Here is a 524,376-nt window from a genome sequence, read left to right as displayed (position 1 = left end):
ATTACCAGTCAATGTGTATGTAAGGTCTTGGTTGGTGGATTGGTTTGAACAAAAACAAAGGGGAAACAGGAGAGAACAGAGTTGACAAGTGACAGTCAACATCATAGCTAAACACATAATCGGGAAGACAGTACTTTATTCCAGGTCAGACTGTTGATCTGGCTAGCTCAGTATCGCAGACACTGGTTGGCAGCTGCTCTCTAGGTTGTCTGGCAGGAACCCTACCAGGAGATGGCGGGAATCGAATCCAGGACCAACCATGTGAAACAGAGGAAAGGTTGGGATTTGTGTGTGAGAGACTCTTTTAATCTCAGGGCCGTGGGTTTGAGCCCCACCTGGGGCAAAAGATTCCTGCATTGCAGGGGGTTGGACTAGATGAGCTTAATGGTCCCTTCCAAATTTATGGTTCTATGATCTATGCTCCTTGAGTTGAGACTGGCTGGCTGGCTGGCTGGCCTAAGTTAGCCAACTGCCCTCTTGCCCCCCTTCCCCACCACTCCCTGGGCATCCAAGATCCCCTGACCAGCTGTTAATAAAGGTTGATTCAAAAATTGTAAAACCCCCCAAGTCTTATTTCAAACCTTTCCCTCTGCAAGTTGCTATTAAAAGGCTGGTTGAGGTGTTTTCCCCAAGCCATGCGGCTTGGCCCGCTCCCTCGAGCTCATCGGAGGCTGGTTCATTGGGAGTCCGCCTCTTTATACTTCAGCACAGCAGCTCGTGAAATTCCAGAGTTCAAGAAAAGACCCCAGTGAGTCAAAACACACAAAGACACAAACACACTCTTCCCTTTTTCTCCTCCTCCAATTACCTCTTCTTTGTTTTTCCTCTTTGGTTTCCCTTTTTTATTTTTACAAAGCATATGTGATTTATTTATAATACCATCCAAAAGATTTTTTTATAAAAACATTAAGGCATTCATTAGTATTCAGTGGTGGAAAGGATTTATTCTCAGGCAAAATGTACAGTCTTCAGAAACAGGTAGGTAGCCGTGTTGGTCTGAGTTGAAGCAAAATAAAAAAATTCCTTCAGTAGCACCTTAAAGACCAACTAAGTTTATATTTTGGTATGAGCTTTCGTGTGCATGCACACTTGTATCTGAAGAAGTGTGCATGCACACGAAAGCTCATACCAAAATATAAACTCAGTTGGTCTTTAAGGTGCTACTGAAGGAATTTTTTTATTAGTCTTCAGAAAGTAAATCATAAATTTAGGGTTTAAGGGGAGAAAAATGAGCAGTGGTAAGACTGCACCACACTTCAACAGACCTATTACCTGCATAATTTTGTTATTGATTTGATAGACTGAAAGTGTCAAGACATTTAAATGGCGGAGGCAAAAATGGCTTTGAACAATATTATTCTGATCTTGGCTGTGGAACCGATCATATTCCACAAAAAAATTATGAGTAAAAAGCTCTCAAACTGCAGAGCTCTTTATCTGATTGATTCATATTTTCCCTTTCCGCCATTTAGGCCTTTAAAGTTAGCTTACAAGCAGGCTGGAATAAAGTTGTTGTAGGGCAAGACATCACATGTAGATCTACCGTACTCTAGAACCAGAAAAAATCCTCGCTCACTCTACACATGATGTCTTCAGAGATTCTGGCTGTCCTGGACCAAGATGTAGGAACAGAGAAAATAATGCTTTGATGGTGTTTCCTGCTTGGCAGGGGGTTGGACTGGATGGCCCTTGTGGTCTCTTCCAACTCTATGATTCTATGATTCTAAGGTCAACAAGTCAATAACTGCACAGTTCTTCCCACAGCCGCTTGCTGGCTTGATGGTAGAATTACCCCCTTACATCAACAAGTACGGTAGCAGTTGCAGTTGTCTTGACCTGCACAATGGAGAAAAGGACAAATCTTTCCTAGAGGCATCTATGCCCCAGCCCAAAATATTGGCCCTGAATAATTTATTTAAGTTCCTAAATTTGTACCCTGCCCTCCCCAAGGGAGCCAAGAGCAGCAATGATCAGATCAGGCTACTTACTCCTGACAGTTCTTCCTAGAGGGTTGGCTTCGTATAATCCAGTAACTTGTTTCCCAGAGTCACCAGCCAGAGGTCCCTTTGTATTTTTAGGCCTGATCCAGTTAATTTTATACAATGTGGTAATGCATGTTTCGTACCGTAAGGTTGGTTTTTTGTTTTTGTTTTTGCATTTTCTAAATTTGGAGGGGGGAAAAGTCTGGATAAAATCCAGTCTAAATTATTTATACACCACCTTCTGAAGAAGATCTGCACATCAGCGCAAGTTCTCTCTGTGCTTATTGGGATTTACTCTATTTTCCCTTCCACGGTTTCTTTCGCATTAGTTAAAGCGTGTGTGACTGCCGAAGTTCTTTCCACGCTCCGAGCACCAATACGGTTCCTCCTTTTGTGGGTTTCCTGGTGAGAAGTAAGACCAGTTTTTCGACTGAAGCTCTTTCCGCACTCCGGGCATTTATAGGGTTTCTCCCCTGTGTGGATTCTTTGATGGTTAGTGAGGCTGGTGTTCCGACTGAAGCTCTTTCCGCACTCGGAGCACGTGTACGGTTTCTCCCCTGTGTGGATTCTCTGGTGGGACCTAAGATTGGTGCTCCGACTGAAGTCCTTCCCGCACTCTGAGCACTTATACGGCTTCTCCCCTGTGTGGATTCTCTGATGTCTCTTAAGACTGATGTTGTGGCTGAAGTTTCTTCCGCACACGGAACAGGCAAACGGCTTCTCGCCTGTGTGTATTTTCTGATGTGAAGTAAGATGATGCTTATGACCGAATCTCTTCCCACATACTGGGCACACATAGGGTTCCTCTCCTGTGTGGCTTCTCTGATGAATACCAAGGGTGATGCTGTGGCGGTAGCTCTTTCCACACTGCAGACATTTATATGGTTTCCCCTCTGTGTGGATTTTCTTATGAGACCCAAGGTTCGAGCTCCTGCTGAACCTCTTTCCACACAGGATGCACATGTACGGCTTCTCACCTGTGTGGCTTCTCTGATGCAGAGTAAGGCTTATCCTCCTACTGAAGCTTTTCCCACACTCCGAACACGTATATGGCCTCTCTCCCATATGGATCCTTAGATGCAAGTTAAGACTTTTGCTCCTGCTAAAGATCTTCCCGCACTCTGAGCATTTGAAGCGTTTCACCCCCGTGTGGATTTTCTGATGCAAAGTCAGACTTTTGCTCTGGTTGAAGCTCTTTCCGCACGCCGAGCATCGGAAGAGTTTCTCCGCCGTGTGGATTCGCCGATGGGAAGTGAGGTTTGAGCTGCATCGGAAGGTCCTTCCACACTCTGAGCACTTAAAGGGTTTCTCGCTTGTGTGTATTCTCTGATGAATGGTAAGCTGTATCCTTTGCCTGAAGCTCTTTCCACAGTCTGAGCATTTATAAGGTTTCTCCGCTGTGTGGATTCTTTGGTGGATAACGTAGCTTTTCCGGCTACTGAAGCTCTCCCCACAGTTGGCACATTTAAATGGTCTCTCCCCAGCGTGCATTCTTCTGTCTGTTCTAAGGCACGACCAACTAGCTAAGTTTTTTGCACATAGGGGGAATTCAGTCCTGTCATTTCCAACGCAATGTTCTTCTTTGATCTGAACTTCATGCACATTGTCGCCTTCGGGAGCGATGTTTGTCCTCCACGCCTGCTTTTCCTCAGTTTCCCCTTTCAGCGTTTTGCCACCTTGATCACTTTCTCCGCCAACACCTGCAGGACAAGAGGGAGATATGAGAAACGAAGCCTCAATTAACGGAACAGGAGCAACCTCCCATGAGAAAAGGTTGTAGCGTGAGGTAGAAATCCTATTAAATCCACTATGAGGCTAGAGTGAAAGACAACTGCAGATAAGGCGCGAAGAAGGCTCTGCGCATACTACAAAAAAAGTGGTTTGAGTAAGTGTTTCTAAAGAGTGCAACTGGATTAGAGAGGTTGGGACAGAACCTGCTTGGCCAGAGGATGAAACTGTCATGGCTAAAGTCTTTGAGGGCAGAAACTGGAAAATGCTGGAAGATTCTAGCTCATTCTAGAAGGTTCATTTCTGTTGCAAATATTGTTTTTACTATCTCAAGGTCACATTGAGCCAGGAGAGATAAATTTGTGCGCTCAGAAAGCTTCTCTCTCTCTCTCTCTCTCTCTCTCTCTCTCTCTCTCTCTCTCTCTCGTTTGTACCTCGCACGTTTGAAGTTTTTTCTCTGAAGTTTTTTGTTGTTGCCATGAAGCCTTTTTGCCTTTAGTAAAAAAATTTCTTTCACCGATGGACCTTTGACTCTGAGTGTTTTATTACTATGCAACGCCTCCATTCCAAATACAGTGGTACCTCAGTTTAAGAACAGTCCGGTTTGAGAACGATTTGGTTTACAAACTCCGCAAAACCGGAAATAAGTGTCTTGGTTTGAGAACTTTACCTCGGTCTAAGAACGGAATCTGAATGGTGGAAGGGCACCAGTGGTGGGAGGCTTCATTAGGGAAAGTGCGCCTTGGGTTAAGAACGGTTTCGGTTTAAGAACGGACTTCCGGAACGGATTGCGTTTGTAAACCAAGGCACCACTGTATACGCTTCTGGGACTCTGCTATTCATCAGGAGACAAAGTGCCTAGGAATTTTAGGATCCAATCCATCAGAAACAACCATGGTGATGTGCATTTTCTTATATAGTTTGAGTTCTAACATCCCCATCCAGCACCGAGGGCCTTCTGGTGGTTCCCTCACTGCGAGAAGCAAAGCTACAGGGAACCAGGCAGAGGGCCTTCTCGGTAGTGGCGCCCACCCTGTGGAAGGCCCTCCCATCAGATGTCAAGGAAATAAGCAACTACCTGACATTTAGAAAACACCTAAAGGCAGCCCTGTTTAGGGAAGTTTTTAATCTGTGATATTTTAATGTATTTTGGTATTTGTTTGAAGCCGCCCAGAGTGGCGGGGGAGACCCAGCCAGATGGGCGGGGTATTAATAACAACAACAACAACAACAACAACAACAACAACAGAGAGCAATCACATACTCTCTGGACTCTGCCCTCTAATGGATTACCACATTAAGTCTAATTATGAATTTGGTGTGAGCTTCTTTGTTGAACCCCAAAGCAAATTTTCTCCTACAAGGATTTGGGGGGAAATCAAGCAAGAGGTGACATGACAGCAGTCTATAAAATTATGCATGGAATAATAAATATAATAATAATAATAATAATAATAATAATAATAATAATAATAATAATAATAATACTCCATCCATCTGGCTGGGTTTCTCTAGCCACTCTGGGCATGGAGGAAATGGTTTTTCTCAAGTGACCATGCCTCCTGCAATAAATACTTTCAGACATTGTGACATATACTAGGTTGTATATTATATATATATATATATATATATATATATATATATATAGTAAAGGTAAAGGGCGCCCCTGACCATCAGGTCCAGTCGTGTCCGACTCTGGGGTTGCGGCGCTCATCTCGCTCTATAGGCCAAGGGAGCCGGCGTTTGTCCGCAGACAGCTTCCGGGTCATGTGGCCAGCATGACAAAGCTGCTTCTGGCGAACCAGAGCAGCACACAGAAACGCCGTTTACCTTCCCGCCGGAGCGGTCCCTATTTATCTACTTGCACTTTGATGTGCTTTCGAACTGCTAGGTGGGCAGGAGCTGGGACCAAGCAACGGGAGCTCACCCCGTTGCAGGGATCGAACCGCCGACCTTCTGATCAGCAAGCCCTAGACTCTGTGGATTAACCCACAGCGCCACCTGAGTCCCTTTTAACCTAATATATAGTATATATTAGGTTGTATCGCGATGTTGAAAACCAGATATCGCCCAGTCCTATCTGACACACAGATATTTTGATCACATTTTCCTCACAACAAAACCCCTCTCTTCTCCCTCCAGTCACGATTCAAGTGCGAAGAAATAATTTTTACCTGAAGTCACCCTGTTTTCCTGCATTTCTCCTTCAGTGACACAAGCAGCCGCTTCTGCAATGGTCCTCAGTCCCTGAAAGAGGAAGAGAAAACATTTTTCCTATCCAGCCCCTGCAGGGCAAGAGAGAACACGTTCACTTCTCAGCATGTATAGCTTGCATGAAACTCCAGGGAGCTGCTGGGTGATCCAGGAGTCGTGTTCTTAAGCGAAATGGCCACATTTTTTACCCCTTTGTTGACGCTGTACCCCCCAAAGGCTTCTCTCACCTGCTGTCCCGCATTCTCCGCCTCCTGGTGCCTCAGGAGGAATTCCTCTGCCAGGGCCACAGCCTGGACGCAGCTCTCCGAGCCTCGTTCCTTCACCCAGCTCCCCATTTCCGAGGGCAGGACAGCCAGGAACTGCTCCAGGATCAACAGGTCCACGATCTGCTCCTTGGTGTGCTTCTCTGGCCTCAGCCACTGATGGCAAAGCTCCCTCAGGAGGCTGTAGACCTCGCGAGGGCCCTGGGCGTCCCGGTAGCATTGCTGCCTAAAGAGCTGGCGATGGGCCTCTGAGCTGGTGACCTCCTCCATCTTGATGTCCTTCGCTTGCCCCATGTTTCCTCGGCTGGCAGCGTCTGGTCTGGAAGTGGCTGGCTGGGCTGATCCTGGAGGAAGACTGGTCCTGCTCTCTACTGCTCCAGCCCACTGGCTGGGAACGGCTGCTCCCTCGAAGGAGGACCCAGAAGGCTTCGTCTCGCCCCATGCCCCATCCCCTGGGAGCTGTGGGCTTCCTTCTCCCCCAGAGTGCGGGGCCTGCACAGTCCGGAGGAACTCCTGCCACTGGGCTTCCCATTGCCGGGATGATAGCTCCTCTTCCGGCTCCTCTTTGATACATCGTGGTTCCGTCCAGCTCAGACCAGGCCCCTCCGTCCCATTCTGGAGGGCAGGAGAGGAGCCTCCTGCCTCTTCCGGTTCCATCTCTGGTGCCAGCCTTGCCAATTCCGCCTGCTCCATTTTAATTCCTGGCTTCGCACTGGCCTCTGCCACCCACTGGAGCTGGAGACCCAGAGAGGCTGCTGGGATTTCTGGCCCCTGCTCTGCAGCCATTTTCACTCACAGGGTTGGGGATGCCTGTCTCTCAGCTCAGGCCATTTGTCTTGTTCTGCAAATGTAGGAAGGAAATAAATTGTGCATTATTATTATTATTATTATTATTATTATTATTATTATTATTGAAACTCTGGAAAGCTGCTGCCAGCCAGTGTCCACAGCACTGAGCCAAATGGACAAATGATCTGACACAGCAGCTTCCAATGTTCATAATGACCTAGAGAGCCATAGTGCAGCCTTATCAGCTACTAAGGGTCCTTTAAGTTGTGCCCAGGCAGGACAGAGATAGTCAATAATGACACCGGGGTTGAATTCAGAGAAAGAATTTAATTCTTATTAATAAGAGACTCAAGGTGATCAGCTCACGACAAGAGTAGAGAAACACAAATTGCGAAGCTTCTTACACGCTTCTCTTTGGGCCCCTTTCCCCCTCCTCTGTAAATGTGCGCACGCAAAGGGGTCACGCACGCAAGGGGGTCACAAGTACATATAAGGATCTTCCCGTGTCCGGTTTTTTATGCATAAACACATGCTGACTCAGGCAGCCTTGACTATCTTGCTGCTCTTTGTGTCAGACTGCTAGCATCAGACAAGACAGTCATCCGGCCTTGATAGCTTAGCTGGGCATCCTGTTTTGTTTACATTACCCTTTGGCACACAGCAAGTCAAAGTCATTCCAGGGATATGGGGGGGGGGCTAAGCCATACACTCACAATTATACAATGCAGGCATTGCAAACTATAGGATCAGATCTAGCTCAATAACACAATTGGCAAATCTCTCTCCACAATAGCTCATGGACAGAACATCTGCTTTGCATGCAGAAGGCCCCATGTTCAATCCTTGACCTCTCCTGGCATGGATGGGAACACCCCCTGCCTGAAATCTTGGAGTCTCTGCCTGAATATAACCGCCTCCTATGTTTCTATCAGAGCCCGAAGGGACAGCATCACTATTCTTAGTCGTGGTACAATATTTGGCAGCACTTGGTTGTCTTTTTTTAAAAAAAAAAAAGTTTTAAAAATAAGCTTTATTTCTTTTCTTAAAAACATAACAAATTCATAAACCATAAACAATTATAAACAATTATAAACAAACAAATACCAACCTATAAAGACAAAAACAAACTAACCAACAAACAAAATTATACAAATCAACAATACTCCACATCAATACATTTACATTAAAAAACCATTCTTCCCAACCAATTATACATCGCTTTTCTTATAAACTCTCTCTTACTTGCAATATCTTTTCTTATTTTCCTACTAAATCTATTTTACCCATTTTTATAAATCCCTTGCAAATTTAAATATAAATTTCCCCCATGTGAATCTAATCCCAACAGATCGCTAACTCAGTCTTAATGTTATTTTTTCTAAAATAAAATTCCACACACTCCCATTCTAGTAGTAATTTCTGTTTAGATATGTTCCTAATCGCTGCCGTCATTCTTGCCAAATTAACAAATTCAATTAATTTCACCTGCCAATCCTGGACCGTGGGCACCTCCTCCTTTTTCCATCTTTGACCAATTAATAGTCTAGCCGCTGCGCAGGAGTAGAGGAAAATATTTTTCTTCCTTTCAGGTATATTTTCCGGTAAAATGCTTAACAGAAAATATTCTGGTTTTTTCCTGAAGGTGATCCTTAACATTTTTTTCATCTCTTCGTATATTTCATTCCACAACTTATTGATCTTTTTACATCCCCACCAGCAATGAAAATAATCTCCCACCTCATTTTTGCATTTCCAACAATTCTTTGATTCATTTTTATAAAATTTCGCTAATTTCTTTGGCGTTAAATGCCATCTATACATTAATTTCAGCATATTCTCTTTAATGCCCACACTGGCTGTGAATTTCATTGTTTTTCCCCATAATATATCCCATTGCATTTTAAAAATCGGTCTACCCAAATCCTGGGCCCATCTAATCATTACACATTTTGTCTCTTCATCCTTTAGTTCCCATTCCAATAAATATTTATACATTTTAGATAATGATTTTGTATTGTCGTCAATTATAATTTCCTGTAATTTCGATTTCTCTTTCCCAAATCCAATCTCTTTATGTTTCCTGAATAGACTTTTAAGTTGACAATATTGAAGCCAGCTGGTGCAGGATGTTTTAATTTCTTCATAAGATTTTAATACTAAATCATCACCTTCTTTAACTATTAATTCTTTATACGTCAACCAACTCTCCTTCTTGCCTTTTCCTCCCATCGCAGTCATCTCTAGTGGGGAGGCCCACCAAGGTGTCCTAGGTTCAATTAAATTTTTAAATTCATTCCAAATACCAAAAATCGATTTTTTTATTACGTGATCCGAGAAATGTTTAAATTTCCCTTCATTTTCTGCTAAGAGGTAGGCATGCCACCCCATCGTGTTCCTAAACCCTTCTATTCCTAGAAGTTCTTTATCTTCTAAGGAGATCCACTCCCTGAGCCAACAAAGACAGGCTGCCGCATAGTAAATCCTTAAATCTGGGGCTCCCCATCCTCCTCTTTCCTTAGCATCCGTTAATAATTTGTATTGAATTCTCACCTTCTTTCCAAGCCAAATAAAATTGCTCATGTCTCTTTTCCACATGTCAAAAACCTCCTTCTTCCCAATCACTGGCAGCATTTGGAATAAAAATAAAATCTTAGGTAATATTGACATTTTAATTGCGGCTATCCTACCTGTAAAAGACAAATTTAGGCCCTTCCACCTTTCCATATCTCTTTCAGCTTCTTTCCATACCTTTGCGTAATTATTTTCAAACAACTCTATGTTATTGGCAGTTATCACCACGCCCAAATATTTAACTTTTTTCACTATTTCCCACTTCACTAATTCTTCCAATCTTAACAATTCGTTTCCCCTTATATTTTTAATTATTATTTTTGTCTTATTTTCATTAATTTTGAGCCCCGATATCTCTGCAAAAAATTTTAATACTTCTTTTAATTTTATTATTGATTCTGCCGGTTCTTCTAACATTAATACCATGTCATCCGCAAAGGCTTTTATTTTGAAGACAATACCTTTCACCCTTATGCCTTGTATCTCTTTGTCTTCTTGGATATCCTCTATGAGTAATTCAATTGCCAATATAAATAATAACGGGGATAGGGGACATCCCTGTCGGGTCCCTTTCTTAATTTCAAACTTTTCTAATACCTCCCCGTTAAAAATTAATCTAGCATATTGTTTCTTATATATTGCTTTGATTCCCTCCATAAACTTCCCATTAATACCCCTTGCTTTTAATGCTCTTTCCATGAAATCCCATGACAAATTGTCAAATGCTTTCTCTATATCTAAAAATATGAAAGCAGCTTTCTTCCCCAGGGCCCAATCTAAATATTCTATTAAATCCAAAATAATTCTTACATTTTTGACCATTTTTCTGCCTGGTAGGAAGCCTTGTTGGTTCTGTCCAATGATTCTATTTAAAATCCTCTTCAATCGATTAGCTAATATGTTTGTAAAAATTTTATAATCTACATTGAGCAAGGATATTGGCCTGAAATCCCCTACCTGTCTGATCCGATCTTCTCCCTTCGGGATTAGGGTTATATACGCTTCACGCCACGTTTCTGGAAATGTTCCTTTTTCCATAATTTCATTTATTAATTTCTGATAGGCATCTCCCAATTCTTCCCTAAAGGTTTTGTAATGCTGGCTTGACAGCCCATCCGTTCCAGGTGCTTTCCCTAATTTTAATTTTTGGATGGATTCCAATATCTCCTGTTTAGACACTGGTTTTTCGAGCCATTCTTTTTCTTCTTCTGTAATCTGTTTTCTTTCTTTTTTGGAGAGGAACTCCTCCAATTTCCCCTTATTTATATCCTTTTTTTCATATAATTTCCTATAAAATCGCATTATACTTTTTTGTATTTCCTCTAATTTATTCAATTTTTTACCACCATCCATAATTTCCGTGATTAATCTTTCTTTTTGTTTTTTCCTGAGCTGCCAAGCCAACAATTTACCAACCTTCCCTCCCCACTCAAATGTCCTTTGCTTTGCCCATCTTATCTTATTTTCAACTTCATAACCTATCATTGCTGATAGTTCTTTTTGCAAAACTTTTAACCTCAATATCAGCTCTTCTTTCTGGGGATTTGCCACTAATTCTTTCTCTTTTTCTTCTATTTCTTTCCTGATTAGATTCATATTCTTTTCTCTTTCTTTCTTAACCAAGCTTTTTTGTTGAATATATAAGCCCCGAATAAAGGCCTTGCCCGCGTCCCATATCGTTGTCAGCTCTGTTTCTTGCACAGTATTATTATCAAAAAACTCTTTTATCAATTTCTTAACCTTCTTAACAAAATTTTCATCATTTAAGATTCTCTCATCTAACCTCCATCTCAGACACTTATTCTTTCTCTGTTCTTTTATTCTAATCGATATCGGATTGTGATCTGATATTGATTTAGCTAAGATCTCACTTTTTACTAAGTTCGTTAATAGCCCTGAGGTAGCCCAAATCATATCAATTCTAGAAGCTGACTTCCTTGCTCCCGAAAAAAATGTGAATTTCCTATCCTCTGGGTTGTTTTTCCTCCAAACATCCTCCAAACCGTAATTCTCTATTATATTGAAAAAAACTTCTGGCAGCTTCCCTCTATCCCTCCTCCCTCCATTTGTTCGATCTAATTCAGATCTTATAACCCCGTTGAAATCTCCCAATAAAATAATCTCTTCATCCAATATATATTCTCCCATTTTTGTTTCCAATTTTTTGAAAAATTCTCTTTTGCATCCGTTTGGTGCATATATATTTACCAAAATTACATTTCTATTTGGCAATTTTAGCCGTAACCCCACCATTCTTCCTTCATCATCTTGGAACAATTTTTCAGCTCTGATATTTGGTTTAACATAAATAACTACCCCCCTTTTCTTTTTCTTATTTAAGGATAGAAATTCTTCCCCCAATCTTTTATTTATCAATACTCTTTCATGATCTCTGCTTACATGTGTTTCTTGTAAACACATGATATCCCATGCTCCTTTTTTAAATATATGTTCAATCTTGTTTCTTTTAAATTTATCATTTAATCCATTGACATTCCATGAAATAACATTCAAATTAGAATTCATTCTTTATTATATATTTAAAATTTCCCAATTAAAATTAAACAGATTTTATTTTATTTTATTTTTCCAAAAGAAAGTGGGGGTTGTTAAGCAAATCCGATATTCCGGGGGTACTCTGTAAAAATTAGGACAAAGGGAGAGGAGGATAAGAAAGGGGGAAAAACAACAACAACAACAACAACAACAACAACAACAACAACAACAAAAAGAAAAGGGGGGGGGAAGAAAATTTGAAAGTTTAGGGGGGGAAAAAAACGAAGGGAAATGGGAAAGTGGTTTATATATATTGGGGAGGAAAGGGAAAAGGAAAGAAAGAAAGAGAGAGAGAGGGAAAAAAAGGGGGGGAAGGGAGGAAAGGGGGAAAAAAGAAAGGGGGAAGAAAAAAGAAAAAATGAGAAAAACAAACAAAACAAAACAGTCAGGGCACTTGGTTGTCTTTGGGGCCACAGATGGGGAACCTGTGATGGTTCGAAAATGGCTGGATTATGGAAAACAAGCAAGGTCCCAACTAAAGAAGGATAGCAACTTAAGCTGATGGAATATGCACAGCTTGCGGAATTAACATATAGAATAAGAGAACAAGACAAACATATATTTAGAGAAGATTGGAAAATGTTTCTTGAATATAGGGGGATGTGTATTTTTGAAAAAGTGGGCAGCATTAAGATAAATTCAACAGTGTAAAGAAGTTTTGATGGATGCAATAATGGAATATTGAATGGTTTAGTTTATATGAAATATGCAGGGGTTTATGCTATCCAAAATGAACCACGGAAAGAGAAGGGAAGTCCTTGATATTTTAAGGATGTTTAAATGGGTATTCTAAATTGTAAAACAGAACATTTTCTCTCATATATATATACATATATACATATATACATATACATACCGGTATACATAAACGCACACACACACATATATGAGAAAATGGCTAGACTACATCATTCCTGCAACCTGCACTGCAGGGGTTGGACTAGATGACCCTGGAGATCCCTTCCAACTCTACAATTCTATGAAGGGACCCGATTCTGCCTGACTCTTACCATTTTATGAATAGCGGAAAAATTACTGTTTTGCGTTTTAGCATCTAATGGGGCTGTCCCTCTCTCTGCCAAGGGGTTGTTGCTGTTGTTGTTGTTGTTAATAATAATTAAATTTGTATACCGCCCTATGCCTGCAGGTCTCAGGGCGGTTCATGAGATAAAATCACGATATAAAATACAAAACACAAAATCAAAACAAAAACAACCCAATAACACCCCCCAACACATTTTAAAAGGGCATTGGATATTGTTGCTTGTGAATCACCCCCTACTTTCCTAGAATCCTAGGAACAAAGGAAGCTGCGGCTGCCTTCTATTGAGCCAGACCCTTGGTCCATGTAGCTCAGCATTGCTGGTACTGACTGGCAGCGGGAACTCTCTGGGGTTTTGTAGGGGAGCCTGCTTGGGATGCCGCAGACTGAACCTGAGACCTTCTACATGCAGGCAGACACCCCACCCTTGAGCTGTGACCCCCTTCCATTAAAGGAAGGTGCTAGCCCTCATTGTTCAAAAGGAACAGCTTTTTTAAAAGGCTCACTGTTGTCTACACTGGCTGGCAGCAGCACTCCAGGGTTTCAAAGAGGAGGACCAGGAGATGCCGGACTGAACCTGGGACCTTCTGCACCCCAAGCTGGTGTTCTGCCACTGCACAGTGATCCCTTCCGCTACCATTTATTCTCTCCTCCTCCTGCAGCCGCCCCTCTCCCAAATCCAACCAGCCCCTCCCTCCCCCCTTTTTAAATGGTTGTACCTTTAACACTCGGCATCCACAGGCGTAAGCTTCCTCCAATTTTCTCCAAAAAGGGAACACAAAAACCCAGTTCCTAGAAGGAGAAGGTGCAACTCTCAATGCGGCCCCCCTTTGCTTTCCATTTCCTTCCTCTCTAGGGGGGGAAATGAAGAACTCTGTTCTCCCCTTAACCATTAAAGGTCCAAAAAGGACAGCACTTTCTGCTTGAACTGAACACAAGCAGGATGAATATTATCGCTGTGTTTTCATACATTATAGTCCCAACATTCCTCCAAGGAATTCATGGTGGTGGGCATGATTCTTCCCCCTCCCCAAAACACACACACAACAACCTAGTGAGGTAGGCTGCTGGGCCCAAGCTCAATCCGTGGGAATTTGAACCCTGATCCCCTCGGTTTCTCCAAGGTGCCACAAGGCTCTTTTCTATTTGCAGCCGGTTACATTCATGCACAGAGATGTGGGTGGCGCTGTGGGTTTGCCGATCAGAAGGTTGGCGGTTCAAATCCCCGTGCACTTTTCGACAATATTCTAAATTTCTGAGTTTCACCTGTACATGTAATAAAAGTACACATAGCCTCTCTTTCTTCAATTCACAGAGTTCTTTCCACAGACCAGTTGCATTCGATGTGAGATGCTGCTATCATAGGCAGTGTGCAACATTTTTACTACTACCGGTATTTATTAAATTTCTACACTACCCTTCGCTGGGACGCAGGTGGCGCTGTGGGTTAAACCACAGAGCCTAGGGCTTGCTGATCAGATGGTCGGCGGTTCGAATCCCCGTGATGGGGTGAGCTCCCATTGTTTGGTCCCTGCTCCTGCCAACCGAGCAGTTCGAAAGCACGTCAAAGTGCAAGTAGATAAATAGGTACCCCTCCAGCGGGAAGGTAAACGGCGTTTCCGTGCACTGCTCTGGTTCGCCAGAAGCATTGTCATGCTGGCCACATGACCTGGAAGCTGTCTGCAGACGAACGCCGGCTCCCTCGGCTTACAGAGCGAGATGAGTACCACAACTCCAGAGTCGTCCGTGACTGGACCTAACGGTCAGAAGTAAAGGTAAAGGGACCCCTAACCATTAGGGGGTCCAGTCGTGACCGACTCTGGGGTTGCGGTGCTCATCTCGCGTTATTGGCCGAGGGAGCTGGTGTACAGCTTCCAGGTCATGTGGCCAACATGACAAAGCCACTTCTGGCGAACCAGAGCAGTGCACGGAAACGCCGTTTACCTTCCCGCCAGAGCGGTACCTATTTATCTACTTGCACTTTGAAGTGCTTTCAAACTGCTAGGCTGGCAGGAGCTCAGGGACCGAGCAACGGAAGCTCAACCCGTCGCGAGGATTCAAACGGCCGACCTTCTGATCGGCAAGCCCTAGGCTCTGTGGTTTAACCCACAGTGGCACCCGCGTTCCTAACGGTCAGGGGGTACCTTTACCTTTTTACTATCCACAGACTCCACTTAGCCTGTCCTGAGGAACTGAGTGGCTGGAAACTAGAGAACTGAATCTGAGCTCTCAGAACTGAATCTGAGCAGTGGTGGACTTTGGGCTCTCAGATTTCAGCGATGCTCCTATGCAAGGCTAGAATTTGGCATAACCCCTCCCCTTCCCTGTTTGGAAGCTGGCCAGTGTGCACCAGGGGTGAAACTGGCCATTGATCCTGTAATGCTGGCCACTTGACCCGGAAGCTGTACACCGGCTCCCTTGGCCAATAAAGCGAGATGAGCGCCGCAACCCCAATCGTCTGTGACTGGACCTAATGGTCAGGGGTCCCTTTACCTTTACATTCATGCACAGCCCTTTAAACACTTCATAGAATGTGGAGTTGGAAGGGTACACAATGGTCATCTAGTCCAACCCCCTGCAATGCAGGAAACCTTTTTTGCCCAATGTGAGTCTTGAACTCACCACCCTAAGATGAAGAGTCTCTTGTTCTACTGGCAGAGCTGTCTGGGGGTGCGGGGGTTGAAAGTGGGCCCCCAAAGTTGATGGGCATTGCCATCAACTTGCCATGTGTGCACTGTGCCATGTGATCAATTATGTGGGCCAGGGCTTACCTGCCCCCCACCCCAAATATTTTATTCAAGTTGGCCCCCTTGGGTGGCAAAATGTTTTGACCAAGTGATTTTTGTTGCCTAGTTGAGATTATCAGACACCGGTGAAGACCAGATCAGAAGCCTTGCTTTCTTCAAAGCAAGAAAAGCAAGTTTAAAGCTCATGGCTTTTCCCAGGGAACTGTAGTTCATTAAGGGTGCTGGGAATTGTATCTCAGTGAGGGGGAAACTACAGTTCCCAGGAGTCTCTGAAAGAACACACCAGTAGCAGAAAATAAAACCCGATCTTGCGCAAGACCTCCCCATTATTTGTGCAACCTATTTTAAAAACATTATTGTTATTATTAATTGTTAAATTTGTGTTCCACCCTTCATCCATAGCTCTCAGGCCGGTTCACAACATAAAATTACAATATGAGAAACACAAAATGCATCATAAAAATAAGAAGAAAAACAGACCAATAACCTCCCTCTCACAAACCTCAGAGCCTGGACAGCTCTGTGGGTTGGAGTGTGATGCTGACGATGCCAGGCATCCGATGCTCTTTTGAATGTTGCACATAGAATCATAGAATTTTGGAGCTGGGAGGGACCCTAAGGATCATCTAGTCCAACCCCTTGCAATGTAGCTGTGGTTGAACCTGCCAATCAGTCAAAGGATGATCAATCAGCCCAATCTGCAACAATGAAAGACAGGGACACCTTGGAAGCAACCAGCGAGAGATTGCTGTATTTCAAAGTTTTGATTATTGGGGGGGGGGGGGCAAAGTTGTTGCAAAATCTCCAAAAAATAATAACGAAGCTTTCTTAACACAGGCAAAAAGGTACTTGCACAGGGAAGCTTTTTAAGGATTAATGTTTTATTATGTATTCATAACTGGCTGGGTTCAAATTGTTTTTTGTTACGCCTTCAAGGAGAAAAGGAAACATGTGTGATTCTTCAAAGGAGATGGTGCAATGCAGACCCTGCAGTTCTGGGTTCCTTACTTGGCAGCTGGACTGCGGGCATCCAGGTCCCTGCCAATGGGTCCCAGCAGAGGTGCTTTTTGGGGGGTGTGGGTGTGGAGAAGTCCCTTTGTCCTTTTCTTCCCTCTCCTCCCTCTCACCACCATCTTCCTGTGGTGTGATTCAAGGACTGGGAAAATATAAGCATTTTCCCGTGACCTGCTTCCCAGAATGAAGCAACGTTTTAAAAAGTGGGGAGAGGCTGGAGCCCTGAGACACCCCCTAGGTGAGCGCCCAAGGGTCCTAATGCTCGTCCCCCAACACCACTTTCTGGACACGGATGGGAGACTTCATAGGGGCGCCCTTGGTGGGCATCTCAATTCTATTCCAGCAAAGTTGCCCAACAGGTGCAGGGCAGCTGAGCACAGATTGCCCGGCTAGATGGGCGAGATGGTTATAATAGTAAAAAGGTAAAGGTAAAGGGGCCCCTGACCATCAGGTCCAGTCGTGTCCGACTCTGGGGTTGCGGCGCTCATCTCGCTCTATAGGCTGAGGGAGCCGGCGTTTGTCCGCAGACAGCTTCCGGGTCATGTGGCCAGCATGACAAAGCTGCTTCTGGCGAACCAGAGCAGCGCACGGAAACGCCGTTTACCTTCCCGCCAGAGCGGTCCCTATTTATCTACTTGCACTTTGATGTGCTTTCGAACTGCTAGGTGGGCAGGAGCTGGGACCGAGCAACAGGAGCTCACCCCGTTGCAGGGATTCGAACCGCCGACCTTCTGATCAGCAAGCCCTAGACTCTGTGATTTAACTCACAGCGCCACCTGGGTCCCACGGTTATAATAGTACAGTAATAATAATAATTTTATTGTTTGTATGCCGCCCACCTGAATGGGTTTCCCCAGCCACTCTGGGTGGCTCCCAACAAAGAATAGTAAAAACACATTGCAACATCAGACACTAAAACTTCCCTAAAGAATACCTTCTAAAAGAGTTGTAATTCTTTATCTCCTTGACATTTGAAGGGAGGGCGTTCCACAGGGAGGGTGCCACTACCAAGAAGGCCCTCTGCCTGGTTCCCTGTAACTTGGCTTATCGCACTGAGGGAACTGCCAGAAGACCCTTGGAGGAGGACCTCAGTGTCCGGGCTAAACGATGGGCAGGGGGTGCCGTTTAGGCCTTTAAAGGTCAGCACCAACAGTTTGAATTCTACTCGGAAACGCTGTTGTTGTTGTTGTTGTTTAGTCGTTTAGTCGTGTCCAACTCTTCGTGACCCCATGGACCATAGCACGCCAGGCACTTCTGTCTTGCACTGCCTCCCGCAGTTTGGTCAAACTCATGTTCGTAGCTTCGAGAACACTGTCCAACCATCTCGTCCTCTGTCGTCCCCTTCTCCTAGTGCCCTCATTACCTCTTTTGGGCAGGTAGGATCTCAGCCAACATACTGTACCATGGTAAAATGAATGATCAATTTATTATTATTAAATGTTTAGAAGACACCTGAAGGCAGTCCTGCACAGGGAAGCTTTTTAAGGTTTAAGGTTTTATTATGTATTCATAACTGGCTGGGTTAAAATAAATTGGTTTTGTTACGCCTTCAAGGGAAAAAGGAAACGTGTGTGATTCTTCAAAGGAGAAAGTGCAATGCAGACCCTGCAGTTCTGGGTTCCTTACTTGGCAGCTGGACTGTGGGCATCCAGGTTCCTGCCAATGGGTCCCAGCAGAGGTGCTTTTTTTGGGGGGGGGGTGTGGAGAAGTCCCCTTTGTCCTTTTCTTCCCCCTCCTCCCTCACACTACCACCTTCCCACATGCATCTTATTTTTGTCCTCCCTTGCCACCTACCTCCCTTGTTCAGTTTTCCAATTCCCTTGATTGCAATTTATAGACGCAAGCAGAATGTCCACTGTCACCCCTCCTCTCCTTTCCAACGCCCCCCTCCCCACTTCCAGGGGCTCCTTTTGCCCAATTGCCCAGGAAACATATGATTTAGGGGGAACACTTCAGGTTTGTTTTGGACCAGGGGGGCCCATAGAGCTACGAGTGGAAGAGCAGCCCCTGCCTTGCTTGCACGGCGGAGGAAATTTTTTGTAGAAATTCCAGCTTTTCTTAACACAGGCAAAAAGGTACTGTTGGCAGTGTTTACATAAATGATTACAAACTCTTTTTAATGCTGTTATTCAAGGACTGGGGAAATATACGCATTTTCCCGTGACCTGCAATGTTAAAAAGTGTGGGGAGAGTATGGAGCCCTGAGACACCCCCTAAGTAGACCCCCAAGGGTCCTAACGCTCGTCCCCCAACACCACTTTCTGGAAACGGCCAACGACTAAGGAGCCGAACCACCACAGAACAGTGCCCCTACCTCCCAACTTTCCTAGACCATGCAGGAGATGTTAGCATTTGTAATGTCATTTCATTGGGAATGTATTTCACAAAGGACAGGTGGCATTGGGGAAACGAGGTGGCGCTTTCTTGGTCAAATCAGTTCGCTCTATCTTGACCGCTGAGAGGTCAAGCTGAGAGGTGTGAGGACTTCGTGCAGACGATGACTGGAGGAGTTTGTAAATAATACTCATAGTTCAACAGTTGCCAACCTGACCAGTAAAGTTTTATTCTAAACGAATTGGGTAAGGTATATATTTTTATCACAAACTAGCTGGCCCTGCCAGGCGTTGCTGTGCATTATTTGTGTGATTTCCCCTACCCTGTGCCGATCCATGATTCCCCCCTCCTCCCCCCCCCGGCTTATCCCTATGATTCCCCCAACTCTGTCCTGATCCATGACCTATTATGCCCCCTCTTCCCCCCACCCCAGCTTATCCCTGTGATTTCCCTCATCTCCTCCGTCCAACTCCCCCCCCCCGGGTTATCCCTGTGACCCCTTCATTTTGCATACAATCATTCCCCCAATGCGCGTGTTCTGTAAAAATTTGCCCTGTCCCAACCCTGACTCCGCTACCCTTGCGTGTTATGTGAAACTAGTGTATTTCAGCCCGTTCAGTAAACGGGCGCTAGCCGGGCGGGAACAGAGGGGAAGCCCTGAGGAGAAGGAAGAGGCCTCTGCCGCCGGCTCCCGCAGCGCAGCTGCTGGCAACAACAGAGAGCGCTGCAGCGCCGGCGGCCCCACCAGGAAGCCCGGGGCGGAAGCAGCCGTACTCTCTCCCAGCTCCTGCCGAGCTCCCAAGGAGCGCGGCAGCGTCGGCGGTGCACCTGGGGGATGGAGGGAGGGCGAGGGCAGGTGTCCAGGAGCGCGGCCGCTGGCAGCAACAGAGAGCGCCGCAGCGCCCTCGGCCCCGCCAGCAAGTCCGGGGCGGAAGCAGCCGCGCTCCCTTCCAGCTCCTGCCGGAGCTCGGCAGGAGCTGGGAGGGAGCACGGCTGCTTCCGCCCCGGGCTTGCTGGCGGGGCTGACGGCGCTGCGGCGCTTTCTGATGTTGCCAGCGGCCGCGCTCCATTGTATGGTTGTCCCGCAGCCGCCAGGCGTGCCATCGCCGCCGCCGCGATCCTTAGCGATCCTTGGTGGGGGAAGCATGCAGTCGGTGGGAGGTGGAAGAAGAAGAGGACGACGACGGGGGAAGTATGGAGGATGGGGGGAGGAAAGGAGGACTGCAGTCCCCGAGGCTCCGTTCGCAACCAGGCCCTTTTGTAGGAAGCGGACGTCCCTGTCCACACGCTTCCGTGGCTTTCAGCGCTCTCTCTGCCCTCTCATGAAAGGTAGCCCTGAGGGCTGGGAAGGGAGGGAGAAGCTCGAGCGGATCCGGCCGCCGCCTGCACCTGAGCCGGGTGGCAATGCGAGAGGGGAGTGTGAGGGCGAGCGGCGGTTGGCAGGGGGGGGGGAGAGCGCGCGTGTGTGCGTCCTGTCTCTCCGTCCAATCCCTGTGTCTCTGGGGTACATGCGCAGTACCCCAGGGACACACAGGACAACTGGACGCAGGGACAACTTGGACATTATTATATAGGATAACATTTATCCTACCCAAAGGCACGGCCCTGTAAAAGGCCCATATTCAGTTGATTCTATGCTGCAGCCTATTCGGCTCCCCCCATCCCCCACACAGGCAGGCCCCTACCTCCACTTGGCTTAGTCTGGAAAGATACTGTGGAGAGGGCCCTACCCTGATCTGACCCATTACCTATCCCTGCCCCCTATTCGCCTAGTCTGCTGGGCAATGATGGGCCTTGTTGCTGCAAAAGGCCTGTTTTCAGTTGGTTGCTGTGGAATTTTGTAATGTCATCTGGTGGCGCGGCTTTGGAGGCAGCAGTGGGCAATCTGCCTTTCTATTGGATGATGCTGGAGTCTTCAGAGCTTCTGCTGGTGATATCTAATTTGTGTGCCACTTTTTTGCAATTAATAACTTTTTAAGGTATGAAAAGTTTGCTTTTTTGGAAAAAAAATATTATGCCAGATCCCTCACTGATGGGCAAGTTACGCTTTGTCCTAATTTGATGCAATTTGGTTCAGCGGTTACGGAGAAAGGCTGGGACATCTGCACGCGCAATGCCTCATTTTTATATCACAAATAGGTAACCGGATACTGTGGTCAATGGCATTAAAAGCCACTGAGAGATCCAGCAGAACCAGGAAACAGCTTTTAGCTTTGTCCCAAGCCCACCAGAGATAATCAACCAGCGCCAACAAGGCAGTCTCAGTCTGATGGCAGGGCCTGATACCCAACTCGAACAAATGCGTATTCTGCAAACAAACATGCATTTAAATTGTTTTTCCCGGGTGAGTTTGCTGATGTCCTCTAAGCGTTGCATTTAAATGGTTTTTCCCCTGTGTGAGTTAGGTTATGTCTTCTAAGCATTCCACTGTCTCTGAAGCTCTTTCCACACTCAATACATTTAAATGGTTTCTCCCCTGTGTGAGTCCTTTGATGGATTCTTAGTGTTTCGCTACGACTGAAGCTCTTTCCACACTCCATACATTTAAATGTTTTGTCCCCTGTGTGAGTTTGATGATGTCTTCTAAACGTTCCGCTATCAATGAAGCTCTTTCCACACTCCATACATTTAAATGGTTTCTCCCCTGTGTGAGTTCGCTGATGTCTTCTAAGGGCTCCACTGTGACTGAAGCTCTTTCCACACTCCATACATCTGAATGGTTTGTCCCCGGTGTGAGTTCGCTGATGGATTCTTAGCATTCCGCTATCACTGAAGCTCTTTCCACACTCCATACATTTAAATGGTTTCTCTCCTGTGTGAGTTCGCTGATGTCTTCTAAGGGTTCCACTCTGACTGAAGCTCTTTCCACACTCCATACATCTGAATGGTTTTTCCCCTGTGTGAGTTAGGTTATGTCTTCTAAGCATTCCACTGTTTCTGAAGCTCTTTCCACACTCAATACATTTAAATGGTTTCTCCCCTGTGTGAGTCCTTTGATGGATTCTTAGTGTTCCGCTATGACTGAAGCTCTTTCCACACTCCATACATTTAAATGTTTTCTCCCCTGTGTGAGTTCGCTGATGGATTCTTAGCGTTCCGCTATCACTGAAGCTCTTTCCACACTCCATACATCTGAATGGTTTGTCCCCTGTGTGAGTTTGATGATGTCTTCTAAGCTTTCCACTCTGTGTGAAGCTCTTTCCACACTCCATGCATCTGAATGGTTTCTCTCCTGTGTGAGTTCGCTGATGTATTCTAAGGGCTCCACTGTGACTGAAGCTCTTTCCACACTCCATACATCTGAATGGTTTGTCCCCTGTGTGAGTTCGCTGATGTCTTCTAAGGGCTCCACTGTGACTGAAGCTCTTTCCACACTCCATACATCTGAATGGTTTGTCCGCGGTGTGAATTCGTTGATGTACAGTAAGCTTTTCGCTATCGCTGAAGCTCTTTCCACACTCCATACATTTAAATGATTTCTCCCCTGTGTGAGTTTGATGATGTCTTCTAAGGTTTCCACTCTCTGTGAAGCTTTTTCCACACTCCATGCATTTAAATGGTTTCTCTCCTGTGTGAGTTCGCTGATGTATTCTAAGGGCTCCACTGTGACTGAAGCTCTTTCCACACTCCATACATCTGAATGGTTTGTCCCCTGTGTGAGTTTGATGATGTCTTCTAAGCATTCCACTCTGTGTGAAGCTCTTTCCACACTCCATGCATTTAAATGGTTTCTCTCCTGTGTGAGTTCGCTGATGTATTCTAAGGGCTCCACTCTGACTGAAGCTCTTTCCACACTCCATACATCTGAATGGTTTTTCCCCTGTGTGAGTTAGGTTATGTCTTCTAAGCATTCCACTGTTTCTGAAGCTCTTTCCACACTCAATACATTTAAATGGTTTGTCCCCGGTGTGTGCTCGCTGATGTCTTCTAAGGGTTCCACTCTGACTGAAGCTCTTTCCACACTCCATACATTTAAATGGTTTAGTCCCTGTGTGTGTTCCTTGAAGTTTTGTAGGAATTCCACTCCCACTGAAGTCCTTTCCACAATCCATACCTTTAAATGGTGTCTCCACTGTTTCAGTTCATTGATGTGAACTAAGGGTGTTCCCTGAATCACATTGTACATTCCACATATTTAAATTGTTTATTTGAGATTCCTAAAGAAATTACAGATTGCTCTGTCTTCTCTATTGCTTGCTTCTGAGTAAGGGGAAAGGAAATCCTGTAAAGAAGAGAACAAAGGAATATAACACACATCAAGTTCCTTTGGTGCCTTCTCTTATTTTAACATCTCATACACTCTTCCTTCTTATATGTTCCATTTTTATTTTTTTTTAGGAAATGAAATAATGTCAGATAATAGTAATGCATCATCAACTTTTAATGATCAATTATCAATTACTGTATCTACTCTGGAGTTGAAAACTACTCATTTGGAGGAGCCGGAGGAGGAAGATGGTGCCTGAAGCAAGTCTCCTGTGAGCCTCAGCAGCGTGAATAGGAGCTTTTTAAAATAAAAATCAGGACTTCTGGATTAGCCGCGGTTGCAGCCACGTCGGGGTCGACAAGCTGGGAGAAAGTGAATCACCCTATTATAGAGGGAAAGGGGTGTCCAGGGCAAGGAGAGCCCCAAAAACACACGAAGAAAAGGTTTGGAGTTCAAGGTGAGAAGCGGCACTGCAAAAGGGCTAGAAACCAAAGAACAAAAAGGGGGAAAGCCCAAGCGCTAACAGAACGCCCAACCCTCTATGAGTTGCCTCAGGACGGGACGCAAATCGGCGGCTGAGATTCATAAAAAGAAGGAAGCCAAGAGCAAAGCTATAACCTTTGTAATAAATCTTAAATTACTGGAAATTATTAAGTATGAAGTTTTATGGACTTACTGAAACTGTTGAACTATGAGCTGTTGCTGCATTAAGGAGAATATTGAGCGCTGACGGCAAGAGAGAAAACAGAGAACTTGCTTGCAGTATCAGAAAACGTGCAAACTGCACAACAAGCGGTGCAGATAAATAAAGAAAAAATCTGGGGTTCAGGAGGAATAAAGGAAAAACCCTACACCAACCCGCCAAACCTGGAGGTACCCACAAAGAAGGGGAAAGGGCAAGGCGGAGAATAAAGAGAAAGGCTGCACGTTGCATGCTTAAGAAACAGAGGAGTAAGTAGAAGAGGTATTTACAGCGACAGAGGGGTGAAGTGAAAAACGGAAAATAAAGGGGAGAGGAGGAGGAGAAACTTGGATTTTTAAACTTGAAAGTAACGTGGAGACTGAAGTAGGAGGAGGAAAGAAGAGCACAAACTCTATCTGAAGGAAAACAAAATAAAAAGAAAGAAAGAGGAGGGGGAGAAAGACAGTTAAAACGCCAGAACTAAGAACCAGAGAAGGGAAAGTCTTTAAAATAAGATAGAAAAGCTAAAATACGTGAAAGCATTGGTTAATGGCGACAAGGTTCGGCTGAGTCACGCAAACTGGAAAAGAAAGGGAAAGGGAATCTAGTTAAAGCAACAAAGTAAGTAAGAAAGTCTGAGACGGAAAATAGAAAAAAGGGAACAGCGACACCTAAAGGGCCCCCAAGAAAATAAAAGGGGGAAATTAACCTGGAAAACTTTCCCTTCAAGTAAGAAAAAAGAGCTCAAATTAAAAATATAACCGCCCCCCCCCCGGAGAAATAAGTACAGGAAAATACTCTTCTAGAAAAAGAAGGGGGGAAAACAATAATAGTGAAGATTCATAGAATAAACGGCTTATTGTAAAATGGACAAAAAATAAATAAAAACCAAGCAACAACTACCCCAGCATCTCATCAAAGACGTACCTCTAATCTAGAGGCAGAGACAATGGATATTAAAGTTAATTTTGGGCTGGAAAGCAGAATTAAGTGAAAAAATGGATACATTAAATGAAAAATTAGATAATATGGGACACAGAATTGAACAAAATACACAAAAATAGAACAGAATGTAAATGCAATAGAACATTTAAATAAACAGTTTACAGAACTACAAGAGAAGAATACAGAAATAGAAAAAGACTCCCGAAACTTGATGACAAGAACAACGAAGCAGGAGGATGTGGCGAAAAAGTGTCTTGAGGATTACAAAGAATTCAGGAAATCTCAAGATAAAATAAAATATGACATACAAAAAATTAAGGAAACACAAGAATTGATTTGGGATGCTCTTGCGATGCAAGAACTTAAACAGAATGACTTGACATTGAGGATTCAAGGCCTCAAAGAGACCCAAGATGAAAATATTGAGAGCATTTTGATCAAAGGCATTGCAGAGTGGCTACAATGGAATAAGACACCTCCATCTGTCTAGATAGAGCTTTCAGACTAAATTCAAAACAAGCTCGAAGCAATGGATGACCTGGGGATTGTCTAGTTTTCCTTAATTCTAGAATGTTAAGTGATAAGATCATGCAGCAAAAAAGGTGCAAAAGTTGAGAATTGATGATAAGGAGATTGTGATTATGAGAGAAGTGCCACCAAGGTTATTAAAGAAAATATCAAAATCTTTTCCGGGATGATAGGGCCTTGTCCTGGATTTCTAAAAACTGGATTGCTACTGGAATTTGTCGTATTATTATCAACTTAAAACTTTCTAAAAATTATCCCTTTACCTGGCCAGAGCTCTTGGAATCTTTTCATGTGAGTTGGAGGAGTGGCTGAACAACATAAGAGCACAATACTTGGACTTGGGCAACTATCCCTACATTCTGATAGGGCTGTATAAAGATCTGCGTCTCTTTCTCTCTCGGCACCCCCTGCCATTGCTGGTCGGGGCTTCCCTCCCCCAGGGAGGCTTCCCTTCCTTCCTCCCCCCCAAAAAAAGTTCCTTTCTCTGCCCCCTCCGTCCCAGAGTCTCCCCTGCGCCCAGAGACCCCCTTGGCCCGGCTCACCCCTCGCCCTGCGCGCAGAATCTCTCTCGAGCGCACCGACCTCTCCGTCCGGAGGAGCCTCCCAAGACGAGCAGGGAGGGGGGAGGAGATAAGAGACGGAAGTGGGGGAGGGAGGGGGGTCTCTTTCCAGGCCTCTCTAGGCATCTCGGCTCTCTCGCTTCCCTAACCCCTTCCTTGCACTTTACTTCTCTCCAGCCAAAAGAGGCGCGCCTCGCCACATACGCGCAGCAAGGAGGAGCGCTCCAGGGCATTCCTGCCAGGGGAAAACGAGGGGCGCGCGTTCCCCGGGGCGCTTGTTTGGGGGCCTCTCTTGAACCCCCCAGCCCTGTTTGGGGATGGGGGCTCTCATACGGGCGCAATTGGTGGGCATCTCAATTCCATTCGGGAACGGTGCCCAAGGGATGCAGGACACCTGAGCATCGCTTGGCTGGCCAGATGGGCAGGATGGTTATAAAAATGATAATAATTTAATTTCATTCATTTGGGGGGAAATAGCCAATAACTCAACACTTCCGATAGGGGCTGCTGCCACGCGCCCGGATTTTCCCGGCCATTCGCTCGTTTGTGTATGTGTATACAGTACTGTATGCAGTACCTGTATAATTGTTTGTCGCTGCCCGAAAATCCCGCCCTGTCTCTGCCCGGGAAATTCTGGGCGCACGGCAGCCGAAGGGCAAGGCTAGGAGAAGGCAGCCTCTGAGACGCCCAGTCCTCCGAGGGTTAAAAACACTGAGCTGCGGCTCCTAGAGGGGCAGGAAGTTCGCCACGTTGGGGGGAGGGGAGGTCAGAGTGAGCCGCTTGCTTTGGTCCTCCAGGAAGGGGAAGGAGGCCTGGCGACGTCCCTCGGCCGGGAGGCAGATGCTGCACAGGGCAGGACCAAAGAGGTAAAGGGGCCAGCTCACAGTTTCCTTTTGACCCAGGAGCTCAGGTTGCAAAATGGGGGTCCATCAGCTGGGTGCTCCCCTTGCACAAGTCTCTTGAAGCCTCCCCCCCCAGGATATATTTGGCTGGGGGGGGGGCTGATTTGATGCAGAAGAAGCAGCCTTGCTCGTGGAAGAGGAGAAACAGACCCTCTTTAAAAAAATTTTTTTAAAAAATGAGGATATAAGGAAGGGGGTTCCACTGTGCCAAGAATCTTGGTTTTTGCAGCTGCAAAGTGCCATAAAATCGTATAGAATTGTAGAGTCGGAAGGGGCCCAGAGGATCATCTAGTCCAACCCCCTGCAATGCAGGGATCTCGGGACTTGAACCCACAACCCTGGGATTAAGAGTCCCCTGGTCTACTGACTTCAGAACTGCATTTTTCTTATTTGCAGGATCTTTCTTCCTAAGAGCTCCATCCAGTCCCTGTGGGGTTGTGTCATGAAGTTGTAGAGTTAGAAGGGACCCAAAGGATCATCTAGTCCAACCCCCTGCAATTCAGGAATCTCTGTTGAAGCATTCAGGACATTTGGCCTTCCAACCTCTGCTTAAAATCCTCCAAGGAAGGAGAGGCCACCAGCCACGCAGAAAGAGGTGGAGCGGCTTTCATGATCTAGAGCTGCAGGGGAGCTGCTTTTAGAGTTCCTGGACCTGAAGAGAGCCTGTTTGGCTCCAATTTGCCTTCTAAAGCTCAAGTCTCAAGGCAGTGGCAATAAATAAATTATCCCCCTCCTTCCCTCTGAGGTTGCTGCTGTTCAAGGGGGGTCTTCTCCAGACCCCCTATTGAGAGTTTGGCTGGACTCCTTTGCTTTGGAGGGGTAAATAAAAGCTGATCTGCTGGATCTGACTCCTTTTGCAGAGTTGTCACCTGGGAGCTATAAGGGACCCCAGAAGTTATCTACTCTGACCTCTGCAATGCAGGAATACACAGGTAGCATACTTCACTTACAAAGTTCCTAAAGTCAAGTTCGTGCATTTATCCATGCAGCAACAAATGAACACAGGCAGAAATCCTGGGATATAAAATATAGTGAAATAGCGGTCTGAGTTTGTAGTGAGCAAGGTGGGAACACAAGGTAAAAGAAAATGAACAAACTAGGAAAATTAAGTTCCTTCCAGGTGAGGGACATGACCTGAGTCTAGGAATACGCGTCTGTGATCTTCGTGCATTAACTACCGGTAGCCCTACACTTGCTAGCTGTATTTGCCTGCAATTTCCCACAAACATTTCAAACTGAAAGCCCTTTTTTCTTTCTTTCAGTAACTGGTGACGTTGGAGGCGGCGGGTGATCACATCCCCAAAGAGGAGTGAGATCTCCTGGATCCAGGCCAAAGAACTCTCTACAAGGAAGTCGTGATGGAGGATTTGGGGAAGGAGGTCTCTGCAGGTAAGGGTACTTTTTCCGTGGCTGAGGGCTATTGAAGGGATAGATTCCTAGGGCAGAGCCGCATGTTATCCCCCAAAGAATGCTGGGAACTGTAGTTTGCTTCTCACAGAGCTACAGTTTCCAGCACCTTTGGGACAACAGTGGTATACTAGCAAGGACACAGCATCTCATTTACACCAGTGTAAAATGGGAAGGGGAGAATCATGTTTGCCACCTTAAACTCCTTGGAGGAAAAGGTTGTATGCAAATGTTATAAATGAATGATTTATAATTGTTCTGAATTAATTCCAGTTTCTTTGGTGAACTGTTCTTTCCCCCCATGTTTTATTTTTCTTTCGTTCCCTCTGCCCCCAGCAGGTGATTGGCAGGCGAGCAAAAGTGAGAAGGAACCCTCTATCGAAGCAATGAAGCAAGAAGCAGGACGGGAGACATTTAGGGACCCAAAGGCATCAAAAAGGCAGAAGGCGAAGCAGTCAAAGAACGAGGAAATCAAATACTCCCTTTCCAAGGCGACTGAAGGCCGTGAACTCCTGATCCCCAAACAAGATCCCAAAGTCAAGCGAGGGATCCAGTGTCCCGTGTGCGCGAAGATCTTCAAATGCAGGTCGGACTACAATCGGCACCGCGTCACCCACACAGGGGAGAAACCGTATCAGTGCATGGAGTGCGGAAAGAGCTACAGCGACAGCGGGACTCTTACCGCACATCAGAGAATCCACACGGGGGAGAAACCCTACGAGTGTGTGGAGTGCGGGAAGCGCTTCAACAGGAGCGGGACCCTTAAGAGACATCAGAGAAGCCACGCAGGGGAGAAACCCTACAAATGCCTCGAGTGCGGGAAAAGCTTCGGCCGCAACTCCATCCTCACGGCGCACGAAAGAACCCACACCGGGGAGAAGCCCTACAAATGCCTCGAGTGCGGGAAAAGCTTCAGTCGCAGCATAAGTCTCAACAGGCATAAAAAGAAACACGCTCAGGCAGAAACGGCAGAATGCGTGGAGTGCGAACAGGGGCTGAGCCCGAAATGCGTGGAGTGTGGAAAGGGCCTGAGTCCGAGTCAGCTCCTTACTGCTCATCAGATAATCTACACAGGGGAGCATGGGAGCAACCATGTTAAGTTATGGAGGGTGGAACGGGCTTGGGAGGAGAGTCGGCGCCAGAGAACCCACATGGGGGAGAAACCACATAAATGTTGAGGGCGGGGGGGGGGGGAGCTGAATATTGCAGCGGAAGACTTAGCAGGACGAGGGAAATGCCCTAAACGTGAACAGACTGTGGAAAGGGATTCGGGAAGAATCTTGCTTCACATCAGAGAACTCTCGCAGGGAAGAAACCCTCTTTTGCTGGAATGTTGTGTTGTGTTACAGTGGTGTACAGAACCTTTCAAGATTTTTTCTTTTCTGAAATCTTTATAACAGGGGGAATCACCCTGCTTTGGGGTGGGGGTGGGGAGGCACTAAATATGCCACTCTTCCTTCCCCTCAGTGAGAAGGGCTTCTTAATTCTCTTGGTGCCTCACAACTCTAGTGAGTGGGTGAATCGGATCAGCTCCCACCCCAAAAAGTGTTCCCTTCCCTATCCTGCCCACGGTCTCACTTCCCTGGGTTGCGAGTCTTCGGAATTGTCATTCCCATGGAAATGCGCCTCTGGCTGCTTATTGATCATAGAATTAACAGTGGTACCTCTGGTTAAGAACTAAATTCATTCCAGAGGTCTGTTCTTAATCTGAAACTGTTCTTAACCTGAGATACCACTTTAGCTAATGGGGCCTCCTGCTGCCGCCGCACCGTCAGAGCACGATTTCTGTTCTCATCCTAAAGCAAATTTCTTTACCCGAGGTACTATTTCTGGGTTAGCAGAGTCTGTAACCTGAAGCATCTGTAACCCGAGGTACCACTGTATAGGGCTGAAAGGGACCCATGGGTCATCTAGTCCAACCCCCTGCAATGCAAGGATATTGTGCTTGCCTGTTCCCTTTCCCGCCCATCTTTGACAAGCGACCAAACCCATTAACCTGTTTCAACTCTGCTGTTTCTGCTGACCGCCACATTGCTAGACAGGCGAGAACAGAAATCCCGTTCTTGCAGGCCAGGGGTCAGCAAACTTATTCAGCAGGGGGGCCGGTCCACTGTCCCTCAGACCTTGTCGGGGGCCGGACTATATTTGGAAGGGGGGGGGGGATGAACGAATTCCTATGCCCCACAAATAACCCAGAGATGCATTTTAAATAAAATAATACATTCTACTCATGTAAAAACACCAGGCAGGCCCCACAGAGGTACATTTTAAATAATACATTCTACTCATATAAAAACATGCTGATTCCCGGACCGTCCCCGGGCTGGATTTAGAAGGCGATTGGGCCAGATCCAGCCCCCGGGCCTTAGTTTGCCTACCCATGTTCCACGCCCTCTTTTTTTCCAGCAAAGAGAACTGAAAACGACTTACGAAGAAAGTGTAAAAGCAAGAATACAAGCTAAAAGACATACGAGCTGATCCAACTCAACCCCGTCCCGTTAAAAACTAAGTTTGTGTTTTAATTGTCGCAATCCGCCCTGGGGTCTTCGGGTGAAGGGTAATAATAATCCCAAGGTCATTTTCTTAACATTTCTAAAACAGGCAGGTAGCAAAGGATAAGGTGGCACTTTTCTCTCTTTTTTAAATAAGATGATGGCAGCTAGATCTGAATGTGCAACGCAAACCTGATACCCAGACTTGGAAGCAGGGATATGACAGACATCTTGAACTCCCACCAGCACCAGACTACATGGGAATTCTAGTCCAAAACAACTTAGGAACGACCAGATGATTTGAAATGTTTGCTAATATCCCCCAAGCCCCTGTAACCTCCCCGGTTTTGTATTACCTATTTTGTACAGCTATTGTATGAATTGTCTATATATTTTTGGTAGCAGCTAAGGGAAATAGTTTCCCGGTGAAGGATCCCGAGAAGGATGACTGGCATCAATTTAATATCAGGAGGACTAAAGTCAATACGATTAAAAAGGATCAATGTGGGAATTTTATACGGGGAATATGTAAGGGGTTATATCTTCCGTTTTCTTTCCGTACCTCCTATTCCTCTCCGTTTCCTTTGCAAAAGTTTGGAGATTTGGTGGTGATGTAACAGTTCTCTGTCTTGCTGTTTTACATATTATGGGTGATAGTCAGCTCAATATTTCCATGAGGTGTCCCCAAATCTGCTCTGGAGGGTTGGGGGGGAGAGATTTGAGGTGGGGGGGGGCATATGGAAGAGGAAAGGATTTTCGCCCCTACAAAAATAAAATGACTTTTAAAAAGAGTTAGTCTTGGTTCAGTTGCTTCTGAAAATTCCATTAACACCCGTCGCCTGCTTTTCCCCATTCTTCTTTCAATACTGTATTGCCATTTAATCCATCTTTCTTTCTTTGGGCATTCAAGGGATGAACTGGGACAACGTTGAAAGTGTGTAACAACTTGCCTACCTTATTTTTAAATAACAGTGTGACCATTTGGGGGGGGGGAGGATAAGCCCTGCAGCACCTGAAAGAGCAACAAATACTGGTACATTGTGGGATCAGGTTTCATTGTGTAGAATCATAGAGTTGGAAGAGACCACAAGGGCCATCCAATCCAACCCCCTGCCAAGCAGGAAACGCCATCAAAGCATTCTTGACATATGCCTGTCAAGCCTCCGTGTCCGCTTCTCTGGAGCAGCAGAAAACAACCTTTCACCCTCCTCTATATGACAGCCTTTTATATATTTAAACATGGCTATCATATCACCCCTTAACCTTCTCTTCTCCAGGCTAAACATACCCAGCTCCCTAAGCCGTTCTTCATAAGGCATTGTTTCCAGGCCTTTGACCATTTTGGTTGCCCTCCTTTGGACACGTTCCAGCTTGTCAGTATCCTTCTTGAACTGTGGTGCCCAGAACTGGACCACTGATGTTTTTATTATGTGGGTGTTGGGGGGGTGGGGGGTACCTCTGGGGGGGGACACACACCGTGCTCCTTCTAGGGTTGTTTGTCCACCTTTGGTCCCCAACCTGCACTCAGATCTCGGCTGTGGCTCCTAGACACTGTCAGCCTGCAACAGCAGCCACAATTAGGGTTGCCAGACTCAATAGAGGACAGGACTTCTGTGCCTTTAATTGCCCTGCTCTCTTTTGAGCCTGGAAACCTTAAAGAGAAACCAGCAGACCCTTTGCTCGGAAATTAAACAAAGGGTCTGCTGGTTTCTCTTTAAGGTTTCCAGACTCAAAAGAGAGCAGGGCAATTAAAGGCACAGAAGTCCTGTCCTCTATTGAGTCTGGCAACCCTACCTCCAACTCTGCAATTCTATGATTCTATTATTGAATTATATGTTGTGGATTAAGTAAGTATAAAGAATTCTATTTTAAAGGGGAGGTTCTGGCAACCCTAGCCACAATCCCAGGAAACGGCTTCAACTGGCTGGCTAAACCAGGCAACCAATGTCGGAAGTGTAGATTTTGGTGAAATTTCTTTAAAATAGCTCAAAAACACAAAAAAGCAACTTGGGGAGGGGGAGCTCAATAACTTTTGTGCCTGAAATACTGTGTTTTTTTCATGTATAACACTATAATGTAAAGGGACTCCTGACCATTAGGCAGAAACAACAAATTCTCTCTGTGGGATTGGAAGAACACTTGTAATGCTACGATGAACTAGGGAGATAATGGAGATGTGGGTTAATATAAAAGATGCAGAAGGAAAGGATTCACAATAAGACTCACAAAGGGGAGGAGGGAAGTCCAAGGGATTCTCTGGAATCTTGTTCTTATATATTATGCTATTATGTGAATGGGAATATTAATTTGGAAAATCAAATAAATAGATTTAAAAATAAATAAACAGAAATCTCTGGTTGCACGGTAAGGGAGGGAAAAGAAGGGCTTCCAAGAGGCCTCTCTCACCACTTTCCCAGGGGAGAAAAACGGAGGACCAAGCAGAGAAATGATGCTTCAGGTGCAATAATTGCAAAGCAGTTGGCGGGCAGGGGAGGGAGGTGGGGGGGGGGGAGAGAGAGAGAGGCAGCCTGGTCCTCCAGAGGCTTCCTAGAGAGGCAGGAAGTTCTGAAAGTGAGGTTGAGGTGGGGGAAGACAATAGGGAGCCCCCATTCCCTGGTCCTTCCAGGCAGGGAAGGAGGAGGCCTGGTGACATTCCTTGGCCAGGAGGGGGAGGCTCAGGAGGAAGACATGATGCGGGCAGGTATCCTGCATGGGGAGAGCAAGAATTGGCCTTTTTTCGGGGGGGGGGCATGCATAAGATTTTCTTCCTACTGAAATCACACACACAAAAAAAAAATTAAAAAATTGGGAGGGGGGGTCTGACCTCTGCAACCCAGCTGCAAAAATGGGATGCCTTTGCAATGCTTCAGTTGTTGTTGTTAGGGTAGCTTAGCTGGTTAGAGCATGGAGCTGACCGCAAGTTCGATCCCTTTGGGGGGGCCGCTGCAGATTCCTGCATTGCAAGGGGGTTGGGCTAGATGACCCTGCGGACCCCTTCCAACTCTACGGTTCTATGACCCACTTTTCTCCCACTACCACCAATCCAGCAGCAGCATCCTGCATGGGAGATGGGGAGACACTCTGTTTGCAGAGAAAACAGCATGGACAGGTTGGGGGGGGGGGAAGGCCGTCCCTCATCGCTAAATATAAAAAGTAGGATTATCCAGTTGCAAAGAGCTCCCTTTTTGCCCCAAAATGCATTGACTGCATTGCAAGATCTTCCTCTCTCTCTTTCTTTCTCTGTCTCTCCCACCTCTCAGAGCTCTGTCCAATCTCTGTAGGTGCTGCAGAGGAAAGTGCCTCTTACAGGGAGAAGCTGTTTTTTCACAACAGGGACTTCCAAGGGAAACAGACACACAGGATTAAAAACAACAACAACAACTATCCTTCTTTGTCTCCCTTCCAGGCAGCAGGAAAAGCCCCAACGACACCTTCTGGGTCTCCTCCTCTTTACAGTGAAGTGGGAAGAGACTCTACGCAGACAGCTCAAGTAAGGGATGGGGGGGGGGAACTTTGTGGGCTTATTTTTATGGGATGCATCTCTGAAGACCCTTGCCATGCTTTTAAAGCACATGCCCTTCCCTTGAGTTTTATGGGTGCCAAATGTCCGGGCCACATTATTATTATTACCTTTATATTATTATTATTACTATTAATAATAATAATACCCTGCCCATCTGACTGGGTTGCCCCAGTTGGAAGGCACTAGGGAATTATTCCACTAGTTTGCTCACATGGACCTTTTGAACCACATAAAAACAAAAAAAAGAAAAGAAACCCAAATCGTTATCGTTATCCTTATTTTCATCAAAACCTCCCTCTCCTCCCCTTGTCTTCTGTGGCAGGAAGATGTCAAGGCTGCCCAATGTAAATCCTGGGCAGTTTTGCTCAGAAAACGGCCCATATGTTGCCAGGCCACGTACAAGGTTCTTGTCATTAATTTACAAGGCCCTTGGGTTCATGAATCCTAAAAGACTGCCTTATCCCTTATATCTCTGCTTGACCACTGAAGTCCTCAGGGGAGCCACTGAGGTGTTCCCCCTGACTTGGATGTGTGGCTCGGATCCACCAGAATTACAGGCCCAATCATGTGGAAATCCCTTGCAATTGAGGACAGAGTAGAGCTCCTTCCCTGTTGGGGTTTTGGCACTTGTTGTTGTTTAGTCGTTTAGTCGTGTCTGACTCTTCATGACCCCATGGACCATAGCACGCCAGGCACTCCTGTCTTCCACTGCCTCCCGCAGTTTGGTCAGACTCATGTTCGTAGCTTCGAGAACACTGTCCAACCATATCAGAACACTGTCCAACCATCTTGTCCTCTGTCGTCCCCTTCTCCTTGTGCCCTCAATCTTTCCCAACATCAGGGTCTTTTCCAAGGATTCTTCTCTTCTCATGAGGTGGCCAAAGTATTGGAGCCTCAGCTTCACAGGGCTGATTTCCTTCAGAATGGATAGGTTTGATCTTCTTGCAGTTTTATGGGATTCTCAAGAGTCTCCTCCAGCACCATAATTCAAAAGCATCAATTTTTCGGCAGTCCGCCTTCTTTATGGTCCAGCTCTCACTTCCATACGTCACTACTGGGAAAACCATAGCTTTAACTATACGGACCTTTGTAGGCAAGGTGTTGGCACTTACCTGAATACTTTTTTATTCCAGCAGGTTTTTTAAAAAATTGAACTCCTGATTGTATAGTTTTAATTCATGTTTTAGTCTTGTTGCATCGGATGACTGATAAAGCGGTATGCGATTTCACAGTAAAAACATCCAACAACAGAAACGTTTTCTGGACAATTTCTTAGTAAATAATTAAAAATGATTGCATTTCAGACACAGTGATGTATAGGCCTCCCAACAACTCCTTTTGCGCAATGAATGGTTTCTGCTTCTACGTGGATAAGTGAGGCGAGACCTCCCCAGGCGTAGAGCGAAAGAAGCTGGGGTGAAATCGTACCGAGGATTAGTTAGCAGGATCAGTTCAAACAGGGGCAGATAAGCAGAACACTTATTTGAACCAGTTGCAGCTTATTCACACAGTGTATACAGTGGAACCTTGGTTCTCAAACTTAATCCACTCTGGATGTCCGTTCCAAAACCAAAAGCGTTCCATAACCAAGGTATGCTTTCCCATAGAAAGTAATGCAAAACGGATTAATCCGTTCCAGACTTCTAAAACCAACCTCTAAAACAGCAGTTTAACATGATTGGGGGTCTTTAAGCAGAGGCTTGACAGCCATATGTCAAGAATGCTTTGATGGTGTTTCCTGCTTGGCAGGGGGTTGGACTGGATGGCCCTTGTGGTCTCTTGCAACTCTATGGTTCTATGAATTTTCCTATCTAATGAGACCATTGATCCATAAAATGAAAGCAATAAACAATATCAATCAATCAGTAGCTGAATTGGGTTCCACACAGTCATAAAAAAAAAAAGAGCCACAGCGCAACACTCAAAACGGAAGCATAAATCTCAAAACAGAAGTGTGGCAGTCAAATCAGAAGCGTAACACTTAAAACGGAGCATCTTCAGCTTCCAAAAAAAGTTCGCAAACCGAAACACTTACATCTGAGTTTGCAGTGTTTGCAGTGTTTGGGTTCCAAGTTGTTTGGGTAAGGTACCACTGTAGTATCTTTTGAGTTGCATGCATTGCTTCCCCGTCTTCTGACTCTCCTTCCTTGGAGGTTTTTAAGCAGAGGTTGGATGGCTATCTGTCTTGGATGCTTTAGCTGAGATTCTTGCATTGCAGGGGGTTGGACTAGATAAGCCTTGGAGTCCCTTCCAACCCTAAGATTCTATGATTCTATTAATAACATAAGAGACCTGCTGGATCAGGCTCCTCTAGTCCAATATATTGCTCCTACAGTGACCAACCAGATGTCTCGAGGGGAAGCCCAGAATCAGGACCTGAGTGCAACAGCGCTTTCCCTCTGCTCTTGAATCCCAGTTCCTGGGAATCCCAAGTGAATCTGCTTTCAAGTCCTGCTTCATACACGCATCTGGTTGGGCACTGTGAGAAAAGGATGCTGGACTAGATGGGCCTTTGGCCAGGTCACGTCTGCTCACCTGTCCGACTGCCTGTTTTGTGTGTGTGTGTGATGAGACATATCTTCTTTTCCACTTTAGGTTCCTGCGACCTTTGAGGAGGTGGCTGTGCATTTCTCCAAGGATGAATGGGCTCTGCTGGATCCAGCCCAGAGGGCTCTCTACAAGGAAGTCATGCTGGATAATTATGGGGAGGTGGCCTCTTTGGGTAAGCATCCCCACTCCCCGTTGCCTTTCTTAGACACTAATGTTTTTATCTGTTTATATGTAAATATTCAGCAAACCATTTCCATTCTTTTATATAAAAAAAGTTTGTTATCCTGATATCTTATTCTTCACCATTTCTGCATATTTCCTGAGTTTTTGTATCCATTCTTCCTTTACTGGGACTTCTGCTTCTTTTCACTTTTGGGCAAGTAACATTCTTGCTGCTGTAGTAGCATACATGAATAAATTTCTACACAATTTAGGTAGTTCTGTCCCTATAATTCCCTCCATTCCTGCTCCATCTTCTGCTTCTGGACTGCTCTCTGCCACAGCGTCCTCCTGCTCACTAAGCTCTGTCACCTCTTCAGCTTCCGACACCTCCTCCTCCCAGTCTTCTCCCTCTGACCACACATCTTCGTTCCACCACCAATCCCCAAGCTCTCAGCCTTCTTCCCTTAGGGGGTTCCCCGACTGGTGCTTCCCAATATTTCTATGCATCCAATGATGGCTCTACCTCTGTCTTAGGGGGCCGGTAACAGAACCAGTCTAGCCTGAAATTCTAGACTCCTAGAAGGAAAAAATGTTTTCTTCTCCTTCTTCCATTCAAGATGGGCCTCTGATTCTTCAACCTCTTCTCATCAGCTGGTTGGAAGGAGAGGGAGAGCAATTTGACGCTGAGCGACTGGCAGGTAGGTGCGAGGATTGTTCCCTGGGGCAAGGTTGTTCCCTTGCCAGATCTCTGTGGTTTTGCTTTGTGTTACTCAGAATCGGTGCTTTTTTTCTTTCCTTAAAAAAATGTTTAGAGGTGCTCTCATTTTGACTCAATAAAATCACCATTTTATAGTTCAAATTGGGGAAAATAAATACAGTAAATGGACAAAAGTGCAAAGAAAAAGTGCAGCGACTGAGGAAGGAGCAGAAGGTGAGCTGAGCTTGGGAGACACTCTGTAGGTTTTGTGGTTTTGTCTTTTGGGGCTGTGTGTGAGTAAGTTTGTGTGCTTATTTGTTTTCTTACTTGTTTGTGTGCTTGTGCTGGTTTTCTAGGGCTGCTGCCTCTTGGATTTGGGTGACTGTCCAGGCTTGTGTGGGTGTTTGTTTCTGGCTGTGACCTTGTTTGTTTCTGGCTGTGACCTTTCACCTAGAAGTGTGAGTCAGGAAGTTCAGGTGATTAGCTGTGGGCGGAGCTAGTCAGAGCTTGGAGTGCAGCGACTGAGGAAGGAGCAGAAGGTGAGCTGAGCTTGGGAGACACTCTGTAGGTTTTGTGGTTTTGTCTTTTGGGGCTGTGTGTGAGTAAGTTTGTGTGCTTATTTGTTTTCTTACTTGTTTGTGTGCTTGTGCTGGTTTTCTAGGGCTGCTGCCTCTTGGATTTGGGTGACTGTCCAGGCTTGTGTGGGTGTTTGTTTCTGGCTGTGACCTTGTTTGTTTCTGGCTGTGACCTTTCACCTAGAAGTGTGAGTCAGGAAGTTCAGGTGATTAGCTGTGGGCGGAGCTAGTCAGAGCTTGGAGTGCAGCAACTGAGGAAGGAGCAGAAGGTGAGCTGAGCTTGGGAGACACTCTGTAGGTTTTGTGGTTTTGTCTTTTGGGGCTGTGTGTGAGTAAGTTTGTGTGCTTATTTGTTTTCTTACTTGTTTGTGTGCTTGTGCTGGTTTTCTAGGGCTGCTGCCTCTTGGATCTGCCTCTTGGATCTGGGTGACCCATCTTTTTGACCTAGGGCAGCAAATCTCATACGTTTGTTAGGGGGGACCTAGGCCTCTTCCTCTTTCCCCCTTGACCTCAAGGTTTTCAAGATGGAGGTGGAGGGAACAACCATTGTCACCTGCAATTCCTGTGCAATGTTTGTTTTCTTGCCAAAGGATGTGGGTAGCTACACCTGCAACAATTGCAAGTTGGTTGCCCTACTGGAAAACAAGGTTGCCCTTCTGGAAGAGAAGGTGCAGCAGCTTCAGGGGCGTGTATCTACGCTCCAGAGAATTAAAGAGCTGGAGCTTTTCTTGGATGCAGCAGAGCACACTGTCTGCACCAAGGAGGAGACAGGGGATCTCCCTGAGGAGGAGGTCAGTTCCCCAACACAGCAGCCAGATGTATGGAGGAACGTGACTCATAGAAGTAGAAGGCCCAGGGATCGCTCTGAGTGCTTAGAATTACACAACCGTTTTGAAGTGCTCATGGAAGACGAGGAACAGACTCCACCTGAGGATCTCTCCCTCATCACAGTTGATGAGGAATATGAAGACGAGCAACCAAGTCAGTCCTCTGGAAATATGCAGGTAACCTTGGAAGGGACAGCACATAGAAGAATCCCAACCAAGCCTATGAAGAGGCGTGTAGTGGTGATTGGGGATTCCCTACTGAGGGGTACAGAAGCAGTGATCTGTGGGCCTGACAAGATGTCTCGAGAGGTGTGCTGTCTACCTGGGGCCAAGATCAAAGATGTAACAGAACGGCTGCAAGGAATCATAAAACCCACCGACAAATACCCCTTCCTTTTGGTGCATGTGGGAACCAATGACACTGCAAGCCATAGCTTACAGAAGATCAAAAATGATTATGAGGCTCTGGGCAGGAAGTTGAAGCAATTAGATGCACAAATTGTCATCTCTTCTGTCCTCCCAGTTGAACGACATGGCCCAGGGAGAGAGGGAAAAATAGGGGAAGTGAACAACTGGCTTCGCAAATGGTGCAAACAGGAACGGTTTGGATTCCTAGATCACGGTCTGCAGTTTCTTGAAGATGGACTTCTGGCAAGTGATGGACTGCACCTCACAAAAGTTGGGAGGAATGTTTTTGCCACAAAACTCAAAAACCTCATCAGGAGGGCTTTAAACTGACTTATGTGGGGGAGGGAGACAGTGGTCCTGAAGGTAGGAGTCTATCAAATGCTGAAGATGATCATCCAAATGTCAAGGACCAAATGGAGCAAGCAGCATGCAGACCTAGTGGTGGGACGAAAATATCCTTAAATAAGAGACATGGGGGAATGATCAACGGTCTTCAATGTCTGTATACTAATGCACAGAGCATGGGAAATAAACAAGATGAACTTGAGCTCTTGGTACAGCAAACTAAATATGACATAATAGGCATCACTGAAACCTGGTGGGATGAGTCTCATGACTGGAATGTAGTAATAGAGGGATACAATCTATTTAAGAGAAATAGACCAAACAGGAAAGGAGGAGGAGTAGCTTTATATGTTAGGGATATGTATACCTGTGAAGAGATCCAGGATTTAAAACTTCAAAGCCAAATTGAGAGTATCTGGGTCAAAATTAAGGGAGAGAAAAACAACAGTGATCTCATTGTGGGAGTTTACTATAGATCCCCAAGCCAAACTGAGGACACAGATGATGCCTTCCTGGAACAGATGGCCAAGCATTCCAAAGGAAGTGAGATAGTAGTAATGGGGGATTTCAACTATCCTGATATTTGTTGGATGTCAAACTCAGCCAAGAGCATAAGGTCGAACAGATTCCTCACTGGCCTTGCAGACAACTTCATTGTCCAGAAAGTGGGAGAAGCAACAAGAGGATCAGCCATTTTAGATCTGGTCCTAACCAATAGTGATGACTTGGTTAGTGGGGTAGAAGTGGCAGGATCATTAGGTGGGAGTGACCATGCTCTTCTGGAGTTTATTATCCAGCGGAAAGGAGCAACCAAGCATACTAAGGTCCAAATTCTAGACTTTAAGAAAGCCGACTTCAGAAAACTTAGGGAAACGCTGGGTGAAATCCCATGGACAGTAATACTAAAAGGGAAGGGAGTTCATGATGGTTGGGAGTTTGTTAAAAGGGAGATATTAAAAGCACAACTTCAGGCAATACCAATGAGACGGAAACATGGAAGGTGCCTAAAGAAGCCAGGCTGGCTATCTAAAGAACTTTTGACTGAGTTAAGATTTAAAAGGGATATGTACAAAAAATGGAAAAGGGGGGAAATCTCCAGAGAGGAATTCAAACATATAGCCAGCACGTGTAGAGACAAAGTCAGAAAAGCTAAAGCACAGAATGAACTCAGGCTCGCCAGAGAGGTTAAAAGCAACAAAAAGGGCTTTTATGGGTATGTCCGTAGCAAAAGGAAAAACAAGGAAACAGTGGGGTCACTCAGAGGAGAAGATGGTGAAATGCAAACAGGGGACAGAGAAAGGGCAGAACTCCTCAATGCCTTCTTTGCCTCTGTCTTCTCCAAGAAAGAAAACAACGCCCGACCTGAAGAATATGGAGCAGATGATTCAGCAGGGGAAACACAGCCCAGAATAAGTAAGGAGGTAGTACAAGAATACTTGGCTAGTTTAGATGTATTCAAGTCTCCAGGGCCAGATGAACTACATCCAAGAGTATTAAAAGAACTGGCAGAGGTGATTTCAGAACCACTGGCAATAATCTTTGAAAATTCCTGGAGAACAGGCGAAGTTCCAGCAGACTGGAGGAGGGCAAATGTTGTCCCTATTTTCAAAAAGGGGAAAAGAGAGGACCCAAACAATTACCGCCCAGTCAGCCTGACATCAATACCAGGAAAGATTCTAGAGCAGATCATTAAGCAAACAGTCTGTGAGCACCTAGAAAGAAACTCTGTGATCACTAAAAGTCAGCATGGGTTCCTGAAAAATAAGTCATGTCAGACTAATCTGATCTCATTTTTTGACAGAATTACAAGCCTGGTAGATGAAGGGAACGCTGTGGATGTAGCCTATCTTGATTTCAGCAAGGCCTTTGACAAGGTGCCCCATGATATTCTTGTAAAGAAGCTGGTAAAATGTGGGCTAGACAATGCTACCATTCAGTGGATTTGTAGCTGGATTACTGACCGAACCCAAAGGGTGCTCATCAATGGCTCCTCCTCATCCTGGAGAGTAGTGACTAGTGGGGTGCCACAGGGTTCTGTCTTGGGCCCAGTCTTGTTCAACATCTTTATCAATGACTTGGATGATGGGCTTGAGGGAATCCTGAGCAAGTTTGCAGATGACACCAAGTTGGGAGGGGTGGCTAACACCCCAGAGGACAGGATCACACTTCAGAATGACCTTAACAGATTAGACAACTGGGCCAAAGCAAACAAGATGAATTTTAACAAGGAGAAATGTAAAGTACTACATTTGGGCAAAAAAAATGAAAGGCACAAATACAGGATGGGAGACACCTGGCTTGAGAGTAGTACATGTGAAAAGGATCTAGGAGTTTTGGTTGACCACAAACTTGACATGAGTCAGCAGTGTGATGCAGCAGCTAAAAAAGCCAATGCAATTCTGGGCTGCATCAATAGGAGTATAGCATCTAGATCAAGGGAAGTAATAGTACCACTGTATTCTGCTCTGGTCAGACCTCACCTGGAGTATTGTGTCCAGTTCTGGGCACCACAGTTCAAGAAGGATACTGATAAGCTGGAACGTGTCCAGAAGAGGGCAACCAAAATGGTCAAAGGCCTGGAAACGATGCCTTATGAGGAACGGCTTAGGGAGCTGGGTATGTTTAGCCTGGAGAAGAGAAGGTTAAGGGGTGATATGATAACCATGTTCAAATATATAAAAGGATGTCATATAAAGGAGGGAGAAAGGTTGTTTTCTGCTGCTCCAGAGAAGCGGACACGGAGCAACGGATTCAAACTACAAGAAAGAAGATTCCACCTAAACATTAGGAAGAACTTCCTGACAGTAAGAGCTGTTCGGCAGTGGAATTTGCTGCCAAGGAGTGTGGTGGAGTCTCCTTCTTTGGAGGTCTTTAAGCAGAAGCTTGACAGCCATCTGTCAGGAATGCTTTGATGGTGTTTCCTGCTTGGCAGGGGGTTGGACTGGATGGCCCTTGTGGTCTCTTCCAACTCTATGATTCTATGATTCTATGATTCTATGATTCTATGACAAAAGTGCAAAGAACATGCATTACCTCATATTACACAGCTGTCAGCTCACAGTAACACATCCACATTCCACGCTGCTTCACACATTAAATGCTCTCTTCCATCTGAGACTCAGGAAACACCGTGAAAGGAAATGAGGCTGCCGTCGGGGGTAATAATAATAATAATGATAATAATTTATTATTTATACCCCACCCATCTGGCTGGGTTTCCCCAGCCACTCTGGGCGGCTTCCAACAGAACATTAAAATACAATAATCTATTAAACATTAAAAGCTTCCCTAAACAGGGCTGTCTTTAGATGTCTTCTAAAAGTCTGGTAGTTGTTTTTCTCTTTGACATCTGGTGAGAGGGCGTTCTACAGGGTGGGTGCCACTACTGAGAAGGCCCTCTGCCTGGTTCTCTGTAACTTGGTTTCTCGCGGTGAGGGAACCGCCAGAAGGCCTTCAGCGCTGGACCTCAGTGTCTGGGCAGAATGATGGGGGTGGAGACACTCCTCCAGGTATACTGGACTGAGGCCGTTTAGGGCTTTAAAGGTCAGTATCAACACTTTGAATTGTGCTCGGAAACGTACTGGGAGCCAATGTAGGTCTTTCAAGACCGGTGTTATGTGGTCTCGGCGGCCACTCCCAAGTCACCAGTCTAGCTATAATAATAATAATAATAATAATTTTTTATTTGTACCCCGCCCATCTGGCTGAGTCTCCCCAGCCACTCTGGGCGGCTTCCAGTCGAATATCAAAACAATACAGCAACAGTACAATTACAAAAGTCACAAAAAATACATAAACCACATCAAAAAATACACAACCTAATAAAAAACAATTTCGACATAAATCAAAATCTAAAACTAAGAATACATCCTTAATACAGTTTAAAATAACATAGGTAAAAAATAACAGGAATTTAAACAAAAAAACAAAACAAAATGGAGCCCTCTCTGCCCAGCAGCAGCGGCGGCAACAGTCCTTTATAAAGCCCATCAGACCCCGCCCTGGGCCAGGTGGTGAGTGGCAGGACTGGGGCCTCCAGGCGCTGAGCAGGGGAGTCCTCCTGGCTGGTAGCAGCAGCAGTTTTTATAGGCCTTGGCCCCGCCCAGGCCAGGTGGTGAGTGGCAGGACTGGGGCCTCCAGGCGCTGAGCAGGGGAGTCCTCCTGGCTGGTAGCAGCAGCAGCAGCAGTTCTTATAGGCCTTGGCCCCGCCCAGGCCAGGTGGTGAGTGGCAGGACTGGGGCCTCCAGGCGCTGAGCAGGGGAGTCCTCCTGGCTGATAGCAGCAGCAGCAGCAGCAGTTCTTATAGGCCTTGGCCCCGCCCAGGCCAGGTGGTGAGTGGCAGGACTGGGGCCTCCAGGCGCTGAGCAGGGGAGTCCTCCTGGCTGGTAGCAGCAGCAGTTTTTATAGGCCTTGGCCCCGCCCAGGCCAGGTGGTGAGTGGCAGGACTGGGGCCTCCAGGCGCTGAGCAGGGGAGTCCTCCTGGCTGATAGCAGCAGCAGCAGCAGTTCTTATAGGCCTTGGCCCCGCCCAGGCCAGGTGGTGAGTGGCAGGACTGGGGCCTCCAGGCGCTGAGCAGGGGAGTCCTCCTGGCTGGTAGCAGCAGCAGCAGCAGCAGTTCTTATAGGCCTTGGCCCCGCCCAGGCCAGGTGGTGAGTGGCAGGACTGGGGCCTCCAGGCGCTGAGCAGGGGAGTCCTCCTGGCTGGTAGCAGCAGCAGTTCTTATAGGCCTTGGCCCCGCCCAGGCCAGGTGGTGAGTGGCAGGACTGGGGCCTTCAGGCGCTGAGCAGGGGAGTCCTCCTGGCTGGTAGCAGCAGCAGCAGCAGTTTTTATAGGCCTTGGCCCCGCCCAGGCCAGGTGGTGAGTGGCAGGACTGGGGCCTCCAGGCGCTGAGCAGGGGAGTCCTCCTGGCTGATAGCAGCAGCAGTTTTTATAGGCCTTGGCCCCGCCCAGGCCAGGTGGTGAGTGGCAGGACTGGGGCCTCCAGGCGCTGAGCAGGGGAGTCCTCCTGGCTGGTAGCAGCAGCAGTTTTTATAGGCCTTGGCCCCGCCCAGGCCAGGTGGTGAGTGGCAGGACTGGGGCCTCCAGGCGCTGAGCAGGGGAGTCCTCCTGGCTGATAGCAGCAGCAGCAGCAGTTCTTATAGGCCTTGGCCCCGCCCAGGCCAGGTGGTGAGTGGCAGGACTGGGGCCTCCAGGCGCTGAGCAGGGGAGTCCTCCTGGCTGGTAGCAGCAGCAGCAGCAGTTCTTATAGGCCTTGGCCCCGCCCAGGCCAGGTGGTGAGTGGCAGGACTGGGGCCTCCAGGCGCTGAGCAGGGGAGTCCTCCTGGCTGATAGCAGCAGCAGCAGCAGCAGTTCTTATAGGCCTTGGCCCCGCCCAGGCCAGGTGGTGAGTGGCAGGACTGGGGCCTCCAGGCGCTGAGCAGGGGAGTCCTCCTGGCTGGTAGCAGCAGCAGTTCTTATAGGCCTTGGCCCCGCCCAGGCCAGGTGGTGAGTGGCAGGACTGGGGCCTCCAGGCGCTGAGCAGGGGAGTCCTCCTGGCTGGTAGCAGCAGCAGCAGCAGTTCTTATAGGCCTTGGCCCCGCCCAGGCCAGGTGGTGAGTGGCAGGACTGGGGCCTTCAGGCGCTGAGCAGGGGAGTCCTGCCGCATTCTGGATTAGTTGTAGTTTCCGGGTCACCTTCAAAGGTAGCCCCACATAGAGCACATTGCAGTAGTCCAACCGAGAGATAACTAGAGTGTGCACCACTCTGGCGAGACAGTCTGCAGGCAGGTAGGGTCTCAGTCTGTGTACCAGATGGAGCTGATAGATAGCTGCCCTGGACACAGAATTGACCTGCGCCTCCATGGACAAGTTGTGAGTCCAAAATGACTCCCAGGCTGCACACCTGGTCCTTCAGGGGCACAGTTACCCCACTCAAAACTAGAGAGTCCTCCACACCTGCCCGCCTCCTGTCCCCCCAAAACAGTACTTCTGTCTTGTCAGGATTCAACCTCAATCTGTTAGCCGCCATCCATCCTCCAACCGCCTCCAGGCACTCAAACAGGACCTTCACCGCCTTCACTGGTAGCAACAAAACTAACGATTCACCGTGCTAGAGAAGACACTATTTTTTAAATTTGTTTTAGTTTCTTCTCCTGTTAGATTCACAAAATGTTTAGGGGTATGTGTATCCCTGCACCCCCCCCCCGAAAAAGCACTGCTCAGAATAGCCTGAGGCTAGATGCCTTGACACCCATTGTGGATGGTTTTCACCCACTTTGATTCCTCACAAAATCAAGGTGGCGGCAGCATTGCAGGGGGTTGGACCTAGATGCCCATTTGAGTCCCTTCCATCTCTACAAGGCTACAATTCCATGAACTGTGAATCGAACCCAGAATCATGGCTCCCAAGACAAGCAGGATAACGTGGTTGCCGTGCAAGGAAGCAGCATGAAAAATATTATCCTGCCATCTTTTTTCTCTTGTCGCCCTTGCAGATGGAGGGGAAACCTCCATGACGTGCTCAAGGCTCTTGCCTCTTTGTGGCCAGGTGGAAAGAGCCATTCTGCCCTCATCTCAGGTAAGCGAGGCTCCTCCTCTCTGTGACAGAGGTGATCCAGGAAAAGGTTGCTCCCAGGGTAAAAATAAATGATTTTTAAAAATAAAAAAATTGGATTTTTAAAAATAAAAAAATCGGATTTTTAAAAATTTAAATCAGATTTTTAAAATTTATATTGGATTTTTAAAATAAAATGCTTTTGGAGGCAAAATCTTTCTAAAGATAGTTTTCTATTTAAGTTACATTATAGTCCAAAGGCTATGCATTCTGTAAAAAAAATGATTTAAATCAAGTCTTACTGGCTAGTGATTTCAATCATGATTTTAAACAATTTGATTTAAATCAAATCCACCCTGGTTGCTCCTCCCATTTGCTCCTGAGGTGGGGCTATGCGAGTGGCCCAACCAATCAGAACAGGCCACAAAGAGAAGGGCAATAGCCCCTTGGCACAAATCGTGGCAAGGAGATGCCAGCATCCTAGGTGGCAGATTTGTGGGGTGGGTTGGGTCCTCAAAGCAATTTCTTCCTCCTGCCTCTGCATGGATTCTTGTTTCAATTGAGTTATTTATTTTTTCTAAGGGCACAAGGGGATCGTCCATCTGTTTGGTGCTGTTGAGAAATCACATCCTTCTTTCCCCAGGGTTTGGTCTCCTTTGAGGAAGTGAGTGTCTCCTTCGGCGCAGAGGAGTGGGCTCTGCTGGATCCAGACCAAAGGGCGCTGTACAAAGAAGTAATGTTGGAGAACTACAGGAACGTGGCCTCTCTGGGTGAGGATCGTAAGGGGAAACATGGAGTTGGAAGGGACCCCCAAGGGCTATCTAGTCCAACCCCCTGCAATGCAGGAATCTCAGCTTAAAGCATCCATTTTTCATCCGCCAACCCTCACCTGTTCTAGCAAGGATCCCGGAGGGCTATTTACAAACAGGTGACCATGTGCCACAGCTGTACGAGGGCATCAGGCGAGGCTCCAAACGATGCTTCCTGGCTGTCCTTTGGAGATGGTGGAGCGGCCCAAGCTGGTATTTCTCTCTTTGCTGGGCTTTTCCTTCATTTCATTTCATTACATTTCACTTTTAATTTGTATACTTCCTTTATATATTGCTCTACGCAAGGCAGTTTACAAGCTGAAAAAACAACAACATAGACAGCAAAGATCCCACACATAATAACAATCTAACAAACCAGGGCCTCAACTAGGGCCAGGGCCTTTTCAGTGTTGGCCCCGACTTGGTGGAACGCTCTCTCACAGGAGACCAGCGCCCTGCGGGATTTGACATCTTTCCGCAGGGCCTGCAAGACGGAGCTGTTCCGCCTGGCCTTTGGGTTTTGATTTGGGCCATTTTAAAATGAGGCTGCATTTTTAAAACAATTTTTAAATCTAAATTGTATTTTAATCTGCATTTTAATCAATTGTTTTTCTTTCTTTTGCGTTTTATTGTAACTTTATTGATGTCAGCCGCCCTGAGCCTGGCTCTCACTGGGGAGGGCGGGGTATAAATAAAAAATTATTATTATTATTATTATTAATCTGATCCTACACAACAAGTCACAGTAACTTTAAAATAAACAGCTTATATCAATTTAAGCAATATTCATTAATCCACTAGAATACAATATTTTAATAAATATTTTTATTAGCTTTCAATAACAATACTCCAGTATGCACTTCACTGTATCAATACCAAATTATAATATCAATTCCACTATCAATCAGTCAAATACTCAATTACATAATTTAAGTGGCCCTCCATGTGCTAGAATTGGAGGTTTGATACCATACTTTAATTCTGCTTCCAAACTCTTATTTAATCCCATGACATTCCAATCATAATAATAATTTCTTATACAACAGCTGCAATATTCTTAACTTCCGTTCGTGTTAACACATTTAATAATTTATAAGTCTGCCAGTGAAGATCAGTATTCTTATTTTTCCAGTGTGAGCTATTTATTCAGTCCATATTTTCTTCATGTCCTTGCCAGCTGCTTTGTCTATCTTGGTTGCTGCTGCTCTCTATCCACTAGAATACAATAGTAAACAGTAAAATTAAATACTGACAAATATAACAGTTTACACTTATCAGTTACAAAAAAGAATTTCTAAACTATAACCAATAAAAATAGCGGCAAGTTGCAATGCATGAAATACCACAAAACATACAAAGGATCCATGTGAAAGGTACAGTTTCTAATAATAATAATAATAAATTTATTATTAATACTCTGCCCATCTGGCTGGGTTTCCCACGGTGGAGTCTACCTCTTCCCGAATCTGAGTGACTTTATCTGCAAAAAACTTTGCAAAATCGTTGCAGGAGATCATGTGGCCCTTACTGGGCCCCGATGGAGCAGGTGGTTCCACTAAACTGCGAACCACCTGAAAGAGTCTCCTGCTGCTGTTTTCTGCAGATACAATAGAGGCGGTGAAGAAAGTCTTCTTCGACGTCGCTACCGCCACTTGATAGGCTCAACATTGAGCTCTAACCCGTGTCCGGTCAGCTTCAGAATGAGTTATCCGCCACTGGTGCTCTAGCCATCCCAGCAATTGTTTCATTGCCCTCAGATCCGTGGCAAACCACGGTGCTGTCCGGGCTCCATGCAATCAGAGAGGGCGCTTTGGAGCCAGACAGTCAATAGCCCTGGTTAACTCCATATTCCAACGGGTCACCAGGGAATCAGCTGAAAGGCCATCAACATGGGATAAAACATCCCCTACCACTCTCTGGAAACCATTTGGATCCATTAAGTGGCGGGGGCGGCCCATCCGAATCGGTCCCACCTCCCTGCCGAGGGGAAGGGGATTGCTTGGGGAAAGCCCCGGAGAGGAGGAGACATAGATGGCTGTGAGGAGGCGGGGACTTTAGTCTCGGCAACTGATTTCCATGGAGGAAGACCACATGGAGGAAGGAGCTGCTCTGCTCATTAGGCTTGACACACAGCCAAATCTGTGGAGATTGTGTTTTTGCTAATAAAGAGTTAACTCCTACTTGGAACAGTGTGATTTACTGCTGGCTCGCTCTTTGACAGCAATGCAGATGCCCTACCACCAAGCTGTTCTCCTTCCCCTCCTGATACCCGGTCTACTTGTTTATTCCTTTTTAAAAATCCATTGTCTTCATTCCATTTGCCCTTTGGGGTGGGGTGGAGGTACAAAACAGGCCACGTGGTCTGGGATTTCTGGACACACAAGTGCATAAATATTTGTTTTCTCTCTCTTTTCTTAATCCCATGAAGAAGGTCCTCTGATGCCCAAATCTGACCTTGTCTCCTGGCTGGAAGGAAAGGAAGAACTGCTGGCCTGGGAGGAGCCTGCAAAGAAGGAAGAGGGATTTTTCCAGGAAAAATCGTCTGGTAGGTCCTCAGATTAAAAATATCAATCAGAGAAAGATCTGCACCCGGTGAAATTGAGTGAGGGAATCAACCAGAAATGAATTTGTGCTATTCTCTCAGATATTGGCAAATGCAAAAGGTAACCTAGCAGGGTGTGTAGAGAGAAAAGGGAAGGATTTTGGAGACTGTGAAATAACAAAAGCAGCTAGTCCTCAGTTTCTGCCTTGAAGCCCAATCATGTTTTCTTTTTGTTTCCTTTTCCCAACAGAGGATGGACTTGGCTTTGAGAATTTTAAGGGGCAATCTGTGGCGTTGTTGGAAACAGCTAAGCAGGAAGCAGCAACAGAGGCCTTTGGGACGCAAAGGGGACCTACATATCTTGAGGGAAATGAATCTCCTCCTCCTCTGCATGATGATTTTCATGAAATCCTGAGCGTACATCTACCTCATGTGGGAAAGAAGTGCCCGGTGTGCGGGAAGCCTTTCAAAGATGAATCAAGCTTGAATAAACACTGCAGAACCCACACAGGAGAGAAACCATATCAATGCCTGGAGTGTGGAAAGAGTTTCAGCGGTAGCGGAAAACTTACTAGACATAAAAGAAGCCACACAGGGGAAAAACCGTATCAGTGCCCTGAATGTGGAAAGAGCTTCAGTGAGAGAGGGACACTTATTAGACATCAGAGAATCCACACAGGAGAAAAACCTTACCAATGCCTTGAGTGTGGAAAGAGCTTCAGCGACAGCAAAGCACTGAATAATCATCAAAGGACTCACACAGGAGAGAAACCATATAAATGCCTGGAGTGTGGAAAGAGCTTCAGTTACAGTAGCATCCTGAATACTCACCGAAGAACTCACACAGGGGAAAAGCCATTTCAGTGCCTGGAGTGTGGAAAGAGCTTCAGTCGGAGCACCCACCTTTCTGCCCATCAGAAAACTCACACAGGGGAGAAACCTTATAAATGCCTGGAGTGTGGAAAGAGCTTCAGTGTTAGCTCAAACCTTAGTTGTCATCAGAGAACCCACACGGGAGTGAAACCGTATAAATGTATGGCGTGTGGAAAGAGCTTCAGTGCTAGCTCAAGCCTTACTTTACATGAGAGAACTCACACAGGGGAGAAACCGTATAAATGCCCTGAGTGTGGAAAGAGCTTCAATCACAGCTCAAATCTTACCTCACACCAGAGAACACACACAGGGGAAAAGCCATTTAGGTGCATGGAGTGCGGAAAGAGCTTCAGCCAAAGCATAAGTCTCACCGCCCATCAACGAGTCCACACTGGCGTGAAACCATATACTTGCCTGGAGTGCGGAAAGTGCTTCAGCGACAGCAAGACGCTCACTACTCATCAAAGAATCCACACGGGGGAGAAGCCATACAGATGTGCAGAGTGTGGGAAGAACTTCAGCGTCAGCTCAAGCCTTACTTCACATCAGAGAACTCACACCGGGGAAAAGCCCTTCAAATGTGCGGAGTGTGGGAAGGGCTTCAATCAGAAAGCCCACCTTTGTGCCCATCAGAGAATTCACACAGGGGAGAAACCTTACCAATGTCTGCAGTGTGGGAAAAGCTTCAGCCAGAGCACGAGCCTTAGCACACATCAGAGAATTCACACAGGGAAGAAACCGTATGAATGTCTTCTGTACAGAAAAAGCTTCAAGAAGAGCTCAGATGTTCCTTCGTATCAAGGAAGCCACCCAAGACAACTTTGGATATATGGCCCTTTGCTTCCAAACCAAGATGATGGTATATTGCCTATAGTCTGTTCATCTGGCAAGGAGACGGATTTTGATGACAAACTCCTATGTATCATTTAAAAGATGAACAATGCAACTATTTGACTCTTGGGTGGGTGCTGTTTAGTCCCATAGCTTTGCAGCTTCCTGTGTTTGCTAGTAACAAAATTCGCCCCTTGCCTTCATCCTCTGCTCTTATTGTTGTCAAACGTTGCAGACAAGGGTGTGGCAAAGTGATGGCGGTTCTCTATTTCCTTTATATCTTGTTTTAAGAGGATTCTGGTGAGGCTCTGAGCAGGCTGTCCTCTGAAGGGAGGCTAAAGCAATTTTTAAACTGGAACAATTTTGGAGAACGCTGAAAAAACCCTCCTATGACCTTCTTGCTTTGTTTTGGAACTCTTAACGTGTAGTGGGGAGCCTCTCATGTAAGATAATCTACAGCGGGGAGTGATGGTTGTTGTTGTTTGCCTTTACTGATTTTTGTATATTACAATAATAAATGTTTTTTATAATACAATCATCATCTTCAATAGTTTATATTACATTTTTAAATCCTATATACAAAAGATAATTCACACCACAAAGTCCACTAAATAAAATTAAAAGGAAAAGGAAAAAATAAGAGAAAAGAAAAGAAAAGAAAAAGGAAAACCAATTTTTCCAGATCTTAAATAAATCATCAAATTTATTTAATGATTGGCAGGGGGTTGGACTGGATGGCCCTTGTGGTCTCTTCCAACTCTACAATTCTATGATTCTATGAAATTAGACTTCCCATCAATCCCCAATGTATATTGTATTACAAATGAATGTACTCTATTTGCTATTCATATCTTTATCTATTTTCTATTACATTCTTATAACAACACTAGCTGGCCCGGCCACATGTTGCTGTGGCTCATCCCTGTGTTTTCCCTCCACCCTGCCCCAATCCATGACATAGCCCGTCTCCCCGCCCCACCCCCAGCTCATACCTGTGATTTCCCCCACCCTGTCCTAACACATGACCTATTCCACCTCCTCCCCCTCACGCCCCGGTTCATCCCTGTGATTCCCTCCACCCTGTCCCGACCCATGACTTATTCCGTCCCCTCCTCCCCCCAACACCCACCCATGCGAGTCCCCACCTACATTCGGCCTAGTTCGGCCTAATCTGTAAAGGCGAGCTGAGGTGCTGTGGAGAGGGAAGGTTTTCTAGCTGGGAAAGGATATGGCGTCTGTTCCCTTGTTGTCCAGTGGAGGGTGCTATGTTTTGTGTTTTTTTAGAAAATTTCATTTTTACCTGCCAAAGGTTTGGCATGTGTGGAATCTAAGGTTATGTTGGCATTCACGTAATGGTACTAGACGCTGTGTTCAAATTTGAACACAATCGGTCAAGCAGTTTCCGAGAAAAGTGGAAAGTCCCAAACATGGACCCTTTACATTTTTATATATATAGATGTACCCGCAGTCATAATAATCAAGTCGTTCTCCCTTCAAGGTCACTCAAATGCTAGCATAGATAGCGTACCCTTACTGTATTTTTGGACATACATCTTATATCTATCCCACTTTTCCATAATTTTTTGTTTGGAGTTACCTCTCAGACTATTTGTCAACTGCGCCATTTTGGCAAAATCTTGTAGCTTGTTTTGCCACCCTATTAGGGTTGGGACCTCCCCTTCCTTCCATCTTTTTGCTACCAAGATCCATGCTGCTGCCGTTGCGTATAGAAATATCTCTAGTAAATTATTTGGGATGTCTTTGCCAAGAATACTTAATAGAAATACCTCTGGTTTTTTAAGAAAGGTAATTCCAAACATTTTTTTCAACTCTTTGTAAATTAAGCCCCAGAACATTTTGATCTTTCTACATGTCCACCACATGTGGTACATATCACCATTATTCACCCCACACCTCCAACAATTATTTGCAAGATTTCTGTACATCTCAGATAATCTTGAGGGGTTGAGATACCATCTGTGCTGCATTTTTGACATGTTTTCCTTTATATTATAATTTGCCGTAAATTTCATACTGATTCTCCAAAGACTCTCCCATTCAGACACCATTACTGGGCGGCCAATATCCTGCACCCACCTAATCATTGTACTTTTCACTTGTACTGTACTGACTTCCCATGCAAGGAGTAGGTGTTAAACTTTCGAAATTATCTTAGATTTGTTATTTATCAATTCTGTTTCCCATTTTGAAAGATCTTTATCAAATCCAGTCTTTTTATCTTGTTTAAATATTTCGTTAATTTAGTGGTATTCCAGCCAGCCAGAGAGTTGGTCCTTTATTTCCTCATACTTTCTTAATTTAATTTCTCCCTCCTCCTCTACCAGTAATGCATTGTATGTTAGCCAGTTTCCCTTCATATTCATCTGCTTCCACCGGTGATATCCATCTTGGGATCTTTGGTTCTAAAGGCTTCTATATTTTTCCCCATGTTTTGAACAACACATTTCTTATTATATGGTTTGTAAAGTTCTTATGTACTCTATGCTTCCCATAGTTTAAATAGGCATGCCACCCTTACCGGATGTCATGTCCTTCTAAGTCTAATACATCGGTGTTGGTTAAAGTAAACCAGTCCTTCATCCATGAACAGCAAGCATGATGGTTTTGGTGTATACTCTAATGTCCAGTCTTTTCAGTATTTTTATAAAGTTTCACAACTATGACGCCAGTCATTCAGATTGTGACTGTATGGCCAGGTGGAAGAACTTTTTTTCATTGTGGAGGGTGGAAAATGCTTTAGTGATAAACGAACACTTCCTACATACAGGTATAAACAAAAAACAAAAATCATACCAATGCACACGAAAGCTCATACCAATGACAAACTTAGTTGGTCTCTCTCTAAGGTGCTACTAGAAGGAATTTTTTTTGTTTTTTGTTTCGACTACGGCAGACCAACACGGCTACCTACCTGTAACAAAAAACTCAAACAGGTTGAAATATTTTCAGTATGTGGAAAGAGCTTTAGTCAACACCTTAAAGGTAAAGGTAAAGGGACCCCTGACCATTAGGTCCAGTCGCGGACGACTCTGGGGTTGCGGCGCTCATCTCGCTTTACTGGCCAAGGGAGCTGACATTTGTCTGCAGACAGTTTTTCCGGGTCATGTGGCCAGCATGACTAAACCGCTTCTGGCGAAACCAGGGCAGCGCACGGAAACACCGTTTACCTTCCCGCTTGGAGCGGTACCTATTTATCTACTTGCACTTTGACGTGCTTTCAAACTGCTAGGTTGGGAGGAACTGGGACCGAGCAACGGGAGCTCACCCCGTCGCAGGGATTCAAACCGCCGACCTTCTGATCACCAAGCCCTAGGCTCAGTGGTTTAGACCACAGCGCCACCCGCATCTCTAGTCAACACCTTACTTTAAAAAAAATTAAGGATTTTCTTGGTTTACAAAGGTAGTACAATGTCTCGTATTTTTTCTCATGTATCGTTTTTACATATTAATCTTGAATGTTGAGACATTAGGAAGAAAGGGGGGGAGGTGGGTGGGCTGGGGAGGTGGGTGGGCTGGGGTGCCGATGTTTCTATTTTCCTTGGTATGGGTAGGGGTTCAGTGTCAGCGTTGTACAAAGTCTGGAAAAAGCATCAGCCAGAGTCAATGCATTGCAAAGAACCATTTCAAAGTATCAAAGATTAAGATGATCATGACAGTGAGAAGAAAAAGGAGGGCAAACTTGATGACCAATAGGTTTTTTGCTACAACCCTTTTAGTGCTTGAGATTCATGCAACTGCAGCTGCTGAAATAAAAACTGAACTTGCTTTCATGGCATGCCTGATCACCGATAAAGAACAAATTGCCCACCCTTTGTTAGAAATCCTAGCTTCCAAAGTTTTGAATGTGCACCCTGCCTGCATTCTGGAAGCACCTTAGCAACGCAGCCCCTGCTTTTTGATCTTCCTCTACAAAGCAGCTTCTTTATTCATTGCTCCTTGTTTGAAAGGGGGAAGTGGCTGATTTCATTTGTAAGATTTCTCACCTGCTTTTAAGGACATAAGAAGAACTCTGTCCCATGGCTCACCTGGCCCGGGAATTTGCTCTCACAACGGCCAAGCAGGTGCTTCAGTGGGGAGCCCACAAGCAAGACCTGAACGCAGCAGCCACTCTCCCCACTTGTGATTCTCACCAAATTTAGAGCCATTTAGAGCCTTCCTGCATGAACTTGCACTGCAGCAGTTATGCAGGTTGTTTCTTCTGTTTTTATGACGTGCATTTGTATTTGTTTCTTCTACTACAGTGGTATCTCAGGTTAAGAACACCCCAGGTTACGAATTTCTGGGTTATGCACATTTTTAACCCGGAAGTGGGTGTTCCAGCTTGCGAAATTATTTTGGGATGTGAAAGAGCTCTTTGGGGGGGGGGGCTTTAGCAAAGTGGGCGGCACCTGGCCAAGTAAGCCCACCCACCCTGTGGGAGGGGGGAGAGGAACATTTGGGGATTCTGCAAGGCATTTTGGGATTTGTTTATGTGACTTTGCCATGTGCCTTTGTCTCTGCTTTGCTCCTTCGTTTGGGGGACGTTTGGGGGACTCTGCCTTCTGCCATTGTTTTGGGGATTGTGTGGAGCCCATTTCAGCTTCCTGAGTCTGCCTGAGTCTGCCTGAGTCATGAAGCAAAGCAGCAAAGCCAAGAGAACCGTGATAACTGTTGAGGTAAAGAAGAAAATTATTTCCAAATATGAAAGTGGGTTCCGTGTAAGTGATCTGGCAAGGCAGTTTGGGATGCCCAAATCTACAGTTAGCACCATCTTAAAAAATAAGGATGCTATTAAGGGGGCCAGGGTTGCAAAGGGTGTTTCAACACTCAAGCAACGAACACAGACAATGGAAGAAATGGAAAAAATGCTTTTAATTTGGATAACTGGGAAACAGGAGGCCGGTGACAGCATTCCTGTGAGCATAATTTGTGAAAAAGCTTTACAGTTGCATGCTGACCTCATCGCAAACTCCCCTGGAGCAAGTGCTGAGGTTGAGAGTTTCAAGGCAAGCCATGGGTGGTTTGAAAGATTTAAGAAGAGAACTGGCATCCACAGTGTTGGGAGACCGGGTGAAGATGCCAGTGGCAACAAATTGGATGCTGACCAATTTGTTTTGGAATTTAAAGATTATGTTGAGTCGCAGGGCTTAGTTCCCCAGCAAGTTTTCAACTGTGGCGAGACAGGCCTCTTTTGGAAGAAAATGCCAAAGAGGACCTACATCACAAAAGAGGAGGAAGCATTGCCAGGACACAAGCCCATGAAAGACAGGCTAACCCTTTTATTATGTGCGAATGCAAGTGGAGATTTTAAGTTGAAGCCTTTGCTAGTCTACCATTCTGAGAAACCCAGGATATTTAAGAAAAACAAGGTCATAAAAAGCAATTTGCATGTGATGTGGAGGGTGAACAGCAGAGCTTTGGTAACCAGGCAATTTTTTATTGAGTGGGTTCACGAAGTGTTTGGGCCAAGTGTGAAAAAATACCTCCAGGACAAAAACCTTCCAATGAAGTGCCTGCTTGTTATGGATAATGCTCCAGCCCACCCTCCAGGATTGGCGGAAGAGCTGATGGAAGAATTCAATTTTATCAGTGTAAAGTTTTTGCCCCCCAACGCAACTCCCCTCATCCAGCCCATGGACCAGCAGGTCATATCAAATTTTAAGAAGCTTTACACCAAAGCACTGTTCCAAAAGTGCTTTGAGGTGACCTCAGACACAGACCTAACCCTAAGAGAGTTTTGGAAGAATCATTTCATTATCCTCCATTGCTTTCATATGATAGACAAAGCATGGAGGGATGTGACTCAGAGAACACTGAAGGCAGCATGGAAGAAATTGTGGCCAGAAGCTGTCCCAGAACATGAAACGGAGGCTGTTGAAGAGGATGCTCCTATTGTTGAGGATATTGTCTCTCTGGCAAATTCCATGGGCTTGGAAGTGAGTTGTTCTGATGTGGAGGAGTTAGTGGAGGAGCAGAGGACTGAGCTCACCACAGAAGAACTTCAATACATTCTGACGGAGCAGCAAAAGGTGGCAACTGAGGAAATATCTTCAGAGGAGGAGGAGAGCAGAGAAAGTGCACCTACAGCAACAATCGAAGAACTGCTTGCAAAATGGGCTGAAGTGCAAGCTATTGCTGAAAAATATCACCCGGATAAAGCTGCTCTAAGTCAGGCCGCTAACACCTACAATGATAACGTAATCTCTCACTTTAGGCTAATCTTAAAACAACGACAAAAGCAAGTCTCAATTGATAAAAGTTTGGTAAGGAAAAGACCCAGTGAGTCTGAACCAGGCGGCAGTGGTGTAAAGGGAAGGAATGGCAGGAGAGGAGTCACCAATTTTGAATGTGGAAGAGGACCCCAACCCCCCATCCAAACAATGACTATCATCAGTGCAGGTAAGAAAAAAATTACATTTTCATTTTCTAAAAATCATCTAAGCATCATCAGGATGCTTAGATGAGATGGCCAAGAGATGGAAAGAAGATAAAGTCCCTACCAGAGAAGAATGGCAGATCAAGTTGGTGGATTATGCCGAAATAGCTAAAATGACCGGAAGAATCAGAAATCAGGAAGACAAAAATTTTAATAAGGATTGGGGAAATTTTACAATTTATCTTAAAAACCATTGTAAACCGTTAAAATAGTTTAGTAGGATTGGAATAACACTTGTAGTTTAATGGTGAATTTTGGACACAATGGAGAGGTAAAAGATTTGGATTATCATAAAAGATGCAGGAGAAAATGATCAACAATAGGACCCACAAAGGAAAGGAGGGAAGTCCAGGAGATTTTTTTGGAATCTTGTTTCTGTGTTGTATGTTGGATATGACTGTAAAATTTTAATCTGAAATGGATCCTATAGCTCTGATCCAGCAGGTTTTTCTCCTTATATCCAACTAGCTGGACTTTTAAAAAAAGTAAGATTATGCTAGCTGGAAATTTGGGATCATGGCCTCAAGAACTGGTGGCCCCAGGCATAAGAGCCCAGTTGTCAGAACTTGATTTTGGGAGCCCTATGGGACAGAAATAACTAAGCTGGCTGTTATGTTCAATATCTGGGCATTCTCACTTTGGACCAGCCAACCCAAGATGGCCACTCCCTCCAAATGAGACAAACACACCCACCCTTTTTTTCAAAAGCCTGTTGCAGGACAAGGCAAAAGCGTGGGACTAAAAACTTTGCTGGGTGGCTTGGGGAAAAGTCCACCCTCCTCCTCCATGTGTGGTAGACACTCCTTCCAGGATGCTTTAACTGAATTTATTCCTTCATTGCAAGGGGGTTGAGCTAGATGACCCCAGGGTTCCCCTTCTATGATTCTCTGAAATGTTTCTGGGTGCGAGGCAAAGTGGAAGCAACTTGTCTTTCATTGCCTCTGAACAAAGAGGGAACCAGAGGAGGATCGCTCCCAGCTTCCCCAGAAAAATCAGCGTCCAGGAAGTATCCGGCAGAGGAGTCATTGCTAAAGGCGCGATGGGCGAGGACCACGCGGCTTCTGCCACTACGCCCCTTAATGGTTAAACGCACTAAGCTCCGCTTCCTAGAGGGGCAGGAAGTAGGAACGTTGCGTCGGTGGGGGAAGGTGACGGCGAGCGCACAGGTCTGGCATGGCTTCCGGAAGGGTGACGTTCCGGGCAGAGGTCTGAAGCTTCGGAGAAAAGGGCCGGGCCAAGGAGGTGAAGGCGCAGCCCCGGGGGGGGGGCAGTGTTTGGGGGGAGACCCCCCCTCCACCTCCCTCTCGAAATCCACAGGTTGCGGGGCTAGAGCATGCAACATGGCTGCAAAAAGGGATCCGCCCGCTTTATAGCTGGCTCTGCAAGGCCATCGTATATGGGGGTTATTATTATCAGTGCTTTTTTTCTTTTAAAAATATGTTTAGGGGTACTCTCATTTGACTCAAGAAAATCACCATTCTATAGTTCAAATTGGGAAAAATAAATACAGTAAATGGACAAAAGTACAGATCCACAAAATGTTTAGCCCATGTGTACACTTGTGTCCCCACAGACAAAAGCACTGGTTATTATTATTATTATTAGTCGTATATGGGGGTTGTTGTTGTTATTTAATTCATCATATATGGAGTTATTATTAGTATCATTCATCGTATAGGGGGTAATTAGTACAGTATTATTGTTGTATATGGGGGTTATGGACTATGCGGGTGGCGCTGGGGGTTAAACCACAGAGCCTAGGGTCGGCAGTTCGAATCCCTGCAATGGAGTAAGCTCCCGTTGCTCGGTCCCAGCTCCTGCCAACCTAGCAGTTCGAAAGCATGTCAAAGTGCATTTAGAAAAATAGGTACCGCTCCAGCGGGAAGATAAACGGCGTTTCCGTGTGCTGCTCTGGTTCGCCAGAAGCGGCTTAGTCATGCTGGTCACACGACCTGGAAGCTGTACGCCGGCTCCCTCAGCCAGTAAAGCGAGATGAGCACAGCAACCCCAGAGTCGGTCATGACTGGACCTAATGGTCAGGGGTCCCTTTACCTTTTGGGGGGTTATTATTAGTTCTATTAGTAGTATTAGTATCATCATCATAGAATCATACTATTGTAGAGTTAGAAGGGACAGGGGGGCAAGGCATGGGGAGCTCAGCAGAGCTCAGTTGGCAGCACCAATCATAGAATTAGAAGGAACGCCAGAGGTCCTCTAATCCAGCCCCCTGCAATGCAGGAATCTCTGCTAAAGCATCCATGGTAGGTGGCCCTCCAGCCTCTGCTTGGCGATCTCCAAGGAAGGAGAGCCCACCTCCTCCTGAGGGAGACAGTTCCACTGATGAACATCTCTTACTGTCAGAATTTTTTTCGTATGTCTGGTTGGAATTTTCTTTCTTGTAACTTGAAGCCATTGGCTTGAGTCCTACCTTTCAGAGCAGGAGAAAACTTGCTCCCTCTTCCATGTGACAGTTCTTCGAATATTTGAAGACAGCTACCCTGTCTCCTCTCAGTCTCCACTTCTCCAGGCTAAACATACCCAGCTCCCTCAACCATTCCTCATAAGGCTTCATTTCTAGACCCTTGATCATCTTGGTGGCTCTCCTCTGCACACCTTCCAGTTTAACTATATCCTTCTAATGTTGTGGCGCCCAGAACTACTATTATATTTATTTATATCCCACCTTTTCCTCAGACTACATACAAAATATAATGGAAAATTAGTTAATAATATTTCTAACAAATGAGAAAAAAATAGCATAAGCTGAAGGGAAAAAAATAGGATAAGCTGAAGGAAAAAGGGATTGACAATGGAAACCAGGGAAGGATGATGGGAAGTCAAGGGATTTTACCTTTACCTTTTACCTCCACCAGGGCTCCTCTTATCTTCAGAAATCCCCTTGTTTACATCTCTTCTGTCTCCTCCCCAGGCAACACAATGGCATCAAAGGCACCTCCAGGATCCTACCTCCTTTGGGGTAGAGCAGAAAGAACAGCTGTGCAGCCATCTCAGGTAAGTTAGGGACCACCTGGGAGAGATGCTAGGGGTAGGCCTGGACACCTCCGTTCTGTCTCACTATGCTGCGGGAGGGGGGGGGGGACTGAATAACATTCCCCTTTCTTCTTGATGCCCAAAGATATGAAGATGATCAAGAGAGAAGTCTGTGGAAATGACTTTTCCTGCGGGTCTTGAATCTAGTAAAAAGGAAGAAAAAAAATAGTAAGGCGAAAGCAAAGCTGATTTGTTTAATTTGTACGCCACCTTTGTATGTTGAGAAATCTTTAAGCCGTTTACATAGCAGATACCAATGGGTGGTTTTCAATTATCTCATTCCGTCAGCTCAGGGATTACTGCTAGTGTGGTAGGATGCCACCCTGCTCATGTGCTGCCCACTCTCCATATGTGCTCCAGAGGGTTGGGAGACCCCTAGTACAGAATTTTTGGGGGTGGGGGGAGATGGGGGGAATTGCATTGCACCAAAAGAAATCCCTGTGCTGATGGAATGAGTGCCTTAGCACTATGTTAAATGCAACCATATATACATTTATATACAAATACAACCACATATATATATATATGTGTGTGTGTGTATATATATATATATATATATATATATATATATATATATATATATGGTAAAAATACAGCTTATATATTAAATACAACTTGCCTCTTAAGCAACTCAATATAACAATGCATTGTTCGAAACAATGCACAGAAAAATTACCAAAAAAACCCGACATCATTTTGTTTATGTTTCCTATTCTACTGGGGAAAACAAATAAAATACATACCTCAAACAAAATCATATCTCAAAGGAAAAATACATCAAGCTGGAATACAACAGAATTGCAAAACTCAATAACACAAACAGGTCTTTTTTTAAAACCATAAATATTATAAATGAATTTAAAAAAACCACAACTTAGTAGCTTAACTGCCCCTCATTTCAATCTGGGAGCAATGGTTTATGTAGGGAAGCTTATTTCTGAGTACAGAATATGTGCTTCTTTCAGTGTCGGGTATCCTTTGAGGAGGTGGTCGTGTCTTTCACGAAAGGGGAGTGGGATCTCCTGGATCTGGGCCAAAGAGCTCTCTACAAGGAAGTCATGCTGGAGAATTACGAGGCTTTGATCTCTTTGGGTAAGGACAATCGTTCCTTGGTGGACTGACGCTCAAGGGGTATAGATTCCTATTCTTGGAATTAGTCACTGTACTGCAGAGACGCCAGTGTGGAAACAGGTGGCAAGGCTGGGGCCCACAATGCGTCTCCTGGGCCATAATTTCTTGGACCTGACTAATTGAAACTATTGAAAACTGGCAAAACACAGTTTGTGGAGATGTGAAGCTTATGGGGTTTCACTTTTCCCTGACATGAACACAACATCCATTTTTCTCCTTTGTTGGAAATATGAAGGCATGGGAAAACGGGGCACAGTTTTCTCCCCAATTTTTCCTTTCTCCCCCAATTTTTGGAAACAAATTCAGGGAAAAAAACCTTGGAATTTCCCCCGTTTTTCTGTCTTTCCCCCCAGGCCTTCATAGCTCTACTCCTTGTTCCCTCAGACAACAGATGGGTGTGTGTGATTATTTGACCAGACTAGACTAGATCTGATAGGCCTTTTCTGTGATTCTACAGGGTGGTTCTCAGGTTCTCATGGGGAGGAGAAATGACCCTCAGGTTGAGGTGTCCCATACGCAGAAATATCCCCAAACGAAAACCAAGTATCAGATGAATTCCACTGAGTTCAGATTTCCCCCTCCTATTTTTTTGGCAGCATATATAAGAACCTGCCTTTCCCTGCTTCGGGAGGACATAGGAATGGGTGGGGGCTTGGAATGCCAATGTATTTTCTACCCAAAAACATGTCTGTCAGTTTCCTTGAAAGGATTTCCCAAACCAGACCTCATCTCCCGGCTGGAAAGAGGAGAGGATCCATTTCTCTGGGACTCCAAGGAAGAGGAGATGTCTGCAGCAGGTACTTTCTTGGGAGTCTTGCGGGGCCATTTCATTCCCTGGAAACTGAGGAGGGGATTCCTTCGTGAATTTTTCAGCTTCTGCTTAATCTCACAGAAGACTGACTGAATCATCCGGCTGCGGGTTCTTCCTCTTAGATACACCTTGAGGCTTCACCTCAAGTGGCTGGGGAGACCCAGCTGGATGGGCGGGGTACAAATAATAAATTATTATTATTATTATTATTATTATTATTATTCACCATCTTAACTCATCTCCTTTCTCTGTCTGTCTCTGAGGTTTCTTTAAGTCAGCTTATTTATTCAGTCTATAATTTTTATGGACAGTATTGAATGAAATACTTACACTAGAATGAGTCTTCCTCCCCACGGAGGCTCGCCTGGCGCCTTCATTGCCTATTTAGGTGCCAGGCAAAAACATTCCTCTTCTCCTTTCTAAGAAAGGAGATTCTAGCTAAACACCAGGAAGAACTTTCTGACAGTAAGAGCTATTCGACAGTGGAACAGTCTCCCTCAGAAGGTGGTGGACTCTCCTTCCTTGGAGGTTTTTAAGCCGAGATTGGAGAGCCACCTGCCATGGGTTTTCTTCCTGATGTTTTGTCGGAATCCTTGTTACTTGAAGCCAAACATTTCAAGGTTTCCAGTAGCAATGTATTTTAGCCATCAAAGGCCTGGATGAACAGAAAGGTTTTTAAACTCCTCCTCCTTCAAGCCAATAAAGAGGACAATAGATGCACCTCATCAGGGAGGGCATTCCACAAATGGGTGACCACCACCAAGAAGGCCCTGCCATGGGACAGCACCATCCAGGCAGCAGCCAGTGCCAGCAACATCACCAAGGCCTCTCCTGCCAACCACAGGGTCCAAGGTAGCTGATATTGGGGGAGGCCCTCTTTTAGGTGCTTTCCTCTGGCCTGTCTGAATACACCCTTTGCTCTAGAACTTGGCTTCTGCCTCTTTTGGACCACCCACCTGCCCCCGAGCGCCTTGGGAGTGTCAGCCAACTTCTCTGGAGTCCCACCTCCTGACTGCTGAGAGCCTGCTTAAAGTCAGGACAAATCAGCTCATTGGCAGAAAGGCTGCAATATGAAAGCTCGCCCCAATAGCTGCCCTTCCTAGACTACAATTGCAGATGAAATGCTCATCCAGCTGGGTGTAACCTGGGGTACAGAACTGCAGAACAAACCTTTGTAGTGACTGTTTTGGTAGCTGATCATTACACAAATGATTTACCATCCAAGTAACATCAACCACAGAAGAGTGAGCTTTCCCCAAGATGGTTTTTCTTGTCTTCTTCTACCCCATTATGTTAAAATTATGGAAACTGATATGCAGAAATCAAGTGGGGAATGGACCTGAAATGAATGTGTGTTGTTCTCTGAAATACTAGCATACGCCAAAGGTAACCTAGGTCTCAGCGCAGTGTGTAAAGGGGAAAAGGGAAGAATATTGGAGATGTTGACCAAAGATAAGCTGCTAGGTCTAAGTTTTTGCCTTGAAAATGAGATTTTCTTTTCTTTTCCCCAACAGGTGAAGAGGAAGAATATGAAATATATAAGGAGCCATCTCTGCTGTCTTTGGTAAGAGTCGAGCAGGAAGCGGGGAAAGAGGTGCTTGCAAAGCGAAGGAGACCTAAAATGCTGGATGGAAACAACTCCAGGGATGAGAGTACTGAATCCTCTGCTTCTCCGGGCGAGGAAATCCTGAGCTTGCGTGTATTTCACAAGGGAAAGAGAAGGAAAAGGTATCCATTGGGTGGGAAGACTTTGACAGAGGAATCGGGCTTGAGTCACCAACACACTGCCCACCCAGAGGAGAAACCGTACAAATGCCTGGAGTGCGGAAAGAGCTTTAGCCACAACGTGAGGCTTATTGCTCATCAGAGAACCCACACAGGGGAGAAACCGTTTCAGTGCACTGAATGTGGAAGGAGATACTCTGAAAGAGGGACACTCATGATCCACCAAAGGATCCACACGGGGGAGAAACCTTATAAATGTGAGGAGTGTGGAAGGAGCTTCAATCACCGGTCCAATTTTACTTCGCATCGGAGAACTCACACAGGGGAGAAACCTTTTAAATGCATGGAGTGTGGGAAGAGCTTCAGCCAGAGCACAAGCCTTACCACCCACCAGAGAATCCACACAGGGGAGAAACCATTTAAGTGCACCCAGTGCAGGAAGAGCTTCAGCCGGAGGTCAAGGCTCGCCTCTCACAAGAGGACTCACACTGGGGAAAAGCCCTTCCGATGCCTGGAGTGTGGGCACGGATTCAGTCAGAAAGCCCAGCTTTATTCCCATCAGAGAATCCACACAGGCAAGAAGCCATACCAGTGCCCCCAGTGCGGGAAAAACTTTGGTCACAGCACAAGCCTTAGCGCGCATCAGAGAATCCACACAGGGGAGAAGCGGTACGAATGTCTACAGTGCGAGAAAAGCTTCACTTACAGGGGGAGCCTTATTTTCCATCAGAGATGCCACTCCCCGGAGAAGCCAAAGGAGTGCCTGCAGCCTGGGAAGAGCCTCGAGAGTTCAAGCGCTTCCTCACATCAGAGAGGCCACACAGGAAAACTCTGGATATACGGTCCCTTGCTTACAAACCCAGGTGATGGTTCAGCACCGGTACCGTGTTCATCTGGCAAGGAGACAGATATTAATGGGAAATTCTTTGTTTTATTTAAATGATGAGCAGTTGGACTCTTGGGCAAATGCTATTCAAACCCATTGCTTTGTTTCCTATCCGTTTGTGAAATTTGCCTCTTGCCGTCATCCTGTGTCGTTAACATTGTCAAATGTTTGGGGGAAGGCTGTGGCTAGGCAGTTTTTCATTTGTATCCTGCTTTAAATATATTCTAGTAGGTCATGTTGCACATTGAAACTCTCGGGCGGTGCTAAGGCAGGCATCCCCAAACTTCGGCCCTCCAGATGTTTTGGACTACAATTCCCATCCTCCCCGACCACTGGTCCTGTTAGCTAGGGATCATGGGAGTTGTAGGCCAAAACATCTGGAGGGCCGAAGTTTGGGGATGCCTGTGCTAAGGCCACCTTAAACCATACATTTTGAAGCACTTTGAACAGCCATGGTTTCCTGCAAAGAATTCTGGGAGGTGCAGTTTGTTATGGATGCGAAGAGGAAGAGGAAGAGGAAGAAGAAGAAGAAGAAGAAGAAGAAGAAGAAGAAGAAGAAGAAGAAGAAGAAGAAGAATCCACCCATCCTACTGAGTTTCCACATCTTCTCTGGGCAGCTCCCAACAAAATTTTAAAAGGACAATTAATTTTTTTTCCTTTAAAAAACTTTCCAATACAGGGCTGTAGATATCTTCTAAACATCAGGTAGTTATGTATCTCCTTGACATCTGATGGGAGGGCGTACCACAGGGAGGGTGCCACTACCAAGAAGGCCCACTGCCTGGTTCCCTGTAACCTCACTTCTCGCAGGGAGGGAACTGCCAGAAGACCCTCAGAGCTGGACCTCAGTGTCCAAGCTGGACAATGGGGGTGGAGACGCTCCTTCAGGTATACCGAGCCGAGGCCGTTCAGGGCTTGAAAGGTCAGTACCAACACTTTGAATTGTGCTTGGAAACGTACTGGGAGCCGATATAGGTATTTTAAGACCAGTGTTATATGGTCTCAGTGGCTGCTGCCAATCACCAGGCTAGCTGCCACATTCTGGATTAGTTGTAGTTTCCGAGTTACCTTCAAAGGTAGCCCCACGTAGAGCATTGTTAGGAGATGCCCCTATTCCCCTAGCAGAGCTACATTTCCCAGAGTGGCTTAAAAGGCTATCCCTCTTGCTAGGGAACTCTAGGATTTGTAGCTCTGTGATACTTCCACAATTCTTTGGAGAACGCCATGACTGTTTTAAAGTGGTATCTCAGTGATTTAAATGCATTGTGGCTTTAGTGTTGCTCGGGGAAGGCTGTTGTGTTGAAGGGAGCTGAAAGCAGTTTCCCACCCCCAATGGAACAACTGGGAATTTTTTGGAAAGCTCTGCAGATGGGGCGGAGGTATGTGTTTGTGTGTGTGTGTTTTTTGTAACTCTAATGTGTAATAGCAGTTTTTAATGTAAGACAATCCATTGTGTTGGAGAGTCATTATTTCTGTGCATCCTATAGAGCTCCGTGCTTTCAATCTCTTTCTGGATTTCGTATCATTTTAGAGCTTGAATTTTACAGAATTGCATTTGTTTAAATAAAAGCAGAACTTGCTTTCAGGACATTCCCCCCCTTTCATTAGAAATCACGGCTTTCGAAATTAATGGGTTTGCGCTTTGTCCATGTTCTGGAGCCACTTTTGTTCCATTTATTTAAGCACCTGGACTGCTTTTTGAGGAACTTCCATCATGTAGCATCTGGTTTTTTTTTATTAACTAATAGCTCCTCATTTGAAAGGGGAAATGAATATTATTTTAAAAATTTCCTAAGGTTCCCATCCTTTTAAAAATTTATTTAAAAATTTCCCCCCTGCCCATCACCGTATGGTCACAGGGACGGCAGATTACAACCATATAATACGCAATCAGTGCTTTTTTTCCTTAAAAAAATGTTTAGGGGTACTCTCCTTTGGACTCAAGAAAATCACTATTTTATAGTTCAAATTGGGAAAAATAAATACAGCAAATGGACAAAAGTACAAAGATTCACAAAATGTTTAGGGGTGTGTGTACCCCCGCATCTCACCCAGAAAAAAAGCTCTGTACAGTGGTACCTCGGTTTAAGTACACAATTGGTTCCGGAAGTCTGTTCTTAAGCTGAAGCGAACTTTCCCATGGAAAGTAATGGGTCCGCGGAGTACTTAAAACTGAAAGTACTCAAAGCGAAGCGTACTTAAACCGAGGTATGACTGTACGCATTTATAAAACAGGTCAAAACTGTTCCAGGCATAACAGAACAGGTTGAATTCAACAAACGATGTGGGTCCTACAAAGAGAATGCCTTCGCTGTCAAGGACCAGGAGGAAGAGATGCATCTTCTGCAGCAGCAGACAGTGAAGGGGTGCAGACAGGGTGGCTTTGCTCCCATCTCCCCCCCCCCCCAACCAACTGGGATAGCTCAGTTGGTAGAGCACGGTTGTGGGTTCGAGCCCCACCTTGGGTGAAATATTCCTGCATCGCAGTGGGTTGGACTAGATGACCCCGGACACCCTTTTCCAACTCTGCAATTCTAGGATTCTAGGATTGAAGTGGGACCTTCTGCAATACAAAGCAGGTACTCTCCCACCGCAACATCTTGCAGGTGGGACAGCCAAGTGCTAGCTCAGTCAGCTGGGCAAGAGAATCTCAGGTTCATGGGTTCGAGCCCCAGCTTGGGCGAAAGATTCCTGCAGTGCAGGGGGCTGGAGCAGACTTGCTTAGGAGATGGCGGAGTCTCCTTCCTTGGAGGTTTTGAAGCAGAGGCTCATAGAATCTTAGAATGGGAAAGTTGGAAGGGGCCCCGAGGGCCATCTAGTCCAACCCCTGCAATGCAGGAATATTTCGCCCAAGGTGGGGCTCGAACCCACAACCCTGAGATTATATCCCAGCCCATTTGCCATGGATGCTTTAGTTGAGATTCCGGCATTGCAGGGGTTGGTCTAGATGACCCTCAGGGTCCCTTCCAACTCCACGATTCCTATGACTGGGGCCTTCATCCAAAGATCTCAGGGTGGTTCACAACATAAGCTAGTAAAGGACACCCAGCCACCTTCCGCCTGTGCAGCAGTATCTGATATTGCTCCTCCTTTCACTGCACCGCACAGCACACAAGGTCCCTCCTCCTCCTTGCCTCCTGGCATCCTTTCTATGCACGGAAGGCCACAGCTTCAATCCCTCCAAGCAGGACTGCAAAAAAAGTCTCCCATCCCTGAAACCATCGCGATCCGCTGCCACCCCGTGTCGGCAATCCTGAGCTAGATGGAGGGGAGCTCTGACAAGCAGCTTCCAATATCTCTCCTTCCCTAAAGGGTTAAAGAAAGCGAGCCCGGAGTCCTAGAAGGGCGCCCGAGAAATCCATTTCCGGTTGCAAACGCCCCTCTCACCTCCCATCTAACCCCCCCCCACCTTTTCTGGAAGCTGGAGCCCCGTCTGAACGTCGGAAGGCACCTGCAGGTTCTGCATCCTCAGTTTCTGGGGCTGGATCTGGTGAGTCTGGCTCCGGGTGCAAAAAAAGGAGAGGCTGTAATGCCCCCCCCCTCAAATCCAGGCTTCGCAGAAAAGAAAGGGGGGCATGCAACCTGGGAAGTATCATTTATTATTTTTAATGTATTAAATTTATAAACTGCCCTTCATCCAAAGATCTCAGGGTGGTTCACAACATAAGCTAGTAAAGGACACCCAGCTACCTTCTGCCTGTGCAGCAATATCTGATACAGTATTGCTCCTTTTACTGCACTGCACACAAGGTCCTTCCTCCTTCTTGCCTCCTGTTTTTGCTATTTCATAGAATCTTAGACTTGGAAGGGGCACCCAAGGGTCCTCTAGTCGAACCCCCTCTGCAATGCATCAGATAAAGCATCCATGACAGATGGCCATCCAAACTCTGCTTAAAAACCTCCAAGGAAGGCGAGTCCGCCACCTACCGAGGGAGACCACTGCTGAACAGCTCTTACTTTATTCAATTTATATACCTCTCTTTAGCCAAATATCCCAGGGTGGTGTGCAACCTTAAGCATATAATTTACACATAATGACAACAACAACAACAACAACAAATGGGGCTGATGATGGGAGTTCTTGGTCAAAGCAGCTGTCAGGTGCCAGACTGAGAACTGCCCTAAAGGCAGCTGTGGGTGGGTTAGGAGAGCTCTGCATGGCGTGCAGAAAGTGGATAGAGAAAAGCCCCCCACCCAACTCTCATAATGCCAGAACTTGGGGACGTTCGAGGATGCTGAGCATTGGAAGATTCAGGACAGGAAAAAGAAGGCCCTCCTTCCTGCAGTGCATTATTAAGCTATAATAATAATAATAATAATAATAATAATAATAATATATGATAATAATAATAACAACTTATTATTTATACCCGGCCCATCTGGCTGAGTTTCCCCAGCCACTCGATCGTGATCTACTGGTAGATCATTGGACGTCTGCGGTAGATCACTGGTAGATCACCGGCTCCCCCCAAAAAAGCTGAACAACTGTGGCTCCCCTAAAAAAATGCTCAACACTTTACCTCCTCCCTGAAGAAACTCAACAACTTTGACCCGAACCCCCCAAAAGGGGGTAGATCACTGCCAGTTTTTTCAACTCTCTGAGTAGATTGCAGTCCCTTGGAAGTTGCCCACCCTAGTTAAATATTAAAAGCTCCCCTAAACAGGGCTGCCTTCAGATGTCTTCTAAAAGTCTGGTAGTCATTGTTCTCTTTGAGATCTGGTGGGAGGGCGTTCCACGGGGCGGGTGCCACTACCAAGAAGGCCTTACAAATAGCGGAGGAGAGGAGGCAAGCAAAATGCAAGGGAGATAGGGAAAGATACAGGAAACTGAATGCAGATTTCCAAAAAATAGCAAGGAGAGCACAAGAGGGTCTTCTTAAATGAGCAATGCAAAGAAATAGAGGAAAACAATAGAATGGGGAAAACCAGAGATCTGTTCAAGAAAATTGGAGATATGAAAGGAACATTTCGTACAAATATTACCATAATAAAGGACAAAAGTGGAAAGGACCTAACAGAAGCAGAAGAAGAGAAGAGGTGGCAAGAATACACAGAGGAATTATACCAATGGTTTAACAGTAATGTGAAGTACTGCTGGATGCAAGTTGCTGAAATTTGCAATTGCTTCATTTTTCCCTTGCTGGTAGTTTGCTGTCAGGAGCTAAGCTGCCTTAGCGTTATATCCGAACCCTGGTTTTATGGTTTGTTTGCCTCCCAACAAATCATGAGTTTGCCCCAACTCCTCTTCCTGTGGAGCTTCCTATCTTGCTGTATCTAGGACTGAAGTTTTACGATTCTCATTCTTTCTTTCTTTTCTCAACCCACTCCCGCAAAGATGACAGGAACATGACAGAGATCACGGCACAGCATATCCAAGAGGAAAGCCCCGTGTTCGAAGAAATGTTCATGGCTTCCACCGGACGATCCCACGCAAGCATGTCCCTCCAGAGTGTGGTCGATGAATGTGAGTGTAACGGATTAGACCCAGGATGAAAGATTTATTACACCCTGGATTAGAAAGAGTTAATCCACCTCCAGCTTAACTGACAACGTATCAGTGGCAGGTTTAAAAAGTAGGGAATAACCGTTTTGGCAGTTGAAAGAGTGGAAGGTTGGTGACCAAGAGGTGACCAAGAGGGAAGAAGGGTGTGGGGTCAGGATAGTGGTGGTTTAGGTTAGGCTTAGGCTAACTTGAAGTTAAAGTCTGACAGAGTTAATGTATATCTGTAACTAAACTTGTAAACGTATGCATCGTTAAGAAAAGAAAACCCTATGTTCTCAAGAAAATAAAATTCATCTTCTTTTTGTGCCAAAGAGTATCGTCTTGGTTATTCTAGCAGCATATTAAAACTCACAGAGGTAGAGACTCAGAAAAGGGCAAAACTTACCTAAGGAAAAAGGGATAGTTTGTGTCCTAGAGTCACACAGGAAGGGCAGTATGGTGAAAACCTAGAGTGCCACAAGTTTGCCAGGGTGATATGGCAGACTGATACAGTGGGGATCTGAGTTGAGGGAGTCCCTGTTCTGTAGGCAATAGGTTGTTCATTCAAATAGCCCTGTGTGTTTGTGAGATCAGGCCACGAAAGCTGGAATTAGACTCTCTTTACTGAGAAGCCCGGAATTGAGGGGTTTATTTTAAGGCGTAAGGAATTGAGTGGGGATTGCTTTACCCCTGTACCCTTTCGTCTCATAATCTATTGGCAACGTCGGCGAGGGGGTTCGACGCAGTGAGTTCCGTTCAAAATTGGATAGAGCTCCATTCTAAATTTGTTTGTTTTAAAGCACATCTAAACTGCTCTGTGTTTTAAAGATCCCTAAATATGATAAATATGATAAAAACAATAAAACGTTATCCTAAAAAACAGAATACGAGTTTCACATGCCATAATACGTTAATAATAATATCTTGTTTAAAATGTTTTAGTTTTTCTGAGTTGTTGTTTTCTGAAAATAAATTTTATTAGTTTTTAATTACAATAATCCAATAATAGCCTCATTATAACAATGCCAAATTATAATACAGTTACTAATACCAATCATTCAGATGCCAAATTATAAAATTTAGGTGGCCCCCACCCCACGTGCTAGAATTGATGGTTTGATTATTTACTTTATTTCTGCCTTCCAAAACCTTATTAATTTCAACCACACTCCTGTAAAAATAACAATCCCTTATGCAACTACTGCAATATTAACAACTTCCATTTCTATTGACACATTAAGTGATTTATAAATCTACAGGTGAAGCATTGAAACTATATCCTTGTCCTTCCTGTGTGTGGCAGTTATTCTGCCCGTGATGTTTCTCCCTGTCCTTGTAAAATATTATGTCTACCTTTTCCTGGTTGTTGCTGTTCTCCATCATGCCTTGGGCGGAGCCAACATCCCATTGTTGTTTCAGAAGTCCTCCATTGCTCCGCCTGTTGCTTTGTTGTTTTGCAACTTTAACAGCAGCTGCAAAAATCGCAACGTTCCAATAAATATCCTGTTTTTGCCATTTTCCCTCTCAGCCTGGGAAGGAACGTGATCTGTGGAACTTCAAATAACTCAGTGATCACCTTCTAAACCAGCATTGCAAAGTGATTTACACAGTTAAAAACTCATTACTGTTTCCGAGTTTTTGATTGTGAAAATCACTTTGAGATGGTGGCTTAGAAGGTGATTAATAAATCAATGTTAATAATAACTATAATAGTATACCTGAAGGAGCGTCTCCTCCCCCATCGTTCTGCCCAAACACTGAGGTCCAGAGCCGAGGGCCTACTGGCAGTTCCCTCACGGCGAGAAGCAAAGCTACGGGGAACCAGGCAGAGGGCCTTCTCGGTAGTGGCACCCACCCTGTGGAATTCCCTCCCATCAGATGTCAAAGAGATAAATAAGTACCTGACATTTAGAAGACATCTGAAAGCAGCCCTGTTCAGGGAAGTTTTTAATGTGTGACATTTTAATGTATTTTATTTTTTTGTTGGAAGCCGCCCAGAGTGGCTGGGGGAACCCAGCCATATGGGCGGGGTACAAATAATAAATTATTATTATTATTATTATTATTATTATTATTATTATTATTATTATTAGCAATGGCAGGCCAAATGTCTGAAGTTGTTGACTAGGTAGGGGTTACTGTTGGTTTACTGGGAGAGGCAAGGTGGTAGTAAGTTTGGGGCAGCTGTTGTATTCTGTAATTGATTTTTCTTCTTTCCCCTCACATCACATTTCTCTTTTATTTCAGCAGGGCATGTATGGAAGAGAGAAAGTGATGAAGAAGCCCATCAGGCGTTGGAAGAAAGCATTATATTTCCAGCTATGGTCGAGAACCTTGGGAATCAAGATGGGATAAAGATGCAGGCAGGAAACGAGGCAGATCAGGATTGGGGCGAAACTATTGGTTGTCTGAACAGCGGCTTCTTTGAAATCCCAGCCCATCCAGGAAAACATAAAGGAGGAAGAAGGAACGAGTCCCCGGCGTATTCGGAAAGCTTTAACGATGCAGCAGGCCTTCAAATGCGCTGGAAAACCCAGACAGGAGACAAACCATATAAATGCCTTGACTGCGGAAAGAGCTTCAAGCGCAACTCAGAGCTTATTCGACATAAAAGGATCCACACGGGAGAGAAACCTTTCAAATGCCTGGAGTGCGGGAAAAGCTTCACTCAGAGCAGAAACCTTACTTCACATCAGAGGAGCCACACAGGAGAGAAGCCTTATAAATGCCTGGAGTGTGGAAAGTGTTTCAGCCAGGCTGGGATTCTTACTTCACATCAGAGAAGCCACACCGGGGAGAAACCATATCAGTGCCTGGAGTGTGGAAAGTGCTTCAGTCAGAGTGGGATCCTTACTGCACACCAGGGAATGCACACAGGGCAGAAGCCATTCAAGTGTTTGGAGTGTGGGAAAAGCTTTCGCCAGCAGATCCACCTCACCTCCCACGAAAGGACACACACCGGGGAGAAGCCCTTTGAATGTCAGCAGTGTGGAAAATGTTTCCGCCAGCAGATCCACCTTACTTCCCACGAAAGGACGCACACCGGAGAGAAACCGTTCAAATGCCGGGAGTGCGGGAAGAGCTTCAGCCAGAGCTCCCACCTTATCAGACACGAAAGAATCCACACCGGGGAGAAGCCATTTAACTGCCTGCTGTGCGGAAAGAGCTTTGGCCACAGTGCGGAACTCATTCGACACGAAAGGACCCACACAGGGGAAAAGCCCTTCAGGTGCCAGGTTTGCGGGAAGAGCTTCAGCCGGAGCTCCGAACTTATCCGACACGAGAGAACCCACACGGGAGAGAAACCGTTCAAATGCCTGGAGTGCGGGAAGGAATTCAGCGACAGCACCAACCTCATCAGGCACCAAGTCAGCCACACGGGAGAGAGACCGTACAAGTGTCCGGAGTGTGGGAAGAGCTTCAGCCAGAGCAGGAGCCTGACTTCACATCAGAGAACCCACACAGGGGAGAAGCCGTATCAGTGCCTCGAGTGCGGGAAGTGCTTCAGCCAGAGCGGGATCCTTACTGCGCACCAAGGGATGCACACAGGGCAGAAGCCGTTCAAGTGTCCCGAGTGCGGGAAGAGGTTTCGCCAGCTCATCCACCTCACCTCCCACAAGCGGATCCACACGGGAGAGAAGCCCTTCAAATGCCTGGAGTGCGGCCGGAGCTTTCGTCAGCACATCCACCTCACCTGCCACGAGAGGACGCACACCGGGGAGAAGCCCTTCAAGTGCATGGAATGCGGCAAGAGCTTCAGCCACAACTCCATCCTTATTTCTCACGTGAGAACCCACACAGGAGACAAACCCTTTAAATGCCTGGAGTGCGGGAAGAGCTTCACTTGGAGCACTCTCCTTATTAGACACGAGAGAACCCACACGGCAGAGAAGCCCTTCAAATGCCAGCAGTGCGGGAAAAGCTTTCGCGAGAGCTCGCTGCTCAACAAACATCAGAGAAGCCACACTGGGGAGAAGCCGTTCAAATGCTTGGAGTGCGGGAAGAACTTCACTTCGAGCACGCTCCTTATAAGACACCAGCGGGTTCACACAGAGAACCATTTCAGTGCTTGGAGTTTTGAAAGAGCTCCGGCCAGCGCTCAGAACTTACTAGACATCAAAGAATTCAAGGAGGAGATGATCCACTGCAACGATGAAAACAGTGGAGCGGTTGTCATGCAATAAGCTTTGTCGGGCTCCTGGAATTATTCACATTGTGGGAAATTTATATGTGCTGCAGCTTCTGCAACAGATCAGTTCACAGCTAATCAGAGGGAGAAATCATGAAAACCAGAAGAAAGAGCTTCTGGAATTGCAGAGTCCTCCTCAGTTGCATGGATTATAATGAGTCGCCTGCACAGTCATAAAATCTGGCAATTTTTCCAGGCACTACAAACTTCCTGATTCCTTGAAGGCGTACAGCAGAGGGAAGAAGGTCTCATAATCTTACGTTGTTTTTTAAGCGTGTATATTTCCTATTGTGCAATCTAAGAAACAATACTTTCATGTTAGGCCACCACCAAGCAAACGTCTGTGATGTATGAACACTGCTATGTTCCACTGCTGCCTGTCGTTGTATGGAAGTCACTCATATATCTCTGGTCCTTTGTCTTCCACATATCCCTTTTAAAAAATACTATTTTTGCTAGGTGGTTCTGTGTGTCGTTAGAGGAGCTGTTCACCCTTCAGGTATAAGAGCGTGTGACAGAAGAGGAGACTTATTCACCTCTTGCGGTGAAAACAGCAGGTGGAATGCATCACCTTTAAGACTTAATAGTTTTCCTGTCGGCTGAACTTTTGTCAGGAAAAGCTGGCTTGTGGCTGACATGTGAGGTGGACATAGAAGGTGTTGCGTGTGCAGACCAAATCCTAGTCAGCATATGTTTGGCTAGATGTATCTCTGTTTCCATCAACGGAGAGAAAAATACCCTTCAGGGAATTTCTGTCATGGGAGAACAAGAATAAAAAACTGTCTTGGTTAATTTGTGTTATGGAAGACCCCATAAATGGAGAGTGAAAATCCTGAGGAGAATTTCTATCATGTATAGGGTGAAATGTCTGGGAGAATCTGGATGTATGGCAACAGTGTCGTTTTTGGCGATCTTCCTTAAAAAAATAGCACAAAAACTCTTTCAGCAAAATTTTGGGCAAAACTAAAAAAGCTCAACATCAACAACTTTTGTTTCCGGATTTTCACCTTTTGAAATATGGCATCCCTAGTCACGTAACAAAAAGTATAGAAACTCTTGGTGGCTCTGTCTTATGGAGAGGAAAAATCCTGAGAGGAATTTCTGTCACCTGACAAAAAAAAAAGAAGAACAGAAGCCATTTTATTACTGTGCCCTGGAAGTCTCTATCAATGGAGGGGAAAATCCTGAGGGGAATTTCTATCTGGTGATAAAAATAATAAAAACTGTCTTGGGGACTCTTTGTCATAGAAGGCCGAGAGGAGAAACTGGTCAGAAAGCAAGACAAAAACCTTATTGTCTTTCTCCAGCAATAAGAGAAGACCTAGGAAACATCCACTCCACTCAGATAAAACTTAAGTCTTTTGTCATCTGGTGACCAAACTTTGTAATGACCCTGTCAACACACACACAAATATATTTTTACACCTTCATAGCAGAGGAGGAGATTTGACAAATACTTGGACAGTCAACCACACAACTCAGTTTGTAAATCCCTCTCCTTGTTCCCGACTTTAACATATTTGGTGTCAGGCAGAATCTCTTTTTTGTTCTCCCCAAGCCTATGAATGTCATTCAATATTGTTTTACCGTAATGTAGCGTATTTTATTTTAGTGTCTGGAGATTGATGGCAATTCAGTTATTGCTTTTTAGCTTTTGTAGGGTGGGGGGGTTGCGGGTGGCTCCCTTGTGCATTTTTACTCTGGGTTGGATTTCATTGTGGGAATTGTTGTACCTGCTTGCATTTTAATTTTTGTTTTACACTATTACTGTATGTTGGCTTGAAAAATATCTATTATCGGGCAACTAATAAGTGGGAGGAATAAAGAATAAAGAAGTAGACAGATAACTGTTCATTGCACACTTCTCTCCTGGGCAGCCTGTGAAAGGGCAGGCTCAATATTTTATTTTTATTGTCTTAATTTATAACCAGCCCTTCCTCCCGAAGGAGTCATAGAATCACACAGTTCCATAGGGGGCAAGCAAGGTGTCAAATCTGGCCTGGAGTTTTAAGATTTTCTACCCAGTGATCTCAAATCACTGATTTGAGCCAGTCCCCAAATGGCAGTGGGTGGAGATATGGGGCGTTGTGTGAGAAAAGGTTGTGTCTGTGAGAGGGGGAAGAAAGGAATGTGTGAGGAAGAGAGCGCTCTCTCTGTGTGTGTGTGTGTGTGTGTGGTTTTTAATTCTGCTTGGTTTAAGAACATGAGAGGGCAGAGTTTGGGGATTGCCTGATTTACTTGCTTCCGACAGGGAGGTAGACCGTATCTGATTTTGTACCTGGATAGCTTTTTCCTCCCCAAATTTCTCTACTTCTCAGTGTCTAATCCAGGCATCCCCAAACTTCAGCCCTCCAGGTGTTCTGGACCATAATTCCTATCATCCCTGACCACTGGTCCTCTTAGCTAGGGATCATGGGATATGTAGGCCAAAACATCTGGAAGGCCCCAGTTTGGGGGTGCCTGGTCTAATCCATACCTGCCTCTTGCGGGAGTTTCAGAGTTTAACTATGTACTGCACAAATCATAGAATCATGAGTGGGAAAGGAACCCGAAGTCATCTAGCCCAACCCCCTGCAATGCACGAATCTCAACTTAAGGCATCCATGGCAGATTGCCATCCAACCTCTGCTTAAAAACCTCCAAGAAAGGAGTCTTCACCACTTACCGAGGGAGTCCACTCCACTGTCGAACATTTTATGTCAGAAATCTCTTCCTGATGTTTAATTGGAATCTCCTTTCTTGAAGCCATGGGTTCGGGTCCTACCCCCCCAATCAGGAGAAAGCAAGCGTGCTCCAACTTCCATGGGACAGCCCTTCAGGTATCTGAAGAGGTCTATCCTATCTCCTCTTAGTCTCCTCTTTTCCAGGCTAAACAGACCCAGTTCTGGGCGCCACAATTTAAGAAGGATGTTGAGAAGCTGGAAGGTGTGTAGAGGGGAGGAACCAAGAAGATGAAGGGTCTGAAAACCAAGCCTTAGGGGGAATGGCTGAAGGAGCTGGGTATGTTTAGCCTGGAAAAGAGGAGACTGAGAGGAGATACGATTCTATGATTGATGCCGCCTGCTGAGGTCCCCATGCCTTGCCACCCATCTTCTGAGGAACCCAGAGTAGCACTTAAGTGTTTTTTGGGGGGAGGGAGCAAAGCCACCCTGTCTGCACCCCTTCACTGGCTGCTGCTGCTGCAGCAGAAGATGCATCTCTTCCTCCTGGTCCTTGACAGCGAAGGCATTCTCTTTGTGGGACCCACATCGTTTGTTGAATTCATCCTGTTGTGTTATGCCTGGAACAGTTTTGACCTGTTTTATAAATGCCTACAGTGCTTTTTTTCTGGGTGGGACGCAGGGGTACGCATACACCTAAACCATTTTGTGAATCTTTGTACTTTTGTGCATTTACTGTACAGTGGTGCCTCGGGTTACAAACGCTTCAGGTTACAGACTCCGCTAACCCAGAAATAGTACCTCATGTTAAGAACAGTTTCAGGTTAAGAACGGACCTCCGGAACGAATTAAGTTCTTAACCAGAGGTACCACTGTATTTATTTTTCCCAATTCAAACTATTAAATAGTGATTTTCTTGAGTCCAAGAAAAAAAAGCACTGAATGTGCATTATATGGTTGTAATCTGCCCTCCCTGTGACCATCCAGTTATGGGCAGGGAGGAAACTTTAAAAATATTATTCATTTCCCCTTTCAAACGAGGAGCAATTTGTTAATTAAAAAAAAACCAGATGCTACATGATGGAAGTTCCTCAAAAAGCTTTACAAAAGTCCAGGTGCTTAAATAAATGGAACAAAAGTGGCTCCAGAACATGGACAAAGCGCAAACCCAGGATTTCGAAAGCAGTGATTTCTAATGAAGGGGGGTGTCCTGAAAGCAAGTTCTGCTTTTATTTAAACAAATGCAATTGTGTAAAATTCAAGCTCTAAAATGATGCAAAATCCAGAAAGAGATTGAAAGCATGGAGCTCTATAGGATGCACAGAAATAATCTCTCCAACGCAATGGATTGTCTTACATTAATCACAAACACAGACATAAAAACCATACCTCCGCCCCATCTGCAGAGCTTTCCAAAAAATTCCCAGTTGTTCCATTGGGGGTGGGAAACTGCTTTCAGCTCCCTTCAACATACCAGCCTTCCCCGAGCAATACTAAAGCCACTGCATTTAAATCACTGTGATACCACTTTAAAACAGTCATGGCTTCCTCCAAAGAATTGTGGGAGTATCACAGAGCTACAAATTCTAGAGTTCCCTAGCAGGAGGGATAGCCTTTTAAGCCACTCTGGGAAACGTAGCTCTACTAGGGGAATAGGGGCATCTTCTAACAATGCTCTACGTGGGGCTACCTTTGAAGGGAACTCGGAAACTACAACTAATCCAGAGTGTGGCAGCTAGCCTGGTGATTGGGAGCAACCGCTGAGACCATATAACACTGGTCTTAAAATACCTATATTAGCTCCCAGTATGTTTCTGAGCACAATTCAAAGTGTTGGTGCTAGCCTTTAAAGCCCTAAACGGCCTCGGCCCAGCATCCCTGAAGGAGCGTCTCCATTCCCACCATTCAGCCCGGACACTGAGGTCCAACTCCAAGGGTCTTCGGGCAGTTCCCTCCCTGTGAGAAGTGAGGTTACAGGGAACCAGACAGAGGGCCTTCTTGGTAGTGGCACCCTCCCTGTGGTACGCCCTCCCATCGGATGTTAAGGAAATAAATAACTATCTGATGTTTAGAAGATATATGAAGGCAGCCCTGTATCGGAAAGTTTTTAATATTAGATTTTTTAATTGTCCTTTTAAAATTAAACTTTTAAAATCCTTTTAAAATCCACAGAGAGGCTGTGAAAACTCAGTTGGATGGGTAGATTCTTCTTCTTCTTCAACGCATCCATGACAAACTGCAGCTCCCAGAATTCTTTGCGGGAAACCATGGCTGTTCGAAGTGCTTCAAAATGTACGGTTGAAGGTGGCCTTAGCACCACCCAAGAGGTTCAAGGTGCAACTTGACCTACTAGAATATACTTAAAGCAGCATACAAATGAAAAACTGCCGAGCCACAGCCTTGCCCCAAACATTTGACAACGTTAACAAAACAGGATGACGGCAAGAGGCAAATTTTGTAGCTCACAAATGCAAAAGGAAACAAAGTGATGGGATTGAATAGCATTTGCCCAAGAGTCCAACTGCTCATCTTTTAAATAAAACAAAGAATTTCCCATTAATATCGGTCTCCAGGCCAGATGAACAGGGTTCCGGCGCTGGGTTTGTAAGCAAGGGACCGTATATCCAGAGTTTCCCTGTGTGGCCTCTTTGATGTGAAGAACCGCTTGAACTCTCCTTGAGGTTCTTCCCAGGCTGCAGGCACCCCTTTGGCTTCTCTGGGGAGTGGCTTCTCTGATGGAAAATAAGGCTCCCCCTGTAAGTGAAGCTTTTCTCGCACTGTAGACATTCGTACTGCTTCTCCCGTGTGGGTTCACTGATGAGCAATAAGCCTCACGTTGTGGCTTCACTCTTTCTGCACTCTTTCACGTTGTGGCCTCACTCTTTCCGCACTCCAGGCATTTGTACGGTTTCTCCTCTGGGTGGGCAGTGTGTTGGTGACTCAAGCCCGGTTCCTCTGTCAAAGTCTTCCCACCCAATGAATACCTTTTCCTTCTCTTTCCCTTGTGAAAGACACGCAAGCTCAGGATTTCCTCGCCCGGAGAAGCAGAGGATTCAGTCCTCTCATCCCTGGAGTTGTTTCCATCCAGCATTTTAGGTCTCCTTTGCTTTGCAAACACCTCTTTCCCCGCTTCCTGCTCGACTCTTTCCAAAGACAGCAGAGATGGCTCCTTATAAATTTCATATTCTTCCCCTTCACCTGCTGGGGAAAATAAAATAAAATTTCATTAGGGGTTCAAGGCAAAAACTAAGACCTAGCAGCTTATATTTGGTCAACATCTCCAATATTCTTCCCTTTTCCTCTTTACACACTGTGCTGAGACCTAGGTTACCTTTGGCGTATGCTAGTATTTCAGAGAACACCACACATTCATTTCAGGTCCATTTCCCACTTGATTTCTGCATATCAATTTCCATAATTTTAACATAATGGGGTAGAAGACAAGAAAAACCATCTTGGGGAAAGCTCACACTTCTGTGGTTGCTGTTACTTGGATGGTAAATCAATTGTGTAATGATCAGCTACCAAAACAGTCACTACAAAGGTTTGTTCTGCAGTTCTGTACCCCAGGTTACACCCAGCTGGATGAGCATTTCATCTGCAATTGTAGTCTAGGAAGGGCAGCTATTGGGGCAAGCTTTCATCTTGCAGCCTTTCTGCCAATGAGCTGATTTGTCCTGACTTTAGGCAGGCTCTCAGCAGTCAGGAGGTGGGACTCCAGAGAAGTTGGCTGACACTCCCAAGGCGCTCGGGGGCAGGTGTGTGTTCCAAAAGAGGCAGAAGCCAAGTTCCAGAGCAAAGGGGGTATCAGGCCAGATGAAAGCACCTAAAAGAGGGCCTCCCCCAATATCAGCTACCTTGGACCCTGTGGTTGGCAGGAGAGGCCTTGGTAATGTTGCTGGCACTGGCTGCTGCCCGGATGGTGCTGTCCCATGGCAGGGCCTTATTGGTGGTGGTCACCCATTTGTGAAATGCCCTCCCTGGTGAGGTGCATCTGTTGTCCTCTTTATTGGCTTGAAGGAGGAGGAGTTTAAAAACCTTTCTGTTCATCCAGGCCTTTGATGGCTAAAATACATTGCTACTGGAAACCTTGAAACGTTTGGAGATTCTGACGAAACATCAGGAAGAACACCCATGGCAGGTGGCTCTCCAATCTCGGCTTAAAAACCTCCAAGGAAGGAGAGTCCACCACCTTCTGAGGGAGACTGTTCCACTGTCGAATAGCTCTTACTGTCAGAAAGTTCTTCCTGGTGTTTAGCTTATAAATAAAGGAGGAGAGGAATATTTTTGCCTGGCACCTAAATATGCAATGAAGGCGCCAAGCGAGCCTCCGTGGGGAGGAAGACTCATTCTAGTGTAAGTATTTCATTCAATACTGTCCATAAAAATTATAGACTTAATAAATAAGCTGACTTAAAGAAACCTCAGAGGCAGACAGAGAAAGGAGATGAGTTAAGATGGTGAATAATAATAATAATAATTTATTATTTGTACCCCGCCCATCCAGCTGGGTCTCCCCAGCCACTTGAGGTGAAGCCTCAAGGTGTATCTAAGAGGAAGAACCCGCAGCCGGATGATTCAGTCAGTCTTCTGTGAGATTAAGCAGAAGCTGAAAAATTCACAAAGGAATCCCCTCCTCAATTCCCAGGGAATGAAATGGCCCTGCAAGACTCCCAAGAAAGTACCTGCTGCCGACATCTCCTCTTCCTTGGAGTCCCAGAGAAATGGATCCTCTCCTCTTTCCAGCCGGGAGATGAGGTCTGGTTTGGGAAATCCTTTCAAGGAAACTGACAGACATGTTTTTGGGTAGAAAATACATTGGCATTCCAAGCCCCCACCCATTCCTATGTCCTCCCGAAGCAGGGAAAGGCAGGTTCTTATATATGCTGCCAAAAAATAGGAGAGGGGAATCTGAACTCAGTGGAATTCATCTGATACTTGGTTTTCGTTTGGGGATATTTCTGCGTATGGGACACCTCAACCTGAGGGTCATTTCTCCTCCCCATGAGAACCTGAGAACCACCCTGTAGAATCACAGAAAAGGCCTATCAGATCTAGTCTAGTCTGGTCAAATAATCACACACACCCATCTGTTGTCTGAGGGAACAAGGAGTAGACCTATGAAGTCCTGGGGGGAAAGACAGAAAAACGGGGGAAATTCCAAGGTTTTTTTCCCTGAATTTGTTTCCAAAAATTGGGGGAGAAAGGAAAAATTGGGGAGAAAACTGTCCCCCGTTTTCCCATGCCTTCATATTTCCAACAAAGGAGAAAAATGGATGTTGGGTTCATGTTAGGGAAAAGTGAAACCCCATAAGCTTCACATCTCCACAAACTGTGTTTTGCCAGTTTTCAATAGTTTCAATTAGTCAGATCCAAGAAATTATGGCCCAGGAGACGCATTGTGGGCCCCCAGCCTTGCCATCTGTTTCCACACTGGCGTCTCTGCAGTACAGTGACTAATTCCAAGAATAGGAATCTATACCCCTTGAGCGTCAGTCCACCAAGGAACGATTGTCCTTACCCAAAGAGATCAAAGCCTTGTAATTCTCCAGCATGACTTCCTTGTAGAGAGCTCTTTGGCCCAGATCCAGGAGATCCCACTCCCCTTTCGTGAAAGACAAGACCACCTCCTCAAAGGATACCCGACACTGAAAGAAGCACATATTCTGTACTCAGAAATAAGCTTCCCTACATAAACCATTGCTCCCAGATTGAAATGAGGGGCAGTTAAGCTACTAAGTTGTGGTTTTTTTAAATTCATTTATAATATTTATGGTTTTTAAAAAAGACCTGTTTGTGTTATTGCGTTGTGCAATTCTGTTGTATTCCAGTGCTGTATCTTGATGTATTTTCCTTTGGAGATATGATTTTGTTTGAGGTATGTGTTTTGTTTTCCCCAGTAGAATAGTAAACATAAATAAAATGACGGTTTTTTTTGGTAATTTTTCTGTCCATTGTTTCGAACGATGCAATGTTATATTGAGTTGCTTAAAAGGCAAGCTCATTCCATCAGCACAGGGATTTCTATTGGTGCAATGCAATCCCCCCCCCCCAATCTTGCTCCCCCACAAAAAAATATGTCTCCCAACCCTCTGGAGCACATATGGGGAGTGGGCAGCACATGAGCAGGGTGGAATCCTGCCACACTAGCAGTAATCCCTGAGCTGACGGAATGAGATATTTGAAAACCACCCATTGGTATCTGCTATGTAAACGGCTTAAAGATTTCTCAACATACAAAGGCGGCATACAAATTAAACAAATCAGCTTTGCTTTCGCCTTACTATTTTTTTCCCTTTTTACTAGATTCAAGACTCGCAAGAAAAGTCATTTCCACAGACTTCTCTCTTGATCATCTTCATATCTTTGGGCATCAAGATGAAAGGGGAATGTTATTCAGTCCCCGCCTCCCGCAGTATAGTGAGAGGTGTCCAGGCCTGCCCCTAGCATCTCTCCCAGGTGGTCCCTAACTTACCTGAGATGGCTGCACACCTGTTCTTTCTGCTCTACCCCAAAGGAGGTAGGATCCTGGAGGTGCCTTTGATGCCATTGTGTTGCCTGGGGAGGAGACGGAGGAGATGTAAACAAGGGGATTTCTGAAGATAAGAGGAGCCCTGGTGGAGGTAAAAGGTAAAGGTAAAATCCCTTGACTTCCCATCATCCTTCCCTGGTTTCCATTGTCAATCCCTTTTTCCTTCAGCTTATCCTATTTTTTTCCCTTCAGCTTATGCTATTTTTTTCTCATTTGTTAGAAATATTATTAACTAATTTTTCATTATAATTTGTATGTAGACTGGGGAAAAGGTGGGATATAAATAAATATAATAGTAGTTCTGGGCGCCACAACATTAGAAGGATATAGTAAAACTGGAAGGTGTGCAGAGGAGAGCCACCAAGATGATCAAGGGTCTAGAAATGAAGCCTTATGAGGAATGGTTGAGGGAGCTGGGTATGTTTAGCCTGGAGAACTGAGAGGAGACAGGATAGCTGTCTTCAAATATTCGAAGAACTGTCACATGGGAGAGGGAGCAAGTTTTCTCCTGCTCTGAAAGGTAGGACTCAAGCCAATGGCTTCAAGTTACAAGAAAGAAAATTCCAACCAGACATACGGAAAAAATTCTGACAGTAAGAGATGTTCAACAGTGGAACTGTCTCCCTCAGGAGGAGGTGGGCTCTCCTTCCTTGGAGATCGCCAAGCAGAGGCTGGATGCTTTAGCAGAGATTCCTGCATTGCAGGGGGCTGGATTAGAGGACCTCTGGGGTTCCTTCCAATTGTATGATTGGTGCTGTCAACTGAGCTCTGCTGAGCTCCCCATGCCTTGCCCCCCTGCCCCTTCCAACTCTACAATAGTATGATTCTACGATGATGATACTAATACTACTAATTACGACCCCATGACAGGCATAGCAATGTCAAGCGCAAAGAACCCCTAAAAATAGGGAGGGCGGGAGGGAGATCCATTGCAAGCAGCAAAGGTGAAACTGCAAGCTGCTTGCTATGAATATAAAAGGCTATGGCTGTCAGTCAAATAACTTGCAACATACCAATTTCCCCAACAACAGCAAACCCCCAATCACACTTGTGGCCAACTAGTCTGACCCGCCCAACAAACCAAGGGATGTCTTGTTAACCCTTCTACAACCCGAGCTCTCTCAAAATATGAGAGAGACATTGTACACACCCCTGTCAATCAAGAAAATCTTCAATAAAAAATATTCAATTCTTTATGGGGGTATTGATTAGGTTCAGTCTTTTGGCTCTTCTCTGGCATCTATTAATGACTGATTATACAAATGTGTTGCAGGCTTTGCAGCCTTTAACACTCTTTTGGAAGGAGTGGGCCAGAGTGGTTGATTTTACAGGTAAGCAAAGCAGAAACAGTACTGTTGTCTAATAATGCCATCCTCTTCTCCGTAACTATCTCTCTCACCATACTAAACACCCTTTCAGAACTGGCATTGCTGTGGGGAATACAGAGTAACGCCTTCATTAATCTTGGCAGCTCCCTGAACCTCACATCCTTCCCTAGCAGGCCCCAGAATCTGTCATTTTTTTCTTCTTGGGGGAGTTGCTTGCTATCTGTCAGCTGGTAGTCAAGGAGTTCCTCTCTCAGCCTATCTTCGTTCAAGCTCAACTGAGGGAGCAGGGCCACTAGACTTTCTACTGTAAAATAAAACAAGTGTTTGACTGAACACTGCTCATCTAAACTATGCACTAACTCAATCATTCTATCAATGGGGAAACTGTCCCTAACATCTACCTGCCCCTGGAGTAACATCAATGCGAGCAGCAGGGTCCAGCACTTTCAAGTCCCTCGGGAGTGGATTGTCGAGGGGAAAGGAGAACATCTTCTGAAGCGCTGCTTCGTAGAATCTTCTCACAGTTCTGCAACAGCATAAGAGTGAAAAAACTGATTAGTGGCAACATTTTAGGCACACAGCCTATACTCTCATACTGAGATGATATCATGATTACATAACTGCTGGGTAATATACTCACTGGAAGATTTTCTTCTCGGCGGTCATAGGAAGCTCTGTGCTTCTCATGAATGCCTTTGTGTTTGCTCCAATAAAGAGGTCTTCATCAGGCAACTGATGTCCTTCTCCATACTTCACCTCCCTGAGAGGTACACCCACGATGGCCCTGGCTGGTATGAGGAAGCCCAGGATCTTCTTGATCAGCCTGCACATCTCCTCTTCAAGCCTGTGAATTTGCACTTCCTCGGACTGCAGAAAATATAAAAAAACAGAGAATTCGGAATGCTACAATTAGCACAATCCTATTTATTTATAAGGGACGCGGGTGGCACTGTGGGTTAAACCACAGAGCCTAGGGCTTGCCAATCAGAAGGTCGGCGGTTTGAATCCCTGCGATGGGATGTGCTCCCGTTGCTTGGTCCCAGCTCCTGCCAACCTAGCCGTTTGAAAGCACATCAAAGTGCAAGTAGATAAATAGGAACCGCTACAGTGGGAAGGTAAACAAGCGTTTCCATGCGCTGCTCTGGTTCACCAGAAGCGGCTTAGTCATGCTTGCCACATGACCCGGAGGCTGTACACCGGCTCCCTCGGCCAGTAAAGTGAGATGAGCGCTGCAACCCCAGAGTCAGTCACGACTGGACCTAATGGTCAGGGGTCCGTTTACCTTTACCTATTTATTTATAACTATTATTCACACATACGGTACATACAATGTCATTGGTACCCACCTGGAAGGCAATATTAAATTCAGAAAAAGGCTTAAGGGCAGCAGCCAGGAAAAAGAAGTAGATCTTCATGACCGGATCACCCAGATGGCCAGCTAGATCACGTAGTTTGGCACACTTCTCCACTTCCTCAAGGCTGTCAAAGTAGGCCTGCAGAACATAATTAAAATGAAAACAAAGCACAGTAAAGCGTGTATATATCTGCTGCACTTACCATCCTTACCTTTAGTGCATCCCATTGGTTCAACACTCTCTGGATGCAGGTTAACAGACTCAGCCATCGGGTGCTGCAGTCCCTGAGCAGCTCCAGGTGGTCTGAATCAGTAAAATCTACAAAATCCTTGGAGATTTCACATCTTTTTGCACTGTAATACAGAAAATAGTTTTGTTAGTGGCTGGATATGTTTGCAAGGCCTATCCAATAATAATGTACATGAAATCACCTTTTATCAAAGTGGGTGTATATTCTGACCAGGATGTCTTCAACAGGTACCTGTGCTGCTCTGATGGCACAACCAGTGGCCAGCTGTACTAGGTGGCAGATGCAGCCAAGATCCTGAATGTGGGGCTGTCTGGTCTTCAGTCTGCTGATAACAGAGTCGTGTTTGCCTTTCATGACACTCACATTATCAGAGTTAAAGGCTATCACGTTCTCCCATGGAATGCCTCTTTTTCTATAGGAAAAAAGAAAAGAAATGCAACAAAATGTCAGACAAAATGTAAGGTTATAGTTAAGAGAAAACTACTGCAAACGTCAACAACACAGTGCGGCTTCCCTACCTTAATGCTTCATTCAGCTTTTCATAAAGATTTTCTGCATTTCCAACGTTGCATATGGGCATCTCCAAAAATCTGGTAGCAACCTGCAGGTTGGCCTCATCGTAGAGTCTAGCCATGGTGACGAATTCTTTGCCTGCTTTTCTGTTGTTCGATTTGTCACACATCAATGAAAAGGGCTGAGATTGGCATGCTTTGGGCAACTCGTCATCTAGCTCAGCTGCTATGACACCTGTTGAGTAAGAGCACAGTAACGTTAGCTAACAATAAGCCGACAATATTACAGTGGTACCTCAGTTCTTAACCCGAGGTACCATTGTTTTCTTAATTTGAATCAACTTACCTTTTATGATTTGCGCAGTTTTGGTTCTCCCCGCAGAATATTTTCGTGCAATGGCAGAGTCCGGGAACATCTCAGCTACACACTTGTTGTAGTCGTCGCAGAAGGTGAAAGGAACGTTGTTTTTGGCACACAGCATAGCCATTTTAACCTCTGCATTTATGACCTGGTCAGCCTCTTCGGTATTCCTAGTCACAAATGTGGACATCGTCGGGGCATGTTTCTGTGCCTCTACCCCGCGCTTGTGTTTGGCTGCTTTTGTATGCTGAGTGACATCATTCCTTCCCCCGTGGGAGACACTAAAATCGCAACTGCAAATTGTGCAGAATGCGTAATGGTGGCCCATTCTGCTTTTCTTCAAGAAGCTAAATTCGCTGTCCCATCTCTCAAGATACTTGCACATCGTCTTTGCTTTTTTCGAAGGAATGCCTTCTCCACCTCCATCCATCTCTTTCCTGGTTTGAAAAAGACGAAAAGCAACACATTCAGAGTAGCCACACGTGCAATTTGCAAAGAGATTGTTCTCCTGTAGCAAGCCTACCTCCAGGCCGCTGCTGGAGGGCGGGAAGGCCATAAAGGCCTCCTGCCACCCTCCCCAGGAGATGGGGACGAGCCGCGGAAAGCGGCGCTGCCCCAAATGCAGCCCACGCCACTGCAGGGGCGAAATTGGGCCCTTTAAAAAAAGGGGGGATCCATTTCTAAAATATAATCCCAAAGCGTTACCCCCACCACCACCAGCCAATCGGGCCATGTGTCGGGGGGGGGGAGGCAAAGGCCCAGGCATAGCCCTGCTCCAGACATACCTTATTTTCCCTGGCAAGGATGGGCCGTCAATGTTAGTATCTATCCCGATTCCCCGAGCACAGGTACTTTCCAAGTCCCTCCAAGCCAAAGGCCAAAGGCCGAAAGCCCAGCCAACAGCCAAACGAAGCCTCAAACGAAGCGGTGGTTCCCACAGTGCAGCAATCCGGCAAAGGGACACAGCAGCAAGGAAACCACACCGCTGTATTTAACTGAAACACAAATGTTTTTGAATGTGTGTGTCTTTGGGGGTGTGGGTGTTATTGGGTTGATTTTGTTTCTGTTTTGATTATATACTTTGAGCTTGTATATTGTAATTTTATCCTGTGAACCGCCCTGAGGCCTGTGGGTAAAGGGAGGTATATAAATTTAATAAATTGTAGTATAATCAGGCCAGATAAAAATTATTACAAGTTCCAGGGTGAGCACCTGCAGAAGGCTTTCCAATGCTTAAGGTTACAGGTAGGTAGCAGTGTTGGTCTGAGTCGAAACAAAATAAAAAAAAATTCCTTCAGTAGTAGCTTAAAGACCAACTAAGTTTTTATTTTGGTATGAGCTTTCGGGTGCATGAAGTGTGCATGCACACGAAAGCTCATACCAAAATAAAAACTTAGTTAGTCTTTAAGGTGCTACTGAAGGAATTTTTTTACAATGCTTAAGGGTTTGCCTTGACTCCAAGCCCTATGGGGAGACCAAGGAAGGTCACTCACCTGCCCAGGTTGGCCTGCTGGGAGGAGAGGAGGAGAAAGATCTGCCCTTCCAAGGGTGGGAAGGCCGTGGAAAGCGGGGCTGCCCCAAATGCGACCCACACCGCTGCAGGGGCAAAATTGGGCCCTTTTTTAAAAAAGGGATCCACTTCTAAAAGAGAATCCCAAGCGTTCCCCCCCACCCCCAGCCAATCGGGCCATGTGGGGGGGGGAGGCAAAGGCCCAGGCCCAGGCAAAGCCCTGCTTCAGACATACCTTATTTTCCCTACAGAGGTACTTTCCGAGCCCCTCCGAGCCAAAAGCAGAAAGCCCAGCCAACAGCCAAACGAAGCCTCAAGCGGTGGTTCCCACAGCGCAGCGACCCGGCAAAGGGACACAGCAGCAAGGAAACCACACCGCTGGGAACCGCTGAAGGAAAGGCGCGTCCCCAGGCAACGCAGCCCGAATTTCTCAGCACAAGGCATGCAAGCTCCGCCCCCAGTCGTTCTCAGGCTCCTATTGGCCAGCAACGCAGCTGAGGAGCCTCACTGGCCGGCAGGAGCTGCTTCCTTATAAATCGGGAGAATTATGGGATATTTTAGCCAGCGGGAAACAGATTTAAAAACAGAGGTTTCCCGCGAAAAAACGGGAAACTTGGCAGCTAGTCTCTGTCTCTAAGGCACCAGTCATAGGAATGGTGGAGTTGGAAGGGACCCCGAGGGTCATCTAGACCAAGCCCTGCAATGCAGGAATCTCAACTAAAGCATCCGTGACAAATGGGCTGGGATAGCTCAGTCGGTAGAGCAATACTGTAGACTTAATCTCAGGTTTGTGGGTTCGAGCCCCACCTTGGGTGAAATACTCCTGCATTGCAGGGGGTTGGACTAGATGGCCCTCGGGGCCCCTTCCAACTCTCCCATTCTAAGATTCTATGAGCCTCTGCTTCAAAACTTCCAAGGAAGGAGACTCCACCATCTCCCAAGGAAGTCTGCTCCAGCCCCCTGCATTGCAGGAATCTTTCGCCCAAGCTGGGGCTTGAACCCATGGACCTGATATTCTCTTGCCCAACTAACTGAGCTAGCACTTGGCTGTTCCACCTGCAAGAAGGTGCGGTGGGAGAGCACCTGCTCTGTATTGCAGAAGGTCCCAGTTCAATCCTAGAATCGCAGAGTTGGAAAAGGGTGCTCAGGGTCATCTAGTCCAACCCACTGCGATGCAGGAATATTTTGCCCATAGTGGGGCTCGAACCCATGGACCTGAGATTCTCTTGCCCAGCTGGCTGAGCTGTTCCACCTGCAAGAAGGTGCGGTGGGAGAGCACCTGCTTTGAATTGCAGAAGGTCCCAGTTCAATCCTAGAATCCTAAAATTGCAAAGTTGGAAAAGGGTGCCCGGGGTCATCTAGTCCAACCCACTACGATGCAGGAATATTTCGCCCAAAGTGGGGCTCGAATGCACAACCGTGCTCTAGCAACTGAGCTATCGCAGCTCATTTGTCATGGATGCTGTAGTTGAGATTCCTGCATTGCAAGGGGTGGGTCTCGATGACCGTTGACAGTTCCTTCCATGTGGGGTTCCGTCCTTGAGTGGGGATTTGAACCCGAGTCCCAGCCCCAGGGCCTAGATCCTGTACACAAACCATTGCGCTACCCAAGGGTGCTCTGAGGGTGAGAGGCTATCCTGCTTGTTTTGCAGACCCTCCAAGTGTCCTTATTTTCCAAGGACAGTCCCAGATTTACAGCAGCCGACCTGGTGTCTGATTTGATCCTGGAATGTTCTGCTTTTCCTTTGTTGTTGTTTAGTCATTTAGTCGTGTCCATCTCTTTGTGACCCCATGGACCAGAGCTTACCGGTAGGACATGGGTAGGCAAACTAAGGACCGGGGGGCCAGATCCAGCCCAATCGCCTTCTAAATCCGGCCCACAAATGGTCCAAGAGTCAGTGTGTTTTTACATGAGTATAATGTGTGCGAGATGAGCGCGCAACCCCAGAGTCGGTCACGACTGGACCTAATGGTCAGGGGTCCCTTTACCTTTACCATAAAATTATATATAAATGGAAAGATAATTTAATGAATGCAATGCAATAGCTTTTATGAAGGATTATTTATTACAACATTTGCCATGAAGAAATGTGAAACATAGAAAAAATAAAACATGCAAAAATTCTCACCATGTATGTTAATACTTAATTGGGTAACCTTTAGCTTTAATTACGGCCCTACAATGCCTTCCCATGGAGTGAACTAGTCAGTGTACGTGGGTGTAATGGGGTGTGTGGCATAACACAAAACTGGAGGGACAACCATTCCTGACAACCTTACACTTTCCTTGCGAAGCCACCTTTGTCCTGATTGCGGAGATCACACACTTGCTCTCCTTCTGCAGGGCCTGTAAGACACAGTTATTCCGCCTAGCCTTCCATTTAGCTTGATCCTCCATTCCTTTTTCCCTTCCCTTTTTCTGTGAATTAAGTTTTCTGGGTCCCCACATCTAGATACTTCCCTGGTCTCCTTGCTAGACATAGCAGGACTAACTTGGCCAGTTAGCCCTGGCAATGCTACATTTATGTTGTATTTTATGTTGTTTTTAAGCTGTTTTTAAGTCGTTTTTAATCAATGTTTTATATTTGCTGTTAGCTGCCCTGAGCCCGGCTTCTGGACCGGGAAGGGCAGGTATAAATAAAATTTATTATTATTATTATTATTATTATTATTATTATTATTATTATTATTATTATTATTATGCCGATTGTACGCAAATGCTGACAATTTTGCTTTCTTACAACAGTGGCGTTTTTCATAAAAATATGCAAGGGGTCTACATCACACTCACAACAATCACTTAGTTGGTACCTGAACATTTTGCCCAGGGACTTTCTTCCCAGGAGGGCTTGAAACTTATTCTTTTTTAAAGACAAAAGCTGAAAGCATAGCAGACCTGCCTGGAGGCACCAATGAAAGCCTTTGTGGGCACCAACTTGGGGACCCTCGCAGAAGGGAATGTGGCCCTGGGGGATGGGGAAAGTTTCCTATCCTTGCATGAAGAGCTTGGAGCACCTGGTTGGCCATGGGGACAAGACGAGCCCCTTGGATCTAATGCAGTGAACGGGCTCCAACTATGTTATTGAGCTTATTAGAATCATAAGAGCTGGAAGGGACCCTGGTGATCATCTAGTCCATCCCCCTGCAATGCAGGGATCTGCAGTTGTCCCATACAGGGATCGAACCTGCAACCTTGGCATCATCAGCACCATGCTTTAACCCAGGCATCACCAAACTTCGGCCCTCCAGATGTTTTGGACTACAATTCCCATCTTCCCTGACCACTGGTCCTGTTATTTGTGGAACATAGGAATTGGTTCTTTATTTCCTTTTCCTTTTTTTCAAAATATAGTCCGGCCCCCCACAAGGTCTGAGGGACAGTGGACCGGCCCCTATTTTCATCGGAGAAATGTTGGAAGGCATGGCATTGAACTGAGGGAAAGCAGGGAACTCCCGCCCCAGTTTGGCCCTTTAATGGTTAAAGCCACAGAGCACGCATTCCTAGAGAGGAAGAAGGAAGTGAGCACCCAATGGGGGACATCCTGTCCCTCCTCTTTTGTGTTCCCCACTGGCGGAAAGAATGGGAGACCCATCCCTGTGAAGTTAGAAAGGTGCCAGGTGGGGTGACAGGCAGCATGGGAAGGTGGCTGGGAAGTGGAAGGACCCAGTGCAAGAGGGAGAAGCAGCCCGACTTCCGCTGCAGGGAGCAATAAAACCTCAAATACTTTTGCAAAGCTAAGCAGGGTCCGCTGTGGTTTCACATTGGATGGGAAACCTGCGTGTTGAGATGGGGTTGGACTGGATGACCCTCAAGGTTACCTTCCAGCTCTACGAGCGTGCGCAAGAGGGGAAGGAAGCCGTTGCCAAGAACCCCACAAATCCCCTTCATTTTCTAGCATTGCTCTGATTCAGCGAGAGGCAGCTGCCTTGGCTCCAGTTTAAAGGGTTCTTTCTCGGAGGGGAGGGAGCACCGCTCAGGGAAGGAGTGTATGCGGAACTTCTTGAGATCAATCTTGGGGATCTCCAGGTAAGGGCTGGGAGCAGGCCCTGTCTGAAATCCTGGAGAGCTGCTTGCCTGTCAGTGTGACAGTCCCAAGCGCCCGCTTACCTGCATCCCCCACCCCCACCCACCGTTGCTCATATGCAAAATAAATCTTAAGGGTTGTTTAAGGGAAGGGCCGTGACTTGGTGGCAGAGCAGCTCCCTGCCTGAAAGCCATGGAGAGCTGAGAGACCAATTTGGGATAATGACTGTGATTGTTCCCTGCCTGAAAGCCATGGAGAGCCAACGATCCCACAGAAAATGATCTTGGGGAGTTGTGATGGGCGTGTATGTATCTCTGTGTGTGGCTGTAATTGTTTTTTGTTTTTTTTAAATGGGAAGGCATTCAATTTCGTTGTACTATGTACAATGACAATAAAGTATCTATCTATCTATGACACTTCCTATTTATTTAAATACCCAGCTCTTCACAGAACCGTGAGGAGGAGAATCTTACTTAATCATTAAGGAAAGGGACTACAGATCAGTAGTCGAGCTGTCCCACTTCAATCCTTGGTTTCGGGGGAAACACCCTTGCCTGGAACCTTGGAGAACTGATGTCAGTCAGTTTCTGGAATCTTCCTTTCCCCCCTGCAGAATTCCCAGAGTTCCCTGAGATGAAGGATTGCTTTTTAAGCTACACAGGGAATTGTAGCTGTGTGAAGGGAAGAGGAGCTTCCTAGCAACCCTCAGCACCCTTGACAAACTACAACTCCCGGTATAATTTGGGAAAATGCTGTCTTTTTAAAGTGGTTTCATCCCACTTTAAATGTTCAGTGGAGATGGGGTCTCCAACGGACCCTGTTCTGTCAGCCGCCTCACTTTTGTCTGTTTCAATTCCCATTTCTTTCAGTGTAAAGAAGCTTTTGCCAGAAGTTGGGGAAAGACTTCAGCTTCCATGTGACCCTTCCTTGGCGAGAGAGTTGAACAGATGCTGTGCCGCTGACTGAGAGGCAACACTCCATAACATGTTCCCAGGAACCTCATTCTTGTGCTGACCCATGAATTAACAGGGGAGACGTTTTGTCCACTACACAGAAGACGACTGAGGGACATCTCCTTGTGAGTGAAAATGGCTGCAGAGCAGGGGCCAGAAATCCCAGCAGCCTCTCTGGGTCTCCAGCTCCAGTCGGCACCAGAGGCCGGTGTGAAGCCAGGAATTAAAACAGAGCAGGTGGAATTGGCAAGGCTGGCACCAGAGATGGAACCGGAAGAGGCAGGAGGCTCCTCTCCTGCCCTCCAGAATGGGACAGAGGGGCCTGGTCTGAGCTGGACAGAACCACAATGTATCAAAGAGGAGCCGGAAGAGGAGCGGTCGTCCCGGCAATGGGAAGCCCAGTGGCAGGAGTTCCTCCGGACTGTGCAGGCCCCACACTCCGGGGGAGAAGGAAGCCCACAGCTCCCAGGGGATGGGGCATGGGGCGAGGCGAAGCCTTCTGGGTCCTCCTTTGAGGGAGCAGCCGTTCCCAGCCAGTGGGCTGGAGCAGTAGAGAGCAGGACCAGTCTTCCTCCAGGATCAGCCCAGCCAGCCACTTCCAGACCAGACGCTGCCAGCCGAGGAAACATGGGGCAAGCGAAGGACATCAAGACAGAGGAGGTCACCAGCTCAGAGGCCCATCACCAGCTCTTCAGGCAGCAATGCTACCGGGACGCCCAGGGCCCTCGCGAGGTCTACAGCCTCCTGAGGGAGCTTTGCCATCAGTGGCTGAGGCCAGAGAAGCACACCAAGGAGCAGATCCTGGACCTGGTGATCCTGGAGCAGTTCCTGGCTGTCCTGCCTTCGGAAATGGGGAGCTGGGTGAAGGAACGAGGCTCGGAGAGTTGCGTCCAGGCCGTGGCCCTGGCAGAGGAGTTTCTCCTGAGGCACCAGGAGGCGGAGAAAGCGGGACAGCAGGTGAGAGAAGCCTTTGAGGGGTGCAGCGTCGACAAAGGGGTTAAAAATGTGGCCATTAGCTTTCAAACCAGTATTCAAATTTGTATCTTTCTTTAACTTTTTAAGAAACTGCCAGGATCGGTCAAAATGGTCTGCAATACATGAGATAAAGTACAAACTGCCTATAAAAACAACTGATAACCCATAAAAATACTGGGCCGCATTTCACAAGCCTGGTCGCATTTGTTCATGCATTGGTATCCTTGAGGCTTGATTGCTGCCATGCTTTCTGTGTGGGGCTGCCCTTGGCACTTGTCCAGAAACTCCACCTGGTGCAGAATGCAGGTGTTGAATGGAAAGTGTTACTCTCTTTCAGGGACTGGGGGCCATTGAAGTGGGTGCTGTGTGCACTTCCAAAGGAGAACGTTCCTTGCTGGATCCAGGCCGAAGACACGAGCCCAGGGAAGTCCTGCAGAATTATGAAAACAAGGCCCCTTTGGGTAAAAATACTAATTCTCCCTATCCCAATCCGTTGTGAGTTTTTCCATGAAATTGTATTCTAGATTTGGCTCTTTAGCTCTGCTCTCTGTGCATCTGCTGGGTTGATTTGTTGCACTCCAAGGTGATTCAAGTTGGTCAAAAGAAAATACTTCCCCCACCCCATACAAGGCAAGCCAACCCTGATTTGCACGGGGCTGGTGTTCTGGGGCACTGCTCGCGATGGCGGAGTGTGCATAAGCCCACTCTTCCCGTTATGCCCCTGCCCCACCTCTTTTCCCGACCATTTCAAGGTCACCACAATGTATGCATGCGTAGTCGCACATCAGTTAGACACAAGTAAACCGGCTTTTGGATGCACATAGCTAAAACACTGGCATTTTCACATGCAGTATTTATTTATTTTATAAAATTTGTTTAGCCCCCTTCCTCTGAAGATCGCAAAACCAAAACACAAAATACATAATAAAGACAAAAGCAAAGCTAACCCAGACACTATTGAAAGGAATATGCAATGGTGGCCACAATTTTGGGGAGCAGGGAGAGTGTCTGCGGGAAATGGGTCGTAGCTCAGTGAGTGTCCCAACTCATATTTCAAACGCTACAATACAGGCTCTTAGGTGAGAGCAAAAAAAGGAGCTTTCTTCGAAGCTTGCAACGGCCCAGGTACTGGGCAAAGGTGCTGGCTGGAGATTTCGCAGACAGCATCAGGGGTCCATTGCCTGGCGATTTTTGTGGGTTAGGGGGCCTGTGGAACAGGGTAGGAAATGGCACAGGACTGCATGAGAAAGGGAGGGCATCTTGAACAAATTTTGGGCTGAGGTTGGTAAGGAATACTTCTGCTTTAATTTGTTCTATTGCATATTTTCATTACAGATGTTTATATTTTTACTTACTTACTTATCAAACCTTTATTAGGCACAGGTAGGTAGCCGTGTTGGTCTGAGTCGAAGCAAAATAAGAAAATTCCTTCAGTAGCACCTTAAAGACCAACTTGGTCTTTAAGGGAAGTTGCTGAATTGGAAATCATTACCAAGCTTAAAACCATGGAAGCACCTGGGATGAATAGAGATATCGGATTCTTATCTCATTATGCATGATCAAGCTTTCTTTAGCACCTCAGCCCAGGACTAATTGCAGCCATCAGCAGCCATTAACACCCATCTACAGGTTTACCACTCCCATCAGCCCATCTCCCATTCCCACCCACCACCCTCTGTATATATATAGGGTCTGACACTTCTGTTTCTAGTGTATCTGAAGAAGTGTGCATGCACACGAAAGCTCATACCAAAATATAAACTTAGTTGGTCTTTAAGGTGCTACTGAAGGAATTTTCTTACTTTATTAGGCATTTTACAAATAAAACCATAAAAGAGAAAATCACATATAAGAGCCTTGAAATATATATTAAAAAGGCAGCAGTTGGCGACATAGACTGATTGTGTGTGTGTGTGTGTGTGTGTGTATGTATGTATATATATATGTAGAATCTGTATGTAGAATTTCCCTGTTAACCTGCTCCTTGGTTTATATTTTTAACATCTGTACCACTAGATTTTTCACTTGTTCAAAGCCTGGTTTGACATTACAGATCCATTAAGGATTAAGCCTATTTTGACATAATGTTGGGATTTTGGCAACTTGCTCATTCTACGGTTCCTCTCTCCCCCCCACCCCACTTCTTAACAGATTGCTGGCAGGTAGATGAATGCCAAGAGGGAAACCTCCCACTCGAGAGAGCCACGGAAGTGGCGTCTTTGCAGAGCTGCTTCCAAAGGAGAACAGCGGAGACACGTTCCTGGGGCGAGGAGCGGGAAGTGACTTCCGAGCATCAGCTGAGACCAATAATGCAGCAGAGGAACCACCCCAAGAACAGGCTGAGGAAGTCCATCTCTTGCGCCGTCCGCCTTCTGCGGCACCCGTGGAGCCAAGAGGCCGCGAAACCGCACCGGTGCTCTTACTGCGGGAAGAGCTTTGACGGCCCATCGCACCTGCTCACCCACGAGAGGAAGCACACTGGGGAGAAGCCCTACAGCTGTGCCACATGTGGGAAGAGCTTCAGCCGCAATTCGAACCTGGTCATCCACGTGAGGACCCACACGGGCGAGAAGCCCTACAAGTGCTCGGCCTGCGGGAAGGGCTTCCGGCAGAGATCCTGCCTCAGCACCCACGAGAAAACCCACACGGGGGAGAAGCCCTACAAGTGCTCAGCCTGCGGGAAGGGCTTCCGCCAGAGGTCCTGCCTCGCCTACCATGAGAAAACCCACACGGGGGAGAAGCCCTACAAGTGCTCAGCCTGCGGGAAGAGCTTCGTGTGCAACTCGCGCCTCGTCGCGCACGGCAAGACGCACACCGGGGAGAAGCCCCACCAGTGTCCCTCGTGCGGGAAGGGCTTCCGCTCCAACTCCCAGCTCGTCCGGCACCAGAGGATCCACACAGAGGAGAAGAAGCCATAGAAGTGCTCTGTTCTGCGGGAAGCGCTCCAGCTACAAGTCGGACCTTCTCCGACACGAGGGAACCCACACGTGGGAGAAACCTTACCAGTGCGCCAAGTGCGGGTGGGGTTTCATTTGGAATCCAGTGGATGCACGGAGAAGGGAACCCTTGGCACAGGAACCCGCTCGCTCTGGGGAAAGCGTCCGTCATTGCTCAATCCATAGGAGGCGGAAGGATCTCTAGGAACAGAGGAAGCTGCCCTTCTACCGAGCCGGGCCGTTGGGTCCATCCGGCATAGAGTTGCCACACTGACTGGCTGTGGCTGTCCGGGATTTCAGACAGGGTTCTCTCTGAGACCTACCCAGAGATGCCAGGGATTGAGTGTAAGCAAAGCGGATGCTCTGCAAATGACCTACGACCATTCCCCATTTCTACCAAAATACCTGCCTTATTAAAATGCTCCACACAGCTCCGGCTTACTTCAGAATGTCTGTTTGTCCTGCCCCGATCACCAGTTTCTTAATATCTTCAGTCTGGTTCCAGGGCAAGACTTCCAAACTGAGCTCACACCACAAACACCCCAGTTCTACGATACTCCCAGGTTCCCATTCCCACCACCCTTCTGAGTAATACCCCTCCCCACCCTCTCACCATATAGAAGGGTCTGGTGACTTCTGTTTCAGTGTATCTGAAGAAGTGTGCATGCACACGAAAGCTCATACCAATGACAAACTTAGTTGGTCTCTAAGGTGCTAGTGGAAGGGATTTTTAAATTTTGTTTCGACTACGGCAGACCAACATGGCTACCTACCTGTCACAGGTTCCCTGTTAATGTCAAGTTGAAGCTCCCGAATTATTATTTTTCTCCATAATTTTTATTAAATTTTCAGTTTTACATTTTAGAATATTCATTTAAACAACCTTAAAATATTAATGACTTCCCTTCTCTTTCCATGGTTCATTTTTCATAGCATAAATCCCTGCATATTTTTATGCATATTTTATATTAACTAAACCAGGCATCCCCAAACTTCGGCCCTCCAGATGTTTTGGACTACAATTCCCATCATCCCTGATCACTGGTCCTGTTAGCTAAGGATCATGGGAGTTGTAGGCCAAAACATCTGGAGGGCCGCAGTTTGGGGATGCCTGAACTAAACCATTCATTATTCCATTATTGCATCCATCAAAACTTATTTACACTGTTGAAGTCATTTTAATGCAGCCCACGTTTTCAAAAATACACATCTCCCCCCATATATTCAATAAACATCTTCCAATCTACTTCAAACATACGTTCAAGATTAATACCCCTCCCCACCCTCTCACTATATAGAAGGGTCTGGTGACTTCTGTTTCATTGTATCTGAAAAAGTGTGCATGCACACGAAAGCTCATGCCAATGAAAAACTTAGTTGATCTCGAAAGTGCAACTGGAAGGATCTTTTTATATGTTCTTCTTGTTCTCTTATTCTCTATGTTAGGTCTGCAAGCTGCACATATTCCATCAATTTAAGTTGCCATTCTTCTTTAGTTGGGACCTCACTCGTTTTCCATTTTGGGGCTAAAAAATACGGGCCGCAGTAGTGGCAAACATAAATAACCTTTTTTGACACCTGGGAATTTCCATCTGAATTATCCCCAACAAAAAGGACTCTGGGTGGTTTTTTTTGAAAAGTACTTCTAAACATTTTTTTTTCAATTCATTATGAATTATTTCCCAATACTCTTTTACCCTTTTTACAGATTTATACTTCGCCCATCTGGCTGGGTTTCCCCACCCACTCTGGGCGGTTCCCAACATAATATGAAAAACATGATAAAACATCAAACATTAAAAACTCCCTAAGCAGGGCTGCCTTCAGATGTTTATTTCCTTGACATCTGATGGGAGGGCATTCCAGAGGGCAGGCGCCACCAGCGAGAAGGCCCTCTGCCTGGTTCCCTGTAACCTCACTTCTCACAGGGAGGGAACTGCCAGAAGGCCCTCGGCGCTGGACCTCAGTGTCCTGACTGAATGATGGGGGTGGAGATGCTCTTTCAGGTATACTGCACTGAGGCTGTTTTGCTCGGAAATGTACTGGGAGCAAATATAGGTCTTTCAGGACAAGTGTTACATGGTCTTGGCGGCCACTCCCAGTCACCAGTCTAGCTGCCTTCAAAGGTAGCTCCATGTAAAGTGCATTACAGTAGTCCAAGTGGGAGATAACCAGAGCATGCACCATTCTGGCAAGACAGTCTGCGGGAAACGGAAAACGACAAAACATCAAACATTAGAAACAGAACTGCCTTCATATGTCTTCTAAAAGTCATGTAGTTGTTTATTTCCTTGACATCTACTGGGAGGGCATTCCACAGGGAGGGTGCCACCACCGAGAAGGCCCTCTGTCTGGTTCCCTGTAACCTCACTTCTCGCAGGGAGGGAAACACCAGAAGGCCCTCAGCGCTGGACCTCAGTGTCTGGGCTGAACAATGGGGGTGGAGGCACTCCTTCAGGTATACTAGGCCAAGGCAGTTTAGGGCTTTAAAGGTCAGCACCAACACTTTGAATTGTGCTCGGAAATGTACTGGCTGTGCCTCCACGGTCAGGCCTCTTATGCCACGCTGGGAATGGCAGGGGGTGAAGAGTGTGGCTCTTGTGCTCAGCTCCTGCTTATGGGCTTACCATGAGGGCCTCTTGTTGGCCACTGTGAGAACAACAACATAGAAACAAGATTCCAAAGAACCTCTTGGACTTCCTTCCTCATTTCCTCCTGCAACTTTTATAATAATCCAAATCTTTCACATCTGCATTCTGTCCAAAATCCACCATTAAACTACAAGTGTTATTCCAATCTCACCAACAATTTTAACTGTTTACAATGGTTTTTAAGGTAAATTATAAATTTCCCCCATTTTGGTCTTCCTGATTTCATTTTTGCCATTTCGGCATAATTTGTAACTGGCTGACTGACTGAACCCAAAGGGTGCTCATCAATGGCTCCTCCTCATCCTGGAGAGAGGTGACTAGTGGGGTGCCACAGGGTTCTGTCTTGGGCCCAGTCTTATTCAGCATCTTTATAAATGACTTGGATGATGGGCTTGAGGGCATCCTGAGCAAGTTTGCAAATGACACCAAATTGGGAGGGGTGGCTAATACCCCAGAGGACAGGATCACACTTCAAAAGGACCTTAACAGATTAGACAACTAGGCCAAAGCAAACAATATGAATTTTAACAGAGAGAAATGTAAAGTACTACACTTGGGCAAAAAATAAAATAATGAAAGGCACAAATACAGGATGGGTGACACCTGGCTTGAGAACAGTACATGTGAAAAGGATCTAGGAGTCTTGGTAGACCACAGACTTGACACGAGTCAGCAGTGTGATGTAGCAGCTAAAAAAAGCCAATGCAATTCAGGGCTGCATCAATCGGAGTATAGCATCTAGATCAAGGGAAGTAATAGTACCACTGTATTCTGCTCTGGTCAGGCCTCACCTGGAGTCCTGTGTCCAGTTCTAGGCACCACAGTTCAAGAAGGATACTGACAAGTTGGAACGTGTCCAGAGGAGGGCTACCAAAATGGTCAAAGGCCTGGAAACGATGCCTTATGAGGAACAGCTTAGGGGGTTGGGCATGTTTAGCCTGGAGAAGAGAAGGTTAAGGGGTGATATGATAGACATGTTCAAATATATAAAAGGATGCCATATGGAGGAGGGAGAAAGGTTGTTTTATGCTGCTCCAGAGAAGCTGCCACGGAGCAATGGATTCAAGCTACAAGAAAGAAGATTCCACCTAAACATTAGGAAGAACTTCCTGATAGTAAGAGCTGTTTGACAGTGGAATTTGCTGCCAAGGAGTGTGGTGGAGTCTCCTTCTTTGGAGGTCTTTAAGCGGAGGCTTGACAGCCATCTGTCAGGAATGCTTTGATGGTGTTTCCTGCTTGGCAGGGGGTTGGACTGGATGGCCCTTGTGGTCTCTTTCAACTCTATGATTCTATGATAATCCATCAACTTAATCTGCCATTCTTCTGTGGTCGGGACTTTATCTTCTTTCCATCTCTGGGCTGCCAATAACATCCTCCACCACTTCCTTTTCAAAGTGGACAAGAGTGGGATCTCTGAAGGCAAAGAAGAGCCACGATTGGCACGCAGGGCCGTCTTAAGCGCCCCTGGCACCGTGGTGTGCCAGATCCTTCCGGCGCCCTCCCGCCCCGTTTCCCAGCGCTGTGGGCAGGTGGGCGCCGCGCACAGCGCAGCTGCCACAGGCGCTGCTGCGCGGCGGGCGGGGAGGCGCAGCGCGGTTGCCGTGGGCGCAGCTGCGCGGCGGACCGGCCGGCCAGCGTGTGGGTGCAGCTCGCAGCGCCCTCCTGGTGGGCTGGCGCCATGGTGCCCTGCGCCACCCAGCCTGCACGTAGGGCCGGCCCTGATTGGCAGCATTGTCCTCCTCCTGGAACAGTAGAACCAGAAGGATGTAAGCGAAGAAAACATCTATGCAAATGATGACAAGTCTTAATTTTCAGGGAACATACCCATCCATATAATTCATTTCTGTGGGTGGGGTTGTGTGTGTTTGTGAGGGAGAGAGATATCGGCAAAGATGGCAAACACCGATATTCCTGCATTGCAGGGGGTTGGGCTAGATGACCCTTGGTGCCCCAACTCTTCTATGATGAAAAGACACAAAATACATACCGTAACAAAAATAAGATCAAAGGCAAACAGATAATTCCAACAATACATTTAAACACTTTGCTCCTAAAGTTGTATATGTTCATATAATACAATATAAAAACCACAGATACGTAATAAAAATAAGAACAGAACAAAACTAGCAACCCCCCCTTCCACAACACCTTTAAAATGGCATCGGATGTCCATCAGCCCAAGGACTCAGGGTGCTGCCACGTGGTTGTCATCACGACATCAACAACCCTGCGAGGTAGGCTCACAATGCAACATTCCTGCAGCTCGAAGGAAAGAGAAAGAAAGGTATTTTTAAAATAAAAAAAACTATTAGTAGTAGTAGTAAAGGAACAGTCGCTACGGTTTGCTCCTATTAGTGAATCCGTAGCGAGATCGTAGTTTTTTCTGCAGCTCTAGCTGTTTCTAATCACCGGCCACTTCGGGGTTAAAATGAGAGAGTCCCGCTGCGCTTCCTAGATGGAGCGCAAAGGAAGGAAGGAAGCCGAGGGCAGAGGATAATGACAGTTTTCCTGTCCCGCCCCCTTCCATGGGAAAAAGGAGGGGGCGTCTTTGTTTGCAGCAGGCCTGGGCAAGGAGCTGGTGAGTTGGATGGCCACCTGTCTTGGATGCTTTAGCTGAGATTCCTGCATTGCAGGGGGTTGGGCTAGATGGCCCCTGGGGGTCCCTTCCTAACTCTCAGATTGCACGATTCTGTGAGTGGGGAGCGCCTTTGAGCGGAGGGGAGAGGAAGGGGCAAGGCAGGTTTGGCGGGCTGCTGGCTTTCTTTCTTTCTTTCTTTCTTTCTTTCTTTCTTTCTTTCTTTCTTTCTTTCTTTCTTTCTTTCTTTCTTTCTTTCTTTCTTTCTTGCTGGCTTGCAAGGAGGAGCCTTTCCCTCCTGGCCCAGGATCCTATCCTCCTCCTGGCCCAGGATCCTATCCTCCTCCTGGCCCAGGATCCTATCCTCACAGTGGGGAAGATCAGCCCCCCCCCCCGTGGGAAGCCTCTCTTTCAATTCCCTCCCCTTGCAATTCCCAAAAGCTGGCCTTCAGAGGCATTTGCAGCCTCCTGCACTGGAGAGAGGACAGCAGCCCACATTTCTCTCCTGAAAATAGGGACGCCCAATATCATAATCATCATCATATTTATTTATTCATTTATTTGCACACCAACCATCTGACTGGGTTTCCCCAGCCACTCTGGGCAAGCTTGCAACATATATTTTAAAAAACATAATCGAACCTACACGCAATTAAACATTGCACATTAGAGAGATAAAGCCCCACCTACAATTCTCTCCTCTTGCAGTTAACAAAAAACTGGCCTTCGGAGAATATTCTCCCTCAGGAGGTGTTGGACTCTCCTTCCTTGTAGGTTTTTAAGCAGAGGTTGGATGGCCATTTGTCACGGTCGCTTTAGCGGAGATTCCTGCATTGCAGGGGGTTGGACTAGATGATCCTCATGGTCCCGTCCAATACTTACAGGGGGGAAAAACAGTATTCTGTATTATTGTAGTTTGAATATTGTGTCGAATAGACGATTCTTCATCCTGTTTATGGAATATGCTGCGTAATCTGAATCCTGAAATACAGTAATACACTTTGGTATTGGGAGAGGGGAGATATATAGATGCCCAAATGAGATTGCCAATTGCATCTGCTCTGCTAGTGTAACATTTCACATAAGATTTCCTGGCTCTCTGCAGGTTTAGAAGCCTCATCAATTTGGGCGATCGCAGGCGGGAAGGTGGAAAGAGGAGGAAGCCGTTTTGGCGGCCCGGGAGAGCACAGCTGGGAAATGGAGGAGCAAGCCTTGGCTAAGCTGAAAGCAGGAAGACTCCAGAATGTTATCCAGGCTGGGAGCAGCAGGGAATTTTGGGAAAGAACCGCACAAGAGATCCCGGGTGAGGAAGATGCCCTCGGCTCGGATGCTCGACGCCAACGTTTCAGGCACTTCTGCTACCAGGAGGCCAAGGGACCCCGAGAGGTTTGCAGCCGGCTCCACCATCTTTGCTGTGAGTGGCTGAAGCCGGAGAGACACACCAAGGCTCAGATCCTGGATTTGGTGATCCTGGAGCAGTTCCTGGCTGTCCTCCCCCCGGAAATAGAGAACTGGGTGAGGGAATGCAGGGCGGAGACCAGTTCCCAGGCGGTGGCCCTGGCCGAAGGTTTCCTCCTGAGCAGGGCAGAGGTCAAGAAGCAGGAAGAGCAGCAGGTGAGAAAGTGATTCGTTGTGGTAGTTCGAAAAGACAAAAATGTGAGCATGAATAGAGTAAAAAACCAACCCACTAGTTTCCAAAAGGAGGAAGGAATCCAAGCCCCTAACACTTTGTCTGCCCCTTTCCTTTCCTTTTCTCTTCCCACTCCCCATTTCCTTTTCCTTTTTTTTTTTGGAAAAAATAACTTTATTTATTTCATTCAACTACACAGCAATTTTCCTTTTTTAAATGCTTGGACATGGCATCATAATAGCATAGTAGCAAATTCAGAGGGCACAGTTTGTCCTACATATTTGTCGCTTTGTTCCTTTTCTAAAATAAGCAAAGAAACGAGTTTGAGGCATATGAATGTTCTGTCAGGTGTCAGAATGTTGGAGCGCATCAGAAGAGCCTGCTGGCAGGGGTCCAATTGCGATCGTGTGGAGATCTCTCGGTGCACCAGGTTGGCGACTGGGGAAAGCGAAATATCACTCAGGGAAGGTTCTGAAATAAGCTCTAATTTGATTTGTTCTGGATTGTTTTCTTTTATGTTTTAATCAGGACCAACTGGTTAGAAACCAAAAGGTCCAAACAAAATTTTAAAAATTCCTTCCAGTAGCACCTTAGAGACCAACTAAGTTTGTCATTGGTATGAGCTTTCGTGTACATGCACACTTCTTCAGATACACACACAAAAAAAATGTTTTTATTTTGCTTCGACTATGGCAGACCAATACGGCTACCAACCTGTAACCAAAAGGTCCAAGTTACTCTGAACAAATTCCTGTTTTATGTTTGAATGTTGCAAATTACTTTGAGATCTGTCCTGTAAAATATAACGCAGTACAGAAATGAAAATAATAATAATAATAATAATAATAATAATAATAATAATAATGTTCGTTTGTAAAAAAAACAACAACCAAACAAACCGTGGCACCTGGACATTCCATTGTCACGACCCTAATCTAGATTTAAAATGCCATTTGGGGATTAGATTATACAGTCAAACCTCGGTTGTCAAACGTAATCGGTTCCAGAAGCCTGTTCGGCTTCCGAAATGTTCGACAACTGAGGTGCAACTTCCGATTGGTTGCAGGAGCTTCCTGCACATCGGATATTCGGCTTCTGAAAAACGTTCGAAAACTGGAGCATTTACTTCCGGGTTTTTGTCATTTGGGAGCCAGAATGTTCAAAAACGGAGGAATTCGGGATCCGAGGTTTGACTGTCTATCTGATTTTCTAACACTGCTTTTGATTCCTGAGGTGTATAATTTTTAGAACCTTTCTCCTGTGGTTGTAGATATTAAGCTGTTTCAAGGTTGGCCTTTAATTGCTGTAACCCCCCCTGGGCGCTTAGGACAAAGGCTAGGAAATTAGTAATAATATTAACCCTCTTTTCTGCTTCAGAGGCAGGGAGCTCTGGCTGAAGTGTCTCTGGGTTTCCCTGGGGCAGAGCAGGTGGCCTCAGCTTCCCGAGAGAGACGGCTCTTCAGGTGGATCGTGCAAGAGTGTGACCAAGCTGCCACCTCGCTAGGTAAGGAAAACTATCTTTAGCAAGATCCCCCCCCCCCAAAAAGCATTTTATTTTAATAATCCCATTTAAATTTCAAAAATCCGATTTTTAAAAATTCTTATTAAATCATTGATTTTTATCCGCCCTGATTGAAATGGACACACAACAAGATGTTTAAAGGAGATGAAATATCCTGCCGCTGTCTTTGTGTTCCTCGCAGGCAAAGGAGTGACCCTGGCGACCCACAGTCCTTGTGGCGGAGCGGAAACGGCGGCTGTCGGGCCTGATCAGGTAGAGGAAAGAACCCCAGAGGGAACAATGGAGGCAGCTTGCCTGCCTGGGCTGGAAGGTTCCTGTCCCTTTGCTACAACGAAGGAAGTGTCTAGAAGACGAGGGGAGTCTGTTAATGAAGAGCAGTAACCCCCCAACCCCTAAGAACCTCCGCATAACTAGTCTTTTCCGGTTGTGAACATGAGAACCTCAGGAGAGCCTTGTTGATGCTTGCAGCCAAAGAGGGTCCAGCTGGCCCCAGCCTCCTTTCTCATAGTGACCAAGCAAGAGATCCATTGGGAAGCCGGGAAGCTCTCTGGGTGACAATATTGTCAGGATGTTCTACACACGAGTCGAACCTTGGCAGAGACACATGCCCAGCTGGCATGTTCTCTCCCTCCTGGTAGATCATTCAGGAGCTTCACAAGCTTTTTCCAGCCCAAACATCATAGCTACTGATGCCAAGAAACATCAGCACACTTACGGATCCGCAGAGGTTTGCGCAGTTGCGCAACAGAACTTAGTAGCACAGCATCTTGGCTAATCTACTTTATTTACATATAAACACACACAGAGCACTGCAACATGGCTCCCTCTCTCTCTCTAGCATCAGACAGCAAAGAGAAAGGACAAAGGACAATAGTCCCATTTCAGGAACACACAGTAAGACAAACATCTTGTCTACGTCACTTCCCATTCCTGTGGAAAGTAAACACATATACAGTCATGTGATAGACAACAAAGCCATGACTGCACACGGGGCATGAATCTCCAACAGATATCACCTGGTGTCAGGCTTCAGGGAATCGGATCCCTCCCCCGGTGGCTGTAAATAAGCAGATCAGATGAAAGGAGCGTTTTTACCCAGTTAGTTTCTTTAATCACAGCAAGAGACAAAGGAATGCTTATCTCTCTAGAAATGGCTTTGCTCCCAGTAAAGGTTTACCCCCTCTGTCCCCATTAATCTACGTCACTGCTACGTTGGGTGATCTGAGCTTGTTGCCGCTGAGCTCTCTGTTCTGTCACTCTCAAAGCCCGTTTAGCCCTAGGCACAGGGGGCTCAGGAATGTTCTATTATTCTTTTTCCATCTGGCCAGCTTTGAAGGGAAGTTTTTAATGTTTGGTTTTTTGTGTGTGTTTTGGGAGCCGCCCAGGGTGGCTGGGGAAACCCAGTCAGATGTGTGGGTTATAAATTATTATTATTATTATTATTATTATTATTATTATTATTATTATTATTTTACCCATCCTTCAGCCTATGCAGAATAGACCCATCTAAGTTACTGGACTTGACTAACCAGTTCATTTATTGCAGTGGGCCTACGCTTGAGTAGATGTTAGTGGGACGCAGCTCTTCATCGTGTTCCTCGCTCCCCCCCCCCTTTTTAACAAGGAGAATTTGTTTTCTTCTTCCCTCTCCTCCTCCAGGATTGGGTATCCTTTGAGGATGTGGCTGTGTATTTCACAGACGACGAGTGGGTGTTGCTGGATCCGGCCCAGAGAGCCCTGCATGTGGAAGTTATGGAGGAGAATTGTGGGAACCTGGCCTCTCTTGGTAAGGCTCCTTTTTTCCCCTTTGACTTAGCAGATGCTGACAGTTAAAGCGGCCACCAGCATCAGAACCCAGGATCCTCTGCTTGGGCCCAGTTCTTGTGGCAGGCTTGTGGGGGTCTCTTAGGACACAGGGATTTGACGAATGGTGGGAGGCTCCAGCCAGGGAACCCACAAAGGAAGAAGACTCAGACCCAGGGGAGTGGTGGAAGGACACAGACAGGTCAAAGGAGAGGGGAAGCCGGGAGGTGGAAGAAAGAGGAGGCTTTCTTTCTTTGAAACACTGGGCAATAGATATAGGACACAATATAGATTGTGGGAAATTTTGGAAGAGCAATCTTCCAAACAGCCTCAGTCCTATATACCTGAAGGAGCGTCTCCACCTCCATCGTTCTGCCCGGACACTGAGGTCCAGCGCCGAGGGCCTTCTGGCGGTTCCCTCGCTGCGGGAAGCCAAGTTACAGGGAACCAGGCAGAGGGCCTTCTCGGTAGTGGCACCCGCCCTGTGGAACGCCCTCCCACCAGATGTCAAAGAGAAAAACAACTACCAGACTTTTAGGAGACATCTGAAGGCAGCCCTGTTTAGGGGAGCTTTTAATGTTTAATAGATTGTTGTATTTTTTTTTCTTCAAATCAATTTTTATTAAATTTTTCACTTACAATCCAATCCAATCATATTAATTATTCCAAATTATAAAAATGCATATCAATTAATCCCAATATTATGCCAAATTATAAAAATTTTCACTTCCCATGCTTCAAATTCTGAGGGTTCTGGTCATCAATGAATTACTGCCTTTCTAATCAATATAATCCAAATCCTTTCCAATCATTATAGTCCAACATATTCCAGATCGTTTCCAACAGTTCTATTATCAATAGATTATTGTATTTTAATGTTCTGTTGGAAGCCGCCCAGAGTGGCTGAGGAGGCCCAGCCAGGTGGCCGGGGTATAAATAATATATTATTATTGTCATCCTCATCATCATCTGAAGGTTACTGCATGTTATTCCTTGAAGGAGAACTACCTGAAAATGATTTACAGATGGTGTCTAATTCAGAGTAGACTTGCTAAGAGTTAGTGGGCTGTGTGGATGAGCTAACATTGGAGAAAAACTTACACCAAGTCAAATAAAAGTGGTCTATTTTTTATTAACCATTAAGGAGTCCCCGTTTTATGACTTGAAAGGAACTGCTTCCGCTTGAGATTTGTTTGGGTTCCTGGTTCTCTCTCAGGCTCTTACCGATTTTCTCTCGTTGTTCCAGCAGGTGATGGCTGGGAGGTCGGCGCTCGGAATGAGGGAGACGCGCCCAGATTATTGCTGGAAAGAGCTGCTTGTGAACGGGAACTGGAAAAACAGAGTAAGGCGAGGGATATCTCCTCTGCTGCCGGGGGTGAAGCTTTCCATGAAGTCCCGGTCCTAGAAAAAAGAGACAAAGGGAAAGAAGGCAACGAGTGCCCGGTGTGCGGGGAACGTTTCAGTTGCAAATCCAGCTTTAACGCTCACTTGAAAACGCACAAAGAGGAGAAACCGTACAAATGCTTGGATTGCGGAAAGAGCTTCTCTCAGAGGAAATGCCTTATCCGACATCAGAGAATCCACACCGGGGAGAAACCCTATACCTGTTTGGAGTGCGGGAAGAACTTCCGCCAGAGTGCAGCCCTGATCACTCACCAGCGTATCCACACAGGGGAGAAGCCGTACACGTGCTTGGAGTGCGGAAAGAGCTTCTGTCAGAAGACAACATTGGTGAGGCACCAGCGGATCCACACAGGGGAGAAGCCGTATGGCTGCTCGGTGTGCGGGAAGAGTTTCAGTCACAGGTCCCAGCTCACCTCCCACCTGAGAGTCCACACTGGGGAGAAACCATATAAATGCCTGGAATGTGGAAAGTGTTTCAGTCAGAACACAAACCTTACTTTACATCAGAGAACTCACACGGGGGAGAAGCCATTTCGGTGCTTGGAGTGCGGAAGGAGCTTCAGTCATAGCTCGACCCTTATGGCGCATCAGAGAACCCACACAGGGGAGAAGCCGTTTACGTGTCTGAAGTGTGGTCAGAGCTTTGCTCAGAACGCAAGCCTTATCTTCCATCAGAGAACTCACACAGGGGAGAAGCCCTACGCCTGTCCCGAGTGCGGGAAGAGCTTCAGCACGAGCACCAGCCTCACCTCGCATCGGCGCATTCACACAGGGGAGAAGCCGTACACCTGCTCCGAGTGCGGGAAGAGCTTCTGTACGAGCACAAACCTTGTTACACATCAGAGAATCCACACGGGGGAGAAGCCGTTCAAGTGCTCGGAGTGTGGAGAAAGCTTTCGTAAGAAAGCGCATCTCCTTAGACATCACATGACACACACGGGGGAGAAGCCGTACAAATGCGCAGAGTGTGGGAAGAGCTTCAGCGAGAAAAGAAATCTCACTTCTCATCAAAGGATCCACTCTGAGTGTTGGAACGAGGATCCTGTAAGCAGTCATTGGATTCCTCCCTCTGTAGGTCCAGGATATGTCCCCCTTTCCCAGGATTTCAGTACTTTCCAGAGCCCTCTGAGTCATAATTCCAGCCCAGGAGGAAGATTGGAGTATTTTAGTTTTTTCCTAAATGAGTAGATGGCATTTGGTCCAGCCTTGATTGGATGCAAATGAAAGGCATAGATAGGTTAAAATGGTAAAATAAAACGAATAAAGTTTAAAGTAATGATAAATAGAACGAAAAGGAATAGGTCTAAATAAAACATTACTTTAGGTTACCGATAGAGCAACTTAACAATAACATGACTAATCAAGTTTCAAGCTCTCATTGAGGCTTATGACTTCTGTCAACATGACTGTGCCAGTTCAGAGTTGCCAGCTCACAGCTGCCATTGATGGTAAACTGGTCCAGCCAACTTTTGGCTTGTTCTGATCTGACCCGAAAATTCTCCATCCTGGGTTTAGGCTGTTTCGCCCTGGGGAGGTCACTTCAATGCTGCTAATGCGACGGTTTGACTTCACCCCCGGAGGCACACTCCATTGTCCCTCGAGACGGATGGATGCCAACTAGCCGCAGCTACTGAAAAACTTTGTACCATGATGGTCGGTGGTGTTTGCTCTTTTGGAATAACGGTGTTTGTGATTATATTGGACCTTCCATGGTGATTTTTCTCTTTTTTGTAACTGTAATTCAAATCATGTGTGTTTGGGAAAGGGAGCGATCCACACTACTCTAGAGCACCCTATTCTAGAACTCTAGAAAACCCACTCTCTATCTTTCAGTATTAAAATAGCAGCAAAAGTGTAGCAATTTTATCTGCTAATAACACGAATATTTAGTGTAGTTCATGGGGTTTTTTTAAACAGTTAACTGTATTCAAGCTAGAGCATGTATTTTAATCGGATTTTTAAAAGAAAATAAAAACTGCAAGGACACTAGGGGAAGCATTGCCCTGGTGACAAGATACTGCTCTGTTGGTGAAGGATCACTTGTAGGGGAGGCTGGCCTGTTACGATGACTACTAGCCTATCATGAGTGACCCAGCAGTAAATCACACTGTGCAAGTCGGAGTTAACACTTTATTAGCAAAAACAGGATCTGCACCGGAGTGTCAGGCCTGAGCACAGCAACTCGTCTCTGGTAGATCTCCCCCCACCCCACGATGAAGCGATTGCTGAGACTGAATATCCCTGCCTTCCCACAGCTGCCTAAGCCCCCCCCCCTTCCAGGGTCCCCCCCCCCAAGCAATCTGAGACGGAGCCTGTGTGACACTAACTTCTCCACCCTCTTCATGCCTCTCCTGGTTCTGTGAGACCAGGAGGGAGGGGAGTGTGTCGCAGCAGGAGGGGGAGACACCCATAACTCTTCACCAGTCTCTCATCTCTGCCTCTTGGCCTTCCTTCCCCCAAACTCCTGCTTCAACTTCGGCCGCTGATTCTGGACTTCTTTCTGCCACAGCCTCTCCCCACTCACTAAGCCCTGTTGCCTCCAATGCCGCCTCTTCCCCGTCTTCTTCCTCTTCTCCCTCTGACCACTCTTTGTAATCCCACCACCACTCCCCTGGCTCTGAGCCTCCTTCCCTTGATGGCAATTGGATGTAGCGCCGCCTACTGTTCGGCTCCCCTGCCTTCTGACCTACCAGTCGCTTCGGTTCACCTGGCTGCACCTTTTTCAGAACGGTTCTCAATTTAAGCCACGTTCTGGGATGAAGTGCTGCTTTTTAGATAGGCAGGGGCTTGGCAGTACAAAAGAGGTCAGGAGTGAGGATGGGTTGAGGTCAAGGAAGAGAAGAGTTTGGATTTGATATCCCGCTTTATCACTACCCGAAGGAGTCTCAAAGCAGCTAACAATCTCCTTTCCCCTCCTCCCCCACAACAAACACTCTGTGAGGTGGGTAGGGCTGAGAGACTTCAGAGAAGTGTGACTAGCCCAAGGTCACCCAGCAGCTGCATGTGGAGGAGCGGAGACACGAACCCGGTTCCCCAGATTACGAGTCTACCGCTCTTAACCACTACACCACATGGGGCTGTGGGGCTTTCATTGTAGCATAGAAGTGGCATTTTGCTGTTTTCCCTCCTGGTTCTGGGAACTGGGTAATCCTGGAAAGTCAATTCTCAATGGCACTTGTAAAAACTGCTAAACCTGCTGTGGGCCCTCAAGCTGAGGTCCTCATCCTGAGACAGGCTTACTGGGCCATCCTTCTGTACTGCCAGTCTGTCATATTACAGTTGTACCTTGTTACAGGTAGGTAGCTGTGTTGATCTGCCGTAGTCGGAACAAAAAAATTCCTTCCAGTAGCACCTTAGAGACCAACTAAGTTTGTCATTGGTATGAGCTTTTGTGTGCATGCACACTTCTTCAGATACACTAAAACAGAAGTCACCAGACCCTTATATATAGTCAGAGGGTGGGGAGGGGTATTACTCAGAAGGGTGATGAGAATGGGTGATTGGCTGATGTTGTTGTTTAGTCATGTCCAACTCTTCGTGACCCCATGGACCAGAACACGCCAGGCACTCCTGTCTTCCACTGCCTCCCGCAGTTTGGTCAGACTCAGATTGGTTGGTAGGTGTGGTAAACCTGTTGACGACTGTTAACGACTGCAATTGGTCTTACAGGAAAAAGCAAGGGGTACCTTGGTTCTCGAACAGAATGCGTTCTGGGAATCTGTTCCAACTCCTGGAACCTTTCAAGAACCAAGGAGCTTCCTGCAGTCAATCGGAAGCCACGCCGTATATTCGGCTTCCTAAAATCGTTCGAAAACCGGAACAATCACTTCCGGTTTCCAATCGTTCGGGAGCCGTAACGTTTGACTCCCCAGGCATTTGGGAGCCAAGGTATGGTTGTACTAGTGGCCTGTCTTCTCCAGGGAACTCCTCGGCGCTTGGAGCCGAGCAACTGAAAACCACCACAATGCTGACACAACTGGAGATGTAATACGGACAATGTTCTAATCATGTAACGGTTGTTTTAACAGTTTGACTTAAGTTCTATGCTTCCGTTTGGCAAAGTTTTGTCAGTGACGTTTTGAGCATTTTCTATCAGAAAGCCAGGTGTTGAATATATTGAAATGGAATAAAACAGCAAAAGCTTGTGTCTTTTAGAATGGTTCAAGGGGGTACAAAAGAGGGGATTGAATTGGTGAAATATACTCGGGAGTCGAGAGTGAATTTCATGCTCTTTATTCAGCTTGTTTGATGGCCCATAACACCGCTTTTTTTGGGAGTAATACCATAAAATTATATATAAATGGAAAGATAATGTAATGAATGCAATGCAATAGCTTTTATGAAGGATTATTTATTACAACATTTGTCATGAAGAAATGTGAAACGCATAGAAAAAATGAGACATGCAAAAATTCTCACCATGTACATTAATACTTAATTGGGTAACCTTTAGCTTTAATTACGGCCCTACAACGCCTTCCCATGGAGTGAACTAGTGTACGTGGGTGTAATGGGGTGTGTGGCATAACACAAAACTGGAGGGACAACCATTCCTGACAACCTTACACTTTCCTTGCGAAGCCACCTTTGTCCTGATTGCGGAGATCACACACTTGCTCTCCTTCTGCAGGGCCTGTAAGACAGAGTTATTCTGCCTAGCCTTCAATTTAGCTTGATCCTCCATTCCTTTTTCCCTTCCCTTTTTCTGTGAATAAAGTTTTCTGGGTCCCCACATCTAGATACTTCCCTGGTCTCCTTGCTAGCCATAGCAGGACTAACTTGGCCAGTTAGCCCTGGCAATGCTACATTTATGTTGTATTTTATGTTATTTTTAAGTTGTTTTTAATCAATGTTTTATATTTGTTGTTAGCTGCCCTGAGCCCGGTTTCTGGACCGGGAATGGCAGGGTATAAATAAAATTTATTATTATTATTATTATTATTATTATTATTATTATTATTATTATTATTCCGATTGTGCGCAAATGCTGACAAGTTTGCTTTCTTACAACAGTGGCGTTCTTCATAAAAATATGCAAGGGGTCTACATCACACTCACAACAATCACTTAGTTGGTACCTGAACATTTTGCCCAGAGACTTTCTTCCCAGGAGGGCTTGAAACTTCTTTTTTTAAAGACAAAAGCTGAAAGCATAGCAGACCTGCCTGGAGGCACCAATGAAAGCCTTTGCGGGCACCAACTTGGGGACCCTCACAGAAGGGAATGTGGCCCTGGGGGATGGGAAAAGTTCCCTATCCTTGCATGAAGAGCTTGGAGCACCTGGTTGGCCATGGGGACAAGACGAGCCCCTTGGATCTAATGCAGTGAACGGGCTCCAACTATGTTATTGAGCTTATTAGAATCATAAGAGCTGGTAGGAACCCTGGTGATCATCTAGTCCATCCCCCTGCAATGCAGGAATATGCAGTTGTCCCATACAGGGATCGAACCTGCAACATTGGCATCATCAGCACCATGCTGTAACCAACTGTGGTTCAGTGCTGCTAATGCAGCAGTTTGACTTCACCCCAGAGGTGCACTCCATTGTCTCTCGAGGCGGACAGATGCCAAGAGCGACAGCATCCCAGCTACTCTTGATTGATCTCCCCCAGCCAGCTGCTCTGCTGCTAAGTTTCTCCCTTTCCCCCCTGCTACCAAACTTGGCTGTTTTCAGAATAACATGAAATGTAAACTTAGGCAGCAGCATGAAGAGAGAGAAAATAAAACCCATTAACACAAAACGTGTGCAGCACAAACTGGGGTATAAATAATAAATTATGATTATAAATTATTAGAATTGACTGCAATGCACTCTGCGTGGGGCTCCATTTGAAGGTGACCTGGAAACTACAACAAATCCAGAATGCGGCAGCTAGACTGGTGACTGGGAGTGGGCGCTGAGACTATACTGTATAACACCAGTCCTGAAATACCTACATTGGCTCCCAGGATGTTTCCAAGCACAATTCAAAGTGTTGGTACTGACCTTTAAAGCCCTAAACGGCCTTGGCCCAGTATACCTGAAGGAGTGTCTCCACCCCCCCCCATCGTTCTGCCCGGACACTGAGGTCCAGCACCGAGGGCCTTCTGGCGGTTCCCTCATTGCGAGAAGCCAAGTTGCAGGAAACCAGGCAGAGGGCCTTCTTGGTGGTGGTGCCTGCCCTGTGGAACGCCCTCCCATCAGATGTCAAGGAAATAAACAACTATCTGGCTTTTAGAAGACATCTGAAGGCAGCCCTGATTAGGGAAGCTTTTATTATCTGATGTTTTATCGTGTTTTTAATATTCTGTTGGGAGCCTCCCAGAGTGGCTGGTGAAACCCAGCCAGATAGGCAGGGTATAAATAATATATTATTATTATTATTATTATTATTATTATTATTATTATTATTAGTGATATTACAACGTTTTGCATTTCTTTAGATTGAGTGGCATTGGCACAACTTCTCCACATTGTCAAGAGAGCTGCCGGGCGAGCAGGGTATGGACAGGTTTGGGTTTGCAAAAGAGATTTAAAAAATGGTCCATTTCTCCCTCAATCAAAGAGATCAGTTGCCCCATTTATCTTAGAGGGAGCTAAAACCTTTTGAACCACAGTTCTCATTCTGACAGCCTCCTGAAGAATAAACACCAAACCACCTACCATATTTTTTGCGCCATAAGACACACCTGACCATGGGACACACTTAGTTTTTAGAGGAGGAAAACAATAAAAAAAATATTTTGCTTTATTGAATTGGTCTAGGCATAGCAGCCAACTCCTAGGGGCCTTTCCGCCCCGCCCCCCCCATTAAATATTTGAGGAAGCGTATTTTGCAAAGGGGGAAAGCTCCAAATTTTTTAGGATCAGCTCAAAGTTGTGCAGCTTTTTTGCAAATGGGAAAAGCCCCATTTTGGGGGGGGGGGGTCAGGATCAGCTCAAAGTTGCTGAGTATCCTTGTAAAGTGAAAAAATCCTGTTTTATGGGATTCAACTCACAGTTCTGCAGCTTTTCTAGGAAAGGAAAGGAAAGGAAAGGGACCCACTTCTACAGTTTTCAGACAGATAATCTATTCAGACAGTCACATGTCTCCCTCTGCAGACAACAATTGAGGCCTAGGCAAGGGGCCGGGAGGGGCCAGGAAGGGAGCTAGCTCTCTTATCTCCCTTCCCGATCTCTTGCAATCAGCTGCTGAACCGGTTCCTTTCTCTTTCCCTCTTGTTAGCCTTTAGCTCTTTCTTAAAAATAAAAAGCATGATCTGCCTTTAGCCCCTGGGCAATTCGGCTCCAGGGACCACGCATTCGCTCCACAAGATGCACAGACATTTCCTCTTACTTTTTAGGAGGAAAAAGTGCTTCTTATGGAGCGAAAAATATGGTATTCTCAGAAGCAGAATATGCCTCTAAATACCAATTTCTAGGAGCCTCAGGTGGGGAGAGCTGCTGTCGTATTCAGGTTTTACTGGCTTGTTTTCTGTTGCTCAGCCAGTGTGAGAACAGGATGCCGGACTCAATGGGCCACGTTGGCCTGATCCTGCAGTGAAGCTCCTCTTTCGTTGCCAGGAACGTTTAGATCAGACGATAGGTGTTCTTTTAGAAATCACCTGGGAACATCCCGTTGGCACGAGGCACAGGACATTTTTAGGGGAACGACGCAGCGTTTTGTGGCAGCGCCAAAGAATTGACATTTGATTCCAGACAAAATTAATAAATATGTCCTCCCACACTCCCAATCCCTTGTTATAACAGGTTAAAAGGAATAGAAGCTTGGGCCCACCCACCCCAAGGATCAGGAGATGGAAAATATAAAGGGGTTTATTTGGAGGGGTGGTGTAGCGTAGCATTTTGTTCATTAAAGCATAAGGCAAGCCTGCTTGTGGGCTTTTATTTGGGGATCTAGTTGGTCTCTGTGAGGACAGGATGTTGGGCTAGATGCATGCCCCTCTCCTTTGGCTTGGTTGTGATGCTAACCAGCCACACTTAGAAGTGAGCCTTGTCCATTTATGTATTGGAGTCTGTGGGAATTGCTGCCAAGCAAATAGAAGGGGAAGAAATGGAGGCAGTGAGAGATATTACGGCTCCTTGATCACTGCAGATGGTGACAGCAGACACAAAATTAAAAGATGCCTGCTTCTTGGGAGAAAATCAATGACAAACCTAGACAACATCTTAAAAAGCAGAGACATCACCTTGCCAACAAAGGTCCGAATAATTAAAGCTATGGTTTTCCCAGTAGTGATGAATAGAAGTGAGAGCTGGACCATAAAGAAGGCTGATCGCCGAAGAATTGATGCTTTTGAATTATGGTGCTGGAGGAGACTCTTGAGAGTCCCATGGACTGCAAGAAGATCAAACCGATCCATTCTTAAGGAAATCAGCCCTGAGTGCTCACTGGAAGGACAGATCGTGAAGCTGAGGCTCCAATAATTTGGCCACCTAATGAGAAGAGAAGACTCCCTGGAAAAGACCCTGATGTTGGGAAAGATGGAGGGCACTAGGAGAAGGGGACGACAGAGGACGAGATGGTTGGACAGTGTTCTCGAAGCTACGAACATGAGTTTGACCAAACTGCGGGAGGCAGTGCAAGACATGAGTGCCTGGCGTGCTCTGGTCCATGGGGTCACGAAGAGTCGGACACGACTAAACAGCGCTTGGTAGCCTGGGTGGATTGCTGCCTGACACCACAATCCTAACCTCTGTGTGTGTGTTTGTGTAAATTTGCAGCCTGACAGCACTCTCCTGGCCAGCGGGATTGCAGTTTCATAGCACAACCCAAAACATGTGGATTGCAGCCTTACAGCACAATCCTACCAGGGGGGCGAGGGGGTGTGCGTGTCTCTAGCGGAGTATGTAGACTCACCGCCCTCTCCTGGCCAGCGGATTGCAGTTTGATAGCAGAACTGCTGACCATGTGGATTGCCGCCTTACACCACAATCCGAGCCCCATGTGCATTGCGGCCTTATTATTTTTTGTTTCCTTTTTTGCAGCAAAAGTACATTTTATTAACAGCAAGTTTTCTTTTCGGTAATTTTTATTATTTTATTGTTTTGAAAAATGAACCATGGAAAGAGAAGAAGGGAAGCCATTGATATTCTAAGAGTTGTTTGAATGAATATTCTAAAATGTGAAACAGAATTTTTTTAGTAAGCATTGCAGCCCTACCCTAACCCAGATTGCAGTTTGAGAGTACCACCCTAAACGTGTGGACTGCAGCCTTGCTGCACTTTCCTGACCTGCGGATTGCAGCCTGACTGCCCGGTCCCAGCCCACGAGCCCCTCTCCAAAAGGGGTTAGTTGCCTTTAACTGAGAGCAGCCCTCCCTTCCATGCAAACGGGGCGAAGGCTGCAGCCTTGCAGAGCAAGCAAGCAAGCAAGCAGCTGTTGCCTCTCTTCTCTTTGCACGGAAGGGTTAAGCAGACCGAGGCTGCCTTTCCCAGAGTGGACGGGCAAAGCCATCGGGAGACTTGGGGGAGGCCATCATTTCCTCTTCCTCGCCTTTTGTGGCGGAGCCGCTGCAGCAGCAACAGGAGGAGGCGACGCGTCCGGGCAGCTTGGCCTCCCGCGCGCCCTTTTGCAACCAGGCGCCCCTGCGCTCGCAGGAGCAGGTAAAGCAGCTCCTTGCATTGCAGGAAAAAAAGGGGGGAAGCAGGCTGGGTGCAGCCCCCAGTGCGCATGAGTGGGTGGGCTGGGGGACACAGGAGAAGGGCAAAGGCTCGGTGGGGGGCTGCTGCGGCTGAGCACCTAGCTTTGGAGAATTGGAAGGGACACCCAAGGGTCCTCTAGTCCAATCTCCTGCAATGCAGGAATCTCAGCTAAAGCATCCAGGACAGGTGGCCATCCAACTGTGGGTGCCCCACCCCACCCCCCAGCCCAGCAACCCAATCTTCGGGTGAAATGTAGCTGCGTGTGCAAAAGCACAAGACTCTTAGTCCCAGGGTTCGAACCCTACTATTCTCAGGTCTTTTTTTTTGTCCAAAGGAAAATGTTACTCTAGGTAAAATGAAAACATAGATTGAGAGAAGAATAAAAGGAAAGGGGGGGAGAAAGGGGGGGAATAGATAAAGAGCGGGGAGGGGATTAAAAGAAAGAGGGGGGGAGTTAAGAAACTTAAGAACTTCCCATTCTTCGTCTGTCAGCTATATAGAAACATTATTCTATTTGTCCACTCCAAAATAACATCCAGCACAGCGACTTTCTAAAAACCAACATTTCCTTCAGCCTTCAAACCCAAATGTCGTTATTTCATTCTCTTTTTCCACACAAAAAGTATATGAGATGTTCCCAGTCTTTAGTGAATGTTAACCACGACTTTTCTCTGATCGAACATGTCAATTTTGCCGCCTCGAATAATTTTAGTAACCGTTCCTCCATTGTTGGTAACGGCGAGTCTTTTCCGTCTTTGTGCACATAAAAGTCTCACCGCCATAAAAATAACTTGGCTGCTGTAATCATGTATCTTTCCAATTCTTCACTTTCTCATCTCTCTGCATATTTTTTTCCTTTTCTTCACCTCTCAGGAAAAGCCCCACTCCATCAACTCCAGCGGTGAAACAGCTGTGTTGCCTAAACATGCCCTAAGCCTCTTGTTGGAGCAGCCAGAGATGGGTGGATAATTCAAGCTGCGTCCGTCTCTCCTGCATACTTTCGTTGCGTTGCATGCTCTTGTTTCGTATTTGCGTTCTGGCATCCCTGATCAAATCCAAGACCGCGAGAGTGTGACCAGGGCAGCTGCTGATCCAGAATTCATCATGAGACACAAAATGGTCCCGGAGAAAGGACAAACTCAGAACACAGACTTCCGGGACCGGGTCCTGATGGAGCAGCCGGTGCCCGGAAGCGGGAAGCAGCCGGAGGAAAAGCTGCGCCCAGCTGGCCCCGAGCCTGGCGAGGCGTCGGAGGGAGCCACCCGAGCGTCTCCTGAACTCGAGGCCGGGAATGACCGAGGCCCCACAAAGAAGGAAATCCCGGAGAAGATGACGAACGAGCCGGGCGAGAGGCGCTTGAAATATCTGGACCCTCGGGCCGCTTCCAAGTCCCGCAACGTAGGCTGGGGGGACCCTGAGCGACTGGAATCTGAGCCATGGGAGAACTCCAAGTCTTGCTTGGCCTCCATGGAAGGAGCGGCTGAGGCCTACCGGAAGTTCAGAGGGCTGCCGGATCCCAGGAAGGAAAACCGCGGGGATTGCAGGACCCCCAAGATGGAGGATGAGAGAAATGCGAGGGAGGATCTCCTCAGAGAAGATTTGGTCGCTATGGACGTGCAGAGGACTCTGTTCCGGGAATTCCGCTACCAGGAGGCCGAAGGTCCCCGCGAGGCCTGTAGTCGCCTCTGGTACCTCTGCCACCGGTGGCTGAAGCCAGAGAGGCACTCCAAGGAGCAGATCCTGGAGCTGGTGATCCTGGAGCAGTTCCTAGCCATCCTTCCCTCAGAGCTGCAGAGCTGGGTCAAGGCCAGTTGCCCCCAGACATGTGACCAGGCAGTGGCCCTGGCAGAGGACTTTGTGCCCAGGCGACAAGAAAATAGGCGTCTGGAGCGGGAGGTGAGAGCGCTTTCTTGAAGCGGTCCGGGGGGGGGGCACTTCCATTTCGTTTTTTTGTGCGGAACGGAAGTCAAGCGGCCAATCTGCATAACAGCCAGTCGTTGTGCACATTCACCAGACCTCTTGGAGAATGTGCACAAAACCCAAAGAGGACATTGGGTAGTCATGTCTCTAGGCCAGCGTACATAATCTCCAACAAGCCTTGGAGAACGTGCATACGTGAGCTTGATTTTGTACATTCTCCGGTCATTGTGCATAATCTCCAACACGGCTTGAGAATGTGCATTAATTCACAACTGCGTTTTGTACATTCTCTGGCTAATCCGTCTTGATTTGAGGCAGGTTCCCTTCCTTGCACTCTTTTCAACACTTGCTCAACACATTTTTGTTTAGCCAAACCTGCCCAGATATATAGAATAGTTGATGAGAGTTTTGATCTGTTTTTAGGCTAATGTTACTTTGACTTTCCGAAAGCCTTAAATTATTGCTATTATTCCTTATTCCTCTTTTTCAATTTATTTCGTTGACTTTTCAAAATAACATGAAATACCAACACCCCCCCAACCAACATTGCCCCCTTCGTATCCCCCCCACACCAAATACAGGTTCCTTATGGCAGTGTTTCTCAACCTTTTTTGGGCCACGGCACACTTGTTCCGTGAAAAAAATCACGAGGCACACCAACATTAAAAAAGTTAAAAAATTTAACTCTGTGCCGCCCTATATTATAATTATGACTGTAAGAAACACTTGCCAAATATTGCTTTCCGGCGGGTCAGTGTAGTGCATTGGTGGCCGCCAGGCTCGTTTGCACTGAGCTTTGGGAAAGAGGAGGAGAAATATTGCTTTCCGGCGGGTCAGTGCTGTTTATTGGCGGCCGCCAGGCACGTGACAATGCAAATCGCCCTCGTCACCGCACGTCGCGGCACACCAGCCAGCGTCTCGCGGCACACTAGTGTGCCACGGAACAGTGGTTGAGAAACGCTGCCTTATGGGATAAAATTGTTCCAAAGTGTCAAGTGCGAGTCCAGCAGGTGCCACTGGGAGTGATAGACAATTGCATGTTTAATATGGGTGCCATGTCACTCTGAAGCTATCCTCTTCTCCTTTTCTGGCTCATCCCTTGACTTCCATAGTTAATTTTTCAGAGAGTGCCAATGTCCACTCTTTTTTTGTTTCTATTGTGGTCATTCTAGATGCAGGGACTTCCGGTTTTGAGCAATAAGTTGTCTAGCAGCTACAAAAAGGAAGGTGATTAGCCTTTCCATCTCAAATTAACATTACCATCATTAGAAATGGTTACAGGTAGGTAGCCGTGTTGGTCTGGGTCGAAGTAAAATAAAAAAATTCCTTCAGTAGCACCTTAAAGACCAACTAAGTTTTTATTTTGGTATGAGCTTTCGTGTGCATGCACACTTCTTCAGATAACAAGAAGTGTGCATGTATCTGAAGAAGTGTGCATGCACACGAAAGCTCATACCAAAATAAAAACTTAGTTGGTCTTTAAGGTGCTACTGAAGGAATTTTTTTATCATTAGAAATGGTTAGCAAAACCAAGGTTGGGGTGTGGTTAATTCTTCTTATTGACGGTTTTATTCTTTTTATCTTTTCCATAAACTGCTTTGAGGTTTGTTTTTACTGTCAAGCAACGTATAAATTTTGTGAACTAAACATAAGCCCCCAATATATAGATAATGGGTAGGCAAACTAAGGCCCGGGGGCCGAATCCGGCCCAATCGCCTTCTAAGTCCGGCCTGCGGACGGTCCGGGAATCAGCGTGTTTCTACATGAGTAGAATGTGTGCTTTTATTTAAAATGCATCTCTGGGTTATTTGTGGGGCATAGGAATTCATTCATATATTTTTTCCAAAATATAGTCCAGCCCCCACAAGGTCTGAGGGACAGTGGACTGCCCCCTGCTGAAAAAGTTTGCTGACCCCTGATATAGATGGAGCTGGTCGATAGAGATATTCATATATGCATACATTTTTCAATTTTGATTCCACCCCTCCTGCTGTGTTTCAGAGGCCGGCGTTAATCCAGGAGGGAGCTTTGAACTTCCACACGGCTGAGCCGCCCCCAGGCACCCCTGGGGAGAAGGCACCTCGCTCCGAGGTCAAGCAACAAGGGAACGGTGACACTGATTCGGAGGGTAAGGGCACTGTGTGGTTTTTCTTATTCATTGTCCCTTCCTTCCTTCCTTCCTTCCTTCCTTGCTCACATTTCCAACATACAATATAAAATCCCTTGGGATTTTGACATCTATAATTCCTTTAAAAAGGCTTCAGGGTGTGTGTTTTTCAGAAAAAAGTTATTTTAAACATTTTTTTCAACTCACTATATATCATTTCCCAAAATTCTTTTACTACCTTACATTTCCATCACGTGACAAAAGGTGCCTTATTTTTCCATTTCCAACATACATTTGGCCCTGTTTTATACATTTTTGCTAATTTACTGGGAGTTAAATACCAACGGAACATCATTTTAATATAATTTTATTTCAACGTGTAACATGCTGTGAATTTTAAATCGCAGTTCCATAACTTCTCCCATACTGTAAATTGTATATTATACCCAAAATCTCAGTATATCATTACTGATTTAACCTGTTAGTAACCTGTTAGTAACCTGTTATATTCCAGTGAGTATTATTAACAAGTCTTTATAATTTTTATAAATGCCTTCCAAGTGTCTACAGTGGTACCTCTACTTACGAATGTTTCTACTTACGAACGGAGCTCCATCCGCCATCTTGGATGCGGTTTAGATAGGATTTTTTCTACTTATGAATTTTTAGATAGGGTTGCTTCGACTTACGAATTTTTTATCCCAATGCATTCCTATGGGATTCGACTTACAATTTTTTTCGACTTACAAATGTGCATTCGGAACGCATTAAATTCGTAAGTAGTGGTACCACTGTATATTTATCCACACTCAGCCTGCGTCTAAAAGCAGTTTGTTCATATTTTGGCAGAGTTGCCATTGAGCAAAGGGGGCCAAAGCATTATCTTTCTGGTGAATCAGTGTCAGTCTTCCGGCAGAAGTAAGGGCACAAAGAATGCCTCTGCGTTGTCCAGCTGTTAAACCCCATATAATGGATACAGTCAAACCTCAATCCTCGAATGGCTCCATTGATTAACATTTCGACTCCCGAATGCCGAAAACCCAGAAGTGAGTGTTCCAGTTTTCGAACATTTTCGGAAGCCGAATGTCCGACGCAGCTTCCTCTTGAGTACAGGAAGCTCTTGCAACCAATCGGAAGCCACACATCAGTTGTAGAACTGTTTCGGAAGTCAAACAGGCTTCCAGAACAGATTATGTTTCACAACCGAGGTTTGACTGTACGAAGTTTAGGATAATTTGTCTCCCATGGTAGTACCGTATTGGCCTGGATATAAGCTGCACTTTCCCCCCAAATTCTGACCATGAAAAATTAAAGTGCGGCTTAATTTCCCGACCTTACAGAATTTGCCTTTTTTGTGATATCGCTGCTGAAACAGACATACAGCAAAAACGGAATGGGTGTTGAGTGGCAGTGGAATTTTAAGGGAGCAGCTTATACCCCCCCCCTTGAATTTTAAAGGTGTGGCTTATATTCGGGTATATTTTTCTCCCAAAGTTTGTAAGCGTTGCACATTGCGTAAGTTTCACACGGTAAGATGGACCATTGGCCCGGTCAGGCCTCCTTGATGTTCTTGCGTAGCTTCTCAGCTTCTCTCGTCTGTCCCTGCAGGTGATGAAGGGTGGGTGATCGAGGCAGAGCAGGACAATTCCCCTCTGCAGGATCCCAAGCCAGCAAAGATCTGCGGGTCCTCGTGGGAGAGGATCCCTTGGTCCCAAGAGGATGGAGAAGCTTCCGTGAGTCACGGCGGCGGCGGCCCGCAAAGGAGCAAGGAGAAACGCCAAGAGCAGAGGACACCCGAGAGCGCCCCTTGCGTCGGGGGCGGAGGAGGCCAGAGCCAAGCGGTCGTCGTCAAGAGGAGGCGGCGCAGTCGAGGGAAGAAGACATGTGGCGTGTGTGGGAAGACCTTCAGCCGGAGCACCGTGCTGGCGGCACACCAGCGGACGCACACAGGCGAGAAGCCGTTCATGTGCCAGAGCTGCGGGAAGTGCTTCAGCTTCAAGTCGACGCTGGTGGCGCACGAGAGGACGCACACGGGCGAGAGGCCCTACACGTGCGACCAGTGCGGGAAGAGCTTCACCGTCAGCTCGGTGCTGACGCGCCACTACCGTGTCCACATCGAGAAGGAGCTGTTCGGCTGCTCCGAGTGTGGCAAGAGCTTCGCCCAGAAGTCGCAGCTCCACAACCACCAGAAGGTGCACGTCCGGGAGAAGCCGTTCAAGTGCTCTCAGTGTGGCGAGGGCTTCAGCCGCGGCTCCAGCCTCAAGAAGCACGAGGGCTCGCACACGGGCGAGAAGCCCTTCAAGTGCCCCGACTGCGACAAGTCCTTCAACACGTCCTCGCAGCTGGTCAAGCACCACCGCGTCCACACCGGGGAGAGGCCCTACACATGCGCCGAGTGCGGGAAGAGCTTCAGCCAGTGGCAGATCCTCATGGTCCACCAGAGGACCCACACAGGCGAGAAGCCCTTCAAGTGCGCCACGTGCGGCAAGTGCTTCTCCGACCGGGCCGTCCACATCCGGCACCAGAAGGTCCACACGGGGGAGAGGCCTCACCAGTGCGCCACCTGCGGCAAACGGTTCACCCACCGCACCGTCCTGGTCAAGCACCAGAAGATCCACATGCGGGAAGCCTTGAACATGCTGCGGCTGCAGGAGGAGGAGGAGGAGCAGAAGCAGCGGTCAGAGCTGCCGCTGCCGCCCGAGGGAGCCTCATAAAACCTCAGGAGCATCGCCAAATGCCTTGGGAGAGATGCCATGCAGACAACCATTTACTCCAGGGGGGTTGGGAATTGTGGGGTCCACATAGGTGTTACTGGGCTCACATCAGGCCTGGGCAATGCAGCCAAGGACCAGTGGTGATGATTCCCCACCCCTGTCTTAGGAGTAAACGGACGGTGTCTTCCATATTTTGTTGGACTCCAACTCCCATCAGTGCTGGTCAGAGAAGGAAGGAGTTGTAGTCAAGTCACATCTTAGAGGGCCATTGTTTCCCCTTTTTTTCTTTCCTTTTTTGATGGGCATTGCCGTTCATTTATTTATTTTTTATGCATTTTCCAATACCCAATTTATACATCGTATTCCCCCCCCCCATCATACAGTATTTACAGACTTCCCAACCCAGCGCTCTAAGGCATACTAGATATACAGCGGTACCTTGGTTGTCGAACTTAATCTGTTCCGGGAGTCCGTTCGACTCCCGAAACAGTTCAAAAACCAAGGCATGGCTCCCGATTGGCTGCAGGAGCTTCCTGCACTCAATTGGAAGCTGCATCAGATGTTCGGCTTCCGAAAAATGTTCGCAAACCGGAACACTCACGTCCGGGTTTGTGGTGTGTTCGGGAGCCAAAACGTTCGAGTCGCAAGGCGTTTGCAAACCAGGGTACTTGTTTTGATCCATATCAGGTACTTCACCCACCCAAATTTTCCCCCTCTTTGTTATAGTTGCTCATAAAGTTACCCCAGCTTGAAAGTTTATTTGGGTATCATCTTCTCCAAAGCTTTCCCACTCGTCCCTTATCTGATTGTCATCCTGCTTCCTTATTTTGGCCGTCATATTAGCCAGTCCTGCAAATTCCATCCGCTTCTGCAGCCATTGCTCTTGGGATTCCTCTCTCCAGGTTTTAGCATAGACCGTTCTGGCTGGTTTCCTCTAGCTGTAGTCAAAGTGGTTCCTTTCAGGTGTTGCTGTACTTGTTCACCCATCCTTCCCAGCCGGCACAGTCAGGGATGATGGGAGATGTAGCCAAGCCACGTCCAGAGAGCTACAGCTTTCCCCCATTCCTAAGATAAACAAGCAAACCGCGGTTTCCCCAAGCAGAGATCTTTTGCTTTTCTTCCAGAACAGAAATGGATGCTTCTCATCTCCAGAACTTAAAAGGGGGGTGCCTGCGAGCCTAAAGCTCACAGAGACTCTCCTCCCCACCCCATAGATCGTGTAACCACGCATTTCCCATAAGATCTGACGGCCCACAACTCCCCCCATTTCTGGTTCAAACCACGGTCCCTCCACACCTGCAGTTTAGAATGCTGCAGCTTTCCCATCCCAGGTTAACCCCACAGTAGTCAGTAGCTGCATGCGCACATATCGTCTTCCCCAACCTGCTGTCTTCCAGATGTTATGGCCTCATCATATGTTATGTCATCCAATCAGTGATGAGGGGAGTAAAGGAGGCTGCCGTACCTCCAACCCTAGGGTAGTATGACCCCATGACAAACCCCTCTTTGGTCGCAGGTTTCTATGCCCCTGCCTCTGAGTAGGGGAAGAACACACATTCACCCCACTCCCAACTGGTTGGACACCACAGACTGACCCCCAAGGTACCTACATGCTACAAGCGTCAGTGGTGCAAAATTAAGAATGGAGAACGCCTGGCTCTTGGGGTTCTATCGGTCTCCAGTGCCCATCAATGCTGACCATTTGCCACAGTGGTCGCTCAGGCTGGTAGGACTTGAATCGCCCTGTTGGCTAACCCTGCCAAAAGTGAATTATTATTACAGTGGCAACACCTTGGTTTTCAAATGTAATTCATTCCGGAAGTCCGTTCGAGTTCCGCAACGTTCAAAAACCGGAAGTGGAAGCCTCAAAAGCCGAGGCATTTACTTCCAGGTTTTTGGCGTTCGAGTTCTGAAACGTTCGACTACAGAGACATTCTAAAACTGAGGTACCACTGTAGAAGTATTATTATTATTATTATTATTATTATTATTATTATTATTATTATTCCTATTATGATGATGATCTAATATACTGTATTCTTATCCTGCTTTTCTCCCAAACTTAAGGCGGCTTGCGGCATTTAAAACAGGCATAAACAACTTCAAATAAAAACAAGCAGGTTAAAAAGCAAAAGTTAAAATACAGCAAATCATGTTTAAAACCAGCGCTAAAAGTACAGTTTGCCCTGACAGCAGTCTGGGGGTCAGCTTCATCTGTGTCTACAGTCTGAATGAGAAGGTCTAAGCCTGCCTCCTTCCTGCAACCCCGGCCTCTTGCCCACCAGATGTTTTGGACCGCAATGGCCTTGTTGGCTGGGAGTTGTAGTCCGGCAGCACCTGGTGGGTGAGAGGCTGAGGACAGCTGCTGTGGACCAGGGGTGGAATCCATGACCCTTGTTCTGCCAGCACAAGGATTTACATTTGCACAATGGACTTTCCTGGATGCCAAGATCCAAGTTAGGGACAAGTACTCTTTGGTGAGAGAATCTTTGAAGTATGCCCTTACAACAGAGTTCTAAAACATCTCCTTTATAAAGTTTCTTTCCAAAGTTTACCTCTTTCCCCAGCATAGGAAAATGTACATGTTGGGTAAGTTAAAAATTGGTTTATTTACCAATTCTCCAAAGGTCAGATTCATGTAGTTGTGCTGGCGGCAGAGTCGTTGGCATCTGTCTGGTATAGGAACTCGAGAGTGGCTTGTGAAAGCCATGCAGTTGAGCTGCAAGAACCAGCTCTAGCCTTTTCACATGCTGAGCTTCTCAGGTAGGTGAACAATAGTCTTGATTCCCTATATCCTCCCAAGGTAAGCTAAGCCTGGCAGGAAAGCTTACTCTATGGTCTTAACCCCTTCGTGCACTAATTAGACAGGCATGTTGGTTATATGCAGCTGGTTATCCCACACTTTATGTCCTGCAAGCTTCCTAAATTTGCTTTTGAGGGTTGCCCAGGGTGAGGGAACTCCAGGACAGATTTAAGGGGTGCATGGGAAGAGGAGGAGGGCAGGAGTTTTGTTGCACCAGCAGAAATCCTTATGCTAATGGAACCAATGACTTATTGCTACGTTGTACTACGGGAGGGTTGTTGCACTCTTCTCATCGTTCAAGAATTCCATTTTGCCAGTCGGAATGATTCCCCCCTCTCCTGCCACCTGCTGCTCTGACACACACACACACCCCCGTCAATTTTGGGGTGTGTGGAGGGAGGGGAACTCCTGTTGTTCAAGCAGAAGTCCTTTCACCGAGCTTCCGCTGTGGGGACTTGTGAGGTGAACCCCACTTCATACCTCCTCAAACTACCCTGAGCCATTCTGTAATAAAACAGAAGCCCGAATGCCAAAAACTGGAAATAACAAAACCTCTCTGAACATTGCATCAAGACAGTCAACGGCTGCGGACAGTCAACGGCTGAAAGAGGCGCCAAAAAAGCTGCACTCTTTCTCCAAAACGGCGGACCCCACACAGGAGTCCCTTGGAAGAAAAGATTAAATTTCACCAAAGGAATTTTATGGATTCGAACTCCCAGCAGGCAGCGTGGGATAATCTGGAGTCCACCATCCATCGCCTGGAGGGTCCCCCCAAAATGGTTTGTGTGCACCCCCTCGCTATAAAACCATTTATGGGATGCCAGCCAACCCGCCTCTTTCAGAGTCCTCGTCTTTGAAGCTATGCACTCAGTTGAATGGATGAAGCATCTAGATAGACAGTTGAAGCAGCGAGGAGCCTGTTGGATTTCTCTGCATGTCCATTGACTAGTAGTGGGTAGTGGGTTGATTTTTTTTAATGGGGGTGGGATGGGGGTGGAAACAATTCATTGAATTGTTCTTTGGGGGCACATTCCTCTCAATTTCTGACTCCGGAGACTTGACGACATCCTGTCCTCGTTATAACAATTAAGAGGGTATTGTATATGATAGAAACTGATTAAAAGAAAAATGTAAGAAGTGCCTATTAACTGGACCTGTCTCTGAGAGGTTTTCCTTTGGCTCCTCTTGGTTTAATGCTGGGACTGAGGAGCTGAACGCCCCTTCCAGTTCTGCTCTGAGGCCTGATTTCTACCTGCTGAAAGTGGTTGAGTTTTCTGTTGGGTCCCGTGCTCTGGGCGGAGACCTATTGCGGTCTTCTTCTTTTTTAATAATATATTTATTAAAGATTTTCTCAAACACAAAAAATACACAATACAAAAAATACAACAATACAAAAAATACAAAAACAAAAATTCTAACTTATAACCCTTATTACCAATCTACTGACTTCCTCATTCCTCCTCCTGCGATTCTTTACAAATCATCCGTAGTAAACTCTAAATCTTATATAATTTCTAATTATTACTTTAATATTACCTTATTTCTCTATCTTTTACATCTTATCCTTTCATATTCTATCTAAATCTTACTTCTTAATTACTTCTTAATTAAATCTTACTTCTTAATTAAATTATCATTGACTTCTAACAATACTTATTTCACACCATTGTATTATCTACAACCTCTATTTTATCTCCCTCACTTCCACTAATTCTAATCTATTATATTGCGGTCTTGAGGGTGCTCTGGAGTGTCTGGAGGCAGTTGGAGGATGGATGGTGGCTAACAGATTGAGGTTGAATCCTGACAAGACAGAAGTACTGTTTTGGGGGGACAGGGGGCAGGTGGGGGACTCCCTGGTCCTGAATGGGGTAACTGTGCCCCTGAAGGACCAGGGGCGCAGCCTGGGAGTCATTTTGGACTCACAGCTGTCCATGGAGGCACAGGTCAATTCTGTGCCCTGGGCAGCTGTCTATCAGCTCCATCTGGTACGCAGGCTGAGACCCTACCAGCCCACAGACTGTCTCGCCAGAGTGGTGCATGCTCTGGTTATCTCCCACTTGGACTACTGCAATGCACTCTACGTGGGGGCTACCTTTGAAGGTGACCCGGAAACTGCAACTAATCCAGAATGCGGCAGCTAGACTGGTGACTGGGAGCGGCTGCCGAGACTACATAACACTGGTTTTGAAAGATCTACATTGGCTCCCAGTACGTTTCTGAGCACAATTCAAAGTGTTGGTACTGACCTTTAAAGCCCTAAATGGCCTCGGCCCAGTATTCCTGAAGGAGTGCCTGTACCCCCATCGTTCAGCCCGGACACTGAGGTCCAGCTCTGAGGGCCTTCTGGCGGTTCCCTCCCTGCGAGAAGTGAGGTTACAGGGAACCAGGCAGAGGGCCTTCTCGGTAGTGGCACCTGCCCTGTAGAATGCCCTCCCACCAGATGTCAAGGAAATAAACAACTATCTGAGTTTTAGAAGACATCTGAAGGCAGCTCTGTTTAGGGAAATTTTAAATGTTTGATCTTTTATTGTGTTTTTAATATCCTGTTGGAAGCCACCCAGAGTGGCTGGGGAGGCCCGGCCAGATGTGCAGGGTATAAATAATAAATTATTATAATATTATTATTACATTCAGCAAAGTGCCTGGCGACACTTGAAAGGCTAATGCTAACCCATTTACTGCAGCATTGGCTTACACAGACTAGTTAGTGTCTGCTTCATCACATAAAGGAAGTGAGAGAGCCTATAAGTGCAAGAGACGCAGATGGTGGGTGGAAGACTGTAGATGTGTGAGAGGGGATGGGATAGTAATCTTCAAATACAGTGGTACCTCTACTTACGAATTTAATGCATTCCGAACACACATTTGTAAGTCGAATCCCATAGGAATGCATTGGGAGAAAAAATTCGTAAGTCGAAGCAACCCTATCTAAAAATTCGTAAGTAGAAAAAATCCTATCTAAACCGCATCCAAGATGGCGGACGGAGCTCTGTTCGTAAGTAGAAAAATTCGTAAGTAGAGTTATTCGTAAGTAGAGGTACCACTGTATCTTAAGGGCACGTGTCACATGGAAGAGGGAACAAGCTTGCTTTCTCCTGCTCTGGAGGGTAGGACTCGAACCCATGGCTTCAAGCTACAAGGAAGAAGATAAACATCAGAAGAACCTTCTGACAAAGGTGTTCAGCAGTGGAACAGTCTCCCTTGGGAGGTTGTGGGCTCTCCTTCCGTGGAGGCTTTTACGCAGTGGCTGGGTGGCCGTCTGTCATGGAGGCTTTAGCCGAGATTCCTGCATTGCGGGGGGTTGGACTAGGTGACCCTCGGGTCCCTCCTAGCTCTAAGATTCTATGAAAGAGGCAGTGAATAGCAAAGAGAGTGGTGTTTCAATCAATCAATCAATCTTTGTATGTATGCTGCCTTTCCAAAGAAAAAACTATGCTCAAGGCAGCTTACAACGTATAAAAAAACCCACATAACTACAGATGGGCAGGGTATAAATAAATTATTGTTATTATTATTATTATTATTATTATTTGTTGTTGTTGTTGTTACACCCCCAAAAGTTTTGGATTCAACGTTCGTCGCAGTCGCAGCTTTGGATGCAGCAGAGGAAGACATGTCTCTTTGCCTCCAGGTTCCAGCTCAGCTGAGACACAAACACACCCACCCATAATAAACAAATTAATAGTAATGAAGAAAACACCTTGAGGATGAAGAGAAAAGAAAGCAGGGAGAGAGGTGTAGGTTAGACAAGGAGTGGGGAGAAAAAACTGCCCGTTATCGCTACTCCTACTTTATCCTGCTCTCCCTGGCACAAGAGCCCTGCTGGAGGGAGAAAGTTGGCAACGCGCCAGGGGCGTACCCAGGATCAAAACTGGGGCAAGGGGTGGGGCCAAGGGGCGGGAGGGGAGGGGGCACAAAGTGGAAATGTGGGCGGGGCTACAGAGCCCAGGTGAAATCAAAATAAACCGTAAAAACTACAGCAAACTGATCACATATTAAAAAAAACATTTCAATGCCATTTAAAACATTACTGAGAGAGAAGCGGGGAGAGGGGGATGAGAAATAAATAAACCCCGAAAATAAATAAACAATGCAACAAGGATGGGTAATAATCAAGTCTGAAATATGTTTGTTTGCATTAGCTATGATGTTTTATAAATGTACAGTTGTAGCTTGGGACTCAAACGGCTTGGCTCCTGAACAAATCGGCTCCCAAACGCCGCAAACCCAGGAGTGAGTGTTCTGGTTTGCAAGCGTTTTTCAGAAGCTGAATGTCCAACGCAGCTTCCGCTCCTGCAGCCAAGCAGAAGCTGCGCGTTGGTTTTCCAACCATTTTGGGAGTCAAACGGACTCCCAGAACGGATTAAGTTCGAGAACAAAGGTACCACTGTATTTGATATATTATTTTGTCCTGCCTAATAAATCCCATCACTGCCCCCCACAAGGCAGGTTATAAATAAAATAACGTAAATAAAAAACTGGGGCAAAACCTTTAAAGAGAAATACAGTAAAGTGGGTGTGGTGAAAGAACAGACAAAACTGAAGAGGCATTATAAAGGCTAGGCTAGGAGAACAAGGGGTGGGAGTTTAATGGAGCCAGTATGATGCAGCAGTCAAAGTGCTGGCGGTGATCGGGGTTCGAATGAGCACACAGCCATCAAGCTCACTGTGTGACCTCGGAGCAGCCACTGTCTCTTGGTCTATGAGATTTTGTGAGGATAAAATAGGAAAACCATGTACATCACCTTGAGCTCTTTGGAGGAAATTTATCAATGCAATAAATGACAGGTTAGTCAGTAGCTATTGATCAGCAAAGCCAAGTAAAGTCTTCAGATACAACAAGAGTAGAGAGGAAGCAAACTGCAGCAGAATTACCAACTTCCATTGGGTTTCTGGTTGCATATCCTCCAACATTTCCCCGATGAAAACAGAGATGTCCTATTATTATTATTATAAATAATAATACTTTTATTATTTATACTCCACCCATCTGGCTGGGTTGCCTCAGCCACTCTGGACTGGTTTCAAGCTATATAAAAACCTAATAAAACATTAAAGAACTTCCCTATGCAGGGCTGCCTTCAGATGTCTTCTAAAGGTTGTAGTTACTTAGCTCAGCGGTCACATAACTGAGTTGATGCATTGGGGGGGGGGAGTGATGCTGGGCTAAGTGCTAATTGCCCAGGGGTCTTTACCTTTTTTTTACACACACATATTGGTTATATCCTGACTTTTAGGACAAATGCCCTTCCAGGTCTGTGTCCAAAACCAGACATCTGATATACCGGTATAATGCCAATAACTTCGAATTGGAAGGGCCATAGTTCAGTGGTAGAGCAGGTAAGGCTCATAGCTGCCAAGTTCTCCCTTTTTTTAAGGGAAATTCCCTTCTGCTGAATAGGCTTCCTCGCAAGAAAAGGGAAAACTTGGCAGCTATGGTAAGGCTAGGAATGTCCCCTGTCTGAACCCTGGAGCATGCTGCCAGTCAGTGTAGAGTCGACAATACTGATGTATAAGTGTAAATGACCTGAGCTAATGACACAGGGCAGCTACCCGTGTTCCTACAAGCCTGAAAATTGAGATGGCCCTTTCGGCTACACCCTGCAACAAGAGCTCTTTGTGGGAGCGCAGGAAGCACAGCCTTAACACGTCACGTGCGCAAATAATTTTTTTTAAGGGACCTTCGAACGTGTGCAGAGAGCCCTCTTCATTCTCTGCAGCAAACCAGCTCCTATATAAAATTGGGGGTCAGCTTTGGCTTCCAACTCCACCAAGCATGTGTGAGAGAGGAGGAGGAGGAGGAGGAAGGACTGCGGGGGAGAACAAGGGTTCATCGACGACGCCGTTAGAAAAGCTGTTAAGAGAGAGAACCTAAAAGGAACTCAGGTCGCTAGTCCCTCACGTCTTCCCTTACTTTCTGAGGTAGAGATTACGCGACCCTGCTGGAACTCACTTCCTGCCCCCTCCCCAAGCTGCTCCGCCTCAGCCACATCTCGCCCAGCCGCTGATCCATCTGCCCGCCGGGCAATCTCAACGTGCCGGCTGTGCGAGGCGTCGCCGCTGCAACACGAGAAGCGGGAACCTCGCGCGAAGGGCGGGGGCGATGGGAAACTTCAACCCTGATCATAGGCGTTCCCGCCCACCGCACTGCGCCCTCCCTCCAGCTCCCCGTCGCGCCCTCTGGCAAGGCCAAGCGCGGCGGGGAACCAGAGAGCGCGACGGGAAGCTGGAGGGTGCGGCGGGGCGGGCGGGAACGCCGAACTCGCGCTCTGCTGGGCTGTCCTCCGCCTCTGCCCACCAGCCCCGCCGGCAGCGCCACTCTCGCCCGCAGCTGCACCGACCGGCCGGGCCTCTAGGGAGGGGCGACGGCCCCCCCGCCGCCCCGCGGTGGGTATGCCCCTGCTGACGACCGGACGTTCTCGCTGGGAGATGGGAGTTGGGAACCCAAGCACAGCGTGAGGGCACCACATAGGCCATCCCTGAGTTGCAGGCTTTATGAAAAACGCAGCTTTTTGTTGCTAGTAGCCATCAATATAGCCTTGTTTGTGTGGGAATGTTCAGGAATGTGGATGAGGAGATATTGTTTAATATATCCTATCCCCGCTTGCGCTAGCAAGCACAAAACTTTAGCAGAGTAAAAACATTCCCCTTTTGCAAAATACACAGCAGAAGAACGTTTGCGCAGGCTTGATTTAAGCCACTAAAATAAAGTGTATTTTCCTGGTATTTCCCCTTTTTCCCTCTTAAAAGAAAAGACACAACACAATGCTCTTAAAAGTATAAAAGATGTTTACTTACAAGCATCTCGAGGTACAGCACACTCAAGAGGTAGACTTGCTTAGTTAAAAGGTAATATATACATTGTGAAGTTCACTTATAAGAAGTGAGACTCCATCTCATCTCTCTCTCTAGGCTGGAGGCCTTGAGGGAGAGACTCACTAAGATGTGTGTAGTCCAAGAGGTCTGGTCCAAGAGAGGGAAATGGCTGTTTCCTTCAGAATTTATGTGCCACTTCCCCAACTCATTTGCATGTGAAGGAAGAGGAAACTAGGCTTAGTCATATCCTCCTCCTCAGTCCTCCAAGTGGACTATCTAGGGATTGTTGTGACTTGACTGCACTTAACCCTTTGCATCCCACAAACCCCTTCTCAGGCAATTCACAACATACACAAAAACATACATAAACAACTTTAATCAACCACCCAAAAGTCCCAGCTTGCCACGAAGATCCTGGAACTTCTCTCTTGGCAGGGGCTTTGTTAGGACATCTGCAGTCATCTGGTCAGTGTTGCAGTAACACATTTCAACAAGTCCATCCTCGATCACCTGGCGTATGTAGTGGTACCTGACCCCAATGTGTTTGGTGCGTGCAAGGAACTTTTCGCTTTGTGTCAGCTTCATACTGCTCTGGTTGTCCTCCATCAAGCTGACAGGTCCCTTCCTTGGCACGCCAAAGTCCTTCAGGAGTTGATCCAGCCAGGCGATCTCTCTGCAAGCCTCCGAAGTTGCAATGTATTGGGATTCTGAGGACGATAAAACTATACATTTCTGTTTATAACTTCCCCATGCAATAGCTCCGTCCCCATACATAAAAACATAACCACTGGTGGACTTATAATCCTTATTATCCCCAGCCCAATCCGCGTCAGTATACCCAAGCAGTTTAGGGTCTCTGACGGCTGGCAGTTTTAATTTACAGTCCATGGTTCCCTTTAGATAACGAACAACCCTCTTAACACCAGCCCAATCATGCTCAGTGGGACAACTTACTTTCCTATTTAGGATCCCCACTGCACTTGCCAGGTCAGGTCTGCATGTGGTAACCAAATACAAAAGTTTGCCGACCGCTGACCTGTATTGCGTGTTGTTTGGCAGCAACTTCGAACCTTGTTGATTCTTCAAGAAGTCTGTGGCCATCGGTGTCGCAACTGGGTGTGCATCCTGCATCTGCATGCTTTCAATCAGTTCAGTTATCTTTTGCCTTTGGCTGAGTAAGAACGATCCATCCTCTTCTCTCTCAACTTGAATTCCCAAGTAGTATTTCACTTTTCCTAGTTCCTTGACCTCTACTTCCCTGTTGAGGTGTTTGACTATGTCTTTATAGTCCTTCTCATTTGACGTAGAAATTAAAAGGTCGTCAACAAAGGCTAAAATGTACGAAAACTGTCCATCCCTTTGTTTGGTGTACAAGCACTTATCAGCAGTCCCTTGCTTGTACCCAAGCTGCACCAGCATCTCATGAAGTTTCTGGTTCCAAGCCCTCGCTGCTTGCTTCAAACCATAAAGTCATTTCTGCAGCTTGCACACTAGATGTGCCTCATTTGGTTTAATGAAACCTTTGGGCTGCTTCATATAAATCTGCTCAGAAATTTCGCCATGAAGAAAGGCTGTCGCAATGTCAATATGGTAAACCGACATTTGCTTAGATGCTGCAATACTTAAAAGTAGTCTGACACTGCTGTATCGAACTGTCGGTGCAAACACTTGATCGTAATCCTCACCATACTTCTGGGAAAAACCTTGTGCCACAAGCCTAGCTTTGTAGCGTTGCACCTCCCCTTCTGAACCCCTTTTAACTTTGAACACCCATTTACTTCCAATTGCTTCCTTACCAGGAGGTAGTTCTGTGAGTGTCCAGGTCCTGTTCCGATGAAGTGCATCTATCTCCTCCTGAGCAGCTTTCCTCCAGAGACTGGCTTCATCCGGTGGCATCCTCTCTATCTCTTCCCATTTGGAAGGTTCCTGTGGAGACGCCGACCTTGTAAGGTAGGACAGCCGTAATGGTGGAACACCTCTGTTGGTTCTGGATGAGTGTCTGACCTCTGGTCTTTCGACCGCATCAGCTTCCTCATCCTCCTCCAGCAGTGGCATACCCCCATACAGCTGCTCCTCATCCTCTTCGTCTCTGGTGCTGCCAGGGGCCTGAACCTCCGCGTCTTCTCGGGTGTCACCTATAGGGGGTGCTACGACACTAGAAGGTGGATTAGTGCTTTGTATTGGTTCAAGAGGATAAAATACAAACTCCTCACTTGTTGGTTCCAGACTTGCTTGATCCCTTTTGCTTGGTTGGGCCATCCTTGTAGACTGGTTCCGCTGGTTCTCTGAAATATTAAGCTCATATACACCATCCTTTAGTGTGCCCTGAGCACAAACTTCATCATGCTTAGTCACAATACATTGCCCTTTTTCAAATGTAATTTTAAATCCTTTCCTGTCCAAACTGGAAACACTCAGTAAGTTGCAATTGAGTTTTGGTGCAAACTTAACTTCAGTCACTTTTGTATTAATTGTCTCATAATCTACGTTGAATTGCAAGTTCACAGTTCCTGCACCAAATGCCTTTACAATGTTGCCATCAGCTATCTCAATTTCAGAGGATTCATCATTATTAATCTCATTAAAATACTCCTTTTCATAACAGAAATGAGAACTCGCTCCACTGTCAAGAATCCACTTATTGCGCTTATTTTCACGATTCTGGACAGCTAGACTCCTCTCCTGCATCAACATGGTTTGCTCACGACTCCCCTTCTTAATGCCTTGTGGTTTTGAGGGGTGGGATTCAACTTCATCCCCATTTGAACCCTTGCAGTTCCTTGCTATGTGGTTTTTCCCATTGCATTTAAAACAAATTATTTCTCTAGATGTCTCTCTGGACTTTCCAAAATGCTTGGATGCATAGCTGCTATCCTTCCTCCTTGGATTCCTTTCTTGAGAATCAAGGCTATCTCTGCATTCCTCTCTTAAATGGTTGATAAGCTCATTAAAAGTTAAATCCTTTGTGTGATCCATTATACTTTTAAATGGAGCAAACGTAGGTCCCAATGATGCAAGCATAAACGTTACTTTAGTCACATCATCAAAGGCTCTGGGAGTAAAGGCAATTCTTTGAACAATCTCAGAAAAATTCTTAAAATGCTCTGTAAACTCTTCTCTAGAATTCATCTTCAACTTGAGTAACTTATCCAACAAATATCTATAGGAACTCTCCGTAGATTGTGCATAAATGCGTTCAATGTCCTCTAGGATCTTAGATGCATCATCTTCAAAATTTATCATCGATAGATGCTCATTCCTCAAACTGCTCAAAATTATGTGCTTGGCTTCATCATTTTTAATACTCCAAGCTTCTATCTTGGCTAAAGCTTCTGCATCGGTTCCTGTAGGCTTTTCTTCCTTAATGGCCTGCAGAACACGCCTAGCAGCAAGATAAACTAAAATGCGCTGCTTCCACTGCACAAAATTATTGTCATCCAGCAGCATAAGACTTGGTCTTGCCTCACTACCAAAACTGGAGCTTGCCATCTTAAAACTTCAAAATTTCCAAAATTTCCAAAATTCAAAATCTTTCAAAAATCAAAATCAAAATCTCAAAAATATCTTCACTACCTCTGAGCTTTCTCAGTGCTGTAAACTCTGAGGGAGGGGAGGGGTAGTTAATCCCCCAAGCACACTGCAGAACAAAGAGACCATGTGCTCAACCAGGAAACTCTAACTGGAAAAATCCTACACAGCTCAAAATCACAATCCAAATCAATCCTTCAAAAATACACAAAATACGCAACTCTGGGCCGCAATAACCCAATGTGGGAATGTTCAGGAATGTGGATGAGGAGATATTGTTTAATATATCCTATCCCCGCTTGCGCTAGCAAGCACAAAACTTTAGCAGAGTAAAAACATTCCCCTTTTGCAAAATACACAGCAGAAGAACGTTTGCGCAGGCTTGATTTAAGCCACTAAAATAAAGTGTATTTTCCTGGTATTTCCCCTTTTTCCCTCTTAAAAGAAAAGACACAACACAATGCTCTTAAAAGTATAAAAGATGTTTACTTACAAGCATCTCGAGGTACAGCACACTCAAGAGGTAGACTTGCTTAGTTAAAAGGTAATATATACATTGTGAAGTTCACTTATAAGAAGTGAGACTCCATCTCATCTCTCTCTCTAGGCTGGAGGCCTTGAGGGAGAGACTCACTAAGATGTGTGTAGTCCAAGAGGTCTGGTCCAAGAGGGAGAAAATGGCTGTTTCCTTCAGAATTTATCTGCCACTTCCCCAACTCATTTGCATGTGTAAGAACAGGAAACCAAGCTAGTCATGTGTTCCCCCACAGTCCTCCAAGTGGACTCTCTAGGGATTGTTGTGATTTGACTGCACTTAACCCTTTGCATCCCACAGTTTGTCCTCCATGAATTTGCCTGGTCCTCTTTGAAAGCCGGCCATGAACATGCACACGATTATTTCTCCTCGTGTTCCTAGGCATGGTATTAAAAATGCCATCAGAAAGGAGAGCAATGTCAGCTGAGGGGCTGAGCAATCCCCACCAGGCCAGAATACGCCCCCCCCAGCTCCAGCTGCTAACTCCTCAGAACCGCGTTCATCGTCTCTTCCTCTTCAACGTCTCCTCAGTTTGGAGGTGTGGGCAGGAGGTTGCGACACAAACAGAAGTAATTTATTTTGACACCTGGCGGACAATAAGTTGAGATGACAAGGGTGCAAATGAGGCTGTAGGTTTCTCTTGGGGGGGGGGGTTTGTGAGAGTCAACCAGACTCTCAAATAAATTTTGAGAATAAAAAGTCTGAACTGCGCAGGAGACCTTTGTGTTTGGTTGACGTCTTGGTAAGGAACAGATAATTTTGTGCTTTCTCTTCCTGTGGTTTCCAGCAACGGGCATTCAGAGGCAACAGTGGACAGAGAACATCACCATTGTAGCTGACTAGTACCGGCATAGGCAAACACTGGAAAGACACGACACAAGAGGTAAATGGATTGGGAGGGAGGAGGGGAAAAAAATCTGTGGTTCAAATTCATACTTTCAAGTTGTCCTGGCCATTTAGGGTAGGAAAGCTCAAGCAGAGGAGGCACCAATATGTTGTGGGTCTCAGCTGTGGCAATGTGGGGGCCTTGCACCACTTCTCTTACTTTTTCTGCTCCGCACAGGCGGCATTTGATGGAGGGAGGAGCAGATTATGGCCCTACATCTCTCCAAAGGGTCGACTGCAATTCTTGGAATACCTGACCATTGGCTATGCTGCTACCAGAGGCTGATGAGTCCAATAGTGTTTGAAGGGTCACGGGCCACTTGCTTATGATTTAAATCCAATAATAGCATCTTTGTACCCAATGGTCCTTGGGGGTTATAGGGAACTAAAAAAACAACAGTTCAGTTTTGAAATAGGTGGTTAAAACCAGCACAGTTTTGAAAGGGGCAGCCTGCCATCTCGATTCAAAATGTTGTCCAATTGTGTCCAAACGTAGTAAAAACAACTGCTGCTTGGTGATCTCAGGACCCACCATGCAAAAGGTGGTTAAAAATCAGCCGGCCATCTGGCATCTCAGTTGAAAACCTTGCTCCTTTGACCTCAGAAACGGATAAAGTTAGAATTAGCAACCAGACTTTTAGGAGTTTTCTTCACACTTGCTAAATCAGAACTCCCGTCCATTTAGGGCAGAGGCAGATTTTCTCCAATTCAAAAATGACAAGGAAGCCTATGAATGAAAATGTTGCAGTATAAATACCACAACTTATTTGGTATGTGTGTGTTTTTGTGTAATCAAAAGCATGGGAAGCAATCCAGAAGCATTCGCTGCTACTTGAGAAAACATCCAGCAACTGCAAAGATCCGGAGACATGTTTTTTAAATATATAAATAAATATCACGTGATCACTGAGTCATTTGCAGGAAGGGGGACGCCCAGTGGCTGAAAACTGAGAAAGCGAAACTGAATTCGTGGTTTTGGCAAGAGGGAGGCATGGCTGTTTCTGGGGGTCACATCCAGCGTCTCCGTGATGAAGTCACATGCTCCATCTGCCTGGATTATTTCAAGGATCCAGTGACCATTCCAGAGTGTGGCCACAACTTCTGCCAATCCTGCCTGATCCAGTACTGGGGGGAATCGGAGGCAGAGGCTTCCTGCCCTCAGTGCAGAGAAAGAGTCCAGAGAAGGAGCCTCATCTGCAACCGGCAACTGGCTAACGTGGTAGAAATAGCCCAGAATCTCAGCCTTCAAGAGGGGAGAGAAGTAGGAGAAGGCAAAGGGAGAATGTGCGAGGATCACCAGGAGCCCCTGAAACTCTTTTGCAAGGAGGATGAAGCCCCCATCTGTGTGGTTTGTGACAGATCAAAGGAGCACAAACACCACGAGGTGATTCCTCTGAAGGAGGCTTTCGAGGAATACGAGGTAGGAGATCCCTGTGTGGATTCTTCCTGGGAGGTTTTATTTTTAATTTTCAGGTCCAAAGTAGGCATGGCATGAACTGGTGGTACGGTAGTTTATTATGTATAAAGCAGCTAAGGGGAAGCCTGAGGGCTCCTGGGATGACTGAGAGGAGGGAGTTGAAGTCTTTCTCTCTGCCAGGGGGACAAAGGGATCTTCCCTTTACATACAGCAGCTTCAAATATTTGAACTGGGACCTTGGTGGGGAGAGAAAGGGTTAACCTCGTCCACACATCATAGCAAGGTTGCTTTGTACATATTTTGAACAGTACAAATGTAAATTGCACATACACAACTAAGTACATGTTTCCTTTGGCTAGCAGGATGCCTCCTCCATGCCCTGCAAAGCAGAGAGCAGCCAGGGATCAGCTGCGGGGGGGGGGGGGGAATGGACGGACAGACTGTTAGCAAGGAATTGACTAGATGGATTTAGGAGTGGGGGGTGGAAGCACCTACTGGTGGGGAGCACACTTATTCTGGGGGTGCTGTGGGGCCTGTGCAATGAGGATTCAGCGGGGGGGGGGGGCTGAGGATCTCCTTCCACCCCAAATGGCAAAGGACTCTGTGATTCAGAGTAGCATCTGCAAAGACAAGGGGGAAAGATGACTTTTTCATGGCAACTCAAATTGGACACGTGCAATTATCCTATATAATAAAAGTCCCTGTGTCTCTACGTCCAGTCCCTGTGTCTGCGCTACTGCGCATGTGCCGCACGGACACAGGGATTGGACCCAGAGACTGGACGCACGGGCACGCTCTCCCACCCAACCCCTCTGCCTCCTTCAACCGCCGTTCCCGGCTGGACAGTGCGTCGGGGAAGCGAGGGTGGAGGCCAGCGGAGGTGAAGGGGGGGGGAGGCGCCTTTGAGGAGCCCGGTCCGGCTCCCACAGCCGCAGCCCCGGAGCCCGATGCCGCCTCCTCCTCCGCCTTCTCCTCACAACCCTCCCTGACCCGTGAGAGGAGCGGCGGGGCCGCGGCCTTCCCTCCCTCTCTGCGCTCGGCTGTGCAGCGGCGAAGGTGGTGGCGGCGGCAGCAGCAGCACCTCTGTCAATCAGGCGGACTTCCCTCCTGCACACTGTGCGCTTCCCAGCCAGCCGCCTGCTGCTGTATCTGCTGCCTTTGCCGGGGAGAGCGGAGCGCTGGAAAGGAGGAGGAAGGCGGATGCTCCAGGGCAAGTGCCGGCGGGGCTGAAGGTTCCCTGCCGGGGGCAAGAGCGCAACGCCGGCTGCCCTCCAATGTGGCCGGAGCCCCCTGCAGGGCACTTTGGGCAGCCTCCCGAGGCTGTGCGACGCCTGCGATGGGTTCTCCGGGTGGGATCGCCGCGCTCCTCACCGCCGCCGCCACCTGCTGCTGCTGCTCCTGGGCGCTCCTTCTGGCCTCGGGGGTCCAGCACCCTTATCAAACTCACTGTTCTAGCACCCGTTAATTTAACGGGCTTCATGATACTAGTATATATATAATGCCTTTTGGTTGTTGTTTAGTCATTTAGTCGCATCCGACTCTTCGTGACCCCATGGACCAGAGCACACCAGGCACTCCTGTCTTCCACTGCCTCCCATAGTTTGGTCAGATTCATGTTGGTAGCTTTGAGAACACTGTCCAACCATCTCGTCCCCTTCTCCTTGTGCCCTCAATCTTTCCCAGCATTAGGGTCTTTTCCAGGGGAGTCTACTCTTCTCAGGAGGTGGCCAAAGTATTGGAGCCTCAGCTTCAGGATCTGTCCTTCCAGTGAGCACTCGGGGCTGATTTCCTTAAGAATGGATAGGTTTGATCTTCTTGCAGTCCATGGGACTCTCAAGAGTCTCCTCCAGCACCGTAATTCAAAAGCATAAATTCTTCGGTGATCAGCCTTCTTTATGGTCCAGCTCTCACTTCCATACATCACTACTGGGCGAACCATAGCTTTAACTATACAGATAGCATCTTAAAAAGCAGAGACATCACCTTGCCGAAAAAGGTTCGTATAGTTAAAGCTATAATGCCTTTTAATCCCTTTTTTAAAATGACTTGTTCTACTACCGTGGTGCAAATATGTTCCTGTGTCATGCAATACTAATAATGCCACAAAATAGTAATAATAGTGAAAAGAAGCTGGCCCCTTTGAACTGGCAGGGTGACCAGACAGCAATCTTCTGATCTAAGGATCTACTTAGGTGGATTCTAGCCACAGCAAGAACTTCTTTGGTCCAGAAATGGAAGACGCTGCAGCACTTTTATCTCCCCTGGTGGCACAAGCACACGTGGGCTCTGGCTACTGCAGAGAAAATAACTGAGAAATAGCAGAAAACCTGAGTTGCCATTTGGCCCAATGAAGAGGCAAAGCAGTGATGTTAAGAGGAAGGGTGGAAAAGCCCTAGTCTTGCAGAAGAGGGGTTTGGAATGGGTGAAGTTTTGAGAAGCTCTGGTCTAACCCTGCATCTGTCACCTCTTGGGCTGACCTCACTATCTCTTTGATGCTGGACTGATACATGCCAGGTTGGATCCTGCCTTCGCCCTTCCTCCTCTTCCCACTTCTCCCTGGGACCTCAAGTCAGGCTGGGACTCCCAAGGAGGGGGGAGAGGAGAAGAGGCTGAGAGAGCACTCTGCAAGGGAGGGGGTTTGAGAAAGGGAGAGGGGCTGCCAGCTCTGCAAGCAAGGGGAGTTTGTTGAGGGAGCCGTGGATCCAAAAAGATTGAAAACCTCTGGACTTTTATTTCCTCCAGTAAACTACTTTGCTATTATAGCAAGGCCACTGGACCCAGGAAGCCAGTATGATTTTCATCTCTCTGTGTGTCTCAATCAAATCTGAGTTTTCCCTTTTCTCTTTAGGGAGAGATCTGTCGCCGCCTGGAGATCCTGAGGAAAGAGAGAGAGGAAATTCTGGCCTTTCAAGCAGATCTGGACAAGGAAAGCAAAGACCTCCTTGTAAGGGTCTCTATTGTTACTAGACAGGGAACAAGCACCTGAGACCTCCAGCTATAGGGTAGTACGGTATATAATTTCAATAAATAATATTAATAGAAGAAGAATCGAGTCAGGACTGAGAAGTGATGGGGAAATCTGCCCATTACAGCTTCTCCCCATTTCTCCTTTTTCCATATCAGTCTGTTTATTAATTTATTATTCTGAAAATGAATCACATGTTAGGGTAGCTACCTCCTCATAGAAATATTTTGATCTGTACTGTACCCTCATAAATACATTTTTGGTGAATATTACCTGGCTGGGTCAAGCTTGAAAATATCAGAGAGGTGAATTTCAAAGCTCTGTTTTGGTCTCCATATTTTTTCAGCAATAGTGAATTAGGTAAGTTCCAATTTGAATGCAGCTAAATTGAGTTTATTTCCCGTTGTCGTATATTATGTGAATAGCAGTCAAGGAGAAGCCTGAGGACTTGTGAGCTGAAAAGGTGGAAGCAATTCAATCCAAATCAGGATTTACCAGAAATATTACTAAAGAATTATCTTTCTAAATGTGCACTCTTGTTCATCTTTAGGAAATTCAGGGAGCTATGGGGATGAACTCTGCACTTTCTCCTCCTCCTCCTCTGTTTCTGTTGCCTTCCTACACCTAAATGGCCCCAGTCTAAACTGAGGGGTGTTTTATGTCCATGAATGTTCTCTAAACAACCTAGAACTCAGGGTTATGCCATGCCCCAAAACATGCAGGGAACATCCATGGCTGGGGAAAAAAAAGTTCCTTGCTTTAGGCAGTAGGCAAAATAGAAGTCAACAGAAAGAGCAATGGAAGGGGCCTCCCCTCAAAATAAATGTTTACTTCTTTAGCCACTGGCTGTAGGTTTCATGTCTCTGAAAAATCAGAAGTGCCCTCCCTGTGGAATTTCTTAGTGTTTTTAAGTGTCAGGTGTAACTTCAGCCTGAACACAGCAGAGTTTGCGCAGGTTTTTCCGGAAGCTTCTGGCGGTAACTTAAATGACTAGACGTCTGGACGCAGAGTAAACTATATACAGGATTTATTAAAATAAAAGAAAAACCAGAATCATAGAATCATAGAATCATAGAATCATAGAGTTGGAAGAGACCACAAGGGCCATCCAGTCCAACCCCCTGCCAAGCAGGAAACACCATCAAAGCATTCCTGACAGATGGCTGTCAAGCCTCTGCTTAAAAACCTCCAAAGAAGGAGACTCCACCACACTCCTTGGCAGCAAATTCCACTGCCGAACAGCTCTTACTGTCAGGAAGTTCTTCCTAATGTTTAGGTGGAATTTTCTTTCTTGTAGTTTGAATCCGTTGCTCCGTGTCCGCTTCTCTGAAGCAGCAGAAAACAACCTTTCTCCCTCCTCTATATGACATCCTTTTATATATTTGAACATGGTTATCATATCACCCCTTAACCTTCTCTTCTCCAGGCTAAACATACCCAGCTCCCTAAGCCGTTCCTCATAAGGCATAGTTTCCAGGCCTTTGACCATTTTGGTTGCCCTCTTCTGGACACGTTCCAGCTTATCAGTATCCTTCTTGAACTGTGGTGCCCAGAACTGGACACAGTACTCCATGTGAGGTCTGACATAGAGTTTCTATGTACAGCTTTAACTCAAAAACAAAGTAAAATAAATCCTTTCCTCTCTGTCTCTCTCTCAACCGATACAGCACCTCTCCTCCTACACTGACCACACTCACCACACACACGTACTGTGCTAGCTTTCTCTGATAAGAGGTCTCAGTGCTGAACTCAACCAATGAGAGCGCAGTTACTATGGCAGAAGTAGACCTTGGCTTTCTGCCCAGTGTTAATTGCTTGTCCTAGAGTTGATTGTGTGAAGAAGCAATCTGATGGTTTCTCACGCTACTAATTTAGCAAAAACCCGAACAGAATTCTCATAATTCTCTTCCTGCTGTTTTGAAGGCTGATCATCATCCACACCCAGACCCCCTCTTTTCTTGTAGAAATTAACAGAAATGGAGAGGCTGAAGACTGTGGAGAAGTTCAGACAACTGCGCCAGTTCCTGGAAGAACAGGAAAAATGTCTGCTGAATAAAATGGAAGAGGTGGAGAAGGAGATTGTAGGGAGAAGGGATGAGCAGCTGGCCAGACTCTCCAGGAAACTCTCTTCTCTGGAGAGGATCATCCAGGAGATGGAGGAGAAGCGTCAGCAGCCAGCGAGTGAACTCCTGCAGGTAAGACGGTGGCAGGAACAGCCCAAGGCTCCAGGAAGAGGCTGCTTCCCATCCCTTATGTGCCCCTTTCAAGGAGTTCAGGGGCTCAGTTGATGGAGCCTCTAGTCAGGTTTGTAAAGGACAGGAACACCCAAGAGACCTAGGATGCTCAACTCACCTGAATGCAGACTAGAGATTCTTCTGTCTCCTTGATGGAATGGGAGGTGATTTTCTGCTCTTTGCTGATGATTTGTCTCTGAATGCCTTCCCACTGGGCAATGCTGCCTTCCTTTCCTGTGCTGGGCTTCACCAAGGATGCATTCAGGCCTCCTTCCGACATGAGCCAGTCTCTTGACCAAGCTTCTCTTCCTGTTCCCTCCACGACTTCTGGGTCGATCACTTTCCCCGTGGATACATATCAGCCCACAATGGTCTTCAGTCACAGTGACGAAAGAACAAGACAGAGGGACTCATCCAGACCGCTGCTTATCCCACCCCTTTCCTCCAGGAAAACCTGCTATTTACTGCTGATTGAGAGCAAACCTCAGCCAGGATTTCTCCAGATTCCTTTGATGTTGCACTAAGGAGCAGGTTTTTCCTGAGGGAAAGTGGCAGGGCAAAGGCAAAACCACTTGGACCCGTGTTTTCTGGGCACAGGAAAAGCAGAAGTGTGGATGAGCCCAAAGAAACACTGAGCTGTTTTATTACCCCTTTGGAGGCTGCAGGTGCTTTTTTATTTCCAGTTGGAAAGTAGCATTTGAAATTTGGGGACCTCTGCGGAAGACAATTTGGGACAGTTCCTTGGTAGGATTATCCTGTAGGCTTACTTACGTCTCAATTGCCCAATGCCAACAGGGGTAAAGTTAATAAATTATAATCTTAAGACAAGAGATGGGGTGGAATCTTCTCTTGAACCCACAAACGTGAAATTTCCCTAAAATGCTGGTGGGTTTTCATAAGGATTTCTAAAAAATAATTGCAAACAGATGTGGAAATGTGGAGAACTTGGTATTGGAAAAATTAATAATTCCCTTCTCTTTTCTCCTCTAGGATGTGAGAAGCACCTTACAGAGGTAAGTAGATCTGGCTCATTTCCATTAGCATCCCTCCATGAGGCCAGAATGCAAGAACCTCAAACATGGCCCTCAAACAGGGGCTGCAGGCGAGAGACTGTAGGACTCACTCCCTGCAGCATCTCACTGGTAAAACTGGACCCCCTCTTTGGAATTTGTAGCCCCCCAATCCTCCCCAATGAATTGGTGCTATTTCCTTTGTGAGGTTTGGTTTTACTTTTGTAATTATACACAATTATACAGATTATAATTTGTTTTGTATTGGCCTGAATGTCCTTTTGATTAATCATTTGATTTGGTTGTGCACCTTTGGAAGATCTGTCTCATCTTCTGCAAACATCGGATTATAGAGTAGAGGCTATTTAACGTATCAAAGCAAGAGATCCCCAAGCTCCAGAAACAAATATTTTTAGTTTACTTAAGTGTCGCTAAGAGAAGGCTGTTTTACTGGCACACACAACAAGGCAAAGTTCCTTTCCAGGAGCAATTATTGCCTTAGTTGTTTCCTTCTCAACTGACCAGTTTAGTCACTCTACACCAAACACTCTGCCAGCCCACCCCACCCTGTCCCAAGCAAACACCTGCCCCATAGAGCCCCTTGGGAGGGGGTGATTTCTCACAAAGGAATTGGCTATTTTCATGACCATATTCTGGCTGCAGTATTTAAATTTAAGGTGTCACTCAGGTTCAGAGTAGAGGTTTTAAGCCTGGGCAGTGTTTCTCAACCAGTGTGCCTCCAGATGTTTTGGGACTACAACTCCCATCATCCCTAGCTAGCAAGACCAGTGGTCAGGAATGATGGGAGTTGTAGTCCCAAAACATCTGGAGGCACACTGGTTGAGAAACACTAGGAACATTTCACGTTTCCCAACAGAAGTGAATCTCTTTATCTTCCTCACACCTTCTCTGGGGACATCTAGAAAAAGAAAATGTGTGCTGTGCTGTCATTAATAGACATCATTGGGGAGACTCAGAGGCCTGGGGTTGCTGTTTTGACCCTTGGGGGTCTGGCTGAGGAGTCTGTAGTGAGGGAGAATCTCCCCACTCAGTCCCTGCCTTCCCATAGCTGGCTTCCTCCTCTCAATTTATTTCTTTTCCTGTGCCAGGAATAGTGGATTTGAATGGGCTGACATTGTTTTTCTTTTCACCAGGTATGAGAAAAGAGAGAGTCCAGAGAAGCCAGTGGCTTTCCCTCCAGAACTGAGGAACCAGTTGGAATCCTGTGATCTAAGTCACCTTGTGGAGGATGCAATGAAACAGTTGAAAGGTAATGAAATCTGGCTGTCAGGATTTCACACTGGGAATTCTGTTACTTCTTCAGAACTGAACATGCCAGGCTCTTATTGCATGGAATTGAGTAACCCCAGGATACCTTCCTTCTTGGTGCTCCAGCCTTCATTTCCTGTCCCCCAGAATGGCCCATGTATATTGTGACGCTGGAGCTTGTAAAGAAAGCCTGAACCAGAGTGTAGAGCAAAGTCGGGATTTTTTCCTCCCCTGCGCATCTGTTTACAATTCTATGGAACCTCCTTTTCCTTTCGGTTCCCCATCTACACAATCTGGGGTTGTCCTTTGGGAGGTTCTCCTGCTCTGAATGGAGTCAAAGGGCATTAAGAAGCCCCAGTTCCCCCTCTGCCTCCTGCTCAGGCTTGTTTCTCAGCAGTGGAGCCAAGGCCTGAGCCGTCTCCTCCACAGACGTCCGCCTGCAGCTGCCATATCTAGGGCTTCAAGCATAATAATTTCCTGAGAGTTCCCACATTGAGGATGGAAGCAAGAGTACATGAATCCTATAGGACACAATTATGCTTGTTAAAAAACTGAAAGAAAATCTGTTAAAAATCTGAAAAATCTGAAAGATTTTTAAAAGGTTGCTGAGGAAGGACTTCCCTTTGCATGAGAGCTCTGCCAATCCTTCCACAGCAACCTTTGCTTCTCCTCATGTTTCACAACTTTGGTTTTAATAATTTACCCCACCACTTTACTTGGGGAAGACGTTAAGGCTGCCTCCATCTCCCCTCTTTATAATTTTACAGGATTCCTATAGCTCTGCCTCCCCTCCAGTCCAAGAATGAAGAGCCCAAAGTTCAGAGACCATTAGGATTCATGCTGAATATTTTTATTGTGCTCCTAGCTGGCCCTGCCACACGTTGCTGTGGCTCAGTTTGTTAAATGGAGGGTCAGAGTTCCCCTTCAGATTCCCCTTACCTTTTTTGTGTGTGTTATGTTTAGATAGGGGTATCCCTGTGTCTCCCCCCACTCTGTATCGACCTATTAGGTATCCTGTCACCTATTCGGGTCCCACCCCCACCCCAGGCAGGGAAGGGTTGACCTATCCATGTCTCATATTCGGTTCCCCCACCGTATCCAGGCAAGGTCTTGTTGTAGAGTCAGGGTAATATGGAGGTGGTTAGGGGTGTTGAGTGGGATTTCTGTGTGTGTTGGGGTGTGGGGGTGGATTGGGGAAGGTGGAATGATAGGAAGTTCTAGAGGGAGGATGGTGTGGTAGATTGAGGGTAAGATGGAGGCGATCTGGGTTTATGAGGTGGAGGTATTGTTTTTGTGACGGTGTGGTCTCCCAGGCGGGATGGTTCCAGGGGTGGGTGGATTTCGGTGGGCGGCGGATCCTGGGCAAGCGGCCTGGTTCGAGGCGGCCTGGATTTCAGTTGAGTGGTGTCTGGAAAGGTATGGATACGACGTTTTCGGGGGGTGGATCGTGGGGTGGGATTGATGGTTGGATCGGGGTGGGTGGGTTTGATTTTGGTGCGGTGGATGGGGGGGGGTTGGATTTCCAGGGTAGTTGCTTTTCCAGGATTCCTATTGCTCTGCCTCCCTCCAGTCCAAGAATGTAGAGCCCAATTTCTGTGACAAAGTTCAGAGACCATCAGGATTCTGAATATTTTTATTGTGCTATTTGTAAGCCTGCTTTATGATTGCTGAGTTTTAAAGCTTTGGTTATTTTCATTGATTCTTCCTATGATTTTCTTGAGTTTTTTAAATAATTTTGTCTACAGTCGGTTCTTGTATTTTATCTGTTCCATGAGTCCTTTTGGCTCCAAAATGGTTCAAGAACCAAGGCGCGGCTTACGATTGACTGAAGAAGCTTCCTGCAGCCATTCAGAAGCTGTGAAAGCTGTGCTGGAGGTTTGGCTTCCAAAAAACAATCACTTCCGTTTTTCTTTCGTTTGGGAGCTGAAACATTCGAGTTCAAAGGTGGTCGGCTTCTGAGGTTCCACTGTACTATTTAATACTTGTACAGTCAAACCTCAGAAGTCGAACGTAATGTTCAACTTACAAAACGGTTTATTTCTGAGGTGCGGCTCTTGCAGCATTTACTTTTGGGTTTTTGACGTTCAGGAGCCAAAACGTGTTACTTTTGTATGGAGGTTTATTTCAGGTGGAAGAGTGTTGCCCTTACACTTTACTTTATATCTTTTTTGCTTCCTCAGATACTCTGTTATTCAGAAAATTCCTTCAGTAGCACCTTAAAGACCAACTAAGTTTTTATTTTGGTATGAGCTTTCGTGTGCATGCACACTTCTTCAGATGGTTGATGGACTTCCATTTCATGCGGCTCAATGTGATGCCTTCCATAGTTCTGGTTACAGGTAGGTAGCCGTGTTGGTCTGGATCGAAGTAAAATAAAAAAAAATCCTTCAGTAAAAAGACCAACTAAGTTTTTATTTTGGTATGAGCTTTCGTGTGCATGCACACTGAAGAAGTGTGCATGCACACGAAAGCTCATACCAAAATAAAAACTTAGTTGGTCTTTAAGGTGCTACTGAAGGAATTTTTTTTATTTTACTTCGATCCAGACCAACACGGCTACCTACCTGTAATCTGTTATTCAGAAAACAGATTCAGAAAGGTAAATTTCCAGGGGAGCAACAATTTTACAGGAGGGATGGGGGCTGATATTTCATGGGTTTTGAACCGTCTCTTCTGCAGAGTTTAGGACCCCCATCAATGGCGTAACTGTGGGTAACAGTCCTCTAGTGGTGTTTTGATTCTTTGTATGTCCCATGAATGAACTGGGAGGGGGTTTGAAGGCTTGGGTTGGGGGCAGAGCTTGTCCCTGCGAAGAACCTGAACACCAGTCTGAGTTCCATTCCTGCCCATAGGGTATTATCCTGGTTTACCCCTCAATTTTATAGATTTTGCTTTCTTAAAATTTATATACTGCTTGTTTGTAGGAAAAAGCCTCAGAGCCTTACAATATCTTACAAAAGCCCTTAAGGAGAATCCTGCAGGGTCAGTCCAATGTCCCTCTTGTCAAGTTCTTATTATAGAGAACCCCCCTTGCATTTTGTTTTCCTTCCACACAATCTGGAGAGGTTCTTTTGGGGGTTATCGTTATTTGCTTGGATTTCCCCCTCTTGAAGTGTGTTTTAAAGGGCACCCACAATCACCCAGCCCCTCCTCCACCTCCTGCCCAGGCTGGTCTCCCAGCAGCAGAGCCAAGGCCTGAGCCGCCTCTTCCTCTCAAGCTCACCAGCCATTTCTCGTGCTTCAGCCACCCCAATCTCCTGAGAGTTCCCACAGTTCTCATGAGATCAACCCCATTCCACCTCTGCCAATTCTTCCTCTGCAATTTGGTTTGTCAGCATGCTTGGAAATTTCAGTTTGAACAGCTTTTCCCCACCAGTTTATTTGGGGCAGATGTTAACCTCCCTCCAGTACAAATCACCATTTCATTTGTGAATTTTGAATGATTGTTGTCACAGTGGCCGGAGCAGGCTACTTCAGAGTAACGACGCTACGCAGCTCTGCATTTTATTCTTTTATTGGTGCTGCGTATTTACAGTGCTGAAGTCATTGCTATTTACACGGAACGATGGGGTCATTACGTTGCAGAACCTCCGAATGGCTTTTGGCGCGTCTTTCCCCAACACAAAAGCCTTGGAAGACCCATCCTCTTTCCCCTCCTCTTTCTCCGTAATTCCGGAGTTGGGGGGATGGGTCTCCCCCCCTTATTTGCCCCTTCCTGTCCCACCTGGGACCCTGGCTCCGCTACCTTGCCTGAGCCTCGGACACGACTTCCTGCTTCCTCACTGGAATCGGAGCTCCCTCTGCTTTCCCCTGTGCTCGGGGATGGGCTTGAACTCAGGAGGGGAGGGACTTCGCGATATCCCCTGTCCCTCACATCCACCCCCCTCCCAAGCTCTCCTTCTCCCCTCCCCAAGTCCCCCCCAGGTGTCGGCGACGACTCGAAGCCTAAGAACTCAGTACTTTCCGAGCCCGTTGGTGTGAACACCTCCCCCCAGTCCTGCGAGCCCCCTCCTTCCGCCTGGGATGACTGGAATCCCAAAAAGTCCGTGGCGTCCGAGCTAGTGGGGGTAAAAATGTGCTGCCAATCTGCTTCTTCCTCTGACTGGGTGGATCTCGGTGACACCCATACCTCGTCTTCTGGTTCCTCAAACTCCGCTTCCCAGCGCCATGGTGAACTGCTCTCCCGTGCTTCCTCCCCCTCCCCCTCCCTTTCCATGTGCCAGGGCTTGGGTCTGTGGGGAAAGAGGGCGTGAAATTCTTCCACCAAGAATTCCTCCTGTATCTGAGTGGCTGGGACCCATTCATTCTGGGACGGTGGAGCATCCTCCCATGCCATGAGGTACTCCAGGCCCCCCACCCCTCTCCGTGAATCAAGGATGGCCGTGGCCTCATTGAGTTGCTCCCTGCCTCCCCTCTCCCCCCCTCCCTCGGGGGTTTGTTCGCTGCCTCTGAGCCTGCTGCTTTCCCTGTACGGCGACAGCAGCGATCTATGAAACACTGGGTGCACCCTCATGTCCTCTGGCAGTGCCAGTCTGAAGGCCACCGGGTTGACCTGTTGCGTGACCGTGAAGGGGCCCAACCGTCTTGGCGCCAGCTTTTTGCACCTCCCTCTGATGGGAAGGCCCTCCGAGGACAACCAAACCTTGTCCCCCACCCTGATGACCTCCCCTTGTCTCCTGTGGCGATCTGCCCCCGTTTTGTACGCTTCCTTGGCTCTCTCCAAGTGTTCTCTGAGCTGCTGGTGCACCGTCTCCAGTTCCTCTGCCCAATCCTCAGCCTGCGGGCCCTCCTCCTCCTCCTCCCCCTCCCTCTCTGGGAAAGATCTGAGGTCCCGCCCATAATTGGCCTTAAAGGGCGACACCCCTGTGGAGACGTGCACTGCATTATTGTAGGCAAATTCTGCCAGTGGCAGGCGATCCTCCCAGTCTGTTTGCCGCTGGCTGACGTAGCATCTTAGGTACTGCTGCAGAATGGCGTTGACCCTCTCCGCCTGTCCATTGGTCTGCGGGTGTCTAGCCGTCGACAAGCTGACCTCCACCTGCAGGAGGTTCATGAGCCGCCGCCAGAACCTGGAAACAAATTGGCGGCCTCTATCCGAAATAACTCGTAAAGGTAATCCATGCAGTCTGAAGACGTGGTCAACAAACAGTTTGGCTGTTTCTTCTGCGGAGACCGCTCTGGCACACGGTATAAAGTGGCACATTTTGGACATAAGGTCCACCACCACCAACACTGCGGTCTTGCCTCTGGAAGAAGGCAGATCTGTGATGAAGTCCATGGACACCACTTCCCACGGCCTGTGTGGTGTGGCTAAGGGCTCCAGCAATCCTGCTGGCAGTGCTCTGACCACCTTTGCCCGCTGGCAGGTGTCACAGCCCCGTACATAGTCTCGAACATCTTCCCGCACCCCTGGCCACCAGAAGTGTCTCATGACTAGGTGAGTGGTTTTGTCCCTTCCAAAATGACCCGCCGTTGGGTTGTCGTGCATCTGCTTGAGGACCTTACGTCTAAGCTGGGTGGTGGGCAGGTACAGTGCACCCTTGTAGAAAAGCAGCCCTCTGCGTTCTGCAAAGTCTTTTGCCTGCTCCCTCCCCCCTCTCAGTTCTCTGAAGATGCGGTTGGCAAAGTCATCCGCTGCTGTCAGTGCTGTGAGTTCTGCCTCGCTCACCACTGCTGCTCCGCAGGACCATGCTGACGGGGGGAAAATGTGCCTGGGTGCCGGTGGCGCCTCCTCCTCCATGTACTCCGGTTTGCGGGAGAGGGCATCCGCCCTGACATTCTGCTCCCCCGGGATGTAGTGGATGGAGAAGTTGAAGTTCGAGAAGAACTCTGCCCACCGTATCTGCCGCTGGTTGAGCACCCTGGCAGTTCTCCAGAACTCCAGGTTCTTGTGGTCTGTGCACACCTGGATGGGGTGCTTGGCGCCCACCAGGAAGTGTCTCCAATGCTGGAACGCAGCGTGGATCGCAAGAAGTTCCCTATCAAACACCGTGTAGTTGCGCTCTGGCTGGGTCAGCTTCCTGGAGAAGAAGGCACAGGGTCTCCACTCTCTGTTGGCGTCCAGTTGCAACAAAATGGCGCCCAGAGCTCTATCAGAAGCATCTGTCTCCACGCGAAGGGGCGCGTCCTGAACCACGTGGAACAGGTTCTGGTCTGAGGCGAACACCCTCTTGAGGCTTTCGAACGCTGCTTGCGCCTCTGGTGTCCACCTGAACTTCTGCTTGCCTCTCAGGCAGTCAGTGATGGGAGCCGTAACGCGAGAGAAGTTCTTGATGAACTTCCTGTAGAAGTTGGCGAAGCCTAGTAGGCGTTGGGCATCTTTGCGCGTCCTGGGGCTGTGCCAGTCCAGGATGGCCTGCACCTTGTCCTTGTCCATCGCTAACCCCTTGTCTGACAGCTTGTAGCCCAGGAAGTCCACCTCTTTGGTGTGAAACTTGCACTTCTCCAGCTTCACATACAGGTGGTTCTCCTTCAGGCGCTGCAACACCTCCCTGACATCTTTCACATGCTGCACTGGGTCATTGGAATAGATAAGGATGTCATCTAGGAAGACCAAGCAGTTCTTGAAAAGGAGGGACCCCAGGACGTGGTGCATGAAGGCCTGGAAGCATGCTGAGCCCCCTTGCAACCCGAAGGGCATCACCAGATATTCAAAAGAGCCCAGAGGCGTGAACATCGTGGTTTTCCATTCATCGCCTTCCCGGATCCTGATCAAGTTGTACGCCCCCCTCAGGTCTAGCTTGGTGAAAATCTTGCCCCTGCGTGCCGCTGTCAGGAGATCATCCACTCTGGGCATGGGGAAAGCCACTGGCTCTGTCACTGAATTCAGCCGTCTAAAATCCACCACAAGACGGCGCTGTTGCGTGTCTTTCTTGTCCACCCAGAAGACCGGGCTGCCCCCTGCTGCCTTGCTTTCTCTGATGAACCCCCGCTTGAGGTTCTTGTCGATGAAAGCGCGCAGATCCTCCAGTTCCTGGTCTGACATGGCGTACAGCTTGGCTGGGGGTATAGTTGCCCCTGGCACCAGGTTGATCTGGCAGTCAAAAGGCCTGTGCGGGGGTAGGTGGTCGGACTCCGCTTCGCTGAAGACCTCCTGCAGGTCCCAGTACGGCTTGGGTATCGCCTCACCCCCTTTGACGTGCATGGTGGCCACCGTGGCTATCGGAGGCCCCTCCCCTGGTTGGTGCTGCATGCAATGTTCCAGACAAAAGTCCGATCCAAACGTGATGCATCTCTGGTGCCAACTGATGGAGGGGTCGTGGCGCGCCAGCCAGCTCATGCCCAAGACGATGGGGGGGTCTGAGATGGTGGTGACGTTGAATGCCAGTGTCTCTGAGTGCCTTCCCACCGTCATTCTCATGGGGGGGGTTTGATGAGTGATGGCCCCTCCCAGCAACTCTCTGCCGTCAATGGTTGCCACGTGCAGAGGAAAATCCAGCTGCAGAAGCTGGATCTGGTGCTCTTCTGCAAAGTTTCTCGAGAAGAAGTTGGCTGAGGCACCACTGTCAATTAACGCGAGGACCGTCAGGGGATAGCCATTTGGGAGCGTTAGCGTCACTTCTAGAACCACTCCTGCTCTGGGAGGGGTGGGCTGGCTCTGCTCCTCTCTGTGCGGGTGGGCGGGCTGGGGCTGTTGTCTGCTGATTGTGCCTGGCTGCTGCCCCTTGTCTCCTGCAGCCAGGCTTTCCCGTTTCCCTGCTGTGGTGCTGCGTCAGTGGGGGAGGGCATAACCGTTCCCGCCTTTCCTTGCCACTCCCTGCGATGTGGGCAGTCTCTGACGAGATGCTGGGGGGAGTTGCAGAGAAAGCAATTCCCGCCCCTTCCCTCCTTGCGTCTTGGCGCCGCTGGGGTTTGAAAAGCCCGCGTGCGCGCGCTATCAATCTGCATGGGTTCCTGGTCCTGGCTGGCCCCAGGCGTGGCTTGAAAGGGTTGTTGGGGGAGTGGCTTCTCCTGCGACCGTGGGAACCAAGCCCGCTTTGCGCGCGTTGCTTGCTTGTCGCTCCACGGGGATTCCTGTCTCACCCCCACCGCCAGAGCCGCTTTGCTCAGCTGATCCATATTACTGGGCTTTGGACCTCTCGAGAGCTCATCTTTCACCTCCTCATGCAAACCCAAGTAGAACGCCGCTTGCATTGGGCCTGACTCTAGTTCCCACCCCAGTCTGTGCACCAGCATGGTGAATTTCGCCCAATATTCGCGAACTGTCATTTTTCCTTGGCGTAAATTATGAAGTTCCTCCTTAGTCTGGTCCATATGACTATCGGACGAATACATCGTTTTCAAACCTTCTAGAAATAGTTTGACATTCTTCATGCAAGGATTTTTTGTCGCGATTAACGGTCTTAGCCACTCCCTGGCTGCCCCGGTAAGGTGCTCCACAATAAACGCTACCCTGTGCTCATCATCAGGGAAGTCATCATGGTGCAGCTCAAGAGCATACACAATCTCAGTCTCAAAGCCATGATATTCCCTCGGGTCTCCATTGAACTTGCTTACTAGGGTCCCGGCTCTCCTTCCTGGCAGCACTTGGACTTGGGGGGCCCCTCCCGCCTTGTTTTTCTCTGCATCCAGCTTGTTTTGGAGGTCTACCGCCACCGCCCTTAATTGCTGCTCTCTTTCCTGAAGCGCTCTCACCTGTTCCGCAAGTTGTAGCCGGTCGTCCTGGACCTTCTTGGTTTCTTCTTTAGCTGCCTTTAATTCCCCCTGCGCCTGCTGCGCCAGCTGCTGCAGGTCTTGCTGGGCTTTCTCTGCGATCTGCCGCCATTTCTCCGCCTCTGACACACTCATCCCGGCAACTCCAAAGTAGCCCAAAAAAAGATTCGGAGGTTGCTGTCACAGTGGCCGGAGCAGGCTACTTCAGAGTAACGACGCTATGCAGCTCTGCATTTTATTCTTTTATTGGTGCTGCGTATTTACAGTGCTGAAGTCATTGCTATTTACACGGAACGATGGGGTCATTACGTTGCAGAACCTCCGAATGGCTTTTGGCGCGTCTTTCCCCAACACAAAAGCCTTGGAAGACCCATCCTCTTTCCCCTCCTCTTTCTCCGTAATTCCGGAGTTGGGGGGATGGGTCTCCCCCCCTTATTTGCCCCTTCCTGTCCCACCTGGGACCCTGGCTCCGCTACCTTGCCTGAGCCTCGGACACGACTTCCTGCTTCCTCACTGGAATCGGAGCTCCCTCTGCTTTCCCCTGTGCTCGGGGATGGGCTTGAACTCAGGAGGGGAGGGACTTCGCGATATCCCCTGTCCCTCACAATTGTATTCCGCCATTTTCTAGTATGGTTTACCATTTCTGATTTCCCCATGGAATCATGGAATAGTAGAGTTTGAAAGGATCGCAAGGACCATCTAGTCCAACCCTCTGCAATGCAGGATTCACAGCTAAACACATTAGTTGTTTCAATTCCTTAGGCCTACGGTTGTCATCTTTGCAATTATTTGTTCTATGATTTAATTTTTTGTTTGAAATAAGGAAACAACAGATGCTATGTTATGGTCATGTTTTGTAAAAATATTTTCTTTGAGCTATTGCAGTGTAGCCCATTAAGCCTCTCTTTTTGCTTCCTCAGATGTCCAGTCATTCAGAAAACTCCAGAGAGGTAAGTTTCACATGGATACTCCAATTCACAGGAGGGGGGCTTAATACTTAATACTAGTGTTTCATGGGGGGTCAAGAGACTCTTCTGTACAGTTGAGAACCATCCACAGCTTGACTCTAGCCCTGCTGTTTGTACCACAAAGGACTTGGAGGTGCAGAAGGGGTGGAGAGAAATTACCCAGAAGGATCAAATGGAGGAGGGAAGAGTTTTATTCCTGCCTAGAGACAGTTGGGTCACTTTTCCATGTGACCTTTTTCAGGTCTGGTTGCCATATGTCTTCTTTTTCCCTGCCACATCCTCTATTTTCATGATTAAAATTTCTACCTGGGCGGATTTTTAAAATTTGGCATAATGTCCCAAGTTTTTTTGTTTGGTTTTTTGGTTTACATGATCCCATAATTTTTTTTTCTAGTGTACTAGACTCAGATCTAAGGCACCTTGCTTAGCTAGTCTGCAGCAGAGAATCACAACAGAGCCGCATCTTAAGCTAGCAAAATCCCTTCTCTTGTGGCTGAACTAAAAGGACGCTGGCTCAGCTACAAGATCTTGGAGAAGGAGTCTGGGGGGGGCAAGAGTTAACTTCCCCTGCCCTTAAGGAGAGCCCAAATGCAGATGTTAAACAGTTTAATAAATTGTTCCGTGCACACTTATGTTCACAAAGATGTGACCATGAGCCCCAAAACTTTCATGTGGCAAGCGAGGGAGCAATATGTATTATTATTATTTTGAGGTTGAAACTTAAGAGCATTGCTACTAGCAATATAGCACACCTTTTATAGCCTACATATAGTAAGGGTATTTAAAATGAGAGTTGTCATAGTGATCCATGGTTAAAAGCAGAAGTTGGCAAATGTGTCCTCTTTCTTCCTCTTCAAAACATGGCAGCCCTACACTTGCCTATCATGACTGTCTCAGCCCCAAACTGGTAACCCTTTGAGTTATTCCTCCCTTCGGCTAGGGAACTAGTCTTATGGTATGTATTAAATCCAAAAGAGAAGTATTGAATAAGCCATCCTTTGTAAAATTGCCCTGCCACCTCTTCCCTGTATGGTAGAGAGGAAGGCACAGGAGAGACCAAGTGGGTGAGAGAGATGGAGAGCAGGAATCAACAGGCTCCCCTCTTAACACGGTTTTCACTTATGGGTACGAGGGCCCAGAACGTGACCCCTGCGAAAGTGAGGGGACACCTCTATGTGTTTTTATGTTGTCTTTTGATGCTGTGAACCACCCTGAGACCTATAGATGAAGGGCTGTATGCAAATGTATTATTATTATTATTATTATTATTATTATTATTATTATTATTATTATAACGGGGGGTGCTCAACCTCATCTCCCAGCCCAACCCAGAGGTCCCCAAAGGCCAATTCCCACAAAGACTGGAAGAGGAGAGCAGTTTCTCTCTTCTCCTCCCTCCAATTCTCCTTTCTTTCCCCTTCACCAACACAGAAGAGAGGAGTAAAAGCTTTAGTGGGTGGTTTTTCCCTCCTATAAAATGCTAGGGTTGAGAGAAGGGCAGGAACGATACACATCGAATATAAGAAAGTGGAGAAAACTGATTTAGAAACCAACAAGGAAGATATTTATTCTGATGAGAGTCTGCAAGGAGGAGTCTCAAGTCTTGCATGCGATGCAAAGAAATCCCATTGATCTCAAAGGAAATCTGGGTTTTTGTGTGTGTGCTTTTTGTATCATTATGTCCGTCTATCTCTCTCTCTCTCTCAGCTGATTCTGCCTAATTTTTTCTTTCCCTCTTTTTTCCCCAACAGCAAATGTCACTCTGGATCCAGACACAGCCCATCCCAGGATCATCCTGTCCAAGGATCGGAAAAGCATGAGAAGGGGAAAGAAACCTCAGATTGGGAGTGTCAGATTGGGAGACAGACCTCAAACCCTGCCTGACAATCCTGAGAGATTCAATGAGGAGCCTTGTGTGTTGGGACTTGAGGGATTCACAGCAGGCAGACATTTCTGGAAAGTCAGTGTGGGAAGTGGGGAAGGGTGGGCTTTGGGGGTGGCCAGGAAGTCTGTGGAGAGAAAGGGCCGCTTCTCCTTAAAGCCTGAGGGAGGAATCTGGGCTCTGGAGAAGGCTTTTGGTGACTACTGGGCCTGCATCTCCCCTGATGACTCTTGTCTGTCCCTGAGTGAGGAGCCCAGGAGGATCCGGGTGACTCTGGACTATGAAGGGGGACGTGTGTCTTTTTATGACGCTGACTCAGGAGAGGAACTCTACACGTTCTCGGGAGCCTCATTCTCTGGAGAGACCCTCCTCCCTTTCTTTCATCTGTGGAGAGATAAAACCTACCTCAGTATCTCCTGAGGAGACTAAATCTGACTCTCAGGCCCAGTTGGGAGTTTCTCTCCTGACTAGAGTGACTGACATAAAAAACATTTACCCGCCAAGGGGGACCTTTGAGAGGATTCATTTTCCTTCCTTTTCCCAGAATTCCCTCTGCAGCTTACTTCTTCTTAAAGAGACAATCACACTTTTAACAGTCCCAATAAATAATCTTTTCCTCACCTTCAATCCTGTTTTCCTTTTGAGATGTCTGATTTGGCAGAGCACAAGACTCTTAATCCCAGGGTTGTCGGTTTGAGCCCCACGTTGGGCAAAAGTTTCCTGCACTGCAGGGGGTGGGACTAGATGACCCTCAGGACCCCCTCACAACTCTGCGATTCTACGAAACCGTCCTCTCCCCACAAGACCTTATGCAGCTGTGAAAATTCATGCATCATTGAATTAATAGAGGACTAAAAAATGAACCACTTCCCCCACGTCAGGCAGGATAGCTGGAGACCTCAGATGGGAAGAAAATTAAAAAAAGAAATTGGAAGAGCGTGTCAGCTTCAAATAATAATAATAAAGGTAAAGGTAAAGGGATCCCTGACCATTAGGTCCAGTCATGACCGACTCTGGGGTTGCGCGCTCATCTCGCATTATTGGCCAAGGGAGCCGGCGTACAGCTTCCAGGTCATGTGGCCAGCATGACAAAGCTGCTTCTGGCGAACCAGAGCAGCACACGGAAACGCCGTTTACCTTCCCGTTGTAGTGGTTCTTATTTATCTACTTGCATTTTGACGTGCTTTCGAACTGCTAGGTTGGCAGGAGCTGGGACCAAGCAACGGAAGCGCACCCCGTCACAGGGATTCGAACTGCCGACCTTCTGATCAGCAAGCCCTAGGCTCAGTGGTTTAACCCAAATAATTTATTATTTATACCCCGCCCATCTGGCTGGGTTTCCCCAGCCACTCTGGGCGGCTTCCAACAGAAAAATAAAACACAGTAATCTATTAAACATTAAAAGCCTCCCTGAACAGGGCTGCCTTCAGATGTCTTCTAAAAGTCTGGTAGTTGTTTTCCTCTTTGACATCTGTTGGGAGGGTGTTCCACAGGGCAGGCGCCACCACCGAGAAGGCCCTCCGCCTAGTTCCCTGCAACTTGGCTTCTCGCAAAGAGGGAACCACCAGAAGGCCCTCGGTGCTGGACCTCAGTGTCTGGGCAGAATGATGGAGGTGGAGACATCCTCTGCAAATACAGCCTCGCTATTTCCACACTTGGTCAGAAATAAACCTCGTTTCATTGAGTGGGGTTTCTGCCCAGTTAATGCGTTTAGGGTTGATGTTCCCCCAAGGAGCGTCTTTTCAGCACCAGGTCAGAGCCGTCTTTCCCATAGGGCTTAGTGGTACATTGTGCCAGGGCACCAGCCTCTCAGGGGCGCCCCAGCGAGTGGGGGAGCTGCATGGCTTTGCTGGCGGCCTCCTCATTCCTGCACGCCCGGGCGTACAGCTTGCTTCCCAAGCCTCCTGTGCATGGCAGGAGTGCGGGAGGGGAGTGGGATGAAGCGGGTGGGAATGGTTTTGACGGGGACGCTGGAGCCTCTCCCAGCCGCTCCCTGTCAAAGCTCCCCACCAGCAAGCGAGGACCCCATCACTCCCTTTTCAGTGCGGCGGCTTCCCGCGGGCAGAAGGGATGGAGACCCGTCCTTAGCTGTGCCCAAGTGCACTTTTATTTCTCCCTTTAAGTAGCGTTGTGAAATGCAGCGGGCGACACCCACCCACCCACTCACTTTGAGGGGATCAGGGAACAACCAGGTCGGCATGTGTGTTTGTGTTAAAAAGAAACCCTCCTGCTGTACTTCCTCCTTGGCCCCAACGCGCTCTGCTGCGCTTCCGTCCATTATTTTGCCGCTGTGCGCATTAGTCCTGCCTTTCCATGCCTAGTCACCCCCCCTCCCCGGAAAAAAGACCCTCTGCATTTGTCATCCTTGCACCCCACCCCTCTCCAGTGCATGCACAGACAGAGCTGCACCTGTCAAATTTCTGCCTCTCAAAAAACAACAACACACACACACCAAAAAAACAAACCCCCAATCCAGTTGCTGCGTGCTCCCAGGCGCCCTGCCAGGGAAACCAAAGACCAGCAGCGGCTGGAGACAGATGGCAGCAGCTGAACCAGCCGCCTCTTTCTGTCTGTCTCTCCTTTGTTCAATTCTTCCTTTATTTATTTATTTATTTGCTGGGTGCTGGTGGGCTTTTTTTTTAAGGTCCAAGGAAGGGTTAAACGGGCGAGCGAGCTTCTTCTTCCCAGACTGGAGCCAGAGGAGCCATCGCTGGGAAAGGGAGAGGGAGGTTTGCGCGCGCGCTCTCTCTCCAGCTCCGAAAGTCCTTTCCTCTTCCTCCCTCTTTTGTGGGCGAGAGAGTTGCAGAGAGACCGGCCCCTTTTGCTGCTGCTGCTGCTACTGTTTCTCTGCTTGGCTCCGGGGAACCGGCGGTGGTAAGGGGGCGAGGCGCCCGTGCACCCGCCTGGTGGGGCTGCGAGGAGCTCGTGGCGCGCAAGACTTGCATGCGTGTGTGTGTGAATGTGCAGGAGAAGGGGAGGTTTTCTTGGCAGATGCAGCTTGCCAGTGCCGCAGGTCTGAGACCAATTTGCAGGAGGATCTGGGGCACAGCACCTCTGGTTGAAAGGAGGATCGCAAAGCGGTGTCAATGCTCTGGATGGGTCAGTGACGTTTAGGAGAAGGATAGTAGCCGGAAAGGTCCTGGGAAGTCCAGATTAATTTCTTCGTTCTCTAGGTAGCACCGGGAATGCATCCTGTCTGTCTGTAATCCTGGAGAACTGCTGCCAACCTGTGCTCAGCATCACTGGACTCCTGGTCTGACTTGATAAGAATGCAGCTCCCTGTATTCCTGCATCAAGCAGAGAACCACTGAATTACCCTGTCTGCCTGCTACCTGCTTTTTAGGATGCCTGCTTTTAATTTTACGGGAAGGGTTGAGTTGGAAATGAACCCCAGGGTCATCTAGTCCAACCCCCTGCAATGCAGCAGACTTCGGAATAGCAGCTGCTGGAAACAGCAGGAGGGGAGAAAGTGAGTTGTAGGGAGGCGGGCTTCCCTTTAAGGCATTATAACCATAGAGTTGTAGCGCTGGAAGGGACATGAGGGTCATCTAGTCCAACCCCCTGCAATGCAGGAATTTCCTGTCTGAAAGCCCAGAGAGCTGCTGCTAGCCCGTGTACGCAGCGCTGAGCTACATAGACTAATAGTGTGACTTGTTATAGCACAGCTTCTATCCTATGTGGCTACACTCCTTTTAGTTTCTAGTGGGGTATAAACAGTAACTTTTACGGGGCTATGTTCTTCTAGGATTCCATTAATATATTGTTGTGGCTGTGTCAGCTGGGAAAGTACACTAAATTGTTTGTTTGTTTAAAGCATTTTCCCTGCTCTGCATCCAAAAGTTTCCCAGAGCAGCTTGTGGATCAAATTAACAAACCAGCTGAACAGTCCCCGCCGTCCGGCTAACAATCTAAAACACAACATGAAAGGAAAAAGGGATGGGGAGGGAAGATGAGTTGTTGTTGTTTGGAGCAACCAAGATGGCAAAGTTCAAAACTTCATCTATATTAGGCATCCCCAAACTGCGGCCCTCCAGATGTTTTGGCCTACAACTCCCATGATCCCTAGCTAACAGGACCAGTGGTCAGGGAAGATGGGAATTGTAGTCCAAAACATCTGGAGGGCCAAAGTTTGGGGATGCCTGATCTATATATTCTTACATCCTTGTCTTTTTGAATGTCCATCTCTTTCTCAGGGGAAGCCCTCCTCACCAGCTCTTCTTGTGAAACACTGCATTTTGTCGAGAGATCCCTGTTCTCCACCAGCACAAAGCAATGCCTCAGGCTTCCTGTGGGCCTGGAGCATGCCTGAGCAGATTATAGTCCTTTCGGGGTGGCTTTTCCCGTTAAATAGACATTTGCCACCAAGGCCGTCATGCTGAGCTGAAGATCCAAAATGGCGGCTGAGAAGGGAAGAACGCCAAGCATTCATCCCCACTTCCAATCTCTGCTCCAACGGGAGACCCAGGCCAAGGAGCACCGGGAAGAGAGTAGGCGAGCAGGCCACGATCCCAAAGCAGCAGTGGAGAGATCAGGAAGATCGTCTCACGAAGCCAAGGCTGGGAACAACCAGGATTTCCTGAAAACGGAGGCCCCGGAATTGGTCTTGGGCGAGTCAGGTGGGAAGCCATGGAAACATCCGGAAGACGTGAAAGGAACACGATTCCTTCACTCAGGGTGGGGAAACCCTCCCTTGCTGGCATCTCTGCCTCGGGACGATCCCAAAACTTTCCTGGCCACCTTCGAGGGAGTGGCGAGCGCTTGTCAGAGGTCTGGCAGGCTGCCGGGTCTCGGCAGAGAAGCTCCAGGGGACGCCACCAAGATGGCCGCCGTCAAGATGGAGGATGGTTGGGAAGCGACGGAGGAGCTCCTGGGAGACGATTCGGTCGCCATGGATGTGCAGCGGATGCTCTTCCGGGAATTCCATTACCAGGAGGCCGAGGGCCCCCGCGAGGCCTGTAGTCGCCTCTGGTACCTCTGCCACCGGTGGCTGAAGCCAGAGAGGCACTCCAAGGAGCAGATCCTGGAGCTGGTGATCCTGGAGCAGTTCCTGGCCATCTTGCCCTCGGAGCTTCAGGGCTGGGTCAAAGATGGCTGCCCTCAGACTTGTGACCAGGCGGTGTCCCTGGCCGAAGGCTTTTTACTGAGACAGCGGGAGGCGGCCAAAACGGAACAGGAGGTGAGAGTGTTTAGGGTCTCTTCTCAAAGATGCTTTGAGAGAGTTGCAAAGACCTCGTACATTGGCCTTTGGGTTTGTTGGCCACAATGAGAGCCCTGAAGTTGGGCCAGGCCGAAAGGCCCCCATCTGCACTCCATGTTTGAAGCAATATCTTTCCACAGTCATGACTTCCCCCAAAGGATCCTGGGAGCTCTTGAAGTTTGTAGGTAGCCCTCACAAGAGCTACGGTTCCCATATTGGTTGAGCAATTATTACTATTACAGTAGTACCTCGGTTTAAGTACACAATTGGTTCCGGAAGTCTGTACTTAACCTGAAGCGTACTTAACCTGAAGCAAACTTTCCCACTGAAAGTAATGGAAAGTGGATTAATCCGTTCCAGATGGTCCGCGGAGTACTTAAACTGAAGCGTACTTAACCTGAAGCGAACTTTCCCATTGAAAGTAATGGAAAATGGATTAATCCGTTCCAGGTGGGTCCGCAGAGTACTCAACCTGAAGCATACTTAACCCGAAGTATGAGTCAAAACAAAATTTTAGAAATCCTTCCAGTAGCACCTTAGAGACTGCATCAGACCAACATGGCTACCTACCTGTAGCCAAAGTATGAGTGTAATTGGTTCTGGAAGTCCGTACTTAACCTGAAGCGTACTTAACCTGAAGTGAACTTTCCAATTGAAAGTAATGGAAAGTGGATTAATCCGTTCCAGGCGGGTCCGTGGAGTACTTAAACCAAAGCATACTTAAACCGAGGTATGACTGTATTATTATTATTATTATTATTATTATTATTATTATTATTATTATTAGAATTTATATACCGCCCTATACCCAGAGGTCTCAGGGCAGCTCACAAAAGATCACAACATATATAATCAGAATAAAATCAAGAACCCAATAACACACACACACCCCAAAAGAGCCACATTTTAAAGGGTATAGGATGTCAATCAGGTCAAGCAAAGGCCTGGTTAAAAAGGAACGTTTTTGCCTGGCGCCTAAAGGTGTGTAATGAAGGCACCAGGCAAACGTCCCTGGGAAGAACATTCCACAGATGGGGAGCCACTGCAGAGAAGGCCCTGTTCTCGTGTTGCCACCCTCTGGACCTTTCGAGGAGGAGGCACACGAAGGAGGGCCTCATAAGATGATCTCAGGGTCTGGGTAGGTGCATATGGAAAGAGGCAGTCCTTGGGGTATTGCGGTCATGAGCCGTTTTAAGGCTTTATAGGTCAAAAACCAGCACTTTGAATTGGGCCCGGAAACTAATTGGTAGTCAATTAATTGACTACCATTAGTAGTCAAAAAGGATCCCAAAGGAACTTCTTGAAGTTGCTGAGAGGGGGAACTCGGGGGGGGGTCTTGTAGTTGTTAGGGATCTCCTGCCAACGCTCAACATCCTTAACAAACTACAGTTCCCAGGATTCTTTTGGGGGAAGCCATGTTTTATTGAAAGCAGGATGACGATGCTTTAAACTCATAGACCTAGTGCGGCCTCGGGCTCAAGGGATTCTGGGAAATGTGGAAGAATTCCAGAAAACTGCTTCATTTTCATAGAGCATTTCCCTCTTTCCTGCTTCCCCCGGAACTGTTATTGATTGGTATCACCCAGCAAACTTCATGGCTGGACAGGGATTTGAACCCTGGTCTCCCAGATCCTAGTTCACCACCCTTGACCACTACACTGACTGGGAAGCTTCCTTGGGGAGGGCATTCGACAGGCAGGACTGGCTGGGTAACGGGGAACGCCACTTTCTCCCTCTCGGAATCCCTTTGTCCTCAAGGAGATCCTTGCTGCTCTCGTTTCAGGGTTCGGCGCTGATCCAGGAGGTGGGTTTGAACTTTCCTGTGGCTGAGCTGCCTCTGCCCGTCCCCGAGGAGACGCCACTCGGCTCCACGGCCAAGCAGGAGGGTGGTGTCGATACCAGCTCACCTAGACGGGGCGGTGAGTTTCTCTTTATGGCCCCATCTTCCTTAGGTGGCTTTTGTCTCCTGTGACTTCACATTACAGTGGAACCTCGGTTTATGAACATCTCGGTTTACGAATTTTCGGTTTACGAACGCCACGGACCCGTCTGGAACGGATTAATCCACTTTCCATTACTTTCAATGGGAAAGTTCGCTTCGGTTTATGAATGCTTCAGTTTACGAACAGACTTCCGGAACCAATTACACCCATGCTTCGGGTTAAGTATGCTTCAGGTTGAGTACTCCGCAGACCCGTCTGGAACGGATTAATCCACTTTCCATTACTTTCAATGGGAAAGTTCGCTTCAGTTTATGAACACTTCAGTTTATGAACAGACTTCCGGAACCAATTGTGTTCATAAACCGAGGTACCACTGTAGCGGATACACGGGAACCTGAGGCTTGGGGCCAAATATGGCCCTCTAAGCCATAGGAGGGTGGCGCCACCTGCTGTTTGGCTCCCTGCATTCCGCCCTATCAGCCGCAATGGGCAGCAGCTGCCATTGGATTTGCTAGTGGTTATTATGGTCCCCCCCCTTCATGGATCACTGCCTTGTCGTGGCGAAGGGGCTTAAATAACTTAGAGAAGTTATGTTTTGACCAAACGTGATCCACCTGGAGAAGGAATTGGCAAGCCACTCCAGTATCCCTGCCAAGAAAACTCTATGGACAAAGACAACAGGCATATAAAATTTATGACGCTGGAAGATGAGCCCCTCAGGTCGGAAGGCGTCCAACATGCTACTGAGGAAGAGCGGAGGACAAGTACAAGTAGATTCAGAGCTGATGAAGCGGCTGGGCCAAAGCCGAAAGGTCGCTCAGTTGCGGATATGCCTGGAAGCAAAAGGAAAGTCCGATGCTGTAAAGAAAAATATTGCATAGGAACCTGGAATGTAAGAACCATGGATAATGGTAAGCTGGATGTGGTGAAAAATGAGATGGCAAGAATAAATATTGACATCCTGGGCATCAGTGAACTAAAATGGAAGGGAATGGGTGAATTCAGTTCGGGTGACTATCATATCTACTACTGTGGGCAAGAATCCTGTAGCAGAAATGGAGTGGCCCTCATAGTCAACAAAAGAGTGGCAAAAGCTGTAATGGGATGCAATCTCAAAAATGACAGAATGATCTCGATACGAATCCAAGGCAGACCTTTTAACATCACAGTAATCCAAGTTTATGCACCAACTACCGGTGCTGAAGAAAGTGAAATTGACCAGTTCTATGAAGACTTACAACACCTTCTAGAAATGACACCAAAGAAGGATGTTCTTCTCATTACAGGGGATTGGAATGCTAAAGTAGGGAATCAAGAGATAAAAGGAACAACTGGCAAGTTTGGCCTTGGAGTTCAAAATGAAGCAGGGCAAAGGCTAATAGAGTTCTGTCAACGACTAAACAACAACATTATGGTCCCCATATAGTACCGTATATTCCAGCGTATAAGACGATTGGGCATATAAGATGACTCCCAACTTTTCCAGTTAAAATATAGAGTTTGGGATATACTCGCTGCATAAGAAAAATGACCCGGCGTATAAGACGACCCCCAACTTTTGAGAAGATTTTCCTGGCTTAAAAAGTAGTCTTATACGCAGGAATATACAATAGTTGTTTTAGTCTATATGTTTAAGAGGGTGTCTTGTATGTTTAAGGGAATGTCTTAGTTTAGATCAGGCATCCCCAAACTTCAGCCCTCCAGATGTTTTGGAGTACAATTCCCATCTTCCCTGACCACTGGTCCTGTTAGCTAGGGATCATGGGAGTTGTCGGCCAAAACATCTGGAGGGCCACAGTTTGGGGATGCCTGGTGTTGAATTGTATTATTATTATTATTATTATTACTATTATTATATTTATTATTATTATATTTATTATTATTAAAATTAATATTCCACCCTTCCTCTACAAAGGGCTCAATGCAGCAAACAGATACGGTAATATGATTTAGAAACACAAGCAATATTTTAATCGAACTGTTCCAGAAACAAATAAATGTTCTAAAGTCAATTACAATTACTGTAAAAACCTCCTCCTGTCCAGTGATCTTGAGGTTGCCGGGAACAGTATTCTGCAGTCACCCAATGCCTAGGAAAAGAGGAGTGTGTTCAAATTCCTCCTGAAAGTTAATATTGAAGGAGGCAGGCTCACCTCACTAGTTAGGGTGTTCCACATCTGGGGAATTTAATCTATTAATTTGTATTTAATTGTTCTGTTCTGCTCTGAAATGTGGATTTTAAAAAATTGTGGGGTGGTGCTTTTTTTTTAATCTATGATGTAAACCACTTAGAGATTTATTTGAAATATGGTCCGGCATATAAATCACTTAAATGCAGTGTGTTTTTTCCCCCTAAAAAAAATGTTTAGGGGTACTCTCATTTTCCTACTCATATTGAAATACTGCCCTTCAATGAGGCCAAACTTAGATTCACAAAATGTTTAGGCGTATGCGTACCCCTGCGTCTCCCCCAGAAAAAAGCACTGCTTAAATGAATAATTTCTCTGTATTCCTGGCAGGTGATGCGTGGATCACCAAGGGCAAAGAGAAGAAGCCCCACATCGAAAAAACCGACCTGGTCAAACTCTGTGGGGCCTCGTGGGGAGGTCTCTCCTGGCCCCAAGAAGGGGGAGAAGCCTCTGTGGGCAGCGAGGGATCGGAAAAGGGGTGGAAAAACTCCCTTGCAACCAGAGGAGACGTGTTCTCCCCCTGTTTAGGAGAGAGCGGGGATCGGGGCCAAGCGGTTGTCGTCAAGAGGAGGCGCAGGAGCCGGGGGGAGAAGGTGTGTGGCATGTGTGGGAGAAGCTTCAGCCGGACCACGATGCTCGTTGCACACCAGAGGACGCACACGGGCGAGAAGCCGTTCATGTGCCAGGACTGCGGGAAGTGCTTCAGCTTGAAGTCCACCCTGGTGGCGCACGAGAGGACGCACACGGGCGAGAGGCCCTACAGCTGCTCGCAGTGCGGGAAGAGCTTCACCGTCAGCTCGGACCTGACACGCCACTACCGCATCCACGTCGGGGAGAAGCCCTTCAGCTGCCCCGAGTGCGGCAAGAGCTTCAGCCGCAAGACGCAGCTGCTCAACCACCAGAAGGTCCACACGAGGGAGAAGCCCTTCAAGTGCTCGCAGTGCGGAGAGGCCTTCAGCCGCAGCTCCAGCCTCATGATCCACGAGGGCTCGCACACGGGCGAGAAGCCCTTCAAGTGCCCCGACTGCGACAAGTCCTTTAACACATCCTCGCAGCTGGTCAAGCACCACCGCATCCACACCGGGGAGAGGCCCTACACGTGCTCCGAGTGCGGGAAGAGCTTCAGCCAGCGGCAGATCCTCATGGTCCACCAGAGGATCCACACGGGCGAGAAGCCCTTCAAGTGCGCCACGTGCGGGAAGTGCTTCTGTGACCGGGCCGTCCTCATCCGGCACCAGAAGGTCCACACGGGGGAGAGGCCGCACCAGTGCGCCACCTGCGGCAAGAGCTTCTCTCACCGCGCCGTCCTCGTCCGGCACCAGAAGATCCACACGAGAGAAGCTCTGAACGCGCTCGGACTCCGGGAGGAGCCTCCGCCCAGCGAAGCCCTGTAAAGAGCCCAGACTCTGTCCCATGTTGCCTTGAGTCTCAAGGTGGCTACGGTTGACCCCTTAACAATATGGTTTGCCGGCAGTCTGGAGTGCCGTTTCCCTCCTGACTTTGGTTGCATGGCGGCAAGGTTATTTATTAGTTGAACTGCAGTGGTGCTGGAGAATGGTAAACCGTGGCCAGATGCTACAGGGGACTGGTTTTCTGCAAAAAAACACCCAGAAATCATTATCGGGAAGGAATGATTTGCCTGCTTTCACCTTGGAGAAGATAACCTGCAGTTACTTCTCGACTCTGACAACTGCTGATGGTGTTGCTAGGAGAAGGGGATTGGAGAAACCCAGCTGATTTAAGGCCCCTCTGAACATCGGGTTGTAGTCAGCCAACTCCTACTCTGAGTAGACCCACTGAAATTAATTAACTCGGTTAATTAACCCTAGTGGCTCTACTCTGAGTAGGACTCAGAGCCTACGCTTGTCCTGCTGAGGTTAATGGACACAACTATCTTAGGTTTGCTCATTTCTATGCGCTTAGAACGTGGTTGAATACAGTAGTACCTCGCAAGACGAATGCCTCGCGCAACGAAAAACTTTCGTTGTTTTTGATGATTCGCAAGACGAAGTTTTCTATGGCCGCGCTTCGCAAGACTTTTTTTTGGCGGTTTTTGTTTTGTTTTGTTTTGCCGTGGCAACCCGCGCTTCACAAGACGAAATTGTCGCTAGACGAAGCGACTCACAGAACGAATTAATTTTGTCTTGCGAGGGACCACTGTACCACCCTGGCATTTTGTTGTGGGAGTATACTGTAAAATTTTCTTTTCACGGTGTATAATAACTGGTGGATGGGCTCCGCTTGAGTTTGCACTGATATGATTCCCCGATGCTTCCACGTTATTCCTCTCTGGAGGGGCTACAGCAGAGCGAAACCAGAACGAAAATAAACCAGAACATTGTGGTATGAACAGGGGATTTCAGCAGGAAATTACAGGATACGCATTGATGGGAAATGAAGCAGTGGTCCTCAGTGACCTTTGCAGACACAATCAATCTTTAAAGCGGTATTGTGTGAGGCCTCCCCGATTGCACATGGTTCACAAATTATCATGAATGCACAAGGCGGGCTCTCCGTGTTCATGTTGTTAAGCTATGCACTACAGTGAATTGAAGGATATACACATAAACATGTGCAGCACATTTTGTTAGGGTGGGCACACAAAGTTTTTTTTTAAGGTGAACATTTATTGAATACAGACTCCTACTCAGTGATAAAGGACATTGTTTTTATTTATCAAACAAATGAAAGAAACGAAACCTTTTTTTTAAATTAACAACTAAACTTTAAAATGAGACATAAACACCAAATTTTTGCTCTAGTGATAACCAGGTGTGTACAAAGATACAGTCAATGTTCATGATCTTTACCTTTAACCAGATAACGTGCTAAACCAGACCAAAATGGATTAAAGCAGGTATCCCCAAACTGCGGCCCTCCAGATGTTTTGGTCTACAACTCCCATGATCCCTAGCTAACAGGACCAGCGGTCGGGGAAGATGGGAATTGTAGTCCAAAACATCTAGAGGGCCAATGGGTCTCATTTTTGCACGTGCACTGGCTAGCAGTCGGACATATACTTGAAACGGCCCTCGTTTTCAAAACTTGTTTCTACGTATTTTGGCTCATCGCTGTGCCCTTCGTACCACAACCTTGAGCGGGACATGCCTGCTCCTGCTTTCAAATTCTGGGGTCCTGCCATCAGCCTGCTGCTGCAATAGTTAGCGAAAGGTGCCTAATAATAATTATAACACTTGGGCCGTTACCCCATTAGAGAAATCTTACTCAGTCATATTAATTGCAACCTTCCAATCGCTGGGAGGGCACCCCAGAGGCTGTGGAATGCATCACATCTCCCACATCCAAGACAGAGAATCGTAGACTTGGAAGGGACCCCAGAGGGTCATCTAGTCCAACCCCCTGCAATGCAGGAATCTCAGCTAAAGCGTCCATGACAGATGGCCATCCAACCTCTGCTTATAAACCTCCAAGGAACGAGAGTCCACCACTGACCGGGGGAGACCGTTCCACTGTCGGATAGCTCTTGCTGAAGTTCTTTCCTGATGTTTAGTGGGAATCTCCTTTCTTGCAACTTGAAGCCATGGGTTCGAGTCCTGCCCTCCAGAGCAGGAGAAGAAAACAAGCTTGTTCCATGTGACAGCTCTTGAGATATTTGAGTATGGCTATCATATCTCCAGTCTCCGCTTTTGCAGGCTAAGCATACCCAGCTCCCTCAACCGTTCCTCATAAGGGGAATAAGCTCCCACCTCGGAGAGGGAGATCCAATCGCAGGTAGCCCCTCCCCACTGCTGCAGATACTTCTGCAGCCCTTGCCTTAATGATTATAACATCTGCTTTGCACACACAAGACTCCACAAAGTCTTCTCCAGCATCTCCAGCTAGAACTGGGACTGTCCTCTGTCTGAAATCCTGCTAGTGAGTTTAGATAGCGCTGAGCTCGATTCACCAGGAGTTGGGACTCAGTGTAAGCTTCATGCGCCCTTATGATAAGGTCGAAAAGGGGGCATGCCTGCGGGCGGGCACCCAAGGAAGGCTTGGATCCGAAAAATCCTAGCTCAATCCTATGTGTGCATTGAAGTAAGGCCTGTTGGACTCAGTGGGGGCTAACTCCCAGGTGAGGTGGGGTGTTACGGTTGCAGCCTTAGGAGTGCAAACGCCTTCCTGTTTACACACAGGTAAGAACATAGGGACGCGGGTGGTGGTGTGGGTTAAACCACAGAGCCTCTAGGGCTTGCCGATCAGAAGGTCGGCGGTTCGAATCCCTGCAACGGGGTGAGCTTCCATTGCTCGGTCCCTGCTCCTGCCAACCTAGCAGTTCGGAAGCACGAAGTGCAAGTAGGTGAATAGGTACCGCTCCGGCGGGAAGGTAAACGGCGTTTCCGTGCGCTGCTCTGCCTTTAAGAACATAGGAAGGCTGCTGGATCAGCCCAGAGGCCCCTAGTCCAGAATCCTGTTCTCACAGGGGCCAGACAGATTCCCGACGGGAAATGCTGCGAGCCGGACCCCTGAGCGCAACAGCAACACTCCCTTCTCATGGTTTCCAGCATTCAGAAGCATACTTCCTTCCATCCCTGGAGGTGGAGCACAGCTGCTGTTGCAAGTAGCCATTGGTCACCAGTGATGTCCACACATGCGCACTCAATATGTTTGTAAGGAGAGGGCCAACGATACAGACCCACCTTACAAGATTGTTGTGCAGATTATTGACAGCGTGTCTGTGAAGGGCCGGACGATTAATCAGTGTTACTGTTATTTTATAAGACAAAGGTAATGTTTTAGATCTGGGGGTCCCCAACCATAGGCCTGCAAGCATCATGGGACAGTCGGGCAGTCCCTCAGGGCACTAACCTCCTCCTCCCAATGTTAGTTTTTATGGGTTTTGGCTTTTTTTAACTGGGGGTGTTTATTGCTTTTTTGTCGTTTGCTTTGGGAATATGCTTTGCTCGAAGGGGGACATTCTGATGGTAAATGGGCCTTTTCGTGGCGCCCTCAGCCGTTTCTTCGATTTGCCAATGTGCCCCTGGTTCCAAACAGATGTGTGGCCCTGTGTTTAGAGGCTTCCCTTTTATTTCCAAATGATTTTTTTGTGTCTTCTGGATCTTCTTTGAATAAAGGCCTTTGAATTGTTTAATGGGTGTCTGTAGTTTGTTTTGTACACATAACACACAAACCCCTGCCATTTCGGCAACATCGCAGGGCGTTAATGAGGTGCAGGCCCTGCTATTGGCACCCCTCACAGAACTACAATTCCCAGAATCCCCTGGGAATTCTGACCACAAGGGCCATCCAGTCCAACCCCCTGCCAAGCAGGAAACGCCATCAAAGCATTCTTGACATATGCCTGTCAAGCCTCTCCTTAAAGACCTCCAAAGAAGGAGACTCCACCACACTCCTTGGTAGCAAATTCCACTGCCGAACAGCTCTTACTGTCAGGAAGTTCTTCCTAATGTTTAGGTGGAATCTTCTTTCTTGTAGTTTGAATCCATTGCTCCGTGTCCGCTTCTATGGAGCAGCAGAAAACAACCTTTCTTCCTCCTCTATATGACATCCTTTTATATATTTGAACATGGCTATCATATCACCCCTCAACCTTCTCTTCTCCAGGCTAAACATACCCAGCTCCCTAAGCCGTTCCTCATAAGGCATCGTTTCCAGGCCTTTGACCATTTTGGTTGCCCTCTTCTGGACACGTTCCAGCTTGTCAGTATCCTTCTTGAACTGTGGTACCCAGAACGGGACACAGTACTCCAGGTGAGGTCTGACCAGAGCAGAATACAGTGGTACTATTACTTCCCTTGATCTAGATGCTATACTCCTATTGATGCTGCCCATAATTGCATTGGCTTTTTTAGCTGCTGCATCACACTGCTGACTCATGTCAAGTTTGTGGTCTACCAAGACTCCTAGATCCTTTTCACATGTACTGCTCTCAAGCCAGGTGTCACCCATCCTGTATTTGTGCCTTCCATTTTTTTTGCCCAAGTGTAGTACTTAAATATATTTACAGTAAGACCAAAGAGACATTGCTTGTTCCCCTGCAATCACAGAACTTCATCAACCTGGCGTCCTGGCAGATGTTTTGGGCTACATTAGCTCCAGACAGCAAGCACACACAAAAAAACCTCTTAATTTCATTCCCATCCCGCATAGTGAATGTGATAATGCTGAGGCAGGGAGCTTTGGCTGAAAACATCGTCCTCCAGCTGCACCTCTGCAGAATCTACGATACGAATGTCATCACGCCGACTGCTGTTTCGTCTGCCAACAGGTTTTCCCCATTTGGGAAGCTTTACCCCTGGAAAACCACTCGGACTCAAGTCGAACCGGTTCTCACATCCCGGGCACTTAGCCATTTCCTCCCCAGCCTGGATCCTCTGGCATCGGGAAGTTGGGCTGAAGCTTTTCCCGCATTCCGCACACAGCTTCTCTTCCACGTGGGAGAGCTGGTGCCTCACCAGACTCGAGTTGGAGGGGAAGCCCTTTTCGCAGGCCGTGCATTTGTAGGGTTTTTCTCCCGTGTGGACCCTCTCGTGCACGACGAGGTTGGAGGGCCGGCTGAACCCTCTCTCGCAGACGGAGCACTTGTAGGGCTTCTCTTCCGAGTGGATCCTCTGGTGGGTGATGAGCTGAGAGCTGAAGCTGAACCTTTTCCCGCACTCCGCGCACCAGTACGGCTTCTCCTCCCGGTGGATTTTCTCGTGAGCGATGAGGCTCGTCGTGTGGCTGTAGCTCCTCTCGCACGCCGAGCACTTGTAGGGCTTCTCGCGGCGGTGGGTCCTCTCGTGCACCACCAGGGAGGGCTTCTGGTTGAAGCTTCTCTCGCACACAGAGCACTGGTAGGGCTTCTCCCCAGTGTGGATCCTCTGGTGTCGGACGAGGCTGGAGCTCAGGCTGAAGCTTTTCCCACACTCCACACACCTGTAGGGCTTCTCTCCCGTGTGGATTCTCTGATGAGTAATAAGGTTGGACCTCTTGTTGAAGCTTTTCCCGCAGTCTGTGCAAGTGTGTGACTTCTCCCCGCTGTGGATTCTCTGGTGTCTAACCAGACTTGCCCTGTTGTTGAAGACCTTCCCACATGCGGAGCAAAGCTCTTGGCTCTCCTGCCCTCTCCCTACGTTGGCTGGGTTCTTCTCCAGCCCCACAAAAATAACTGGTTCCAGAAGCTGCTCTCTAAGATGGCTGCCTGGTGACGTGGGTTGAGTCTCAGGGGCTTCCTGCTTTTCACAGGATTTGGACTTGGTCTCAGTGCTTTGGAGCAATGCAACGTGTGACCCTGCCAGTTCAAAGTTTTCTGGATGAAGACGCCTCCCCTCGTTCTCTCTTGTTCTCTCAGCAACTCCTGGGAAAAGGAGAAGATATATCAGCGTTATTCACATGTAGTCATCAGAAGAGAGGAGAGGAGAGGAGAGGAGAGGAGAGGAGAGGAGAGGAGAGGAGAGGAGAGGAGAAGAGAAGAGAAGAGAAGAGAAGAGAAGAGAAGAGAAGAGAAGAGAAGAGAAGAGAAGAGAAGAGAAGAGAAGAATCTTTCACCCCATGTGGGAATCAAACCCCTGACCCTGAGTTCAAGAGTCTGATGCCCTACTAACTGAGCTCTGCCTCAGGTTGATAGATCAACAAAGGCACCGGCAACAAGATGGAGCAAAAAACAGAAGGAAGGTGAGACAACATCTTAAAGAGAGGGTTATTATTATCCTGTCTTTCCCCCCAGACCAGAACACATGGCTGCTTACACAAACACAGATAAAAGACAAAAAACTTAAAAGATAATCTTTAAAAAGTAATGGTAAATGGCAAAGGACCCCTGGACAGTTAAGTCCAGTCAAAGGCGACCAGGAGGTTGTGGTGTTCATCTCGCTATCAGGCCGAGGGAGCCGTTGTTTGTCCGCAGACAGCTTTCTGGGTCATGTGGCCAGTATGACTAAACCGCTTCTGGTGCAATGGAACACTGTGATGTAAACCAGAACGCACAGAAATGCTGTTTACCTGCCCGCCGCAGCTGTACCTATTTATCTACTTGCGCTGGTGTGCTTTCTGACTGCTAGGTTGGCAGGATTTACTTTAAAAGGTAATTAAACTGTTGTTGTATAGTCATTTAGTCGTGTCCGACTCTTCGTGACCCCATGGACCATAGCACGCCAGGCACTCCTGTCTTGCACTGCCTCCCGCAGTTTGGTCAAACTCATGTTCGTAGCTTCGAGAACACTGTCCAACCATCTCGCCCTCTGTCATCCTCTTCTCCTAGTGCCCTCCATCTTTCCCAACATCAAGGTCTTTTCCAAGGATTCTTCTCTTCTCATGAGGTGGCCAAAGTATTGGAGCCTCAGCTTCACGATCTGTCCTTCCAGGGAGCACTCAGGGCTGATTTCCTTCAGAATGGATAGGTTTGATCTTCTAGCAGTCCATGGGACTCTCAAGAGTCTCCTCCAGCACCATAATTCAAAAGCATCAATTCTTCGGCGATCAGCCTTCTTTATGGTCCAGCTCTCACTTCCATACATCACTACTGGGAAAACCATAGCTTTAACTATACGGGCCTTTGTCGGCAAGGTGATGTCTCTGCTTTTTAAGATGCTGTCTAGGTTTGTCATTGCTTTTCTCCCAAGAAGCAGGCGTCTTTTAATTTCGTGACTGCTGTCACCATCTGCAGTGATCAAGGAGCCCAAGAAAGTAAAATCTCTCACTGCTTCCATTTCTTCCTCTTCTATTTGCCAGGAGGTGATGGGACCAGTGGCCATGATCTTGGTTTTTTTGATGTTGAGCTTCAGGCCATCTTTTGCGCTCTCCTCTTTCACCCTCATTAAAAGGTTCTTTAATTCCTCCTCGCTTTCTGCCATCAAGGTTGTGTCATCTGCATATCTGAGGTTGTTGATATTTCTTCCGGCAATCTTAATTCCTGCTTGGGATTCATCTAGTCCAGCCTTTCGGATGATGAATTCTGCATATAAGTTAAATAAGCAGGGAGACAATATACAACCTTGTCGTACTCCTTTCCCAATTTTGAACCAATCAGTTGTTCCATATCCAGTTCTAACTGTAGCTTCTTGTCCCACATAGAGATTTCTCAGGAGACAGATGAGGTGATCAGGCACTCCCATTTCTTTCAGAACTTGCCATAGTTTGCTGTGGTCGACACAGTCAAAGGCTTTTGCATAGTCAATGAAGCAGAAGTAGACGTTTTTCTGGAACTCTCTAGCTTTCTCCATAATCCAGCGCATGTTTGCTATTTGGTCTCTGGTTCCTCTGCCCTTTCGAAATCCAGCTTGCACTTCTGGGAGTTCTCGGTCCACATACTGCCTAAGCCTGCCTTGTAGAATTTTAAGCATAACCTTGCTAGCGTGTGAAATGAGCGCAATTGTTCGGTAGTTGGAGCATTCTTTGGCACTGCCCTTCTTTGGAATTGGGATGTAGACTGATCTTCTCCAATCCTCTGGCCATTGCTGAGTTTTCCAAACTTGCTGGCATATTGGGTGTAGCACCTTAACAGCATCATCTTTTAAAATTTTTAATAGTTCAGCTGGAATATCATCACTTCCACTGGCCTTGTTAATTAAACTATGATAGAATTAAAAACTATCTATCTATCTAATCTATTAAAACAGAGAAGGCAGCCTGTTTTGGGAAGTTTTTTATGTTTAAAGTTTTTCTGTGTTTTTATTATTTTGGAAGCTTCCCAGAGTGGCTGGGGCAACCCTGTCAGATGGGTAAGGTATAAGTAATATATCATCATCATCATCATAATCATCATCATCATCAATAACAGCAGCCGCAGCAGCACTTTTAAAGCCTTTTCCTTAAAACAAAAGCAGTCAGTTCCCAGAGGCCTGTCAGAATAAATGAGACTTCACCTGCCGGCAGAAGGGCAACAAGGAAGGAGCCAGTCTGGCTTCTATAGGAAAGGAGATTGAAAGCCAGCATGACAAATTAGGGGAGGACAGATCTACCAAGATATGATGGCTTAAAGGATCCTCCCATTTGTAGAAGCAGCCATATTCTGGAGACAAAAAAACAAAAAACTTGTTTGTGGTTTCCAAGGGACCTCACCTGTTCGCTCGCTGCAAGCGTTTCCTTCCAGCCTGCACCGATGCTCAGCCCAGATGTTGTTCCCTTGCTCCACTTTTGCCAACGTCTTGGGGTTTGTGATGGCTAAGAACAGGGAAGAGGAAAGAATGGGGAATGGGAATTGGATGAAGACACCCATGTGCCCCTCGCTCTGTGGTCTGTACGACAACTCAAGAAAACGGTTTGAGACACAGTGGGGCTGAAGGAGCGTCTCCACCCCCATTGTTCTGCCTGGACACTGAGGTCCAGCACTGAGGGCCTTCTGGCGGCTCCCTCGTTGCGAGAAACCAAGTTGCAGGGAACCAGGCAGAGGGCCTTCTCGGTGGTGGCGCCCGCCCTGTGGAACACCCTCCCATCAGATGTCAAAGAGAAAAACAGCTACCAGATTTTTAGAAGACATCTGAAGGCAGCCCTGTTTAGGGAGGCTTTTAATGTTTAGTCGATTATTTTATTTCATTTTTCTGTTGGAAGCCGCCCAGAGTGGCTGGGGAAACCCAGCAGATGGGCAGGGTATAAATAATAAATTATTATTATTATTATTATTATTATTATTATTATTATTATTATTATTATGCGCTCCCACTGCCCAGGATCCCACCCCGCGTTATCATCACCTTTCGCTTCCCAGCAAATATTACGTTTGAATGGCATACCTCCTACACGGTCCCTGGCACTGTGGAGATCCATTGCCAGCAGCTCATCCATTTGTTCCAACCGAGAGATCACGCCAGGCTTGGTGATAGCCAGAACTGGGAAGGAAGGAAGCCAGGGGAGAAAGAGGAGGAAGTCACAGATCATTTCTGAGTCTACAGAAGGTGTGGGGAACCGTGGACCCTCGCAGGGGTGAATGCGGCCCTCTGGATCTCTCTATTTGGTCCCGTAAAACTCCCCAGACCACACCTGTCAGGAGCAGGTCAGCAAAAAATAAATAAATCACTTTTCTTGCAAAGTAACAAGGTTGGTTCACATGAGCACGGCAACTCGTCCCTGTAGATCTCGCCCCTATGAGGCAGTTGTAGTGACCAACTTCAGATTAAAACTTTACATTCACATACCAAACACACAACATAGAAACAGGATTCCAAAGAATCACCAGGACTTCCCTCCTCCCCTTTGTGGGTCCTATTGTCAATCATTTCCTCCTGCATCTTTCTATGGTTATCCAAATCTTTTAATTCTCCGCGGTGTCCAAAATTCACCATTAAACTACCAGTGATATTCCAATCCTACTAATGATTTTAACTGTTTACAATGGTTTTCAAGGTCAATTTCCCCCATTCCTTATTAAAATTTTGGTCTTCCTGATTTCTGATTCTTCCAGTCATTTTAGCCATTTCGCCATAATCCATGGGTAGGCAAACTCAGGCCTGGGGGCCGGATCCAGCCCCATCACCTTCTAAATCCGGCCCGCGGACGTTCCGGGAATCAGTGTGTTTTTACATGAGTAGGATGTGTGCTTTTATTTAAAATGCATCTCTGGGTTATTTCTGGGGCATAGGAATTCGTTCATTTTTTCCCCTTCAAAATATAGTCCGGCCCCCCACAAGGTTTGAGGGACAGTGGACCGGCCCCCTGCTGAAAAATTTCGCTGACCCCTGAATCCATCAACTTGATCTGCCATTCTTCTCTGGTAGGGACTTTATTTTCTTTCCATCTTTCCATCTCTTCTTGTGCCTGTCTTTGCCCCCTCCTTTCATACATCTTCCGGGGGGGGGGGGGAAGCTGGTCGCAGCAGGAGGGGGAGACACCCTGACTTCTTTGCCAGCCTGACTTATCTGGCCCCTGGCTATCCTTCCTACTACTAATTTCAAAATCTTCAAAAAATGTTTCTCCTCTGTTTTTAAATATTTGCTGTAAACCGCTTAGACATTTTATGGCGGTCAAGCACTATAGACCATAGGTGGCAACTCCCAGACTGAAAAATCCGGGATCGGAAGTCGCGCTGTGGCCGGAAGTCACGCTGCGGCCATTTTGGAACTGGGCAGAGCAGCACCGGAAGTTGCTTCTACGCATGCTCTGCCCATTTCCAAAATGGCCGCAGCGCCAGAAATCGCTTCTGCGCATGTCTAGAGACTCCAGACATACGCAGAAGGAGCCTCCCCAGGCCGGTAAGAATCCGGGGGATTTACGGGGGGAGGGGGGGTTAAATCCGGGCTGCCAGCGGGAAACGGCTGGAAAAACAGGGGTTTCCTGGGGAATACGGGAGACTTGGCAGCTATGGTGTAGACATTTTGGTAAATACATAGAAAGGTTTCTTTGTGGCTGGTTGTTTAAAAGCCAGACCTGCCCTCTTACCCAGTGAGGTTGTATTCTCGTAGTTCTCTCGCATGACGTCCTTGTAGAGGGTCCTTTGGTGGGCATCCAAAAGGTCCCACTCACCATCTGTAAAATCCACAGCCACATCCTTAAACTTCAGCAGATTCTGGGAAGGAAATCAGCATTTGTGATCAGACTCGGGTAACCAGGCTGGTAGGTGTGTGATGTTTAGAATACTTGGGCCGAATGTACATATATATAATAATAATAAAAACCGCTGTGAAAAAATGCTCCTTTAAAAAAGTTTTTAAATCTATATGGAATTTGCCATTAGCTCACCAGGGCCATCTGGTGTCACAATTTTATACTGCACTTTAAACACACTTAAAGCGGTTATATTTGCAGCTGTATAGCTGAGTCCTTACATTCTGCCTCCGAAGCTGCTCACACTGCCTAGTAGCATAAGAAATTTTTTAAAAAACACCCTCACCTGAACCACAGATCCCGCATCTGTTTGCATTTCACGTTGCTTCCAATGAAATGTTCCCGAGCTAGATGGGGGGGATGTTCTGGAGTCCTTAAGACGAGACTCCGGAAGAAACGGAGGAGCTGCAAGAAAAGGCATTGTTCAGATTTCATTCTGTCCCCATACCCTCCCACCCCCGCCATCCTCATAAGCAGGTTGAAAAGCCACGAACAAGCAGCTCGGGGCTCTGTCTCCATTGTCAGAGGCAGTATGTGCCTCTGAATGGCAGCCGCTGGGGATCACAAGTCGAAAGAGGGCTGCACACACTGTTTTGGCTATTCTTTATCAAACGAAACCCCCCGCCGCCCCCTTTGGTCCCGTCAGAGCCAGGGACGTACCAATCAGACTTTCGAGCTCCATCTTCAGGGACTCTGGAAAGAAGGCAAAGAGAGAAACCGTTTTTTGTGTTACAGGTAGGTAGCCGTGTTGGTCTGAGTCGAAGCAAAATAAAAAAATTCCTTCAGTAGCACCTTAAAAGCCAACTAAGTTTTTATTTTGGTATGAGCTTTCGTGTGCATGCATACTTCGTCAGATGTGTATCTGACGAAGTGTGATACATCTGACTTATTCAACGTCAGATGTGTATCTGACGAAGTGTGCATGCACACAAAAGCTCATACCAAAATAAAAACTTAGTTGGTCTTTAAGGTGCTACTGAAGGATTTTTTTTATTTCGTTTTGTGTGTGTGTATTTGGAGCAACACACATTTCACCTTCCTCGACCATACTCTGGTATGAAGAAAACACAAGGTTTAGGACTCCTCAAGGCTAACAGTTCTGAGTGATGATCTGACCCAGTATAAGGCCACTCTGCATATGGGGAAGAGCGGCAGCCCAGTAGTAGAAAATCTGCCAGAGCCAGGGCCTTTTCAACACTGGCTCCGACCTGGTGGAACGCTCTGTCTCATGAGACCAGGGCCCAGCGAGATCTGATTCAGTGGATTTGTAACTGGCTGACTGACCGAACCCAAAGGGTGCTCATCAATGGCTCCTCTTCATCCTGGAGAGTAGTGACTAGTGGGGTGCCACAGGGTTCTGTCTTGGGCCCAGAATTATTCAACATCTTTATCAATGACTTGGATGATGGGCTTGAGGGCATCCTGAGCAAGTTTGCAGACGACACCAAATTGGGAGCGGTGGCTAATACCCCAGAGGACAGGATCACACTTCAAAATGACCTTAACAGATTAGACAACTGGGCCAAAGCAAACAAGATGAATTTTAACAGGGAGAAATGTAAAGTACTACACTTGGGCAAAAAAAATGAAAGGCACAAATACAGGATGGGTGACACCTGGCTTGAGAGCAGTACATGTGAAAAGGATCTAGGAGTCTTGGTAGACCACAAACTTGACATGAGTCAACAGTGTGATGATGCAGCAGCTAAAAAAGCCAATGCAATTCTGGGCTGCATCAATAGGAGTATAGCATCTAGATCAAGGGAAGTAATAGTACCACTGTATTCTGCTCTGGTCAGACCTCACCTGGAGTACTGTGTCCAGTTCTGGGCACCACAGTTCAAGAAGGATACTGACAAGCTGGAACGTGTCCAGAAGAGGGCAACCAAAATGGTTCCAACAGAAAAATAAAATACAATAATCTATTAAACATTTAAAGCCTCCCTAATATTGTGAACCTCCCTGAGATCTTTTGATGCAGGGAAGTATATCAGTCTTTTAAATCATCATCATCACCACCATCATCATCACCAGTGCTTTCTTTCTTGGGGGGGTAGGATGGATAATTTTTTTATATTTATATCGGATATTCTTTTTTTAATTTATTTTCATTCTTTTTTTACCTTATTTTATTAAAATAAAATGCTTTTGGAGGAAAAATCTTTCTAAAGATAGTTTTCTATTTAAGTTACATTCTAGTCCACAGGCTATTCATCAGGAAATAAGGATTTGTTTTAAGTTTTTCACGTGTGCTAAAACTCAAAGTGGTTGTTTTTTTAAACCACATCAATTAACAAACATGGATACATATGCTATAATGTTATTGTTTTAGTTAAATAAATTGTTTAAATTGTTATTCAGGAAATAATTATTTTTCTCCTTTCAATCAAGTACAGCAGAAAATTCGTCCAAATATATACATTCAACTGATTAAACCTCACAATAATTTCATAATTATCTGTCTATGTATTTCTAATAGTATAACCAAATCAGTATTTTTTGATACAACTGTAAAAAAAACTACTCTGAAAATTTATTATTCCAAAAACGAAACCTTCATCTGGTTGTAAATATTAAGATTACACTAGCAAGAATGAGTCTTTCTGTAAAAACAAAAAACCACACTATTTAAATCATGCCTTACTGACTTGTGATTTAAATTGTGATTTAAATCGATTTGATTTAAATCAGATCCAGGGGGGGGGGGGATGTTCTCAAGGGAATGGCACCATTTTTTTCTAGAACAAAAGCTAAAAGTGTGGCACATACTGGAGCAATGTCATGGCAAGTACAGCGCCTTTTCAGCAGGTGGAGTGCAGGATGCAAATGGCCTTTGCTAGAGATTTTATGGGCACCTCACTGCCCAAAGAACAACCCGGAAGACCCCTGCTCACCTCGGAAGCAGTTTAACGCCTCTCCCATGATGGTCTTCCTCCTCTCAGAGAAATGGCAAAGCCTCAGCTCCACTTCGAGGAAGTTGCCTTGTTTTGTTGGAAACGCAAACTCTGTCCTGCTGCTGGAGCTTCCGGGAGCCTTGAGAGAAGAGAGGAAAATAAGAAGGACTTTGGGGTAACTGGGGATTGTTTTAACACTGCCCAGTGAGACAAACAGAATCCTGACAACCTCCCCCTTTCTGTATATCTCACTGGGCAGTGCTAAAACAATCCCAGTCTCTGTACATAGGTTCAGTGTTGTTCTTTGGGAACAACCTTGGACAACAAAATTAGCAGGATTTTCTTTTCCTGGCATGTAGGGCACCGTTACGAGTCCACTCCGGACACATTCCCTTGCTTGCACGTTGTCATTTTAACTGCAAGTGCTTCTTGCTTTGCTTGCAACTCTCAGAAATTAGCAAAGCCAAACATGCGTTGTTGTCCTGATAAACCTGTATAGGACACTCTACATGAATTCTCATGTCTTTACACAATTGCAACAACCATTCACAATCCATAAGTGATTAGGACAACAACGCATTGAGTTCAGCTTCACAAGAACTCAAACTTACTGTTGTTTGCTTCTTGCACGACCAGTCAAATAGATTCTGGTTGTCCATGTACCAAACGCCAGAAGTACTTTTACCATCTATGGCAGGCATCCCCAAACTTTGGCCCTCCAGATGTTTTGGACTACAATTCCCATCTTCCCTGACCACTGGTCCTGTTAGCTAGGGATCATGGGAGTTGTAGGCCAAAACATCTGGAGGGCTGCAGTTTGGGGATGCCTGATCTATGGCATCACTTCCAAAACTTGCACTTTCTTCCCCCCACAACAACCCTGTGAGATAAGTTAGGCCGAGAGGCTCAAGGCTTCATCATGGCCGAGTGAGGACTCGAACCCTGGTCACCCAGGTCTGAGTCCGACACTCTAACCATTAGGCCACACTGACTCTCCAATGAATGGATGAGCAATAAGCAGTCCCATGTGCAGAGAGAGTCTCTTCCTTTAAATACCTGGGAGTCCATCTTAGTGAAGACCTAACTTGGAAGGTCAATTCAGCCCCGGTGGTTAGGAAGGCCCAACAGAGGCTTCATTTCCTTAGAGCAGGGGTCCCCAAACTAAGGCCCGGGGGCCAGATGTGGCCCAATTGCCTTCTCAATCCGGCCCACGGATGGTCCAGGAATCAGCATGTTTTTACATGAGTAGAATGTGTCCTTTTATTTAAAATGCATCTCTGGGTTATTTGTGGGGCATAGGAATTCGTTCATATCTTTTTTCAAAATATAGTCCGCCCCCCCCCTGCAAGGTCTGAGGGACAGTGGACCGGCCCCCTGCTGAAAAAGTTTGCTGACCCCTGCTCTAATCTAACCCCCTTCGAGACAGGAATGGACCTCTGTCCTTTAATGGGATCGAACTGGCAACCTTGGCAGACTCTTTTTTTTCTGCCTTCTTCACAGAGCAGGCAGCTTGTGAAAGAACAAGGTTGGGCAGCAACTGATGATCCTTCTATCGGTCCACGATAGAAAGTGTTCTCTCATACTGCAATACGGTGTGGTATGCTGGTTTGACAGCCATGTACAGAGAGTCCCTACGGAGGGTGGTGAAGACAGCTATCGTGGGCTGTTCCCTGAGTCTGCTAGATGTTATTGTGGGAAACCATTGCCTGAGAAGAGCCAGGAACATTCTCAGGGATGACTCGCACCCTGGCCAGCACTTTTTTAATCTCCTGGCCTCGGGCAGGAGATATAGAAGCATGATAAGCCGCTTGTTGTTGTTTAGTCATTTAGTCGTGTCCGACTCTTTGTGACCCCATGCACCAGAGCACGCCAGGCACTCCTGTCTTCCACTGCCTCCCGCAGTTTGGTCAAACTCATGTTTGTAGCTTCGAGAACACTGTCCAACCATTACCATTTAATCTCACTGTAAACAAGTGGTACAGTGACAATAAAGTATTTCTATCTCTATTTCAGTCTTCTCACTGGATTGGCCAAGTCTCACCTGCCGGCAGTCAATATGCTCCTGTGCTCCCCCAGTTTCACTCGGCAAATGGGTCTCCGCAGACGGACTCTCCCCTCTTCTCTCGATAATGTTCCCTGCAAGGCTTTCCAGCCACCCGATCAGCTGCTCCTTCTGTTCTTCCAGAAAACAACAGAGATCCTTCCATTCCTGCACAATTTTCTCCCTCTCCACGTCTGCCTTCCTCTGCAATTAAAAAAGGAGGGTGAAGCGTTGTTGTTTTTTTGAAAACAAGCTTATTTCTGAGTAAAACCGCACAGGGTTGGGCTGCAGATTCCCCTCCCCCCTCTAGCTTCTCTTTCCTATGCACATCAAAGCACATTTTCTCTCCTCCTTACGCTCACACAGACATAGCCAAAGCCCACTCCATTTCTTTCCCTTGGGGGCAGGGCGGTGGGAGACCTTCTATATGATTATACCTTTCTGAACAAGGAGAGTCAAACTTCTGAACGATTCCATGATCAATTTACAGGTAGGTAGCCGTGTTGGTCTGACGCAGTCAAAACTAAATAAAAAAATCCTTCCAGTAGCACCTTAGAGACCAACTAATTTTGTTATAAGTGTGAGCTTTCGTGTGCATGCACACTTCTTCAGATACACCATGATCAATGGTGCTGAAAGCAGCTGAGAGACAGAGGAGAATTAACAATGACATATTTTCCCGTCTCTCTCTCTCCCTCTCTCTAAACAGAGGCGACCATAGCAGTTTCTGTCCTAAAACCAGGCCTAAACCCCAATTGAAATGGATCTAGATTTTCAAAAACTAAGTTTATTGAGGAATGGTTATAGGACTTGTTTAAAACCATATTTCCACAAACCTGTTGCCTAGACATTTCAATGAAAGAGCTTTAAATGCTCAAAAATGGCATGTACAGAGATACTACAACATTTTAATGATTGCCCTAGAGTGTATCTGAAGAAGTGTGCATGCACACGAAAGCTCATACCAAAATAAAAACTTAGTTGGTCTTTAAGGTGCTACTGAAGGAATTTTTTTATTTTGCTTCGACTCAGACCAACACGGCTACCTACCTGTAACTTGCCCAATTGTTGTTACATTTTAGGGTTGCCATATGTTCGGAGTTTCCCAGATGTATTCAGCCTGGGTGGAACTCGCTGAAATGTCTGGGAAAATCTGGACATATGGCAACCTGTGGTGGTAGTGTCGATATTGGCGATTTTGATTTAAAATAGCTCAAAAACTCTTCCCCCCCCCCTTTTTGAGATTTCGCCAGAAAAGCTCAACAACTTTGGGCGCGGGGGGGGGGGGGAGCTCAGCAAAAAAAAGTTTTCGTGTCTGGATTTTCACTTTTTGAAATATGGCGACCCTATTATAATGTGAAAAGCTAGAGCAATGTACCTCTGTAAGCAATCAAAATATTGTATATAGGCATATTTCATATCGACATTATGGATTCCGTCATACCTACAGCAAATGAGCCTACCAGCAATTCCTTGGTCATCCTTTGCTCCTCAGAAGCATCTTCCCTCGGTCTCCTTGGACAAGCCAGGGTCTCCGGCATCTTTTCAGAGGGAAATAAGCAATACTGCTCAGTTCAGAGGTAGGTCAGTGTGGCGTTTGCCCATTCCTGGGGAAATAAGACTGTGCAGGAGGGGGGAAAGAGTTAACAGGCTGACCAATAGGAAGCTGGAGGCGGAGCTTATGGGCTTTTAAGACTCAGCCCAAGGGAGCAGTTTGGTAGTTTAGAGTTGGCAGTTGTTGGTGGTTCTGAGGGTTGTTGTGTGGAAGTTGGGGGTGGTGAGGTAGAGTAGTTGGAGTGGGATAAAGGCAGGGTTGAGATGGAGAGGATAACGTGTAACAGTGTATCTAATACCTAAAGCTTGTTGGTGTCGCAAATAAACTATTGATTCTTTGTTTAACTTAAATCCTAGAATCATAGAGTTGGAAGAGACTACAAGGGCCATCCAGTCCAACCCCCTGCCGAGCAGGAAACACCATCAAAGCATTCCTGACATATGCCTGTCAAGCCTCTGCTTAAAGACCTCCAAAGAAGGAGACTCCTTGGTAGCAAATCCCACTGCCGAACAGCTCTTACTGTCAGGAAGTTCTTCCTAATGTTTAGGTGGAATCTTCTTTCTTGTAGTTTGAATCCATTGCTCCCTGTCCGCTTCTCTGGAGCAGCAGAAAACAACCTTTCTCCCTCCTCTATATGACACCCTTTTATCCTGACTGAGACTCAGTGATTTACCAGGGGGCCTGGTTGGTGGCAGCAGAACGATGGTGGCACAGGGTCAATAGTCCATGAAACGACCTGGGGGGGGGGGGCCCTGTGTGAATGCCACAGTCAGTGGAGGGAGGCTTTCCCTGCTGTATTTCTGCCTGTCAGGTAGCAGTTAAAGGCGCAGGGTGTCCCTTTTAGGGGTGAGCACAAGGGGGTGACTAGTTCTCCCGGGTTTCAGGCAGGGGGAATTCCCAGACCTTGCTGGAGACAATGGAATCTGAACCTGAGAATCTTCTGCCTGCAAAGCAAGTGAGCTATATGCCTTAAATATAACTGTAAGATTCCGATCCTCACGAGGGCTGCCGCTTTAAACTGGAACAACTAGCCCAGTGCTGCGCACACTGACTGGCAGCAGCTTTCCAGGGTTTCAAACACAGAGGCTTTCTCTGCAATAGAACCACAGAATTGTCGAGTCAGAAGGGCCCCAAGGGTCATCTAGTCCAACCCCCTGCAATGCAGGAATCTTCAGGAATCGAACCCACGACCCTAAGAATCTAATACTCTACCAACTGAGCTATCCTGCCGTCCTACCTGGAGATGCTGGGGATTCAACCTGGGACCTCTGTACGTAGAATCGCAGAACTAAAGGGTTGGAAGAGACCCCCGAGGGTAATCTAGTCCAACCCCCCTTGAATGCAGGAATCTCAACTGGATCAGACATGACAGGCAGCCAGCCATACAACCTCCGCTTAAAAATCTCACAGAAGTGGCCTCTCGCTGAGCAAAATTACACAGTATGGGGAAAGAAGGAGTTTCTTAGAGGGGGCCCAACACACAGTCTCATTGCCCATAGACACCTAGAGTACTGGCAGAAAGCCCCGATAGATGAAAGGCTGAGCTATGGGGGGGTCCCTCCCCCCAAAAAACATCTGCCGTGGATGCTTTCGTTGAGATTCCTGCATTGCAGGGGATTGGACTGGATGACCCTTGGGGCCCCCTTCCAATTTAACAATTCTATTAAAAGAGCAGGGGTTTTGACCCCCAAAGGGGAAAAATGCCCAGAAAGGTGGGCGCAGGTGAAAATCCGCCACCTCTGCCCCAAACTTACCTGAGCAGGTTCCAGGGTGCTCCCCCCCCCCAACCGATGATGCAGAATAAAGCCGATGTAGGAAATATGGGGTAGACGAGGAGCAGAATAACGAGGAAGGGGAAGGTTTTCAGGAAGGGGCTGAGCAGTTCAATGGCTGCCCTGTGCAAGAGGTGATTTTCTCCATCCTGAAGCAGCAAGCCTTGAAACGACGGGGATCTACCTGAGGCCTCCCCCAAACAAACAGATCCCCTGATTTGGAGGGAGTGGAGAGCAAGAGCTGCCCCCAACCCGGTCCGCCTGCTCCGGCTTCCGTGGATGCCCCCCGCTTTTGTCTCCGCGGAGGAGGAGGCGGAGGAGGCGCCGCCAAGCGCTTTGATCTCCTCTCCCTTTGATGTGCCTCCTTCCCTCCGTCCTCCGCAGCGATTGGGCGCAGCCGGGCGAAGCTCCGCCCCCCACCGGAGAGAGAAGGACCGCGGCTGCCTCTAGCCGTCTAAAGGATGCTCAGAGCCCTCTTGCGGGGACGGGGCAGAGGAGCCAGGGGTTGCCAACTGATCGGGGAAACCAGCCGCGCTCCTCTCGAGCCTTAAAAAGAGGGATGAAACTAGGCTTTCTTTCACCTGGGTCAAAGACTCGATTTGGCAACCCTCACGCACATTATTATTATTATTATTATTATTATTATTATTATTATTAGTGCTTTTTTCTGGGAGTACGCAGGTGTATGCATACCCTTAAACATTTTGTGAATCTAAGTTTGGCCTCACTGAGGGACAGTATTTCAATATGAGTAGGAAAATGAGAGTACCCCTAAACATTTTTAAAGAAAAAAGGCACTGACTTTAATAGGGCAAGATCCGGTGAAGTACAATAACAAGTTTGTAAAGTATAGAATTTTGCCCCCCCCCCCACTTTATTTTCCCTTCTGCACGGGTTCTGTTTATCTCCCCCTTTTCCCTCTTTTATTTACACATATAATTACACATATAATTACACATATAATTATGTACTTTTTGAATTCTCAAAAAATACTTTAAAGTAGATTGGCTACATTTTCCTTCCAAACTACAGGAAGCGTTAAATGCAAAGTACATCAGCATCTCAGTTCTTTTCATTGCAGCGGGTATTTTATTTTCAGTATAAACAGGACTCCGTTTTTGTAGCTGATTGTATGCAACGGTGCCCTCTTTATGTATTCACATGGTGTAAACATGTATGATCCAAACACACACAGAGAAAGAACACATATTATAATCAAACAATATTCCAAATTGCTCATCTTGTGAATTTGCCATTTAAATTGTTTAATCGTGACAACAGCTCCTGTCTCCAAAAAGTACCAAGAGGTGGTGTTCTAATACCTTCACTTTTAATTGACCTCCGAGAAGTTGAGGAGAGCAAAAGAAGGATCTTTCAGGGGGTTGGCTGGGTTTCTGCCAACTCTGCAAAAACAGCAAAACAAGCAACAGAACTTCCCCTTTTCAACTTTGCTTGGAGGGCAGCCTTCTCCAGCCCTTCCTTCTCCAGGATTTCTGTCTCACACAGGGGCAAAAACAGAGGGAAAGGGGAAGGACGATCGTCACTTTTGCCTCTCCAGGTTTTCCTGATCCCCCTGCTTTAAAGCAGCCCGGCATGCAGAATCCAGAATCCTGCGCCTCCCTGCCGCAGGCGAAGTTTTTTTTTTTTTGCGGCAGGGAGATTAAAACACAGGACAAACGCATGTTGCCAACCTGCTGGGAGGCAATGCGGTGTAGTGGTTAGAGCAGTAGTTCTCAAAGGGTGTGGCACACCAAGCTGGAATGGCAGGAGAGGGTGGCAGGTGTAGCATTCAAGGACCACATTTTAAAATTTCTGTGTAGTATTAAGATTAAGATATTAAAATATCTTTATTGTCATTGTCCCCTTGCGGGAACAACGAAATTACTCGGTTGCTACACCCACTCCGATAAAGCATTCCGCATAATCCAAAATTATAAAAACCTAATTAAAAACAGTAATATAATACAAAATAACAAGTAAAATAAGATGACTTCAAAGTCCAGGCTTTCCATTTAAGGCCAAAATCGCTCTAGAGAAGAAACTGTTCCTGAGACGGCTCGTTCTTGCCTGCATAGTTCTATATCTCCGTCCCGATGGCAGGAGCTGAAAGAAATGGTGACCAGGGTGCGTTGGATCTCTTGATATATCTAGTGCTTTTCTATGGCACCTGGTGGTGTAAATTTGTTCTAAGGTGGTGAGTGAGCAGCCAATAATGCTCTCTGCTGTTTTAATAATTCTACACAGCCCTGCTCTGTCCTGGGAAGTACAGCTTCCGTACCACACACATAAACCGTACGTGAGCACGCTCTGTATGGCACAGTGATAGAAGGCAAGCAGCAGCTTTTGTGGAAGATGGTTTTTCCTTAAAATTCTCAAAAAATACAGTCTCTGCTGCGCCTTCTTCACAAGCCCCCTTGTATTAACACTCCAGGACAGATCCTCCTGTAACTCAATGCCTAGAAATCTAAACGTTGTTACCCTCTCCACACAAATTCCGTCAATCAAAAGTGGCTGGACCTCGTTCTTCTGTCTCCTAAAGTCCACCACAAGCTCCTTAGTTTTCTTTTTTAAATACATTTTTACATTTTATTCCAATTTTCCAAATTCAACAAATTAACAAAACCAATCTTTTAGATTAGTTTTCTTTGTGTTTATGAGCAAGTTGTTGACTCTGCACCACTCTGTCAGTCGCTCCACCTCATCTCTATACTCAGTTTCACCCTCCTTATCAGAGATGAGCCCGATCACAGTTGTGTCATCTGCAAATTTGATGACCCTATTTCTAGGGTGGGCAGCGACACAATCATACGTATAAAGAGTATAAAGGAGCGGACTAAGCACGCATCCTTGTGGTGTTCCTGTGTTAGTCCTAAGCATGTTAGACATATAAGGGCCCAACCGGACCCTCTGGGAGCGATCTGAGAGAAAGTCCAGTATCCACCCACAGTATCGTCGTCGTTTAGTCGTTTAGTCGTGTCCGACTCTTCGTGACCCCATGGACCATAGCACGCCAGGCACTCTGTGTAGTATAGTATTTTTTAAAACAAAATAATAAAAAATTTCTTCCAGCATGCACATGAAAGCTCATACCAATGACAAACTTAGTTGGTCTCTAAGCTGTTGCTGGAAGGAATTTTTTTATTTTGTTTCGACTACGTCAGACCAACACGGCTTTTAATATCACAGATTAAAAACTTCCCTAAACAGGGCTGCCTTTGTTGTTGTTTAGTCGTTTAGTCGTGTCCGACTCTTCGTAACCCCATGGACCAGAGCACGCCAGGCACTCCTGTCATCCACTGCCTCCCGCAGTTTGGTCAAACTCATGTTCGTAGCTTCGAGAACACTGTCCAACCATCTCACCCTCTGTCGTCCCCTTCTCCTAGTGCCCTCAATCTTTCCCAACATCAGGGTCTTTTCCAGGGAGTCTTCTCTTCTCATGAGGTGGCCAAAGTATTGGAGCCTCAGCTTCACGATCTGTTCTTCCAGGGAGCACTCAGGGCTGATTTCCTTTAGAATGGATAGGTTTGATCTTCTTGCAGTCCATGGGACTCTCAAGATTCCCCTCCAGCACCATAATTCAGTATTTTTTATTTGCAGATATTCCAGAGCATTGTCTATTCTTCGACAGTTCACCACAACATGTCGTGAACAGGGATTTTCAATTCTGGCAAATCTGAAAAGGTCAGAAAAGAGAAAGGCTTCTTTGTGTTGATGAAATGAGTTTGGTTGCCCCAAATTAGACCTGATATAAAAGATTATGCGGCAAAAGTGAGCTCATATCTCTTGCTGAATTTGTATAGGTACATATATAAGAGGCTCATTTAGAATTATATTCTGGGAATGGTTACAGGTAGGTAGCCGTGTTGGTCTGACGCAGTCAAAACAAAATTTAAAAAATCCTTCCAGTAGCACCTTAGAGACCAACTAAGTTTGTCATAGGTATGAGCTTTCGTGTGCATGCACACTTCTTCAGATACACTGAAACAGAAGTCACCAGACCCTTATGTATAGTCAGAGGGTGGGGGTGGGGGTATTACTCAGAAGGGTGGTGGCAATGGGTGATTGGCTGATAGGAGTGGTAAACCTGTTGATGACTGTTAACGACTGCAATTGGTCTGTTAACGACTGCAAAAACACACAGATTGTCGAGTTGGAAGGGACCATGAGGGTCATCTAGTCTAACCCCCTGCAGTGAGGGAATCCTTTGCCGAATGTGGGGCTTGAACCCAGGACCCTGAGATTAACAGTCTCATGCTCTACCAGACTGTGCATCAGATTGGGGTAAAATTACAGTCAAACATTAAAAACTATTCACACTTGTATCCAAACCCTCACCAAAGAATCTTCAGATATGTAATTTCCGTGTTGTATGTATTTATGTATTTATGTATTTTCCAGCAAGAATTAAAAAATAAACTGTGCTTATACAAACAGCACTCTTTATTTTCTATTAAAACATCCTTCTTGACTTTTCAATAAACTTTTTTAAAAAAGATGCACTCTCTTTTTTGTTTTGACTGTTCTGGGCCTTTTTGCTTTCCTAAGAAACATTTTGTAGAAATGCAGGGATTTGGGGTTTTGCATTTTTTCTTGCTTACCCAGCTTTGGGAATCTGGTGCATGGGCCGAGGGGTGGAGGGGTAGGTGTCAAATGCTGCCAAGGGCCGCCAAAAAAGGCATTGAGGGCCGGCTGTGCGAACTTGGACCTCCTTGTTCTAGATAGTTCCAAACAAGGTCCTAAATAATAAGACCTGGCTCATCTCTCCAGCCCCTTAAAAAGTAAAAAATTAAACCCCGTTTCCACAACCTTTATTTGATGTCTAGAAACCGACATGACTGAAATGGTTATTGGGTAAAGCATTTCCATGTCACGCTTTGCAGCAAGGCAGATACGGAACCAAAGAAACATGGATTTTTATTTTGCAAAACACAGAAGAGCAGTGTACAAGAGTCGCAGTTGGCAACCTCCCACCAGCTCTGCCATTACGCTTTTCTCAGTCAATTTGTCAATCCCAGCTTACATAGTTTATCTGGTACTTAATAGACCGGGAGTCGTGATTAACTTTGCTGTCATCTGTTTTCGCATTTGTAGCCTCTAGGTGTCTGGTTTTGTGGTGCTCAACAAAACGTGGCCTCGTATAGAAGCTCTCTCCACAATACACGCATTTATACGGTTTCTCTCCCGTGTGGGTTTTCTGATGAGCGATAAGGTTCGAACTCAGGTTGAACCTTTTCCCGCACTCGGAGCACTGGTAGGGTTTCTCTCCCGTGTGGGTCCTTTGATGCCTAATCAGGGCTGAGCTACACGTGAAACACTTGCTGCAATCCGAGCATTCATAAGGCTTTTCGCCCGTGTGGGTCCGCTGGTGAACGTTCAGCTGCGAACTCACGCTGAAAAACTTGCCGCAGTCCCGGCACTGGTATGGCTTCTCCCCTGTGTGGGTTCTCTGGTGAGTGATAAGGTTCGAGTTCAGAGTGAAGCTCTTCCCGCAGTCGGCACAGTTGTACGGCTTCTCTCCGGTGTGGATTCTTTGATGTCGGAGGAAGCTCGAGCTGCAGGAAAAGCTCTTCCCGCACTCGGCGCAGTCGTATGGCTTCTCCCCTCGGTGAAGTTTCTTGTGCGCGTTGAGGCTGGATTTCAAGTAGACGCTTTTGGGGCAGTCTGCACACTTGTAAGGCTTCTTCCCCGTGTGGATTTTCTCGTGGGCGTTCAGGCTCGATCGCACGCTGAAACTTTTCCCGCAAGCCGAGCACTCGTAGGGCTTCTCTCCAGTGTGCGTCCTCTGGTGCACACTGAGCTGGGAGCTCACGCTAAACGTTTTGCCGCAATCCGAGCATTCGTAGGGTTTCTCTCCCGTGTGAGTCCTTTGGTGTCGGCTGAGACTCGAGCTGCAGCCGAAGCTTTTCCCGCAGTCCGAGCAGTCGTACGGCTTGTCCTCCGTGTGGATCCTCTGGTGCCTGATAAGGCTCGAGCTGCAGTTGAAACTTCTCCCGCAGTTCGCGCACTGGTAAGGTTTCTCCCCCGTGTGGATTCTCTCGTGTGCGATAAGGTTTGAGCTCTGGCTGAAGCTTTTCCCACAGACCGAGCAGGTGTAGGGCTTTTCTCCTTTGTGGGTCCTCACGTGTGGGATGAGGGCGGACTTCTGGCTGAAGCTTTTCCCACAGTCGGAGCACTTGTAAGGCTTCTCGCCTGTGTGGATCCTCTCGTGGGCGACCAGGCTCGACTTTAAACTGAAGCTCCTCCGGCACTCTGAGCACTCGTAGGGCTTCTCCTCGGTGTGGATCCTTTCATGGGCGATGAGGCTCGAGGTCTGGCTGAAGCTTCTTCCGCACACCAAACACTTGTACGGTTTCTCCTCGGTGTGGATTCTCTCGTGAGCAACGAGGGTCGATTTCTTTCCAAAGCTCTTCCCACAGCTCAGGCACTTGTGGGGCTTCTCGCCAGTGTGGATTCTCTCATGAGCGATAAGGTTCGAGCTGTTGCTGAAGTTTTTCCCACACTTGCTGCACATCAGTTGTCGCTTGGTGGCACCGACTTTGTTGCCCGCTGCACGAAGGACCAACTTGTTTTGGCCTCTTCCTGGAGGTGTCATCTTTTGCTTTTGCTCGTTTTCCAAAGTCACATCCTGCCGAGGAGCCGGGGAAATTTTGTTTTTGGCTTTTCCTAACAATCTCCCAGGTATATCTAATTGTTCAGAACTGTCTGCACCGCGAGATGTTTTGTCGCCATTCTCCTTCTCAGTTGTCAACCCTTGACCTATCAAAAAAGGGAGATAGTAAAATAAGCACGATTAGCAGCCAGAGTAATAGCCCAGTGCTAGAAATCATCAAAGGTTCCTCTGCAAGAGGCACGGTTAACTCATGCATGAAAAATTGCTTTATCTGAACATCTAGTCAGACATAGATATGCAATGGACTCTCCTTCCTTGGAGGTTTTTAAGCAGAAGTTGGATGGTCCTCTGTCATGGATAATAATAATAATAATAATAATAATAATAATAATAATAATAATAATTATGCCCCACCCACTATGGGCGGCTCCCAACGGAATATTAAAAACACAATAAAGCATAAAGGTCCGTATAGTTAAAGCTATCGTTTTCCCAGTAGTGATGTATGGAAGTGAGAGCTGGACCATAAAGAAGGCTGATCGCCGAAGAATTGATGCTTTTGAATTATGGTGCTGGAGGAGACTCTTGAGAGTCCCATGGACTGCAAGAAGATCAAACCTATCCATTCTTCAGGAAATCAGCCCTGAGTGCTCCCTGGAAGGACAGATCGTGAAGCTGAGGCTCCAATACTTTGGCCACCTCATGAGAAGAGAAGAATCCTTGGAAAAGACCTTGATGTTGGGAAAGATGGAGGGCACTAGGAGAAGGGGACGACAGAGGACGAGATGGTTGGACAGTGTTCTCGAAGCTACGAACATGAGTTTGACCAAACTGCGGGAGGCAGTGGAAGACAGGAGTGCCTGGCGTGCTATGGTCCATGGGGTCACGAAGAGTCGGACACGACTAAACGACTAAACAACAACAACAACAAAGCATAAAACTTTAAAAATTCCCCTAAACAGGGCTGCCTTCAGATGTCTTCTAAAAGTCAGATAGTTATTAATTTCCTTGACATCTGATGGGAGGGCATTCCACAGGGAGGGTGCCACCACCAAGAAGGCCCTCTGCCTGGTTCCCTATAACTTCACTTCTCGCGGGGAGGGAACCGCCAGAAGGCTCTTGGAGCTGGACCTCAGTGTTGAATGATGGTGGTGGAGATGCTACTACAGTGGAACCTCGGTTTACGAACACCTCGGTTTACGAATTTTCGGTTTACGAACGCCGCGGACCCATCTGGAACGGATTAATTCACTTTCGACTACTTTCAATGGGAAAGTTCGCTTCAGTTTATGAATAGACTTCCGGAACCAATTACACCCATGCTTCGGGTTAAGTACGCTTCAGGTTGAGTACTCTGCGGACCCGTCTGGAACAGATTAATCCACTTTCCATTACTTTCAATGGGAAAGTTCGCTTCAGTTTATGAACGCTTCAGTTTAGGAACAGACTTGCGGAACCAATTGTGTTCATAAACCGAGGTACCACTGTATAGGTATACTGGGCCGAGGCAGTTTAGGGCTTTAGTTGAGATTCCTGCATTGCAGGGGGTTGGACTAGGTGACCCTCAGTGTCCCTTCTATGATTCCATGTCCATTTAAAAAACAAAAGAGACCCTGCGAATTAGGGGCAACCAGACCAAATGCAGATAAACAGCCTTGATTGTAGCCTCTAAGCCATTTACAAGAAATATTAAGATTATCAACATAAGATTTAAAAATAATTAAACTTATCAGGAATAGAGATTAAGACATGTCAGCATCCATGTGTCTAGATAGGCTTGCCTAAAGATAAATATTTTAAGCTAAAAACAGTTCAGTAAAGGCAGCTCCCTAGCATCAATAGGCAGGGAGTTCCAAAGTTAAAATGTTACCACAGAAAAAGACAAATTTCTTACAAGTGCAGAATTAGTATTCTGTAACACTGGGATCCTGCAAGTTAAAGTGGTCTCACACACAGGGATGATATTTTTATAATTTTTTTAAAAAAATATTAAAAATTACATATACGTACGGTGGTTTCTCAGTTTTTGAACGTCTCTGTTGATGAACATTTCGATTTTTGAACACCGAAAATGCTTCGGTTTTCGAACACGCCTCGGAAGTCGAACATGAAACGCAGCTTCCTCTGAGTGCAAGATCCTGAGGCCTAGCTGTCAGCTGTTGAGTTTTCGGTTTTCCAACGTTTCAGAACTTGAACGGTCTTCCGGGAGGGATTGCGTTCAAAAACCAAGGTACCACTGTATATGTATGTATACTTTTCAGCCATGATTATGGGCTTGCAAAGGGAGTGGGGTAAGAATGAAGGGGAGGGGACTGCAATCTCCACCCACCCCAATCCACTTTTGCATCATGGCTGGAGCAGAATCAAGAAAGACTCATAGAATCATAGAGTTGGAAGAGACCAAAAGGGCCATCCAGTCCAACCCCCTGCCAAGCAGGAAACCTTTGCATATTCACCTTTGCATCCAAGGAGCTCGTCTTGAAGGGCGAACTTTTCCTCCAAATGAGCACCGGCTCCCTGTTTCGGCTCCACCAGAAATGGTTTGGTTTTGGGAAGCTCAATGTCTTCCTTGCTGGAGAAAAGAGACAGAGAAGGATGTTCAAAACGAACAGGCACAACAACAACAACAACAACAACAACTTATTTATACTCCGCCCATCTGGCTGGGTTTCCCTCTGGGCGCCTTCCAGCAAAAGATTAAAATGCAATAATCCATCAAATATTAAAAGCTTCCCTAATCAGGGCTGCCTTCAGATGTCTCAGATAGTTGTCTGTTTCTTTGACATCTGGTGGGAGGGCGTTCCACAGGGCGGGCGCCACCACCGAGAAGGCCCTCTGCCTGGTTCCAGGCAGCATCAGATACAAGACGTGTCCCTACACCATGGTCTGACCACCCCACCTTTGAGGCCCCTTTCCAGCTCCGCTGAAGGTGAAACCAGCAAAAAGGATCCCCTGCACCCATAATTCAAGCTCACCTGTCTCCCAGAGCCTCAACAACCTGGAAAAAACATAAACAAAAAAGCAGTTAGCAGGATTACTGATGACTACGAAGGGAGATGGGGGTTACTGGTTTGTTGGGGGTAGTGATGTAAAATTCTCGAGAATAATGTTTTGGAGAATCTTCTCGATTAATGAGGTGTGTACTATACATTTAAAGCAGCTGTGTAGACTCCTGAAAGTCAAAAGTGAGGAGGCTTTTGCCAAATCTCTGCTGGGAAAGCAGTTACATAGCAGGCAATTGTGTACCCTAAACGCCCAACTTCTACCAGAGGTAAGGTGGACCCCTTTAAAACAAGGAATAATTAAAAGCACCTCTTCAGGTGATCTTCATAAACAAGCTGGATTTTAAGGGCTCAAGGGGTCCTATAGCACATTATTATTATTATTATTATTATTATTATTATTATTATTATTATTTGCACCTTTCCTTAAAGGAGCTCTTGGTGGCATTCACAGTTCTCCCTGTTATCAACAACGCAGTGAAGTGGGTTAGACTGCGAGACAAAGGTCACCCGGTGAGCTTCACACCTGAGTGGGGATTCGAACTCTGGTCTCCAGGGTTTTAGTCCAACACCCTAACCACTACACCACGCTGCCTTCCTTGACTGATTTACCTCTAAGTTTCCCTGTTTCTTCTGCCTTATGCAATGTTGCAAAAACCGAACGGCGCTTTGCAGGCTGCAAAAACTCACGGCACCAGCATCATTCGCCTTTGCAGCACACCAGTTGAGATAAGGTGTAGTTAAGAGTGTCGGACTAGGGCTTGGGAGGCCAGGGTTCGAATCCCTGCTTGGCGATCACGGAGCAGTCTTGGGCCTGTCGCTCACTCTCAGCCTAACCCACCTCACAAGGTTGTTGTGGGGTTTAAATGAGGGGGTGGGGAACCAGAGACTCCGTGGAGCAAAAGATGGGAAATAAATGCAATAATATATAGATATGTTTTAAAAAGCAGGCATTGATCTTGTTATACACAGGCTAGACTAGAAGCCGAGGTAGACAGAGGAAAAAGTGCCCCAGGCATATATCTTTTTTAAAAAAACAACCCAACAAGTTTTGGCTGGGTTTGAGGGATGAACAACCACCCACAAAAATCTCTTACCTGACTCAGCTGTGTGCCATCCATTCCTCCAGTTCCTCTCCTTCCCTGGACGTTTTGACTCAGCAGAGGTGAGATGCTAAGCAGGTGTGGAAAAAAGAAATAAATCAGAGGCAGGGGAAATTTTGCAGAGAGAGAAAAACAGGTCCTGGAGGAGGCGATGGCTGCAATCCTCTGCACGCCAGACTAAGTAAGAGCAGTGGCTCAGGGGCCAAGCATCAGAAGCTCATTGAATCATAGAGTTGTGGAGCTGGAAGGGACCCGAGGGTCATCTAGTCCAACCCCCTGCAATGCAGGAATCTCAGCTCAAGGATCTAAGTCAGATGGTCCCTAAAAACCCTAAATTCAATTCCTGGAGTCTCCGGGGTAGGACCATAGCTGCCAAGTTCTCTCTTTTTTTAAGGGAAATTCGCTTATGCTGAATAGGCTTCCTCGCGAGAAAAGGGAAAACTTGACAGCTATGGGTAGGAATGGGAATGTCTCAAACCCTGCAGACTGCTGCTGCAGACAAGAGCTGACTCCACAGAAGGCAGCCAAGCCTTATGAGGAGCGGTCGAAGGCGCTGGGTATGTTTAGCCTGGACAAGAGGAGACTGAGAGGAGATATGATAGCCATCGTCACATATCTGAAGCGCTTTCACATGGAAGAGGAAGCAGGGTAGGACTCGAACCAAGGGCTTCAAGCACTCAACATATGAAAAAACTTTCTGACAGTAAGAGCTGTTTGACCGTGGAAGGGAGGTTTTGCACTCTCCTTCCTTGTAAGTTTTCAAGCAGAGGATGAGGTTGGGTGGCCATCTGTCATGGATGCTTGAGCTGAGATTCCTGCATTGCAGCGGGTTGAACTGGATGACCTTCGGGGGTCCCTTCCAACTCTACGATCCTAGGGCGATTTCAAACCCCACTGGACAGCAACGGGGCTTCCTCAGGAGTAGACGCGCATAGACCTCCAGACAGGTGGGCAGGCAGGTGGGAAAGGCGCACCAAGCCAGTACCTGCAGCTATTTTGGAGATGCTTGGAGGTGCGCGCGCGTGGTATCCTGTTTTCTCCGGGCGCCGTGTTGATTCTTAGGGGCGGCGATGATCCGGATCAGGCGCTTCTCTCCTTGCAAAGCTGCTGCAGGGCTTGAGCTGCGGTCGGGCAAAGGCGAATCTCCCGTCCAGGCGGTGGCTGCGGTTGCAGCTGCCTCTTTGCTCCAAGCGCGCAGGAGGCTCCTCCGCCGATCCCGGCGCACATCTGGGGTGCTGGGTGAGTGGGTGGGTACCTCTCCGCGCCCCCGCCCCCCAGGCTTCAGAGGCACCCCCGGATGTTAACTCTGCCGCTTGGCAAGAAGATCAGCCTCTTCCGTCCGACCTCCATCCATCCCTCCCTCCGGAGCCGGACGAGAGGAGACGCGCGCTCCCTGCGCTCTTCGCCCTCTGCTGGTCGCTGCAGAGAGGTCTGGCCGGAGGCGGTGGTTTCCTTAAAAAAAAAAAAAAGTATTCCTGAGATCGTGCAGAGCGCCTTCCTGCAGAGAGTAATGCAGTCCCCCGCTTTCTGTCTGGGCGAACAAACAAACAAGAAAAAGCTATGGATGGAGGATCTCTTTCTCTTTTTAGATTTTCATTTATATTTTTCACCCTTGCAGTTTTCGACATTGCTATAACATTACATTCAAGAGGAATTGAACATCGACTTCCCTTCACTGCATATTCTAATCATTCCATATTTTCCCTTTCTTGTTTCTCGTTTGTTTCTCGGCCCTTGTTTTCAGACGGCCCTTGAGCATGTTAGAGTGCTTTCCTGCTGCTCACCACTTGTTTCCCGTTTGTTTCTCGTTTGTTTCTCAGCCCTTGAGCATGTGCAGAGTGCTTTCCTGCTCACCACTTGTTTCTCGTTTGTTTCTCGTTTTTCACTCCGTTATAGTGTCGGGTTTACTCTAAACCTGCTAACGTTTTAACCTGCTTGCAGTGATTCTTCATATAACCTACAAACCTTTTCCAACGGATAAAGGATCTCTTAAGTATATGCAGAACGCCTTTCTCCAGATGGGGAACTGCTACTTTTCTCCCTTTCTTGGGGCTGCACGCAGTATCCCACAGCATGTGCAGAGTGCTTTAAAAAAAAAGCGGCAGAATCATTCCCCCCCCCTTTCTGGATGGAAGAAGATCTATAGGCAGACGGCCTTTGAGCATGTGCAGAGTGCTTTCCTGCTCACCACTTTCTGTCTGGGCAGACAAACAAAAAAACATACGCAGAGCGCTTTTCTTCAGATAAAAAGGTAAAGGGACCCCTGACCATTAGGTCCAGTCGTGACCGACTCTGGGGTTGCGCGCTCATCTCGCATTATTGGCCGAGGGAGCCGGCGTATAGCTTCCAGGTCATGTGGCCAGCATGACAAAGCCACTTCTGGCGAACCAGAGCAGCACATGGAAACGCCGTTTACCTTCCCGCTGCAGCGGTTCCTATTTATCTACTTGCATTTTGACATGCTTTCGAACTGCTAGGTTGGCAGGAGCTGGGACCGAGCTGGGACCGAGCTCACCCCGTCACAGGGATTCGAACCGCTGACCTTCTGATCAGCAAGCCCTAGGCTCAGTGGTTTAACCCACAGCACCACCTGGGTCCCTAAGATAGGGAACTGCTAATTGCAGTGTTGGGCAGCTCCTGCCCCAAACAAGCGCTTGAAACTCAGGAAAGATGGGTGGGAGCTATGCCTGGAAAAATCAAAGGCTGGTTTTTAAATAAATCTACTGTATATTTTAAAAAACATTTAAAAAAGGACTAACTTTCAACAATCATACATTCGCAAATCCATTAAAAAAACACAGAGATCAACTATATTGATTGATTGGCACCGGCCTGTCTCGGGAGACAACGGAGGAGTGAGCCCAACTACCGGTATTACAGAAGAATCTTTTTAATTGCCTGCATAGGCTTCGCTACACAACAAAGTTTTTGCGGGCATTTAAAGGTTAATGGAGAAGACGCCCGCTGAATATCTATTGGCTGACCATTCCACAGGGACGGGGGCGGCGCCAGAAGTGACCAACCCCATCCCTCCACAGGGATAAGTGAACGTAGGTGAGGAGAAAGAGGGGGGAGAGGGAGATTTCCGGTTGCCAATGGAAGGAAGCAGGAGCCCCGCACCCCCCGGCTGCGTTCAAATAGGAACCTGAATAGGCGTGAGCTCTGAATATCCTGCCCAGTTTGTGAAGTTGGGGAGAAGGGAGATGAACAGCTGGGCGCGCCTTATCGGACCATTTGAGGTAGAGGGGCGAAAGGGAGCTTCTCCTCCAGAAATGTAGGGATTTGGGGGTATTGCAAGGGAAGAAGAGCAAACCCTACACAAATCCGGAGTGGAGTCCCTAAGACAGTTAGATGGCACCTTGCCTTGTACGCCTCCTTCCGGAAACTCCTGCAGCCAAGCTAGTACCAAACGTCTTGCTCTGCTTTCCTTTGGACCCCCATCAGCGAGGCCAAGGGGGGTGTCTTGCCAACTGGGCAGCCCAGGACCTCCAGACACACTGCCCTGGCATGTGCTCCAAGGAGGTCGCTTTGGTTCTGCTAACGCAGTTGTTTGACTTCACCCCCAGAGGCGAGCTCCATTGTTTCTCAAGACAGATGGATGCCAAAACAACTAACCATTAAATTTTCATAATTTCCTGCATAGGATTGGCAGCATATAAAGGTTTTCAGCAGGTGTTCAAAGGCTGAGGAAGAAGGAACCCGCTGAATCTCGGGCTGATGATACTCAAGACGCCATTTCTTCTTGTTGTCAGGTGAACCTCAACAACTCAGAGGACAACCAGTGATGTTCCTGCAGATTCTCCCTGCCGGGTTTGTTTAGGGTTTGTTACAGGCGGACAACCTTAACATGAGCCCGGCAGTGCTCATATCTCTCCTGTGGATTCCAGCAGCAGGTAAGTAACTGGGCCTTAAGCAAAGTGTTGGTTTCTTCCAAAAGCAAACGGGTACAAGGTAAAAAAAAGGTAAAAGGTAAAGGACCCCTGGATGGTTAAGTCCAGTCAAAGGTGACTATGGGGTTGTGGCATTCATCTCACTTTCAGGCCGAGGGAGCCGGCGTTTGTCCACAGACAGCTTTCCGGGTCATGTGGACAGCAGGACTAAACCGCTTCTGGCGCAATGGGACACTGGGGGAAGCCAGAGCGCATGGAAACGCCGTTTACCTTCCCGCTGCAGCGGTACCTATTTATCTACTTGCACTGGTGTGCTTTCAAACTGCTATGCTGGCAGGAACTGGGACAGAGCAACGGGAGCTCACTCTGTTGCAGGGATTCGAACTGCCGACCTTCTGGATCATCAAGCCTAAGAGGCTCAGTGGTTTAGACCACAGTGCCACCCGCGTCCCCTCCCACCTCATGCTGCAGCCCAAGTGCTGGCAGCAGTAAGACCTAGTATTTCCTGCAGCCCAGGGTGTCCCACTCTTATTACCAAACCTTGAGGATTATTTGGCACGATGACTCTGTGTGTAAGTTTTTCGGCCCTGTAGGAAAATACTAGGAGAGATTTTTCTTTCTTTCTTTTAGGGTCTGGTGATCTTTGAGGCAGCAGCTGTGTGTTTCCCTGAGGAGGAGCGGGCGTTGCTGGATCCAGGCCACAGAGCCTTGTGCAAGGAAGTCATGGAGGAGAACGTAGCTTCTCTAGGTAAGAACAGCTGCTTGTGGGCTTTTTCAGAGCCACCATCTGGTTGGGCTCTGTGAAAGCCAGCAAGGGTTTTCATACGCCCCTAAGCCAAATTATGGACTAGCCATCTCTAATGGCTGCTAGTCATCATGGCTATGTTCTGTCTCCAGTGTCTGAGGCAGTGTGCTTCTGAATACCTGGGAATCACGATTGGGGAGAATGCAGTTGTTCTGCCAAGTGAAGGAGATAACGAGGCTTTCAAGTTTTATTATTGTTTTTTGTTTTAAAAAGGGCCATCTAAGGTATCTAACTGTTGGAGATGCAATAGGGATAATGCTTCTCTAAAACATATGTTTTTTCATTGTCCTATATCAGGCATCCCCAAGCTTTGGCCCTCCAGATGTTTTGGACTACAATTCCCATCATCCCTGACCACTGGTCCTGTTAGCTAGGGATCATGGTTGTAGGCCATTGGTTGTAGGCCAAAACATCTGGAGGGCCGCAGTTTGGGGGTGCCTGTCCTATATTGAAAGATTTGGGGCAGAAAGTAACTGAAACCATCAACAGATGGGTGGGTTATAAGATAATAATAATAATAGTAATAATAGGCTTGAAAGCAGAGGATGGTCCCCTATCAGGGATAGCGTAGTAGCGTCCTGCATTGTGGCTCCTGCATTGAGCAAAGGGTTGGACTGAATGACCTTTGGAGGTTCCTTCCAACTCTAATCAAGATTCTCTCTTTCCCCTCTGCAGCAACTGGGCGGGGCAGCGAGGATTATGGAGAGCGAGTTGGGGTGTCCTTGGAACCAGTCAATAATGAAGTGGAAGAAGAGACCTTTGGGGATCAAGAAATGTGGAGGCAGGGTGGACACCAAGTAGACGTCTGTGAAATCTCTGTCCAAAGAGCGCACACAGAGGAGAAACCCCTTCAGTCGCAGCGCAAACCTCATCTCTCATCAGATAATCCACATGGGAGAGAGAAAAGTTAAAGGTCAGGAGTTTGGAAAGGACTTTAGTCAAAGCAAACACCAAGCTTCACACCAGACAATTCATGGGAGAGAGAAAAATCATAAATGCCTGGAATGTGGGAAGAGCTTCAGTCGAAGCACAAACCTTACTAAACATCTAAGAACTCACACAGGGGAGAAACCGTTTAAATGCCTGGAGTGTGGGAAGCACTTTAGTCAGAGCTCAAACCTGATTTCCCATCAAATAATTCACACCGGGGAAAAGCCCTATCAGTGTTTGGAGTGTGGCAAGGCCTTCAGTCACAACACAAACCTTACCAAGCACGGGAGAATCCACACGGGGAAGAAGCCTTTCAAATGCCTGGAGTGCGGCAAGAGCTTCAGTCAAAGCTCAGACCTCATTTCCCATCAGAGAATACACACGGGCGAAAAGCCATTTAAATGCCTGGAGTGTGGGATGTGTTTCAGTCAGAGCACGGCCCTTACGAAACATGACAAAATCCACACGGGAGAGAAGCCCTACGAATGTCTGGAGTGCGGAAAGAGCTTCAGCTGGAGAAAAAACCTTACTTCACATCAAAAAATCCACACAAAGGAGAGGCCGTACAAATGCCCAGAGTGTGGGAAAAGCTTCAGTCAGAGCACAAACCTTATTAAGCATGAGAGGATCCACACAGGGGAGAAACCCTATAAATGCCTGGAGTGCGGCAAGACCTTTACTGTGAGCACGAGCCTTACTTCACATCAGAGAATCCACAGAGAGGGGATGCCGTATAAATGCCCCAAGTGTGGCAAGAGCTTCAGTAGGGGCCATAGCTGCCAAGTTTTCCCTTTTCCCGCGAGGAAGCCTATTCAGCATAAGGGAAAATCCCTTTAAAAAAGGGATAACTTGGCAGCTATGGTAGGGGCACAAACCTTGAGAAGCACAAAAGAATTCACGCTGGAGAGAAATGCTTAAATGTCTGGGGTGTGGAAAGAGCTTCCGTTGAAGCGGAGACCTTCCTTCCCATCAAAGAATTCACCCAGGAGATATGCTGTTTAAATGTCTGGAGTGCGGAATGAGCTCGTCAGAGAACCATCTTTACTAAATGTGACAGAATAGTAAATTTAGGAAGCATTTTAATGCCTGGAATGTGGGGAAAGCTTCGGGTCAAGCACAATGCAGGCTAATGATCTTAGAAACCTGGATTGCGGTTGGAGTTTCAGTCAGGGCCCATCCCTTAAATTTCCATCAAAATGTTCATTGCATTGAATTTTCAAAAAAAAAAAGTGTCTATTTTATTTATTCGGGGTGCCAAGGGGGAGTGCAAGGGTATCATGGAGAGAAAACAATAGATCAGGCATCCCCAAACTGCGGCCCTCCAGATGCTTTGGCCTACAACTCTCATGATCCCTAGCTAACAGGACCAGTGGTCAGGGATGATGGGAATTGTAGTCCAACACATCTGGAGGGCCGAAGTTTGGGGGTGCCTGCAATAGATGGTTTTGGTTAAGAGCCGTCTGCTTTTCACGTTGCCCATATTTCTGTCACTTCTTTTGATACATGTTCTTGTAGTTTGTTGGTAGAATGTGTAAGTGATGAAAAAGAACCAGGTGGCAAAATGAAACTGTGCTTCCTCTTTTTCTAATCTGTCCAATAAAATACTTCCAAATGTTTTTGTTTGTTTTTGTGGTCTTCCATTTCTTAGGACTCATATAGACAATACATTTTCCAGATAGCCTTGGCTGGGATTTTATTTTAGACATTTCATCTGCGGGGAGCCCTCAATCCAAGGCTGGGAAAGGGGGGGCGATCCTTTCTGTCCTACTCAGCTGCCCTCTATCAACAGCTGCCTCCCTGCCTCTTCTTGTCCCACTGGCCACCCTTTGAGGTTGGAGGGTCCCCACGTGGGGCGACCTCCCTCCCCAAAGCGCATATTCTCTGCTGCATTTCCCACCAATCCTCCATGGCACTCTTGCCTCCCCACTGCCTGGAAAAGATACTCACCAGATTCCTCTCTGGGTGGGAGAGACAAAGGGCTGTTTCTGCTCCCCCCCCCCCCAGAGGAGCTGGCAGATCAGGAAGCGCCAGAATTCCTTCTTTCCAGAGACCTTTCTAGAAATGCAGGCCTCGTCTGTCCCCCTTTGACCCTTGGGCGGACCGAAGCCTCACTAGGAAAACGACACGTGTCTATGTGGCGGAATAGTGCCTGATGATGATTCCAGTTCATCATGGGTTAATCTCTCACTCCCATTCTAGGCAGGTGTTCCTTGGGAGGCGGAGCTTGAGGGGATTCTAAATGGCAGTTGGCAGTTGGCAGTTGGAGAGTAGAGTGTCAGAGAGGGATGCAGGAGCTGTATTAAGAAATCTGTGTTATATGAAAAGAAGATGATGAACTAAGAGTTTAAACAAATGAAACCATAAAGAAATATACATGTTCTCCAGTTAAATAAAGCTTTCATCTATGTTGTGTCAAATTGGATGTTCCTCCTTATTCCAGCAACGTATCTAAACTCAAAAGGGTGGTGACTGAAGAGGGGAGATAAAACTAAGCCTGAGGAGCAGGTGGATAGTTTGCATCTCAAAGTCACGCACAGAGGAGGCAAGTGGAGGGAAAAGAGTGCCTTGCAGTGGCTAAAGTGCTAAGGCAACCGCTGCTGAGGTGAACCTGAGTTGAGAGGGAAACCTTACTGAGGGCACAAGACTGTTCCTGTAAAATTTGCCTGGAGTTTTTAAGGATACAGAGCCACGTTATTTGGAAAGCTGGAACTGTACTCTATGTACTAGCAAACCCATATAAAAACAGGGAGTTTATTTGGGAGAAAGAAGGAATAGTGGGTTGTTTGAACAATAACTGAATTCCTTCAGCACACTGTTAGTAATAGAGAAGGGAGGATCGTCACATTTTTGTTTTTTAAATATATTTTTATTAGTTTTCCAATTAAAACCAATTATATCACATTCATTATTTCAAATTATACACATATATATCAATCAAACCGAATGTTATGCCAAATCATCTAGAATTTTTTTTTTTTTTGGGTTCCCATTTGGATTCCTCGCAACCGTCCACTGCCGTCTTTTTTCTAAAGTTCAAATCGTCCTCCAAGTTCATAATAATCCAGATCTTTCCCTTACAGTCACATAGATGTTTTCCACTTTCAACCGATTGTTTCCCAGCTGCTGAGATAAATATCAAACAAGGTTTCACAGATGTTCTTTCTCCTGTGTGGGTTAATCAGTCCAGCCTCCCCATAAATCTTCTTAGTCTGGAGCTCCCTGTTGCGTCAACACGAAGCAGCGCCATCTTAAAAAGCTCAAATCACGTTCGTTTTCTCTCATAGCCATGTAGATTAACGATCTTAGTAAAATAAAAAAATTCCTTCAGTAGCACCTTAAAGACCAACTAAGTTTTTATTTTGGTATGAGCTTTCGTGTGCATGCACACGAAAGCTCATACCAAAATAAAAACTTAGTTGGTCTTTAAGGTGCTACTGAAGGAATTTTTTTATTTTACTTCGATCCAGACCAACACGGCTACCTACCTGTAACCAGATCTTAGTAAAATTTACAGCTTTTCCAGGCAGAAGACCCAAACATCAAACCATAAACTCTTGGTAAATTAATGGATCTCCTTGCCCTATAGCTGAACTTAGCTTCAGGTCGCTGCTCCAATTCAAAGTGCGTCACAGCTCATAAATCCTCCGAACGCGTGCAGGCACTCCTTCCGTCCAACTAGGGGGGGGGCTTTTCTCATCGGCAACTCCACATCTTTAAAAAATATGCTCAGTAACAACAGTTTATAAAGTTCAACTCACACAGTCTTTTGCTTCTCTTTCACTCCAAACAAGCCAGGACATCGCGTCTGGGAAGGTACGAAGTAACTCATATGAAGGAAAATATAAAAAAAACTCACTTCCCTTATCGCTCCGTCCCCATCAATCCTTCTTCCAGATGAAATACAGCCTTTGACTCCTCTCCCTCAGCAGCATAAATTTCTCAGCAGTAAACAGCGCTTCTTCCCCTCCTTCTGAAGTATGTCCATAGATTTAAACCTAATTATCTTCTTTAACCATGGAAATCCCCGCCATGCAGATTAGCGTCCGGGAGTCCTGGCCCTCGTAAGTGCTTTTCAGCCCAAGCTCCCCCCACTCCATAAACAGTCGGAGTGGGTCTGGGGGCATCGCGGGCCAGCGGCCCCTCTCCGTAACCCCCGGAGAGGGTAGGGGGTTGCCATTTACTCCCCTAGCAACCGCCAAATTCCTTACGAAGGTCAGAGGGATGGAAAACAGGTCCGCCATTCCTGCCGGCGGAAACCGGAACCAGGATCGTCACATTTTTGGTGGTAGCGGTGGGATCGTCACACCCTGCGCCACCCAGACTACCCCTAATGCCGGCAATGCAAGTTGCAAAAGCATATAGACTCCCAATTCTCACTCCAGAGTCAGTCATCTGGAGCCGACTCAACTCTGGTCAGTTTTATAGTGCATACCGGTAATTCACCCCAACTTGCTTGCACAATATTCGCTGGCAGGATATAAGGCCTCACCCTAGATTCGTATGATGACATGAAGATAACCCACAGCTTTTATTTTCCCCAGTCCTGTTCCTAATGTTCTTCAGTCCTCCACACGGTCCTTCTGCAAAGGTAGTGGTTATATACAGGGCATACAGATTTCCTACTCCAAAGAGTATAAATAAGTATAAATAAGAATAGGAACAAAATAAGCCAATCACTCCACCCACACAGGAGCCATAAGTCACAGAAAGCGAAAGATCATGCAGCTCCATACAGTCATAAATTGACACAGCTCACAGTGAAATTCCTCTTAAAACTTTTAATGGTGTTTCTATTTCCTTGGATACATATTTCAAATCTATTTAATTAGTGTAGCAATTGTTAAATAAATTCCACTTTGGACTCATACTCCATTGTGTTTATTATTAAAGGGAACTTCCTTACAGACAGACAACGGCTACATACTGTACAACTATCTGACTTTCGAAGACATCTGAAGGCAACCCTGTATTGGGAAATTTTTAACGTCTAATGTGTTACCATTTTTTTACGTGCTGCGAGCCGCCCAGAGTGGCTGGGAAACCAAGCCAATTGGTGGGGTATTATTATTATTATTAGTAGTAGTATTATTATTACTATTACTATTATTATGCCTACAGAGTCCCGGCTAGTGCAGAGTGCGAATGTCGCTAACATATAAGGCAGGAAAAACCTAGCAATACATGGTTGGATGCTGTGCAACAGAAGTAAAGCAATGGTTTGAAATTATTTCATCAAAGGAATGAGCCAAAGGATCGTTGCCTCAGTCCCTACAAACACACACACTTTTTGAACAGATTGATCCAACAATTATTTTCACGTCAAGTAATGATCCAGGATCTATGCATTTCCTCAAGTTCTCCCCTCAAGTCCAGCGCCCAGAAGGACAGGCATTTCTCACTGGTAGGTTCACCAATAAAGGTAAAAGGTAAAGGACCCCTGGACAGTTCAAGGCCAGTCAAATTAGACAATGGGGTTGCAGCATTCATCTCGCTTTCAGGCCGAGGGAGCCAGCATTTGTCCGCTGATGGCTTTTCCAGGTCATGTGGCCAGCATGTCTAAACTGCTTCTGGCACAATGGGACACTCTGACAAGTGCCAGAGTGCATGGAAATGTCATTTACCTTCCCGCCGCAGCGGTACCTATTTATCTATTTGTGCTGGTGTGCTTTTGAACCTCTAGGTTGGGAGGAGCTGGAAAAAAGCAATGGGAGCTCACCCCATTGCACGGGTTCGAACCACCAACCTTCCGATCGGCAAACCCAAGAGGTTCGGTGGTTTAGACCACAGCGCCACCTGCTCCCCCCTGTTCACCAATAATCAATGCCAGGAGACAGGATCGCAAACAAATATAAATTGTAGTATACCATTTCTTTAAAGAAATAGCATACTACAGTTAATATTTCTTGCGATCCTGTCTCCACTTCCATCATCCAGCCTGGACACTGAGGTCCAGCTCCGAGGGCCTTTTGGCAGTTCCCTCCCTGCAAGAAGTGTGGTTACAGGGAACCAGGCACAGGGCCTTCTCAGTCGTGGCACCTGCCCTGTGGAACGCCCTTCCACCAGATGTCAAGGAGATAAACAATATTACATGACCTTACGTAGACATCTGAAAGCAGCCAGTATTGGGAACTTTTTAACATTTGATGTTTTATTGTGTTTTTATAATTCCCCAGAAGCTGCTCAGAGTGGCTGGGGCAACCCAGTGAGATGGCCGGCATAGAAGTAATAAAATAATTATTCTAATGAGGAAACATAAGAGGAGTTGGAGAGCCACAGGTTTTGCCGCTCCCGGGCTACAATTTCTTCCAGACCTGGAACACCTTCCGATGCAGCCAAATCTGAACAAAAATTAAAATGTCATGGGTCTCTCTCTCTCTCTCTCTAGCCTGCCCCACACCTTCTTTGTAAAATAAGGTGGGCTTTCTGGTATGGCTTTACTCCAGAGTGGTCTCTCGTAAGGAACTAGGTCACGCAGAAGGCTTTCCCGGAACAGGATTGTTCTGTGGGCGGCCTGCCCCCGGCGTGGTTCCTCCGGTGGCGGACCAGGTGCGACTTGCTGATGAAGCCCTTCTCGCAGACGGCACACTTGTAGGGCTTCTCGCCCATGTGGGTCCTGCCGTGGGCCAGGAGGTTGGAGGTGCTGCTGAAGCTCTTCCCGCAGGCGCAACACCGGTAGGGCTTCTCCCCGGTGTGGGTCCTCTCGTGGAGGATGAGGTGGGAGCTCTGGATGAAGCTCTTGCCGCAGAAGGAGCAGGCGTAGGGCTTCTCTCCCGTGTGGGTCCTCTCGTGCGTCACCAGGTGCGACCGGCGGCTGAAGGACTTTCCACAATAAGTGCACTGGTACGGCTTCCCGCGGAAGTGCGGGCTGTGTCTCCGGAGACCCTCCTTGCAACCGAGGGGCGCCCCGTCCTCGCATGGGTAGGCCGTCTCCTGGATTTCAACCGCTTCGTACTTCACGAGCTCCGAACCGAAGCTTTCGCCAGATCTGTGTTCTGATCCTTGAGGCTGCTGCCGCAGCAGGGTTTGATCAAGAGAGATCTCGCTCGACCCACGGGGAACAGATTCAGGTGTAACTAATCAGGTGTAAATATTGAGGCCAGTTGTAGGCATCAAGTGATTATTATTTTTACCACTTTCTATGATCAAGCTGCTATGAAATGTTTGCACTTTAATTTTTAACCTCTATAATTTTGCAGTGCCTTTTAGAGTACAGGTTTAGTTACTTTTATAATATAGGATAAAGCTGCTAGGAACTACGAGCAATTTTATTTTTTTAAAAGCCTCTATTAAACGTTTTACACACATGGTTAGTTTCTGTTCTATTTGGTGCAGTCACAGAGGGGCGATTGTACTGGAAGATTTTTATATTTTTCATTAACAGATACATTTTAATCCATCTTTTGTTTTCCGATGACTTTAAATGTTGTAACATTTTCAGCACTTACACTTTGAAACTCCCTGCCTATTGACACCAGCCAGGTGCATTCACTGTATTCATTTTGGTCCCTGCTTTTTTTTAAAAAAAAATTCTTAGGGAAGTCTAACCAAAAATGCAGATGTTGGTGTGTTTTTGCTCTCATTTTAGTTTATCACGGATTTTAATTGCTTGTTCGTAACTGATTTTATTTGTTCCTTGTAAGCCGCTTAAGAGGTTTCATTACAATTAAGTGGAATATAAGTTTTGCTAAATGAAATTAATTAAAAATAGAGAAAAAAGCGAGTTCTCTGTTGGATTGCTATGTTTTGAAACAATTTACCCGTATTCGATTCTTAGTGTTAATTGTGTATTGATTCACATTTTTGTTGTTCTTTGGCAAGACATTTTGAGTGTTTTTCTGTTTTTGTTTTAAATGGGAAAGCAGCATACAAATTTAAATCAAAGATAAATCACAGTGATTGTTGAAAAGAATTGACAACCAAACACAACAACAGGGTGAACTAGGGAGAAAAAATGTAACTCTCATTTTGTGGCCTATAGGCGTGGGAGACAGAAGGAAAGGCAACGTCTTTCTGCTGGAAGGAGAGAAAGGTTTGTCTCCTCCTCTCCTTGAAAACTTTCCTTTCCAGCTGCTGATGACAAGAATTCTGTAACTGAGGTGTGCTTTCCCCCCTCTCCTCCTCCCCCCTCCCCAGTGCCTTTTCCTTTTGTGCCACATCTTTTTGGCTGCAAACCTGAGATTTGGTATCCTCCTTACCTCGTGAGCTCAAATCTCCAGAGCTGGCCTCCTCCTTCGCGCCCCTCTCCTTTTGCCTCTGCCCCGTGTTGGTCAGAACCTGCGCCGGTTCAGAGAAACTGTAGCCGTCCTCCTCAAAGGCTGCCTGCACCTGGAACGACAGCAGAGATTCCTTGCACAACAGCCTCTGCACTGCCACTTTTGCTGGGTGGGGGACTGCGGAAGGTCCCAGGTTCGATTTCTGCCCTATCAGGTCAAGCAGGCAAAGGAAAGGGATCCAGGGAGCTGCAGCAGCTATTGCATCTGGCTGCAGCAGGAGAAGAAGAGGAGAGCAAGGCATCTGCTAAGACAGAAGCTCCACCAAACTCCTACCACCCTCAACTGTTACCCAATATTCATCTAACTATTGTTGTTGTTGTTGTTTAGTCGTTTAGTCGTGTCTGACGTTCCGTGACCCCATGGACCAGAGCACGCCAGGCACTCCTGTCTTCCACTGCCTCCCGCAGTTTGGTCAAACTCATGTTCGTAGCTTCGAGAACACTGCCCAACCATCTCGTCCTCTGTCGTCCCCTTCTCCTTGTGGCCTCCATCTTTCCCAACATCAGGTTCTTTTCCAGGGAGTCTTCTCTTCTCATGAGGTGGCCAAAGTATTGGAGCCTCAGCTTCAGGATCTGTCCTTCCAGTGAGCACTCAGGGACTAAACAACAACAACACGTTTCCGAGCAGAATTCAAAGTGTTGGTGCTGACCTTTAAAGGCCCTAAACGGCCTCGGTCCTGTATACCTGAAGGAGTGTCTCCACCCCCATCGTTCTGCCCGGACACTGAGGTCCAGTGCCAAGGGCCTTCTGGCGGTTCCCTCACTGCGAGAAGCAAAGCTACAGGGAACCAGGCAGAGGGCCTTCTCAGTAGTGGCACCCGCCCTGTGGAACGCCCTCCCATCTGAGTTCAGAGAGATAAACAAGTACCTGACATTTAGAAAATACCTAAAGGCAGCCCTGTTTAGGGAAGTTTTTAATCTGTGATATTTTAATGTATTTTAATGTGTGTTGGAAGTCGCCCAGAGTGGCGGGGGAGACACGGCCAGATGGGCGGGGTATAGATAATAATAATAATAATAGTAATAATAATAATAATATATTTTTTATTATTATTTAAAAAAAACACTGATTCCTGGACTGCCTGAGGGCCGGATTTAGAAGGTGATTGGGCCAGATCCGGCCCCTGGGCCTTAGTTTGCCTACGCATGACCTAGTCCAGGGGTCCCCCAAACTAAGGCCCGGGGGCCAGATGCGGCCCAATCGCCTTTTAAATCTGGCCCGCAGACGGTCTAGGAATCAGCATGTTTTTACTGAGTAGAATGTGTCTTTTATTCAAAATGCATCTCTGGGTTATTTGTGGGGCCTGCCTGGTGTTTTTACATGAGTAGAATGTGTCCTTTTTTACTTAAAATGCATCTCTGGGTTATTTGTGGGGCATAGGAATTTGTTCATTCCCCCCTCCTAAAAAAAATATAGTCCGGCCCCCCACAAGGTCTGAGGGACAGTGGACCGGCCCCCTGCTGAAAAAGTTTGCTGACCCCTGACCTAGTCCAACCCCCTGCAATGCAGGAAAATGCAGCTGTCCTATACACAGGGATCAAACTTGCAACCTTGATGTTATCAGCGCCACACTCTAACCCACGGAGCTTTCTGAGTACAGTAGTACCTCGGGTTACGAACGCGATCCGTTCCAGGTCGCAGTTCGTAACCCGAAAAGGTCGCAAACCGAGCGCCGCTTCTGCGCATGCGCAAAGCTCGCGTGCTGCTTCTGCGCATGCGCAAAGCGCGATTTTCACGTTTCTGCGCATGCGCGGGACGCGCACGCCGAAAACACTTCCGGGGTTGCGGAGTTCGTAACCCGAACTGTTCGCAACCCGAGCGGTTTGTAAACCGAGGTACGACTGTATACCATTGTTGAATACCACGCTACGTTGCTATGCGGACACCGTCGAGATACAGGCAGGACTGGTCCCAAGATGCCTTGCGGCAGTCCCCCTTCCTCACCCTACATTTTGTCGCTCTGCCCCCCCCCCCCCAAGCTCTCTGAAATAGCAGCTTCACCTGTTTCTGGGGCCTCTCGGCCTCTCGCTGCCTCAGCAAGAACTCCTCCGCCAGAGCCACCGCCTGGGAGCACGTTTCGGGCCCAACCTCCCTCACCCATCCCTGGACCTCGGGCGGCAAGACGGCTAGGAACTGCTCCAGGATAAGCAGCTCCAGGATCTGCTCCTTGCTGTGCCTCTTCACTTTGAGCCACTGGTGGCAAACGTCTCGCAGCCGGCTGTAGGCCCCCCTCGGCCCCTCGGCCTCCTGGTAGCAGAAATGCCGGAAGCGGTGGCACCACCGCTCCCGGGCCAGGGCGTCCCGGCGCAAGATGGCCGCCTTCACTTTCCCATAATCCTCTCTGTCCCCAGCTTCCAAGCCCCTGAAGGCCTGCTCCGCTTCTCCACTGAGTGCCGGCAGGAGCCGGGCCGCCCACTCCTCCTGGGGCCACCGACAGGCTTTGGCCACTTGCTCGAAGGAGGCCAGGAAGCCCTTGGCGTCCTCCCAAGGGGTAGACTCTTCTGGCAGCGGTGGGATCGCCCAGTGCATGTGGTGGGACTCAACCATTTTCAGGAACTCCTGCCACTGGGATTCCCAGTGCTGAAGCAGCCCTGCGCCCGGCTCCTGCTTCACCTTCTCTCCTGGTACCCTGGATACAATGTCCCCCATCCTCCCAGTCTGGAAAGCACAAAGGTCTCTCCCTCCTTCAACGAATTCCTCCCTCATTGTAGGACCGCCAAGGTCTTGGTCTTCCGTTTTCATGCTGGCAGGCGGCCACTGCTTGAGTGCAGCCTGGACCAGGACACCTGGCTCGTTCTTCCTTCGACGATTATCCATCTCCTCTCTTCCCTTCTCTCCTGGAGCTCCCAGACGCTGGCCGTGGGTGGCAGAGGTTCAACTCCAGGGCTTCCTCCCTTGGTGGTCTAGCCTGGCAAGGCCTATTAAGATCCTCCGTTAACCATCCATCTGACGCTCAACGTCAAATCAAGAGTCCGAAGTGGCTTAGGGAGCAGCGAACGTCCAGCTGAAACACACAACGAAAGAACTGTGTTACAATGGGGAATAATAATTTAAATACTTTATTATGTATACCCCACCCATCTGGCTGGGTCTCCCCAGCCACTCTGAGCGGCTTCCAACAGAAAAATAGAACACAGTAATCTATTAAACATTAAAAGCCTCCCTGAACAGGGAGCCCATCGCCCAGCCCATCTATCAAACATTAAAAGCTTCCCTAAACATGGCTGCCTTCAGATGTCTCCGAAAAGTCTGGTAGTTGTTTTTCTCTTTGACATCTGGTGCGAGGACGTTCCACAGGGCAGGCGCCACTACCGAGAAGGCCCTCTGCCTGGTTTCCTGTAATTTGGCTTCTCACAGCGAGGGAACCGCCAGAAGGCCCTCAGAGCTGGGCCTCAGTGTCCGGGCAGAACGATGGGGGTGGAGACGCTCCTTCAGGTATACTGGACTGAGGCCGTTAAATAATAAATTATTATCATTATTATTTTATTTTGTCAGTAATCTTTGGATCGTTACTTTCATTATTGCATATGTCTTTCCTAATGCATTCCTTGTAATTCTGTAAGGCGCTTTGAAATCATACAAAAAGAAAAGCTGGGTATAAATGTTAAAATAACATGAAATAATCCCAGTGTGGACTGAATCCCAGTTACTGAGAATCACAAGTGGGGATCATGCAGTGGTACTAAGGTTCTGCTAGCAGAATTCCCATTGGGGCATTGGGGTGGCCACTGTGAGAATCACAGAATAATAGGGTTGGGAACCCGAGGGTTATCTAGTCCAACCCCCTGCGATGCAGGAATCTCAACTAAAACATCCCTGACAAATGTCCATCCAACCTCTGCTGAAATACCTCGAAGGAAGGAGAGTCCACAACTTCACAAGGGAGTCCGTTCCATAGTCAAACGGCTCTTACTATCAGGAAGTTCTTCCTGATGTTTAGTCAGAATCACCTTTCTTGTGACTTGAAGCCATGGGTTCGAGTCCTACAATCCAGAGCAGGAGAAAACCATCTTGTTCCATCTCCCACGGGACAGCCCTTGCGAGGTTTGAACATTTGAAATCAACAGTATACTAAATCTGAATACGCAAAGTGCGCACAGCACTCAGCTAGAAAGACCGACGGCCTCCCTCTTCATCTCAGGGTGGCGGTTTCGAGCCCCACGCTGGGCACAAAGATTGCTCCATTGCAGGGGGTTGGACTAGATGACCCCGGGGTCCCTTCCAACTCTATGATGCTGTGATTCTATGACCCTGGCCTGCACGGGCACTGACCCTGGATTAGCGATGAGCATGAGACTTTTACTCTCAGGGCCGTGGGTTTGAGCCCCATGCTGGGAAAAAGATTCCTGTATTGGAGGGGGTTGGACTAGATAACACTCGGTGTCCCTACGATTCTATGACCTTGGATTGCAAACATCTCCGGACTGACTCCGGATCAGGCAGCTTCAGCATCTGCAATCATAATGCAGAACCACATCATGCAGAAATCTCTTTCTCTCTGCTCCGCAAAAACCAATGCCGTGCCCATCATGTTGCAAAAAGCAACACAGAAGCCTGTGTTTGCATTTAGAACCCAGGGCAAGCTGCCTCCCCCTCCCTCCACCCTCCCCTTCCAGGCAGAGATTTCCCAGCCTCTGCGCGCGTGCAAAGCGCGCCCTTGCAACTTACCCAAGATCCTCCTCCCTCTCCAAAAAACCCCAAACCGGATCGCCCAGCCCAGGTTGCTCCCGCTCCCGGGGAAACAGTGCATTCAAAAGAGCCCGTTTCCGGGACGGAGAAAAGCACTGCGAGAAGAGAGATGCTCCCTTCTAGGACGAGCGGGCTCTCCGGTTGCCACCCTTTCCCTGGGCGCAGGCAACGGGGTGCAAATCCAAAACTGGATTTATGCCTTCATGCATCCCAATCCTTCGCTTCCAGACTGGAAAGCTGTCTCTGCATTTGAGGTTTTGCTTTTCTAAATAAAATAAAATAAAAATATAGTGTTTCTCCCCCTTTGCATCAGAGGTTGGCAATCTGCAAGCCATTTTATAGGAGAGCCGCAAAGGTTGTCGGGAATTGTAGCTGGCCCCTAGTAGGCGTCGTGGCTCTGATTCAATAAGTCTTGTGCATTTGCAACTTTGGCTAATAAGCTGCTAAGAAGCCTTTTAAACCATGACGGGAGGGTGCCATTGTTTGGTTTGTTATTATTATATGTACTATTCTGTTTATGCTGTGTAATTTTGTGTTTATACCCCAGATGCGCAGGGAACAATAATAATAACAATAACCAACCTGTGATCGAAATAATTTTTTTTTAAAATAGTCCAGAGACCAACGAAGTGATCCTTGGATTAAAGACGGTATATAAATAAATTTTAATAAATAAAATAATGTCAGGTGGTACATCTGCAGCCAAATCCTTGCTCTGGTACAGAGAGCAAACTCTTGGATGGATCTTGCTCCCAGTGCTTTTTTGGGGGGGTACGCATACCCCTAAACATTTTGCGAATCTAAGTTTGCCTCATTGAGGGGCAGTATTTCAATATGAATAGGAAAATGAAAGTATCCCTAAACATTTTTTTAGGAAAGAAAAGCACTGCCTGCACCAAACCCGCCTCGCAAGGTTGTTGTGTGGCTGGAAGTCTTAACTTGTCATGAATCTTCCTTCACATACAACCTGCAGTGATTGCAATGGGCTGAGACAAAAGATGTATTATTATTATTATTAGAATTTATATACTGCCCTATACCTGCAGGGTGGTTCACAGAAAAATGTTCAAAGGTCTCCAATGTCAAACTGCCAAAGAATTCGGTGCTGCTCTAATCCTTTGACCAAAATAACAGCCTTGATCTCTGCCATCATTTTTCTATTCTGGTTCCATTGCTCTCAGCTGGATGACTACCCTCCCATCAGACGTCAATGAGGTAAATAACTACACAACTTTTAGAAGACATCTGAAGGCAGGCCTGTACCAGGAGATTTTAAATGTTTAATGGTGTTTTTATATGTACTGTATTGGAAGCTGCCCAGAGTGGCTGGGGTAGAATAATAATAATAATAATACATTCACTTTTCTATCTGTTTTTAAACCAGATTGCATTTCTTCTGTGTTTTGAACTGTCCCGTGAGAAGAAGACCACGGTGGGACAGAGGAAAGCAGAAAGGAGAGGGCATTTAACCCACCGATGGAGAGGGGAGGAGGAGGGTGGTCGGGAAGCTGAGCCAGAGTAGAAATAGCTTCGCTCCTCCCGCCCACGCAGGCTTCCGGGCGAAGGAGAAAGTACAGCAGGAGGGGTTTTTTTTAACACACCCACCCATCCCGGTTGCTCCCTGATCCTCTCAAAGTGAGTGGGTGGGTGGATGGGGCGGGACAGCAGCAGATTTTCCTCACCCACGACCACACATGCAGCGTACAGGGTGTGTGTGTGCAGCCCGCTGCATTTTGCAACGCTACTTAAAGGGAGAAATAAAAGTGCACTTGGGCACAGCTCCATCCCTTCTGCCCGCGGGAAGCCGCCGCACTGAAAAGGGAGAGACGGGGTCCTTGCTTGCTGGTGGGGAGCTTTGACAGGGAGCTGCTGGGAGAGGTTCCAGCGTCCCTGTCGAAACCATTCCCACCCGCCTCATTGGGGCTCCTCTCCCGCACTCCTGCCATGCACAGGAGGCTTGGGAAGCAAGCTGTACACCTGGGCGTGCAGGGAAAGGGGAGGCCACCGACAAAGCCATGCAGCTCCCCCACTTGCTGGGGTGCCCCTGAGAGACTGGCGCCCTGGCACAACGTACCACTAAGCCCTATGGGAAAGACGGCTCTGACCTGGTGCTGAAAAGACGCTCCTTGGGGGAGCATCAACCCTAAACGCATTAACTGGGCAGAAACCCCACTCAATGAAACTAGGATTATTTCTGACCAAGTGTGGAGTGGAGATGGCGAGGGTGTATTTGCAGAGGGCATTTGAAGCTGACACGCTCTTCCAATTTCTTTTTTATTTTCTTCCCATCTGAGGTCTCCAGCTTTCCTGCCTGACATGGGGGAAGTGGTTCATTTTTTTAGTCCTCTATTAATCCAATGATGCATGCATTTTCATAGCTGCATAAGGTCTTGTGGGGAGAGGACGGTTTCGTAGAATCGCAGAGTTGCGAGGGGTCCTGAGGGTCATCTAGTCCCACCCCCTGCAGTGCAGTAAACATTTGCCCAACGTGGGGCTCAAACCGACAACCCTGGGGTTAATAGTCTTGTGGTCTGCCAAATCAGATTTCTCAAGAGGAAAACAAGCTTGAAGGTGAGGAAAAGATTATTTATTGGGACTGTTAAAAGTGTGATTGTCTCTTTAAGAAGAAGTAAGCTGCAGAGGGAATTATAGGAAAAGGAAGGAAAATGAATCCTCTCAAAGGTCCCCCTGAGAAACTGCCCAGGGACCCAGGTGGCGCTGTGGTTAAAGCACTGAGCCTAGGGCTTGCTGATCAGAAGGTCGGCGGTTCGAATCCCTGTGACGGGGTGAGCTCCCGTTGCTCGGTCCCAGCTCCTGCCAACCTAGCAGTTCGAAAGCACGTCAAAGTGCAAGTAGATAAATAGGAACCGCTACAGCGGGAAGGTAAACGGTGTTTCCATGTGCTGCTCTGGTTTGCCAGAAGCGGCTTTGCCATGCTGGCCACATGACCTGGAAGCTATACGCCGGCTCCCTCGGCCAATAATGCGAGATGAGCGCGCAACCCCAGAGTCGGTCACGACTGGACCTAATGGTCAGGGGTCCCTTTACCTTTACCTTTAAGCTGCAGAGGGAATTATAGGAAAAGGAAGGAAAATGAATCCTCTCAAAGGTCCCCCTGAGAAACTGCCCAAAGTTCTCTTGGCGGGTAAATGTTTTTTATGTTAGTCACTCTGGTCTGGAGAGAAACTCCCAACTGGGCCTGAGAGGCAGATTTAGTCTCCTCAGGAGATTCTGAGGTGGGTTTTATTTTCCCACAGACAAAAGAAAGGGAGGAGGGTCTCTGAAGAGAACGAGGCTCCTGAGAACGTGTAGAGTTTGGCTCCTGAGTCAGCGTCAAAAAAAGACACACGTCCCCCTTCATAGTCCAGAGTCACCCGGATCCTCCTGGGCTTCTCATTCAGGGACAGAGGAGAGGAATCAGGGGAGGTTAAAGCCACGAACTCATCTCCCCACTTCCGCACAGCCCAGATCCCCCCCTCAGGACTTAAGTCAAAATAGCCCCTTCTCCCCACAGACTTCCTGGCAACCCCCACAGCCCATATTCCCTCACTTCCCACATTGACTTCCCAGAAATGTCTGCCTGCTGTGAATCCCTCACGTCCCAACACACAAAAATAGTAGCTGAATCTCTCAGGATTGTTGGGCAGGTCTTGAGGTCTGTCACCCAATCTCAGGCTTTTCCGATCCTTGGACAGAATGAGCCAGCAATTTGCTGTGTCTGGATCCAGAGTGACATTTGCTGTTGGGGAGAAAAGAGGGAAAGAGAAGATTAGGCAGAATCAGCTGAGAGAGAGAGAGACGGACATCCTGAAACAAAAAGCACACCAAAAAAAACCCGATTTCCTTTGAGATCAATGGGATTTCTTTGCATCGCATGCAAGACTGAGACTCCTCCTTGCAGACTCTCATCAGAATAAATATCTTCCTTGTTGGTGTCTAAATCAGTTTTCTCCACTTTCGTATATTTGATGTGTATTGTTCCTGCCCTTCTCTCAACCCAGGCATTTTCTAAGAGGAAAAACCACTCAGCAAACCTTTTACTCCTCTCTTCTGTGTTAGTGAAGGGGAAAGAGAGGAAAATTGGAGGAGACAGGAGAGAGAAGCTGCTCTCCTCTGCCAATCTTTGTGGGAATTGGCTTTTGGGGACCTCTGGGTTGGGCTGGGAGATGAGAACCCCCCGTTGTTGTAATAATAATAATAATAATAATAATAATATAATTACATTTGCATACTGCCCTTCAGCTATAGGTCTCAGGGTGGTTCACAGCATATAAAGACAACATAAAAACACATTGAGGCGTCCCATCACTTTCGATTGGGGGGGGGGGTCACGTTCTGGGCCCTCATGCCCACAAGTTAAAAATCGTGTTAAGAGGGGAGCCTGTTTATTCCTGCTCTCCATTTCACTCACCCACTTGGTCTCTCCTTGCCTTCCTACCATCTTGGGAGTTTAGGCCTTGCCACCAGGGAAGAGGAGGCAGGTGGCAGGGCAATTTTACAAAGGATGGCTTATTCAATACTTCTCTTTTGAATTTAATACATACCTAAGACTAGTTCCCTGGGGGAAGGGGGGAATAATGCAAAAGGTTACCAGTTTGGGGCTGAGTCATGATAGGCAAGTGTAGGGCTGCCATGTTTTGAAGAGCAAGAAAGAGGACACATTTGCCAACTTCTGCTTTTAACCATGGATCACTATGACAACTCTCATTTTAAATACCCCTACTATATGTAGGCTATAGAAGGTGTGATATATTGCTAGTAGCAATGCTCTTAACTTTCAACAACAAAATACTGTAATAATAATACATATTGCTCCCTCACTTGCCACATTAAAGTTTTTGGGCTCATGTTCACATCTTTGTGAACATAAGTGTGCACAGAACAATTTATTAAACTGTTTAACATCTGCATATGGGCTCTCCTTAAGGGCAGGGGGATGTTAACTCCTGCCCTCCTGGACTCCTTCTCCAAGATCTTGTAGCTGAGCCAGCGTCCTTTTAGATCCGCCACAAGAGAAGGGATTTTGCTAGCTTGAGATGCGGCTCGGTTGTGATTCTCTGCTGCAGACTAGCTAAGCAAGGTGGCTTAGATCTGAGTTTAATACACTAGAAAAAATTTCAAGGGATCAGGTAAACCAAAAAACCAAACAAAAAAACTTGGGACATTATGCCAAATTTTAAAAATCCACCCAGGCAGAAATTTTAATCATGAAAATAGAGGATGTGGCAGGGAAAAAGAAGACATATGGTAACCAGGCCTGAAAAAGGTCACATGGAAAAGCGACCCAACTCTCTCTAGGCAGGAATAAAACTCTTCCCTCCTCTGTCTGATCCTTCTGGGAAGTTTCCCCCCCCCCTTCTGCACCTCCAAGTCCACCCTCTCTGCCTTTGCGGTACAAACAGCAGGGCTAGAGTCAAGCTGTAGATGCTTCTCAACTGTACAGAAGAGACTCTTGACCCCCCCCCAATGAAACACTAGTCCCCCCCCTCCTGTGAATTGGAGTACCATGTGAAATTTACCTCTCTGGAGATTTCTGAATGACTGAACATCTGAGGAAGCAAAAAGACAGGCTTAATGGGCTACATTGCAATAGCTCAAAGAAAATCTTTTTACAAAACATCACCATAACATAGAATCTGTTGTTTCCTTATTTCAAATAAAAGATTAAATCATAGAACAAATAATTTCAAAGACGACAACCGTAGGCCTAAGGAATTGAAACAACTAACGTGTTTAGCTGTGAATCCTGCATTGCAGGGGTTGGACTTTCAAACTCTACTATCAGAAATGGTAAACCATACTAAAGAATGGCGGAATACAATCATTCAAAATTCACAAATGAAATGGTGATCTGTACTGGATGGATGAAGAAAGGTTAACATCTGCCCCAAGTAAACTGGTGGGAAAAAGCTTTTGAAACCGGAATTTCCAAGAATGCTGACAAACCAAATTGCAGAGGAAGAATAGGCAGAGCTTTGCACTGTAATTCCAAGGGTCTCGTGCAATGGGAAGTCCTCCCTTGTGGAATGGGGCTGATCTCAAAAAAATTGTGGGAACTCTCAGGAGATTGGGATGGCTGAAGCACGAGAAATGGCTGGTGTGCTTGAAACTCTGAGGAAGAGGCGGCTCAGCCTGGGCAGGAGGTGGAGGAGGGACTGGGTCCTCGCGGGTGCCCTTTAAAACACACTTCACCAGGGGGAAATCCAAGCAAATTTCGAGAAGCCTCAAAAGAACCTTTCCAGATTGTGTGGAGGGAAAGCAAAATGCAAGGGAGGTTCCCTATATGAGAACTTGACAAGAGGGACATTGGACTGACCTTGCAGGATTCTCCTGAAGGGCTTTTGTAAGATATTGTAAGGCTCTGAGGCTTTTTCCTACAAACAAGCAGTATATAAATTTTAAGAAAGAAAGCTAAATCTATAAAATTGAGGGGGAAACCAGGATAATAGTCTATATGTAGAAGTGGAACTCAGACTGGTGTGCAGGTTCATTGCAGGGACAAGCTCTGCCCCCAACCCAATCCTTCAAACCCCCACCCAGTTCATTCATGGGACAGACAAAGAACCCAAACACCACTAGAGGACTGTTACCCAGAGTTACGCCATTGATGGGGGTCCTAAATTCTGCAGAAGAGACGGTTCAACACCCATGAAATATCAGCCCCCATCCCTCCTGTGAAATTGTTGCTCCCCTGGAAATTTACCTTTCTGAATCTGTTTTCTGAATAACAGAGCATCTGAGGAAGCAAAAAAGATATAAAGTGTAAGGGCAACACTCTTCCACCTGAAATAAATCTCCATACAAAAGTAACACGTTGTGGCTCCCAAACGTCAAAAACCCAGAAGTAAATGCTGCAAGAGCCGCGCCTCGGAAATCGACCGTTTTGTCAGTTGAATGTCCTTCCGGAGCGGATTACGTTCGACATCCGAGGTTTGACTGTACAAGTATTAAATGCGGTGGAACCTCAGAAGCCGACTGCCTTTGAACTCGATCATTTCAGCTCCCAAATGATAGGAAAACGGAAGTGATTGTTTTTTGGAAGCCAAACCTCCAGCACAGCTTCTGCAGCTTCCGAATGGATGCAGGAAGCTTCTTCAGTCAATCGTAAGCCGCGCCCTGGTTCTTGAACAATTTTGGAGCGAAAAGGATTCATGGAACAGATTAAATACAAGAACCAAGGTACGACTGTAAAAAAATGATTAAAAACAAGGAAATCATAGGAAGAATCAATGAAAATAACTAAAGCTTTAAAACTAAGCAATCATAAAGCAAGCGTACAAATCTATCTATCTATCTACCGGTAAATGTAGAAAAGGTCTAATCTTCTCCAAAAGAAGATCCAACCCCCCCCCAATCCAACCCCCCCCAATCCACCGCACCGAAATCAAACCCACCCACCCCGATCCAACCAAAAACACCCCCATCAATCCCACCCCACGATCGACCCCCCCGAAAACGTCAGATCCATACCTTTCCAGACACCACTCAACCGAAATCCAGGCCGCTTGAAGCCCTAGCTGCAGGGGGACGTCTGTGGAGGAGACGGCTCAGGCCTTGGCTCCACTGCTGAGAAACAAGCCTGAGCAGGAGGCAGAGGGGGAACTGGGGGCTTCTTAATGCCCTTTGACTCCATTCAGAGCAGGAAAAGCTCCAAAAGGACAACCCCAGATTGTGTAGACGGGGAACCAAAAGGAAAAGGAGGTTCCGTAGGGTTGTAAACAGATGCACATGGGAGGAAAAAATCCCGACTTTGCTCTACACTCTGGTTCAGGCTTTTTTTTACAAGCTCCAGCATCATTTTTCATTACCTTTCCATTTTTTTATTGTATCCTCCACAAGGTGATTTACATGACAGGATTCCAAGATCCTGTTCCTCAGCTCTGGAGGGAAAGCCAGTGGCTTCTCTAGACTCTCTCTTTTCTCATACCTGGTGAAAAGAAAAACAATGTCAGCCCATTCAAATCCACAATTCTTGGCACAGGAAAAGAAAAAAAATTGAAAAAAGCCCTGTTTCCCTGGGATTCAAACAGCCTCCCTAAGTGCAAGAATGGAGGGAGAGGGAGGGGGCAGGGCCGGAAGGGACCCAAGGATCGACCGCTATCTACCAAAACCTACCGGGGATCTACCAGTAGATCGCAATCAACCTTTTGGACATCCCTGGCCTACAGGGACCGGCAGGCACTGAGTGGGGAGATTAATCCTCACTACGGACTCCTCAGCCAGACCCCCAAGGGCCAACACAGCAACCCCAGGCCTCTGAGTCTCCCCACTGTTGTCTATTAAAGAAGTAGCAGAATCATATGGTATCAAAGGGCAGGAATTGTCTGAGGGTGAGGACAGGGCAGCACACATTTTCTTTTTCTTGGTGTCCCCAGAGAAGGTGTGAGAAAGATAAAGAGATTCACTTTTCTTGGAAAACGTGAAATGTTCCTTAAAACCTCTACTCTGAACCTGAGTGACACCTTAAATTTAAATACTGCAGCCGGAATATGGTCAGGAATACAGCCAATTCCTTTATGAGAAATCACCCCCTCCCAAGGGGCTCTATGGGGCAGGTTTTTTGCTTGAGATAAAGTGGGGTGGCCGGCAGAGTGTTTGCTGTAAGAGTGACTGAACTGGTCAGTTGAGAAGGAAACACCTCAGGCAATAATTGCTCCTAGGACAGAAACTTTGCCTTGTTGTGTGTGCCAGTAAAACAGCCTTCTCTTAGCGACACTTGAGTAAACTCAAAACACTTGTTTCTGGAGCTTGGGGATCTCTTGCTTTGATACGTTAAATAGCCTTTGCTCTAGAATCAGATGTTTGCAGAAGATGAGACAGATCTTCCACAGGTGCGCAACCAAATCAAACGATTAATCAAAATGACATTCAGGCCAATACAAAACAAATTATAATCTGTATAATTGTGTATAATTACAAAAGTAAAACCAAACCTCACAAAGGAAATGGCGCTAATTCATTGGGGAGAATTGGGGGGCTACAAATTCCAAAGAGGGGGTCCTGTTTTACCAGTGAGATGCTGCAGGGAGTGAGTCCCACAGTCTCTCCCCTGCAGCCCCTGTTTGAGGGCCATGTTTGAGGTTCTTGCATTCTGGCCTCATGGAGGGATGCTAATGGAAATGAGCCAGATCCACTTACCTCTGCAAGGTGCTTCTCACATCCTAGAGGGAAAAAGAGAAAGGAATTCACTGCACACCACAGGCCACACTAGGAAGACCCCCTCAGAAGTTGTGGAGGGAATGGGAAGAGAAGCTTGGTCAAGAGACCGGCTTATGTCGGAAGGAGGCCTGAATGCTTCCTCAGTGAAGCCCCTCACAGGGCAGGAAGGCAGCATTGCCCAGTGGGAAGGCATTCAGAGACAAATCATCAGCAAAGAGCAGAAAATCACCTCCCGTTCCATCAAGAACACAGAAGAATCTCTCGTCTGCATTCAGATGAGTTAAGCATCTTAGGTCTCTTGGGTGTTCCTATCTATTACAAACCTGACTAGAGGCTCCATCAACTGAGCCCCTGCACTCCTTGCATACATGAAAGGGGCACAGAAAGGACGAGAGGCAGCCTTTTCCTGCAGCCTTGGGCTGTTCCTGCCACCGTCTTACCTGCAGGAGTTCACTCGCTGGCTGCTGACGCTTCTCCTCCATCTCCTGGATGATCTTCTCAAGAGAGGAGAGTTTCCTGGAGAGTCTGGCCAGCTGCTCATCCCTTCTCCCTGCAATCTCCTTCTCCAGTTCGCCCACATGATTCAGCAAATGTTTTTCTTGTTTTTTCAGGAACTGGTGCAATTGTCTGAACTTCTCCACAGTCTTCAGCCTCTCCCTTTCTGTTAATTTCTGCAAGTAAAGATGAGGTCTGAGTGTGGACAATGGTCAGCCTTCAAAACAGCAGGAAGAAAATTATAAGAATTCCACAGGGAGGGCACTTCTGATTTTTCAGAGACATGAAACCTACAGCCAGTGGCTAAAGAAGTAAACATTTATTTTGAGGGGAGGCCCTTTCCATTGATCTTTCTGTTGACTTATATTTTGCAGAGGGCTACTGCCTAAAGCAAAGAGCTTCCCCCCCCCCAGCCATAGATGTCCCCTGCATGTTTTGGGGCATGGCGTAACCTGAGTTCTAAGTTGTTCAGAGAACATTCATGGACATCAAACACCCCTCAGTTTACACTGGGGCCATTTAGGTGTAGGAAGAAAATAGAAACAGAGGAGGAGGACGACGACAAAGTGCAGAGTTCATCCCCATAGCTCCCCTGTTTTCTTTAAAGGTTCAAAATGGCCTGAGTTTCCTAAAAAATTGAAATTATATACTGCCCTATACCTGGAGGTCTCAAGTGCTTGTTCCCTGTCTAGTAACAATAGAGACCCTTACAAGGAGGTCTTTGCTTTCCTTGTCCAGATCTGCTTGAAAAGCCAGAATTTCCTCTCTCTCTTTCCTCAGAATCTCCAGGCGGCGGCAGATCTCTCCCTAAAGAGAAAAGGAAAAACTCAGATTTGATTGAGACACACAGAGAGGAGATGAAAATCATACTGTCATCTTGCGCCCAGTGGCCTTGCTATAATAGCAAAGTAGTTGACTGGAGGAAATAAAAGTCCAGATGTTTTCAACCTTTTTGTGTCCACGGCTCCCTCAACAAACTCCCCTTGCTTGCAGCCCCTCACCCTTTCTCAAACCCCCTCCCTTGCAGAGTGCTCTCTCAGCCTCCTCTCCTGTCCTCTCTCCTTGCGAGTCCCAGCCTGACTTGAGATCCCAGAGAGAGGTGGGAAGAGGAGAAAGGGCCAAGGCAGGATCCCACCTGGGATGAATCAGTCCAGCATCAAAGAGATAGTGAGGTCAACCCAAGAGGTGAGAGATGCAGGGATAGACCTGAGCTTCTCAAAACTTCACCCATTCCCACTTTTTTATATATGGGAAGAATATAAGAACCTATTGGAACCCAAAACCCCATGGTGGGCCTCGCCTTTTGAAATGGTGGCAATGGATGGTAATCCGAAGGGAGGGAAGTGGCAGACGTATAAGGATCTTGTGGAAAAAGTAGATGGTGAATATAGATTAAAATCATATCAGCAGGTTGAGTGCTTTTGTCAAAGCTGGTTACAATATTGTCAAGTACAAAGTGCATTTAATAAACATAAAATGATAGGCTTTCTGGAGAACAAATCAAAGTTACAAGATTTATTAATTGATAATTCAAAAAAACCATTGGCAAAAATTTATAAATTTTTATTAGAATGGGAGATGAAGGATGAGGAGGTGAAGCACGTGATGATCAAATGGGCGCAGGATGTAGGAAGAACAATATATAGTGAACAGTGGGAAAGGTTATGGAGAACTGACATTAATTTTACAGCTTGCATGGGAATCAGGGAAAACATCTGGAAAATAGTCTATAGGTGGCATCTAACACCCGGAAAGTAAGCAAAAATATATAAAAATGATGCCAATAAATGTTGGAAATGCAAAGAAACTAAAGGGGATTATTTCCACTGTTGGTGGGGTTGTAAAAAGGTAAATAGATTTTGGACCGAAGTTTATGAGAATGTAAAAAAAATATTGAAATGGACAATCGAGAAAAAACCCGAGATTCTATTATTAAGCCTGATCCCGGAGGACATGCCATCAGATAGAAAGAACATCTTGCTTTATGCCTGTGCCGCGGCCAGATTGTTAATAGCACAAAACTGGAAGGGAGAGAAGCTACCAACTATACAAGATTGGCGTATTAAATTAGTGGAATTTATGAATTTAGCTAAATTAACTGCGATAATCAGGAAAGTCCCCAGACAGAAATGGACAAAAGAATGGAAGTATGTAGAGGATTACCTTCGAGCTGAAGGTATTAGTGCTAGATGGGTAATTTGCTTTGATTAAATTCACACAAGGTCACTGGAATTGTAAGAAAAGGTGAATAAAATGAGATAAATGTAAAATGATAAGTTTATAAGGGAAAGCATAGTAACGTTCAGTATAATAGGGAATCGATATGTAAATGTTGGGAAGTTTATTGTAATTTTATTTCTTGTATTTTCTTTCTCCTCTTTCTCTTTTCTTTTTCTTTCATTTTTTCTCTTTTCTTTTTTCCTCCCCTTTTACTTTTTCTAATAAGTTTTGGTTCTTTTTTCTTGTATTATTTTGACTTATGTTTGCATTTGTGTTATATTGATTTTTTTCCCATTTGTGCTGATTTATGTTATGTTATGTTGAATTATGCTGATTTTATTGTTAATATGTTTAATATTTAATAAAGTATTTTAATTAATTAAAAAAAAACTTCACCCATTCCAAACCCCTCTTCTGCAAGCCTAGGGATTTTCCACCCTTCCTCTTAACATCACTGCTTTGCCGCTTAATTGGGCCAAATGGCAACTCAGGTTTTCTGCTACTTGTCAGTTATTTTTTCTGCAGTAGCCAGAGCCCACGTGTGCTTGCGCCACCAGGGGAGATAAAAGTGCTGCAGCTTCTTCCATTTCTGGACCAAAGAAGTTCTTGCTGTGGCCAGAATCCACCTATGTAGACCCTTAGATCAGAAGATTGCTGTCTGGTCATCCCGCCAATTCAAAGGGGCCAGCTTCTTTTCACTATTATTACTATTTTGTGGCATTATTAGCATTGCATGACAAAGGAGCATTTTTGCACCACAGTAGTAGAACAAGTGACCCAGGTGGCGCTGTGGGTTAAACCACAGAGTCTAGGGCTTGCTGATCGGAAGGTAGGCGGTTCGAATCCCTGCAACGGGGTGAGCTCCCGTTGCTCGGTCCCAGCTCCTGCCCACCTAACAGTTCGAAAGCACATCAAAGTGCAAGTAGATAAATAGGGACCGCTCCGGCGGGAAGGTAAACGGCATTTCTGTGTGCTGCTCTGGTTCGCCAGAAGCAGCTTTGTCATGCTGGCCACATGACCCGGAAGCTGTCTGCGGACAAACGCCGGCTCCCTCGGCCTATAGAGTGAGATGAGCACCGGCACCGCAACCCCAGAGTTGGACACGACTGGACCTGATGGTCAGGGGCCCCGTTACCTTAGTAGAACAAGTGATTTTTTAAAAAAGGGATTAAAAGACACTATAGCTTTAACTATACGGGCCTTTATCGGCAAGGTGATGTCTCTGCTTTTTAAGATGCTGTCCGTATAGTTAAAGCTATGGTTTTTCCAGTAGTGATGTATGGAAGTGAGAGCTGGACCATAAAGAAGGCTGATGCCAAAGAATGGATGCTTTTGAATTATGGTGCTGGAGAAGACTCTTGAGAGTCCCATGGACTGCAAGAAGATCAAACCTATCCATTCTGAAGGAAATCAGCCCTGAGTGCTCACTGGAAGGACAGATCGTGAAGCTGAGGCTCCAATACTTTGGCCACCTCATGAGATGAGAAGACTTCCTGGAAAAGACCCTGATGTTGGGAAAGATGGAGGGCACAAGGAGAAGGGGACGACAGAGGATGAGATGGTTGGACAGTGTTCTTGAAGCTGCGAACATGAGTTTGACCAAACTGTGGGAGGCAGTGGAAGACAGGAGTGCCTGGCGTGCTCTGGTCCATGGGGTCACAAAGAGTTGGACTAAATGACTAAACAACAACAAAAAGGGATTATATATATATATATATATATATATATACACAGTATATTGCACAGGTCCAATTCGAGTTGCCATTAAAAAGTCATCTTTCCCTTTGCCATTTGGGGTGAGAGGAGATCCTCAGCCCCACCCCCGCTGAAACATCATTGCACAGGCCCCAGAATAAGCATGCTCCCCACCAGTAGGTGCTTCCACGCAGGGCATTGAGGAGGCATCCTGGTAGCCAAAGGAGACATGTACTTAGTTGTGTATGTGCAATTTAAATTTGTACTGTTCTAAATATGTACAAAGCAACCTTGCTGGGGGATGTGGATGAGGTTAACCCTTTCTCTCCCTACCAAGGTCCCAGTTCAAATATTTGAAGCTGCTGCTAGTATTTCAAGATCCCCTTGACTTCAACTCCCTCCTCCCAGCCATCCCAGGAGTCCTCAGGCTTCCCCTTGGCTGCTTCTAACGTAATTAACACAACCAATTAATGCCATGCCTACTTTGGACCTGAGAAGAAAAGAAAAAAACCTCCCAGGAAGAATCCACAGCTATTTCTCCCTCCTCAAGATCCAGGGATCTCCTACCTTGTATTCTTCGAAAGCCTCCTCCAGAGGAATCACCTTGTGATTTTCATGTTCCTTTGATCTGTCACAAACCACACAGATGGGGGCTTTGTGGACTTTGCAAAAGAGTTTCAGGGGCTCCAGGTGTTTCTCGCAGACTCTTCCTTTCCCTCCATCTCCCTCTCCCTCTTCGCACATTCTCCCTTTCCCCCCTCCTTCTTCTCTCCCCTCTTGAAGGCTGAGATTCTGGGCTATTTCTACCATATTAGCCAGTTGCCTGTTGGGGATGAGACCCCTTCTCTGAACTGTTTTTCTGCATTGAGGGCAGGAAGCCTCTGCCTCCGATTCCCCCAAGTACTGGATCAGGCAGGATCGGCAGAAGTTGTGCCCACACTTTGCGATGGTCACTGGATCCTTGAAATAATCCAGGCAGATGGAGCATGTGACTTCATCACGGAGACGCTGGATGTGACCCCCTGCAGCAGCCATGGCTCCCTCGCGCCAAAAATCCGAGTTAAGTCCCGCCTTAAGGAAGGAAGTTTCCTTTCGCGGAAATGACTCATAAACTTAGTGACCACGTGATCTTTTTTAAAAAGAAATATGTCCCCAGGTCTTTGCATTTGCTGAATGTTTTCTCAAGTAGCAGCGAATGTTTCCAGATTGCTTCCCATGCTTTTGATTACACATAAACACACATGTACCTAGTAAGTTGCACAGTATTTTCATTCAAAGGCTTCATTGTCATTTTTGAATTGGATAAAATCTGCCTCTGACCTAAATGGACGGGAGTTCTGATTTAGCAAGTGTGAAGAAAACTCCTAAGAATCTGGTTGCTAATTCTAACTTTATCTGGTTTTGAGGTCAAAGGAGCAAGGTTTTCAACTGAGATGCCAGATGGCAGGCTGATTTTTAACCAACTTTTGCATGGTGGGTCCTCCTGAGATCATCAAGCAGCAGTTGTTTTTACTACGTTTGGACACAATTGGACACCATTTTGAATCGAGATGGCAGGCTGCTCCTTTCAAAACTGTGCTAGTTTTAACCACCTATTTCAAAACTGAACTGTTGTTTTTTTAGTTCCCTAGAACCCCCAAGGACCATTGGGTACAAAGATGCTATTATTTGATTTAAATCATAAGCAAGTGGTCTGTGACCCTTCAAACACTCTTGGACTCATCAGCCCTTGGCAGCATAGCCAATGGTCAGGTATTGCAGGAATTGCAGTCGACCCTTTGGAGAGATGTAGGGCCATAATCTGCTCCTCCCTCCATCAAATGCCGCCTGTGGGGAGCAGAAAAAGTAAGAGAAGTGGTGCCTCCTCTGCTTGAGCTTTCCTACCCTAGCTGGCCAGGACAACTTGGAAGTATGAATTTGAACCCCATAATTTTTTTCCCTCCTCCCTCCCAATCCATTTTCCTTTTGTGTTGTTTCTTTCCAGTGTTTGCCTATTCCTGTACAGTGGAACCTCGGTTTATGAACACCTCAGTTTATGAATTTTCGGTTTATGAACGCCGTGGACCCATCTGGAACGGATTAATTCACTTTCCATTACTTTCAATGGGAAAGTTCGCTTCAGTTTATGAACGCTTCAGTTTATGAACAGACGTCCGGAACCAATTGTGTTCATAAACCGAGGTATCACTGTACTAGACAGCTACGATGGTGATGTTCTCTGTCCACTGTTGCCTCTGAATGCCCATTGCCGGAAACCACAGGAAGAGAAAGCACAAAATTATCTGTTCCTTTCCAAGACGTCAACCAAACACAAAGGTCTCCTGCGCAGTTCAGAATTTTTATTCTCAAAATTTGTTACCAAAGTCTGGTTGACTCTCACACAAAAATCCCCCCCCCAAAGAGAAACCAGCAGCCTCATTTGCACCCATCACCTTAACTTATTGTCCGCCAGGTGTCAAAATAAATTACTTCTGTTCGTGTCGCAACCTCCTGCCCACACCTCCAAACTGAGGAGACATTGAAGAGGATGAGACGATGAACGCGGTTCTGAGGAGTTAGCAACTGGAGCTTGGGGGGGGGGTATTCTGGCCTGGTGGGGATTGCTCAGCCCCTCAGCTGACATTGCTCTCCTTTCTGATGGCATCTTCAATACCATGCCTAGGAACAAGAGGAGAAATAATCGTGTGCATGTTCACGGCCACCGACTTGGCTGGCTTTCAAAGAGGATCAAGCAAATTCATGGAGGGCAAACAAGGCTATATTGATGGCTACTAGCAACAAAAAGCTGTTTTTTTCATAAAGCCTGCAACTCAGGGATGGCCCATGTGGTGCCCTCACGCTGTGCTTGGGTTCCCAACTCCCATCTCCCAGCGAGAACGTCCGGTCGTCAGGGGTGATGGGTGTTTAAAGATTCTCTCAAGGCGAATCTTTAAAAAATGTAGTATAAACACAGACTACTGGGAAAAACTGGCTTGTGAGCACTCCAGTTGGAGAACAGCCTTTACCAAAGGTGTCATGGGCTTTGAAGACGCTCGAACTCAGGACGCAAGGGAGAAACGTGCTAAGAGGAAGGCACGCTTGGCAAATCCACACTGTGATTAACTCCTACCCAGAAACCAATGTCCCCACTGTGGAAGGACGTGTGGATCCAGAATTGGATATAAATATAAAAAATATAATAATAATAATAATAATAATAATAATAATAATAATAATAATTAATTCACTTTTCTATCTGTCTTTAAACTAGATTGCATTTCTTTTGTGTTTTGAACTGTTCCATGAGAAGAAGACCACGGTGGGGTGTTAGTATTCGCAATTACAATGATAAAATATAAATCATCATCTCCGGATATGAAGACCAAATCTGGCACAAGGGTTCCTAACAGGGCCGTCTTAAGCATATCCGGTGCCGTGGTGCAAAGATCCCTCCAGCGCCCCCCCCCCCATTTCCCAGACTTGCCAACCTTTGGGGAAGCATCCTTGGGGGAGCATCAACCCTAAACGCATTAACTGGGCTGAAACCCCACTCAATGAAACGAGGTTTATTTCTGACCAAGTGTGGAGATGGCGAGGCTGTATTTGCAGAGGGCATTTGAAGCTGACGCGCTCTTCCAATTTCTTTTTTATTTTCTTCCCATCTGAAGTCTCCAGCTATCCTGCCTGACATGGGGGAAGTGGTTCATTTTTTTAGTCCTCTATTAATCCAATGATGCATGCATTTTCACAGCTGCATAAGGTCTTGTGGGGAGAGGACGGTTTTGTAGAATCACAGAGTTGCGAGGGGTCCTGAGGGTCATCTAGTCCCACCCTCTGCAGTGCAGGAAATGTTTGCCCAACGTGGGGCTCAAACCCACAACCCTGGGATTAATAGTCTTATGCTCTGCCAATTCAGACATCTCAAAAGGAAAACAAGATTGAAGGCGAGGAAAAGAGTATTTATTGGGACTATTAAAAATGTGATTGTCTCTTTAAGAAGAAGATCAAACTTATCCATTCTGAAGGAAATCAGCCCTGAGTGCTCACTGGAAGGACAGATCCTGAAGCTGAGGCTCCAATACTTTTTTTTTAAAAAAAATATTTATTGTCATTTTCAACTTAAAATTTCCATTCATATCATTATCTCTATATAACCATATAACCAATCATCATCAAAAAAAGAAAAAGTCCAAAAAAGGCAGAAAAAAGCAAAAAGCAAAAATAACTAAGAAAAAAAAACAGACAAAAAGCAAAAACAAAAGGAAAAGAAGAAAATAATACCAATCTATTATTCATCACATTATCATAACATTGACTTCCCCGCTCCTCCCTTCCCGAGCCTAAATATAACCCCTATTTAGCAATTTTCTAATTAAATTGAAATCTCTCCAATTATTCACCAAAAAAATATTCTAACATATACAATTTAGCATTCTAACATATTCAATTCTTTAAACTGCATTACCAATTTAATTAAGCCTCTAATTACACCCTTTAGCCTCTTAAATTTTCACTAAAATTATTCTAACTTATCAAAACAAATATTCTTTCCCTCCAATTACGATTTTAAAAACCTAATGTCCCCCCTCCTCCACCGGATGACTTTCCCCTGGATATCCCAATCAGCTCATGTGTTCAGTCCAAATCCAAACCATTTAATCCGTCCCTTTGTTTACAATTCCTCTCAACCCACTCCATCTCTCACCCACTTCAGCCCAGCTTCTTCGCTCCACCAACCCCTCTGCCATCCCCAGTCCAGTTGTTCCTTTTTCTTAGCCTCCCAGTTAACATGTTCTTCACCTGGTTCTTGCCTCCCATCTCTCACTAAGGAGGTTTGAACCCAGGCCTCCACTTCGGTCTTTGGCACAGCTTGATTATTTTTTCCAGGAACCTGCTCTCCCTCTCTCACTGGGAGACACAGGTCCTGGGAGTCTCTATCCGATACAGTTCTATTGTTGTAACTCATGTTCCGTGCAGCCTCTCCCACCAGCTGCACTTCGTTCGAAGTCTGTAACTCCTCTCGGTCTTCTTGTCTTAAAAAATTGAAGTTTTTATTTTCTAAAGTTTCAGTCTGTGCGTCAGTGCTGTCAGCGGAGAGGGGTTGGCGTAGGTTTTCAATGCATAACTTTGTCAGTCTCGTATATTCTTTAACTCCCTGCATCACCTCTTGCACTTTTTCCCACACAGTTTGCATCTCTTTCTCACACAACATGTCTGGTTATTTTGACTATCTCCGTCCTTTGTCTTCTCAAATTACAATATGGCGCATAGGCTGTTGTGCCCGAGAGTAAGTCCTTCTTTGGCTGGCCGGTACATCTAGGCTTCTGTCACCCCGCTACTGGAGAGTTTGTTCTTATTTGTATCCAAAATTTGCGGAGATCCAAATTAAATATCACTCACTTCCCCTTGGCTCCGCTACCACCGGGGAGGGGTTCAAATTGCTTTTTAGCAAAGTCCAGAGTCCCGTTCCAGCGTTATGGCTGCAGGCTCTGCAATTGCTTGATGGTACCTCGGTAGGGGGGGGGGGGAACGACCTCCGTTTTCTTTTAAATTCCCCTCCTGTGTCCCAATTCCGTCCAAATTTGTAAAATTTCTTTACTTACAAGTCCAAATTTATTTCTTTGGAGGTATCTAGTGCGCGTTGTCGCCGGCATGGAGCTTACCGCCTCAGAGGTAGCGAAAAGACCCAAGGCTCCATCCCGCTCTGCCTGCGCACGTCATCCCCCCAAAAGGGGGTTGTCGGGCGACAAACGGAGCTCAAAGGAGCTCAGCTGGGTACCCACGTCCCCAAAAAGCCAAATTCGGGGGTTCTCCGGGTGGCCGCTTCGCCCGAGCGGCTCTACCCCCCCCCCTCTGAGGCGCCGGGAACCTCGGAGCCCGAAAATTCCCCTCCGGCTTCCAATGGCGCCAGACCGGAAGTCAGCCCTGAGGCTCCAATACTTTGGCCACCTCATGAGAAGAGAAGACTCCCTGGAAAAGACCCTGATGTTGGGAAAGATTGAGGGCAGAAGGAGAAGGGGACGACAGAGGACGAGATGGTTGGACAGTGTTCTCGAAGCTACGAACATGAGTTTGACCAAACTGCGGGAGGCAGTGGAAGACAGGAGTGCCTGGTGTGCTCTGGTCTATGGGGTCATGAAGAGGCGGACACGACTAAATGACTAAACAAAAACAACAACAAAGCTGAAGAGGGAATTATGGGGAAAGGAAAGAAAATGAATCCTCTCAAAGGTCCTCCTGAAAAACTGCCCAAGGTTGTCTTGGCGGGTAAATGTTTTATATATCAGTCACTCTGGTCTGGAGAAAAACTCCTGCTGGGCCTGAGAGGCACATTTAGTCTCCTCAGGAGATACTGAGGTGGGTTTTATCTCTCCAGAGATGAAAGAAAGGGAGGAGGGTCTCTCCAGAGAACGAGGCTCCTGAGAACGTGTAGAGTTCGGCTCCTGAGTCAGCGTCATAAAAAGACACACGTCCCCCTTCATAGTCCAGAGTCACCCGGATCCTCCTGGGCTTCTCCCTCAGGGACAGAGGAGACGAATCAGGGGAGGTGAAGGCCCAGTAAATGCCTTCCCACTTCCCCACAGCCCAGATCCCCACCTCAGGACTGAAGTAGAAGCTGCCCTTTCTCTCCACAGACTTTCTGGCGACCCCCACAGCCCACCCTTCCCCACTTCCCACATTGACTTCCCAGAAATGTCTGCCTGCTGTGAATCCCTCACGTCCCAACAAACAAGAAAAGATGTTGAATCTCTCAGGATTATCAGGCAGGGTTTGAGGTCTGTCTCCCAATCTCAGGCTTTTCCGATTCTCCGACAGGATGAGCCAGGGATGGGCTGTGTCTGGATCCAGAGTGACATTTGCTGTTGGGGAGAAAAGAGGGAAAGAGAAGATTAGGCAGAATCAGCTGAGAGAGAGAGAGAGAGAGAGAGGGAGAGGGAGAGAGACTGAGACTCCTCCTTGCAGACTTTGATCAGAATAAATATCTTCCTTGTTGGTTTCTAAATCAGTTTTCTCCACTTTCATCAGTCTTTGAGAATTGTGAGCTTCGTTAGTCTTGTTAAGCCTTCACACATGAACCTTTGAAAGAGTCCGCCCCCTGAGGAAACCATTCCTGTGAAACGGGAAAGAACCTGGCTACCCGTCAGATGAGATAAGAACGTATGTGAAGAGATAAGAACGCATGATACATCATAGCACTTTATTGTCGGACTTTATTGCAGTTTATACTGAACTTTTAAGACTTCGAGCATGAGACTTTGCACACATTTTTGAATCTCCTTGTATATGTGAAGGTTGTTTATACATTTAAATATTTGCACCTCACAGTGGTTTTTCTTTTCATTGTTTCGCCAACATCACCATGGTTGTCTGTTTGTTGCTGCTTCTCTCAACCCAGGCATTTTCTAAGAGGAAAAACCACTCAGCAAACCTTTTACTCCTCTCTTCTGTTAGTGAAGGAGAAATAGAGGAAAATTGAAGGGAGAAGAAGAGAAACTGCTCTCCTCTTCCAGTCTTTGTGGGAATTGGCCGTTGGGGACCTCTGGGTTGGGCTGGGAGATGAGGACCCCCTGTTATAATAATAATAATAATAATAATAATAATAATAATAATAATAATAATAATAATAATATAATTACGTTTGCATACAGCCCTTCATCTGTAGGTCTATAGGTCTCAGGGTGGTTCACAGCATATAAAGACAACATAAAAACACATACAGTATAGGCATCCCCTCACTTTCACGGGGGTCACGTTCTGGGCCCTCGTACCCATATGTGAAAACCGTGATAAGAGGGGAACCTGTTTATTCCTTCTCTCCATCTCTCTCACCCACTTTGTCTCTCCTTGCCTTCCTACCATCTTGGAAGTTTAAGGCTTGCCGCCACGGAAGAGAAATCAGGTGGCAGGGTAATTTTACAAAGGATGGCTTATTCCATGCTTCTCTTTTGGATTTAATGCATACCATAAGACTAGTTCCCTGGGGGAAGGGAGGAATAACTCAAAAGGTTACCAGTTTGTGGCTGAGACAGTCATGATAGGCAAGTGTAGGGCTGCCATATTTTGAAGAGCAAGAAAGAGGACACATTTGCCAACTACTTTTAACCATGGATCACTATGACAACTCATTTTAAATACCCCTACTATATGTAGGCTATAGAAGGTGTGATATATTGCTAGTAGCAATGCTCTTAACTTTCAACAACAAAATAATAATAATACATATTGCTCCCTCACTTGCCACATTAAAGTTTTTGGGCTCACGTTCACCTCTTTGTGAACATAAGTGTGCACAGAACAATTTATTAAACTGTTTAACATCTGCATATGGACTCTCCTTAAGGGCAGGGGGATGTTAACTCTTGCCTTCCCAGACTCCTCCAATATCTTGTAGCTGAGCCCGCGTCCTTTTAGTTCAGCCACAAGAGAAGGGATTTTGCTAGCTTAAGAATCTGTTGTGATTCTCTGCTGCAGACTAGCTAAGCAAGGTGGCTTAGATCGGAGTCTAATACACTAGAAAAAAATTAATGGGATCATGTAAACCAAAAAACCAAACAAAAAAACTTGGGACTATGCCAAATTTAAAAAATCCTCCCAGGCAGAAATTTTAATCATGAAAATAAAGGATGTGGCAGGGAAAAAGAAGACATATGGCAACCAGGCCTGAAAAAGGTCACATGGAAAAGCGACCCAACTTTCTCTAGGCAGGAATAAAACTCTTCCCTCCTCTGTCTGATCCTTCTGGGAAGTTTCACCCCCCCCCTTCTGCACCTCCAAGTCCACCCTCTCTGCATTTGTGGTACAAACAGCAGGGCTAGAGTCAAGCTGTGGGTGGTCTCAACTGTACAGAAGAGACTCTTGACCCACCATGAAACTCTAGTCCCCCCCCCCCCTGTGAATTGGGGTGAAACTTACCTCTCTGGAGATTTCTGAATGACTGGACATCTGAGGAAGCAAAAAGACAGGCTTAATGGTCTACACTGCAATAGCTCAAAGAAAATCTTTTTACAAAATATCACCATAACATAGAATCTGTTGTTTCCATATTTCAAACAAGATTAAATCATAGAACAAATAATTGCAAAGATGACAACCGTAGGCCTAAGGAATTGAAACAACTAACGTGTTTACCTGTGAATCCTGCATTGCAGAGGGTTGGACTAGATGATCCTTAGGATCCTTTCAAACTCTACTATTCCAGGATTCCATGGGGAAATCAGAAATGGTAAACCATACTAGAAAATGGAGGAATACAATCATTCAAAATTCAGAAATGAATTGTTGATCTGTACTGGAGGGCTTGAGGAAGGTTAACATCTGCCCCAAATAAACTGGTGGGAAAAAGCTGTTCAAACTGAAATTTCCAATCATGCTGACAAACCAAATTGCAGAGGAAGAATTGGCAGAGCTGGAATGGGGCTGATCTCATGAGAACTGTGGGAACTCTGAGGAGATTGGGATGGCTGAAGCATGAGAAATGGCTGGTGAGCTTGAAACTCTGAGGAAGAGGCGGCTCAAGCCTTGGCTGTGCTGCTGGGAGACCAGCCTGGGCAGGAGGTGGAGGAGGGACTGGGTGCCTGTGGGTGCCCTTTAAAACACACTTCAAGAGGGGGAAATCCAAGCAAATCCCGAGAAGCCTCAAAAGAACCTCTCCAGATTGTGTGGAGGGAAAACAAAATGCAAGGGAGGTTCCCTAGACATGAGAACTCGAGAAGAGGGACATTGGACTGATCCTGCAGGATTCTCCTTAAGGGCTTTTGTAAGATATTGCAAGGCTCTGACGCTTTTTCCTACAAACAAGCAGTATATAAATTTTATGAGGGGGAAACCAGGATAATAGTCTATGGGCAGGAATGGAACTCAGACTGGTGTGCAGGTTCTTCACAGGGACGAACTCTGCCCCCACCCCAAGCCTTCAAACCCCCTCCCAGTTCATTCATGGGACATACAAAGAACCCAAACACCACTACAGGACTGTTACCCAGAGTGATGCCACTGATGGGGGTCCCAAACTCTGCAGCAGAGACGGTTCAAAACCCATGAAATATCAGCCCCCATCTCTCCTGTGAAATTGTTGCTCCCCTGGAAATTTACCTTTCTGAATCTGTTTTCTGCATAAAAGAGCATCTGAGGAAGCAAAAAAGATATAAAGTGTAAGGGCAACACTCTTCCACCTGAAATAAATCTCCATACAAAAGTAACACGTTGTGGCTCCCAAACGTCAAAAACCTAGAAGTAAATACTGCAAGAGCCGTGCCTCGGAAATTGACCGTTTTGTAAGTTGAATCTCCTTTTGGAGCCGATTATGTTCGACTTCTGAGGTTTGACTGTACAAGTATTAAATAGTACAGTGGAACTTCAGAAGCTGACCGCCTTTGAACTCGAATGTTTCAGCTTCCAAACAAAAGAAAAACCGAAGTGATTGTTTTTCAGAAGCCGAACCTCCAGCACAGCTTCTGCAGCTTCCGATTGGCTGCAGGAAGCTTCTTCAGCCAATCGGAAGCCATGCCTTGTTTCTTGAACCATTTTGGAGCCAAAAGGACTCATGGAACAGATTAAATACAAGAACCGAGGTACGACTGTAGAAAAAATGATAAAAAACAAGAAAATCATAGGAAGAATCAATGAAAATAACTAAAGCTTTAAAACTCAGCAATCATAAAGCAAGCATACAAATAGCACAATAAAAATATTCAGTATGAATCCTGATGGTCTCTGAACTTTGCCACAGAAATTGGGCTCTACATTCTTGGACTGGAGGGAGGAAGAGCAATAGGAATCCTGTAAAAGTATAAAGAGGGGAGATGGAGGCAGCCGTAACATCTTCCCCAAGTAAAGTGGTGGGGTAAATTATTAAAACCAAAATTGTGAAACATGAGAAGTGAAGGTTGCTGTGGAAGGATTGGCAGAGCTCTCATGCAAAGGGAAGTCCTTCCTCAGCAACCTTTTAGAAATCTTTCAGATTTTTAACAAGCATAATTGTGCCCTATAGCAGTGGTTCTCAACCTGTGGGTCCCCAGATATTGTTGGACTACAATTTCCACAATCCCTGACTGCTGGTCCTTCCCACTAGGGATGATGGGAGTTGTAGTCCAACAACATCTGGGGACCCACAGGTTGAGAGCCACTGCCCTATAGGATTCATGTCCTCTTGCTTCCATCCTCAATGTGGGAACTCTCAGGAAATTATTATGCTTGAAGCCCTAGATATGGCAGCTGCAGGGGAACGTCTGAGGAAGAGATGGCTCAGGCCTTGGCTCCACTGCTAAGAAACAAGCCTGAGCAGGAGGTAGAGGGGGAACTGGGGGCTTCTTAATGCCCTTTGACTCCATTCATAGCAAGAGAGGCTCCCAAAGGAAAATCCCAGATTGTGTAGACAGGATACCAAAAGGAAAAGGAGGTTCCGTAAAATTGTAAACAGATGCACATGGGAGGAAAATATCCCGACTTTGCTTGACACTCTGGTTCAGACTTTCTTTACAAGCTCCAGTGTCATTTTTCATTACCTTTCCATTTTTCCATTGTATCCTCCACAAGGTGATTTACATCACAGGATTCCAAGATCCTGTTCCTCAGTTCTGGAGGGAAAGCCAGTGGCTTGTCTAGACTCTCCCTTTTCTCATACCTGGTGAAAAGAGAAACAATGTCAGCCCATTCAAATCCACAATTCTTGGCACAGGAAAAGAATTTTTTTTGAAGAAAAGCCCTGTTTTCCTGGGATTCAAACAGCCTCCCTTAGTGCAAGAGTGGAAGGGCGCAGGGCTGGAAGGGACCCAAGGATCAACCGCTATCTACCAAAACCTACCGGGGATCTACCAGTAGATCACAATCAACCTGTTGGACATCCCTGGCCTACAGGGACCGGCAGGCACCGAGTGGGGAGATTAACCCTCACTATGGACTCCTCAACCAGACCCCCAAGGGCCAACACAGCAACCCCAAGCCTCTCCCCACTGTTGTCTATTAAAGAAGTAGCAGAATCAAATGGTATCAAAGGGCAGGAATTGTCTGAGGGTGAGGACAGCACAGCACACATTTTCTTTTTCTAAATGTCCCCAGAGAAGGTGTGAGGAAGATAAAGGGATTCACTTTTCTTGGAAAACGTGAAATGTTCCTTAAAACCTCTACTCTGAACCTGAATGACACCTTAAATTTAAACACTGCAGCCGGAATATGGTCAGGAAAATAGCCAATTCCTTTGTGAGAAATCACCCCCTCCCAAGGGGCTCTATGGGGCAGGTGTTTGCTTGAGATAAGGTGGGGTGGCTGGCAGAGTGTTTGCTGTAAGAGTGACTAAACTGGTCAGTCAAGAAGGAAACAACTAAGGCAATAATTGCTCCAAAGAAAGTAACTTTGCCTTGTTGTGTGCCAGTAAAACTGCCTTCCCTTAGCGACACTTGAGTAAACTCAAAATATTTGTTTTTGGAGCTTGGGGATCTTGTCCTTTGATATATTAGATAACCTCAGCTCTATAATCAGATGTTTGCAGAAGATGAGACAGATCTTCCACAGGTACACAGCCAAATCAAATGACTAATCAAAAGGACATTCAGGCCAATACAAAACAAATTATAATCTGTATAACTGTATAATTGTGTATGATTACAAAAGAAAAACCAAACCTCACCAAGGAAATGGCGCCAATTCATTGGGGAGAATTGGGGGGCTACAAATTCCAAAGAGGGGGTCCAGTTTTACCAGTGAGATGCTGCAGGGAGTGAGTCCTACAGTCTCTCGCCTGCAGCCCCTGTTTGAGGGCCATGTTTGAGGTTCTTGCATTCTGGCCTCATGGAGGGATGCTAATGGAAATGAGCCAGATCCACTTACCTCTGCAAGGTGCTTCTCACATCCTAGAGGGAAAAAGAGAAGGGAATTCACTGCACACCACAGGCCACACTACGAAGACCCCCTCAGACCTTGGCCCTTGGATGTCAGTTTGCCTGGCACATGCCAAGGTTGTGGATAGGGATGGCTGAATCAGCCAGTTTTGGTTTCTCACAGTTTTTATTTTTCCACTCTGAGATAGAATAATAGAATCATAGAGTTGGAAGAGACCACAAGGGCCATGCAGTCCAACCCCCTGCCAAGCAGGAAACACCATCAAAGCATTCTTGACATATGCCTGTCAAGCCTCTGCTTAAAGACCTCCAAAGAAGGAGACTCCACCACACTCCTTGGTAGCAAATTCCACTGCCGAACAGCTCTTACTGTCAGGAAGTTCTGTTTAGGAACTTTAGGAAGTTCTGTTTAGTTCTCTTACTGTTTAGGTGGAATCTTCTTTCTTGAAGTTTGAATCCATTGCTCCGTGTCCGCTTCTCTGGAGCAGCAAAAAACAATCTTTCTCCCTCCTCCATATGACATCCCTTCATATATTTGAACATGGCTATCATATCACCCCTCAACCTTCTCTTCTCCAGGCTAAACATACCCAGCTCCCTAAGCCGTTCCTCATGAGGCATTGTTTCCAAGCCTTTCACCATTTTGGTTGCCCTCTTCTGTACACGTTCCAGATAATTTTTCCAATATCAAGTTCTCCACATTTCCACATAGGTTTGCAATTATTTTTAAAAAATCCTTATGAAAATCCACCGGCATTTTAGGGAAATTTCACATTTGTGGGTTCAAGAGAAGATTCCAACACATCTCATGTCTTAGATTATAATTTATTAATTTTACCCCCGTTGGCATTGTGCAATTAAGACATAAGTAAGCCTACAGGATAATCCTACTAGGGCACTGTCCCAAATTGTCTTCCACAGAAGTCCCCAAATTTCAAATGCTACTTTCCAACTGAAAATAAAAAAGCACCTGCAGCATAAAATGCCTCCAAAGGGGTAATAAAACAGCTCAGTGTTTCTCTGGGCTCATCCACACTTCTGCTTTTCCTGTGCCCAGAAAACATGGGTCCAAGTGGTTTAGCCTTTGCCCTGCCACTTTCCCTCAGGAAAAACCTGCTCCTTAGTGCAACATCAAAGCAATCTGGAGAAAACCTGGCTGACGTTTGCTCTCAATCAGGAGTAAACAGTGGGTTTTCCTGGAGGAAAGGGGTGGGAGAAGCAGCAGTCTGGATGAGTCCCTCTGTCTTGCTCTTTTGTCACTGTGACTGAGGACCATTTTGGACCGATATGTATCCACGGGGAAAGTGATCGACCCAGAAGTCGTGGAGGGAACGGGAAGAGAAGCTTGGTCAAGAGACTGGCTCATGTCGGAAGGAGGCCTGAATGCATCCTCGGTGAAGCCCCTCACAGGACAGGAAGGCAGCATTGCCCAGTGGGAAGGCATTCAGAGACAAATCATCAGCAAAGAGCAGAAGATCACCTTCCGTTCCATCAAGAACACAGAAGAATCTCTAGTCTCCATTCAGGTGAGTTGAGCATCCCAGGTCTCTTGGGTGTTCCTGTCCATTACAATCCTGACTAGTGGCTCCATCAACTGAGCCCCTGAACTCCTTGCATACATGAAAGGGGCACAGAAAGAATGGGAGGCAGCCTTTTCCTGGAGCCTTGGGCTGTTCCTGCCACAGTCTTACCTGCAGGAGTTCACTCGCTGGCTGCTGATGCTTCTCCTCCATCTCCTGGATGATCCTCTTAAGGGAGGAGAGTTTCCTGGAGAGTCTGGCCAGCTGCTCATCCCTTCTCCCTACAATCTCCTTCTCTACCTCTTCCATATGATTCAGGAGACGTTTCTCTTGTTCTTCCAGGAACTGGCGCAGTTCTCTGAACTTCTCTACAGTCTTCAGCCTCTCCGTTTCTGTTAATTTCTGCAAGAAAAGAGGAGGTCTGAGTGTGGACAATGGTCAGCCTTCAAAACAGCAGGACGAAAATTATAAGAATTCCACAGGGAGGGCACTTCTGATTTTTCAGAGACATCAAACCTCCAGTGGCTAAGGAAGAAAATATTTATTTTGAGGAGAGGCCCTCCCCATTGCTATTTCTGTTGACTTCTATTTTGCAGAGGGCTACTGCCTAAAGCAAGGAGCATTTTCCTAGCCATGGATGTTCCCTGCATGTTTTGGGGCATAGCATAACCTGAGTTCTAAGTTGTTCAGAGAACATCCATGGACATAAAACACCCCTCAGTTTAGACTGGGGCCATTTAGGTGTAGGAAGGCAACAGAAACAGAGGAAGAGGGGGAGGACAAAGTGCAGAGTTCATCCCCATAGCTCCCCTGTTTTCTTTAAAGGTTCAAAATGGCCTGAGTTTCCTAAAAAATGAACAAGATTGCCCCATCACTTCTTAGTCCTGACTCTATTATTATTATTATTATTATTATTATTATTATTATTATTATTATTAATTGAAATTATATACTGCCCTATACCTGGAGGTCTCAAGTGCTTGTTCCCTGTCTAGTAACAATAGAGACCCTTACAAGGAGGTCTTTGCTTTCCTTGTCCAGATCTGCTTGAAAGGCGAGAATTTCCTCTCTCTCTTTCCTCAGAATCGCCAGGCGGCAGCAGATCTCTCCCTAAAGAGAAAAGAAAAAACTCAGCTTGGATTGAGACACACAGAGAGATGAAAATCATACTGGCTTCCTGGGTCCAGTGGCCTTGCTATAATAGCAAAGTAGTTTACTGGAGGAAATAAAAGTCCAGATGTTTTCAACCTTTTTGGGTCCACGGCTCCCTCAACAAACTCCCCTTGCTTGCAGAGCTGGCAGCCCCTCACCCTTTCTCAAACCCCCTCCCTTGCAGAGTGCTCTCTCAGCCTCCTCTCCTCTCCCCCCTCCTTGGGAGTCCCAGCCTGACTTGAGGTCCCAGGGAGAAGTGGGAAGAGGAGGAAGGGCTAGGCATGATCCAACCTGGGATGTATCGGTCCAGCATCAAAGAGATAGTGAGGTGAGGATTGATCAGCCCCTCAGCTGACATTGCTCTCCTTTCTGATGCCATCTTCAATACCATGCCTAGAAAAACGAGGAGAAATAATCATGTGCATGTTCACGGCCACCGACTTGGCCAGCTTTCAAAGAGGATCAGGCAAATTCATGGAGGACTGTGTTTTTCATACAGGTGTCATGGGCTTTGAAGATGCTTGAACTCAGGATGAAAGGCATGCTTGGCAAATGCACACTGTGATCAACTCCTGCCCGGAAACCTATGTCTCCACTGTGGAAGGATGTGTGGATCCAGAATTGGCCTCCACAGTCACTTACGGACTCACTGTTAAAACCGTGTTTATGGAAGACAATCTTACTCAGCTACAAGTGATCGCAAAAGAATAAGAATCCATTTAGACCAGGGGCCAGCAAACTTTTTCAGCAGGGGGCCGATCCACTGTCCCTCAGACCTTGTTGGGGTCCAGGCCATACTATATTTTTTTGGGGGGGATGAATGAATTCCTATGCCCCACAAATAACCCAGAGATGTATTTTAAATAAAAGCACACTGATTCCCGTTTGTAGGCTGGATTTAGAAGGCGAGCTGTCTATGCAGGCCATAACGTGCTTCTTTGTAATAAGAGGTAACCAACATATCACTTCTGCCCTCAAGGTTTTTAATGCTAAAGTCAGAGCCCAACTGCTCTATGGAATTCCAATTTGGATGACAGGGTTTAGCGAAGTTCTGTCAGACTCCTTCCCTTCCCCAGGGTTACAACGGTTTTGCACAAAGATACGACAACTTGGGCACTCAGAGGATGAAGAATTTCACCCGCTGTCTCTGTGGTGTGATCTTCCCGTTTCCATTCACCGTCTTGGCTTCTCAAGGCATTTTTCTGCGTATAACCCTGGAAAACATCATTTCTCATCTCTCTCTTTCCCACTTGTTCTGAGTCTTCTGGAACATATTTCCCCTCAACTCGGCTACGATCAGCCACCTTTTCTTTACCTGTAGGTTGAAATTAGAGAATCCCAAACTCAACTCATTCCCCGATAGGATGGAACTTGAATTATTATTATTATTATTATTATTATTATTATTATTATTATTATTTATACCCCGCCCATCTGGCTTCCCCAGCCACTCTGGGCGGCTTCCAACAGAAAAATAAAACACAGTAATCTATTAAACATTAAAAGCCTCCCTGAACAGGGCTGCCTTCAGATGTCTTCTAAAAGACTGGTAGTTGTTTTCCTCTTTGACATCTGTTCGGAGGGCGTTCCACAGGGCAGGCGCCTACATATGAGTGCTTTAAACATAATGGTAGGGATGTGGGGTTAGCCTGAACTTAGCATAACATTGTGGATCTTGGAGGGACCTTGGGGTCATCTAGACTGACCCGCTATTCAAGGTAGGATCTGCAGTGCCAGGTGCCACCGAAGCATCCCTGGCGGACGGCTGTCCACTCTCTTCTTTAAGACCCCCAGCGACATTCCCACCTCCTCCACGAGTCGGTTCGATCCTCTTTTTAAAGCCATCCTTGTTGGGGGACTACAATTGCCTCCTGTGGAGGGGAGTTCCAGAGGTTAAAGATGCGCTGCTGTGAGAAGGTCTCTTTGGTCTCCGATGCTCTGGGAGGGATGCTCAAGCTGGCAGACCCCCTTCGTTTTAGGAGCGTCTCTGCCCCATGCCGTCCCCCTGCCCTACCACCCCTCCCCAGTACCCCATAGAAAAGCACTGTCCGCGTACCCTTTGACCCAACTTGCTCAAAGAGTTTGCTTCTTATGGAAGGGGGAAATCAGCAGCACAGAGACCCCTGGCCGCTACCCAGAGGAGGGAGAGCGATTGCAAAAGAGGTTCTTTTTTTCCTCCTGCCTCTCCACCACCATGCCCCAGTCTAGGACACTGCGCTCCTCCCTCCTCCTCCTCCTCCTCCTCCTTTTCTTCTTTCCTCCTCCTTTTCTGCCAGCTGCAATAGAAATTCAAAACCAAGGCCCACCCCCTAACCAGGGAGGAAAAACCCTTCCTGGCTTTCACACGCCTGCCTCCCTTTGTGCAACTCTAGCCATTGCAGCTCTGTGGGTTTAACTCTTCAGCTGCACAAATCCATGCAGAATAGCAGAGTTGGAAGGGACCTAAGGGTCATCTAGTCCAACCCCCTCAATGCAGGAATTTTTCACCCAACATGGGGCTGGAACCCATATCCCTGAGATTAAGAGTCTCATGCTCTGCCATCTGAGCTATCTTAGGTGCAACCTTATTAGAAACGGTGCATTATTATTATTATTATTATTTAATCGTATTGGCCCAAATATAAGCTGCACTTTCCCCCCCAAATTCTGACCATGAAAAAATAAAGTGCAGCTTAAATTTGCGACCTTACAAAAATGGGCTTTTACGATATTGCTGCTGAAACAGACATACGGTAAAGGGAACAAAAAAAAATGTTTTATTGCTAGTTTGCGAGCTTAAGACTTCATTTGCCATTTACGGGTGTGAGTGCCTGCGGAATTGTAGCAATTGAATAATAATAATAATAATAATAATAATAATAATAATAATATATTTATACCCCGCCCATCTGGCTGGGCTTCCCCTGCCACTCTGGGCAGCTTCCAACAAACATTAAAATACATCAAGTAGCAATTTGCGATTTTAGCGATTGTATGGTAACTTTTGTGGGCTTGCAAGATCAAAGGCTTCAATTGGCTTGGAGTTACAATTCTACCAAGGGCAACGATTTTCAGCCTGTAACCCGATTTTAAGGGAGCGGCTTTCCACAGGGAGGGCGCCACTACCGAGAAGGCCCTCTGCCTCGTTTTTTAAATTTATTTTTCAAAATTTGAAATTGGCTATCTTGCCTCTTCTTGGTCTCCTCTTTTCCAGGCTAAACTTACCCAGATCTTTCAACCGTTCCTCATAAGGTTTAGATTCCAGACCTTTGATCATCTTGGTTGTCATCCCTCAAGGGTTAAAATAAAATTAGGATAGAGTACTTGTGGATCCCCCCCCCACTTCTTTTTCGTCTTCTCTTCTTTTCCTTATTCTTCCTTCTTTCCTAGTTCTTTTGAATAGTTTGACTTTCATCGTTTTATGCTGAAACCACTTAATAGAAACTGGTATGAAAAAACGAAGATTCAAGTTCATCCTGGAGGTGGCTGGACAGGGGAGGAAGGTTAATTGTGTTGGTTCAGGAATTATTATTATTAATAATAATATTAATTATTTATATCCAGCCCATCTGGCTAGGTTTCACATCTGAACAAAAGATGTTAGGAATCAAGTGGGAAATGCAGCCTATAGAGTGTTTCCAAATGGGGATTTTAGGGTGGGGGGCAGACAGTGGGAGGGTGGATATCGGGATATTCAAATCATAGCTGCCAAGTACCCGGATTTCCCGGGAAACCCCCGTCTTTCCTTACCATTTCCCGGAGGTCTCCCGTTCCAGCTCCTCTCCCGTTAATTTCCCTTATTTTGGTTCCTGTCGGTGGCCATTTTTCTGGTGCCACTTTGCCCATCTATGGGCACCAGAAAATGGCTGGCGCCGGAAGTTGCGTCTACACATGTCCGGAAGTGCGTAGACGCAACTTCCGGTGTCGCTTTGCCCATCTATGGGCACCGAAAATGTCCGGTGGCGACACCGGAAGTTGCATCTACGCACTTCCGGACATGCGTAGACGCGACTTCCGGCGCCAACGCCGACCATTTTCGGTGCCCATAGATGGGCAAAGTGACACCGGAAGTTGCGTCTACGCAACTTCCAGTGTTGCGCGGCTGCCTATCCCAGATTTCTCTGCGGGGTACTTGGCAGCTATGATTCAAATATTGCAGATTTTGTAGCTTGGTGGCAGAACATCTGCCTCACAAGGTCTCGGGTTCAATCCCCATTTAAAAAGACCAGGGAGCAAGAGGAGGGGAAAGACCTTTTTCTGTACGAGATCCAGAAGATTTCCTGACACTAAGCACTGCTGGGCTAGACAGCCGGATAATTTGACCTGGCATAAGGCAGCTTCCAACAGAGAGAGAAATTGTAACAGGACTAAGTGCGGAATTATTCATATTTCTGCTAACAACACTGCTCTGCCCATGCCTTCCCAACCCTCTCAAACGGATATCGTAGAGTTGGGAAGAGGCTCAGAAAACACCCGCCAAAGTCGGAGCGTCTCCCCCGTGTGGGGAAGTTTCAACATTTGGGGATTTTTTTGGTTTAGAGGGAAATGCGAGAAAGAGGCAACGAGACAGAACTTTATAAAATTATGCACAGTCCGTCTTATGGGCTGCTTGTTACATTTATTTTATTTTGAGGAGAGAGAACCTATGCGCGGCACAGAGAAAGAAATGCAAGCCATGGGGAACACTGATAAGGTGCTTCTCGCGCTCCCATAACACCAGACATCCAATGAAGCCGAACGCTGGACAAAAGAAAATTATTTCACATTTAAACTGTGGAACTCACTGCCACAGGAAGCACCAACGGCCACTGATTAAAAAAAAGACAAATTCATTGAGGAGAGGGCTACTGAGTGATGATGATGATGATGATGATGATCATTTTTTTTATTTGTACCCCACCCATCTGTCTGAAGGCAGTAAGTATCCCAAATCCCTTTGAAACATGATTTGCAGACAGCAAAAAGCAAGGAACAAACACTGTTTATATACATTAACTTAGGAGGGAAAAAAAACCCATGAAATTAGACCGTTGAAGGTTCAAGATGGATTCTCTGGTGTCTGATAAGATGCTTGCTCCGGTAGAAGCTCTCTTCGCACTTGGAACATTTGAAGGGTTTCTTCCCAATGTGGCTTCTCTGGTGTCTAAAAAGGGTGGACTTGTCGCAAAAGCGCTTGCTACACTGGGAGCATTCGAAGGGCTTCTCCCCGGTGTGGTTTCTCTGGTGCGTGGTAAGGTGCTGGCTCTGGTTGAAGCTCTTCCCGCACTCGGAGCAGGTAAAGGGTTTCTCGCCCGTGTGGTTCCGCTGGTGCGTGATAAGATGTTGCCTCTGGCTGAAGCTCTTCCCGCACTCGGGACAGGCGTACGGCTTCTCTCCCGTGTGGGTCCTCCGGTGCCTTATCAGGCCGGATTTGTGGCAGAAGTTTTTCCCGCAGTCCGAGCATTTATAGGGCTTCTCCCCCGTGTGGATTCTCTTGTGTGAGATAAGGTTTGTGCTCCGACTGAACCTCTTCCCGCAGTTCAGGCAAACGTAGGGCTTCTCTCCCGTGTGGGTGCGCTGGTGGCTGTTGAGGTCCGAGCGCCTGCGGAATATCTTCCCGCAGACCGAGCAGTCGTGCGGCTTCTCTCCTGTGTGGATTCCACGAAGGTTCGATTCATCTCGGAAAAGCTTCTCGCTCACCGTGCTTCTGATGCGCTTCTTCCTTTTGAGGGTGCCCTGCTGGGCTGACATTTTGCAGGCGTTGTCATCCAGGCAAGGGAGAAATTTGTCCCTCCACATCTCCATTTCATGGCTCCGAAGCTTCTCTGACTTCCCTTGGCTCCCATCTTTTTCCTCCAGCTCCTGACCCACTCCTCTTCCTTGTGGGACCCAGAATAGTTCTCCACCAGTAGCACACTGGTCCCTATCACCTGCTGAAATAACGAAAGGAGATTGTTAGTAATAATGATAATAATAAATTTTATTTATACCCCGCCCTCCCCAGCCAAGGCCAGGCTCAGGGCGGCTAACACTAGATATAAAACAACTGATTAAAATACAACTTAAGAACAAGATTAAATACATTAAAATTAAAATGCAGCCTCATATGGAAGGGAAAGGGGGGGAATGGGGGGCAGGGGGATCAGGTTGGCTCCAGGCCAAATGCCAGGCAGAACAACTCTGTCTTACAGGCCCTGCAGAAAGAAATCAGGTCCCGCAGGGCCCTGGTCTCGGGAGACAGAGTGTTCCACCAGATCGGGGCCAGTGCTGAGAAGGCCCTGGTTCTAGTTGAGGCTAATCTGATTTCCTTCGGGCCCAGGACCTCTAAGGTGTTACTATTTATGGACCTTAAGGTCCTCCGTGGGGCATGCCGGGAGAGACAGTCCCATAAGTATGAGGGTCCTAGGCCGTAACAGACTTTAAAGGTCAAAATCAGCACCTTAAATCTGACCCTGTACTCCACTGAGAGCCAGTGCAGCTGGAAAAGCACTAGGTGAATATATTCCCATGGCAGGGAACCCGTGAGGAGCCTCGTTGCAGCATTCTGCACCCGCTGGAGTTTCTGGGACAGCTTCAAGGGCAGCCCCGCATAGAGCGAATTACAGTAGTCGAGCCTGGAGGTGACCGTCACATAGGTCACTGTTAGGAATGAACTGGAGCAACTAACCCTATTATATCAACCTGCCTCATTGGAGGTTTTTAGAAGGCCATCTGTCCTGGATGCTTTAGCTGAGATTCCTGCATTGCAGGGGTTTGGACCAAATGAACCTTGAAATCCATTTAAGTTGCTACAGTTCTATGATCCCATGAGTCAGGGATGCAACAAGCTAAACTTTAGAGACAACCTCTCATTTGCAAATCATGTTCTAATCACCCTGACTCTGCGGTTAGACCAGGTGTGAAACAGGACGGTGTCTGCATCAGAACGCCCCGCTTAAAATGAAGGAGGGAGGGAAAACGCTTTGTTTTAGCGGCACCTTCCACCTGATGTTATTGAGACACCAGGTGATTGACAGGGGGTGTCCCCGCCCACCTGTTAAAATTTCACCTTCAAGGCTGATCCTGTCAAGGATCAGCTTCGTGGAGCCAAAAAGCCATCTCCAACCCAATGATTCTATAAACTATTAGCAACTGATTCCGCTTTGGTCAAAGAGACAAGGCAGCTTTTCTACTACATTCAGCCCGGACACTGAGATCCAGCACCGAGGGCCTTCTGGCGGTTCCGTCATTGCGAGAAGTGAGGTTACAGGGAACCAGACAGAGGGCTTTCTCGGTAGTGGCACCCGCCCTGTGGAACGCCCTCCCAGCAGATGTCAAGGCAATAAGTAACTATTTTACTTTTAGAAGACAACTGAAGACGGCCCTGTTTAGGGAAGTTTTTAATGTTTAATGCTGTACTGTTTTAATATTCGGTTGGAAGCCGCCCAGAGTGGCTGGGGAAACCCAGCCAGATGGGCGGGGTATAAATAATAAATTATTATTATTATTACATATTTTGGAAAGTCGTAAATTTCAGCTGAGCATTCGCTATCTTGTTGAAAAGCCTGCGACATCTGCAGAGTTCGTTGTATACAGTTTGCTGATTCTTTGTAAATAATAATAATAATAATAATAATAATAATAATAATAATGGTAATTTTTCATTACTTACACCACTCTGGGCGGCTCCCAACAGAATATTAAAAACACGATAAATCATCAAACATTAGAATCATAGAATCACAGAACCATAGAGTTGGAAGAGACCACAAGGGCCATCCAGTCCAACCCCCTGCCAAGCAGGAAACACCATCAAAGCATTCGTGACATATTAAAAGCTTCCCTTGCCTTCAGGTGTCTTCTAAAAGTCAGACAGTTGTTTATTTCCTTGACATCTGATGGGAGGGCGTTCCACAGGGCGGGTGCCACTACCGAGAAGGCCCTCTGCCTGGTTCCCTGTAACCTCACTTCTTGCAGGGAGGGAACTGCCAGGAGGCCCTCTGTGCTGGAATACATACTATTCCAGACAGAGGGCCTTCTCAGTAGTGGTGCCTGCCCTGTGGAACGCCCTCCCATCAGATGTCAAGGAAATAAGCAGCTCTCCTATTTTCAATGTAGGAATGGCTAAGTCAATGCAAATAGGAACTGAACAGGAAAAGGACACAATCTGTTGTGGATTTTTGAGGGGTTTCTCTGCTGAGACCTTTCATGGGCGTCACAGAAGGGGCCGAGCGCCCAAGTTGGTGATTCCCTGTGACAGGGCATTATACCTAATTGAAACGACACAGTAATTCATGGGGGGGGGGTTGAGCCCTTACCCAGCACGCTGGAGACCCCCTCATTTTCCCGCTTGAACTCCCCGTCGAGCTGTCTCTGGGCGGTTTCCGGCAATGCCTCCACATTTGCAGCGAAGGTCACAGCAGCCTCTTGGAACGACCCTGGCACCTGAAATACCCGTCAAGGTTTTAGTCAAGAAACAAAGTGCTCCTGTTTCACAGAACGACAGCAGCGGTGAGGAACGGGATCAGACCAGAGATAAGATCTAAGTCTGAAGGATGGGGGTGGGACCATCGCAGCAATGTCCGGTGATCCATTTCTGGCCTCGTAAGTATATGAGAACCGCCTGCACTCTCAGCATCCGGAACAAACTACAGTTCCCAGGATTCTTTGCGGGGGGAATCAAGGCTATTTACGTGCTTTAGCTGTTGTGTGGATGTCCCCTGGGGCAGCAGAGGACAAGGAAAAGAAGAGAATTACTGTATAAAACAAGTACAAATACCTTCTGGAAATGTAAAGAAAAAGAAAGTACCTTTTACCATATGTGGTGGACGTGTAGGGTAACAATAACTTTCTGGGAGGTGATATATAATGCAATGAAAAAAATGTTTAAAATAATGTTTGTCAAAAAACCAGAAGCTTTTTTTATTAGGAATTATAGGTACTGAGATACCAAAGAACCAGAAAAAGACTTTTTATGTATGTGACAACAGATGCTATTAGCTCAGAGATGGAAGGAGGAAACTACCCCAACCAGAGAAGAATGGCAAACCAAGTTGATGGACTATGCCAAAATGGCAATATTAACTGGGAAGCTCAGAAATCAAGAAGACAAAAACTTTAATAAGGAATTGGAAAAGTTTATAACTTATTTACAAGAGCACTGTACGCAGGTTAAAACATTAGCAGGATTTTAACCACGCTTGTAAAGTAATGCAAAGTATGGATAACTTAGAAGGATTTTAAAAATTGGATAAGTACTGGTATTGATAATCAGTTGTAAATAATACCATCAGGACCCATGGAAGGGATGGGGGAAAGTCAGGAGATTCAGAGTCATCTCGATATTTGGATTTGGAATTATTTTTTGCTGTATGTGTATACTTTTTAAAATCAAATAAAAATTACACACACACACACACACACACCAAAGGTTCAAATCACAAAGCAGCCTATTTTCAGCAGTGATTGGCCTGTATACAGCTGTATACAGCTATTATCCATTTCCCCCATTCTATCTCTTTCTCTCTCCTCCTCCTTGAGTGTGCATATATATATAATATATATAATCATAGTATCATAGAGTTGGAAGAAACCTCAAAGCTCATCTAGTCCAACCCCCTGCAATGCAATATGAGCTAAGGCAATCTCATGGATGGATAAAAAATGTGGATAACGGACTAATATGCAGTTGTAAATATTGATATTAGGACCCATGGAGGGGATGGGGGGGGGGGAAGTCCTGAGATTCAGAGTAATCTCTTTACATGGATTTTTTAAATATAATTGATTTTAAGTTTATAATTTCTAAAATCAAATGATTTTTTTCTCTAAAAAACAAAACAAAAAGGAAAAGAGGAGAATTAGGATAGCTATCTTCTAATAAAGGTTGTCACATGGAAGATGGAGCGAGCTTGTGTTCTCCTGCTCTGGAAGGTAGGACTCGAACACATGGCTCCAAGTTACAAGAAAGGAGATTCCGGCTAAGCATCCGGAAGAACTGATGGACAACAAAGGGCATGGCCTGAGAAGGGTCCTGAGGGCCAGAGAGAGGCCTGCATTTGGCCCCTGTGCCTGGGGCTCCCCACCCTTGGTCTCCACCCTTTTTAAGGTGTGACACTCAGACATTTGCGCCACAACCGCCTTTTTTGGGGGGGGGGAAATCCCAGGATGCGGTACTCTCACCTGCCCTCCCGCTTTCTCCGCCTCCTGGTGCCTCAGGAGGAATTCCTCTGCCAGGGCCACGGCCTGGACGCAGCTCTCTGAGCCTCGTTCCTTCACCCAGCTCCCCATTTCCGAGGGCAGGACAGCCAGGAACTGCTCCAGGATCACCAGGTCCAGGATCTGCTCCTTGGTGTGCTTCTCTGGCCTCAGCCACTGATGGCAAAGCTCCCTCAGGAGGCCGTAGACCTTGCGAGGGCCCTGGGCGTCATGGTAGCATTGCTTCCTGAAGAGCTGGCGATGGGCCTCTGAGCTGGCAGAGTCCTCCATCTTTATCGCTTGTCCGATATCGCCAGTGGCACCCGCCCTCCCATCAGCTTGCTGGGCTGCTCTGTTTAAAGGAAGGACCCCATCCTGGCTCTGTTCTTGAGTCCCCTGGCTGACGGCCTCTGCCCTCTCACGGTGGGACAGGGTGTTCTTGTCTTCACCCCACGGCACGGCTTCTGGCAGCTGTGGGTCGCCCTCGCCAGTGTGAGGGGTCTGCACTGCCTTCAGGAATTCCTGCCACTGGGCTTCCCAGCGGAGCGACGACAGGCCCTCATCTGGCTCCTGCTTAATGCGCTGCAGCTCTTCCCAGCGTTTGGGGACCCCGATGGCCGCTGGCTGAGAGTCTGGTGAGCTGTCTCCTGCCCCTGTTGCCTCTTTGAGGCCCAGAAGCTCCTCTGGCTCCATCTTCATCTCTGGGTCCCTGCTTTCATCCGGAATGGCCTGCAGCTGGAGAGTCAGGGTAGGGGAGCTGTCCACTTGCTCCACCGCCATCCCGCCTCCCAGGCTTAGCCCGAAGCCTCTTGCCCCCGTCCCGCAACCCCGCTGGAAACCAGAGCTGCTGTCTTGACGCAAAAGGGGGCTCAAAAGGGCTCCTTCAGAGATGCCTCATCTCCGGCCTGCAGAAAGGTCATTCAGAAGCAGGTGGCCTTCCTGGGTGGACGACAAACCACTCACCCTGAAGGGAAAGAGGCAAACAGCCGTGAGAGAACAAAAGAGATTTAAAGACACTCTCAAGGCAATTTTTTTAAAAAAATCTAGTACAGTGGTACCTCGGAAGTCGAACGGGATCTGTTCAGGAAGTACGTTCGACTTCCAAAATGTTTGGAAACCAAGGCGCGGCTTCCAATTGGCTGCAGGAAGCTCCTGCAGACAATCGGAAGCGGTGGAACCCATATTGGACGTTTGGGTTCCAAAGAACGTATGCAAACCGGAACACTCACTTCCGGGTTTGCGGCGTTCGGGAGCCAAAACGTTCGAGTCGCAAGGCGTTCAACTTCCGAGGTACGACTGTATAAGCACTGATAACTGGGAAACACTGGCCTGTGAGCACTCCAGTTGGAGAACAGCCTTTACCAAAGGTGTCATGGGCTTTGAAGACACTCGAACTCAGGGCAAAAGGGAGAAACATACTAAGAGGAAGGCACACTTGGCAAACCCTCACCGTGATCAACTCCCACCCGGAAACCTATGCCCCCGCTGTGGAAGGACGTGTGGATCCAGAATTGGCCTCCACAGCCACTTACGGACTCACTGTTAAAACTCGGTCTGTGAAAGACAATCTTATTCGGCTACGAGGAATCGCCTAAGAAGAAGACAAATGGCCTTGAGGAAGGATGTGCACAGAACTGAGTGATTCTGAGGAATGGCTTTCTCTTTGGGGCACACAAAATGAAAGGCTGGCAACATTTCACTGGAGAGCCAGGGTGGCATAATGGCAATCTGTATCCTCTCCATCAGCAGGTTGCAGGTTTGATCCCTGTAAGGGACAATGGCATATTCTTGCATTGCAAGGGGTGCAGACCCTCCAAGTCTCCCTATTTTCCAGGGACATCCCTGATTTAGAGAATCCGTCCCCGTTTCTGGATTTGATCCCGGAATGGCCCACTCTTTATTAGGACACTCCTATTTTCATTGGAGAAACATTGGAGGGTATGGAGCTATTCGACCCCTGAGCCATCTGAAGGCGATCCTGTATAGGGAAGTATTTTTTTTAAAAAAAATGTTTTAATGTTTTATTATGTTGCTATGTATGTTGGAAGCTGTCCAGAGTAGCTGGGGCAACCCAGTCAGATGTGTGGGGTATAAATAGTAAAATTATCATTATGGAATGATTTTAATAGAAGAAATGTTGGAGGGGATGTGGGATGGGACTAGGTGAGGCTCATGGTCCCTTCCAACTCTAGGATTCTATAATTCTTTTGAACATGCCCCCCTCTCCCAAGAAAGACCCGGCCCCTCCTCTCCCCCCACCAGCAAACCGACTTTTAAATGCACTTTTCACGCACTCTAGCAACAGCCACTGACCTGCCTGCAGCTTCTGGCAAACAGCATTCAAAAGCCGCTTTTGCAGAAACATTTGATGGGGAGGGGGGACGCAAGGCAGGAAGTTGCTCCCACTGTTGACATCCCCCTGTTCCCCCATTTCCTGCCTCTCTAAGAATCCAGCCTTTCAAACCCCCGCCGCCGCTTGGCTCTCTACGGGTTAAAGGGAGCGGCGCGCGCTTCCTAGAGAGGCAGGGGAAAGACGAGCGGCGAGCTTTCCTTCCTGGTTCAATCAGCGAACGGAGGGAGCAGCTGAGGTCAAAGCGGGAGAGGTGTCTATTCAAGGCGATTTGTCTACCTCTCCCACAGGTTGCGCAGCGACTGCAGAGGCATATGATAAGCCTTCCTGATTAGTATCTACATTTATATAAACTACCGGTATATATAGGTTTATATGTATAGTTATACATACGAATGTACATATACGTATGTACACACACACAAAAAATATTTTATATATATCCAAATACATACAATTTTTTTAAAGTATAAATTCCATATATAAAAATATGTACAATTTTAAAATATAAATTCCATTCATTTTACAAGCTCTCCATCCACGATACTCCCCCAACAGAGGGTAGGAAATGCACTGCGACATTTCCTTGCTGGTTGCATGCGCAATGTGGCTTCATATAGCCATTATCCAGCATTCCTTTTTCGGCCGGATTATTTCAAAGCAGATGTGGGGAGGGGGGGGAGACAGAACCTTCGAATCCCTCCTGCTTTATTTAAGGCCCCCCCTCCCTTCTACTCCCACTCCTGCCTATTTCCACTCCCGCTTGCCCCGCACATGGACGACCCTTAGCCGCTGCCGTTGGGAACCCGGAAGTGCCTGGACCCACCAAGCGACTCTTCCCTCCCCCCCATCAACCCCCAAGCCTCCCGAATTGTTGTTGGGGAGGCGCTGAGGGTGAGTCTTAGGAGGGTGAGGTGGGGAGATTGCAGCAGCTCGGGGCGGCCTCCAGGCGGGCAGAAGGGGGGCGAGGAAGGGGTGAAAGGGACCCCCCTTTTAACCCCCCGCCCCAGCCCCCTTCTCACCAGCCCAGCTGGGGAAAATCCTTCCCACCACCATGCAAGCAATTTCCTCCCCCCCTTCTCTTTTTTGAAACCACGTAGTCTCTGGGCAACGCAGTCAGATGGCCATGGTGCAAATAATAACATTATTACTGTCATCAATCAATCAATTCCACAGGAGTAGGTGTGCTCAGCTCCTCCTACTGCTCCAGACCAGGAATGGGAATCTTGTGGTTCCCCCTATATTGCATGGCTTAGGGCAGATCCTGCCTGTGCATTGAAACACCCATGAAATAACACACATTTTCGAAGGGCCCGGCTTCTCTGCAAGGATCCCTGGCTGGGGGAACTGTAGTTTTCCAAGCAGGCACCTTGCAAGGTCCACCGGGCTATGAGCTTCGTGGGCGACTGGGAATTTATTTTGTTTTTAACCTTACCGCTTTGTGGTGGAACTAAGGTGGGGGGAAAGGTGGGAAAGGACAAAGATCTTCCAACCATACTTGTCTCTCTCGCACCCCACAACCCGTCCCCACAGGTTGTGGAAGAAGCTCAGTGACCCCTTCCAGGCGGCCTCCTCTTTGTGAAAAGAGAAGAAATGGCTCAGGTAGGTGAGGGAGGGGCTGCCCTTGGGGAGCCTCAAGTACTCTATTTATGATTTATGCTGTGTTTGGGATGTTCTATTATGTTATTTTTATCTTTATTCTGTATGATGCTTTGGGATTCATTAGAATGAAAAGTTTGGGTTCCTCTTTTGTTATGGGGTCTATCTTTGCTTTTTCTACATCCAAAGCTCCCTTTAAGTAGGCCCCGAGCTTTGGCTCTTGTACAATATTTCCAAAATTTCCAAAATTTTCTTTACTTGCATGGTGGGTGAAGCAGGCAGATTGACACCCATTTCCTTAGGATTATTTGTGAGGAGTGAAGAGTGGCTGGGGAAACTTAGCCAGATGGGCAGGGCATTATTATTATTATTATTATTATTATTATTATTATTATTATTATTTTCAGGCTCTGGTGTCCTTTGAGGAGGTGGCCATGCATTTCACGAAGGAGGAGTGGGAACTCCTCAACCCATGGCAGAAGGCTCTGTACAAGGAAATCATGCTGGACAATTATAGGAATGTGACCTCCCTGGGTAAGGACCTCTCTACCCTTTGGTTTGTAAGACACTGAAGAGATGAGATTTCTCACTCTTCATTGCTGGACTCACAATTTATTTTGGTGAATAGCACACCTGCCATGCAAAATGTTACATTAAAAATAGCATTAAATATATAAATACAAACAGGTACAGTCGTACTTTGGAGTTCGAACAGAATCTGTTCCGGAAGTCCTTCCAACTTCCGAAATGTTTGACAACCAAAGTGCGGCTTCTGATTGGCTGCAGGAAGCTCCTGCAGCCAATCGGAAGCCATGGAAGCCACATTGGACGTTCAGCTTCCAAGTTTTTCAATCGTTCGGGAGCCAGAACGTTGGACTCCCAAGCCATTCGGGAGCTGAGGTACGACTGTATAGTGTTGAAATTTCAACAGCAGGGATCATTCAGTATTGTCATTCCGGGTGAATTATGTCCTCTCTGGTCCATCGTCCCTAAAGAGAGCTCAACAGCTCTGGTCTCTCCCCCTAAAAAAAGCTCAACAACTCTGGTACATTTTCCCTAAAAAGATGACAATGGACAATGACAATGGGTAGATCGCAGTCTGCTGAGAGTTGGATGTGTCTGATCTATGCTGTAGAGTTCTCTTCATATCCATACTGCCTTATGTCGAGTCAGACCATTGGTTTATCTCAGGCACCCCCAAACTTGGCCCTCCAGATGTTTTGGGACTACAATTCCCATTATCCCTGACCACTGGTCCTGTTAGCTAGGGATGATGGGAGTTGTAGTCCCAAAACATCTGGCGGGCCGAGTTTGGGGGTGCCTGGTTTATCTAGCTCAGTGTTCAGCCGGGGATTAAACCTGGGACCGTCTGCTCGTGGGGCCAGTGCTCCCACACTGAGCAATGGCCCTTACCCAAAAATCTGAACTGGGCAATAGGCATGTTGGCACCCAAGTACGGGGTGGGGGGGGAGAGAGAGACCTCCTCCTCTTGCCAAGAACAGGTTGTGGGAGACGAAAATGGGGATGTTTCAGAAGGAAATGTGTTTGTAATTAGGCCTGCTTTTCCTTTCTCCCTAAGAAGGAGGAGACCCTCTCATGCCCAGGCCAGACCTCATCCGCTGGCTCGAAGAACTGGTTATACTGCCCTGCATGGAAGGATGCTCAGCAGCAGGTAATTGCGAATGTGCTCCTCCTTGCCTGGGAATTGGAGGTTTCCTGCAGTGTTGTCTGGTGCCCGTTGAGACTGGCAGGGCAGCATGGAGGGGGACCCAGCGGTGAGTGAAGTGAGAGCCAATGATGGGCAGAGCCACTCCCTTGCTGTTTGTAAGGGAGAAGGCAGGCAGGCTGAGGTTCATGGGACATTGACCCTTTCACCCTAATGGACCAGCTGCCATGGTTATCTTGTGGACTTCCGAAAATATTTTGGCAAAACCCCTTGCCCAGAGGCGCTTCTGTAGACCTTGTACTCTTGGGGCAGGAGAACAAATCTTCTTGTTCTCCAGGGAGTAGAAGAAAATGAGCAGCTCTCACAATGACAGGGAGGAAGGAGGAAAGGATAAGTGAAGAACCTGTGGCCCTCCAGTCGTAGCTGGCCAAATGATCAAGGATGATGTGAGCTGGGAATTTAGCAACTTCTGGAGGGACATAGTTCCTCACACCTGAGTTAAGGTCCTCCCTGGACAGGTGATTTTTGAACTGGTTCCCTGATAATACAGTAATGCCTCGGTTTAAGTACGCTTCAGTTTGAGTACCTTCAGTTTAAGTACTCCGCGGACCCGTCTAGAACGGATTAATCCACTTTCCATTACTTTCAATGGGAAAGTTCGCTTCAGTTTAAGTATGCTTCAGTTTAAGTACAGACTTCCGGAACCAATTGTGTGCTTAAAACGAGGTACCACTGTAGTGTGTTTGTTTTTTGTAGACTTCTGCCACCTTCAGCTCTCTTCCTTTCTGGAAGTTTGGTTTGTTCTTGCAGAAAATCACAGAATTTTTGGTTCCACCAATCCCCGACAGTTCCTGCTAACCAATATTCCACCCTTGAATAGCTAAGTTAAAACAACACCTTAGTAAATATCAGCCCGGTTTATTTAATGTATGGCAGGATCTGCCTCCTCACTGAATATTTGCATGGGTGATGTCTTTGCTATCTTCTCCACAGCTGTGAATTTGGTTGGTTCCTTCTCCTTAGAGACTCAGTTCTTCACACGCTTCCTTCCTTTTTGATTCCAGGAAGTAAAGATCCAGAGATTAAAAGTGAAGTAGATTCTGACTGCCCCTTGAGTCCCCTGAAAATCTGCTTTGGAGAGTTGGGGGAAGCCCCGGAACCGATTTGCAAGGTCAAGAGAGAGGAGGAACCTTCCATTATGCAGGCAGAAAACCGTCCACCAACAGAACAGCTTTGTTCGATACAGCCCAAAGTGTCAGCAAAAGGAGCCAAGCATCCCAAGCTGGAAGTAAGTTATAAGTTGATTGAAAAGTGTCATTGATATGATAGGAGGAGCTTTCCTGATAAATTGGCTCTTATTGTACATGAAAGCATCCAGAGAGAGGAGAAACTATTTTAATGTTTGGACTGGGAAGGTTATAGCGCAAACCTTTATTGCACATTGAAGAATTCACATAGAGAAGCCGCTTGAAGAGATGTGTGGAGACTTTCTGATCCTTTAAGCTTCATTCACTTTTGTGTTGTTTGTATTTTCACGTTCATATCAAATGTAGGAGCCTCTATAATTGACTATATTATGGTGTCATACAACCTTTTGAATAGACCTCTTGAGTGCAAAGTGGAGGAGCGGGTCGATAGCGACCGCTTACCGCTCTGTCTCCTCCTCGATGCAAGAAAGGATCTATTTTGCACTGACAAACTTGAATTCCCCAGGACCACCAATATGAAGTTGAGGTTCTCACGCATCAGGTGGTCCGATGAACTGGACGAGGAAGTATCTTGAAGGTTACGCCCAGATATATTCCTTACTAGGAGAGACAACCTCTTAAACTCCTCATGCCCTGAAACTAGAATAAACTTGTTTCAGGATCTGATTTCACTTTTTCAACCCTATTTGACCCCCCAAAAAAGGCAACGCGGCATCTGTTATACTTCAACAAATCTAAATCCTGGTTTGATCAGGAATGCCTTGCTATGAAGTGCTTTCTGTTTGGAAAAGACAGGAATTATAGATCTGCGAATCTACCCTTACTCCCTGCAGAGTGGTTTGAAGCTAAATGAAATTATAAAGCTAAAGCTTTGGTTGTATTTTCTTTTTCTATAAAATGAATAGAAATTATTATTATAAAAAACTTAGTTGGTCTATAACAGTGGTGTCCAAACTTTTTTCAAAGAAGGCCAGATTTGATGAAGCGAAGGGGGCCGTTGAGCTTTTCTTAGGATTTTGCCCCAGGAAATAAACTGCCACAGGGGCTAGATTAAACCGACCGGTGGGCCGAATTAGGCCCCTGAAACGACTTTGGACATGCCTGGTCTATAAGGTGTTTCTGGACATTTATTATTATTATTATTATTATTATTATTATTATTATTATTATTATTATTACGACTGCATCAGACCAACACGGCTACGTACCTGAATTTGCAGTGTGATCAGCTTGAGAAGGGACAGTCTGGTACGATAATTCGTTCTTTCCTCTCTAAATTGTTTTTCAGACCTGTAGCAGAGGATCTTCCTGCAACAGCACGAAGGCGAACAGCGTGGAAGCCCTGCTGCGAGATCCCTTTCCTGAGCGCAGTTTGGCTGAGCAGTGCCGTATTAAAGATCTCGGTCCCGACTGCCCTGACCTGTGCATTGTGCAAACCGTGCTGGAGAAAGGCAAGCCGGTCACCCGGAGGTTTAGCAGGGCCTGGTACGACCGGAAGGAGTGGCTTTGCGGGAGCGCCTCGAAAAACGCGTTTCTGTGCTTTCCCTGCTTGCTGTTTGGCGGCGCCGTCACCTGGGCACGGACTGGAGTGGCAGACATGAAACAGATCTCCATAAAGACAAAGGTTCACGAGGAATCTGCAAAGCACAGGGAAAACTGCCTTAAGCTGGCTGGGTTGGGCAGAGACAATGGCACTGAGCCAAAGGACATTGGCTGCGACGCTCACACCAGGAAGCATAGCCAGGAAGTGGAGAACAGGTATGTACTTTCAAAAATAATCAATTGCATAAATACACTCTTGAGATGCTTGTTAGCCTTCAAGTTGCTTCATAGTAAAAAACAACCACCACGCACCCACCTAGCTCTGGCGTTCGAGTGTCTTCTCTTTCCCTCCAAGTGTGTCTCCCCCCCCGCCCCTTTGTTACTCTCCCCATTTCCCCCTCCAGTCCCACTCCTTTTCATTCATACCGCCAGTCTGTACGTTACAGAATTCTGGGCATTCCATATCCTCCAACGTTTCTCCGATGAAAATAGGGACATCCAATTCCATCATATTTTTACTATTTATACCCCCCACATCTTACTGGGTTGCCCCAGACACTCTGGGCAGCTTCCAATATACAGTCGTACCTCGGAAGCCAAACAGAATCCGTTCCAGAAGTCTGTTCGACTTCCAAAACGTTCGGAAACCAAGACGCGGCTTCTGATTGGTTGCAGGAAGCTCCTGCAGCCAACTGGAAGTCTCGCCGGACGTCCGGGTTGCAAAAGAACGTCTGCATACCGGAACACTCACTTCCGGGTTTGCAGCATTCGGGAACCAAAGGTGCGACTGTATAATAAAACATTAGACATTTTTTTAAAAAAAACTTCCCTATACAGGATTGCCTTCGGATTGTTCGAGGGTCGGATAGCACCATACCCTCCAACATTTCTCCAATGAAAATAGAGACACCCTAAAGAAAAGCGGGACATTCCAGGATAAAATCAGAAACTGGGACGGCTTCTTTAAATCAGGGACATCCCGGGAAAATAGGGACACTTGGAGGGTCTGCTATTCACCACCTCTTTTGTAAATATCAGCAAGCAAATTGTAAATAGTCATTAGTCAGAAGAGTGGAAGCTTTGTGTAGCCTGAATTATAGACCGCCCAGTGCAGTCCCTTCTCTGGGGATTTTTTTAATTCATGGGGTGGGGGGAATATTAATAATAATAAAAAACCAAAATAGTGCCACACTTTTAAAACTAAAATACAAAACGCAGCACAAGTGTAAGCAGCTAAAGGCGTACAAATAAACAAATAAATGTAAGTGTAACAGTGTGAGGGTGACTTCTACTATAAATGTAGGCTTGCAGCTGCTAAAACAGACAAGGTCCGGCCAGCCAATTAAATCTAATAAATTGTGGCAGTGGCATATTGCAGTGCAGCAAAACTCAGGCATTTGAAAGTCAACATACCTCAGGCAAAACATTAAAAAGTAAAAAAATACTAAAGAAAAATATAAAATAAGCCACGGAGCTTTCTCTGGTGAGGCAGTCATCTTACAAACTAGAAGCATGTTCAACTGTCCCACTCCCTAGCCTAGAACTCTTCTCAATTCTCCTCTCGCCCCCCCTGATTTCTCACACAACAAATTAACATATTAAGAAATTAATATATTAACGTTAATATATTGACACCAGTGTATTTACATTAATCTTTCGCTGGGGCCCAATTAGTGTCAGCCCCTTCTGTCAAGAGCTTGGGGGTAACCTTGGATGCCTCCCTTTCCATGGAGGCACAGGTTGCAACCACAGCCAAGGTGGCATTTTTCCATCTCCGCCGCATTAAGCAGTTGGTCCCCTATCTCTCTCAACCTGATCTAGCCACAGTGATCCATGCGATGGTCACCTCTAGGCTTGATTATTGTAACTCGCTCTATGCGGGGCTGCCCTTGAAACTGACCCAGAAACTCCAGCGGGTGCAGAATGCCGCGCGGCGAGGCTCCTTACGGGGTCCCGGGTGCGGGATCATATTCATCCAGTGCTTTACCAACTGCACTGGCTCCCGGTGGAGTACAGGATCAGGTTCAAGGTGCTGGTTTTGACCTTTAAAGCCTTATGCGGCTTAGGACCCTCGTACCTACGGGACCGCCTCTCCCGGTATGACCCACAGAGGACATTACGGTCCACAAATAATAACATATTGGAGATCCCGAGTCACAAGGTGGCTAGGCTGGCCTCGACCAGGACCAGGGCCTTCTCAGTACTGGCCCCGACCTGGTGGAACGCTCTGTCTCATGAGACTAGGGCCCTGCGGGATTTGTCATCTTTTCATAGGGCCTGCAAAACAGCTGTTCCGTTTGGCCTTCGGACTGACGCAGTCTGACCCCACGGTTACCCTCCCCTAAGGTTTTATTTATAATGGTTTTATCTTATTCGTAGATTTTTAATTTTAAAATTGAATTTTAACATTGTATTATTCTGTTGTTTTAACTGAATTGTTTCTTTTATATTTGTGTTGATATTATTTGTTGTTAGCCGCCCTGAGCCCGGTCCCGACTGGGAAGGGCGGGGTATAAATAAAAATTATTATTATTATTATTATTATTATTATTATTATTAATATATTAACATCAATATATCAGTATATTAACATCAATATATCAGTATTCATATGTTGATACTGGTATTAATATGTTGTCCTGAAATCTGCAAAGGTGTAGCTGAAGCATGCTATCATCGAGTACATTTTCGTAAAAATTAAATGCACTGGCTTTAGAGTTTTATTTTTGTTCAAAATGTCCCCTCTCTCTTTGTTTCCAGCCCGCCTCATCCCCGTGCTCTGGAATGTCCCGAATACCACCATTTGGTAGACAAGAGAAAAACAAAGAGCCCTTTCTGGGTGCATTTTGGATTGCCTGCCAACGAGAGTGGCCGTCTGGTGTCCGACGGTGTCGCGATTTGCAAAATATGTTCGCACTCGGTATCCGCAAAAGGCGGAAACACCTCCAACCTCGGCAAACACCTCCAGCTCAAACACCCTCTGAAATTTAGGGAGCTGCCTTCTTCGTCCAGAGACGTTTCCGTTCCTTCCTGTAAAAATGCTGCTGGGCCGGCGGCTGCGACGACATCAGCGAGTGCTGTAGTAACTGTTGCGGAAAGTCCTCGGGAACAGCAAAACACTGCGTCGGATTCTCAGCCGCTCAATCCTAAGAGCTCGAGATCCTGTACTCAGGCAATCACAGAGTATCTGGCTACGTGCCTGGAGCCTTACAACACAGTGGACCACCCCAAATTTATCCAGATGGTAAACGCTCTGAAACCGAAATATCCGTTGCCCGGTAGAAAATACTTCGCCACCGCAGGAGTTCCAAAGCTGTACAAGGACACGGTGGTAAAAATGAAGAGAGAACTGTGCCGGCTAACTAAGACTGAACTGGCCATCACAACTGATTGCTGGACGTCTGTTGTTGGCGCTCCGTTTGTGGCCGTGACGGTACATTTCATTTCGGACGAGTGGAAGTTGACCGACGCTTGCTTGGCCTGTAGACATTTTTTGAAGGAGCCCAGTGCAGCCGTTCTTTGCGAAATGCTGAGAGACACCTTATCGGAGTGGGGCATCGACGTGAAGAACGTATTTTGCAGCACGACAGTTAACAGCGCCAATATTCTCAAAGCGGCCCGGCAGCTGGGCTTAGAGCACATTTCTTGCTTTGCTCACAATATAAACGGCGGGGTGAACCGAGCTCTAAACCTGACGCAGCTGAGAAGGGCAGTCGGAAGGCTGAAAAGGCTACAAAGCAGTATTTGCCGTAGCTGGAAAATGAGGCGGGACCTCACCAGAGCTCAGGAGATCCTCGAGATGGACAAGGTGGGCTTGCCAAGCGCTTGTCCCACAAGGTGGTGGAGTCTGCTCAAACTGTGCCGAAGGTTTCTCGAAAACCAGCTCCCGCTGTGCAAGGTACTTATGGTTTATCCGTCTAAAAGACATTTGATGTTGGAAGGGGACGACGTCTCGGCTGTCCAAGACTTTGTGTCTGCAGCTGCCGTGTTAGAGGACCTCACCACGACTCTAAGCGGAAGCAGTTACGTCACGGCATCATCTGTCCTGCCTCTTTAGAGGCAAATTAAGAAAAGCCTCCAGCCCGAGGAGGGAGACAGTGTGCTGTTGAAGGACATGAAATGTGAAATTTTGGGTGCGCTGTCGGAAAAGTACGATAGCGCGCCCACCGCAACCACTTTAGGCCTGGCCTCATTGTGTGACCCGAGGTTTCGCCTGCGTTTCTTGGAGGCTCCCGAGGCTGTCAGGCAGGAGGCTGTAAAGAAGATGACGGACTTGCAAGAAAGCCTGCGGGCTGCTTCTACGGGGCCCAATACTTGCCCTGCTCCACCCAAAAAAAGGACGTTGGCAAAAATCTTTGGTTTAGAGGCAGAAGAAGAGGGCCTGGCACTGGCGGACGATGCACCGAAAGCAGAAAAAGAGCTAAAGGAATATATGGCTATGCCGAGAGTGAGCTTCGATGAATGCCCTCTGATGTGGTGGAAGGCAAATGAGGCTTCCTTTCCGATGTTGAAGGTGCTTGCAAAGAGGTTTTTGGCTATCCCAGGAACAAGTGTGCCATCCGAAAGCGTGTTCAGCACGGCTGGCAATGTCCTTCAAAGACAAAGGGCATCTCTTTTGCCAGAGAATGCAGAAATGCAAATTTTCCTTGCAAAAAATATAAATTTCATTCAATAATATTATTCTGCTCTGTAAAATGTCCATTCTTTCTGGTTTATAAAAGAAATGCAAATTTCCCTTGCAAAAAAATGTATATTTTGTTTATTTTATTTTATTTTTTCTGTGAAATTTTATCCATTCTTTCTGGATTGGCCTGGTTTATAAAAGAAATGTAAAGAAAAATATAAATTTTGTCTGACCATCCTTTGTTCTGTAAAAAATTATCCATTCCATTCTTTCAATTTTGCGCTAGTTTAGAAAAGTAAATTAACAATCAAGTAACTGGTGTTGTAGAATGTATGCACATTCAACTAAGACTCAATAGTGAATTATATTTGAATATCTAAAAGTGTGACACTGAATTGGCTTTGTAATTAAAGTTTTAGAGAACATTCTCTCACCTTACAGTCATATGACAGTCCACACACTCCAAACATTAATTTAGTTTTCCACCTGTGTGAATTTTTTAAAAACAACTTAGATATATACAAAATATACAAAAGAACAATAAACACAATATGAAGGGCGAGGTGCAAAACAGAAACCAGCTCACAGATTCTGAAAACAATGCGTACTTGTTGTTCATTAACATTCCTTCTTTTTAATTTTCATCACAGATGATGCTAAATAGTATTGGGGGGGGGGATTAACCTAGGATACCCCATCCATAGAAGGCCATGTATATTTCACAGAATCATAGAATTGGAAGGGGCTCTCTGGGTCATCTAGTCCAACCCTTGCAATGCTGGACACTCAACACATAGTTCCTCATCCAACTTGAAACCATACCAGACCCAGGTTAGCTTTGCAAATGTGCTAGTAGTTTTATTGCTGCGCCACTAAGAGGGGATAACCAGCTTCTTTAGAAGCTGTATGTGGAACAAAGCAGAACAACATTACATAAAATGAATCTCTTGAGCATGGATTGCAAAGGGCACACATTTGTTAACTTCTCCATTAGTGTGAGGCCCCAGATTTGGCATCGGATGTCTTCTGATCTCCCACAATGGTTAGAATCATAGAATCATAAGAGTTGGAAGAGACCACAAGGGCCATCCAGTCCAACCCCCTGCCAAGCAGGAAACACCATCAAAGCATTCTTGACATATGCCTGTCAAGCCTCTGCTTAAAGACCTCCAAAGAAGGAGACTCCACCACACTCCTTGGCAGCAAATTCCACTGCTGAACAGCTCTTACTGTCAGGATGTTCTTCCTAATGTTTAGGTGGAATCTTCTTTCTTGTAGTTTAAATCCATTGCTCCGTTTCCGCTTCTCTGGTTAGATGGGCAGCTGCCACGGTTCCCCACCCCCAAGATCTTTGTATACACCGCCCACCCCCATTAAAAAATGGGGGGGGGTGCCATTTGCGGGTCACTGAAAATGTTTGGGAAACCATCAGAATACACATTTCCAAAAAAACAGTTACCTTTATACAAGTCCGCCACGTGTGGAAGTAAGTGCCTATCTACCTCTGTGAATTCTCTGGTGGCGAGTTAGGCTAGAACTGAGGTAGAAGCCCTTTTCACACTCCAGACACTGATAAGGTTTCTCCCCGGTATGAATTCTCTGATGGGAAATAAGGTGTGGCCTGTGTCGGAAGCTCTTCCCACATTCAGTGCATTGATACGGTTTCTCTCCTGTGTGAATTCTTCCATGAGAAGTGAGGTTCCTCTTCCGAGTAAAGCTCTTCCCACACTCTGAGCACTGATACGGTTTCTCTCCCGTGTGAGTTCTCTGATGAGAAGTAAGGCGAGAACCGTGATGGAAGCTCTTCCCACATTCCAAACATTTATATGTGTCACAGATGGGGTGTTGGCTACTCCCGAGTAAGCACTCCACACATCCTCTGGATTTTCATAGTTTTATTGTGCATGCTATATACAGTGGTGAGATGTCTCAAATCATGTCTGCTCTGCATGGGGCAGAAGCCCACAATGGCGTCTTGTGGGCTCTGACCCCCCTTTTAAGACTCCAAACGCCCCTCCTCCTTGCTCTATGGGTCCTCCGTGGTCCCAAACCAGGCTCCTGAGGTGCCGTTCCCTCTCCTCCCTCCTTTCCAGCCCCTGCTGAAGCTAGCTCCTCCCCTGCTTCCCTGCTGCCAACCTGGAGCTGAGCCACCAGGACTCTGCAGAGCCCTGGACCCGTCTTAACCCTTCCTGTTCCTGATTTGAACTCCCAGACTTGCTGCTGCTCTCCCATCTGACGGAAGTAAGCAGAGTGGGCTGCTCTCTGCAAGCCCTCTCTCTTACATCCACCCCCCCTCCAGGCTCCCCCCCCCTTTCTGAGGCCTGGTTTGCCTGGTCTGATGTCTGTAAAGAGGGCTGGAAGCCTGACAGGTCTTCCTCCTCTGTAGTGTGTGTAAAATCCTGTTCCCAGTCGGTGCTGGGTGGCTGGTCCGTGTAGTTCCTTCCATTGTCATCCTCCTCCTCCCTCTGGAAAATTGCTTCCGATTCCCGGAGGGCTCCTTGGGTCTGCGTCTCCCCTGCTCCCCACCTGGGATCGCCCTCCCCCTCTGTGTTCCCTGTGCTACTGACGTGTGGTGGTTTGGGTCTGTGGGAGAAAGGAGCGTGCAGTTCCAGTGTGCGGTCCTCCCCTTGCATGGTGTGCGTGGTTGCCTCCGCGTTTTGGGAAGCAGGAGTGCCCTGCCTGGCCATCAGACATTTTAACCCCCCCTCCCCCCACCGGGAGCCCGGGCTCGCTGTGGCACTGTAGACCTCCTCCTCTTCCTTTCTTTCTGGAACCTCTTGGCTGCCTTCTCCCTCCACCCTTCTGTCTAGTGTCTTTTGTGTGATTTCCTCCCCCTTCCTCCTGTCAGCGTCTTGTGTTGGATGTGTGTCACGTCCTCTGAACCTTGGGCTTTCCCTAAAGTGTGAGAGCAAAGACCTGTGACCCACGGGATGGACCTTTCTCGCTGTAGGTACTTCCCCCCTGAAGGTGACAGGGTTGATCTGTGTCAGAACCTTGAAGGGCCCCAGCCTTCTGGGTGCCAGCTTCTTCCCCCTTCCCCCCATGGGAAGGCCTTCTGACCACAGCCAGACCCTGTCCCCTCCGTGGAAGACCTTCTCCAGTCCCCCGTGATGGTCTGCCCCCTCCTTGTAAGCCTCATTGCTCCTTGCCACGTCTCCATCCAGTTGTTGGTGTACTGTTTCCCTCCTCTCACCCCATGCCTCAATAGGTGGTCCCCCAATCTCCCCCTCCCCCTGCTCTGGGAAGGCTCTGGGGTTTCGCCCAAGACTGGCCTTACTGGGTGTGAGCCTCGTGAAGACATGTACTGCATGCCCCTCCGTGGGGTTGTCATGATATTGCCTGAGAATCTTCCCTCTGAGGGAGTCCTGGGGCATATACCGGGCATCATTGCTAAAGAGTAACCCCTCTTTCTCTGCAAGCTCTTCCCCTGCCCCTTCTCCCTCCCTCAAGTCCCTCCGTATGTTCTGGGTAAAAGTGTCCTCTTTGGTGAGTTGGCTCAGTTTCTCTTCCTGCATCCCCGCCTCTGCGTCGTTCCATCCGCCTGGGGAGCTGATGTGGTGCGATCCTGAGGATTCTCCTTCTTTCCTGCAGTGCTCCTTGCCGTCTGCATCTCCAAAGGTGAGATCTCCCCGGCGCTGGCTGCCCACAGGGTCATTGTCCATTAATTCCAAAGCTAGCACTTCTGCGTGCTTGTTCACTGTCATCTTCCGAGAGGGGGTCTGTTGCGTGACCTCACCCTCCTGCAATTCCCGGCCGCCTACGGTCAAGACGCTCATGGGCAGCTCCCTTGGGAAAAGGGGAATCTGATTCTGCCTAGCAAAGTCCACCGATAGGAAATCATTGCTGCTGCCCCTGCAGAGAAGCCCAACTGTCTCCTGGGTCTGGCCTCTTGGCAGCTGCAGACTTACTTCCATCTCTTTCTCCCCTCCTGATCTGGCATCCAGGCTTGTGTCTGTGCCTGCCTGCTCTCGCCATTCCTTCCTCTGGGGGCAGTGTTCCACCCAGTGGCTGGGTGCATTGTAAAGGCATCTCCCGCCTTTCTCTTCCCTCTGTTTTCCCGCGTCAGCGTTTGAAAGTACCCGCGCGCGGGCTTTGTCCCTCTGCATCACATCTGGCTGGAGGGGTCTGTGCTGAGCTGTAGCTGCCTTCCAGGGACTGTATGGGAGCTTGTGGCCGCTGCCTTTCCCCTCCGTCTGTCCCCTCTGCCCGGACTCGCCTCTCAGCCTCCTGCACTTCCACACCACCATGCCTCTCAGCCTTAGAGCCAGCTTGTGCTGAGGGTCGCCCTACAAAGTGCTGGCCCGTCCCGAGTGTCCTCTCTGCTTGTCCAGCCTCCACTCCTCCGGCTTGGCTGTGTTCAGAGCTGCTCGGTTCACTAAGCCTGGCTTCCCATGTGCCCGGGTGCCTACATGGTGCTTGAGCCGTTCCATAGTTGCAGGGTGCTGGCTGCAGCTTGCTCTCTGCTACACCCCTCACGCATGCCAATCCTCCCTTGGCATCTCTCTCTTCTGCTTTAGATGCTGCCAACTTCATGCCGGCTGCTACATTTGCAGCCCTCTTCCCTCGGGGTAGCCATCAAGAGATTGTGGGCTTGCTGTCACAGATGGGGTGTTGGCTACTCCCGAGTAAGCACTCCACACATCCTCTGGATTTTCATAGTTTTATTGTGCATGCTATATACAGTGGTGAGATGTCTCAAATCATGTCTGCTCTGCATGGGGCAGAAGCCCACAATGGCGTCTTGTGGGCTCTGACCCCCCTTTTAAGACTCCAAACGCCCCTCCTCCTTGCTCTATGGGTCCTCCGTGGTCCCAAACCAGGCTCCTGAGGTGCCGTTCCCTCTCCTCCCTCCTTTCCAGCCCCTGCTGAAGCTAGCTCCTCCCCTGCTTCCCTGCTACCAACCTGGAGCTGAGCCACCAGGACTCTGCAGAGCCCTGGACCCGTCTTAACCCTTCCTGTTCCTGATTTGAACTCCCAGACTTGCTGCTGCTCTCCCATCTGACGGAAGTAAGCAGAGTGGGCTGCTCTCTGCAAGCCCTCTCTCTTACAATATGGTTCCTCCCCTGTGTGGATTATCTGATGGGAAGTAAGGTGCAAAACATGACAGAACTTCTTTCCACAAGCCCAGCACTTACAGAGTTTCTCCCCTGCCTGAATACTCTGGTGAGAAGTGAGACTTCTCTTCCTTGTGAAACTCTTCCCACATGCCAAACATTTATACGGCTTCTCCCCTGTGTGGATTCTCTGATGGGAAGTAAGGTAAGAACTGCGACTGAAGTCCTTTCCACATTCCAAGCATTTGTATGGTTTCTCTCCTGTGTGGATTCTCTGATGATGAATGAGAGTGATCTTCTGTTTGAAGCTCTTTCCGCATTCCAAGCACTGATACGGATTTTCCCCGGTGTGAATTCTTTGATGGCGAATGAGGGTTATTTTCTGCCTGAAGCTCTTTCCACATTCCAAGCACTGATACGGTTTCTCCCCGGTGTGGATTCTTTGATAGGGAATAATGGCAGGACTCTGGCGGAAGTTCTTTCTGCGGCAATTAGAGCCTGAGGAAGAAATGGGAGTCTCAAATCAATGAACAAGTTCAATCAATGCTTGTGATAAAGGAGATCATAGAATCATAGAGTTGGAAGAGACCACAAGGGCCATCCAGTCCAACCCCCTGCCAAGCAGGAAACACCATCAAAGCATTCTTGACATATGGCTGTCAAGCCTCTGCTTAAAGACCTCCAAAGAAGGAGACTCCACCACACTCCTTGGTAGCAAATTCCACTGCCGAACAGCTCTTACTGTCAGGAAGTTCTTCCTAATGTTTAGGTGGAATCTTCTTTCTTGTAGTTTGAATCCATTGCTCCGTGTCCGCTTCTCTGGAGCAGCAGAAAACAACCTTTCTCCCTCCTCTATATGACATCCTTTTATATATTTGAACATGGCTATCATATCACCCCTTAACCTTCTCTTCTCCAGGCTAAACATACCCAGCTCCCTAAGCCGTTCCTCATAAGGCATTGTTTCCAGGCCTTTGACCATTTTAGTTGCCCTCCTCTGGACACGTTCCAGCTTGTCAGTATCCTTCTTGAACTGTGGTGCCCAGAACTGGACACACTATTCCAGGTGAGGTCTGACCAGAGCAGAATACAGTGGTACTATTACTTCCCTTGATCTAGGTCAGGCATCCCCAAACTGCGGCCCTCCAGATGTTTTGGCCTACAACTCCCATGATCCTTAGCTAACAGGACCAGTGGTCGGGGAAGATGGGAATTGTAGTCCAAAACATCTGGAGGGCCAAAGTTTGGGGGTGCCTGATCTAGATGCTATATTCTTATTGATGCAATACTCCTATTGATCTCAACGCAGTTCACAGAATAAAATACAGGATAAAAACAAGCAAAGCCCTTTACCGAGAGAGGCAATGATCTCTTCCATGACTTCTCTATGCAGCACTTTCTGGTGAGAATCCAGCACAGCCCACTCTTCATTTGAGAAATGCACAGCGATGTCTTCAAAGGACACCGGACTCTAAAAGAGAAAGAAAACAGTTTCCTCTTTAACATAAACATTATCTACCAGCAAAATCCAGATGGCTAGTCAAGGAAAGGAGGCTGGTAGCTCATATGGGATGGCTGCATCTTCCTGGGGTTGGACTAAATGAGCTTTGGAGTCCCTTCCAACTCCATAATTCTGTGATGCTATTATCACCTGTCGGACGTAAACTGTCTTGAGTGGCTTCCCCAGTTCCTAGTGGGCAGCTTTGGCAGGAAGGAGGAATTCTTTGCACCCATGCAGGTAAGGAGGGGAAAGACACACCCTGACAGCCCCTAGACTCTCTTCCCAGTGGTCCATCTACGTACCTGGCCAGGTGTCACAACAGCCGTTTCCCCTCCAGCACCAAGAAGAGATGGCGGAGTAGATATTGCCGGCATTATTCCATTCCACAAGAAGATCCCTGATATCAGGACAAAAAAATCCATTGATTTTGTAGTAAGGTTTAAGGCTTACTGGGAAATGATATATAATGAAATGACAAGAATGTTTAAAACAACAGAAAACCAGAAGCTTTTCTCTTGGGAATTATAGGGACAGAGCTACCTAAACTGTATTGAAATTTATTCATGTATGCGACTCCAGAGGCAAGAATTTTACTTGCCCCAAATTGGAAAGAAGCAGAAGTCCCAGAAAAGGAAGAATGGATACATAAACTTATGGAATATGCAGAAATGGAGAAACTTACTGGAAGAATAAGAAATCAAGATAACAAACTTTTTATTTTAAAAAAATGGCATTGGTTTATTGAATATTTGGAGATAAATTTGTTTGTTGTTTAGTCGTGTCCGACTCTTCGTGACCCCATGGACCAGAGCACGCCAGGCACTCCTGTCTTCCACTGCCTCCCGCAGTATGGTCAAATGGAGATAAATTGTAAAGAGATTAAAAACATTGGCAGGATTACTGAAATAAAAGTATATATTTAAAGAAGATGAATAAATGAGCAAATTAAGTTAATAAGGATATGCAGAAGATATTAAAAAATAAATTTAAGGAACCGTAGAAAGAGGGAAAAGGAAATCAAGTTTTGAAATGTCAAATGATTGTAAAATCATTGAAATGTATAAATTTGAAAGTATAAATAATTAAATAAAAAACTCATCGGTCAGTAGCAAAAAAATTTCTCGGAGGTTAAGTGACACATATCTTAAGTACACCTTGACATTACAAAATGTCTCACATAACTTTTATAATGTGGACATTCGTGTGCATTTTATATTTCAGTTCTATTAAAAATAAACCTATTGTTTAATTACACGAAAGTGTCCTGCCTCCCTAAGATTCAGCAGAACCTAAAACCATTAATTCCTTGCATAAACAATAAAGAGGAGGTTAATCTTTACCCAGCAAGGAGGCCCTTCTGTCTTCCTCCTGGGCTGTCCCCCGTCTCAGCGAATGCTCTCCACTGTCCAAGAGAGTCTTCTCTGCCTCGTGGAAATCGTTGGTCCCTTCTGACAACATACCATTTACCTGAAACAGCAAGGAAGATCAAAAGAGGGATTGGGGTTAAGAAACAGAAAAGGGATTTGGACAAACTCACAAAGGGAATTGCCTTATCAACATGCGCTCTACTGACCACTTTATTTATAGTGGGGATAATTGACCACTTTATTTATAGTGTGGGGGGTATTTTTATTTGGAAAAAACAAAAACAGAACGAGCTGGGCAATTAATAAAATCAATTAAGCATATCTTCCCTGGAATTCTTAGCCCTATAATTAAATTTTCTCACCTGCTGCTCTTCCTGCTTCTTCTCCTCTGCCTGGCTCAGGAGGAAACCTTCGGCCAGGGCCACCGCCTGGGAACTGGTCTCTGCTCCACATTCCCTCACCCAGCTCTCCATCTCCGGGGGGAGGACAGCCAGGAACTGCTCCAGGATCACCAGGTCCAGGATCTGAGATTTTGTGTGAAGTTCTGGCTTCAGCCACTCACGGCAGAGATGGTGGAGTCGGCTGCAAATCTCTCGGGGTCCCTTGGCCTCTGTGTAGTGGAATTGCCTGAACTGCTGCTGCTGCACATTTAGGCTAAGGTTGTCCTCTTCCCTCAATCTTTTCTCCATGATTTCCCCCCAGAATCCCTCACTGCTCCCAGTCTTGGTGGTTTGGGGACCCCTTCCTGCTTCAGGTTCAGCTGAATCTTCTTTTTCCATCATTAATCTATGTTGCTGGAATGCCCCCAAAGGACTCAAAGGGACTTGTCCATTTATTGCTACTTTTCTCCCAGGGCAAAGACCAATGTGACTGGAGGTGCTTCCAAGTCCTGCAAATCCAACACACAGTTCCGTTAGCAACTTATTACTCTTAGTCTCAGGGTGGTGGGTTTGAGCCCCACGTTGGACAAAAGAACCCTGCACTGCAGAGGGTTGGACTAGATGGCTTTCGGGGTGCCTTCAAATTCTGTAAGTCTGTGATTCCACAGTGCACATCAAAGAGGCTTCCCAACTTCTTGGAAGAGAGAAAGAAGCTTGGCTTTCGGGTGTGGGTATTGTAGGGAGGGGGCACCCAGGTGAATCAACTGCCAAGGGTGCCAACTAGAATAAAATATTGGGGTGTGGGCAGGTGAGCCCCACCCCGAATAATCAATCAACTGACACAATTTGAATGGCAATGCCGGAGGGGGGGGGAAACATTCTGACAGTAAAAGCTGTTTGACCGTGGAACGGTCTCCCTCAGGAGGTGGTGGACTCTCCTTCCTTGGAGGTTTTTAAAGCAGAGGTCGGATGGCCACCTGCCATGGATCATAGAATCATAGAATCATAGAGTTGGAAGAGACCACAAGGGCCATCCAGTCCAACCCCCTGCCAAGCAGGAAACACCATCAAAGCATTCTTGACATATGGCTGTCAAGCCTCTGCTTAAAGACCTCCAAAGAAGAAGACTCCACAACACTCCTTGGTAGCAAATTCCACTGCCAAACAGCTCTTACTGTCAGGAAGTTCTTCCTAATGTCTAGGTGGAATCTTCTTTCTTGTAGTTTGAATACATTGCTCCGTGTCCGCTTCTTTGGAGCAGCAGAAAACAACCTTTCACCCTCCTCTATATGACATCCTTTTATATATGCTTTAGCTGAGTTTATTCCTGCATTTAAGGGGGTTGGACTAGATGACCCCTGGGTCCCTTTCCATGCCTACAATTCTATGAAATATTTTATTGGGGGAGCCAAAGGGACCTGGGCCCCCTAGGCGTCACCAGCCCTTTCCTGCTCCTCTCCTCCCCCCAATAAACTAGGACTCACTTCTTCTCCCTCTCCATTCAGCGCCTGCCCAGCGTTGGGGGTGTGCCCATCTCCCCACCCAGGGGGTCTCCTCTCCTGCCCCCTCTTCTCCCTGCCCCCCTTCCTGTGCACCCTCCTCCCTGCAGCCCTGGGGCTCCCCTGCACCCAGATGCGGGAGCTCACCAAGTCCCCGAAGCACCTCGGGCAGAGGCAGAAAAAGCCGCTGGAAGGACCAGGCATGCGCATTGGCTTGGCAGGAGGGAAGAGCGTTGCCTCCGGAGGACCCCCTTCCTCGATACATTCACGTCCTCTCTAGGAAACGAAGGCGGCCTCGTTTTAACTCTTCAGAAGCCGATGCGCAGGGTTTAATTCGAATGGAGAGAGATCTCCCTCTAGAAATAATAAAACGCATATGTGTGTCGAAACAAAATATAAATAAAAAAATTCCTACCAGTAGCACCTTAGAGACCAACTAAGTAACTAGTATATGTGTGTGTGTGTTGTTGTTTTTTCTCTGGGATACACACACACACAAATTATTATATTATAATATTTTGTGCGTATTATTATATCTATTGTCTTTCTTCTCTTTTTTCTTCCTTCCTTTGCATTCCTCTCTTTAGTTTTGTTCTTTCTTTTTCTTTCTTTCTTTTCGATGTCATTTTTTCTAGTTACATTTTTCTAGTTCCAGTTGTTGTTGTTGTTGTTGTTGTTGTTGTTGTTGTTGTTGTTGTTGTTTTCTTCCTGCATCTAGTGCAGGGCTTCCCCAAACTTGGGTCTCCTCCAGCTGTTTGCTGGACTACAACTCCCACCGTCCCTAACTAGAGGGACCAGCGGTCAGGGATGATGGGAACTGTAGTCCGAAAACAGCTGGGAGGCCCAAGTTTGGGAAATCCTCCTCTATTGGGAGCGAATGACATCAACTCTGTGCTGTCAAAAGGGCTTTTGTCTCCCTTGGGATCTTCCAACATCCCTAAATGGGCCAGCAATCACTGCCACTAGTTCAGGCCCCATTGGGGTCTAGGTGCATCCATCTTGCGCACCTGAGTGGATCAGTCAGCCACCTGAGAACCAATCCTTTCAAACATTTGATTTGAAAAATGGAGAAACTGTGGAATATATTGAAGCGAAGATCTCATGGGCAATAACCACATTTTCTCATTTAATAGGGATAAATAAGAAATGCTATGTGATGCTCCAGCCTGATCTGAATATTAACCAGGCTATCGATACCCTTTGGTTCGGTTGGCAAAAGCAAATGGGTTAAGAGATCAAACAGGTTTTGAGAAAACCAACTGCTAATAGACACAGGCATAACATACACCGTTTATTTATTTTTAGTGGAACCTCGGTTTATGAACACCTCGGTTTATGAATTTTCGGTTTATGAACGCCGCGGACCCATCTGGAACGGATTAATTCACTTTCCATTACTTTTAATGGGAAAGTTCGCTTCAGTTTATGAACGCTTCAGTTTATGAACAGACTTCCGGAACCAATTACACCCATGTTTCAGTTTATGAACGCTTCAGTTTAAGTACTTCACGGACCCGTCTGGAACGGATTAATCCACTTTCCATTACTTTCAATGGAAAAGTTCGCTTCAGTTTATGAACGGTTACTCCGCGGACCGTCTGGAACGGATTAATCCACTTTCCATTACTTCCAATGGGAAAGTTCGCTTCAGTTTATGAACGCTTCAGTTTATGAACAGACTTCCGGAACCAATTGTGTTCATAAACCGAGGTACCACTGTACATGCTTATTTAAAGCATTTTTAAACTCTGCTCTCAAACAGTCCTTGCACTCAGGCTAACAATCTAAAAGACACGACACAAGAAGAAAAAGGAGGAGGAGGGAGGAGGAGGAGAAAAGCGTGTTCAAGCCTAATTGAAGAGTCCTTGTAATGACAAGTGCCAAAAGCTGAGCCAATGGGAAGCCACATCTCTCCAGTAAAGCCTGATGGAATGGCAAATGGGGGGAAAGAGCCTGATGGGCACGACCAGCCCTACCATTGGACAGGGCGGGGGTGGGGATTGATGATTTGGGGCATCATGACAAGGCAGCAAATGTATGGTCACATAGTTTTATTTGGCATGGAGGGGGAAGAGACACTTATGGGATCTTGTGCCTGAGGGGCCAGAATAACTTCCCTAGCTTTGGATATTCCACACTTTGACTTAGGGAGCGGGCCCCCATTTCCTATTCTGCCTCAAGCAAAAAATAAATTTCCCTGCTGGCTCTGCTGAGGTTGGTTGTCGGTCTTATAAAGGTAAAGGCACCCCTGACCATTAGGTCCAGTCGCGGACGACTCTGGGGTTGCGGCGCTCATCTCACTTTACTGGCCGAGGGAGCTAGCGGACAGCTTCCGGGTCATGTGGCCAGCATGACAAAGCTGCTTCTGGCGAACCAGAGCAGCGCACAGAAACGCCGTTTACCTTCCCGTCGGAGTGGTACCTATTTATCTACTTGCACTTTGATGTGCTTTCGAACTGCTAGGTGGGCAGGAGCAGGGACCAAGCAATGGGAGCTCACCCCGTTGCAGGGATCCATACCACCAACCTTCTGAACAGCAAGCCCTAGGTTCTGTGGTTTAGACCACAGCGCCACCCGCGTCGGTTTTTTAGTACTGTACAAATCAAAAGTGAATTCAGCTTTTCCTCAGACACTGTAAAAAGTTCTGGATAAAAGAGGCAATATTCAATTTCTGGGAATAAGCCCCATGGAATAAGCATAGAGAGTGTATGTGGATTCTGTTCCCTTGGGGTTTCAGGAGTCAATTCTTACCCAAACCAAAGAGGGTGGGTGTATCTGTGTCTGAGTAGGTGTGCTTTCAATCACTGGATGTAAGGAGTGCTCACTATTTTGTATGTGTGCGTGTGTGTGTAGGGTCTGAAGCAGAGGAAGGGGGAATGCCTTCCCGGGCAGAGCAGCTTCTCCCAGAAGTGGAGCTGGAGGGGGAAGATTTCCCCCCCCTTGTCTGCAGCTGTCTCAGAAGCTGAGACAGACGCAGACACAGAGCAGTTTAGGCAGGAGTTGCCTAGCTATGAGATAATGGCAAGAGGGACAGAAGGGAGAGGACAGATTGCAGAGACAGCATTAGAGAGGGCGGGAGGACGCAGAGAGGAGGAGGAGGAACTTCCCGTTGGCACCTCGACTGCTGCGGAAGACAGAAGCAGGAGGATTTAGAGAAGCCAACTGCTCTCCATGTGGAGGGATGTGGATTGTTGCTGGCAAACTGATGCCTGAATAAAAGAACTATAAAATATAAACTGCTCGTTAATTCTTATCTGTGAAGTTACCAGAGAGGGAGGCAGACTCTGCACGCATGACAGTGTGTGTGTGTGTGTGTGTGTGTGTGTGAGTGAGAGAGAATGAGCATGTACAGTGGTACCTCGGTTTGCGAACGCAATCCGTTCCACAGAGACGTTCGCTCGCCGAGGCATTCGCTCGCCAAAGGCACGTTTCTGCGCGTGCGCAAAACACCGATAGAGCACTTCTGCACACACACCACGCTGCGCAGATTGCTTCTGCGCATGCGCGAGCTGCGGAACCCGGATGCAAACACTTCCGGGTCCGCGGCGTTTGTAAACGGAGGATTTCATAAACGGAGGTAGGCGTAAACCGAGGTTCCACTGTAAGTGTTTAGTGTGTGTTTAAGATCTATCTCGCACACTTGGCAAATCCTTCTTCTGCCTGTTCCTGCACTTTCCCTCCTTTCTAGACAAACTCACCTGAGTAAACAGCATTTCTGCTTAGGAGCTACTCATATCCCACCTCGGAAAGTGACACCCACCTTAAATTCCACAAAAGGCTTTGGCGGGATATTGTGTGGGGACAAGTGGAAGCCTAGCAGGAGCTATCCCCTGTCACGATTTATACCACATTTTGGACCACCAATCAATTACCTATAGCCTATACCTATATTTCTCTCTCTGTTACTAAAGCAAGTGGAAATCAAATTTTAAAAAACAGGTTTCTTTCTTATCAGCACATTAATGTGACTCCTTGCCTGGCATTCATTTCTACAGTAAGTGAGTGATAGAATCTCGTTCTACAGAGTTTTTCCTGAGTGCAGAAGAGTGAGCTTCATCCATGTCTATAAAGCTCTGTCCATGTCCAAAGGATTAGTCTACTCCCTGTGTAGATTCTTCGATGACGTTGAAGGTGTGCAGTGATGCTGAGGTGATGTTGATATGGATTCTGCTTGGTGAATTATTTGATGAGATCATTGGTTTTCGGGTTGTTGTTTTCGTAAATAACTTTTTATTGTATCTCCAACGGTGACAGTCTACAAATGATGAGATTACTGTTCAGACAGAAGTATTTTCCACTCTCTAATCAAGTACTGTACATGGTTTCCCCGGGGTGTGAATTCTTTTGATGAGAAGCTAAAGTTTTCTTTTCACCGAAGCTCTTTCCACACTCTGAGCACTGATACGGTTTCTCCCCTGTGTGGATTCTCTGATGGGAAGTGAGGTATCTGCTGAGACGGAAGCACTTCCCACACTCTGAACATTTATACGGCGTCTCCCCTGTGTGAATTGTTCGGTGAGAGGTCAGGTGACTCTTCTGAGTGAAGCGTTTCTCGCACTTGGGGCACTGATATGGTTTCTCCCCTGTGTGAAGTGTTTGGTGGGACGTAAGGTGAGAAACACTGATGAAGCTCTTTCCGCACTCTAAGCATTGATACGGCGTCTCTCCTGTGTGAAATTTTTGGTGGTTCGTTAGAGTTATATTGTGCCTGAAGCTCTTTCCGCACTCCAAGCACTGGAATAATTTCTGTCCTGTGTGAATGGTTTGGTGTGAAGTGAGATATCTCTTTTGCCTGAAGGTCTTTCCACATTCCAAGCACTGGTATGGTTTCTCCCCTGTGTGGATTCTCCGATGAGGAATGAGGTTCACCTTCCGAGTGAAGCACTTTCCACACTCCAAGCATTTGTATGGTTTCTCCCCTGTGTGAATTCTTTGATGATTAGTGAGAACCCACTTGTGAGTGAAGCTCTTTCCACATTCCTGGCACTGATATGGTTTGTCATTTCCAGGGGTCCTTTGAGGCGTGGTAGGGCTGGAACCATGCTGAAAACCCTTTCCACCTGCTACAATGAAAACAGGAAAGAGAGTGAGATAGAAATGGAGCCCCAATCACATAGTATATATTCCAATGCTTGAAACTTGTGAGGCTATATCTCTATATATAAAAATGTAAAAAGGGTATGTGGGTGGGTCTCCACTTTTCTCCAGCATTCAAATCTTTTCCAGCATTCAAATTCGGACACAACATCCCATGCGACTGTCTGAAGGATCTTAGAAAGTTTGCAAAGACAAATGTCACACCTGGGCCACGTAAGCCCCCCCAAAACCCCTGTTCCAGAACACACCACTCAGCCAAAAGTGCATGCTGGGAAAAGAACTAGGTTGCAAACCAGTGCCCTCTAGCGGCGGCTACACTGGTACTGCACCTATAAAACCTTCCCTCTCAACAGCACCTCGGCTCCCGTTTACATACTATGCTGATGCCTTTACAGACTAGGCCGAATGGAGGTACTGACTCGCCTGGGTGGGGGTGGGGGGAGGAGGGGAAGGGGTAGGTCAGGACACGGTGGGACCAGTCACAGGGGTGAGCTGGGGGTGGGGGGAAGAGGGGGCGTGATACGTCATGGGTCGGGACATGGTGGAGGGAATCACACGAATAAGCCCGGGGTGGGGAGGAGGAGGGGGCAGGATACATAATGGATCGGCATAGGGTGGGGGGAATCACACGGATGAGCCACAGCAACGCGTGGCAGGGCCAGCTAGTAGATAATAAAAGCCAAGCCAAATCCTGGATGGCTTCAGGATCAACCCAGAAACGAGAGAAACACAGAGCCTCACCGAGAGAGACGACGACCTTACAGTTTTCCTCCATGACTTCCTTGTGCAGCCCTCTCTGGTCAGGATCCAGCAAAGCCCATTCCTCCTCGGTGAAATGCACAGCCACATCCTGGAAGGACACGGGAGCCTAGAAGAGAAAGATTAACATGTTCCTCTTTAAAGGGAACATAAACATGATCTACCAGCAAAATCCAGAAGGCTAGACAAGGGAAAGGTGGCTGGATTTAAACCAGGATAAAATCTGACAACATTTGGAATATTAGTTCATATGAGACGTAGCAGGCTATTAACATCAATGTATTAGGACAACGCTTCTGGCCCAGAGATAGAAAGGAGAAGTACCGCCCAGAGAAGAGTGGCAGACCAAGCTGATGGAATATGCAGAAATGGCAAGACTGAGAGGAAAGATCAGAAACCAGGAAGACCAAATATTTTCAAAAGACTGGAATAACTTTTTAATATATTCAAAAGACCACTGTAGACAGTTGAAATTCTTGGCAGGAATGCAATGACACTTGTAAAGTAAAATGAACTTTGGTTACTATGATTGTTGCTGTTGTTCAGTTGTTTAGTCGTGTCCGACTCTTCGTGACCCCATGGACCATAGCACGCCAGGCACTCCTGTCTTCCACTGCCTCCTGCAGTTTGGTCAAACTCATGTTCGTAGCTTCGAGAACACTGTCCAACCATCTTGTCCTCTGACGTCCCCTTCTCCTAGTGCCCTCCATCTTTCCCAACATCAGGGTCTTTTCCAGGGAGTCTTCTCTTCTCATGAGGTGGCCAAAGTATTGGAGCCTTAGCTTCACGATCTGTCCTTCCAGTGAGCACTCAGGGCTGATTTCCTTCAGAATGGATAGGTTTGATCTTCTAGCAGTCCACGGGACTCTCAAGAGTCGCCTCCAGCACCATAATTCAAAGGCATCAATTCTTCGGCGAACAGCCTTCTTGATGGTCCAGCTCTCACTTCCATACATCACTACTGGGTAAACCATAGGTAAAGGGACCCCTGACCATTAGGTCCAGTTGTGGACGACTCTGGGGTTGCGCCGCTCATCTCGCATTATTGGCCAAGGGAGCCGGCATACAGCTTCCGCGTCATGTGGCCAGTATGACCAAGCCGCTTCTGGTGAACCAGAGCAGCGCACGGAAACGCTGTTTACCTTCTCGCTGTAGCGGTTCCTATTTATCTACTTGCACTTTATTGTGCTTTCGAACTGCTAGGTGGGCAGGAGCAGGGACCAAGCAATGGGAGCTCACCCCGTTGCAGGGATCCATACCACCAACCTTCTGAACAGCAAGCCCTAGGCTCTGTGGTTTAGATTACAGCACCACCCACGTCCGTATATCATACATAGATAACGGTAAAAGATGCAGGAATTCTTTTATTTTTATTTTTAGGAAATGGAACCCATGGAGGGAGGGAAGGAGGTCTGAAGGTTCGAAAGAACCTCTTTTTTATTTTCCCAGGAATGGTTATGTTTATTGTGTACAACTTTATGCAAAACTAATAAAAAGGTTATTTTAAAAAAAGCAAAAAAAGAGGATAATAACACAGCATCAATTTATATAAGAATGTATGGGAGTATATTACATTAGGCTTTTGTATTTTTATTTTTATTTTAAACTCATTTCCCCCCTCTTTCTTACACACTTGTAAAGTAATATGAACTTTGGTTACTATGATATGTTTATATTGTAAAATTAGCCAAAGCAAATTCCAAGTATGTAAGGACTTGGCAAATAAATTACTATTCTATTCTATTCACATTGTGGTTCTTTTCACCCCATAACTTTCTCCCCTTTCCTCCCCTCTGTATCACTTTATTTCTAAAAATGAAATAAGAATTTAAACCTTAATGATGGGCACACACAGCCTTCATCAAAGGAAGAATCAAAGGGAAGGGGAGAGATTCAGTCAAGCCCAGGGAGGTGGCAGCAGGCTGAGTGACTGCTCCCCCCCAGCCCTTCTTTCCCCTACCTGATCTGTTCCCATGGCAACTGCTTCCCCTCTGTCAGAAGGAAGATTCAGCTGAGATGGTCCTGCCAGCATCATTCCATCACCTGGGAGAGACGGGGGGGGGGGGGGAAGAGACATCAGCACGCATTTGTCTCGGAGGCCAAAAGCCACATGTCGAAAATACACACTGAGATAAGTTTACAGATTGTCTTACCCATTTTAAAACAAAATAAAAAAATCCTTCCAGTAGCACCTTAGAGACCAACTAAGTTTGTCATAGGTATGAGCTTTCATGTGCATGCACACTTCTTCAGATACCACAGCATGCACACGAAAGCTCATACCTATGACAAACTTAGTTGGTCTCTAAGGTGCTACTGGAAGGATTTTTTTTATTTTGTTTTGACTGCGTCAGACCAACACGGCTACCTACCTGTAACTTATCCATTTTATACACTCTGAATGCTTAGACCCATTTTTTTTTTTGTTCATCTCCCCTCCTTGTAGGCCATTACCAACAAATCAAGCATTTTCCTCCATGTGGAAAAGCTTTGAGTGCTGAAAACAACACAGAATTGTAGAATCTTAAGAATTGAGAGGGACCCAAGGGTCATCTAGTCTAACCCCCTGCAATGCAGGAATAAACTTCGCTAAAGCATCCATGACAGATGGTCTCCACTTAAAAACCTACAGGGAAGGAGAGTCCACCACCTCCTGCAGGAGTCTGTTCCACTGCCGACCAGCTCTCAATGTCAGAAAGTTTTTTTCCAAATCTTTCGTCGGAATCTCCTTTCTTGTAACTTGAAGCCATGGGTTCGAGTCCTACCCTCCAGAGCAGGAGAAAGCAAGCTTGTTCCACCTTCCATGTGACAGCCCTTCAGATATTTGAAGATGGCTTTCATATCTCTTCTCAGTCTCCTCTTTTCCAAGCTAAACATACCCAGCTCCTTCAACCGTTCCTCCTAAGTCTTGGTTTCCAGCCCTTGGCCATCTTGGTCGCCCTCCTCTGAACATCTTCCAGCTTGTCAACATCCTTTTTAAACTGTGGTGCTCAGAACTGGACACAATGTTCCAGGTGTGCTCTGACCAAGGCAGAATAGAGTGGTACTATGTAGCACCATGTGGCCCTCGAGGCCTTTTTTTGCGGCCCTCAGCAATATTTGACACCCGCCAGCCCTCCACTACCTTCCAAAAGCTGGGTAAGCAAGTCACTGAGCTTTGGGAGGGAGGTCCTAGGGGTGTAGAGGGGGCATCAAATTTTGTCTTCACTCCCTGTGTCACGTCAAAGTATTCTTGCTGCCCACTTGGTCTGAGAGGTTGGACTGCCTTGTCTTTATTGCATAGGTGTGGATCAGACCAAGTTCAAGGCTGCCCCGTTAATCCTTACCCGGTAAGGCTGCACTTTGGTCCCCCTCCTGCACGACCACCCATCTCAGGGGACTCCCTCTGGCGTCCAAAGGCGTCTTCTCTGCCTCAGGGAAACCAGTGGGCCCTTCTGCAAACAGTCCCTTTGCCAGAAACAGGGGGAGCAGGATTAGACACGGAATATCAGAGGCAAAGGCTTGGGATGCTTTCGGAAAAGGGTAGCAAATGAAGGGAAGCGGGGTTTTCGTACGTGAATTATTACTCTTCTTATTGACATTATTAAAACTGAAAACTGAAAAGCGGAAGCCTCAATAAAAAAGGGAAACAAATTCTCAAATTCTTAACAAACAGATTTTGGATAAATAAGGTAGATCAAAATAAAGTTATTCTAAAGTAATCAAGATAAGATAAAGCAGGATAAGATAAAATCTGAAAAAGGAAAGCGATGTTTAAACAATAGGAAGTCAATTTTTTAAAATTTCTTCTATTGTGTTTCTCTTTTTTCTTTTGCTTTCTTTTTGAATTTTTGATATATTTGTAATTCATTCTATGTATGTATTTGATTTCTTTGTAAATTTGTATTCTTAATTTTCTTTGTATCTTCTCTTTGTATTATTTTTGGATTTGTTTTTGTAACTTTTTAAAGTATGCAAATAAAGTACTCATTTAAAAAAATAAAATAAAAAGAAAAACAGGGAAACTCAAAACGGAAGCTGCATAGCACATTTGGCTTCCGGAAATCATTTGAAAAACCGGAGCAGTTATTTCCAGGTTTTCGGTGTTCGGGAGCCGAGACATTTGGCTAGGGAGGAGTTCGAAAACCAAGGGTCCACTGTATTAAAAAATGCTTTAAAAATCCAAGAAAAGCCCCAAAGCAACTCTCACCAAAGGAAAAATAAAGCTCAACAACCCTTTGTATACATCAGACATCCCCAAACTTCGGCCCTCCAGATGTTTTGGACTACAATTCCCATCATCCCTGACCACTGGTCCTGCTAGCTAGGGATCATGGGAGTTGTAGGCCAAAACATCTGGTGGGTCGCAGTTTGGGGATGCCTGGTATACATCATGCAAACAATCACTTAAATAGTGGTGGCACACGAATATTTATCAAGACACCAATATTTCCCGAGCTAGCATGGATAGCAAATACTGAGCATCAAAGTCCAAAGCCTAGGAAATAAAATCCCACCAAATGACACAGAAACATTCTGGAGTCTCCACGCCCAAGGAAACTCGCAATCCATGTGTGATTTCTTTTCTGGCAAAAGCAATTATGGGGTAATGGTAATAATAATAGTAATAATGATAATAATAATAATTTATTATTTATACCCCACCCAGCTAGCTGAGTTTCCCCAGCCACTCTGGGCGGCTTCCAACAGAAAAATAAAACACAGTAATCTATTAAGCATTAAAAGCCTCCCTGAACAGGGCTGCCTTCAGATGTCTTCTAAAAGTCTGGTACTTGTTTTCCTCTTTCACATCTGTTGGGAGGGCGTTCCACAGGGCAGGCGCCACCACCGAGAAGGCCCTCTGCCTAGTTCCCTGCAACTTGGCTTCTTCCAATGAGGGAACCGCCAGAAGGCCCTCGGTGCTGGACCTCAGTGTCCGGGCAGAACGATGGAGGTGGAGACGCTCCTTCAGGTATACAGGACCGAGGCCATTTAGGGCTTTAAAGGTCAGCACCAACACTTTGAATTGTGCTTGGAAACGTACTGGAAGTCAATGTAGATCTTTCAAGACCGGTGTTATGTGGTCTTGGCGGCTGCTCCCAGTCACCAGTCTAGCTGCCACATTCTGGATTAGTTGTAGTTTCCGAGTCACCTTCAAAGGTAGCCCCATGTATAGCGCATTGCAGTAGTCCAAGCGGGAGATAACTAGAGCATGCACCACTCTGGCTAGACAGTCTGCAGGCAGGTAGGGTCTCAGCCTGCGTACCAGATGGAGCTGATAGACAGCCGCCCTGGACACAGAATTGACCTGCACCTCCATGGACAGCTGTGAGTCCAAAATGACTCCCAGGCTGCGCACCTGGTCCTTCAGGGGCACAGTTACCCCATTCAGGACCAGGGAGTCCTCCACACCTGCCCGCCTCCTGTCCCCCACAAACAGTACTTCTGTCTTGTCAGGATTCAACCTCACACAGTACCCTCCCTTACACTCCTGCCCCCTAAAAATTAGGATATAAAGCTCTCACCTGCTTCTCTTCCTGATTCTTGTCCTCTGCCCGGCTCAGGAGGAAACCTTCAGCCAGGGCCACCGCCTGGGAACTGGTCTCCGCTCCACATTCCCTCACCCAGCTCTCCATCTCTGGGGGGAGGACAGCCAGGAACTGCTCCAGGATCACCAGGTCCAGGATCTGAGATTTTGTGTGTCGCTCTGGATTCAGCCACTCACGGCAAAGGTGGTGGAGCCGGTTGCAAACTTCTCGGGGCCCTTCAGCTTCCTGGTAGTGGAAGTGCCTGAACTTCTGGCGCTGGATATCTGAGCTGAGGGCATCTTCCTTGCCCAGGATCTCCTGCAAGGTTCTTTCCAAAAATTCCCCACTGTTCCCAATGTTGAAGTCATCTGACACTCTTCTTCTTGCAGGTCCAGCTAAGTCTTGCTTGTCCATCACTGATCTGGGCTCCAAAAAAGATTCCGAATCTTCCTCCTTCTTCAAAGACTGTGCTGACCAGAGATGTTACACCAGTTCCTGCAAAGCCAACACATTGTCTTGTTAGAGAATTATTGCATTCTCTATTTTATTTATATTTTTCAAATTTATACATTTCACTGGTTTTACAATCCATTTAACATTTCCAAATTGTGACTTCCTTCCCCTCTTTCTGCGGTTCCTTAAATTAATTTTTTTTAATGTCTTCTGCATCTTCAAGTTCACTTTACTTGCTCATTTATTTATCTTCTGTTCATATATACTCTTATAAAACTGCAAGTTATTGGTACATTAATCCTGCTAATGTTTTTTATCTGTTTACAATTTATCTGTAAACATTCAATGAACCATTTCCAATCTTTTATAAGAAGTTTGTTATCTTGATTTCTTATTCTTCCGGTAAGTTTCGCCATTTCTGCATATTCCATAAGTTTTTGTATCCGTTCTTCCTTTGCTGGGACTTCTGCTTCTTTCCATTTTGGGGCAAGTAACATTATTGCTGCTGTAGTCGCATACATAAATAAATTTCTATACAATATATGTAGTTCTGTCCCTATAATTCCCAAAAGAAAAGCTTCTGGGTTTGTTTTTTAAAAAATAAAAGTTATTTTTAATTCATTATATATCATTCCCCAATAAGCTTTAACCTTACTACAAGACTAGAATTATTGCATTGTCAGGGCTGGAAGATTTTCCTGCAGGAAACCAGTGTGATTCTGGCTTGCAAACAGCTCTTCCCAAGGAAGGAGAAGCAGGTGAATTGTATGCCAAGTCCCACAACAAATACTGGAGGGAGATTCCTCCACATAAAGGCCATGGATTGATTGATTGATTGATTGATTGATTTTATTGGAAGCTCCCATCTTTTAGAGTGAATGCAGCAAACTTGACACCTCTTCCCCCTCCACTCAGCCTTCCACCAAGTCCATAGCCAAGGCCTTTAACCCTCACTCTGTAATCATAGAACTGTAGGATGCTCTAATCCAATCCCCTCCAATGCAGGAATCTTTTTGCCAAATGTAGGGCTCAAACCCACGACCCTGAGATTAAGAGTCTCAAGGGGCAGCTGCCTCTTCCTGCATTGGGGGGGTTGGACTAGATGACCCCCGGGTCTCTCCCAACTCTAGGATTCTACAATTCCTATGCTCTGCCGAATGAGCTACCTCGTTGTCTATAAACCATAGCCACCCAAGCGTGCTGACTTTCAGTTGGCGCCCCTTGTCTTCGATCCACGGGGGGCGGAGGGGGGATTCCAGCTTCCAGTCGCTCTTTGCATTCAGCAACAAAAAGTTCCCCCCCTCCACGCGTCCGGGGTTGCACGTCTGAAAGTGCACACGAGCGAGGCAGGTGTCAGCTGGGACCCTTTTTAACGCCGATGCCTGATTCACTGGAGGGTGCAAAAAAATTCCCTCCACCCACATAAGAGAGAGAGAGAGAGAGAGAGAGAGAGAGAAAGAAAGAAAGAGAGAAGGGAAGTTCAGAAGATTATTGGGAATGTTTTATACGTACAAAATTAGAATATCATTGAAAAGTGCATTTATTTCAGTAATGCAACTTCTTATTTATTTATTTATTTTTTACAAATGCTTTCTTTTGGAAATCCCACAGTAATAAAACAAATAGTTACAAGAATACAAAAAATAAACATCGCTATTACATTTCATTAATTACATTCCATTTATAATTGACCCACCTAACGACAAATAATTACAATTTCAACAAATAAAGGCTTGACGTATCTTGTCATGCACCTATCTCATATATTGGTTTCACCTTTTGAGTTGCGTTACTGAAATAAATGCACTTTTCTACGATATTCTAATTTTCCGAGTTTCACCTGTATATGTACGGTATGTTGTGGTGCGAGTGTAAATTTAAACATGGAGAATCAGATAAATAAATTTGTAGGCAGGCAGGTGTGAATGGATAAATGGGCTGGGGGTCTCTCCTGCTGCTCTGGGGCCCCACGATCTCCCAACAGGTTAACAACCCACCTCCCCTTTCTTTGCATTCCCTGGGTGGCGTGGGAACCTGGGCATCACCCCAGGGGGTTTCCACCCCCCCCACGCCAGCTGTCATTTTTCTGCCTGGCCCCACCCCCGATCATGCACCCTCCCCGGCAGCCCTGGGGCTCGCCTTTACCCAAACGCACAATGAGCGCCCCCCCCCCCGCCCCCGCTCACCAGATCCAGAAGGGGCCACCCACGAAGCGTTTGCGAGAGACAGATGAACCAGGGAGAAAAGCAGAGGCGAATCTGCTCTGGAGGAAAACTCCCTCCACGCAACAACACCCCCCCCCCGCCCGGCCCCATCCTTTTCCTCCCATCGCCTTCCCGTCTAGGCACCCTGCTCCGTTCACTTTAACCCTTAGAAGGTTATGCGCAGGAGGAATCGTAGTTGGAAGGGACCCCTGGTGGTCATATAGCCCAGCCCCGCACAATGCAAGATTATTTAGCCCAACGTGGAACTCGAACCCAAGACCCTCCTGCTCTAGCGACTGAGCTACCCCCACCATCCTTCCCAAAACAGTGCCTGAGTCTCCCAGGTGCTCACCCAGCGTCTCTGGATCATTGGTGCAAAGACGGGTAGGGGGGTGTTTCCAAAGAGGTTTGGGCATAGCTGCCAAGTTATCCCTTATTTTAAGGGATTTTCCCTTATGCTGAATAGGCTTCCTCGCGAGAAAAGGGAAAACTTGGCAGCTATGGGTTTGGGGGCCGAGCCTTGCGCGTGATGCTCCAGCCCCGCACCGCATGACCGGAAGTGTGGGCTACCCGCCTCTTCCCCCCTCCCCTACGATCAGCTGCCTATGGGAGTCTATCCGCTCTGCTCATAGTGAAATGGCTTTGGCAGCGAGGAGACGCTGGGAGGAGAGAGTCAGAGGTGGAGAAGGACCGGGGTTTCCCCCCCCCCAGTTTGTTGATTTATTTACAGAATGTTGATTTTGCAAGATAGAAATGAGAGCTTACATAATAAAATAACAATGGCATTATTATTAATCCCCATACTTCATTTAGTATGATTTTCAGAGTGTGCTTATGTTTTAAGAATGAAACACATAGCCACCACAAGACAATGAAAGATCAAATGTTATCCAACACACAATAAAAGGTCAAGCCTGGATTAAGTGACACAGGTCAGCCACAGACTAGGTGAGTGAATCATAAATGGTTCCTGCCCTCTAGTCCTAAAACTGTATCTTCTTGGAAGGCACATTCTTCTTTTCCCAGTTCAGCTGTGAAGTAGGTGGACTTAGGAGGGAAACAGTACTTTTGAGCATGTCTTAAGAACCCCAGGGGTACTTCCTTGGAAGGTGCACCAAGCCCCATGCTAAGCTATGGAATATTTAGGTTGATGACAAGGTGTGCTCTTGGGCATGTGCAGAGAGCCCCAGAATCTTCTCTCTCTTTTTTTTGAGCCTCAGAATCTTCTCTTTGGGAGAGATGCCACCCTCTTACCACCTCAGCTCTGGATTGCAGATTAGGGGAAGGGGTCATTAAACCGCTGACCAGATGTATATTGGTTGCTCTCCAGAATGTACTTTCTTCTATCCATTGACCCTTTCCCAGCTAATCACAGGAATATGCAGATTTCTGTGATTTCCAGATTTCCAGACACAGAAAGCTGAAGCTTGTAAACTGCAATTGACACTCTGCTACTTTGGAAAGAGAAGACAGTGTTTTTCGAGACCTTTGAAAGCAAAAACGCCAAGGAGCGTGACTGGGCGAAAAAACGCAACTGAGATCCAGTCTGTGGGCAGTGAGGTTTTTGTTTATCCCTCCTGCCTCAGAAGACCTCAGTAAGTTCATAAAAGATACCCCAGGAATGCTTAATCTTTCTTCCAACTCCAGGATCTTGTTTTATAAAAAGGAGTGTGTGTGTGTGCCCCCAAAAATGTGCAAAATGGGGTTTTCCTTTGTATAAAGCAAGGTGTGTAAAAGATGGAGGAATCCTCTCCGCTCCTATTGTGGAACATCTGAGGGCTTATGATAATAATAATTTATAATAATAGTGATTTATTTATTATTTATACCCTGCCCTGCCCCATCTGGCTGGGTTTCCCCAGCCACTCTCTCCTCCGCAGACTGATGCAAAGTGGTACCCAAACTTCATTTAGCAGGGCATCCCCATCTTCGAGCCTTCCCTTGCCCTCTTTCTGTGGGGGTGCTGACCTCGTTCAAAGGAAGCAGCAGTAGCCTTGAACGGCATCCTCCCACTTTCCTGGCACCTCCCTGTATTTGAAGAACATGCAGCAGCAGAAGGGAAGAAGAGTCTGGGTGTAAGTGGGGGACAGCAGCGAGGAACAAAGTCAAAATTTGGAAATGTTAAATGGATTGTAATGTATAAATTTGAAAGGTATAAATTAAAACTTTCTTTTCTCGCTTTCCCCGGCCCCTCAAAAGAGCCTCCGTCCAGACTTTCTTCCCTTCCTTTGCTGCACGTTCTCCTTCAGCCTCCATGGCATCTAAAAATACTGTAGCTTTCATATAGGTGAAACTCAGAAAATTAGAATATCGTCGAAAAGTGCATTTATTTCAGTAATGCAACTTTTAATTTTTTTATTTTTCTTTAAATTTTAAATTTCTTTATATTTTTACAAATGCTTTCTTTTGGAAATTCCACAGTAATAAAACTAGGCGAGGCGGAGACACGAGCATCCACTACATGTACACCCTAATGACGCGCTGCGAGGAGCTGGACAAGGCGATGCAGCCGGTGCCGGCCTGGTGCATCCGGGACATGGCTGGAGAAACTTGAGGGGCTCTGCAAATAGGCCTCGCAAGGCGGTGCCTGGCGCTGAAACGAAGTAAGCTGGTTTTCAGACAACAGCTCCTTTGTCCTTGGCACTGGTGGCTTCCCCGTCAAAGCCCCTCTGGCCTTTTTTCTCTGTTGATCTCAGGACAATTGCATAGCTTTCTCTTAAGCAAGCTTTTGTTCGAAACTGTGCAGAAATTTACCAGTAACTGCTGCATTTCCTACCCTAGGCTTATACTCGAGTCAATACGTTTTCCCAGTTTTTTGCAGTAAAATTAGGTGCCTCGGCTTATATTTGGGCTGGCTTATATTATTATTATTATTATTATTATTATTATTATTATTATTATTATTATCTAAAATATTCATGTAATAACTGTTAAGACTGTGTTCGTAGAAGACACCAACTACGAGGGATCGCCAAAGACGACGTGGGAGACATGGCTGGATCGGCTGCGCAACCAATTTTCACACAGGGAATTTGATCACACAGCTGCTCCCTGCAGAAAGCAGGACTGAAGTTCTGTAGGGAACTCAGCTGTGCAGCCTTATGCTCAGTGCTTTGTGGAGCACAGGGTGGCCCAAGGGTGACAACCAGCTGGCTGTCCGGTGCTTGAGAAGAACCACACAAGGGGCTTGAGCAGTTTAGCATCCTCAGATATCAGGCGTGCCCTCCTATGGAAGTTGGCCAACAGGGCTGGAGACAGATAACTATCTGGCCCAAAAGCCCACACAAAGTTTCCCACCCTGAAAGAGCAACGGATACATGAAAACAAGAGGGTCCCTCTCCTGGGGAGCTTCCAACTTACAATTTGGACCCTGCAGGGAAAGGTCCACGAAACATAGCCCCAAGAGAGATTGGAGCAGAAAGAGATGAAAAAGATAAAGGCCTTTTGACCTCCCTGCATTCAGGTCTCACTGCAGGCACCTCCAGTCCCCCCCCCCCCGGTGCTGAGGTGCAAGGACAGGCAACAAAAACACAGTTTAAGACATTTATTTCACTTATTTCTACGAAAAGCTCTATCCTGTTTTTCTAGCACCAACATACCACGCAGAGCATTCTTGCCCTTGCCTTGTTTTACACAGCTGAGTGTCCAGTACTGTAAATATGCATTTCTTCTTCTTTTAGATGCTTTCAGAAAGAGAAATGAAGCATTTCTAAAAGAGGTTTGCAACCCAAAATCCACTTAGCTGAGGAAATGCGCTCAGCTCCTCCCAACACCAGAGTTACGCTTGTTCAGGGATATCCCAAATCTCTCCCTATCCCCGTCGCAGGAGTGAAACAAAGTTTGACTCTTCCTGCTAGGACCACCCTGGGCATCCATCACACGACTTATGTTTGCTTGTTTGTTTGTGTGTCAGTATCTACACATATACACACACGAGCAGAAAGTAACTGGTGTCGCTCAGGAATTCTAACAAACCAAAAAATACTGAATTCATACACAGATAATGTAACTTGTTTGTTCCTAGGGCTGCACCCCTCTCCCTAATCAGGGGAACATCCAACCAGGATCTGGCCCCAAATCAATTTGGAGTCAGGGTTAATGTTTAATTGGGGATTTAAAAACCCTATATGGTCAGGAAGGGGGGGGGCTTGAATTCATGAATTCATATGGTAATGCTTTCCACACTCATAGAATTCATGTGCTTTCCCTCTTTGTGAATTATCTGATAATAAGTAAGACATAGTCTATATGAGCGGGATGTGGGTGGCGCTGTGGTCTAAACCACAGAGCCTAGGGCTTGCTTATCAGAAGGTTGGCGGTTCGAATCCCCACGACGGGGTGAGCTCCCGTTCCTCGGTCCCTGCTCCTGCCAACCTAGCAGTTCAAAAGCATGTCAAAGTGCAAGTAGATAAATAGGTACCGCTCTGGCGGGAAGGTAAACGGCATTTCCATGCGCTGCTCTGGTTTAACCAGAAGTGGCTTAGTCATGCTAGCCACATGACCTGGAAGCTGTCTGCAGACAAACGCCGGTTCCCTCAGCGTATAGAGTGAGTTGAGCGCCGCAATCCCAGAGACGTCTGCGACTGGACCTAATAGTCAGGGGTACCTTTACCTTTACAGTCTATCTGAAGCTCTTTCCACACTCCAGGTACTTATATGTTTTTGCCCCTGAGTGAATTCTTTCATGACAATGGAGGTATGCCCTTGTATCGAAGCTGTTCCCACGTTGCACTGGTATGGTTTCTCCTGCGTGTGAATTCTTTGATGAGAAGTGAGGTCCCTGCTCAGACAGAAGCACTTTCCACACACCAAGCACTGATACGGTTTCTCCCCTGTGTGAATTCCTTGATGATAGGTGAGATTTGCCTTCTGTGTGAAGCTCTTTCCACATTCCAAGCACTGATACGGTTTCTCCCCTGTGTGAACTCTCTGATGAGCAGTAAGGATCGTCTTCTGTGTGAAGCACTTCCCACATTCCAGGCATTTGTATGGTTTCTCCCCTGTGTGAACTCTTTGATGGCGAATGAGGTCCTTGTTCAGGCAGAAACCCTTTCCGCACTCCGAGCATTTATACGGTTTGTCTCCGGTATGAATTTTTTGATGAGAAGTGAGGCTCGTCTTCTGCATGAAGCTCTTTCCACATTCCAGGCATTTATGCGGCTTCTCCCCGGTGTGAGTTCTTTGGTGATAAGTGAGATCGCACTTTCGAATGAAGCTCTTTCTGCACTCCAAGCATTCGTACGGTTTCTCCCCCGTGTGAATTCTTTGGTGGTAAGCTAGAGTTAAATTCTGCCTGAAGCTCTTTCCGCACTCCAGGCACTGATATGGCTTCTCCCCTGTGTGAATTGTCTGATGACAGGTGAGATTCCTCTTCTGAGTGAAGCTCATTCCACACACTAAGCACTGATATGGTTTCTCCCCTGTGTGAATTCTCTGGTGATCAGTGAGCTTTGTCCTGCTGCTGAAGAACTTTCCACACTCCAAACACCGATAAGGTTTCTCTTCTCTGTGAATTCTCTGATGATTAGTGAGAGTTTTATTTTGTCCAAAGCTCTTCACACACTCCAAAGGTGTATAGGTTTTCTCCACTGTGTGAATTTTCTGATGAGTTTGGTAAGTGAAACTTTCGTTCTCATGAAAAGCCTTTTCACACTCTAAGCACTGATGTGGCTCCTCCCCTGTGTGAATTATTTGATGTGAAGTCCTGTTCGGATGAAAACTCTTTCCACACTCCAGGCACTGATATGGTTTCTCCCCAATATGAATGTTTTGATGTGTAGCAAGATCAGAACTATAATGAAGGTCCTTTCCGCGTGCTGTAATGAAAATAGGAAAATGAGGTAGAAACAGAGCTTGAAATCCTTTTGAGACAGACCACATATAGGTGGTTATATTCTGATGACAGAAACCACAAATACAAGATGGGAGAGCCAGAGTTTCTGATTCTAAAGGAGAGCGTCAATTGAGTGGGTGTGACCGGGGGGACATAATTCGCAGAAGACATGCTAATACAGTTTCTTTTAAAAGAAAAGAAAAAATGAGGTTAACATTTAACAAAACCCTATTTTTAAGGAAGGAATTGTCAAAATTTGAAAATCTATTGTGCATCAGGGCAAGATATAGAAAATAATTCACCCATTTGAACTGCCGTGCCACATTCCATGAATATACAGCAGGATTTTTCATGGGCACCTGGGAAATTATTAAATTCATCAGTTAAAAAAATCTAATGTTGTTATTGAAGCTTCTTTGCAAATATGGATTGCGTATACAGATATGTCCATATATATATCTCACTTTTACAAACTGTTGTTTTGATTGTGTTCCGGTTTTAATTGTTTGTATTGAGGTCCAAGCATTGTTAGCCAACTTGTAGATTTCTGTTCAATGGAAAGGGGGGATGTAAATGTTTCAATAAAGAAAAAGAGATAAATCCTGCTCGATGGAAAGAAGGAAGTACTAAATTGTTGGGATTCTGCAAAAAAAGAAGCAGCGGCTAAAATTCATACATAATTTCTAAATAAATATTATAATCCACTAGGAAATATACTTTTACTGAGAGAGGCCACGATCCCACAGTTCTCCTCCATGACTTCTTTGTGTAGAGCTCTCTGATCAGGATGCAGCAGAGCCCATTCCTCTGCCGTGAAATACACAGCCACATCCTCAAACGATGCTGGATCCTGAAAGAAAAGCAAATATTTCCTCCTTTATAGATAACACCATCCCAATTCATAAAACTCACCAATGCTGCTTAACTGCAACCCCCTGCATTCACAGCCTTCCTGTTGGGCAACTTCCTTGACCCCGTAACTCCCCCCCCTTTAAATGCCAAAATACAGACACACCCTGACTAACCCCCTGGCAGCCTCCCCACTGGTCCTTCCCCTTACCTGGTCTGTTGCCACAGCAACCGCTTCCCTTCCACCAGAAAGAAATGGATGATTAAGTCTCGCTGGCATCATTCCATTGCCTGTGAGAGACAAAGGTAGGGGACAGAGATCAGAATGTGCTTGTCTCAGAGGTCAAGTTGCACATGTTTGACATTACAAAATGTCTCATCCGTCACGTATATTTCGGTTGTTCATAGACGTTTTTATTTTCAGTACAGTCAAACCTCGGTTCCCAAACGCCTCTGTTTTGGAACATTTCAGCTCCCAATCGCCGAAAACCCGGAAGTAAGTGTTCTGGTTTTCAAATGTTTTTTGGAAGCCGAACGTCCGACGCGGCTTCCGCTTGAGTGCAGGAAGCTCCTGCAGCCAATCAGAAGCCGCGCCTCAGTTGTCGAACATTTCGGAAGCCGAATGAGCTTCCGGAGCGGATTACATTCGACAACCGAATTTTGACTGGACAGTGCAAACACATCTCTCCCCAGTTGGGATCTTGGCAAAGTACAAGTTGGCATTCATGTGCAGCAGAGTCGGGAGAACACAAAAGGATTTCCTGGATTTCTTCCACAATTAATGGAAGGAGACCATTTCAAGTTCATGCCCCATTACCCAGCAAGATGGCACCTCCATCCTTCTCCTCCTGCACCTTCCACTTTTGCAGGGGAATCTCTCCGATGTTTTCTGGAGCCTTCACAGCATCAAGGAAATCAGTGGCTGCTTCTGTGAACAGACCCTTAACCGGAAAGAGGGAACGGAGTGTTAGCAGCAAAGACTTTGGCTTTTGGGATACTTTCAGAAAGGATTAAAAAAAATATAGGGAGTTTTGAGATCTTCTCCTTCACATTCCTCAGCCCTTTCAAACCACCAGAACAAAACTGTCTCAAACCTGTGGCTCTTTTGGCTTCCTGTCCTCTGCCTGGCTCAGGAGGAAACCTTCGGCAAGGGCCACCGCCTGGGAACAGGTCTCTGCTCCACATTCCCTCACCCAGCTCTGCATCTCCGGGGGAAGGATAGCCAGGAACTGCTCCAGGATCACCAGGTCCAGCACCTGAGCCTTGGTGTGTCTCTCTGGCTTCAGCCACCAACGGCAAAATTCGTGAAGTAGGTTGCAAACCTCTCGGGGGCCCTCGGCCTCCTGGTAGCGGAACTGCCTGAAATGCTGGCGCTGAGCGTCTGAGCTGAGGGCATCCTCCGTATCTAGGATCTTCTGCACAGTTCTTTCCCAGAACCCCTCACTCCTCCCATCCCGGATGGTGTCAAGGCCAGCTGTGGCTTGTCCATCCATCTTGGTAAAGAGCGGTAGACTCGTGATCTGGTGAACCAGGTTCGCTTCCCCCCTCCTCCACATGCAGCTGCTGGGTGACCTTGGGCTAGTCACACTTCTTTGAAGTCTCTCAGCCCCACTCACTTCACAGAGTGTTTGTTGTGGGGGAGGAAGGGAAAGGAGAACATTAGCCACTTTGAGACTCCTTCGGGTAGTGATAAAGCAGGATATCAAATCAAAACTCTTCTTCTTCTTCTTGCTCTTCCCTCTTCTGCCAATCTGTGTTTCAAGCCAAAAGCCGCCTGATTCAAGGTACGGCCAAGCCCTGCAAAGTGAAGGCAATGGCTTGTCAGAGAATCATTGCATTGTTAGAGAATCATTGCATTGTTATGGCTAGAAGCTTTCCCTTCACCCAAACTGGATGAGTCTGGCTACGAAGCAGCTTTTTGGACTAACAGATGGACAACAAACATGGGTTCTAAAAGTTCTTATGGGGCTAAGTAACTGCAAGGTTGAAAGAAGGAAGACTCAGCATCTAACACCCAGTGGCCTGAAGATCTCACTGCTCTTTCTACATTTGATTGCATGGCTTATACAGTGGTAACTCGGTTTACAAACACAATTGGTTCCGGAAGTCTGTACTTAACCTGAAGCGTACTTAACCTGAAGCAAACTTTCCCATTGAAAGTAATGGAAAGTGGATTAATCTGTTCCAGACAGTCCGTGGAGTACTTAAACTGAAAATACTCAAACCGAGGCATACTTAAACCGAGGTATGACTGTAATCGTCAGTTTCATTTAGATATCTATTTCGGCATTTGGACTGCTTAGATTTATGTCTCTCCCATATAGGTCTCTAGAGGGGAGGGGAGAGAGACTTTCTATTCCTCATCAGGTAATGGCGTTTCCACCTGACTTGCCCCACCTAGCCTTTCCCAGACTATGACTTTGAGAACAGGAGCAGCAGCATGGAAGAGAGGAGTTCAGGGATATTTTTTTAAAAAATAGTTTCATAAGTTGCACTTCTTTGTTTCTCAATTTGATCCTTTTACATGGTTTTGTATATTTTGTGGTATTTTATGCATTGTGATTTGCTGTTACTTTTATTGATTATATATTGGTAATTCTTTATTGTCCATTGAGTTTTCTTGGCAGGGCAGGGATACTGGAGTGGCTTGCCAGTACCTTCTCCAGGTGGATCACGTTTAGTCAAAACTCTCCACTATGACATGTCCATCTTGGGTGGCCCTGCACGGCATAGCTCATAGCTTCTCTGAGTTATTCAAGCCCCTTCGCCACAACAAGGCATTGATCCATGAAGGGGAGACTCTTGAGAGTCCCATGGACTGCAAGAAAGTGAAACCTATCCATTCTTAAGGAAATCAGCCCTGAGTGCTCACTGGAAGGACAGATCCTGAAGCTGAGGCTCCAATACTTTGGCCACCTCATGAGAAGAGAAGACTCCCTGGAAAAGACCCTGATGTTGGGAAAGATGGAGGGCACTAGGAGAAGGGGACGACAGAGGACGAGATGGTTGGACAGTGTTCTCGAAGCTACGAACATGAGTTTGACCAAACTGCGGGAGGCAGTGGAAGACAGGAGTGCCTGGTGTGCTATAAAGAGTCGGACACGACTAAATGACTAAACAACAACAACAACAATTCTTCATTATGGTTGAACTGTTTAACTATTATTTGCTGGTGTTTACTATTAGATTCTGATGGATCGTTGAATATAAGTTGCTTATCTTATTGTGACTTTTATATTGGATCAGATTGTTACTATTAATGTTTGATGTTTTATTATGTTTTTAGGTCTTGGAAGCCGCCCAGAGTGGCTTGGGCAACCCAGCCAAATGGGTGGGGTATAATTGAATTATCATCATCATCATCATCATCATCATCATTGCAATGGATTCAAACTACAAGAAAGAAGATTCCACCTAAACATTAGGAAGAACTTCCTGACAGTAAGAGCTGTTCGACAGTGGAATTTGCTGCCAAGAAGTGTGGTGGAGTCTCCTTCTTTGGAGGTCTTTAAGCAGAGGTTTGACAGCCATATGTCAAGAATGCTTTGATGGTGTTTCCTGCTTGGCAGGGGGTTGGACTGGATGGCCCTTGTGGTCTCTTCCAACTCTATGATTCTATGCTTCTATGATTCTATCATCATCATTAATTAGAGCCACAGCAGACAATGGAATTCTCCTATTGTTTTGCTTTATCCCCAGTGGCGTCCTCTTCCGTTGCCTCTCGAGACAGATGGATGCAAACAACATTCATCCATAAGCTTAAAACAGGATTGACTGGTATTGCTAACACCAGATGGCAATGTTTGTGTTGTTGTTGTTGTTGTTGTTGTTGTTGTTGTTGGTATTGCTAACACCAGATGGCAATGTTTGTGTTGTTGTTGTTGTTGTTGTTGTTGTTGTCATCCTCATCAAAGCATAGAGTTGGAAGCGACTCCTATAGTAAACTAGTCCAACCTCCAGCAACCTCCAGTGATTCAGCAATGAATCACTCACAAATGGCCATTCAATCTCTGGTTTAAGGTCCTCCATTGAAAGAGAGACCATCACCTTTCTTTACTTTTCTTCTGCTACAATTGCAAATAAAGAAATGAAACAAGTTTGTGTGTGTGTGTGTGTGTAAAATAAAAGTAGCTGTTCATTCAGGAGAAAAAGGTGAAATGCAAGACTCCAAAGACATAAGGGGCTTCTTGCTGGTTTTGCAGAGAGGAGGGGGAAAGAAGCCTGGATCCCCAAAAGCTTGTGTGTTGTGTTCGCAGATCCCAGATGAATTAGCTGCAGAGGCTGCCTCCCTATGGGGCAAAGTGGGGCGAGGGTTTGGCTCCCTACACACTCTAAGCCCGCTACCCCCAAACCCCCCATTCCCTCCCCATTCAAAACCTGGGATCACAGCATATCGCCCTCCTCTCCCCCGCAGGGGGGGCTCCCCTAGGCCCCCTCCTCACCCCTTCCCTTTCAGGTCCTCCTAGGCACCCACCTCTGCAGCCCAGGGACCGCCACCCTTCAAATAGACACATTGGGGGGGGGGCCTCACCAGATTCCAGGAGGGGCCACCGATGCAGCGCTTGGGGGAGACAGAAGAGGCTTCCCTACAGGAGGGGCGGGTGGGGGTGGCAATGCACTTCCGGTATATGACCCCCCCTCCCCTTCCTCTCTAGGAATCCTCTCCACTTTCCCTCCCTCTCTAGGAATCCACTTCAAGTTCATTTTAACCCTAGGAGGTTCAGCCGCCTCTTGATCAGGCATAGGCAAACTCGGCCCGCCAGCTGTTTTGGGACTACAACTCCCATCATCCCTAGCTAACAGGACCAGTCGTCAGGGATGATGGGAATTGTAGTCCCAAAACATCTGGAGGGCCAAGATTGCATATGCCTGCTCTTGATCCTTTGTTGCTGGGCGGGGGATTATATGCAAATATATTTGGAAGCCCTTAGTTTCAGAGCATCCTCCCCAAATCACACGGATATCCCAGGACAGGCGTTCCAAACATCTCGGTGGCTGTTGTTGTTGTTGTTGTTAGTATCCAGCCCATCTGTCTAGGTTGCCCCAGTCACGCTGGGCGGCTTCCAACATACTGTATATAAAAACATCATAAAACATTATGCATTTTTTTAAAAAAAAACCTTCCGATCTAAAAATTGCAGGGCTGGGAAGGGAAACCACGTTTCTCCCGCCGTCGCTCTCCTTATTTTCATTGCACGGGAGGCAAATGCCAGCCCCCCACCCCACCCCCAGATCAAACCCCTATACCTGTGGGTTCAAGAGGCAGGGAGTTCCAAAGTCTAGCTGCTGCCACGCCAATAAAATATCGTTCTTTTACAGGTACCACGTGGCACCTCTAACGGTGCCAGTTCCATTGATTAAAGCTGTAGAGGGGCGTCTATAGTCCGGCAGAAACAGGGGGGGGGGAGAGAGAGAGTTTTTTTGGGGGGGGGCTTGCAAGGAGGTCGCAAGATGCACTTTGGGCCCCACTTTGCGTTTGAACTGCAGGGAGAAGCACCCAAGCCTCAAAAGGGGGGAGTTTGTCCCTTTCTTCTCTCCCCCAGCCCCAAATAAATCAAGTTTCCCCTCCTCTCCGCCTCCATCTCTTGCTAGCTAGCCCGATCCCACCCACCAAATGTCGCATTTTTCCCCTCCGAAGAGCTCTGACCATTTTCTCTGCGCCAGAAGAGGGGGAAATGCAACTTCACAGAACCACAGGCTTAGAGTGGGAAGGGACCGCCAGCGGTCATCTAGTCCAACCCCCTGCAATGCAGGATTCGAACCCACGACCCCGAGAGACTCATGCTGTAACTATTTGCACGGCCAGCACCGTTTCTATTTCCCCCGTGTTGGTGTCTTGCCACGCACGTTTCTGCCTTCTCGGAATACTAATACTAACACTAATAAATAGAGGGGTTTTTTTGCTGCTCGATTTTCCAAGGGTTAAGATGAACCGAGCTTCCGTTGCTAGAGAAGAAAGCCATCGGGGGAGGAGTTTACCTCCGTCTCCCAGTCCTTTTCCTGCTCGGCTCCTCACGTGGAGGGAAGCGGCTGCTCTGTATCCCCCCCGGCGCTGCATCCGAGGCCGGATCCGGTAAGACCCCCCCCCTCACCCGGACCCCTTTGTGCATTGGGCTGGAGGGGATCCCGTTGATCGCAGGGAGGAGGGTGCTAGGAGACCCCCGTCCCTGGGCTGGGGCTGGGGGTATCAGCCGATTGCCAGGGTGCAACTGGAAGGAAGCGAGACCCTCGCTCCCTTTCGCCCCGTGATCTCCTGGGAGATCCGTTTCTCCGCTTGAGATTCCAGGGAGCGCCCGCTGGCTTCCCTTCCCTTCTTCCTCTCTGCAAAGCCAGGAGAAGAGGGTCCTTTGCTTTTTTCTGCAAGGTGTGAGCGAGGTGGGGACACTTGCTGACTTTGCAAGGTGCACAGAGGGGACCTTTGGTCATGGAAATGTACAGATGGGAGGGATCCCGTGGGTCATCTAGCCCAACCCCCTACAGTGCAGGAATCTCTTTTTTTAAAAAAATGTTTTTTTATTAATTTTCCCATCATATATATATATATATATATATATATATATATATATATATATATATATATGGAAAAATTAATAAAAAGCATATTTATTCCACATTATATATCATAGCTGCCAAGTTATCCCTTTTTTTAAGGGATTTTTCCCTTATGCTGAATAGGCTTCCTCGCGAGAAAAGGGAAAACTTGGCAGCTATGTTATATATTTTAACATTCTTTCTCTTTACTCCTAAAAGTTGACTTCCATTCTTCTTTATTTTGTCTCTTTCAGTCATCTTTATCTTTCACTTTTTTCTGTCTTCCTTCATCTTCCTTTTTTAATCTCACATCTTATCTATTATATATACGTACTGTATACACATACAGCTCTTGTATACAGTATATTGTACAGTATTTGATATTATGTATTATATACCCATATAGTAGCTTGTGGACTGCAACCTGGAAACAGATGTAGAGCCTTTCTCCCTTTGCAATTAGATATGGTCAAAGGAAGGGAGGGGGGAATCTAGAGATGGTCCTGATCCAGACTTTGCATGAGGGATTTGGCACCTGACTTTGTTGTGATGAAGATTTATGTATTTGTTAATATAAAAAGGACAGTGCAGGATCAGGTCAATGGTGTCATCTTGTCCAGAATCCTGTTCTCACAGTGGCCAACCAGTTGCTGGTGTTTTATGATATGATGGTTGTTGGGTTTTTTAAAAAACACACCTGATTTTTAAAACACATTTTAAAATGAAATTGAATAGCCTGTGTTGTGCCTGAATATAGAAGCACAAGTGGATGGCACAACACATGTTGTGTTTTCCCCTATACATTGTGTCTGTATAATAATAGGATATGGACAAGGGGACAAGGGGATGCAAGGATGTAGCGAATGCGGGGAATGAAGCCTCCATATACAGAAGCAGCCTACCTGAACTTGGACGCAACAAAGAGATGTTATACTTTGATCTACGTGAAACCATTAAAACTGTTTCCAACGAGAGTGAAAACACACCTTCATTAGTAATGTGGGTTTCAACAGCTTAATACATGAAAAATCAGATCCTGGACCTGGTGATTTCCGAGCAGTTCCTGCCTGTCCTTCAGCGGAGATGGAGAGCTGGGTCAGAGAATGTGGAGCAGAGTCCAGTTCCCAGATGGTGGCCTTGACTAAAAGTTTCCTCCTGAGTCAGGCAGAGGATGCGAGGCAGGCAGAGCAGCAGGTGAGCGCAAAATTGCCAAACTCTTTCCGAAAGTCCCGCAAGGAGGAGTGTGCCAAACCACAGAGGCCTTTGCCTCTGTCCTTACTTTCCTAATAATCCTCGCCATTCGTTGCTGTTTCAGCTCCAGGATCTGTTTGCAGAAGTGGCCACAGATTTCCACGGGGTAGAAAAGCTTCCCTCAGACGCCAGAGAGATTCCCCTACATAGACAGTCTGTGCCACAGAGTGACTTAGGTGACACCTCACTGGGTAAGTTTTAAGTTGATCCTTTTTTATTGATCATGCAAGAAACAAGGGTGGGTCTGGCCTGGCAGGCCGCTTTTGGCAGGACCTCATCAGAGTTCATGGGGAAAAACATCTTAAAGGCTTAAAATTTCTTTTTTTGTGTTACGCACTGTTAACGGAGGCCCATAATTTATTAGTATCTTAAACTTCTAAAATGATTAAATCTATTAACTGTGTGTTAAATATTATATAGATAATATTAAATCTATTGTGAACGCTTCAATCTTCAATATGGAAATTTAATGTAAGTGTGTGGCCCCCTTGTTCTGCGTCAGAGTTCTCTTGCGGCTCACTTGGCATGAGAAGTTGGACCGCCCTGCAGTAAATCTGTGAGACGCATTTTAGGTTTTCCCTTAAACAGGGCACGAAAGGATGCTCATTTCCAGACTTTTCCCCAGTTCAAAAGGGCATTCCTTGGCGAAACTTGAAGACTTGGTTTTGTGAAGTCGACCCGCACCTAGAAATTTCATAAGAATGCATTAAAAAAAAGGAGAAATTTGTCGTGCAGCCTCTGATATTAACGTCTGCTCTGATGGCTTCCTGTCACCTTTCCCTGTCACAGGTGGAGGGTTACTGCCGGCAGCAGCTCCTTGGGCATTTTTTCTTCATGGGGGAGCGGAAGCACCTGTGCAAGCTACATTTCAGGTAGGTGGAAGCATCACAGGGAAGGCTGCCAAGAGGAAGCCAAGCGCCTCTCCTCACCTCCTTGCATCTGAACGATTCTCTGTCCTTCTTATAGAATCATAGCATCTTAGAGTTGGAAGGGACCCATGGGTCATCTAGTCCAACCCTTTGCAATGCATAAATCTCGTCACTTCTTTCTAGGCTGCCCACCAAGGAGGCTGCGAATGCCACTCGAGAAGTCCTGCAGGATAATACCCAGCCAATTCTCTCTCTCTCTCTCTCTCTCTCTCTCTCTCTCTCTCTCTCTTTCTCTAATTTTTATTAAATTTTCTGTTTTACAATTTAAAAGATTCACTTAAACAAGCTTGAAATATCAATGACTTCCCTTCTCTTTCCATGGTTCATTTTGCATAGCATACCTGCATATTTTATATAAACTAAACCATTCAGTATTCCGTTATTACATCCATCGAAACTTATTTACACTTCTGAATTTCTCCTAATGCTGCCAACCTTTTTCAGGTGTGTACAATCCCCACTCCCATATTCAATAAACATTTCCCAATCTTCTCTAAACGTATGTCTTTCTTGTTGTCTTATGCCAGGCACCCCCAAACTGCGGCCCTCCAGATGTTTTGGCCTACAACTCCCATGATCCCTAGCTAACAGGATCAGTGGTCAGGGATGATGGGAATTGTAGTCCAAAACATCTGGAGGGCCAAAGTTCGGGAATGCCTGTCTTATGCTATATGTTAAGTCTGCAAGCTGCACACATTCCATCAGTTTAAGTTGCCATTTTTCTTCCGTTGGGACTTCGCTCGTTTTCCATTTTGGGGCTAACCTTTACCTTAAACAGTAGGACGTGGGTGGCGCTGTGGTCTAAACCACAGAGCCTAGGTCTTGCTGATCAGAAGGTCGACGATTCAAATCCCAATGCTCTGTCCCATGCAAGAATTCCTACATCTTTTACCGTTATCTATCTATGATATACGGACGTGGGTGGCGCTGTGCTCTAAACCACAGAGCCTGGAGCTTGCTGAATCAGAAGGTTGGTGGTTCGAATTCCTGCAACTGGGTGAGCTCCCATTGTTCGGTCCCTGCTCCTGCCCACCTAGCAGTTCGAAAGCACATCAAAGTGCAAGTAGATAAATAGGTACCGCTCCGGCGGGAAAGTAAACGGTGTTTCCGTGCGCTGCTCTGGTTCGCCAGAAGCGGCTTAGTCATGCTGGCCACATGACCTGGAAGCTGTACGCCGGCTCCCTTGGCCAGTAAAGCGAGACGGGCGCCGCAACCCCAGAGTCGGTCACAACTGGACCAAATGGTCAAGGGTCCCTTTACCTTTACCTTAAACACGGGCTGCAGTAGTGGCATACATAAATAACCTTTTTTGACACCTGGGAATTTCCATCTGAATTGTCCCTAACAAAAATGACTCTTTTTTTTTTTTTTTTTGAGAAAGGGCTTTTAAACATTTTTTTTCAATTAATTGTAAATTATTTTCCAAAACTCTTTTACCCTTTTACAAGTCCACTACATATGAAAGAACGTTCCCTCTACCTCCTTGCATCTCCAGCACTTATCTGATTCAAACTTATACATCTTAGCATGCCTAAAGGTACCCCTGACCATTAGGTCCAGTTGCGGACGACTGGGGTTGCGCGCTCATCTTGCTCTATAGGCCAAGGGAGCCGGCGTTTGTCCACAGACAGTTTCCGGATCATGGCGAACCAGAGCAGTGCACAGAAACGCCGTTTACCTTCCCACCGGAGCGGTAACTATTTATCTACTTGCACTTTGACGTGCTTTCAAACTGCTAGGTGAGCAGGAGCTAGGACCGAACAATGGGAGCTCACCCTGTTGCGGGGATTCGAACCACCGACCTTCCGATCGGCAAGCCCTAGGCTCTGTGGTTTAGACCACAGCACCACCCGCATCCCACCCACCACCCGTGCATGCCTACTCAGAGTTAAATAGCAGCTGTAAATCATTTTCAAGTAGTTCTCCTTCAAGGAATAACATGCTGTAAACTTCAGCCACTTTTCCTTGTTGAATCCTCTGGATTTTGCAAGTGCATTGTCTGCAAAAGGGCCAACGTTTTCCTTTTCTTTTCAGGCTCGAATTTATTTTGAGGACGTGGCAATGTATTTCACGGCAGAGGAGTGGGCTCTGCTGGATTCTGACCAGAGAGCCCTGCACAGGGAGGTCATGGAGGAGAATTATCTTCTCGTCGCCTGCCTCGGTAAAACATTGCGTTTTCAGCTGTTTTGCTGGTTGTGTTTGTGTAAATGGTTTTAGGGCTTATATTGCATTTGGACCTCGCTTTGGATCCTTTCCCTAGTGCAGTCCTCTTCAACCTTGGATCCCCAAATGTTGGACTACAACTCGCATTATCCCTGACCAGCCCATCTAAGATAGCTGGGGATGATGGGGGTTGTAGTCCATCAATCTTGGCAGAACCAAGGTTAAAAAACATTTCCCTAGCGGATGGTAATACAGTGGAACCTCGGTTTATGAACACCTCGGTTTATGAATTTTCGGTTTATGAACGCCGCGGACCCATCTGGAACGGATTAATCCACTTTCCATTACTTTCAGTGGGAAAGTTCGCTTCAGTTTATGAACGCTTCAGTTTATGAACAGACTTCCAGAACCAATTGTGTTCATAAACCGAGGTACCACTGTAGTTATTTAGAGTGCATGTGATTGTTCTTAACTAGTTTTGCAATGTTTTAAATGATATTTTAATCGATATGTTTGCCACCCAGGGCTCTCTTGGGGAAGAAGGGTGGGATATAAACGGAAGGAATAATAATAATTATGTCCCTCCGCGGGTGACCCTCGTGGTGCCTTCCAATTCTATGATTCCATTCTATTCCTCATGAGGTCCATGAATTATTATTATTGTTACATGTCCACAGGACACTTCTTGTATACAAGGGCGTGTTGCCATCCTTGTAGCTGTTGGAAATGCTGATTTTGGTTGACGGCATTTGCAAATCGTATTTTTTTCTCCCAAAAACTTCTGACGTGCAAATGTTTCACCATGGTAAACACTGTCGCTCCCTTGAGAAGGGCTTTCGCCCAAGCAGCAGAGCATCTGTTTTGCCTGCAGAAGGTCTCCAGTTCAATCGTGGGCGTCTTCAGGTAGGGCTCAGAAAGACCCTGGCTTGAAACCTGGGAGAGAAGATGTCTTCCCTACCATCTTTCTCTCTTACAGATGACAGGGTGATGCTGGCGAGACCCCCTCAGCCGTCCCTTCCTTGTGTTGGAGGGGAAGCCGTTGCTGAGGTAAACGATCAGGTATGGATCAGGGACGGATCATATGGGAGACTGTCTGGGAAGAGCCTTCTCATCTCCCTGGTCCTGGTGGAAATTCTCTCCAGCCAGTGTGGTGTAGTGGTTAAGAGCGGTAGACTCGTAATCTGGGGGACCGAGTTCGCGTCTCTGGTTCGCGTCTCCGCTCCTCCACATGCAGCTGCTGGGTGACCTTGGGCTAGGCACACTTCTTTGAAGTCTCTCAGCCCCATTCACCTTACAGAGTGTTTGTTGTGGGGGAGGAAGGGAAAGGAGAATGTTAACCGCTTTGAGACTCCTTTGGGTAGTGATAAAGCGGGATATCAAACCAAACTCCTCCTCCTCCTCCTCCTCCTCCTCCTCCTCCTCCTCCTCCCTCATCTTTGCTTCTATCAAAGCTCCCAAGAGAAAGGCAGTGATATATAATGAATTGAAAAGGATGTTTAAAATAACATTTGTTTAAAAAACAACAACAACAACAACCCAGAAGCTTTTATTTGGGGAATTATAAGGACAGAGCTACCTAAACTGTGTAGAAATTTATTTATGTGTGCTGCTACAGTGGCAAGAATGTTACTCACCCAAAAATGAAAGGAAGTCCCAGCAAAGGACGAATGGATACAAAAACATATGGAATGTGCGGAAATGGCGAAACTTACCGGAAGAATAAGAAATCAAGAAAACCTTTTTTATATAAAAGAGTGGAAATGGTTTATTGAACATTTACAGATAAATTGCGAACAGATAAGAACATTGGCAGGATTATTGTAATGACCTGCAGTTTCATAAGAGTACATATTTAAAGGAGATGAATAAATGAGCAATTTAAGTTAATTGCGATATGCAGAAGATATTAAAAATAAATGTAAGGAAAGAAAGAGGGGGAAGGAAGTCAAGCTTTGAAATGTTGAAATGATTGTAAAATTAGTGAAATGTATAAACCTTAAAGTATAAGTTAAAAGAGGGGGGGGAGGCTGTGAATTCCTCCTCAGAAGGTTTAACTTCTGTGGGATAATACACAGCCATTCTCCCCTGATGAGACTTCTGGGTTTCGCTAGCAGACACTCTTAATTTCTATCAAGACATAAATTTTTCCTTCTCTTTCAGGGTCCGTGGTCCTTTGAGGCTGTGTCTGTCCATTTCACAGAGGAGGAGTGGGCTCTCCTGGATCCTGACCAGAGAGCTCTTCATAGGGATGTCATGGAAGAGAATTATCGCCTCGTCACCTATCTCAGTAAGACTTTCTTAAGGCCAGTCAAGAGCGATGGTAAAATGTGTAATTGACGGGCAGCGCATCTAAATTGGAATCTTTTGAAAATATGAAGTGGTTTATAAATGTTTTTAAGACTGCTCGGACACTGAGGTCCAGGGCCGAGGGCCTTCTGGTGGTTCCCTCGCTGCGATAAGCAAAGCTACAGGGAACCAGGCAGAGGGCCTTCTCGGTGGTGGCACCCGCCCTGTGGAACGCCCTCCCATCAGATGTCAAAGAGATAAATAACTACTTGACTTTTAGAAGACATCTGAAGGCAGCCCTGTTCAGGCAAGCTTTTAATGTGTGACATGTTAATGTATTTTAAATCTTTGTTGGAAGACACCCAGAGTGGCTGAGGAAACCCAGCCAAATGGGCGGGGTACAAATAATAAATTATTATTATTATATTATTCATGTCTTACTCAGGTACTCACCGGTGTTCTTTCTCAACTGCAGGCAACAAATGGGAAGCCAGGAATAAGGGAGACATATGCTGGATGTTGGCAGGAAGGGACACGCATAGAAATGAGGAGCAGCTGAGAAATAAGACTGAAGCAAATCAGAACAGGTGGAATATATCCTCTGCTACTCAGGGCAGTAGCTACCCTGAAATTGTGATCATAGAAGAAGAAGAAGAAGAAGTACAGGAAAAGGATAAATACTGTGTGTGTCAGAAATTGGAATGTGAAGCTCATTGCCAAACCCATACTGGGGAGAAACCATATCAGTGCAGAGAATGCGGAAAGACATTCAGTCAGAAGATGTATCTTACGACTCATAAAAGAATTCATACAGGGGAGAAGCCATATAAGTGCTTGGAATGTGGAAAGGGCTTCAGCCAGAAGATACACCTAACTTTCCACCAAAGAATTCATACAGGGGAAAAACCATACCAGTGCTTGGAATGCGGGAAGAGCTTCATCAGAAGTTCAAACCTCACTTTGCATCAAAGAATCCACACAGGGGAGAAGCCATATCAGTGCTTGGAATGTGGGAAAAGTTTCATTCGAAGCACAAACCTTACTTTGCACCAGAGAATCCACACAGGCGAGAAGCCGTATCAGTGTGTGCAATGTGGAAAGAGCTTCAGCCAGCGTTGTAGCCTTACTTCTCATCAGAGAATCCACACAGGGGAGAAACCGTTTGAGTGTCTGGAATGTGGAAAGTGTTTCACGCATAAGATAAGTTTCACTTATCATCAAACAACTCACACAGGGGAGAAGCCATATCAGTGCGTGGAGTGCGGGAAGAGCTTCAGTCAACGTTGTACCCTGACTTCCCATCAGAGAATCCACAGGGTGGAGAAACCGTATAAATGCCTGGAATGTGGAAAGGGTTTTACGTGGAAGATTGGTCTCGCTGCTCATCAAACAACTCATACAGGGGAGAAACCATATCGGTGCTTAGAGTGTGGAAAGAGCTTCAGCCATAAGGGGAGCCTCACCTATCATCAAAGAATCCACACAGGGGAGAAGCCATATCAGTGCATGGAATGCGGAAAGAGCTTCAGTCACCGTTGCACCCTAACTTCTCATCAGAGAATCCACACAGGAGAGAAACCATATCAGTGCCTCGAATGCGGAAAGAGCTTTAAAGAGAAGAGCAGGCTCACTTTTCACCGAAGGACTCACACAGGGGAGAAGCCATACAAATGCTTGGAATGCGGAAAGGGCTTCACGCAGAAGATAGGCCTCTCTGCTCACCAAACAGCTCACACAGGGCAGAAACCCTACACCTGCTTGGAATGCGGAAACGGCTTCACTAGACGATCAAGCCTTAATCTGCATCAGAGAAGTCACAGCGGCGAGAAGCCATATCAATGCCCGGAGTGCGGAAAGAGCTTCACTAGAAGGTCCGGCCTGAACTTGCATCAAAGAACTCACACAGCGGTGAAATCATATAAGTGCTTGGAGTGTGGAAACAACTACAATAACAAGATAAACCTCACGTATCATCAAAGAACTCACAGAAGCGATTTGAATATGCAGCAAAATATTGTCTCCCACGTGAAACAGGAGTTCGATTGCGAGGACCCACATCAGACATGCACTGTATAAATGAATGCTAAGCAGGGAGCAATATATGGTACCTATCCTGAGCAATGACAGCAAAGGAACTGAAGCATTTTCTTGTAGCTTTGCTCCTTTTCTAATACAAAATGTGAAACCGCTGTTCCCCTCTGCCCTCCCCATCCATCCTTCCTCTCCTGAGCACGTAGTGATGCTTCCGTATGGGAGCGTTCAGCTCCTATGCGTGGTCAGTGCTGACGAGGGCATTTCCCAAAATGCTTGCCTCCTGGTAATGGATTTTGGGACATGTTTGGGGGCCTCGCTATCTGTAGGATGATATAATCAAGTCCCCCCCATGCCTGCTCAGTCCCCTATGTATTGGGAGGAGGGGAAAGTGGGAAAGTGGAAAGACAGAAAGGGAAAGAGCATAGACATCAACACAATCTCTAATTTGATGTCCGTTTTGAAGGGAAGCTGCATAACCCCCCCCCCAAGGAGGATGGGTTTTAATTCTACTGGGTCAGATCTTTGCCCCACAGAAATGCACAGAGTCTAAATGTGCGTGGTGGTCCCTCTTGCTGTGTGTGTTTTCTATGTATCTGCAGCTGGGTGCTTTCTAGGGTTGCCGGACTCAATAGAGGACGGGACTTCTGTGCCTTTAATTGCCTGCTCTCTTTTGAGTCTGGCAACCTTAAAGAGAAACCAGCAGACCCTTTGCTTGGAAATTAAACAAAGGGTCTGCTGGTTTCTCTTTAAGGTTTCCAGACTCAAAAGAGAGCAGGGCAATTAAAGGCACAGAAGTCCTGTCCTCTATTGAGTCCGGCAACCCTAGTGCTTCCTTCCTCTCTGCCCATGTTCTCCACACACAAAAGTCACAGATCCAGTGCTTGCCAGCAGTGCCATAGCACAACAATGGGGATCTGAGACACAGATCGGTATGCAACCAGATTATTATTATTATAGGGGGTTTCCTCCCAGAACAACCACTGTGTTATAAGCTATGTCTCTGTCAATGGTGGTGTTGATTAGCGCTGGATCTGTGATTTTAATGGATGGTTTGCAGCTAAGGAACCTTTAACTTAATGGCTGTTTGTTAAAACAAAATAAAAAAATTCCTTCAGTAGCACCTTAAAGACCAACTAAGTTTTTATTTTGGTATGAGCTTTCGTGTGCATGCACACTTGGTATCTGAAGAAGTGTGCATGCACACGAAAGCTCATACCAAAATAAAAACTTAGTTGGTCTTTAAGGTGCTACTGAAGGAATTTTTTTATTTTGCTTCGACTCAGACCAACACGGCTACCTACCTGTTAAAACAAAATGTGTCTTATTCAGTAATCATGCAAGTTGGAGATGGGCCATTTCTGGCTTAAAGATTTTCATTTTGAGCAAGGAGGCCTTTTTTTGAATGACATGCCCCCATCTCTAAATCCCAGAGGTGCCTAAAGGCATAAAAAAAATAGAGACCCCTGCCAGAGTTATTTCCAGGCTGCAAATGGAAGACGAACACAGAGCCCCTCCATCTGTTTGAATGAATATTTTTGTATGCACACGGGTTCATGTCTCAGTGTAAATATTGGGCTTGGTGGTGGATTTTCTCCGTTAAGTGTTTCTGCCTTGCAAAACTCTGTGATTGACATCCCATTTGTTTTTGTAAATGCGTTGGGAAGAAATGTTAAAGGTGCACATGTGCAGATATCAAAAAACCAAGGCCGCACAAACACAAATTTGCGTGTGCAGCCTGAATATCAAAGAACCTAGCGAGAGTTGAAGCATCTCATGTTGTAGTTGGGAGCTTTTTTCCTTTGTCTTCTGTTGGTGTTTTTTTTTTTTTACTACAATTTAGGGGTTTTATAGATTATAAAAACAACTCCTCACAACTCGGTGTTTGTTCTCTTTCCCTGAGTTTCACTCAACAGCGTTGCAAGGGAGAAGGTGTGCCCTGAAAACTGGTGTTGAGAATTTTCTAAGTTAACAGCCAGGTCTGTGTGTTCTCCATGCTTAACAATGAAAATAAAATCGGCATACACAAGCTGTATTTCTCTAAAAAGAGCACCGTTTTGCAGAATCTGTTAATGTTTCCCAGTTCCCAAGTGCCTGAGTTCTCCTTCATGCACCTTCTGCTCTCATTTCACAGCCACGCTCCACCCGCTTCCAAGTGCTTGCTCCTCCTTAGGGGCTGGGAACTTGATGCTTTTTTAAAAAAGGGGGAAACTGAGAGTCTCAGGAAGTTCTGTTTCCCTCCTGGTCAAAACCAGCCCCTTTCCATTTTGCCAAGAGGTAGCTGGGTGTGCTCTTGTTGGAGCTAAAGTGTCCTCTGTTCTCTGGGGCTGGTTCATTTGGTATGGACCAAAGCATCCCTGGGCTGCATCAATCGGAGTATAGCATCTAGATCAAGGGAAGTAATAGTACCACTTCTCCAGTACACCTGGAGTACTGCGTCCAATTCTGGCCATCACAATTCAATAAGGATATTGACAAGGTGGAATGTGTGCAGAGGAGGGCAGCCAAGATGACCAAGGGTCTGGAAACTAAGCCTTACAAGATGCTCTTGAAGGAGCTGGGAATGTTTAGCCTTTTAAAGAGGAAACTGAGCGGAGAGATGAGAGCCATCTTCAAATATCTTAAGAGCTGTCACACGGAAGAGGGAGCATGCTTGTTTTATCCTGCTCTGGAGGGTAGGACTCGAACCCATGGCTTCAAGTTACAAGAAAGGAGATTCCGACTCGACATTTGGGGGGGGGAACTTTCTGAAAGAGCTGTTTGACAGCAGAACAGACTCCCTCGGGAGGTGATGAACTCTCCTTCTTTGGAGGTTTTTAAGCAGAGGTTGGATGACCACCTGTCATGGATGCTTTAGCTGAGATTCCTGCATTGCAAGGGGGTTGGACTGGATGACCCTCGGGTCCCTTCCAACTCTTTTAAGATTATATTATTCTAACTACCCATGTAAATATCTATATTGTTGTTGTTTAGTCGTTTAGTCGTGTCCGACTCTTCGTGACCCCATGGACCATAGCACGCCAGGCACTCCTGTCTTGCACTGCCTCCCGCAGTTTGGTCAAACTCATGTTGGTAGCTTCGAGAACACTGTCCAACCATCTTGTCCTCTGTCGTCCCCTTCTCCTAGTGCCCTCAATCTTTCCCAACATCAGGGTCTTTTCCAAGGATTCTTCTCTTCTCATGAGGTGGCCAAAGTATTGGAGCCTCAGCTTCACGATCTGTCCTTCCAGGGAGCAAATATCTATATAAACACTAGAAATAACTTTCTGACCGTAAGAGCTGTTAGCCAGCAGAACAGTCTACCTGGGAGGTTTCTGAACAGGTTGGATAGGCATCTGAGAAGGTTGTTGTTTTTTAGCTGTGATTCCTGGGTGTTCGGAGAGGGGTAGTCCACCTGGTGGGATGCGGGTGGCGCTGTGGTCTAAACCACTGAACCTAGGGCTTGTCGATCAGAAGTTCGGCGGTTCAAATCCCCATGACAGGGTAAGCTCCCGTTGCTTGGTCCCTACTCCTGCCCATCTAGCAGTTCGAAAGCACGACAAAGTGCAAGTAGATAAATATAGGTACCGCTATAGGTAGATAAATATAGGTGGGAAGGTAAACGGCGTTTCCGTGCGCTGCTCTAGTTCGCCAGAAGCAGCTTTGTCATGCTGGCCACATGACCTGGAAGCTGTCTGCAGAAAAACACCGGCTCCCTCGGCCTATAGAGCGAAATGAGCGCCGCAACCCCAGAGTCGCTTGCGACTGGACCTAACGGTCAGGGGTACCTTTACCTTTTAGTCCCTCTGGTGGGGGACATGTCCTGCTCCTTCTGGGGTCGTTTGTCCACCTCTGGTCCCCATCCTGCACTCAGCTCTGACCTGTGGCTCCTACAAGCTGTCAGGAGGTGACAGCAGCCACACCCCAGGAATGGCTTCGACTGGCTGTCTTTGGGTCACTATACCTATGGGGAGCTAGGGACCTCTGCTGCAGGCAAATTCAGGCTCCAACGAACTGAGGTCAAGAATGGATCCTACAATCACGAAGGTGGTTTCTGCATGTGCTGTAGAGGGAAGTGAGGGACAGACGGGGCTCCTCCATCTGGGAAGGGAGCCCATCTAAGAGAAGGAAAATACTGGTTAGGATCCACTGCCTTGGGGGATATATTTGGGAGAAGGAAAACCTAAGGAGTGAACCCTACAGAAATCCAGTAAGAGCTGTTCAATAGTGGAACTGTCTTTCTTGAGAGGTTGTGGACTCCCTTTCCTTGGAGGTTTTCAAGTAGAGGTTGGACGGCCGTCTGTCATGGATGCTTGAATTGAGATTCTTGCATTGCAGGGGTTTGGACTAGAGGACTCGAGGTACCTCCCAAGTCTACAATTATTATTATTATTATTATTAAATTGAATATATGTATCGGAGGTTTCAGGGTGGTTCACAGAAAAGATCACAATATATAAAATAAAAACAAAAACAATAACACCCCCCCCCAAAGAGCCACATTTTAAAAGGGCATACAATGCAAATCAGATCAAAGGCCTGGTTAAAAAGGAACGTTTTTGCCTGGCGCCTAAAGGTGTGTAATGAAGGCACCAGGTGGACTTCCCTGGGGTGAGCATTCCACAGACGGGGAGCCACTGCAGAGAAGGCCCTGATCTTGTGTTGCCACCCTGCGGACCTCTTGAGGTGGCACATGAAGGAGGGCCTCAGAAGATGATCTCATGGTGAAGCGGTCCTCTTTATGATTCTATTATACCTTCTTCCCCAAACTGGTTTCACTCCTTCCACCCACCATCAGGAAATAAAAGAGGTGTGGGATCTGCATGCACACTGCTCGTTTCTTCCTCGGCTCCTGTTTTAAGAGAGAAAAATCATCCTACAGCTTGAGCTGCCAAGGGTTAAAATTATCTGAGCTGGATTCCTAGAGTGGATGGGGTTTGGGGAGGGGGAGGAAGACCTACAAAGCAAATGGATATTTTTGTCAAAAGACTCTCTTGCCTGGTTCTTGCTTTGGAGGAATGCAGCCTCCGGGTCTCCCCAGTTCGGCATGGGGACCCTTCTATGATCTGGTGAGCCCCCCTACCTATTAATTTGACTTAAGGTGGGAAGGGGGGGTGAGGAGTCGGGAGGATGCAACTGCAATGCAGGAAAAAGAGGAGGGGGCTAGGAGTCCCCTGCGAGGGGGAGAGAGTGGCCCGGATTTGTGGCTGAAAAGAAGAGGGTCCGAGAAGAGCAAGCAAGATCCTCCTCTCCCCATTTTCGCCCCGCATTGGGAAGTGGCTTGTGTTGTGACGTGGGGTTTGTGATTTCAGCTCTCTTGACAAAACATGCTGGAGACAGTTCTCTAGTAACAGCTCTTTATTAAAGTGAACAAGACTGAAGACTGAGGAGAGGAAAGCTACATTTATAGGGACAGGGGACTAGCTAGGAAGGGATACATTTTGGAGGGAACAATATCACGCAATCACAGTGCTGCCTTTTGGAGGAAACCAATAAGACAGAGGATCCAAATACAGCAGCTTAAATGAACCAATAGTAGCTGTACCCTCTGGGACCAAAAGGCAGTTACTTTATCCTAATGCAAATACAGACAATAATAATACAGATATAAAATCCTTTGACTCAATACACAACACCCCTCCCCCCCTAGTGAGCACAGCAGACGTAATCCCTCAGGTACTGTGGGGTCCTACAACTTCTACCTGATCTCCTGACAACAGGTGTTGCAGGTTCTGGATTGGGTGTTACCTGTGGTGGAGGGGCTGCTATAGGGGTTTCATCAGGAACAGAGGGAGTCCCAGACATCTCAGGGTCCCCGACCTGTACCTCGTCATCATGAGGACTAGCAGACCCTGGTTCATTTGCTGAAGCCCCTGGTGACTGCACCTCTGGACCATTTTCACTCTGGTCTCGCAGCTGTGCGTCATTAGCCAGGGATGAATTATCTGACTCCTCCCTGCTGAGCGCCCGGCGCCTCAGCTGATCTATATGTCTCTTCCAAACTTGCCCATTTTCCAAGGTCACATAATAGGACACAGGTCCACTAGCCCGGGTGATCACACCAGCCACCCACCGCGGACCTCGTGAATAGTTCCTCACCCAGACCAGATCTTCAGGGGCGAGATACCTTGTTGTGTCAGTCTCAGCCTGGGGGGTTGCTCTTGAATTACGGTTTGGCATTTTATCTGGGTGGACATAATCCAGCACCGTTACCAGTCTTCTACCTAAGAGCAGCTCGGCTGGCGACTTGCCCGTCGCAGTACACGGCGTCGCATGCTGCAAAAATAACATTCGCGCAATGCGAGCCGACCAGTTACCCTCCATTAAGCGCGCAATGGATTCTTTGGCTGTTCTTACCATGCGCTCAGCCTGCCCATTGGAGGATGGGTGAAAGGGCGCGGATGTGACCCCTCTTATGAAGTTATCAGCCAAGAATGCCCTGAATTCTTGGGATACAAAAGCTGCCCCATTATCTGATACAATGGTCTCAGGTAACCCGTGGGTAGCAAACAGCTGCCTCAACACCTTGATTACGGCAGCTGATGCCATGCTAGGGACCATCGCCACTTCTAACCATTTGGAATATGCATCAACGATAACCAAAAAGACCTTCCCTTGGAATGGCCCCGCAAAATCTATGTGCAGCCGGCTCCAGGGAGTCCTGGACTGCTCCCACCAGTGAACTGGTGCTCTGGCCACTTCTGGCCGCACCTCTTGGCATGCCTTGCATGTTCGTACCCATTGTTCTATGTTCTGGTCCATTCCAGGCCACCACACATAACATCGGGCTAGCGACTTCATCCTGACCATTCCCGGGTGTCCCATGTGAAGCGTCTCAAGAACCCTGTTTCTCAGTGGTGCTGGGATGATCACCCTATCTCCCCATAGGAGACAACCCTTATGCATGGACAATTCGTGCTGCCTTGTCGCATAAGGCCTGAATTTTTCTTCATGCGGACCACCTGGCCACCCCCTCCCCACCCAAGTGAGCACACGGGAGAGAACAGCATCTTTCCTCGTTTTCTCAGCTATATCCGTAGCTGTTACAGGAGCCCCCGGAAGTGTTTCTAGCATCATAATGTGCTCCGCCGGAGCAGGATCCTCATTGCTCCCGCCAGGAAGGGGCAAGCGACTCAGCGCATCAGCATGGCACAATTGTTTCCCCGGCACATGGGTCAAGGTGTACTGGAACCCATTCAGGAATATTGACCAACGCAACATTCTGGGGGAGAGAATTTGTGGCGTTTGTTTGTTTGGGTTGAACAACCCTAACAGTGGTTTGTGGTCCGTTTCAATGGAGAATTGGCGACCGTACAAATAATCATAGAACCTTTTGATCCCGGACACAATAGCCAGTGCCTCTTTATCAATTTGAGCATAGTTGCGCTCCGTGGGCGACAACGTACGGGAATAGAAAGAGATGGGCTTTTCCGACCCATCCGGTTCCCTATGACTCAGCACAGCCCCCAGACCGTATTGAGAGGCATCACATGCCAGGACCAGCGGCTTTGACTCATCATAATGAGCAAGGACGCTCCTGCTACTCAGCATTCCTCGCAAGGAGTCAAAAGCCTTCTGCTGCTCCCGCCCCCATCGCCACACATACTTTTTCTGCAATAGTCTATGTAATGGTTCAGCTACCGAAGCTTTCTGGGGTAAGAACGAATGATAAAAGTTAATAAGTCCCAGGAATGACTGCAACTCCGTCTTGTCCTGTGGTCGTGGTGCCTCGATGATGGCCTTAATCTTAGCATCTGTGGGGTGGATGCCTGATGCATCAATTTTAAACCCCAAGAAATCCACCGTTGGCACCCCAAAACTGCATTTTTCCTTTTTCAGTTGCAACCCCACCTCCTTGAACTTGAGCAACACTGCACGGACACGCGCAACCAGTTCCTGTGGGTCTTTTCCAGCAATCAAAACGTCATCAAAAAATGGCAAGACCCCCGGCAGACCTCTTAACAGGCGTTCCATGAGCCCTTGAAAAATCCCTGGGGCCACACAAACTCCGAACTGTAATCTGTTAACTCTGAACGCCCCTTTATGTGTGACAATAGTCTGTGCTTCCGCTGATTGTGGGGTTACTGGCAGCTGTTGGTAAGCTTGTGCCAGGTCAATTTTGGCGAACACCTTGCCCCCAGCCAGTTTAGCCAACAGATGTGATACAACTGGAATGGGGTATGAGTTTCCCCTGAGTGCCTTATTGATAGTACATTTGTAATCTGCACATATCCTGACTTCCCCATTTGCTTTAAGGGGCGTGACGATTGGAGTCTCCCACTTAGCAGAGTCCACGGGTGAGAGAACTCCCTGCTTGACCAATTTATCCAGCTCTGCCTCGATCTTGGGTTGCAGTGCAAATGGCACTCGCCTTGGTTTGAGTCGGATTGGAGCCACCCCGGGGTCCAACTCGAAGTCAACTGGGGGCCCTTTATAACAACCCAGTTTTCCATTAAAGAGACCAGCAAATTCCTTGCATAATACCTCACTCATCTCAGGGCAGGTTTGGATTGAATTAAGCCCTGAGATACTCAGTCCCAGGGCAGGGAACCAGTCAGTGCCCAGGAGACTGGGGCGACTGCCCTTCGCAATCACCAGTTTGAGTACAGCCTGTTTGTCCCGGAACTGTACTCTCACGGCACACATTCCCATAACATGGATGCGGCCTGCTGAGTACGACTGCAAGGTTGCCGGAAAGGGCTCCAGAGGGGGCAACTTACCCCTGGGGAAGAATGTCTTCGCGGTCTGGTCTGACACGATGGTGAATGCAGATCCGGAGTCCACCTCCATGTCGCACTGCTGACCCTCAATCTTCACCTTGACGTGTGCCTTGCCTTGCGCTGGAAACTGCACAGCCCTCCCATTGATCTCCGTTACGTAGTGGCAGTCCTTTAGAAAACGAGTTGCTGTGGGCGGTCTGCGATGCTCCAGTCTAGGTGCTCCTGTCGCTCCCGACGCCGCCGATCTACAGACCCTGGCGATGTGACCCGTCTTTCCGCACGTCCGGCAGATAGCATCCCTGAAACGACAACTCTTCCTTTCATGGTTTCCGCCACAACCTGGGCAACTGCCTCGGCGATCTCTGTGCACTGTGCAGGCCTGACGCACCGACTCAACCCCACGGACTGGGCTCTGGCTTGGAGTAGCCTCTAGCTCGTCCATGGCATGCACAACTTCTATCTGTGGCTTAGTGGCCTTGCGACTGGCATCAAGCTCCTCTCTTTCATAATTCTCCGTGGCGGTGGCCTCCTTCAAGGCTGAAGCAAGGGTAACCTCTTCTTTAGCCACGATGCGTCTTCTGGCTTTCTTGCTGCTCAGACCACCAATAAACCGATCCAGGAGAGTCTCTTCCAGATTTTGGAAGCCGCAGTGCTGAGCGAGCTTCCGGAGTTCAGCCAGAAATGCGGATACAGACTCCCCAGCATGCTGCTGCCTCTTATGGAACTCCATCCGCCGGGCCATCTTGGTCTCAGTAGGCGCCAAGTGGCTTGTTAGGCAGGCAAGAATATCTTGGAGAGATGTCTCACTCAGCTTCGCTGGAGCAAGTAATGCCTTGGCTAGCTTGAAGGTCTCGGGCCCACAGTAGCTCAGGAATGTGGCCCTTCTTTTGCTGGCATCGGTGATCCCTTGAGCCACTGCGAAGAACTCGAAGCGTTCGACGTAGTCTTCCCAGGTGTGGGGCTCTGATGGCTGGAAGGGCTCCAATACCCTTGGACTCTCCATTGTCCTAGCGGGCAGGGTCGTCTTCTCAGCTGGCCAGTGAGTCTTGTTCTCAGCTGCAATCCGGACTCTGAGGCAGGGTTGTGTTTAACCGCTCCTCAGCATTCCGGATCCCACCTTCGTCGCCAGTTGTTGTGACGTGGGGTTTGTGATTTCAGCTCTCTTGACAAAACATGCTGGAGACAGTTCTCTAGTAACAGCTCTTTATTAAAGTGAACAAGACTGAAGACTGAGGAGAGGAAAGCTACATTTATAGGGACAGGGGACTAGCTAGGAAGGGATACATTTTGGAGGGAACAATATCACGCAATCACAGTGCTGCCTTTTGGAGGAAACCAATAAGACAGAGGATCCAAATACAGCAGCTTAAATGAACCAATAGTAGCTGTACCCTCTGGGACCAAAAGGCAGTTACTTTATCCTAATGCAAATACAGACAATAATAATACAGATATAAAATCCTTTGACTCAATACACAACAGCTTGTGCACCTGATCATCCTTTCACACGAACAGAACACCCGCATCATGATGCGGGGGAGCGCAGGGCGTGTCGGTCTGCAGCGTTGCGTTGATTGGCGGAAGCGCTTTAAAGGTTACAGGGCAGGATTAGGAGAGGAAGTCTAATAGCTGGGGAGTTTTGGGGTGAAGGGAGGGTGGAAGCTGGAAAAGAGGAGGGTGCCTAAAAGGGGTAGAGTTGTAAGGGGGAGATCAAAAAGCCAAGAAGCGAGAAGCCAAGTTACAGGCAACCAGGTAGAGGGCCTTCTCAGTAGTGGCACCCGCCCTGTGGAACGCCCTCCCACCAGATGTCAAAGAGAAAAACAACTACCAGACTTTTATAGGACATCTGAAGGCAGCCCTGTTTAGCGAAGCTTTTAATGTTTAATAAATTATTGTATTTTAATACTTCTGTTGGAAGCCGCCCAGAGTGGCTGGGGAAACCCAGCCAGATGGGCGGGCTATAAATAATAATAATTATTATTATCATCATCCTCAGAGGGGTGGCATCCCTCATTTTCTGACTCCCAGCCAGACTGAAGGCTTTAATCCACTAGTCCTCAAGGAAATAAACTCCACCCACAAATCTCTAGTTTCTATATACAGTGGTACCTCAACATCCGAATGCCTCGACTTCCGAAGGTTTTCGACTTCCGAAGTCGGCAAACCTGGAAATCTTTCCGGTCTGTGCATGTGCAAAGTGCAAAATCGCACTTCACACATGCACAAAACGGACGCTTCGACAACCGAAGACTTCGACTTACGAAGAGCGCCGCAGAATGGATCGCCTTCGTAAGTTGAGGCACCACTGTAGTTTCAAACTTGTCATTCCCCTGCTATTTCTTAAGGGTGTGAGGGAATTAGTTGCTACCCAGATTTATCCACATTTGTTCAAGGAAAATCTTCCAGCCTTGACAACCTCATAATTTTCTAACAAGACGATGTTTTGGCTTTGCAGGACTCGTTAGCGGTGCCTTCAGGCAGCCCTTTGGCTTTGCCTTGAGAAATTGTCAGGAGAGGAGAGAGTAGTTTTCCTGGGAAACAGACTGAAGATGGAGAATCCAGAAACAGTTGGCCGTGAAGCAGGAAGGGGCCCTGGTGGCATCCAGATTGGGGCCAGCGAGAGATTCTGGGAAAGAACCGCGCAAGACACCCTGGGTGAGGAGGACGCCCTCAGCTCAGACGCTCAACGCCAGCGTTTCAGGCATTTTTGCTACCAGGAGGCCGAAGGACCCAGAGAGGTTTGCAGCCGACTCCACCATCTTTGCCGCAAGTGGCTGGAGCCGGAGCGACACACCAAGGCTCAGATCCTGGACCTGGTGATCCTGGAGCAGTTCCTGGCTGTCCTCCCCCCGGAGATGGAGAGCTGGGTCAGGGAATGTGGAGCAGAGACCAGTTCCCAGGCGGTGGCCCTGGCCGAAGGTTTCCTCCTGAGTCAGGCAGAGGACCAGAAGCAGGAAGAGCAGCAGGTGAGAGAGGGTTTCATCCTGATGCTTCCAAGGGGCTTGGAATGTGCAGGAGGCTTTCCTGGCACTCTCTGCAATTGTCAAATGCATACTGAAAATGCCCCAAAGCCTCTAGTCTTGACTCTCCCTTTTTGTCACCCTTCCCCACATTTCCTGTTTCTGGTAAAGGGTCTGTATTCAGAAGTGGCTCCTGATTTCCCTGATGCAGCGAAGGCTCCGGTGGATCCCAGAGAAAGAGAGACTGTCCAGGATGTTCTTGGAGGTGCCACTTCACTGGGTAAGGCACCCTGCACTTATTTAAGGAATCCAGGTGGTGCTTTTTATTATTATTATTATATTATTATTATTATTTATATCTGTGTTCTTCTTTGGCGATCACTCGTAGCCGAGTAAGATTGTCTTCCATGAACACAGTCTTAACAGTGAGTCTGTAAGTGCCTGTGGAGGCCAGTTCTGGATCCACACATCCTTCCACAGTGTGGACATAGGTTTCCAGGCAGGAATTGAGGGTTTGCCAAGTGTGCCTTCCTCTTAGCACGTTTCTCCCTTTCATCCTGTGTTTGAGTGTCTTCAGAGTCCATGACACCTTTGGTAAAGGCCAGTGTTTCCCCGTTGTCGGTGTTTATACTACATTTTAAAAGATTTGCCTAAATAGAGTCTTTTAACCTCTTTTGTTGACCACCAGCATTACGCTTTCCATTTTTAAGTTCGGAATAGAGTAGTTGCTTTGGAAGACGACCATCAGGCATCCGCACAACATGACCAGTCCAACGAAGTTGATGTTGAAGAATCATTGCTTCAACACTGGTGATCTTTGCTTCTTCCAGTACACTGATATTAGTTCGCCTGTCTTCCCAAGTGATGTGTAAAAATTTTTGGAAACACCATTGATGGAATCTTTTGAGGAGCTGGAGATGGCATTTACAAGTGGTCCATGTTTCGAAAGCATTATTGATATTTGTATACTGCCGTTCACAGCAAAAAAAAATGCAAAAAAAGAAGAATACAAAATGCCTCATGAACTAAAACAAACCAATAATCCCCTTCCCACAATGTGCTTATTCCAATAATGTGTTTAGATATGGAACATATCTGCTAAACTCAGCAGCGGCATGTATGAGTTTGCAAAAAGAAAAAAGAAAACAACGGCTGATAAATTGCTGCAATGAGATTTGTTCCAACGAAATTTTACCTTGTTATTTTTAAAGTAAATTCTTATAATGTGAAACAGATAAATGCCGGAATGATAAATAAATGATAAATGCCTTATTTATCAGAGAAGCAAGTATTGCGTAATAGTAAGCTCCCGTAAAAACGTTTTATTAATGGAGAAGCAAGCTTTGTAACACAAAATATATCTGGTGAAATTTACAAGATAAAACAAATCTCCTCGCAGTATTTTATAAGCCATTGCCTGCAAGGGTTGTTTTCTTTTATATATGGAAATCAACGCAATGATTTGTTTGTTTGTTTACTGTGTTTCTGTCCCACCTCTTTCTCCAAGCAGCTCAAAGTGGTTCTCTCCTTCCTCGTTTTATCCTCTCAACAACAGCCCTGCGAGGTAGGCTAGGCTAAGAGGCAGTGACTGGCCCAAGGTCTCCCCAGTGAACTTTGCGGCTAAGTGAGGACACGAACCCAGGTCCCGGTCTGGCACTCCAATCACTGCACCGCACTGGCCCTCCCTTGTTGCCAACATCCCAGAAAAAGAAAAGGGGTCTGACCATTTTAGGAAGCTAAAAAAGGGGTGAGATGTTTCGTAATCCCAGGGCCAGATTCAACTACTGTAAATAGTTGCATTGGCAGGAGCCATCACAATGAATCCCGCCAGCGCAACGGGGATGTCTTCTCTCCTTCCCCACATAACCTGCCGCAGAATAGCTTCGAGTGTGGGGTTCAGGAGAACCCACAGCACAGGATTAGGAGGAGAGAAGAGGCTGTTTCATCTGGCAAGCAGAAATTCTTTTGCTGGTGGAACAATTCTAACTGTACAACCTTGATCTCTACCCTCGGCGACCACTTAGAGATGTGTCACTTAAACTCTGGGACGAGCGAGATCACCTTTGTCTCTCGCAGGTGAAGGAATGATCCTGACAAGGCCCGCTCAGCCGTCTCTCCTTTGTTTCAGAGGGGAAGCAGTTGCTGCGACACCAAAGCAGGTAGGGGGACAGATCATTTCATTCATTCATTCGTTTGTTTGTTTGTTTGTTAAATTCATCAGGGTGGTTCACAACGTAAAATTACAACATAAAAATCCCCACAAATGCACAATAGAAATAAGAACAAAACAAAACCAATCACCCCCTCCTTTAAATTCCACTGCCGAATAGCTCTGTCAGGAAGTTCTTCCTAATGGTTAGGTGGAATCTTCTTTCTTGTAGTTTGAATCCATTGCTCCATGTCCGCTTCTCTGGAGCAGCAGAAAACAATCTTTCTCCCTCCTCTATATGACATCCTTTTATATATTTGAACATGGCTATCATATCACCCCTTAACCTTCTCTTCTCCAGGCTAAACATACCCAGCTCCCTAAGCCGTTCCTCGTAAGGCATCGTTTCCAGGCCTTTTACCATTTTGGTTGCCCTCCTCTGGACACTCAGTCAGCCAAAGGCCTAGTTAAAGTGGAATAATAATAATATTTATTTATTTATTTATTTATTTATTTATTTATGCCCCGCCTATCTGGCTGGGTTTCCCCAGCTACTCTGGGCAGCTTCCAACAAAAGATTAAAAATACATTTAAACATCACTCATTAAAAACTTTCCTAAACAGGGAATGCTTTTGAATCTCTCCCTTTTTCTTTCCTTAAGTCAAAGCCACCTACAAGGTGGACTGAGAATGTTACTGACATTCAGACGGAAATCCCCAGGTGTCAAAAAAGTGACATATTTATGTATGCCACTACTGCGGCCCAGTGTAAATAGGTTTTGATAGATGTAATAATGGAATACTGAATGGTATGGTTTTTGTAAAATATGCAGGGATTTATGATACGTATAATGAACCATGGAAAGAGAAGAAGGGAAGTCGCTGATATCTTAAGGATGTGAAAATGACTATTTTAAATTGTAAAACAGAAAATTTAATAAAAATTATATACAAAAGCAAGCTGGATCCATCTTGCATGTGACAGCCCTTCAAATGTTTGAAGATGACCATCGTATCTCCTCTCTGTCTTCTCAAGTCATGCAGAATATTGCCCAGTCTCCTTTCCTTGATGAGCCTTACAGGTTTTGCTAGTAGATGGCATGCTTGCTACCTACAAAGAGGCAAATGTTTCATTTTCTCCTGCTTATTTTATTTCTTTACATCCCACAACTACAGATGCCTCTCGTTGTCTCCCAGGGTGCAGAATCCTCCTTTGAGGAGGTTGCTGTTTACTTCACGGGGGAGGAATGGGCTGGGCTGGCTCCTCACCAGAAAGCGCTGCATATAGAAGTCATGCAGGAGAACGGCCATCTTGTCACCTCTCTCGGTAAGACCCTCTAGCAGACAATCACATTATTTAGAAATCGTACGCGTGTTTTTGCATTATTATTTTTGCAGAATCCCAATATTTTGGTACCTCAAACCCGCCTTTCCTCTTTTCTAGCAGGGTTGAACTATATTTACCGATTGAAAGCAATTGAAACATTATTAGCAGGGTTATTTGAAGATCTGTAAGCCAAAACTGCTACCTATTCAGGTTGAATAACACAATATTTTAGGTAATGATATAACAAGGGTAGGAAATGAAGCAAAATGTAAAGATGTAAAGTTTAAAATTTTGTTTGTAATGTAATGTAAATGTAAAGTTTTAATTTAATCAGACAGGAGGAAGTCGTTAGGTTCAGTTGAGCCAAAGAGATAAAATAAAAGGGTACGATGTTACGTAATGTGATTATATGTAAAACCAATAAAAATAATTTTTTAAAGAAAAATAATGCCTTTCTATCCCGGCATTCCAATTTAACTGAAAACTGCAAGTTGGCGAACAATGCTTAGACCTCCACACAAAACATGAAAACCATCACATAGTTGAATCAGCAATTCAAAAACCAGCAGCAGGAAACGTCAAGGACCTTAATTATTTTAATTATTTAAACATTTTTTATTGAAAGTTCAAGAAGTACATAATTACAGTGGTCCCTTGACTTACGAACTTAATCCATTCCGAACGCTCATTTGTAGGTCAAAAAGTTCGTAAGTCAAAAAGCGGTTATCCATACGAAAAAAAAATTCAGAAAAATTTGTAAGTCGAAAAAACCGCATTTAAAACCACCAACGGTTTCCGTTTGGATGTAGAAAAATTTGTAAGCGTGCGGCCATTTGTCCCGTTCGTAAGTCGAAAACTTCGGATGTCGAGTAATTCGTAAGTCGAGGGACCACTGTATATGTACACTGAGCATTGTGAGACATAAATGAAAGAGAGAAAAAGAAAAAGAGAAACAGAACCCGTGAAGAAGAGAAATTAAAGGGGTTGGGGGGGGGAACCAAAACTGTATACCTTGGAAGTCGAACGCCTTGTGACTCGAACATTTTGGCTCCCAAACGCCACAAACCTGGAAGTGAGTGTTCCAGTTTTCGAATGTTCTTTGGAACCTGAACGTCCGACGCAGGTTCTGTGGCAATCCGAAGCCGCGCCTTGGTTTATGAACACTTTGGAAGTTGAACGGACTTCCGGAACGGATTCCGTTCGACTTCCGAAGTACGACTGTTCTTTGCAAGGTTGTTATTGTACTTCACCAGATCGTAACCTATTTGTAAGAACGGATTCCAAATATCATTGAATTTGTCCATGGCAAGTCTGCGTTTACAAGTTGTTCATGCCTTAATAAGCACAAATACAAAAATAGGTTGGAGTTATTGGAGAATATAAGAAGTTTTTGGGTGAAACCACTGGTCCATCCAGTTAATTATTGTCTACACTGGACTGGCAGTAGCTCTCCAGGGTTTGAGGCAGGAATGCTTTACCAGCCATACCTAAAGATGCCAGGGGTTGGAACCTATGACCTTCTTCATGCAAGGCAGAAGCTCGACTGCTGAACCACGGTCCTTCCTCAGAAGCCTGACAGAACAGCTGTGCTGTAGCAATAGGCCCACTGTCTGCTCCACCTGGCATCACCTTTCCAAACTCATTTCCCAGGATGCACCAGGGCGCCTTCCATCACCCTTCAGTAAACGGCTGGGGGAATCTGTTTGGACCAGTGAGCCAGGTTCTTATCCGGCCGCACACCATGATTTTGATACGGCTCAGTCAGGAAAGAAGGTATCTGATTGTTGCATCTGCTTACACAACAACCTTGTGTGGTAGGCTAGGCTGAAAGAGAGTGACCAGCCCAGGATAAACCAATGAACTTCAGGTCTGAGCTGAGAGCTGAAACAGTGGTCGTTAGATGTGTGATAGGATGCCCCTCCCATCTAAACCTATGCAGTTTCCCCCCTTTATCATAAGTGGTGGCTAACAGATTGAGGTTGAATCCTGACAAGACAGAAGTACTGTTTGTGGGGGACAGGAAGCGGGCAGGTGTGGAGGATTCCCTGCTTCTGAATGGGGTAACTGTGCCCCTGAAAGACCAGGTGCGCAGCCTGGGAGTCATTTTGTGCTCACAGCTGTCCATGGAGGCGCAGGTCAATTCTGTGTCCAGGGCAGCTGTCTATCAGCTCCATCTGGTACGCAGGCTGAGACCCTACCTGCCCGCGGACTGTCTCTCCAGAGTGGTGCATGCTCTAGTTATCTCTCGCTTGGACTACTGCAATGTGCTCTACGTGGGGCAACCTTTGAAGGTGACTTGGAAACTACAACTAATCCAGAATGCGGCAGCTAGACTAGTGACTGGGAGCGGCCGTCGAGACCACATAACACCAGTCTTGAAAGATCTACATTGAGCACAATTCAAAGTGTTGGTGCTGACCTTTAAAGCCCTAAATGGTCTTGGTCCAGTATACCTGAAGGAGTGGCTGGGGAAACCCAGCCAGATGGGCGGGGTATAAATAATAAATTATTATTATTATATAAGTGGTGGTTTAAGCTGTCCAGTGATTCGAGACTCATTTCTTCCTCTCTCAAAAGTTGGGAGGAATGTTTTTGCCACAAAACTCAAAAACCTCATCAGGAGGGCTTTAAACTGACTTTTGTGGGGGAGGGAGACAGTGGTCCTGAAGGTAGGAGTCTATCAAATGCTGAAGATGATCATCCAAATGTCAAGGACCAAATGGAGCAAGCAGCATGCAGACCTAGTGGTGGGACGAAAATATCCTTAAATAAGAGACATGGGGGAATGATCAACGGTCTTCAATGTCTGTATACTAATGCACAGAGCATGGGAAATAAACAAGATGAACTTGAGCTCTTGGTACAGCAAACTAAATATGACATAATAGGCATCACTGAAACCTGGTGGGATGAGTCTCATGACTGGAATGTAGTAATAGAGGGATACAATCTATTTAAGAGAAATAGACCAAACAGGAAAGGAGGAGGAGTAGCTTTATATGTTAGGGATATGTATACCTGTGAAGAGATCCAGGATTTAAAACTTCAAAGCCAAATTGAGAGTATCTGGGTCAAAATTAAGGGAGAGAAAAACAACAGTGATCTCATTGTGGGAGTTTACTATAGATCCCCAAGCCAAACTGAGGACACAGATGGTGCCTTCCTGGAACAGATGGCCAAGCATTCCAAAGGAAGTGAGATAGTAGTAATGGGGGATTTCAACTATCCTGATATTTGTTGGATGTCAAACTCAGCCAAGAGCATAAGGTCGAACAGATTCCTCACTGGCCTTGCAGACAACTTCATTGTCCAGAAAGTGGGAGAAGCAACAAGAGGATCAGCCATTTTAGATCTGGTCCTAACCAATAGTGATGACTTGGTTAGTGGGGTAGAAGTGGCAGGATCATTAGGTGGGAGTGACCATGCTCTTCTGGAGTTTATTATCCAGCGGAAAGGAGCAACCAAGCATACTAAGGTCCAAATTCTAGACTTTAAGAAAGCCGACTTCAGAAAACTTAGGGAAACGCTGGGTGAAATCCCATGGACAGTAATACTAAAAGGGAAGGGAGTTCATGATGGTTGGGAGTTTGTTAAAAGGGAGATATTAAAAGCACAACTTCAGGCAATACCAATGAGACGGAAACATGGAAGGTGCCTAAAGAAGCCAGGCTGGCTATCTAAAGAACTTTTGACTGAGTTAAGATTTAAAAGGGATATGTACAAAAAATGGAAAAGGGGGGAAATCTCCAGAGAGGAATTCAAACATATAGCCAGCACGTGTAGAGACAAAGTCAGAAAAGCTAAAGCACAGAATGAACTCAGGCTCGCCAGAGAGGTTAAAAGCAACAAAAAGGGCTTTTATGGGTATGTCCGTAGCAAAAGGAAAAACAAGGAAACAGTGGGGTCACTCAGAGGAGAAGATGGTGAAATGCAAACAGGGGACAGAGAAAGGGCAGAACTCCTCAATGCCTTCTTTGCCTCAGTCTTCTTCAAGAAAGAAAACAACGCCCGACCTGAAGAATATGGAGCAGATGATTCAGCAGGGGAAACACAGCCCAGAATAAGTAAGGAGGTAGTACAAGAATACTTGGCTAGTTTAGATGTATTCAAGTCTCCAGGGCCAGATGAACTACATCCAAGAGTATTAAAAGAACTGGCAGAGGTGATTTCAGAACTACTGGCAATAATCTTTGAAAATTCCTGGAGAACAGGCGAAGTTCCAGCAGACTGGAGGAGGGCAAATGTTGTCCCTATTTTCAAAAAGGGGAAAAGAGAGGACCCAAACAATTACCGCCCAGTCAGCCTGACATCAATACCAGGAAAGATTCTAGAGCAGATCATTAAGCAAACAGTCTGTGAGCACCTAGAAAGAAACTCTGTGATCACTAAAAGTCAGCATGGGTTCCTGAAAAATAAGTCATGTCAGACTAATCTGATCTCATTTTTTGACAGAATTACAAGCCTGGTAGATGAAGGGAACGCTGTGGATGTAGCCTATCTTGATTTCAGCAAGGCCTTTGACAAGGTGCCCCATGATATTCTTGTAAAGAAGCTGGTAAAATGTGGGCTAGACAATGCTACCATTCAGTGGATTTGTAGCTGGATTACTGACCGAACCCAAAGGGTGCTCATCAATGGCTCCTCCTCATCCTGGAGAGTAGTGACTAGTGGGGTGCCGCAGGGTTCTGTCTTGGGCCCAGTCTTGTTCAACATCTTTATCAATGACTTGGATGATGGGCTTGAGGGAATCCTGAGCAAGTTTGCAGATGACACCAAGTTGGGAGGGGTGGCTAACACCCCAGAGGACAGGATCACACTTCAGAATGACCTTAACAGATTAGACAACTGGGCCAAAGCAAACAAGATGAATTTTAACAAGGAGAAATGTAAAGTACTACACTTGGGCAAAAAAAATGAAAGGCACAAATACAGGATGGGAGACACCTGGCTTGAGAGCAGTACATGTGAAAAGGATCTAGGAGTTTTGGTTGACCACAAACTTGACATGAGTCAGCAGTGTGATGCAGCAGCTAAAAAAGCCAATGCAATTCTGGGCTGCATCAATAGGAGTATAGCATCTAGATCAAGGGAAGTAATAGTACCACTGTATTCTGCTCTGGTCAGACCTCACCTGGAGTATTGTGTCCAGTTCTGGGCACCACAGTTCAAGAAGGATACTGATAAGCTGGAACGTGTCCAGAAGAGGGCAACCAAAATGGTCAAAGGCCTGGAAACGATGCCTTATGAGGAACGGCTTAGGGAGCTGGGTATGTTTAGCCTGGAGAAGAGAAGGTTAAGGGGTGATATGATAACCATGTTCAAATATATAAAAGGATGTCATATAAAGGAGGGAGAAAGGTTGTTTTCTGCTGCTCCAGAGAAGCGGACACGGAGCAACGGATTCAAACTACAAGAAAGAAAATTCCACCTAAACATTAGGAAGAACTTCCTGACAGTAAGAGCTGTTCGGCAGTGGAATTTGCTGCCAAGGAGTGTGGTGGAGTCTCCTTCTTTGGAGGTCTTTAAGCAGAGGCTTGACAGCCATCTGTCAGGAATGCTTTGATGGTGTTTCCTGCTTGGCAGGGGGTTGGACTGGATGGCCCTTGTGGTCTCTTCCAACTCTATGATTCTATGATTCTATGATTCTATGATTCTCTCTTCTCTCTCCATTGCAGCAAATGACATATGTGAAACCATGACGAAAACGGAACTACCTGGGTTGCCACCGGAACGAGGCACATGTGAAGACTTGGACCAGCGGAGAAGGAAAACAGAAATAGATCAGAATTGCTGGAGCAAATCCTCTGCTTCTGAAGGCAGCAACTACCACGAGATTGCAAGAGATGAACCAACACATGAAATAAGAGAAATGAGCCAATGTTGTGTGTATTGGGAATGTTTCGGGTCGGGTCAAAAAACAAACCGGTGCTTGGAAGACGGAAATTGTGTCAACGAGACGATAACGGCAATTAGTCAGATGATTCACAAAGAGGCGAAACCATTCCGGTGCATGGAATGTGGAAAGAGCTTCAGTCTGAGTTCCACCCTTGCTTCTCACCAGATAATTCACAGAGCGGAGAAGCCATATAGGTGCCTGCAGTGCGGAAAGGGCTTCAGTCAGAAGATTCATCTCACTTCCCACCAAAGAACTCATACAGGGGAAAAACCCTATCAGTGCCCGGAATGTGGGGAGAGCTTCAGCGAGAAGGCGAACCTCGCTTCCCATCACCGGACGCACACAGGGGAGAAACCGTATCAGTGCCCGGAATGTGGGAAGTGCTTCAGGCTGAGCTCTACCTTGAGTTCCCACCAAAGAATTCACAGGGTGGAGAAGCCACATAAGTGCTTGGAATGCGGGAAAGGTTTCAGCCAGAAGATTCACCTCACATCCCACCAGAGAATTCACACAGGGGAGAAGCCGTACCAGTGCCTGGAATGTGGGAAAAGCTTCATTAGATACTCAAGCCTTACTTCACACCAGAACATTCACAAAGGGGAGAAACCATTTCAGTGCCCCGAATGTGGGAAGAGCTTCAGTCAGAGTTCCACCCTTAGTTCTCATCAAAGAATCCACAGAGTGGACAAGCCGTACAAATGCTTGGAATGTGGGAAGGGCTTCACTCAGATAATCCACCTCACTTCCCACCAGAGGATTCACACCGGGGAGAAACCGTATCAATGTTCAGAATGCGGGAAGAGCTTCATTAGAGGTTCAAACCTTATTTCACATCAGAAAATCCACACAGGGGAGAAGCCCTATCGGTGTTTGGAATGTGGGAAGAGCTTCAGTCACAAGATCAACCTCACTTCCCATCAAAGGATTCATACGGGGGAAAGGCCGTATCAGTGCTCAGAGTGTGGGAAGAGCTTCAGTCAGAAGAGCAACCTTACCTCTCATCGGAGAATTCACACACAGGAGAAACCGTACCAATGCATGGAATGTGGAAAGAGCTTCAGCAGTAAGACCAATCTCGCCCATCATCAAAGAATTCACACCAGTGCTTGGAATATGCAATAACTCTGGATCATATCGGCGAGCCCACATATAAGTGTTTTCTCCACTGGAAATGTCGATGAGTAATATTTATTTTTGTGAAAGAGTAAGAAAACAGACATAAACGTACAAAGTACATATTGCTGTCAAATATCCTGTTGAAGATATTCCATGACCTAGACCAGGCACCCCCAAACTTTGGCCCTCCAGATGTTTTGGACTACAATTCCCATCATCCCTGACCACTGGTCCTCTTAGCTAGGGATGATGGGAGTTGTAGGCCAAAACATCTGGAGGGCCGCAGTTTGGGGATGCCTGTCCTAGACAATCTAATAACAGAGAAAAATTAATCAGGCCCATTTCTGTGGAAACCCAACTTTCTCCAGCTGAATTTGATTCGGCCTTATCTGTTAAGCAATCTGAACTCTTGTCAGGAGATACTGAACTGCCTTATCTTGACTCACCTAAGCTTCAAAGTTTATCTCTCAGGGCCCAATTTAAAGAAATAATTGTCTAGTCAAAAAGTGACAGTATGACCTAGTCGATAGCTGTATGTTTAGAAATGCCATGACCTTGTGAAATTAACATCTTTGAGTGCCATCTCTGAGTGGCATGGCCAGAGGCACTTTGTCCAACTGCATTTATATAACAATAATCAAAAAGTGACCAGAGTAAAACACCTGCATGTTTAGAATAAAACACCTGTATGCTTAGATTATAACCTGCATGTATATAACCTTGTTATTAGAATTATTGCTTTCTTTTCATCCATCTAGGTATCCTGTAAATTTGGCAGTTTGATCTGAAATATTGTTATTAGCTATTTGATTTCTTACTTGCCTTTCACCATAAGGTGGATTACAATAATTAAAATACTGAATAAAAAACAGTTTAAAACCAAGTTAAATTCACAGGAATTGGGGGGACGGTTTCCTGAAAACCTGTATTTCAAGTGTAAAAAGCAAAGGGGTGCATTTTCAGCATATGACATAAACTATACAAGGAATGTGCTCGACACAGCTCTGTAGGGAGGGATTTCCACAACCTAGGAGCTGCCAGGGGTTTGCAGGTCACCCCCTCATCTTCGAAGGGTGGTGGAACAGCCAAGTGGGGCCATTCTGCTGATCTTAACCCAAGAAGGTCTGTGGAGAAGGAGGCAATTTCTCAGATATTTGTGGCCTAAGTCAATGAGGGCTTTCAAAGCTGTTAGAAATGGATCTGAGACCCTCAAAGTAAAATCTGAACAAAGTTGGTGAAGCAGCAAAGAGTTTATTGAGTATTAAAAACGTTCTTGCAAGAGCAGGTGCCCAAAGCAGGCACACCCAAAATTACAAAACACAAGCTTATATCCCCCTATACCCGAGCGCAGGTTCCCTCCCTTGTTGCCCCATTGGCTGGGCATGTGCAAGGTTTACAGCCTATCACGACCGCCTAATTAAAATACTTCAAAAAACCAAGGTGCGGCTTCCGACTGGCTGCAGGAGCTTCCTGCACTCAATCGGAAGCCATGTCGGACGTTCGGCTTCCAAAAAAAGTTTGCAAACCGGAACACTTACTTCTGGGTTTGCGGCATTTGGAAGCCAATTTGTTTGACAACTAAGCCGTTTGGGAACCAAGGTACCACTGTAATGGATGTCAACAAAGACGGGGATGCGAGATAACCTTACCTTCCAAGTCCTGGACTGCAGAATCCGGGACCGGCAGCCGTGTGACACCAGAAGTTGTGTCAACGTAACTTCCGGTGTCGCTTTGCCCTTCTATGGGCACCAAAAATGGCCGCCGCCGGCTTCGAAAGTCGCTTGTACGCATGTCAGGAAGTGCGTCGACACAACTTCCGTTGTCGCTCCGCCCATCTATGGGCACCAAAAATGGCCGACACCGGAAGTCGTGTCTATGCACTTCTGGACATGCGTAGATGCGACTTTTGAAGCTGGCGGCGGCCATTTTGGGTGCCCATAGAAGGGCAAATCGGAAAGAAAAAAATGGCCGCCGGCAGGAGAAAATAACGGAGAAAAACAGGAGACGATGTGATACGGGGGACCACCGGGAAAAGGTAAGTAAAAACGGGGGTTTCCCGGGGAAAACGGGGTACTTGGCAGCTATGGAGATAACTGCTGTGGCAGCCAGCAATATACTCCAGGTGATGCAGGAAGCAGACAGGACGAACAGGAAGGTCAAAAAGAAGAAGGTAGCAGCGTGACTTGGCCTTTTACCAGGTCTGGAAGGGTCACGCCCACCTACTAGTCACATGCAAGGAAGGATGCTCCAGGCCAGGAGGAACAGGAAGCTCTAACAGGCTGGACCAAATATTCCCTTGCATGTCCACTCTAGCAAAACAAGGAATGTTGTACTTGACTGCTCCCAGTGGATTACATCCCACAAAACTGAGGTACAACTGTAGTATATTTGCCACTTGGTGATAGTTGAATGAACTAAGAAAATGTAAATATAAAAAATAATATTGCTTTATTGAATGCATATGTGGAATTAAAGAGATGGTTTTTGCGGGGAGAGTGGTGGGGGGACGGGGGATGGGGACGTTCTGACCTGGACCTGTGCGTAACAAAGCAAAGGGAATCATCTGGGTTATGATCCAGTAGGCTGAGTTGAACCCAGTGGATCTTAACTGTGGTGAGCCCTGAAAACAGGGCATTTGGGGGACATGTCAGGGTGGGACCTGGCAACCCAGCATGTTAAGCTGTTTTAGAGGCCTGATTTGCCTTTAAAGGCAAGCAGTAGCATTGCTCCTGCTTGGATCCAGAATACTTTACGCTGGCTTCTTACCCCAACTTCTTGTATGAAGATCAGCGCACGGTATCTTACGAAAAGGAAAGAGAGCTGAAATGCGCTCAGTGGGCCATCGTGAGTTTTCTCCCGTCTCTGGTCTTGTCACCTTCAAACGCATCTTCCGTTTGCGCTGTTTAGGACATTTCAAGTGTTTTATATGTGACAGAGCAATCAAACCAATCAAACCAGTGTTCTGTCAGCTTTTCCCCGCCTTTCAGTCATGTGGCTTGGAAGATGATGTCCCCTGGCCACGGCTGGGGCGGACTTTCCCAGTGATCACCAGCTAATGCTGTCCTACATGCTTAAAAGAGAGAGGAATCATAGAATTGTAGAGTTGGAAGGGACCCCAGGGGTCATCTAGCCCAACCCCCTGCAATGCAGGAATCTCGGCTAAAGCATCTATGACAGATGGCCATCCAACCTCAGCTTAAAAAACCTCCAAGGATGGGGAGTCCGCCACCTCTCAAAGGAGACTGTGCCACTGTTGAACAGCTCTTACTGCTACATCATTCGTTCATTCATTCATTCATTCAACTTATACACCGCCCTATACCCAGAGGTCTCAGGGCGGTTCACAACAAGACCACAACATATAAAATCAAACCAAAAGCAGTGACCCCATATAACACCCCCCCCCAAGCCACATTCTAAAAGGGTGTTGCGTGTCAGTAAGATCAGCCAAAGGCTTCTAGTTTCCAGTTTAATTGCTTAACGTAGATGCAAAACCGCATCTCCCTGCAGGATCTTGCCACGGGTTCTTTCGCTTGGATTCCTGCATTGCAGGGGGTTGGACTAGATGGCCAGCTGGGTGCCCTCCAATTCTTTTGATTCAATGATTTTCTTCTCTCTGCTGAGTGGCGATCTGGCGTAGGTAGGATGAGAACGGGATTTCCTGCAAACCCGCCCCCTCCCCAAGAAACCTTTGCAGTCAGTTTCCTTCCATCTTTCTCAGGGGAAGGGGGCATATGTCTGAGCCCGCCCCCACCCCAGGAGAGGCCAAAGCAGGCATCTCTGTGCAATGCAGAAACGCAGACAGGAATCCTGCAGTTTAGCCTTTGGGTTAACGTGAGCCGAGCTCGCTTCCTGGAGAGGGAGGGAACTTGGGGGAGGGAACACCCCTTAGGATGCTCCTCCCCATCCGCAGTCTTTCCTGCTTCTTCCAGCGCTGGGATCCACACTCTGGGATCTGGTGAGCCTGCCTCCCCCACTTGGTGTGCATTTGGGTGAAGGGGAGTCCCAGGGCTGGAGGGGATGGGGAGACTGTAAGGCTGCAAAGAGACTGTGGGTCCGTCTACTGCTCAGCTATAAGGGCTAAGGAGGATATCCCTCTTTCCCTTTCGCCCCATGATCAGATGCTGCATCCCCTCCAACATCTCTCCGATGAAATAGGGACGTCCCATTCCATAATGATTTAGAATCATAGAATCATAGAGTTGGAAGAGACCACAAGGGCCATCCAGTCCGACCCCCTGCCAAGCAGGAAACACCATCAAAGCATTCTTGACATATGCCGTTTTGGAACTACAGTTTCCACAATCCCTGACCACTGGTCCTGTTAGCAGTTTGGTCAGACTCATGTTCGTGGCTTCGAGAACACTGTCCAACCACCTCATCCTCTGTCGTCCCCTTCGCCTTGTGCTCTCAATCTTTCCCAGCATCAGGGTCTTTTCCAGGGAGTCTTCTCTTCTCATGAGGTGGCCAAAGTATTGGAGCCTCAGCTTCAGGATCTGTCCTTCCAGGGAGCACTCAGGGCTGATTTCCATAAGAATGGATAGGTTTGATCTTCTTGCAGTCCATGGGACTCTCAAGAGTCTCCTCCAGCACCATAATTCAAAAGCATCAATTCTTCGGCCATCAGCCTTCTTTATGGTCCAGCTCTCACTTCCATACATCACTACTGGGAAAACCATAGCTTTAACTATATGGACCTTTGTCGGCAAGGTGATGTCTCTGCTTTTTAAGATGCTGTCTAGGTTTGTCATTGCTTTTCTATAATTTTATAAATTTTGTTATTTATACCCCTCTTCTCTGACTGGGTTGCCCCAGCCACTCTGGGCACCTTTCAACATATCTAAAAACACCATAAAACATTGAATATATATATATGTGTGTGTGTGTGTGTGTGTGTGTACACACACACACACACACCTTCCTTATACAGGGCTGCCTTGCCTTCAGATGGCTCAGGGGTCGCATAAGTCCATACCCTCCAAAATTTCTCCTGTGAAAATAGGGACGTCCTAAGGAAAACCGGGACATTCTGGGATCAAATCAGAAACCGGTACGGCGTCTGCAATTCCAGGGACGGCTGTTCCTGGAAAATAAGTACACTTGGTGTGGGATAAACTGGTAAAAAAAGCTTGGCAGGATAAATTGATTGCTCATTGCTACTGCAACATAGGAACGGATAGATTATAGCAGGCATAGACAAACTCCGGCCCTCCAGATATTTTGGGACCACAATTCCCATCATCCCTGACCACTGGTCCTGTTAGCTAGGGATGATGGAAATTGTAGTCCCAAAACATCTGGAGGGCCGGAATTTGCCTATGCCTGGCTTACAAACATGGGCTGTGTATGGACAATTATTATGAAAGAATTTTTAAAATATACATACGTATATGTATTAGAATAATACTTTCATTTATCTGCTTTGTATAAAAGACAAGCATGTAAAGAATTAAAGGGTTTTTTTTGTATTTTTAAATTTGTATTTTTAAACACACTTTTTGCTTCCCCTCCCATTTGTTTTTTTACTTAATCCTGTTTAACTGAAATGTTTTCAATAAAATAAATAAATAACCAGACATATCAAGAAGTGGAGCTGCTTTTTTAGCTCTCCTTGTAAAGCCAGGAAGCCCCTTTGAGATGTTTGAGGGGGGAGAGATTAAAGGACTTTTGCAATGCCAAATTGATTCGTGGAAGAGAATAATCCATTGCACTCTGATTAATACCCCATAATTTATGGGGCAGTGCTGTTAATCAAACATTCTGGCTGACCTGGAAAAGCTTCACATTGAGAAATGTGACCCTTATTTTTCATTCACCTGATCCGCCACCTCCCTCCCCCCCCCAGTCTTTATTTCCTCACTTGCTACATTTTACTGAATTTCATTATTCATTCATTTATTTTATTTATTTTATTGAATTTACATACCGCCCTTCAACAAAAGCGGTTCACAGAATAAAATATGGTGTGTGTACAGCTACAATAGAAATTAGACCCCCATTGCAAATCAGCTCAACACAATGGATACTTGCTCTGAAGGGGTTGAATACTAGTGAGAATGGAGATGCCAATATAAGTTGCATTTTCAGCCAAATTTGGGGGGGAACCACTTTAAGCATCCATTGTGTCAAAGGACTTCAATTGCTTTTGTTTGATTTGCTCGTTGCAAACAGCTGAAAGTGTCCATTTTGATAATAAACCTGATGTGGAGGAATCACTTCCCACAAACAACAAACCTCTAATTTCTGTTTGAAAATCCCAATTGACTACCCCTTCCTTCCTGAAAATTTGCTAGCTGCCCCCATCCACTTTTACTCAGGGGAAAATGCCAAGTATCGGTCAGGTATGCTGCATCTTTCAACCTCTAACCTGATGGAAGGCTCTCAATGATTGCCCCTCATGCGAAGAAACCTCATTGCAGCTGCCTATATATATTTGAGGCTTGACCTAGAAGTTTAAGCAATATAACTTCTGTTAAACAAAATACAAGAAATAGAACCACCTGGCTGTCTTTCTTGGAGGAAATCTGGTTGCTAGCTGAAGGTACCCAGATCCGCTTGAGAAAAATACCTTATAGACCTGACAGTTAAATCAGTGGCTTCCCTTCTTCTCCTTCCATGGTTCATTTTGCATATCATACCCCCCCCTGCATATTTTACATGAACTAAACCATTCAGTAATCCATCGTTACATCCATCAAAACTTATTTACACTGTTGAAAATTAGCTTAATGCTACCAACGTTTTTAAATACCGTAAACACAATTTTCACCCATATATTCAGTAAACATTTTCCAGTCTTCTTTAAACACACATTCTTCTTGTTCTCTTATTCTATATGATAAATCTGCAGGCTGTGTGTATTCCATCAGTTTAAGTTGCCATTCTTCTTTAGTTTGGACCTCGCCCGTTTTCCATTTTGGGCTAACGAAACATGGGCCGCAGTAGTAATGTACATAAATAACCTTTTTTGACACCTGGGAATTTCCCTCTGAATTATCCCCAACAAAAAGGACTCTGGTGGGTTGGGGTTTTTTTGGAAATGTACTTTTAAACATTTTTTCCAGTTCATTATATATCATATCCCAATACTCTCTTAACCTTTTACAAGTCCACCACATATGAAAAAACATACCTTCAACCTCTTTGCATCTCCAGCACTTATCTGATTCCTACTTTTACACTTTAGCAAGTCTGCTCAGAGTTAAATACCACATGTAAATCATTTTCAGGTAGTTCTCCTTCCAAGAGTAGTATGTGGTGAACTTCAAATCGCTCTTCCACAGTTTCTCCAAGAGGTTCATTTCCATATTGTGTCGTATATCTCTTGTCCAGTGCGTTGTGGAGGCTTTAACAAGCTCATCTTTTGTTTCCCAGAGCTGGAGGCTTCCTTGGGGCTCAGATCAAAGATGGAAAAGCAGGATTCTGCTGCGGTTGAAGCAGGAAGAGGCCCTGACACCATCAAGATTGGAAGCACTGAGAACTTCTGGAAAAGAACCGTGCAGAAGAAGATCCTGGGCGAAGGTGTTTTCCATTCCAAAGTACAGCACCAACACTTCAGAAACTTCAAAGACGTCTACTACCAGGAGGCCAAGGGACCTCGAGAGGTTTGCAGCCAACTCCGCCACCTCTGCCATGAGTGGCTCAAGCCAGAGCAAAACACCAAGGCTCAGATCCTGGACCTGGTGATCCTGGAGAAATTCCTGGCTGTCCTCCCCCCGGAGATGGAGAACTGGGTGAAGGATCAGGGAGCGGAGACCAGTTCCCAGGCAGTGGCCCTGGCAGAAGGTTTCCTCCTGAGCCGGGCAGAGGACCAGAAGCAGGAAGAGCGGCAGGTGAGAGACAGTTTAATGAAAGGGCCTAAAAAACATGAGGGAGGTCAACTCAAAACTCACTATAATTGGCCAACTTTTTCAGACAGCGAGAGCCTGTTGGATCAGGCCAGTGGTTGATCTGTTCCAGCATCCTGTTCTCACAGTGACCAACCAAATGGCCATCTGTCTTGGATTTTTTAGTTAAGATTCCTGCATTGCAGGGGGTTGGCCTGGATGACCTTTGTGGTCCCTTCCAGCTCTACCATTCTGATGCCTGTAGGAAGCCTCAAGGACCGCCTCTTTCCATATGAACCTACCCAGACCCTGAGATCATCTTCTGAGGCCCTTCTTCGTTTGCCTCCTCCTCTAGAGGTCCGGAGGATGACAAGGCGAGAACAGGGCCTTCTCTGCAGTGGCTCCCTGTCTGTGGAATGCTCTCCCCAGGGATGTTCGCCTGGCGCCTTCATGATACACATTTAGGCACCAGGCAAAAACATCCCTTTTTAACCAGGCCTTTGGTTGATCTGATTTACATCCTTTAAAAAAATTTTGTGGGGGTCGGGGAAGGCTATTTCGTTGTTTTTATTTTTATTATGTATTTTGTGGTTTTGCATCTTGATTTTATTCTGTGAGCTGCCCTGAGACCCCCAAGTATAGAGCAGTATATGAATTCAATAAATAAACAATATAAAATAAATAAGCCAGCAAAATGCACCTGAGAGGAACAGCATTCAGTCTACCTCCAATTCCCAGCAATTGAACAGTACTGAGCGGTAGAACGTAGCCATTATGTCTAGGAGGTGTTGATAATCGTATCCATGGATCTGTCCAGTCTTTTTCAAAAACCACCAAATCGTCTTGTGGGAGCGAGTTCCATAGTGTAACCATGAGTAAAGTACAAGGGACGCGTTGCTCAGTCCCAGCTCCTGCCCACCTAGCAGTTTGAAAGCACGTCAAAATGCAAGTAGATAAATAGGAACCGCTACAGCGGGAAGGTAAACGGCGTTTCCATGTGCTGCTCTGGTTTCACCAGAAGCGGCTTAGTCATGCTGGCCACATGACCTGGAAGCTGTACGCCAGCTCCCTCGGCCAATAAAACGAGATGAGCACCGCAACCTCAGAGTCGGGTACGACTGGACCTAATGGTCAGGGGTCCCTTGAGGTTCAGCAGCAACAAGGGGAAGGACGCTTTGACAGCTGTCAAAAGCTGTCAAATTGCTAAAGGACTAAGAAAGACGATTTTATTTCTGTGAATTGGAAAAATTGATTCAAAAGGTTTTAAAAGGATTTAAGTGGATTGTAAATTTGAAATCTGATGAGGTTAAAGACAAAGGATAAGAACAGCCAAGATGGAGCCGACAACGTGGTAGAGAGGAATTTTCCAGTACCCTTTGGCCCTTATCTCTGGTCTGCCTGTGGTTAAGTGAGTTATGAAAACAAAGTTCTCTCGAGCTTTCCAGGAGGCAGTGCGGGGCTACCTACAAATATGGGAAGATATTTACAAGGAAAGGCAATGTTTGAATCCAACAGAAAAGGAGAATGAGGTGCAAGAGCAAGATTTAGAGGACAATTTTGAATACGAGACTGTGTGTGAGAAGCAACAACTTGAGGACAATTTGGAGACTGATTTAGACCAAAAGAAATATGTGTTGGATGATGAAAAACAAAGATCTGAACAAGGAGACGAGGCCGACAAGGAGAAGCAAAGTGAAGAGAAGATTGATGGAAGTGAAATTCCTGGAGAGACTGAAATGTTGAATGGTGTTAGTGAAGGGAGGGAAAGGCAGAAAGAGGGGGGAGCAAAGGCCTGGAAGTGGAAGTGGGATAGAATTGGTGTGGGGTAAAAATTTTAGTTTAAGGTATACTTTTGGCTTATGAATAACGTTGTCGGAGTCTTGGCCTGCTAAAGGATATGCTGATCCAATTGGGAGGAGGGACATTGGGGGGGGAGGAGAGATTTTTTTTATAAGTTTAGGGTTAAGAGTTTTCTGGAGGGAGTAGAAGAATGGCTGAGGAAATATGCTTAGAGTTTGTTTTTTTTAGTAACTTTGGTGACCAGAAGTTGTTTGGGTGGAGAACTGCCTGTCTCCCTCTCCTTACTCTTGGTACCCAGTGGCAGGGGGTGCTTTGGGGAGAGAGGGAGGGGTGGAGGGAAACCCAGACACAAAAATGGAACCTTTTGACTGCTGGGCCCCTCGGGCTGCCCCGGTGGCAGGGGGGGGGGGACTCAGGGGGGGACAGCATGAAGAAGGAGGAGGATTGTGTTAATATTGTATTGGAGTAGAAAACCCGCCATAACTATGTAATGAAGTTGGGAAATCCAGGAGGAGGAGAGTCGTGGAAGCCACTAATATTTTTCTTTTTTTATTTTTTTCCCCCTCTTTTTTCTCCCTTTTTATATTTTTTTCTTTTTCCTTTTTATTTTTTTCCTTTTTTTCAATATAGCGAAGAAATAGCTGGGGGACAAGCCAAACCCCAGAGATCCTCCGTCTTTATCCTCTCAGTGGCAGGGGGGGGGATGAGGGGGGAGGAAGGAGGGGGAAGGTCAAACCCAGCTTGGAATGGACCCCTTTGTTTCCCAATGCCCATGGGTCTCACTGGTGGCAGAAGGGGGCCTGTGGGTGGAGGGAAAATGAAGGGACAGAGTTTATGTTGTATGCTTTATATGTGTTCTTTTTATAAAATTAATAAAAATTATTATAAAAAAAAGGGGGTCCCTTTACCTTAAAGTAAAGTACCACCTTATTTTACGTGACCTCCATCTTCAACCTTTGGCTTCATTGGACACCCACAAATTCTAGCATCGCCTGCTTTTTCCATGCACAATTTCGTAAACATCCGTGACGTCAGCTCTCGTATTACTTTTCAATTACAATAATCCAACGGTAGCCTCATTATAACAATGCCAAATTATAATACAATTACTAATCCCAATCATTCAGATGCCGAATTATATAATTTAGGTGGCCTCCTAAGTGCTAGAATTGATGGTTTGATGGTGTACTTTGTTTCTGCATTCCAAGATCTTATTCCTCTCAATTACAATACATTCAAAATAACCATCCCTTGTATAACAACTGCAATATTAACAACATCCAATTGTCTTGACACATTAAATAATTTATAAACTTGTAGGTGAAGCATTCAAACTATATCCTTATTCCTCCTGTCTGTGGCAATTATCCTGTCCGTGGTGTTCAGGGCCGGATTTAGGATTGATGAGGCCCTCAGCTACTGAAGGTAATGGGGCCCTTTATATGTCCAGCTGTCCTTTGTCAACAACAAATTGTCGCTGTTTTTTGTGTTGAATATATGCTATATGGTAATTTATGGACCTAATAGGTATCTAAAACCAGTGATATTTTAGGGAGCAGGCTAGCAGGCGGGGCCCATTACTTATACCATAGGAGCCTACACAACACAAAACACCGTTGCTGTATGTACCGTAGGTTTTATTTTATTTGTTTTTTATCTTATATTTTGGAAATGTACATCCAGTTTTTTTCCTTTATTTTTTTAGGGCCCCCCAAAAGAGTGGGGCCCTAAGCTATCGCTTGTTTAGCTTATACGTAAATCTGGCGCTGGGGGTGTTCCTTCCTGTCCTTGTAAAATGTTGTTGTTGTTGTTTAGTCGTTTAGTCGTGTCCGACTCTTCGTGACCCCATGGACCATAGCACGCCAGGCACTCCTGTCTTGCACTGCCTCCCGCAGTTTGGTCAAACTCATGTTCGTAGCTTCGAGAACACTGTCCAACCATCTCGTCCTCTGTCGTCCCCTTCTCCTAGTGCCCTCAATCTTTCCCAACATCAGGGTCTTTTCCAAGGATTCTTCTCTTCTCATGAGGTGGCCAAAGTATTGGAGCCTCAGCTTCACGATCTGTCCTTCCAGGGAGCACTCAGGGCTGATTTCCTTAAGAATGGATAGGTTTGATCTTCTTGCAGTCCACGGGACTCTCAAGAGTCTCCTCCAGCACCATAATTCAAAAGCATCAATTCTTCGGCGATCCGCCTTCTTTATGGTCCAGCTCTCACTTCCATACATCACTACTGGGAAAACCATAGCTTTAACTATACGGACCTTTGTCGGCAAGGTGATGTCTCTGCTTTTTAAGATGCTGTCTAGGTTTGTCATTGCTTTTCTCCCAAGAAGCAGGCGTCTTTTAATTTCGTGACTGCTGTCACCATCTGCAGTGATCAAGGAGCCCAAGAAGGTGAAATCTCTCACTGCCTCCATTTCTTCCCCTTCTATTTGCCAGGAGGTGATGGGACCAGTGGCCATGATCTTGGTTTTTTTGATGTTGAGCTTCAGACCATATTTTGCGCTCTCCTCTTTCACCCTCATTAAAAGGTTCTTTAATTCCTCCTCGCTTTCTGCCATTAAGGTTGTGTCATCTGCATATCTGAGGTTGTTGATATTTCTTCCGGCAATCTTAATTCCGGCTTGGGATTCATCTAGTCCAGCCTTTCGCATGATGAATTCTGCATATAAGTTAAATAAGCAGGGAGACAATATACAACCTTGTCGTACTCCTTTCCCAATTTTGAACCACTCAGTTGTTCCATATCCAGTTCTGACTGTAGCTTCTTGTCCCACATAGAGATTTCTCAGGAGACAGATGAGGTGATCAGGCACTCCCATTTCTTTAAGAACTTGCCATAGTTTGCTGTGGTCGACACAGTCAAAGGCTTTTGCATAGTCAATGAAGCAGAAGTAGACGTTTTTCTGGAACTCTCTAGCTTTCTCCATAATCCAGCGCATGTTTGCTATTTGGTCTCTGGTTCCTCTGCCCTTTCGAAATCCAGCTTGCACTTCTGGGAGTTCTCGGTCCACATACTGCTTAAGCCTGCCTTGTAGAATTTTAAGCATAACCTTGCTAGCGTGTGAAATGAGCGCAATTGTGCGGTAGTTGGAGCATTCTTTGGCACTGCCCTTCTTTGGAATTGGGATGTAGACTGATCTTCTCCAATCCTCTGGCCATTGCTGAGTTTTCCAAACTTGCTGGCATATTGGGTGTAGCACCTTAACAGCATCATCTTTTAAAATTTTAAACAGTTCAGCTGGAATATCATCACTTCCACTGGCCTTGTTATTAGCAGTGCTTTCTAAGGCCCATTTGACTTCACTCTCCAAGATGTCTGGCTCAAGGTCAGCAACCACACTACCTGGGGTGTACGAGACCTCCATATCTTTCTGGTATAACTCCTCTGTGTATTCTTGCCACCTCTTCTTGATGTCTTCTGCTTCTGTTAGGTCCTTACCACTTTTGTCCTTGATTATGGTAATCTTTGTACGAAATGTTCCTTTCATGTCTCCAATTTTCTTGAACAGATCTCTGGTTTTCCCCATTCTATTGTTTTCCTCTATTTCTTTGCATTGCTGTAAAATGTTATGTCTATCTTTTCCCAGCCAATGCTTCCATCATGCCTTGGACAGAGCTAATAATCCCATTGTTGTTTCAGAAGTTCTCCATTGCTCCGTAATGTGGTTCATTGTTCTGTGTTCACATTGTTTTACAACTTCCTGTTTCAGACCAAGGGTCTGCTTTCAGAATTGGCTGCTGATTCCCTGGAGGCAGAGAGGACACCATCGTGCACCGGAGAGTACCCCTTGCGAAACTTGACGGAGAGCGATGGAGGTGCCATTTTGTCAGGTAAATATTCATGCGACATGATCTTGAACTTGGGTCTTCCTCTGTCACAGAGCGTGCCAGTCAGTAAATCACCTGCAGTTCAAATAATAACAACAACAATACTTTTTTTATTTATAACCCACCCATCTTGCTGGGTTTCCCCACCCACTCTGGCCGGCTTACAACATACAGTGGTACCTCAGGTTGCGGACCTGATCCGTTCCAGGGTGCTGTTTGCACCCCGAAAAGTCCGCAACCCGAGCGGTGCTTTCACACATGCGCGAAAGCGCGATAGAGCGCTTCTGCGCATGCGCAAAACTGGCAGGACGCTTCTGCGCATGCCGTGCGACGGAACCCGGAAATAAACACTTCCGGGTCCGCCGTGTTCATATCCTGAAAGAACGCAACCTGAGGTATGACTGTATCTAAAACATAATGAAAACATCAGTCCTTAAATACTTCCCTAAACAGGGAAGTTGGAGTTAACTGGAAAAACACAGTCTCCACAGACCTGGCTGAATGTCAAGCTTAGTGAGCACAGCAGCTCATTGCCTGTTGGGTCTTCCTGCAGGAAATCAGTTGCTGAAACAGAAAGCTCCCCACAACTGTCTTAAGTCCGCTCCTCTCCAGGGCTTTCCCCAGCGATCAGAGAGTGTACCTGTGTGCGACCTGTTCTCCTGTGTCGGCCCTCTTCTGGTGAAGGGAGTTTGCCACAGCACAACGGGGGAGACACACGTGCCTCTTCATCAGCCGGATTTGTCTCTGCCTCTTGGCGTCCCTCCTCTCCTGCTTCACCTTCTGCCTCCGATTCTGGACTTCTCTCTACCACAGACTCTCCCAGCTCACTAAACCCTGTTACCTCTTCAGCTTCCGACGCCTCCTCTTCCCCGCCTTCTCCCTCTGACCACTCATCGTTGTCCCACCACCATTCTCCGGGCTCTTCTTCCCTTAGGAGTTCCCCAGCTGGTTCCTTCCACCGTTCCCTATGTCCAACCAATCCACGACACCTTCCACTGTTTATGCAATAAATCTTTGGGATGCCTTTGCGTCTCCTGGCTCTTGTCGTGAGCGAACATGCTTGCCCCACAGCCCTTGTACACAGTTAATCCATATTTATTTCCAACGTTTGAACCCGTTAAAGGCGACACTCGGATTTGTCGCCCAGAGCCCAGATGGAGAGGTGTGTTTTCACCAAACTGGGATATAAAAATAGATTAAGAAGAGGCCGTCTGGGCCATGCCAGGGGTCCATCAAGCCCACCATCCTGTTCTCACACTAACCAGGCAAATCCTACATCCTATGCCCTTTTAAAATGTGGGTTTTTTTGGGGGGGTGTCGTGGAATTCTACTCAATATTGACCCAGAACAGATTCCAGCGCATAGTTAGCAGAGTAAAAACTTAAACACGTTGCAGGATTCTCCCCAGATAGACCAGAGACAATTAATATTTCATCCAGCAGAGCTTTACTGCTACTGAAGGCAAATGAGCGTAATGGTCACAAATCCAATACATTCAGGATTGGCACTGTCCATGAGAAATCCAGTTGCAGCAGACTTAACTGAAACTTAACAATATATTATAATAAGACTAAAACTTTAACACTATATACAGAACACCACACCAGAAGGGAAAGAGAAAGTGAAAACCAGGCTCCTTCTGGCCTCTTATCATAGTCCAGGCATCCCCAAACTTCGGCCCTCCAGATGTTTTGGACTACAATTCCCATCATCCCTGACCACTGGTCCTGTTAGCTAGGAATCATGGGAGTTGTAGGCCAAAACATCTGGAGGGCTGCAGTTTGGGGATGCCTGTCATAGTCAGCATCACCTTGACAGAAAAGATAACAGGACCAATTTAAGCCAGCTGTACTCGGCTTCTCTGAAGGAATAACCCAAACATCATGAACCTTCTGCTTGTTTCTTTCCCACGGAGAAGCTTCCAGAACCCTCTTGAACTAATTGGAATAGGAAAGATCTCTACACATCAGATCAATACTTTCTGTCCTAAGAAATGCAAACTGACCGGGGGGGGGAGTTATTCGGTTGTTATTGTTTTTATTATGATTATGTATTTTGTGGTTTTATGTTCTGTTTTTATTCTGTGAACCGCCCTAAGATCTGTGGGTATGGGGCAGTATATTATTATTACAGTGGTACCTCATGTTGTGAACGGGATCTGTTCCAGTGGCCCGTTCACAACATGAAAAGGCCGCAACATGAAACGCCGCATCTGCGCACACGCGTGATGCAATGCAGCGATTCTGCGCATGCGCAAAGTGCGATTTAGCGCTTCTGCACATGCACACAGGTTACAGACATGCCGAACCCGAAAGTAACCCGTTCTGGGACTTCCGGGTTCGGCGCATCCATAACCTGAAAAGATACAACATGAAGCGGACATATGATGAGGTATGACTGCATTATTTAACAACAACAACAATATGAGAAGACTGGGAGCAGGACCTGAACAGAAGGATGCTCTCTCCTCTTGTAGTTTTCTAGCAGTTGTATTCAGAAATCCACTGCCTCCAACCAGAGAGCATAGCTATTGTGAGCAGAATTCCTCCGCAGAATGTATCGAATCCTCCTTTAAAGCCGTCCAGAAAAAAAGGACTCAGCATTCAAACTGCATGCAATGGAGAAGACTTGGGCTGTTGGCTTTGCTGCCACCTTTGTCTCTTTAGCAGATGATGGAATGAGCTTGGCAAGACCAGGTCGGCCACCTCTTCTTTCGGACGGAGGGGAAGCAGCTGCTGTGACGCTAGACCAGGTAAGCGGAAGGACCCCTGGGGAGATGGGCAGGTGGCCGTGATGAGGCCTCATATTATTGCAATGGATGAGAAGTGGTAGTTTAATCATCTATAATTAACTTATATACTGTGGTACCTTGGTTCTCGAATTTAATCCATTCCGGGAGTCCGTTCAACTCCTGAAACTTTTTGAAAACCAAGGAACGGCTTCTGATTGGCTGCAGGAGCTTCCTGCACTCAATTGGAAGTTGTAGGATGTTTGGCTTCTGAAAAACATTTGCAAACTGAAACATTCACGTCTGAGTTTGCTGCATTTGGGAGCAAATTTGTTCGGGAGCCAAGACATTCGACTACCAAGGTACCACTGTAATGGGTAAAATATAAGTAATAAAGCAGCTTTATAAGGCAAGAAAAGAACACCATGGAAAGGTGGATGGGAAGTCAACAGATAATGAGATACAGTGATGCCTCGCTAGACGAATGCCCTGTTAGATGAATTTTTCGCTATACGAATAGGTTTTGCGATCGGAGGTTGCCTCGCAAGACGACGAGGTTTTCTATGGCCGCAGCTTCGTCTTGCGAAGCGTGGCCATAAAAACCTCCGATCACAAAACCTATTTGCAAAAGGCATTTGTCTAGCGAAAGGGGAACCAGCTGTAGCTCGGAAAGAAGGCAAAGGAAGATCAGCTGTCAGCGCCTGTCAGCTGATCTTCCTTTGCCTTCTTCCGCGCTGCAGCTGGTTCCCCTTTGTGTTCCGCTGGTCTCTGCCGGTTGCCGCGAGCAGTGAGGGGCAACCGGCAGAGACCAGCGGAACACAAAGGGCTGTAGCGCGGGAAGAAGGGGGGGAGAAGCGGAGGAACTGATCCGTTCCTCCGCTTCTCCCCCCGCCGCCATGCCACGGACTACCAGGAGCATCGGACGGGGCTTTGGAGAAGCTTATGTCAATAATAGGCTATAAACTAATGATAGGTTAATAATAACTTTTATATGCCTGTTGTCCTTGTCCATGGAGTTTTCTTGGCAGGGATACTGGAGTGGCTTGCCGGTTCCTGCTCCGGGTGGATCACATTTGGTCAAAACTCTCCACTATGACCTGTCCGTCTTGGGTGGCCCTGCAAGGCATTCCTCATAGTTTCTCTGAGTTATTCAAGCCCCTTCGCCACGGCAAGGCAGTGATCCATGAAGGATGGATAGTTAATAATAAACTATAAACTAATAAAATAATAATAAACATCTTCTTTAATTTGTCATTAGTGTCCGGTGTCCTTTGAGGATGTTGCTGTGTTCTTTGCAGAAGAGGAGTGGTCTCTACTGGATCCTGACCAGAGAGCTCTGCATAGCGAAGTCATGGTGGACAATTGCCTGATGGTCATATCTCTCGGTAAGGCTCCCTTGTTTCCCTCCCTCCGAGGTCATGTCCGACCGAGCTGCAGTCCTTAATTTTATTTTCCGGTTTTCATCATTAACATCATTCAAACGTAAATTCAACAACATTTGTACAATTGCGGGGTTCCCTGAACCCCCGGACTTCCACCCTCCTCCTCCTCCTGGTTTTCCACAGATACATTTCTTAATTTTAACCGCATCTCATTCATATATCCAACTCTAATTAAATCCTTATTTATTCCTTTACCTATTAAAAATTACAAGTGCTATATCAATTCTGCTAACGTCTTTAAATCTTTACATTGTTCCTTAATATACTCTATAAATGTATACCATACTTTTTAAAAATTTACTGTCATCTTGGTGTCTGATCTTCCCAGTCATTTTTGCCATTTCTGCATAGTCCATCATTTTCACTCTCCACTCTTCCTTGGTTGGCGTTTCCTCTTCCTTCCATCTCTGGGCAAAAAGTATTCTTGCAGCTGTCGTTGCACACATAAACAGTCTTTTTAAGTCCTTTGGAATTTCTTCTCCTGTGATGCCTATTAAAAAGCTTCTGGTGTTTGTTTGTTTTTACAAAAGTTGTCTTGAACATTTTTTTCAGTTCATTATATATCATTTCCCAGAATGCCCTAGCCCAGGCATGGCCAGACTTGGCCCTCTAGCTGTTTTGGGACTACAACTCCCATCATCCCTAGCTAACAGGACCAGTGGTCAGGGATGATGGGAACTGTAGTTCCAAAACAGCTAGAGGGCCAAGTTTGGCCATGCCTGGTCTAGCCTTTTTGCACGTCCATGACATGTGGTAGAACATGCGTTCCTTCTCTTTACACTTTCAACATACGTTTTGTGTACAAAAACACCCCCTTGGGCCCTCCTACCACTGTCCTCTCTTCATTCCGCAGCACATGGAAAGCACTTCTGCCACTGTTTGGACCACACGACCCACCAAACCATCCATACGTCGGAGAAGCCGTATCAGTGCTTCGTGTGCGGCAGGAAATTCATCCAAAAGGGAAGTCTCACTGAACATCAGAGAATCCACACTGGGGAGAAACCGTACCAGTGCTCGGAGTGCGGAAAGAGCTTTGGCCGGAAGTCACAGCTCACTTTTCACCAGAGAACTCATTCGGGGAAGAAACCTTATCAGTGCCCGAAGTGCGGAAAGAGCTTCGTTCACCATTCGACCTTTTCTTGCCACCAGAAAGTTCACTTTCGGGAGAAATTGTATAAATCCGGGGCGGGCAACATCAGGCCTCTCTACCCTGCGCTTGGCACCTGCCCCACACAATGCCCCTCCTCCCCAGCCCCCCCAATGACCCTGCTGTTTCTGCCTGCCTGGAATGTGTCTTTCAACTCCAGCAATGCCCCTTGAATGTCTGCATCGAGGATAGAGAAGGTGTTGAAAGGTGTTGTCAGACGCATGAGAAAGTTCACTGCAAAGGACTCTCTAACGCAACTGGGCCCAGGATAGATCCCTTAAATCAGCTTGTGGGAAGAAGGGAGGTTCATTCCGCCTGATTTAGGTGTGTGAGTGATCTCTACAGGGAACTTTTTCGTGCTCCAGAGCCCAGCGCCTAGCAGGGTTGACCAGTCTTGCTCCCCACCCACACCGCTTTTGACAGGTGAATGACAGCAAATGATTGACAGATGGGTGGGCTCACCCACAAGTCAGAAGTTGGCTCAGGTGGTGGGGTGAGGTGGGGAGATATCTGGTCCCCCAGGCAGAAAAAGGGTTCTCTACCTACTGGGGTAATAAGGGACTCAGGTGGCGCTGTGGGTTAAACCACAGAGCCTAGGGCTTGCTGATCAGAAGGTCGGCGGTTCGTATCCCTGCAACGGGGTGAGCTCCCGTTGCTCGGTCCCAGCTCCTGCCCACCTAGCAGTTCGAAAGCACGTCAAAGTGCAAGTAGATAAATAGGGACCGCTCCTGCGGGAAGGTAAATGGCGTTTCCGTGCGCTGCTCTGGTTCGCCAGAAGCAGCTTTGTCATGCTGGCCACATGACCTGGAAGCTGTCTACGGACGAACGCTGGCTCCCTCGGCCTATAGAGCGAGATGAGCACCGCAACCCCAGAGTCGGACACGACTGAACCTGATGGTCGGGGCCCCTTTACCTTTACCTACTGGGGTAAGTTATCGGTTTTTCTTTACCGATTTACTAGATACTGGCATATTGAGACAGCATATGGCAGCCATTCTGTAATTGGCCATGCCCAGGAGAGCAGCCATTTTAGAGTGGCACCCATGTCACTTTCTCTACGTCCCAAAGATTGCAAAGAAGAAGAATGGAGAGCCTGGCGTATCATCAGGCTCATCCTGGATAGCTCAGTTGGTGCTGATAACTCCAAGGTTGCAGTTTGAGCCGTGAATGGGGCAACTGCATATTTCTGCATTGCAGGACTAGATGATCCTCAGGGTCCCTTCCTACCCTACAATCCTATTATTTCTATTACAGTATTCCCTAAACTGGCATCTATCCACAGCTGATCCATCAGGCTACAGTGGCGGAAAGGGACTACAGGGCTTCTCCATTGGAGAGCAATTTTGGGATCCTCCGTTTGAGCTGTTTGCAGTGCACCTGGTCATCAGTATTATTCAGTGACTAAGAAGCTGCTCCTGTGCTTCCCATTTCCATCCCATCCTGTTTCCTTTTCTATTGTGGGTCTTCGATCGTACGCAGATCTTACGATCGATCTTACGCTACTGATATTTGTAAGCTGTTGCTTTCAAATGATTCCGAGTTGCACATCAAATAAATGCTTCGTTTATCTTTGTAAATGGCTTGCAGAGAAGAAGAAAATGCATATTGCAATTAAAAAGAGAGAGAGAGATGTCTTGGGTGTTGCCTGGAGACTTGAAAGGTGGGACAGGAATTGTGTTTATAAATATATACACAGGTGAAACTCATAAAATTAGAATATCGTTGAAAAGTGCATTTATTTCAGCAATGCAACTTTTTATTCTTTATTTTTCTTTTAATTTCTATAAATGCTTTCTTTTGGAAATCCCACAGTAATAAAACAAATAGTTACAGTAATACAAAAATAAACATCGCTATTACATTTCATTAATTACATTTCATTTATAATTGACCCGCCTAACAACAAATAATTACAATTGCAACAAATAAAGGCTTGACATATCTTGCTTTGCATGTCATGCATCTATCTCATATATTGGTTTCACCTTTTAAGTTACCTTACTGAAATAAATGCACTTTTCGACGATATTCTAATTTTCCAAGTTTCACCTGTATATATTGAAACCGAATTTCTGTCTCCCAACCCTGAACATCAGCAGTGATTGGCCCAAGGTCACCCAGGGAGCTTCATTCATGGCTGAGTTTGGGGGATCTGAACCCGGGTCTCCCAGGTCCTAGTCCAGCCCTTGATAACCACCACACCACACTGGATCTGCAAGGTCGTTGTTAAAATGTGTATATCCCCCTTCATACATAGATCTCAGGGCAGTTCACAACACTGGAGGTTTATAAGCAGAGTTTGGCTGGCCATCTGTCATGGATGCTGTAGTTGAGATTCCTGCATTGCAGGGGGTTGGACTGGATGACCCTTGGGGATCCTTCCAACTATGATTCCATGAGAAAATTACAATATAAAAAGCACAAACACATAATGAAAATAATGATTATGGTGACTGGAGTATAATATTATTATATGTACCCAGATCATAGCTGCCAAGTTTTCCCTTTTCTCACGAGGAAGCCTATTCAGCATAAGGGAAAATCCCTGTAAAAAAGGGATAACTTGGCAGCTATGACCCAGATGAGCGGGAAATAATAATAATAATAATAACAGTAGTAGTAGTAGTAATAATAATAATAGTAGTAATAATAATAATACAGTAAAGGCTGGGTATAATATTATTAGTATATCCCAGATGGGAATAATAATAAATATATAAATAAATAATCATCATATTTAAGACCAGCGTTTGGGCCAAAGGATAAGGCCCCCTCGCGTGTGGTTTCTTTGCTCCTACTACTGGGAGGGAGGCAGGCAAATACTGTAGCAGCATCGCGTGGCCGTCTAAGGGTTAAGGGAGATAAGCGGAGCCGGATTCCTAAAGCGGAAGGCAGCTTCTTCCGGGTAGGGAGAGGAAAGGGCGGCTCTCCCGGGGGGGGGGGTGCAAGGGCGCCTCCTGGCGGTGCTCCTTCCTGCTTTCCTACTTCTCCTCCCGGAGGGGGAAAATGGCTTTTGTCTTCCCCGAGGGCTGCCTGGGCGCTTCCCTGCCGGGCTTGGCTCTGGTGGGTCGCCCTGCTCTGGCCCCCTCTCTCCCCCCTTGGCCTTTGGAGGGATGGGGGGCAGGCGGTGAATGGAGAGGTGGGGAGTCAAGGGGATGGAGGAACCCGCTGGTTGGGGGTGGAGGGATGCAGGGATGGATGGCTTCACCCCATAGGGAGGCGTGGGGTGGCTCTTGGCAGGGGGTACGGGAGGCACCCCGTTTATTTTCATGGGGCATTGGCATGGGACAGACCCCTCTGCATTTCACCCTATAGGGAGGTGTGGGGTGGCATTGACATTCAATGCCCTTTTAAAATGTTCTGGGGAGGGAGGTTATTGGGGCGGGTTTGCTTCTGTTTTCATTTTGTGGGTAGGGGGGATATTGGGTTGTTGTTTTTATTTTTATTAGGTATTTTGTGGTTTTATATCTTGATTTTATTCTGTGAACCACCCTGGAACCCCCTGGGTATAGGGCGGTATAAAGGTAAAGGGACCCCTGACCGCTAGGTCCAGTCGAGGGTTGCAGCGCTCATCTCAGATTATTGGCCAAGGGAGCCGGCGTACAGCTTCCAGGTCATGTGGCTAGCATGACTAAGCCGCTTCTGGCGAACCAGAGCAGCGCACGGAAACTTAGTTTCCCGCTGTAGCGGTCCCTATTTATCTACTTGCACTTTGACGTGCTTTCAAACTGCTAGGTTGGCAGGAGCTGGGACCGAGCAACGGGAGCTCACCCCATCACGGGGATTCAAACCTCTGATCTTCTGATCGGCAAGCTCTGTGGTTTAGACCACATCGTCACCCGTGTCCCTACATAGGGCAGTATATGAACTTAATAAATAATAATCTATTTTGTGTTTTTATATTGTGATTTTATGCTGTGACCGCCCTGAGACCTGCGGGTATAGGGCATTATACAAATTTGCTTAATAACAATAACAATAATAACAATTACACCCAATAGTTATGGGTGGAGTGGTGGAGAATGCAGAGAAGTGAAATGCAGAGGACACCCCCCCCATTTCACCCCATAGGGAGGTGATCTGAGCACGTGACCCATCCCATCAGCATCTGCAAAGAAGGTGGGGGGGAACCTTATCCTTGGCCCACCCAGGTGTCTCCTCTGATTTGGTGTGGGTGGCATTTAAAATAGCCTCTTTACTCTAGGCCGTGGTATATGGCAGATTATATCTATCAATATATTAACAATCAACCCTGTTCTTCAGCTCTTAAATTGTTTCAACTGATTTTTAACGTCGTGCTTTTTTACACTGTTGCAAACCTGCCCATGTCATGGTACAGAATAATTGACTTTTTATGTTCTCATGAGGTTCTTGGGGAGGAACGATAGCAAAAGAGGGCTGGGGACTTAAGAGGAACAGCAAGAAAATGAGAGAATAAATTGTTGGTCATGCTGAGTGACTAGGAGAGATGCTGCATATTCTCAACCAAAACCACATTGAAGGTTTTGGTTTGTGGCTTTGAGACAGAGCAGCCTTCTCTTCCAGTCTCTAGCTTCTCTTTGAGTTTTGCTTTTTCTCCTAGAATGAAACCCGGTTGCTGGCTGGAGTCATCCACATAAACCTTTCTTTTCTGACAGCGCAATAATTTGTGCAAACTAATGTTTCGGCTTTGCAGGACGTGGTGGAACCCCCAATTCTGTCTGCCTTTGCCTGGAGACAGGTGTTGGCAAAAGAAGGCAGATTTCACCACTCAGCCTTCGTGGAAGCTTTCTTAGAGCACAGATCAACGATGGGAGAAGAAGACTCAACTCCTCACAGAGCAGGAAGAGGCCCCCATATCAGCAGGGAATTCTGGGAAAGAACACTGCCGAAAAACCTGGATGAGGAGGACACCCTCAGCTCTGACGAACAACGCCGGCGCTTCAGGCAGTTCCGCTACCAGGAGGCCAAGGGACCCCGAGAGGTTTGCAGCCGACTCCATGATTTCTGCTGTCGTTGGCTAAAGCCAGGGCAGTACACCAAGACTCAGATCCTGGACTTGGTGATCTTGGAGCAGTTCCTGGCTGTCCTCCCCCCGGAGATGGAGAACTGGGTCAGGGAATGTGGAGTGGAGACCAGTTCCCAGGCGGTGGCCCTGGCCGAAGGTTTCCTTCTGAGTCAGGAGGAGGAGGAGAAGCAGTTAGAGCACCAGGTGAGAGGGTTTCATCCTGGTAGTGCCAAGGTGCTGAGAATCCTAAAAAACTCGACTGATTCCCCAGCTTTTCCTAGAAATCATCCAATAGCCAGCACCCCTCAAGCTTTTGCTTCTGCCGTTCCTTTTGCAATGCTTCTCCCCATTCTCTGTTTGAATACATATTCCTCTTTCAGGTCAAAGTTCTTCTTGGACAAGCAGCCCCTGATTTCTTTGAGGCGGAGAGGATTCTGTCGGGCACTGGACAGAAGTCACTGGGTAAGGGAGAAGGAGGTGGACTTGCCTGTATCGCTTATACAATTCAGTCGTACCTTGGAAGTCAAATGGAATTCGTTCCGGAAGTCCATTCAGCTTCCAACATGTTTGAAAACCAAAGTGCGGCTTCTGATTGGCTGCAGGAAGCTGCTGCAGCCAATTGGAAGCCGCGCAAGCCCCGTCGGATGTTCGGCTTCCAAAAATAGTTCGCAAACCAGAACAGTCACTTCCGGGTTTGGGATCCAAAATGTTTGGGAACTAAGCTGTTTGACTTCCAAGGTACGACTGTAAATCTGTGGACTGCTTTCATCTTTTTAATTTATTTTCCAATGGGGTAACTCTCTTGTCTCCAGCCTCAAAAATGCCATAATCCTGGAAAGCTTGGTATGTTTGTGTCCAAGAGCCCAGATGGGGAGAGAGTTGTTTCCACACCACCGACCTGTAAAATGGGTCTAAACATCCAGAAATGCATGCAACAGCACCCACATGAAACTTAGATGCACATTGTAACTGAGATGAGCTTCCTTTCATCTTTGTCTCTGACAGGCGATGGAGCGATACCGGAAATACTTAGTCGGTCAACTCTTCTGTGTGCTGGAGGAGAAGCAGCAGACACAGGAACTGAACCGGTATGGGGAACTATCACTGGCGAGACAAGCAGGGGACAGCCTGCCTGCCTCTGTCCCACCCCCCTCGCCTCCTTAGGCCTGGAATGAACCTCTTTTCTTCTCTTTAACTGCATAGTTCAGTCAGTAGAGCACAAGACTATTAGGGTTGTGGGTTCAAGCCCCACGTTGGGCAAAAAGATTCCTGCGTTGCAGGGGGTTGGACTAGATGACCCTCAGGTTCCCTTTCAATTCTACAATTCTTTGCTTCTGTCAAAATAGCAGGCGAGGAAGCAGTGGTCGCTGGTACCCCTTAGGACTGGTGGGTGGGGTGGTTGAAGGCAACCTTTATTTTAAAAAAACCTAGAAGCCTTTCTCTGAGGGATAATAGGACAGGATATAGCAAAAGACTATTTATGTATGCAAGCACAGCAGCCAGGATGCTTTATGCTCAGAGATGGAAGTAAGATACCGTCCCAACCAAGGAAGAGTAGCAGTAAAAATTAATGGAATATGCAGAAATGGCAAAACGTACGGGGATAAGAAATCAAGAAGAAAGTGTTTTTATTAAAGAATGGGGATATTACATAGATTTTTTAAAAAGAATTATTGTAAACAACTAAACACAGGATTAATATAAAATCAAGCAGTTGGGGAGGGGAGGAGATCTATGTATCTATTATCTATCTATCATCTATCTATCTATCATCTATCTATCTATCTATCTATCTCATCTATCTCATCTATCTATCTAAAAGATGTTATGGGGGAGGGACAGTTTAATTAAACGAATTCACTCCGTAACCAAAGCAGGAGTGTAGGGAAGTCGAAATGAAAGATACAAATGTAAAGGAGACTATTGCTGTTAAATTGAAAACTACAGGTGAAACTCAGAAATAAGAATATCATCAAAAAGTGCATTTATTTCAGTAATGCAACTTATTATTTTTTCTTTTTCTTTTAATTTTCACAAATGCTTTCTTTTGGAAATTCCACAGTAATAAAACAAATAGTTACAATAATACAAAAATAAATAAAAATAAACATCACTATTACATTTCATTAATTACATTCCATTTATAATTGACCCGCCTAACGACAAATACTGTACATTCCGGCGTATAAGACGACTGGGCGTATAAGGCAACCCCCAACTTTTTCAGTTAAAATATAGAGTTTGGGATATACTCATCGTATAAGAAATACGACCCGCGTATAAGACGACCCCCGACTTTTGAGAATATCTTTCTGGGTTAAAAAGTAGTCTTATACTCAGGAATATACAGTAATTACAATTACAACAAATTAAGGCTTGACATATCTTGTTTTGCATGTCATGCATCTATCTCATATATTGGTTTCATCTTTTAAGTTGCATTACTGAAATAAATGCACTTTTCGACGATATTCTAATTTTCCGAGTTTCACCTGTATATATATGGGGTGGAAGGCAGGGATCCCAACAGCACATGACGGCAGATTCAATAACAGGCAGAGCCAACTAATTCTTCCTCCTCCCTGCTGAGCCCTATAAGGGGCAACATTGGGACTAAGGAGGAGGAGGTCGATTTGCTATTCTACCTTAGTTTTAACTATCGCAGACAGGAGAGACTGGGATTGTTGGGGAGGACAGCACCCCATTTTCCAAAACAGACCAGTCTCCACTGCTAGGAAGGCTGCAAATGCCTCTCCCCACCCCAAAATTATGCAGGATAATATCCAGCTGCCTTTCCTGGGTGAATCTTTTGGATTCAGCTAGTAGTGGCATCCCCAAACTGCGGCCCTCCAGATGTTTTGGCCTACAACTCCCATGATCCCTAGCTAACAGGACCAGTGCTCGGGGAAGATGGGAATTGTAGCCCAAAAGATCTGGAGGGCCGAAGTTTGGGGATGCCTGAGCTAGTAGATCATCTTTTATGAGGTCTATAATGCAGCAAATGTTTCTCTCTCTCCCCCCCCCCCCAGGGTCCAGTGTCATTTGAGGAGGTTGCTGTGTATTTCACGGAGGAGGAGTTGCCTCTGCTGGATGCGGACCAGAAAGCTCTGCACAGGGAAGTTATGGAGGAGAATTATGGGATGGTGGCCTCTTTTGGTAAGGCCCCCTATTTCATTGGCTGCTGGTAACATCTCTTTAGGGGCGGAAATAAGGAACGCGTAATTTCTTTTGCACATTTCCACACTTCAACCACCTTTTTGGTAGTGGAGCTCTAATTACATCTACTCAGAAGTAAGTTACATTAAATTCAGTGACTGCAAGCTTATCATTTTAAGGGGGGCATTTAAAAACAGCCTCGGCTCCGCATGCAGTCTGAGCTGGGACCTGAACCCAGGCCTCTGACAGACTTCATCCAGGTCCAACATTCATGAGAAGACTGCCATAATGGCTATGCAGAGGACATTAAGGTTCACAAATAATAACATACTGGAGATCCCGAGTCACAAGGTGGTTAGACTGGCCTCAACCAGGACCAGGGCCTTCTCAGTACTAGCCCCGACCTGGTGGAACGCTCTCTCTCAGGAGACTAGGGCCCAGCGGGAGTTGTCATCTTTTCATAGGGCCTGCAAGACAGAGCTGTTCCACTTGGCCTTTGGACTGACTCAGTCTGACCCCGGTGTTACCCTCCCCTAAGGTTTTATCCTACAGATATTTAAATGAGGTTGCACTTGTAGATTCCTAATTTTAAAATTGAATTTTAACATTGTATTTAAGCTGCATTTTAATTGAATTGTTTCTTTTATGCTTGCTTTGATATTCTTGTTGTTAGCCACCCTGAGCCCGGTCTTGACTGGGAAGGGCGGGGTATAAATGAAATTATTATTATTATTATTATTATTATTATTATTATTATTATGCTCGGCCTCCACAGCTTGGAGTGCCCTTTCCTCAGGTCCTGTTTGTGAGCTTCCAACAGGCAATCCTTTGGCCACTGTGAGAACAGGATGCTGGATCTGGCAGGCTCTTTTTCTAGTTTTTTTTTAAAATTTGTTTTTTTAAAAAACGTCTTTATTGAACAATCAAAAAGTACGTAATTACCGTATATGTGCACTAAACATGTTGAGACATAAATAAAAGGGAGAAAAAGAAGAGAAGCAGAACCCGTGTAGAAGGGAAAATAAAGGGGGGGAGGGAAAATAACCCCAAACTGTATATTTTACAAGGCCGTTATTGTATTATTGTACTTCACCAGATCTTAGACCTATTACAGTATTTGTAAGAATGAATTCCAAATATCATTGAATTTGTCCATGGCAAGTCTGTGTTTATATGCAAGTGGTTCGTATGTTGCGAGTTTGGAAGGGGTTGGACATTATTATTATTATTATTATTATTATTATTATTATTATTATTATTATTATTATTATTAGAATTTATATACTGCCCTATACCCAGGGGTCTCAGGGTGGTCCACAGAATAAAATCAAGATGTTGTTGTTTAGTCGTTTAGTCGTGTCCGACTCTTCGTGACCCCATGGACCATAGCACGCCAGGCACTCCTGTCTTGCACTGCCTCCCGCAGTTTGGTCAAACTCATGTTCGTAGCTTCGAGAACACTGTCCAACCATCTTGTCCTCTGTCGTCCCCTTCTCCTAGTGCCCTCAATCTTTCCCAACATCAGGGTCTTTTCCAAGGATTCTTCTCTTCTCATGAGGTGCCCAAAGTATTGGAGCCTCAGCTTCACGATCTGTCCTTCCAGGGAGCACTCAGGGCTGATTTCCTTAAGAATGGATAGGTTTGATCTTCTAGCAGTCCATGGGACTCTCAAGAGTCTCCTCCAGCACCATAATTCAAAAGCATCAATTCTTCGACGATCAGCCTTCTTTATGGTCCAGCTCTCACTTCCATACATCACTACTGGGAAAACCATAGCTTTAACTATACGGACCTTTGTCGGCAAGGTGATGTCTCTGCTTTTTAAGATGCTGTCTAGGTTTGTCATTGCTTTTCTCCCAAGAAGCAGGCGTTTTTTAATTTCGTGACTGCTGTCACCATCTGCAGTGATCAAGGAGCCCAAGAAGGTAAAATCTCTCACTGCCTCCATTTCTTCCCCTTCTATTTGCCAGGAGGTGATGGGACCAGTGGCCATGATCTTGGTTTTTTTGATGTTGAGCTTCAGACCATATTTTGCGCTCTCCTCTTTCACCCTCATTAAAAGGTTCTTTAATTCCTCCTCGCTTTCTGCCATCAAGGTTGTGTCATCTGCATATCTGAGGTTGTTGATATTTCTTCCGGCAATCTTAATTCCGGCTTGGGATTCATCTAGTCCAGCCTTTCGCATGATGAATTCTGCATATAAGTTAAATAAGCAGGGAGACAATATACAACCTTGTCGTATTCCTTTCCCAATTTTGAACCACTCAGTTGTTCCATATCCAGTTCTAACTGTAGCTTCTTGTCCCACATAGAGATTTCTCAGGAGACAGATGAGGTGATCAGGCACTCCCATTTCTTTAAGAACTTGCCATAGTTTGCTGTGGTCGACACAGTCAAAGGCTTTTGCATAGTCAATGAAGCAGAAGTAGACGTTTTTCTGGAACTCTCTGGCTTTCTCCATAATCCAGCGCATGTTTGCTATTTGGTCTCTGGTTCCTCTGCCCTTTCGAAATCCAGCTTGCACTTCTGGGAGTTCTCGGTCCACATACTGCCTAAGCCTGCCTTGTAGAATTTTAAGCATAACCTTGCTAGCGTGTGAAATGAGCGCAATTGTGCAGTAGTTGGAGCATTCTTTGGCACTGCCCTTCTTTGGAATTGGGATGTAGACTGATCTTCTCCAATCCTCTGGCCATTGCTGAGTTTTCCAAACTTGCCAGATATTGGGTGTAAAATCAAGATATAAAACCACAAAATCTATATATTAAAAAATGTAAAAAAGGTGAAACTGTGAGCTCCACTTTTCTCCGAAACCGCTTGACCGCTTGTCTTGGAATTTGGACACAACCTCGGATTGCTCACATCTCATACCTGCGCAGGTAAAAACCTGCTTTTCCAGAAGCTAAAACAGTGCCCTCAAGTGGCGTTATTCCCACAGCTCCTCCTCCACCTCCTCCTCCCTCCCCATGGAGTCTAGCCCACACCCACAAACCCTGCCTCCGCCATGAGATCCTGTAAACAGACTAACGCACAGCAACGTGTGCAGGGCCAGCTAGTACATAATAAAAATAAAAACAAAAACTCAATAGCCCCCCCCCAACAACAAATTACAATAATTGAATTGTAGAATTGGAAGGGCCCCCCAGTGTCCTCTAGATCACCATCCTGCAATATATGGCAGTTGCCAGTAAATGCCAGTCAACAGAGGCTGTTACATGTGTGAAAATTTGCCTTCCATATATTGCAATGACCTTTATTGCAAAGTGTCATTCTATTTGCTTGGTGAATGGAGGCTCAATTTCTTCCCCAAGCTCTTATCACTTTCCCTGTCTCCATTACAGCAGGCGGCGAATGGGAAACGCAACATAATCGTGACCGACTCCCAAAGGTGTCATTGGAAAGAGACAGGTGCAAAAAGAGCAAAACGCATACCGGACAGCTGCCGCATAAATGCTTGGAGTGCGGAAAGAGCTTCAGACTGAGTGCAAGTCTCACAAACCATCAGAGAAGCCACAATGGGGAGAAACCATATAAATGTTTGGAATGCGGAAAGAGCTTCAGTCTGAACAGAGACCTTGCTTATCATCAGATAATTCACACGGGGGAGAAGCCGTTCCAATGCATGGAGTGCGGAAAGAGCTTTACTCGAAGCACAAACCTCCGCGGTCATCAGAGAATCCACACAGGTGAGAAACCCTACCAGTGCTTAGTGTGTGGAAAGAGCTTCAGCCAGAAGAAATATCTCACGTCTCATCATCGCATTCACACAGGGGAGAAACCCTATAAATGTTTGGACTGTGGAAAGTGCTTCATTCTGAACAAAGACCTCACTTGCCATCAAAGAATCCACACAGGGGAGAAGCCGTATCAGTGCTTGGAATGCGGGAAGAACTTTCGCTTGAACAAAGACCTTGCCTGTCATCAGAGAATTCACACTGGGGAGAAACCGTACCAATGCTTGGAATGTGGAAAGAGCTTCAATAGGAGCACAAACTTCCGCTGTCATCAGCGAATCCACACTGGGGAGAAACCGTATCAGTGCTTGGAGTGTGGAAAGAGCTTCAGTCGGAAGATACATCTCACTTGTCACACACAAAAATCGCACTCGGGGGAAATTGTAGAAGTGCTTGGAGATGAGCTGTTCCAGGATTCCTTTGAAATCCTTACCCTGGACATATAAAAAGGAATTCGAGAGAGATAAATTTCGCTCTAAAGTCAAACTGGAGTATAATACAGTTAAACCTTGGATCCCGAACGCCTCCGTTTTGGAATGTTTCAGCTCCCAAAAGAGGAAAACCTGGAAGTAAATGCTCCAGTCCAGTTTTGGAATGTTTTTCGGAAGGTGAATGTCCAATGCAGCCTCCGCTTGAGTGCAGGAAGCTCCTGCAACCAATCGGAAGCCGCGCCTTGGTTGTCGGAACATTTCGGATGCCGAACGGGCTTCTGGAACGGATTATGTTTGACAACCGAGATTTGACTGTGGCTGTTTTGCAAGCATGATTGCAATTTTTGCTGACATATCAAAGAGAATTAAATCAATAGCAATAGCTGAATTGGTGGGTAAATTTTAAAAGAGGATTTATTTTTCCCTAGGAAGCTACTTTATACCAAGTTAGAACACTGATCCATCTAGCTCAATATTGACTTCATTGACTGGTAGTGACTGTCCTGGGTTTCATCTGCGTGAGACCTGTCTTCACTCTCCTCATTGGAAATATACATATTTATACTGGCAATGGGCCAAGCATATCTCTGTATGTTCATCTCAAAGAGTTGCATTCAAGTCCTACTCAGAGTAAACCCTCTGAAATTAATGAACCCAATCATATCCACTAACTCCAATGGGTCTACTCTTGAGCAGGACTAACGTTGCACACCACCCAAAGTGTGTGTTTACAATGTTTTGTATTGCTGGTACCTCGCACCACAGAAGTCATGATATTATCTGTGTTTGTTGAAAATGATGCAAACACCATTCATACACGGTGGAAAAATAAAATCGCCTATTCCTGTGGGAACGTTATAGCTCAGATGAACATCAATACTGGCTGTTCCGTATCTGCAATAGAGTCGTACCTTGGTTTTCGAACAGCTTAGTTCTTGAACGTTTTGGCTCCCGAACGCTGCAAACCCGGAAGTGTTCCGGTTTGCGAACTATTTTTGGAAGCCGAACATCCAATGGGGCTTCCGATTGGCTGCAGAGCTTCCTTCAGCCAATCAGAAGGTGCGTTTTGGAAGTTGAACAGACTTCTGGAACGGATATGCGTTCGACTTCCAAGGTACGACTGTATATATTTTACTTGGTTGTCTCACTGGCGGGGACAGACTATTGCTAGCACGTAACTCTGGTGTTTGAAAGCTTGCGCTGGTTGTCCGCTGGGAAAAGTTACAGGTTCTTGTATTAAGAACCTGGGTCCAATATATTCTTAGGACTGCCTGATTCCTTATATCCCTGCCCGATCAAGGAGGTCTTCAAAGCAGTCATTGTTACGATCCCTCATGATGTTGTGGCTCATCTCCATCAGGAGCTATTGTGGGGAACTCCCAGTTAAGATCACATACCCTCCAACATTTCTCCAATGAAGATAGGGATGTCCTTCATTTCCCGCCACTCTGGACTGCTTCCAAGATATATAAAAATATAAAACCTTTTTTTAAAAAACTTCCCTGTACAGGGCTGCCTTCAGATGTCTTCTAAAGGTTGTAGATTTACTTATCTCCTTGGCCCGGGGGGCGCATAACTCCATACCCTCCAACATTTCTCTGATGCAAATAGGGATTTCCTAAGGAAAAGCAGGACATTCCAGGATCAAATCAGAAACATGGGCGGCTTCTGTAAATCTGGGACTGTTCCTGGAAAATAGGGTCTGAACTTGTCATGCCTAATAAAGGTTATTGATTTGATTTGAAAATAGGGTCTGAGATCAGATTTGTTAAGCTTCCTGTGCTCAGTGATGACCTGAAAATGCTGGTGTTTAAGCTGTTCCGATTTTCTGGTTAGTTTTAGTTTTCTTGTATCAACTACATTGCACACCACCTAGAGGCTCTGATGTTAAGCGGTATGTAAGTGGCTGAAATAAATTGACGATAAGAAGGGACCCTTTGGAATGAGCGGTAAATCTTTTATTTAAACACACAGTGGGAATAGTTCTAGCTGCCAAATGGAGGCTCTCCTGCATTCTTCCACAAAAGGAATGGATTTATGTAGTTTTGGATGTAGCCTCAGCTGTAATGTTAACAGGATCCACTCATTTATGAGAAGGTAGGCAAAAGAAAGAAATATCTGAGCAATGTAGAAAGCCATTATTGTATCATACTGCAATGTAATATGGATATCAAAGTGATCTGACCGCACATTGGATTAATGAGTTACCTTGCATTTTTAACTTCTATGTAAAAGAAGAACAAGATAGTATGAATGCAAATTAAGTTGGTAACTCCCATTGATGAAACACATTTTATCAGTGAAGAATATTATCTGTTACGTGTATATATTGTGCATTTTGTGACGTGTGTTTTGTATATTTTATAATAAAACTTTTTCCTCCCCTAAGAGCTTGCAATATGGAACAAAACTGCCACCGTTTCACTCCTGTTTTCACACTGGAGAATCCATTTGCGGCTTCCTGGTTCAGCGCCAACGCCGATCGGCGGGGTTTCGTCTCGTCTCCGAGACGGCCCGTCTCTGCTAGGAGTGGGGAGGGCAGCGAGAGCGACGCTGCGCCCCTTAGAACCTCGGGAAGGGCGTCCCGGGGGCAATTTGCTCGGCATAGACCCAATCCGGACTCCCCAACTCTTCGGTTAGCTCTAATAAGAGCTCCGGAGTGAGGAGGGTAGAAGTCGCGGGGGCCATTTTGAGCGGCAACGTTATTCTAGCAGGGAGAAGCTTCAAGCCGAAGGCGGAGAGCGCTGGATTCTTCCGAAAATAAAACGATTGGAAAAGACTGTAAGTAACCTCACGATTTGGATTATAAAACAATTTGGATCTGGGAGAGAGGGGAGAAAAGAGGAAGCCACCCCCCCCCACGGCAACAAAGAGACAGTAAATAGAAACCCGAAGCCATAAACAGAAGATTTGTAATTCAAAAGGATCCCTCAAAGGCATCAAAGAGAATCTCCCCTTTGATGCAGGGTGAAAAGGGGAGAGAGACTGTGATTTATGACTGCCCTGCAACAAGAGGTAAAGGCTAAGATAAACCTTTCTTTCCCTTGGGAGCCGGCAGCCCAGACAACCCAGTGAGTTGATCAGGATTTATAAGTCAATTTTTATTTCACTTGGTATTCCTGGACTTTGTGGAATTTCTTTTTTGGTTTAAGTGCTTGTGAAATGTGAGTTCGAACTTTATTGTTAACAAGACTTGAAGAATGCAGTCAGCTTGTTAAAATGGAGTCGAGAAAATAAACTGTGATCATATTCCACCCCACGTGACAAGTTTTGACCTTGGCAGGATTGAATTATGTCAACAAAGAAGTGTTCCCCTGAGTTCCAGCGGTCTGTTTTGACCTTAATGTGGGAAACAAGAATAGAGCTATGTCAAGAGGAGACAAGACGGCAAGAGTTACAGGAAAAATTTCAGATGGTGATGGCGGAATATGATTTTTTAGGAGATGCTTTTGACACTGAAAAAGATGAATGTGAGAATGACAATGATGATAACTATGATTTGGAAGGAAAAGATGAAGATGAGGACTGTGATGATTCAACACAAAATGAAGCACACCATGGAAAAAATGATGACTCTACTCTACAAAAAGTTGGATGGAGTGCCCTGCTTTTGAGGGGGGCACGATTGGTATTTTTGGAACTCCAGAACGCCCACAGGGAAGAAGGAAAAAATATGCAGAGAAGAGAAGAAATCCAGGGGTCCTGTATGGTGGCCTGGATGGTAAAAGACTGTAAACAGGGGGTGGGGTGAAGGGAAAGGGATGTTGTGATTATAAGGATGGATTAACAGGTTTATAACTGGTCTGCTGATTTTGGAATTTGCTGGATTGGGGGGGTGGAGCCGGTATCGGGGATGTAAGGTTAAATTGAGAATAGTTATGGTTTTAAAAGTGAATGGATTTTGGAAAATGTGTAAATATGGAGGCTTATAGAGGGAGAAAAAAATTAGGCACGGGAAGAGAAAATGGGAGTTTGATTTTTCAGTGATTTGAGTATTAGATGAAAATGTTAACAATTGATTTATAAGTTGTATAAGATACAAAGGTGTATTTTTATAAAGTAAGAAACTGTTGCAGATGATAAAAAAGGGAGGAAAACCGGGGAAGGGAGGGGAAGCCCACAAAATATGGTTTTACAACTATGAATGTAAGAAAAATTTTTCTGTTTTGTATTGTTTTTTTCTTTTTTCTGCCCTTTCTTTTTTCCCTTTTTTCTATTTCTATTTTTTTTCTTTTTTTGGTATGACAATAGATGGTTGGATGGATGTCCTCCTGCGTACTGCCCTGGTTTGCTGGAGCTCCCTGGTGGCAGGGGGGGCTTTGGGGTCAGGGGAGGGGGAGGGGGACAGAAATCCAAGCATAAAATGGACCATCTCTGACTGTCCACATACATGGGATACTTCTGTGGCAGGGGAGGACCCATGTGGGTGGGTAGGAAGGAGGTGGAAAAGGGGTTTAAGTATGTACCGTTTTTTTTGTTTTTTTGTATTTTGTAAAATTAATAAAAAGTATGTTCAAAAAAAAAAAGAGAATCCATTTGCTGTTAGGAATGAAGAAGTCGAGAGTATTCGCAAGAGGTTTCTCTGCCAATAGCCAGTTTTGCAAAAGTTACATTTGGTTTTACAAATCCTTTCACACAAATAAAATTCTTACAATTGTTAAAATTAAAACACTATTCTTCCGGATCTTCGGACTCGCCACCCCCCACCCCTCCGTAGATTCTTAGAATACCTTTGTCCTTAAAAAGGGGCAGTGGCATGCTGACTCACGGACCACACAACTCAGCATCCTTGCGGCTTTCAGCGGAGCCCTGGGGGTGTAAATGACTGGCAGACTTTACAAAGCCGGTATCGCTGGATCAAGTTTGTCGATTCATTAAACTAGATAATAAATAAAACTTAAGTTCTGGGTACGTATAAGCTTTCGTGTGCAAGCACACTTCTTCAGATAGACACAAAAGCTTATACCCAGAACAAACAAACTTGGTCTCTAAGGTGCTACTGGGCATTTTTTTTAAATTTCAGTTGCATCAGACCAACACGGCTACCTACCTGAATCGTTAAACTAGATAGTTTTGAATAAATGTGCACATTGAATAAATGTTACTGTTTTGCATCTGTACTGTTATCTTCCTGCAAAACCACTATTCTGAATGGCGCTTTCTCATGGGGAGGGGGGGGCACTCAGAATGAGTTTCTGGAACCAAGGTGACCCGAGAAGGTTTGGGAACCACTGGATCAGACAGGTGTGACCAACCGTGCTCTACTTTTTATTTTTTAAAGTCGAACCCTTTTATTCGGCCACAATGTGGACGTACATATCAAGAAGGGAGGGAAAACATTGTCGTTACAAAAAGAATTACGTACTCCATCACATTAGTCTCCAGAACACATTTGAAGAAGAGAATGTGGGCGGGGGGGGGGGGCTCCTGAAAAAATCCAGTTTGTGTGTGTGTGGTCCACTCCCAAATGGAAACATAAATAAAGTGAATCTTGAGCCAGCCATTCTCTCTTAGCCTACTGTGTTTCTCCAAAAATAAGACAAGTGCTGTCTTCTATTTATGTTTCCTCAAAAAAAAACACGGTGGCTTATTTTCAGGGGATGTCTTATTTATTTTATTAAGTATGCTCCAGTTTAACCTACAAGGTTAAACTGCCTATCACTGTGGCTTATTTTCTGGGTATGGCTTATTATCGGAGAGGTATATCAGGCATCCCCAAACTTTGGCCCTCCAGCTGTTTTGGACTACAATTCCCATCATCCCTGACCACTGGTCCTCTTAGCTAGGGATCATGGGAGTTGTAGGCCAAAACATCTGGAGGGCCGCAGTTTGGGGATGCCTGGCCTATACCCTCCTTTACAGAGTTGTAGCTAAGAATTGGGTCAGGGAGAAGAATAAATACCCCATCCACCCGAGCATTTTGAGGGAAGGGCGAGATATGAATAAGAGAAGAAAGTGAAATAGGATGAAACCATAGACATATTTGCTGAGCCATATTGAACAGTGGGATTTTACCTCAGAGTAAGCGTGCTGTGAAAGCAGAATTGGGCGGGACTTAAGGACTGCCCGTATAAAAACTATCCTGCCGTTGCTTGGTGTTCTTTTCAATTTGATTATATCTGGTTTTTTTATAAAGAAAGAAATTGCCGAGGGAAATCTGGGAAACGGCAGGCAAAGAAAAACAGACTCTGGTTTCATTTAGAGAGACTGTGACTAGAAGCTGGTCTGGGCCTTTGCAGAGCTATCATAGGCACACTTGTCCAATAAAAAGTTTGACGTAAAAAAAACCAACCCAACCCGGAGAGGAACACCAGAAAAGCCTACGAGAGCAGACCTTTAGTGAAATGAGGGCGATATACCCCTTTTCAGACAGTCGAAAGGAGGGGAATGCATCTCGTCCTCCAAAATTGACAACTTTGAATTCAGTGAGCTTAGCTCCTGAATCAGCGACATAAAACACTTATTTTTTTAATCTGATTTTTGCCCATTTCCCCTCTTTCACTACAGCAGAGATGGGATCCTGGATTGTGATGGTGGGAAGTATCCCAATTCCCCACCTCCCACAGGGACAGAGAGCTGTTCTCTGCTAGCATGCATTTAGGACTCTCAAAGTCCCTTCTGGATTAGGAGCAATGGCGCTCTTTTAAATGAAAAAGGCCATGCCAACAGGACAGCTGTGGATTTGCTACAGTTTTAAGAAGGGAGCTTGTGGAGCTTAGGTGTGGCCAAGCTGGATTCAGTAATCCTTAATTGTTAATTTCGATCTTGCACGATCTTTGAATGCGACAGATGCTGACATTTTAATACAGTTCATTTCACACTTTATCATCCCTTGTGAAGACTGTGCTTTATTTTTCATGCATATTTTTGCTCTTTATCACGTAGAAGATGCTGCTGATTTCTCTCTGCAGGGCTTACAAGTTTCAGAAACTAAAATGCCTTCACCTCTTCCGCTGATAAATTGGAAATAAATATTTGCAAATGGGATTTTAACCCTGTTTGTTCCCTACCCTCTTGCTTTATTTAGGGCAAATTAAAGAATTCACTTTCACGAGAATTTGTTCCTTTTCGGAAGCACAGCTTCTCCCCTGTGTGCATCATCACTGAACCTTTTAAAAAATACACCAAGAATAAATACTGCTCCCTGCTTTACGACAACGGAAGTTTGTGTTTCTACTCAAATTCTCTCCCCACGCCCTTTTAAAAATTTGTTGTTGTTCAGTCGTTTAGTCGTGTCCGCCTCTTTGTGACCCCATGGACCAGAGCATGCCAAGCACTCCTGTCTTCCACTGCCTCCCGCAGTTTGGTCAGTCTCATGTTGGTAGCTTTGAGAACACTGTCCAACCATCTCGTCCTCTGTCGTCCCCTTCTCCTTGTGCCCTCAATCTTTCCCGACACTCAGGGCTGATTTCCTTCATAATGGATCGGTTTGATCTTCTTGCAGTCCATGGGACTCTCAAGAGTCTCCTCCAGCACCATAATTCAAAAGCATCCATTCTTTGGTGATCAGCCTTCTTTATGGTCCAGCTCTCACTTCCATACATCACTACTGGGAAAACCATAGCTTTAACTATACGGAGCTTTATCGGCAAGGTGATGTCTCTGCTTTTGAAGATGCTGTCTAGGTTTGTCATAGCTTCAAGAACACTGTCCAACCATCTCTTCTCATGAGGTGGCCAAAGTCTTGGAGCCTCAGCTTCAGGATCTGTCCTTCCGGTGAGCACTCAGGGCTGATTTCCTCGAGAATGGATAGGTTTGATCTTCTTGCAGTCCCCTTTGTGAGCTCTCTGATGAGAACTGAGACTTTTCTGGCTGTGGAAGCTCTTCTCGCACTCCAAGCACGGATACGATTTATCCCCGGTGTGAATACTCTGATGGTACGTAAGGTAAATACTCTGACTGAAGCTCTTCCCGCACTCCAGGCATTTATAGGGCTTATTCGCCGTGTGAATCAACGCTTGGTGGTTGGTGAGGTGCTCTTGCCGCCGGAAGGCCTTGCCGCATTCCAGGCACGGGTAGGGTTTCTCTCCCGTGTGAATCTTTTTGTGGGAATACAGGTGAGACTTCGCTCTGAAGGCCTTCCCGCACTCGGGGCACTGATACGGCTTCTCCCCTGTGTGGATCCTTTCGTGGGAACAGAGGGCAGAGCTGCATTTGAAGCTCACTCCGCACTCCAAGCACCGATACGGCTTCTCTCCTGTGTGGATCCTTTGGTGGCGGGTTAGCTTGAAACGGCAGCGGAAGCTCTTTCCGCACTCCAAGCACCTGTACGGCTTCTCCTCCGTGTGGATTATCTGATGCTTACGGAGGTGCTTCTTCTGGTAGAAGCTCTTCCCGCATTCCAGACAGGCATACGGTTTCTCTCCCGTATGAACATTTTGGTGGGCATACAGGTGAGACCGATCCCTGAAGCTCTTCCCGCACTCCGGGCATTGATAGGGCTTCTCCCCGGTGTGAAGTCTCTGGTGGGAAGAGAGGGTGGAGCTGTGCCGGAAGCCCTTCCCGCACTCCGGGCATTGATACGGCTTCTCCCCGGTGTGGATCCTCTGGTGCCGAATCAGATTATAGCGGCAGTTGAAGCTGCGTCCGCACTCCAAGCACCGGTACGGTTTTTCCTCCGCGTGAATCGCCTGGTGGTTGGTGAGGTGCTTCTTCTGGCTGAAGGTCTTTCCGCACTCCAGGCACCGGTATGGCTTCTCCCCCGTGTGAGTCCTTTGGTGAGAAATAAGGCCAGAGGTGTAAGGGAAGCTTTTCCCACACTCGGTGCAAATATAGGGTTTCTCCGTGCCGTGAATTCCTTGATGGGAAGTGACACGGGAGCTCTGAATGATGCTCGTTCTGCACTCTGAGTGTTCATAAGAATTCTCCCTTGGGTGGGTTTTGACGCTGGGTTTACGTCCCCTTTTAGAACGGGGACTTCCCCTGTTCGCACGGGGCATCCCTGTTTCCTTTCTCTCATCCGTTTCTTCTCGGCCTGCAATTTCACGGTAGTCACATCCCTGAGAAGTAGACAATTTATTTCTCCTCTTCCCTTCATGTTCCCCCCTTTCCGATGTCTCTTTCCCAAGTAGATCTTCCTTATTCTGGGTTTCCCATTCGTCACCTGCAACGAAGAGAGAGAAGCGGATAAGAGCCTGAGGGGAAAAGATAGTCTCAAATCATGGGGCAACTTCAATGCTTGTGATCAAGGAAGAGCTGGAAAGATTTAGATCGAGAGGCAGGCCTGACCACAGATTTAACTGCCTCAGTTGACTAATTCCAGTTGCTGTTGAGTTCAGCTTCTAGCTCAGATTGGAAATTCATTGGGTGATCTTGGGCTAATCACACTCAGCCCGGCCTACTTCAGAAAGTTGTTGTACAGGTAAATGGAAGAACCATGCGTCATCTAAATTGGCTCCTAGTACGTTTCCGAGCACTATTTAAAGTGTTGGTGCTGACTTTGAAAGCCCTAAACGGCCTTGGCCCAGTGTACCTGAAGGAGGGCCTCCACCCCCATCGTTCAGCCCAGACACTGAGGTCCATTTCTGAGGGCCATCTGGCGGTTCCCTCCCTGTGAGAAGTGAAGTTACAGGGAACCAGGCAGAGGTCCTTCTCGGTAGTGGCACCCGCCCTATGGAACACCCTCGCACCAGATGTTAGAAAACATGTGAAGGCAGCCCTGTTTAGGGAAGTTTTTAATGTTTGATCGTTTATCGTGTTTTTAATACCGTATTCTGTTGAGAGCCACCCAGAGCGGCTGGGGAGACCCAGGCAGATGGGCGGGGTATTAATAATAAATTGTTGTTGTTGTTGTTGTTTTGTTATTAATCTCTTCTGAACTGTTAGTTGCGAAAGAAGCAACTGGAGGATAGATATGGGGGGAAATGGCAGAGCATCCCTGACTTCTTTAGGCCGAACCCTTTTTCATAAAATAGGGGTAACCACACACATTCCTATCAACCCTAGCCACAATGCTCAATGCTCAGGAATGATGGGAACTGGAATCTAAAAACCTTAAGAGGGCACTATTTTGGGTGTCCCAGTCCTGTAAGGGTCCTCAAACATCACCCCCCCCCCAAAAAAATAAAATCACAATAGGCATCCAATAGCGAGGAAGATCCTCGTTCCACATCTTGGTCTGCCCACCTGTAGGAGGGAGTCTCTGAGTCCCATTTTGGGTACTCTCCCTCCATACCACCTATAGGAAAAATATAAACAAAGCCATCCCAAGGCCCAAAATAAAAAAGCTACACAGAAACTTTTCAATGTACAATGGAGCCAAAATGGAGCTTAGATACAGCATCTGGGCATGTGAGGAAAAGGTTTAGTGAGAAATCCAAACAAGGGTCTTTAAAGCCAAATATATGACTTTTTTATTGGGGAGAAGTGGGGGAAATGGATGTAGGTTCTGAAAGAGAGCAGACTTAACTCCTGATCAGATGTTTATTGAGAGGCAAAATAATTTCTTATTTGTGGGCACTTGAAACCAGGAAACCCCAGCCTTTTTTTCTGCCATGGATGGCTGTTTGGCCCAATCAAGAAACCACCTCCATCTTCTGACATCCGCCGTCTTTCCAGCCAACCAGGAAAGAGCTGAGATGCCAGTTCCACTTCCGTATCAGCTCTGAAACTTCCATTCTGAAAAAGGCTGGCCAGTTCAAACCAGTCAGGCCATTGCTAAGAAGGGCAAAAGAGGCGGGTGTGTATTCAGAGAGTGTGCAGTAGACAGTTAATGTCCTTTCAACATTAACCGCACAGAGCTAAGCAGGCAGGGATGCTGAGCTACGCCAGAATACCGAGTTTCACTGTATAAAGAAATTCTGAATTATGAAACAGAGATTATGATCCAAGAGAGAGCCTCACCGAGAGAGGACAGAATCCAAAGGCTCTCCTCCATGACTTGGTCATGCAGAGCTCTCTGGTCAGGATCCAGCAGAGACCACTCCTCTTCTGTGAACCACATCGCCACATCCTCAAAGGATACCGGACACTGAAAGAAACAGAAAACGTTTTTTTCTCCTTGCACGTTGCACAAAGATTATCGACTAGCCACAACCCAAATATTAGTGGTGGTGAAGTGACCGGTCATTATTCTCAATACAGTCATACCTCAGTTTAAGTACGCCTCGGTTTGAGTATTTTCAGTTTAAGTACTCCATGGACCGTCTGGAACGGATTAATCCACTTTCCATTACCTTTAATGGGAAAGTTACAGGTAGGTAGCCGTGTTGGTCTGAGTCGAAGCAAAATAGAAAAAAAATCCTTCAGTAGCACCTTAAAGACCAACTAAGTTTTTATTTTGGTATGAGCTTTCGTGTACATGCACACTTCTTCAGATACATCTGGTATCTGAAGAAGTGTGCATGCACACGAAAGCTCATACCAAAATAAAAACTTAGTTGGTCTTTAAGGTGCTACTGAAGGAATTTTTTTCTATTTTAATGGGAAAGTTCGCTTCAGGTTAAGTACGCTTCAGTTTAAGTACTCCACGGACTATCTGGAACGGATCAATCCACTTTCCATTACTTTCAATGGGAAAATTCGCTTCAGGTTAAGTACACTTCAGGTTAAGTACAGACTTCCGGAACCAACTGTGTTTGTAAACTGAGGTACCACTGTATTTAAATGTGTTTTGGGGGGGGGCAGACACAGCCTTCATTGGGGGCAGTTTTGACAGATGCTAATTAGAGGAGAGAGATCTGTTTAGGATCGGAGAGGGGAGCAGGCGGCAAAGATCCCAGCCTCTTCCCCCCCCCCCCAGTGATTTTTCCTCCTACCTGATCTGGTTTCACAGTTGCTGCTTCTTCAACACCACAAAGAAGAGATGTCTGAGCATGTATGTCCAGCTTCATTCTGTCACCTGCGAGAGAGAAATGTGCCACGAACCCATTAAAATGATTGAGTGACTGCATGTCTCATTTAGGAAAGGTCCTACATGAAGGGTGCATTCCAGCAGTTTATACTCTTTATATTTCGATCATGTGAAAACCCGTCTCTGGTTCCTAACCAGAAATCAGGGTTGTGAAGTGTTGCAAATAAAGCAAGTGCCTTCCCTCAAAAGATAAAAAGGTTTCCTTCAAAATACGCAGAGAGAAAAACAAACTGAAATAGAAGCCTTGAATCCGTACCCAGTAACCTCTGACTGCTGACGGACGGAGCCCTCTCTGCTTTAGGGAAATCAGTCCTCGTTTCTGTTGCTGGATCCTTGACCCAAAACTGCAATAGGGATAGAAAACATCACATGGGGAGAAGTATTTTAAAAAGGGATGACAAAGGCGGAAACCTGAAGGATATTCCTGTTTGGCTGATTTCCAATGAAAGTAGGAAAATGAACAGAGGTTTCTTTAATATCACCCCTTCCATTCAGAGACCTTTGGGCAGGGGTCAGCAAAGTTTATCTTGCCTGGGGCGGATTGGTCCCACGGAGATCCCTCTGTGGGCCAGATCGTGTGCACCTGCGATTTTCAGCATCTGCGTGGAAATGATTTCTGGCGTCTGCACATTCGCAGATGCGATTTCTGGCACCGCGGAAGTGAGTCCCCACGCTGCACTGTGCCGGTTTAGTGCAGTGCGTGAGCAGGCAGCTCGGTTCGGGGGCAGCTCGGGGGCTGGTCAAACAACCTCCGCAGGCCGCTTCTGGCCCATGGGCCTTAGGTTGCCAACCCTGCCCTTGGGAGTTTCAAACTCAAGGGTTCCCTGCAGATTCCAAACACCACCAGCCCCAGTGCTCAGGGTCCTGAGAGATCTGCATTGGCTCCCAGTACGTTTCCAAACGCAGTTCAAAGTGTTGGTGCTGACCTTTAAAGCCCTAAATGGCCTCGGTCCTGTATACCTGAAGGAGCATCTCCACCCCCATCGTTCAGCTCGGACACTGAGGGCCAGTGCTGAGGGCCTTCTGGTGGTTCCCTCACTATCTGACTTTTAGAAGACATCTGAAGGCAGCCCTTTTTAGCGAAGTTTTTTAAAGTTTGATGCTTTATTGTGTTTTTAATATTCTATTGGGAGCTGCCCAGAGTGGCTGGGGAGACCTGGCCAGATGGACGGGGTATAAATAAAATATTATTATCAGGGATGATGGCAGTTTTAATTCAACACATTTTGGAAGACACACCCATAATCAAAATGAAACCCTCTCTCACCTGCTGCTCTTCCTGCTTCTTGTCCTCTGCCCGGCTCAGGAGAAAACCTTCGGCCAGGGCCACCGCCTGGGAACTGGTCTCCGCTCCACATTCCCTGACCCAGTTCTCCATCTCTGGGGGGAGGACAGCCAGGAACTGCTCCAGGATCACCAGGTCCAGGATCTGAGCCTTGGTGTGTCGCTCTGGCTTCAGCCACTGATGGCAAAGATGGTGGAGTCGGCTGCAAACCTCTCTGGGTCCCTTGGCCTCCTGGTAGCGGAACCGCCTGAAACGTTGGCATTGTACATCTGAGCTAAGGGCATTCTCCTCACCCTGGATCTCCTGCACGTCTCTTTCCCAGAATCTCCCATTGCTCCAAATCTTGATAGGATTGTGGTCTCCTCCCACTTCAAGGGCAGCCATCTTTGATCTGGGCACCAAGGAAGCCTCAGCCTTTTTGGTCTATTTCTCAGGGAGAAAGGCTGTTCTCATTGGTCTCTTCAGAACCAAGTCCTGCGAAGCCATGACATTTTTCCTGTTAGAATTATGTGGTAGTTAAGAGAGCATGGTCTCAACTAGGGCTGGGTTCAATAAAAGGATGTCATATAGATGTCATATCAATAAAAGGATGTTATATAGAGGAAGGAGAAAGGTTGTTTTCTGCTGCTCCAGAGAAGCGGACACGGACAATGGATTCACAAACTACAAGAAAGAAGATTCCACCTAAACATTAGGAAGAACTTCCTGACAGTAAGAGCTGTTCAGCAGTGGAATTTGCTACCAAGGAGTGTGGTGGAGTCTCCTTCTTTGGAGGTCTTTAAGCAGAGGCTTGACAGGCATATGTCAAGAATGCTTTGATGGTGTTTCCTGCTTGGCAGGGGGTTGGACTGGATGGCCCTTGTGGTCTCTTCTAACTCTATGATTCTATGATTCTGTGGCGTTGAAAGGGACCCAGGGGTCAGCAACCTTTTTCAGCTGTGGGCCAGTCCACCATCCCTCAGACCATATGGTGGGCCAAACTATATTTTCTTTTTTTGGGGGGGGATGAACAAATTCCTATGCCCCATAAATAACCCAGAGATGCATTTTAAATAAAAGGACACATTCTACTCATGTAAAAACATGCTGATTCCCAGACCATCCGCGGGCCGGATTGAGAAGGCGATTGGGCCGCATCCAGCCCCCGGGGCCTTAGTTTGCCTACCCCTGAACTAGTCCAACCCCCTGCAATGCAGGGATCTGAACGAAAGCATCCATGACAGGTGGCCAACAAAAAGTCCCCCCCCCCCATCTCAGGAGCTGATGTCTGAATTGCCCGCATGTGTGTGTGTGGATGGGTGATGCATTAATTCTAATCACAGTTCAGTGCACAATTCATAGAACCATAGAGCTGGAAAGGTCCCCTTGGTGTCATCTAGATCACGCATGTCCAACAGGTAGATCACTGGAGGTCTGCAGTGGATCACTGGCTCCCCCAATGAAGCTGAACAACTGTGGCTCCCCTAAAAAAAAGCTCAACATTTTACCTCCTCCCTGAAAAAAACTCAACAACTTTGACCTGAACCCCAAAGAAAGGGGCTAGATCACTGCCAGTTTTTAACTCTGTGAGTAGATCGCACAGAGTCTCTTGGGAAGTTGGCCACCCCTGATCTAGATCAACCCCCGGAATTGCATTGGCGATATCAAGAGATGCAGACCTAATTCAAATACGTACACAGAGCACCCCCAGCGGTTTCCTGGCCTTGCTGGAGGGAGCTCCACTCCCTGCTTTTGGGGGGGGGGGCATGGGATAAGCAGGCCTCGTGTGCACCCTCTCTCTGGGGCACCCTGTGCAATGGGTGCGGGGTGGGGTGGGGGTTCTCTCACCGGATTTCAGATGCAGCATTTGGAAATGACAGGCGCTCCTTTCACCCTCCCAAGTGGAAAAGCCAGGCAGGAAAAGAGACTTCAGAGAGGAGGTGCTTTGGCTGCAGAGGATTCCTCCCCCCTCCCCTCCCCCTCCCCCAATTCACTTCCTCTCTAGGAATCGAGCTCACTTCGTTTTAACCCTTTGAAGCCCAGCCTCTGCACTGCTCATCAGCAGCCACAGAGGAAAGGCACACTTCAGGTTCCCCGATGAACATAGCCCAAGGAAGCAGCCCTGCCACAAGGCCGTTTGTTTGCTTGTTTGTTTGTTATAGATCCAAGGACTTTTTCCTCCAAGGAAAAACCACGCCCTTGGTTCTCCTGCCCTCCCCATTTTATCCTCACAACAACCCTGCGAGGTAGGCCAGGCCGAAGCCATGCATAGAATCGTAGTTACAGGGAGGTAGCCGTGTTGGTCTGGCGTAGTCGAAACAAAATTTTAAAAATCATTCCAGGAGCACCTTAGAATCTATCTATCTGAAGAAGTGTGCATGCACACAAAAGCTCATACCAATGGCAAACTTAGTTGGTCTCTAAGGTGCTACAGCTACTGGAAGGAAATTTTTTTAGAATCGTAGTGTCGTAGAATTGTAGCGGCGGAAGGGACCCTGAGGATCATCCAGTCCAACCCCCTTGCAATGCAGGTACAGGCAGCTGCCCCAGACGGGGATCGAACCTGCAACCTTGCCGTTATCGGCACCACACTAAGCAACTGAGCTACCCAGGGAGCAAGGACATGGGTGGGGGTGGGGTGTCCAAAGCATAATCAGGTTTAAAAAACAACAATAACTCCGCCATCAATTGGGTCAAATCAGGGAGGCGTGGGAAAGGCTGGCTGAGAGCCACACTTTATGCCATGGAGCCATAGAACTGTCGAGTTGGAAGGGACCCCCGGGGGTCATCTAGTCCAACCCCATTGCGATGCAGGGGTCTTTTTTGCCCGACGTGGGGCTTGAACCAACGGCCTTGAGGTGGGTCCCGTTGTCTGCTGACGCAAGGAGCTGTCTTCACAGAGCCCGTGTGGTGTGGTGCAGTGGTTAGAGCGCTGGACTCCAACCCTCCTGTGATTCCCAGCGACTGGCACCCCAGAGGCATCACTAATAGCAGCCACGGTTGGCCTGGTCGTCAGTGAGTTCCTCCAGTCCTCTTTTAAAGCCAGCAGTGGTGTGCAGTGGTTAGTGTGTCAGGCGAGGGTCTTTGGGAAGCCAGGGTTCAAATCTTCACTCGGCCATCAAGCTCACTGTGGGTGCCCTGTTTTCCCGTCTCCCTTAATATATGTTAGTTTTCAAGCAGGTTTACATTACTACCTATATAACAACAACAACAACAACAACTATTATTATTATTATTATTATTATTATTAAAAATTACTGTAAATCGGAGACCATGCAAGATTGGATGGCTTTAAAATGAATTTGGTGGATAGCTCGGTTGGTTAGAGCATAGTGCTGATAACGCCAAGGTTGCGGGTTCGATCCAGCTGCATATTCCCAGGGCTGGACTAGATGATCCTAGAGTTCCCTTCCAACTGTGATTCTATACTTTTGCTTTTGTATCCCACATTTCCCTCCAAGGAGCTCAAGGCAGCACACATGGCTCTCCCTCTCGCCATTTAATCCTCACGACAACCCTGTGATGTAGGCCATGCTGATAGTAAGTGGGCCAAAGTTGTTTTCCCCTCGGGAGCTTCGTGGTCCTGGCCCGCTCTCACCACTGCACCAACTGTCTCTAAGAGAGGGCGGCACAAACTCATGGAACAGAGGGCTATCAATGACTACTGGCCGCCATAGCTATGTTCTGCCTGCTTGCCTCTTTCCTGAATTATTCTCTTTGTAAAGCTTTTTACTGCTATTTAATTACATGGTGTGCATAAACAATTATAACAAGTGATACGTTGCTGGCAGGCAAGGAGAAGCCCAAACTTCCATCTTCGCCTGCAGTGCCTGTTTGCTCCCAGGGTGAATAAAAATAAAAATCTGTTTCCCCCCCCCATTTAAGTAAAAATTTCCAGCACATTTCCAGATTGTTGTGGTAACTGAGACTGAAAATCTGCTGATAGTTTATCATTAACTAGGATTCCTTCCACTGGACCAAGAACGATTTTGAATGGGAAGAAGCCAGCCATAAAAGTCCTGAATGAATTCATCATGCTTGAAATTGCAGCTGGTCATGGAGGGGGAACCTCAGTCCTGGAGGCCAAACGCCTTCAAGTCGTGCTCCATACCTCTTTTGTGGTGTTCTTCGGCTGCATACACCATTCATTTAAAATACATAACTCCCCCCCCCCCAAATAATCCTGGGAACTGTAGTTTGTTCAGGGCGCTGGGAATGGTAGCTCCATGAAAGGTAAACTGCAGTTCCCAGGATTCCTTGGGGGAAGTCACATGCTTCAGACGTACGGCGTGTATCGCTCCGGAAATGGGATTAAGCCTCTTTGTCTGTGTGTGTCTGACTGAAATTCAGCCTATTGTACAAATGTCACCTCCATCACTCGGATCACGTTTGCCTTTGGCCCCTCCCACCACCAGCATGCGGCCCCCAGAAAGTTGCTCACGAAAGGCTGTGTTGTTACCGCAAGGAGATTTGACCATATGTGGCCTCGTATCTCCCTAGGGTGGTCGAGAAACCAAAGGGAGCAAGCAGATGGAATAATTGCATTTCACTCCCTCTCCGTAGCGAACAAAAATAACTCCCAGCCAGCAACAGGTCTACTGTTGGGGGCAGACCTGGCGAAGTGAGCTGGGAGATCCCTCAGCGTACCTGACTTCTGAGAAACTTACATTCTGGGACCTAAAATAAAAAAAATCCTTTGGTAGCACCTTGAAGACCAACTAAGTTTTTATTTTGGTATGAGCTTTCGTGTGCATGCACACTTTGTCAGATACTCTTGAAACAGAAGAGCCAGACCCTTATGTATATACAGAGGGTGGGTGGGAATGGGTGATGGGCTGGTAGGAGTGGTAAACCTGTTGATGGCTGTTAACGACTGCTGATGACTGCAATTGGTCCTGCGGGGGGGGGGAGCTTAAAACCATGGAACCACCTGGGATGAACAAAGACATTGGATTCTTATCTCATTATGCATGATCAAGCTTTCTTTAGCGCCTCAGCCCTTGCTTTCCACCCGCAGGACCAATTGCAGTCATCAGCAGTCGTTAACAGCCATCAACAGGTTTACCACTCCTACCAGCCCATCACCCATTCCCACCCACCCTCTGTATATACATAAGGGTCTGGCTCTTCTGTTTCAAGAGTATCTGACAAAGTGTGCATGCACACGAAAGCTCATACCACAATAAAAACTTAGTTGGTCTTTAAGGTGCTACTGAAGGAATTTTTTTATTTTGCTTCGACTCAGACCAACCTGGCTACCTACCTGTAACTAGAATTCTGGGACCTAGTTACAGGTAGGTAGCCGTGTTGGTCTGACGCAGTCAAAATAAAAATAAAAAATCCTTCCAGTAGCACCTTAGAGACCAACTAAGTTTGCCATAGGTATGAGCTTTCGTGTGCATGCACACTTCTTCAGAAAGCTCATACCTATGACAAACTTAGTTGGTCTCTAAGGTGCTACTGGAAGGATTTTTTTATTCTGGGACCTGACATCCAGGCGTCTTTAAACTCAGCTCTGGGTCCTTAAAGTCGCTTCCTTTTCTCCTCATATCCTGCCCTTAAGTTTTTAACATTTGGCGTTTTATTATGTTTTTATATGTGATAATGATTTTATTAGTTTTCCAATTACAATAATAGCCAATAATAGCCTCATAATAACAATGCCAAAATATAATACACTCTCTCTCACTTTATGAATTCTTTGATGGAGACTGGAGTTTGTGCCTTCTTCCAAAACATTTCCTGCACATGTCTTTGAGCAAACACTGGCCAGGAAAACACACAGTTCAAAGCTGGAGTAATCTCTTTACGTATTAGCAAAACATGATCTTCACAGACTGGGCTGAGTGTCAGCCTTAATGACCACAGCATCTTATTCCCTGTAAGTGTTACCCCATTACCCCATGACGCGGGTGGCGCTGTGGTCTAAACCACTGAGCCTCTTGGGCTTGCCGATCAGAAGGTCGGCAGTTTGAATCCCCATGACAGGGTGAGCTCCCGTTGCTCTCTCCCAGCTCCTGCCAACCCAGCAGTTCTAAAGCACGCCACTACAAGTGGATAAAGAGGTACTGCTGCAACGGGGAGGTAAATGGCGTTTCCGTGCGCTCCGGTTTCCGTCACGGTGTTCTGTTGCACCAGGAGTGATTTAGTCCTGTTGGCCACATGGCCCAGAAAGCTGTCTGTGGACAAACGTTGGCTCCCTCGGCCTGAAAGCGAGATGAGCGGCACAACCCTGTGCTTGCCTTTGACTAGATCTAATCATCCAGGGGTGCTTTACCTTTTTTAAAAAACAACAACCTTGAAACCAGTTGCCGAGACTAAAGGTCCCTGCCTCCTCACAGCTATCTATGTGGGGAGCCATCTCCAGAGCTTTTTCCAAGCAATCAGAGACTGCGCCTGCATGTCTGTCTTTGCTCCTTCCTTTTCATGCCTCTTTTGGTTCTGGGAGTGAGAGGAGCTTGTTGCAGCAGGAGGGGAAGACATCTGTGACTCTTCACATTTCTATCTCTTTACCTCCCTCCTATTCACCTGCTTTGGCTTTCTTCCCTGATTCTGGTCTTCTTTCTGCCACAGACTCTCCCAGCTCACTAAGACCTGTTACCTCTTCAGCTTCCGACATCTCCTTCTCCCAGACTTCTCCCCCTTCTCCCTCTGACCACTTGTTGTCCCACCAGCAATCCCTGGGCTCTAAGCCTTCACACAGCAAACTTCTCTATACTTTTCTCCTTTTTATGAATTCTCTGATGGGAAATGAAACTTTTTTGCAGATGAAGTCCTTTCCATAATCCAAGCATTTATACAGTCTCTCTCGATTGTGAATTCTTTGATGATCAGTGAGATGTCTCTTCTGTAGCAATCTTAAGGCCACACCTTCTTAAGTATTTTCATAAATTATCCTTTGAGTGAATCCTTTTGAGAAGTGAGTTGTATCTTCTTCCTGAACCCCATTCTATAGTCAAACATTTATATGGTTTTGCCCTTTGTGAATCCATTGGTGGATTCTTTCCACATTTTTAGAATAGTTTCTCACCTATGGTATCTGAAGAAGTGTGCGTGCACACAAAAGCTCATACCAATGACAAACTTAGTTGGTCTCTAAGGTGCTACTGGAAGGAATTTTTTAAAATTTTGTATCAGCTATGTGAATTCTTTGATGATTAAGGATACTTTTCTTGCAGCTGAAGTTCCTTCCACATTCTAAGCATTTATATGGCTTCTCCCCTGTATGAATTCTTTTGTGGTTTGTAAAGTGAGATTTGTCTCTGAACCTCTTCCCACACACCAAGCATTCGTACGGTTTCTCCCCGGTGTGAATTGTTTGATGGAAGAGAAGGCTAGAACTATCTTTGAAGCCCCTTCCACACTCAGAACATTTATATGGTTTCTCTCCTGTGTGAATTCTTTCATGAGAACTAAGGTGTGCCTTCCCACTGAAGCTCTTTCCGCATTCAAAGCATTTGTATGGCTTCTCCCCCGTGTGAATTCTTAGATGGTAGGTGAGACTTTGCTTCAAGATGAAGCTTTTCCCACATTCCATGCACTTATATGGCAAGTCCTCTGTGTGAATTCTTCCATGGGAAGTGAGTCTGTGTTTGGAAATAAAGCTGCTTCCACATTCCAAGCATTTATATGGTTTCTCCCCAGTGTGGATTCTCTGATGATTAGTAAGATGTATCTTCCGAGTGAAGCTCTTTCCACACTCCAAACATTTATGTGGCTTTTCCCCTGTATGAATTCTCTGATGGGAAGAAAGGCTAGAACTGTGACGGAAGCTCTTTCCACATTCCAAGCATTCAAACGGTTTCTCCCCTGTATGAATTCTCTGATGGGAAGAAAGGCTAGAAATGTGACGGAAGCTCTTTCCACATTCCAAGCATTCAAACGGTTTCTCCCCTGTATGAATTCTCTGATGGGAAGAAAGCTCACCACTGCGAGGGAAGCTCTTTCCACATTCCAAACATGTATATGGTTTCTCCCCTGTGTGAGTTCTCTGATGAAATGTGAGACTTGTCTTATGGGTGAAGCTTTCCCCACAATTCAAGCATTTATATGGTTTCTCCCCTGTGTGAGTTCTCTGATGAAAAGTGAGGCTTGCCTTCTGCATGAAGCTCTTTTCACATTCTAAGCATTTATATGGTTTCTCCCCTGTGTGAATTCTTTGATGATAAGTGACGCTCTTTTTGCGGCTGAAGCCCTTTCCACACTCTAAGCATTTATATGGTTTCTCCCCAATGTGAATTCTCTGATGGGAAGTGAGCTTGGAGCTCTGAGTGAAGCCTTTTCCACATTCCAAGCACTTATAAGACTTCTCCCCTGTGTGAATCATTTGGTGATTAGTAAGATATATCTTCCGAGTGAAGCTTTTTCCACATTCCATACATTGATATGGTTTCTCCCCTGTGTGAATTCTTTGATGATCACTGATCCCCTGCTTGCAACTAATGCTCTTTCCACATTCAAAGCATTTATACGGTTTCACTCCACTATGAATTCCTCGATGGAAAATGAGTGCAGAGTGTCTCGTGAAGCTCTTTCCACACTCGAAGCATTTATATGGTTTCTCCCCTTTGCAGTTTTGGCAATGTGCTTTACATTTCCTTTTAGAACCGAAACTTTTCCAATAATCCCAACACTTCTTTTTGTTTCTTATATCTGTTTTTTCTTTGACTGCAATTTCATTGTAGTTGCTACCCTGAGAGGCCGGGGATGTATTCCTTCCCATCTTCTCTGCTTCAGTTTTCCTTCTCTGCTTTTCCTTCTTTGTGCATCTTTCCAGTGACTCTTTTCCAGCTTGTTTTCTTTTATTATTGGTTTTCAATTTGTCACCTGCAAGAGGGAAGAGGGAAATAGCTAAAAGAAGAAGAAGAGGAGGAGGAGTTTGGATTTGATATCCTGCTTTATCACTACCCTAAGGAGTCTCAAAGTGGCTAACATTCTCCTTTCCCTTCCTCCCCCACAACAAACACTCTGTGAGGTGAGTGGGGCTGAGAGACCAGAGAAGTGTGACTAGCCCAAGCTGCATGTGGAGGAGCGGAGACCCCAACCCGGTTCCCCAGATTACGAGTCTACTACACCACACTGGCTCTGACCATGGACAGAAGCCTCAAATCACTGAACAACTTCAATGCTTGTGATAATGGGAAAGCTGGAAGGACTTGGATGAGAGGCAGATTTTAACTTCCTCTGTTGACTGGTGTTAACTGACAGCTGGAGTGCTATTGATTTGGATCACAGAGATGTGGGTTTGGCTCCCAGTGAGAGATCACACTCTCTCGGTCTAGTCAACCTATCTTATGGGTCTTACAAAGCCTATACAAGCAATAATTCCCCCCTTTAGATTTTTATTAAATGCAGAGTTACGTAGGATATAAATGTTTTTAATCAAGAAAAATAAATAAATACTCCTAAACTGGAAGAAGATGGAGTCTTCAAGTGCTGAAATGTGCAGAAAATATTAGATATATTGAGACAGATCGGGGGGGGAGGGGGCTTTTTTGATACTAGCCAAACTCTTTTTCCCCATAAGAGGGGCATTATTATTAATTCAGTCAAACCAAATCTGCTCAGTCTCTTATGCCAGTCAGCCCCCTGCCCCAACAGAAAATGACTAGGATGCTTGTTCTGCCTCCCGAACAACTCTGAAACTTACATTTCAAGAGGTGTGCTCAGTTCAAAGCAGTCAGGTCATTGTTTAGAAGGGCAGAATGGAAGGATGCAAATTCAGAGAGAATACATTAGATAACTGTCAGTTCAAAGTAAACGGCAGAGGACTTCAGGGCCTCGAGAAGGAGGAGAACGTCTATGACCACCAGAATGAACCAGAGATCAATCTGGGAAAGGAAGTGTCCGTGGGGACATTGAGTCGGTGATCTTTCCCGGCTGTGACCTTTTGTCAGGGACTGTGCTGAGGAGGGCTGCACTGAGAGGGAATGGTGAGAGCCTCTCCCTCCCCCTGACCCTGAATCTTCCCAGGAACAGGAGGACGGTGTAGATTTGGAACAGTGGTTTGCAGAGGGGCATAGTTCAGAAGGCTGAAGCTGGGAAATACTGGATGGGGCACAGCTAGGAGAAGAAACACTGGGAGAGAGTGTTGGATTTTTTGAATAGTCAAGTTACTTTAGAGTCGGTCTAATGTAAATACTGTCTGTTTAAGAGAAACAGGTGCCGGTGTTTCTGTTAATTGCTCACAGGCGTGGGCTCTGCTCCTTGTATATAAGGCTCTGCCAGAAAGCCTTCTGTATCTCTTACTTAGATCTTTCAGTTTGATTCATCTCTAAGTAGATCACTCTCTCAGTTGTTCTCAGTTTAAGAGATTCCTTAGTTGAATCTTAGTATGATTGCTTAGTTATAATGCTAGAATGCTGTTAATTCTCGGGTAGTTTTAATGGGAGGTTTGTGGGAGGTTTTGAATGTGGGTAGATAACATTGCTAAGAGAGAAAGCATTTATCTTTAGTTTAAAGTCTCTTTAGAGCCAGTTTGTTTTTCAGTTAAAGAAACCCAACAGTTTGTATTTTCTTCTGTATGCTTCTACAAGCGTACAGCTAGTAAGGGGTTTCATATAAGGGAGATAATACCCTACGCTCTTGGTGGTGTTTTCTTAGCCAGGTCAGCTTCTGACTGCGTATACTCTGCGTGAAGCGTACTCAAAAGGGCCACTGTAAACTGGGATATATGATTTAGATTAAGCAAGTTTCAATACCCAGTTTTCTCCAATATTATTCTTATCATATATATATTATTATCCAATAGAGAGAGGGTTAACAGATTCACAGTCGCTCGCCCTCCCCAAGGTGAGAAGAGCTCAGAAAGTATCAGAGCAGAAAGCACAGAGGGTACAAGCTCAGATTACAAGACTAGGAGCAACGTAGATTAATAGGGATGGAGGGTGTGTGAGCCTTAATTGGGCGTACCACAATTTCTAGGATATGTGTTCTTTCTTCTCTCACTGTGGTTATTAAAGAATCGAACTGGTAAGACGTTCCTTTCATTTGATCTTCTTATTTACTACCGCAGGGGAGAAAGCCGATTCCCCAAAGCCTGACCCCTTTGCTTCATCAAAAACCCGGCGAAGCTGTACAAAAGGAAGCAGATGAGCCCATGCCCCGTGTGTGGGAAGGTCTTTGCCACCCAGTCAAGCATCAAACAATGCTCCAACACTATTGAGCTACATCAGAATATTGGGGTTCGACGCATACAAAAAAAGTACTGAATTTCAAAACGGGCCTTATGATCCAACAGGGAGCCTTACCCAGAGAGGCCACGATGCCTCCATTTTCCTCCATGACTTCCTTGTGCAGAGCTCTCTGGTCAGGATCCAACACAGCCCACTCTTCTGCTGTGAAACATACGGCCACATCCTCAAAGGACACTGGACCCTAAAAGGAAAAATGAAACAGTGCATCCTTACATATAATATACAGATGAGCTACTAGGATAGTTTAAGGCAGGCATCCCCAAACTGCGGCCCTCCAGATGTTTTGGCCTACAACTACCATGATCCCTAGCTAACAGGACCAGCGGTCGGGGAAGATGGGAATTGTAGTCCAAAACATCTGGAGGGCCAAAGTTTGGGGATGCCTGGTTTAAGGTGACCATGCTCATTATTCCCAGAATTTAGTGGCCTTCTAGAGGAGAGAGAATTGTTTCAGCCAAGGGAGGTGAGCTGGGGATTGGGGCATCTAGATTGCTCCCAGCCTGTCTCCCAAGTGATCTGTCTGCCTACTTAAAGGGTAGGTGCCCTCAGGCTTGGGGTCCAGGAGTGCCCCCCCACCCAGGCCTCAATAGGTGGAATTGCCTGTCATGGACTGGTTGGAGGAACCGGGTGGGGAATCCTCAAGGGAAGAAGGCTCAGAGTCTGGGCAGTGGTATCAGGGCTTAGTGAGCAGGGAGAGTCTGTGGCAGAGAGCAGTTCAGAATCAGAGGCAGAAGTTGAAGTGGGTGGTGGGTGGGAGGAGAGGCAAAGAGGCAAAGATGAGAGGCTGGTGAAGAGGCACAGGTGTCTCCCCCTCTTGCTGAGACAAGCTCTCATTCTGCCTTGTCTCTCAGGACCAGAAGAGGCATGAAAAAGGTGGAGGAGAGGTTGACGACATGCAGGCGCAGTCTCCGATTACTTGGGAAAAGCCCTGGAACGGAGAGGGTTGAAGGGGAAATGGCAGAAACACAACGCTGTTCGAGACAGTATGATTTTTGTATTATGATGAAGCTTGGGGAGGAGCAATGGAGAACTTACGAAACAACAATGGAAAACTAGCTCCACCCAAGGCAGGATGGCGAACAGCAACAACATAGACACAATTTAGTGTCTGTTCGGCAGTGGAATTTGCTGCCAAGGAGTGTGGTGGAGTCTCCTTCTTTGGAGGTTTTTAAGCAGAGGCTTGACAGCCATCTGTCAGGAATGCTTTGATGGTGTTTCCTGCTTGGCAGGGGGTTGGACTGGATGGCCCTTGTGGTCTCTTCCAACTCTATGATTCTATGATTCTATGATTCTAGTACAAAGACATGAAGAAAACACTCTGGACAAAATAAATGTCACACACAAGAAGAATAAACACAGTTTGAATGCTTCACTTGTAGGGTTGTAAATAATAAAATGCGTTAATGTGAATGGAAGTCATTAAAACTGCCACTTCAGTATAAGGGTTTGTTATTTTGACTGGTGTATAATTGAAATTTATAAGATTATGGAATGCAGAAATTATGTAAAACATCAAACCTTTAACTCTAGCATTAACTCTACAAAAGCATTTTTGGCCAATGTAAGAGCAAAGGGAACTAGAGCGCAAATCTCACAAATGAAATTTGTGTCCCCTCCAAAATAGATACCGTTGGGGTCAGTGTTTGGAAAGTTCTTATTGAGAAGAAGTTGGTTCCAGTTCATTACCTCCAAAAAGCAACTATTTCCATGGAAGTTCAATTCACAACATGGAGAGAGCCCAAACTGAGATACATCGCACTGATCCTCACCCAGTGGCTTCTGTCTGGGGTCTGACGGAGTCCTCTCTGCCACAGGGGAATCATCTCCCATTTCAGCAAACAGACCCTTTACCTGAAACAGCCATAACAGCAATAAGGATAGAAGACATTAAATGGGGAGAAATGACACAGCCGATAACCTTGATGGTTTCTAAATTTGGCCAGGGAGTACAGAATTTTGCACCCCCACTCTGACCCACTTGGGACGATCTAACAATGCTTAGCTATTTTTGTCATTGTTCATATTGTTTTATTGATTCTAAATGCTGTATTAATCTGTTAATCATATAATATGACATTTGCTAAAATTGTGATGCTCAACTATCAGCTTAATTTTTCGTGGTTGATTTGCTACTAGTTGTTGTGTACAGGTGAAACTCAGAAAATTAGAATATCGTCGAAGAGTGCATTTATTTCAGTCATGCAACTTAAAAGGTGATAGATGCATGACATGCAAAGCAAGATATGTCAAGCCTTTATTTGTTTTAATTGTAATTATTTGTCGTTAGGCGGGTCAATTAAAAATGGAATGTAATTAATGAAATGTAATAGCGATGTCTATTTTTGTATTATTGTAACTATTTGTTTTATTACTGTGGAATTTGCAAAAGAAAGCATTTGTAAAAATTAAAATAAAAATAAAAAATAATAAGTTGCATTACTGAAATAAATGCACTTTTCGACGATATTCTAATTTTCCGAGTTTCACCTGTAGATTGCAATTGTTTTACTGATGATCTGCTAATTATTTTACATGATGTACACCAGGGGTCCCCAGAGTTACCGCGCGGCAGGCCGGTGCCCGCCGCGCCGACTGCGCGGCGGGCCGGAGGGCAGGGGAGTGCGCGCGCAGCGGGCCGGAGGGCGGGGGAGTGCGCGCCCGTGCGCATGCGCACACGCACACGGGCGGGGAAAAAATCGCCGAAAATCGCTTGTGCGCATGCGTATGGGCCTCCCCCGACCCGGAAGTGCACCAGAAATGACCTCTTCCAGGTCGGGAGAGGCCCATACGCATGCGCACAAAGGATTTTCGGCGATTTTTTGCCGATTTTTTAGATCGTCGCTGCGCCGCGCGCCGTGAGAGCGGGCGGCGGCAGCGGGCGGCGGGGGTCGTCGCGGGCCGGATTGGAAGGCCGATTGGGCCGCATCCGGCCCGGGGGCCGTAGTTAGGGGACCCCTGATGTACACTGTGTTTGTGATGTTCCATTACGTTTTTATTATGTTACTGTTATTTATTGTTTGTAAGCTGCTTTGAGACTCATTTGAATGAAAAGTGACAGAGACAAACAACATATCAAATCAAATTAAAATTCATAGAAATACAATTAATCAAATCAAAATCAGGGACAGTCAAAGCTGTGCCTTCCAGATGTTGTTGAACCCCAGCTGCCATCAGCCAATGCTCAGAGATTATGGATTTAGTCCAACAACAACTTCTGGAAGCTCATGTTTGTTATGTTTAATGTAGATGAAACATTCTCACCTGCTGCTTTTCCTGCTTCTGATCCTCTGCCCAACTCAGGAGGAAACCTTCAGCCAGGGCCACCGCCTGGGAACTGGTCTCTGCTCCACATTCCCTCACCCAGTTCTCCATCTCCGGAGGGAGGACAGCCAGGAACTGCTCCAGGATCACCAGGTCCAAGATCTGGGTCTTGGTGTGTGTCTCCGGCTTCAGCCACTGACGGCAAAGGCGGTGGAGTCGGCTGCAAACTTCCCGTGGTCCCTTGGCCTCCTGGTACTGGAAGTGCCTAAATTGTTGGCAGTGCACATCTGGGCCATGGGCGTTCTCCCTCAATGTCTTGTGTCTGCTTCTGACCCAAATTTCCCCAGAGCTCTCCGTCATGATGCTCTTGGGCTGTCTTCCTGCTTTGAGGGCGGCAGAGTCTTGTTCTTCCACCTCTCATCTGCAGAAAAACATTCTCTGATGAAACCGCCCCCCCCCCATTTGGGATCTGGTTTACTGCTTCTTCATATGAAGGGTCTATTGCTCATGTTCCTCTACCCACTTGCAGGGATCCCCCAAAATCTCCCTTAGGTTGTGAGCTCTCCTTCCTTGGAGGTTTTTAAGCAGAGGTTGGACAGCCATCTGTCATGGATGCTTTAGCTGAGATGCCTGCATTGCAGGGGGTTGGACTAGATGACCCTCGGGTCCATTCCAGCTCTATGATTCTATGATCTATCTCATGCCTCCTCTTCCTTTCTGTATCCATAGTCTTTTACACAGACTCATCAGCCAGAGAGCAACATACCACATCGCTGCCCAGCTTTCTCCCATTGCTATATTCAGGCATCCCTTAAAAAGGACAGTTTTCATCTACACTAGTGGCCAAGATTGTGGAAACCATTTGGAAAAAGTGTGTTTCTGAGGTTTGACAGCTCATAACACCACTTTTCTTTTGAGTAATACCATAAACCTATAGATCAATGGAAATATCATTTAATGAAGAATGTAATGCAACGAAGTTTGTTCAATTATCTGTATTCTATCAAAAGTTATAGCCAAATGACCAGAAAAAGGAAACTCAACTTGCTTAGGTTGATATGCAGTCGCTTTCCTTCATTTGAATGAAGCCAGTGAGTGTTTAGAGAGCCAATCGGGTGTTATGAGCCATCAAACCTGTGAAATACACTTTTAACAAAAGGTTTTCATGAGTTTGGCAGCTACTGTATGCTTTTTAAAGCTCGGCTTTAACTCTGTAAGACCTCAGTCTGCAGAGGCTGCAGTGGATCTCCAATTGTGCCCCACTTCTGACTCTCGGAGGCAGTGGGCAGGATGTCGGCCCAATCATTTTCTACCACCTTGAGGCTGGCATAGCCCAAAGCACACTTTTGCCTCTCTGCCCCTTCCATCCCTGCTAGTGTGAGGAACAAGGCTACAAATGTGGCAGTGGCAGCCACGCTTCTCTTTTGCACCCGTGCCGGGTCCAATTGCCTCGCTCTTGTTCATTATTCACCTTCAATTTATTCATGTTTATTTTATTTTTTTTAATTATTTGCTTTTTCAGATTAAAATTTTACAGTCACAAATCCAACATAAAAACAAGATTCCAAGGAATCTCTTGGCCTCCCCTCCTCCCCTTTGTGGGTCCTATTGCTAATCATTTCCTTCTGCATCTTTTGTGATAATCCAAAATCTTTTACCTCTCCATTTTTTGTATTTGGGTTCTTGCGTAATCAACTCCTCCGACGAAAAGGCTGCCAGTTTTTAGCAGTGTTTTGAAGATCCCCTCACATCCAAATGCGCACATGTGCTTACAAAGCCGGGAAGCCTATCTGGCAAACAGGGAATTAAGAACCATCAGCCTGGATAGCAAAGTTGGTGAGAGTGTGGTGCTGATAACGCCAAGGATGCGGGTTCGATCCCCATATGAGAGAGCAGCATATCCCTGCATTAAACAGGGTTGGACTAGATGCTCCTCAGAGTTCCCTTCCGACTCTACAATTCTGTGATTGTATTACAATCTGCTCTCATTGAGCAACTCTGCCCCACAGACCCGGTAGAGCAGGGTCTCCAAACTAAGGCCCGGGGGCCAGATGCGGCCCAATCACCTTCTAAATCCGGCCCGTGGACGATCCGGGAATCAGCATGTTTTTACATGAGTAGAATGTGTCCTTTTATTTAAAATGCATCTCTGGGTTATTTGTGGGGCATAGGATTTCGTTCATTATTATTTTTCCAAAATATAGTCCGGCCCCCCACAAGGTCTGAGGGACAGTGGACTGGCCCCCTGCTGAAAAAGTTTGCTAACCCCTGCGGTAGAGCAAGAGACTCTAAATATCAGGGTTCCAGCCCCCACCTTGCACAAAAAGATACCTGCATTGCAGGGGGGTTGGGACAGATGATCTTCAGGGCCCCTTCCAACTCTGCAATTTTGTGGTGGTATCTTAGATCGGGGACCTCTTGCCTATACAGATGGGGAAGAGAGAAACGAACAACCCCTCTCCCTATTGGTTTCCTGTGGTGGTTCTCCTGGTCTGCATCTCCCACGCGACGCCCCCTCCTTTCCACCAAACGCACCCAAAAGAGGTTGCAGAATCTCACCGGGTTGCAGGAGGAGCCGCAGAAGCAGCGCGCGGTGGGGAAAAGCAGAGGCTGAGGCTTCTTCATTTGCAAAGCGGGGAGCTGCTTCTGCTCTGGAGGAAGCCCCCCCCCCACTTCATTCCACCCCTAATTTCCTTCTTCTCTAGGAATCCGGTTCTTTTTTTAACCCTTGCAAGGCCTGAGCACGAGCATTGCCGCTCTGTGCCAAAGAGGAAACGTGCGCTCTGCGTGCACACAGGTGGGAATCTGGGCATCTCCTGGCTCGGTGGAGGAGGGAGAGACTCGCCGGTACTTCGGGTTCCCAAGCGAACGTGGCCGGGGGGGGGGGAAATCAGTTGAAAGTAACTTTGAAAAGGGGGGAAAGGAGGTCTAGTGGCTAGAGCAGCCTTTTCCCATCACTGCGCAGGGTGATTCTCCTGCCCCACACGTGCCAATGCGCCCCTGAGCAAGAGTGCTGCCTGTCTCTTTTCTTGGCGAGGGGACAGAGGGGGCAAGGAGTTTAATAGAATCAAAGAAACGTAGAGCTGAAAGGGTACCCGAGGGTCATCTAGTCCAGCCTCCTGCAATGCAAGAGTTAAAGGCAGAAAAAGAGTTAAAGAGGCAAGGACTAGCGGTGGGGGAGAGAAGAGGGGCAGGATTTTTTTTCCAAGCTGCCCCCTTTGAGAATCCGAAGACTTCTCTGGGATTTTGGAAAGGATCAAAATCAGGGATCAAAACCACCTACCTTTCAGTCTCCTTGTGGCATAGGAGCTGAGGTATCTCCAGCCCCCCCTAATAAAATATTTTCGGGCAGGGGGCTATTCTAGTGGCTTGAAAAAAGGTGGGGGAACCCTCAGTTAGAGGACTTCGTTATCTCTGCTTCCGTTTCTGAGGAAGAAATGGTCCTAAAATTATCTAGGGAAGTACGGTATATTGTGAACTGCTCTAAGGTCTACTGGTATAGAGCGGTATACAAATTTAATAAATAAAAACAGTTTTGGAGCCCCATGACATTCCTCAGTAAGCATCACATCCTTTTTGTTTCTCTAGGGACTGGGCACAGTTGATGAGGTTTCAGGGAATTTATTTATTTGTTTCACCCCAAAACTTCCCCCCTCAGGTATTGTAAACTTTCCTCACAGGGGAACAACGTAGAACCTGAAATGGGAGGCAGTTCTCTCTCTCTCTCTCTCTCTCTCTCTCTCTCTCTCTCTCTCTCTCTCTCCCTCTCCCTCTCCCTCTCCCTCTCCCTCTCCCTCTCTCCCTCTCTCCCTCTCTCTCTCTCTGATTTTGTTCCCAGATTGTGAATGTTTTCTTTAAAAAATGACTCTGTTAATACCAATACAGACACAGATACCCATATTGTAAGGGGGGGCAGGTCTGTGGCTGGGTTACACCAGCCCTGCAAAGTTGTCCAGCAGTATTAGACCCATTTTGCAGAAGAAAGGGTGAGGGAGGTAGTCTAGGAGCCACTTTAAGCTATTACAGTATTGAATTAAATGTGTGTTTTCAAATAAATGCAGCGGGGAGGAGACTGCAAAGTTTATTATAGCAGCGACGTATAGTGAAACGATGAAATCCACTCCCACAAGATACAGATAATCTCTTGACCTGAACAGAACCCCCTACTCTCTCGCTCCCCATTTTCATGTATGGATGTAGAACAGTGGTTTTCAACCAGGGTGCTGTGGCACCCTGGGGTGCCTTGAAGGATGGTCAAGGGTGCTGCGGGCAACACTGGCCTCTGTCCCTCTTTCCTTCCCTCCCTCCTCTGAAGAGTTTGGCTTTGATATCCCGCTTTATCACTACCCGAAGGAGTCTCAAAGCGGCTAACATTCTCCTTTCCCTTCCTCCCCCACAACAAACACTCTGTGCGGTGAGTGAGGTTGAGAGACTTCAAAGAAGTGTGACTAGCCCAAGGTCACCCAGCAGCTGCATGTGGAGGAGCAGGTAAGCGAACCCGGTTCTCCAGATTACGAGTCTACTGCTCTTAACCACTACACCACACTGGCTCTCTGATGCCCTCTTGCATCTCTGCCTCCCAAAGGCTTGCACAACTGCTTGTGGCAGCATCCCTGGCTACATGCTCCCCAGGTGAATGGTGCCTCTGGGGCTGGCCAGGGAGTGCTGGTTGCCAGGAACTGAGGCAGCCTCAGAGTAAGCAAGCAAGCGGGCGAGGGAGCCCTGCCAGCCAGTTTGCCAGCCCTTGCTTTTGGGAATGGACAGAGAAGTGGGAGGCCAGGCAGGCAGGCTCTGTGCTGGCCTTCCTTGTGCTTGCTGTGTACAATTCCTGCTTGGGAGCTTAGTGCCCGGTGCTGAAGGGGAGCCTTTGTGCCATACAGGCCTGGCAATGCCCGCTGCTTCCACCCAAGGCGCTGGCCTCACATTCACTCTGGTTAGTCTCTGTTGGGTCACTAAGGCTGGGGGCATCCTTTTTACAGGATCCTGTGGGGCAGTGTGAGGAGGCACCTCTCTTTGGGGCAGGGGGGCAGCTCAGGGACTGGGGCAGCAGCAGCGGCTGCCCAGAGCACTCCCAAGGAGAGGGGAGAGGAGAGGAGGCTGTGGGAACCCTCCGCAAGGGAGGGTGTTCAGAAATGGGTGAGGGGCTGCCGGCTCTGCAGATAAGGGGTGGCATAACTGGGCTCCTGAGCCCCACAGGGGAGCTGCAGAAAGGATGTAGTTACTCAAGGGAGCCGTGGACCCAAAAAGGTCAAAAACCTCTGATGTACATCAGTTGCGCAGAGGAAACTATCCAACAAATCACGTGTTAATACAGAGATCAGTTGCAGGCATTAGGTCGTAAGCTTGTTCAATGTCTCGGGAGATTGTCCACAGTGGTTTGGGTCCTTCAAAATCAAGGTAACTGGAGACGACAGTGCATTTCGGATATGTTTTATTTACACATATATGCTGAATATAAGACGGTGAGGACTCACAGCATTCACACAAATCTCACTCTCTTGTTCTGTGTCTGGGGAGAGGCATAGATCCACAGCATTGGGCTCAACACGGAGAGCAAGTCATGCTTTCCCCCCTCCCAACTCCATCACAAGAAAAGGCAGCACTTTCCCTTACCTGCATATACCGTTCCTTTCATTTCTCCTTGCTGTTGATTTCTCTTTGATGCTTTCATCTTTCAAAAATGGAAATGCCCCCACTGGTCTTCTGCTAATGTATTTACCGTGGTACCTTGGCTTAAGAACAGCTTAGTTTATGCACAACATGGATTAAGAACGCTGCAAACTCGGGAGTAGGTGTTTTGGTTTGTGAACTTTGCCTTGGAAGCAGAACATGTTCCGCTTCCTTTTGAGTGGGTTCCATTTGTAAATTGAGTCCCTTGCTGCTATGGAAAAGCACGCCTTGGTTTAAGAACGCTTGGTTTAAGAACAAACTTCTGGAACAGATTAAGTTCGTAAACCAAGGTACCACTGTAATATAAATACAGTGGGACCTCAATTTACGAATTTAATCCGTTCCGAATGCACACTCGTAGGTCGAAAACTTCGTAAGTCGAGTTTCCCATAGGAAAAGGAAAAGCGGTTTCCCATAGGAATGCATTGGAAATGGAAAAATTCGTAAGTCGAGGAAACCGCATCTAGCCGCGAACGGGTTTTCCGTTTGGATGTTGGAAAAATTGTAAGCGCGTGGCCACTTTTTCCGCTCGTAAGTCGAAAACGTCGGATGTCAAGGAGCTCGTAAGTCGAGGTCCAACTGTATATCCAAGTGGATTTTTAGATTCTTAGATCCTGCCTGGTCCCCAACATCTTGCCTTCTGGGGGAAATATATTGTTTCGTCCCTGTGTGAATTCTTTGATGTCAGGTAAGGTTAGTACTGTGCTTGATGCTCTGATCATCTTTGAAGAATGAATTAATGATAAAAACAGAAGTTTATCCTTTTTTGGAAGCTCCTCCCAACTTCTGAGGACTTTTATGATTACTCCACAATATGCAATCCAAGCATTTATATGGGTTTTTCTTGCAGAAAGAAAGCTAGGAACTGCTCCTAAAGCTCCTTTAATATTCCAAGTCTTTATATGGGTTCTCCACTGTATGGATTTTTTGGTGGAAATAAAGGCTGGAGATCTGAAGAAAGCTCTTTGTCCGCACCGAATATCAATTTGTGAGTTCTTCGATGAACATTGCGATGGGAGCTCTGAGTGAAGCCCTTTCCACACTCCAGGCATTTATAGGGTTTCTCTCCCGTATGAACGCGTTGATGTGTCGTGAGAGCTGACTTCTCAATGAAGCTTTTTCCGCACTCAGAGCATTTATAGTTTTTCTCTCCTGTATGAATTCTTTGATGTTTCCTAAGACAATTCTTCTGAGTGTACCTTTTCCCACATTCCGAACATACATGTGGTTTATCCCGGATGTGCATTTTTTGATGATCAACGAGATCTGCCTCCTGACTGAGGCACTTTCCACATTCCAAGCATTTATATTGTGTCTCTGCAGTGTGTGTTTTCTGGTGGTAAATTAGACTAGTACGTTGGCTGAAGTTCTTTCCACACTCTAAGCACTTATATGGCTTCTCCCCTGTGTGAATTCTGCGGTGGTAAGTGAGATGGGAGCTTTGACTGAATCTCTTTCCGCATTGCAGACATTTATACGGTTTCTCCCCGGTGTGAATTCTTTGATGGGAAGTGAGGTTTTTCTTCAAAGTGAAGCTCTTTCCACATGGTGAGCATTTATACGGTTTCTCACCAGTGTGAATTGCTCGATGGTGCATGAGAGTTATTTTGTGAGTGAAGCTTTTTGCACACTCCAAGCACTGATAGGGTTTCTCCCCAGAATGAATTCTTTGATGGGAAGCAAGACTTGTCTTATGCCTTAAGATCTTTCCACACTCCAAACACTGATAGGGTTTCTCCCCTGTGTGAATTCTTTGATGGTACATGAGAATTATCTTCTGAGCAAAGCTCATTCCACACTCACTGCATTTATATGGTTTCTCTGCGCTGTGGATTCCTTGTGCTGAAACAGAGGAAATGTGGAGATGTGTGGGGTTCTTACTAGCTAATACCCTTTTATGTCGTGCCGTCCAGATGTTATTAGACTTTCCCATCAGCTCCAGCTGGAACAGACAGCTGTCAGGCATGATGAAGGTGGATTCCTGCAACCTCTGGATGGAACCACATTGGCTACCCCAGCCATAAAAAGGTGTGTGTCCCCCCCAAAAAAACATATTACACTAAGCTGCTACTGACCCTTCCTTTCACCTCATATTTGGAATTAATATAAACAAAGAGAAGGCAAAGGCCTCTCATTTTTATGGAAATCTGAGATCAGTGAACCCCAGCCTCTTTTGTGAGGTGGATTATTATTTGGCCCATTCATGAAATTCACTCAATTTCTGATGATGTGAACCCGTCTCTTTGGCCTTCTGGAAAATGACATAGCTCCACTTCCCTCGCAACTCTGAAACTTACATTCCACAAATAACTTAGCCAGATAAGACCAACCAAGCCACAGTTGTGAAGGGCAGGTCTTGAGAATGCATGGCCAGAGAAATTGCAGGAGAGATTAACTGCAATATTAACTTTCAAGATTAACAGCCGGAATAAAAATCCCAGAGGCTGCATGTGTTGTGCTATGTCAGAAATATTAAGATTGCTCACATACAGAAATATTGAATTTCAAAAACAACCTTATGACGCAACAGGGGGTCTTACCGAGAGAGGCCACGATTCCCCAGTTCTCCTCCATGACTTCCTTATGCAATACCCTCTGGTCAGGATCCAGCAGCGACCACTCCTCATCCGTGAAATGCACAGCCACATCCTCAAATGATATGGGACCCTAAAAGAAGAGGGAAACATTTTCTCATGGGTAGCATGAAGGTAAATATTTAGGTCCAGTCGTGACCGACTCTGGGGTTGCGGCGCTCATCTCGCTTTACTGGCCAAGGGAGCCGGCGTACAGCTTCCAGGTCATGTGGCCAGCATGACAAAGCCGCTTCTGGTGAATCAGAGCAGCTCACGGAAATGCCGTTTACCTTCCCGCCGGAGCGATACCTATTTATCTACTTGCACTTTGACGTGCTTTCAAACTGCTAGGTGGGCAGGAGCTGGAACCGAGCAACGGGAGCTCACCCCGTTGCAGGGATTCGAACCGCCGACCTTCTGATCAGCAAGCCCTAAACTCTGTGGTTTAACCCACAGCACCACCTGCGTCCCCTGTCATGGGTAGCATAGAGATGGTCTATTGAGGTGGCTGCTTGTTATTCTCAGGAATTAAACCACCTTGGGTGGCATACACAGCCTTCGCTGAGGCCAACTTTGATAGGAACAAATTGATGGAAAGAGATTCACTCAGGACCAGGGAGGTGAGACGGGAAAGTGGGGCCAAGCCTCTCCCCCCAGTGATCTAAGGCACAAATACAGGATGGGAGACACCTGGCTTGAAAGCAGTACATGTGAAAAGGATCTAGGAGTCTTGGTATACAACAATGGTCTTGGGCACCACAGTTCAAGAAGGATACTGACAAGCTGGAATGTGTCCAGAAGAGGGCAACCAAAATGGTCAAAGGCCTGGAAACGATGCCTTATGAGGAACGGCTTAGGGAGCTGGGTATGTTTAGCCTGGATAAGAGAAGGTTAAGGGGTGATATGATAGCCATGTTCAAATATATAAAAGAATGTCATATAGAGGAGGGAGAAAGGTTGTTTTCTGCTGCTCCAGAGAAGCGGACACGGAGCAACGGATTCAAACTACAAGAAAGAAGATTCCACCTAAACATTAGGAAGAACTTCCTGACAGTAAGAGCTGTTCAGCAGTGGAATTTGCTACCAAGGAGTGTGGTGGAGTCTCCTTCTTTGGAGGTCTTTAAGCAGAGGCTTGACAGGCATATGTCAAGAATGCTTTGGTGGTGTTTCCTGCTCGGCAGGGGGTTGGACTGGATGGCCCTTGTGGTCTCTTCCTTTTTTAAAAAAAAATATATTTTATTAATTTTTCCAATTAAAACCAATTATATCACATTCATTATTTCAAATTATACACATATATATCAATCAAACCGAATGTTATGCCAAATCATCTAAAAAAATTTTTTAGGGTTCCCATGCTTCAAGAAATTGGGGATTCCTCGCAACCGTCCACTGTCGTCTTTTTTCTAAAGTTCAAATCGTCTCTCCAAATCCATAATAATCCAGATCTTTCCCTTTACAGTCACATAGATGTTTTCCTCTTTCAACCGATTATTTCCCAGCTGCTGAGATAAATGTGGTCTCTTCCAACTGTGGTCTCTTCCAACTCTATGATTCTATCCCCCTACCTGATCTGGTCTCACAGCTGCTCCTTCTACTGAACCATGAAGAGGAGATGGCGGAGGACATCTTGCCGGCATCATTCCATTGCCTGTCAGAGACAAAACCATTAGCACATACTTGGATGAGAAATGGATACTTAAGAGAAAGTCTTAATGGTTGAGCAAGTTTGAGATCTTTGCATCTCTTTGATAGTTCCAGTGTGTGAACACATGGCAACCCTTTGGGACTTTTGATCACAAATCCATGTGCACAATGTGTTGCAAATAAGGGTATTTTCGAGCCCTGGAAAAGGGTGGAGAGTTGTCTCCCCGCAATAGGTTTAAGAAGTTGATGGCTTAGTTTCAAAATTAACAGAGGGAGACCATATTGAAACAGTACCCCTAAATCCTCACCCAGAGGCCTCTGCCTGATGACTGACATATTGCTTTCTGCTTTGGAGGAATCGCTTCTTATTTCTGTTACCAGATCCTTTCCCTGAAACAGAAATATGCATAATAATAATAATAATTTATTATTTGTACCCCACCCATCTGGCTGAGTCTCCCCAGCCACTCTGGGCGGCTCCCAATTGAGTGTTAAAACAATACAGCATTAAATATTAAAAACTTCCCTAAACAGGGCTGCCTTCAGATGTCTTTTAAAAATAGGATAGCTGCTTATTTCCTTAGCATCTGATGGAAGGGCGTTCCACAGGGAGGGCGCCACTACTGAGAAGGCCCTCTGTCTGGTTCCCTGTGACCTCACTTCTCGTAATGAGGGAACTGCCAGAAGGCCCTCGGCGCTGGATCTCAGTGTCCGGGCTGAAGACATCGCATGGAAACAGCAAATGCAAAAACCTTAGCGGTACTGGCTATCTGTTTGGCGGACTTCCACAGAAAGTTGCTGAAGAAGCAGAGAATTCTGGGATCGCCTCCCTCACATCCTGAGCCCCTTGGGATTATTTAGCTCAGAGGTAGCTGGCACAATGCTCTCCAAAAGTTGCTGGACTTCAACTCCCATAATTCCCAGCCAAAATGTAGAATGAATAGGGTTGATGGGAGTTTTAGTTCAACAACCTCTGGAGGAAACCAGGTTGACTTTCCCTGGTCCAGACAAAACTCTCACCTGCTGCTCTTCCTGCTTCTTGTCCTCTGCCCGGTTCAGGAGGAAACCTTCTGTCAGGGCCACCGCCTGGGAACTGGTCTCTGCTCCGCATTCCCTCACCCAGTTCTCCATCTCCGGGGGGAGGACAGCCAGGAACTGCTCCAGGATCACCAGGTCCAGGATCTGAGCCTTGGTGTGTGTCTCCGGCTTCAGCCACTGACGGCAAAGATGGTGGAGTCGGCTGCAAACTTCCCGTGGTCCCTTGGCCTCCTGGTACTGGAAGTGCCTAAACTGTTGGCACTGCAGATCTGAGCTGTGGGTGTTCTCCCTCAATGTCTTGTGTCTGCTTCCAACCCAAGTTTCCCCAGTGCTCCCAGTCACAATGCTATCAGGCTGTCTTCCTGCTTCGAGGGCGGCAGAGTCTTGTTCTTCCATCTCTTACCGGTATCTGCAGAAAAACATTCTGTGATGAAAACGTATTTTTCATTTTGATCCCTCGTATTGTGAATTATGTCATATACAACATTTCTTTCCCCTATTTGAGATCTGGTATACCGCTTCTCCATATGGAGGTTGTATTGCTTACACAGCTATTCCCCACACACTGCCCATTTGCAGGATCCCTGCCCAAAAATCTAACTACCTGGACCAAGAACGCATCTTGGTCTCCTTCCTTGGAGGATTTTAAGCAGAGCTTGCGTGGCCATCTGTCATGGATGCTTCAGCTGAGATTCCTGCATTGCAGGGGGTTGGACTAGATGACCCTCGGGTCCCTTCCAAGATTCTATGATCTATCTCGTGCATCCCCTTCCTTTCTGCATCCATAGCCTATTACACAGATTCATCAGCCAGAGAGAAACATACCACATCCCTCCCATTGCTATATTCAGGGATCACTAACAAGGACTGTTTTCATTTATGCTCTTTAAAGCTCGGTTTTACAATAATTCTGTAAATGCCAAACCCCTCATGCAAGAAAAGTGTCCTTAGGCAGAAGTATTCCCAGCATAATGTGACCCTGACATCTGAATGTACACACATTTATTATGTGCTACCAAGCCAGAAAGCTCCGCTTGACAAACAGGGGCTTTAACTTTAAGGGATGAAGAACAATTGGCTGATAGCTCAGTTTTATAAATTATTGTATTTTAATATTTCTGTTGGAGGCTGCCCAGATGGGCGGGGGTATAAATAATAAATTATTATTATTATTATTATTATTATTATTATTATTATTATTATCATCATTATTTAACTGATATGTAGAAGAAGAAGAAGAAGTGATAGCTCAGTTGGTTAAAGCATATTTCCGGTAACACCAAGGTTGCAGGCTCGATCCACCTGCATATTCCTACATCGCTGGGGTTGGACTAGATCAGGGGTCCCCAGACTACGGCCCCCGGGCCGGATGTGGCTCAATTGGCCTCCCAATCCGGCCCGCGACGACCCCCGCCGCCCGCTGCCGCCGCCCGTTTTTGCAGCGCGCTGCGCGGCGGCGCCCTTCCAGATCGGAATTTTTTTGCCGAAAATCGTTTCTGCGCATGCGTATGGGCCTCTCCCGACCCAGAAGAGGTCATTTCCGGTGCACTTCCGGGTCGGGAGAGGCCCATACGCATGCGCACAAACAATTTCCGGCGATTTTTCCGGCCTGGAAGCGCACCACCGCGCCAGTAAATGGGTGTGCGCATGCGCACTGGCGCGCACTCCCCCGCCCTCCGGCCCGCCGCGCGATCGGCACGGCGGGCACCGGCCCGAAGGCGGGTAAGTCTGGGGACCCCTGGACTAGATGATCCTCGGGTTCCCTTGTGACTCCATGATTCTATACTTTTCCTTTTGCATCCCACCTTTTCCTCCAAGGAGCGCAAGGCAGCACGCGTGGCTCTCCCCCTCTCCAGTCAATCCTCACGACAACCCTATGAGGTAGGCCATGCTGATAGTAAGTGGGCCAAAGTTGTCACCCCCACCCCTCCCCGGAGCTCTGTGGTCCTGGTCTGCTCTCACCACTGCACCACACTGCCTTTAAGACAGCCCTGTTTAGGGAGGCTTTTAATGTTTAAATGTTGGAAGCCGCCCAGAGTGGCGGGGTATAAATAAATAAATAAATAAATAAATAAATAAATAAATAATAATAATTAAAGAGAGGACGGTACAAATTCATGGAGCAGAGGGCTATCAATGGCTATAGGCCGCCATGGCTATGTTTTAAGGCTTTGTAGGTCAAAACCAGGGATGCAGCTGGTGCTGTGGGTTAACCCATAGAGCCTAGGGCTTGCAGATCAGAAGGTCGGCGGTTTGAATCCCGCTGCTTGGTCCCTGCTCCTGCCAACTTAGCAGTTTGAAAGCACGTCAAAGTGCAAGTAGATAAATTGGTACCACTCCGGAGGGAAGGTAAACGGCGTTTCCATGTGCTGCTCTGGTTCACCAGAAGCAGCTTAGTCATGCTGGCCACATGACCTGGAAGCTGTCTGCGGACAAACGCCGACTACCTTGGCCAGTAACGCGAGATGAGTGCCGCAGCCCCAGAGTCGTCCGCAACTGGACCGAACGGTCAGGGGTCCCTTTACCTTTAAAGCTTTTTATTGCCATTTAATGAAACGATGTGCATAAACAATTATAACAAGAGATGTGTCCCAAACTCCCATCCTCAGTGCATGTTTGCTCCTTAATAATAATAATAATAATTTTATTGCTTACACCCTGCCCATCTTGCTGGGTTTCCCCAGCCACTCTGGGCAGCTTCCAGCAAAATATTAAAATATGGGTCAGTTGCATATTTCTGCGTTAAAGTGGGTTGGACTAGATGATCCTCGGGGTCCCTTCCAACTCTATGACAATCCACTCCCACTGATCAACTCCGCCTCGCAGACTCACTTTAAACCCCAGCCTCCCCAAATAGAGCAATAGACTCTTAATCTCAGGGTCGTGGGTTCGAGCCTCACGTGGGCAAAAGGTTCTTGGATTGCAGGGGGTTGGACTAGATGACCCGGGGGTGTCCCTTCCAACTTTACGATTCAGTGATTCTATCTTAGATAATAGAAAATGGGGAACGGAGACATGAACAACCCCTCTCCCTATTTGTTTCTTGTGATGGTTCTCCTGATCTGCGTCTCCCACGCGGCGACGCCCCCTCCTTTCCACCAAACGCACCAAAACGATGTTGCAGAATCTCACCGGGTTGCAGGAGCAGCCGCAGATGCAGCGCGCGGTGGGTAAAAGCAGAGGCTCCTTCCTTTGCAAAGCGGGGAGCGGCTTCTGCTGTGGAGGAAGCCCCCCTTCCACCCACCCCAAATTTCCTTCTTCTCTAGGAATCCGGTTCTTTTTTAACCCTTGCAGGGCCTGACACTGACGCTCTGTGCCAAAGAGGAAACGTGCGCTCTGCGCGCACACAGATGGGAATCTGGGCATATCCTGGTAAGGGTGGGGACACTCGCCGGCACTTCGGGAATGAGCAGAAAAGCAGCATTTTTAAAGTAGCTTTGAAGAGGGATGGGGGGAAAGGAGGTCTAGTGGATAGAGCAGCCTTTTCCCATAACTGATAGGTGATTCTGCTGCCCCACGTGCAAATGGGCACCTGCTGTTTGTCTCTTTTCTTGGCGAGGAGACAGAGGGAGCAAGGAGTTTAATAGAATCAAAGAACTGTAGAGTTGGAAGGGACCCGAGGGTCATCTAGTCCAACCCCCTGCAGTGCAAGAGTTAAAGGTGGAAAAATAATGGGGTGAAGCTTTTCTTCCTTCTTTGTGGGGCAAGGAGTAGCAGTGGGGGAGAGAAGGGCAGGGAATTTTTCCAAGCTGCCCTTCTGGAATTTGGAAAGGATGGCTCTTGCCTGGCGCTGCCTGGACTTGAACCTGGCTCCCTCTTTGTGCAAAGGGGGATTGTTGGGTGTTATCCTGGAGTGGAAGTATTTATTTATTTAACTATAATAAAATCCATTGAAAAAGAAAGAGTGGGGGAATGGAAACCCTCTGCTAGAGGAAGACTCCATTATCTCTGCCGCCTCCTCCGTTTCTGAGGAAGAAATTCGTCCTAAAATGATCTACAAAAGTATGTTGTGAACCTCCCTGGGAGCTACAGGTTTGCAAAATTAGATAAAGAGTCTAGAAGCCACCTTATATACCTCAACCAAGAATCACATCCTTTGTCTTTCTATGGGGATCGGGCACAGTTGATATGGTTTGAGGAAAAATATTTTTATTTACCCCAAATAAACCTCAAATGTTGTGTAAACTTTCCTCACAGGGGAGCAACGTAGAACCTGAGATGGGAGGCAGTTTGTATTCTCTTTCTCTTGATATGATTTTGTTCCCGGTTAGGGAATGTTTTTTTTAAAAAAAATTGCCACCATTATTATACCCATATAATAGGTCTGTGGCTGTGTTACTCCAGCCCTGCAAAGTTGTCCAGAAGTACTATACCCATTTTACTGGAGAAAGGGAAGTTTTTAAATGATAGCCTAAAGCAGGAGTCCCCAAACTAAGGCCCGGGGGCCGGATGCAGCCCAATCGCCTTCTCAATCCGGCCCGCAGAAGGTCCGGGAATCAGCATGTTTTTACATGAGTAGAATGTGTCTTTTTATTTAAAATGCATCTCTGGGTTATTTGTGGGGTATAGGAATTCGTTCATCCCCCCCCCCCCGCCGAAAAAAATATAGTCTGGCCCCCCACAAGGTCTGAGGGACAGTGGACCGGCCCCCTGCTGAAAAAGTTTGCTGATCCCTGACCTAAAGTGTAATACAGTATTGTATTAAATGTGTTGTTGCTCTTGTTGGTAAGGAAATGTAGTGTGGAGGAGACTGTAACAAATCACGCGTAAATATTGAGATCAGTTGCAGGCATTAGGCAATAAGCTTGTTCATCGTTTCAACAGATTTCTCCACAGATTGTCATGAGTCCACAGCAGTTTGGGTTCTTTAGACAGACTGGAAAAGACAGCGTCTTTCGTATATGTTTTTTTAACACAAATATGCAGGCTGAGCGTAAGATGGAGAGAATTCACGCAAATCATAGAATCAGAGTTGGAAGAGACCACAAGGGCCATCCAGTCCAACCCCCTGCCAAGCAGGAAACACCATCAAAGCATTCCTGACAGATGGCTGTCAAGCCTCCGCTTAAAGACCTCCAAAGAAGGAGACTCCACCACACTCCTTGGCAGCAAATTCCACTGCCGAACAGCTCTTACTGTCAGGAAGTTCTTCCTAATGTTTAGGTGGAATCTTCTTTCTTGTAGCTTGAATCCATTGTTCCGTGTCCACTTCTCTGGAGCAGCAGAAAACAACCTTTCTCCCTCCTCTATATGACATCCTTTTATATATTTGAACATGGCTATCATATCACCCCTTAACCTTCTCTTCTCCAGGCTAAACATACCCAGCTCCCTAAGCCATTCCTCATAAGGCATCGTTTCCAGGCCTTTTACCATTTTGGTTGCCCTCCTCTGGACACGTTCCAGCTTCTCAGTCTCCTTCTTGAACTGTGGTGCCCAGAACTGGACACAGTACTCCAGGTGAGGTCTGACCAGAGCAGAATACAGTGGTGCTATTACTTCCCTTGATCTAGATGCTATACTCCTATTGATGCAGCCCAGAATTGCATTGGCTTTTTTAGCTGCTGCTAAACTCACATCATCCCTGACCCTTTGACCATTTTGGTTGCCCTCCTCTTGACACATTCCAGCTTGTTCCCTCTTAGTCCCTCGTTCTGTGTCTGGGGTATATTCATAGCATTGGACTCAATACAGACAGCAAGGCATGCCTTTTTTCTCCCACCATAAAGAAAATAAAGATTGCCTCCTGGCCTATTATTCTCTGAAAGCTAGAATGACCTCTTCCAGCCAGTAGCTTATCCAGTGGTGTTCTACGTTATAACATTGATAAGTTTTGTTTCATATATATATATATATATATATATATATATATTAAGAAGACAGAAACAGCAGAACTAGGAGTCTATGGCAGGTCAAGATGGATACATGGACACACAGATGACATTGAGACTAATCCTCAAATTCTGTAATACTATTCTTTTCCCCAAAAGCTCCCCCCCCCCGACCTACAAACAAATCTTGGTTTTTCCCATCAATGGATAACAGGGGCAGGTTATCAACTCATTGAAAATACGCAGGATCAAAATCTCAATGTCATCGAGTACAATTGCACTTCCAAACCACTTAGAACACAGCTAAACCATTTATTTCTCCCAAGCCCTGAAGCTTGTAAGTTTTCAGAATATTTATGGCAGTACACACTTAAAACATTGATGATCATATAATCATAAAATGCGGAGTAACCGGGAAACACTGAGTCAAGTTAGATCCATCAAATTTGCCGCTATTTAGAATCTCTTCAGGTTTCCATCTATTTCCTTGATGTGCAAAGTCAAAAATTTGGCTTTACAGTCCAAGGAGCCGACCCACACTTGGTACTCCCTAAATCAATGGGCTTCTGGCATGTTTAAACAAGGCATGAGAGTCCCAGTACAGAGCTGTCTTGCTTCTTCATCCTGTCTTGTACCACCGTGGCATATGGAGCCATCAAACCCGTTTCACACAAACACCTGCTTGCTTTTATATAATATAAAGAGGCACAATATGGTGATCCTTAAGCATTAAAACAGGCACGGGAAAACTCCGGCCCTCCAGATGTTTGGGACTACAATTCCCATCATCCCTGACCACTGGACCTGTTAGCTAGGGATGATGGGAATGGTAGTCCCAAACAACTGGAGGGCCGAGTTTGCCTATGCCTGCATTAAAACCTCACTGCAGAAAATCACTGGAATAGTTTATAAAAATGGCAAAACACAAAGTAACAGTATCTTGACTGAATGAAGCTCAAACACAGCCCATGATTTGGCGCATGGGCAAAAATGCTAACTTGGAGAACAGGGTTAACCTGGTAACCATTTTTGTGCGCACAGGACAATGGAGGGCATGAAAAGATAAGAGAAAAGATGAGCACTTCAGAGTAAATTGGTCAAGGGAGGGAGATGAATTCTCTGTAAACAAGTCTGGAGGAGGCTACTAACTTTTGTATTCTTTACTTATTCTCCTCTGTGAGAAGTTACTCTTCAATGAGATGGGAGCTGCATTTTCTTATTCAAGATTTTCCTGCACTCCAAGCATTGATATGAGCCCCCCCCCCAAATCACCATTGTGAATTTGTTGTTGTTTAGTTGTTTAGTCGTGTACGACTCTTCATGACCCCATGGAGCAGAGCACGCCAGGCACTCCCGTCTTCCACTGCCTCCCGCAGTTTGGTCAGACACATGTTCGTAGCTTCAACACTGTCCAACCATCTCATCCTCTGTCGTCCCCTTCTCCTAGTGCCCTCAATCTTTCCCAACATCAGGGTCTTTTCCAGGGAGTCTTCTCTTCTCATGAGGTGGCCAAAGTATTGGAGCCTCAGCTTCACGATCTGTCCTTCCAGGGAGCACTCAGGGCTGATTTCCTTAAGAATGGATAGGTTTGATCTTCTTGCAGTCCATGGGACTCTCAAGAGTCTCCTCCAGCACCATAATTCAAAAGCATAAATTCTTCGGTGATCAGCCTTCTTTATGGCCCAGCTCTCACTTCCATACATCACTACTGGGAAAACCATAGCTTGAACCATACAGACCTTTGTCGGCAAGGTGATGTCTCTGCTTTTTAAGATGCTGTCTAGGTTTGTCATCGCTTTTCTCCCAAGAAGCAGGCGCCTTAATTTTGTGACTGCTGTCACCATCTGCAGTGGAGAGTTTTGACTAAACGTGATCCACCTGGAGCAGGAACTGGCAAGCCGCTCCAGTATCCCTGCCAAGAAAACTCCATGGACAAAGACAACAGGCCACTGTGAATTATTTGATGACAATGGAAGTTCCTGCTTCTTCAGAAGCTTCTTCCAAGCAGTGTTTTTAAAAATTCCTCCACAAAGTGTCTTGGGCACAAGCCCTGTCCATATGCATTACAAGCATTTATATGGTTTCTTATTGTGGAAAGACAGCTAGGAACTGCTCCTAAATCTCCTTTAATTTTCCAAGTCTTCATATGGGTTCTCCGCTGTATGGATTTTTTGGTGGGAATAAAGGCTGGAGATCTGAAGAAAGCTGCTCCCATACACTGCCCATCGATGTGTGAGTTCTCTGATGAAGATTGCGATGGGAGCTCTGAGTGAAGCCCTTTCCACACTCCAGGCATTTATAGGGTTTCTCTCCCGTATGAACACGTTGATGTGTTGTGAGAGTTGACTTCTCAGTGAAGCTTTTTCCGCACTCAGAACATTTATACTGTTTGTCTCCTGTATGAATTCTTTGGTGTCTGCTGAGACAGTTCTTCAGAGTGTAGCTTTTCCCACATTCCAAGCATACAAATGGTTTCTCCCGGGTGTGCATTTTTTGATGAGCAACGAGATCTGCTTCCTGACTGAGGCACTTTCCACATTCCAAGCATTTATGTTGTGTCTCTGCAGTGTGTGCTTTCTGGTGGTAAATTACACTAGTGCGGTTCCTGAAGCTCTTTCCACACTCTAAGCATTTATACGGTTTCTCCCCAGTGTGAATTCTGCGATGGTAAGTGAGATGGTGGCTCTGACTGAAGCTCTTCCCACACTGCAAGCATTTATGGGGTTTCTCCCCCGTGTGAATTCTTTTGTGGGTAGTGAGATTTATCTTCGCAGCGAAGCTTTTCCCACACTCCGAGCATTTAAAGGGTTTCTCACCAGTGTGAGTTCTTTGATGGTCAGCGAGTCTGTCCTTGCTGCTTAAGCTCTTCCCACACTGCAAGCATTTATACGGCTTCTCCCCCGTGTGAATTCTTTGATGGGTATTGAGATTCATCTTTAAAGTAAAGCTCTTTCCACATTCCAAACATTTATATGGCTTTTTGCCCGTGTGAATTGTTTGATGAGAAGAAAGGCTAGAATTGTTTATGAAGCTCTTTCCACATTTCAAGCACTGATATGGCTTCTCCCCGGTGTGAATTCTCTGATGAACAGAGAGTTGTACCTTCCGACTGAAGCTCTTTCCACACTCAAAACATTTATATGGTGTCTCCCCTGTGTGGATTCTCTGATGGCGAGTGAGAGGGGAAGACTGACTAAAGCCCTTTCCACACTCTAAGCATTTATATGGTTTCTCCCCTGTATGAATTCTTTTGTGGGAAGAAAGGGTAGAATTGTGTCTGAAGCTCTTTCCACACTCCAAGCATTTATATGGTTTCTCCCCTGTGTGAATTGTCTGATGATGAGTAAGTTTTGAACGACTAACGAAGCTCTTTCCACATTCCAAATGTTGATATGATTTCTCTCCGGGATGAATGGTTTGATGCCGAATAAGTTTTGAACTACTAATGAAGCTCTTTCCACATTCCAAGCATTTGTATTCCTCTGTGTGAATTCTCCGATGAGAAGCTAGGCTAGAATTTTCTCTGAAGCTCTTTCCACATTCCAAGCACCGATACGGCTTCTCGCCTGTATGAATTCTTTGGTGAATAGTTAGACGTAACTTCTGAGAGAAGCTCTTTCCGCATTCCAAGCATTTATATGGTTTCCCCCCTTTGTGAATTATCTGATGAGAAGAAAGGGTAAATTTTTCTCTGAAGCCCTTTCCACATTCCAGACACTGATATGGTTTCTCCCCTGTGTGAATTCTTTGGTGATAAACGAGTCTTTGCTTGCTACTGAAGCTCCTTCCGCATTCTAGGCATTTATATTGTTTCTCTCCTGTGTGAATTCTCTGGTGGCAAGAAAGGCTATAACTGTCTCTGAAACCCTTTCCACACTCAGAGCATTTATATGGTTGCTCCCCTTTGTAGTTTTTGCAGTAGGATTTACACTGGTGTTTTGAACCAAGAGCTTCCCATTGAACGAGGCAGTTACCACATTGCTTTCTATCATCGGTTGCATGAAAGCCACTGTCATTTCGAAGCTTATTCCTTTTCTTTTCTGCTTCATTTTTGCTCCTTTGCTCTTCTCGCTTCCTGCATCTGTCTCGGTCCTGGGTCTCTTTTCCATGTAGTTCTTCCTTACTCTTCCTTTCCGATTCATCACATTCTGCAATGAATTGAAAAACTCATCAGAGCCTAAGGAAGAAACAGACCCTTATCTCGCTTAACAGCTTCCATACTTATGATAAAGGTAAAACCGAGTGGATCTAGAGGGAAGGAAAACCTTTGTACACATTTAACTAGCTCTCCCGACTAGCGGCAGGTGTGCTACAGAGTATTGGTTTCGAACCATAGAAACCTAGGTTCAGCATCCAGCTCAGAGATGAATCTCATTGTCTGGTCTTGGGCCAATCACTCTCTCTCAGCCCAACCCAGTTTGAGAACTATGATTCCCAACCCTACTTACTATGCATTTTATGAACAATTAGACGTGGGTGGCGCTGTGGTCTAAACCACAGAGCCTAGGGCTTGCCAATCAGAAGGTCGGCGGTTCGAATCCCCGTGACAGGGTGAGCTCCCGTTGCTCTGTCCCAGCTCCTGCCCACCTAGGAGTTCAAAAGCACGTCAAGTGCAAGTAGATAAGTAGGTACTGCTCTGGCGGGAAGGTAAACGGTGTTTCCGTGCTCTGCTCTGGTTCGCCAGAAGCGGCTTAGTCATGCTGGCCACATGACCTGGAAGCTGTATGCCGGCTCCCTCGGCCAGTAAAGCGAGATGAATGCCACAACCCCAGAGTTGTCCACGACTGGACTTTACGGTCATGGGTCCCTTTACCTTTACCTAGATTTCGGCTAGGTGCAACCAATTATACTTCACGGACCCCCATTTCTCACTAAGTGCAGCTTTGGAATGGGGTACCCTTTTTGAATATGACGCCACGCCTGAAAGAGACCCCTAGACTCTCATCCTTGATATTGAAGATATTTGTTGCTTTGCAAGCTTGGACAATCAAAGAAGGGAGCGATGGCAGGGCTTGCACCATTTCCACCAGGGTAACGCCTGGAGAAAAGGCTTAGCTGTGTTATGCACAGCGGCTCGTCATGGATGCAGGAACAGAAGAGCCTCTATAGCTGGCACTGATGGAGTCAATTATTCTTAGAGTCCTCAGCCCCCTCTCCAAACCTGTCATCTACAATAGGTTGCTATCAGGCACAACAAAGTGTTGGGGCTGACCTTTAAAGCCCGAAATGGCCTCAGCCCAGTATACCTGAAGGAGCGTTCCCACCCCCATCGCCCACCCCAGACACTAAGGTCCGGCTCTGAGGGCCTTCTGGTGCTTCCCTCCCTGCGAGAAGTGAGGTTACAGGGAACCAGGCAGAGGGCCTTCTCGGTGTTGGCTCCCTCCCTCCCCGTGGAACACCCTTCATCAGGTTGTCAAGGAAATAAACAACTCTCTGACTTTCAGAAGACATCTGAAGGCAGCCCTGTTTAGGGAAGTTTTTAATGTTTGATGTTTTATTGTTTTTTTAATATTCTGTTGGGAGCCACCCAGAGTGGCTGGGAAGGCCTGGCCAGATGGGCAGGGTATAGATAATAAATAATAATAATAATAATAATAATAATAATAATAATAATAATAATTACAATGATCTTTCTTCCATACCCTGGTCTATTCAGCTGTACAAGGGACTTTCTGAGCCTTCTTTCCCAGAAACTTCCTTCCCACCCCATTCTAGGAAATATATATACACAGGTGAAACTCGGAAAATTAGAGTATCGTCAAAAAGTGCATTTATTTCAGTAATGCAACTCATTATTTTTTATTTTTCTTCTAATTTTTACAAATGCTTCCTTTTGGAAATTCCACAGTAATAAAACAAATAGTTACAATAATACAAAAATAAACATCGCTATTACATTTCATCAATTACATTTCATTTATAATTGACCCACCTAACGACAAATAAGTACAATTACAACAAATAAAGGCTTGACATATCTTGCTTTGCATGTCATGCAACTATCTCATATATTGGTTTCACCTTTTAAGTTTCATTACTGAAAAAAATGCACTTTTCGACGATATTCTAATTTTCCGAGTTTCACCTGTATATATAAACAAAGAGGGGAGCTCTGGATTTGCCTTCCCAAAGCCCTAAACACAAAAAAAGAGACAAGTGACACTTCCATTTGCAAAGGCCATGGTTTAGAAAGGCAAAAGTGGAAGATTCAGAGAGAATACGACAGGAACGTGCTTATTCAAGGTTAATTGCAGAGGGTTAAGAAGCTCAGGAGTGCCATTGTTGACCCACCTTGGCAAATTGGATTTCATTCCATAAAGAAATAAAGGCAAAGGCAAAGGACCGCTGGACAGTTAAGTCCAGTCAAAGGTGACTATGGGGTTGTAGCACTCATCTCGCTTTCCGGCCGAGGAAGCCAGTGTTTGTCCACAGACAACTTTCTGGGTCACGTGGCCAGCATGACTAAACCGTTTCTGGCACAACAGAACACTGTGACTGAAACCAGAGCACACGGAAATGCCATTTTCTTTCCTGCTGCAGCGGTACCTATTTATCTACTTGTGCCGGCGTGCTTTCGAACTGTTGGCTGGCAGGAGCAGGGACTGAGCAACAGGAGCTCACTCCGTCGCAGGGATTCAAACCACCGACCTTCTGATCGGCAAGCCCTAGAGGCTCAGTGGTTTAGACCACAGCGCCACCCGCACCCTGTTCATTCCATAAAGAAAAACTGGCTCATGAAGCATATATTAAGATCCAAGAGGGAGCCCTCACCGAGAGATGCCAGGATCGCAACACTCTCCTCCATGACTTCGTTATGCAGAGCCCTCTGGTCAGGATCCAGCAAGGCCCACTCCCCTTCGGTGAACCACACAGCCACGTCCTCAAAAGATATTGGACCCTGAAAGAAAAAGAAAACATTTTCTCCTCGTAGGTAATACAGTGTTCAAAATTCGCCGGGCGCATTTGGCACCTGGCTACTGGCCACTTGCGACCAAGTGAAGATGCCTGGGTGCCAGGATGGCACCTTACATTGCCCCATCTGGAGATGCAAGCCTGGGGCTCCTTGGATATTGACTGTTTTCACACACTAACAACACACCCTGTAGAATTCTACCCGTGATATTTTATCTGCACAATCTGAACAGATTTCAGCAACCAAAAGGTCGTATTTAAAAATACAACCTTTGAACCGTCTGCCCCAAAATGGCAACCAGACATTCCGTTTTGGCCACCATTTGGCACCTAGCTTACATATCCGAGTTTATAATGCCGCTACATAGAAAAGTTTATTATTATTGTTGTTTTGAGTTTCTCTTTTATTTATTTATACTTCAAGTTTATACATTTCACTAATTTTATACATTTCATTGATTTTACAATCACTTTGACATTTCAAAACCAAAGGTGTCATGGGCTTTGAAGACACTCGATCTCAGGACGCAAGGGAGAAACGTGCTAAGAGGAAGGCACGCTTGGCAAATCCACACCGTGATCGACTCCTGCCTGGAAACCTATGTCCCAACTGTTGGAAGGATGTGTGGATCCAGAATTGGCCTCCACAGTCACTTATGGACTCATTGCCCAAAGTTGTCGAGCTTTTTGCGGGGGAGACAAAACAGAAAAATCCCTGTGGGTCTTGCCATCTCCTTCCCTCTTCCCCCCTCCCATCCCGTGCGCCAGGATGCGCTCCCCAGCTAGCGGGCTGGCTGGCTCGCTCTCGGCCTATTGCGATGGGGAAGATGGAGCAGCCCTGAGGCTAGATGAGAGGCGGCGGCCAGGAGGAGAGGGAGAACACCCCACCCAGCTGGCTGACTGCCTGCACCCTGCCTGTGATCCTGGCGTGGTCTTCACCATCTTCCTCCCTCCCTCCCTCCGGCAACATTGCAAAGGGGTGAGGCTGGGTTGGGCCAGGCACACAGGAAAGCGGCAGGCACAAGTGCCCTCCTAGCCCAGGCACGTCGGGCCCATGGGAGGTGGGGGGCCTGCGGAGGATTGGAGCGGTGGGGGGGGGAGCGGTGGAAGAAGAAGAGTTTGGATTTGATATCCCGCTTTATCACTACCCGAAGGAGTCTCAAAGCGGCTAACATTCTCCTTTCCCTTCCTCCCCCACAACAAACACTCTGTGCGGTGAGTGAGGCTGAGAGACTTCAGAGAAGTGTGACTAGCCCAAGGTCACCCAGCAGCTGCATGTGGAGGAGCGGGGAAGCGAACCCGGTTCACCAGATTACGAGTCCACCGCTCTTAACCACTACACCACACTGGAGGGGAATGGGTGAGGCCTGGCTCAGAGTGGGGAGCTGGGAACTATCATGCAGCACCAAAACAGGGCAGGAAAAAAAATCACAAGGAGGGTCAAATAACGAACGCTGTTGCGCCCAATCAGAAACAGTCACTGCCACAGCCAATTGAAAAACGGACCAATTGCCTAACACAATCACAGGCTACTGACCAAAATTTTTTAAAAAGGTTCTGGGTTTAAGCAGCAGACGCACACAGTTGTGTGAGGAGGAGCGGGAGCACAAATAGAAAAAACAACAAAACGACAGTGCGGGTGGGCTAATGGCGTGCATGCCAGCAGTGAGGGCTCCGCATGCCCACTCTGGCACATGTGCCATAGGTTCTCCACCACTGGTATATACCAACCAGCTTCACCCATTCTTACATCTGGTCCCACCCACCCACAGACGAGAATGCAGCCCCCACTCTGAAGAAGTTTCCCCACTCCTGCCCTACCTGATCTGGTGCTACAGCAGCTCCTTCTCCTCCCCCAGGAAGAGATGCCTGAGTAGATCTTCTCAGCATCATCCCATCACCTGTGAGAGACAAAGGTTGTATGAAAGCATGTCTAAGCATACATGAGCATTGGCAGACATTCTTCTCTGTTATGGAGGGAATGAATAAAACTTTGTTGCTTAATAATAATAATAATAATAATAATAATAATAATAATAATTTATTATTTATTCCCCAGCCACTCTGGGCAGCTCCCAACAGAATATTAAAACATCAAACATTAAAAACGTCCCAATACAGGGCTGCCTTCAGATGTCTTCTAAAAATACAGTGGTAACTCGGTTTACGAACTTAATCCGTTCCAGAAGTCATTCTTAAACTGAGCCACGCTTTCTCTAATGAGGCCTCCCGCCGCCAGTGCCCTTCCACCATTCAGATTCTGTTCTTAGACCGAGGTAAAGTTAGAAAACTGGGACAATACTTTGGGTTTTGCGGAGCTTGTAAACTGAATCGCTCTTAAACAGGACTGTTTTTAAACTGAGATACTACTGTAGTTTAAAAACGGTCCTGTTTAAGAGGACTGATTCTATAAGGGGTGATATGATAGCCATGTTCAAATATATAAAAGGATGTCATATAGAGGAGGGAGAAGAGTTGTTTTCTGCTGCTCCAGAGAAGCGGACACAGAGCAATGGATTCAAACTACAAGAAAGAAGATTCCACCTAAACATTAGGAAGAACTTCCTGACAGTAAGAGCTGTTCGGCCGCGGAATTTGCTGCCAAGGAGTGTGGTGGAGTCTCCTTCTTTGGAGGTCTTTAAGCAGAGGCTTGACAGCCATCTGTCAGGAATGCTTTGGTGGTGTTTCCTGCTTGGCAGGGGGTTGGACTGGGTGGCCCTTGTGGTCTCTTCCAACTCTTTGATTCTATGACTGTAGTTAGGGACGCAGGTGGCGCTGTGGGTTAAACCACAGAGCCTAGGGCTTGCCGATCAGAAGGTTGATGGTTCGAATCCCCACGAGACGGAGCTCCCGTTGCTCGGTCCCTGCTCCTGCCAACCTAGCAGTTCGAAAGCACGTCAAAGTGCAAGTACTGTAGATAAATAGGTACCACTCCGGTGGGAAGGTAAATGGTGTTTCTGTGTGCTGCTCTGGTTCGCCAGAAGAGGCTTAGTCATGCTGGCCACATGACCTAGAAGCTGTACGCCGGCTCCCACAGCCAATAACGCGAGACGAGCGCCGCAACCCCAGAGTCGGTCACGACTGGACCCCCTAATGGTCAGGGGTCCCTTTACCTTTACTTACCACTGTAGTTGTTTATTTCCTGCACACACACTGAACTCTCTTCCCTCACCAGATCAAAAAAAGGCCACGGATCCCTTTCAAAAACCAACAGAGGGAGACCATATGGAGACACAGCCGATGGATCCTTACCCAGTGGCTTCTCTCTGACATCCAACCGAGATCTCTCTGCGTCAGGGAAATCACTTCTCATTTCCACAAGCAGACCCTTTACCTGAAACAGCGGTGAGGATTGGAGGACATTGAAGGGGGAGATGTATTAGAAAACAGAATGACACAGGGGAAAACCTGAGCAGTACTTGGAATATTTTCCAGAGAACGTTGGTGAATGAAAATAGAGGCTTTTTTGGGGTGCCCTCCCTCCCTTTCTTTTTTTGGAAATAATTTTCATTTGGTTTTACAAATATAAAATCATAACAATACAAAATACATATCCATATTTAGAGATTCCTCCGAATCTCTGGACTTCCCACCTTCCCCTCTATAGGCCCTGATGTCAACCTTTTCAACTGCATACTGTATTAGTAATCCATATTTTAAGTCACTCCATTTTGTCCGTAACATTGCCCTCCATCTCTTTCAGAGGCTGTTGGGACTATCTGGACCAGGAGTAGCCAATATTCCCCCTCAACGTTGCTCAGGGGCGAGGAGAGATTTAGTTCAAAAACACCTGAAGGCATCACAAGATCTTGAGATGCTCTCACCTGCTGCTCTTCCTGCTTCTGGTCCTCTGCCTGACTCAGGAGGAAACCTTCTGCCAGGGCCACCGCCTGGGAACTGGTCTCTGCTCTGCATTCCCTCACCCAGTTCTCTGTCTCTGGGGGCAGGACAGCCAGGAACTGCTCCAGGACCACCAGGTCCAGGATCTGAGCCTTGGTGTGTCGCTCCGGCTTCAGCCACTGACGGCAAAGGCGGTGGAGTCGGCTGCAAACCTCTCTGGGTCCTTCGGCCTCCTGGTAGCAGAAATGCCTGAATCTCTGGCGCTGTGCATCTGAGCTGAGGGCGTCCTCTTTACCCAGGATCCCCTGTGCGTTTCTTTCCCAGAATCCCTCACTGCTCTCGCTTTTGATGGGATCGGTGCCTCTTCCTGTTTCAGCAGCACCCGTCTCTTGCTCTTCCATCTTTCACCTGCATAAAACCTACGTTGTTGATTAAAGCTTATTTCTCCCTTTGATTTGCCGTATTTGTCCCTTTCTTATCAGCCTGGGAAAACACACATGACACTTCTCCAAGCCCGCCAGCTGCATTCCACCCTTACATTCATGGATCATGCGAGACGGTAATCCTCCATGGTTCCTTTTATTTCCAATTAATTTTTAATTAATTTTCCAAATTCTAAAGAAAATCAACAACAAATTAATTTTGAATTTAACACCAATTTAGCAATTGACTTTCCACGCCCCCCCCCAAAATAGGCTTCTTTTCCCTCCTTCCTTTGCTGCTCGTAGTAAAACACTTTTTCTTAATTTCTAATATTTTCCCATCCGTTCCCTTTTCCACCGCTCTGCATGTCCCAGTCTTGTTTGGACATTTACCTGACATTTCCCCAGCAAATCAAATCAATCTTCCTTTCTCGATCCATATAAATCATAATTTTAAATCGTGTTTCCTTCAATCGTGTTTCCTTCCTGTCTTTATTAAAGGTAAAGGTAAAGGGGCCCCTGACCATCAGGTCCAGTCATGTCCGACTCTGGGGTTGCGGCGCTCATCTCGCTCTATAGGCCGAGGGAGCCGGCGTTTGTCCGCAGACAGCTTCCGGGTCATGTGGCCAGCATGACAAAGCTGCTTCTGGCGAACCAGAGCAGCGCACGGAAACGCCGTTTACCTTCCCGCCAGAGCGGTCCCTATTTATCTACTTGCACTTTGATGTGCTTTCAAACTGCTAGGTTGGCAGGAGCTGGGACCGAGCAACGGGCGCTCACCCCGTTGCAGGGATTCGAACCGCCGACCTTCTGATCAGCAAGCCCTAGACTCTGTGCTTTAACCCACAGCGCCACCTGGGTCCCTCCTGTCTTTATTATCTATGCTGTTTCTAAGCCCCACTTTAACCCTACACATGCTGGACAGAAACATTCCCATAAGGAGGCGGCCCCAGGAAAACACTACAATAGGGGAGGAAGGCAGCCTGGGTCGACACAGGATCCACTGGATCCCCAGCCTCTCCCACTCAGGCTGACCCACCGGCTCTTCTTACATGGCATTGGCCCCGATAGATCAAGGCTAGCATGGTCCAGAGCAGGCTTTTGCCCTTTGCCCTCCTCGCCCCACATCCCATCAACGATGGAAGGAATAGCCCAGTGATTAGGGCACGAGGCACTTATCAAGGAGATAAACAACTACCTGGAGGGACCCAGGTGGCGCTGTGGTTAAACCACTGAGCCTAGGGCTTGCTGATCAGAAGGTCAGCGGTTCGAATCCCTGTGACGGGGTGAGCTCCCATTGCTTGGTCCTAGCTCCTGCCAACCTAGCAGTTCGAAAGCACGTCAAAATGCAAGTAGATAAATAGGTACTGCTCTGGCAGGAAGGTAAACGACGTTTCTATGTGCTGCTCTGGTTTGCCAGAAGTGGCTTTGTCATGCTGGCCACATGACCTGGAAGCTGTACGGCAGCTCCCTCGGCCAATAATGCGAGATGAGCGCGCAACCCCAGAGTCGGTCACGACTGGACCTAATGGTCAGGGGTTCCTTTACCTTTACCTAAACAACTACCTGACATTTAGAAAACACCTAAAGGCAGCCCTGTTTAGGGAAGTTTTTAATCTGTGATATTTTAATGTATTTTGGTTATTTGTTGGAAGCCGCCCAGAGTGGCGGGGGAAACCCAGCCAGATGGACGGGGTATAAATAATAAATAATAATAATAATCTCAGGTTCGTGGGTTTGAGCCCCATGTTGGGCAAGTTCCCTGCATTGCAGGGGGTTGAGCTAGATGGGGTCCCTTCCAACTAGGGCTGCCACCTTTGCTCTGGCAAAATACAGGACAGGATGGCAGCAGGCAGGCAGGAGCAAGGGGTATTGGGGCGATTTTATTTTCCACCTGGGGCTGAAAGAACTTCAAAACAATCCATTACAATTCTCATCCATATGGCTAACTTGATGCAACAATTAGTTTTCATTTCATTTTTTCCCCTTGGCAGTGAGAGGGGTTGGGGGGGCAGCATGGTTTGTTGTCCTTAATTGACCATGCCCCCCCAAACCCTCTCTCACACTGCCAAGGAAAAATAATGAAATGAAATCTAATAAATAAACAGAAAGAGAATCCACCCAAGAGACACTGACACAAAAACCTCACATATAGGTGAACCTCGGAAAATTAGAACATCATCGAAAAGTGCATTTATCTCAGTAAGGCAACTTATATATTTTTTTATTTTTATTTTTACAAATGCTTTCTTTTGGAAATTCCACAGTAATTAAACAAATAGTTACAATAATACAAAAATAAACAAAAATAAACATCGCTATCACATTTCATTAATTACATTCCATTTATAATTGACCTGCCTAATGGCAAATAATTACAATTACAACAATTAAAGGCTTGACATATCCTGCTTTGCATGTCATGCATATATCTCATATATTGGTTTCACCTTTTAAGTTGCATTACTGAAATAAATGCACTTTTCGACAATATTCTAATTTTCCGAGTTTTACCTGTATTCGTTTCAGGCCCTCCCCTCCACGGGTTCCTTAAATAACTTTTTAAACTGCATATTATAAGTCCATCTAATTTACAATCCTGGGTTGTAACCAAAATCTGTGTAACATTGCAAGAGTTATTTTAAACCTGCCAAACCCCATCACCACCTTTTCCCGGTGCTTCCAGCTTTCTTGTTGCCCAAGTTCAGGGGTGACAAATGTCTCTCCTTCCACACTGATGAAACCTGAGCATTTGTTGTAACTGTAATTATTTGTCATTAGCTGGGTCAATTATAAATGGAATGGAATTAATGAAATGTAATAGCGATGTTTATTTTTGTATTATTGTAACTATCTGTTTTTATTACTGCGGAATTTCCAAAAGAAAGCATTTGTAAAAATTACAAGCCCTTCCCTCCCGCATCTCCCCTCCCAGCTCACCTAAGCAGACCACCCACGTTGACCCATTGTTCTGCACCTGAGAAGGCTACCCCCCCATCCCACGCATTGGTCTCCATGGCAACCTCTTTGCGCTTGCAGATCCGAGGCCATTCACAGGCAGGGCCTTCACAAAGGAACCGGTCGGGCTGGTTTCCTCTTGCATGCCTCCCACCTTCACGGATGCAGGGTTGCAAGGTCTGGAAGCGGCCCGCAACGACACCCCTAAAAGCCTTCCTAACAATGCAACCCGCTCAGCTCCCGCCGGAGCCTCGCGCCTTCGTTTTCACGTGTGAAGGCGCGCACGCGTGTCGTCGCACACCGGTGCCCGACTGACGGGGGCGTAAATTATAACTTGATAGTGCAGCTCAGCCCTGCAGACCGGCTTTGAAATCCCCGCCTCCCTATGGCTGTGCTGATAAGAAGAAATCAAGGCGCTCCGCTCCCTGACCTGGGTGTGGGGTTGTTTATTTTTTGGGGGGGATGTCCCCAAGATAGTTTACTGTATCTGCAGAGGCACCCTCTCCACTGCCCAGGGAAACCCCTTCGACCCAAATCAGGGACACTCACCAGGTTCAGATGGATGCTGATGCAGAGCTCGGGTCGGACAAAGACTCCTGCTTGGTAGGGGGTTGGACTGGATGGCCCTTGTGGTCTCTTCCAACTCTATGATTCTATGACTGGAAAGAGAAGTTGCTGAATTGCAACTTATCACCAAGCTCAAAACCATGGAGGGACCTGGTTTGAACAGAGATATCGGGTTCTTATCTCATTATACATGATAAGCGATCTTCAGCCATCTCAACCCTTGCTTTTTCATGCAAAACCATTTGCAGTCGTTTGCGGTCATCAACAGCTATCAGTCAGTCAATCACCCATTTCCACCACCCTTCTGAGTGATCCCCCCTCCCCATCCCCACCCCTCCCCACCCCTTCTCTACATAAGTGCCTGGAAACTTCCATTTCACTGTATCTGAAGAAGTGTGCATGCACACGAAAGCTCATACCAAAATAAAAACTTAGTTGGTCTTTAAGGTGCTACTGAAGGAATTTTTTTATTTTACTTCGATCCAGACCAACACGGCTACCTACCTGTAACCAGAACTATGGAAGGCACCACATTGAGCCGCATGAAATGGAAGTCCATCAACCTCACCAAGAAACTTGCCCAGGTACAAACTGACATCCTCTTTCTATCTAAATGCAAAAACCTGGACATTGTACCTAAGGGTCTTAGAATTAAGAACCCTCTTCAATCAACTTATCCCACAGAATATGCCAGAAAACTATGCCACACTTTATCTAAGAAACTGCTGAAACATCTTATCGGCGTTCTGTATTCCAAACAGAAGTTAATAAAGGAGGAACTCTCTGCACTGGAGAACTCCATCAGGAATCACCCGGCCTGGCAGAAGTTCCACAAGGAAAAACAAACCATTTACCACTCTCAACTGGAGTTACTGAAGAACCAGAAAAATAAAAAACTCTGCAACCTTTCCAACCTACAGGCCACCAATCAAAACAAGATCAACAACATTGTCAATCTTTCACAGCAAACACTCAGCCCAGCTGAGGAATCCGTCCTTTCACGGGGACTATCATTCTGCCCTGCCAAATCCCAACACATGATTCAGTTCTGCGGGGACCTGGAAGCATTTTTCCGCCGTTTACGCCTGAAGGAGTATTTTCATCACACACAAGAACAAGACAAAGTAGAACAAACTACATCCCCACAACACAACACCTCTCAACTTACTGGGGAACAACCATCACCCTCCAAACGCATCAATGAACAGAACATTGACCACCAACTACCACCGAAAAGAAGTTACACAAAAAGGGACTCCACATGGACCCCTCCTGATGGACGCAATACCACACTAGATCTGTACATCGAATGCTTCCGCCACAGAATCCAAACGGATGTGACCAGAAAACACCATCGCTTACAACAAAATCTAAACCATGCTGAAAGGAGAGCCATAGAAAATCTCAGGAACAACCCAGACATTATAATTAAAGAGGCAGACAAGGGTGGAGCTGTCGTCATCATGAACAAAACTGATTACATCCAAGAGGCCCACAGACAACTTTCCAATACTGCCTTTTACATGAAATTGGACTCAGACCCCACACAAACATACAAAAAAGAACTGAACAAGATTATTAAGGAGCTACCCCTACACATCCAAGAACAGATCCTCACAAACACACCAGCGGAACCTCGGCCAGGAACTTTCTATCTTCTACCCAAAATACACAAACCAGGAAACCCAGGACGCCCCATCATCTCAGGTATTGGCACCATTACAGTGGGTGTTTCCGGCTATATGGACTCTGTTCTGAAACCATATGCTATCAGTGCTCCCAGCTACGTACGTGACACCACAGATTTTCTGAGGAAAATACAATATTTGAACAATCTTCCTAACAATACTATACTAGCCACTATGGATGTGGAATCTCTATATACCAACATCCCACACAATGATGGTTTACAAGCCATAAGGAACACCATTTCAGATAAAACCACAGCGGACTTTGCTACCAAACTCTGCCACTTTGTCCTTACCCACAACCACTTCAAATTTGGTGATGACCTGTTCCTCCAGATCAGCGGCACAGCCATGGGCACCCGCATGGCCCCACAGTATGCCAACATCTTCATGGCAGATTTAGAACAACGTTTCCTTAACTCCTACCCACTCAAACCTCTCCTGTACCTGCGATACATTGACGATATTTTTATTATCTGGACACATGGACAACAGACCCTGGAAACCTTCCACCAGACATTCAATGACTTTCACCCCACCATCAACCTAACAATGAACCAATCTATGCAAGAAATACATTTTTTGGACACTACTATAAAAATACAGGATGGACGTATAGACACCACCTTATACAGAAAACCAACTGACCGACAAACATATCTACATGCTTCTAGCTACCATCCCAAACATACCAAACAATCCATCGTATACAGCCAGGCCTTACGTTACAACCGCATCTGTTCCAACTCTACAGACAGAGAATCTCACCTAAGAGATCTACAGCAAACCTTTTTAGAACTAAAATATCCACCTGATGAAGTTAAACAACAGATCAACAGAGCCAGACAGATACCTAGAGAGAACCTGCTGCAAGACAGACCCAAAAAAGAAAATAACAGAACACCACTAGTCATCACATACAGCTCCCAAGCTAAAACAGTACAACGCATCATCAGAGATCTACAGCCTCTCCTGGACAATGACCGCTCCCTTTCTCAAGCTCTGGGAGGAAGACCTTTCATTGCCTACAGACAGCCACCCAATCTTAAACAACTCCTCACCCACAATAATACAACCACCAGACTTAACATGGACACTGGTACCAGAGCCTGCAATAAACCCAGATGCCAACTTTGCTGCCACATACACCCAGACAACACCATTACTGGCCCCAACAACATCCAACATACCATCTCAGGACTATTTAATTGCTCATCCTCTAACATTGTGTATGCCATCAAATGCCAACAGTGCCCTTCAGCTCTCTATATTGGACAAACAGGCCAAACCCTACGCCAAAGGATAAATGGACATAAATCTGACATCAGGAACCAGAAGACAGAAAAACCAGTAGGAGAACACTTCAATCTCCCAGGACATTCTATACAAGATCTCAAAGTAGCTGTCTTACTACAAAAGAATTTCAGAAATAGACTGGAAAGAGAAGTTGCTGAATTGCAACTTATCACCAAGCTCAAAACCATGGAGGGACCTGGTTTGAACAGAGATATCGGGTTCTTATCTCATTATACATGATAAGCGATCTTCAGCCATCTCAACCCTTGCTTTTTCATGCAAAACCATTTGCAGTCGTTTGCGGTCATCAACAGCTATCAGTCAGTCAATCACCCATTTCCACCACCCTTCTGAGTGATCCCCCCTCCCCATCCCCACCCCTCCCCACCCCTTCTCTACATAAGTGCCTGGAAACTTCCATTTCACTGTATCTGAAGAAGTGTGCATGCACACGAAAGCTCATACCAAAATAAAAACTTAGTTGGTCTTTAAGGTGCTACTGAAGGAATTTTTTTATTATGATTCTATGATTCCTCCTTTCCGTCCCGCCCCGCTCGTGAGAACGCGGACGGGAACGAGGTGCTTTATCTCCCCCCCCCCCAGGGGCCCGCCTCTACTCTAACTCCAACTCCTCCTCCCTCTGCATGCATCCGGTTCACTTTAACCCTTACAGCACCAAACTGTGAAGGGGACCTCCCTCCCTCCTTCTCCCTCTGCACCCCCCCCCGCCCCCGAAAGCAAAAGAGCCAAGGAGGCAATGAATCATGGAATTGCAGAGCCAGAAGGGACCCCCCAAGGGCATCCAATCCAACCCCCTGCAATTATCTTTAATAATAATAATAATAATAAATTTTATTTATACCCCGCACTCCCCAGCCAAAACCGGGCTCAGGGCGGCTAACACTAGATATATAAAACAATTGATTAAGATAGAACTTAAAAACAAGATTAAATACAACATTAAAATTAAAATGCAGCCTCATACGAAAAGGGAAAGGGAAAGTGGGGGAGGGGATCAAGTCGGTTCCAGGCCAAAGGCCAGGCAGAACAACTCTGTCTTACAGGCCCTGCGGAAAGAAATCAGGTCTCACAGGGCCCTGGTCTCATGAGACAGAACGTTCCACCAGGTCGGAGCCAGTGTTGAAAAGGCCCTGGCTCTGGTTGAAGCTAATCTGACTGCCTTCGGGCCCGGTACCTCTAGGGTGTTGCTATTTATGGACCTTAAGGTCCTCCGTGGGAAATACTAGGAGAGGTGGTCCCGTAAGTACGAGGGTCCTAGGGTCTTTTGCCCTAGAATGTGCTATTCTAGGCTGCATCCCCAGAAGTAAGAGCTGACAGTAAGAGCTGTTCAGCAGTGGAATTTGCTACCAAGGAGTGTGGTGGAGTCTCCTTCTTTGGAGGTCTTTAAGCAGAGGCTTGACATATGTCAAGAATGCTTTGATGGTGTTTCCTGCTTGGCAGGGGGTTGGACTGGATGGCCCTTGTGGTCTCTTCCAACTCTATAATTCTATGATTCTAAATACAGTGCCCAGATCAAGGGAAGTCATAGTAACACTCTGTTCTGCCTTGGTGTGGTGTCCAGTTCTGGGTGCCAAGAGTTTTAAGGATAGAATCACAGAAACTTAAAGTTGGAAGGGACTCCCAAGGGACATCTAGTCCAACCCCTTGCGATGGAGGAATAACAGCTAAAGCATCCATGAGAGATTGCCACCAAAGCTCCAGGAGGAAACAGGTATTGCACAGAGATGGTGCTCTTCTGAGGCATCAGACTCCTTGCCTCTTTGTGGGAGAGCCCTGCAAAAATAGTTGGAGGAAGCTGGCAGAGAAGACTCCAAGCTGTTTTAGCACTTTTGTGAATCTTCAGTCCCCCACCCAGAAATCCCATCATCTCACAGCTCACCAGGACCCATCATTCATGTAACACATGACTCAGCAGAGTTTGATTTCAAATTGTTTTAACATTAACATCTTGAAACGTGCCAGCCCAGCCTCTATAGCAGACGAATGTCTTTGAAAGTGGCTTTTTGGCAATAAAGTCCATTGAACGAATTCCATTTTTAACGTTTTTCTGTGTTGTGAAAATTTTAAAAAAATTAATATTTTCTGGTATTAGCCTGATGCCCATTGTTTGAAAGATGGTTGCATTTTAGGGACTTTCTTCAAGGAAAAGAAAATATTTTCCTGCTCTTTCGCCCTTTGATGCAATAGGTCGAAGATGCTCTGAATCAGACCGCTGGATCAATGTAGCCTGGCCTCAGTTATCTGTGCACAGGTGACTGCCTGTATAGACTCACCTGAGCTCTGCAGCTCTCTCCTGATTGAAGTGCAGAGAGAGTGAGGACCAGGAACCAAAATGCTTGTTTACAAAGTTATTGTGCTACCAACCTTACTGTTTGCCTGTGAAGCAAGGACCATTTATAAACGCCATCTCCAACTCGAAAGATTCCATCAACGGTGTCTCCGAATTTTTTTACACATCACTTGGGAAGACAGGCGAACTAATATCAGTGTACTGGAAGAAGCAAAGATCACCAGTGTTGAAGCAATGATTCTTCGACATTAACTTCGTTGGACTGGTCATGTTGTGCGAATGCCCGATAATTGTCTTCCAAAGCAACTACTCTATTCTGAACTTAAAAATGGAAAGTGTCATGCTGGTGGTCAACAAAACAGGTTTAAAGACTGTCTCAAGGCAAAATAAAATAGTAGTATAAACACCCACAACTGGGAAACACTGGCCTGCGAGCACTCCAACTGGAGAACAGCCAAGACGCTCGAACTCAGGACAAAAGGGAGAAACGTGCTAAGAGGAAGGCATGCTTGGCAAATCCATACCATGATCAACTCCCACCCGGAAACCTATGTCCCCACTGGGGAAGGATGTGTGGATCCAGAATTGGCCTCCACAGTCACTTACGGACTCACTGTTACGACTGTGTTTATGGAAGACTGTGTTTACTTGGCTACAAGTGATCGCCAAAGAAGATAAAAGCCCTAAATGGCTTGGGACCCATGTTCCTGAAAGAGGGCTTTGAAAACACTCGAACTCAGGACGCAAGGGAGAAATGTGCTAAGAGGAAGGCATGCTTGGCAAATCCACACCGTGATCAACTCCTGCCCAGAAACCAATCTCCCCACTGTGGAAGGACATGTGGATCCAGAATTGGCCTCCACAGTCACTTACGGACTCATTGTTAAAAACCGTGTTTATGGAAGACAATCTTACTTGGCTACGAGTGATCGCCAAAAAAGAAGAATCCCAATATCAACCATCTTGGACCTGAAGAGCAACAGGTGGGCACATTAGTGCCACTAGGGAGGGCCACCCACTCGGTGTTGACTGGGCCTTTTCAGTGGCAGCCCCTCTTCTGTGGAATGTCCTCCCTAAAGCGCCAAATGATTTGCATCAAAGCCATCTCACCTCGCCACTAGATCTCAGTCTGAGCAACTGGAAGTCCTATGAACAGGAAGGGGAAGAGGGGGGTGAACTTTAACAATTCCTTCTGCTCCCCTTGATCTCCAGCTCCACGAACAGAGACACCGAGCCCTGCAATGCCCAAAATCCAAAATCCAATAGTAACCACATGTGTGGGCAATCGCGTAAGAAACACAGGAGAGGGACACTGATTTTGAAGCAGGAATATGATCAGAAACAAAAACCCTGCAAAAATGTGGAAGAGAATTAAGTTTCTAAAATTGATTTTTATTAAAGTTTTCACAATACAATGAAATAATACCTAGAACAAACAGAATCGGAAATATAAGAGAGGAAAGAGGGAAAGAAAAAAAAGAGGGAGGGAGGAGAACAAAGCTATAAGAAACACCAAAGATAAAGGGGAAAAACATCTGCTTCTCCGTCTACATTAGAAAAGGATTATTTAAGACATTTTTAAAATGTTTAAGAGCATTAAGATTTTTGGGGACAGTGCTGTGTTTCGGATATACGGTTTTATTTACATATATACGCAGCCTAAGCATAAGGTGGAGAGGCCTCCCGAGTCCCAGCATTCACATTCCCACAGATTTTGCTCCCGCATTTGATCTTTGGGGAGATGCTGGGGTATTCTCAGTGCAGCCGCACACTGACCTGTCCAAACTCCACCAGGAAAAATAAGACAAGACTGTCCCCTGTCCACAAGTTGGCCTCTTGAGGCGGGAGATTCAGTTCACAAACCTTTCGATTATATACAGTTTCCTTATTCTATTTCTATATCTACTATCAGCATCTAAAACCACCAGAGCCTTTTTTCCACAGAATTGCATTCTAGATTGCTAGATATTCTTCTTTTAAACTAAGAGGGTATGTAGCTAGGGCAGTTTGGTAAGCTTTAATGAGAGGCCCCATGAAGTCAGTCAATTTTAATTTTCCATTTAACAGCTGCTTCACCAGGTTATCTTAATACAGTTTATTTCAGTCTTCGCTTTCCCATTTTATTCATCGTGTTTTATTTTACCCACCGTTTCTTTTATCTTTCCCTCTCCCAAGATTCATTTATATATAGTTTGCAGTTGTTTAGCCTGGAGAAGAGAAGGTTAAGGGGTGATATGATAGCCATGTTCAAATATATAAAAGGATGTCATATAGAGGAGGGAGAAAGGTTGTTTTCTGCTGCTCCAGAGAAGTGGACACAGACCAATGGATTCAAACTACAAGAAAGAAGATTCCACCTAAACATTAGGAAGAACTTCCTGACAGTAAGAGCTGTTTGGCAGTGGAATTTGCTACCAAGGAGTGTGGTGAAGTCTCCTTCTTTGGAGGTCTTTAAGCAGAGGCTTGACAGCCATATGTCAAGAATGCTTCGATGGTGTTTCCTGCTCGGCAGGGGGTTGGACTGGATGGCCCTTGTGGTCTCTTCCAACTCTATGATTCTATGATTCCCTTTCTATACTTCCATGGTTTATAAACAGATTACACCCATTGTTCTTCTGCTGCATGTATAAATAAAACATTCTAGGTGGAATTTTTTTTTTAGCTTCTTGGATCCCATTTGGTCACCGACATCTTGCAAATCAAAGTCCTCGTTTTCACACGCGTTTATATCAGGGGTAGGCAACCTAAGGCCTGTGGGCCAGATGCGGCCCAATCACCTCGGGAATCAGCGTGTTTTTACATGAGTAGAATGTGTCCTTGTATTTAAAATGCATCTCTGGGTTGTTTGTGGGGCATAGGAATTTGTTCATTTTCTTCTTCAAAATATAGTCCGGCCCACCACGTGGTCTGAGGGATGGTGGACCGACCCACGGCTGAAAAAGGTTGCTGGTTTATGGTTTATATGGTTTCTCCCCTGTGAGAACTCTTTAATCCCAGGTAAGGCTGAAACTTTCTGAAGCTCTTTCAACCTTCAAAGCATTGACAGTTATTCTCATAGCTCTATGAATTTTCTGGTGGCGGAGGGGGAGTTGGGAAGGTGAATGTGGTGGAAGGATTTCAACTTTTCTGGCATTTATATGGATCCTACCCTCTGAGAATTCTTACCAGCTTTCCCCAGCTTTAATGTAATCTCAACCCCCCAACTGTGTGTCCTTTAATTACTGAAGTTTCTGCTTCTTGGTAAGGTCTCTGCAACTATTTCTACAGTTTCTCTGTTCCAGGAAGTATTTGATGGGAAGGGAGACTTTTCTTGAAACTGAAGCTACTTCCGCATTCCAAGCATTTATATGGGTTCTCCGCTGTATGGATTCTGTGGCGGGAACAAAGGCTGGAGTTGCGAAGAAAGCTGTTCCCACACTCCAAACATGGAGGTGTGACTTCTCTGATGGAGACTGAGAGAATAGCTCTGAGTGAAGGTCTTTCCACACTCCAAGCATTCGTACGGTTTCTCCCCTGTGTGCGTTCGGTGATGTTTGGTGAGCGTGGTCTTCTCCGTGAAGCATTTTCCGCACTCAAAGCACTTATACCGTTTCTCTCCTGTGTGAATTCTCTGATGACGTCTGAGGTAATTCTTCAGAGTGAAGCACTTCCCACAGTGCAAGCACATATGGGGTTTCTCCTGGGTGTGGATTTTCTTGTGGTTGACAAGATCCGCCGCCCGTCTGACACACTTTCCGCACTCCAAACACTTATACGGCTTATCCCCGGTGTGGATTTCCTGGTGGTAAGTCAGATTTGTGCTGTTTCTGAAGCCCTTCCCGCACTCCAAGCATTTATAGGGTTTCTCCCCTGTGTGGACTCTCCGGTGGTAAGCGAGGTTGGAGTTCCGGCTGAAGCTCTTCCCGCACTCCAGGCATTTATACGGCTTCTCCCCTGTGTGGATTCTTTCATGTGCGGTAAGGTGCACCTTCAGAGTAAAGCTCTTCCCACATTCCAAGCATTTGAACGGTTTCTCCCCGGAGTGAATCGTTTGGTGGTTTGCCAGGATCACCTTCCGAGTGAAACTCTTCCCGCACTCGAAACACTTGTACGGCTTCTCCCCGGTGTGAACTCTCTGATGATTAGTGAGAATTATCTTCCGAGTGAAGCTTTTCTCGCACTCCAAGCATTTGTAGGGTTTCTCCCCTGTGTGGATCCTTTTGTGGTAGGACAGGCTGCAGTTGTGTATGAAGCACTTGCCACACTCGAGGCATTGAAACGGCTTCTCCCCTGTATGAATTCTCTCGTGATTCGTTAGACGTAACTTCCGAGAGAAGCTCTTTCCACATTCCTTGCAGTTATAAGGTTTCTCCTTCGTGGGAATTATCTGAGGAGAAGAAAGGCTGTCATCTCCGAAGTCCCCTCCACATTCAAAAGAGAGGTATGGTTCCTCCTCCGTGGGAATTTCTTGATGTGAAGAGAGGGTGGAGTTTTCTCCAAAGTTCTTCTCACATTCCATGTATTCATATGGTTTCTCTCCAGTACAGCTGCCTTTTTCCTCTGCCTCTGTCGCAGGTTGTTCTCCATTATTCTCGGTTTCAGACTGATCACCTTCTGCAATGAAAAGAGAAACTGATAAGAGCCTGAGGAAGAAATAGAGCAGGCACCCCCAAACTGCGGCCCTCCAGATGTTTTGGCCTACAACTCCCATGATCCCTAGCTAACAGGACCAGTAGTCGGGGAAGATGGGAATAGTAGTCCAAAACATGTGAAGTTTGGGGATGCCTGAAATAGAGCCTCAAATCACTGAGGTAAAAGCAAGGATGAAGCTTACTGGGAAATGATATATAATTAGTTGAAAAGGATGTTCAAAATAACTTTTATTTAAAAACAAACAAACCAGAAGCTTTTCTTTTGGGAATTATAGGGACAGAACTACCTAAATCAGGCACCCCCAAATTCGGCCCTCCAGATGTTTTGGGACTACAACTCCCATCATCCCTAGCTAAAAGGACCAGTGGTCAGGGATGATGGGAATTGTAGTCCCAAAACATCTGGAGGGCTGAGTTTGAGGGTGCCTGAGCTAAATTGTATGGAAATTTATTTATGTATGTGACTACAGCAGCAAGAATTTTACTTGCCCCAAAATGGAAAGAAGCAGAAGTTCCAGCAAAGGAAAAATGGTTACAAACACTTATGGAATATGCAGAAATGTCGAAACTTACCGGAAGAATAAGAAATCAAGATAACAAACTTTTTATAAAATAATGGAAAAGGTTTATTGAATATTTACAGACAAATTGCAAACAGATAAAAAACACTGGCAGGATTATTGTATTAACCTGCAGTTTTATAAGAGTATATATTTAAAGTAGATCATTAAATGAGCAAATTAAATGAATTTGGATATGCAGATGTTAAAAAATTAATTTAAGGGATTGCAGAAAGAGGGGGAAGGAAGTCAAACTTTGAAATGTATAAATTTGAAAAGTATAAATAAAAACTTTTTTTTTAAAAAAAGAAACTAGCTTCCAGGTGGAATATCTGGAAATCGCTGAAATGTCCAGGGAAACCTAGTTGTATGGCAACCCATGTTGGAAGTGAAGATTTTTTGGTGAATTTCCTTCAATTTATTTGGAGATTTAGCAAGAAAAGCTTAACAACTTTTTGAAATATGGCAAACCTACAATTATAAATGTACATTTATAAATTTCAAACATTTACAAATTTAATACACAATACATATTTTCCAATTGATATTCATTGAAAATTACTTGTTTCACCCACCGAACAAATCAGAAACTTGCATTTCCAAAGGCCTGGCCTATTCAGGCCAGTCAGGTCAACTGGAGGGGGTATATTCAGGGAGAACACAATAGATCAGGCATCCCCAAACTGCGGCCCTCCAGATGTTTTGGCCTACAACTCCCATGATCCCTAGCTAACAGGACCAGTGGTCAGGGATGATGGGAATTATAGTCCAAAACATCTGGAGGGCCGAAGTTTGGGGATGCTTGCAATTGATAGTTGCCTATTCAAACTTAAAGGCAGTGGATTAAGAACCCCAGAACATGGGTGACACTGTGGAACAGCAGCTGAGCCCGGAAACCAATGTCCCCACTGTGGAAGGATGTGAGGATCCAGAATTGGCCTCCACAGTCACTTACAGACTCATTGTTAAAAGCGTGTTTATGGAAGACAATCTTACTCGGCTACGAGTGATCGCCAAAGAGAAAGAGAAGAGCAGCTGAAATTCCAAAACAGGTAAGGTAAAGGTAAAGGGACCCCTGACCATTAGGTCCAGTCGCGGGCGACTCTGGGGTTGCAGCGCTCATCTCGCTTTACTGGCCGAGGGAGCTGGCGTACAACTTCCAGGTCATGTGGCCAGCATGACTAAGCCGCTTCTGGCAAACCAGAGCAGCGCACGGAAATGCCATTTACCTTCCCGCTTGGAGCAGTACCTATTTATCTACTTGCACTTTGACGTGCTTTCGAACTGCTAGGTTGACAGGAGCTGGGACCGAGCAACGGGAGCTCACCCCGTTGCAGGGATTCGAACAGCCGACCTTCTGATCGGCAAGCCCTAGGCTCAGTGGTTTAGACCACAGCGCCACCCGCGTCCCTCATTCCAAAACAGGTCCTTTGATCTAAACGGGATGCTTACCCTGAGAGGCCTCAATCCCATAGATCTCTTCCATGACTCCCCGATTCAGAGATCTCTGGTCAGGTTCCAGCAAAGCAGATACTCCTCTTCTGTGAAATGCACAGGACCCGGCACACTGGGAGGGAAGGAAAAACATTTCATCCTTATAGATCAGATTATCAACCAGCTACATAAAAAAAGTCTAATTGCTGATCATTATTCTCGTAATTGGATGACACCTTCTTGAGAGTTCTCAAGGAGAGAGAACTGTTTAGACTCGGGGAGGGTTTTTTCCGGAAAGAGATAGCATGCAGGACATATGTGGTGGACATGTGATAAAATTAAAGGCTTCTGGGATATGGTGTACCGGTATGAAGAGCCAACGAAAATGTTCAAGCAAAACTTTGTTAAGAAATCAGAAGCCTTTTTTAATTGGGGATATTAGACACAGATATAGCCAGAGAAAATAAGAAAATATTCCTTTACGCTACAGGGGCTGCGAGAACAGAACAAAAATTGGAAAAAAGATACAATTCTGAAAAAAATGAGTGGCAAGATAAATTATTTGACTATATTGAATTGGCTAGATTGACAGAAGCCATTAGAGGCCAGCCCAAGCAAAAATTTCAAAAAGAACGGGGGAAATATAGAGAATACCTTAAACAGCAGTGCCCTCAAATTAATACTTGGACTTATTTCAATTAACTTCTGCAAAATAAATTATGGTATAAAAGCTAAAAACAGAAAGAAAATGGGGTAATAATGAACTAAGGAGGAGACAGTTTACCAAAAATGAAAAGAGAACCGTGTTGAGGATGAAGGAAGTCAATTGGAAGAAACAAAGAATTGATGCTTTTGAATTATGGTGCTGGAGGAGACTCTTGAGAGTCCCATGGACTGCAAGAAGATCAAACCTATCCATTCTGAAGGAAATCAGCCCTGAGTGCTCACTGGAAGGACAGATCGTGAAGCTAAGGCTCCAATACTTTGGCCACCTCATGAGAAGAGAAGACTCCCTGGAAAAGACCCTGATGTTGGGAAAGATGGAGGGCACAAGGAGAAGGGGACGACAGAGGACGAGATGGGTGGACAGTGTTCTCGAAGCCACCAACATGAGTCTGACCAAACTGTGGGAGGCAGTGGAAGACAGGAATGCCTGGCGTGCTATGGTCCATGGGGTCACGAAGAGTCGGACACGACTAAACAACAAACAACAATATACACATACATACACATACATAGTTACAGGTAGGTAGCCATGTTGGTCTGAGTCGAAGCAAAATAAAAAAATTCCTTCAGTAGCACCTTAAAGACCAACTAAGTTTTTATTTTGGTATGAAGAAGTGTGCATGCACACGAAAGCTCATACCAAAATAAAAACTTTGTTGGTCTTTAAGGTGCTACTGAAGGAATTTTTTTATTTTATACACATACATATGTATTGTTGACTATTTGATCTGTCTAAGTTTCCGTATGTTACTATGTTTTATTTGTATTTCTGTGTTTTTTTTGTGTAATATTACTTTTATGTTTAGTTTTATGAGTGTGTGTATGTGTTGTAAAATAAACTTAACAATAATAATAATAATGAGATAGCTTGCCAGGGCTTGCTAGCTCCATCACCTGCTGCGAGAGGAAAAGGGGACAAGAAGCTCATGCTTGTGTCTCAGAGGCAAATTGAAACACATCCAAATACACGAGGCATAATAAAAAGTTGTATCGGTGGTCTGAGTGGATAAATAAAACTTTATTGTTTGAAGCTTTAGCCCCCCACAAGGGAGACACAACGAACATACGAGGTCAAGAGGGGATACAATAAACAATCAAAAGTTTATTATTGGATCCACACAGGCGTCAAACCTACGTTAACGATAAAAACCTACTTTCCCCTTCAATTAGTCATGGGTTGGTTTTTTAAAAGACAATTTCTGGTGGTTTTTTAAACAAATACAAAAACGATTAAGCACCTACCCAGGATCCAAGATTCAAACCTATTACTTTTTAGGTAAACCCTCCACTGAGAATATTGAGCAGTCGGCACAAGATCTCGATTTGGGTCTGGCGAGATGCTCAGACGCGGCTGTATCCCGGATAGGATTGTAATGTTCCCCCCCCCCCATTATTCAATCTGAAATAATTTCTTCCCTGCATCTGAGATCCGCTATAATGCTTCTATCTATGGAAGCTGCATTGCTTTCACAGCTATCAACGCCCCTTTTCAATATGCCTGCCTGGTATTTCACTAACCTTGTCTATCTTGTCTTCCTTTCTTTCTCCACATCCTATGGATAACATAACACATCTCCATCCACCTACATTCCTATTCAGGTGTCACTAACTAGGGTCTGCTACCGTACCCACCTGGGCTTTTCAAGCTCTGCTTTAACCCTGCAAATGCCAAACTCCCCCTTCTCCCAATCCAACAAACGTTTGGGTGAGCAGTAGTATTCCTAGCAAGAAGCAGTGCCCGGAAAACACCGGAATGGGGGTGGGGAGAGGTCTGAGCCTGCATGGGCTCCTGTCACTCCCTAGCCTGCACTGTTTCTGACACTTGATGGCACTGGGCCTGATCCTTATACATACCTTTCTCTTCCCAGCTCCCTCCCATTCCAATACACATAAGCAACAATGCCCCAGAGAGAACCGGTGTGGTGTAGCGGTTAGAATGTTGGACTAGGAGCCGGGAGACCCGGGTTTGAATCCCCGCTCAGCCACGAAGCACACTGGGTGACCTTGGGCCAGCCACTGCCTTTCCGCCTGGCCTACCTCACAGGGTTGTTGTGAGGAAAGGATACGGAGGGGCAGAAAGGTGGGGTATAAAGGGCGGTGAGGACATCACTCCTACGCACCCCTGTTGCCACTGCCTGGCCAGCTAGGGTAGGTTAATCTGCTTTCATTTCCATCTGAACAGTTCATTTCCACCTGGAAGTCTTGCGTAGTTGAGTCTTTACATCAGTGGCTCTCAAAACTTTCTTCCCTCTGGGGGGCACATTTTCAGTATGAAAATTTCCTCGCGCCACACCAGGCATTTTATTGATAAGAAATGCATTGGGGGGGAAGAAAAGAAACAGCTCCTAGGAGTACTTGGTTTCGGCAAGATTTCTTTCTTTCTGTTTGGTGTGGAACAGATGTCAAAGAGAAAAACAACTACTACCAGACTTTTAGAAGACATCTGATGGCAGCCCTGTTTAGGGAAGCTTTTAATGTTTAATAGATTACAGTATTGTATTTTAATATTCTGTTGGAAGCCGCACAGTGGCTGGGGAAACCCAACCAGATGGGCAGGGTATAAATAATAACTGTATTATTATTATTATTATTATTATTACTACTATTATTACTAAATTTTGTATTGAATTTTCCAAACATTTTCACAATAATCTGCATCTCAGATGATTACATTGTTTCATAAATTGACTTCCCATTTTCACCTCCACTGTGTTTTCACTCAAACCTTTTCTGCTGCTGCATTATATATTTATGTATTGCAGAAAGTTTCTCTATTACAGTTAAGGCTTTGAAAAAAATTCTATCCCTATTCTGCAAATAACATACGGTAAATCATTTCGACACTGTACTATGCTACACTGAAATGTTAAAATGTTTATTTGATCGTTCTTGTTATCTTGCCATCCTCCACTGACATCCTATCTTGCCATACCCTTTGAGAACCACCCAATTAAAGTTTTGCGTTGTGCCAACACAATGCCAACCTCATCCAGACAAGGAAGATCTGGGATACCAAGGCATCATCACGTACAATGATTTGGAGAAGAGGGCACTGGAATCAAAGGGTACTTATGAAATTACTCAGGGTTTGTTTTTGTTTTTTAGCAGGAACGTGGGGAAACTCTGCTCCCTTTCCTTTTGAAAATTAAATAATTATTATCTTTTGTCTGGGAGTGCTTGAACGGATATACCGTATAACCCAATACCTGAGCCCAAAATCCACCTATATCTGTAATCAATAAAGTTGTCACCACATCCTTGTCTGCTTGAGTTTATTAATCACATCTTACATTTAGTCACTGGGGGGTGGCAGCACTGCGACTGGACCCATAATAAACAAACAAACAAATAAAAAAGTCCCCGCCCTCTTTCCCCCAGAAAAAAGCACTGGGTACTGGAATCAAAAAGTACTTACCAAATGACTATTGTGGATATATTACAGGTGGAACGGTCTCTGTGTTGCTATTTCAACTAGAAACAAGCAAAAATAAAAACTCTTTTTTTAAAAAAATACATTAAAGTCCCACATCGAATATAACTGATCTGCAGAAAGGACTTTATGATCTGAAAATAGACGGTGTATGTACTTCTGCAAACCAAGAAAATCTTCAATGAAAACAATTAAAATAAAAGAGTGTGTCAAGAAAAAAAGAGAAAGAAACCCTACTGGTTTTGATTTGTGTTTTCCATCAAGTCTGCAAAGATCCCCTCCTCTTGCAGATACCCTATTATCCAGGGACAGTCCCGGATTTGCAGAAGCCGTCCCAGGTTTCAGATTTGATCCCAGAATGTCCTGCTTTTCTTTAGAATGTCCCTATTTCCATCGGAGAAATGTTGAAGGTTCTGAGATAGACCAGACAAATGTTGGTGGGTCTGGAATTATGCAACCCCCGAGACAAGGAGATAAGTAACTATACAACCTTTAAAAGACATCTGAAGGCAGCCCTGTATAGGGAATTCTTAAAAAAAATGTTTTATTATTATATGTTGGAGGCCGCCCAGAGTGGCTGGGGCAATGCAGTCAGATGGGCGGGGTATAAAAATAAAATAATAATAATAATAGAATAGGATGTCAATCGGATAAATGTTGGAGGGAATGCCCCTGTCTGGATCCGCGGGGCAAAATGGGGGCAGGGGGGAATCATCCATTATTCTCTCTCTCTGGAGCACAAAGGAGGATTCGCTTCCCGTATGGCCTGCTAGCTTTGCGCTTTTGCGCGCAGGAAGGCAGAGAGACGACCACCCCTCCCTCCCCAGATCGGGTGTCTTTTTGTGACAGATCCCGGGCGGATTGTCTGCAGGTACCCTTCCTTTGTCTCGATCCCACCCCCGGGACACCCCTTTGCCCCCCCCCCCGATGAGCAAAACGGGGAGCTCACCGGATGGCAGGAGGCGCCTCAACGCAGCTGCAAAGACGAGTCAAGGCCACCGCGGGGAGGGAGAGCCAGGCAGGAAGGCGCTTCGGAAGGAGGTGCTTTGGCAAAGACCTCGTCCCCAAATCCCTTTCCTCTCTAGGAATCGAGTTCATTGCATATTTAACCCTTACCAGGACAGATCTCTGCTTTTCTTTTTTCCTTTTCTTCATTTGACAGACGGGAGTTTTGCCTTGTTGGCTGCTCAACGGAATCCTTCTTGAACTGTGGTGCCCAGAACTGGACACAGTACTCCAGGTGAGGTCTGACCAGAGCAGAATACAGTGGTACTGTTACTTCCCTAGCATCTAGATCAAGGGAAGTAATAGTACCACTGTCTTCTGCTCTGGTCAGACCTCACCTGGAGTACTGTGTCCAGTTCTGGGCACCACAGTTCAAGAAGGATACTGACAAGCTGGAACGTGTCCAGAAGAGGGCAACCAAAATGGTCAAAGGCCTGAAAATGATGCCTTATGAGGAATGGCTTAGGGAGCTGGGTATGTTTAGCCTGGAGAAGAGAAGGTTAAGAGGTGATATGATAGCCATGTTCAAATACCGGTATATAAAAGGATGTCATAGAGAGGAAGGAGAAAGGTTGATCTTATTATTTTAATTGTTTTAACTGTTTTAATGGCTATGCTGTTGAACTGGCGAGAATGCAACTGAAAACTAGCCGTCTAACAAAAACATCTGTTTTGCAATAAGTCTACCGTAGTCTGCACTTGATCTATACCAGGCCTGTCCTGATGCCAGAGATGACTGACAGCGTACGGACATCTGGCCTAATGAAAATTTGATACAGATAATGATCTTTGATACAGATAATGATCAAAAAACAATGGGAATGCCTGACCGAGTATCTAAGGAAATCAGGTCTGGGAGCAAAAACATGGTTATGTTTGGACTAACTCTGCAGGAAATATATAGAGTGAAAATAATATGAATGCTGTGTGGAAAGCGGTGGAAGTGCGCTATGCATTAAAATATTAATGTAAAGTATCAAAAAACAAGATATATTGTTTGTATGTTTTTTGTATTGTTTTTGCTTACTAGCTTTTATATATAATTTATATCTACTTATTTGTTTTCTGTTTTTTATTGTATTTTATGCGATTTACTAATAAAGTTTTTTAAGATCTAAATTTTTTTTGATACAGATAATGATTTATTGAACACTTACAGATAAATTGTAAACAGGGGGAAAAAAACATTAGCAGGATGATTGTAATGTTTTTATCTTTACAATAATCCTGCTAATGTTTTTTATCTGCAGGATAAATAGAGCATGTATTTACAGTTGATAATTAAATGAGCAAGTTAAATTAATTTGCATCTGCAGAAGATATGAAAAAATAAATTTAAGGAACTGCAGAAAGAGGGGGAAGGAAGTCTAATTTTGAAATGTTAAACGGATTGTAAAATGAATGAAATGTATGAATTTGAAAAGTATAATTATAGTATTGTACAGTTGGAAGGGATTCTGTTGAGGATCATCTAGTGCTCGAACCCTCTGCAATGTAGTAAAAAGGCAGCTGTCCCATCCTTTTTACATTTGCTCTCAGCCCTCCTTTGCCCTCCTCCTGCTATGTCAATTTACATATATTTCAAAGGGTCTGCCCTAAGTAGGATTTAGTTGGATGTAGCCTGCTATTATGACCAAAGTAGAATCATAGAATCATAGAGTTGGAAGAGACCACAAGGGCCATCCAGTCCAACCCCCTGCCAAGCAGGAAACACCATCAAAGCATTCCTGACAGATGGCTGTCAAGCCTATGCTTAAAGACCTCCAAAGAAGGAGACTCCACCACACTTCTTGGCAGCAAATTCCACTGTCGAACAGCTCTTACTGTCAGGAAGATCTTCCTAATGCTTAGGTGGAATCTTCTTTCTTGTAGTTTGAATCCATTGCTCCGTGTCCGCTTCTCTGGAGCAGCAGAAAACAACCTTTCACCCTCCTCTATATGACATCCTTTTCTATATTTGAACATGAACCTTCTCTTCTCCAGGCTAAACATACCCAGCTCCCTAAGCCGTTCCTCATAAGGCATCATTTCCAGGCCTTTGACCATTTTCGTTGCCCTCTTCTTTACACGTTCCAGCTTGTCAGTATCCTTCTTGAACTGTGGTGCCCAGAACTGGACACAGTACTCCAGGTGAGGTCTGACCAGAGCAGAAGACAGTGGTACTATTACTTCCCTTGATCTAGACACTATACTCCTATTGATGCAGCCCAGAATTGCATTGGCTTTTTTAGCTGCTGCATCACACTGTTGACTCATGTCAAGTTGGTGGTCTACCAGGACTCCTAGATCCTTTTCACATGTACTGCTCTCAAGCCACGTGTCACCCATCCTGTATTTGTGCCTTTCATTTTTTTTGCCCAAATGTAGTACTTTTTTTTTGCCCAAATGTAGTACTATTCATCTTTTTTGCTTTGGCCCAGTTGTCTCTGTTAAGGTCATTCTGAAGTGTGATCCTGTCCTCTGGGGTATTAGCCACCCAAAGTAGCTTACCCAAAAAGATCTGCACAAACCAGTTTATCTGAGTGCATTATTCTCAGGGTGGGGGGACTCATTTATTTATCATTGCTTAATCATATGGGACGCGGGTGGCACTGTGGGTTAAACCACAGAGCCTAGGACTTGCCGATCAGAAGGTCGGCCATTCGAATCCCCGCGACGGGGTGAGCTCCCATTGTTCGGTCCCAGCTCCTGCCAACCTAGCACATCAAAGTGCAAGTAGATAAATAGGTACCACTACAGCAGGAAGGTAAACAGCGTTTCCGTGTGCTGCGCTGCTTTGCCAGAAGCGGCTTCATCATGCTGGCCACACGACCTGGAAGCTGTATGCCGGCTCCCTCGGCCAATAACGCGAGATGAGCACCACAACCCCAGAGTCGGCCACGACTGGACTTAACAGTCAGGGGTCCCTTTACCTTTACCTATAAAACCATAACAAATTGACCCTTGTAGTAAAAAGCCATTTATCCAATGTGTTGAAGCAAAAATGTCTCCAGAAAGTGCCGAGAGTGGGTGCCTTTCACATCTCGACAGGAACGATATTCCAGAGAAGAGGGCAGCCACTCTCAAGACCCTGCTCAGAGTCACTGTGCAAAAGGGCTTCTGAGATCTTGGGGATGTGCAGGAGAGACACTCGACATACTGCAGGGATCTAGTGGTGGATAAGGCATAAGCCGCTCTCTCAAGTAACCTGGTCTTGGGGTATATGGGACCTTGAACTTGGCCCAGGAGCTGACTGACAGCCTGTGGGAATCTCGCTAGCAGGGTGCTCAGCAGAGACCGAGCAACGGGAGCTCACCCCGTTGTGGGGATTCGAACTGCCGACCTTCTGATCGGCAAGCCCTAGGCTCTGTGATTTAACCCACAGCGCCACCCGTGTGAAACAGACTCCTGGAACGGATTAAATAAAGAACCGAGGTACGACTGTAGAAAAAATAATTAAAAACAAGAAAATCATAGGAAGAATCTATGAAAATAACTAAAGCTATAAAACTCAGGAATCATAAAGCAAGCATACAAATAGCACAATAAAAATGTTCAGCGTGAATTCTGATCATCTCTGCTTCCGGGTCATGTGGCCAGCATTACTAAGCCACTTCTGGCGAACCAGAGCAGCACACAGAAACGCTGTTTACCTTCCCACTGGAGCAGTACCTATTTATCTACTTGCACTTTAACATGCTTTCAAACTGCTAGGTGGGCAGGTTTTATATAAATGTGCAATTAAGGAGTTTTCTTCGTGGAATCAAGTCCTGTCCATTTAGGGCAGCAGCAGATGTTCTCCAATTCAAAAAGGCCAAGGAAGCCTATGAATGAAAATGTGTTACAGTATGAACACCACAACTTACGGTACTAGGAAGGTGTGTGTTTGTGTGTAATCAAAAGCATGGGAAGCAATCCAGAAGCATTCACTGCTACTTGAGAAAACATTCAGCAAATGCAAACACCTGGGGACATATTTCTTTTAAAAAAGACCACGTGGTCACTGAGTTTATGAGTCATTTCGTGGAAGGGGAAACTCCCAGTAGCTGAAAATTGAGAAAACGCGGGAGTCATGGCTGCTGCTGGGGGTCGCATCCAGCGTCTCCATGATGAAGCCACGTGCTCCATCTGCCTGGATTACTTCAAGGATCCAGTCATCATCCCAGAGTGTGGGCACAACTTCTGCCAGTCCTGCCTGATCCAGTACTGGGAGGAATCGGAGGCAGAGGCTTCCTGCCCTCAATGCAGACAAAGAGTCCAGAGAAGGGGTCTCATCCCCAATCGGCAACTGGCTAACATGGTAGAAATAGCTCAGAATCTCAGTCTTCAAAAGGGGAGAGAAGGAGGAGGAGGCAAAGGGAGAATGTGCGAAGAGGGAAAGGGAGAAGGAGGGAAAGGAGGAGTCTGCGAGAAACACCGGGAGCCCCTGAAACTCTTTTGCAAAGTCCACGAAGCCCCCATCTGTGTGGTTTGTGACAAATCAAAGGAACATGCAAATCACAAGGTGATTCCTCTGGAGGAGGCTTTCGAGGAATACAAGGTAAGGAGATCCATGGATCTTGAGGAGGGAGAAATAGCTGTGGATTCTTCCTGAGAGGTTTTATTTTAAATTCTCAGGTCCAAAGTAGGCATGGCATTAATTGGTGGTTCTTTATTACATTAGAAATCTTTCTCTCTGCCAGGGGGACAAGGGGATCTTGAAATACAGCAGCTTCAAAGATTTGAATTTGGACCTTGGCAGGGAGAGAAAGGGTTAACCCCACTTTCCCCAGCCAGGCTGCTTTGTACGCATTTAGAACTCTGCAAATGTAAATTGCACATACTGTACACAACTAAGTACATGTCTCCTTTGGCTACCAGGATGCCTCCTTAATGCCCTGCAAATGAGGGATCAGCTGTGGGGGGGAGGGGACTGTTAGCCAGGAATTGACCAGAAGGTGTAGGATCCCCCCCCAAAGTATCTGGTGGAAGCAGATTTGGGAGTGGGGGTGGAAGCACCTACTGGTGGGGAGCACACTTATTCTGGGGTGTGTGTGTGCTGTGGGGCCTGTGCAATGAGGTTTCAGTGGGGAGGGGGGACTGAGGATCTCCTTCCAACCCAAATGGCAAAGGACTCAGTGGCTCAGGGTAGCATCTGCAAAGACTAGGGGAAAGATGATTTCCCTTAACAACACAGAATTGGACATGTACTATTATATATACTGTATATACCGGTATATATGGGCGCAGGTGGCACTGTGGGTTAAACCACTGAGCCTAGGGCTTGCCAATCAGAAGGTTGGCAGTTCGAATCCCTGCGAAGGGGTGAGTTCCTGTTGCTCAGTCCCAGCTCCTGCCCACCTAGCAGTTCGAAAGCACATCAAAGTGCAAGTAGATAAATAGGTACCGCTACAGCGGGAAGGTAAACGGCATTTCCATGTGCTTCTCTGGTTCGCCAGAAGTGGCTTTGTCATGCTGGCCACATGACCTGGAAGCTGTACGCGGGCTCCCTCGGCCAATAATGCAAGATGAACGCGCAACCCCAGAGTCGGTCACGACTGGACCTAATGGTCAGGGGTCCCTTTACCTTGGAGAAGACAAAGGAGCAAGCCTTTGCTCGTCTCCAGACTAGTTAGTTGGACTAGAAAACTTTTTCATCACAGTTCCGCAGTGGTTTTCAACCAGTGTGCTGTGAATGGTGCCTCCGGGGCTGGCCAGGGGGTGTTGGCTGCCAGGAACTGAGGCAGCCTCGAAGTAAGCAAGCAAACTGGTGAGGGACTCTTGCTGTTGGGGATGGACAGACAAGCCCCAGGCCCCTGTGGGGCAGCGGGGGGGGGGAGGAACCTCTCTTTGGGGCAGCTCAGAGACCAAGAGGAGGACTCCTAAGGAGAGGGGGGAGGAGAGGAGGCTGAGAGAGCACTCCGCAAGGGAGGGTGTTTGAGAAAGGGTGAGGGGCTGCCAGCTCTGCAAGTGACCTAACTGGGACCCTGAGCCCCACAGGGGTGCCGCAGAAACAGGGAGCTGTGGACCCTAAAAGGTTGAAAACCGCTGTACTTTTATTTCCTACAGTAAAATTACTTTGCTATTATAGCAAGGCCACTGGACCCAAGAAGCCAGTATAATATTCATCTCCACTCTCTGTGTCTGTCAAACCTGAGTTTTCCCTTTTCTCTTTAGGGAGAGATCCGTCGCCGCCTGGAGATTCTGAGGAAAGAGAGAGAGGAAATTATGGCCTTTCAAGCAGATCTGGACAAGGAAAGCAAAGACCTCCTTGTAAGGGTCTCTATTGGTACTAGACAGGGAACAAACACTTGAGACCTCCTGGTATAGGGCAGTATATAATTTCAATAAATAATTATAAGAAGAAGAAGAATCGAGTCAGGACTGAGGAGGGATGGGAAAATCTGCCCATTTCAGCTTCTCCCCATTTCTCCTTTTTCCATATCATTCTGTTTATCAATTTATTATTATGAAAATGAATCACATGTTAGGGTAGCTACCTCCTTGTATAAATATTTTGATCTGTACTGTACCCTCATATAAATACATTTTTGTGTGAATATTACCTGGCTGGGTCAAACTTGAAAATACCAGAGGTGTGAATTTCAAAGCTGTATTTTGGTCTCCATATTTTTTCAGCAATAGTGAATTAGGTAAGTTCACCTTTGAATGCAGCTAAATTGAGTTTCTTTCCCATTGTCGTATATTATGTAAATAGCAGTCAAGGAGAAGCCTGAGGACTTGTGAGCTGAAAAGGTGGAAGCAATTCAATCCAAATCCGGATTTACCAGAAAAATTACTAAAGAATTGTCTTTCTAAATGTGCACTCTTGTTCATTTTTAGGAAACTCTGGCCATTTTGAACCTTTAAATAAAATAGGGGAGCTATGGGGATGAACCCTGCACTTTGTCCTCCTCCTCTTCCCCTGTTTCTGTTGCCTTCCTACACCTAAATGGCCCCAGTCTAAACTGAGGGGTCTTTTATGTTCCTGGATGTTCTCTGAACAACTTAGAACTCAGGTTATGCCATGCTCCAAAACATGCAGGAAACTCCCGTTTCTAGAAAAAAAAAAGCTCCTTCCACACTCAGACCTCCTCTTTTCTTGCAGGTAGGTAGCCGTGTTGGTCTTTTCTTGCAGAAACTAACAGAAATTGAGAGGCTGAAGGCTGTGGAGAAGTTCAGACAACCGCGCCAGTTCCTGGAAGAACAAGAAAAACATCTGCTGACTCATGTGGAAGAGGTGGAGAAGGAGATTGCAGGGAGAAGGGATGAGCAGCTGGCTAAACTCTCCAGGAATCTCTCCTCTCTTGAAAGGATCATCCAGGAGATGGAGGAAAAGGGTCAGCAGCCAGCGAGTGAACTCCTGCAGGTAAGACGGTGGCAGGAACAGCACAAGGCTCCAGGAAAAGGCTGCCTCCAATCCTTTCTGTGCCCCTTTCATGTATGCAAGGAGTGCAGGGGCTCAGTTGATAGAGCCTCTAGTAAGGTTTGTAATGGACAGGAAGACCCAAGAGACCTAGGATGCTTAACTCATCTGAATGCAGACGAGAGATTCTTCTGTGTCCTTGATGGAACGGGAGGTGATTTTCTGCTCTTTGCTGATGATTTGTCTCTGAATGCCTTCCCACTGGGCAATGCTGCCTTCCTGCCCTCTGCTGGGCTTCGCCAAAGATGCATTCTGGTCTCCTTCCAACATGAGCCAGTCTCTTGACCAAGCTTCTCTTCCCGTTCCCTCCACGACTTCTGGGTTGATCCCCTTCCCCGTGGACACAGATCAGCCCAAAATGGTGCTCAGTCATAGTGACCAAAGAGCAAGACAGAGGGACTCATCCAGACTGATATTTGCTTTGATGTTGCAATAAGGAGCAAGTTTTTCCTGAGGGAAAGTGGCAGGACAAAGGCAAAACCACTTGGACCCGTGTTTTCTGGGCAATGGAAAAGCAGAAGTGTGGTTGAGCGCAAAGAAACACTGAGCTGTTTTATTACCCCTTTGGAGGCATTTTATGCTGCATGTCCTTTTTTCATTTCCAGTTGGAAAGTAGAATTTAAAATTTGGGGACTTCTGTGGAAGACAATTTGGGACAGTGCCCTGGCAGGATTATGCTGTAGGCTTACTTACATCTCAATTGCACAATGCAAACGGGGGTAAAGTTAATAAATTATAATATAAGAGATGGGGTGGAATCTTTTCTTGAACCCACAAACATGAAGTTTCCCTAAAATGCTGGTGGATTTTCATAAGGATTTTTTTTTTAAAAAAATTGCAAACAGATGTGGAAATGTGGAGAACTTGATACAGTATTGGAAAAGTTAATAATTCCCTTCTCTTTTCTCCTCTAGGATGTGAGAAGCACCTTGCAGAGGTAAGTGGATTTGGCTCATTTCCATTAGCATCCCTCCATGAGGCCAGAATGCAAGAACCTCAAACATGGCCCTCAAACAGGGGCGAGACTGTAGGATAGGACCCCCTCTTTGGAACTTGTAGCACCCCAATTCCCCCCAATGAATTGGCGCTATTTCCTTTGTGAGGTTTGGGTTTACTTTTGTAATGTGTATGATTTGTTTTGTATTGGCCTGAATGAACCATTAGATTTGGATGTGCACCTGTGGAAGATCTGTCTCAACTTCTGCAAACATCTGATTCTGGAGCAGAGGTTATCTAATGTATTAAAGCAAGAGATCCCCAAGCTCCAGAAACCAATATTTTGAGTTTACTCAAGTGTCGCTAAGAGAAGGCTGTTTTACTGGCACACAACAAGCCAAAGCTGCTTTCCTAGGAAAAATTATTGCCTGAGTTGTTTCCTTCTAGACTGACCAGTTCAGTCACTCTTACAGCAAACACTCTGCTGGCCACCTCACCCTGTCCCAAGGAAACACCTGCCCCATAGAGCCCCTTGGGAGGGGGCAATTTCTCACGAAGGAGCGGGAATTGGCTATTTTCCTGACCATATTCTGGCTGCAGTATTTAAATTTAAGGTGTCACTCAGGTTCAGAGTACAGGTTTTAAGGAACATTTCACATGCCATATGATTCTGCTTCTTCTTTGAATTGACATCAGTGGGGATACTCAGAGGCCTGGGGTTGCTGTTTTGGCCCCTGGGGGTCTGGCTGAGGAGTCCGTAGTGAGGAAAAAACTCCCCACTCAGTGCCTGCCTGTCCCTCTAGGCTTTCCACGGCCGGCTTCCTCCTCTCAATTCCTTTCTTTACCTTAGCCAGAAATTGTGGATTTGAATGGGCTGACATTGTTTTTCTTTTCAGCAGGTATGAGAAAAGAGCGAGTCCAGAGAAGCCAGTGGCTTTTCCTGCAGAACTGAGGAACCAGTTGGAATCCTGCGTTCTAAATCACCTTGTGGAGGATGCAATGAAACAATGGAAAGGTAATGAAAAATGGTTGCCAGGATTTCACACTGGGAATTCTATTATTCCTTCAGAACTGAACACGCCTGGCTTTTATTGTGTGGAACTGAGTAACCCCAGGATACCTTCCTTCTTGGTGCTCCAGCCTTCATTTCCTGTCCCCCAGAATGGCCCATGTATATTGTGATGCTGAAGCTTGTAAAGAAAGCCTGAACCAGAGTGTAGAGCAAAGTCGGGATTTTTTCCTCCCCTGTGCATCTGTTTACAATTCTACGGAACCTCCTTTTCCTTTCGGTTCCCCATCTACACAATCTGGGTTTGTCCTTTTGGAGGTTCTCCTGCTCTGAATGGAGTCAAAGGGCATTAAGAAGCCCCCAGTTCCCCCTCTGCCTCCAGCTCAGGCTTGTTTCTCGTTAGTAAGTGCACCAATAAAGAATAGACCAAGAACTCAGGCTAAGTCTTTAAGTTGTAGTCAGAGTTGTAAATCTAAATTGTAGTCAAAAATCAGTCATAAGTCAGAAGCCAGCATAATTCAGAAGCATATACGTGTCCTATTATTTTCTGCGCAGAGAATCTCAGGATACACGTTGATCTTTTCAAACTTAGTTGCTAACTCTGAGAAATGCAGGAAATAATAGGACACATGTATATGATCTCTTTAAACCTGGCTGATGAAGGTGGAGACACCGAAACAGTGCCCTGTCCTGGCTTCTGATTTATGCTGGCTTCTGACTTCTGACTGATTTTTGACTACAATTTAAAGACTTACAACTCTGACTACAACTTAAAGACTTAGCCTGAATTCTTGGTCTATTCTTTATTGGTGCAGGCTTGTTTCTCAGCAGTGGAGCCAAGGCCTGAGCCATCTCCTCCTCATACGTCCACCTGCAGCTGCTTCAAGATCTCATGAGAGTTCCCCCATTGAGGATGAGCCCCAAAGGGCACGATTATGCTTGTTAACAGTCTGAAAGATTTGCAGAAGGTTTGTGAGGAAGGACTTCCTTTTGCCTGAGAGCTCTGCCAAGCCTTTCACATTAACCTTCGTTTCTCCTTGCTTATCACAAGTTTGGTTTCAATAATTTACCCCACTACTTTGCTTGAGGAAGTTGTTAAGGCTGCCTCCATCTCCCCTCTTTATCCTTTTGCAGGATTCCTATAGCTCTGCCTCCCCTACAGTCCAAGAACGTAGAGCCCAATTTCAGGGACAAAGTTCAGAGACCACCGGGATTCATGCTGAATATTTTTATTCTTCTACTAGTTGGCCCTGCCACGTGTTGCTGTGGCTCATCCGTGTAATTCCCCCCACCCTGTGCCGACCCATTACGTATCCCACCCCTTCCTCCCCCCACCCCCTGGCTCATCCCTGTGACTGGCCCCACCGTGTCCTGACCTATCCCGTCCCCTCCTCCCCACAACCCCCACCCAGGCGAGTCAGTACCTCCATTCGGCCTAGTCTGTAAAGGCTTCGGCCTAGTATTAACAGAGGTGCTGTTGAGAGGGAAGATTTTATAGGTGCAGTACCAGTGTAGCCGCCGCTAGAGGGTGCTGGTTTGCAAACTGGTTCTTTTTCCAGCATGCATTTTCATCCGAGTGGTGCGTTTTGAAATGTGGGGTTTTTGGGGGTTTTACCTGGCACACGTGTGACATCTGTCTTAGCAAACTTTCCTATAGCCTTCAGACATTTGCATGTGATGTTGCGTCAAAATTTCACCTCAATCGGTCAAGTGGTTTTGGTGAAAAGTGGAAACACACCCACATGCCCAGTTTACATTTATTTATAGATAGATTTGTAAGCTTGCTTTATGATTGCTGAGTTTTAAGGCTTTAGTTATTTTTATAGATTGTTCCTATGAATTTCTTGTTTTTAACCATTTTTTCTACAGTCGTGCCTCGGTTCTTGTATTTAATCCGTTCCAGGAGTTCGTTCGACTCCCGAAATGGTTCGAGAACCAATTGGAAGCTGCGGAAGCCGTGCTGGATGTTCGGCTTCCAAAAAATAATCACTTCCATTTTTCTTTTGTTCAGGAGCCAAAACATTTGAGTTCAAAGGCGGTCGGCTTCTGAGGTTCCACTGTACTATTTAATAACTGTGCAGTCAAACCTCATAAGTCGAACGTAATCTGTTCCAGAAGGACATTCGACTTCCAAAACGGTTGATTTCCGAGGCGCGGCTCTTGCAACACTTACTTCCGGGTTTTTGACTTCTGGGAGCCAAAATGTACGGCAACGGAGACGATTGAAAACCAAGGTTTCACTGTACCTTAATTTTACGGATTCTATGTTATGAAGTGTTACTTTTGTATGGAGATTTATTTCAGGTGGAAGAGTGTTGTCCTTGCACTTTATATCTTTTTTCAGATGCTATGTTATTCAGAAAACAGATTCAGAAAGGTAAATTTCCAGGGGAGCAACAATTTCACAGGAGGGATGGGGGCTGATATTTCTTGGGTGTTGAACTGTCTCTTCTGCAGAGTTTGGGACCCCCATCAATGGCATAACTGTGGGTAACAGTCCTCTAGTGGTGTTTGGGTTCTTTGTCTGTCCCATGAATGAACTGGGAGGGGGTTTGAAGGATTGGGTTGGGGGCAGAGTTCGTCCCTGCGAAGAACCTGCACACCAGTCTGAGTTCCATTCCTGCCCATAGAGTATTATCCTGGTTTCCCCCTCAGTTTTATAGATTTTGCTTTCTTTCATAAAATTTATATACTGCTTGTTTGTAGGAAAAAGCCTCAGAGCCTTACAATATATTACAAAAGCCCTTAAGGATAATCCTGCAGGGTCAGTCCAATGTCCCTCTTCTCAAGTTCTCGTGTATATGGAACCTCCCTTGCATTTTGTTTTCCTTCCACACAATCTGGAGAGGTTCTTTTGAGGCTTCTCGAGATTTCCTTGGATTTCCCCCTCGTGACATGTGTTTGAAAGGGCACCCACAAGCACCCAGTCCCTCCTCCACCTCCTGCCCAGACTGGTCTTCAAGCAGCACAGCCAAGGCCTGAGCCGCCTTTTCCTCAGAGTCTCAAGCTCACCAGCCATTTCCGGTGCTTCAGCCATCCCAATCTCCTGAGAGTTCCCACAGTTCTCATGAGATCAACCCCATTCCAGCTCTGCCAATTCTTCCTCTGCAATTTGGTTTGTCAGCATGTTTGGAAATTCCAGTTTGAACAGCTTTTCCCCACGTTTATTTGGGGCAGATGTTAACCTTCCTCCAGCCCTCCAGTAAAGATCACCATTTCATTTGTGAATTTTGAAAGATTGTATTCCGCCATTTTCTAGTATGGTTTACCATTTCTGATTTCCCCATGGAATCATTGAATAGGAAAGTTTGAAAGGATCCCAAGGATCATCTAGTCCAACCCTCTGCAATGCAGGATTCACAGCTAAACACGTTGTTTCAATTCCTTAGGCCTACGGTTGTCATCTTTGCAATTATTTGTTATATGATTTAATCTTTTGTTTGAAATAAGGAAGTAAGGAAACAGCAGGTGCTTCGTTATGGTGTTATTGCAGTGTAGCCCATTAAGCCTCTCTTTTTGCTTCCTCAGATGTTCAGTCATTCAGAAATCTCCAGAGAGGTAAATTTCACATGGATACGTTAATCCACCCGGGAGGGGAACGACTAGTGTTTCATGGGGAGCAAAGAGTCTCTTCTGTACAGTTGAGAACCATCCACAGCTTGTCTCTAGCCCTGCTGTTTGTACCACAAAGGCAGAGAGGCTGGCTCAGCTACAAGATATTGGAGAGGGAGTCTGGGAAGGCGAGAGTTAACCCTACCCTTAAGGAGAGTCCATATGCAGATATTAAACAGTTTAATAAATTGTTCTGTGCACGCTTATGTTCGCAAAGATGTGAACATGAGCCCAAATACTTTCATGTGGCAAGCGAGGGAGCAATATATCTTCTTCTTCTTCTTCTTCTTCTTCTTCTTCTTCTTCTTCTTCTTCTTCTTCTTCTTCTTCTTCTTCTTCTTCTTCTTCTTCTTCTTCTTCTTCTAAGTTAAGAGCCCTATCATGACGGTCTCAGCCCCTAACTGGTAACCTTTTGAGTTATTCCCCCTTCTACCAGGGAACTAGTCTTATGGTATATGTTAAATCCAAAAGAGAAGCATAGAATAAGCCATCCTTTGTAAAATTGCCCTGCCCCCTGCCTCCTCTTCCCTGACGGCAAGCCCTGAACTTCTAAGATGGTAGGGAGGAAGGCAAAGGAGAGACCAAGTGGGTGAGGGAGATGGAGAGCAGGAATAAACAGGCTCCCTACTTAACACAATTTTCACTTGTGGGCACGAGGGCCCAGAACGTAACCCCCGTGAAAGTGAGGGGATGCCTATATGTGGTTTTGTGGTGTATTTTAATGCTGTGAACCACCCTCAAACCTGCCTGGGTTGAGAGGAGGGCAGGCACAATACAAACTCACTGGATACAGTGGTACCTCGAGTTACGAATGCATCAGGTTGCAAACACTTCAGGTTACAAACTCTGCTAACCTGGAAGAGTTACCTCAAGTTGAGAACTTTGCCCCAGGGTGTGAACGGAAATTGTGTGATTTCTGGCAGCGCAGTGGCAGCAAGGGGCCCCATGAGCGAAAGCGCGCCTCTAGTTAATAACAGTTTCAGGTTAAGAACGGACCTCCGGAACGAATTAAGTTCATACAGTAACTAGAGGTACCACTGTATAAGAAAGTGAAGAAAACTGAGTTAAAAACCAACAAGGAAGATATTTATTCTGATGAGAGTCCGCAAGGAGGAATCTCAGTCTTGCATGCGATGTAAAGAAATCCCATTGATCTTGTCATAGGCTGCGCGTTGCGACTACTCTAGAGTAACGACTCTGCACGTTCTGGCCTTTTCATGGTTTTATTGTGTGCAGTTTATTTACAGTGATAGAGCTGTACAGGGTACATCCTTCTAGTCCGAACCAGAACCCTGGAATGGCGCGCTCCGCGTCTTCTTCCAGCATAAGAGTCTGGGCACGCCAAATCACCTTCCGCGTTTCCTCCTGCGTAATTCCGGAACCAGAGGGAATTTTCCTTCTCCCCCTTTTCCCTCCCTCTCTCTTCCTCTCCCACGTGTAGCAGGGGCTCTCCTCTGCTGCCAGAGCCCCGTCTCCTCCTTCCTCCTTCCTCCTTCGACCCTTCCCCCTCCCCGCTGGCACTACTGCTGGTGGAAGAGCTGCTCCTCAGGATGGGAGGGGGGTCTCTGTACTCTTTGCCCCTTACAGATTTGAAAGGAAATCTGGGGTTTTGGGGTGTTTTTTTAATCAGGATGTCTGTTCCCCGACTCCCAGCTGACTACCTAATCTTCTCTCTCCCTCATCTTCTCCCCCACAGCAAATGTGACTCTGGATCCAGACACAGCCCATCCCAGGCTCATCCTGTCCAAGGATCGGAAAGGCCTGAGATGGAGAGAATGGGGATACAATCCTCAAGACCTGCCCAATAATCCTGAGAGATTTAGCCACGAGTTTTGTGTGTTGGGATATGAGGGATTCAAAGCAGGCAGCCATTTCTGGGAAGTCACTGTGGAAAGTGGGGAAAGATGTGCTTTGGGGGTTGCCAGGAAGTCTGTGATGAGAAAGGGCCACTTCTCCTCAGGCCCTGAGCGAGGGATCTGGGCTGTGTGGAAGTCTGGAGGCAAGTACTTGCCCTTCACCACCACTTATTCGTCTTGTTTTTCCCAGAGTGAGAAGCCCAGGAGGATCCGGGTGACTCTGGGCTATGAAGGGGGACGTGTGTCTTTTTCTGACGCTAACTCAGGAGCGGAACTCTACACGTTCTCAGGAGCCTCGTTCTCTGGAGAGACCCTCCTCCCTTTCTTTTGTCTGTGGGGAAATGAAACCCACCTCAGAATCGCCTGAGGAGACTAAATCTGCCTCTCGGGCCCAGTTGGGAGTTTCTCTCCAGACCAGAGTGACTGATATAAAAAACATTTACCAGCCAAGAACACATTGGGCAGTTTTTCAAGGGGAGCTTTGAGAGGATTCATTCCACTCAAAATCAGCAGAAATAACAAAAACAAAAATGGGTTTGTTTTTGCTTTGCATTTTCCTTCCTTTTCCCAGAATTCCCTCTGCAGCTTACTTCTTAAAGAGACAGTCATACTTCTAACAGTTCCAATAAATAATGATATCCTCAAACGGGCTCCCTTACCTTCAACCTTGTTTTCCTTTTGAGATGTCTGATTTGGCAGAGCACACAACTGTTAACCCCAGGGTTGTGGGTTAGAGTTGCACGAGGGGCAAAAGGTTCCTCCATTTCTGGGGGTGGGACTAGATGACTCTTGGGGCCCCTTGCAACTCTGCAATTCTACAAAAACTTCCTCTCCCCACAAGACCTTATGCAGCTGTGAAAATGCATGCATCGTTGGATTAATAGAGGTCTAAAAAATGAACCCCTTCCCCCATGTCAGGCAGAATACCTGGAGACCTCAGATGGGAAGGAAAAAAAAAAGAAATTGAACAGCACGTCAGCTTCAAATGCCCTCTGCATATACAGCCTCCCCATCTCCACACTTTGTCATAAATAAACCTCATGGCATTGAGTGGGGCTTCTGCCCAGATAAGTGTGTTTAGGGTTGATGCTTCCCCAAGAAGTGGCTTTTCAGCACCAGATTTCTCTCCTGGGATACTAAGTTAGAACAACAAATGCCTATGGAATTGACCCCCCTCAAAGACCTGTCAGGACTCTCTCCGGTTCCACTATCAGGGCCACTGAGTACTGATCGGTGCAGCTTGCTCTCCTTTTCCTGTTTTTCCCATGGGGTGGTGGTACATCTCGGAATAAAGACACCTTCCACCCCCACCTGCCTGAGGGCCATCACCTCTTGCTCCCTCCCCTATATGATGATGGTGACGTTTGTGTGTTGTCATAAGTTTCCTTGTGAGCTTCCACTCACCCCATGGAAGGACACAAAAGTGGGCCATTTGGTCCAGTGCCCAAGGGGGGGGGCAGATGTCTGTGGGAAACCTGCAAGCAGGACAAGAGAGCAAAACCAGCCTCCCCCCCCCCACTGCAGTTTCCAGCAACTGAGATTTAGAAGCCTTCTGCCTCTAGACTGTGGAGGCAGAGCATAGTCATTGTGCTTAAGAACCATTCACAGCCTAGTGCTCCATGAATTTGTCCCCTTGTCTTGTCCCCAGCTCGTTGGGTGGCGCACAATAGTCTTAATCCAGGGGTCCCCAAACTAAGGCCCGGGGGCCGGATGTGGCCCAATCACCTTCTAAATCCGGCCCGCGGATGGTCCGGGAATCAGCATGTTTTTACATGAGTAGAATGTGTCCTTTTATTTAAAATGTATCTCTGGGTTATTTGTGGGGCCTGCCTGATGTTTTTAGATGAGTAGAATGTGTCCTTTTATTTAATATGCATCTCTGGGCTATTTGTGGGGCATAGGAATTCGTTCATATTTTTTTTCAAAATATAGTCCGCCCCCCCCCCACAAGGTCTGAGGGACAGTGGACCGGCCCCCTGCTCAAAAGGTTTGCTGACCCCTGTCTTAATCTAAGGGTCACTGGCTTGAGAACCACGTTGGGCAAATGATTCCTGCATTGCAGAGATCTGGGCTAGGTGACCCTTGTGGTACCTTCCAAGTGTGCAATTCCATGATTTTAGCTTGATTGCTATCGCTGCTTCCAGTGGCAGTGAGTTCCATAGCTCAATTATTCGCTGCACAATGAAATGCTTTTATCTGTCGTGGATCTCCCAACATTCAGCTTTCTTGGAGGGCCACGACTTCTAGTGCTATGAGAATCTGCAATGTGGAGATAATGTGTCTCTTGTCTCCCTGCCTCCATTGTGGGGACCAGAGCAGTGGGTGGGCAGATTGTTTGTCCCCTCCTGGGGGAGGAAGCCTTGCCACAGAACTTTCTTGCATTAACAACAATAACTGGTTTCTTGAGGCAGCAGGGGGAAAATCAGGAAGGACCAGGCCTCTCAAACACAACACAACATCTCTCAGCTCCAGCCTCCCTGAACTGAGGGAACAGAAAGTGAATCTTCGAGATGCCATGCAGTTGTTTTTTGGGGTGTGCGTGTGTGTGTAATCGCTGCTTAAGATGCAGAGTGGCTGGGACTCTCCTGGATTTAAGAACGGCACCTTTCCCAGTCCGAAATGGCAGATGCAAGGGATTGAACCTGGAAGCTTTTCCATGCCAAGCAGACACTGTTCCCCTGAGCCACAGCTCTTACCGATTTTTTTAAAGTAATGCTCATGGCCTCCTTTATACTATTCGTTTAACTTTCTGAAGACCCAACTAATTCCTGTGTTGGGTGAAAATGAATTAATAAGGAGTCCGACAAGTTCATATGTTCACCTCCAAAAGTCACACTCAAAACAAGACCCCCTTTAGAGCCCCAGAGAGGAACATGCAGCTGAATGATACAGACCACTCACGATGTTAGAGTCACAAAACGGCATCGTAAGAGTTGAACAGAAAACTGCGTCCTCTTATCTTAAAAGGTCTTAACGACAAGGCAATGCAAATCCAGAGGCCCGTCTAGTCCAGGTTCCTCTTCTCCCAGTGGCTGATCAGATGTCCCATAGGGAAGCCCCCAAGAGAACCTGAGAGCAACATCCCTGCTCCCCCCCCCCCAGATTCCCAATAACCGGAACTCGAAGGCACCTGCTGCCTCCGAGAGTGGAGGCCATTCCTGAATGTGTCTAGTCTTCTTCTGAAGTCAGCCAAGTTGGTGGCCTTCCCTGTATCTTATGTGAGGGAGTTCCAGAGTTTTACTTTCTTTTGTCGGTCCACAATGTAGCACCATCTGGGAACAAATGGACCTTTGGCCTGATCCAGCAAGGATCTCCTTATTTTCTTTGCCAGGTATGCAAAAGGAGAGTGGATTCCTATTCCTCCCATTTGTGGAGTTCACACTTCCACAACTGTACACTACAGCGTGAGTCCCTGGGAGCTGCTCTTGTCAGTGTGGGTCTGTGGCTGCCCTTGTGATGTGTCCCTGGCCTTGGTTGAGAACCATCAAGCCGAGATGTTTCATAACGGAGTCTAGAACATTTGGGGACTTAATGAATTAACTGGGGGTGGGGTCTTGCTTCTTTCTTAAAAATAATAGCTCTTCATCAACAAAACACAATCCATTTTGTTATCAACTGCTGCTGCTGCAACAACAACAGGGATAAACTAGTCAAATTAAACTTTATTCCCGGAGAGATACGTTACTCAATCACTGCAGGACCCACACAGGGGAGAAGTCTTATGAATGCCCCGGGTGTGGGGAAAGCTTTCATCATCTTTGTCAGTTGATTGACCATCAGAAGATCCACAAGGGAGAGAAGCCTCACAAATGCCCTGAGTGTGGGAAGAACTTTTCTCGGTGAGATATGCTGATCAAACACCAAAGAACCCACGTGAAGGTGAAACCTTATGAATGCCCCGAGAGTGGAAAAAGCTTCACTCTGAAGAAGGCATTCATCAGACACCAGATACTGGTACCGGTAATTCATTTGGGGAAAACTGCCAGCTAATATTCTTGAAAAGCGCCACACTCTGCAGAAAAGAGAGGGAGAAGTATTGGTTACATCCTGATTTGCAGCGGAGAATCCACAGCTTATTTATGTCACGAGACATAGGTGGATGACAAGAGAGAAACCTAGCAAAAATAGGCTGAAATAAATCAATTGATTCAGCAGGAAGTTTAAAGTAATAACTGATTGAAAATAGAAATTGGACCAATGTTTTCAGTTATCACAAAAAGATTTTTTAAAAAGGGGGGGAACAATGTGCCCCCTGGGGGTTGAAAGATGGTATGGGAAAAGCTTTTCCCACAGTCTGGGCATTCGTGAGGCTTCTCTCCCGTGTGGATCTTCTGGTGCCTCTTCACATGGAGTTGCCACTGGAAGCCTTTCCCGCACTGGGAGCATTGATACGGCCTCTCTCCGGTGTGGATTTGCAGGTGACTCACCAAATTGGTTCTCTAGCTCAGGGGTGGCCAACTTCCAAAAGACTGCGATCTACTCACAGAGTTTAAAAAGTGGCAGTGATCTACCCCCTTTTTGGGGTTCAGGTCAAAGTTGTGGAGTTTTTTTTAAAGAAGGAAAGCCCTGTTTTGGGGGGTCCACATAAAATTTGTAAAAGAGCTTCTTTAGCGACGTTGAGCTTTTTTTTTTTAGGAAGGAAAGCCCTGTTTTTTTGTGGTTCAGGTCATTTTAGGGGTGCAGGGCAAAGATGTTGAGCTTTTTTTAGGGCAGCCACAGTTGTTCAGCTTTTTTGGGACGTCCAGGGATCTACCGGTAGATCACAATCTACCTGTTGGACATGCCTGCTCTAGCTGAAGCTTTTCCCACAGCGAGAGCACGTGTGGTTTCTCTTCGGTGTGGATCCTCCAATGCCACATCAGTGTTGCTCTGTAACTGAAACTCTTCCCACACTCAGGACACTTGTATGGTTTCTCTTCCATGAGGCCGCTCTGATGGCTCACCTGGATCTCTCACTGGGGAAAGCGCTTCTCGCCCTCAGACCATTCCTACGGCTCCTCTCCCATGTGTATCCTCTAGTGCTCAGCAATGGCAGATCCTTTATCGAAGCTCTCCCCACACACCGGGCATTCGTAGGGATATTCTTTGGCATTCAGCCTCTCCGGACCCAAACACTGCTGGCCGTTCCTCCTATGATTTGAGGAGAAGGGCTTTTCTGCTCCAAAGTGCATGGGGCTTTCACTAAAGGGAACAGGACTTCTGCGAGATGGCTGTGTTCATTGGCTCCAGGTGTCCTTTGGACTCACGCTTTCGCTCTGCAAACTCAGCTAACAAAGGAACGTTTCTTAGGCATATTCCCTCTGGCACAGCTTCTCCTTGGTGGGAATTCTCCATCTTGATTTATCTCCTTTTACCTGCAGGTGAAACCAAAAACATTTTTTTTAAAACATTATGTGTGTGGGAAACCCCTAAGCAGGACCTGAGCACAAGAGCCCCTCCTGGAGTCTCCAGCAACCGCTATTCAGGAGGATTACTGCTTCCAATCATGGAGGCAGAGCATATAACCAGCCAAAGTCTTGGCCTCCAGGAATTGCATCTAATCCTCTGTTAAAGCCCTCCAGGTTTTTCAGCCATTTGAAGGCACCACACTTTATTAGGAATATAGGAAGACTTTACACTGTGTAGTAATATCAATTAATAATAATAGCCAACTTTTACCAGGCATTCATATCTAGGGAAGGAACTCCATAACTGGGTTGCCACCACGCAGATGGTGCCTTCTGCCAGGTCCATCGAGGTCAGTATTGCCTGCACTGACTGGCAGCTGCTCTGCAGGGTCTCCAGGCAGGGGGCGTTCCCAACCATACCTGGACATGTCCTGGCCAGGGATGATGGGATCTGTTGTTGTTGTTGTTTAGTCGTTTAGTCGTGTCCGACTCTTCGTGACCCCATGGACCATAGCACGCCAGGCACTCCTGTCATCCACTGCCTCCCGCAGTTTGGTCAAACTCATGTTGGTAGCTTCAAGAACACTGTCCAACCATCTCGTCCTCTGTTGTCCCCTTCTCCTAGTGCCCTCAATCTTTCCCAACATCAAGGTCTTTTCCAAGGATTCCTCTCTTCTCAGGAGGTGGCCAAAGTATTGGAGCCTCAGCTTCACGATCTGTCCTTCCAGGGAGCACTCAGGGCTGATTTCCTTAAGAATGGATAGGTTTGATCTTCTTGCAATCCACGGGACTCTCAAGAGTCTCCTCCAGCACCATAATTCAAAAGCATCAATTCTTCGGCGATCAGCCTTCTTTATGGTCCAGCTCTCACTTTCATACATCACTACTGGGAAAACCATAGCTTTAACTATACGGACCTTTGTCGGCAAGGTGATGTCTCTGCTTTTTAAGATGCTGTCTAGGTTTGTCATTGCTTTTCTCCCAAGAAGCAGGCGTCTTTTAATTTCGTGACTGCTGTCACCATCTGCAGTGATCAAGGAGCCCAAGAAAGTAAAATCTCTCACTGCCTCCATTTCTTCCCCTTCTATTTGCCAGGAGGTGATGGGACCAGTGGCCATGATCTTGGTTTTTTTGATGTTGAGCTTCAGACCATATTTTGCGCTCTCCTCTTTCACCCTCATTAAAAGGTTCTTTAATTCCTCCTCGCTTTCTGCCATCAAGGTTGTGTCATCTGCATATCTGAGGTTGTTGATATTTCTTCCGGCAATCTTAATTCCGGCTTGGGATTCATCTAGTCCAGCCTTTCGCATGATGAATTCTGCATATAAGTTAAATAAGCAGGGAGACAATATACAACCTTGTCGTACTCCTTTCCCAATTTTGAACCACTCAGTTGTTCCATATCCAGTTCTGACTGTAGCTTCTTGTCCCACATAGAGATTTCTCAGGAGACAGATGAGGTGATCAGGCACTCCCATTTCTTTAAGAACTTGCCATAGTTTGCTGTGGTCGACACAGTCAAAGGCTTTTGCATAGTCAATGAAGCAGAAGTAGACGTTTTTCTGGAACTCTCTAGCTTTCTCCATAATCCAGCGCATGTTTGCTATTTGGTCTCTGGTTCCTCTGCCTTTTCGAAATCCAGCTTGCACTTCTGGGAGTTCTCGGTCCACATACTGCTTAAGCCTGCCTTGTAGAATTTTAAGCATAACCTTGCTAGCGTGTGAAATGAGCGCAATTGTACGGTAGATCTACATGTGATGTCTTGCCCTATAAACAACTATATTCCAGCCTGCTTGTAAGCTAACTTTAAAGGCCTAAAATGTAGCCTTATTAGCTACTAAGGGTTCTTAAGTTGCGCCCAGGCAGGGACAGAGACAGTCAATAACGACACCGGGGTTGAGTTCCATTCAGAGAAAGAGTTTAATTCTTAAATTTAAGAGACTCTCGGTGATCAGCTCACAACAAGAGTAAAGTAACACAAATTTGCAAAGATTCTTATACACTTCTTTGGGCTCCTTCCCCCTCCTCTGTAAGAGTGCGCACGCAAGGGGGTCACAGGTTACAAATCCATATTAGGAAAATCCGTATCCTGTCCTTCTCATAAACAGAAAGGGGGTCACAAGTACATATAAGGAAGATCCGTGTCCGGTCCTGTGCATAAACACATGCTAGACAAGACTATCTTGCCTGTGTCTCTGTGCGTCAGACTGATAGCGTCAGACAAGGCCAGCCATCCGGCCTTGATAGCAAGCTGGGCATCCTCAAGCAGCCTTGAGTGGGGGCTTGAAACCTTGAGCATCTCCTGATGCAGACTGCAGACCTTGTGCTCTCTGGCAAGGCCATCCTGTCTAGCTGTCAAATGTTTTCATTACACTTTAACACAGAGACACAGAGGCACTAGAAGCATTTTAAGGAGAAAAGCATCCCAGGAATATGGGGGCTAAGCCACACAATCAGAATTATACAATGCAGGTAATGCAAACCATAGGATCAGATTTAGCTCAATAATACAATTGGCAAACCTCTCTCCACAAAATGGCGGAAAGGCAAAATATGAATCAATCAGCTAAAGAGCTCTGCAGTTTTAAGAGCTTTTTACTCATAATTTTTGTGGAATATGATCGGTTCCACAGCCAAGATCAGAATAATATTGTTCAAAGCCATTTTTGCCTCCGCCATTTAAATGTCTTGACACTTTCAGTCTATCAAATCAATAACAAAATTATGCAGGTAATAGGTCTGTTGAAGTGTGGTGCAGTCTTACCACTGCTCATTTTTCTCCCCTTAAACCCTATTTATGATTTACTTTCTGAAGACTGTACATTTTGCCTGAGAATAAATCCTTTCCACCACTGAATACTAATGAATGCCTTAATGTTTTTATAAAAAAATCTCTTGGATGGTATTATAAATAAATCACATATGCTTTGTAAAAATAAAAAAGGGAAACCAAAGAGGAAAAACAAAGAAAAGGTAATTGGAGGAGGAGAAAAAGGGAAGAGTGTGTTTGTGTCTTTGTGTGTTTTGCCTCGCTGGGGTCTTTCCTTGAACTCTGTGGACGCCTCTTGCTTGCCTGGATGAAGGGTGGAGGTTCGGGTATCACCAGAGCCTTCACAGTAGACCTCATGATCAGGGTTTTCCCAAACTTGGGTCTCCAGCTGTTTTCAGACTACAATTCCTATCATCCATGACCACTGTTCCTGCTAGCTAGGGATCATGGGAATTGTAGTCCGAAAACAGCTGGAAATCCAAGTTTGGGAAACACTGGGCCAGATGGTATGGGGAGAGGGAATCCCCCCAAGGTAACTGCCCTAGGGCTTTGTATGGCAGAACCCAAGACCCTTTGCCAAGGAAGCATATGAATGAAAATGTTGCAGTATGAATGCCACAACTTCCTAGGTAGGTGGGTGTTTGTGTAATCAAAAGCATGCAAAGCAATCAAGAAGCATTCTATGCTACTGTACTTGAGGAAACATTCAGCAAATGCAAAGTCCTGGAGACATTTCTTTTTTTAAAAAAAGATCACATGATCACTGAGTCATTTCCAGGAAGGGAAACTCCACGTGGCTGAAAACTGAGAAAGCGAAATTTAACTCGGCTCTTTGGCGCGAAGGAGCCATGGCTGCTGCAGGGGGTCACATCCAGCGTCTCCGTAATGAAGCCACGTGCTCCATCTGCCTGGATTACTTCAAGGATCCAGTGACCATCCCAGAGTGTGGGCACAACTTCTGCCGATCCTGCCTGATCCAGTACTGGGAGGAATCGGAGGCAGAGGCTTCCTGCCCTCAGTGCAGAAAAACAGTTCAGAGAAGGGGTCTCATCCCCAACCAGCAACTGGCTAATATGGTAGAAATAGCCCAGAATCTCAGCCTTCAAGAGGGAAAGGGAGAAGGAGGAGTCTGCGAAGATCACCAGGAGCCCCTGAAGCTCTTCTGCAAAGTCCATGAAGCCCCTATCTGCCTGGTTTGTGACAAATCAAAGGAACATGAAAATCACAAGGTGATTCCTCTGAAGGAGGCTTTCGAGGAATACAAGGTAGGAGATCCCTGGATCTCGAGGGGAGAAATAGCTGTGGATTCTTTGGGGAGGTTTTCTTTTTAATCCTCAGGTCCTAAGTAGGCATGGCATAAATTGGTGGTTGTTTATTATGTAAAAAGCAGCCAAGGGGAAGCCTGAGGGCTCCTGGGATGGCTGGGAGGAGGGGGTTGACGTCTCTCTGCCAGGGGGACCAAGGGATCTTCCCTTGAAATACTGCAGCTTCAAAGATTTGAACTCGGACCTTGGTAGGGAGAGAAAGGGTTAACCTCATCCACATCCCCCAGCAAGGTTGCTTTGTACATACCGTGTTTCTCTGAAAATAAGACACCATCTTATTTATTTATTTATTTATTTATCCTAAAAAAAACACACACAATGGCTTATTTTCAGGGGATGTCTTATATCAGGGGTCCCAAACTACGGTCCGCGGGCCGGATGCGGCCCAATTGGGCTCCCAATCTGGCCCGCGGTGACCCCCGCTGCCGCCGCCCGTTCTTCCGGGTCGGAAAAAAGCGCCGAAAATCGTTTGTGCGCATGCGTATGGGCCTCTCCCGACCCAGAAAAGGTCATTTCTCGTGCACTTCCGGGTCGGGGGAGGCCCATACGCATGCGCACAAACGATTTCCGGCACTTTTTCTGACCTGGAAGCGCGCCGCCGCGCCAGTAAGTGCGTGTGTGCATACGCACGGGTGCGCACTCCCCCACCCGCCGGCCCGCACAGGCGTGCACTCCCCCGCCCTCCGGCCCGCCGCGCAATCGGCGCGGTGGGAACCGGCCCAAAGCCGGGTAAGTCTGGGGACCCCTGTCTTATATTTTTCCTCCTCCTCCTCCTGCCGCGACCGGTATTGCTGTTGTGCCTATCACTGTGTCTTATTTTCGGGGTATGGCTTATATTCCTTGAATGCTTAAAAATCCTGCTATGGCTTATTTTATGACTACGTCTTAAAATAGGAGAAACGGGGTATTTAGACCAGTAAAAATATAAATTGCACACACACAACTAAGTACATGTCTCCTTTGGCTACCAGGATGCCTCCTCAATGCACTGCAAAACAGAGCAGCAAGGAGGGGCTGTTAACCAGGAATTGACCAGAAGGTGCAGGATCCCGCCCCCCAAGTATATGTCGGAATCAGATTTTTGAGTGGGGGTGGAAGCACCTACTGGTGGGGAGCACGCTTATTCTGGGGGTGCTGCGAGTCCTGTGCAATGAGGTTTCTTGGGGGAGGGAGCTGTGGATCTCCTTCCACCCCAAATGGCAAAGGAGTCCATGATTCAGAGTAGCATCTGCAAAGACAAGGGGAAAAGATGACTTTTTCATGGCAACTCGAATTGGACCTGAGCAATTAAATATGTAATTTAAATTTAAATTTTAAAAAGGAAGTAAAATCCCTTTTAAAAAATCACTTGTTCTACTACAGTGGTGCAAAAATGCTCCTGTGTCATGCAATGCTAATAATGCCATGAAATAGTAATAACAGTGAAAAGAAGCTGGCCCCTGTGAACTGGCAGGATGACCAGACAGCAATCTTCTGATTGAATGATCTACTTAGGTGGATTCTGACCACAGCAAGAACTTCTTTGGCCCAGAAATTGAAGAAGCTGCAGCACTTAAATCTCCCCTGGTGGCACAAGCACACGTGGGCTCTGGATACTGCAGAGAAAATAACTGACAAATAGCAGAAAACCTGAGTTGCCATTTGGCCCAATTAAGCAACAAAGCAGTGATGTTAAGAGGAAGGGTGGAAAAGCCCTAGGCTTGCAGAAGAGGGGTTTGGGTTGGGTGAAGTTTTGAGAAGCTCAGGTCTATCCCTGCATCTCTAGCTTCTTAGACTGACCTCTCTCTTTGATGCTAGACTGATTCATCCCAGGTTGGATCCTGCCCTGGCCCTTCCTCCTTTTCCCACTTCTCCCTGGGACCTCAAGATGAGAAGTCAGGCTGGGACTCCCAAGGAGGGGGGAGAGGAGAGGAGGCTGAGAGAGCACTCTGCAAGGGAGGGGGTTTGAGAAAGGGTATGGGGCTGCCAGCTCTGCAAGCAAGGGGGGACCTAACTGGGATCCTGAGCCCCACAGGGGTGCTGCAGAAAAAAGGTACTTGGTCAAGGGAGTCATGCACCCAAAAAGCTTGAAAACCTCCAGACTCTTACCGGTATTTCCTCCAGTAAACTACTTTGCTACAGGGTAGTCTCCAGCAAGTCGCGCGCCCTGGCGCTGAGGGGCGGAGATCGCTCCGGCGCCCCCGCCCTCGCAGGGGCCCCGCGCCACCGGGGGTCTATCTAGAGCCGGCCCTGCTTTGCTATTATAGCAAGGCCACTGGACCCAAACACTCAGTATTATATTCATCTCCTCTCTCTGTGTCTCAATCAAAGCTGAGTTTTCCCTTTTCTCTTAAGGAAGAGATCTGTCGCCGCCTGGAAATTCTGAGGAAAGAGAGAGAGGAAATTCTGGCCTATCAAGCAGACCTGGACAAGGAAAGCAAAGACCTCCTTGTAAGTGTCTCTATTGTTACTAGACAGGGAACAAGCACTTGAGACCTCCAGGTATAGGGCAGTATATAAATTCAATGAGGAAGAAGAAGAAGAAGAAGAAGAAGAAGAAGAAGAAGAAGAAGAAGAAGAAGAAGAAGAAGAAGAAGAAGAAGAAGAAGAAGAAGAAGAAGAAGAAGAAGAAGAAGAAGAAGAAGAAGAATTGAGTCAGGATTGAAAAGTGATAGGGAAATCTGCCAATTTCAGCTTCTCCCCATTTCTCCTTTTTCCATATCAGTCGGTTTATTAATTTATTATTCTGAAAATGATCCAGATGTTAGGGTAGCTACTTCCTTGTATAAATATTTTGATCTGTACTGTGCCCTCATAAATACACTTTTTGTGAATATTAGCTGGCTGGGTCAAGCTTGAAAATATCAGAGGTGTGAATTTCAAAGCTTTTCTTTGGTCTCCAAATTTTTTCAGCAATAGCAAATTAGGTAAGTTCACCTTTGAATGCAGCTAAATTGAGTTTCTTTCCCATTGTTGAAACAAAATAAAAAAATTCCTTCCAGCAGCACCTTAAAGACCAACTAAGTTTTTATTTTGGTATGAGCTTTCATGTGCATGCAACTAAGTTTTTATTTTGGTATGAGCTTTCGTGTGCATGCACACAAAAGCTCATACCAAAATAAAAACTTAGTTGGTCTTTAAGGTGCTGCTGGAAGGAATTTTTTATTTTGTTTCGACTACGTCAGACCAACATGGCTACCTACCTGTAACATTTCCCATTGTTGTATATTGTGAATAGCAGGCAAGGAGAAGCCTGAGGACTTGTGAGCTGAGAGGGTGGAAGCAATTTAATCCATATCCTGATTTGCCATAAGTGTTACTAAAGAATTGTCTTTCTGAATGTGCGCTCTTGTTCATGTTTAGGAAATTCTGCCCATTTTGAACCTTTAAATAAAATAGGGGAGCTATGGGGATGAACTCTGCACTTTGTCCTCCTCTGCCTCCTCCTCTGTTTCTGTTGCCTTTCTACACCTAAATGGCTTCAGTCTAAATTGAGGGGTGTTTTATGTCCACAAATGTTCTCTGAATAACTCTAGTTATGCCATGCCCGAAAACATGCAGGGAACATGTGAGGAGTAACAGGTAACCAAGGGGTTAAACTGTGTACTGTGTACCACCTGACCACTGAGGAAGATATCGTGTTACAGAACATAGGGGAAACTTTCCTTTGTGTAACAGTTGATTTCGATTCTGCCTGGGAGGCAGAAGCAAGATGTCTGCGATCTCCCCAGGACGTCTGTGTTTTTCTCTGTAAATAAACTTCAGTAGTGAGTAGAAGAACCTGGACTTTGTGTGTTCTTACAAGGCTTTTTATCCGAGGGCTATACAAGCTACTACTGTGCGTGAAAGGAGGAGAGAGACTCTGCATTCTCACTGCCGAGCCCGGGTCCACGCAGCAGAGCGCAGCGAAAGTGTGCTGGGCGACGTGTGCTGGGCGACGTGAGTAGCTCCTATTGAGTCGTAAATCGCTCAATAGGGCAATATAACTGTCAGAGAACATTGGTGGCTACCGGTAGGAGAAAAGCTCCTTGCTTTAGGCAGTAGCCCTCTGCAAAATAGAAGTCAACAGAAATAGCAATTGAGAGGGCCTCCCCTCAAAATAAATGTTTACTTCTTTAGCCACTGGAGGTTTGATGTCTCTAAAAAATCAGAAGTGCCCTCCCTGTGGAATTCTCATAATTTTCTTCCTGCTGTTTTGAAGGCTGACCATTGTCCACACTCAGACCTCCTCTTTACTTGCAGAAATTAACAGAAATTGAGAGGGTGAAGACTGTCGAGAAGTTCAGACAACTGTGCCAGTTCCTGGAAGAACAAGAAAAACATCTGCTGACTCATGTGGAAGAGGTGGAGAAGGAGATTGCAGGGAGAAGGGATGAGCAGCTGGCCAAACTCTCCAGGAAACTCTCCGTTCTTGAGAGAATCATACAGGAGATGGAGGAGAAGCGTCAGCAGCCAGCGAGTGAACTCCTGCAGGTAAGACAGTGGCAGGAGCAGCCCAAGGCTCCAGGAAGAGGCTGCCTCCCATCCCTTCTGTGCCCCTTTCATGTATACAAGGAGTTCAGGGGCTCTACTCAAGTTTGTAATGGACAGGAAGACCCAAGAGACCTAGGATGCTTAACTCACCTGAATGGAGACTAGAGATTCTTCTGTGTTCTTGATGGAACAGGAGATGATTTTCTGCTCTTTGCTGATGATTTGTCTCTGAATGCCTTCCCACTGGCCAATGCTGCCTTCCTGCCCTGTGAGGGGCTTCACTGAGGAAGCATTCAGGCCTCCTTCCGACATGAGCCAGTCTCTTGACCAAGCTTCTCTTCCCATTCCCTCCATGACTTCTGGGTTGATCCCCTTCCCCATGGACACAGATCAGCCCAAAATGGTGCTCAGTCACAGTGACCAAAGAGCAAGACAGAGGGACTCATCCGGACTGATGTTTGCTTCGATGTTGCACTAAGGAGCAAGTTTTTCCTGAGGGAAAGTGGCAGGACAAAGGCAAAACCACTTGGACCCGTGTTTTCTGGTCTCATCCAGACTGCTGCTTCTCCCACCCCTTTCCTCCAGGAAAACCCGCTGTTTACTGCTGAATGAGAGCAAACCTGTTCGGGTTTTTGCTGAGTCAGTAGCATAAAACACCATCAGATTGCTTCTTCACTCAATCGAATCTAGGTCAAACTAATCTAGGTCAAACTAATAACATTTGGCAGAAAGCCAAGGTCTGCTTCTACCTTAGCAACAGCGTTTCTATTGGTTGAGGTTCAACACTGAGACTAGTTATCTGTGAAAGCCAGTTCAGTATGTGTTGTGGTGAGTGTAGGAGAGAAATTGCTGTATAGGTTGAGAGAGAGACAGAGAGGAGAGGATTTATTTTGCTTTGCTTTGTATATAGAAACTCTGTTTTCTTTTATTTTAATAAATCCTGTAAATAGTTTATTCTGCGTCCAGACGTCTAGTCATTTCAGTTACCGCCAGAAGCTTCCGGAAAACCTGCGCAAACTCTGCTGTGTTCAGGCTGCAGTCACACCTGACACTTAAAAACTCTAAGAGGTTATGGGAAGGACACTGGCTGGTTCCTGGCTGGCGTGTTGGCATCAGTGAGCTGGTGAAGCCGTGGACGCGTGGAATCGTTTGGACAACAGCTGCAGCGTGGAAGTGCTGGATGCTGTGTTTCCTGTTCTCTCTCGGAGGCCGTGAGTAGCTGGTTCCAGGTTCCAGGGAACATTGCTCTCAGATGGCGTCACAACCGTTTCAGATGGCGTTTGAGCGTCTGAATGACAGCAACTACTTGCTATGGTCTGAACGCATGCAGGCAGTGCTGCAAAGGGAACATCTCTGGCAGGCTGTGAATAAGCCACCTGTGAGGCCAGATGATGAAGACCTGGATAATGACCAAAGAGCAAGGGCCACCATTATCTTGGGGCTTGAGAATTCCCAGTTACCGCATGTACGGGGGATTAAAACAGCCAAAGGTGTGTGGAAAGCGTTGAAAGACCTACATGTGCGTGAAACTGCTGTTTCCAAGTTATCTATTCGTAAGTCATTATACAAAGCAATGTTACAGCCTGGAGTGACAATGCATGATCATCTGCACAGTTTACAGATGAAGTTTGTAGCACTTCAGGAAAGAGACTGTACATTAGCCCAGGAGGAGAAAGTGTCTATCATTTTGAGCTCTCTCCCTGAAAGCTGGGACAATTTAGTAATGACTTTTGAGGCAATGAAGGAAGATGATTTAACTGTTAGTTATGTTACTGGGCGTTTGCTGGAAGAATGGCAGAAACGGGAGGACAGGTTGTTGGCTGCAGAGGCATCGACAAGCGGTCGGCTTGGAAAGAATGTGAATGCCGTTCCAGAAGGGAAGCAGCAACCACCATGTTCCTGTGAAGAGTCAGCGTATGCTGTGCGACGGTGTTTTCGGTGTGGATCGACAAAACATCTAAAACGCGGGTGCCCAGAGGTGACGAAGTATCAGCGACAAGATCAGCAGCAGCAACAGCAGCAGCAACAGCGGCAGAAGAAATTCTTCAAGCGTAAACAGTCAGCTCATCTTGTGACAGCCATGGTCAAGGTTGCTAATGAGAAACAAACTGTCTGGGTGGTTGACTCAGGTGCCACTCGTCACATCGTAAATTCTGACGAGTTGTTTGTTTCAAAGAGCGTGGCACAACGTAGCCAAATTGCTCTCGCTGACGGGAGAACTTCTGAGGTACATTCAGGGGGTTCAGTGTTTGTTCCTTGTCTGCGTGAGTGCCTGGAGAATGTGTTATGTGTGCCCTCACTAAGAAGCAACTTAATGTCAGTAGATTGTTTGCTAAAAGCTGGTTTCAAAGTACATTTTGAAGAAAACAGCTGTGTTATCAAAAAGAATGGTGAGATTCTGGGAACTGCTAAGTCAGAGGGAGGTTTGTTTATGCTTAAAGCAGGTTCTCCAATTTCAGCAGTAGTCAGTGAATCTCAGCCTGTGTTGGGTAACAAAGCTGTGCATGACAACTGTGTGCATTTATTACATAGAAAAATGGGACATGCTGGCTGGAAAAGTATTTTAAAAATGCCTATGCTAGCTGATGGGTGCAAATTGAAGAATTGTAATAAATTTTTGGATTGCAATGTTTGCAAAAAAGTTAAAACCCAGAGAGTATCATTTCCCAGAAGTGATAGAGCGATACACCGCTACAGCTTGTTCATATGGATGTAATTGGTCCATTTGCTGTTAGCAGAGGTGGAGCGCGTTTTTCTTTGACTATTGTGGATGACGCAATGCGTTATTCCTGGGTTTATCCCATGAAAAGCAAGGGAGACGTGTTTACAAAGTTCAAAGGCTGGGTGGCGTCTGTGGAGAGGTTTTTTTCTCTCAAACTGAAAAGGATTCAGACGGATAAAGGTGGAGAATTTTTGTCAAATGCTTTCCGTGATTGGTTGCATAAACGGGGCATAGGGCATAGAAAAACAAACGCTTTTTCTCCTGAAGAAAATGGAGTTGCGGAGAGAAAAAATAGATCTTTACAAACTATGATGTTTTCTATGATTGAAGATGCTGGGTTACCAATGTCCTTTTGGGCGGAAAGCATGGTTACATCTTGCTATCTTCAGAACAGACTATTCCATCAAACCATTGGTACAACTCCTTATTTCAAATTGTTTGGAAAGAAACCTAAAGTAGACCATTTGCATGTGTTTGGGTCAAAAGCATGGGTACTTATTCCCAAACAGGTACGCAAGAAAGGAGAGCCTAAAACCAAGCAGCTAATTTTTGTGGGTTATCAGGAGCTTGGAAAAGGATATAGGTTCGCAGAAGGAGCAAATGGAATTGTAATTTCCAGAAATGCCACTTTTTGTGAGCATAGTGGTTGGGAGAAATTACATGCTAACACAGAAATTTGGTTTCAATCTTCCCAAGGACACAGTGATAGTAAAAAAGAGCCTGAGAGTGGAGAGTCTGAGAATGAGGGGGAGAAAAGTACAGATAAGATATCCTCACAGCAAGAAACTAGTCAGACTTCACCCGTTGCTAAGGAACCGAAAGGGGGGCGAAGTTCTGAGGGGGAAAGTGAGACTGCAGAAACTTTTTCTCCCAGGCGATCTCAGCGGAAAAACAAAGGTGTACCACCAGAACGTTATTCTCCTGATATGGCTAACGTGTTTAATGTTTTAGTGGAGCCTCGAAGCTATCAGGAAGTGCTGAGTTTGCCATAAGAGCAGGCTAACATGTGGTTACAGGCTATGCAGGAAGAGATGTCTTCTCTAAATGAGCATAAAGTTTTTACACCAGTAGCAAAGCCTGAGGGGGCTAAAATTGTGGGCTGCAGATGGGTGTATAAGCTTAAGCCTCTAGTAACAGGAGGGTACAAACACAAGGCTCGTTTAGTAGCACAGGGGTATACTCAAAGACCTGGACTGGACTTTGACGAGACTTTTGCCCCGACTGTCAGGCCTGAAAGTGTAAGGTTACTTCTGACAATAGGAGCTAAAAGAAAGCTGAAACTCAATCATTTTGATATACAAGCTGCATACTTACATGCATCTTTAACTGAAGAACTTTACCTTACTGAGCCACCTGGCTTTGAGACAGGGTGCAATAGAGTGTTAAAGTTAAATAAAGCTCTCTATGGGCTTAAGCAGGCTGCTAGATCCTGGAATAAATGTCTCCACGAAGCATTGGTATCTTTAAATTTCAAACAGAGTGTAGCAGACAATTGTGTCTATGTACGTGGAACTGGAAGTGAACAAGAGTTGTGTCTAATATATGTTGATGATGTTTTATATGGTTGCAGGTCAGACAAACAGACAAAAAGGTTTGCAAAACAACTGTCTAGCAAATTCAAAGTAAAGGACCTAGGTCCAGTTCGATCATATTTAGGCTTGGAAGTGTGCTGGGCCAAGGATGGTAGTTGTTTGATAAATCAGCAGAGTAAAATCAAGCAGCTTTTAATTAACTATAGGATGCAAGACTGCAAAGGAACTGCAGTACCTATGGAGCCTGGATTTATAAAATCACTTCACACAGATGAGAGCTCATTGTTTGAACACCCTGAACTATATCATTCAGTTATTGGGAGTTTGTTATATCTGGCACAGTGGTCCAGACCAGATATTAGTTACGCAGTTGGCATACTAAGCAGACTGCTTTCAAAACCTACGCTTAATGCCTGGAAAGCAGTGAAACAAGTACTAAGGTACCTTAAGCAAACAATTGGCTATGTTTTACAATTAAATTCAGAAGGAGATGAAGTACTGTATTGTTACTGTGATAGTGACTGGGGAAATCTGCCAGATCGAAAATCTGTTACTGGTTTAGTCATTATGTTTGGTGGGGCGTTAATTACTTGGCGGTCCAGGAAGCAGAACGTAGTAAGTGGATCGTCTACTGAATCGGAATTTGCTGCAATTAATGAATTATGCAACGAAGTGATTTATTTCAAGCAGTTGTTAACAGATATAAATGTAAATTGTGAACAACCTGTACAAGTTTATGTGGATAACCAAGCATGCATAACTTTGAGTAATACAGAAGGTTTGAAATCACGTTCGAAACACATTGCAGTGAAATACCAAAACGTACGTTGCTGTGTACAGAATGATGTGATTAAATGTACTTATGTATCTAGTGAGGAAAATATTGCTGATGTGTTAACTAAACCGTTGTCAAAGATCAAGAACAAACAAATGTGTAAAGGTTTAGGTTTGCTAGAAAAAGCAAGTGAAGAGTTAATTGGTTCAGAAGAATCTGAGAGGGGGTGTTCGGGTTTTTGCTGAGTCAGTAGCATAAAACACCATCAGATTGCTTCTTCACTCAATCGAATCTAGGTCAAACTAATCTAGGTCAAACTAATAACATTTGGCAGAAAGCCAAGGTCTGCTTCTACCTTAGCAACAGCGTTTCTATTGGTTGAGGTTCAACACTGAGACTAGTTATCTGTGAAAGCCAGTTCAGTATGTGTTGTGGTGAGTGTAGGAGAGAAATTGCTGTATAGGTTGAGAGAGAGACAGAGAGGAGAGGATTTATTTTGCTTTGCTTTGTATATAGAAACTCTGTTTTCTTTTATTTTAATAAATCCTGTAAATAGTTTATTCTGCGTCCAGACGTCTAGTCATTTCAGTTACCGCCAGAAGCTTCCGGAAAACCTGCGCAAACTCTGCTGTGTTCAGGCTGCAGTCACACCTGACACTTAAAAACTCTAAGCCTGGTTTTCTCCGGATTGACGTTTGCTTTGATGTTGCACTAAGGAGCAGGTTTTTCCTGAGGGAAAGTGGCAGGGCAAAGGCAAAACCACTTGGACCCGTGTTTTCTGGGCACTGGAAAAGCAGAAGTGTGGATGAGCCCAAAGAAACACTGAGCTGTTTTATTACCCCTTTGGAGGCATTTTATGCTACATGTGCTTTTTTATTTCCAGTTGGAAAGTAGAATTTGAAATTTGAGGGCTTCTGTGGAAGACAATTTGGAACAGTACCCTAGTAGGATTATCCTGTAGGCTTACTTATGTCTCAATTGCACACTCAAACAGGGTAATGTTAATAAATTATAATCTAAGACATGAGATGTGTTGGAATCTAATCTTGAACCCACAAATGTAAAATTTTCCTAAAATGCTGGTGGATTTTCATAAGGATTTTAAGAAAAATAATTGCAAACAGATGTGAAAATGTGGAGAACTTGATGTCGGAAAAATTAATAATCTCAGATTGGAAAAATAAAAAAATAAAATAAAACCAAAACTGGCTGATCCATCCATCCCTGAGGGCCAGAAGCTGAGGGGTTCTTCCTAGTGTGGCTTGTGGTGTGTAGTGAATTCCCTTCTCTTCTCCTCTAGGATATGAGAAGCACCTTGCAGAGGTAAGTGAATCTTGCTCATTTCCATTAGCATCACTCCATGAGGCCAGAATGCAAGAACCTCAAATATGGCCCTCAAACAGGGGCTGCGGGGGGGGGGGGGAGACTGTGGGACTCACTCCCTGCAGCATTTCACAGGTAAAGCAGGACCGCCTCTTTGGAACTTGTAGCACCCAATTCTCCCCAATGAATTTCCTTTGTGAGGTTTGGTTTTACTTTTGTAATGTGTATTATCTGTTTTGTATTGGCCTGAATGTCCTTTTGATGAATCATTAGATTTGGATGTGCACCTGTGGAAGATAAGATATCTTTATTGTCATTGTCCCCTTGCGGGAACAACAAAATTACTCGGTTGCTACATCCACTCAGATAAAGCATTCCGCATAATCCAAAATTACAAAACCTAATTAAAAACAGTAAATATCATACAAATAACAAGTAAAATAAGATGACTTCAAAGTCAAGGCTTTCCATTTAAGGCCAAAATCGCTCTAGAGAAGAAACTGTTCCTGAGACGGCTCATTCTTGCCTGCATAGTTCTATACCTTCGTCCCGATGGCAGGAGCTGAAACAAATGGTGACCAGGGTGCAATGGGTCTCTTGATATGTCCAGTGCTTTTCTATGGCACCTGGTGGTATAGATTTGTTCTAAGGTGGAAAGTGAGCAGCCAATAATGCTCTCTGCTGTCTCAACTTCTGCAAATATCCAATTCTAGACCAGAGGTTATCTAATATATCAAAACAAGAGATCCCCAAGCTCCAGAAACAAATATTTTGAGTTTACTCAAGTGTCGCTAAGAGAAGGCTGTTTTACTGGCACACACAACAAGGCAAAGTTCCTTTCCTAGGATCAATGATTGCCTTAGTTGTTTCCTTCTCGACCAGTTTTGTCACTCTTACAGCAAGCACTCTGCCGGCCACCCCACCTTATCTCAAGCAAACACCTGCCCCATAGAGCCCCTTGGGAGGGGGTGATTTCTCACAAAGGAATTGGCTGTATTCTTGACCATATTCCGGCTGCAGTATTTAAGTTTAAGGTGTCACTCAGGTTCAGAGTAGAGGTTTTGAGGAACATTTCACGTTTTCCAACAAAAGTGAATCTCTTTATCTTCCTCACAACTTCTCTGTGGACATCTAGAGAAAGTAAAAGTGTGCTGTGCTGTCCTCACCCATATGATTCTGCTTCTTCTTTGAATTGACATCAGTGGGGAGACTCAGAGGCCTGGGGTTGCTGTGTTGACCCTTGGGGGTCTGGCTGAGGAGTCGGTAGTGAGGAAGAAACTCCCCACTCGGTACCTGCCTGTCCCTCTAGGATTTCCATGGCCGACTTCCTCCTCTCAATTCCTTTCTTTTCCTTTAACAGAAATTGTGGATTTGAATGGGCTGACATTGTTTTTCTTTTCACCAGGTATGAGAAAAGAGAGAGTCCAGAGAAGCCACTGCCTTTCCCTCCAGAACTGAGGAACAGGATCTTGGAATCCTGTGATCTAAATCACCTTGTGGAGAATGCAATGAAAGGTAATGCATAATGGCTGCCAGGATTTCACACTGGGAATTCTATTACTTCTTCAGAACTGAACATGCCAGGCTCTTATTGCATGCAGGGCCAGCCCTACGGCCAGGCTGGGTGGCGCAGGGTGCCACGGCGCCGGCCCGCCAGGGGGGGCGCCACGCAACTGTGCCCGCCTGCCGGTCAGATGGTCCGCCGCGCGGCAGCGCCATCATCATCAGCGCTGCGCGCTAAACCCGCCCGCCGGTCGTGCAGCAGCGCCCTTGGTAGCCGTGCTGCGCGCTGAGCCTGCCCGCCCACCCGTCACGCTGGAAAACGGGGTGCCGGGGGGCGCCGTAGGGATCTGTCGCACCACGGCGCCAGGGCGACCAAGGTGCTTAGACGGCCCTGATTGCATGGAATTGAGTAACCCCAGGATACCTTCCTTCTTGGTGCTCCACCCTTCATTTCCTGTCCCCCAGAATGGCCAATGTATATTGTGACGCTGGAGCTTGTAAAGAAAGCCTGAACCAGAGTGCAGAGCAAAGTTGGGATTTTTTCCTCCCCTGTGCATCTGTTTACAATTCTACGGAACCTCCTTTTCCTTTTGGTTTCCTGTCTACACAATCTGGGGTTGTCCTTTTGGAGGTTCTCCTGCTCTGAATGGAGTCAAAGGGCATTAAGAAGCCCCCAGTTCCCCCTCTGCCTCCTGCTCAGGCTTGTTTCTCGTTAGTAAGTGCACCAGTAAAAAATAGACCAAGAACTCAGGCTAAGTCTTTAAGTTGTAGTCAGAGTTGTAAATCTAAATCTAAACTCTGACTACAACTTAAAGACTTAGCCTGAGTTCTTGGTCTACTCTTTATTGGTGCAGGCGTGTTTCTCAGCAGTGGAGCCAAGGCCTGAGCCATCTCCTCATACGTCTACCTGCAGCTGCTTCAAGATCTCATGAGAGTTCCCCCATTGAGGATAGAAGCAAGAGCACATGAGCCCCAAAGGGCACAATTCTGCTTGTTAACATTATGAAAGTTTTGTAGAAGGTTTGTGAGGAAGGGCGTCCCTTTGCATGACAGCTCTGCCAAGCCTTCCTCATCAACCTTCGCTTTTCCTTATGTTTCACAATTTGGTTTTAATAATTTCCCCCACAACTTTACTTGGGAAGATGTTAAGGCTGCCTCATTGCCTTTACACTTCATATCTTTTTGCTTCCTCAGATGCTATGTTATTCAGAGAACAGATTCAGAAAGGTAAATTTCCAGGGGAGAAACAGTTTCACAGGAGGGATGTGGACTGATATTTCATGGGTGTTGAAACATCTGCTCTGCAGAGTTTGGGACCCCCATCAATGGCGTCACTCTGGGTAACAGTCCTCTAGTGGTGTTTGGGTTCTTTGTATGTCCCATGAATGAACTGGGAGGGGGTTTGAAGGCTTGGTTTGGAGGCAGAGCTTGTCCCTGCGAAGAACCTACATACCAGTCTGAGTTCCATTCCTGCCCATAGAGTATTATCCTGGTTTTCCCCTCAATTTTATAGATTTTGCTTTCTTTCATAAAATTTATATACTGCTTGTTTGTAGGAAAAAGCCTCAGAGCCCTTAAGGATAATCCTGCAGGGTCAGTCCAATGTCCATCTTGTTGAGTTCTCATAGGGAACCTCCTGGGCATTTTGTTTTCCCTCCACACAATCTGGAGAGGTTCTTTTGAGGCTTCTCGAGATTTGCTTGGATTTCCCCCTCGTGAAGTGTGTTTAAAAGGGCACCCGCAAGCACCCAGTCCCTCCTCCACCTCCTGCCCAGGCTGGTCTCCCAGCAGTACAGCCAAGACCTGAGCCTCTTCCTCAGAGTTTCAACCTCACCAGCCATTTCTCGTGCTTCAGCCATCCCAATATCCTGAGAGTTCCCACAATTTTTTTAAGATCAGCCCCATTCCACGAGGGAGACCCTTGGAATTACAGTGCAAAGCTCTGCCTATTCTTCCTCTGCAATTTGGTTTGTCAGCATTCTTGGAAATTCGGTTTCAAAAGTTTTTTCCCACCAGTTTACTTGGGGCAGATGTTAACCTTTCTTCATCCATCCAGTACAGATCACCAATTCATTTCTGAATTTTGAATGATTGTATTCCGCCATTTTCTAGTATGGTTTACCATTTCTGATTTCCCAATGGATTCATGGAATGGTAGAATTTGAATGGATTGCAAGGATCATCTAGTCCAACCCCTGCAATGCAGGAATCACAGCTAAACACATTAGTTGTTTTAATTCCTTAGGCCTACAGTTGTCGTCTTTCCAATTATTTGTTCTATGATTTAATCTTTCGCTTGAAATAAGGAAACAACAGATGCTATGTTATGGTGATGTTTTGTAAAAAGATTTTCATTGAGCTATTGCAGTGTAGACCATTAATCCTCTCTTTTTGCTTCCTCAGATGTTCAGTCATTCGGAAATCTCCAGAGAGGTAAATTTTACATGGATACTCCAATTCACAGGAGGGGGGGGACTAGTGTTTCATGGGGGGGTCAAGAGTCTCTTATGTACGGTTGAGAACCATCCACAGCTTGTAGCAGTAGTAGTAGTAGTAGTAGTAGTAGTAGAATTTGAATGGATCCCAAGGATCATCTAGTCCAACCCCTGCAATGCAGGAATCACAGCTAAAGACTTTAATTGTTTTAATTCCTTAGGCCTACGGTTATCGCCTTTGTTCTATGATTTAATATTTTGCTTGAAATAAGGAAACAACAGATGCTGTAACAGGTGATGTTTTGTAAAACGATTTTCTTTGAGCTATTGTAGTTGTAGCCCATTAAGCCTTTCTTTTTGCTTCTTCAGATGTCCAGTCATTCAGAAATCTCCAGAGAGGTAAATTGCACACGGAGACCCCAATTCACAGGAGGGGGGGCTAGTGTTTCATGGGGGGTCTCTTCTGTACAGTTGAGAACCATCCACAGCTTGACTCTAGCCCTCTAGGGAACTTCCGGTCGGCCACCATTGTCCATCAACGAGGGAAACCTCGGTCTCCGAGGCCCCTGGCGCCCGGGGGGGGGAGTCGTCCGAGTGCCGCGACCCCCCTGAGAACCCCCGGATTGGACTTGTAAGTAAAATTATTGGATTTAATTAGAGAAGATTTGGTCTTGGGAGGGGAATTCAAAAAGGAAACGGAGATCGCCCCCCCCCCAAGATACTATTACACAGTTACAGAACCTGCAGCTATTATGCTGGATTGGGAACTGGAGATCCGCTAAAAAATTAAGCTGAACCCCTTCCTTGTGGTGGCAGAGCCAAAGGAAGGAGATTTATGTTTGTGGATTTCTGCAAAAACTTTTAAAATACTTTGAACGAGCCCTTCAGCAAACTGGGGGCAGGAGCCTGGAGTCTACGACCAGCCGCCATTGTGACGTCACCGGCTAGGAAGTCATTCATTATTGTGAACTCTTGAACTTTTGACTAGGTGTTTAAATAGAAGAAAAAGTGGGATTTGTTGCAAAAAGACTTTGAAATTAAAAAGAGAAGTTTGACTTTATAAACTGAGTAAAGGAACAAGATTGCATAGAAATTTCAAAGGGAAATCTGCCTGAGAATAGAGCACTGCTTCTGGAAAGCTCCCCCCTCATTTTGTAATTTGAGAAGACAAAGGATCCTGCTAGACAAAACAATGAGTCTCCAGCTGAATAAGGACAACACACAATTTTTGTTAGAACAAATCCAACAACTGGTGGAAGGTGTGCAGGATTATAGAAGACAGACACAGACTTTGAAAGAACTGTTACAGGTGTCTCCCCAAAAGGACAATTTGGAACAACAAATGGTGGAAATAGAAGAAAGACGAAAAAGAAGTAAAGGATCTAAAACAAAAGGAGCAGCAGATTGTGAGACTTGAGCAACTTGTGAGAGAGGCTGCACAGGACAAATCTCGGAACCAGAAGGCTTCAGTCCAAGAAGAAAAAATTCAGGACCCTGTGCTCTCAGTGAGAGAGGGAGTTCAGGCTCCTGTTAAGGACAACCAAGTAGAGACAAATGATCAGAATGAGATTTGGCATTGGGGGGACAAGAAGAAGGAAGCCTGGATTGGGAGTGGGGGACAGGAATTGGAACAACAGGAGATATCGAGAGAAGGGGGTGGCATGCAACGGGCAAGAGATGGTGTGGGGTGAAACCGTAAGAAATTTTAAATAAGGGATGGATTAAATGGTTGGAAATTGGAATGTTATTAGGACCTGGCCGTGGATTACAGGGAACTGTCAACCAGGGGAGGGAGGGGTTGTTTTTTTAAGGAAATAAGGGTAATAGGTTAAAAATGAGGGTGATAGATTTAGTAAATGGGAATATTTTTTAGGGAAACTTGTAGGCTAAGGGTTTTTTTATAGATGGAATACTTTTTTATCTTTTTTTCTTTTTCTTTTTTAATAAGGGAGTTTCTAGGATTTAATAGTATTAAATTATGTGAAGATATAGAAAGTATTATTAGATGAGTATGTTACACAGTGAAAACGTGTATAAAATGGACTCGGGAAGGGTGGGACTGGGAAGTCGAAGTTATGACAATGATATAGTTAGATTGATGTTATTTTTTCCTTCCTTCTTTTTTTCTCTGTTTTCTATTCATTTCTTTTTGTGGTTTTTTTGTAATTTTTTCTTTTTTCTCTTTTCTTTCTTTCTTTCTTTCTTGATGGTATTGAGTTTTTCTAAATTGTATGTTGTGAGGATAAGAGTTGTGAAGTGTTTTAAGCTGAAAATATCCAATAAAAATTATTTTTAAAAAAAAGAAAAGAAAAGAAACTTCCCAGAAGGATCAGGTGGAGAAGGGAAGAGTTTTATTCTTTCCTAGAGACAGTTGGGTCGCTTTTCCATGTGACCATTTCCAGGCCTGGTTGCCATATGTCTTCTTTTTTCCTGCCACATCCTCTACTTTCATTGATTAAAATTTCTACCTGGGCGGATTTTTAAAATTTGGCATAATGTCCCAAGTTTTTTTGTTTGGTTTTTTGGTTTACATGATCCCATAATTTTTTTTTCTAGTGTACTAGACTCAGATCTAAGGCACCTTGCTTAGCTAGTCTGCAGCAGAGAATCACAACAGAGCCGCATCTTAAGCTAGCAAAATCCCTTCTCTTGTGGCTGAACTAAAAGGACGTTGGCTCAGCTACAAGATCTTGGAGAAGGAGTCTGGGAGCGCAAGAATTAACATCCCCCTGCCCTTAAGGAGAGCCCATGTGCAGATGTTAAACAGTTTAATACATTGTTCTGTGCACACTTATGTTCACAAAGATGTGAACATGAGCCCGATAAACTTTCATGTGGCAAGCAAGGGAGCAACATGTATTATTGTTGTTGTTGTTGTCAGTTAATAACATTGCTACTGGCAATATATCACAGCTTCTATAGCCTACATATAGTAATTTAAAATGAGAGTTGTCATAGTGATCCATGGTTAAAAGTAGAAGTTGGCAAATGTGTCCTCTTTCTTGCTCTTTACACATGGCAGCCCTACACTTGCCTATCATGACTGTCTCAGCCCCAAAGTGGTAACCTTTTGAGTTATTCCCCGCTTCTCCCAGGGAACTAGTCTTATGGTATGTATTAAATCCAAAAGAGAAGTATTGAATAAAATAGCCCTGCCACCTGATTTCTCTTCCCTGGTGGCAAGGCCTAAACTTCCAAGATGGTAGGAAGGGAAGGAGAGACCAAGTGGGTGAGGGAGATGGAGAGCAGGAATAAACAGGCTCCCCACTTAACACGGTTTTCACTTGAGGGCACGAGGGCCCAGAACGTGACCACTGTGAAAGTGAGGGTCGCCTATATGTGTTTTTATGTTGTCTTTTTATGCTGTGAACCACCCTATAGATGAAGGCCAGTATGTAAATGTTGTAAATGTTGTTGTTGTTGTTGTTGTTGTTGTTGTTGTTGTTGTTAGAACAGGGTCCTCCTCCCCCACCCCAATGTCAGAGAGGGGCAGCTTCTCTCCTCTCCTGCCTCCTCCAATTCTCCTCTCTTTCCCCTTCACTAACACAGAAGAGATGACTAAGAGGTTTACTGGGTGGTTTTTCCTCTTATAAAATGCCTGGATTGCAAGGAGGGCAGGAACAATATACATCGAATATAAGAAAGTGGAGAAAAATGATTTAAAAACGAACAACGAAGATATTTATTCTGATGAGAGTCTGCAAGGAGGAGTCTCAGTCTTGCATGCGATGCAAAGAAATCCCATTGATCTCAAAGGGAATCTGGGTTTTTTTGGTGTGCTTTTTGTATCAGGATGTCCCCCCCCCTCTCTCTCAGCTGATTCTGCCTAATCTTCTCTTTCCCTCTTTTCTCCTCAACAGCAAATGTCACTCTGGATCCAGACACAGCCTATCCCAGGATCATCCTGTCGGAGGATCGGAAAAGCATGAGATATGGAGACAAAAAGCAAGACCTGCCTGACAATCCTGAGAGATTCAATGGCTGGTCTTGTGTGTTGGGACGTGAGGGATTCACAGCAGGCAGACATTTCTGGGAAGTCAATGTGGAGAGTAAGGGATGCATGGATGTGGGGGTCGCCAGGAAGTCTGTGGAGAGAAAGGGCTACTTCACCCCAGGCCCTAAGGGAGGGATCTGGGCTGTGGGGAAGTGGGGAGATGAGTTCGTGGCCTGCACCTTCCCTGATTCCTCTCCTCTGTCCCTGAGTGAGAAGCCCAGGAGGATCCGGGTGACTCTGGACTATGAAGGGGGACGTGTGTCTTTTTCTGACGCTGACTCAGGAGCCGAACTCTACACGTTCTCAGGAACCTCATTCTCAGGAGAGACCCTCCTCCCTTACTTTAAGCTGTGGGGAAATGAAACCCACCTCATTATCTCTTGAGGAGACTAAATCTGCCTCTCAGGCCCAGCAGGAGTTTCTCTCCAGACCAGAGTGACTGACATAAAAAACATTTACCCACCAAGAGAACCTTGGGCAGTTTTTCAGGGGGACCTTTGAGAGGATTCATTTTCCTTCCTTTTCCCATAATTCCCTCTGCAGCTTACTTCTTCTTAAAGAGACAGTCACACTTTTAACAGTCCCAATAAATAATCTTTTCCTCACCTTCAATCTTGTTTTCCTTTTGAGATGTCTGATTTGGCAGAGCACAAGACTATTAACCCCAGGGTTGTATGTTTGAGTCCCACGTTGGGCAAAAGTTTCCTGCACTGCAGGGGGTAGGACTAGATGACCCTCAGGACCCCTCGTCAACTCTCCCTGTGAGCCTCCACTCACCCTGTGGAAGGACACAAAAGTGGCTCATTTGGTCCAGTGCCCAAGAGGGGCCCCCAGATGCATAGGTGGTATATTACACCGGTTAAACTTGCTAAGATATATAAGGTTGAAAACAAATGTTGGAAATGTAAAGATAAAGAAGGAGCATTTTATCATTTGTGGTGGGAATGTAAGAAGGTGAAAAGCTTCTGGTATATCTACATACCGGTATATAAAAATTTACATGGTCCATGTTTGTACGGTAGACCTTTCTCCACAACCACTGACCCGATCTGTCCCAAATTTGGCCACAACATCGGATGGGCATGTGGGAGTGTTTCTATCCACATACATTGGCCAAATGACACACCTAGGACAGGTAAAAACCTGGATTTCTGAAAAAAATATTGCGCCCTCCAGTTGAAATTCAACATACAAACGACATACATACTATCACACAATCCCGCCCACTGGTCAGCGAGCCTAATCACCCCAGGACCCACCCCACCCCACTGACCAAACCTTCAGTAGGGGATCACACTGCTTCCAAAGGCCAATCCCCACAACCAGTCACCAACCCCGGGGATTGCGCCTGCCAGCAGGCCTCGCCAGACCCCGGAGATACCTCCTCCAACAGGCCTCGCTGCATCCCGGGGATCGCGCCCACCATCAGGCTGCGCCGCACCCCAGGGCTCGCGCCCGCCAACTAACCACGGCGCACCCCAGGAATCCCACCTGACAGAAGGCCACGCCGCACCATGGAAATCCCTCCAGCCAACTGCACCCCGGGGATCGCGCCTGCCAGCAGGCCTCGCTGCACCTTGAGGATCATGGCCGCCAACAGGCTGCAGCTCACCCCGCGGATCGCGCCCCACAACTGGCCGCACCGCACCTCACGGATCGCAGCTGGCCCACCAGCAGGCCTCGCCGCACCCCACGGATCGCGGCCACAAGCAGGCCGTATCATCCCCAATAGCACCCAACCCACCAACAGGCCATGCTGCACCCCAGGGATCGCTCCCGCTGACAGGCCGCGCCGCCCGCCAGCAGGCCGCACCGGACCCCACAGATCGCGGCCGGCAGCAGGCCTCCTCGCACCCCGGAGATCGCACCCACCAGCAGGTCCCGCCGCACCCGATCAGGCCTACCAGCAGGCCGCACCGCAGCCCGGGGATCACGCCCGCCAACAGGCTGCACCATACCCGATTGCCACACTGCACCCAATTGCGCCCACCAGAAGGCAGTACTGCCCGACAGCAGGCCACACTGCACCCACATATTGCGACTGCCAACAGGCCTTGGCAAAACCCGCAGATCGCACCCACCAACAGGCCGCGCCGCACCCCAGGGATCACGCCCGCCAACAGGCCGCACCACACCCGATTGCCACACCGCACCCGATCGCGCCCACCAGAAGGCTGTACCGCCCGACAGCAGGCCACACTGCACCCACAGATTGCAACCACCAACAGGCCTCGGAGAAACCCGCAGATTGCGCCCACCAACAGGCCGCGCCGCACCCCAGGGAATGCGTGAGCCAGCAGGCCGCGCTGTCCACCAGCAGCCCACGCCAGACCACAGAGATCGCGCCGACACCAGGCCGCCCTGACAACAGACCACTCCACAACCATGCCACTCCATGGAGGACTGTCCAGGTAAGATGCGATATATTGAACACAACCTGCATATCTTTACACATGAAATATTCCCCACAATACCCCACACACCCCCACATACATACCTCCGACCTCGAGATACCTCACAAACATCATTGTACCCTCATTCGACAGCACCACCCACTTAAACTTCCTACCATGTCACTTTACACAATACCCCCCACATCCCCCCACACCATCCACCTTTCCACACACCACCACCTCCATATTGCCCTCAATCCACAATATCATTCACCCTCAAGACCTTCCACCCATTCCACGTTCACCACTAACCCCCAACATCACCTCACATATAAATCCCACCTCGCTACACCTCGCCGCCTCCAACCCCCCTTCCAATTACAACACCACCCACCCTACAAAACATCTAACCATCATAACTTCCCCAATCCCCATTACCCTCTATGCGTGACACATCCCTACGTACATTACACAAATATATGTTCTAAGAGTTTTATTATGTTTCCCAACCTCATTTTCTTCTTCCCTTCATTTAGACCTTCTTTATAAATAAAAACAATCTCCTATAGAAGGTCTAAATAATGCCTCCCAAAAGAAACATTGGTTGTCATACTCGCAGAGCGCAAATAAGACGACAAAGACATGCCAATCTAACTCAGGAACAACGTTCATCAAGACATGAGCAAGAAAGACAAATAATGGCTCAAAGACGTGCTGAAGAAACAGCAGATCAACGTACAGCCAGACATCAAGATGCACGATTACGAGCATGACAAACGCGTTTTCAAGCTACACAACTACTACGTTCTCAACACAATGAACGGCAAAGACTAAGAATGTCTCAAACACATGAACAACAACAAGAACATCAATGTCAACCTCAAATCCCCCCTCTACAATCACACGATGTACAATTTCCATTTCCTTTCTTTTGCATTTTATTCAATTACCAACAGCAACGCGTGGCAGGGTACAGCTAGTGATATATAAATATATATACAGTACACTGAACTTTAAAAAATTGATGATTGGCTCCTGCAGGCCAGTCAGGTTGCTGATTCACTTCCACCTGGAGCTGGATTGGGTGGCTCCTGCAGACCAATCAGACTGCTTCATTCTGGATCCTATTGGTCTAGGTTTCAGCTCAATACATAACAATCGTCCTCTGGCCTGGCTGTGTCAGGGATGCCTCCTCCTTACCAAAAGGCTCCTCCTTCTCCTTGGAGCTCGCTGGGCCCTGAAACAGCCAAATGTCCCCTAATCAGGTTCTGCTGACCCAGAAAACACCATTTAAAGATGGATGCCCAAGATCCCACACATGCTCCCACTCCCAATTTTGTAATGCCAAGCCATGTAAAATCACAGTCCCCAGTCCCATCCCTAAGCAGCTGCTGAGAGACAGTGTAGTGTAGTGGTTAGAGTGTGGGACCAGGACCTGGGAGTCCAGGGTTCAAATCCCCTCTCAGGCATGAAGCTCATTGGTGACCTTGAGCCAGTCAGGGGCTCTCTGCCTAGCCCACCTCACAGGGTGGTTGTTCTGGGGGTTATAAGAGGAAGGGGAGAACCTTGACCTCCTTGGTTTAAAGGTGGGATATAAAGCACTCCATTGTGGGCCCAATTTTATGGAATTCCCTTCCAGGTTCAGACAGGCCCTTCTCCCTGTTGACCTTACTGAATACATCATCACCACCATAATCATTATCCTAGCAGGCTTATTTTATATTTTCCACTCTTTTTCATTGTATGGAATACTTTGTGCACTGCTTAGAGACAATGGCAATCAAGCTGTATAGAAATGGTTGAGAAAAAATAAACAGGGCTGGGAAGTTGCTCATTAATGCAGCAAATGCGCTCTGCACGTGCTCAGGTGTGCTCTGATCCTTAGCTCGTCATTACATTCGCCCTGCTCAAGGGAACACCCCAGGCCTGCCACTAAGCAAGATGTCCACTTACCTCAGTCAGCCCAGCTTCGGCCATTTCCATTCTCACAGAAAGGAAGCAATTAACAGGGGTGACTTGGGAGCGTCGTTCCGTTGGCTGTGAGGGACAGAAGAGAGGAAGATGACTGGCTCAGGGACAGGGCAAACGCATTGCATGAAGATCCCAGTCTCCATCCCTGGGACCTCCAGTTACAAAGCAGTCAGGTAGCAGACGGTGGCAAGTCCTTGGCTGCAAGACCCCCTGAGAGATGCCACCAGTCAAGTTCTGGAGTGCTTCAAGCAGGAGCAAATACACGTTTTGGGTGGCATTCAATTAATCGTATGCCAACTCAAGGTTTAGGACTAGCACAGTGAAACTTTGTCCCCTTCCTCCCCTTCCTGCACACCCAGATCTGCTAGGGAAGGTCAGGGGGGAACCCCAGAACAGATTTGGAGAGAGGAGAGGGGGGGGGGAAGAATGTTCCGCCACACAAGGAAGGCTCTTCAGAGTCTCAGGAAAACAGGATGTCCATCCCATTCAATGCCCAGAGGGAGGTGTTCTCGATGTCTGATCTGCACTTAGGACGTTCCCTCACCCTGGAGAATCCGCCAAAATCTTGAACCTGCTTACGGGTTCCTCTGGAAGACCTCCTCCTAGTGCCTCCCTTTCCTGCAGGATTTTTACACAATAAACATTTAAAAATACAGTAAAGCCTTACCCAGAAAAATCATGTCCCCATTGCATTACAGTGGCATGTCCATGTAGCTTTATCTCTGGGAATTGGCTGGTGAAGCCTCACTTGTCTCAAGGGGGCCTGGTGGCTGTCCCGAGACGGCATCTGAAACACACGGAGGAAGCCCTAATCCAAAGTCCCTTAACACATCCTAGTTCCCCTAGCGGAATGACTTGTGCCAAAGATGGCACAGAAAGTTGACATGCTTGTGGGGGGGAAAACGACCGCCAGCGCTGAGCACCCTGCTAGCAAGATTCCCACAGGCTGCCAGTCAGCCCCCAAGACCAGGTTACTTGAGAGAGGGGCTTATGCCTTGTACACCACTAGATCCCTGCAGTATGTCGAGTGCCTCTCCTGCACATCCCCAAGATCTCAGAAGCCCTTTTGCACAGTGACTATGAGCAGGGCCTTGTGAGTGGTTGCCCCTCTTATCTGGAATATCGTTCCTGTTGAGGTGTGAAAGGCACTCAATCTCTGCATTTTCTGGAGACATTTTTGCTCCAACAGGCTGGATAAATGGCTTTTTACTGCAAGGGTACACTTGTTATGGTTTTAAATAAATGTACAAATAATGAGTTTTCTTCACGGAATCAAGTCCTGTCCATTTAGGGCAGCAGCAGAAGTTCTCCAATTCAGAAAGGCCAAGGAAGCCTATGAGGGAAAATGTGTTACAGTATGTGTTATGTATTGAAATTCTCATCCTGGCCACCCAGGGAATTGTGTATATAGTTTTCACTCAGCTCCAGGTCAGTTAATTTTGGCGGGAAACTCTGGGCTGCCTATATAAAGCAGGCTGGCTGAGCTGTTCAGTTCAGTTCCAGCTCACTTATAAAGGACTACTTGGTGACATTGTTGTGTCATCTGAGATGTCCATTCACTACTTAATAGCATGAATACCACAACTTACTAGCTACGTGTGTATTTGTGTGTAATCAAAAGCACGGGAAGCAATCCATTCCGTTATGTATAGAGACCGATAGGGGCTGTTCAGCCACTTAGCAGGGTCCGCCTCCTGGCGCGACCCAACGAATCAGAGAAGAGCTTGGGAGGCTACACTCCAATCAGCGGCAGCCTAACTAACAGGCAGTTGCTTATTATGACAGTTTTGGACGTTTTCCTCAGGGGTTTATTCGGCAGAAACACACGCTCAATATCGGCTGTCTCCCGTTAAGATGAGTATTTAGAACATTCGCTGGTACTTGAGGAGACATTCAGCAAATGCAAAGACCTGGGGTCATATTTCTTTTTAAAAAGATCACGTGGTCACTGAGTTTCTGAGTCATTTCCGGGAAAGGAAACTCCCAGTGGCTGAAAACTGGGAAGGCGGAACTTGGCTCTTTGGGGTGAGGGAGCCATGGCTGCTGCAGGGGGTCACATCCAGCGTCTCCGTGATGAAGCCACTTGCTCCATCTGCCGGGATTTCTTCAAGGATCCAGTGACCAGCCCAGAGTGTGGGCACAACTTCTGCCGATCCTGCTTGATCGAGTCCTGGGGGGAATCGGAGGCAGAGGCTTCCTGCCCTCACTGCAGACAAAGCGTCCAGAGAAGGAGCCTCATCCCCAACCGGCAGTTGGCAAACTTCGTGGAAATAGCCAAGAATCTCAGTGTTCAAGGAGGGAAAGAAGAAGAAAGAAAAGGAGGTGTCTGCGAGGAGCACAAGGAACCCCTGAAGCTCTTTTGCAAAGTCCACGAAGACCCCATCTGCATGGTGTGTGACAGATCAAAGGAACATGAAAATCACAAGGTGATTCCTCTGGAGGAGGCTTTCGAGGAATACAAGGTAGGAGATCCCTGGATCTTTAGGGGGGAGAAATAGCTGTGGATTCTTTCTGGGAGGTTTTCTTTTTAATTCTCAGGTCCAAAGTAGGCATGGCATTAATTGGTGGTTCTTTATTACGTTAGAAATCTTTCTCTCTGCCAGGGGGACAAGGGGATCTTGAAAGACTCATAGCAGCTTCAAAGACTTAAACTTGGACCCTGGCAGGGAGAGAAAGGGTTAACCTCATCCACATCCCCCAGCAAGGTTGCTTTGTACATATTTAGACCTGTACAAATGTAAATTGCACATACACAACTAAATACATGTGTCCTTGGCTACCAGGATTCCTCCTCAATGCCCTGCAAAGCAGAGAGCAGGAAGGGATCAGTTTGGGGGGGGGGTGGATACGGAGGGACGGACTATTAGCCAGGAATTGACCAGAAGGTGCAGGATTCCACCCCCCAAGTATCTGTTGGAAGCAGATTTGGGAGTGGGGGGTGGAAGCACCTACTGGTGGGGAGCACGCTTATTCTGGGGGTGCTGTGGGGCCTGTGCAATGAGGTTTTGGGGGGGGGGAGCTGAGGATCTCCTTCTACCCCAAATGGCAAAGGACTCTGTGATTCACAGTAGCATCTGCAAGGACAAGGGGAAGATGACTTTTTCATGGCAATTCAATTATATATATATATATGTAATGCCTTTTAATCCCTTTTTAAAAAATCACTTCTTCTACTACCGTACCGTGGTGCAAAAGTGCTCCTGTGCCATGCAATGCTAATAATGCCATGAAATAGTAATAAAATAAAAAAAATTCCTTCAGTAGCACCTTAAAGACCAACTAAGTTTTTATTTTGGTATCAGCTTTCGTGTGCATGCACACTTCTTCAGATACACTTAAACAGAAGTTTCAGTGTATCTGAAGAAGTGTGCATGCACACGAAAGCTCATACCAAAATAAAAACTTAGTTGGTCTTTAAGGTGCTGCTGAAGGAATTTTTAAATTTTGTTTCGACTCAGACCAACACGGCTACCTACCTGTAACGAAATAGTAATAATAGTGAACAGAAGCTTGCCCATTGGACTAGCGGGATGACCAGACAGCAATCTTCTGATTGAAGGAGCTGCTTGGGTGGATTCTGGTGGCACAAGCACACGTGGGCTCTGGCTACTGCAGAGAAAATAACTGACAAATAGCAGAAAACCTGAGTTGCCATTTGGCCCAATTAAACGGCAAAGCAGTGATGTTAAGAGGAAGGGTGGAGAAGCCCTAGGCTTGCAGAAGAGGGGTTTGGAATGGGTGAAGTTTTGAGAAGCTCTGGTCTATCCCTGCATCTCTCACCCCTTGGGCTGACCTCACTATCTCTTTGATGCTGGACTGATACATCCCAGGTTGTATCCTGCCTCACCCCTTCCTCCTCCTCTTTCCATGTCTCCCTGGGACCTCAAGATGAGAAGTCAGGCTGGGACTCCCAAGGAGGGGGGAGAGAAGAGGAGGCTGAGAGAGCACTCTGCAAGGGAGGGGGTTTGAGAAAGGGTGAGGGGCTGCCAGCTCTGCAAGCAAGGGGAGTTTGTTGGAGCCGTGGACCCAAAAAGGTTGAAAACATCTGGACTTTTATTTACTCCAGTAAAGTACTTTGCTATATAGCAAGGCCACTGGACCCAGAAAGACAGTATGATTTTCATCTCTTTGTGTGTCTCAATCAAAGCTGAGTTTTTCCTTTTCTCTTTAGGGAGAGATCTGTCGTCGCCTGGAGATTCTGAGGAAAGAGAGAGAGGAAATTCTGGCCTTTCAAGCAGATCTGGACAAGGAAAGCAAAGACCTCCTTGTAAGGGTCTCTATTGTTACTAGACAGGGAACAAGCACCTGAGACCTCCAGGTATAGGGCAGTATATAATTTCAATAAATAATAATAATACGAAGAAGAAGAAGAATTGAGTCAGGACTGAGAAGTGATGGGGAAATCTGCCCATTTCAGCTTCTCCCCATTTCTCCTTTTTCCATATCAGTCTGTTTATTAATTTATTATTCTGAAAATGAATCAGGTGTTAGGGTAGCTACCTCCTTGTAGAAATATCTGGATCTGTACTGTACCCTCATAAAATCATTTTTGTTAATATTACCTTGCTGGGTCAAGCTTGAAAATATCAGATGTGTGAATTTCAAAGCTGTATTTTTGTCTCCATATTTTTTCAGCAATGGCAAATTAGGTAAGTTCCTCTTTGAATGCAGCTAAATTGAGTTTCTTTCCCATTGTCGTATTTTATGTGAATAGCAGTCAATGCCTGATGAATAGCAATGGCCTGAGGACTTGTGAGCTGAATCCAAATCCTGATCTACCAGAAATATTACTAAAGAATTTTGAACCTTTAAAGAAAATAGGGGAGCTATGAGGATGAACCCTGCACTTTGTCCTCCTCCTCTTCCTCTGTTTCTGTTGCCTTCCTACACCTAAATGGCCCCAGTCTAAACTGAGGGGTGTGTTATGTCCATGCCCGAAAACATGCAGGGAACATCTATGGCTAGGGGGAAAAAGCTCCTTGCTTCAGGCAGTAGCAATCTGAAAAATAGAAGTCAACAGAAATAGCATTGGAAAGGGCCTCCCCTCAAAATAAATGTTTACTTCTTTAGCCACTGGGGGTTTCATGTCTATGTAGAATTTTAATAATTCTGACCATCTTCCACACTCAGACCTCCTTTTTTCTTGCAGAAATTAACAGAAACAGAGAGGCTGAAGACTGTGGAGAACTTCAAACAACTGCACCAATTCTTGGAAGAACAAGAAAAACGTCTGCTGAATCATATGGAAGAGGTGGAGAAGGAGATTGCAGGGAGAAGGGATGAGCAGCTGGCCAGACTCTCCAGGAAACTCTCCTCTCTTGAGAAGATCATCCAGGAGATGGAGGATATGCGTCAACAGCCAGCGAGTGAACTCCTGCAGGTAAGACGGTGGCAGGAGCAGCCCAAGGCTCCAAGAAGCGGCTGCCTCCCGTCCTTTCTGTGCCCCTTTCATGTATGCAAGGAGTGCAGGGGCTCAGTTGATGGAGCCTCTAGTCAGGTTTGTAATGGACAGGAAGACCCAAGAGACCTAGGATGCTTAACTCACCTGAATGGAGACTAGAGATTCTTCTGTCTCCTTGAGGAGGTGATTTTCTGCTCTTTGCTGATGATTTGTCTCTGAATGCCTTCCCACTGGGCAATGCTGCCTTCCTGCCCTGTGAGGGGCTTCACTGAGGAAGCATTCAGGCCTCCTTCCGACATGAGCCAGTCTCTTGACCAAGCTTCTCTTCCCGTTCCCTTCACAACTTCTGGGTTGATCCGATTCTCCATGGATACAGATCGGCCCAAAATGGTGGTCAGTCACAGTGACAAAAGAGCAAGACAGAGAGACTCATCCAGACTGCTGCTTCTCTCACCCCTTCCCTCCAGGACAACCTGCTATTTACTGCTGATTGAGAGCAAACCTCAGCCAGGTTTTCTCCAGATTGACGTTTGCTTTGATGTTGCACTAAGGAGCAGGTTTTTCCTGAGGGAAAGTGGCAGGGCAAAGGCAAACCACTTGGACCCTTGTTTTCTGGGCACAGGAAAAGCAGAAGTGTGGATGAGCCCAAAGAAACACTGAGCTGTTTTATTACCCCTTTGGAGGCATTTTATGCTGCAGGTGCTTTTTTATTTCCAGTTGGAAAGTAGCATTTGAAATTTGGGTACTTCTGTGGAAGACAATTTACTTCTGTGGAAGACAATTTGGGACAGTGCCCTAGTAGGATTATCCTGTAGGCTTACTTACATCTCAATTGCAAACTTCAAATGGGGGTAAAGTTAATAAATTATAATCTAAGACAAGAGATGGGGTGGAATCTTCTCTTGAACCCACAAACGTGAAATTCCCTAAAATGCTGGTGGATTTTCATAAGGATTTAAATAATAATAATTGCAAACAGATGTGGAAAAGTGGAGAACTTGATATCAGAAAAATTAATTCTCTCAGACTGGAAAAATAAAAGCTGTGAGAAACCAAAACTGGCTGATTCCGTCATCCATACCCAAAACCTTGGCATGTGCTAGGCAGACTGGCACCCGAGCGCCAGGCTGTTCCTCCACTCCAGGGTCTCGGGGGGGGGGGGTCTTCCTAGTGTGGCCTGTGGTGTGCATTTAATTCCTTTCTCTTTTTCCCTCTAGGATGTGAGAAGCACCTTTCAGAGGTAAGTGGATCTGGCTCATTTCCATTAGCATCACTCCATGAGGCCAGAATGCAAGAACCTCAAACATGGCCCTCAAACAGGGGCTGCGGGGGGGGGGGGAGACTGTGGGACTCACTCCCTGCAGCATCTCACAGGTAAAACAGGACCCCCTCTTTGGAACTTGTAGCCCCACAATCCTCCCCAATGAATTGGCGCTATTTCCTTTGTGAGGTTTGGGTTCACTTTTGTAATTATACACAGTTATACAGATTATAATTTGTTTTGTATTGGCCTGAATGTCCTTTTGATTAATCATTTGATTTGGTTGTGCACCTTTGGAAGATCTGTCTCATCTTTTAGAAACATCTTATTTTAGAGCAGAGGCTATCTAATGTATCAAAGCAAGAGATCCCCAAGCTCCAGAAACAAATATTTTGAGTTTATTCAAGTGTCACTAAGAGAAGGCTGTTTTACTGGCACACAGAACAAGGCAAAGTTACTTTCTTTGGAGCAATTATTGCCTGAGTTGTTTCCTTTTCAACTGACCAGTTCAGTCACTCTTACAGCAAGCACTCTGCCGGCCACCCCACCTTATCTCAAGCAAACACCTGCCCCATAGAGCCCCTTAGGAGGAGGTGATTTCTTACAAAGGAATTGGCTGTATTCCTGACCATATTCCGGCTGCAGTATTTAAATGGAAGGTGTCACTCAGGTTCAGAGTAGAGGTTTTGAGGAACATTTCACGTTTTCCAACAATAGTGAATCTCTTTATCTTCCTCAAACTTTCTCTGGGGACATCTAGAAAAAGAAAATGTGTGCTGTGCTGTCCTCACCCTCAGACAATTCCTGCCCTTTGATACCATATGATTCTGCTACTTCTTTAATAGACATCAGTGGGGAGACTCAGAGGCCTGGGGTTGCTGTTTTGGCCCTTGGGGGTCTGGCTGAGGAGTCTGTAGTGAGGGAGAATCTCCCCACTCAGTGCCTGCCTTCCCATAGCTGGCTTCCCCCTCTCAATTTCTTTCTTTTCCTGTGTCAGGAATAGTGGATTTGAATGGGCTGGCATTGTTTTTCTTTTCACCAGGTATGAGAAAAGAGAGAGTCCAGAGAAGCCAGTGGCTTTCCCTCCAGAACTGAGGAACCAGTTGGAATCCTGTGATCTAAATCACCTTGTGGAGGATGCAATGAAACAGTTGAAAGGTAATGAAAACTGGCTGTCAGGATTTCACACTGGGAATTCTGTTACTTCTTCAGAACTGAACATGCCAGGCTCTTATTGCATAGACTTGAGTAACCCCAGGATAGCTTCCTTATTGGTGCTCCAGCCTTCATTTCCTGTCCCCCAGAATGGCCCATGTATATTGTGACGCTGGAGCTTGTAAAGAAAGCCTGAACCAGAGTGTAGAGCAAAGTTGGGATTTTTTCCTCCCCTGTGCATCTGTTTACAATTCTATGGAACCTCCTTTTCCTTTTAGTTCCCTGTCTACACAATCTGGGGTTGTCCTTTTGGAGGTTCTCCTGCTCTGAATGGAGTCAATGGGCAATAAGAAGCCCCCAGTTCCCCCTCTGCCTCCTGCTCAGGCTTGTTTCTCAGCAGTGGAGCCAAGGCCTGAGCCGTCTCCTCCTCAGACGTCCCCCTGCAGCTGCCATATCTAGTGCTTCAGCCTTCAAGATCTCCTGAGAGTTCCACCATTGAGGATGGAAGCAAGAGCACAGAATATGTTAAGGCTGCCTGCATCTCTCCTCTTTAACCATTTACAGGATTCCCATAGCTCTGCCTCCCAGTCTAAAATGTAGAGCCCAATTTCTGTGACAAAGTTCAGAGACCATCAGAATTCATGCTGAATATTTTTATTGTGCTATTTGTAAGCCTGCTTTATGATTGCTGAGTTTTAAAGCTTTAGTTATTTTCATTGATTTTTCCTATGATTTTATTGTTTTTAATCAGTTTTTCTACAGTCGTTTCTTGGTTCTTGTATTTAATCTGTTCCATGAGTCTTTTTGGCTCCAAAATGGTTCAAGAACCAAGGCGTGGCTTACGATTGACTGAAGAAGCTTCCTGCAGCCAATTGGAAGTTGCGGAAGCCGTGCTGGATGTTCGGCTTCCAAAGAAGAATCACTTCTGTTTTTCTATCGTTCAGGAGCCGAAACGTTCAAGTTCAAAGGTGGTCGGCTTCTGAGGTTCCACTGTACTATTTAATACTTGTACAGTCAAACCTCAGAAGTCGAACGTAATGTTCAACTTACAAAACGGTTGATTTCTGAGGTGCGGCTCTTGCAGCATTTACTTTTGGGTTTTTGACGTTCGGGAGCCAAAACGTGTTACTTTTGTATGGAGGTTTATTTCAGGTGGAAGAGTGTTGCCCTTACACTTTATATCTTTTTTGCTTCCTCAGATGCTCTGTTATGCAGAAAACAGATTCAGAAAGGTAAATTTCCAGGGGAGCAACAATTTCACAGGAGGGATGGGGGCTGATATTTCATGGGTGTTGAACTGTCTCTTCTGCAGAGTTTAGGACCACCATCAATGGCATAACTGTGGGTAACAGTCCTCTAGTGGTGTTTGGGTTCTTTGTATGTCCCATGAATGAACTGGGAGGGAGTTTGAAGGCTTGGGTTGGGGGCAGAGCTTGTCCCTACGAAGAACCTGCACACCAGTCTGAGTTCCATTCCTGCCCTTAGAGTATTATCCTGCTTTCCCCCTCTGTTTTATAGATTTTGCTTTCTTACAAAAGCCCTTAAGAAGAATCCTGCTGGGTCAGTCCAATGTCCCTCTTGTCGAGTTCTCATATAGGGAATCTCCCTTGCATTTTGTTTTCCCTCCACACAATCTGGAGAGGTTCTTTTGAGGCTTCTCGAGATATGCTTGGATTTCCCCCTCGTGAAGTGTGTTTTAAAGGGACCTGCAAGCACCCAGTCCCTCCTCCACCTCCTGCCCAGGCTGGTCTCCCAGCAGCAGAGCCAAGGCCTGAGCCGCCTCTTCCTCAGAGTTTCAAGCTCACCAGCCATTTCTGATGCTTCAGCCATCCCAATCTCCTGAGAGTTCCCACAGTTCTCATGAGATCAACCCCATTCCAGCTCTGCCAATTCTTCCCTGCAATTTGGTTTGTCAGCATGCTTGGAAATTCCAGTTTGAACAGCGTTTCCCCACCAGTTTATTTGGGGCAGGTGTTAACCTCCCTCCAGCCCTCCAGTACAGATCACCAATTCATTTCTGAATTTTGAATGATTGTATTCCGCCATTTTCTAGTATGGTTTACCATTTCTGATTTCCCCATGGATTCATGGAATGGTAGAGTTTGAATGGATCGCAAGGATCATCTAGTCCAACCCCTGCAATGCAGGAATTACAGCTAAACACATTAGTTGTTTTAATTCCTTAGGCCTACAGTTGTCATCTTTGCAGTTATTTGTTATATGATTTAACCTTATGCTTGAAATAAGGGAACAACAGATGCTATGTTATGGTGATGTTTTGTAAAAAGATTTTACTTGAGCTATTGTAGTGTAGCCCATTAAGCCTCTCTTTTTGCTTCTTCAGATGCCCAGTCATTCGGAAATCTACAGAGAGGTAAATTTCACATGGATACTCCAATTCACAGGAGGGGAGCTTAATACTTAATACTAGTGTTTCATGGGGGGTCAAGAGTCTCTTCTGTACAGTTGAGAACCATCCACAGCTGCACTATAGGCCTGCAGTTTGTATGACAAAGGCAGATAGGGTGGCCTTGGAGGTGCAGAAGGGAGGGGGGAGACTTCCCAGAAGGATCAGATGGAGGAGGGAAGAGTTTTATTCCTGCCTAGAGAAAGTTGGGTCACTTTTCCATGTGACCTTTTCCAGGCCTAGTTCCCATATGCCTTCTTTTTCCTTGCCACTTCCTCCATTTTCACGATTAAATTTTTTAAAAAATTTGACATAATGTCCCAAGGTTTTTTGTTTTTTGTTTACATGATCCCTTGAAATTTTTTCTATTGTATTAGACTAAGATCTAAGGCACCTTGCTTAGCTAGTCTGCAGCAGAGAATCACAACAGAGCCCCATCTTAAGCTAACAAAATCCCTTCTCTTGTGGCGGAACTAAAAGGATGCTGGCTCAGCTACAAGATCTTGGCAAAGGAGTCTGGGAAGGCAAGAGTTAACCCTGCCCTTAAGGAGGGTCCATATGCACACTTATGTTCGCAAAGATGTAAACATGAGCCCAAAAACTTTAATGTGGCAAGCAAGGGAGCTATATGTATTATTATTATTATTATCATTCTGTTGTTGAAAGTTAAGAGCATTGCTACTAGCAATATATCACACCTTCTGTAGCCTACATATAGTAGGGGTATTTAAAATGAGAGTTGTCATAGTGATCCACGGTTAAAAGTATAAGTTGGCAAATGTGTCCTCTTTCTTGCTCTTCAAAACATGGCAGCCCTACACTTTCCTATCATGACTGTCTAAGACCCTAACTGGAAACCTTTTGAGTTATTCCCCCCTTCCCCCAGGGAACTAGTCTTACGGTATATATTCAGTCCAAACGAGAAGCATGGAATAAGCCGTCCTTTGTAAAATTGCCCTGCCACCTGCCTCCTCCTCCCTGGTGGCAAGCCCTAAACTTCCAAGATGGTAGGAAGGCAAGGAGAGACCAAGTGGGTGAGAGAGATGGAGAGCAGGAATAAACAGGCTCCCCACTTAACGTGATTTTCACTTGTGGGCACGAGGGCCCAGAACGTGACCCCTGTGAAAGTGAGGGGACGCCTATATGTGGTTTTGTGTTGTATTTTTATGCTGTGAACCACCCTGAGACCTATAGATGAAGAGCAGTATTCAAATATAATTATATTGTTATTATTATTATTATTATTATTATTATTATTATTATTATTATTTATTTGAACAGGGTCCTCCTCTCCCAACCCAATGTCAGAGGGGGCCACCTTCTCTCCTCTCCTGCCTCCTCCAATTCTCCTTCACTAACAAAAGAAACAAGTAAAAGCTTTACTGGGTGGTTTTTCCTTTTAAAAAATGCCTGGATTTATTCTGATGAAAGTCTGAGAGGAGGAGTCTCAGTGTTGCATGTGATGGAAAGAAATCCCATTGATCTGAAAGGGAATATGAAGAAGAAGAAGAGTTTGGATTTGATATCCCGCTTTCAAAGCGGCTAACATTCTCCTTTCCCTTCCTCCCCCACAAAAACACTCTGTGAGGTGAGGGGGGCTGAGAGACTTCAAAGAAGTGTGACTAGCCCAAGGTCACCCAGCAGCTGCATGTGGAGGAGCGGAGACACAAACCCAGTTTCCTACCGCTCTTAACCACTACACCACACTGGGTTTTTTTGGTGTGCTTTTTGTATAAGGATGTGTGTCTCTCTCTCTTGGCTGATTCTGCCTAATCTTCTCTCTCCCTCATCTTCTCCCCAACAGCAAATGTCACTCTGGATCCAGACACAGCCCATCCCAGGCTCATTCTGTCCAAGGATCGGAAAAGCGTAAGATGCAGAGACAGACTTCTACCCATGCCCGACAATCCTAAGAGATTCAGATGCTATTTTTGTGTGTTGGGACGTGAGGGATTCACAGCAGGCAGGCATTTCTGGGAAGTCAGTGTGGGAAGTGGGGAAAGATGGGCTTTGGGGGTTGCCAGGAAATCTGTGAATAGAAAGGGCCGCTTCTCCTTAAAGCCTGAGGAGGGGGTATGGGCTGTGCGGAAGTGGGGAGATGAGTACATAGCCTGTACCTCCCCTCTTTACTCTCCTCTGTTCCTGAGGGAGGAGCCCAGGAGGATCCGGGTGACTCTGGACTATGAAGGGGGACGTGTGTCTCTTTCTAACGCTGACTCAGGAGCTGAACTCTACACGTTCTCTGGAGCCTCGTTCTCTGGAGAGATGCTCCTCCCTTACTTTTATCTGTGGGGAAATGAAACACACCTCAGAATTGCCTGAGGAGACTAAATCTGCCTCTCAGGCCCAGTTGGGAGTTTCTCTTCAGACCAGAGTGACTGACATAAAAAACATTGACCTGCCAAGAGAACCTTGGGCAGTTTTTCAAGGGGACCTTTGAGAGGATTTTAGCGAGGCAGTGAGAGGCACAAAGAATATAGGATTTCTGACAGGCATAGTGGCATCAATAAGGCACTATAGCCATTATAAAGCAGATTAATAAATCCCCAGGTCCTTTTCCCTTGCCACAGTGGAAAACAGGGTCATCCTCCATTAACTTGTCCTAAGGCCAGCCAAATTTGTGGCCACAACTACCTTTAATGGCAGCAGATCCCACTGTTTTAACAATGCAGCGTGTGACGAATTCGTTTCTCATTTCACTCCTGAATCTTTAAAGGTATTTTTTAGTCTGGTGGTGGGAGGGGGAGCAGTCAGGATGTTACATTCTGTCACTGAGGATATCACTGTGTAAGATTCTGTACAAAAGGAGGAGTCTCTCTCTGTACTTCCTCTTTTGCCTCTGTTCTTTGCTTTGTTGTGCCTCATGTGCTTGTACGTGCCTGTGTGCTGTTGGAGGAGTTAAGTTTCGATTTTGCCCGGAGGGATGAAAGCATGTCGGCTAAATCCCCAGCGTCTTGTAAATAAAGCTCATAGATAATAAATCATAGTCCTGATTTATTGCTCTGCTTGACCCACTGTTCTTCTCGCCGCTGCACTAGGCCGCTAAGGAGACTAAAAGGCAAGGTTGCTCCGGGAAGTGTGCTGGGCAGCCATCACTGCGTTACTGAGGTCTCACCACCTCGTAACTCAAAGTCGACCACCCAGCAACATAAACTACAACAGTTTATGAACAATTCACCAGTTCATAGAATCATAGAATAGAATAATAGAGTTGGAAGAGACTACAAGGGCCATCCAGTCCAACCCTCTGCCAAGCAGGAAACACCATCAAAGCATTCCTGACAAATGGCTGTCAAGCTTCTGCTTAAAGACCTCCAAAGAAGGAGACTCCACCACACTCCTGGCAGCAAATTCCACTGTCAAACAGCTCTTACTGTCAGGAAGTTCTTCCTAATGTTTAGGTGGAATCTTCTTTCTTGTAGTTTGAATCCATTGCTCCATGTCCGCTTCTCTGGAGCAACAGAAAATAACCTTTCTCCCTCCTCTATATGACATCCTTTTATATGTTTGAACATGGCTATCATATCACCCCTTAACCTTCTCTTCTCCAGGCTAAACATACCCAGCTCCCTAAGCCGTTCCTCATAAGGCATTGTTTCCAGGCCTTTGAACATTTTGGTTGCCCTCCTCTGGTCACGTTCCCGCTTGTCAGTATCCTTCTTGAACTGTGGTGCCCAGAACTGGACACAGTACTCCAGGTGAGGTCTGACCAGAGCAGAATACAGTGGTACTATAACTTCCCATGATCTAGATGCTATACTCCTATGGATGCAACCCAGAATTGCATTGGCTTTTTAAGCTGCTGCATCACACTGTTGACTAATGTCAAGTCTGTGGTCTACCAAGATCCTTTTCACATGTACTGCTCTCAAACCACGTGTCACCCATCCTGTATTTGTGCCTTTCAATTTTTTTTGCCCAAGTGTAGTACTTTACATTTTTCCCTGTTGAAATTCATCTTGTTTGCTTTGGCCCAGTTGTCTAATCTGTTAAGGTCATTTTGAAGTGTGATCCTGTCCTCTGGGGTATTAGCCACCCCTCCCAATTTGTTGTCATCTCTAAACTTGCTCAGGATGCCCTCAAGCCCATCATCCAAGTTGTTTATAATTTTGGTTTGTAGTTTTCAATGGGTGTAGACTTATAGACTTAAATTGTTGCATTTTTATCTCCTTATATAAGAATTAAAAAATAAAATAAACAGATTGTTTTCATAAACAGTATCCCAGCAGAGTGCATTTAAATTGTTTAGTACACACAGATGTATGTCCGTGGATACGTGCATTCACCCAAAGGACACATTTTTATTGTTTAGCTGTACCCAGCCACGCGTTGCTGTGGCTAATCCCTGTGACTCCCCCCACCCTGTCCCGACCCATGTATCCATCCCGACCCCGTCCTCCGCCACCCCCCACCCAGGGGATCTCCGATCTCCACTCGGCTCAGTGTGGGTACAGTGGCGGGGTCTCCAGGGCCACCTGATTCCCAGGACGGCCTGGCTCCCAGTCGGAGGCAGGTTCTCTGGGGCGGGCTGAATCCTGGTCGGAGGCGGGTTCTCTAGGGCGGGCTGAGTGCCGGGGCGGCCTGGCTCCCGGCGCGGTTACGGCAGCAGTGCAGTCCGGCCTCGGTCGGCCTGCCCCTCGGTTTGAGGAGGATTCGGCGTGGTGGCGGTTAGAGGATGGTGTGTCGGGTGACGTAACTATCCATCCCCGCCCTCGGTAGAGGAGTTCCCAGGCAGAATTTTCCAGGTAACTTGAGAAAGGGGCTTTGAGTGTCTTTCCTGCACATCCCCAATATCCCAGAAGCCCTTTTGCACAGTGACTCTGAGCAGGGCCTTGTGAGTGGCTGCCCCTCTTCTCTGGACTATCGTTCCTGTCGAGATGTGAAAGGCACCCAATCTCTGCACTTTCTGGAGACATTTTTGCTCCAACAGGCTGGATTAATGGCTCTTTACTACAAGGGTCCACTTGTTATGGTTTTAAATACAATAAATGTGCAATTAAGGAGTTTTCTTCACTGAATCAAATCCTGTCCTTTTAAGGCAGCAGCAGAAGTTCTTCAATTCAGAAAGGCCAAGGAAGCCTATGAATGAAAATGTGTTACAGTTTGAATACCACAACTTACTAGGTACGTGTGTGTTTGTTTGTAATCAAAAGCATGGAAAGCAACCGAGAAGCATTCACTGCTACTTGAGAAAACATTCAGGAAATGTAAAGACTTGGGGACATTTTTTAAAAAAAAATCTCATGGTCACTGAGTCATTTCAAGGAAAGGAAACTCCGAGTGGCTGAAAACTGAGCAAGCGAAACTTAACTCGGGTCTTCAGTGGGAAGGAGCCATGGCTGCTTCTGGGGGTCACATCCAGCATCTCTGTGATGAAGCCACTTGCTCCATCTGCCTGGATTACTTCAAGGATCCAGTGACCATCCCAGAGTGTGGGCACAGCTTCTGCCTGTCCTGCCTGATCCTGTTCTGGGAGGAATCGGAGGCAGAGGCTTCCTGCCCTCAGTGCAGAGATATAGTCCAGAGAAGGGATCTCGTCTCCAATCAGCAACTGGCTAATATGGTAGAAATAGCCCAGAATCTCAGTCTTCAAGAGGGGAGGGAAGAAGGAGGGGGGAAAGAGAGAATGTACGAAGAGGGAAAGGAAGGAGGAGGAGGAGTCTGTGAGGATCACCAGGAGACCCTGAAACTATTTTGCAAGGAGGATGAAGCCCCCATCTATGTGGTTTGTGACAGATCAAAGGAGCACAAACATCACGAGGTGATTCCTCTGGAGGAGGCTTTCAAGGAATACAAGGTAGGAGATCCTGCATCTTGGGGGGGAGGGAATAGCTGTGGATTCTTCCTGGGAGGTTTTCTTTTTAATGCTCAGGTCCAAAGTAGGCATGGCATTAATTGGATGTGTTTATTACATTAGAAGCAGCCAAGGGGAAGCCTGAGGACTCCTGGGATGGCTGGGAGGAGGGAGTTGAAGTCAAGGGGATCTTGAAATACTAGCAGCAGCTTCAAAGATTTGAACTGGGACCTTGGTAGGGAGAGACAGGGTTAACCTCGTCCACATCTCCCAGCAAGGTTGCTTTGTACATACTGTATTTAAAACAGTACAAATGTAAATTGCACATACACAACTAAGTACATGTCTCCTTTGGCTACCAGGATGCCTCCTTAATGCCCTGCAAAGCAGAGCAGCAAGGGGGGGGGGCGGACTGTTAAGCAGGAATTGACCAGAAGGTGCAGGATTCCCCCCCCAAAAGTAGAATTGTCCTAGGCATAGCAGTCAGCTCCTAGAGGCCTAGGTGCCTTTGCCGCCCCCCCCCCCCAATTAAATATTTGAGGAAGCTTCTTTTGCAAAGGGGGAAAGCTCCATTTTTGAGGATCAGCTAAAAGTTGTTGAGCTTACCTTGCAAAGGGAAAAAGTCCTGTTTTTATGGGGTACAACTCACATGTCGCTGAGGAAACAAGCAGCCTCCTTCTTCAGACAACAATTGAGGCCTGGGCAAGGGGCCTGGGCGGGGCCGGGACTCCCTTATCTCCCTCTTGCAATCAGCTGCTGAGCATCTCCTTTCAACACTCTTTCCCTCTTGTTAGCCTTTAGCTCTTTCTTTAAAAAACGAAAGCAGGACCTGCCTTTCACTACTGGGCAATTTGGCTCCAGGGACCACACATTTGCTCCATAAGATGCACATACATTTCCTCTTACTTTTTAGAAGAAAAAATGTGTCTTATGGAGCGAACAATATGGTAACTCACCTGAATGAAGACGAGAGATTCTTTTGTGTTATTGATTGAGCGGGAGCTGATTTTCTGCTCTTTGCTGATGATTTGTCTCCGAATGCCTTCCCCCTGGGCAATGCTGCCTTCCTACCCTTTGCTGGGCTTCACCAAGGATGCATCCAGGCCTCCTTCCAACATGAGCCAGTCTCATAGCTGCCAAGTTATCCCTTTTTTAAAGGGATTTTCCATTATGCTGAATAGGCTTCCTCGCGAGAAAAGGGAAAACTTGGCAGCTATGGCCAGTCTCTTGACCAAGCTTCTCTTCCCGTTCCCTCCACAACTTCTGGATTGATCCGATTCCCCATGGATACAGATTGGCCCAAAATGGTGCTCAGTCACAGTCACAAAAGAGCAAGACAGAGGGACTCATCCAGACTGCTGCTTCTCCCACCTCTTTTCTCCAGGAAAGCCCGCTGTTTACTGCTGAATGAGAGCAAACCTCAGCCAGGTTTTCTCCAGATTGACGTTTGCTTTGATGTTGCACTAAGGAGCAGGTTTTTCCTGATGGAAAGTGGCAGGGCAAAGGCAAAACCACTTGGACCCGTGTTTTCTGGGCACAGGAAAAGCAGAAGTGTGGATGAGCCCAAAGAAACACTGAGCTGTTTTATTACCCCTTTGGAGGCATTTTATGCTACAGGTGCTTTTTTCTTTCCAGTTGGAAAGTAGAATTTAAAATTTGGGGACTTCTGAGGAAGACAATTTGGGACAGTGCCCTGGTAGGATTATCCTGTAGGCTATCTTACGTCTCAGTTGCAAACTTCAAATGGGGGTAAAGTTAATAAATTATAATCTAAAACAAGAGATGGGGTGGAATCTTCTCTTGAACCCACAAATGTGAAATTTCCTAAAATGCTGGTGGGTTTTCATAAGGATTTTTTTAAAAAAAAATAATGGCAAACAGATGTGGAAATGTGGAGAACTTGATATTGAAAAATTAATAATCTCAGACTGGAAAAATAAAAGCTGTGAGAAACCAAAACTGGTTGATTCCGCCATCCCTACCCCCAATGGCATGTGCCAGACAGACTGGCATCCGAGGGCCAAGGTCTGAGGGGGTCTTCCTAGTGTGGCCTGTGGTGTGCAGTGAATTCCTTTCTCTTTTTCCCTCTAGGATGTGAGAAGCACCTTGCAGAGGTAAGTGGATCTGGCTCATTTCCATTAGCATCCCTCTGCTGGCCACCCCATCTTATCTCAAGCAAACACCTGCCCCATAGAGCCCCTTGGGAGGGGGTGATTTCTCACAAAGGAATTGGCTGTATTCCTGACCATATTCCGGCTGCAGTATTTAAATTTAAGGTGTCACTCAGGTTCAGAGTAGATGTTTTAAGGAACATTTCATGTTTTCCAAGAAAAGTGAATCTCTTTATCTTCCTCACACCTTCTCTGGGGACATCTAGAAAAAGAAAATGTGTGTCGTGCTGTCCTCACCCTCAGACAATTCCTGCCCTTTGATACCATATGATTCTGCTACTTCTTTAATAGACATCATTGGGGAGACTCAGAGGCCTGGGGTTGCTGTTTTGGCCCTTGGGGGCCTGGCTGAGGAGTCCGTAGTGAGGGAGAATCTCCCCCCTCAGTGCCTGCCTTCCCATTGCTGGCTTCCTCCTCTCAATTTCTTTCTTTTCCTGTGCCAGGAATTGTGGATTTGAATGGGCTGACATTGTTTTTCTTTTCAGCAGGTATGAGAAAAGAGAGAGTCCAGAGAAGCCAGTGGCTTTCCCTCCAGAACTGAGGAACCAGTTGGAATCCTGTGATCTAAATCACCTTGTGGAGCTTTGGGAATCCTGTGATCTAAATCACCTTGGGGAGGATACAATGAAAAAATGGAAAGGTAATGAAGAATGGGATTTTTTCCTCCCCTGTGCATCTGTTTACAGTTCTACAGAACCTCCTTTTCCTTTCGGTTTCCTGTCTACAAAATCTGGGATTGTCCTTTGGGAGGTTGTCCTGCTCTGAATGAAGTCAAAGGCCAACAAGAAGCCCCCAGTTCCCCCTCTGCCTCCTGCTCAGGCTTGTTTCTTAGCAATGGAGCCAAGGCCTGAGCCGTCTCCTCCTCAGACATCCCCCTGTTGTTTAGTGGTTTAGTCGTGTCCGACTCTTTGTGACCCCATGGACCAGAGCACGCCAGGCACTCCTGTCTTCCACTGCCTCCCGCAGTTTGGTCAAACTCATGTCCGTAGCTTCGAGACATCCCCCTGCAGCTGCCATATCTAGGGCTTCAGGTGTCATAATCTCATGAGAGTTCCCCCATTGAGGATGGAAGCAAGAGCATATGAGTCCCAAAGGACACAATTCTGCTTGTAGGTTTGTGAGGAAGGGCGTCCCTTTGCATGACAGCTCTGCCAAGACCGGACTGTTACGTTTCACAAGTTTTGCTTTAATAATTTCCCCCACCACTTTACTTGGGTAAGATGTTAAGGCTGCCTCCATCTCCCCTCTTTTTACAGGATTCCTATACCTCTGCCTCCCTTCCAGTCCAAGAACGCAGAGCCCAATTTCTGTGACAAAGTTCAGAGACCATCAGGATTCATGCTGAATATTTTTATTGTGCTATTTGTACGCTTGCTTTATGATTGCTGAGTTTTAAATGTTTAGTTATTTTCATTGATTCTTCCTATGATTTTATTGTTTTTAATCATTTTTCTACAGTCTTATCTCGGTTCGTTTATTTAATCTGTTCCATGAGTTTGTTTTTTTTGCAATTCAAAAATCTTTATTATTTCTTTTCAGAAACAAAATACAAATTGTAGAAAACAAAATAGATACATTTTTCCTTACATCAATTTACAATATATTATCACGCGACGAAAACAGATCATTACTGAATTTAAATACACCATCTTTTCAAAACTCAAAATACATACATTAAATTAAACATTATATTTACAGAAGAGACCAAATCAAATAATATTAACAAATTATACATTTTAATAATCCTTATCTTTCTCATTTTAGCAATAACAATATTCATCCTGCAACTTCCTAGCAACCCCAAAAAGTATATTCCAATCATTCCTATGAGCATATGCAACTCAATGACTATGCCTTAACGATTTCCTCTATGCTCTTGCTTGTTTTTATCTTTGTCGGAGTTTAATTTTGTTTAAGACCTTACACAAAATTACTCAAGTGCTGGTATAATTAGCCGATTCCCTCCACACAATCTGGAGACGTTCTTTTGAGGCTTCTCGAGATTTGCTTGGATTTCCCCCTCGTGAAGTGTGTTTTAAAGGGCACCCGCAAGCACCCAGTCCCTCCTCCACCTCCTGCCCAGGCTGGTCTCCCAAGGCCTGAGCCGCCTCTTCCTCCGAGTTTCAAGCTCACCAGCCATTTCTCATGCTTCAGCCATCCCAATCTCCTCAGAGTTCCCACAGTTCTCATGAGATCAGCCCCATTCCAGCTCTGCCAATTCTTCCTCTGCAATTTGGTTTGTCAGCATGCTTGGAAATTTCAGTTTGAACAGCTTTTTCCCACCAGTTTATTTGGGGCAAATGTTAACCTTCCTCCAGCCCTCCAGACAGTTCAACATTTCATTTGTGAATTTTGAAAGATTGTATTCTGCCATTTTCTAGTATGGTTTACCATTTCTGATTTCCCCATGGATTCATGGAATGGTAGAATTTGAATGGATTGCAAGGATCATCTAGTCCAACCCCTGCAATGCAGGAATCACAGCTAAACACATTAGTTGTTTTAATTCCTTAGGCCTACAGTTGTCGTCTTTCCAATTATTTGTTCTATGATTTAATCTTTCGCTTGAAATAAGGAAACAACAGATGCTATGTTATGGTGATGTTTTGTAAAAAGATTTTCATTGAGCTAATGCAGTGTAGACCATTAATCCTCTCTTTTTGCTTCCTCAGATGTTCAGTCATTCGGAAATCTCCAGAGAGGTAAATTTTACATGGATACTCCAATTCACAGGAGGGGGGGGGACTAGTGTTTCATGGGGGGGTCAAGAGTTTCTTATGTACGGTTGAGAACCATCCACAGCTTGTAGCAGTAGTAGTAGTAGTAGTAGTAGTAGTCTCTAGCCCTGCTGTTTGTACCACAAAGGCAGAGAGGGTGGACTTGAAAGTGCAGAAGGGGTGGAGAGAAATTACCCAGAAGGATTAGACGGAGGAGGGAAGAGTTTTATTCCTGCCTAGAGAGAGTTGGGTCGCTTTTCCATGTGACCTTTTCCAGGCCTGGTTGCCATATGCCTTCTTTTTCCCTGCCACATCCCCTATTTTCACAATTTCACAGCTAGTCTGCAGCAGAGAATCACAACAGAGGCACATCTTAAGCTAGCAGAATCCCTTCTCTTGTGGCTGAACTAAAAGGACGCTGGCTCAGCTACAAGATCTTGGAGGAGTCTACCGGTAGGATCGCAAGAGTTAACATCCCCCTGCTCTTAAGGAGAGTTCATGTGCAGATGTTAAACATTTTAATAAATTGTTCTGTGCACACTTACGTTCACAAAGATGTGAACATGAACCCGATAAACTTTCATGTGGCAAGCAAGGGAGCAACATTTATTATTATTATTATTATTATTATTATTATTATTTTGTTGAAGGTTAATAACATTGCTACTAGCAATATATCACACCTTCTATAGCCTACAATAATAAGGGTATTTAAAACGAGAGTTGTCATAGTGATCCATGGTTAAAAGTAGAAGTTGGCAAATGTGTCCTCTTTCTTGCTCTTCAAAACATGGCAGCCCTACACTTGCCTACTGTATCATGACTGTCTCAGACCCAAACTGGTAACCTTTTGAGTTATTCCCCCCTTCCCCCAGGGAACTAGTCTTATGGTATATATTAAATCCAAAAGAGAAGCATGGAATAAGCCGTCCGTTGTAAAATTGCCCTGCCACCTGCTGCATCTTCCCTGGCGGCAAGGCCTAAACTTCCAAGATGGTAGGAAGGCAAGGAGAGACCAAGTGGGTGAGAGAGATGGAGAGCAGGAATAAACAGGCTCCCCTCTTAACACGATTTCACTTATGGGCACAAGGGCCCAGAACGTGACCCCCGCGAAAGTGAGGGGACGCCTATATGTGGTTTTGTGTTGTCTTTTTATGCTGTGAACCACCCTGAGGCGTAAAGATGAAGGGCAGTATGCAAATGTAATTATGTTGTTGTTGTTTTGAATAGGGTCCTCCTCTCCCACCCCAATGTCAGAGGGGGGCACCTTCTCTCCTCTCCTGCCTTCTCCAATTCTCTCTTTCTCCTTCACTAACACAGAAGAGATGAGTAAAAGGTTTCCTGGGTGGTTTTTCCCTCTTATAAAATACATTGATTTATTCTGATCAAAGTCTGCAAGGAGGAGTCTCAGTATTGCATGCGATGCAAAGAAATCCCATTGATCTCAAAGGAAATCTGGGTTTTTTGGGTGTGATTTTTGTATCAGGACGTCGGTCTCTCTTGGCTTATTCTGCCTAATTTTCTCTTTCCCTCTTTTCTCCCCAACAGCAAATGTCACTCTGGATCCAGACACAGCCCATCCCAGGCTCATCGTGTTTGAGGATCGGAAAAGTGTCAGATTGGAAGTGGAAGCGCAAGACCTGCCTGACAATCCTAAGAGATTCAACTACCGGCCTTGTGTGTTGGGACGTGGGGGATTCACAGCAGGCAGACATTTCTGGGAAGTCAATGTGGAGAGTGGGGACTTGTGGGATGTGGGGGTCGCCAGGAAGTCTATGGAGAGAAAGGGCTGCTTCTCCTTAAACCCTGAGGGGGGGATCTGGGCTCTGGGGAAGTTTGGAGGCATCTACTTGGCCTTCACCTCCCCTCCTTACTCTCCTCTGTCCTTGAGTTGGGAGCCCAGGAGGATCCGGGTGACTCTGGACTATGAAGGGGGATGTGTGTCTTTTTATGACGCTGACTCAGAAGCCGAACTCTACACGTTCTCAGGAGCCTCATTCTTAGGAGAGACCCTCCTCCCTTTCTTTCGTCTGTGGGGAAATAAAACGCACCTCAGTATCTCCTGAGGAGACTAAATCTGCCTCTCAGGCCCAGTTGGGAGTTTCTGCCCAGACCAGAGAGACTGATATAAAAAACATTTACCCGCCAAGAGAACCTTGGGCAGTTTTTCAAGGAGACCTTTGAGAGGATTCATTTTCCTTCCTTTTCCCATAATTCCCTCTGCAGCTTACTTTTTCTTAAAGAGACTGTCACACCTTTAACAGTCCCAATAAATAATCTTTTCCTCACCTTCAATCTTGTTTTTATTTTCAGTTGTGAGTTGTAGCCCCACATTGGGCAAAGGTTACCTGCACTGCAGGGGGTGGGACTAGATGACCCTCAGGGCCCTTCACAACTTTGCGATTCCACGAAACCTTCCTCTCCCCACAAGACCTTATGCAGCTGTAAAAATGCATGCATTGTTGGAGTAAAGGTAAAGGGGCCCCTGACCATTAATAGAGGACAAAAAAAAATGAACCCCTTCCCCCACGTTAGGCAGGATAGCTCAGACAGGAAGAAAATAAAATAGAAATTGAACAGCACATCAGCTTCAAATGCCCTCTGCATATACAGCCTCCCCATCTCCACACTTTGTCTGAAATAAACCTCATTGCATTGAGTGGGGTTTCTGCCCAGATAAGTGTGTTTAGGGTTGATATTCCCCCAAGGAGCATCTTTTCAGCACCAGCTGCATCTGATTTCTCTCCTAGGATACTAAGAGTTAGAACAGCAAATGCCTATGGAATTGACCCCTCTCAAAGATCTGTCAGGACTCTCTCTGGCTCCACTATCAGGGCCACTGACTACTGACCGGTGCAGCCTGCTCTCCTTTCCCTGCGTTTCCCACAGGGTGGTGGCAGATGTCGGAATAAAGACACCTTTCCCCCCACCTACCTGATAGCCACCACCCCTTGCTCCATCCCCTATATGTTGGTGATGTTTGTGTGTCAACGTAAGTTGAGCACCACATTGGGCCAATGATTTCGCATTGCAGAGAACTGGACTAGGTGACCCTTGTGGTACCTTCCAACTCTGCAATTCCATGATTTTATGTTGGTTGCTATCTCTGCCTCTAGTGGCAGTGAGTTCCATAGTTCAGTTATCCTCTGCATAATGAAATCCAATGTGGTGTAGTGGTTAAGAGTGGTAGACTCGTAATCTGGGGAGCTGCTGGGTGCCCTTGGGCTAGTCACACTTCTCTGAAGTCTCTCAGCCCCACTCACCTCACAGAGTGTTTGTTGTGGGGGAGGAAGGGAAAGGAGAATGTTAGCCGCTTTGAGACTCCTTCAGGTAGTGATAAAGCGGGACATGAAATCCAAACTCCTACTCCTACTCCTCCCCTTCTTCTTCTTCTTCTTCTTCTTCTTCTTCTTCTTCTTCTTCTTCTTCTTCTTCTTCTTCTTCTTCTTCTTCTTCTTCTTCTTCTCTGTCCTGGATCTCCCAACATTCAGCTTTCTTGGAGGGCCACGACTTCTAGTGCTATGTGGATCTGCAATGTGGAGATAATGTGTCTCTGCCTCCCTGCCGCCATCGTGGGGACCAGAACAGGGGGTGGGCAGATTGGTTGTCCCCTCCTGTGGCAGGAAGCCTTGACACAGAACTTTCTTGAATCATCATCATCAACAACATTTGGTTTCTTGAGGCAGCAGGAAAACAAATCAGGAAGGACCAGGCCTCTCAAACACAACACAACATCTCTCAGCTCCAACCTCCCTGAACACAATCCATTTTGTTATCAGCTGCTGCTGGTGCAACAGAGATAGACTCTTCAAATTAAACTTTATTCTCATACCATCAACCCCCAGGGGGCACATTATTTTTCTAATCAGATCATCTATATCTTATAGATCAGTGTTCCCCAACCCCCGGGCTGCGGCCCGGTGCCAATCCGTGGATCAATTGGTACCGGGCCGCCCAAGGAACATTAAATACAATTAAATTAAAATTATTAAATCAAAACAATCTAAATAAAATATAAAAAATCAACGTCCCCCCTCAGCAGGCCGCGAAACAATCAATGTCCCCCCTCAGCGGGCCGCAGTAAAATTATCAAACGTTGACTGGTCCGCGGCAATAAAAAGGTTGGGGAGCACTGTTCTAGATTAATACCTATGACACCAACTGTTTCTCCTCCTTTTTAAAAATCTTTTTGTGATAACTGAAAACATTGGTCCAATTTCTATTTTTAATCAGTTACAGTATTAATTTAAACTTCCTGCTGGATCAATTGATTTATTTCAGCCTATTTTTGCTAGGTTTCTCTCTTGTCATCCGCCTATGTCTCGTGGCATAAATAAGGTGTGGGTTCTCCACTGCAAATCAGGATGTAACCAACACTTTTCCCTCTCTTTTCTGCACAGTGTGGCGCTTTTCAAGAATATTAGCTGGACGTGTTCCCTAAATGAATTATCTGGTGTCTGATTAATGCCTTCTTCTGAGTGAAGCTTTTTCCACACTTGGGGCATTCATAAGGTTTCACCTCTGCGTTGGTCCTTTGGTGTTTGATCAGCGTATCTCACTGAGAAAAGCTTTTCCCGCAGTCCAGGCATTCGTGAGGCTTCTCTCCCGTGTGGATCTTCTGGTGCCTCTTCACATGGAGTTGCCCCTGGAAGCCTTTCCCACACTGGGAGCATTGATACGGCCTCTCTCCGGTGTGGATTTGCAGGTGACTCACCAAATTGGTCCTCTGGCTGAAGCTTTTCCCACACTCGGGACACTCGTATGGTTTCTCTCCCATGAGGCCGCTCGGATGGCTCACCCAGATCTCTCACTAGGGAAAGGGCTTCTCGCCCTCAGACCATTCCTACGGTTCCTCTCCCATGTGCATCCTCTGGTCTTCAGCAATGGCGGATCCTTCCTGGAAGCTCTCCCCACACACGGGGCAGTCGTAGGGATGTTCTTTGGCATTCAGCCTCCCCAGACCTAAACTGTGCTGGCCGTTCCTCCCATGATTTGAGCAGAAGGGCTTTTCTGCTCCAAAGTCCACTGGGCTTTCACTAAAGGGAACAGGACTTCTGGGTGATGGCTGTGTTCGTTTGCTCCCTGGTGTCCTTTGGACTCATGCTTTTGCTCTGCAATCTCAGCTAACAAAGGAACGTTCCTTAGGGATATTCCCTCCGGCACAGCTTCCCCTTGCTGGGAATTCTCCGTCTTGATCTCTCTCCTCCTACCTGCAGGTGAAACCAAAAACATTTTTTAAACATTATGTGTGTGGGAAACCCCTAAGCAGGAGCTGAGCACAAGAGCCCCTCCTGGAGTCTCCAGCAACCGCTATTCAGGAGGATTACTGCTTCCAACCATGGAGGCAGAGCATATAACCAGCCAAAGGCTTAGCCTCTGTGAATTGTATCTACAGTAATCCTCTCCTAAAGCCCTCCAGGTTTTTCAGCCATTGGAAGGCACCACACTTTATCAGGAATATAGGAAGACTTTACACTGTGGATTATTATTGATTAATAATTATAGCCAAGTCATAAAGGTAAAGGGACCCCTGACCATTAGATCCAGTCGTGACCGACTCTGGGGTTGCGGTGCTCATCTCGCATTATTGGCCGAGGGAGCCGGCGTACAGCTTCCAGGTCATGTGGCCAGCATGACAAAGCCACTTCTGGCGAACCAGAGCAGTGCACGGAAATGCCGTTTACCTTCCCGCTGTAGCGGTCCCTATTTATCTACTTGCACTTTGACGTGCTTTCGAACTGCTAGGTTGGCAGGAGCTGGGACCGAGCAACGGGAGCTCACCCTGTCGCAGGGATTCGAACCGCCGACCTTCTGATCAGCAAGCCCTAGGCTCTGTGGTTTAACCCACAGCGCCACCTGCACATAAAAAAGAACCGAGATCACGTGTAAATGCACTAAACCACAGAAAAGGAACGTGACCAGCTGATACTAGTCTTAAAATACATGCATAATTCCATGACAATTGTATTATAATGTCAACTAAACTAAATTAAGTCATCAATGTTCAAAATAAAAAAACAAGTCCCTTGCTCCCAAAAATACTGAAGGAAGTTCAAAGGTTTGAAAGAGTTCATTCCAACGATGATGCTTGCTTGTCTTGTAGCTGGTTCATAAAGTAAGAAAACTGTCAAAGGTGTACAACACATATTGTGGAATCCGGTGATAGGTCTGTAATCCCGCCAATCCAACAAATGCAGTAGAGATTCTCACGAAGAGACATGCAATTAAAATCTCACGAAGGGGCATGCAATCCAGGGACAAGGTTATCTGGATTAACTCCTTGTTTCGCCCAATTAGCTTCACCGGCAACCCAGTATACTATGTGTTGTAAAGAAATATAAGACAATCTTTGTGTCACATCTATACATATTCACAATCATTTTACTAATAAAGATGTATATACATACCAATAAGGGTCAAAGTATAGGAACAGCCCAGCACAAGCTAAAGAGTCTGATCACAACCATCATGTAAAGCAAAGTTATATGTAGGTCATACTGTTACAGAATCGCAGGTTTTACCAATTAAGACCTCTCTAAAAAGACCTTAAAGGGAAAGAGAGTCAAACAATAATAAATGTACAGAAGAAAATATAATGATATGACTTTAGAGAAGGAAAAACAGACCAAGAAGTGACACTTATTATTTCTTAGAGGTCCTATAGACCAGCGTTTCTCAACCACTGTTCCGCGGCACACTACTGTGCCGCGAGACGGTGGCTGCTGTGCCGCAACATGAGGCAACGAGAAGGGCGATTTGTGGCTGCCAATAGGCAGCGCTGACCCGCCGGAAAGGAAGCCGGCCGGGTCAGTCTGGAGGGCGCGAGGGCGTGAAGGGTGTTCCTCCGTCATCTCCTCGCGCTTGCTCCCTGAGTGAGGCAGCGCTTCATGGCCGAGGCCGCCTCCTCGCGCTCTCCCCGCGCGCTCAATGGAGAAGGCAGCGGCGCAGGGCGGCGGGGACTCTGGAGCAGCAGCAGCCCCGTCCAGCGGCGGCAGTAACAGCAGCAGCCGCAGCAGCAGCCGCCCCACCTCGGCGGGCTCCTCGCCGTCCTCCTCCGCCAGCCGGGGAGGGCTCTCGGGCCGCCAAGGAGCAGCAGCGGCGGCGGCTAAACCAGCGGGGAGGCCGGAGGGAGGTGGCGGTGGCGGCAGCAGCAGCAGCCCCAGCTCAGCCGCGGCCAGCCCAGGAGGGAGCGGGGGGGGGGCTGGCGGCAGGCAAGACGACGGAGGCGGTGCTCGAGGGCTCTCTCAGCAAGTACACCAACCTCATCCTCCCTATTCCTCAGTCCCCCACCCATTCCCAACCCCCAGGATTTGCCCCGTCTTTTAATGGTGGTGTGTCGCGTGATTTTTTTGACGGAACAAGTGTGCCGTGGCCCAAAAAAGGTTGAGAAACACTGCTATAGACTACAGTTATAAAAAAAAGTTATAATCTATATCGGTATTCAATCCAGCAGGGTGCAGCGTATTTAATAAGAATATAAACCTTGCTTCTTTTTGCAGTAATCTTAGCTTTGCTGTTTCTATGGGGTCAGAATGGGTCCAAATAAAAAAAAAAGTAAGATCCTCATCTGTGTGTGAAGCTTCCAGAAAGTGAGCTACCAGCGGTGCATCGGCTACACAGTTCCTTATTCTTGATCTGTGTTCAGAAATTGTGGTCTTAACAGAACATTGATGACTTAATTTAGTTTAGTTGACATTATAATACAATATTAAGACTAGTATCAGCTGGTCACGTTCCTTTTTTGTGGTTAAGTCATACAAGGCATTCATGAAGGAACTCCATAAATGGGCTTCCACCGCGCAGATGGTGCATTCTGCCAGGTCCATCGAAGTCAGTATTGCCTC

General features: G+C 46.3%; 33 protein-coding genes and 2 long non-coding RNA genes across 67 annotated transcripts; 18 read left to right on the top strand and 17 right to left on the bottom strand.

The window, feature by feature from the left end:
• Positions 1–1,896: 1,896 nt before the first annotated feature.
• On the bottom strand, positions 1,897–26,240 carry LOC118080192 (uncharacterized). The gene is made up of 5 exons (XM_088662517.1): positions 26,145–26,240; positions 21,607–23,462; positions 6,152–6,979; positions 5,885–5,957; positions 1,897–3,682 (listed from the first exon to the last, which is right to left on the bottom strand). The coding sequence occupies exons 2-5, from the start codon at positions 23,290–23,292 to the stop codon at positions 2,274–2,276; spliced, it is 3,996 nt and encodes a 1,331-aa protein (XP_088518643.1). The 5' UTR covers positions 23,293–23,462; positions 26,145–26,240; the 3' UTR covers positions 1,897–2,273.
• Positions 26,241–26,815: 575 nt separating this feature from the next.
• Positions 26,816–31,752, top strand: LOC118080193 (uncharacterized). 2 transcript variants are annotated; one of them, XM_060269811.2, is made up of 3 exons: positions 26,816–27,028; positions 28,327–28,453; positions 28,811–31,752. In XM_060269811.2, exons 2-3 carry the CDS (start codon positions 28,423–28,425, stop codon positions 29,647–29,649), a joined length of 870 nt encoding a protein of 289 aa, XP_060125794.2. In that variant the 5' UTR covers positions 26,816–27,028; positions 28,327–28,422; the 3' UTR covers positions 29,650–31,752. The 2 variants fall into 2 exon arrangements, with proteins under 2 accessions (XP_060125794.2, XP_034961013.3); XM_035105122.3 differs by having other exon boundaries at positions 26,825–27,028; positions 28,808–31,752.
• A 1,753-nt stretch (positions 31,753–33,505) lies between these two features.
• On the top strand, positions 33,506–51,695 carry LOC118080194 (uncharacterized). Its single transcript, XM_088663873.1, is given in 9 exon segments — positions 33,506–33,664; positions 34,374–34,453; positions 37,082–37,208; positions 37,816–37,896; positions 46,523–46,605; positions 47,225–47,351; positions 49,819–49,935; positions 50,183–51,520; positions 51,523–51,695. Coding segments are annotated over 9 exon segments (1,995 nt in total). The 5' UTR covers positions 33,506–33,651; the 3' UTR covers positions 51,552–51,695.
• LOC148687153 (uncharacterized) lies at positions 37,928–41,983 on the top strand. Its single transcript, XM_088664197.1, has 2 exons — positions 37,928–38,739; positions 38,862–41,983. The coding sequence occupies exon 2, from the start codon at positions 38,995–38,997 to the stop codon at positions 40,033–40,035; it is 1,041 nt and encodes a 346-aa protein (XP_088520323.1). The 5' UTR covers positions 37,928–38,739; positions 38,862–38,994; the 3' UTR covers positions 40,036–41,983.
• Positions 51,696–56,318: 4,623 nt separating the features above from the next.
• Positions 56,319–77,194, top strand: LOC148687152 (uncharacterized). Its single transcript, XM_088664286.1, has 6 exons — positions 56,319–58,035; positions 61,002–61,084; positions 62,089–62,215; positions 62,950–63,051; positions 64,580–65,529; positions 73,696–77,194. Exons 1-6 carry the CDS (start codon positions 56,382–56,384, stop codon positions 75,340–75,342), a joined length of 4,563 nt encoding a protein of 1,520 aa, XP_088520412.1. The 5' UTR covers positions 56,319–56,381; the 3' UTR covers positions 75,343–77,194.
• A 2,019-nt stretch (positions 77,195–79,213) lies between these two features.
• On the bottom strand, positions 79,214–90,284 carry LOC118081165 (uncharacterized). The gene is made up of 12 exons (XM_088663821.1): positions 90,091–90,284; positions 88,331–88,782; positions 87,991–88,219; positions 87,654–87,884; positions 87,434–87,575; positions 87,214–87,360; positions 86,508–86,734; positions 86,269–86,393; positions 84,483–84,565; positions 83,529–83,655; positions 82,693–82,794; positions 79,214–81,205 (listed from the first exon to the last, which is right to left on the bottom strand). The coding sequence occupies exons 2-12, from the start codon at positions 88,773–88,775 to the stop codon at positions 80,871–80,873; spliced, it is 2,193 nt and encodes a 730-aa protein (XP_088519947.1). The 5' UTR covers positions 88,776–88,782; positions 90,091–90,284; the 3' UTR covers positions 79,214–80,870.
• Positions 90,285–93,352: 3,068 nt separating this feature from the next.
• Positions 93,353–99,175, top strand: LOC132591342 (uncharacterized). Of its 5 annotated transcripts, none has more exons than XM_088663963.1 (4): positions 93,353–93,473; positions 94,750–95,790; positions 96,146–96,269; positions 97,960–99,175. In XM_088663963.1, the coding sequence occupies exons 2-4, from the start codon at positions 94,969–94,971 to the stop codon at positions 98,724–98,726; spliced, it is 1,713 nt and encodes a 570-aa protein (XP_088520089.1). In that variant the 5' UTR covers positions 93,353–93,473; positions 94,750–94,968; the 3' UTR covers positions 98,727–99,175. The 5 variants fall into 5 exon arrangements, with proteins under 5 accessions (XP_088520089.1, XP_088520091.1, XP_088520092.1 ...); XM_088663965.1 differs by having other exon boundaries at positions 93,353–94,184; XM_088663966.1 differs by having other exon boundaries at positions 93,359–93,466.
• Positions 99,176–100,562: 1,387 nt separating this feature from the next.
• On the bottom strand, positions 100,563–103,826 carry LOC148687151 (uncharacterized). The gene is made up of 2 exons (XR_015948564.1): positions 103,544–103,826; positions 100,563–100,945 (listed from the first exon to the last, which is right to left on the bottom strand). It is a non-coding gene; the product is annotated as an uncharacterized LOC148687151 (long non-coding RNA).
• Positions 103,827–103,911: 85 nt separating this feature from the next.
• LOC118081177 (uncharacterized) lies at positions 103,912–130,910 on the top strand. Its single transcript, XM_088662516.1, has 10 exons — positions 103,912–103,973; positions 105,076–105,584; positions 106,978–107,104; positions 107,304–107,374; positions 108,782–108,908; positions 110,172–111,514; positions 119,748–119,915; positions 120,930–121,850; positions 123,876–124,002; positions 125,590–130,910. The coding sequence occupies exons 2-10, from the start codon at positions 105,168–105,170 to the stop codon at positions 126,693–126,695; spliced, it is 4,407 nt and encodes a 1,468-aa protein (XP_088518642.1). The 5' UTR covers positions 103,912–103,973; positions 105,076–105,167; the 3' UTR covers positions 126,696–130,910.
• A 4,775-nt stretch (positions 130,911–135,685) lies between these two features.
• LOC118081284 (zinc finger protein RFP-like) lies at positions 135,686–162,289 on the top strand. Its single transcript, XM_088664091.1, has 9 exons — positions 135,686–135,888; positions 141,168–141,263; positions 142,065–142,685; positions 145,531–145,626; positions 147,612–147,842; positions 148,872–148,894; positions 150,046–150,161; positions 159,733–159,762; positions 161,532–162,289. Exons 3-9 carry the CDS (start codon positions 142,257–142,259, stop codon positions 162,080–162,082), a joined length of 1,476 nt encoding a protein of 491 aa, XP_088520217.1. The 5' UTR covers positions 135,686–135,888; positions 141,168–141,263; positions 142,065–142,256; the 3' UTR covers positions 162,083–162,289.
• LOC148687150 (uncharacterized) lies at positions 136,273–140,342 on the bottom strand. The gene is made up of 2 exons (XM_088663871.1): positions 137,354–140,342; positions 136,273–137,024 (listed from the first exon to the last, which is right to left on the bottom strand). Exon 1 carries the CDS (start codon positions 139,804–139,806, stop codon positions 137,788–137,790), a length of 2,019 nt encoding a protein of 672 aa, XP_088519997.1. The 5' UTR covers positions 139,807–140,342; the 3' UTR covers positions 136,273–137,024; positions 137,354–137,787.
• LOC148687149 (uncharacterized) lies at positions 136,273–140,468 on the bottom strand. Its single transcript, XR_015948572.1, has 2 exons — positions 140,339–140,468; positions 136,273–137,039 (listed from the first exon to the last, which is right to left on the bottom strand). It is a non-coding gene; the product is annotated as an uncharacterized LOC148687149 (long non-coding RNA).
• A 2,022-nt stretch (positions 162,290–164,311) lies between the features above and the next one.
• Positions 164,312–173,348, top strand: LOC118081195 (uncharacterized). 3 transcript variants are annotated; one of them, XM_035107501.3, is made up of 4 exons: positions 164,312–164,536; positions 165,856–166,838; positions 168,643–168,778; positions 171,322–173,348. In XM_035107501.3, the coding sequence occupies exons 2-4, from the start codon at positions 166,056–166,058 to the stop codon at positions 172,383–172,385; spliced, it is 1,983 nt and encodes a 660-aa protein (XP_034963392.3). In that variant the 5' UTR covers positions 164,312–164,536; positions 165,856–166,055; the 3' UTR covers positions 172,386–173,348. The 3 variants fall into 3 exon arrangements, with proteins under 3 accessions (XP_034963392.3, XP_088520001.1, XP_060125508.2); XM_088663875.1 differs by lacking the exon at positions 164,312–164,536 and adding an exon at positions 164,545–164,761; XM_060269525.2 differs by lacking the exon at positions 164,312–164,536 and adding an exon at positions 164,545–165,131.
• Positions 173,349–175,253: 1,905 nt separating this feature from the next.
• LOC118081409 (uncharacterized) lies at positions 175,254–204,671 on the bottom strand. The gene is made up of 15 exons (XM_088664364.1): positions 203,434–204,671; positions 202,443–202,518; positions 201,319–201,341; positions 200,800–200,915; positions 196,745–198,489; positions 191,716–191,841; positions 189,870–189,947; positions 188,407–188,610; positions 186,366–186,504; positions 184,132–184,164; positions 183,758–183,876; positions 183,307–183,433; positions 181,665–181,760; positions 180,994–181,095; positions 175,254–178,291 (listed from the first exon to the last, which is right to left on the bottom strand). The coding sequence occupies exons 2-15, from the start codon at positions 202,464–202,466 to the stop codon at positions 177,084–177,086; spliced, it is 4,140 nt and encodes a 1,379-aa protein (XP_088520490.1). The 5' UTR covers positions 202,467–202,518; positions 203,434–204,671; the 3' UTR covers positions 175,254–177,083.
• Positions 204,672–205,490: 819 nt separating this feature from the next.
• LOC118081360 (uncharacterized) lies at positions 205,491–209,689 on the top strand. The gene is made up of 4 exons (XM_035107848.3): positions 205,491–205,687; positions 206,201–206,341; positions 206,969–207,086; positions 207,819–209,689. The coding sequence occupies exon 4, from the start codon at positions 208,035–208,037 to the stop codon at positions 208,908–208,910; it is 876 nt and encodes a 291-aa protein (XP_034963739.1). The 5' UTR covers positions 205,491–205,687; positions 206,201–206,341; positions 206,969–207,086; positions 207,819–208,034; the 3' UTR covers positions 208,911–209,689.
• Positions 209,690–214,310: 4,621 nt separating this feature from the next.
• On the bottom strand, positions 214,311–221,345 carry LOC118081320 (zinc finger protein 213-like). Its single transcript, XM_088664294.1, has 4 exons — positions 221,015–221,345; positions 218,348–219,350; positions 216,152–216,398; positions 214,311–215,146 (listed from the first exon to the last, which is right to left on the bottom strand). Exons 2-4 carry the CDS (start codon positions 219,161–219,163, stop codon positions 214,536–214,538), a joined length of 1,674 nt encoding a protein of 557 aa, XP_088520420.1. The 5' UTR covers positions 219,164–219,350; positions 221,015–221,345; the 3' UTR covers positions 214,311–214,535.
• A 2,262-nt stretch (positions 221,346–223,607) lies between these two features.
• LOC118081275 (zinc finger protein RFP-like) lies at positions 223,608–235,670 on the bottom strand. 2 transcript variants are annotated; one of them, XM_035107699.3, is made up of 8 exons: positions 235,172–235,670; positions 231,401–231,496; positions 230,635–230,865; positions 230,174–230,196; positions 228,844–228,962; positions 227,739–227,771; positions 226,555–226,584; positions 223,608–224,774 (listed from the first exon to the last, which is right to left on the bottom strand). In XM_035107699.3, the coding sequence occupies exons 1-8, from the start codon at positions 235,637–235,639 to the stop codon at positions 224,257–224,259; spliced, it is 1,518 nt and encodes a 505-aa protein (XP_034963590.1). In that variant the 5' UTR covers positions 235,640–235,670; the 3' UTR covers positions 223,608–224,256. The 2 variants fall into 2 exon arrangements, with proteins under 2 accessions (XP_034963590.1, XP_088520199.1); XM_088664073.1 differs by lacking the exon at positions 226,555–226,584.
• A 2,845-nt stretch (positions 235,671–238,515) lies between these two features.
• Positions 238,516–251,689, bottom strand: LOC118080196 (zinc finger protein RFP-like). 4 transcript variants are annotated; one of them, XM_088664226.1, is made up of 8 exons: positions 249,954–250,222; positions 249,111–249,341; positions 247,409–247,431; positions 246,088–246,206; positions 244,676–244,708; positions 243,497–243,526; positions 241,315–241,443; positions 238,516–238,664 (listed from the first exon to the last, which is right to left on the bottom strand). In XM_088664226.1, exons 2-8 carry the CDS (start codon positions 249,246–249,248, stop codon positions 238,627–238,629), a joined length of 510 nt encoding a protein of 169 aa, XP_088520352.1. In that variant the 5' UTR covers positions 249,249–249,341; positions 249,954–250,222; the 3' UTR covers positions 238,516–238,626. The 4 variants fall into 4 exon arrangements, with proteins under 4 accessions (XP_088520352.1, XP_088520350.1, XP_088520351.1 ...); XM_088664224.1 differs by lacking the exon at positions 238,516–238,664 and having other exon boundaries at positions 238,666–241,443; positions 249,954–251,689; XM_088664227.1 differs by lacking the exons at positions 238,516–238,664; positions 241,315–241,443 and adding an exon at positions 241,777–242,028 and having other exon boundaries at positions 249,954–251,689.
• Positions 251,690–254,643: 2,954 nt separating this feature from the next.
• On the bottom strand, positions 254,644–262,753 carry LOC132591336 (uncharacterized). 2 transcript variants are annotated; one of them, XM_088663926.1, is made up of 4 exons: positions 262,539–262,753; positions 260,211–261,189; positions 258,347–258,473; positions 254,644–255,979 (listed from the first exon to the last, which is right to left on the bottom strand). In XM_088663926.1, exons 2-4 carry the CDS (start codon positions 261,003–261,005, stop codon positions 255,093–255,095), a joined length of 1,809 nt encoding a protein of 602 aa, XP_088520052.1. In that variant the 5' UTR covers positions 261,006–261,189; positions 262,539–262,753; the 3' UTR covers positions 254,644–255,092. The 2 variants fall into 2 exon arrangements, with proteins under 2 accessions (XP_088520052.1, XP_060125579.1); XM_060269596.2 differs by having other exon boundaries at positions 254,644–255,982; positions 262,539–262,751.
• Positions 262,754–263,319: 566 nt separating this feature from the next.
• On the top strand, positions 263,320–273,436 carry LOC118081162 (E3 SUMO-protein ligase ZBED1-like). The gene is given in 7 exon segments (XM_035107429.3): positions 263,320–263,469; positions 264,109–264,177; positions 264,582–264,708; positions 265,754–265,846; positions 266,905–267,128; positions 268,337–268,806; positions 271,351–273,436. Coding segments are annotated over 6 exon segments (2,838 nt in total). The 5' UTR covers positions 263,320–263,469; positions 264,109–264,168; the 3' UTR covers positions 273,266–273,436.
• A 4,424-nt stretch (positions 273,437–277,860) lies between these two features.
• LOC132591335 (uncharacterized) lies at positions 277,861–283,599 on the bottom strand. Its single transcript, XM_060269595.2, has 6 exons — positions 283,163–283,599; positions 281,499–282,025; positions 281,110–281,236; positions 280,072–280,166; positions 279,622–279,739; positions 277,861–278,766 (listed from the first exon to the last, which is right to left on the bottom strand). Exons 1-6 carry the CDS (start codon positions 283,278–283,280, stop codon positions 277,910–277,912), a joined length of 1,842 nt encoding a protein of 613 aa, XP_060125578.1. The 5' UTR covers positions 283,281–283,599; the 3' UTR covers positions 277,861–277,909.
• Positions 283,600–284,734: 1,135 nt separating this feature from the next.
• On the bottom strand, positions 284,735–297,154 carry LOC148687148 (zinc finger protein 24-like). The gene is made up of 6 exons (XM_088664259.1): positions 297,018–297,154; positions 295,998–296,221; positions 294,376–294,873; positions 290,832–290,914; positions 288,854–288,980; positions 284,735–288,078 (listed from the first exon to the last, which is right to left on the bottom strand). The coding sequence occupies exons 3-4, from the start codon at positions 294,790–294,792 to the stop codon at positions 290,903–290,905; spliced, it is 429 nt and encodes a 142-aa protein (XP_088520385.1). The 5' UTR covers positions 294,793–294,873; positions 295,998–296,221; positions 297,018–297,154; the 3' UTR covers positions 284,735–288,078; positions 288,854–288,980; positions 290,832–290,902.
• Positions 284,735–308,374, bottom strand: LOC118080197 (uncharacterized). Its single transcript, XM_088664287.1, is given in 8 exon segments — positions 284,735–287,358; positions 287,360–287,995; positions 301,761–302,851; positions 303,586–303,718; positions 303,929–304,008; positions 304,535–304,658; positions 304,812–305,514; positions 308,249–308,374. Coding segments are annotated over 7 exon segments (2,568 nt in total). The 5' UTR covers positions 305,274–305,514; positions 308,249–308,374; the 3' UTR covers positions 284,735–287,316.
• A 1,255-nt stretch (positions 308,375–309,629) lies between these two features.
• On the top strand, positions 309,630–320,785 carry LOC118080198 (uncharacterized). Of its 2 annotated transcripts, XM_060269882.2 has the most exons (8): positions 309,630–309,790; positions 311,262–311,442; positions 311,564–311,690; positions 312,289–312,371; positions 314,463–314,589; positions 315,568–315,650; positions 316,752–316,878; positions 317,353–320,785. In XM_060269882.2, the coding sequence occupies exons 1-8, from the start codon at positions 309,645–309,647 to the stop codon at positions 318,951–318,953; spliced, it is 2,475 nt and encodes an 824-aa protein (XP_060125865.2). In that variant the 5' UTR covers positions 309,630–309,644; the 3' UTR covers positions 318,954–320,785. The 2 variants fall into 2 exon arrangements, with proteins under 2 accessions (XP_060125865.2, XP_088519882.1); XM_088663756.1 differs by lacking the exons at positions 314,463–314,589; positions 315,568–315,650 and having other exon boundaries at positions 309,671–309,790.
• A 3,025-nt stretch (positions 320,786–323,810) lies between these two features.
• Positions 323,811–341,938, top strand: LOC148687147 (uncharacterized). The gene is made up of 6 exons (XM_088663840.1): positions 323,811–323,956; positions 330,063–330,573; positions 330,739–330,847; positions 332,644–332,726; positions 333,893–334,043; positions 339,719–341,938. Exons 2-6 carry the CDS (start codon positions 330,157–330,159, stop codon positions 341,059–341,061), a joined length of 2,103 nt encoding a protein of 700 aa, XP_088519966.1. The 5' UTR covers positions 323,811–323,956; positions 330,063–330,156; the 3' UTR covers positions 341,062–341,938.
• Positions 341,939–344,860: 2,922 nt separating this feature from the next.
• On the top strand, positions 344,861–362,285 carry LOC118081354 (zinc finger protein 213-like). Of its 2 annotated transcripts, none has more exons than XM_088664161.1 (6): positions 344,861–345,013; positions 348,430–348,887; positions 354,395–354,515; positions 357,182–357,264; positions 358,499–358,625; positions 359,536–362,285. In XM_088664161.1, exons 2-6 carry the CDS (start codon positions 348,462–348,464, stop codon positions 360,003–360,005), a joined length of 1,227 nt encoding a protein of 408 aa, XP_088520287.1. In that variant the 5' UTR covers positions 344,861–345,013; positions 348,430–348,461; the 3' UTR covers positions 360,006–362,285. The 2 variants fall into 2 exon arrangements, with proteins under 2 accessions (XP_088520287.1, XP_088520286.1); XM_088664160.1 differs by having other exon boundaries at positions 344,971–345,013; positions 357,179–357,264.
• A 457-nt stretch (positions 362,286–362,742) lies between these two features.
• Positions 362,743–378,266, top strand: LOC132591164 (uncharacterized). Of its 4 annotated transcripts, none has more exons than XM_060269629.2 (6): positions 362,743–362,895; positions 364,508–365,023; positions 365,200–365,281; positions 365,825–365,907; positions 367,849–367,975; positions 371,314–378,266. In XM_060269629.2, the coding sequence occupies exons 1-6, from the start codon at positions 362,839–362,841 to the stop codon at positions 372,150–372,152; spliced, it is 1,704 nt and encodes a 567-aa protein (XP_060125612.1). In that variant the 5' UTR covers positions 362,743–362,838; the 3' UTR covers positions 372,153–378,266. The 4 variants fall into 4 exon arrangements, with proteins under 4 accessions (XP_060125612.1, XP_088520096.1, XP_088520097.1 ...); XM_088663970.1 differs by having other exon boundaries at positions 362,752–362,895; positions 371,317–378,266; XM_088663971.1 differs by having other exon boundaries at positions 362,787–362,895; positions 364,415–365,023.
• A 699-nt stretch (positions 378,267–378,965) lies between these two features.
• On the bottom strand, positions 378,966–387,254 carry LOC118080199 (uncharacterized). 3 transcript variants are annotated; one of them, XM_060269513.2, is made up of 6 exons: positions 387,101–387,254; positions 385,256–385,747; positions 384,245–384,332; positions 383,894–383,976; positions 382,980–383,106; positions 378,966–381,240 (listed from the first exon to the last, which is right to left on the bottom strand). In XM_060269513.2, exons 2-6 carry the CDS (start codon positions 385,655–385,657, stop codon positions 379,862–379,864), a joined length of 2,079 nt encoding a protein of 692 aa, XP_060125496.1. In that variant the 5' UTR covers positions 385,658–385,747; positions 387,101–387,254; the 3' UTR covers positions 378,966–379,861. The 3 variants fall into 3 exon arrangements, with proteins under 3 accessions (XP_060125496.1, XP_060125499.1, XP_088519970.1); XM_060269516.2 differs by having other exon boundaries at positions 385,256–385,769; positions 387,101–387,215; XM_088663844.1 differs by having other exon boundaries at positions 386,949–387,138.
• A 3,577-nt stretch (positions 387,255–390,831) lies between these two features.
• LOC148687146 (uncharacterized) lies at positions 390,832–402,391 on the bottom strand. Of its 5 annotated transcripts, none has more exons than XM_088663782.1 (6): positions 402,268–402,391; positions 401,367–401,498; positions 399,709–400,129; positions 398,134–398,298; positions 396,502–396,628; positions 390,832–394,078 (listed from the first exon to the last, which is right to left on the bottom strand). In XM_088663782.1, exons 3-6 carry the CDS (start codon positions 400,066–400,068, stop codon positions 392,373–392,375), a joined length of 2,358 nt encoding a protein of 785 aa, XP_088519908.1. In that variant the 5' UTR covers positions 400,069–400,129; positions 401,367–401,498; positions 402,268–402,391; the 3' UTR covers positions 390,832–392,372. The 5 variants fall into 5 exon arrangements, with proteins under 5 accessions (XP_088519908.1, XP_088519911.1, XP_088519909.1 ...); XM_088663785.1 differs by having other exon boundaries at positions 398,217–398,298; XM_088663783.1 differs by having other exon boundaries at positions 401,367–401,494; positions 402,268–402,379.
• Positions 402,392–405,122: 2,731 nt separating this feature from the next.
• LOC118080201 (uncharacterized) lies at positions 405,123–431,258 on the bottom strand. The gene is made up of 9 exons (XM_088664295.1): positions 431,149–431,258; positions 427,204–427,834; positions 426,632–426,713; positions 425,201–425,280; positions 423,239–423,365; positions 419,060–420,615; positions 418,723–418,897; positions 409,483–409,497; positions 405,123–407,214 (listed from the first exon to the last, which is right to left on the bottom strand). Exons 2-9 carry the CDS (start codon positions 427,618–427,620, stop codon positions 406,277–406,279), a joined length of 3,390 nt encoding a protein of 1,129 aa, XP_088520421.1. The 5' UTR covers positions 427,621–427,834; positions 431,149–431,258; the 3' UTR covers positions 405,123–406,276.
• Positions 431,259–437,832: 6,574 nt separating this feature from the next.
• LOC132591357 (uncharacterized) lies at positions 437,833–448,308 on the bottom strand. Its single transcript, XM_060269738.2, has 4 exons — positions 448,192–448,308; positions 447,228–447,283; positions 443,105–443,219; positions 437,833–441,054 (listed from the first exon to the last, which is right to left on the bottom strand). Exons 3-4 carry the CDS (start codon positions 443,136–443,138, stop codon positions 439,805–439,807), a joined length of 1,284 nt encoding a protein of 427 aa, XP_060125721.1. The 5' UTR covers positions 443,139–443,219; positions 447,228–447,283; positions 448,192–448,308; the 3' UTR covers positions 437,833–439,804.
• A 3,809-nt stretch (positions 448,309–452,117) lies between these two features.
• LOC132591605 (zinc finger protein RFP-like) lies at positions 452,118–463,813 on the top strand. Its single transcript, XM_060270888.2, has 8 exons — positions 452,118–452,766; positions 454,383–454,478; positions 455,344–455,574; positions 456,546–456,568; positions 457,467–457,582; positions 459,921–459,953; positions 461,105–461,134; positions 462,885–463,813. The coding sequence occupies exons 1-8, from the start codon at positions 452,299–452,301 to the stop codon at positions 463,409–463,411; spliced, it is 1,524 nt and encodes a 507-aa protein (XP_060126871.1). The 5' UTR covers positions 452,118–452,298; the 3' UTR covers positions 463,412–463,813.
• An 8,165-nt stretch (positions 463,814–471,978) lies between these two features.
• Positions 471,979–491,874, top strand: LOC148687145 (zinc finger protein RFP-like). Of its 7 annotated transcripts, XM_088664236.1 has the most exons (8): positions 471,979–472,466; positions 474,861–474,956; positions 476,748–476,978; positions 483,308–483,330; positions 484,736–484,845; positions 486,028–486,060; positions 487,638–487,667; positions 491,129–491,874. In XM_088664236.1, the coding sequence occupies exons 1-8, from the start codon at positions 472,050–472,052 to the stop codon at positions 491,644–491,646; spliced, it is 1,458 nt and encodes a 485-aa protein (XP_088520362.1). In that variant the 5' UTR covers positions 471,979–472,049; the 3' UTR covers positions 491,647–491,874. The 7 variants fall into 7 exon arrangements, with proteins under 7 accessions (XP_088520362.1, XP_088520363.1, XP_088520364.1 ...); XM_088664237.1 differs by lacking the exon at positions 486,028–486,060; XM_088664238.1 differs by lacking the exons at positions 486,028–486,060; positions 487,638–487,667.
• A 5,461-nt stretch (positions 491,875–497,335) lies between these two features.
• LOC118081285 (zinc finger protein RFP) lies at positions 497,336–508,831 on the top strand. 2 transcript variants are annotated; one of them, XM_035107720.3, is made up of 8 exons: positions 497,336–498,088; positions 499,798–499,893; positions 500,776–501,006; positions 502,245–502,267; positions 503,331–503,446; positions 504,643–504,675; positions 505,788–505,817; positions 507,655–508,831. In XM_035107720.3, exons 1-8 carry the CDS (start codon positions 497,663–497,665, stop codon positions 508,170–508,172), a joined length of 1,473 nt encoding a protein of 490 aa, XP_034963611.3. In that variant the 5' UTR covers positions 497,336–497,662; the 3' UTR covers positions 508,173–508,831. The 2 variants fall into 2 exon arrangements, with proteins under 2 accessions (XP_034963611.3, XP_088520218.1); XM_088664092.1 differs by lacking the exon at positions 499,798–499,893 and having other exon boundaries at positions 497,426–498,088.
• Positions 508,832–510,019: 1,188 nt separating this feature from the next.
• On the top strand, positions 510,020–518,820 carry LOC148687144 (E3 ubiquitin-protein ligase TRIM39-like). 3 transcript variants are annotated; one of them, XM_088664169.1, is made up of 5 exons: positions 510,020–511,647; positions 513,736–513,758; positions 514,304–514,455; positions 516,488–516,517; positions 518,081–518,820. In XM_088664169.1, exons 1-5 carry the CDS (start codon positions 511,186–511,188, stop codon positions 518,596–518,598), a joined length of 1,185 nt encoding a protein of 394 aa, XP_088520295.1. In that variant the 5' UTR covers positions 510,020–511,185; the 3' UTR covers positions 518,599–518,820. The 3 variants fall into 3 exon arrangements, with proteins under 3 accessions (XP_088520295.1, XP_088520294.1, XP_088520296.1); XM_088664168.1 differs by having other exon boundaries at positions 514,301–514,455; XM_088664170.1 differs by lacking the exon at positions 516,488–516,517 and having other exon boundaries at positions 514,301–514,455.
• The last annotated feature ends 5,556 nt before the right edge of the window (positions 518,821–524,376 follow it).

Source organism: Zootoca vivipara, chromosome 2, assembly GCF_965207765.1.
Source record: "Zootoca vivipara chromosome 2, rZooViv2.hap1.1, whole genome shotgun sequence".
Taxonomy (NCBI): domain Eukaryota; kingdom Metazoa; phylum Chordata; class Lepidosauria; order Squamata; family Lacertidae; genus Zootoca; species Zootoca vivipara.
The sequence above is the reverse complement of the archived record's forward strand: the minus strand, read 5'-3'. Positions and strand labels throughout refer to the sequence as shown.

Bases quoted from the DNA above. Each gene is read 5' to 3' on its own strand.
- LOC118080192 (XM_088662517.1), bottom strand. From the start codon at position 23,292: ATGGATTGTGGAAAGGACTTCAGTGGGAGTGGAATTCCTACAAAACTT. The intron at 5,958-6,151 runs GTGAGAGAAGCC...TTCCTCTTTCAG, and splicing joins CGGAGAATGCGGGACAGCAG to GGACTGAGGACCATTGCAGA. The intron at 3,683-5,884 runs GTAAAAATTATT...CTTGTCCTGCAG, and splicing joins GGAAAACAGGGTGACTTCAG to GTGTTGGCGGAGAAAGTGAT.
- LOC118080193 (XM_035105122.3), top strand. From the start codon at position 28,423: ATGGAGGATTTGGGGAAGGAGGTCTCTGCAG. The intron at 28,454-28,807 runs GTAAGGGTACTT...CTCTGCCCCCAG, and splicing joins GGGGAAGGAGGTCTCTGCAG to CAGGTGATTGGCAGGCGAGC.
- LOC148687153 (XM_088664197.1), top strand. From the start codon at position 38,995: ATGGAGGTGGAGGGAACAACCATTGTCACCTGCAATTCCTGTGCAATG.
- LOC148687152 (XM_088664286.1), top strand. From the start codon at position 56,382: ATGCCCAAATCTACAGTTAGCACCATCTTAAAAAATAAGGATGCTATT. The intron at 63,052-64,579 runs GTACTTTCTTGG...TTTCCCCAACAG, and splicing joins AGAGGAGATGTCTGCAGCAG to GTGAAGAGGAAGAATATGAA. The intron at 65,530-73,695 runs TCCCCGGAGAAG...TGGAAAACCCAG, and splicing joins TTTTCCATCAGAGATGCCAC to ACAGGAGACAAACCATATAA.
- LOC118081165 (XM_088663821.1), bottom strand. From the start codon at position 88,775: ATGGATGGAGGTGGAGAAGGCATTCCTTCGAAAAAAGCAAAGACGATG. The intron at 84,566-86,268 runs GTAGATGTTAGG...TCTCCTCCCCAG, and splicing joins TGATGTTACTCCAGGGGCAG to GCAACACAATGGCATCAAAG. The intron at 82,795-83,528 runs GTAAGGACAATC...CATGTCTGTCAG, and splicing joins CAAGGCTTTGATCTCTTTGG to TTTCCTTGAAAGGATTTCCC.
- LOC132591342 (XM_088663963.1), top strand. From the start codon at position 94,969: ATGGCTGCAGAGCAGGGGCCAGAAATCCCAGCAGCCTCTCTGGGTCTC. The intron at 95,791-96,145 runs GTGAGAGAAGCC...ACTCTCTTTCAG, and splicing joins CGGAGAAAGCGGGACAGCAG to GGACTGGGGGCCATTGAAGT. The intron at 96,270-97,959 runs GTAAAAATACTA...ACTTCTTAACAG, and splicing joins TGAAAACAAGGCCCCTTTGG to ATTGCTGGCAGGTAGATGAA.
- LOC118081177 (XM_088662516.1), top strand. From the start codon at position 105,168: ATGGAGGAGCAAGCCTTGGCTAAGCTGAAAGCAGGAAGACTCCAGAAT. The intron at 105,585-106,977 runs GTGAGAAAGTGA...TTTCTGCTTCAG, and splicing joins AGAAGCAGGAAGAGCAGCAG to AGGCAGGGAGCTCTGGCTGA. The intron at 107,105-107,303 runs GTAAGGAAAACT...TGTTCCTCGCAG, and splicing joins CCAAGCTGCCACCTCGCTAG to GCAAAGGAGTGACCCTGGCG.
- LOC148687150 (XM_088663871.1), bottom strand. From the start codon at position 139,806: ATGGCAAGCTCCAGTTTTGGTAGTGAGGCAAGACCAAGTCTTATGCTG.
- LOC118081284 (XM_088664091.1), top strand. From the start codon at position 142,257: ATGGCTGTTTCTGGGGGTCACATCCAGCGTCTCCGTGATGAAGTCACA. The intron at 147,843-148,871 runs GTAAGACGGTGG...TTTCTCCTCTAG, and splicing joins CAGCGAGTGAACTCCTGCAG to GATGTGAGAAGCACCTTACA. The intron at 148,895-150,045 runs GTAAGTAGATCT...TCTTTTCACCAG, and splicing joins GTGAGAAGCACCTTACAGAG to GTATGAGAAAAGAGAGAGTC.
- LOC118081195 (XM_035107501.3), top strand. From the start codon at position 166,056: ATGGCGGCTGAGAAGGGAAGAACGCCAAGCATTCATCCCCACTTCCAA. The intron at 166,839-168,642 runs GTGAGAGTGTTT...CTCTCGTTTCAG, and splicing joins CGGCCAAAACGGAACAGGAG to GGTTCGGCGCTGATCCAGGA. The intron at 168,779-171,321 runs GTGAGTTTCTCT...TATTCCTGGCAG, and splicing joins CAGCTCACCTAGACGGGGCG to GTGATGCGTGGATCACCAAG.
- LOC118081409 (XM_088664364.1), bottom strand. From the start codon at position 202,466: ATGGATGGCACACAGCTGAGTCAG. The intron at 191,842-196,744 runs GATTGACAAATT...AGCCATTGAACT, and splicing joins AGATAAACTATGTAAGCTGG to GCTCAGCCCCTTCCTGAAAA. The intron at 188,611-189,869 runs GTAGGCTCATTT...TTTTAATTGCAG, and splicing joins GGATGACCAAGGAATTGCTG to AGGAAGGCAGACGTGGAGAG.
- LOC118081360 (XM_035107848.3), top strand. From the start codon at position 208,035: ATGGGAGAGAGAAAAGTTAAAGGTCAGGAGTTTGGAAAGGACTTTAGT.
- LOC118081320 (XM_088664294.1), bottom strand. From the start codon at position 219,163: ATGGATAATCGTCGAAGGAAGAACGAGCCAGGTGTCCTGGTCCAGGCT. The intron at 216,399-218,347 runs GTGAAGCTGCTA...CTGTCGTTCCAG, and splicing joins CCGAGAGGCCCCAGAAACAG to GTGCAGGCAGCCTTTGAGGA. The intron at 215,147-216,151 runs GTCATCAGCAGC...ACACCTGATTAG, and splicing joins ACCTCAGTTACAGAATTCTT to TTACACCTGAATCTGTTCCC.
- LOC118081275 (XM_035107699.3), bottom strand. From the start codon at position 235,639: ATGGCTGCTGCAGGGGGTCACATCCAGCGTCTCCGTGATGAAGTCACA. The intron at 231,497-235,171 runs GTAGGAGATCCC...TTTTCTCTTTAG, and splicing joins AGGCTTTCGAAGAATACAAG to GGAGAGATCTGCCGCCGCCT. The intron at 228,963-230,173 runs GTAAGTGGATCT...TCTTTTCACCAG, and splicing joins GTGAGAAGCACCTTGCAGAG to GTATGAGAAAAGAGAGAGTC.
- LOC118080196 (XM_088664224.1), bottom strand. From the start codon at position 249,248: ATGGAAGAGGTAGAGAAGGAGATTGTAGGGAGAAGGGATGAGCAGCTG. The intron at 247,432-249,110 runs GTAAGACTGTGG...TTTTCCCTCTAG, and splicing joins CAGCGAGTGAACTCCTGCAG to GATGTGAGAAGCACCTTGCA. The intron at 243,527-244,675 runs GTAAATTTCCAG...TTGCTTCCTCAG, and splicing joins CAGAAAACAGATTCAGAAAG to ATGTCCAGTCATTCAGAAAT.
- LOC132591336 (XM_060269596.2), bottom strand. From the start codon at position 261,005: ATGGCGGTGGAGCAAGTGGACAGCTCCCCTACCCTGACTCTCCAGCTG. The intron at 258,474-260,210 runs GTGAGAGTACCG...CGGGTATTTCAG, and splicing joins CGGAGAAAGCGGGAGGGCAG to GTGCCAGGGTCGTTCCAAGA. The intron at 255,983-258,346 runs GTAAGGGCTCAA...TCGTTATTTCAG, and splicing joins GGGGGTCTCCAGCGTGCTGG to CAGGTGATAGGGACCAGTGT.
- LOC132591335 (XM_060269595.2), bottom strand. From the start codon at position 283,280: ATGTATCGAGGAAGGGGGTCCTCCGGAGGCAACGCTCTTCCCTCCTGC. The intron at 280,167-281,109 runs GTAAAGATTAAC...TCCTGATATCAG, and splicing joins CAGAAGGGCCTCCTTGCTGG to GGATCTTCTTGTGGAATGGA. The intron at 279,740-280,071 runs GTACGTAGATGG...TTTCTCTTTTAG, and splicing joins CTGTTGTGACACCTGGCCAG to AGTCCGGTGTCCTTTGAAGA.
- LOC148687148 (XM_088664259.1), bottom strand. From the start codon at position 294,792: ATGGACAAGCAAGACTTAGCTGGACCTGCAAGAAGAAGAGTGTCAGAT.
- LOC118080198 (XM_060269882.2), top strand. From the start codon at position 309,645: ATGAACCGAGCTTCCGTTGCTAGAGAAGAAAGCCATCGGGGGAGGAGT. The intron at 311,443-311,563 runs GTGAGCGCAAAA...TTGCTGTTTCAG, and splicing joins CGAGGCAGGCAGAGCAGCAG to CTCCAGGATCTGTTTGCAGA. The intron at 316,879-317,352 runs GTAAGACTTTCT...TCTCAACTGCAG, and splicing joins TCGCCTCGTCACCTATCTCA to GCAACAAATGGGAAGCCAGG.
- LOC148687147 (XM_088663840.1), top strand. From the start codon at position 330,157: ATGGAGAATCCAGAAACAGTTGGCCGTGAAGCAGGAAGGGGCCCTGGT. The intron at 332,727-333,892 runs GTAGGGGGACAG...CCACAACTACAG, and splicing joins TTGCTGCGACACCAAAGCAG to ATGCCTCTCGTTGTCTCCCA. The intron at 334,044-339,718 runs GTAAGACCCTCT...TCTCCATTGCAG, and splicing joins CCATCTTGTCACCTCTCTCG to CAAATGACATATGTGAAACC.
- LOC118081354 (XM_088664160.1), top strand. From the start codon at position 348,462: ATGGAAAAGCAGGATTCTGCTGCGGTTGAAGCAGGAAGAGGCCCTGAC. The intron at 357,265-358,498 runs GTAAGCGGAAGG...ATTTGTCATTAG, and splicing joins CTGCTGTGACGCTAGACCAG to TGTCCGGTGTCCTTTGAGGA. The intron at 358,626-359,535 runs GTAAGGCTCCCT...TTCATTCCGCAG, and splicing joins CCTGATGGTCATATCTCTCG to CACATGGAAAGCACTTCTGC.
- LOC132591164 (XM_060269629.2), top strand. From the start codon at position 362,839: ATGGCTTTTGTCTTCCCCGAGGGCTGCCTGGGCGCTTCCCTGCCGGGC. The intron at 365,024-365,199 runs GTGAGAGGGTTT...TTCCTCTTTCAG, and splicing joins AGAAGCAGTTAGAGCACCAG to GTCAAAGTTCTTCTTGGACA. The intron at 365,282-365,824 runs GTAAGGGAGAAG...TGTCTCTGACAG, and splicing joins CACTGGACAGAAGTCACTGG to GCGATGGAGCGATACCGGAA.
- LOC118080199 (XM_060269513.2), bottom strand. From the start codon at position 385,657: ATGGCTGCCCTTGAAGTGGGAGGAGACCACAATCCTATCAAGATTTGG. The intron at 384,333-385,255 runs GTGAGAGAGGGT...TCCCTATTGCAG, and splicing joins AGAAGCAGGAAGAGCAGCAG to TTTTGGGTCAAGGATCCAGC. The intron at 383,107-383,893 runs GTAGGAGGAAAA...TGTTTCTTTCAG, and splicing joins CAACTGTGAAACCAGATCAG to TGTCCGGTATCCTTTGAGGA.
- LOC148687146 (XM_088663782.1), bottom strand. From the start codon at position 400,068: ATGACGGAGAGCTCTGGGGAAATTTGGGTCAGAAGCAGACACAAGACA. The intron at 396,629-398,133 runs GTAATGAACTGG...TTTTCCTTTTAG, and splicing joins GAAATAGTTGCTTTTTGGAG to GGTCCAGTGTCCTTTGAGGA. The intron at 394,079-396,501 runs GTAAGGCTCCCT...TCCCTCTTGCAG, and splicing joins AGGCATCGTGGCCTCTCTGG to GTGACAAATTGAAAACCAAT.
- LOC118080201 (XM_088664295.1), bottom strand. From the start codon at position 427,620: ATGGAAGAGCAAGAGACGGGTGCTGCTGAAACAGGAAGAGGCACCGAT. The intron at 426,714-427,203 runs GTGAGAGCATCT...CCGCTGTTTCAG, and splicing joins AGAAGCAGGAAGAGCAGCAG to GTAAAGGGTCTGCTTGTGGA. The intron at 423,366-425,200 runs GTAGGGCAGGAG...TTTTTCTTTCAG, and splicing joins CTGCTGTAGCACCAGATCAG to GGTCCAATATCTTTTGAGGA.
- LOC132591357 (XM_060269738.2), bottom strand. From the start codon at position 443,138: ATGGAAGAGATCTATGGGATTGAGGCCTCTCAGG. The intron at 441,055-443,104 runs GTAAGCATCCCG...TTTTCATTGCAG, and splicing joins TGGGATTGAGGCCTCTCAGG to AAGGTGATCAGTCTGAAACC.
- LOC132591605 (XM_060270888.2), top strand. From the start codon at position 452,299: ATGGCTGCTGCTGGGGGTCGCATCCAGCGTCTCCATGATGAAGCCACG. The intron at 455,575-456,545 runs GTAAGACGGTGG...TTTCTCCTCTAG, and splicing joins CAGCGAGTGAACTCCTGCAG to GATGTGAGAAGCACCTTGCA. The intron at 459,954-461,104 runs GTAAATTTCCAG...TTGCTTCCTCAG, and splicing joins CAGAAAACAGATTCAGAAAG to ATGTTCAGTCATTCAGAAAT.
- LOC148687145 (XM_088664236.1), top strand. From the start codon at position 472,050: ATGGCTGCTGCAGGGGGTCACATCCAGCGTCTCCGTAATGAAGCCACG. The intron at 484,846-486,027 runs GTAATGCATAAT...TTGCTTCCTCAG, and splicing joins TGTGGAGAATGCAATGAAAG to ATGCTATGTTATTCAGAGAA. The intron at 487,668-491,128 runs GTAAATTGCACA...TCTCCTCAACAG, and splicing joins ATTCAGAAATCTCCAGAGAG to CAAATGTCACTCTGGATCCA.
- LOC118081285 (XM_035107720.3), top strand. From the start codon at position 497,663: ATGGCTGCTGCAGGGGGTCACATCCAGCGTCTCCGTGATGAAGCCACT. The intron at 498,089-499,797 runs GTAGGAGATCCC...TTTTCTCTTTAG, and splicing joins AGGCTTTCGAGGAATACAAG to GGAGAGATCTGTCGTCGCCT. The intron at 504,676-505,787 runs GTAAATTTCCAG...TTGCTTCTTCAG, and splicing joins CAGAAAACAGATTCAGAAAG to ATGCCCAGTCATTCGGAAAT.
- LOC148687144 (XM_088664168.1), top strand. From the start codon at position 511,186: ATGGCTGCTTCTGGGGGTCACATCCAGCATCTCTGTGATGAAGCCACT. The intron at 511,648-513,735 runs GTAGGAGATCCT...TTTTCCCTCTAG, and splicing joins AGGCTTTCAAGGAATACAAG to GATGTGAGAAGCACCTTGCA. The intron at 513,759-514,300 runs GTAAGTGGATCT...TTTTCTTTTCAG, and splicing joins GTGAGAAGCACCTTGCAGAG to CAGGTATGAGAAAAGAGAGA.